The sequence below is a fragment of the Loxodonta africana genome, chromosome 1 (genome assembly GCF_030014295.1).
Source record: "Loxodonta africana isolate mLoxAfr1 chromosome 1, mLoxAfr1.hap2, whole genome shotgun sequence".
NCBI classification, from domain to species: domain Eukaryota; kingdom Metazoa; phylum Chordata; class Mammalia; order Proboscidea; family Elephantidae; genus Loxodonta; species Loxodonta africana.
The window spans coordinates 78,398,179-78,974,894 of NC_087342.1; the positions used below are offsets into that span (position 1 = coordinate 78,398,179).

Here is a 576,716-nt window from a genome sequence, read left to right on the forward strand (position 1 = left end):
GCTACTCCAAGTTCAAAAGCAAGTTTCAGGTTCTCTTCTGACATCCATTTGGTCTTTCATTTCTTTCCTGTCTTTTTAATAACCTCTTGCTTTCTTCATATATGATGTCTTTGAAGTCATTCCACAACTGGTCTGGTCTTCAGTCATAAGCGTTCAATGCATCAAATTTATCCTTTGACAGATTTGAACTGACCTATACTCTTCAAAAAAGCCAGCATCACCAAAGAAAAAGAAAGTCTACAGATTAAAGGAGATGAAAGAGACATGGCAACTGAATTCAACACATTATGAAAGATTTCCTTTATAAAAAAAGAACATCGTAGGGACAATTAGCACGATCTGAATAAGACCTATATTAATGGATAATAGTCTTGTATCAGTGTTAATTTCCTGATTTTGATCATTGTACTGTGGTTGTGTAAGAGAATGTTCTTGTTATTAGGAAACATCTACTGAAGTATTTAGGAGTAAAGGGCTATCATATCTATAACTCAATCTGAAATAGTACTATATAATATAAAATAAACCATTTAGTTTATTCTCTCATTTAAGGTAGAATGTTCACTTTTGGCAATTTAGGTGAAGAACTTATTGCTGTCGAGTCGATTTTGACTCATAGTGAACCTATGGATATACAGGAATTCCTATTCTTGTAACTTTTCTGGAAAATGAAGTTATTTCAAAAAGTAAAAGTTAAAAAGAAAAGAATGAAACATAGGCCAGAGCAGTAAAGACTCTCAACGAAGGTCCACATCTGGCTAATGGCAGATCCAGGACATGCATAGACTCTATCACCCAAAATTACCTGTTCCTTTTCCTCCAATGTATGATCAGTCACTCGACTGACAGTCTTTTCTCTGCACTTATATGGGCACAGATTATTTACAAAAATAATTTCATCCATTGAATGAGGATTGATTTTCCCAGAAGGAGGATGGTATCCCTATATTGCATTGGGAGTCACTTCATTTTCAATGTGTGCCCCACTGCAGAATCTTAGGAGTTCTTTGTTGAGTTTGCAATGTGATGAGACTGATTCAGATGTTTGCTGAATTTGAAGAGCTCCCTTAAGGCTCTTTAGATAACCCCTCTTGAGGATCAAAAGGCCTTAGAGAATTTGACCTCCAATTTATCTTACTTTGGCAGCTAAGAACTTCCAATAAGAAACAGAATGGAGAGCTAAAATTTCCAAAGAGAACTCCCCGTTAGCCCAATAGAATGCTCATTAAAACATTAGCAAGTTCATCACCATTAGGTAAAAAGAGAAGAAGATACAATTATTTTCTTTTTGATCTATAATTAGGCAAGGCAATGGATGCATTAAATTATTTTTCTGTCAAATTTTTATTCTTAATCATCTTGAAAAGTAGTCACTTGTGAACTTTCTTGGGGTTGGAGAAATAAACTCTCAATTGTGTGGTTTCTCCCTGAAAATAGGATGGTATTCCCTTTGATCGTTTCTTGTGTTTATACTTTCTATACCTTTATTTGTGTCGCTTAAAGTCTGCTCTTTTCTTTTTTGATTTAAAGCTCTTTGCCAACAAGAAACCGATAAACAATTCTGGAGAACAAATCCCTAGCTTCAAATTTTTATTTCTTGATTAGCAATATTTTGAAATGAGTGTATTTTCATATCTGCCTCCAGATGGATTCTCTAATTCCTTTTAAGATAAAATTAAAACTCCCAAATATAGCCTATAAAAGTCTGACATGGTGTAGCCCCATCCTCCTCCAGCTTCATATCTCTTGCTGTTTACCAATATCCTTCCACTCTAGCCATATTGGCTTTCCTTCAGTCTTAGGCACTTTCCCTGACTTCTTCTGCTTGAAATACTCTGTGGTTTGCCTGACTTTCCTAAACTGTTCTTTCCTTTCTTTGCAACTCAAGTCTCTCCTCTGATCTCCCTGACTTAACCAAATTCCTCTTACTTGTTCTAAATCTCACTAATTAGGTTTTGTAGCACTTATCACAGCCACAATGTTTTATGTATATTTGTACTTATGTAATTAATTTCTGTCCCCCCAACTAAGCTCTTATCTTCTCTTTGGTAGACCAGACCTACTTAATTCACATTTCCATAAACTAGCATAAGTAGGCATTCAATACATAATTTTTGAATGAATGATCGAATGAATGAATGAGCTCCAGAACCATCAACTAAAATAGATAAAGGCAGATCTTCAACAGCTTGGGATCCGCTTTAAGAGGAGCTTGTGCACCCATAGAATCCCTTCTAAAATTCATTTCAGTGATCTTACATCCAGAAGCAAAAAGAGAAATATAATATCATGGAATTGACATGCTGGTTTAGATTCATGATCCCCCAGTCCAAACATCTGCCTCTAATGGCCGAATTTTAAAAAACTAAGGAAAGGGAATGATAGTCATATAAAAATCAACATTGTTATGAATTGCATTGTGTCCCCACAAAATATGTGTTGTAAATCCTAACCCCTATACCTGTGGATGTAATCTCACTGGGGATAGAGGTTTCCATGTTATGTTAATGAGGCCATCATCAGTATAGAGTATGTTTTAAACTAATCACTTTTGAGATATTAAAGTGCAGATTAGGCACAAAAACAAGCAAGCACAGATGAGGGGAGAGATGCCAGTGACATCACTAGGGTTGGTGTCACCCAGTACAGTAACTCATGGTGACACCCCTCCCATGGACCTCCTCCTCTACCAGACCATACAGAATTCTTAGTAATGTTTTTTTGTACTAACTTTACTCATAAATTGTATTCCCGTGTATCATCCTTCTTTTCCTTTAATTACTATACTACATTCTCAAAAAAGTTATTGATATAGGTTCACAAATATCCATTACCACAATATTGTAGGTAAAACATCAGAAAATTGGACAAAATCAGCTGCTATATAACACCTACAGAAACGAAAACAACAGCGGGGGCTTTTAGCCTACAGATGAAACCACGTGATTGTAAGCATAGATTTGTTCCTTGTAATTGAGTAATAATAGGCTCTAATGGAGGTTGTTAAAAGGTTTAAAAAAGTAAATTAGCATGCAGTTTTAGCCTTGTAGGTTTATTGATACATGCAAGCCAGGCTTATGAGAAATGTTTTTGTTGTTGTAACTAACTACAGGGACTTTTTAGAAAAAAAAAATTAATTTCTGCTGAAATACTGCTCAAGAATCTTATAGACAGTCATTTTGGTGTCACCCCCTCTGACAGTGTCACCCAGTTCATTCCACAGCCCCGCACTCCCCTAGTGATACCACTGATAGATGACATACCACATGAAGGTCGCCAAGGAATGAAGGAACAGAAGCTGAAAAGAGACAAAGACCTTCCTCCTGAGAAGACAGAGAGAAAGCCTTCTCCTCGAGTCAGCGCCCTGAATGCAGACTTCTAGCCTCCTTACTGTGAGAAAACAAACTTCTGTTTGCTAAAGCCACCCCTTGTGGTATCTCTGTTCAAACCAAACCCAAACCCATTCCACGTGGATTCAAACTGCAGACCTTTTGGTTAGCAGGCAAGCTCTTAACCACTGTGCCACCAGTGTTCCACATTTCTGTTACAGCAGCACTAAGAAACTAAGACAAACATCAAGAAATATAATCGGTTCCTACAACGGCTTATATTTCCTTAATACCGATTTGTGATTTACAAAAGTCAAGGATTTCTTTCAGTGGTTCATGGACACCCAAGGGACTAAGGAGGTCAGTGAGCGCCTTGAAAGTATATACAAAATTTTTTCGTATGTCTTTTTTTTTTTTTGGTCATGGTCCAGAGTTTTCATTAGGTAATCAAATAAGTTCATTCATTAAACAATTTTAGGAGGTAGTATCCCTAAACCATGCTGGATACTGGTTGCTTTTGTAAATAAGATTATTTGGTATTTAAGACCAGGACTTTTAACTGAGAAATAATGACTTTAATTTCTAGCTTAATTACTTACTAGCTGTGTAATTCTGGCAAGTTACTTCACTTCTCTCCAATTCTCAGTTTCCTCATCTGTAAAATGTACATAATAATGCTTATTTTTGAGAGTATTTCTTGGGATTAAAAACGTGAGAAAATACACAAAACACAACACAGCAAGTGTTCAAGGAACGGTAACCATTTTTAAGAGTGCTTAGGGTTTGAAAAAGCAGCAGAATATATTTTTTAATGGTTTATATTTAAGGTTTTTCCATTTTATTTTAGAAATTGTTGACCTATGATTGATTTTGAACCCCCAAGAACAGTTAAATCCCAATATATTTGTGTGATAGATCATCGGTACAGAGCCTGAGTTTTTGAGTATGTAGGTGGAATGAGGGGAATTTGGAGAGATCAGAGCACGGAGCAGTGGATGTGACATTGTGATTTAAGGTAACTTCAGACTAGAAATTAAAACGTTTTCCCCTTTTGACGAAAAAGGCCCCGCTGGGATTCGAACCCAGGATCTCCTGTTTACGAGACAGGCGCTTTAGCCAACTAAGCCACAGGGCCGGTGGCGCGGAGGGTATGGCTTCTTTTATGAACAAATCGTACTCGATTAGGTGAACAGCTGTGTTGTCAATCAGTGCACGCACTTCTCAAATCTGACTTCGTAGTAAAGGCAGTGTCAGGCAAGGAATTTCCGGAGTTTAGACTCTCATCAAGCTTGACACACACACATATGCAGGCACACAACCGCTTAGAAAATGTACTAGAACAATGTCAGCGTGTCCCCGAGGGCAGATGAAACCACAGAATCCGCGAGAGTGGAGACGAGCTGCGTGCTCAGTGCGGAGGAAAGGGCCTTCCTGAGTGCGACCGGAACCGTTTTTAAATTCCACCGGATTGCAGTAATTTAGAATCTTCAAGTAACTGAATATTCTAAAAGTGAAGTGAAAGGCTTTTCTATTAAAATAAATCAGTTACAACTTTTATCAGATTAATGACATTCTTGGCCGTTAGAAGATGGCACGTATGTGCTTTGAAAAACAAACAGAAACGCATAACACTTTCAGACTCTTCTAAGAGCTGTGAGACCTTACACCCTTTATAAGCCAAGGAGGGGGCTTGGTCAGGGCTCTCTTAACGGTTTTATGATTCAAATTCCGAGACCCGTTCCTTGCCCGAGGCAGGGAAATGACCTTTTGTTCTTGTGGCTCTTAGGAGGTGTACAGATGGAAACCACAACTTGCAGGGGTTCTGGAGACGTCATCGAGAAATTCCTCGTTTTCAGTTCTGCCTTCCTCATTTTGAGATTTCAAGGGGATGCTCTTTAGTATCGTCTTCACTTTATTTAGAAATTAAATACATATTAAATGACTTGAAAAAATCACAAAATCAAGAATCCATTCTTAAGTGTTAATGTTTGGGTCCTAGTTTTCTGCCTTTAATTGGGATTGAGGTTGGTGCTGAAAAGGAGAAGCGTGGAAATCTTTTTTCTTTTGGCTTACTGCACATCTACCGAGCTTCGGCTGCCTTGTTAAAAGGGCAACAGGGAGGACTCCAGAATAATTTCTTTAACCAAACAAAGGCTGGAAGTGCCTCTGGGACTGGTCAAAAACCCCAACCAAACCAGTTGCCATTGAGTCTACTCCCACTCAGGGCCACCACACGTGTGCAGAGTAGAGCTGCTCCATAGGATTTTCAAGGCTGTTACCTTTTGAAAGCAGATCACCAGGTCTGTCTTTTAAAGGACCTCTGGGTGGGTTTGCACCACCAACCTTTTGGTTAGTAGGTGGAGCAGTTAACCATTTGCATCACCAAGGGATTACTCTGGGACTGGCAGTGCCCTTGAATCCTAAAGTCTTTCATAATTCCTCTCTTGAGTCAAATGTTTAGCATAGCCATTTTCAATCCCACTCAGAATGTTTTTGTGGTGAATATAAACTTATTTTCTCATTAACCAGGATGGTCAATTTTTAATTTAGTATATATTAGCAAAACACTAGGTTTAGGACTACCACTACTACTCCAGCTACAGTTGCTGTATATTTACTGAGTTTTGAAAAAGCACCCCAAAAATCATAATGGGCCAGAAATCATGGCATTTTGAAGTCTGATTAGCTGAATTATCTACGATCAAAGGATTGTATAAATTTTAGACACAAAAGTACAATTGGGATGATAGTATTTACGGTGAAATATTGTCCATGTAGGTGTTTCTTGTGTCACAAATGGTTTGTGCTAGACTACTAACCTAAAGGCTGGTGGTTTGAACCCACCCAGAGGTGCTGTAGAAGAAAGACCTGGCAATCTGCTTCCACAAAAATTACAGCCAAGAAAGCCCTATGGAGCAGTTCTAATTTTTAACTCGTGGGGTTGCCATGAGTTGGAAATGACTTAACAGCAACAGTTTTGTTTGTTTGTTTTTTGTTTTTTTCAATAAAAGTCACATTAGTGAGTACCTACTGTGTGTCAGGTGCTGAAATAAGTTCTGTGGCTACAACTAGGTACAAGATGGCTACATACGATAGACTATCAAACAAGAAATTTTCATAAATTACATTATTGTTCTTGCTGTTAAGACAGGCCCCAACTTACAGCCTGTATCTATTAAAGAAATTGAAGCAAAAATTAATAACCTTCCAAAACTGACAGCACAAGGCCCAGATGGTTTCACTTGTGAATTCTAACAAACATTTAAAGAAGAAATGATACCAATTCTCTACAATTTATTTCAGAAAATACAAGCAGAAGGAACCCTGCTTAATTCATTTTTTGAGTCTAGCATTATCGTACTGCCAAAAACAGACAAAGCATTGCAAGCAAGGAAAATATAAAGCAATCTGTCTCATGAACATAGATGCACAATTCCTCAGCAAAATATTAGCAAACTGAATCCAATAATGTATAAAGACAGTTATGCCCAATGACCCAGTGGGGTTTATTCCATGTTGCAAGGCTGGTTCAACATTTGAAAAACAGTGTAATTCATCATAACAGCAGGTCAAAGAAGAAAAATCATGTGATCATATCAATAGATGCACAGAAACTATTTGACAAAATCGATATCTATTCATGATAAAAGCTCTCAGGAAATTAGGAATAGGGAGAAAGTCCTTATAAAGACTATCTACAAAATACCTACAGCTGTCATCATATTTAATGGTGAGAAACAGAGTGATTTCCCCTTAAGACCAAGAGCAAGGCTGGAAGTCTTAGCTAATGCAGTTGGATAAGAAAAAGAAATAAAATGTATACAGATTAAAAAGAAAAACTTTTTTTTTTTTGGAAGAAATAAAACTGTCTTTGTTCACAGATGATATGATTGTCTATGTAGAAAATCTCAAAGAACTGACAAAAAGACTTCTGAAATCAACAAACGATTATAGTAAGGCTGCATGATACAAGGTTAATATACAAAGTCAATTATACTAGCAATAAACAATTGAAAATTGAAATTAGAAACATGATGCCACTACATTAGCATCAAAAAATGAAACACTTAGGTATAAATCTAACAAAATATGTATGAGATCTATACGAAGAAAATTACAAAACTCAAAAGAAATAAAAGGAGATATACATAAATGGAGAAACATTACATGTTTATGGATGGAGAGACTCAGTTAAGATGTCAGTTCTCCCCAACTTGATCTATGGATTCGATGCAATCCCACACAAAATCCCAGCAAGTTATTTTTTATGGATATAAACAAACTAATCCTAAAGCTTATATGGAAAGGCAAAAGATCCAGAATAGTTAATACAGAAGAAAAATAGTTGGAAGGCTAATACAGCCTGACTTCAAGTCTTAGTATAAAGCTATAGTGATCAAGAGAGTGAGGTACTGGTGACATAATAGACAAATTGATGTGGAATAGTATAGAAAGCTGATAATTTAGTCAACTCATCTTGACAAGTGCGCAAAGGCAATTCAGTGACGGAAAGGATAATCTTTTCTACAAATGGTGCAGGAATAACTGGATATCCCTAAGCAAAAAGAGTATTTAAACACAGACCTTACACATTTCACAAAAAATTAACTCAAAAATGGACCACAGACCTAAATGTAAAATGCAAGACTATAAATTTCTAGCAGATAACATAGAAGAAAATCTAGATAACTTTGGGTTTGGCGATGACTTTTTAAACACACCAAAAGAGGAATCTATGAAAGAAAAAAATTGATAAGTTGAACTTTATTAAAATTAAAAGCTTCCGCTGTGTGAAAGATATGGTTAAGAGAATGAAAACACAAGCCACAGACTGGGAGAACATATTTGTAAAAGACATATCCAATAAAGGACTTGTATCCAAGATATACAAAGAGCTCCTAACACTCATAAGAAAACAAACAACCCAACTAAAAAATGGGTAAAAGATCTAAACAGACACTTCACCAAAGAAGTTACACAAAAGGCAAATAAGCATATTAAAGAGAAGCTTGACATCATAGGTCACTGTTGTTAGGTGCCATCAAGTCAGCCTGACTCCTAACAACCCTATGTGTAACAGAAAGAAACACTGCTCAGTCCTGCACCATCTTCACAATCATTGTTATGCTTGAGTTGATTGTTGCAGCCACTATGTCAATTCATACTGTTGAAGGTCTTCCTCATTTTTGCTGATCCTTTACTTTACCAAGCATGGTATCCTTCTCCAGGGACTGATTCCTCCTGATAACACGTGCAAAGTGTGTGAGACAAGTCTTGCCATCCTTGCTTCTAAGGAGCATTCTGGCTGTACTTCTTCCAAGACAGATTTGTTTGTTCTTTTGGCAGACCATGGTATATTCAATATTCTTCACCAACACTGTAATTCAAAGATGTCAATTCTTCTTCTGTCTTCCTTATTCATTGTCCAACTTTCACATGCATATGAGGCATTGAAAACATCATGGCTTAGGTCAGGAGCACCTTAGTCTTTTAAGTGGCATCTTCAATTTTTTAATACTTGAAAGAGGTCTTTTGCAGCAGATTTTCCCAATCCAATGCATCTTTTGATTTCTTGACTGCTGCTTCCATGGCTGTTGATTGTGGATTCAGATAAAATGAAATCCTTGACAACTTCAATCTTTTCTCCATTTATCATGATGTTGCTTACTGGCCCAGTTGATAGGATTTTTGTTTTCTTTGTGCTGAGGTATAAATCCACACTGAAAAAAAAAAACACTGAAGACTATAGTTTTTTGATCTTCATCAGCAAGTACTTCGAGTCCTCTTTGCTTTCAGCAAACAAGGTTATGTCAGCTGCATAATGCAGGTTGTTAATGAGTCTTCTTCTAATCCTGATGCTGTGTTCTTCTTCATATAGTCCAGTTTCTCATATTATTTGTTTACTATACACATTGAGTAAGTATGGTGAAAGGATATAACCCTGACTCACACCTTTCCTGATTTTAAGCCTCACAGTATCCCTTTGTTCTGTTCTAACGACTGCCTCTTGGTCTATGCATAGGCATCTCATGAGCATAATTAAGTGTTCTGGAATTCCCATTCTTCACAATGTTATCCATAACTTGTTATGATCCACACAGTCAAATGCCTTTGCATAGTCAATTAAACACAGGTAGACATCTTTCTGATATTCTCTGCCTTCAGCCAGGATCCATCTGACATCAGCAAAGATATCCCTCAATCCATGTCCTGTTCTGAATCTGGCTTGAATTTCTGGCAGTTCCCTGTGGATGTACTGCTGCAATCATTTTTGAATGATCTTCAGCAAAATTTTACTTGTGTGTGATAATAATGATATTGTTCAGTAATTTCCACATTCTGTTGGGTCACCTTTCTTTGGAATGAGCACAAATATGGATCTCTTCCAGTTGGTTGGCAAGGTAGCTGTCTTGCAAATTTCTTGGCGTACAGGAGTGAGCACTTCCAGTGTTGCATCCATTTGTTGAAATATCTCAATTGGTATTCCATCAATTCCTGAGTTTTTTGCCAATACCTTCAGCGCAGCTTGGACTTCTTCCTTCAATACCATTTGTTCTTGATCATATACTACCTCCTGAAACGGTTGAATGTCAACAAATTCTTTTTGGTACAGTGACTCTGTATTCCTTCCATCTTCTTTTGATATTTCCTGCATCGTTCAATATTTTGCTCATTGACTCCTTCAATGTTGCAACTCAAGGCTTGAATTTTTTCTTCAGCTTTTTCAGCTTAAGAAACGCTGGACATTAGGGAGTTACAAATTAAAACAACCTTGAAATACCACTGCAAAGGTATTAGAATGGCTTAATTTAAAAACTCTGACACCACCAAATGCTGTTGAGGCCATGGAGCAATAAGAACCCTCATTCATTGCTGGTGAGAATGCAAAATGGTACAGCCACTTTGGAAGACAATTTGGCAGTTTTTGTTTTTTTTTTTAAATAAACTTAAACATTAGCTTACCGTACAATCTAGCAATCATGCTCCTAGGTATCTACCGAAATAAGGTGAAAATATATGTGCACACAAAATCCTGCACACAAGTGTTTTTAACAACTTATTCACAATGGCCCCAAATTAGAATCAACCAAGATGTCCTTCTAAAGGTGAGTGGATAAGAAATATGGTACAACCATATCGTGAAATATTATTCAGTGATTTAAAAAAAAAGAGCTGTGAAATGATGAAAAGACATGGAGGAATCTTAAATGCCTATTGCTAAGTGAAACAATCCAGTCTCGAAAAGCATATTGTATGATTTCAACTATATGACTTTCTAGAAAAGGAAAAGCTATAGAGACAGTAAAAAGATCAGCGGTTGCCAGGAGTTCAGGGGGAAGGAGGGAGGGATGAATAGGTGGAGCATAAGGCATTTTTAGGGCAGTAAAAAATATTCTGTGTGATACTGCAATGGTAGATACATGACACTGTACATTTGTCAAAACCCACAGAATAATGCAAACTATGGATTTAGTTAATAATAATGTATCACCATTGGTTGGTTCATCAGTTGTAAGAAATGTATCACAATGAGGCAAGATACTAAAAAAAATAGGGGAAACTGTTGTTGGGTGGAGGGAGTACACAGCAACTTTGTACTTTGTACTTTCTGCGAAATTTTTCTGTAAACCTAAAATTACTCTAAAAAATAAAGTCTATTTTTCATAAAACGTTTAAAATGTAAGTGGAAACATAAATGCATATGCAATATCAAAAAGAAAAAAAGGAAGGGGGAAGTAAGGAAGTCTCTAGGTTAAAATACAAAGGAAATCCGAGTCCAGCATTCTAAGTACATGAATTGACACCTTTTAAGCTAGAGAAGTAGACAGAAGCTCTATAGAATGATAGCAGCTCCACCTTAGTGCATTCAGAGTCAGAAGACATGGCCTGGGGCCCATTTGGGGACAGAGATGTGAAAATGAGGCTCCAAAGGCTTTTCCCACCCTGGGCAGAAGACTAGAAAAATTCGACAAACTATAGTGGAAAACAGCAAGGAAGGTTGTCTTCTGCCAGGAGCTTTTGTGAAAGTAACAATTAAAGCAACATTTCCAATGAAAAATCAAAATCCAAACTGCACCAATCCAGAATGTGTGGCCTAAATTTATGCCACCTACAGGGTTCAAAAAAAAAAAAGAAAAATTTTTTTTTTTTTTACAGGGTTCAGGAATATCAGACAGGGTTCAGGAATATCAGACCAGAAACTAAGGTGAAAACTGATCTATTACTGGAACTCCAGGGAACGTGACAGAAGCAACTGCAAAAAAAAAAAAAAAAAAGTCTTTGGGGAAAGTTTGCCAGAACATTGTTGTTAGGTGCTGTGGAGCCAGTTCAGATGCATAGCAACCCTGTAGGACAGGGTAGAACTGCCCCATCGAGTTTCCAAGGAACAGCTGGTGGATTTGAACTCCTGTCCCTTTGGTTAGCAGCCAGGAACTTGGTCCCCAGAATAAAAAGCAACTCCATTAAGTATGTTATAATAAAAATGATGTGGACTAAACCAACATGAGGGAGAATAAACATACTAAGTAATAGTGAAATTAGCACCATACAACTGAAGATAATAAAACATTTAAAAAGCCATCATAAAAGAAAATGAGGTACAGAATTTCAATTCTCCTGGAATCCAGACTTTATAGAGCCATTGAGGCTGGATGAACTCCCAAAATTATTGCCCTGAGATAATCTTTAGCCTTGAAACCATAAACCAAAAATGTTCCCTGAAGCCTTCTTTAAAACAAACTATAGTCTAACTTACTAGTAAAGAATGTCTGCCACAAGAGTTGTGCTCTTTTAAAGAACTTGCTATGTGTATATGGGATCAAGTCAATAAAAGCCACTCAGAAGGTTACATAGGAAGCTTAGGGGGAAGTGAGTTTATGTCAATAGGAGAGAAACAAATTGAAAATGGGTGAAGAATGTAATCAGTGTTGCTGTATTGTACATGTAGAAATTATTGAATTGGTGCATGTTTTGCTATGTGTATTTTCCACAATAAAAAAGCACATATAAAAGGAACTTCAAATCACTAAGATTAATAAAAATGTGAAAGGAAACTGTAATTAAAAATAGGGGAATGTAAAAAAGGGAAGGAAAAATGGAAAAAGAACTAAATAGAACTTCTAGAAATGAAGAATATAATAATTGAAATTAAATCAAAGAATAAACGGCAATTTTGCGGTTGCAGAGAAGATTAGTAAACTAGGAGATGACCTGTGAAACTTGCCCAGGGCACAAAGTAGAGAGAGAAAAAAAAGGAAAACATGAGACACAAATATGAAGGGTGGAGTGAAAAAGCCTTATATCTGTCTGTTAATGGTTTTTTACAGGAGAAGGGGAGGAAAATTTGAGTAGGTAATTCCTGAGATTTTTCCAAGTATGAAGAAATGCGAGAGATTGAAGTCTTCCTTAATTTATGCCTTGTAGTAATATTGAAGTAAAACAAAGATTAATTCTAAAAGACACACAGAACAAAAAGATTCAGTAGAACAATTATAATTGTGCTTTAACTCAAGTACAGTAGAATATGAATCTTAAATGAATTACCTTAACACTATTTAGATAAATCAAGCTGATATATGCTTTAAACACAATTTATGTGGTATGTTTTACTTGGGGCATAAAACTTTGAAACAGCATTTTTTTTTTAACTTTATCCATTGAGTTTTCAATTTTAAAATTGTCTGAAAAAAGTCTCAAAGCATTTTTAATAGCTAAAAGGTAAAAATAATTAATGCCCATGAAGAGAAAAGAAACATATCGTGTCTTTTTAGCATTGAAAAAAAACCTCTTATATTACTTTAAAGTTAATGGTTCAATGAAAAATCTTTTCTAGTATAGGGAAACTGTGAAGATGTATTTGCTTTGATTTTTTTTTTTTTTGCTAATGTTTTCTCTTGCTGGTAAAAACTAGTTTGCTTATAAACTGTCATCATACTTCATGAAAATATCTCGTAAGTCTGATCTTATTTTTCCTTCAGTTAAGATAAGCTTCTTACATAGTAATAAAAAAAAAATACTAAATTTATAGTGGATTTCTCATCAGCAGCAATGGAAACTAAAAAAACAAACAAAAAACAGTGAAATAATAAGATTATGGTGCCGAGAGAAAATAACATTCAGGTTAAAATTTTCTCTCTCTTTTTGTCACTCTAAATAGAGACGGAGAAAGAGAGATCCTATAAGTTCATTCCCCCTCTATTACCCTCCTTATCTGATATATGACCGTTTTTACCTTTTTTTTTTTCTTATGAATTTTAGAATTAGCGTGTCTCTCCTCCCTGGCAAAAAACAACCATGAATTGACCAGGCTGCATTACATTTATGAACTAGCTTGAGTAAAGTTGATGTTGAGTCTTTGTACCAATAAATATGGTATGGTATGCCTTGCCATTTGTTCATCTTTGGGGTTCTTCAGTATCATTCTAAGCTTCTTCATTTTAAATAACAACTCTATTGAGATAAGATTCACATGACATAAACTTCACCCTTTAAAGTGTACACTTCAGTGGTTTTTAGTGTATTTAGAGTTGTGTATCCATCACCATTGTCTAATTTCAGAATATTTTCATTACTCTCAAAAGAAGTCCCATGTCCATTAGCGATCACTCCTATAACCCTCACCCCCTGGCAACCACTAGCCTACTTTCTGTGTCTGTAGGTTTGCCTATTATGGACATTTCAGATAAATGAAATGATACAATACGTGGCTTTCTGTATTTTACTATTTTCACATAGCATAATATTTTCAAGGTTCATGTTGTGGCATGTATCAATATTTCAATAATTTTATGGCTGAATAATATTCCTTTGTATGGATATGTCACATTTTGCTTACCAGTTCATCCACTGATGCACAGTTGAGTTGATTCCAGCTTTTTGGCTATTAAAAAATAATGCTGAAATGAGCATTGGTGTACAAGTTTTTGTGTGGATATGTATTTTCATTTCTCTTGGATGTATACCTAAAAGTGAAATTGCTGGGTCAGAAGGAAACTCTATGTTTAACTTTTTGAGAAATTGCCATAACTTTTTGAGAAGTGGTCTTACTATTTTACATTCCCACCAGTAATGTGTGTGAGTTTCAATTACCCCACATCTTCTCTAACACTTGCTATTGTCTGTCATATGAATAATAGCTATTATGCGCATGTATTATGGTATACTGTAAAGTGGTATCTCAGTGTAGTTTTAATTTGCACTTTCCGAGAAGCCAACAGTACCTGACGAGGTGGCCGAGTGGTTAAGGCGATGGACTGCTAATCCATTGTGCTCTGCACGCGTGGGTTCGAATCCCACCCTCGTCGGCTGCTTCAGGATTTTCTTGAATCCTCTGCTCCAGGTAGCCAAAACAATAGGTGTGATCACCACCTAGTCAACATTTACCTGTCGGCGCAAGCGGTTAGACGTTCGGTTGTAAACCAAAAGGCTGGCAGTTCAAGTTCTACTCTGCCCTATAGGATCATATAGGGTCACCGTGAGTTGGAATCGTCTCAACGGCAAGGGACTTGGCTTTTTCGGGTTAATGACTAATGAGGAACCCCGATGGTGCAGTGGTAAAGAGCTTGGCTAACCAAAAATGTTGGCAGTTAGAATCCACCAGCCACTCTGGGGCTGTTCTTTGTCCTATAGGGCACCTATAGGGTCTCTATGACTCAACCCCAGGGCAACGGGTTGGTTTTTGGAATGACTAATGATACTGAGCATCAGTATCATTACAAATGGCTTTGGCCATTTGTATATCTTCTTTGGAGAAATAGCTATCCTTTGCCTACTTTTAAATTGGGTTATTTGTCTTTTTTTTTCTATTGAGTTGTAAGAGTTCTTTACGTATTCTGGATACAAGTCCCTTATCATATATATGATTTGCAAATATTTTCCCCCATTTCCTATTCTGTGGGTGTTTTTTTCACTTTTTGATTATGTCCTTTGAAGCAAAAAATCTCAAAGTGTTCTAATATCTTTAAAGCTACATCAGGACGCCATACTTTCACAGGTACATTCTAACACCCAGACCTAAATTTTGTATTTTTTTCTTAGAGGTTCAGGTGGCACAAGAACTGGATCTATCCGTGTTTGACAGCCCAAAACATTAAAAAGTGACAAAAAGGGTGGCAGCCATTATTATCTTTTAAGATGGGTTCCTGTACTTGTAAGGATTTGGTACATTGCCCTTAGTCATATCAAGGAGTCCCTGATTAATCACAGCCAGGCAGGGACTGTCCATGGCTCCGGGGCTGCTGGAGACCAGACTAAGAAAAAATGAAACCACAGAAAAACTGTTTGCTAAAGCTCCTGCAGTTGCTAATGTGTCAGGGTGTCACAAGTTGGAAGTCTACACTGAAGCACCAAGATACAGTCAGTAGATGTTGCATTCCAAAAGGGAGCAGACCTTCTGGAAAGTACACAAAGGAACTAGCCAAAGACAGACCTCACTCTCGTGAATGGTATAAAAAGGGACAGCTTTAGAGAGAGAAGTGGATTTTTTTTTTTTAAGAGCACTGACGTGAGCAGTTTTAGAATCACTGAGGCAAATTCAGAGATTTCAAAAGAGATCAGTATGACCCGTTGACCCGTTGCCATCAAGTCGATTCCGATATGAAGAGATCGGTATAAAAGGGATCAAATCCACACAGCGATGTGAAGGCTGTGAATTTACTGGCAAAACGCAGTCTCTGAAGGAAAAAGTATCTGTGTCGAAATGCTTGTATTTCACCCCTTTGTGTTCGTTTTCTGAGGGAATTCCCATGTTTCGAGAAGCTAAATTTACTCAATTCTTTCATAATCCCAGGTCTGGGAAGATTGCCTTTTCTTTCCAGCGAGCTTCAGGCAAAATCCATCTTTCTCTCATTAAACCTCAAAATGTAAAACCTGAAACAGCCGACCGTCCCATCCTCCACCCCAGCCTCCAGCACCAAGACTAAGTGAAAACATTAATACGTTGACAAATTTTCTAATTTGGATTTATGTGGATAAATGACCTTTTTAAAAAATGGGACAGAAACCGAAGTCACTCGGTTTCGCTTTGTGGGTGACCATACGTAAACGCTGCTGAGGTCGGAGAGAAATGAAAACAAAAAGCAAAAGGGTTACAAGCTTGACCGGAGCAAAACAGAAATAGTTGGAGGCAAGATGCTTTCTAATTCTATAGAAATGGTTTGTGAAAGTAACATAGAAAGATGATTCATGAGTAGGAACGTAAAAGAATGGAGATGCTGGGGATCGAACCCGGGACCTCATGCATGCTAAGCATGCGCTCTACCACTGAGCTACATCCCCACTGCATGTTACTTACTATTTCCAAATCAATATCATGAAATAAAACAGAAATTTACTTCCTTCAAAAACTTTTTTAAATTTAAATTTCTTTCTTTTTGTTCTTTCTTCAACAAGGTTTACAATTTTCATCCCCATGTTTTACAAGAATCCACTAAGAAATTCTGACTTGTATTCTGTAAATATTTTGTCACTGATGAAAAAAGAACAAGGAAATCGAAGACTATGTAACTGGGGTTGGAAATTTCAGTAGGAAACAGACTCCTAGATCTTCCTATTCTGAATGATTTTCTCTTTTTTCAAAAGAAATCGTGGACACAGGAAAGATCCTTTCAGGAAAGGTAAAAAACGCTTTGCCAATGACTGTCTTTAATTATGGAAACAGCTAAACAGTCCCCAATTTCCCTTCCCTATCTCTGCATCTTATCCCCTAACTCCAGAAACCTCTACGTATCTTTTCTTAAAAAACAAGTTGCCAACGGAGGAATTTCTGCTGCAAAAGTAAACTTTCACTCTCTTGGTAACTGGGAGGGTTAAAGCGTAAAAATGTAGATTGCATCTTGCAGTCCGCATTTTACCCAGGCAGAGTATACGAGTAAAATCCAGCAAATACGAATCCTCAGACTCTTTAGAACGAATGAAGTGAGAAATACCTTACTTCTCCTTAGATTAAGGCTAAGCTCCTGCTTTTGTGGTGCTTTGTTTTTTGCAGACAATGATAGTCTGGACATTGGAACCCCTTTGTCACCAAGAGGTGCAAACTGAGGTTTTGGGCCTGCCTAGAGAGTTCAACAGAGTCCCCAAATACAGTGACCTAGGAAGCAAATCTTGAAAGATGTGTAGAAATGCCAAGTAGAATTGAGGGGAGGGTTTACAAGCACATGTAAGACATAAACTTGCACATCGTTCAGAACACTGAAGTTGGGAGGAGGAGCAAGGTGGCGATGATGCTAGGAAAGTTGACCTGACAAGGTTACACTAGCATTTCTCACCCTTACTCCTTGCTAAGAGAACCAGAATTTTGTTCATACAGAGAGCTTGCACAAGTGATGAATGGTCTAAACTAATTATGGTTATTTCATTTCCTTTTGCTAGTGATTTTTTATTTTATTTTACTGTGTTTTAGGTGAAAGTTTACAGTGCAAATTAGTTGCTCATCCAAAAATTTATACACAGATTGTTTTGTGACATTGGTTGCAATCCCCGTAATGTGTCAGCACTCTCCCTCTTTCCCTATACGCTCTGGATTCTCCCTGTCCAGTTGAAAAGACTGTCTTTTTCCCATTTAATGGACTTCGGTCCTTTTTCAAAGATCAGCTGACCATAAAAGCAAAAAACCAAACCTGTTGATTCCAACTTATAGCAACCCTATAGGACAGAGTAGAACTGCCCCATATGGTTTCCAAGGAGCACCTGGTGGATTCAACCTGTCAGCCATTTTTGGTTAGCAGCCAAGCTCTTTAACTACTGCACCACCAGGACCCCAGCTGACCATAGGTGGATGGATTTACAACTGGGTTCTCAATTCGATACCATTGGTCTATGTGCCTGTTGTTGTGCCAGTACTAAGCTGTTTTGACTACAGTGGCTGTATAGTAGGTTCTGAGATCAGGTACTGTGAGGCCTCTACTTTATTCTTTTACTTTAGTAATGCTTTGCTCATCCAGGGCCTCTTTACTTTTCATATGAATTTGGTGATTAGTTTTTCCACTGGAATTGCATTATATCTATAGATCATTTGGGGTAGAACTGACATTTTCACAATGTTGTTTTCCTGTCCATGAGCGTGGTATGTTTTTCCATTTATGTATGTTTGGTTTTTTTGCAATAGTGTTTTGTAGTTTTCCTTATGTGTCTTTTACATCCCTGGTTAGATTTATTCCTAAGGATTTTGCCTTTTAAGGGGCTATTCCCAGTGATTTTTTTAATGGTGGGTCTATAGCTGGCAGATAAAACATGCAGAGAAGTAAAAGACCACACTTACCAGTCTGACAGGGACCAGAGGAACCCCTGAGACTATGGCCTTAAGACACTCTTCTGAACTGGAACTGAAGCCATTCACAGAGACCACCTTTTAACTAGACCATAGACAGGCCCATAAAATAAACAGTAATACCCGAGAGAAAATTGCTCCTTAGAACAATCAATTATATGAGACCAAAAGGGTAACATTTGCCCAAAAACAAAGTGGAGAAGGCAAGAAGGGGTAGAAAATCAGGATAAAAGTAAACGGAGAACCTAAGATAGAAATGGGGAGAGCGCTGGCACATTGTGGGGAATGACACCAATGTCTTGGAACACTTTATGTATAAACTATTGAATGGGGAACTAATCTGCTCTGTAAACTTTCACCTAATGCATAATAATGAAAAAAAAAAATACAGAGAAGACTGCCTGTGGAACTTCAGATTTATTTTTTTTTAGGATAAAAAAAGGAACACAAGAGGAGAGTTGAGCGTCTAATTCCAGTCTTCACCACTTGATTTTCAAGATCTGTGGTCTGTGATAACAGTCTGGAATCTTGAGAAAGCCAGATAAAAAGTTATCTCTCCAAATTTTTTTTTGGTAACTAAGGAGAAATGTAAAAAAAAAAAAAGGCATGAAACAAACTTTTCTAATCCCAAAACTATTGATAGATATAGATTCAAGGCCACTTCATTGTCTGACCATATTTTTCCTTTCAAAAATGTAAATAAAAAAAAAAAAGATTTTCTGTGAATATTACTTATCACAGCAATACTGTAGTACTAGCTAGTACTCCAAAATCTAGTGAGTTAAAAAAATAAACATTTATTATTTCACAGCTTCTGTAGGTCAGGAAATCAGGAACAGCTTAGCTGGGTGGTTCTGTCCCAGAGTCTGTCATGAAGGGGAAGTCATGATGTCTGCAAAGGCCACAGTCCTCTAAAGACCTGTGTCTGAAGGACCTGCTTCCAAGGTGGTTTACTCATATTGGTAGAACACTTCATCTCCTCCCCACTCATGGACCCAGTAACTGAATTTTCCCAGAGGAAAAATCCAAGAGAAAGCAAGAAAGAAGCTGCAATGCCTTTTATGACTTAGCCTGGGAAGTCACACATTGTCACTTCTGCCAGTCTAGTCCTGGTTCAAGTGGGAGGGGACTGCATGGGGGAGGATGATTCCAGGAAGTGAGGATCAAGCTAACCACTTGGAGGTTAGCTATTACACTGTATCATCCTTAATTGTAGCAACAGAGCTTATTACAATATCTGGTGTTACGGGTTGAATTGTGTCCCCCCCCAAAATATGTGTTGTAAATGCTAACTTCTATGCCTGTCGTTATAATCCCATTTGGGAATGGGTTGTCTTTGCTATGTTAACAAGGCAGCTGTAGTGTGGGGTATATCTTAAGTCAATCTCTTTTGAAATATAAACGATAATAAATGCAAGCTAGTAAGGAGAGATGGGGAAGAGAGATGCCCAGCACATGAAGATTGCCCAGGAGTAGAAGCTCAGAAGCTAAGAAGAGACAAGAGCCTTCCTCCAGGGCAGACAGAGAGAGAAAAAGTTCCCCTAGAGCTGATGCCCTGAATTCAGACTTCTAGCCTTCTAAACTGTGAGAAAATAAATTTATGTTTGTTAAAGTCATCCACTTATGGTATTTCTGTTATAGCAGCTCTAGATAACGAAGACAGCTGGCATAAGCAAATATTTGATTTATAAGAAAAGCAAATAAGTGAATGGATAGAGGGATAGACTCTTATATAAATGAATAATCCAGAAAATTCGTCTCAGTACTTAAGAGATTTTCAATGACCCAAATCATAAAATTTGCCTCGAATTCTCTTAATTCTGTTAGAAAAAAATGGAAAATTATAGAAATGTATAAACTATCAAAGCTAAACTAAGAAGTTATATTTAAAAAAAAACCCTGAATTAATACATAAAAAACAACTAAGAAGTTATATTATTAAAAAAAAAAACTGAATTAATACATAGCCATTTAAAATACTGAATCAAGAATTTAAACAGAGTTTGTACAAAATACAGTTCCCAGTCAGAGACAAACTTACTGACAAGTTCTATGAAATCTTAAAGAAAATGATAACCCCTATGTTATACAAAAATATTTTAGATACTAGAAAAGTTCTGTAAGTTATTTCAGGACATTCCATTGGGTGTTGATACCAATGGAGAAAATATAAGAAAGAAAAAGTATAGGACATTTTTACTAATGAACACAGAAGCAAAATTATAATAGTAATAAAAAAACAACCTTGCAAACAGAAATAGAAATATATTTTTAAATATATCACTGAAGAGTGGGTTTTATTAAAGGAATCCATTACAAAATGCATTAATCTAATTCAACATATTAGGGGATTAAAGAGGAGAAATCATACAATAATCTCAACACTTTGAGCAAAGTTTCCTCATTGGTAAGAAAAAAAAAAAGTAATAGCATTAAATGTCTCTTTCAGCTCTTATATTCACATAAATAACCATGGTCTACTCTAGACCCCAGTATCTACTTGGAGGATAAGGAACAAACCCTACAAAAGCTCCAGATGACTATTAACACATATTCATGGGAGCATGATGTTTTCAGAGCCACAGTTTTGTCTTAATTCTTCAGACATGATTTATTTTCAACCTTAAAATTGGTAAGTGGGGGACTTCCACTTCTGACCAAGATGGAATAACAAGGACCAGAATTGCTCTCCCACCTGAATCAACAAAACATATTTTTTTAAAAAAAAGGCAAAATATATGTGAAACTATGACTTTCAAGGCACTGAACACCAAGCAAAGATGAGCGCAATGATTGCCTCAACTTACTGCCTTGAGAGTGTTTCCAGACCATGGCACAGGAAGGAGAGATTCAGGAAGAGCCTTATGGCCTCTCTAAATTCAGGTGATGAAGCTGAGAGCCTGGGAAGACCAATGTTTCCAGGATGCCCACACGATTAAGTACCAGAGACAAAGGAGTCACACAGAGAAAGAAAACAAGAGATCCACAGAGGGTCCCCCTTCAGTATTCAGCAGAGTACTAATCATTGTGCATGTGAGGAAAGTACCCAAGACTGGAGAAAGAACAATCTGAGAGGAATAGGGGTGTGGGGTTTATATTAACTTTATCCAAAGAATTTGGTCTTTGACTTCGATTACTGAAACATAATCTCTAAAAAAAAAAAAAAAAAATCCTTGGAATTTAAGGGTCTTCAATCAGGGTTCCAGGCCACATCTAAACAACAGGTTAGGTGAGGTGATGAGGTGACTCTGGGGTGAGGGCTAGCCAAGCCAGAAAAACCCATCTCACAATCACCTCATGGTATCGACTGACCTCATAGAACAAGGGCTGGAGTTTGCATTATGTAATGAGACCCCAAATAAAAAGCTCTGAAAACCAAAGCTCCATGAGCTTCCTGGTTGGTGAAAGGCATTCATGCAAGTGGGAGGGTACTGCAACCTGTGGCATGTGGAAGCTCCATTTTGGGAAACCACCCAGACCTCACCCTATGCATCTCTTTGTATTCTTTTTCCCTACAATAAAACAGTAATCATTAAGTATAGTGCTTTCTATGAGTTCTGTGAGTCATTTCAGCAAATTATTGAACCTAAAGGAGAAGTGGGAGCTAGCAGATCAGAAGTGGGGGAACTCAGGGGACTCCCAAGCTTGTGCCTGTATCTGAAGTCTTAGACCAACTCAGCATTCTGAAGGAGGGTGTACTTTTAACTTTTGAGATCTAACCTAGCTTCTGGGGGTGGCTAGGGTCAAAGAGAGAAGTGCTTCATGGGCAGCTGGTGTCAGAACTGAACAGAGAAGTGAAAAAGTGGGGATTTTTTTTATATCCTCATAGAGGGGAATAGTATTGAACACACACAGAGCCAGGAATAGTGCCTATGTCCACCAGCCAGGTTGGAAAACTTCATTATTCAAGGGGCATTGGGTAGAATACTAAGAAAGGTATTACCTCAGTGATGGAGAATTTGTCTCACCCCACCTAACAAATCTTAAAAGCAAGGCCTAAAAGGACCGAATTGTTTCTAAATAACTACAACCCAGAACAAAGCTGAAGATCAATAGGAATACCAAAGTATTCAACACCCAACAATGTAAAATTCACAAAGTCTGGCATCCAGTAGTTCATCTGGACTATATGAAGAACAATGGAGCATCAGATGACACAACCTTGCTTGCCAAAAGTGAACTCGAAGGACTTACTGATAAAGATCAACGACTACAGCCTTCAGTATGGATTACACCTCAACATAAAGAAAACAAAAATCCTCACAACTGGACCAATAAGCAACACGATGATAAACAGAGAAGAACTGAGGTTGTCAAGGGTTTCATTCTACTTGGATCCACAATCAACACCCATGGAAGCAACAGTCAAGAAATCAAAAGACACATTGGATTGGGCAAATTCACTGTGAAAGATCTCTTTAAAGTGTTGAAAAGCAAGGATGTCACCTTAAAGACTAAGGTGCACCTGACTCAAGCCATGGTGTTTTCAATTACCTCATAGGCATGTGAAACCTGGACAATGAGTAAGGAAGACTGAAGAAGAATTGACACCTTTGAATTGTGGTGTTGGCTAAGAATATTGAATATACCATGGACCGCCAAAAGAACGAACAAATCTGTCCTTGAAGAAGTACAACCAGAATGCTCCTTAGAGGCAAGGATGGCGAGACTGCGTCTTACATACTTTGGGCATGTTGTCAGAAGGGATCAGTCCCTGGAGAAGGACACCATGCTTGGCAGAGTACAGGATCAGTGGAAAAGAGGAAGACCCTCAGTGAGATGGGTTGACACAGTGGCTGCAACAATGAGCTCAAGCATTGCAACGATTGTAAGGATGGCTCAGAACCGGGCAGTGTTTCTTTCTGTTGTGCATAGGGTCGCTATGAGTCAGGATCAACTTGATAATGCCTAATGACAACAACAACATAGTAAATTAAAATAAAAGCCAATGTTGGGGCTCTTGCAAAAAAACTTTTTTGTGTGTTTTATTTTACTTACAAAGTAATCCACATATGGCTAAGATTATAAAAGAAAAAAGAAAAGAAAAGAAAAAATGTTGGTGACATCCTGGGGAAATTGGAACCCTTATCTATTGCTGGTGGGAATCCAAAATGGTACCACCATCGTGGAAAACAGTGTGGCAGTTCCTAAAAAAACTAAAAATAAAACTATCATATGACCCAGCAATTCCACTCCTAGGTATACATCCAAAAGATTTGAAAGCAGAAACTTGTACACCGATGTTCATTGAAGCACTAGCCACAACAGCCAAAAGGTGAAAACAACCTAAATGTCCATTTTAATGGGTTGAATTGTGTTCCTCCAAAATATCTGTCAACTTGGCTAGGTCATGATTCCCAGTATTGTATGATTGTCCACCATTTTATCATCTGATGTGATTTCCCTATGTGTTGCAAATCCTATTTCTATGATGTTGATGAGATGGGATTATTGGCAGTTACGTTGATAAAATCTACAAAATTATATTGTGTCTTAAACCAATCCCTTTTGAGATAGAAAAGAGAGAAGCAAGCAGAGAGACAGAGGGACTTCATACCACCAAGAAAGAAGCACTGGGAGCATAGCGCATCCTTTGGACCTGGGATCCCTGTGCTGAGAAGCTCCTTGCCTGGGGAAGATTAAAGACAAGGACCTTCCTCCAGAGCTGACAGATAAATAAATTAGAGAAAGCCTTCCTCTGGAGCCAGTGCCCTGAATTTGGACTTGTAGCCTACTAGACTGTGAGAGAATAAATTTCTCTTTGTTAAAGCCATTCACTTGTGGTATTTCTGTTACAGCAGCACTAGATGACTAAGGCACTTGTCAACAGATGAATGGATAAACAAAATGTGGTACTTACATACAATAGAATACTACTCAGCCAGTAGGAAAAAGGAAGTTTTGATATATGCTATAACATGGATGGAGCTGGAAGATATTATGTTGAGTAAAATAAGTCAATCACAAAAGCACAAATATTGTATGACTTCACTTATATAAAAAGACAAGAAAAGGCAAATCTACAGAGACCAAAGTTTATTAGTGGTTACCAAGGGTTGGAGTGAGGGGGAAAAATGGGGTGATTGCTTATGGGTTGCACAACAGATTAATGCCATTGCTGTCAATAAGTTGAACACCTGTAAAAAGCTGAATTGGCAAAAGTTGTGTGATAGATATATTTACTCCAATGACCAAAAAAAAAAAAAAAAGCTGCTAAAACTGCTTATGTATGACCAAACACCTCATGGGATTTGATTCCTTGGTTTGGAGGTTTAGAGTCATGGTTTCACGGGGCATCCCAGTTAACTGGCATAATAACAAGTTTAGCACTTCTTTTCTACCTCCTAGTTCATTGCATATTTCCTAAAACCTTAAAAGCTTGCAAGCAGCCATCTAAGGCACAACAATTAGTCTCTATTCACCTGGAGCAACAGAGGAAGAAGGAGAGTCAGGAACGGGAGAAGGGAATGGAATAAGTAGCTAATTGCCTCCTTGAACAAATGCCTCCTTTGGCATGAGACCGGAACTGGATGATGTACGGCTGCCATTATGGAGTATTTTGACCAAAGATTCTGTAGGAGAATCCTGATAAAAGAGGAAAAACACAGAACAGAATTTCAAATTCTCATGAAATCCGTATTTTATGCAGCCATGGAGGCTAAATGAACACCCAAAATTATTGCCATAAGATCATCTTTAAACCTTAAACCAAAATTATCTCCTGAAGTCTTCATAAACCCAAACAACAGTTTAGCTTAACTAGTGAAGAATGTCTGCCTTGAGCCTTATGCTTTTTTAAGATCTATCTATACGGGATCAAATTGACAACAGCAACTTGAAAGACTAGATAGGAACCTTAGGGTGCAGTGAGTTTATGTTAATGGGGGACCAACAATTCAGAAAAGGAGAGTGAGAATTGTTGCACAACTCAAAGAATGTAATCAATGTCATTGACGTGTACATGTAGAAACTTGAATTGGTGTATGTTTTTGCTGTGTATATTCTCAATGACTACAAAAAAATAAATAAAATAAATTATTTTTATAAAAGTAACCTATATAATGCACAGATTTGTGATATACAACTTTAAATTATTGTTTCTATACAGTTAACATTGTTTCTAGACAGTTGCCAGGAGTTGGAACCAACTAGTTGACAACTAACAGCAACAATGTCTGGAGTATGGACTTAGGTAGTAAGCATGTGAGATAGCAAATTTAGCTGGTCAAATGACCAAATGGTTTCTAAGTAAATTAAATATCCCTCACAGTCTACAAGATCCCATTGTAAGTGAAAAATGGGTGGGGAAAAGTGGTTAATTGAGAAATTAAGAGATTGGAACAGACAGGGCTCTTAGAATTTAGCTTCAATCTTGAGGTTGTTCCAGCCTTGCTGGATCTCAATCTCTTGGGAAAAAAGTCAACTGTACTTACTGTTTAGGCCCCTGGGAAAGATTTCAAGTCTCTGACTGCTCTTACTCCAGTTCCTAAGGAATGATCATAGGACAGGTCTTTATGTTCTAAAACATACTTCTCAATGAAGGTCCCACCACGGCTCATCCGGACTCTTATAATAATATCTGATCTAATCTCTTTGTTTTCATGTCATTTCACTATCATTTCCAATCTGTTTTCCACATTACTTATAGAAATGACTTTGTAAGATTAAAATCTGATTGTGATTGTCTCTTGTTTGGAATGCCTGGGGAACAGAGTTTTAATTCCTGTGGTGACTCATCCTGAAGCTATCACCCTAAGTTGATCTTTGAACCTTGAGCCTTGAGAAAGCTGGTTTCCTAAAAGTCACCTTTAAGTCAAAAGTGGACTAAATTAGTTAGTAAGGAATATTTTGCCTTAGGCATTGTGCTCTTGTGAAAGAATTTTCTAAGGGCAGTTTCAACAGTAACTCCAAACGTCAGACTAGAACTATGTTTTAGGGTAAATCAGTTATTATTTTCACTGTTCTTCAGGATAATGCTATTGGAATTCTTCATGACCACAAATTGTTTTATCAGTTCCATTTCACCCCTTTTTCCATGGTAATGTATAATTACTAGCCATAGTAAGATTGGGTATGAGAATCTTTGGAAGTTCTTTCTTCCTTGTAACATTTTTCACTCCCTAGTTGAAATGTTACCCTGATTTGCAAGTCACATTTTAAATAAACCAATCAATTTGTATTACTGGTTTAATATGATTTTTGTTGTAACATGCTTCATTGCCTCCTCATTGCCTATTGAGTCCCCTAGGAAAGCATACACAGAGACCTTGTCATTGGAAACTTTTGCTGCCCCCCCCCCCGCCCCCCGTGGCTCAACTCCTTTATTATGTTTAGGGAATCTGACATTTTTAGAGTAAGATACTTGTTTTCCCAGGCTACTGACACTGATCTAAGCTTGTCCAATTAGACATTCTTTTCCATTTAAGTCAACTATATTCAGTGTTTGGTTTTTGCAACCAAGAACCATAGCTCATACAGAATTCAAGATCCTTGATGAGCTACGTATTCCTATATAATTTCCCACCTTTCCTCGTCACATCCTATGATTCAGCCATATTTAACTACCTAAATTTTCCAACATTTTGTGTCATGTCTTCATGCCACATGCATGCTATTTATTATGACTAGAGTAACACTATGACCCTCATTTCCAGCTGTAACAGCTCCACTCATTCTTTAATACAAAACACAAGTGTCTCTTCTTTCATGGAGGTTTCTCTGACCTACCTACTCAACAAGAGTTAATCCTACCCTCTTCTGTATCGCAGTGTATCTTTTATAAACCTCCAGTATGGTAATTATGATACAGAGTTGCAAATATTTGTTTACATATTGGCTCTCCCTCACTGAACTTTCAGTTGTATCCACTTAGCACAGTTACATAGTAACATAGATGAGCCACTTAATGTCTATGAAATAAACAATTGGATTTTCTCTTAAAATAACAAAAAATTTTTTCCATTTTACTGTGTTTTCTCATGTGAACAAAAACAATAAAGTAAACTTACTATCAATATTACAAGGCACTCAACTGAATCAAGAATAAACGTAAACGCAATGCAGAAATCACATGAGCCTAAAAAGTCATTTACCTACAACTGTCCAGGATGCAACCCTCAGTTGGGTCCTAAGTGCTGTCAGGCGATCTTTTATGGGTTCCCAACCAAATTTGCTTTCCATTTCTAACTTTTACTACTTTCTCAAACCTCCTGTGGTGGACCACGACCAGCAGTCCTGCACAGAATCCTTGAGTAGGGCCAAAGATGCAGTGAAAAATGGTAACTAGGTTAGCAACTACAGCACATCAAGAAATTACTTTTATGGTCCTAGGGTGAACCATTAAGGACTGATAGGCAACTCCCACCTCAATACTAAAATGGCATGCTACCTCCCCTTCAAAATTAATTAGTTAATTTCTGAACTGTCCCTCTGGCTTTGCTCACTGCATAATAAAACACCCAACCCAAGGAGTTTTCAGGGCGTAGGGAATACATATATAGGGAATATGGCGCTTGTTAATTAAATAAACATAAGAAAAATAAACAAAGACAAGAAACAACTCGGTTTAAAGCAAATATAGAAACGAAGATGAGAAAGGGCTACAATATTTTGTTTAATAATTCTAGGCTACAGAATGAATTAAACAAAAAAGGAAACAAAGAAAAAGCCACTCTGGAGATGCCGGGGATCGAACCCGGGACCTCATACATGCGAAGCATGCGCTCTACCACTGAGCTACATCCCCTGGTAGAAAACCAGAGTCAGATAGGAAACCTGTCCTTTTAATAGCCGGAAACGTTTCATATAATTATTTTATCTTATTTTCTGTTCAAGCAAGCAGTGTTCAAAAAGTGACCACCCCTAAGGATGAATTCCACTTAAAGCTTCCTCCAAATTACTTCCACGTAGCCCTGACCCTCCCTAGTCCGGGATACATCGATGACATCCAGATCTTATCTATACTGAGAACAGATCACAGTTGTAGTAACCTCAGCACCATTGTTCCTTCTCCAAGACCCTCGTATTCGTCTTCCGTTGGCCAAATAGAATCCCAGGGGGAAAGAATTCAGGGATGTTTTAAGACTCTTCGGAAAATGTTCTGCTAGCTAGAAAAAAAGAAGAAGAAGAAGAAGAACCTGTAAAATGCGACCCAAGTTCCTTGCAGCTGAGGAGGTTGAAAGGTCAGATGCATTTTTTGAGGGGCTGATCCCTCTTGACCCCACTCCGAGAAGAAACTGTCCAGACAGACGAAAACGTGAAAATTCTGCCCTCATCTTTGTCCCCACAGGCAATGGCTTGCCCCTCGCAGACCATCTGGCAGACCTGACACCCGGAGCGGGCATCTCTGAACTTTGGTTGTATGGCTGTGGGAAGAACCCTAGATTTAATCAGGCGAGTTTGCTTGTTTTCCCCTTCCCTTGCCCCATGCTTCAGCTTCTCCCTCGGATTTTCTGATTCTGAGTCTCCGCAGGCTTCAAGGCTGAGGCGTGAACTTGAACAAGATAGCCCAGCCCGGACCCGCGCCAGCCGGGACCTGTGCCGGCCCAGAGCTGTCGCGGCCAGACCTTTCCCCTCGGCTGGAAGCGAGTCTCGGCCCTCTGACCCGACCGCTGCTGCCCGAGTGTTAAGTCTCTCCTTCAGAAGGTATACAACAGACAACAGGGAATCTTCAAAAATAAAAGCGAGCTCAGAAAGGTGATACGGAATGCTAGCCATCAGATCTACAGCCTCCGTCTCACACACAGACACACACACACGCACACACACGTGAGAGATCCACGACTGCTCAGCTACTGCTGAGGACCTCGCTTCAGGACAGTGAAAAATACTCAGCAAAGGAGGGTCATATTTTAGACCCAAACCTCAGTCCTGGCTACCTGGGGCATCATTCTGAGACTTTACTGCTCTTATGCTCCCCCAGCTGTCACAGCCGCTCCCTTTCTAACAAATAAACCCGCTTCAATATTATCTTTAAGACGGGAGGATGGAGGTGGGGAGACTACGGAAAACTACACGAGCACCGACACTAAGACCTCGTATTACAAGGCTTTCCCATAAGGGAAGCATTTTATTATCACTGAACAATTCGAGAAAATCTGGCTCTTCCAGCAGATGATGAAAACAGGTATGCCACTTTAATCATTACATTAGAATACTAAGTAACAGGAAACAGGACCTTGGTATTGGTTCATTTATTTTTTAACCAAAAGATTCCAGCATCCTCCAGCCTGACTTCCAGGGAGAGTTGTGATAGCTCTAGAGACTCCTCCGCTGAGTGGGAGATCTCTTAGACCACAACTTCTATCAAAGGCTGTTCACTCTTAGTCCCCACTATTTTGGTTTCACAGATTCATACTTGCCCTTGTAAACTCTTTAGTTGCAGATCAAGGCAAAGAGACTAACCATGTACCAGAAGTTACATTAGGAGGAAAACACTTAGAAGAATTTGATTTCCAGGTGTCTGAAGAAAAGTAATACCATCCCAGAGCCACAATAGCCAGGCCTAACCTCTCCTTCTCCTTACAAAACACACTCCTTAAAAATCCTTGGTCCTCATTCTCTCCTGCTTCAGGGCTGGCATGGCAGGCTGCTAATTGCTCTGTAAATTCATTCTCCTCTTTCTCCTGGGCACATGGCTGTCCAGATAAAGGCTGCATTTACACTCTCCCTTACAGTTAGATGTAACCGTAAGGTTAGCTCAGGACTATTTTACATTAGTTGGCACGATGGGTGTAACTTTCAGGTCATTTCTGACTTAAAGAAAAGTCACTTACCCTGGCCTTTAGCTCTTTATCCCTGCTGGCTACTGGGATGTGTATATGATGGTGGTGAACTGTGTTGTACTACTATGCAGGCAAGTAGAAATAGAGCAGTTGTCTTACAGAAATACAATATACATGTAGATGGCAGAGCCACCCCAGCAACCTGGTTTCCTGGGTGACCTCGTGGACTTACCTACTCATCCTGGACTGTTACTATCACAGGTGACAAAATTCTCAGTTATATTTCACGGCTTTGTAGTGCAAATAAATAAGGAATAAACTGCTTTGGGAGATCGGCTGACTAGATACTGCTTTAAAAACACAAACACACTTTCATTATAATAAACCTAAATTCTGAATAATCTACAACAGCAAATATTTTGATGTACTTTTTCATCTAGGAAGAAAGAAATGAAAAAACTGAATGTAAATTTAGTAATAATCTAATTCAGAAGACTGAGCTACCTTCAGTGCAAATGCCAAAGACATTTGGGGAAACAAAAGGCTAAGCTTTGGCCCACACAAAGAGAGGAAGACAGCGATTGTCTGCATTAAGCCAGGACCTCAATAGGAGCTGTACTCAAGATGATAATGCGGGCTAGAAACTCCAAGAAGACCAGGTTTCTGAATCCAGAAGAGTAAATATTTATCCCTGATGGTGGAAGGCATCTCTAATTTGTGACCTCAGGGTACCTATGGTTTTTATTAAACTAAATATGAATTCAAAATAAAAATAAGGAATGAATGAATAAAGGTAACTATGTATAAAGGTGTCTTAATTTCCTAGCATTGCTATAACACAAAGACCACAAGTGGTTTGCTTTAAAGAACAAAAATTTATTTTCTCAGTTCTGGAGGCTAAAAGTCCACATCGAGTTCTTGGCAGTGCGGATTCCTTCTTTGTTGTTAGCCTCCAGGTTCCTTGTCTATCTTCACCTGGCATCTGCCTGCTTCAGTGCGTGCGTATCCCTGTGTTCAATCTGTTCCTTTTATAACTAGAAGTGATTAGATTTAGAACCCACTCTACTCAGGTATGATCTAATCAACATAACAAAGAAACCCTAAATTCCAAGCAGGATTACATCCACAGGTTTAAGGGTTAGGATTCCAACACACATTTTGGGGGAACACAATTCAATACATAACAAAAGGCAAAAAAAAAAAAAAAGTAATAGCAGATTTAGACCATTGAGGGTCAAATACAGAGATAATTAGCAACAGACTATAATATATGAAGTGGAATGCAATATGGCAATCTATGAGGTGACTACAGAAAATAAAGAAATATTTTTAAAAAGCAAGAATATAGACTATAAAAAATGGCCAAGAACTTTTCTAAATGGCTATATTATAATTTTGTTATTGTTGTTAGGTGCCAGAGAGCCGGTTCCGACTCACAGCAACCCTATGTACAGCAGATGGAAACAATGCCTGGCCCTGCGCCATCCTCACAATTGTTATGCTTGACCCCATGGTTGCAGGCACTGAGTCAGTTCATGTTGTTGAGTGAGGGTCTTCCTCTTTTTCGCTGACCCTCTACCAAGCATGATGTCCTTCTCCAGGGACACTTGCCCCTTGTCATAACATGTCCAAAGTATATGAGAGAAAGACTTGTCATCCTTGCTTCTAATGAGCATTCTGGCTGTACTACTTCCAATACAGATCTCTTTGTTCTTCTGGCAGTCCATGGTATATTCAATATTCTTCACCAACACCATAATTCAAAGGTATTTTCCTTATTTGCTGTCCAGCTTGCACATGTATATGAGGCAATTGAAATCACCACGGCTTGGATCAGGCAAACCTTAGTCCTTAAATTGACATCTTTCCTTTTTAAGACTTTAAAGAGGTCTTTTGCAGCAGATTTGCCTAATGCAATATGCCCTTTGATTTCTTGACTGCTGCTTCCATGGGTGTTGACAACTGTACCAATAAGCAACATCATGATAAACAGAGAAAAGATTGAAGTTGTCAAGGATTTCATTCCACTTGGATCCACAATCAATACCCATGGAAGCAGCAGTCAAGAAATCAAAAAACGCGTTGCATTAGGCAAACCTGCTGCAAGGGATGTCTTGAAAGTGTTGAAAAGCAAAGACGTAATCTTGAAGACTAAGGTGCGCCTGACCCAAGGCATAGTATTTTCAATCACATCATATGCATTGAAAGCTGGACAATGAATAAGGAAGACCAAAGAAGAATTGACGCCTTTGATTTTTTGTTGTTGGCAAGGAATACAGAATATAGAATATGCCATGAACTGCCAAAAGAGCAAAAAAATCTGTCTTTGAAGAAGTACAGCCAGAACACTCCTTAGAAGCAAGGATGGCGAGACTGCATCTTACATATTTTGAACATGTTCTCAGGAGGGATCAGTCCCTGGAGAAGGACACCATGCTTGGTAAAATACAGGGTCAGCAGAAAAGAGGAAGATCCTCAATGAAATGGACTGACACAGTGGCTGCCACAATGGAGTCAAGCATAACAATGATTGTAAGGACGGCTCAGGACTGGGCAGTGTTTTGTTCTGTGGTACATGGGGTTGCTATGAGTTGAAACTGACTTGATGGCACCTAACAACAACAACAGCAGCTTCCATGGAGGTTGATTGTGGATCCAAGTAAAATGAAATTCTTCACAATTTCAATTATTTTCTCTGTTTACCATGATGTTGTTTATTGGTCCAGTTGTGAAGATTTTTGTTTACTTTATGTTGAAGTGTAATCCGAACTGAAGACTGTGGACTTTGATCTTCATTAGCAAGTGCTTCAAGTACTCTTCACATTCAGCAAGCAAAGATGTGTCATCCGCATATCACAGGTTTTTCATGAGTCTTCCTCCAAACCTGATGCCACCTTCTCCTTTGTATAGTTCAGCTTCTCAAATTATCTGCTAAGCATACAGATTGAGTAAGTATGGTGAAAGGATACAACCTGGACACAAACATTTCTTAACTTTAAACAGCACAATATTCCTTTGTCCTGTTTGAACAACTGCTTGTTGGTCTAAGTACAGGTTCCTCATGAGCACAATTAAATGTTCTGGAATAACCATCCTTTGTGATGTCATCCGTAAGTTGTTATGATCCACACAGTCGAATGCCTTTGAATAGTTAATAAAACACAGGTAAATATCTTTCTGGTATTCTCTGCTTGAAAGTCAGGATCCATCCGACATCAGCAATGATATCCCTTTTTCCACATCCTCTTCTGAATCTAGCTTGAATTTCTGGCAGTTTTCTGTAGGTGTACAGCTGCAACCGCTTTTGAATGATCTTTGGTAAAATTTTATTTGCATGGGATATTGACAAAATTGTTCAATAATTTCCACATTCTGTTGGGTTACCTTTCTTTGAAATGAGTACAAAGATGGATCTCTTCCAGTCAATTGGCCAGGCAGCTGTTTTCCAAATTTCTTGGCATAGACGAGTTAGCACCGCCTATGCTGCATCCGTTTGCTGAAACATCTCAATTTGTATTCCTACGAGTTCCTTGAGCCTTGTTTTTTGCCAATGCCTTCAGTATAGCTTGGACTTCTTCCTTCAGTACCATTGGTTCTTGGTCATATGCTACCTCCTGAAATGGTTGAACATGGACCAATTCTTTTTGGTACAGTGCCTCTGTGTATTCCTTCCATCTTCTTTTGATGCTTCCTGTGTCATTTAATATTTTCCCCATAGAATCCTTTAGTATTGCAACTCAAGCCTTGAAGTTTCTCTTCAGTTCTTTCAGCTTCAGAAATGCTGAGTGTCTTCTTCCATTTTGGTTTTGTAGCTCCAGGTCTTTGCACATTTCACTATAATACTTTACTTTGTCTTCCCAAGCATCCCTTCGATATCTTCTGTTCAGCTCTTTAACTTTATCATTTCTTCCTTTAGCTTTAGCTACTCTATGTTCAAGAGCAACTTTCAGAATCTCTTTTGACATTCATTTTGGTCTTTTCTTTCTTTCCTGTCTTTTTAATGGCCTCTTGCTTTCTTCATGTATGATGTCCTTCCACAACTCATCTGGTCTTTGGTCATTAGTGTTCAGTGTGTCCGATCTATTCGTTAGATGCTCTCTAAATTCAGGTCGGATATACTTAAGGTCATGCTTTGGCTCTCATGAACTTGTGTTAATTTTTTTCAGCTTAAACTTGAACTTGCATATCAGCAACTGATAATGGTCTCTTTCGCAGTCAGCCTCTGGCCTTGTTCTGACCGGTGATATTGGGCTTTCCATCATCTGTTTCTGAAGATGCAGCAGATGTGATTCCTGTGTATTCCGTCTGCTGAGGTCCTTGTGTACAGTTGCTGTTTGTTGTAGAAAAAGGTATTTGCAAAGAAGAAGTCTTTTGTCTTGCAAAATTCTATCACGAGATCTCCATTGCCATTTCTACCACCAAAGCCATATTTTCCACCTAACAATCCTTCTTCTTTGTTCTCAACTTTCACATTCCAACCACCAGTAATTACTGATGTGTCTTGATTGCATGTTTGATCAATTTCAGACTGCAGAAGTTGGTAAAAATCTTCAATTTCTTCACTTTGGCCTTAGTGGTTGGTGCATAAATTTGAATAATAGTCATGTTAATGGGTCTTCCTTGTGGGCTTATGGATATTATCCTATCGCTGATAGCATTGTACTTCAGGATAGATGTCGAAATGTTCTTTTTGACGATGAACATGACACCATTTCCCTTTAATTTGATTATCTGATTCAAAATGGCCAATACCAGTCCGTTTCAGCTCACTAATGCCTAGGCTGTCGATCTTTATGTGAACCATTTCATTTTTGAGGATTTCCAATTTTCCTAAATTCATACTTAGTACATTCCATGTTCTGATTATAAATGGATGTTTGTTTATGGCTATTTCTTCTCATCTGCCTTGTCAGCAGATGAAGGTCCCAAAATCTTAACTCCATCCACATCATTAAGGTCAACTCTACTTTGAGGAGGCAGCTCTTCCCCAGTTGTATTTTGAGTGCCTTCCAACCTGAGGGGCCTCACCTCCTGGCACTATAACAGACTACGTTCTGCTGTTATTCATAAGGTTTTCACTGGTCAATTTTTTCAGAAATAGACTGGCAGGTCCTTCTTCCTAGTCTGTCATAGCCTGGAAGCTCCTCTGAAATCTTTCCCCCAAGGATGAACCTGCTTGTATTTGAAATACTGATAGCAAAGATTTCAGTATCACAGCAACACGTAAGCCACCACAGTACGACAAATGGACAGACACAATATTGTAACTCTAGAAATATTGAAATTAAAATCAAATTATAGTTTAAAAGTATATTGTATGTGGCTTAAAAAATAGTGAACCTGGATAATGATATGAAGAATTTTCCCAGAGAAATAAACAGAATAAAAATATGATTAAGAGGTATCCACTAAATGTGCATAAATTGAAATGGTCTAATATACATCTAATTGGAGCCCCAGGGGAAAAGATAAGAGAAAGACAGTATTTGAAATGATAAGGGCTGAGAATTTTTCAGATTTGATGAAAATAAGTGAATTTACAGATATAGGAATTACACACAAAAACGTTGTAGGTAAATAAAAGTTATACATAGGCCCATAGCAGTAAAACTGCAGAATACTAGGAAGCTATACAGGAAAAAAAAAAAAAAAAAAAAGGTAGGTTACCATGAAAAATGAAAATTAGAGTCACAGCTGACTCAGAGGGATCACAAAACAGTGAAATGATATTTTTTTTATTAACTTTTATTGAGCTTCCAGTGAACGTTTACAAATCAAGTCAGACTGTCACATATAAGTTTATATACATCTTATTCCATACTCCCACTTGCTCTCCCCCTAATGAGTCAGCCCTTCCAGTCTTTCCTTTCGTAACAATTTTGCCAGGTTCCAACTCTCTGTATCCTCCCATCCTCCCTCCAGACAGGAGACGCCAACACAGTCTCAAGTGTCCACCTGATATAATTAGCTCACTCTTCATCAGCATCTCTCTCCTACCCAGTGTCCAGTCCCTTTCATGTCTGATGAGTTGTCTTCGGGGGTGGTTCCTGTCCTGTGCCAACAGAAGGTTTGGGGACCATGACTGCCGGGATTCCTCTAGTCTCAGTCAGACCATTAAGTATGGTCTTTTTATGAGAATTTGGAGTCTGCATCCCACTGATCTCCTGCTCTCTCAGGGGTACTCTGTTGTGCTCCCTGTCAGGGCAGTCATCGATTGTGGCTGGGCACCAACTAGTTCTTCTGGTCTCAGGATGATGTAGGTGAAATGATATTTTTAAAGTGCTAAGAGAAAATTTTCAAACTAATATAAGATGGAAAAAGTGTTTCAAGAGAAAAGCAAAATAAAGACATTTTTAGATAATCAAAAACTGAGTTTAAAATGCCACAAGATAATCTATGAGTGGCCATCTAAGACACTCCACTCGTTTTCTCCCTTCAGGAGCAAGGAAGAATGAAGAAAAATAAAGATACAAGGGAAAGATTAGTCTAAAGGACTAATGGACCACAACTACCACGACCTCCATCAGACTGAGTCCAGTACAACTAGATGGTGCTCAGCTACCACCACTGATGCCCTGACAGGGATCACAATACAGGGTCCCAGACAGAGTTGGAGAAAAATGTAGAACAAAATTTTAACTCAGAAAAAAAAAGCCAGACTTACTGGCCTGACAGAGACTGGAGAAACCCTTAGAGTATGGCCCTGGGCACCCTTTTAGCTCAGTAATGGAGTCACTCCTGAGGTTCACCCTTAAAAAAAAAAGGATTAGACAGGCCCATAAAACAACAAGACTAAAGGGGCACACCAGTCCAGGGGCAAGGACAGGAAAGCTGGTAATAGAGAACCCAGGGTCAAGAAGGGAGAGTGTCGACATGTAGTGAGGTTGTTATCCAATGTCATAAAACAATATGTGTACTAACTGTTTAATGAGAAGGTAGTTTGTTCTGTAAACTTTCATCTAAAGTAGAAAAAATAAATAAAAAGCCACAAGATAAAAACTTGCTTTGTCAGAAAAAAAGAAAATGAATCTAGAAAGCCTGAAAACTAAGAAGGCATGGTAAATTAAAAATAAATAAATAACATGAAAGTATATCTAAACAGACAGTACCTGTATAAAATAACAAAGAGTAATAACATCATTGACTAATTGGGAGGGTTTAAACTAGAACTATAATATTATACAAAAAGATCATATAAATTGAGTGTGCATGATGGAAGTTAAAAATTCCAAGTCCTAAAGCTTGTGGGTGGCCATCTAAGATACTCCACTAGTTTCACCCCATCTGGAGTAAGGGAGAATGAGGAAAACTAAGGGAAAGATTAGCCCAAGGGACTAATGGACCACAACTACCACAACCTCCACCAGACAGAGTCTAGCACAACTAGACAGTGCCTGGCTACCACCACTGGCTGCTCTGACAGGGATCACAAGAAGGTCCTGGATAGAGCTGGAGAAAAATGTAGAACAAAATTCTAACTCACAAAAAAAGACCAGGTTTACTGGTCTGAATGAGGCTGAAGAAACCCTGAGAGTATGGCCCTCAGATTCTCTTTCAGTTTAGTAATACAGCCACTCCTGAGGTTCGCCCTTCAGCCAAAGATTAGACAAGCCCGTAAAAGAAAATGAGATGAAATGGGCAGGAGGAGATAGGAAAGCTGGTAGTAGAGAAACTAAGGTTGAAAAAGTGGAGAGTGTGGGCATGCTGTGGGGTTGGTAAACAATGTCACAAAATAATATGTCTACTAATTGTTTAACTAGGAGCTAGTATGTTCTGTAAACCTTTATCTAAAGTACAATTAAAAAAAAATTCCAAGTCCGTGTCTTCTTCAGGGGGAAAGTTATGATCCTGATTAACTTTTGATTTTGTTAAGTATGCAAGGTAATTTTTCAACAATAAACTCTAAAAGAGTAGAAATAGAATAATAAGATTATAAAATGGTACTACCACTATAAAAAATGGTATGGTGTTTCCTTAAAAAACTAGAAACAGAAATACCTTATGATTCAGCAATCCCACTCCTAGGTATATATTCAAGAGATATAAGAGCAATGACATGAATAGACATACGCACACTTATGTTCATTGCAGCATTATTCACAACAGCAAAAAAGGTGGAAACAACCTAAGTGCCTATCAACGGATGAATAGATAAACAAATTGTGGTACACACACAATGAAATACTAGGCAACTAGAAAGAATAATGAGGAGTCCATGAAACATCTTATAACGTGATGGATGAATCTGGAGGAGGTTATGCTGTGTGAAATAAGAATCACAAAAGTACAAATATTGTATGGTCTCACTATTATAAAAAGTCAAGAATAGGTATACACACAGAAAACAATGTTTTTTGATGGGTACCAGGAATGGGAGGAGGAAGAATCACTTCCTAGAGAGTAGACCCTTGTTATTTTTGGAGATGGGAAAGGCAACATCAAATAAGAGTGAAGTCTGCACAATCTGACCAAGGTAAATAAAGACACTAAGAAGCAAGCAAAAAAAGGGACAACTTCAGTAAATTCTATAACATATACAATTTTGCAACAACAATAACAACCAAAAAATATATGTGCGGTTACATAGGTAGATATGTATGCATATATGTGTATAGAAAGGCATATGCACGTACATGCGTGTGCATGTATTGGTGTGTCTGCAGGCGTATCTATATACATGCTTGTGTGCACTGCATATATGTTCATATATATAACTTAAGCACATAAAGGGCAAGTTATGGAGACTTTCTAGACATATCCAAACACCTCATGGGATTGGTTTACTGAGTTAAAAGGCTTAGGGCCATAGTCTCATGGGACAACTCAGTCAATTGGCACAACCTAGTTCATAAAGATAACGTTCTACATCCTAGTTTGGTGAGTAGCATCTGGGGTGTTAAAAGCTTGTTAGTGACCATCTAAGATACAACTATTGATCTCTACTCACCTGGAGCAAAAGAGAATGAAGGAAACCAAAGGCTCAAAGAGCAAACTAGTCCACAGGACTAATAGGTCACATGAATCATGGCCTCTTCCAGACTGAGACCAGAAAAACTAAATGGTACCTGGCTACCACTACTGACTGTTCTGACCAGGGGTACAATAGAAGTTCCCAGATAGAATGGGAGAAAAATGAAGAACGAAATTCAAATTCCTAAAAAAGGCCACACTTACTGGACCAATGGAGACCAAGGAATGCCTGAGACTATCACCCTAAGACATCCTTTGAACTGGGAAATGAAGCTACTCCCAGAGGTCACATCTCAGCCAAGTAATAGATTGGCTTATAAAATAAACAATTATCTATATGAGATCAAACAGTCAACATTTACCCAAAAGCAAAGATGAGAAGGCAAGGAGGGGCAGGGTTGCTAGATCAATGGAAACAGAGGAAACAGAATAGAAATAAAGAGAAAGGTGACACATTATGAAAAATTGTACTCAGTGTCATTGAACAATTTGTACAAAAATTGTTAAATGGGATCCTAATTTACTGTGTAAACTTTCACCTAAAACACGATAAAATATTAAAAAAAAAAAAAGAATAATAAACTCTGTAAAAATAGAAGAGAATGTAATCATGTATAAAAAGAATTACATACCATGAGCAAGTGGGATTTATTTTAGGTATGCAAGGCTGGTTCAACATTCAAAGATCAATTAACGTCATCCATCCTTAGTATCTTATGATCACATCAATAGATGCAGAAAAAGTATTTGACAAAATTTGACACTAATTCATGATAAATACTATAAAAACCAGTAGTAGAGGGGAACTTTCTCAATCTGATAAAGAACATCTATGAAAAGCCTAGTTAACACTTAATGGTGAGGACTAGATGCTTCCTCTTAAGATGGGAAATAAGACTAAGATATCCTCCCTCATTGCTCCTACTCAACATTGTATTGAAAGTCCTAGCTAAGGCAATTAGACAAGAAAAGGAAATAAAATGTATGCAGATTAGGAAGAAAGAAATAAAACTGTCTTTGTTCAAAGATATGATTGCGTAGAAAAATCCCAAAGAATCCACACAACAAACAAACAAACATTCTCCTGGAACTAATAAGTGATTGTAGCAAGATGGTATAATATGATGTCAACATACAAAAGTAAGTTGCTTTCCTATATACCAGCAATGAACAATTAAAATTTGAAATTAAAAACACAACATCATTTACATAAGCACCCTCCTAAGAAATGAATACTTAGGTATAAATTTAGCAAAATATGTTGTTGCATGCCAAAGAGTCAATTCTGACTCATAGTGATCCAGTGTGACGTATGTACAAGATCTGTATGAGGAAAACTGCAAAATCCTGAGGAAAGAAACCAAAGGTCTAAACAAAAGAGGAAACATCCCATATTTTTGTACAGGAAGACATAGTATTACCAAGATGTCAATTAAAGAGCTATTGATCTTCAGTGCAATCCTAATGAAAATATAAGCAAACTTATTTTATGGATACATACAAACTAACCCTAAAGTTTATATGTAAAGGCAAAAGACCCAGAATAGCCAGCATAACACTAAAAAGAAAGAATAAAGTCAGAAAATTGGCACTATCTGTCCTCAAGACTTACTATAAAACTATAGTAATCAAAACAATGTGGTATTGGTGAAAGAAAAGAAAAACAGAACAATGGAACATAAGAAAGAGCCCAGAAAATAGATCCACATAATATAGTCAACGGGTCATTGGCAAAGAAGCAAAGGCAATTTAATGGAGAAAGGACAGTCTTTTCAACAAATGTTGCCGAAACAGCTAGACACCACCCACATGCAAAAAAATGAATCTAGACATGGACCTTACACCTTTCACAAAAATTAACTCAATTAAAATGTTAAATACTAAATAGACAACTTTTAGAAGATAATATAGAAGGAAATCTAGGTGAACTTGAGTCTAAAGATGACTTTTCGGATACAACACCGAAGGCATGATCTATGAAAGAAAAATTGTTAAGCTGAGTTTCATTAAAATTAAAAAATTGTGCCTGTGAAAGACACTGTTAAGAGAATGAAAGGCTTGTACTCAAGATATAAAAAAGAACTCTTAATACTCAACAATAAGAAAACAATTAAAAACAGACAAAAGGTTTCAACAGATACCTCACCATAGAAGACATACAGATGGCAAATAAGCATATGAAAAGATGTCCTGGCAAAATGTTCCCTTCAGGCGAGGCTTCTTTACAACAAAGAGCTAAAAAACCAAGTGAAGTGAGTGTATTTGTGACAAGCTCGGAGCCCTGAGCATCAAAGGCAAGCTTAGACAACGAACTGAGGTGTATGGGAAGGAAAAGGCCGTTCAGAAGTGGAGAGGAGTTACCAGACCTGAATCGCGGTGAGCCCTCAGGCACCATTCCCGGAGCAGCAGCAGCGGTGGCAGCGGGCTGGTACTAGCGTTGGGCTGCAGTTTGCTCAGGAAGAAGCAGCCAGCCACACAGCCTGCTCACACCTCTGGAAACTGGGGAGAACGGCACTCCCGGCAAAAGCTAAGTACTTGCGTGTATCTTACCGCGCCCCACCCCCCCAACTCCCAAGCCGGCTTCAGCAGCTGAACACCTGGGCCTGAGATAGACCATGGTGAGGACCTAGAGCCATTCTCCCAGCATTGGGGAAGGAAAAAATTTGCAACTGGTGTGAAAAGAGAATTTGCTGGCTCCATTAACTAGGGGACCTCAGGACAGAAGCGGTTCCTGTCCAGGCTTAAACCGTCTGTGGACTTAGCACCTTTCCCTTCTGCATGGACCTGTGTGGGCCTATTTGGGGAGAATAGGCCCTTGTTGGCAAACTCCTACCATTTCAGCGGTGTGGTGGAGAGGTGGGTGTTTGATGTTTGACATTGCTTTGCCTATTAAACAAGGTCCTCATCTACCCACATTAGGGACCTAAGGACTGGTAGCTCCACTCAGGTCACCCAGCCACCCACGACAGGGGTCCAAAGATAACTCATGCCTCCCAGTCCTTACAACCAAAAACTTTGGGTGCCCATGGTCCTTCTTCAGAACCCACCCACCAGCACGCTCTAGGGAACAGAGACGTGTTTTCCTCAGAGACACTTGGGGGTTGGTTCTCAGCCCCCTGCCTTGTTCAGAGTGTGACCCCCTGTTGCAATCAGATACCAGTATATAAGCCAATCACCCCTGCCACTCTGAGACTGTAGGACATAGCCTGTACCACACACTTGATATCAGCTACCTGGAAACCTAAGCTGAATTCATACAAGAAAACTGAATGGATTCCTAGACTGATATACCTGATAACAGCTCTAGCCAGGTGGGGACAGGACACCAGAGCTCCAAAGGTGAAAATAATCAAGCTAGCTCACTCAAGCAACACATAGGAGTATGCCAAAACAAAACAAAGCAAGCAGCTACAACACAGTAAACAAGCGTAAACTAATACAAGAACTTATAGGTGGCTCAGAGAAAACAGTCAGTATCAAGTCACATAAAGAAACAGACCATGATCACCTTAACAGGCTCTCAAAACAAAGAACCCAGGGATCTTCTAGATGAAAGTGCATTCCTGAAATTACCAGATGCAGAATACAAAAGCTTAATATACAGAACCCTTCAAGACATCAGGAAGGAAATGAGGCAATATGCAGAACAAGCCAAGGAACACACAGATAAAGCAACTGAAGAGATTAGAAAGATTATTCAGGAACATAATGAAAAGTTTAATAAGCTGGAAAAATCCATAGACAGACAGCAATCAGAAATTCAGAAGATTAACAATAAAATTACAGAATTAGATAACTCAACAGAAAGTCAGAGGAGCAGAATAGAGCAAGTAGAAGCTAGAATTTCTGGACTAGAAGATAAATCACTTGGAACTAAAATATTTGAAGAAAAATCAGATAAAAGAATTTTAAAAAATGAAGAAAGCTTAAGAATCATGTGGGACTGTATCAAGAGAAATAACCTACAAGTGATTGGAGTACCAGAACAGGGAGGGATAGCAGAAAAAACTGAGAAAATTGTTGAAGCTTTGTTGGCAGAAAACTTCCCTGATATTGTGAAAGATGAGAAGATATCTGTCCAAGATGCTCATCAAACTCTACATAAGGTAGATGTTAAAAGAAAGTCACCAAGACATATTATAATCAAACTTGCCAAAACCAAAGATAAAGAGAGAATTATAAGAGCAGCGAGGGATAAACGAAAAGTCACCTACAAGGGAGAGCCAGTAAGAATAAGCTCGGACTACTCGGCAGAAACCATGCAGGCAAGAAGGCAATGGGATGACATATTTAAAAAATTGAAGGAAAAAAAATTGCCTGCCAAGAATCATATACCCATCAAAGCTGTCTCTTAAATATGAAGGTGAAATTAAGACATTTCCAGATAAACACAAGTTGCGAGAATTCGTAAAAACCAAATGAAAACTACAAGAAATACTAAATGGACTTCTTTGGTTAGAAAATCAATAATGTCAGGTTATCAACCCAAGACTAGGACACTGGGCAGAGCAGCCAGAAGTCAATCCAGGCAGGGAAATCGAAAAACACAAAGCAAGATTATTTAAATAAAAAAAAAGCCCAAACAGGGTAACAGCGATGTTATTATATAAAAGAAGACAACATTAAAATAATAAAGAGGGGCTAAGAAACGTAATCATACACCTTCCATATGCAGAGGAAGATACGGGGATCCAAAGAAATAAAAGTTAGTTTTAAATTTAGAAAAATAGGGGTAAATAATAAGGTAACCACAAAAGAGACAAACTATCCTACTCATCAAAATAAAATACAAGGGAAAAATACAGACTCAGCAGAAACAAAATCAACAACCACAAATATGAGGGAAGGACAATATAAAAAGAAAATCTACTCAGCACATAAAATCAAATGAGAAAAAGAAGCTGTCAACACACAAAAAAAGACATCAAAATGATAGCACTAAATTCATACCTATCCATAATTACCCTGAATGTAAATGGACTAAATGCACCAATAAAGAGACAGAGAGTGGCAGAATGGATTAAAAAACAAGATCCGTCTATATGCTGCCTACAAGAGACACGCCTTAGACTTAGAGACACAAATAAACTAAAACTCAAAGGATGGAAAAAAATATATCAAGCAAACAACAATCAAAAAAGAGCAGGAGTAGCAATATTAATTTCTGACAAAATAGATTTTAAAGTTAAATCCATCAGAAAGGATAAGGAAGGACACTATACAATGATTAAAGGGACAATACACCAAGAAGATATAACCATATTAAATATTTGTGCACCCAATGACAGGGCTGCAAGATACGTAAAACAAACTCTATCAGCCTTGAAAAGTGAGATAGACAGCTCCACAATAATAGTAGGAGACTTTAACACACCACTTTCAGTGAAGGACAGGACACCCAGAAAGAAGCTCAATAAAGACACGGAAGATCTAAACACCACAATCAACCAACTTGACCTCATAGACCTATAGAGAACACTCCACCCAACAGCAACCAAGTATACTTTCTTTTCTAGTGCACATGGAACATTCTCTAGAATAGACCACATGTTAGGTCATAAAACAAGCCTTAGCAGAATCCAAAACATTGAAATATTACAAAGCACCTTCTCTGACCATAAGGCCATAAAAGTGGAAACCAATAACAGGAAAAGCAGGGAAAAGAAATCAAACATTTGGAAACTGAACAATACCCTGTTCAAAAAAGACTGGATTATACAAGATACTAAGGATGGAATAAAGAAATTCATAGAATCCAATGAGAATGAAAACACTTCCTATCAGAACCTTTGGGACACAGCAAAAGCAGTGCTCAGAGGCCAATTTATACCAATAAATGCATACATCCAAAAGGAAGAACGGGCCAAACTCAAAGAATTATCCCTACAACTTGAACAAATAGAAAGAGAGCAACAAAAGAAACCCACAGGCACCAGGAGAAAACAAATAATAAAGCTGAACTAAATGAAATAGAAAACAGAAAAACAATGGAAAGAATTAACAAGACCAAAAGCTGTTTTTTTGGAAAAAATCAACAAAATTGATAAACCACTGGCCAAACCGACGAAAGAAAAACAGGAGAGGAAGCAAATAACCCGAATAAGAAATGAAAGGGGCGATATTACAACAGACACAACCGAAATTAAAAGAATCATATCAGATTGCTATGAAAAACTATACTCAAATTTGAAAACCTAGAAGAAATGGATGAATTCCTAGAAACACATTACCTACCTAAACTAACACAAACAGAGGTAGAACAGCTAAATAGACCCACAACAAAAGAAGAGATTGAAAAGGTAATCAAAAAACTTCCAACAAAAAAAAAGCCCTGGTCTGTACGGCTTCAATGCAGAGCTCTACCAAACTTTCGGAGAAGAGTTAACACCACTACTACTAAAGATATTTCAGAGCATAGAAAAGGACAGAATACTACCAAACTCATTCTATGAAGCCACCATATCCCTGATGCCCAAACCAGGTAAAGACACCACAAGAAAAGAAAGTTATAGACCTATATTCCTCATGAATGTAGATGCAAAAAACCTCAACAAAATTCTAGCCAGTAGAATTCAACAACATATCAAAAAAACAATTCACCATGACCAAGTGAGATACATACCAGGTATGCAGAGATGGTTCAACATTAGAAAAACAATTAGTGTAATCCACCACATAAATAAAACAAAAGACAAGAATCAAATGATTTTATCAACTGATGCAGAAAAGGCATTTGACAAAGTGCAACACTCATTCATGATAAAAAACTCTCAGCAAAATAGGAATAGAAGGAAAATTCCTCAACATAATAAAGGGCATTTATACAAAGCCAACAGCCAACATCACCCTAAATGAAGAGAGCCTGAAAACATTCCCATCGAGATCCGGAACCAGGAAAGGATGCCCTTTATCACCACTCTTATTCAACATTGTGCTGGCAGTTTTAGCCAGAGCTATTAGGCCAGATAAAGAAATAAAAGGCATCCAGATTCCCAAGGAAGAAGTAAAATTATCTATATTTGCAGATGACATGATCTTATACACAGAAAACCCTAAGGAATCCTCCAGAAAACTACTGAAACTAATAGAAGAGTTCAGCAGAGTACCCGGATACAAGATAAACATAAAAAAATCAGTTGGATTCCTCTACAGCAACAAAAAGAACATCGAAGAGGAAATCACCAAATCAATGCCATTTACAGTAGCCCCCAAGAAGATAAAATACTTAGCAATAAATCTTACCAGAGGTGTAAAAGACTTATACAATGAAAACTACAGTACACTTTTGCAAGAAGCCAAAAGAGACTTACATAAGTGGAAGAACATACCTTGCTCGTGGATAGGAAGACTTAACATTATAAAAATGTCTATTCTACCAAAAGCAATCTATTCATTTAATGCAATTCCAATCCAAATCCAAACGACATTCTTTAATGAGAGAGAGAAACAAATCACCAACTTCGTATGGAAGGGAAAGAGGCCCTGGATAAATAAGGCATTACTGAAAAAGAAGAACAAAGTGGGATGCCTTACTTTGCCTGATTTTAGAACCTATTATACCCCCACAGTAGTCAAAACAGCCTGGTACTGGTACAACAACAGATACATGGACCAATGGAACAGAATTGAGAATCCAGACATAAATCCATCCACATATGAGCAGGTGATATTTGACAAAGGCCCCAAAACAGTTAAATGGGGAAAAGACAGTCTTTTTAACAAATGGTGCTGGCATAACTGGATAACCATCTGCAAAAAAATGAAACAAGACCCATACCTCACTCCATGCACAAAAACTAACTCAAAATGGATCAAAGACCTAAATATAAAATCTAAAACGATAAAGATCATGGAAGAAAAAATAGGGACTAAGTTAGGAGCCCTAATACATGGCATAAACTGTATACAAAACTTTATAAATAATGTAGAAGAAAAACTAGATAACTGGGAGCTCCTAAAAATCAAGCACCTATGCTCATCCAAAGACTTCACCAAAAGAGCAAAAAGACTACCTACAGACTGGGAAAAAGGTTTTAGCTATGACATTTCTGATCAGCTCCTGATCTCTAAAATCTACATGATACTGCAAAAACTCAACTGCAAAAAGACACATAACCCAATTAAAAAGTGGGCAAAAGATATGAATAGACACTTCACTAAGGAAGACATTCAGGTAGCTAACAGATATATGAGGAAACGTTCACGATCATTAGCCATTAGAGAAATGCAGATCAAAACTACAATGAGATTTCATCTCACCCCAACAGGGCTGGCATTAATCCAAAAAACATAAAACAATAAATGTTGGAGAGGCTGTGCAGAAATTGGAACACTTCTACACTGCTGGTGGGAATGTAAAATGGCACAACCACTTTTGAAATCAATTTGGCAGTTCCTCAAAAAGCTAGAAACAGAACTACCATATGATCCAGCAATCCCACTCCTTGCAATATATCCTAGAGAATTAAGAGCCTTTACATGAACAGATATATGCACACCCATGTTTATTGCAGCACTGTTTACAGTAGCAAAAAGATGGAAGCAACCAAGGTGCCCATCAACAGATGAATGGTTAAATAAATTATGGTATATTCACACAATGGAATACTACACCATCGATAAAGAACAGTGAGGAATCTGTAAAACATTTCATAACATGGAGGAACCTGGAAGGCATTATGCTGAGTGAAATTAGTCAGTTGCAAAAGGACAAATATTGTACAAGACCACTATTACAAGAACTTAAGAAGTAATTTAAACCGAGAAGAAAACATTCTTCTGTGGTTATGAGAGGGGGGAGGGAGGGAGGGTGGGAGAGGGACACTCATTAATTAGATAGTAGATAAGAACTACTTTAGGTGAAGGGAAAGACAGCACACAATACAGGGGAGGTCAGCACAATTGGACTAAACCAAAAGCAAAGAAGTTTCCTGAATAAACTGAATGCTTCGAAGGCCAGCGTAGCAGGGGCAGAGGTCTGGGGACCGTGGTTTAAGGGGACATCTAAGTCAATTGGCATAATAAAATCTATTAAGAAAACATTCTGCATCCCACTTTGAAGAGTGGCATCTGAGGTCTTAAACACTAGCAAGCAGCCATCTAGGATGCATCAATTGGTCTCAACCCACCTGGATCAAAGGAGAATGAAGAACAAAAAGGACACAGGATGATTATGAGCCCAGGAGACAGAAAGGGCCACATGAACCAGAGACTACATCATCCTGAGACCAGAAGAACTAGATGGTGCCTGGCTACAACCGATGACTACCCTGACAGGGAACACAACAGAGAACCCCTGAGGGAGCAGGAGAGCAGTGGGATGCAAACCCCAAGTTCTCATAAGACCAGACTTAAAGGTCTGACTGAGACTAGTGGTGGTCATGACCCCCAGACCTTCTGTTGGCCCAGGACAGGAACCATTCCCAAAGCCAACTCTTCAGACATGGATTGGACTGGACAATGGGTTGGAGAGGGATGCTGGTGAGGAGTGAGCTTCTTGGATCAGGTGGACACTTGAGACTATGTTGGCATCTCCTGCCTGTAGGGCAGATGAGAGGGTGGAGGGGGTTTGAAGCTGGCGAAATGGACATGAAAAGAGAGAGTGGAGGGAGAAAGTGGGCTGTCTCATTAGGGGGAAAGTAATTGGGAATGTGTAGCAAGGTGTATTGGGTTTTTGTGTGAGAGACTGACTTGATTTGCAAACTTTCACTTAAAGCAGAATAAAAATTATTAAAAAAAAAAAAAGGTGTTCTACACCTGTTTACTGAAGACCTACTAATTAAAACAACAATAGAATACCACTATATATATATATATTAAATAAAAAAAAAAAACTTTGCCCATTGAGTCAATTCCTACTCATAGTAACCCTATTACACAGAGTAGAACTGCCACATAGGGCTTCCAAGGAGAGAGTGGTGGAATCAAACTACTGACCTTTTCTTTAGCAGCCATAGCTCTTAACCACTATGCTAAAATCTAGAACCGTGGCAATACTCAATGCTGATGAGGATATAGAGCAGTAGGAACCCTCATAGCATGGCGCTCCTAGGTATTTACCCGAATGAAGTGAAAATTTATGTCCCACACAAAAACCTGCACTCAAGTGTTTTTAACAGCTTTTTTTGTAATTGCTAAAAATTTTAAAGCAACCAAGGTGTCCTTCAATTAGGTGGATGGATAAACAAGTTGTGGTGCATCCATACAATGGAGTATTATTCAGTGATAAAAAGAAATTAGTTGTCAAGCTATGAATAGACATGGAAGATCCTCAAATGTGTATTCCTTTGTGAAAGAAGCCAGTCCGGAAAAAGCTATACTGTATAGTTCCAACTATATGACATTCTGGAAAAAAGCAAAACTATCAGGACAGTAAAAACATCATTGGTTGCAATATCATTGGTTGCCAGGTGTTTAGGGTGTGTGTGTGGCAGATGAATATGTGAAGTGCAGGCAGTTTAAAGGCAGTGAGGTTATTCTATATGTACTGTAATGTAATGGTGAATACATGACAATGCATTTGTCAAAACCCATAGAACTGTACAGTACAGTGAACCCTTACGTCGTTTTAATTAATGTGGACTTTAATTAATAATCATGTATCAATATTAGTTCATCACAACAAATATACCATACTAATATCAAATGTATTAGAAAGGGTCTACCCATTGCCCCATTGCCATCGACTCATAGCGACCCTATAAGACAGAGAAGAAAGGGTCTAGGGGAGAGCAATTCCAGTAATTTTAGATGCAAGATACTAAAGTAGCAAACAACACTTTGATTCATATATTATAAAGGGAGAAACTATATGCAAATTATATGGGAAATCTCTGTGCTTTTTGCTCAGTTTTTCTGTAAACCTAAAACTGTTCTAAGAGGTAAAGTCTATTTTTTAAAAAGGGAAAATAGATTGAGAAAAAAATTAATCCAAAAGAAGGTATTACAATTAGAAAAAGAATTATAACCTGTTATTAGAGTACAAGCTAAGTTCTTCATATGAAAAAATAAAAGAAAGAGGTAGGTTAAAATTTCACCAGTGTCTCTCTTGGGGAACAGCTTGGGAAAGGCAGGTGGTTCAGGTCTGTCATACACAAAACATGGCTACCACTTGTAAGTTGAATGTGGCTGCTCAATTTATTAGCATACCAAAGACTGTAACTGAAGAAAGGCACTAGAGAAGAGCAATTCGAATAATTTTAGATGCAAGATGGTAAAGTAGCGAACAACACTTTCATTCATATCCTGTTGGCTAGAATTTTGTCAATACCACACTCAGGTACAAGGGATGCTGGAAAATGTTATCTTTTAGCTGATTAGCCATATGCTGGGCAAAAATCCTATTAATATGGCAGAGAGAGAGGACAAGTAGCAGTCTGACACACATAGGAAAATATAAACAGAAAGCACAAAACAAAATGACAGAAACACACACACACACAAATACAGCAGTAATCCCAGTAAATAAAGGACTAAAATGATTTATTAAAAAATGAGGATTGTCAGATAAGTTTTTTTTTTTTTTAGTCAATAAATACTAGGTATAAAATTTTTTTTTTTTTTTTATAAGAGGAGTCATGCATATTGATAAAATTACTAGGTTCTTAGACATCCTTTCAGGGTTTTTTTTTTTTTTTTTTCCTTTTTTTTAGTGACTTTTTTACACAAAGGGTAACACTTTGTATATACACTGCTTGGCACTTCGCTTTTTTCACTTTACGTTATATCCTGGAGCTCTTTCCCTAGCAGTGCACAGGGAGCTTTCTCCTTTTTAAAAAAAAATTATATAGTATTCAGGACGTCTGTCGGTTTGTTGTACTGTGTGGGCTTGCGTGTTGCTGTGATGCTGGTAGGTATGCCACTGATATTCAAATACTAGGAGGGTCACCCGTGGAGGACAGGTTTCAACTGAGCTTCCAGACTAGGAAGAAGGACCCGGCAGGCTGCATCTGAGAAGAATTAGCCAGTGAAAACCTTATGAATAGCAGCAGAATACTGTCTGATATAGTGCCAGAAGATGAGCCCTTCAGGTTGAAAGGCACTCAAAATATAACTGGGGAACAGCTGCCTCCTCAAAGTAGAGCCGACCTTAATGACATGAATGAGGTCGAGTTTTTGGACCTTCATTTGCTGATATGGCACGAATCAAAATGAGGATAAACGGCTGCAAACATCCATTAATCATCTGAATATAGAATGTAGGAAGTATGAATCTGGGAAAATTGGAAATCTCCAAAAATGAAGCAGAATACATAAACATCAATATCCTAGGCATTAGCGAGCTGAAATGGACTGGTATTAGCCATTTTGAATCAAATAATCATACGGTTTACTATGCCGGGGATGACAACTTAAAGAATAATGGTGTCACGTTCATTGTCAATAAGAACGTTTCAAGATCTATTCTGAAGTACAACACTGTCAGTGATAGAATAATATCCATAAGCCTACAAGGAAGACCAATTAATACGACTATTATTCAAATTTATGCACCAGCCACTGAAGCCAAAGATGGAGATACTGAAGATTTTTACCAACATCTGCAGTCTAAAATTGATGAAACATGGAATCCAGACACATTGATAATTACAGGTGATTTGAATGCAAAAGTTGGAAACAAAGAAGGATTGTTAGTTGGAAAATATGGCCTTGGTGATAGAAATGACACCGAGATCACATGATAGAATTTTCCAAGACCAACAAATTCTTCAATGCAAATACGTTTTTTCAACAACATAAACGGCAACTGTACACAAGGACCTCTGCAGACGGAATACACAGGAATCACATCAACTACATCTTCGGAAAGAGATGATGGAAAGCCCAGTATCACTAGTCAGAACAAGGCCAGGGGCCAACCGTGGAACAGATCATCAATTGTTTATATGCAACTTGAAGACGAAGAAAATTAGAACAGGTTCACGACAGCCAAAGTACGACCTTGATATATCCTACCTGAATTTAGAAAGCATCTCAAAAACAGACTTGACACATTGAACGCTAATGACCGAAGACCAGATGAGTTGTGGAATGACATCAAGGATATCATACATGAAGAAAGCAAGAGGTCATTAAAGAGACAAGAAAGAAAGAAAAGAAAAAAATGGGTGTCAGAAGAGACTCTGAAACTTGCTTTTGAATGTCGAGTAGCTAAAGGGAATGGAAGAAATGATGAAGCCAAAAAGCTGAACAGAAGATTTCAAAGTGTGGCTCAAGAAGACAAAGTCAAGTATGATAATGACATATGTGAAGACCTGGAATTAGTGTCTTCTGACACTCAGCATTTCTCAAGCCGAAAGAACTGAAGAGAAAATTCAAGGTTCATGTTGTACTATTGAAGTGTTCTATGGGGAAAATATTGAAAAGAAGATGGAAAGAATACAGAGTCACTGTACCAAAAGGAATTAGTCCATGTTCAACCATTTCAGGAGGTAGCATATGATCAAGAATGGATGATACTGAAGGAAAAAGTTCAAGCTACACTGAAGACATTGACGAAAAACAAGACTCCAGAAATTGACAGAATACCTGTTGAGATGTTTCAACAAATGGATGCAGTGCTGGAAATGCTCACTCACCTATGCCAAGAAATTTGGAAAACAGTTACCTGGCCAATCAACTGGAAGAGGTCCATATTTATGCCTCTTTCCAAGAAAGGTGATCCAACTGAAGGCGGAAATCATTGAACAATATCATTAACATCACATGCAAGTAAAATTTTGCTGAAGATAATTTAAAAGTGGCTGCAGCAGTGCATCGACAGGGAACTGTCAGAAATTCAAGCCAGATTCAGAAGATCAAAAAAAAAAAAGGAAGTGGAATAGGGGAAATCATTGCTGATGTCACAGGGATCATAGCTGAAAGCAGAGAATACCAGAAAAATGTTTACCTGCGTTTTATTGACTGTGCAAAGGCATTTGACTGTGTAGATCATAACAAATTATGGATAACATTGCAAAGAATGATATTCCAGAACACTTAATTGTGCTTATATGGAACCTGTACATAGATCAAGAAACAGCCTTTCAAACAGAACAAGGGAATACTGCAGTGGTTTAAAGTCAGGAAAGGCGTGCGTCTGGGTTATATCCTTTCACCATGCTTATTCAATCTGTATGTTGAGCAAATCATCTGAGAAGCTGGACTATAGGAAGAATGGCATGTGAGAATTTGTGGAAGACTCATTAAGCACCTGTGATATGCAGATGACACAACTTTGCTTGCTGAAAGGGAAGAGGACTTGAAGCACTTACTGATGAAGATCAAAGACCACAGCCTTCAGTATGGATTACACCTCAATATAAAGAAAACAAAAATCCTCACAGCTGGACCAATAAGTAACATCATGATAAATGGGAGAAAAGATTGAAGTTGTCAAGGATTTCATTTTACTTGGATCGACAATCAATGCCAGTCGAAGCAGCAGGCAAGAAATCAAATGACACATTCCATTGGATAAATCTGCTGTGAAAGATCTGTTTAAAATGGTAAAGAACAAAGATGCCATCCTGAAGAGTAAGGTGCACCTGACCCAAGCCATGGTGTTTTCAATCGCCTCATATGCGTGTGAAAGCTGGACAATGAATAGGGAAGATGGAAGAAGAATTGACTCCTTTGAGTTATGATGTTGATGAAGAATATCGAATATAGCATGGACTGCCAAAAGAATGAACAAATCTGTCCTGGAAGAAATACAGCCAGAATGCTCCTTAGAAGGAAGGATACAGAGACTATCTCACATACTTTGTACATGTTATCGGGAGGGACCAGTCTCTGGAGAAGGACATCATGCTTGGTAAAGTAGAGGGTCAGTGAAAGAGAGGAAGTCCCTCAACGAGGTGGATTGACACAGTGGCTGCAACAATGGGTCAAGTATAGTAATTGTGAGGATGGCACAGGACTTGGCACTGTTTCATTCTGTTGTGCATAGGGTACTATAAGTCAGAACCGATTCAAAGGCACCTAACAACAACAACATAATATTGAGATGTGTGAATTGTTTGTTTAATTCATCTATTTAACAACTTCTTAACAAAAAAGGCTCTATTCTAGGTCTGGGGGACACATCATTGGATAAAAAGATAAAAAAATCTATGCCTTCATGGAACATATATATGATTGCGTTTTTTGTGCTTATTATTCAATGTTTCTTTAAAAAAATTTTATTGTGCTTTAGGTGAAAGTTTAGACGCCAAATTAGTTTCTCATTTAAAAATTTATACACAAATTGTTTTCTGACTTTGAGTGCAATCCCCACAATGTGTCAGCACTCCCCCGCCCCTTTCCCTTTATGCCCCGGGGTTTCTTGTATCTATTTGTCCAGTTTTCCTGTCCCTCTTCTTTGATTTTAGGCAGGTGTTGCCCATTTGGTCTCCTATACTCGATTGATCTAAGAAGCACTTTCCTCACGTATGTATATTATTGTTTGTTTTGTAGGCCTGTCTAATCTTTGGCTGAAAGGTGGACTTTGGGAGTGTCTTCAGTTCTGAGTTAGCAGGATGTCTAGGTGCCATACTCTGAGGGGTTCCTCCAGTGTCTGTCAGACCAGTAAATATGGCCTTTTTCTTTGAATTTGAATTTTGTTCTACATTTTTCTCCCACTCTGTCTGGAACCTTCTGTCGTGATTTCTGTAGGAGCAGTTGGTGGTGGTAACTGGGCACCATCTAGCTCTTCCGGGATCAGGCTGGTGGAGGCTGTGGTTCGTGTGGTCCATTAGTCCTTTGGACTAATATTTTCCTTGTGTCTTTGGTTTTCTTCATTCTTCTTTGGTCTGGTCGGAATGGGACCAATAGAGGTATTTTAGATGGTCACTCACAAGCTTTTAACATCCCCGATGCTACTCACCAAAGTAGGCTGTAGAATATTTTCTTTATGAACTGTTATGCCAAGTGACCTAGATGTCCCCCGAGACTGTGGTCCCCAGCCCTCAGCTCCAGTAACTCAGCCTCTCAAGGTGCTTGGATGTGTTTAGAAGCTTTTATAACTTTGCCCTGGTAAAGTTGTGCTGACTTCCCCTATATTGACTTCCCCTTTCACCGAAGTGAACACTTGTCTACTATCTAGTTAGTGATTTCCCCTCTCCACCTCTCTTCTCCAGCATAACCATCAAAGATTGTCTTTTTCTGTGTATAAACCTTTTTTTGGTTTTTATAATAGTGGTCTCATACAATATTTGTCATTTTGTGGTTGACTTATTTCACTCAGCATAATGCCCTCTGGATTCATCCATGCTGTGAGATGTTTCACTGATTCATCATTGTTTTTATCATTGTGTAGTATTCTATTGTGCATATGTACCATAATTTGTTTATCCATTCATCTGTTGATGGGCACTTAGGTTGTATGATTGAGTTTTTAAAGTCTTTGTTAATTTCATCATCTTAATCTTTTCTGATCTGTTTCTGTTGACCAGAGTTTGTAACATCAATTATCGAATAGTCCGTATTTATCCATAGTGAGTGATTATAACCTAACACTTGTTGTGGGAAAAAAAAATCATAAGTTTAGTAAAGCAAAAAGAAAGTTTTATTCAGCATATATTCAAAAAGGCAAAAGTGAGCAGTGGACAAGCATGCTGCCAGAGCCATGTCTGCCCAAGTCCAAGGAGATATTACAAAACAGACAAAAGTAGGAAAATGGACAAGCATGCTGCCAAAGCCCTGTCTGTCCATGTCCAAGGAAATATTACAGAATAAACAAGAGTGGGAACAAACAAGCATGCTGCCAGCCCCACGTCTGCCTGAGTCCAAAGAATATTACATAACAGGTAAGAGTGGAGAAATGGACAAGCATGCTGCCACAGCCATGCCTGTCCAAGTCCAATGAAATATTACAGAATAAGAAAAATTGGGAAAATGGACAAGCATGCTGATACAGCCACGTCAACCAGAGCCCCAAAAATGTTACAGAACCATTAGTATCTATTAACACTACAAATGGCAAAACTGTTGAAAGCTTCACCTTTTTACAGATTGTCTAGAAACTGTGATCCTACATTTTGAATCATCTTTCATTACAATCATTGTTACAGGTTCAGTAACGACAGTCAAGAGGGTCTCCCCTGGTCCAACAAATTTTCTGTTCACTAAATGCTAATAGAAACAGACAAGAGTGGAAAGTCTTTTGTACTCTGTTTGATTGGCTTATGAAAAAATAAAATAAAACTTGTCATCAAGTCCATTCCGACTTATAGCGACCCTATAGAACATAGTAGAACTGCCCATAGGGCTTCCACGGAAAGGAACATGAATGGCAGAATACCAAACAGAAAGGAGATATTCAGAGAAGGGGTTCTCTTGAGTTTTTGGCTGAACACTAAATTACACATGTGAAGGGAAAAATCAACTAAAGCCAGGCAAAGAACAATTGGTGGAAGTTGAAAGTTAAAGAATTCCCAAAGCTCGTACAATGCTAGGAAATGTATAGTTTCTGATCAGCTATAGTGGAGAGATCTTGCTGAATCCTGAGGCATTCAGGAGTGACCCCAACAGCAATAGTGTTAAACTAGTCCTAGGGTAAAATCCATTCTAGATCTGCCAAATCAGGAGTTGTTTTTTAAAAGTCTTATAAAGACCAAGGTAGTCCATAAATAGCATAACTGGGCCTGCTTGCCAAAAAAAAAACAATGTTCTTTTAAAAAAGGCACAAATTCACACACTCAAATATGTTACATTCACAATAACCAGCATCAAATAATGACAATAATAATAATATTACTAGACACGAGAAACAGGAAGATGTGACCCATGATTGGAGTAAAAATTGGTCAACCACTATGCCACCAGGCTTATGTGAAAGGTTCCCTAAACGATATTTTCCAAGATTGTCCTAGCTATTGTCTTTATACCTCAGGGCCCATTTGACACGTCCTTGTAAATCCTTGTGAGTCCAGCTCCAGCTGGGTCACATTCTTTATGCTCAAGGACACAGAATAATGACTCCAATATTATTTTCTAAATCACACTCTTGTAATTATAGAACTACGCACACAAAAAAGTATGGATATAGAATATTTGATTTGCACATTTAACAAGTTTGATCTAATGGATATATACATAAAACGCCAGATAAGAACAGAGGTCCCTCACAATCAAAATAACATTAGGTCAATTACACTAAGTTTAAAAAAAAAAAAAGTGCAACTAAAAATTCTCAGAATTTTTAGAAACTGTGACTTCCTTTCTTTTCAAATATCTATTTAAAGTCCTTGCAAATGTAAATTTTACCTTGTTAACTCTCATTCCCCTTGCTGATAATATCTTCATCTGAGTCTATCTTCAGGTACATATTTTGCCATTTTACTGTTACGCATTCTATTTCCAAAGCAATACATATTAGAATAGTTTTTTAAAGAATATTATCACCCTTTTAAAGTTGGTTTACTTGTAAACACAAGAATCTTTCTCCCAGTGGATTCCAGAGTAATTTCTTGAAAGTTGAGGGGTTCAGAACATTGTGGAAATAAGACCACAGACTTGGAAAATTTAAATAGGGCCTTCTGCAAAGGAGAAGTAATGGACAGACTCCATTGACAGGAAGTCAGATGGCTACTTCCTCTGAGTCTTAACATTCATGTTATGAGTAAGTGATTTGGGTAGAGGACAATTCTATGTCATTCACAGAACAATCCGCTGAAAAAGTATATTAGCCTTCAGGTATCAAAAAGAAAAAGAATGGTAGAAGGATACGAAATATCATGGACTTTATCAGAAAAAATTCAGGTAGCCTTTGTTGTTACCTGAATACAGTTGAGTCAGTTCTAGGTATACTTACACGGGTATGCAGCACTTAACGCCCACAATACCTTCTGTAAAATAGGAAGTTACGTAATTTGAATATTGTGCAAACATCATATTATATGCAGGAGACAGGTGGACAGGACTTTAGCAGAGTGACTGCATCTTTGGCTTTGCCACTGCAGTTCCTGCGTGGTAGCTGTCAGAGCTGCGCTGAGGCCTCTAGGTGCACCGCAGACTCCCTTCCCTTCCTTTCTCCCTGCCTGCCTTCCCAGCACCTCTAATGGGCTTTAAACTCTTCCAGCCCCTCCCAGACTGCTCTGCAACTGCCAGTGTGAGAGAAGCAGAGGTCTCAGACCGGTTGATGACCAGGATTCCCTGGCCAAGTGGGGCAGAGGCCTCCGGAGGGCATCAACTTCGGTGGCTGGGGTGGCATCTGCGCTGACCCTACCTGAGGCGAGTGCGGTGGGACAGGCAGTCACCCATGGTCGCAGGGAACCCCCTCCTCCTGCCTTCCCCAGGGACCAGGAGAGCCAGTGAGAGCCAGATAGGATCTACCATACTTAGCAAAGTACATCTGCCTTACTCCGTTCTCCTACCAGGATTTCTGAACTGTATGATAACCTTCTGCAACCATGGATGCATTTGCGGTGGGGCATGCTGGAGCAGGCATTATTTGGTGCATACCTGTATAGTGACTGAGCATAGCCTCATAAAAGTGAATAAAAATTTATATACAGATTTTGAGTCTGAGTAACTGCTTTAATTTCTGAACACATTGCACGCTATGTATTTTGTTCTGTTTATTCAAAGCATTAGTTCTCATGAACTCTGCAGCCCAGTATGGTAGCCCTAAACAAACAAACAAAAAAAAAACCAAGCCCATTGCCATGGAGTGGGTTCCAAGTCATAGAGACCCTATAGGACTGCCCCATATGGTTTCCAAGGGGCACCATGTAGATTCAAACTGCCAACATTTTGGTTAGCAGCCATACCTCTTAACCTCTGCACCACCAGGGTTTCCATGGTAGCCCTAGGTGGTACAAATGGTTAATGTCACTTGGCTGCTAACTAAAAGGTTGGAGGTTTGAGTCCATCCAGCGGTGCCTTTTGGAGAAAGCCCTGGTGATCTACTTCCAAAAAATCAGCCAACAAAAGCCCTATGGAACACAGTTCTACTCGGACACGTGGGGTCACCCTAACTCAGAGTCACCTCCACAGCAGCTGGTACCATTTAAGAACTGTGTTACCTTCTGTCCTCTTCCAGTTTCAATATTGGCTAATATTGCTCTATTATTTGGAAACCCTGGTGGTGTAGTGGTTAAGTGCTAGAGCTGTAACCAAAAGGTTGGCAGTTCAAATCCACCAAGTGTTCCTTGGAAACTCTATGGGGCAGTTCTACTCTGCTCTATAGGGTCACTATGAGTCAGAATGCACTCAACGGCAAGGGTTTTATTTAGAAAATTAGATTGTTGAACTGTGATGGTAAAGGCTATATGTCAGCTTGACTGGGCCGTGATTCTCTGTGGTTTGGCATTGATGACGTAATTTGGCAGTTATGTAATGAAGTAATCAACTGTATGGTGAGATCTGCTATGAGCAGCCAGTCAGCTGAAAGGGAGTTTCTTGGGGGCGTGGCCTACCTCCAGTATATAAATGGATGTTCCAGGAAGGCTGTCACTCTGGATCCTGTATCCAGCTCCTCATCATCTGACCTCCCGTTCTTGGGACTTGAGCTAGCAGCTTCCCTGCTGATCTTGGGTTCATCAGCCCCTGAAGCTACATGAGTCAGGAAAAGCCTCCAGCCTGATGCCTGATCCATAGACTTGTGACTTGCCAGGCTGTACAATGTGAAGAGGACTTGAAGCACTTACTTATGAAGATCAACAATCACCGCCTTCAGTATGGATTACACCTCAACATAAAGAAAACAAAAATCCTCACAACTGGACCAATAAGTAACATCATGATAAACAGAGAAAAGATTGAAGTTGTCAAAGATTTCATTTTACTTGGATCCACAATCAACACCAATGGAAGCAGCAGTCAAGAAATCAAAAGCTGCATTGCATTGGGCAAATCTGATGCAAAAGACCTCTTTAAAATGTTGAAAAGCGAAGATGTCACCTTGAAGACTAAGGTGCACCTGACCCAAGCCATGGTATTTTCAATCACATCATATGCATGTGAAACCTGGACAAAGAACAAGGAACACCAAAGAAGAATTGATGCCTTTGAATTGTAGTGTTGGTGAAGAATATTGAATATGCTATGGACTGTCAAAAGAACAAATAAATCTGTCCTGGAAAAAGTACATCCAGAATGCTCTTTAGAAGCAAGGATGGTGAGACTGCATCTTACTTACTTTGGACATGTTGTCAGGAGGGATCAATCCCTGGAGAAGGACATAATGCTTAGTAAAGTACAGAGTCAGCGGAAAAGAGGTAGACCCTCAACGATATGGATTGACACAATGGCTGTAACAGCAGGCTGAAGCATAACAAGGATTGTAAGGATGGCACAAGACCAGGCAGTGTTTCATTCTGTGGTATATAGGGTCACTATATGAGTCAGAACCGACTCAACGGCATCTGTACAATCGTGTGAGCCATTTCCTTGAGCTAACTCTGTCTTTCTCTTTCTCTCTTTCTCTGTCTCTCTCTGAGAGGCATTTGACTGTGTGGATCATAACACACAGTTATACTTCACTAGTTTTTCTTCTCTAGAGAACGTAGCCTAAGACAAAGGAAACAACATTAAGTTATCCTCCACTCACCACTGTAAAAAGGAGGTGAAGAGCATTCTGGCACAGAATGGCCAACATGTCCTAACTGAAGAGATTATGTATGTCTCAGTTCCAGTCACTTCATTATTGCTCTCTTTCTTCTGTCCTTTCTTGTTCCAACTTGCAGAAACTGTGGAAGGTACTTGTTTTAATTTCTGGTAGTTAGCCTATGATATAATAGTAGTATTCGTCTGTCAAAGTACCTAAATGTAAAACTGGAAATTTATTAGACAAATAACCTTGGAATGCCTATAATGGGCCTGACCTGAAAATGTTTGTGTAAAAAACTAATAATGTCCTATTTTTTCTCTAATTGAACTTTGTGTCTTTGACATCCAGCACAAGACTGGAAATACGGGGAGCCATTAAATTCTGTAAATGTATGCGCGGGTGTATTATGATACAAGAACTCAAGAATTGCAATTCTATAATCTGGGTGTGTGACTTGGTGCAATTTAAAATTTGGTGACGTAGGACAAATTTTGGGACTTTATTTCATCATTCTTCCTATATCTGTAAATCAATACCACGTAAAAGGATTTTTAAAAATAAAAAGAATATCATGCATCGTGTATGAAATGATATTCCAACATACCCAAATATTACAACATGTTTTCTCTGGGACTCCTTCCAAAACACCACGCATGTTGAGTTCCTCAGAAAATTCTGTAATGTAAGCGTTAATCGCAAAGCTGTCTGTTAAATACAGGCTGCAACAATGCTGTGTGAAGAAAGACTGGACCTTCCAACAACAACAAAAAAAACTATGAAATAATTTTTGAGGTATAGCTGGAGGCAAACAGAAAAAAAAAGAATCCCTCCATATCATGAATGTACAAGTGTCCTCTTGGAAACCAGTTGTCTCCAGTCACAATGCAGAGTAATGATTTACCGGGGACATTACTACCAACCTAGTTGTATTTTATATCAAGACCTAAGGCCATCTTAAAACCAGTCCTATCCCCTCCACCCCACGCATAGATGCCTACACAACTTTGGATGGAACACCTCCTGAATTCTCTCCCTCCTTGAGAACAGTCACTTTTCTGTTTCCTATTCTCACATTCTACGTCTGATAAGACTTTTTCTGGGCCAAATGAAAAGCAAATTTTGCCAGACAAATGAGGTGCTCCTAAACCCAAAGACTTGTTCTTGTTGTTGTTAGGTGCTGTCAAGTTGCTTTCTGCTCATAATGTCCCTACGTACAACAGAATGATACATGACACGGTCCTGCGCCATCCTCACAATCGTTGCTATGTTTGAGCCCATTGTTGCAGACAGTGTGTCAATCCATCGCATCTAGAGTTTTCCTCTCTTTCGATAACCCTCTGCCTTACAAGGTGTCTTAGTTATCCAGGGCTGCTAGAACAGAAATACCACAAGTGTATGGCTTTAACAAACAGAAGTTTATTCTCTCAGAGTTTACAAGGATAGAAGTCCAAATTCAGAGCATCAGATTCCAGGGAAGGAATTTTCTCCCTGTTGGTCAGTCGTCAATCTTCCCCTGGTCTAGAAGCATCTCAACACAAGGATCCAGGGTCCAAAGGACGAGCACCACTCCCAGTGCACCTTTCTTGGAGGTACGAGGTCCCCCTCCTCTCTGCTCAATTCTCTCTCTTATATCTCAAAAGAGATTGACTTACAATACAACTTAGTTTTGTAGGTTGAGTCCTGCCTCATTAACATAACTGCCTCTAATTCTGCCTCTTTAACATCACAGAGGTTAGGATTTACAACACATAAGATTGTGATTACATCAGATCACAAAATGGTGGACAACCACACAATACTGGGAATCATGGCCTAGCCAAGTTGACGCAATTCAATCCGTAACACCAAACATGACGTCATTCTTCAGGGGCTGGTCCATGATAATATGCTGAAAATATGCTGAAAGTAAGTGTGTGAGATGAAGTCTCGCCATCCTCACTTCCAAGGAACATGCTGGCTGTACTTCATCCAAGATGAACATGTTCGTTCTTCTGGCAGTTCATGATTTATTCATTATTCTTTGGCAACACCATAATTCAAAGGCATCAATTCTTCTTCCGTCTTCCTTATTCATTGTTCAGCTTTCACATGTATATAACGGAATTGAAAACATCATGGCTTGGGTCAGGCCCACATAAGTCCTCAAAGTAACATCTTTGCTTTTTAACACTTTTAAGAGGTCTTTTGAGGCAGATTTGCCCAACACAATACGTTATTTGATTTCTTGACTACTGCTTCCATGGGCGTAGATTGTGGATCCAAGTAAAATGAAATCCTTAACAAATTCAATATTTTCTCCATTTACCATCATGTTGCTTATTGGTCCAGTTGTGAGGATTTTTGTTTTCTTTATGTTGAGGAGTAATCCATACTGAAGGCTGTAGTCTTTCATCTTTATCAAAACTCACTTCTTGAGTTCTTGTATCATAATACACCCATGCATACATTTATAGAATTTAATGGCTCCCCCTATTTCAGGTCTTGTGCTGGATGTCAAGTCCTCTTCACTTTCAGCAAGCAAGTGTATGTCATCTGCATATCACAGATTGTTGTTAATGCATCTTCTTCCAATCCTGATGCCATGTTCTTCTTCATATAGTCCAGCTCCTCGTATTATTTCCTCAGCATACAGATTGAATAAGCATGGTGAAAGAATACACCCTGATGCACATCTTTCTTGATTTTAAAACACACAGTAACCTTTTGTTCTGTTCAAACAAATGCCTCTTGGTCTATGTACAGGTTCCTCATGAGCACAATTAAGTGTTCTGCAATTCCCATTCTTTGCAATGTAATTGCATAAATTGTTATGATCCACATAGTCAAATACTTTTGCATAGTCAATAAAACACAGGTAAACATCTTTCTGATATTCTCTGCTTTCAGCCAAGATCTATCTGACATCAGCAATGATGTCCCTCATTCCACACCCTCTTCTGAATCTGGCTTGCATTTCAGACAGCTCCCTGTCAATGCATTGCTGCAACCACTTTGGAATGCACTTTGAATTTTAGTTGTGTGTGATATTAATGATATTGTTTGATAACTTCCACATTCTGTTGGATCACCTTTCTTTGGAATGGGTATAAATATGGATTTCTTCCCGTCAATTGGCCAGGTAGCTGTCTTCCAAAATTCTTGGCATAGGCAAGTGAGCATCTCCAGCACTACATCTGTTTGTTGAAACATCTCAGTTATTATTCCGACAATTCCTGAAGCCTTGTTTTTGGCCAAATGCCTTCACTGCGGCTTGGACCTCTACCTTCAGTAACATCAGTTCTTGATCATATGCTACCACCTAAAATGGTTGAATGTCCACCAATTCTTTTTGGTACAGTGACTCTGTGTATTCCTTCCATCTGGTTTTGATGCTTCCTGTGTCATTCAATATTTTGACCAAAGAATCCTTCAAAATTGCAACCCCAGACTTGAATTTTTTCTTCAGTTCTTTCAGCTTGAGAAATGCCAAGCATGTTCTTCGGTTTGGGTTTTCTAACTCCAGGTCTTTAACATTTCATTATAATACTTTATTTTGTCTTCTCAAGTGGCCCTTTGAAATCTTCTGTTCAGCTCTTTTACTTCACTATTTCTTCCATTCTTTTTAGCTACTCTACATTCAAGAGCAACTTTCAGAGTCTCTTTTGACATTCATTTTGGTCTTTTCCTTCTTTTTAATGATCCTTTGCTTTCTTCACTATGATGTCCTTGATGTCATCCCACAACTCCTCTGGTCTTCGGTCATTAGTGTTCAGTGCATCAAACCTGTTCTTGAGATGATCTCCAAATTCAGGTGAGATATACTCAAGGTTGTATGTTGGTTCTCATGGACTTGTTTTCATTTCCTTCTGCTTCAAATTAAACTTGCATAGGAACAGTTAATAGTCTGTTCCTTAACTTTGTTCTGACTGATTATATCGAGTTTTCTACCGTTTCTTTCCTCAGATGTAGACAATTTGATACCTGTGTTTTTCATCCAGTGAGATCTATGTGTATAGTCACCATTTATGTTATTGAAAACAGTATTTGTAATGATTAAGTCATTGGTCTTGCAAAATTCTATCATGTGATCTCCAGCATCATTTCTATCACTAAAGCCATATTTTCTGGAAGATCCTTCTTCCTTTCCAGTTTTCACATTTCAATCACCAGTAATTATCAATACATCTTGATTGTATGTTTGATCAGTTTCAGACTGCAGAAGTTGGTAACAACTTTCAATTTCCTCATCTGTGGCATTAGTGGTTGGTGCATAAATTTGAATAATAGTCTTATTAACTGGACTTCCTTGTAGGCATATGGATATTATCTTGTCACTGTGTGATGGTTAAAGTTCTGTTGCAACTTGGCTTGGTCTCGATTCTCAGTGGTTTGGCAGTTGTGATGTAGTTTGGCAATCACCTAATGATGCAATAACTTCCATGATGAAATTTCATATAATGTGATCACCTCCATGATAGGATCTGCTGAGAATAGCCAATCAGTTGAAAGGCAGTGTCCTTGGGGGTATGGCCTGCATCCAACATAGGTGGACTATCTGGCAAGTCTCGCTGGATTTTCTTCTTTCTGGATCCTGCACCTGGCTCCTGTTCATCTGACCTCCAGTTCCTGGGACTTGAGGTAGCTGCTTACTTACCAATCTTGTGATTCGTTAGCCTCCGTGGTCTGGATCTTGGGTTCTCCAGCTTCTGCTGCTAAGTAAGTCAGGAGAAGCCTCCAGTCTAACCCATGGATTGAAGACTTTCCAGCCTCTACAGCCATGTGAGTCATTTCCTTGATACATATCTTTCTCTGTCTCTCTACATAAATATATAGGTATATAGATGCCTCACTAGTTTTGCTTTTCTAGAGAATCCAGCCTAAGACACACTGACAGTGTTGTACTTTAGGATAGATCTTGAAATGTTCTTTTCGATGATGAAAGTGATGCCATTTCTCTTCAATTTGTCATTCCTGGCACAGTAGACCATATGATTGTCCAATTCAAAATGGCCAATACCAGTCCATTTCAGCTCACTAATGCCTAGGATATTGATCTTTATACATTCCATTTCATTTCTGACTTCTAATTTTTCTAAATTCATACTTGTACATTCCACTTTCTGATTATTAGAGGATGTTTGCAGCTGTTTCTTCTCATTTTGAGTCACGTCACATCAGCAAATGCAGGTCCCCAAAGCTTGACTCCATCCACGTCATTAAGGTTGACTCTACTTTGAGGAGGCAGCTCTTCCCCAGTTGTGTTTTGATTCTCTTCCAACCTGAGGGGCTCAGCTTCTGGCACTGTATTAGACAATGATCTGCTGCTATCCATGAGGTTTTCACTGGCCACTTTTTTTCAGAAGTAGATTGCCAGGTCCTTCTTCATAGTCTGTCTTAGTCTGGAAGCTCAGCTGACTCTTGCCCACCATAGGTGACCCTGCTAGCATTTGAAACACTGGTGGTATAGCTTCCAGCATCACAGCAACATGAAGCCACCACAGTATGATAAACTGACAGATGCTTGGTGATTCAAAGTAGTACAAAGACTACTTCATGGCATTTCCATGAACATAAGAAAGAATCTTATATGTGCAGAAGAGGGCAACAAGGAGATAGTAATAATCTCATCTGGATTTCTAAGGATTTCCAGAATTTCTAAGTATTTCCTGGGATTGCTAAGAAAGTTCCAAGAACATAATGCTATCCGGAATGAATCCAGAGCCGAAGATCATCGTAGCTCATTGCAAGATTTTTCCATGAACATCATTAATAAGCCCCTAATCTTCAAATCGCAATGGACCTTTCCCAGGTCTCACTCTACCTACTGTTCCTCTCCTCTGTAACCACATAATTAGTAAGAATTTCACTATCAGTGATCCTTGCAGAAATCCAGTCTCAGGGATCACTGTACTTGCCAGGCACCTTCATAAGAGGGCTTCTTAAATTTGCAGGCATCTTATGCCAGTCAGGTTCAAACCAGGACTCCTCCCCCCTTAAGGCCCCATCCAACACCCGCAAAGCAAAATAAAACAAACTACCAGCAAGCAGAAGAGCATTCTTCTCCTGTAGCTTCCTAAAATATATCACCATCTGCAGATTATTTTTACAGGAGCGAGGAGACTGAGTTTATTTTCTGAGGACCCACTCCCTTTCGTGCTTCTCAAAGCCTTGGGTCGGTTCTTTCAAACTCATCACTTCACCTTCGGCTCTAAAGTCACTATCCATACCCATACCAATGACTCAAATGCCAATAAGAGGGTAAAGCTGAGTTTTCAATTGTTTTTTGGATATGAGAACACACGGGAAGAAAAACCTCAAGCCTTCCGCCCGAACAGGGACTTGAACCCTGGACCCTCAGATTAAAAGTCTGATGCTCTACCGACTGAGCTATCCGGGCTCATGAAGTTGGCTGTAGCCTACAGTCTAGTAAAGGCGGTTATATTAGGTTAATGTCAACTTTTGTGTTGCATCTCAAGGCAAAGTGTCAAAAACCGATCGCTTGCACATATAACCCACATGCTCAAGCCAATAACAGCCGACCGTTTCTTTTTCTACAGTTACCAAACTACTCCCGCCACAACCGTGCACGGGATTGGGACAGTTTGCCTTCCCTGTGGCTCCTTCGAAAGCCATCATCAATACCAGCTGCTATTGCACCTCAAACGAAAACCCAACATGGTCGCGCTCCCAAGAGCTCAGCTACGGAAACAGTCCCTTTCAAAGCCAACGAAATTTGGATAAAAATGAATGAGATCTTCCTTCTCCTCCAGAGGCACAGGGCTCTAATATTTCCTTGTACCTAGAGGACGAAGAGAAGAGATACTGGATACGTCCTACCACCCCGTGCATCCAAATCCTATTCGAGCTTAAAGACCCATATTCAAGGCTTCTTTGCCCCACTTTTCTAATCTCAACTTCGCCTCAACCTTCTCCCCAGTCACCTCCACCTTCCCTTCTCCTCTCCCCGCCTTCGCTTTGGCCTCCTCCTGGATGAGGTCTTCCATCCAGGATCCCGGTTCTTGAATGTGGAGAGCTCAAGAGGAATGAAACGAATTAACACTTTTACGCCTACAAGCGTCTCCAACCTCATCTGACACTGAGACGCAAAGGGTCGACGCTTTCCGCCTTTGGCCACTATTTTGTGTGGTAGTCAACCCAGACAAGAGTTTTGGATGAAGTCCGAAAGCATATTCTGGGGATGGGGATGAGGGAACGCATAAAATTCAATCTGAAAATGGCTGTATATTCAACGGTACTGTTTTCCTTCCTCCTCCCTACCCTACCTTCTGTCTTTCAAATCAAAACTCTGTCTGCGAGGAAAGCCGCTGCTGGGTCCCGATCTTGTTGCTCCAGGTTGCTGTGTCACATACTGCATTTCATCCGAAGTTTTGTGACCTAAATTCTCCAAGGCAGCACGTAGTTCCTCTTCTTTGTATCCTTCGCATTACTTTTGTCTGATTTTAGGCAGCTTTGTAAGCGGAGAAAGAGGAAGTTGGGCGAAGCAGGGAATATGAAGATGTAAGAAAAGTGCTCTTTTCCTGGGCCGCTCCCTAGTGATGAAAAGGAAGTGCCCTCCAGAGAGTCAGCTGGGGAGCCGACCTGGCAGTAACTGGAGCAGAAACTGAGTCTTAGAACCGTAAATCAACCTAGGGGCACGTCATTTTTCTTGCTTTGTTTTGTTTTCCAGAAACATATAAAAGACGCACAATCCTCAATTTCAGTGAATGTTTTTCGGCCCTCACTTCAGGGGCCCTCTCCTCCGTTGCCACATGAAAATCCAGGCCTCCAGATGCAAGCTTTCTGTGGGATTCCAGATTCAGGCATGACAGTGCTCGGCAAACATGTTCATGAATTTGCTTCAGAGATATTTCAAATTCATCATGTCCACACAGTGCCAGAACAGCACTGGTCTGTGGCAGACACTTGTTGCTTTTCAGATTCAGTAGCTGAAGGTTTTCTGTCTTTTCTTTTCCGGAGGCAACTTTTCGGATTTTCTTCCTTGTAACCTGCTCTCTGGAGGGCACTGGATTTTCTGCTGCAACTCTGGCAGACAGGAGGAATGAAGGTGCAGGAACCCTCATGTGATGTGTGGGAAGCCAGTGGTAGGGCAGAAGTTGGGTGGAGAAGGAGTATCAAATCCACAGGTCCTAGCTGAGGGCACATAAGGCCCGAAGGCCACTCAACAGGGAGAGGGTTGAGGTTGAGGCTTCAAGAACCTAGGTATTAGCTACTTCCTTTTCCTGGGAAAAGTGTCCAGAATATGGATTGCCTGTGGGCTACAGTGGCCAGAGTCCCAGTACTCTTTGGGGGTTTTCTATTTCTCATGTCTTCTGCCCACTCCCTTAGTTTACCAGAGGTCTTTTTAATCTAGTGAGATTATGAAGAGCAAGAGGGAAAAGACCACTGCTGGTGGGGGAATGTACGGCTGGATGTGCAAGCTTTTGTGCTCTCTCACATTGGCTCAACCAGGAGCCAAAGGAACGGAAATCTGGGAGGGAACAGCTAATTCACTCAAAAAGGAATTTAAAAGCAGTCTTCATTTGGCATCTGCCCTGAAACAGACAGCTCTGTGTTAAAACGTTTCTCAACTGACAGAGTCCAAAAACAACCAAAACCCTTGAATGGTCAGGTGTTTTAGGTTGTTAAAGCATCTGCTGATTAAACAGGTCTTCCCCGGTTCAAGTGTCTATGGAGTCTTGTCTTTTTCATTTTTCTCTGTGAGTAGTCCTGGTGGCAGTGATTAAGTGCTTGGCTACTACTCCCCGGGAGAAAGATGTAGCAGCCGGTTTCCCGAAAGATTACAGCCTTGGAAACCCTATGAGGCAGTTCTACTCTGTCATAAACGGTGGCTATGAGTCAAAATCAATTTGATGGCAATGGGATTTTCTTGGTTTCCGTTGGTAGTGAGTGGACTCCTACCCTCTAGGGCCCTCATAGCCTTTGGGAGGCTAAAGGGAGATGTTGTTTGTTTCTACACACAGCGCAAGCTTGTCTTTCTCTTGTGAAATTAGACTTTTATAGTTTTTCTACTCCTTTGATAAAGTGTCATCCGAAATGAAATGAAAATGGAGCTACTTTTGGTACAACCAAACAACATAGGCCAATGTTGATAAACAAAGTAATAGTAGCTCCTTGTTTATACCACCAAAGTTTATTTTAGGAAACATAAGCAATTTAGACGGGTCTATCTATTCTTACCCTTCTTTGCCCTCTCCCTCCTCACCCCCACACATAGCCTTTTGACTGTATCTCCCTCATGAATCTTTGGTGTGGTGTCAAATGATCACATTATGTTTTTATATGAAGTTCTAAAGACAAGATGAATCTAAGAAATGTGGAAGGGAAGGAATTTTAATTGGGTACTCGCCAATACTCATGTGATTTTAATTCAGCTGGGTGAGTCGTTTTACAATCAACCAGAATGATCAACCAGAATAACCATTCTGCCAAAGCTCAGAGTCGCACAAGAAACCTTTAAGACTTAAAGATTAATCCCCTCTTGAATAGAACTATTCTGGCCAGCTGATAGCGTCGGTCCCTCAAATTTCCAAATTATAGTTTCAGCATTGGTGTTGCAAGTCTCCAAGTTTCCTGAGCGCTGCAGTTTGGGTAGTCCAACGTCCTCTAATCACTTACCCGCCACAGACCGTTCTGATAGGGATCACAATAGAGCGTACTGGACAGCTGGAGAAAAATGTAGAACAAAATTAAAACTCACACCCACAAAAAGATCAGATTTGCTGGTCTGACAGAGACTGGAGAAACACCAAGAATATGGCATCCGGATGACACCCTTTTAACTTGGAACTGATGTGACTCCTGAGGTTCATCCTTCAGTCAAAGATTACACAGGCCTAGGAAACAAACAATAACACACGTAGTTCAACCATGTATACGAGACTAAATGGACACAGCAGCCCAGGGGCAAGGAAGGGAAGGCAGGAAGGGACAGGAAAGCTGTACAAATGGAAAAGGGGAGCCCAAGATTGAGAAGAATGTTAACACATCGCAGGGTTGGCAACCAGTGTCACAAAACAATATGTTGATTAATTATTTAATGAGAAAGTAATTTGCTCTGTTAACTTTCACCTAAAGAACAATTTAAAAAGACAGAAAGAAAAAAATCACTCACCCAAACATATTTGGGATCTGCTCCCTCTAATCAGCTAAATGGGTGGGTGGAGGAGAAGGGAAATGAGAAGGTCAAAAAAAGCAAACAACCCAAACCCGTTGCCGGGAGTCGATTCCGACTCACAGTGGCCCCAAACGCAAAGTAGAACTGCGCTATAGGGTTCCCCGAGAGGGGCTGGTGTATTTGAATCGCCAATGCCTTGGTTAGTAGCTGAGCTCTTAACCACTGCTCCGCTAGGGCCAGGTAAACCAGCCGCCAACGTTTCTCTGCTTTGACTGCGCAGCTATGACTGCTGAGACAACTGCAAGAACTAAAAGACAGTTTCCGTAAAGCCGTTTATTTTTCTCCTTCCTTTTTCTGTCCTGATCTTCCGTGATATACTAAAACCTAACATTAGTGGGCTAGTTGTTCCGGTGGCAGCCTTTTTGCTTTGGACTACGGGCTGGTTCCTTTTCTTCCTCTTCCCTCTAGTCTTCCTTCTGCTGACGCCCTGCCCTGGGAGACACTAAGCCCTAACAAGTAGAAATGAAAGAACACTAAAAACAACCCTTTGGACCATTAGCTTCCTTTTCCTGTGAGCAGAGAAAACATGAAAAAAGAAATGAGGGTGAAAGTTGTTAAAAGGTGAAGTGGAGGTGCCAGGGATTGAACCAGGGACCTCGTACATGCGAAGCACGCGCTCTACCACTGAGCTACACCCCCAGACGGCTTACGGGTCTTATTATGACCGTTCTTTTCATAAAAGAATACAGACATTTTTTCCTGCGGTTTCCTCCTCCCTCCCCCGACCCCGAAAACCTGAGTGTTGGCTAAAGAGAGACCACTGAGCTAAATTCCACTCTTTCTGAAGTCACTGAAGTGGATACTGTCCAGCGGCTTCGAAAACAGAAGGGTAGCTGGACTGTAGTCTCAATGACCCTTTCTGGTTCTAGGATTTTCCCACTCCGGTACACCTGCTCCAAAGCCACTTTGCCAGCAGACCATTTATTTAGATGAAAGTTACTTGCCTCCACCAGGAAAACCCCAAGAAAGTCACACCTCTCCAACGTATACTGCAGGGATAATGACTCCGAATGACGTGCTCCTTCGACCCCAGGCATCTGTTGCCTTTAGTAGAACTGGCTAATTGAACTTCACATCGTGTTGGGTCATCGCTCTGCCAGCATCAGTTTTCCAGCTGACTCTATTGCTCATGCCATGTTACACCTTCTGAGCCTGTCCTTAGTTCTGGTTGCACACCTACATCTCTATCCCTCACTAGAGGATCCTGTCTACAAAGGAATTTAGCCTGGGGGAAACTCCAAAACACCATCAACTTTGAATGAACTGACTTTTTTCCAGACTGGAGGAATCTACAGGTCAAAAGCAGAGTAGGGATGGCGGAGCAACTATCGAGGAAAGCTATCAAACTCCCTTTCCTCTGAAAACTCACTGACATAGCAGTAAATGTTGCTATAGATGTAGATGTTTGAAAGAATAAAGTCGAAGAGCCCTAAAAAAAGCCCTGGAAACCATCAAAAGGTGTCGTTCGTGAATCAGAAAAAATGAGGAGGTCCTGGATAATACAAAACAGATAGGGTTGGATTGGTGGGAAAAGAGCCAAAGCAAGGGCTGTTCTCCCACTGAGATGCTTTCAGCTTAGTGTGTATGACATGGCATGTTCACATGTTGTTTACAGGATCCTTCATATGATATTGAGGAGAGTATTCCAGGCAGGCCTTTGTTTAAATACTTAAAGTACTGAACATAAGTAAAATTAAACAACTCCCCAGAAGCCTGGACAACGGCCCAAGACTTCTGGGCATTTCATCATTAAATATCCCCTAGTAAACTAACCTCATTAATCCCTGAAGAACGCCCCTTCTTGTTTTCCCAGGGACCTTGCTCACTCTGAAGTAACTGATGCCAGATGTTTAACTTAAGCGTTTCTTTTTCCCAAGACCTGTATCTCTAGAATTTTGTGTTTTCCGTGTGACTTGTTCTTCTGCACTACTGTACCAACTGTACATTCTTTTATCACAAAGTTGTAAATGACAATATAAGCAGAAAACAGCTTTGCCATAGTTGCAGCAGTTTCTCTAAAACTGCCAGTTTGCAAACATCTCTCTCTTTCTCACTCAATAAATAGTTATCTTTTTAGTTGTTGGTCTTATTGTTTTTAATACTGGTGAAGGCAAGGAAGGCTGGAGGCACGCGATTTCAATTTTCCTCGTCTTAGACCTTCAGAAAATTTATTTTAGAAAGTGAGTGCTGGAGTGTGTTTGTTGTCAGGCATCTTGGTGCAGGAAGGAGATGTCGTTTTGATGTAAATTGAGGACCTTGCAAACCCTAGGAAGGGATCTGGGACTTTCAGACCTTTAGTCTAGGACTTTCTCAACTGAGCTGTGTCTGCCACACTATTACTTTCACCAACGCTAATAATTTTCTCAGTTTCTTTTCAAAGCATTCTCTGAGAGGTGTCATTCCCTTTTTTCTCACTCAGGTGAAGCTGGGAACCATGTGCCAGCATGTACTGTGACGAATCCTATTACTGTTAACTGAGGGGAAAGGGTTGACGGAATCAATGGATAGGTCGTCAGCTTTCAGTCTTTTAACTGACACAGGCACATATGAGAACACAAATGGATCTGTTGACAAAGATTGTCAACAGATTGCCCGAGGACGTCTTTTATTTTCTTTCAATCCTTCCATTTCTTTTGTGTTCCTCATTTAACTATAATATGGAACCAAAGTGAGGCAGATCTTTCCACTCTTTCTCATTCCCTCTGGTTTCGCTTGTTCTGATGCAACCGGATTGGGAAGTACGGTGGGGTTTGAAACAGTGGAATTTCTCTCTGGCCAACTGTGAGATCTGAGTAGTTCCCTTAGAAACATAGCTAATATTTCAAAGAGGATCTTCGCGCTCTTTCTGTCCTGAGAGATGTGTGGCTCAATGGGAGTGTGTCCATTCCTTGACAGGGTTCGAAACCATACACACTCGATCTGCTTTTTAGAATTCCCGACACCTCCCCTTTTAAAAACACGTTTTGCGTATTCATATGGAGGTAAACACATTATTTGATGGATTGCCTTTAAATGTTTCCTTTTTTCTATTCCGAAGCAAGAAGCCCACCACCACATTAATGTCCTCAACAACCCTCTGTTCCCCTTTCCGGTGTCATTGAAGAGCGAGACAGAAAAAGAAGGACTGAAAGAGGAGAGAAAGAACAGGCTTGATCTTTCATTTGGAATTCCCTTAGTTTTCTGAGCAGTGTTTGGAGCATGGAACAGCGGGAGGTTACCAAGCAGAGAAGATTCTTCCTATTTTACCTATCCTGACACTTTCACGCCCTTCATCTTCTGTACCAGCCCATTCACCGTCTCCAAAAATTGGATCATATTTGTCAGACATGATGGCAACAGAGTCCATGTAATTCTGGGTAAGTAGATAATATTGAATAAGATTAAGTATTTAAAAACACACACACACAAAAAAACACAAGAATCTTGTAAATAAGAAGGTTAAACAATACTTTGAGGATATAACTAAAAACTATACCCCGAGGGAGCCGAAATAGCTCAGTTGGGAGAGCGTTAGACTGAAGATCTAAAGGTCCCTGGTTCAATCCCGGGTTTCGGCAGTTCTGTTTAGCTTTGCGTAATTATTCCCATCCCTTTTCTTATACAGCGATTGTTGCAACCAAACTGGGAGGTGCAGTGGGACTCGAAACAGCGGAGTCTCTTTCTGGCCAACTGTGATATCTGCCAGGACCCCTTAGAGCACCTGGTGGAATTCAGCTGAACCCCATAGATTTGTGTGCTAAATAAATGTTTATTGTCAGAGTCCTGGTGGCGTAGTGGTTTAAAAGCTCAGCTGTTAACCAAAAGGTCGCAGATCGAATCTACCACGTGCTCCTTGAAAATCTTAGGTGGCAGTCCTACCCTGTCTATAGGGTCGCTATGAGTCGGAATCAACTCGACTGCAATGGGTTTGGGTTTTTTTTTTTTTTTTTTTTTTGGTTATTTAAAAATTAACAAACGAACTGAAATTCAGGCAAGGAGCCCTGGAGGTACGATGGTTACACCCTAGGCTGCTAACCTAAAGGTTGGCGGTTCGATCTATCCAGCCGCTCCGCGAGAGAACCAAAAACCAAAGCCAAACCCAGTGCGTTGAGTCGATTCCAACTCATAGAGACCCTATAGGACAGAGTAGAACTGCCCCACAGAGTTTCCAAGGAGGGCCTGGTGGATTTAAACTGCCGACCCTTTGGTTAGCACCCGTAGCACTTAACCACTACGCCACCAGGATGTAGAGAGAGCAAAGTGGCAATCTACTCCTGTAAAGATCACAGCCTTAGAAAACCCCCGGGACAGTTTTACTCTGGAAATTCTGGAATAAGAAATTTCAATACGGTACATACGTTTTTTACATACGTTGCACTTACAAGGAGCCCTGGTGGCGCGGTGGCTAAAGTGGTCGGCTGCCTACCAAAAGGTCGGTAGTTTGAACCCATCAGCAGCTACCGGGAAAAAGGTGGGTAGTCTGTTTCCCGAAAGACTACAGCCTCGAAAAACCTATAGGGGCAATTCTACCCTGCTTTGTAGAGGAAACCCTATGGTTCCACCCTTTCCCATAGGGCCGCCAAGAGTCGGAACCGACTTAACAGAAACGGGTTGTGGTTGCAGTTATGACTCATTTCTGCTTTCATGTTATGTATGGGGTGGGGCAGGGAAATGGGGTGTTTTTAATCAAAAGAACTGTTTAAAAGTCCTGTAGAAAAAGAATCACTATACGATATGGCTGTATATGTGTGGGTGTGGTGTATGCAAGGGAAATTTTGCGATCAGAAAATCCGCGTTTGTGTTTCGAGTCCACTCTGTTATTAAAATGCTGGAATAAGGAAAAGTGTTGAACATCATTGAACTTTTAAACAATTTTAAGAACACCTTGAATGTTCTTGCTGATAAGACATCCCTGCAGCCTTGCACCCCTGTCTGAAACTTCCAAATCTCTTTTTCTGTCCAAGGCAACAACAAAAATAAGCCTTTCTGTATGAAAAATTCTGTTGAACATTTATGAGGAGACCTAGAATTCTGAAAAATGAAAGCAAATGGCAGTAAGTCATCAAGACTCAAGTACAAGTATTCCTTATTTTCCCCTCTAACATCAGCCTCTTTCTTGACATTCTTTGTTAGGGATAACAGGTAATTTTTTTTTTTGTCATTTTGAATTTTTTTTTTTATTAAGTGTTTTGGTTTCACAGTGTCTGCTTTTCCCCTGGAAACTCGTGGACACCGTCAGGAGAAAAATCCTACGGTGCTCCAACCTCAGAACAGCATCAAGTTGCAAGAGGAAAATTGGTACAAAGTGAGAAGAAACATTCGGATAAGGATGTTTACTGTACAGAAACTGGGAACCAGATATTTTATCCATTAGGTCACTCAGCCCAACTCAACTAAGACACTTGCGTTTTATTTCCTTAGAAAATATTTGATTGGGCAAGCAGTATCATTCAGTGTTTTATTACCTAATTGAGCAAGGATTCCTTTATATTTTATTGAGGTGGAAGACCTACGGCAATTACCAAAATGTAACTAGTCTGTATTCAATATCTATAAAATGAGGCCAATGACTACTACATAAAAGAAGATGCTGAAAAGATTGAAGGAGATCATGAATGTGACCACTTTCTTCCAAGTCCATGCATGAACTTGAAACATAAATATTGTTAGGTCCTACTCCACCCTCTCTGCCTCTGGGGTTCTCCCAGGACAACACCTAATCAGGTACCATCTTCTTTAGCCAGTGTTGTCTGATAGAAACATAATGCAAGCCATAAATGAGGAACACTTACGCAGTTTTAAATTTTTCAATAGTGAGATTAAATAAGTAAAAAATAAAGATGAGAATTTATTTTTAACAATATACTTTATTAACCTGATATATCCGAAACATTATTAAGCAATCAATTTAAAAATTATGACTTCTGGTTTCCAGTCTGGCATGTAAAGAGCTTGGAAATCATCTCTCCCATCCTCACAACATGAAAAAAGCTGCAAAACTAAAAATCAACTGCTCTTCATAGGTACATCAGAGAATTGAGATCGCAGGGCAAATCACCACCCTGATGACTAGAGAGACAAACAGGCTGATACAGAGAATCACTGGTAACTAGGAGCAGAAATTGTCACTGCAGCTGGACCCAGTATGGGTTAGAAACATTTATTGCTGGAGACCGAGTGTGGGCTGGCTTAAAAGGGAAAAATTCCTGGAGGACCAGCATTAGGGGGTCCCTCACACTTTTGTGAGTTTTTCCATGAAGAGCAGCAGTAGATTTTCACTGTGAAGTTCAGAGAAAAAATCCCCTAGTTTTTCCAGCAAAGGGAGGGGAAAAAGTAAAAATTTTGAAATAGTGCTCTGTTCTTAACAATGACCTGCCCTCAGGGGAAATTACTTTATCAGAGTCTAACCAACCTGGACTTTATCGGATCCTAACACAGTGAAGGAAGGGATATACCCAACCCCAGCCCCCTCTAGTCTTCTATGTGTGGGAAGGGAAATACCCAAATAAGCCCTTGGGTTGGTTTAAGCCTTGGAGGTGGGGGCAAAGGAAACACCCAACTCCACCTCCCTCCAGTCTTCCTGTTTCACCTAAGGGGCAGGGAAAAAAAAAAAAAGCTGAGAAGGATTTGTGACACTCGCAACTCCTAGGCTCACTAAAACACTGATATCTACTTATAGGATTATAGATTACTTTCCCTTTCCCTATACCTTACCACTTCATTGTGGCCAATGACTATCATATCAAACAGTGCAGCATCACACATATATATCATATATTTGCAGGCTTTCTGAGTCGGGTATATGTGGCATGAGCATGTCTTCAACCTCAGAGGAATTCTGTAATAAATGAACCTATCTTACATCTTCTGTACAGACAGATATTCCCAATAGTGTCATTGGTAGAGTCTGAAGTGTCATTGGTACAGTCTAAAGATAGCTATAGATATTAGAATTTTTAATTTCCGTTTTGTTTACGAAGTAAATTGAAACGCACACACACACCTCTTACTCTGAATTCTCAAGAATCCAAGACACCCAGGTTTCCCCAAGTACAACACAACATAATGCATAGCTACATAACTACAAAAACCAAGTAATGTTTTTGTGAGCTGTCCTAATATTGCTTCTACAGCATCAAACAACCAAGATACCACCCAACATTTACACACACACAAACATACACACATACCCATCAGTTTTGTGTGTGACACTCTAACACTCTCCTCAAGTGAAACCTATCACTCATTGCTTCTTGTTCTTTTTGTACAAATCCCATGAGCCATCTGAAAGAACAAGTCTGACAGACAGATCATGTTCTGCCAGTTTCAGAAAGGACTCAATGTTGTTTTTATGAAAATTGGCAGAAGATCATATATGGGCAAACCAGGATGAGAAAGAGTTAATAGACACTAAAAATCTGGTACAGGGAAATGGATTTTCTCTTAGTTATTTTATGTAGTTCAAAGAACACAATCTTAACCGTGATAAATCCCAGGGTTCAAGAACAGTCTGGGAGTAAGCTTATTTTTCTCTACAAATATTAATAATGAATTTCTAATTCCCAAATCTCAAAGCACAATTGGCAGTCTTCATTCACCCTCCACATGCTTGCAAATCCTGATCACTCATAAATCCAGGGCTGGAGACCAGAGTACTGGCCTGAATTCACTGTATAATATTCTCTCAAGCTTGTCCCACAGTATCTTAGATTCAACATGAGCAAAACTAGCTTATCTTCTACTGTGTCATATAGGGTTCCTACTAGTCAAAATAGACTTGAGGGCAATGGGGTCTTCCAATCTTTTCCCTGCCCACTCCCACCCAAATTTAAAACTCTCTTTTTTGTACTGCCTTCCTTTTTTGTTTTTTTATTTTGTTTTTTCTGCTTGGTAGGAAACCCTGGTTGTATAGTGGTAAAGAGCTGGGCTGCTAACTAAAACTTTGGCAGTTCAAATCCACCAGGCGCTCGTTGGAAACCCTACCGGGCAGTTCTACCCTGTCCTAGGGTCGCTATGCGTCGGAATTGACTCGACAGCAGCAGGTTTGGTCTTTTGGTTTTCTGTTTGGTAATGACATTTTTAAAAATAAATGCTTCACCCACTTTTGTTCTTTTCCTTTAAGCCTCGTCTGTTTACCTTCTGAATTACTCTTACAATCACCCTTTCTCTCCATCCTTAAGCTGCTGTTTCATTCATGCTTTATGAATTTCTCTCCTGAACCATTGGTCCCAGAACCATTGGTAGGGCCCCTGAATTACCTGGATGTCTACAGTAGAAGAGAAAAATCCTTATAATGAAATACTGACTGCATCGCCCCCAGAATTTCTTCTGACGGTGACTTACCTCCATCAAATCTGGCCTTTAACATTCTGATTGAGCAAACATAGTGAAGAGTTTTAGGCAGTGAGAAGTTTTGTGTCTCAGTCTCAGGTTAAGACATATCTAGAGGAAGTCAGAAGAAGCGACAATTTAGACTTGATTCTTTGCCACCCACAATAGGAGACAGAGACTTTTAACAACTCAAGGTTTAAAAAAAGCCAGAATGGAAAAGTCTTGTGGCTATTTATCTGACACATGTTTCCAATTCTCTGCCTTCACTTTCAAGCCCTATACTCTAAAGAATCAGTATCCGCACTGGTTCCTGAGCACCTTCTGCCCAAAGCAGCTGCTGATGCCCCTTAACACTGAAAGACACTGCCACCAGACACTCTGGGATGAAGTAGCTCAGAAAATAAAAACTTGTATCTAGGTAACGGAGAAAGATGAGTTTCCCGAGAAGGGGGTGTAGCTCAGTGGAAGAGCGCATGCTTTGCATGTATGAGGCCCCGGGTTCGATCCCCGGCACTTCCAGGTTTTTTTCTCCGTTTCAACACTGCTTAAATCCAATCTTGAAGGAATACAGATTTACTTCTAATATTTTCCATACCATTCCTGCACACATAGGAAGTAAAAACATAACCCAGTGAATTCCCTTGAATGCTCTTCCATTCATATGCGGTGAGACTCTGTATCTGTTGTGACCGTGACAACAGAAAGAAGACATTTTAGAAAGGAGAGAAAAGAAGAACCGGATCCCAATGGAATCTCATGAATCACTGGAAACAAGCGTGCAGGTTAACCGGCGGTTCACCATGGCTTCCATTTGTATTATTAGAGACAAAGAGTCAGAAAAACGGGGTGGGGGAAGGGCCCCGTGGACAGTTTTCTTTGCTGCCTTGTGTTTTCTGGGCCAAAAGAGCGAGCGAAGGTAGAGGAACCCGTCTTAATGCCCACTGATTTCTCTACCGTTGCTCCGTATAAAAATGAGAGACGGACGGCTGTAGGTCCTGAGTCTTTTTAGGCCAGAGAGTGGCTTGGACGCCGTACAAGGGAACGAAAACTGTCAGGGAATTAGAAGCCTTCTCAACTCGAAAGTAGAAGAAATAACTAGAATCCACATATTCCCAATTGATATCCCATCATATCAATTTTTCTATATTTCCTCATTTATTCTATTTTCCCCGTTGATTTAAAACTTTAAATAAAGCATTCACTGGAGACCTCGGTTAACATCTAAAGGAGGCAGATCCACGTGAAGAAGTTGGGAAAAGTTTTTCTGCCACGATGGAAAGTAGATACAGGTAGTTCCCGAATTATGAATATTCGAGTTACAATGAAAAGCACTTAGCACCCGTCCTTTTTTGGTACATCTTATCATTAATAGCATGTACTTACACACAATGGTACAGCCCATAATTTGTTGATGTAATCATTCTCATGCTAAACCCCAAAGACAAATAAAGATCTAATTTATAAGGACACTGATAATAAAAGATAAGGAAAACTAAGGAAAAAAAAAGAAGTATTCTACTTACGTCAAAACTGACAATGGAGTCTTAACTCGGGGGCTACTACAAATAAAAGGTGAATAGATGACAGGTATGCTGGTTGCTTCTGTTGTGAAGAAGAGCCACTTCCTCTGCTCCTTTGATCCTTCGTGGTCAATCTGATCACATCTGCTTTGTATGACCAGGAAACTTCTAGGAATTTCTAGCCCACACCTTTTGAAGGTTTCTAATACTTTATGGTTTCAAAACTGTCTCTATCTCTGCAGGCATTTCCTGTTAAATTGAAGCACTTTGGGAAGACACAGAATTAGATGTTTGTTCTCAGCCCTCCAACCTGACCGTCTATCAAACTGAATTGTCTTACTTTCATTTCTCCTTCAACACAAATATCCATAGCAAGTACCCTGGAGAGACTGTCTTCCAAATCTGATTGGCCCAGTGTTGGTTGTGTTCCTGGAGTCAATTATTTATGTTTTAGGATACATTTTAATCACAGAGGTAATGTAATCAGGGCATGTATTTGCTGTTGTTTTTTTTTTTTTTTCTGTTATCCACTTGGTCTCTCCTGGCACTTTAAGCATGTTAGCCACTGTCGACACTGCACAGGGGAACAAGGAGTGGGGAGAAATTAGGGTGCTGTGAGCAGAATTCCAAATTCAAAGTCCAGCCCTAGAGCCACATAATCAGCGATCTGTGGTTTCAAGTGGTCCAAGAGATACAGATGCTAAAGCTTGAGAAGCACTGCTCTGTAAGTTTGAGAAGGAGATCCTAAGCACCATGTGAGGGGGAAGAGTGGCCCCAGGGGTTTGCTGTCCATTTTTAAGAGATGGTTGTATTTGCCTTACATCAGGGATTGGAGAATTTCTCCTCTCTTCAAGAACCCCAATAGTTTAGGTGAGTTGGAGGTCACACAAAAGAGCCTTTGTTTTTTCTGTGGATGAATTTACAAAGGAAGTGAAGTGATGCTTTCCAGTCAAATACCTGGAGTCCAGTCAAGCTGTTTGGCCCTATGTTATGGATTGAATTATGGTTCTCAAAAATATGTGTTGTAAATCCTAACCTCTATGCCTGTAGTTAAAACCCCATTTGGGATTGGGCTGTCTTTGTTATGTTCATGAAACAGGATTAGTGTAGGGGTGTATCCTAAGTTGGTTTTTACCAAAATATAAAAGGAGCAGATCAAGCAAACAGAGATGGGGAAAGCCACAGAGAAATCTCCAAGGAACCAGGAAATAGATGCTGAAGAGACAAGGACCTTCAACAAGAGCTGACACAGAGACGAAACCTTTCCCTAGAGCTGGTATCCTGAATTCATACTGCTAGCCTCCTAAACTGTGAGAAAATAAATTTCTATTTGTTAAAACCATCCACTTGTGGAATTTCTGTTATACCACCCCTAGATAACTAAGACAGCATATAAGGCTCTCAACTGAAATCCAAGCTTAAAATACAGCAAGTTTCAGAATAGAGGCTGTAATCATTATCTCTGTCCTCATAGAGTTGGAACTCTGGACTTGGCCACATCTCCAGACCCCACCTAGTGATTTGGCCAATCCTAAGGTCTACCATCAAGTTGCCAAACCTATAATACGAGGGAATCGTAGCTTAAAAATCTTCTTGGGATTAAGGAGGCTTGTACTCTGAAAGAGACTACTTTGTGGATAACAGACTGTTCCTCTTCCTCCCCGGAAGAAATCCCACCCCCACCCACTTTCTACTCTGCCCTCCCATGTATATCCTTCTTTCCTTGTAAAGCCACTGCTTTTTGTTTGATCCTACTAGGTACGGGACTTTTATTGTATGCCAACTTGGCTTTCCCCATTCTTCACTCTTACAAGAGCCAAAAGTAAGCAGTACAGAAGTTCACTGCAGAAGTATGCATTAGCTTCTTCAGGAAGGTTTTTCCACTTTTTTCACCGACCCTTACTTTACTAAGCATGATATCCTTCTCCAGAGACTGATTCCTCCAGATAACATTTCCAAACTATGTGAGACGTAGTCTTGCTCTCGTTGCTTCTAAGGAGCATTCTGGTTGTGCTTCTTCCAAGACAGATTTGTTCATTCTTTTGGGAGTCCATGATGTTCAATATCCTTTACCAACGCCATAATTCAAAAGCGCCAATTCTTCTTTGGTCTTCCTTATTCATTGTCCAGCTTTCACATGCATTGAGGTGGTTGAAAACACCACGACTTGGGTCAGAGGAGCTTAGTCTTCAAGGTAACATCTTTGCTTGTCAACACTTTAAAGATGTCTTTTGCAGCTGATTTGCCCAATGCAATGCGTCTTTTGATTTCTTTTTTTTATTTTTGTTTTTATTAGGCTTTAAGTGAAGGTTTACAAATCAAGTCAGTCTCTCATACAAAAATTTATTTATAGCTTGCTATGTACTCCTAGTTGCTCTTCCCCTAATGAGAACACTCCCTCTCTCCACACTGTATTCCCCGAGTCTGTTCAGCCAGCTTCTGTCCTCCTCTGCCTTCTCATCTCCCTTCTAGACAGGAGCTGCCCACATAGTCTCATGTGTCTACTTGAGAAAAGAAGCTCACTCCTCACCATTATCATTTCCTATCTTATAATCCAGTCCAATACCTGTCTGAAGAGTTGGCTTTTGGAATGGTCCCAGTCTCGAGCTAACAGAAGGTCTGGGGACCATGACCTCCACGGTCCTTCTAGTTTCACTCAGGCAATTAAGTCTGATCTTTTTATGAGAACTGAGGTCTGCATCCCACTGCTGGAAACTCTGGTGGGATAGTGGTGAAGTGCTACGGCTGCTAACCAAAAGGTCAGTAGTTTGAATCTGCTAGGCGCTCCTTGGAAACTCTACCCAGTGGTTCTGTTCTGTCCTATAGGATCGCTCTGAGTCGCAATCGACTCGATGGCAGTGGGTTTTGGTTTGTCCCACTGCTCTCCTGCTCCATCAGGGATTTTCTGTTGTGTTCCCTATCAGAGCAGTCATGGGTTATAGGCAGGCACCATCTAGTTCTTCTGGTCTCAGGCTGAGGTACTCTCTGATTTATGTGGCCCTTTCTGCTTCTTGGGAAACCCTGGTGGTGTTGTGGTTAAGTGCTACGGCTGCTAACCAAGAGGCTGGCAGTTCAAATCCACCAGGGGCTCCTTGGAAACTCTATGGGGCAGTTCTACTCTGTCCTATACGGTCGCTATGAGTCGGAATCAACTCGATGGCAGTGGGTTTGGTTGGTTTTCTGTTTCTTGGGCTCATAATTACCTTGTGTCTTTGGTGTTCTTCATTCTCCTTTGCTCCAGGTGGGTAGAGACCAATTGATGCATCTTAGATGGCCGCTTGCTAGCATTTAAGACCCAGATGCCACTCACCCAAGTGGGATGCAGAATGTTTTCTTGATAGATTTTTATGCCAATTGACCTAGATGTCACCTGAAATCACGGTCCCCGGACTCCCGCCCCTGCTACTCTGGCCTTCGAAGCATTTGGTTTATTCAGGAAGCTTCTTTGCTCTTGGTTTAGTCCAGTTGTGCTGACCTCTCCTGTATTGTGTGCTGTCTTTCCCTTCACCTAAAATAGTTCTTGTCTATCTAATTAGTGAATACCCCTCTTTCTCCCTCCCTCCCTACTCTCATAACTATCAAAGAATATTGTCTTCTGTGTTTAAACGATTTCTTGAGTTCTTATAATAGTGGTGTCATACGATATTTGTCCTTTTGCAACTGACTAATTTCATTCAGCATAATGCCTTCCAGATTCCTCCATGTTATGAAACGTTTCTTGGATTCAGAGTTGTTCTTTATCAATGCATAATATTCCATTGTGTGAATATACCACAATTTATTTATCCATTCATCCGTTAACGGACACCTTGGTTGCTTCCATCTTTTTGGTATTGTAAACAGTGCTGTAACGAACATGTGTGTGCATATATTTATTTGTGTAAAGGCCTTTCTTTCTTTCTATAGGATATATTCCAAGGAGTGGGATCGCTGGATCGTATGGTGGTTCTATTTCTAGATTTTTAAGAAGCACCAAGTCGATTTCCAAGTGGTTGTACCATTTTACATTCCCACCAGCAGTGTATAAATGTTCCAGTCTCTCCACAACCGCTCCAACATTTATTATTTTGTGTTTTTTGGGTTAATGCCAGGCTTGTTGGACTGAGATAGTATTTCATTGTAGCTTTGATTTGGATTTCTCTAATCGCTAATGATCATGAGCATTTCCTCCTGTATATTAGCTCCTGAATGTCTTCTTCGGGGAAGTGCATTTTCATACATTTTGCCCATTTTTAATTGGGCCATTTGTCTTTTTGTTGTTGAGTTTTTGCAGTACCATGTAGATTTTAGAGATCAGATGCTGATCAGAAATGTCATAGCTAAAACTTATTTTCAGTCTGTAGGTAATCTTTGTACTCTTTTGGTGAAGTCTGTGGATGAGCATAGGTGTTTGATTTTGAGGAGCTCCCAGGTATCTAGTTTCTATTCTGGTGTTTGTGCATTGTTAGTAATGGTTTGTACACTGTTTATGCCATGTTTTAGGGCTCCTAGCTTTGTCCCTATGTTTTCTTCCATGATCATTATTATAGTAGATTTTATATTTTCAGTTAGTTTTTGTGCATGGTGTGAGGTATGCATCTTGTTTCATTGTTTTGCAGATGGATATCCAGTTATGCACTATTTGTTAAAGAGACTGTCTTTTCCCCCATTCAACTGACTTTGGGCCTTTGTCAAATATCAGCTGCTCATGTGAGGATAGATTTACATCTGAATTCTCAATTCTGTTCCATTGGTCTATGTATCTGTTGTTGTACCAGTACCAGGATGTTTTGACTTCTGTGGTGGTATAATAGATTCTAAAATCAGGTAGTGTGAGGCCTCCCACTTTGTTCTTCTTTTTAAGTAATGCTTTACTTATCCAGGACCTCTTTCCCTTCCATATGAAGTTGTTGATTTGTTTCTCCAACTCATCAAAAAATGTCATTGCAATTTGGATCGGAATTGCATTGTATCTTTAGATTGCTTTCCGTAGAATAGACATTTTACAATGTTGAGTCTTTCTATCCGTAAGTAAGGTATATTTTTACACTTAAGTATGTCTCTTTTGGTTTCTTGCAGTAGTGTCTTGTAGTTTTCTTTGTATGGGTCTTTTACGTATATGGTAAGATTTATTCCTAAGTATTTTATCTCCTTGGGGGTTACTGGAAATGGTATTGATTTGGTGATTTCCTCTTCGATGTTCTTTTTTGTTGGCTTAGAGGAATCCAACTGATTTTTGTATGTTTATCTTGTATCCTGATACTCTGCTGAACTCTTCCATTAGCTTCAGTAGTTTTCTTGTGGATTCTTTAGGGTTTTCTGTGTTTAAGATCATGTCATCTACAAATAGAGATACTTTTACTTCTTCCTTACCTATCTGGATGAGCTTTATTTCTTTATCTAGCCTAACTGCTGTGGCTAGGACCTCCAACACAATGTTGAATAAGAGCGGTGATAAGAGGCATCCTTGTCTTCTTCCCGATCTCAGGAGGAATGCTTTCAGACTCTCTCCATTTAGGATGATGTTGGCTGTTGGCTTTGTATAAATGCCCTTTATAAATGCTTAGGAATTATGCTTCTATTCATATTTTGCTGAGTTTGTATCATGAATGGGTGTTGGACTTTGTCGAATGCCTTTTCTCCATCCTTTGATAAGATCATGTGGTTCTTGTCCTTTGTTTTATGTATATGATGGATAACATTGATTGTTTTTCTAATGTTGAACCATCCCTGCATACCTGGTAAGAATCCCAGTTGGTCATGGTGAATTATTTTTTTGGTATGTTATTGAACTCTATTGGCTAGAATTTAGTTGAGGATTTTTGCATCTAAGTTCATGAGGGATATAGGTCTGTAATTTTCTTTTTTTGTAATGTCTTTACCTGGTTTTGGTATCAGGGATATGCTGGCTTCATAGAATGAGTTTGGGAGTATTCCATCCTCTTCTATGCTCTGAAAAATTACCTCTAGTAGTAATGGTTTTAACTCTTCTCTGAAAGTTTGGTAGACCTCTCCAGTGAAGCCTTCAGGGCAAGGGTTTTTTTTTTTGTTGGGAGTTTTTTAATTACCTTTTAAGTCTCTTCTTTTTTAATGGGTTTATTTAGTTGTTCTATCTCTGTTTGTGTCAGTTTAGGTAGTAGTGTGTTTCTAGAAAGTCATCCATTTCTTCTAGGTTTTCAAATTTGTTAGAGTATAACGTTTCATAGTAACCTGATATGACTGTTTTAATTTCAGTTGGGTCTGTTGTGATATCACCCATCTCATTTCTTCTTCAGGTTATTTGCTTCCTCTCCTGTTTTTCTTTTGTCAGTTTGGCCAATGGCTTATCAATTTTATTAATTTTTGAAAGAACCAGCTTTTGACCTTTTTAACACTTTCAATTGTTTTTCTGTTCTCTATTTCATGTAATTCTGCTCTAATTTTTTTATTTGCTTTCTTCTGGTGCCTGAGGGTTTCTTTTGTTGCCCTCTTTCTATTTGTTCAAGTTGTAAGGATAATTCTTTGATTTTGGCGTTTTCTGCTATTTGGATGTGTGCATTTATTGGTATAAAATGACCTCTGAGCACTGCTTTAGCTCTGTCCCAAAGGTTCTGATAGGAAACGTTTTCATTCTCACTAGGTTCTATGAATTTCTTTATTCCATCCTTAATGTCTTCTATAACCCAGTTGTTTTTGAGCAGGGTATTGTTCAGTTTCCAAGTGTTTGATTTCTTTTCCCTGCTTTTTCTGTTATTGATTTTTACTTTTATGGCTTTACTGTCAGAGAAGATGCTTTGTAATATTTTGATGTTTTGGATTGTAATATTGTGATGTTTGATTTGGATTCTGGTAAGGCTTGCTTTATGACCTAATCTGTGGTCTATTCTAGAGAAATTTCCATGTGCATTGGAAAAGAAAGCATACTTGGCTGCTGTTGGTTGGAGTCTTCTGTATATGTCTGTGAGGTCAAGCTGGTTGATTATGGCATTTAGATCATCCGTGTCTTTATTGAGCTTCTTTCTGGATGTTCTGGCCTTCACCGAAAGCGGTGCGTTGACGTCTCCTTCTATAATTGTGAAGCTATCTATCTCACTTTTCAATGCTGTTAGAGTTTGTTTTATGTATCTTGCAGCCCTGTCATTGGGTGCATTTAATGTGAATATATGCTCCTGGTATATTGTCCCTTTCATCATTATATAGTGTCCTTCCCTATCCTTTGTGGTGTATTTAACTTTAAAGTCTATTTTGTCAGAAATTAATATTGCCACTCCTGCTCTCTTTTGATTGTTGTTTCTTAGATATATTTTTTCCTGCTTTGAGTTTTTGTTTGTGTCTTTGCGTCTAAGGTATGTCTCTTATATGCAGCATGTAGATGGATCCTGTTTTCTGCCACCCTCTGTCTCTTTACTGGTGTGTTTAGTCCATTTAAATTCAGCATAATTATGGATAGGTATGAGTTTAGTGCTGTCATGTTGATGTCTTTTTTTGTGTGTTGTTGACAGCTTCTTTTTCCCACTTAGTTTTTTGTGCTGAGTAGTTTATCTTTATACATTGTCTTTTCCTCTTATTCATTGTTGTTGATTTTGTTTTTGCTGAGTCTTTATGTTTTTCCTGTATTTTATTTTGATGTGTAGGATTGTTAGTCTCTTTTTGTAGTTACCTTAGTATTTACCCCTATTTTTCTAAGTTGAAACCTAACTTTTATTTCTTTATATTGCCTTAACTTCCTGTCCATATGAAAGACCTATGACTACATTTTTTAGTCCCTCTTTATTGTTCTATCGTTGTTATCTTTTACGTACTGACTTTTCTGTTCCTGTTTTAAGCATTTTTTAATCTTGATTTATTTTTGTGAATTTCCCTACCTGGGTTTATATCTGGTTGCTCTGTCTTGCGTCCTAATCTTGGGTTGATATCTGATATTATTGGTTTTCTAACCAGAGAACTCCCTTTAGTATTTTTTGTAATTTTGGTTGGTTTGTTTTAATTTTTATTGTTCTTTAAGTGAAAGTTTACGAATCAAGTCAGTTTCTCGTACAAAAATTTATATACACCTTGCTATATACTCCTACTTGCTCTCCCTCTAATGAGACAGCACACTCCTTCTCTCCACCCTGTATTTCAATGTCCATTCAGCCAGCTTCTATCCCCCTCTGCCTTCTCATCTCCCCTCCAGACAGCAGCTGCCCACATCGTTTCATATGTCTGCTTGATCCAAGAAGCTCACTCCTCACCAATATCATTTTCTACCTTATAGTCCAGTCCAATCCCTGCCTGAAGAGTTGGCTTTTGGAATGGTTCCTGTCTTGGGCAAACAGGCATTTAACTGACTTTGGGCCTTTGTCAAATATCAGCTGCTTATATGTGGGTGGATTTATGTCTGGATTCTAAGTTCTGGTCCACTGGTCTATGTATCTGTTGTACTAGTACCAGGCTGTTTTGACTGCTGTGGTGGTAAAATAGATTCTAAAATGAGGTAGTGTGAGGCCTCCCACTTTGTTCTTCTTTTTTTCAGTAATACTTTACGTATATGGGGCCTCTTTCCCTTCCATATGAAGTTGGTGATTTGTTTCTCTATATCATCAAAAAATGTCATTGCACTTTGGTTTGAAATTGTATTGTATCTATAGATCTCTTGGTAGAATAGACATTTTTACAATATTGAATCTTCCTATCCATGAGCAAAGTATGTTTTACCACTTATGTAGGTCTCTTTTGGTTTCTTGTAATAGTGTGTCATAGTTTTCTTTGTAAAGGTCTTCCAGGTCTCTGGTTAGATTTATTTCTAAGTATTTTATTTGGACTATATGAAGAAAGCTGTAGTATCAGGATTGGAGGGTGACTCTTAAACAACCTGCAATACACAGATGACACAACATCGCTTGATGAAAGGGAAGAGGGTTTGAAGCACTTACTGATGAACATCAAAGACCACAGCCTTCAGTATGGACTATACCTCAACATAAAGAAAACAAACATCCTCACAACTGGACCATTAAGCAACATCGTGATAAATGGAAAAAAGGTTGAAGTTGTAAAGAAGTAGATTTTACTTGGATCCACAATCAACATCCGTGGCAGCAGAAAGCAAATGATGCATACTTTTGGGCAAATCTGCTGCAAAAGACCTCTATAAATTGTCAAAAAAGCAAAGATGTCGCTTTAAGGACCAAGGTGCATCTGGTCCAATCCATGGTGTTTTCAGTCATCTCCTAATGCATGTGAAAGGTAAACAATGAACAAGGAAGACTGAAGAAGAATTGGTGTCTTTGAGTTATGGTGTTGGAGAAGAATATTGAATAAGCCATGGACTGCCAGAAGAACGAATAAATTTGTCTTGGAAGAAGTGCATCCAGAATGCTCCTTAGAAGGAAGGAAGGGGAGACTTCGTCTCACATACTTTGCGCATGTTATCAGGAGGGACCAGTCCCTGGAGAAGAACTCCATGCTTGCTAAAGTAGAGGGTCAGCCGAAAAGAGGAAGACCCTCAATGATATGGATTGACACAGTGGTTGCAACAATGGTCTCAAGCATAAGAAGGATTGTGAGGATGGCACAGGACTAGGCAGTGTTTCATTCTGTTTTACATAGGAACACTGTAAGTCTGAACTGACTCAAGGGCTTAACACTTAACAACAACAATGTAATGATGTGATTACTTCCATGATTCAATTTGATATAATGTGATCCCTTTCATGACAGGATCTGCTGTGAGTAGTGAATCAGTCAAACAGAGTTTCCTTGGGGAGGTGGCCTGCTTCCAATATAACAGAACTTTCTGGAAAGGTTCATGGTCTTTTGCCTCCACTGCCTCCTTCAGCAGCCTCCTGTTTGTCTGTCTTCTGGTTCTTGGGACTTGAGCTAGCGGCTTTCTTGCCATCTTGCCTGCAGACCTTGGGATTTGTTGGTCTTCGCAGCCTATGAGCCATAGCCCTGCTGTCTAACTTGCTGATCTTGGATTCACCAGCCTTTAGGGCTACATGAATCAGGAGAAGTCTCCAACCTGAGCCACTTTCCAGCCTCTACAATTGCATGAGCCATTCCCTTAGTATAAATCTATGTATGTATTTATTTGCTTTACTGGCTTTCCTTCTGTAGAGAACCCAGCCCTAAGACAATAGTTGAAATGAGTTCCTTGTAGACAGCATGCACAGGCAGTCCCCAGGTTACGAATGTCCAACTTACAAAACGACCTGTTTTGCCCTTTAATGTTGTGTAAATTTGCCCTCTGTTTGAAATGATTGAACCAAACCCTACTCAAAACAAAATCTTCATCACAATCACCTTCACTTGCTGTACGTGCAACTTTTAATTCATTGAAAAGTCTTCCAGCCTTTTTTGTGCTAAAGTGCTAAAGTAAGGCTATAGAAGAACCATATGCAACTGTTTAACTTACCTACAAATTTGACTTAAAGACACAGTTAGGAAAGGATCTGTTTTGTAACCCTGAAACTGCCTATAGTTGTGTCATATTTTCTAATCCATTTTGCCAATCTCTGTATTTTAATTGGTGTATTTAAACCATTTATATTCAATGTAATTATTGATTATTCCAGAGCTTGATTCCGGCATTTTATTTTTTTTGTTTTCTGTTTGTTCTCTCTCTTTTTTATTTCTCTGTTTTCTTTTTTCTTGTCCTTTTATGGATTATTTGAATTTTTGGTGTCATCATATTACCAGTTCAAGTTAAGTGTAGCAACCTTACCCCCCCTTTTTTTCCCCATTACACTTATTCATTTATAATATAATTATTTTAACTACTCACTGTACATACATTCAGAACCCCATTAGATAGTGTGATACTTTTTGCCTCAACCATCAAACATGATTTAGGAAACTCAAGAGAAGAAAAGCTTACTGTGTTTATTTGTATTTTTGTTTACCATGCTTTTTTTTTTTCTTTTGGTGTTTCAAGATTCCTTCTTGTACTATTTTCTTTATTTCTTGAGAACTTACTTTAGCCATTCTTTTAGGGTAATTCTGCTGGCAGAAAATTCTATTAGCTTTCCTTTGTCCCAGAATGTCTTGATTTCTCCTACACTGGATTCACAGTTCTTTCAGCGCTTGAAAAATGTGCCTCTTCATTCTGGCCTCCATGGTTTCTGATGAGATATCCATTGCCATTAAAATTGTTTTTTCCCATATAGGTAAGGTGTCATTTCTATCACTGCTTTCAAGATCTTTTTTTTTGTTTGTTTGTTTGATTTGCTAAGTTTTGGTTGACATATTTCCCCCCATTCAACTGACAGAGGAGCCTCTCCTCTAAAAACCACATAAAAATCCAAAACTCCATGTCAGCAGTCTATAGAGTTTCAGAGTTATGTTTAGAAAACAACTTCATAAGGCTGTCTGTGAGGATTGGCAAATTCATCATGTAAACATTCCACACCCGTAAAGCAAAAAGTAACCACAGTTTCAATCAACGTACAAACAGAACTATACAAACTTTTTTCTGTAGTCAGTGAAAGGCATTACGTCTTTTCTAGCTCCCCAAATCTAAAATATCCCTAAATCTTGACCTTACCTTTCTCCTTGCTAACTCTAATTTTCATCATCCATGTATTTTTCCTCTGCATTACCGAAAGGTTTGTCTTTCTGCCCAGAGTGTGACAAAACAGACTGTGACTGGGCAAACTGATACTATTTCTTTTTTTCATTCTGGCTCCCTTCAGATTCCTGTAGAGTAGTGATTAGGAAGAATGGAGTAAAGAAGCAGAGCTTCTAAGAGAAGTAACTAGGGTAAACGGAGGACTTCTACCTGAGAGAACTAATTAGAGTAAAAAGAAAGAACGCCTGGACAGGGACTTGAACCCTGGACCCTCAGATTAAAAGTCTGATGCTCTACCAATTGAGCTACCCAGGCTCTAGGTGAACACTTTGTGTGTGCCCAATTTAGATTTATTTACATGCCCAGATGGCTTGTAGTATCATGCACTTAAGTAGTTTTCCTTGATTTCTCTTCATTGCCAAGATTTTGTTTGAAAGAGATGTTGTAATCCCTTGGAGCATTTCCCTTCCGTCTCTCATTGCTTTGTATGTCTTTAGGTTTTAAGAACCAGAGTGTCATCCTCTAGAGAAAGCACTGCCAGGTTTCAGACCACTCTGCTAGACCCAGAGGGCATCATTTCTTGCAGGTGTTGTGATTTTATCCCTTTGTTTCTTATTTCCATATCTTCACCTATTCTTCTTGAAGCAACTCTCACGCTACTATTCTTCGTATCCCCCTGCATTGTCTTCCATACAGCCTTGGGATACAGGAGAAAAGAGTTGAAGGAGATAGAGTTTGAAGACTGACGAGAAGTTCCATAATGGTGGGCAGGCAAAGGAGCCTGGGTTTAACCTTCTGCATCCCTGTGCTTGCTCTTCTTAATGATGCCACTTGTCTACCATGTGTGAGTCACTCCTTTTCATTTTCTTTTTCCTCCTCCACCTCTTCCTTCTTCTTCTCTCCCTTCTTCATGTTGTTATTCACTGCTGCTCACATCCAAAGGAAAAGGGTAATTATCTTGATGAATTAGTATGCATTAGGACACGCCATCCAGAATATGACCAAAGATAGTTTGTAAGTTTTGCCCTAAACCTGGAGAACATACTCTACGTGGGATCTGGGAACAAATAGAGAAGTTTTGGGGTGAAGGAAAGACTAACTTCTCTGGGGAGGAAAGACAGCATGGAACATGGGAAAAGACTATTGTTTATTTTTTCCAAATAGCTTGGCACTTCCAAGAAACCAAGACTATGTAAAAACTGAGAGTATTTGTAATTGCTTTACTGTAGGAATTTATAGATTTCTCATCTTTTCTATCCTACCAATATACAAGGCATATTTGGGGGGTAGGTCACATAAAACTCCCTTGGATTGGTTTGTGGGTCAATCCAAGGGAGCTAAAGAAAAATTTTAAACAAAATACCTGGGGGGGGGTTAGCTTTTCAATGAGACGAGCCCCCTCCAAGCTATTTTGGCTGTCTTCTTCCCACTTAAAGTAGCTTGGAACTCACCAAACTGCACCTCAAACATCGGGACCACTCTCCCAGGAAGGTTTGGAACCCACAACACTGGGCCACCTCCATACTGGGTGATTCTTTTATTTGTTGGTAGAGGATCAAGTTGTGAAAACCTATGTTATGAATGGATTAAAATAAAATATTTTCCTGGAATTAAAAGTCGGCATTTCAACAAGGGGAGCTCTTTGAGCTTTCAAGCCTTTCTCCCTGGAGCAACGCCATTTTATCTTTGAGACAGAAAAGGTCTGAACATACCAACCTAACCCTGTATGACGTTGTTAATGCAACTGATAACATCTTCAAAGACCCTATTTCCAAGGAAGACCACATTCACAGATACTGGGGGTTAGGACTGCAACATATGATTTGGGGGGACACAATTCAATCCATAACACAGCTGTATGTATATACCATACATTATTCAATAGTCCTCAATTAATGGGTATGTGGGTTATTTTTAGTCTTTTTCTATTATAAATTTTAAACAGATGAGTCACGTTCATATTTCATTTTGTATTTTTACCCATGTGTTTTTGGAACTGATTGTTAACAAAGGGTTTGCTGGATGGGAGAATACTTGCCAATAACATTTTGCTAGCTACAGCTGTATACATTTTGAATTTGTGCATATGGCATAGCAGAAGCTCGATAAATTTTTGTTGGAGAAAAAGAACTGGCGTAATTTAATGCAAAAACTTGCATAAGGAATTATTTAGGATGTATCACTTTTCCTTTGGAAGTGAGAATTCTCCAGCCACAACTGCTTATGATTAATAGAATCAGAATTTAGGGGTAGCGAGTAATAGAGAGGAAACTGGTTTTCCATTGAAAGGAAAAATACCAAGGCCCTACTGGGAGTCGAACCCAGGATCTCCTGTTTACAAGACAGGCGCTTTAACCAGCTAAGCCATAGAGCCCACGGTGTATACACTTTTGCACTGGCCTGTCTTGTCTGATTAGATGAAATATTGTTGCTACAAAGCCTACACGAAGTGCAGTTTGCACTGAAAACATGGGCAAACTCCAAAAGACGTTTTGCTTACTTATGTGTGCTGTAGAGCTAATAAAGCAGGGAAAGTTTCGGGCACCTTGAGTGTCTGGGCCAATAATGCTTCAATTAGTCCAAGGATAACCCTCAGTAGAAGTCCAGGATGCCCAATCGGTCTAAATGAGATAAAGTTTTCTAAAAAAATAAACTTTGCTGTTACTGTGCCTAGTCTTAGGTAACTTAGATTCTTCTTTCGAATGCCTTGAGGGTCTATAACAAGGGAATTACACTGAGAGACTCAGATGGTCAGGTTTCGCATAACTTGTGCCCACAGCAACCAGTGATTTGCAGGGGAAGGAACCGATGAGAAGACTGGGAGGGTCGAATTCAGCTACAAAGCCTTCCTTAAACCATCCCTTCCTAAAAATCCCACAATGCCGACGTCGAGCTCTATAATGACTCCAATCATACAACCAGAGTTGTAGAACATCTTGGGGAAAGGGAGAGGCGAAGTGGGGCCGGCTGGCCGCATGGGGTTCCTGGGTCCAGGTACAGTCTTCCTAAGGTGAAGAGTCACCACCACCCGTGCGCCGTCTACTCACCCAAGGCTGGTTTCAAGCGAAGTAGGTCATCTGCTCCCAAAGAAAGTAACCCGGCCCTTGCACCCTGCGGTGACCCCAGCTTTCCTCCCCTCCCCTGTTGTATCCTCCTCCTCCCAGGACGCTCAGAGGGCGGGGCCGGCTGATTGTGAACTTGACTGCAGCTCTAAGCCCACGAGAAGGTCCCCCGTGGGACTGTAGAAGAGCCGTGGGACTCGGGGTGAAGCTGCAGGGCCTAGGGCCCCTAGGACCCACGGGCACTGAAAAGCCTGAGGGGATGAGCGAGGAGGGGGAGCGGGACACGGGAGGGCAGACCCAGGGACCCCGCCCAGACCGCGCTGGTGAGGTGACAGCTGGCAGGACAAGTCCTCTCAGGGCCGGGGGAGAACGCCAAGACAAGCGTCCATTGCAAACGGATCCCCGCTCTGAGATTTAGGAATTAAGAAAAAAAAGACCATCAACATATTCAGTAAAAGTGGAAGATCTAGTTGCACAAGAGGAAACTTTCTCAAACACGGATACGTATACACACAACACACACACTCACACAGAACCAAGACTCCATTTCCAGGTAGGTGGGGCGGGAGCTCCTCTGTTCTCTGGTTGTGGGCATAAATAATAACTTCCCGCTGCCCAACCCCTAACCCCAGGTGCGGGTGAGGAAAGACATCACCTCCGCCTGGTCAGGGTCCTCGCATCACGACTGCCGTCGTAATTTTTAATCATTTTCTCAAGATTTTTTCTTTCTTTCTTTCCTGGAGTTTAATGGATTTTTTTTCTTTGGCTGTCTTCACACTTTGTGATATCTGGCTATCAAAAAAAAAAAAAAAATCATAAAGAGACAGCAAAAGACCAGACTTGATGGTCTGACTGAGACTGGAGGAACCCCAGAAGGCGTGGCCCCTGGACTCTCTTAGCCCAGAACTAAAACCATTTCAGGGGCCGACTGTTCAGACAAAGAATAGACTGGGCTATAAGACATAAAATGATACTCTTGAAGAGTGGGGTTCTTAGTTCAAGTAGATACACGAGACTAGATGGGCAGCTCCTGTCCAGAGGTGAGATGAGGCAGAACGGAATAGGAGCTGGTTGAATGGACATGGGAAGGGGTGGAAAGGGGGAGAATGCGCGGTCACATTATGGATATAGCAACTAGGGTCACATAACAATGTATGTGTACATTTTTGTATGAGAAACTAGCTTGAGCTGTAACCTTTCACATAAAGCACAATTTAAAAAAAGAGAGAGAGAGACGACAATGGAGCAAGCTTAGGTCTTCAGTGTCCCTGCTTGAGGGATGGAAAACCAAACTCGTTGTGGCCAAAAAATATAAAAGTCTCATCCCTGACTCTCTTGCAACCCTCTTATTCCTCCAGTTTCTCCTTCCACAGGCAAAACAGTTTCTTGGGTATATTCTGTGGATATTATTTGCTCCACTTTTTATTCAAATAAGGAAATTCCAAACACTTTTCACTGCATCTTGGTGTTTTCACTTCAGGTATGTTGTAGTGATTTCCAAATCGAAACAGAAAAGGGCTTCTTTCTCCTTCCCTTAATTAAAAAAGAAAAGAAAAGAAAAACCAGCTGGGTCAAGTTGATTCTGAGAACTACCCCATGGGGGAGTAGAACTGCTGCATAGGGTCCCAAGGAGCAGCTGGTGGATTCAAACTGCCAACCATTTTTGATTAGCAGTCAAACTCTGAACCACTGTGCCACCGGAGCTCCCTTCTCTGCTTGGCAGTATAGAATTCTATTGCATAGCTATATCATTAAAAAATAACTTGCCCATACAAACAACTCTGCAATAAGTAATACTGCCTGACATTTCAAATGGGTGTGAGTACTTTCTATACGTGGAATTGCCAATGCAGAGTATGTGACTTGCGATGGTAATTCTAATGGATCTTGCCTAATAACCATTCCCATCAGCATGCCACAATGGTCTGGTTTGTGGCACTATTGCAACGGCTTTGAATTATAATGAAACAATGACAATAACGATAATAATAAACCCATTGCCTTCTAGTAGATTCTGAAACATGGTGAGCCCATGTGTTATAGAGTAGAGCTGCTCCACAGGGTTTTCTTGGCTATAATCTTCAAGGAGGCAGATTGCAAGTGCCACTGTGTGAGTTCAAACTGCCAACCTTTAGGTTAGTAATCACCAAGGGACCTTTATATATACCAAGATAGGCCCTGAGTGAATGACACATTCAGTTATTAACATAGAGCAGACAAGCCTTTGTTAGGCCACCCCAAATGTACTTGGTCCAATGCAGCCACTCAGAAATTGAAAAATAAGTATGTATTTAAGACTCCACTTGTAATCGAATTGGCAAAATGAAAAACTCAGATGTCGGGGAAATAAACACATAAATGAAAATATGATAAAGATGGGGTTATGGATTGAATTGTGTCCCTCCAAAATGTGTATCACCTTAGCTAGGCCATGGTTCCCAGTATTGTGTGGTTGCCTTCCATTTTCTGATCTGATGTAATTTTCCCCTGTGATGTAAATCCTAATCTCGGCAAGCAGTTGGTTAAGATTAGGTTACTTTAAGGAAGATTAGGGTGGGATGCAACACCCCGTCTGAGATTGTAGCCCTGATCAGATGTAAGAGTTGTTTCCCTGGGTTGTGGCCTGCATCACCTTTTAGATTACAAGAGATAAAATGAGAGAGAAGTGAGCAGAGAGATAGGGACCTCAATACCACCAACAAAAAAGTGCCAGGAGCACAGCAAGTCTTTTGGACCCCGGGTGCCTGCGCTGAGAGGCTGCTAGCCCAGGGGGAGATGGTTAACAAAGACCTTCTTCCAGAGCATGCAGAGAGAGAAAGACTTCCCCAAGAGTTGGTGACCTGAATTCTGACTTCTAACCCCCAAGAATGTGAGAGAATAAATTTCTATTTGTTAAAGCTGTCCACTTGTGGCATTTCTGTTATAGCAGCACTAGATAACTAAGACAGGTGGCAATTCAAGTCGATAGAAATGGATGGATTATTTGATAAATGATGTTGGGCTAATTGGGTAGTTATCTAGGAAAATAAAAGATTACATCAATATATCATCTGTGATACTTAAATTCCAAGTAGATATAAAATTTAAATGAAAAATAAAGCCAAATATAATTACTGGAAATGCAAAGACAGAAAGTTTACATAACTTTGGGATAGAAAATCAATTTTTATGCAAAACTTAGAAACTATGGAAATTTGACATAATTCACTACATTTAAAAAATTCTGCCAGGGGGGCCGAGATGGTGGACTAGGTAGACGCTACCTCCGATCCCTCTTGCAACAAAGACTCGGAAAACAAGTGAATCGATCACATACATAACAATCTACGAACCCTGAACAACAAACAGAAATGGAGAACGAACAAATACGGGGAAGCAGCGACTGTTTTCAGAGCCTGGAGCCAGCATCCCAGTCAGGTAACCTTGGCGCCGGGCTTAGGTCTGGGCCCAGGGGAGCTGAACGTAAAAAAACTTGAGACGGCGCAAACAAGGGGCGCAGCCCTACCCTCCTGAACTGACCCCGGGAGGGGGCCCAGCTGGTCCGAGCGGGCCGCGTGGCCACGCGGCTGATGGGAGAACTCCCCTGGAGGCAGTGACTGGATTTGGAGCCGGGAGTGCAGCGTCCCAGCCGGGGAACCTTGACGCCGGGCTTTTGACTGGGCACTGTCACGGAGCAAACACGGGGCGTAGCCCTAATCCCCTGAACTAACCCCGGGAGGGGGCCCAGCTGGTCCGCGGGGCGGCACGGGGACGCTCCTGAAGGGAGGAGAAGTCCCCGGGAGGCAGCGACTGATTTTGGAGCCGGGAGTGCAGCGTTCCAGCAGGGGAACCTTGTCGCTGGCCTTTGGACTGGCAGCGGAGAATCTGACCGCGGCTTCAGGGGGCCAGACCCCTGGGGACAATCTCCACACAGCCAGCACACATAGGCGACATGCCCCTCAGGAATCTCAGAAAAAATAGTCATTCCAAGCAAGATAAGCAATTTTGGCTATATTCTGGGGTGTTTTTTTTTTTTTTTTTTTAACTCTCCTGTTTCTCTGAACCCTCCCCCACCCTTCCCAGGCGGTTTCATTAACATTGGAATTTCCTGAGCCAGAGGGAGAATGGCTCCGTCTTTGCCGCGCTTTGCTTTTCCTTTTTTTGTCTTTTCCTAACCCATTCTTCCCTCCTGAGAGAAGGAACAACAAAAAACCCCGGGACCAAAAATCCATCCCTAATTGGACTAAAAACACAGAAACAGCTACAGCCAAGCATATATGATCCAAATCTCGGACTTTCATCCTTACAGGGAACAAGGTGGAGGTTATAATTCAAAGGCAGTTCTGACAGGGATCGGACTGCATTTTTTTTTTTTTTTTAGCGGATTTTCTGGGAAAACAAGTTTCCCAGGTCTGATATCTCTGCTTATTCAACAGAGCCCTAACTGACCCACGACAGGGAACTGAGGGCTGAAGCTCCCCCCAGACCGCCTAGCCTCTTGCCTTAGGGGTCTAAAGAGGGTGACACCTACCAATGAGTAGAGGTACTTGCACTGGGGGCCTAAGGTACAGCTGTAGTGCCCTCCCACCAAGGTGCTACAGGAATAGAGACACACCTACCTCACTGACACTTGGGGGAAGCCTGTCAGCATCCTGCCCCCCCCGGGAGGGTGAACCCCAGCTGCTAATAGAATCTGGTGCACACAACTATCACCACTACTTCTCGAGGAGGATAGGTGTTACGGTGCAGCACACACTTGATGACCCAAAATCAGATTCTACTCAAGAATAGTGAATAGACTCAAGCATATATATTTGGCAACAGCCCAAGCCAGCTGGTAATAGGTCATAAGTAAGTCAAGGGCTACAACAAACAAGACAGCACAATCTAGTAGCCCATCCATGTATATTGAAAGAAAACAAAACAAGATAAGACTCAGTGAGCAATTACAGAATAAACCACTACTATTTTTTTTTTTATCTTAGTGATGGCTCGGAGACAGCAGTCGATATCAAACGACATAAAGAAGCAGACCATGACAGCTTCTACAACCCCCCAAGCAAAAGAATCAAAATCTTTCCCAAATGAAGATACTATCCTGGAATTATCAGATACAGAATATAAAAAACTAATTTACAGAATGCTTCAAGACATCAGGGATGACCTCAGAAACGAAATAAGGCAAACTGCAGAAAAAGCCAAGGAACACACTGATAAAACTGTTGAAGAACTCAAAAAGATTATTCAAGAACATAGTGGAAAAATTAATAAGTTGCAAGAATCCATAGAGAGACAGCATGTAGAAATCCAAAAGATTAACAATAAAATTACAGAATTAGACAATGCAATAGGAAGTCAGAGGAGAAGACTCAAGCAATTAGAATGCAGACTGGGACTTCTGGAGGACCAGGGAATCAACACCAACATAGCTGAAAAAAAATCAGATAAAAGAATTTTAAAAAATGAAGAAACCCTAAGAATCATGTGGGACTCTATCAAGAAGGATAACTTGCGTGTGATTGGAGTCCCAGGACAGGCAAGGAGGACAGAAAACACAGAGAAAATAGCTGAAGATCTGCTGACAGAGAACTTCCCTGACATCATGAAAGACAAAAGGATATCTATCCAAGATGCTCATCGAACCCCATTTAAGATTGATACAAAAAGAAAAACACCAAGACATATTATCATCAAACTTGCCAAAAACAAAGATAAAGAGAAAAATTTTAAAAGCAGCCAGGGAGAAAAGAAAGGTCTCCTTCAAGGGAGAATCAATAAGAATAAGTTCAGACTACTCAGCAGAAACCATGCAGGCAAGAAGGCAATGGGATGACATATACAGAACACTGAAGGAGAAAAACTGCCAGCCAAGGATCATATATCCAGCAAAACTCTCTCTGAAATATGAAGGCGAAATTAAGATATTTACAGATAAACACAAGCTTAGAGAATTTGCAAAAACCAAACCAAAGCTACAAGAAATACTAAAGGAAATTGTTTGGTCAGAAAACCAATAATATCAGATACCAGCACAACAGAAGGTCACAAAACAGAACATCCTGATATCAACTCAAATAGGGAAATCACAAAAACAAATTAAGATTAATTAAAAAAAAAATGCTCATAACAGGGAATCTTTGAAGTCAATATATAAAGGATCACAATAATCAAAAAGAGGGACTAAATATAGGTGGCATAGAACTGCCATATGGAGAGTGATACCAGGCGATATAGGACAATACAAGTTAGGCTTTTACTTAGAAAAATAGGGGTAAATATTAAGGTAACCACAAAGAGGTATAACGACTCCATAACTCAAGATAAAAGCCAAGAAAAACATAACGACTCAACAAACATAAAGTGAAACACTATGAAAATGAAGATCTCACAATTTACTAAGAAAAACGTCTCAGGACAAAAAAGTAAGTGGAAAAATGAAATTGTCAACAACACACATAAAAAGGCATCAAAATGACAACACTAAACACTTATTTATCTATAATTACGCTGAATGTAAATGGACTAAATGCACCAATAAAGAGACAGAGAGTCTCGGACTGGATAAAGAAACACGATCCGTCTATATGCTGCCTACAAGAGACACACCTTAGACTTAGAGACACAAACAAACTAAAACTCAAAGGATGGAAAAAATATATCAAGCAAACAATAAGCAAAAAAGAAGAGTAGCAATATTAATTTCTGACAAAATAGACTTTAGACTTAAATCCACCACAAAGGATAAAGAAGGACACTACATAATGATAAAAGGGACAATTGATCAGGAAGATATAACCATATTAAATATTTATGCACCCAATGACAGGGCTGCAAGATACATAAATCAAGCTTTAACAGAACTGAAAAGTGAGATAGACACCTCCACAATTATAGTAGGAGACTTCAACACACCACTTTTGGAGAAGGACAGGACATCCAGTAAGAAGCTCAATAGAGACACGGAAGACCTAATTACAACAATCAACCAACTCGACCTCATTGACTTATACAGAACTCTCCACCCAACTGCTGCAAAGTATACTTTTTTTCTAGCGCACATGGAACATTCTCTAGAATAGACCACATATTAGGTCATAAAACAAACGTTTGCAGAATCCAAAACATCGAAATATTACAAAGCATCTTCTCAGACCACAAGGCAATAAAAGTAGAAATCAATAACAGAAAAACTAGGGAAAAGAAATCAAATACTTGGAAAATGAACAATACCCTCCTGAAAAAAGACTGGGTTATAGAAGACATCAAGGAGGGAATAAGGAAAGTCATAGAATGCAATGAGAATGAAAATACTTCCTATCAAAACCTCTGGGACACACCAAAAGCAGTGCTCAGAGGCCAATTTATATCGATAAATGCACACATACAAAAAGAAGAAAGAGCCAAAAGCAGAGAACTGTCCCTACAACTTGAACAAATAGAGTAAGCAACAAAAGAATCCATCAGGCACCAGAAGAAAACAAATAATAAAAATTAGAGCTGAACTAAATGAATTAGAGAACAGAAAAACAATTGAAAGAATTAACAAAGCCAAAAGCTGTTTCTTCGAAAAAATTAACAAAATTGATAAACCATTGGCTAGACTGACTAAAGAAATACAGGAAAGGAAACAAACAACCCGAATAAGAAATGAGATGGGCCACATCACAACAGACCCAACTGAAATTAAAAGAATCATATCAGATTATTATGAAAAATTGTACTCTAACAAATTTGCAAACCTAGAAGAAATGGATGAATTCCTGGAAAAACACTACCTACCTAAACTAACACATTCAGAAGTAGAACAACTAAATAGACCCATAACAAAAAAAAAAGAGATTGAAACGGTAATCAAAAAACTCCCAACAAAAAAAAGCCCTGGCCCGGACGGCTTCACTGCAGAGTTCTACCAAACTTTCAGAGAAGAGTTAACACCACTACTAGTAAAGGTATTTCAAAGCATAGAAAATGATGGAATACTACCCAACTCATTCTATGAAGCCACCATCTCCCTGATACCAAAACCAGGTAAAGACATTACAAAAAAAGAAAATTACAGACCTATATCCCTCATGAACATAGATGCAAAAATCCTCAACAAAATTCTAGCCAATAGAATTCAACAACATATCAAAAAAATAATTCACCACGACCAAGTGGGATTTATACCAGGTATGCAAGGCTGGTCTAATATTAGAAAAACCATTAATGTAATCCACCATATAAATAACACAGAAGACAAAAACCACATGATCTTATCAATTGATGCAGAAAAGGCATTTGACAAAGTCCAACACCCATTTATGATAAAAACTCTCACCAAAATAGGAATTGAAGGAAAATTCCTCAACATAATAAAGGGCATCTATGCAAAGCCAACAGCCAACATCACTCTAAATGGAGAGAACCTGAAAGCATTTCCCTTGAGAACAGGAACCAGACAAGGATGCCCTTTATCACCGCTCTTATTCAACATTGTGCTAGAAGTCCTAGCCAGAGCAATTAGGTTAGACAAAGAAATAAAGGGCATGTGGATTGGCAAAGAGGAAGTAAAATTATCTATATTTGCAGATGACATGATCTTATACACAGAAAACCCCAACGAATCCACCAGAAAACTACTGAAACTGATAGAAGAGTTCGGCAGAGTCTCAGATTATAAGATAAACATACAAAAATCACTTGGATTCCTCTACATCAACAAAAAGAACATCAAAGAGGAAATAACCAAATCAATACCATTCACAGTAGCCCCCAAGAAGATAAAATACTTAGGAATAAATCTTACCAAAGATGTAAAAGACCTATACAAAGAAAACTACAAAGCTCTACTACAAGAAATTCAAAAGGACATACTTAAGTGGAAAAACATACCTTGCTCATGGATAGGAAGACTTAAAATAGTAAAAATGTCTATTCTACCAAAAGCCATCTATACATACAATGCACTTCCGATCCAAATTCCAATGTCATTTTTTAAGGTGATAGAGAAACAAATCACCAACTTCATATGGAAGGGGAAGAAGCCTCGGATAAGTAAAGCATTACTGAAAAAGAAGAAGAAAGTGAGAGGCCTCACTCTACCTGATTTCAGAACCTATTATACAGCCACAGTAGTCAAAACAGCCTGGTATTGGTACAACAACAGGCACATAGATCAGTGGAACAGAATTGAGAACCCAGATATAAATCCATCCACATACAAGCAGTTGATATTTGACAAAGGCTCAGAGTCAGTTAATTGGGGAAAAGATAGTCTTTTTAACAAATGGTGCTGGCATAACTGGATATCCATTTGCAAAAAAATGAAACAGGACCCATACCTCACACCATGCACAAAAACTAACTCCAAGTGGATCAAAGACCTAAACATAAAGACTAAAACGATAAAGATCATGGAAGAAAAAATAGGGACAATGTTAGGAGCCCTAATACAAGGCATAAACAGAATACAAAACATTACCAAAAATGACAGAGAAACCAGATAACTGGGAGCTCCTGAAAACCAAACACCTATGCTCATCTAAAGACTTCACCAAAAGAGTAAAAAGACCACCTACAGACTGGGAAAGAATTTTCAGCTATGACATCTCCGACCAGCGCCTGATCTCTAAAATCTATATGATTCTGTCAAAACTCAACCACAAAAAGACAAACAACCCAATCAAGAAGTGGGCAAAGGATATGAACACACACTTCACTAAAGAAGATATTCAGGCAGCTAACAGATATATGAGAAAATGCTCTTGATCATTAGCCATAAGAGAAATGCAAATTAAAACCACAATGAGATTCCATCTCACTCCAACAAGGCTGGCATTAATCCAAAAAACACAAAATAATCAATGTTGGAGAGGCTGCAGAGAGATCGGAACTCTTATACACTGCTGGTGGGAATGTCAAATGGTACAACCACTTTGGAAATCTATCTGGCGATATCTTAAACAGTTAGAAATACAACTACCATACAACCCAGAAACCCCACTCCTTGGAATATACCCTAGAGAAATAAGAGCCTTCACACAAACAGATATATGCACTCCCATGTTTATTGCAGCTCTGTTTACAATAGCAAAAAGCTGGAAGCAACCAAGATGTCCATCAACGGATGAATGGCTAAATAAATTGTGGTATATTCACACAATGGAATACTACGCATCGATAAAGAATAGTGACGATTCTATGAAACATTTCATAACATGGAGGAACCTGGAAGGCATTATGCTGAGCGAAATTAGTCAGAGGCAAAATGACAAATATTGTATAAGACCACTATTATAAGATCTTGAGAAATAGTATAAACTGAGAAGAACACATACTTTTGTGGTTACGAGGTGGGGAGGGAGGGAGGGTGGGAGAGGGTTTTTTACTAATTAATTAGTAGATAAGAACTGCTTTAGGTGAAGGGATGGACAATACTCAATACATGGAAGGTCAGCTCAACTGGACTGGACCAAAAGCAAAGAAGTTTCTGGGATAAAATGAATGCTTCAAAGGTTGGCGAAGCAAGGGCGGGGGTTTGGGGACCATGGTTTAAGGGGACTTCTAAGTCAATTGGCAAAATAATTCTATTATGAAAACATTCTGCATCCCAATTTGAAATGTGGCGTCTGGGGTCTTAAATGCTAACAAGCGGCCATCTAAGATGCATCAGTGGGTCTCAATTCACCTGGAGCAAAGGAGAATGAAGAACACCAAGACCACACGACAACTAAGAGCCCAAGAGACAGAAAGGGCCACATGAACCAGAGACCTACATCATCCTGAGACCAGAAGAACTAGTTGAGACCAGCCACAATCGATGACTGCCCTGACAGGGAGCACAACAGAGAACCCCTGAGGGAGCAGGAGATCAGTGGGATGCAGAACCCAAATTTCCATAAAAAGACCATACTTAATGGTCTGACTGAGACTAGAGGAATCCCAGCGGTCATGGTCCCCAAACCTTCTGTTGGACAGGACAGGAACCACCCCCGAAGACAACTCATCAGACATGAAAGGGACTGGACAGTGGGTAGTCGAGAGATGCTGATGAAGAGTGAGCTAATTATATCAAGTGGTCACTTGAGACTGTGTTGTCATCTTCTGTCTGGAGGGGGGATGGGAGGATAGAGAGAGTTGGAAGCTGGCAAAATTGTCACGAAAGGAGAGACTGGAAGGGCTGACTCATTAGGGGGAGAGCAAGTGGGAGTTCGGAGTAAGGTGTATATAAACTTATATGTGACAGTCTGACTTGATTTGTAAACGTTCACTTGAAGCTCAATAAAAGTTAATAAAAAAAAAATTCTGCCAGAACACACCTTCATTCTCTTAAAAAAACAAGATGAGACAAAACAAAACAACAACAACAGAACTCCAAACAAACAAAAAATACATAAGCAAAGTGAAAAAAAAAAGAACAAACTATGGAGAAAATATTTTTAAGTTCCCTAATAAGTTATAGGGAAATATTAATTTTCCTAATATGTAATGTGCAATAGATAGGTTTGGAAAGTATAAAATGTGGGGAAAATAATAGACTCCTATCGACTTATTTGTTCCTGAGTGGTGCAAGTGGTTAATTGGCTAGGTTGCTAACCAGAAGATTGGGTGTCTGCCACCCACAGACACCTCTGAAGAAAAGCCTGGAAAACTACTTCTGAAATATCGGCCATCAAAAACCCTGCGGAGCACAGCTCTACTCTCATACAAATAGAGTTCCCATGAGTCATAGTTGACCCCATGGCAACTGGTTATTGGCTTGTTTATGCAAATAATATTAATTGCAGGTAATCCCAGACTAATACAGTTGCCTGGGAAGACAGAATCTGTGGAATGGGGAGGGGAGGTGGTGGAAGGAAAAGATTTTTCCTGCATGTAAACACTTACGTTTTTGAAATTTGGATGTATGTGAGTTATATTTATTTTAATATAAACATTTTTAAAAGTTTGTTCCCTTGGACATGAAATTCTGTTCTTATATATAAAAAGGAGACAGAAATAACAGCCTAATTTTCCTAATAACACCGTAATTTTTCTTAATAAATACTTTTCTTACGATATCCAGTCTCAGGCAACTGCTTCAGCAGAGATTTGCAAAAGGTCCTTCGAAGATTTCATTTTACAATAGACTTGGCAGCGGTGGGATTCGAACCCACGCCTCCGCAGAGACTGGAGCCTTAATCCAGCGCCTTAGACCGCTCGGCCACGCTACCGCCCTGCTAAAAGCGCTTTTCATAAGACTTACAAAGATGCGAGACTGTTTTCCACCAAGTTATTCTTTCCGAGACAGTTTCTGCACGGTGGTTATCCAAAACAACGATAAGTGACAACTAAAATTTACTGGTAACTTACTACAAGCCTTACACTGTCCTTACACTTACTGTCATTCAGTCCTCATAACTACCTCAAAAGCTAGGTACTTTTACTATGATCTCCATTTTCCTGATTGAGAATATGAGGCACAGAGATGATACGGAACTTGCTGGATGTCACTCAGCGGTAAGTGATGTTTAAAGCGGAGTGGAAAACTTCACTCTGTTGTATATTTATTTACCCAAGGGTAAAATCCTGAAATGATTTTGATCAAGGTTATTCTGACAAACTTAGAGCAACAGCATACTTATGTATGACATAGCACCAATTTCCTATGGGGCATGGTGGTATATTAAAACAAACAAACAAACAAACATTGCCGTGGAGCCGATTTCAACTCACAGGTCAGAGTAGGACAGAGTAGAACTGCCCCATAGGGTTTCCAAGGAGCGGGCTGGAGGATTGGAACTGCTGGCCTTTATGTTAGAGTCTGGGCTCTTAACCAGTGCGCCATCTGGACTCCTAAATATGTATAACATATAAAAACCTAACTTACCTGAAATTTCACTGAAGCTTGAAATTATTCCAATTGAAAACTTTACTAAAAGAGGGGTGTGTAGGGGTGCCTTCTTAGCGCAGTAGGCAGCGCGTCAGTCTCATAATCTGAAGGTCCTGAGTTCGATCCTCAGAGAAGGCACGATAGTTTTTTGTCTCTTTTACATAAACTCACTCGAAAAAGAAACTGTAGTAGGGGAAATTACTCCATTGATCAAGTTTTTGAGTACGAAGCGCAGATTCCAGGACTAACTTCCAGCCAGTGACGCGTGATGTGATTATAAGTGGGGCTGTAGAAAATGTGATTTTTAAACACTCTGCAAGGAATGTTTCACGAACTTCACCAGTTTCCTTTGGTAGCAAGACAGTTTTTCAGTACACTGACTACAGTACAACCTAATACCAACTCTGGATTAGTTGCCTATTGCTACTGTAGCAAATCACCACAAATTTAATACTTAAGAAAAACAACAACAAATTTATTATCTTACAGTTCTGAAGGTCAGAAGTCAGCGCAGTCCTAGCTCCATACATGCCCATTTCAATCTCTGTATTGAGATTCATGTGTAGTTGATATCTTTACCTGCCATATCACTTGAAAATTTCTTCCCTCTCGTATACTATAAATGGAATCATACAATATGTGCTCATTTGAGCACTGATTCTGTCACTCACTGTTTTTTATTAGATACATCCATATTGTTTCTAGTAGCAGTAGTTCTATACTGCTGTCATATCCCATTGTATTAATACTATACATCACAGTTTTAAAATTCATTTAAATTCATTTTGCTGTTGATGTACATACAAAACAGCTAATGCTGCTATGAACATTTTTGTACATATCTTTCAAGAGCAATCCTCATTCATTTTTCTTGGGTCTAAATGCACCTGTGGAGTTTCAGGGTTATAGGTTATATATATACATATATATATATATATTGTTTCAGGCAATATTTCTAATTAGTGCACCAGTGTGGATGTGCCAGTTGACAGTCTCATCAGCAATGTATGAAAGTTTCAGTTGTTTCAATCATCAGCAACTTCATTTTTTCAGTTCTTTTAACTTAAGACATTTTGATGGAGTATTATTTCATTGTTTTTAATTTGCATTTCCCCTTTAATTAATGACATCTAGCTGTTGCACTCCACCAGATCAACTGCAGGAGGGGCTGTGAGGTGCACAGGTCATGTTTCACAGGGAAAAGGCCACGAGCGATTAACTGTAGTCGTGGTCCAGTGGTTAAGGCGATGGACTAGAAATCCATTGGGGTATCCCCGCGGAGGTTCGAATCCTGCCGACTACGGAGTAGCTATAGCCCAGACGATGCGGCGGTTACCAGCGTGACCATTAACTGAGACGTCGGCAGTCTGTTAGCTGGTGGCCGGAAGTCAGCCACGGTTTTACTCTCTCGTCTTCTATTGGGTCGCTACTATGCACGGTTTCTTTGTTTCTTTTTTAGTAAGGCCCTGCGTGGCTCTCAGCCACAGAGGAGCCGAGCAGGCCCTTGGCGGAGCTGCCTGGCCCTTCATGATGAGAGATTTTGAGGCACTTCTCTCAGAGTGAAGGGTGGTGAAGAGATGGCTGACAGTGTCAAAACCTTTCTCCAGGACTTTGCCAGGGGGACTCAAGGACTCCATCTGGAGTATCTGTACCATCTCAAAGGCAGAGGCTACAATACGGCAAAAGAAAGAAACAGCATCGAAAAAGGCCAAGCAGTGTCCTGACACAGAGGATAAAGCCAAAGCAAGAGAGTGAGCCAAGGCGTATTGTTAGTAGAGTTTTCCAGTGCTGCGCTTAGAATGGAGGAGGGTTCTGCTTGAGTCTCCTCTTGTTTCATCAAGTGTTTATTCCTGTGCTTCAGTAAGTAACAGCACAAATTATTGATGATCCGTCACTACATGGAGATGTTTAGTGGTGGCTGGAATTCTTTCCCAAGTCAACTTTCACTGCTCTTTGGGTGCTCCCCTGTTTGTGCTTAGCAAAGTCGTCAATGCCGTTTGGTTCCAAGATACAGCTGATCTTGCATTTGAGGTAGCAGGGAGGAAGCCTCACACATTCCCTAGTAAAACCAAAACCAAACCCAGCGCCCTCGAGTCGATTCCGACTCACAGCGACCCTATAGGACAGAGTAGAACTGCCCCCATAGAGTTTCCAAGGAGCGCCTGGCGGATTCGAACTGCCGACCCTTTGGTTAGCAGCCGTAGTGGTTAAGTGCTACGCCACCAGGGTTTCTCCCATTCTCTGGTGTCAGCAAATAATTGTTGATATGCTCTTCAACCTTTTGCTTCAGGTGCTTTTTCTTCTCCAAGAGTTGTTTGGGAGTCTCTTCCCCACCTATCCTGTTGGTCAGCTGGTTAGTCTCCTGTATATGTCCCTGCCTTCTGTATTCACTACACTGTTCTGAATATCGCTGGTTCAGTAAAGGAATTGAAATGTACTAGCGGTTGTCAAACATAGGAAGGAATTGGCCCTACTACTTTGGGTTTGGCTTGCCCTTGGGTTTGCTTACAACAATGCAGTTCTTATACATTCTCAAAGCCAGGTGTTCGGAGTGTTTTCTCCTGGTCCAGGAAATTGCTCGGTCAGTTGCTTTTCTTTCCCAGAGTCCTTTGCAGGTGGGACCCATCTTGCATTGTTTGAAGCCCTCACACCAGTACCTTTTAAAATTGCTTATTGGGCAGTTCAGTATACTCTTTTGTGAAGCACATGTTTATTCTTTGCTGTTTCTTATTGATGTTTCAGTCTTTTTCTTAGTGTTTTGTAGGACTTCTCCACATATTCCACATTAGGGTCCTTTGTTAAATGTAAGTATTGAAATATCTTCCCCCTGACTGTGGCAATTCCCTCTTTTTAAAGAGAGAGAGAGAGAGAAAATCAAGTCGATTCCAACTCAGCCACCCAATAGGACAGAGTGGAAACCCATAGGGTTTCCAAGGACTGGCTGATGAATTCTTGGTTGGTAGCCAAGCTCTTAACCACTAGGCCACAGGACTTCAATAATAGTAGCAATTATATAATGGCTTGTTACAGCTTAGAGATAAGTGAAATGTGTGGCAGCAATGCTATAAGTGAGGCAAGAATATTCTGTTATTAGATACCTGTTCTGCTCATGAAGTGATATAGAGTTATTTGGAAATGGACGTAGATTCGTAGTAGATGTATATTGAAAACCCTAGGGCAACCACTAACAAAATTTTAAAATGAAGTGTAATTGATATGCTAAGAGAGAAAATGCAGTCTGTCCTTTTCTTCCCTACTTTGTAATGGTAATGAGAAACTGCAGCGAAAGAGAAGAGGTGGTCTATGGCGTGGTGCAACATTGTTGCTTCCCTGTCAGCAGATCCTGCGTGAGCGCTTTGCTTTGCTTCAGTTTGATCCTGACTTTATCGTGCATAAGCAGTAAGGTTGGGAGCCCCAAGGAGTGTCAAGGACCACAGCCCAAAGAGTGTGAAACGATTTACCCTCTCTGTGAGTAGGAAAAACACAACTAAAGATATTCTGAAAGACAGCCACCAGAGGCTGGAAGAGATAAGAAAAACTCTCCTTTAGAATCTTCAGAGGCAATGTGGCCCTACCCATCCACACACCTTGATTTCAGTGATGCTAATTTTGGACTTTTGGTCTCTTAAAATTGTGAGTAAATAAATTTCTGTTGTTTTAAACCAAATACATATGTATATATCCTGAAAGACAAAGGTGAGAAAAGTCCGAAGCAAACTTGCCAATATTCAACTGTGAATCGGTAAGGAGAAAAAAAAAAAAAAAAAAACCGACCGATGGAGGTGCTGGGGATTGAACACAGGACCTCGTGCATGCTAAGCACGCGCTCTACCACTGAGCTACACCCCCTTCTTAGATTCTCACTATGGATTTATAGACTCATCTACAGGCAATTTAAATCTTAAGCTTTGACAGGTCAAAATTCATTACATTCAATTCTTGTTCCTGGATTGGATCCTGCCTCGCAGCCTGGACGAGAAGGAATAAAACACATTCCAGACCAAACGACTCTGAGATCTTCCAGCAGCCATTGGCTTCTTCAAGGGCTGCTTTTGGCCAACTGCATGAGCGCCAGTCAGTTTCAGTCCACCACGAGGGAGAGCCCTAGGATTGAACATTCTGTTAAGTTTTCTGATTTTCTTCTTGAAAAGTCTTCTCTGCCTATGAAGCTTGCAGAAAGACACAAAAGATAGTACAGGCGAATACAAAAAGGAGTTCTGTAAGTACTGCGAGGGAATCAAGACCCAGGTGGGGAGATAAGACTAGAGGTTAATTAATTCACAGTACTTGACCGAATCAAAGTGCGACAAGAACATGTCTCAAACAGTCAAGCTCACGCAAACGGCTGCGTCCAGCATCTGATTTGGAAACGTGGCTATAGCTCTGTCTCCGCGTTACTGTTGCGCTGGTTTTTAAGAGGCCGAAGTCAGAAGAGAGAAGAGAAAGGTGGACGCCCCTGTCGTTAAAGCCTCTCTTTTAGACCAAATTATTTCCCTAATGAAGAAAGCACAAGGGAAGCGCTTTATGAACTGGGAACAACCTGCAAAACAAATTCACACTTTATACACTTCCCCTCCACCTACAGAAGTCCGCAAATTTTACCAGTTCCTCAGGCGCAAAAAGTAGACACTTCCCACCTTTAGCCAATATGTGGTGAGACTGTTAATCCAGATGCGATGGAGAAAATCCAAATCTTCTTGGACGGAGGGGACATGTGCCCGGAATCTATAGTTTAAGTTACTACTATATTAGAAAGACACCTGTCTGGGAACTGAAACACGACGAGAATTGGGCTCGAGGGAGGGGATGAATAAGAGAGAGTGGCGGGTTTTATGGAGGGAGAAAGGAGGACGCTGAGCGAATGAGAGGAGCAGCAACAGAGGAATAGTAGAAGAGAAGAAGAATAGGGTTTGGAAATGGGTCTCTAAGGACGGGTAGGATGGGAACCGGCGCGAAGTTAGAAAGTGACCAAGTTCACATCTTTACTATGCTTTCTCCAGGCCCTGGGGAAGAGAGAGGCTAAAGTAAGTGTTTTCTAAGCGTATGTCCCACAAAAAGACACGACTCGTTTTGTCCAAAATTTCGTGATTGAGAGGGCTTTGCTGCACTTTCCATCGCTGAGCATTTTGGAAAGTGCCCGTGTCGTTGCGTGTTTGTGGAATAGCAGTTGCTGACATTGGAGGCTTTGGAAAAAGCTACAGGAAGCCGTTTTGTTCGGATCCCTAAATTCAGCAGCGCTGAATTTAGAACCTGGATCCCCTGACGGCTTCGGGCTGGACTATCTTGTATTTGCAGCAATTGATTTTTAGTGTCTTTGGGCTTAATATTCAAGGGAAAGAATGAGGAAGGAAGGTTAAGCAATGACCTAGCATTTTTGGGTTTGAATAGACTCTTACCGAATCCAACCAGTTGCTGGGAAGCTCAGTACACCAGGTCCCTGCCTGAAGATCTAGTATTCACGACCCAGTTCTGGTGTAAGTACTTTCGGTTTTCCCAACTTCTAATTCATGCACAAAAGGCTACTGAGCCCAGCTTTCTCCTGGAGCAATTCTGGGCATATACTGTCTTTTCTCCATGGGAACCTGAAGAGCAAGGCTTTGAATATAGAAAGTCAGATTTGCAATATTATTTGAGAGCTATTCATTCAATGTGCCCAGCAACCTTATTCTCTGTCCTACTGTCAAATGAATGAGCAAAGAAGTGGCTTAAGGGTTGAAGAGGGTGGTACAGGGTTGAGAGCTCAAGGTGGATGATGCAATTTTGATTTGGAAATTTGAAGAGCAGGATAGAAGGTGAAATGTTTTTAAGAAGATCCGAAGTTTCTGGATCGTGCAGTTGCTGTGTTCTTTCACTTTGGGAAACGAGGGCTGGGCTTTACGGCTTGTTAGGTTTTCTTTTTCTTTGGAGGCATTGGATAGACTTAGAAGGGTGGAATAGGAGTTTGATTTAGGACTTCATTTATTTAGGATACTTATGAATTTAAGGAGCAAATTCATGTTAATGTTTGATAAGCATGTTGATTCCTGAGGCTAAAATGTTACAAAGATTTCTTCCCAGGAGTTTTGTATACAGAATGTGTTTGTAGAGGAGAGGGTCACTGCACAGAGGTAGAGTGAGACATGAAGAGAGTCCATTGTAATTTGAAGATTTGGACCTCCTTGAAGGTGTTCATTGAAAACCAAGGGATAAGCTTTACCTCTAGAGTGATTTTGGACTCTGGAGTTTATACCATTTACCATTACCTTCCTGGAGTTTCTAAGAAGATATAATAAACAGCAGCTTCCAGGTGATATAACTTGTATCTCTTCTTTGCCAACTTCTGTTCCAATAAGAATCCTCTCCATGTTCATAGAAATCCTATGAATTCCCCTTAAAATTTGGGGGAGGACTCCATTTTTCTAACAGAGCTTGCCTCCTAGCTAACTCAGAAGGCAGCTCATCAGAGCAATTGAACATGAGAAAAGTAAAGAAAAGCAAAGGTTTCCTTGAAGGAGAGCATTAAACAGGCGTCAGACGCAAAGATACGTAGTCACTTGAGTACAGGTAGGATGATAGAGCAGGGATTAATTTGGCTCTGGGTCTGGAGAAGCACAATTAGGATAGTTTTGGGGTAACTGTGAAGTCAGTTATATTGTGGCTAAAGCAATCTGGATTCCAAACGTACCCTTGTAAGTTTCTGATATGGAGGGATGCGGGGATGCGTTCTTGTTAAACCAAGTTGTACTTGGAAGTTTCAAAAGTGTATTTTATGTATCATTGGTGAGAAGGTCCAATATGCTATGTGAAGCACTATTCGAACATCTCAAAGGAGAGACTGTGGTAAGAGTTCTTAAGTTATAGAATTTTTATGAGATATTAAAGGTTGAACTTAGTAGGAAAAGCCACACATACGCTCTCTGTGCTCTCTTCAGGAAATTCAAAACCTTTAAATTGTGTGTATAATCCCTGTAGATCCTGGAAAGAATAGAAGTCAATCTGTTTTGGAACGATTCTCAGAAGTGAGGGCATGGGAAAATGTTTTGAAGGCAAGGAGTTATACATTATGCTCCGCATTTTACAGACTGTATTTGCATACATGATATCCTTTGATAGTTTACAAAAGCTTTTTAATAATAGTGGTTATTGTCTTGCTTTACAGGTATAGAGAGGATATGCAATTTGCCCTATTTCACTAATTTATTAATGGATGGGAGTTAAGACACAAACCAAGATTGTATGCCTGCAAATCTTGAGTTCTTTCCTTCTAATTCCATACCACGTCTTTCTCTCTCTCACACATATACATTTAGTATTTCCCTCTTGCGTCGAGCCCTATGTGTATTATATGACAGAACCAAGTATGCAATTAAAAGCCATTGCCATGGAGTCAATTCAGACTCATAGCGACCCTACAGGACAGGTTAGAACTGCCCCATAGAGTTTCCAAGGAGCACCTGGTGGATTCAAATTGCCAACCCTTTGGTTGGCAGGTGTAGCTCTTAACCACTGTGCCACCAGGGTTTCCATAAATGCAATTAGACAGTAACTAAATCAATAATATTATTATCAGTTTCCCAGTCTTGCTCACAACCCTTTTAGGAAGGCACCCATTTTAGGAATTCATTGGTTATTGGCTTAATGAAGTTCTAGCATCCATGTAGGATCTTTGGCAGAAGAACTGTAACTACCACATCATAGGTCAGCTTCCAGAAGTTAAAGCAGATAGCTCCTATCATTCCTGCAATTTGGAATAGGAAGAGAACCGGCGAGGTGGGGGGGTGGCGTGGGGGGGAGGAGTAACCGTGACGGGCCTGGAATTGATGGAGAAAGGAACATATTGAGAACTTGTGATTCAAAATTCCTTGCAATTAGGGTAAGATTCAACAATATCTTAAAAAAAAGAAATAAACACCCACTGAAACCTTGAAAGCTCTCTACAAGAAGTAATAAACAGAGAGAACAGAAAGATAATCGTTAGTGAGTACACAGATTTGCTCTCCAGTCTTTTCGAGACTGGGCCCATTTTAGGTTTCCAAAACCTCTTTACTGTTAATTATTGATTTGTGAAAGAAGAGATTAAGCCTATAGCGCTTTTTCCGTCCTGCAACACCTCAGAAACCAGCGCCTGGAAAAGTTGAGCAACAAGAAACAAGCGACCACGAAGGGACTCGAACCCTCAATCTTCTGATCCGGAATCAGATGCCTTATCCATTAGGCCACGCGGCCACTGCCGTAGTTCCACTGTAAAAGAAGGTAAGTGAAAGTATTGACATGGGAGCATTAGGTTTTTATTTTCAAACTTTTAACTTTGCAATTCGAGAAAATTTGAACAACATTCAAAAAAGGAATTAAATATTACCTGAAACCTCTAAAAAAGTTGCTTAGAATTAATGAACTGTGAGATGTGACAAGTGACTTATTTCTTCGAGGGTGCTCTCGTCTAAGTCACTGATAATGATGACTCGATTGGGTACAGAAATATGAGCCAAGAACGAAACTCTGCAATGAATGAGTGCAGACTACAGCATGACGAGAAGGAGCTCCAGGAGTTGGTATGTCCTTCTCAAAGATAAGACGGCAAGAGCTCCCCTTTTCAGAAATGTCTGTTTTTAACGCCAGGAAAATATTTTATTATAATCCATTCATAACATAGGTTTTCGCAACTTGATCCTCTACCAACAAGTAGGAGAATCATCGGACGCGAAAGTAGGACGAAGTATTAGGCCGCAAACGTCCCTGAGGGAGTGGCTTCGCTATCTAAGGTGCAGTCTGGTGACTTCCAAGCTACCTCAAATGGAGAGAAGGCCAAAATAGCTTGTCTCATTGAAATAACTCCCAGGTATTTTTCCTAGAAGTCTTTCCCTAGTTCCCCTGAGAATTGATCCACAAAAAAACCCACGTTGATTTTGTGCCACCCACCCCCAACTATGCCTTGTATATTGGTAGGGTAGGACATAATTTCCTAAAGTAAAAAAAAAAAGTAAAGCAATTACAAATTCTCTCAGTTTTCACATAGTCCTGGTTTCTTGGAAAAGTGCCGAGTTATTTGGAAGAAATAAAAAAAAAAAGTCTTTTCTCATGTCCCGCGCTTTCTTTTCTCCTCAGAGAAGTTAGTCTTTCCTTCACCCCAACACTTCCCTATTTCTTTCCAAATCCACGCTACAGCATTTTCTCCATGTTTATGTCAAAACTCACGAACTATCTTAGGTCGTATTCTGGGTGGTATGTCCTAATGTACACTAAATTCATCAAGATAGTTACCTTTTTCCTTTGAAGGGAGCAGCAATCAGTCAATAAAGACATGAAGGAGGAAGAGGAAAAGGAAGGGAAGGAGGAATAAGAGGGGGAAGAGGAAAAAGAACTTAAAAAGAAGGAGTGGCTCAGAGATGGTAGAGAAGTTGCATCAGGAGCATAAACAGGCATAGAGATGAAGAAGATTAAACCCAGGCACATTGCATATCCACCATTGTGGAATGCTCTCGTCGGACTTCAAATTTTCACTCTTTCAACTCTTTTCTCCTGACTTGCAAGGCTGCAAGAGCTACAAGACAGTGCAGAGGGATACGGAGAAAAGTAGCATCAGAGTTGCTTCAAGAAAAATTGATGCAGGTGGACAAATAAGAAACAAAAGAATAAAATCACAACAATAGGCAAAAATGAACCCCTCTGGGTCTAACAACGTGATCTGAAACCAACCTCTGTTTCTGAAATTCTAAGGCGACAGAACACAAAGCAGAAGGAAGCTAAAATCTCCTAGTGTTTAATATGTCTTTGAAACAGCATCTTCTTGGCAAGAAGAATTAAAAGGAAGCTATTTTATTTGTGAAGTGGAAACCCTGGTGGCGTAGTGGAAACCCTATGGGGCAGTTCTACTCTGTTCTATAGGGTCGCTATGAGTCGGAACTGACTGGACTGCAGTGGGTTTGGTTATTTGGGCGGAGCCCTGGTGGTGCAGTGGTTAAGAATTTGGCTGATAAACAAAAAGTTGGCAGTTCCAACTCTTTTGGAAACCTATGAGGTAGTTCTGCTCTGTCCTACAGGTTCACAATGTGTCGGAAGCGACTGGACAGCAACGATTGTTTGTTGCTGTTATTATTTGGGAGATAGACCATGAGACGTAAAACTAATTGGCCTACACAAAGTCTACTCTAGTTACTCAAAGCTCGACGGCACGGGTGCCTGGGTAGCTCAGTCGGTAGAGCATCAGACTTTTAATCTGAGGATCCAGGGTTCAAGTCCCTGCTCAGGCGTTCTTTGTAATATTCGGTTTATTTCTCTTAAAATTCTATTGAGATTCAGCTCTCCCTTAGAGAAACTCATGCCGACATTTACTATAGATTTCCTCTTCTTCTTTTATTTCTTAATTTATTGTGCTTTAGGTGGAAGTTTATATTCAAGTTAGTTTCTCATTCAAAAATTTATGCACATTGTTTCATGACATTGGTTGCAATCCCCACAATGTGACAGCATTCTACCCCTTTACGCCCCAGGCTCCCTTGTGCCCATTCGTCCAGTTCCTGTCCCTTCCTTCCTTCTCCTCTTGCTTTGGGCAGGAGTTGCCCATTTGGTCTGTATATTTGATTGAACTAAGAAACACATTCCTCAAGTGTGTTACTGTTTGTTCTATAGGCCTGTCTAATATTTGTCTGAAAAGTGGGCTTTGAGAGTGATTTCAGTAGTTTTGAGTTAGCAGGGTGTCCAGGGGCCATAGTCTCAGGAATTCCTACAGTCTCTGTTATATCAGTAAATTTGGTCTTTTTTCTTTAATTGGAATTTTGGTCTACATTTTTCTCCCTCTCTGTCCAGGACTTTCTGTTCTGATCCCTGTCAGAGGGGTGGGTGGTGGTAGTCTGGCACCATCTCATTTTTCTGGGCTTAGGCTGGTGGAGGCTCTGGTTCATGTGGTCCTTTAGTCCTTTGGCCTAATATTTTCCTTGTGTCTTTGGTTTTCTTCATTCTCCTTTTCTATGGATGAGATGAGACCTACAGATGTTTCCTAGATGGCCACTGGAAAGCTTTAAGACCTCAGATGCTATTCACCAAAATAGAGTGTAGAGTCACTATGAACTGTTATGCCAGTTGACTTATGTCACCCAAGACTGTGGTCACCAGCCCTCAGCCCCAGCAACTCCGTCCCACAGGACATTTGGATGTGTTTAGGAAACTTCTATGACTTTCCCTTCATCAAGTTGTACTGACTTCCCCTATATTCTGTGGTGCCCTTCCCTTCACCAAAATAGACACTTGTCTACTACTTAGTTAGTGATTTCCCCTCCCCACACTCCTCGCCCTTATAACCATTAAAGATTTTTTTCTTCTCTGTGTAAACCTTTTCTGGAGTTCTTGTAATAGTGGTCTCATACAATATTTGTCCTTTTGTGATCGACTTATTTCACTCAGTGTAATGCCCTCCAGATTCATCCGTATTGTAAGATGTTTTGTGTATTCATCATTGTTCTTTGTCATTGCATATTATTCCATTGTGTGTATATATCATATTTTATTTATTCATTCATCTGTTGATGAGCCATACACAAAAACTAACTCAAAATAGATCAAAGACCTAAATTCAAAACCTAAAATGATAAAGATCTTGGAAGAAAAAATAGGGGCAATGCTAGGAGCCCTAATACACGAGATAAATACAAGTCATAACTAACAACGCACAAACACCAGAACATAAACTAGGTATCTGGGAGCTCCTAAAAATTAAACACTTAGCCTTATTAAAAGACTTCACCAAAATAGTAAAAAAAAAAAGAACCTACAGACTGGGAAAAAAATTTTGGCTAGGACTTATCTGACAAGGATCTGTTCTCCATAATCTACAAAATACTTCAACACCTCAACGACAACAAAAAATAATCCAATTAAAAAAATGGACAAAGAATATGAACAGTTTACCAAAGAAAACATTCAGGCGGCTAACAGACACATGAGGAAATACTTGTGTTCTTTAGCTGTTAGAGAAATGCAAGTTAAAACTACAATGAGATACCATCTCACTCTGACAATACTGGCACTAAAAAAAAAACAAACAAAAGAACAAATATCAGAAAATAACAAATGTAGGAGAGGTTTCAGGGAGATTGGAACTCTTATGCACTACTGGTGGGAATATAAAATTGTACAGCACTATGGAAAAAATAGGGTGACTCCTTAAAAAGCTAGAGATATTATCAAGTAATCCCACTCCTAGGAATATATCCTAGAGAAATAAGAGCCATCACACAAGTACACAGGTGCACACTCACGTTCGTTGTAGCACTAGTCACAAAAACAAAAAGATAAATACTACAGACTTCTTGACCTCTCTTCCTGTTGTTCGGTCAACAATAATCGAATGGAACAAGGACAGAAGAGAAAGGGCAAAGGCTTAGGCGTTCAGTTACTAGCCACAAGGTTGGTGGTTTGAATCCACCCAGAAAGGCCTCAGAAGACAGGCCTGGCAATCTGCTTCGGAAAGGTGAAAGCAAGCCCTGAAAACACAATTGAGCAGTTGTATTCTGCATACATGGGGTCACCAAGAATTGTAATCTATTTGACAGCAGTTAACAGCAGCCCCTGTCTATTTCCAAGCAGAAAGATAACCCTTTCGGTAATTCAGAGGAAGAACGTATGGAGGATGAAAAGTAGGAGACAGTAGGGAGAAAGATAAGATCAGGATTTAGGGATGTTTTGGACTTGGGGAGCTGGAAAAGATGTAATCTCTTTCACTGAATGCAAAAGTACAGAAAGAGGTTCATGTAGCTATGCTTGTACCTTTACTGAAATTGTGTTTACTTTTTGCTTTGCAGCTGTGGATGTTTGCATGATGAATTTCTCAACCCTAAGTGACAGCCTTGTAAAGTTGTTCTCTAAATGCTGGAATATCCAAATGTGAAATTCTATAGAGACTGCTGACTTGGAGATCTGGATTTTTTATGTGGTTTTTGGAGGAGAGGTTTCTCTGTCAGTTGAATGACACAACAACAGCAACAAAAAGTCAATTAAAACCTCTGAACTCTAAAAACAAAAAGATCTTGAAAGCACTGAGAGAAATAGCAACTTACCTGTAAGGAAAAAACAATTCAAATGACAGAGATATCATTCTCTGGAGGCCAGAAGGAAGTAGCACATTTTTAAAGTGCTTAAAGAAAAAAAACTGCAATCCAAAAAAAAACTTTTGGGAATGAAGGAGAGATCAACATATTCTCAGACAAAAGAAAGCTAAGAGAATTTGCCACCAGCAGACCTATCCTAAAATAATGGCTAAAGTTAAGTTCTCCAAAAAGAATGAAAATAATAAAAGAAGAAATCTTGGAACATCAAGAATGAAGAAAGAACACGATAAGCAAAAACAGGAGTAACTACAATAAGCTTTCCTTCTCCTCTTGAGCTTGCAAATTATGTCTGAAGGTTGAAGCACAAAGTATAACACTATCTTATGTGATTCTAAGTGTATGTAGAGGAGGAAATAGTTAAAACAATTACGTTATAAATGAGGGAAGGTAATGGGGAGAAAAAAGGAGGGAAAGTTGCTAAACTTAACTTGAACCGGTAAAATGATGATACCACTACACTGTGATAAGTATATATATTGTTATACGACTAAAAGATCTATTCAAAGAGATACATTCAAAAACTATAAATTAAAGTGGTATTCTAAAAACAATGTTCAAATTAAAAAAAAAAAAATTCCTAGTAAGTTGGAGATCTCTATTTGTATCCAATTAGAGGCTGACCTTGTGCTTGATCTCCACTACCTGTTGTGTTTCTTGAGGGAATTAAAATGAGGATACTTTAGTTTTGCCTGAGGCTGGAAATATGAGATCATCTTTTAAATTTCGACTTCATATTTTTAAACTTTTGTAAGTGGCAATATGCAAAGGCTTTGGGGGGTGAGAGAATGGAACTGATTTTTGTACATTCCCCAAACACACGACTTGTACAGAAAGCACTATGTAGAAAAATGATAGACTATAGTTTTTTTTAACTCCTTAACAGGTGTTTCTTTTTTGGAAATATAAGCAACTTATATAACTATTCTTATTCCCCATTGTCTTAGTTATCTAGTGCTGCTGTAACAGAAATACACCGAACAATATTTATTATCTCACAGTCTAGGAGGCTAACCCAACAAACCCAGTGCCGTCGAGTCTAGGAGGCTAGAAGTCTGAATTCAGGGCACCAGCTCCAGGGGAAGGTTTTCTCTCTTTTGGTTATGGGGAAAGGTCCTTGACATCAATTTTCGCAGGGACCCCCACATCCAAAGGACGCACTCTGCTCCCAGTGCTTCTTTCTTGGCAGTATGAATTCCCTCTCCTTTTTATTTGCTTCTTTCTTTTATATCGCAAAAGAGATTTACTCAAAATACAAACTAGTCCTATAGATTGAGACCTTCCTCATTAACATAACTCTCTCTAAGCCTGCCTCATTAACATTATAGAGGTTAGGATTTACAGCACATGGGATAATGACATCATCTCACAAAACAGTGGACAAACACACAATACTGGGAATCACGGTCTAGCCAAGTTGACACACATTTTTGAAGGACACAATTCAATCCATAACATTTCACCCTTTGCCCCTCCCCAAATTCATATCCTTGCTGGATGTAAAACACATTCATCCTATCACTTTACGCCAAAAGTCTTAAATCAACTCCAACTCCAAATTCCAAAAATTCCTCTGTATCTGTGAAATCTAGAATATAAGTTATCTGCTTCCCAAGTACAATGGAGTGGTGGAACAAGCACAAGGTAGACATTTCCATTACAAATGGGAGAAATTGGAGGGAAAGAAAGGGTAGTAGGCATCAAACAAGTCAGCAGAATGTGTTACATTAGCTCTCAAGGCTTGAAAAAAATCCTCTGTTGTCTGAGACCATTAAGGCAATGGCCCTGCCTTTTACTCTGGGTGTTTGGCACTCTATGAATTCTGGGTAGAGACCCCTCAGTCTTGGGCTTCAACTACCCTTCCAAGCCCACTGGAATGGCAACTCTGCCTCCTCACATTTGGGAGGCTCTGTTTTCCTAGTCCATCTGGGTGGCAACCCTACCCCCTCAGCTCCAACAGGCTCTGTTCTTCTGCTCCTTGGGCATGGCAGCCCTGCCCCCTCAACTTTGGGCAGGGGATCTGGCCCCATTCCCCTGGCTCTTCTGAATGGCAGCCTCACACTCAGTAACTGAGTTGATGAAGACCTAACTTTTTGAAAACTAGGGGGCTATGGACTCACACTTTGAAACTCCAGAGGCCATGGTTCCACATTTTGAGACCCCAGGATGGTGGCCCTACCCTTTGACTCTAAAGCAGTTCTGCTTCCCAAGTTCCTTGTTTCTTCTACTTCTGCTTCCTGGTTCCTCAAGCCTTTTGGCCCCTCAGGCCTCTTGGGCCAGCTCACAGCCAGCCCTGCTCTGGCAACTGTTACAAAGCTCTTTAGCTCTACCAGTAAGTGCCTGGAGGCAGCCCACTCTAAATACCAAATGTCTCAGGTTGGGTTCTCTAGAGAATCAAAACCAGTGAAGGGTGTGTGTGTGTGTGTGTGTGTGTGTATACAGAGAGAGACTGAGAGGGAGAAAAAGATTTATCTCAAGGAACTGGTTCAAGTGGTTGTGTTGTTTCTGTTAGGTGCCGTCTACTCGGTTCGAATCATAGCGACCCTATGCACAAGAGAATGAAACACTGCCCGGTCCTGCGCCATCCTTACAATCGTTGTTATGCTTGAGCTCATTGTTGCAGCCACTGTGTCTATCCACCTCATTGAGGGTCTTCCTCTTTTCCGCGGACCCTGTACTCTGCCAAGCATGATGTCCTTCTCCAGGGACTGGTCCCTCCTGACAACATCTCCAAAGTATGTGAGACACAGTCTCGCCATCCTCGCCTCTAAGGAGCACTTTTTCCAGGACAGATTTGTTCGTTCTTTTGGCAGTCCGCGATATATTTAATACTCTTCGCCAACACCACAATTCAAAGGCATCAACTCTTCTTCAGTCTTCCTTATTCATTGTCCAGCTTTCACATGCATAAGATGCGATTGAAAATACCATGGGTTGGGTCAGGTGCACCTTAGTCTTCAGGGTGACGTCTTTGCTCTTCAACACTTTGAAGAGGTCATTCGCAGCAGATTTGTCCCATGCAATGCGTCTTTTGATTTCTTGACTGCTGCTTCCATTGGTGTTCATTGTGGATCCAAGTAAAATAAAATCCTTGACAACTTCAATCTTTTCTCCATTTATCATGATGTTGCTCATTGGTCCAATTGTGAGGATTTTTGTTTTCTTTATGTTGAGGTGCAATCCATACTAAAGGCTGTGGTCTTCGATCTTCATTAATAAGTGCTTCAAGTCCTCTTCACTTTCAGCAAGCAAGGTTGTGTCATCTGCATAACGCAGATTGTTAATGAATCTTCCTCCTATCTTGATGCCCCGTTCTTCTTCATACAATCCAGCTTCTCGTATTATTTGTTCAGCACACAGATTAAATAGGTATGGTGAAAGAATACAACCCTGACCCACACCTTTCCTGACTTTAAACCAATCAGTATCCCCTTGTTCTGTCTGAACAACTTCCTCTTGATCTATGTAAAGATTCCTCATGAGCACAATTAAGTGTTCTGGAATTCCCATTCTTCACAGTGTTACCCATAGTTTGTTAAGATCCACACAGTCAAATGCCTTTGTATAATCTATAAAACACAGGTAACCATCCTTCTGGTATTCTCTGCTTTTAGCCAGGATCCATCTGACATCAGCAATGACAGCCCTGGTTCCATGTCCTCTTCTGAAACCAGCCTGAATTTCTGGCAGTTCCCTGTGGATATACTGCTGCAGCCGTTTTTGAACGATCTTCAGCAGAATTTTGCTTGTGTGTGATATTAATGATATTGTTCTATAATTTCCACATTCGGTTGGATCACCTTCCTTGGGAATAGGCATAAATATGGATCTCTTCCAGTCAGTTGGCCAGAAAGCTGTCTTCCATATTTCTTGGCATAGACAAGTGAGCACCTCCAGCATTGCATCTGTTTGTTGAAACATCTCAGTTGATATTCCATCAATTCCTGAAGCCTTGTTTTTCACCAATGCCTTCAGAGCAGCTTGGACTTCTTCCTTCAGTACCATCGGTTCCTGATCATATGCCACCTCTTGAAATGGTTGAATATCGACTAATTCTTTTTAGTATAATGACTGTGTATTCCTTCCATCTTCTTTTGATGCTTCCTGCTTCATTTAATATTTTCTCCATGGAATCCTTCACTATTGCAACTCGAGGCTTGAATTTTTTCTTCAGTTCTTTCAGCTTGAGAAATGCCGAGCGTGTTCTTCCCTTTTGGTTTTCCATCCCTAGCTCTTTGCACATGACACTGTAATACCTTACTTTGTCTTCTTGAGAGGCCCTTTGAAATCTTCTGTTCAGTTCTTTTACTTCATTGATTCTCCCTTGTGCTTTAGCTGCTCAACGCTCAAGAGCAAGTTTCAGAGTCTCCTCTGACATCCACCTTGGTCTTTTCTTTCTTTCCTGTCTTTTCAGTGACCTCTTGCTTTCTTCATGGATGATGTCTTTGATGTCATTCCACAACTCGTCTGGTCTTCAGTCACTAGTGTTCAATGCGTCAAATCTATTCTTGAGATGGTCTCTAAATTCAGGTGGGATATACTCAAGGTCATATTTTGGCTCTCGTGGACTTGCTCTGATTTTCTTCAGTTTCAGCTTGAACTTGCATATGAGCAAATGATGACCTGTTCCCCTGGCCTTGTTCTGACTGATCATATTGAGCTTTTCCATCATCTCTTTGAGTCAATTTGATTTCTGTGTGTTCCGTCTGGCAAGACCGATGTGCATTGTCGCCATTTACGTTGGCGAAAGAAGGTATTTGCAATGAAGTCATTGGTCTTGTAAAATTCTATCATTCGATCTCTGGCATTGTTTCTATCACCAAGGCCATATTTTCCAACAACTGATCCTTCTTCTTTGTTTTCAACGTCCGCATTCCAATCGCCAGTAATTATCAATGCATCTTGATTGCATGTTTGATCAATTTCAGACTGCAGCAGCTGATAAAAATCTTCTATTTCTTCATCTTTGGCCCTAGTGGTTGGTGCGTAAGTTTGAATAATAGTCGTATTAACTGGTCTTCCTTGTAGGCGTATGGATATTTTCCTATCACTGACAGCGTTGTACTTCAGTATAGATCTTAAAACATTCTTTTTGGCGATGAATGCAACACCATTCCTCTTCGAGTTGTCATTCCCTGCATAGTAGACTATATGATTGTCCGATTCAAAATGGGCAATACCAGTTCGTTTCAGCTCACTAATGCCTAGGATATCAATGTTTATGCGTTCCATTTCATTTTTGTTGATTTCCAATATTCCTAGATTCATACTTCATACATTCCAGGTTCTGATTATTAATGGATATTTGCAGCTGTTTCTTCTCATTTTGAGTCACGCCACATCAGCAAATGAAGGTCCCAAAAGCTTTACTCCATCCATGTCATTAAGGTCAACTCTACTTTGAGCTCTTCCCCAGTCATTTTTTGAGTGCCTTCCAACCTGCGGGGCTCGTCTTCCAGGACTATATCAGACAATGTTCCGCTGCTATTCATAAAGTTTTCACTGGCTAATGCTTTTCAGAAGTAGACTGCTGGGTCCTTCTTCCTAGTCTGTCTTAGTCTGGAAGCTCAGCTGAAACTTGACCTCCATGGGTGACCCTGCTGGTATCTGAATACTGGTGGCATAGTTTCCAGCATCACAGCAACACACAAGCCCCCACAGTACTACAAACTGACAGACACGTGGGAGTCAAGTGGTTGTAGAGGCTGGCAAGTTCCGAATCTGTGTGTCAGGTGTCAGACTGGAGGCTTCTCTTGACGCTTGTAGCTGCAGGGGATGGCGAACGCAAGATCAGGGAGTAGGATGGCAGGCTGCTAGCTGAAGTCCCAAGAACAGGAGGTCAGATGCTGACAAGCAGAATGCACGATCCAGAGAAAGGCAAAAGCTATTGAGCTTTGTCAGAAAGTCCATATACATTGGATGCAGGCCACACCTCCAAGGAAACTCCCTTTCAATTAATTGGCTTCTCACAGCAGATCCCATCATGGAGGGGATCACACTATATCAGATCTCACCAAGAAAGTGATTACATCATTATACAACTGCCAAATTACTTCATAACTGCCAAACCACTGAAAATCATGGCCCAGACAAGTTGACACACAACCTTAACCATCACACCCACCCAAACATCTTTGGCCCCATCTCCCTCTGGCACCTTCGGTAAGGTGTTACCTTGTTGTTTTTGTTACATGCCTAAGCTTTCAATTAGACTCAGATTCATGGCAACCTTACGTACAACATCTTTGAAATCACCGCATGTTCAAGTTCATTATTGTATCTGTTGTGTCAATCCATCTCGTTGAGGATCTCCCACACTTTCAGCAGCCCTCTACTTCACTAACCATGATGTCCTGCTCTAGCAATTGATTCGTTCTGGTGACATGTCCAAAGCAAGGGGGTAGAACAGTTTTCTGTTCTGATTCATAAGGTTTTCATTGACTAATTTCTGGAAGTAGATCACCAGGCCTTTCTTACTAGTCTGGATTGGTCTGGAAGCTCGGCTGAAACCTGTCCGCAAAGGTTGATCTTAGTGATATTTGAAAAACCGGTGGCATAGCTTCCAGCATCATAGCAACACACAAGACACCACAGTAGACAAACTGACAGACAAGTGGTGTTACTTAAAAAAAAAAAAAAAAAAGATCTGTTGTGGCTCAGTGGATTCCAACTCATAGCAACTTTATTGGACAGAGAGAACTGCTCCACAATGTTCCCAAGGAGCAGCTGGTGAATTCAAACTGCCAACTCTTTGCTTTGCAGCTGAGCCCTTAAGCACTGTGCAACCAGTGCTTCAAAAGCTTTAAGCCCTACTGAGAGTCAAACTCAGGATCTCCTGTTTACAAGCCAGGTGCTTTACCCTACTAAGTCATAGGCCCATGTTTCCTTATAGGAGCCATTGCCGTCAAGTCGATGCCCTCTATAACGACCCTATAAGACAGGGTAGAAATGCCCCATAGGTTTTCCCAGGATCAGCAACCAAGCTCTTTAACCAGTTCGCCACCAGGGCTCCGCGTTACCTTAAACCGAAAAAAAAAAACCAAACCCGTTACCGTCGTATAGGACAGAGTAGAACTGCCCCATAGAGTTTCCAAGGAGCTCCTTGCGGATTAAGAACTGCCGATCTTTTAATTAGCAGCCGGAGCACTTAACCACTACGCTACCAGGGTCCCCCCGTGTTACACTAGCTGTTATGAATTCACTTAAAGATTTTAGAATAAAAACTGAAGTTCAATGAGGAAATAAAGAAAGTAAGAAATTTAAACCCTCTATCGAAAGCTACTAGACAGCATTGCTCCTGGGATTTTACTTCAGTTTAATATTATGGCTTAGGGGGTACTGGGGAGTCGGTGGATGTATTGTGTGTAAACCTCCTATGAACTTCGAGTTCATATGGACAAAAAATACCTGCTTCGGAAACTCGGGATAGAACCTTGAATATCTGTTGGTGGAATGCTGGCTCATCTAGGCGATCCCGGAGCACCTGAGAGCTGGCTTTCTTCAGTCTTCCAAATTATGTTTTAAATGTTCGTGTGGCAAAGGTTTAGCTAAGTGCCCCAGTACCTTTGTCCAAAGTCTACCCACTTATTCACTCAGAAAAACTTGGGACCCAGGATCCAGCACCTCTGCTTCTTGGATCCAATTCTCCGGGGCGGCAACTGAGGGAGAGCAGACAAGAAACGAGTTGGCCAACCAGTCTTCTGCCTTAGACTACCGAACGTTCATAAAACTAAGGAAGCACGTAAAGTTTTTGGCGGAGCAGCTTTTTTTTTTTTCCTCTCATTTCCGATCTTCTTTTTCTGTCCTGCTCTTTAATGATACTGCCAAATGGAACTTAATTAAGGGGTCCATTAATGTGGTTGCAGACCTCATACTTCGGGTGGAGAAGATTCTGATGGGTGTGGTTCCTTCTTTTCTTCTCTTCAATCCCTCTTCCCTCTGCCTCTGCCTGCCCCTTGGATTGCACCTACGCCCTCGATGGAGGAATGGGATACTGTTAAAAGCAAGTCATTGTACTATTTTTTTTTCTTTAATGTGAGCAGGAAAAAATGTCAAAATGTACGTAAAGAACAGGAGGAGGAATAACATGGAAAGAATGAGGTTACGAAAAACCCAGCTGGAGGCACCGGGGATTGAACCCGGGACTTCGTACATGCGAAGCACGCGCTCTACCACTGAGCTACACCCCCGAACTAGTTGTTTTGATCTTTGGAAACGTTTATAAATTTTCAGCTGTGTTTTCTATTGGTTTTGTTTTCTGGTAAAAAGGTAGTTGGAGAAAATCCGCTGGATTTAATCTCACCCTTTGCGACTTTTCTAAACTGGATGCACTCTAGTGGCTTCATACGGAGAAGGGCAACTGGATTGCAGTCCCAATGACACTTTTGTGATCCTGGGACCTTCCCATTCCTGTTAAAAAAAAAGCAAAAACAAAAAAGCCTTTGCCGTCGAGTAGATTCGAACACATGGAGACCCTATAGCACAGAGTAGAATTTGTTAGTCTGCTCTAAAGTCTACTCGCCAGGAAACTGGGTGAAAGTTACTTGACTCCACCAGGAAAATCACAGATTTCCAACACAAATCTCCAGCCATACTAGCTCAAATGAAGTGCCTGAGGAAGTCCAGAGGAAGTCGTCAGCTGTAGCTGAACCGAAGAGTTGCACTCCGTATCAAGTTGCGTCAGATGCCCCGCCAGCATTCACTTTCCAGCCGACTCAGGGCTGGCTCACACCTCACACGTTCTGCGGTTGCTTTCAGTTCTGGTTTCACACTTCCACCTATAGACCTTGTTTGAGGATGGTGTACACAAAGGAGTTTAGGAAAAAAGCAAACGAACAACCGAAAACTTTTACAAGATTCCATCAATTTTAAATAACTGTTTCCCACCCCCCCACTCCCCCAGGTAGGAGAATGAACACGGGTCCTCAATACTGCAAAGCAGATAGAGTTGAATTGGCCAGGAAAGAGGAGATGTAACGGCTGTTCTCTCGCTGGGCTGCCTTCAGCTCAACGTGTAGATCTCCGTTTTCAGTCTAAAGCCTAACGCTACTTCTTTATCAGGACTCTCCATATGATATTGATGGAACTATTTCAGGCAGTTTTTCATTTAAAGGCTGAAAAATATACTGAGCAAAAGTGTTTATTGGGAAAGACGAGGAAGGTGGAAGAAGTGTAATTCCAATTCTCCTTGCCTTAGATTTCTAGAAAATCTCCTTGAGAAAGCGAGTGCAGGGGAGTGTTTGTTGTTGGGGGACTTGCTGCAGGAACAAGAATTGTTCTGACAAAACTTACAGACCTTTTTGTCTAGACCTTTCCTTGAGAGCTTTCCCAAATGTCGACCACGTCTCTACCTTCACTGGCACTTTGGAGTTTGGAAAACACTGCATTCCTTGAGAGATACCCTTGTCTTAGCCTCTTAATTTTTCTTTTCTTTCTGTCCTTCTTTTTTCTTTCCTGTTCCTCAGTAAACTGTGAAATGGAACTAAAGAAACATGGACTCACTTATGTGGTGGTGGCATATGTGTTCCTCCCCTTTCTGGAGATCTTGAGTAAGCCAGGTCTTTCCCTCCCTGTCATTCCTCCTTGTCTTACTTGGGCTGATGCAGTCAGGCTGGTAGCGGCCAGGCCACAGAGTCGAGACAGATCAGTTCTAGAGGCAATCAGTTGGATGATAGATTTATTTCGGATGTGAGCAGGGAATAAAAGTGATTAAAGGCATTTTAATAATGAAGAGAAGTTAGATATGTTATTGAAATACAGCACTGAAGGGAAAAGAAAAAACAATAATGAAGGAGCCTGGGATTAGCTGGCCTTTCTTGCATGTTTAGGCTGTGCTCTACCACTAAGCTATACAACCAGGAAATCCTCTATACTTCAGTAATTTCTCTGTAACTGGTAACCACTCTGGTTTCTGGGTATTCTAGGGCTTAATAGTTAGTAGCATCAAGTCTGCTCTACTGTATTTAACTTCGCTGTTTCAGAAAAAGAAACTCTGTTGGCGTAGTGGCCAAGAGTTATGGCTGCTAACCAAAAAGGTTGGCAGTTTGGATTCACCAGGTGATCCTTTGAAACCCTATGGGGGCAGCTCTACTCTGTCCTTTGGGGTCACTATGAGTTGAAATCGACTTGACAGCAATGGGTTTTGGTTTTCAGTTCAGAAAATACTAGACCGAATCCTTTTTTTTTTTTTTTTTTGCAGCTAGGCCATGAGAAAAACAACCAAATTGCTAGACTGTAAGGTCCTATTCCTGTTTCCCAGTCCAATCAGCCCACTCAAAGTTCTACTCACCTACAGGCTACCAGAGAGGTTCCATTCCACCACAAGGGAGAGTCCCAGGTTGGACTACTCTGTCTCCAGGTCTCTTCCTTTCGACTTCCTTTCTCTCTGCCTATAAAACTGCTAGCAAGACACAAGAGATGGTGCAGAAAAATACAAGGAGTGGCATGCACACTTCGTCAGAAAGTTTAGGTCCTAGTGGGGAGAAAAGATAAAAAAAGAATCAGTTAACTATATTTGATGGAAAATGAAATACAACGAGATGAGTAACTGTAGAGGCGGCCTGGAAATTTAGACATGTATTCACCTTGATTAAATTTCATGAAGTGCTCTTGCTGTAATTGCTAAATTGGTAGAGTATAATCTCTCCTCGCCCATCTGTAACCTTTGCTAATCTGGGACTGTTTTAGTATCTAATGTTATATATCAAACTATTCCAAAATTTAGTGGCTTTAAAAAACCACCCATTTCATTTGCTGGCAATTCTCTGGGTCAGAAATTTGGGCAGGGCATGGCTGGACATTTCTGCTCCTCAGATATCAACTGGGATTGTTTACTGCTCTGCATTCAGCTAGTAGCTGGATTAAGCTCAAAGGTTCAAGAAGTCTTCACTCATGTCACTAGCGTTATCAGTGCCACTCTATATGGCTTTATCTTAGTCTTTCTCTCTCCATGGTGAAAGTTTGAGCTTTCTTATAGCTTGGTGTTGTTGTTAGTTGCTGTTGAGTCAGATCTGACTCTTAGTGACCCTATGTGCAACAGAACGAAACACTGCCCAGTCCTACACCATCCTCATAGTTGTTATGCTTGAGCCCATTATTGCAGCCACTGTGTCAATCCATCTCATTGAGGGTCTTTCTCTTCATTGATGACCTCTACTTCTCCAAACTCAATGTCCATCTCTACGGACTGATCCCTCCTGATAACATGTCCAAAGTACGTGAGATGTAGCCTCACCATTCTTGCTTCTAAGGAGCATTCTGGTTGTACTTCTGCCAAGACAGATTTGTTTGTTCTTTTGGCAGTCCTTGGTATATTCAACATTCTTCTCCAACGCCACAACTCAAAGGCGTCAAAAAAGTTCGGTCTTCCCCTACAGATTGGGAAAGAATTTTCAGCTATGACATCTCCGACCAGCGCCTGATCTCTAAAATCTATATGAGTCTGTTAAAACTCAACCACAAAAAGACAAACAACCCAATCAAAAAATGGGCGAAGGATATGAACACGCACTTCACTAAAGAAGATATTCAGGCAGCTAACAGATACATGAGAAAAATGCTCTCGATCATTAGCCATTAGAGAAATGCAAATTAAAACTACGATGAGATTCCATCTCACTCCAACAAGGCTGGCATTAATCCAAAAAACACAAAATAATCAATGTTGGAGAGGCTGCGGAGAGATTGGAACTCTTATACACTGCTGGTGGGAATGTCAAATGGTACAACCACTTTAGAAATCTATCTGGCATTATCTTAAACAGTTAGAAATAGAACTACCATACAACCCAGAAATCCCACTCCTTGGAATATACCCTAGAGAAATAAGAGCCTTCACACAAACAGATATATGCACACCCATGTTTATTGCAGCTCTGTTTACAATAGCAAAAAGCTGGAAGCAACCAAGGTGTCCATTAACGGATGAATGGGTAAATAAATTGTGGTATATTCACATAATGGAATACTACGCATCGATAAAGAACAGTGACAATTCTATGAAACATTTCATAACATGGAGGAACCTGGAAGACATTCTGCTGAGTGAAATTAGTCAGACGCAAAAGGACAAATATTGTATAAGACCACTATTATAAGATCTTGAGAAATAGTATAAACTGAGAAGAACACATACTTTTGTGGTTAGGAGAGGGGGAAGGAGCTAGGGTGGGAGAGGGTTATTTACTGATTCGTTAGTAGATAAGAACTGCTTTAGGTGAAGGGAAGGACAATACTCAATACACAGAAGGTCAGCTCAACTGGACTGGACCAAAAGCAAAGAAGTTTCCGGGATAAATTGAATGCTTCAAAGGTCAGCGGAGCAAGGGCAGGGGTTTGGGGACTATGGCTTAAGGGCACTTCTAAGTCAATTGGCAAAATAATTCTATTATGAAAACATTCTGCTTCCCACTTTGAAATGTGGCGTCTGGAGTCTTAAATGCTAACAAGCTGCCATCTAAGATGCATCAATTGGTCTCAACCCACCTGGATGAAAGGAGAATGAAGAACACCAAGGTCACACGATAACTATGAGCCCAAGAGACAGAAAGGGCCACATGAACCAGAGACTTACATCATCCTGAGACCAGAAGAACTAGATGGTGCCCGGCCACAACCGATGACTGCCCTGACAGGGAACACAACAGAGAACCCCTGAGGGAGCAGGAGAACAGTGGGATGCAGACCCCAAATTCTCATAAAAAGACCAGACTTAATGGTCTGACTGAGCCTGGAGGAATCCCAGCGGTCATGGTCCCCAAACCTTCTGTTGGCCCAGGACAGGAACCATTCCCGAAGACAACTCATCAGACGTGGAAGGGACTGGACAATGGGTAGGAGAGAGATGCTGATGAAGAGTGGGCTACTTGTATCAGGTGGACACTTGACACTGTGTTGGCATTTCCTGCTGGGAGCCAGGCTGCAAGGGCGGCCCCTCTGCACCCACTGCCCCCAGCATAAACATTGAAGAATCCCTGAAAAGTCAGGAGGAGCCAGGCTGCAAGGGCAGCCTCTCTGCACCCACTGCCCCCAGCATAAACATTGAAGAATTCCTGAAAAGTCAGGAAGAGCCAGGCTGCAAGGGCGGCCCCTCTGCACCCACTGCCCCTAGCATAAACATCGAAGAATTCCTGAAAAGTCAGGAATATCTCTGTCATCTGTGTTATGTTTCTATTTCATTTTCAGCCTGTGTATAGCAGAATGTATAAGCATAAAATTCCATTATAGATTTAGGGACCTTTGGACGGGGGGCGTCCTACTCATAATCCCCTGGTGAAATCTCGGGTAGGGACAGCCCGTGTATTACTTGGGGATCAACATGAAGTTGTCTTAGGGGAAAAACAAATAGCTCGACTATGGAAAACAAGAATAGGATGGTGAAATCCTGGTATTTACCAAGGCCCTTTTTGTGATTAAACCACCACCCACACATGACCCCATAAAAGTGGAAAAACAAAAGGCAGTGAGTTCTCTCAGCCAATTTCTCAGCCAATTACAGATCAACCTTCTCGTCTACCCCGCTCACTGCTGCGCTTGACTGGTCTTTGGGTATAGAGATTGGGCTAATTGTCCTTGGCATAATCATGGACAATATGACGTAACCCAAAGTGGCTGGACTACAAGAATTTGGCCACCCTGGACAAAATGGACAAAGCCTATGTGGCAACAGTTTTTGCAAAAAGATTAATTATTATAAAAACTGTGGAAAGAATTGCAAGATTAAGCATAAAGTGTAAAGCAGTATGAAGTTAATTGTTACTTTGTGTAAAAATATATCAACAAAATATTCTCTTCAATTAAACAAAAAACTCATTGTACTTGTGTATGTATGCGGAACTGTACTATGTGTCACTTGGAAAATTATGTCTCTGGGAAATGATGTTTATGATTATATCTTGTACTGCCCCTTTATTGATCATGCGATGTTATGCTTTTGTAAGCTTATGATATAAAAGACCATGTAAAAAATAAAGAGCAGAGAGAGGCTTCTTTTTCTGCAAAATGAAAATATAAGACACACTACCGCTCGTTCTTTTTCGCCGAACTCTACCCCTCCTCTGGTGACCCTGTTCATTGCTGAGGCTGGCCCCTGGCAATTTCCTTGTCTGGAGGGGAGATGGGAGAGTAGAGAGGGTTAGAAACTGGCAAAATTGTCACGAAAGGAGAGTCTGGAAGGGCTGACTCATTAGGGGGAGAGTAAGTGGGAGTATGGAGTAAGGTGTATATAAGCTTATATGTGACAGACTGACTTGATATGTAAACGTTCACTTAAAGCTCAATAAAAATTATTAAAAAAAAAAAAAAAGTTCGGTCTTCTTATTCATTGTCCAGCTTTCACATGCATGTGAGGCGTTTAAAAACACCCTGGCTTGGGTCAGGGGCAACTTAGTCCTCAAGGTGACATCTTTGCTTTTTAACACTTTAAAGAGGTCTTTTGCAGCTTATTTGCCCAATGCAATGCATCTTTTGATTTCTTGTCTGCTGTTTCCATGGATGTTGATTGTGGGTCCAAGTAAAGTGAAATCCTTGACAACTCCAATCTTTTCTTTGTTTATCATGATGTTGCTTATTGTTCCAGTTTTGAGGATTTTTGTTTTCTTTATGTTGAGGTGTAATCCATACTGAAGGCAGTGGTCTTTGATCTTCATCAGTAAGTGCTTCAAGTCTTCACTTGCAGCATGCGAAGTTGTGTAACCTGCATACACAGGTTTTATTTTTAATATAAAAATTTATGTACACCTTGTTATGTACTCCTAGTTGCTCTCCCCCTAATGAAACAGCACACTCCTCCTCTCCACCCTGTATTCCCCATGTGCATTCAGCCAGCTCTTGTCTCCCTCTGCCTTCTCATCTCCCCTCCAGACAGAACCTGCCCACATAATCTTGTGTGTCTACTGGAGCCAAGAAGATCACTCCTACCAGGATTATTTTCTGTCTTGTAGTCCAGTCCAAGCCCTGTCTGGAGAGTTGGCTTCAGGAATGGTTCCAGTCTTAGGCTAACAGAAGGTCTGGGGACCATGACCCCCAGCGTCCTTCTAGTCTCAGTCAGACCATTAAGTCTGGTCTTTTCACAAGAATTTGAGGTCTGCATCCTACTGCTCTCCTGCTCCATCAGGGATTCTCTGTTGTGTTCCCTGTCAGGGCAGTCATCGGTTGTAGCCAGGCACCGCCTAGTTCTTCTGGTCTCAGGCTGATGTAGTCTCTGGTTTATGTGGCCCTTTCTGTCTCTTGGGCTCATAATTACCTTGTGTCTTTGGTGTTCTTCATTTTCCTTTGATCCAGGTGGGTTGAGACCAATTGATGCATCTTAGATGGCTCCTTGCTAGCATTTAAGACCCCAGCCGCCATTCACCGAAGTGGGATGCAGGATATTTTCTTAATAGATTTTGTTATGCCCATTGACCTTTTTTTTATTGACCTAGATGTCCCCTGAAACCATGGCCCCCAGACTCCGGCCCCTGCTACTCTGGCTTCGAAGCATTCGGTTGTATTCAGGAAACATCTTTGCTTTTGGTTTAGTCCAGTTGTGCTGACCTCTCCTGTATTGTGTGTTGTCTTTCCCGTCACCTAAAGTAGTTCTTGTCTACCATCTAATTAGTGAATACCCCTTTCCCTCCCTCCCCTCCTAACCATCAAAGAATATTTTCTTCTGTGTTTAAACTATTTCTTGAGTTCTTATAATAGATAACACAGGTTGTTAATGAGTCTTCCTCCAATCTTGATGCCCCATTCTTTTTCAGAGTCCCGCTTCTTAGATTATTTGCTCAGCAAACAGATTAAAAAGTATGGTGAAAGAATACAACTCTGACGCACGCTTTTCCTGACTTTAAACCATGCAATGTCCCGTTGTACTATCCAAACAACTGCCTCTTGATCAATGTACAGGTTCCTCATGAGAAACCCTACCGGGTTTCTTTTCGTTTGTCTTGTTTCTTTTCGGTAGTATTGCAAAATGGTAGACTAGGTGATGGCATTAGGGGATGTGGCTAAGATTGTTCTTCTCTTATTTTTTCCTTTTGCTGTCGTAGCAGCCATGTTTACATTTCAGTCGAGCAAGAAATTAGTGGTAGTGGTGGTGTTGGGGGGAGGGATAACAAAAAGTGGAAAAGCAGGAGAGCCAATTCCATATAGTCGATGTTCCGGTAGAAAGCTTGTTGGAGATCAAAAATTTACAGCAGAAAGCGTATTGGAGATCAAAAAGGCACAGTACCCGTGGAGATGCCGGGGATCGAACCCGGGACCTCATACATGCAAAGCATGCGCTCTACCACTGAGCTACACCCCCAGGCTATAGCTACCTTCGTGTTTACGATACACCAGGAAATATGATACACCAGGAAATACGATACCCATTTTATGTAGTTCTTTGAAAAGCTTTTTTTTTTTTTTTGGTTAGTAGAAAGTCCATTCTGTTAACTCCACCATTTCTATAATCTTTAAACTGGATCCTTTTCTTTTCTTGAGGCTACGCTCAAGAAAGTTAACTGAATTCTAGACTAAATGATACAGTTTTCAGCTCTCAGGTTCCTCCTTTTCTGGTCAGTCTTCTCCAAGATCTACTCCCCATCCAAATGCCTGCTTTTCTTCTTCTTCTTCTTCTTTTTTTAAACCACTCCACGGACAGTCTCAGGATGAACTTTTGTCTTCATTCTCTTCCTCGCTAGGTTTGTTTCTTGCAGAGGCCACTCTACATAGTCTCTCTCGGACATCTTGTTCTACTCATGTTTATAAGTGCCATAAATCTGCTGTTAGTCAGTCTCTCTCTTCACTTTCTATACCCAGCCCTGCCTTTCTAACCATCAATCTGTTAAGCGTTGTTAGGTGCCCTTGAGTCTGTTTGGACTCATAGTAACCCTATGAACAGCAGAAGGAAACATCTCCCAGTCCGGACCCATCCTCATAATTGTTGCTAACCACTGTGTCAACCCATCTCTTTGAGGGTATTCCTCAAATATTTGCTCCCCCTCCGCTTTACCAAGCATGTTATCTTGCTCTATGCACTTGTCCTCCTGCTAACATGTCGAAAGTACAGAAGGCAGAATCTTACTATCCTTGCTTCTAAGAAACATTCTGACTGTACTTCTTCCAAGACAGATTTGTTCCTTCTTTTGGCAGTCAGTGGTATATCCAATATTACCAAGACCATAATTCAAAGGCATCAATTCTTTGTCGTTGTCCAGCTTTGGCATGGATATGAGGCAACTGAAAATACCATGGCTTGGGTCAGGCACACCTTAGTCCTCAAAGTGACATCTTTGCTTTTTAACACTTGAAAGGGGTCTTTTGCAGCAGTTTTGCCCAGTGGAATACATTATTTGATTTCTTGACTGTTGCTTCCATGGGCTTTGATTGTGGGTCCAAGAAAAATGAAATTCTTGACAATTTCAATATTTTCCTCCATTTATCATGATGTTGCTTATTGGTCCAGTTGTGAGGGTTTTTGTTTTCTTTATGTTGAGGTGTAGTCCATACTGAAGCCTGTAACCTTTGATCTTCATCATTAAGTGCTTCAAGTCCTCTTCACTTTCAGCAAGCAAGATTGTGTTATCTGTGTATTGCAAGTTGTATCTATAAGTCCAGAATGCCTTCCCCTGAAAAATCCAGAAAGCACCTTAATACCAAAATGTGCAAAGTGAAAATAACATTTTTTTTCTATTGTGCTCTTTTCCTAAATTCCATATCTTGAAAAATGGCTTCACCCTACAGCTGGCAAGTCCAGAGAAGTGTTAGTGTTTCTCCCAATTAGCAGTCTTGTGCATTTTGATGCATTTACCTTCTGGCCTCCTCCATTCTCAACTCCTTAGGGTCAGGGACCACATCATCATCACATTTAATCAAGTGATTATCTAAGGACAACAAAAGGTCAATAATTATCCTTAATTGAATGAATGGAAGTCAATGTGCAGATACTTCTAATCTTCTTGAAGGCAAGGAATGACTGTATCCAATTCCTTTGAAGTTGTGGCAGTAGAAAAAGACCCCTCCCCCTTGTTATGCTTCTGCTTCAGGGACTGAGAGATCAAAATTTCAAATCTCAGAGGTATTTGTATGCTTTTCCTTATGTAGGGGTTTGTCCATTCTGTTTTGATAGGTTCACTATTATCTAGCTCCATACAAAGCAATGATCTCTTTCTTTTAAGTAGTAAACATTTTTTCTTCTTTATATTAAGGAATTCTCCCTCTTTTTCTTCTTCCTGCTTCGTTTTCTTCTTTGCAGGTTTCTCCTCCTCTTTTTCCAAAGTATTCTTGCATCTGCGGTCCTTTTTTCCACCCACTGCTGCTGGGAGCCAGGCTGCAAGGGCAGCCTCTCTGCACCCACTGCCCCCAGCATAAACATCGAAGAATTCCTGAAAAGTCAGGAGGAGCCAGGCTGCAAGGGCGGCCCCTCTGCACCCACTGCCCCCAGCATAAACATCAAAGAATCCCTGAAAAGTCAGGAGGAGCCAGGCTGCAAGGGCAGCCTCTCTGCACCCACTGCCCCCAGCATAAACATCGAAGAATTCCTGAAAAGTCAGGAGGAGCCAGGCTGCAAGGGCGGCCCCTCTGCACCCACTGTCCCTAGCATAAACATCGAAGAATTCCTGAAAAGTCAGGAATATCTCTGTCATCTGTGTTATGTTTCTGTTTCATTTTCAGCCTGTGTATAGCAGAATGTATAAGCATAAAATTCCATTATAGATTCAGGGACCTTTGGAGGGGGGCGTCCTACTCATAATCCCCTGGTGAAATCCCGGGTAGGGACAGCCCGTGTATTACCTGAGAATCAACATGAAGTTGTCTTAGGGGCAAAACGAATAGCTCGACTATGGAAAACAAAAACAGGATGGTGGAATCCTGGTATTTACCGAGGCCCTTTTGTGATTAAACCACCACCCACACATGATCCCATAAAAGTGGAAAAACAAAAGGCAGTGAGTTCTCTCAGCCAATTTCTCAGCCAATTACAGGTCAACCTTCTCGTCTACCCCGCTCACTGCTGCGCTTGACTGGTCTTTGGGTATAGAGATTGGGCGAATTGTCCTTGGCATAATCGTGGACAATATAATGTAACCCAAAGTGGCTGGACTTCAAGAACTTGGCCACCCTGGACAAGATGGACAAAGCCTATGTGGCAATGGTTTTGCAAAAAGATTAATTATTATAAAAACTGTGGAAGGTATTGCAAGATTAAGCATAAGTGTAAAGCAGTGTGAAGTCAATTGTTACTCTAAATCAACTAAACAAAAGCTCATTGTATTTGTGTGTGTATGCGGAACTGTACTATGTGTCACTTGGAAAATTATGTCTCTGGGAAATAATGTTTATGATTATATCTTATACTGCCCCTTTGTTGATCATGCGATGTTATGCTTTTGTAAGCTTATGATATAAAAGACCATGTAAAAAATAAAGAGCAGAGGCTTCTTCTTCTGCAAAATGAAAATATAAGACACACTACCTCTCATTCTTTTTTCGCCGAACTCTACCCCTCCTCTGGTAACCCTGTTCATTGCTGAGGCTGGCCCCCAGCACACTGCCTATGCTAAGGAAGGTTTTTTTTTTTTTTTTCCAGTATCAGGTTTGACTATTTAGCACTGCCGTCACAGTTTTTATTTTCATAATTTGATAGCCATTAGGGCTGAGGCCCCTTATGGGTTAAACGAATATTTGTTTGTGTTTATACATTAATTTAATGGAGATATTGAGTGACTACTGTGGACCTGGCACTGTACACTAAGAACGCAATGGCAATCAAGATATTCACGAACTCTGCCCTTATAGGGCTTATATCATAGACATATAAAAAATATGTTAAATAGAAATAGATTGGAAACAAGTATGGGAAGTGGGATGAGGGTGTGGAGAGAGAGAAAGAGAGATAATGTTTTGTTTTGATTCTTGCTTCTTTTACTTTACATAATGATATAATGGAAACCTTGGTGACCTAGTGCTTAACTGCTACCGCTGCTAGTCAAAGGGTCGGCATTTCGAATTCGCCAGGCGCTCCTTGGAAACTATACGGGGCAGTTCTACTCTGTCATATAGGGTGGCCATGAGTCAGAATCGACTGGATGGCGCTGGGTTTTTTTTTTTTTTAATGGTATAACATTTTTGAGATTCATCCACATTGTAGTCTGTATCACTATTTCTTTTCTTTTCTTTTAATTATTGTACCTTAGATGAAAGTTTACAGAACAAACTAGGTTCTCATTAAACAGTTAAGTACACATATTGTTTTGTGACTTTTGTTATCAACCCCATGACATGTCAACACTCTCCCTTCTCAACCTTGGGTTCCCTATTGCCAGCTTTCCTGTCCCCTCTTGCCTTCTCTTCCTTGCGCCTAAGTTGTTGTGCCCCTTCAGTATCCTTTTGTTTTATGGGCCTGTCTAATCTTTGGCTGAAGGGTGAACCTCAGCAGTGACTGCATTACAGAGATGAAAGGGTGTCTCAGGGCCATATTCTCAGGGTTTCTCCAGTCTCATTCAGACCAGTAAATATGGTCTTTTTTTGTCCTACATTTTTCTCCAGCCCTGTCTGGGACCCTCTATTGTGATCCCAGTCAGAGCATTTGGTGGTGGTAGCTGGGAGCCATCTAGTTGTGCTGGACTCAGTTTGGTGGAGGCTGTGATAGTTGTGGTCCATTAGTGCTTTGGACTAATCTTTCCCTTGTGTCTTTAGTTTTCTTCATTTTCCCCTGCTCCAGATGGTGTGAGACCAGTGAGGTATCTTAGATGGCTGCTCACAAGCTTTTAAGACCTCGGAGTGTGCTTACCAAAGTAGAATGTAGAACACTTTCTTTACAAACTATGTTGTGCCAGTTGAACTAGATGCTCCCTGAGACTGTATCATTATCTTACTTTGTGAGTAGAATTTCAGTGTATTATCATACAAAGTTTTGTCAGTGGGCATTTGGATTGTTACCTGTCTTTGACTATTATCAGCAAAGCTTCTATTAACATGCTTTCACAAGCTTCTTGTGGACATGAGTTCTTATTTTGCTTGTGAAAGGAATTACTGGGTTATAGTGTAGATACATGTTCAGTGTTATAAGACACTGGTATATTGCTTTCCAAAGTAGTAATATCATTCTCTATTCACACCAGCATTATATAAGGGTTCCTGCTCTTACCAGTCTTTAATATTAGAAATTTTAGTAAAGTGGTATTTCATTTTTTTAATTTAAAAATTGTATCACAACTTTGTTGTGGTGTAATTGACATTCAAGTGTAAATTTCCCCTACTATTGATACAAAACCCTTCTGAATACCCTACCCAATGCCCCTACAGTTATACGATTTTTCAGTTTAACTGGCAGAAACAGGCATATTTCCAGACCTGTCTGAATGTTGGTCACTGTTCCCTTTGATCCTCTTTGATGGTCCTGGCCTTTCCCAGAACTCAGGTTGTTTTCTCATGTTGATCAGTACTTTGTGACTACTCAAGGGGCACCCTCTACAGACCTGCAGAGTTCTGTCTTCAGACAGCTCTCTGCTCTCTACTACTCTGTCCTGTAAACTCTAGCTGCTGTTTTCTCCCAGTACTCTCAATCAACTCCATCTCCTTATCTGAGTGAGTCAGTCAAGTTCTGCTTGGCTTTCACCTCCTTGTGATGCATTCTGGAAACTTTCTCAAGGTATTAAGCTGGACAATCATGGGGATCACCTCATTTGCTTCCTATCTTTTTAGGAATATTCTCCTTCATTGCTTCATTTGCAGTGTCTTGAAAACCTGTATTTCCTATATTTTGTCTGCATTTTGGTTGTTTCAGGCGGGAGGGTCAATCCAGTCCCTGTAACTTCATCTTTTGAGAAATAGAAGTCAATATTTATTCTTTATTACTGGTTTTTACCGATTTGATTATGATGTGCCTTGGTGTTATCTTCATAATCCTTGTGCTTGGGGTGCATTCATCATCTCTGACCTGTGTGTTTATTGTTCTCAACAATTTGGAAAAATTTCAGCCTTTGTCATATATTTTGTCTATCCTATCCTTTTTTTCCTCTCCTTCATGGTCTGTAATTATATGCTGCATGCAAATACAAACTGCATGATTCACTGATACTTTGTTCTTCCTGGTTTAAAAAAAATTTTTTTTCCTCGTGTTTCATTTTGGATAGTTTTTATTTTATGTCTTCGAGTTCATTCATCTTTTCTTCTATAGCATCTTATTTGCTGGTAAACATATCTGGTGTATTTTTTCATATCGGACATCACGATTTTCATCTAGAAATTCAATTAGATCTTTGCTATGGATTAAACTGCATAATAAATACATATCAAATTCCTGGCTTCTAAACATGTGGATACAATCCTGTTTAGAAATAGGGTTTTCTTTGTTATGTTAACTAGATCATAACCACTAGGGTGAGTCCTAAACCTAATCACTCTTGAGTTATAAAAAAGAAAAGAACAGACACGGAGACACACACATAGTGAAGAAAGATGCCAAGGAATGCAAGGAACACCCAGGAACATGTGGGGATGCAACAAGGTAGGACCTCCCCCTAGAGCCATGCTTTGAATTCAGACCATCATTCAGCCTCCAAAACTGCCACTTGTAGCATTTACTTTATGGCAGCTGTCTTAGTTATCTAGTGCTGCTATAACAGAAATTCCACAAGGGGATGGCTTTAAAAGCAGACATTTATTTTCTCGTAGTATAGGAGGCTGGAAGTCCAAATTAAGGGTGCTGGCTCCAGAAGAAGGATTTCTCTCTCTGTTGGCTCTGGAGGAAGATAACTGTCTCTTTTAGCTTCTGCTCCTGGGTGATCTTCATGTAGCTTGGCATCTCTCTTCACCCATCTCTGCTTCTAGCTTCCTTATTTCATCTATTTATATCTCAAAAGAAATTGACTCAAGATATACTCTAATTCTGCCTCATTAACGTAAGCAACGCAACCTATGCCTAAACCACGTTATAACCACAACCACAGTGGTTAGGATTTACAGCACGTATTTGTCAGAGACACAATTCAATCCATAACATTCCATCTTTTGATCCCCAAAAATTCATGTCCTTGCCACGGGCAAAACACATTCACCCCATGACATCATCTCAAAAGTCTTAAATCAACTCCAAGACCAACCAAAATCTCATCTTCTGAATCACACGTATCAAATATGGGTGAGGCTTTAGGCGTATTCCATCCTTGGACAAAATTCTTTATCTGTGAACCTGTGAAATCTAGAATACAAGTTATCTATTTCCTAAGTACAATGCTGGAACAGGCACACAATGTAAACATTTCAATTACAAATGGGAGAAATTGGAGGGAAAGTGAGGATAATAGGCACTAAGCAAGTCCAAAACCCAGAACAATTGACATTAGCTCTCAAGGCTCGAAAATACTCCTTTGTTCTTTTGGGACATGGGGGCATAGGCCCTACCCTCCAGACTCTGGGTGGTGGCTATATCCTTGGATTCTGGGTGGAGGGTCCTCAGCCCTGGGCTTCAGCTCCAACTTCTAGGCCCACTGGGATGACAACTCTGCTCCCTTGGCTTTGGGTGGCCCCGTTCTCCTAGTCCATCTGAGTGGTGACCCCTCCTTCAGCCTTGAAAGGCCCCATTCTTTTGTCCCTTGGGCATGGCAGCCTTTCACCTCAGCTTTGGAGAGCTGGCCCCAAACTCTAGGCCAAAACGAATGGCAGCCCTAAGCTCTGGAACAGAGTTGGTGAAGAACCAATTCTTTGAAACCCACGAGGCCATGGCTCTGCCCTTTGCCACTCCAGAGGCCATGGCCCCACGCATTGAGACCCCAGAGGCTGTGGGCCCACCCTTTGAGACCAAGGCACCTCTGCTTCCTGTGCCCTTTCTGATACTTCTTTTTATCTAAGAGATTCTCCAAGGAGGGTCCTTTTCTTTTCTTGGAAGACAACAGATGTAGCTCCTTTGGCCTGTTCCCTGCCTGTAGAATTCCAAGAGACAAACAGAGTTCTTTCCTTCCCTTCTTTCTCTGTCTGCTTCAGACTATGCTGATGGGTTTTCTACTGTGGCAGTTGGTTAGACCCATCAGTCACAGGATTAATCTCTGTAACAAAAGATTGTGTATCCATGTCCTTGATGAAAATTCTAGTTTGTACAACAGAATTTTAAAAAGCTTTAAGATTTGTTTTCATTTTGCACAGTTCATATTTAAGTCCATCTCTTTCCCCTAGCATTTTACTGCAAGCAGCAAGGAGAAACCATGTGACCCCTTTAAGATCTTGCTTAGAAATCTCTTCAGCCAGATATCCAAGTTCATCACTTTCAAGTTCTACATTCCAGCAAACATTTGAACATAATGTAAATAAGTTCTTCACCACTGCATAAAAAGCATGGTCTTTCCTTCATTGTCCAATCACATGTTCATTTTTTTTCTTTTAAAGCCTCACCAGAAACACATTTAACATCCACATTCTGGTGCTGGTGCCATATGTATTATCCGACAATAGAGGCTTTCTCTATATTCCTCCTCACTTCCTTCTGAGCCCTCACCAGAATTGCCTTTGATGTCCATAATTCTACCAACAGCCTTTTCAAGACAATCTAGGCTTTTACTATTAGGCATCTTAAAACTCTTCCAGCCTCCACCCATTACTCAGTTCCAAAACTACTTCCACATTTTAGGTATCTTGCTAGAGCAGCACCCCATTTCTTGGTACCAGATTCTGTCCCAGTTATCTAGGGCTGCTGTAACAGAAATACCAGAAGCAGATAGCTTTAACAAACAGAAATTCATTTTCTCACTGTTTAGGAGGCTAGAAGTCCAAATTCAAGGTGCTGATACTAGGGGAAGGCTTTCTCTCTCCATTGTCTCGGCAGGAAGATCCTTGTCTCTGTTAGCTTCTACTCCTGGGTGATCTTCATGTGGTTTCACATCTCCCTTCCCTTATCTCTGCTTCTTGTTTGCTTGTTGAATCTCTTTATATCTCAAAAGAGATTGACTCAAGATTTGCCCAATGCTAATCCTGCCTCACTGACATACCAAACACAACCCACTCCCATATGGGATTATAATCATAGGCATCAAACAAAAAAACAAATCCATTGACATCAAATAGTGGTTAGGATTTACAACATGTATTTTAGGGGGACACAATTCAATTCATAACAGCAGCACTAGTAAATTAAGGCAGCCTTTTAAAAAATGTAATATTCCATATCTCTCTATAACATGCTCATGCTTTCCTCTTCCTTCTTGGACATACAAAATAAATCTATAATAGCAGTTTTAATATTCTTGTTTACTGACCTATCATATGTTATTTCTTGGTCTGTTTTGTTGACTGATTTTTGTATTTAATTTGGGTCATATCTTCCTGCTTCTTTGCATGCCTGGCATTTTTTATTGAATGCCAGGCAGTGTGAATTTTACATTACTAAGGGATGTAGTCACATTACAGTATTTACATTACTAGGAGCCAAATTACAACCTTGAGTGTATCCCACCTAAATGTAGAGACCATTTCAAGAATAAATTTGACTCACTGAACACTAATGACCAAAGACATGTGAGTTATGTGATGACATCAAGGATATAGATGAAGAAAGCAAAAGGTCATTAAAAGGACAGCAAAGAAAGAAAAGAGCAAAATAAATGTCAGAAGAGACTCTGAAACTTACTCTTGAACATAAAATAGCTAAAATGAATAGAAGAAATGATGCCATAAAAGAGACGAACAGAAAATTTCAAAGGACAGCTTGAGAAGACAAGTTAAAATATTATAATGAAATGTCCAAAGAACTGGAGTTAGAAAACCAAAAGGAATGAACACACTTGGCATTTATCAAGCTGAAAGATCTGAAGAAAAAATTCAAGCCCTGAGTTGCAATTTTGAAGGATTCTATGGGCAAAATATTGAATGATGCAGGAAGCATCAAAAGAAGATGGAAGGAATACACAGAGCCTCTGTACCAGAAAGATTTAGTTGATGTTCAAACATATGATTGAGAACTAATGATATTGAAGAATGTCCAAGCTGCACTGAAGGCATTGGAGAAAAACAAGCTCTAGGAATTGATGGAATACCACTTGAGATGTTTCAGCAAACGGATGCAAAGCTGGAGGTGCTCAACCATCTATGCCAAGAAATTTGGAAGACAGTTACCTGGGCAACCATCTGGAAGATATCCATCTTTGTGCCCATTCCAAAGAAAGGTGATCCAACAGAATGCGGAAGTTATTGAACAATATATTAATGCCAAAAGCAAGTAACATTTTGCTGAAGATAATTAAAAAACGATTGCAGCTGTACTTTGAGAGGGACCTGTCAGAAATTCAAGCCAGATTCAGAAGAGGAGGTGGAACTAGAAACATCATGGCTGATGTCAGATGGATCTTGGCTGAAAGCAGAGAATACCAGAAAGATGCTTGCCTCTGTTTTATTGACTATGCAAAGGCATTCAACATCATGATTTGTGGAGAAAATATTGAAGTTGTCAAGGATTTCATCTTACTTGGATCTACAATCAATGCCCATGGAAGCAGCAGTCAAAAAATCAAGCAATGTATTATTGCATTGGCCAAATCTGCTGCAAAACACCTTTTTAAAATGTTAGAAAGCAAAGACGTCACTTTGAGGACAAAAGTGCTCCTGACACAAGTCGTGGTATTTTCAATCACCTCATATGTATGAGAAATATGAACAATGAACAAGGAAGACTGAAGAAGAGTTGATGTCTTTGAATTATGATGTTGGTGAAGAATATTGACTATACCATGGACTACCAGAAGAAAGAACAAATCTGTCTTATAAAAAGTACAGCCAGAATGCTCCTAAGAAGTGAGGATGGTGAGACTTCGTTTCGTGTATTTTGGACATGTTATCAGAAGGGACCAGTCCCTTGAGAAGGATATCATGCTTGGTGAAGTAGAGGGTCAGTGAAAAAAAGAATGACACAATGGCTGTAAAAACTGGTTCAAACATAGCAATGGCTGTGAGGATGGGGCAGTGTTTCATTCTGTTGTAGGTAAGGTCACTTTGAATCGGAACCAACTCAATGGTGCCTAACAACAAGGACAGTATTACTTTGTGTATTCCTTGAAATGTCTTTCAGTCCTTCCCCCCACCTCCTGCCCAGCCCTGAGGAAACAGTGAAATTACTTGAGAACAGTTCAATCATTTTGAGGTTTCATTTGAAACTTTACCAGGTAGGACTAGAGTAGCCTTTAGTCTAGTTTTAATTTGGCTCCACTAAAAAGACAACTTTCTTTCCCTCTACTTGATGGCCTATGTTGTTAGAGATTCTGTACTGTGTCTGTTGGGAATGTGAGCTACTTCTAGTCCCAACGGAGCTCTTGGAATTGCTTTACATGTTGTTTCCTGTAGTTCTTTTTCTGGCTGTAGGAAGTTTCCTCACATTCAGAGGCCAATCATTACTCTGCTGAAGATTCAAATATAACCCTCTGTAGATCTCTGGAATGTTCTCCCTGTGCAGCTCTCTTCCCTTTGGTTATTCTGCCCCATGAATTCTAGCCGTTTTGTCTTCCCTGAATTCTCAATTCTGTCTTCTGCTAAAGGATATGGCCGGACTATGTTTGAAACCCGCTCCATATGATGTGGCCTGGAATCCCTTTCCAGGTGATAAGCTGGAGCAATTGTAGGGCTCACCTTATTTGTTTCTCTTCTCTCAGGCATCATTGTCTTATATTGGTTATCATCATGTGTTTTTGTTTTGTTTTGCTTATTTTATACAGTTTCATTTACTTTATCCTGTTTTTTAATTGCTTAAGGGATCAAGGTAAACTTTGCTCCTATTATTCCATCGTGGCCAGAATTGGAAATCGCCATAGGCCTTAGGTCCTTACTCTAAAAGGACCCAATTGAAAGGATGTTCTCACGTGTTTTTCCAAATTATGTTTTCAGCTTATTCTCTCCCCTCAGACAAAGTTATCCACTGCTGTCCATGACCTCCGATTGAAACTAATCTTAGGCAGTGGTGGATAAGGGGTTGGAGGAGGACCAAGACCAGTAAATCAGAGGGTAGATCTTCTTGGATTCCACTTTTAGATTGTTTGGTGTCCTAGGTAGTCCTCAAAAACAAAGCAAATTGAAAAGAAAATGGTGTGGTGTCTCATATTTCTCTCTTCATTGTGTACTTTATTTTCTATCCTGATAAAAGCTGATACTACTAAAGACAAACAAACACCAAAAACAAAAAAACACTGGGAGTGGGTCCATTACTGTGGTGAAATACTTGTTGCCTCAGGCTTCAGTGATCCTGAATATTTATTCTTTCTCCACTCCCTTTCTAAGTTTCCTTCTTTCTCCTCATATAACCACCATGGCTTATGCCAAGGACCATTGAGTACAAAGGAACAACATTAAAAGTGACCTACTGGAGCAGCAGTTTATTTTCATGTGAGCAGGAAAAAAGCGAGTAATGGAATGAGAAAATAAAATACTGTTTGATCTGTAAAGAATAGAAGTGGAAGCATTGTGAAATGCTACACTTTAACACTGAGTTACACTCCCTTGACAATGTGTTTTTTTTTTTTTTTTTCTGAAGCTCTTTCTTTAAATATAACTATCTTTTTTTGGTTGGGTTTCGAACACGTTTTGTTGGACACATAGATTTCCCACCATTCTAAACTCCACAATCTCTGAAACTACTAAATTTCATTCTGTTAACCATCTATACTCTGAGAAATGTAACTGGATTGTAGAACAAATGAGACTACTGCTTCTAGGACTTTTCCCGTGCTACTTCAAGGTGTTTTTTGCCAGTAGGCTGCCTGAATTGACCTTCCCTTGACTCCTTCAGGAAAAGTCTGAGGATAGAACTTTCTTTTGTACTTATCAATTTCTCTCTCTCCATCGTTTCTTTCCTTTCTGCTTATAATGTTCCTTTAGCCACCATTTTCCTTAAGAAAAGAAGGGCAGCCAACTGTGAAAAGACATTTGTAATACATGTATTTGACATATAGAAGGCGATTTTCAAATCAATAATAATAAAAAGATCCCTGTCCCTGCAAAGGAGTCCCTCCGCCCTCCGCCCTCCGCGCGGCTGCTGCGAGGAGTGGGCGCGGCAGGCGCCTAGAGCGCACATTCCTCCACGGCTCGCGTTATCGCGCGGAGCGCGCGTCCTCTGGGCCCAGCGACCGGGCAGAACTATCCAGGCCGCCTCCGGCTTCGCCCGGCCCTTCCCCGCGCCCAGGGGCCCCGGGGCTGGCTCCCGGCTTTGGGCGGACGATGCGCGGCGCAGCCAGAGCGGCTGCGGAAAGCGGAAGCGGAGGTGACTCTAGGGCTAGGGGCCGGGCCGTGCAGCGCTCCGGTCCACCGCGGACGAGGCGGCCCTGCTCCTGGCTGGGCTGGACCTGCGGAGCTGGAGCCGGGCTGGTGACTCCCCGGCTGGGTAGGCAGGGGCCGAGGCCAGGGCCCGAGAGGAGGCAGCACAAAAGGTCACCCAGATTGGCAAGGAAGAAGTAAAAGTGTCTGTATTTGCAGATGACATGATCTTATACACAGAAAACCCTAAGGTATCCTCCAGAAAACTACTGAAATAGAAGAGTTCAGCAGAGTATTGGGATAGAAGATAAACATACAAAAATCAGTTGGATCCCTCTACAGCAACAAAAAGAACATCGAAGAGGAAATCACCAAATCAATATCATTCACAGTAGCCCCCAAGAAGACAAAATACTTAGGAATAAATCTTATCAGAGATGTAAAAGACTTATACAATGAAAACTACAGTACACTTCTGCAAGAAACCAAAAGTGGCTTGCATTAGTAGAAGAACATACCTTGCTCACGGATAGGAAGACTTAACATTATAAAAATGTCTATTCTACCAAAAGCGATCTATACATTTAATGCAATTCCGATCCAAATCCCAACGACATTCTTTAATGAGATGGAAAAACAAATCACCAATTTCATGTGGAAGGGAAAGAGGCCCCGGATAAATAAGGCATTACTGAAAAAGAAGAACAAAGTGGGAGGCCTTACTTTACCTGATTTTAGAATCTATTATACCGCCATGGTGGTCAAAACAGCCTGGTACTGGTACAACAACAGATACATGGACCAATGGAACAGAATTGAGAATCCAGACATAAATCCATCCACATATGAGCAGGTGATATTTGACAAAGGCCCCAAAACAGTTAGATGGGGAAAAGACAGTCTTTTTAACAAATGGTGCTGGCATAACTGGATATCCATCAGCAAAAAAATGAAACAAGACCCATACCACACTCCATGCACAAAAACTAACTCAAAATGGATCAAAGACCTAAATATAAAATCTAAAACGATAAAGATCATGGAAGAAAAAATAGGGACAACATTAGGAGCCCTAATACATGGCATAAACAGTATAGGAAACATTATAAAGAACGTAGAAGAAAAACTAGATAACTGGGAGCTCCTAAAAATCAAACACTTATGCTCATCCAAAGACGTCACCAAAAGACTAAAAGGACTACCTACAGACTGGGAAAAAGTTTTTAGCTATGACATTTCTGATCAGCGCCTCATCTCTAAAATCTACATAATACTGCAAAAACTCAACTGCAAGAAGACAAATAACCCAATTAAAAAATGGGCAAAAGATATGAATAGACACTTCACTAAGGAAGACATTCAGGTAGCTAACAGATATACGAGGAAATGTTCACGATCATTAGCCATTAGAGAAATGCAGATCAAAACTACAATACAATGAGATTTCATCTCACTCCAAGAAGGCTGGCATTAATCCAAAACACACAAAAGAATAAATGTTGGAGAGGCTGTGGAGAGATTGGAACACTTCTACACTGCTGGTGAGAATGTCAAATGGTACAACCACTTTGGAAATCCATTTGGCGCTTCCTTAAAAAGTTAGAAATAGAACTACCGTGAAGAACTACCATATGATCCAGCAATCCCACTCCTTGGAATATATCCTAGAGAAATAAGAGCCTTTACACGAAGAGATATGTGTACACCCATGTTTATTGCAGCACTGTTTACAATAGCAAAAAGATGAAAGCAACCAAGGTGCCCATCAACAGATGAATGGATAAATTGTAGTATATTCACACAATGGAATACTACACATCAATAAAGAACAGTGAGGAATCTGTGAAACATTTCATAACATGGAGGAAGCTGAAAGGCATTATGATTATGCTGAGTGAAATTAGTTGCAAAAGGACAAATATTGTATAAGACCACTATTATAAGAACTTGAGAAATAGTTTAAACTGAGAAGAAAACATTCTTTTGTGGTTATGAGGGGGGGAGGGAGGGAGGGTGGGAGAGGGGTATTCACTAATTAGGTAGTAGATAAGAACTACTTTAGGTGAAGGGAAAGACAGCACACAATACAGGGGAGGTCACCACAATTGGACTAAACCAAAAGCAAAGAAGTTTCCTGAATAAACTGAATGCTTCGAAGGCCAGCGTAGCAGGGGCAGGCGTCTGGGGACCATGGTTTCAGGGGACATGTAAGTCAATTGGCATAATAAAACGTATTAAGAAAACATTCTGCATCCCACTTTGAAGAGTGGCATCTGGGGTCTTAAATGCTAGCAAGCAGCCATCTAAGATGCATCAATTGGTCCCAACCTACCTGGATTAAAGGAAAATGAAGAACACCAAGGACACAAGGTGATTACGAGCTCAAGAGACAGAAAGGGCCACATGAGCCAGCGACTACATCATCCTGAGACCAGAAGAACTAGATGGTGCCTGGCTACAACCGCTGACTGCCCTGACAGGGAACACAACAGAGAACCCCTGAGGGAGCAGAAGAGCAGTGGGATGCAGATCCCAAATTCTCATAAGACCAGACTTAATGGTCTGACTGAGACTGGAAGGACCCCAGTGGTCATGGCCCCCAGACCTTCTGTTGGCCCAGCATAGGAACCATTCCCAAAGCCAACTCTTCAGACATGGATTGGACTGGACAATGGGTTGGAGAGGGATGCTGGTGAGGAGTGAGCTTCTTGCATCAGATGGACACTTGAGACTATGTTGGCATCTCCTGCCTGGAGGGGAGATGAGAGGGTGGAGGGGGGTAGAAGCTGGAGAAAAGGACACAAAAAGAGAGGATGGAGGGAGAGAGCAGGCAGTCTGATTAGGGGGAGAGTAATTGGGGGTGTGTAGCAAGGTGTATATGGGTTTCTGTGTGAAAGACTGACTTGATTTGTAAACTTTCACTTAAAGCACAATAAAAATTATTAAAAAAATAATACTAGTGACTGATTCATAAGATTATTGTGAAGATGAGATGGACCACAGTAAAAACCCGGGAAATATTTTTTTTTTTAAAGTAACTTCCCAAAGTGGACAAAAGACTTGAATGATCAGTTTACGAAAGAGGATATTTGAATGACCAAAAAACACATGAAAAGGTGCTTTTTATGGCTAGTCATCACAGAAATGTACTTTCAAATGCATAAGATATTACCATACCTTCAACAGGGTGGTAAAAATTAAAAGGACTGTCATTTCTAAGTGTTGGGAAACATGTAGAGCAACAGGAACTTTCATAAGTTGCCTGAAAAAGTTTAAATTGGAACAACCACTTCGAGGAAAAAAAAAAACTAAATTTTTATATAGCTTTGTATAACAGCAATTCCACTTCTGGATTTGGCCTAGGAAAAAATGTGGGCTTATTTCCATTAAAAGCATGTTCACAAAATCTAAAAAGAAAAAATGAAGCAAATATTCATCAATATAATATAAATATTGGCAAACTGTGGTATATTCATACAATGAAATACTGCTCAGCAATGAAAAAGAACAAGCCACTGCTACATGCAACAACCTGGATGAATTTCAGAGACACAATGTTGGTGAAAAGAAGGCAGACACAGAAGAGTAAATAGTGTGTGATTCCACTTATATGAAGTTCAAAAACAGGTAAAACTAGCATACATTGATAGAGGACAGAGTAGTGATTATCTTTGCAGAAGGTTATAGATGAAAGGGCCAAAAGAGATCTTGGTAAGATGCAGGAGATGTTCTGTATCTTTATCTAGGTGGTGAATTACTCTCTTTATATATATATGCAACCAGCGCTCCATGTGTACATACATATAGAGCCCTGGTAGCACAGTGGTGAAGTGCTTGGCTGATGACCAAAAGATCAGCAGTTTAAATCCACCGGCTACTCTTTTGAAACCCTATGGGCAGTTGTACTCTGTCCTGTAGGGTCACTATAACGTTATATTCGTATGTATATGAAAATTTATCAAACTATACACTTATATTTAGTATATATAACTACAAAATTATTAGTCAATTTAAAAATGAGAACCAGACAGGAAGAAAGAACTCCTTTTTGGACATTGTCTTTCCTCCAGAGTATCCCGTCTCTTCACTTTTTTCACAGCTAAGTATCCTATTTTTTAAGTATCCTATAGGATTAATTACCACCCCAAACTCCTCACTCCCTCCCTCCTTTCCTTCCTTCCTTCTTTTCTTTCTCCCTCTACCTATCCATCCCGCACTGCCAGGAATTGGATTAAATCAATTGCATCCAACCAACGTGCAAGTCAGTAGATTCCGAGCCTTCTTGAATGGGCAAGTATACTGAACAACCAGCCTGCAACACTTAAGAATCTGAAACTTTACAAAAACAGAAGTTGAGAACAATCGAAGAACTGAAAAAAGGAAAAAAAAAAAAAAGGTAAAGGAATATGTTCTACCAAGCAGCTGAAATGGCTCGGCTGAGAGTGCCATTAGACTGAAAATGTAAAGGTCCCTGGTTTGAACTCAGGTTTCACCATTCCAAGCGTTTTAGTTAGCATTAAGGAGGACAGACCCGTACAATCCTGTGCTCCACTTTTCTCTTCCTGAAGCCCTTAGTAATTATATCCTAGCCTTTGTGTTTTCTAACAGATGTCCAATGGGACAACGGAGCATAGCACATGAGCAGAGGAAATGCGCTCACTATGAATGCTGGCGGTTCCTTGCCTCTCTATTTTCAGGCAGTGTTAGTAATGTCTCATGAATTTTAGTATTGCACAAAATAAACAGTAAAATGCATGCTAATAATTTAAGGTATCATTTTTCTCTCACTAGAACTACATGAAATAGCAAATAAAAAACACCACGACAATCTAGAGAGACATCGAGGAAGGAAGGAAAAAGTTTTACAGTTTAGTGCCTTATTCATCAGCTTTCCCCCTTGCTTTTTAAAATAAGGTACCCCGCAGTTTCATTTTGCACTGTGCTGGTAATTTTATAGCCAGCCCTGGTCAACATTAAGTAGACATTCATAGGATGATTTTACAAATTTCTTGGATTGAAGACATCTACTACCAAACCCAATGCCTGATCCCACACAGACACCTGTGTTTGAAAGACTGGAGAGTATGTTATTAAATTCCATGCCCAATGTCTACATTCCCTTTCTGACTTCAATGAGCTGTTCTTAAATCTTTATATGAAATGTGGATTGCAATACCTGAGATAACACTGCACCAGAAATCCCAAGGGAAGATGCGGTTTGTACAATGAAACCTGTGAGAGCTGGAACTCGACGGGACTACCTTGTTTTTCAGAGCCTCCTAAGTTTTCCGTTTTTGACAGGGTGCAGTCTTACCACTTCTTTTTTTATCACTCCTTTTCGTGGAATATATCTGAGTTTTCCTTCTCTGACGCATTTCCGCCTTAAACACATTTCAGCTTTACCATGTTTTAACGTATTTCCAAAAGGAAACATCAGACAATAGATAACAAAACCAAACCCGCTGCAGTCGAGTCGATTCCAACTCAGCAACAAGGTAGGGTAGAGCTGCCCCATAGGTTTTCCAAGGAGGCGCTGGCGGATTCAAACTGCCGACTTTTGGTTAACAGCCTAGCTCGTAACCACTGCACCACCAGGGCTCCAACACAATAGGTGAAAAAAAACTAGGCAGGTTGCTGTCGAGTTGATTTCAACTCAGTGACCTATAGGGCCAGGATAGAACTGCCCTATAGATTTTCCAAGAAGCTCCTGGTGAATTCAAACTGCAGACATTTTGGTGAGCAGCCGAACCCTTAACCACTACCCCACCAGGGTAGATAGCGCAGTGTCCTCTTTGCTTTCTTTAGAGAGTCCTGCGCTGTATGGGGAAGCCCTGCCAGCTTAGGGGTTAAGAGCTACAGCTGCTAAAAGAAAGGTCCGCAGTTCGAATTCACCATGCACTCCTAGGAAACCCTACGGAGCAGCCCTGCTCTGTTCTTATAGGATCATCATTAGTGGGAATCGGTTCGACAGCAACGGTTTGCGTGGTTTTTTGTTTTGTTTTGTTTGTTTGTTTTTGCGCTGTATGGTTCTACCAAAATGAGTTCCATTTTGTTTCCAAAGCCTTGGGATGCTACCTGTTAAATTCGAAGGAGAAAGGGCAGTAAGAGGAAAAAAAAACTGTGAAGGTTAGATTTGAAGACAAAAAAACAAAAACAGAAAACCAAGTAGAGAGGCTCCGCTGGGATTCGAACCCAGGATCTCCTGTTTACTAGACAGGCGCTTTTACCAACTAAGCCACAGAGCCCCCTCAACAGTTCGTTTTGGTTTCTCTCTATCAGAGAATACTTCTGTCCTGCTCGTGCGTTTCAGAATAGAACTTGAAACAAGAACTGTGCGTTCATTTCTTTTTAATATAAAAGAAAAACTGTTTCTCTCTTGAACTTTCACTCACTTGGCTTTTGACTGGACTCAGAGCCACCCAGACAGTGATCAATAATTTTGGCCAAACCACCAGTCATCTTTTTTTTTTTTTTTAAATTGCTCTGCATAACCTCACTGTATTTGGCTTGGAGTCTCCAAAACTGCATAGAAAACTCAGGCAGAGGGCAAAATCCAAGCAAGTTCGAAGGGAAGAAACTATGCACAGATGCCCTCAGAGAACTTTGGAACAGTGGCCACGATAATTTGCAAGGGAATATTCTGATGGACCACTTTCCCCAAGGGAAGGGACGAGCAAAACCGTAAGGGCCCCATACTCTTTACCTCGTCCACTTATAGCCAGGGTTACCTCAAATTGTAGGTGCCAGCGCCTGATGCTGGACAGAGGGACCCCCACCGGCTTTACCCGGGACATCTGGGTTGGCTGCTCCTTCTCCAGAAGAGGCCCTGTTCGCGGTACCAGGCATTTTCTACACCCTGACATCGAGATCCCTGCATCTCCACTGCTCCAAGCTATTAGAGCCGCAGCCCCAAAGATCGAAGACTGAGACCTTCCCATCGAACACCGCGACTGTTCTCAGCAGAGTTCTCCAGAGTGAGAACAGGAAGGAGATTATCTAAGGATATGGGCAAGAACCGAATTAACATTTTTGTCACATCCTTCGTACAGTTGGACAGGTCCTCAAATTTCCTCCACCATCGAGGCATAGGTCCTCAAATCTCCTCCACCATGGAGGCACAGAGTAGACACGTTTTCACCTTTTGTCTAATTTGGGCATGTCAGTCAACCCAGACACGAGTATTAGGCAATCCTAAATCATTTTATCTTCTGCCTTATTTTGAAGTTCATTCAAACTTCTCTTAGCCTGTATCTTCCCACAGCCAAAAAAAATCAACTCTGTGGCTTTTCTTCAGCACAGAACATCTCCCCTTTCAAACCAGTAAAACACGACAGAGGCTCGGATGGAGCTGGGATGTTACATATATTAATATTATTAAAGTATTAAATAAACATTATAATATATTAACAAGGTGTTATGAAGAAATTAACCACAATCGACCTCCTAACGCAGGAAGAAAAAGGTGCACAAATGTTGTAGAAAATGTCAGACTTGTGAAATGGATTGAGACCTATAAAATATGGATTTCTAGCCCCGCCGTGCTACTCCGTAATGAATTAAAAATAAGTTGGGAAGACAGGAATATTTGTCATTTAAAATTCTCCCCAGACTGATTCTGATGGTCAGCCTGATTCTGGAACCACTGATCTAGAAAGTTGAGTGGAAGGAAGCAAGTGAGATAATCTGCTGGGAAAACGTCACTGGGAAGGAGGGGCGCGGGCAGAATGATTCCTGGGGATCCTAAGGAAAGGTAGGCAGCAAAGGAGGGAGGTGGCTGCGGTGGAGGGGGAGAAATAGGAAGAGACTTGAACCTGTGATTTTGAAAATATGTAGAATTTGAATGACGGACAGAGAGGGGGAGGTTGAACAATTTCTGTAGCTTACACAGGATTTGGAATAGTTTATGCTTCCAACAGCCAGAGTGAAGAAAAATTGTAATACCTACAGCATTGAATAGAGAACTTAAAATGGTAGTGTCTCAGCAATGGGGCCAAATATTATATAATATTTGCTCTGGTCCTGCCTAACAAAACCTAAAAACAAGCCTTAAAGGGATCAAACTGTGTCCCAGAAGAAAGCTCAAAATTATTTAAAGCAATACCAAAACAAAAAACAAAAAACAGTGCACTTAACTATGTAAAATTCACAATGTCAGGCATGTAAATTAAATATGCTAGACGTGCAAAGGAGCCCTAGTGACATAGTGGTTAACAGTTTGGCTGCTAATCAAAAGGGTGGTGAATCCACCAGCCACTCCTTGGAAACTCTGTGAGGCAGTTCTACTCTGTCCTATAGGGTCACTATGAGTCAGAATCAACTTGACGGCAACAGGTTTGGTGATTTTTTAGACAGGGAAAGAAGCAGAGAATTATGACTTAAAATGAGGCAAAAAAGAAAAAAACTGACAACAAAGTGCTCACATTGGCAGCACATATACTAAAATTGGAATGATACAGAGATTAGCATGCATTCTGAGCAAGGATGATATACAAATTGGTGAAGCACTCCATACTTTTCTTTTTGTTTACCATAGCTGTAATACTAACTTCTGTAATTTAATGTAGCTGTTTTCTGTTAACACATCCCAGGCATTTCTGCTATGTTGTTACTGATTTTATTTTTGAATGGCTAGGTGGTGTTATGTATTGAATTATGTCCCCACAAAATATGTATTGTAAATCCTAACTTCTATGCCTGTGATTATAAGACAGGATTAGTGTAGGGTGTATCTTAAGTCAATCTCTTTTGAGATATAAAAGAGATTAAATAAGCAAGCAAGAGAAGCAGAGATGGGGAAGACACAGGTCAAGCCACATGAAGATCTCCTAGGAGCAGAAGCTAAAAGAGACAATGATCTTCCTCCAGAGCCAACAGAAAGAAAGCCTTCCCCTAGAGTCTGCATCCTGAATTCAGACATCCAGCCTGTTGCCACGAACGAATTGTGTCCCCCCGAAATTCATGTCATTCCCTCTATTGTGTGGTTTCCTCCATTTTGTGATCTGATGTAATTATGTGTTGTAAATCCTATCCTCTATGCCTGTCATGGAAACCCTGGTTGCATAGTGGTTAAGTCCTACAGCTGCTAGACAAAAGGTTTGCAGCTTGAATCCACTAGGCTCTCTTTGGAAACTCTATGGGGGAGTTCTATTCTGTCCTACAGGGTCGCTATGAGTGGGAATCAACTCAACAGCAATGGGTTTATGCCTGTCATTATGGTCCCATTTGGGAGTGAGTTGTCTGTTATGTTAATGAGGATAGGGTGGGATGCACCACCCTTGCTTGAGTCACACCTTTTATCATACAATAGATAAAAGGAGACAGAAGAGAGAAGAGAGGAGGGACCTCCTACCACAAAGAAAGAAAGCCAGGAGTGGATAATGTCTTTTAGACCCGGGGTCCCTGTGCTGAGAAATTTCTAGACTCAGGGAAAGGCTGGTGACAAGGACCTTCCCTCAGAGCTGACAGAGAAAGAGTTCTCCTAGAGCTGGCACCCTGAATTAGAACTTCCAGCCTCCTAAACCATGACAGAATAAACTTCTGTTTGTTAAAGCCATCCACCTGCGGTATTTCTGTTACAGCAGCCCTAGACAACTAAGACAGAATTTGGTGCCAGGAGTGGGTACCTAACAGATACCTAAAATGTGGAAACTGTTTTGGAACTTTGAATGGGTAGAGGCTGAAGGAGTTTTAAGGTGCCTTTTTTTTTTTTTAATGGTAAAAGCCTAGATTGCCTCGAAGAGACTATTGGTGTAATTATGGATGTTGGAGACTATTTTGCTGAGGGCTCAGCAGCGAATGAGGAGAGCTGTAACACTGGAGCTGGCACAGATGGTGAGAAGCAGTGGCAGAGAAATGGTGGCAGCAGAACCAGGGGATGAGCGTGAGATGGAGCAGGAAACTGACCCACAGAGGAAGAGAGACAAGTTGACAGATATTTTTGGTGGACCCAATTCAATCCATGACACATGGTCTGCTGAGTCTCAAAGGGTAGGGCTACAGCCTCCTATGTTTCAAAGAGTTAGATCTTCACCAACTTGGTTCTGGGCAGCCATTCACAAGTACCAGGGGATGTGGCTGGATCTGATGCCCAAAGCTGAGGGAGTAGGGTTGTCATGCCCAAGGGACAGAAGAATGAGGCTTGCTGGGGCAAGAAAATGGGGTTGCCACTTGATGGGATAGGATGGGCAGCCCAAAGTCAAGGAAGCAGAGTTACTGTTTCAGTGGGCCTGGAGGGTGGAGGTGAAGCCCAGGGATGAGGGAACTCACTACCACCAAGAAAGAAGATCCAGGAGTGGATCATGTCCTTTGGACCTGGGGTCCCCGCAGTGAGAACCTCCTAGACCCAGGGGAAGATTGATGCCAAGACACATAGAGACCTCCAAGGAACACCAGGCCCACAGTTGTTGAAAGGAGGTAAGGAATATCCCCCAGAGCTGACAGAGAGAGAAAGCCTTCCCCTAGAGCTGGTGCCTTGAATTTGAGGTTCTAGGCTCCTAAACTGTGAGAAAAAATTTCTGTTTGTTAAAGCCACCCACTTGTGGTATTTCTGTTATAGCAGCACTAGATCCCAGTTCTGTTGCTAAGTTTTCACTGTTATAAATAGATGACTATCTTTGTGCGTAAAGCTTTTTCTCACTGTCATTTCCTTAGGATAGATTTCCAGAGGTGGGATTATTGAATTAAAGAGTATAAAAACTTTTGAGGCTCTTGCTATGTACCAAAAAATGTTTCCAGAAATGTGTGTATCAATTTCCACTCAAGGATGAATGTGTGCTTCTCATCGTTTTATCAGTACTGGTTATTATCATCTGGCTAAAGATTTGCTAATTTGATAATGAAGAATATTGTGTTTCAGTTTGCATTTTCTTTGATTTCTAGCAAAATAGAACATCTTTTCATGTTAAGCAGCTGTATTTCTTGTTTTGTGGATCATCAGTGTCCATTGCTTCTATCTACTGGGCCCTGATAAGTTTGTATGAGCTCATTACATATTAAAGATATTAACCTGTTGTGTGTTAAAAAGACCCTAAAATGACATAGATGTTAGAATTAGTAGATAATAACATTAAACAGCCATTATAGATATATCCCATATGTACAAGAAGGTGGAGGAAAACGCAGTTATGAAAGATACAAAAAAGAGCCAAGTAAAACTTCTAGAGATAAAAAATATATATAACGCCTGGGAAAAAAAAGTTACACTGGTTGGGATTAACATCACATTCAACAATGTGGATAAAAACAGTATTGAGCATGAAGACATAAAACCCAAAACTCATCCCATTGCCATTGAGTCGATTGTGACTCATAGAGACCCTCAGGACAGAGTAGAATTGCCCTATAGGGTTTCCAAAGAGCTGCAGGTGGATTCAGGGTAGTATGAGTTGGAATCGACTTGACGGCAATGGGTTTTATGACAGCCCTTACTGTTTTTGAAGAGTCTAAGTTTTATGCCATCTAACTGATGGCGAAATATAGGGTTTGGGGAATAATGGCTAAAGGGTATGAGTTTTCTCTTTGGGTCTTGAAAGCCCTCCTACCTGCTTCTCTTCTCCCTTATCTTCCTTACTGTTCTTAAATTTTTTTTTTTTCCTGAGGTTTTTGCATTTCTGTATATATTTTAGAATAAGCTTTCCAATTTCTACAAAAAGCCCATTGGGATTGCATTGAATGTATAGGTAAATTCTGGGAGAATTTTATCTTGAGTTTCCCGTTTCATGAACATAAATATATTTCCACCTGCTTAGCTTTTCTTTAGATTTTCACAGCAGTGTTTTGTAGTTTTTAGTATATTAGACTTCTATATCTTTTGTTAAATTTATCCCTAGGTATTATATTTTATAGAGACCCTGGTGGCTTAGTGGTTAAGTGCTATGTCTGCTAACCAAAGTGTCAGCAGTTCAAATCCTCCAGGTGCTCCTCAGAAACTCTATGGGGCAGTTCTACTCTGTCCTATAGGGTCACTATGAGTCGGAATCAACTCGACAGCACTAGGTTTGGTTTTTATTATGTTTTATGAGGATCCCTGGTGGCACAGGGGTTCAGTGCTTGGCTGCTAACCCAAGGCTAGTGGTTCAAATCCAGAAGCCAATCCACAGGAGAAAGATGTGGCAGTCTGCTTCCATAAAGATAACAACCTTGGAAACTCTATGGGGCAGTTCTACTCTGTCCTATAGGGTCACAATGAATTGTATTTTATGGTATTACTGTAAATGAGATTTTTAAAATGTCACTTTTCTATTTTCCCTGCTAATATATAAAGAATTAAATTGATTTTTGTATATTAATCTTATATTTTGTGACCTTGATGAGTTAATTTATTAGCTTTAGTACCTGTTTACAGATGTTAGAACTGTCTAGGTAAATAATCTTACCATCTGAAAATAGGGAAAATTTTGCTTCTTTCTTTCCATTCTAGGCAGTTAAAATTTCTTTTTCTTGTTTTATTGCAATGACTAGGATCTCCAGAATAACGTTGAATAAAAAAAAAAAGTGGCAAAAGAGGACATCCTTTCCTTGTTGCCAGTTTCAGGAGGAATTAGTTGAATCTGTCTCCATTAAATATGATGTTACCTGTAGGTTTTCCATAGTTGCCCTTCACCTGTAATAGAAATTTTCCTACTATTCCTGAGAGTTTTCTTTTCTTTTTTTTAAAATCATGAATGGATATTAACTTTTGTCAAATACCTTTCTATATCTACTGAAATAATATGGTTTTTCTCTTTATTCTGTTAATATAATGAATTACATTGATTTTAGAATGATGAAAAAAACCTTGCATTTCTAGCATAAGCCCAACTTGTTTATGATGATTTATCATTTTTACGTATTTTTGGATTTGATTTGTTAACATTGTGTAAAGGATTTTTGCATCCATATTTATGAGGAATATTGGCCTGTAAACATTTGTTCAAATGTCTTTGTCAAGTTTTGGTATTAGGGATGTGCTGACCTCATAAAACAAGTTCAGCATTTTTTTTTTTTAAAGTTTGAACTTACCAGAAAAACCACCTGGGCCTACAGTTTCCTTCATAGAAGGATTTGATAACAAATTCAGTTTCTTTAATACTTATAGAGCAATTCAAATGTTCTGTTTCATCTCTCAATTTTTAATAAGTTGTACTTTAAAAAAATTGTTCATTTCATCTAAATTTTTCATATTTGTTGGCATAAATTGTTTACAATGTTCTCTTATTATTCTTTCAATGCATGTAGGGTTTCTGGTGATAACCACTTTCCATCCCTGATACTGGTAACTTGTGTTCTTTGTTATTTTTTATTGATCACGCTAGTTAGAGTTTTATAAATACCTTTGTTGTTTGTCTTTATTTTGTTGATTTCTGCTCTTATCTTTATGCTTTCTTTCCTTTTGTTTACATTGGCTTTACTTCATTCTAGTTCCTTAAGGTGGAACCTTTGGTCATTGATTTTAGATCTTCTTTTCTAATGAAAGTGTTTAAATCCACAAGTTTCCCTCTAAGCACCACTTTACCTACATTTCACACATTTGGATATGTTACACTGTAAATTGCATTCACTTTAAAATGTTCTTGTCTCCTTTGTGTTTTCATTTTTGACTCATAAATAATTTGTATGTGTGTTGTATAATTCCATATTTTTAGTCTTTTCCTAGATATCTTGTTTTATGGACTTCTAATTTAATTCTTTTAAATTTATTAAGACTTTTTTATAGCCCAACATGTGTGATGGCTCTTGGTGGATATGTTATGAAAATTTGAAAAGAATATAATTGTAGATTTGATATTTTGTAAATGTCAGGTCAAGGTGGTTGATAGTGTTGTTTGGTTCTTCTATGCCCTTGCTTATTTCAATTTAGTTGTTCTATGAAGCATGAAATGTACAGAAATAAAGGAAGAAATAGGCAATTCCCCAATTACAGAAGGAGGGTTTAACATCCCTCTCTCGGCTAATGATAAACAAGAGAGAGGGATGTTAAACTCTCCTGCTGTAACTGGGGAATTGCCTATTTCTTCCTTTATTTCTGTACATTTCATGCTTCATATATTTTCAGGCCCTGTTATTAAGTTCATATGCATTTCTAACTGTTATGTTCTCCTGATGAATTTTCCCTTTTTCATTAAGAAATAACCCTCTTTAATCTTTGTCTTGAAGCCATTACAACTTCCTTATGTCTGTTTAATTTCAAGCTATCTGTGTTTTTATACTTAAAGTATGCTGTTATGGACAGCATATAGTATTGTTAAATCCACTCTTCTTGTTTCTGCTTTTTAATTGGAGTGTTTAGATCTTTAACATTTCATATAGTGGTTGGTATGATTGGATTTAAAGCTACCATTTTGTTTTCTGTTTGTCTCTTTTGATGTTTTTGTTGTTCCTGTTACTCTTTATTATATTCTTCAGAACTTTTTCAGTATCTTCAATATTCCATTTTAACTTAAGTAATGACTTTTTTTCTGTATCTGGTTGCATTATTCTTTTAATTCTTGCTTTGGAAATCACAATACACATACTTAACCTTTCACCATTTACTTAGAGTTGATATTGTATCACTTAAAGTAAGTGTAGAATTCTGGCAACTATACCCTTTACCCCTCCACCAACTTTATGTTGTATTTGTCATAAACATGTACATATACACCTATCCATGAGTATATTACACCTACACTCCTTGATAATTCTACTATTCAATGTTGTAACTTTTGCTTTAAACACTTATATTTTTTTTTTAACTTAGGAGGGAATATAGCCCATTATACATATATTTACCATTGCATTTGTTCTTCCATCATTACTGAGGATCCAAGTTTGTCTCTAGTATCATTTACCTTTAGCCTGAAGGAATTTCTTTAACACTTCTTGTAGAAAAAGTCTGCCATTAATGAATTCTCTTAGCTTTTCTTCTTTGGGAGTATCTTTATTTTATCTTTACTTCTGAGGGATTCTTTGTCTGGCTATAGATCTCTGTGTTAGGAGTTTTTTTTTTTTTCTCTCACCATTTTAAAGATGTTGTTTCACTGTTTTTTGTCTTCAGTAGTTTCTGCAAAGTAGTCTGCAGTTTTGGGAATTGTTTCCCTAGAAATAATGTATTATTATATTGTATCTGCTTTCAAGTTTTTTTTTATATATTTTGTTTTCAGCACTTGAATTACAATGTGTTTGTATGTGTGTTTTCAAGCTTATTCTATTTGTAGTTCACAGAGTTTCTTTAATCTGTAAATTTATGTCTGTTGTCAAATCTGGGAAAATTTCAATCATTATTTATTAAAATATTTTTCTATCCCGATTTCCTTCTCCTCCCCTGAGACCCTAGTAACACTGTGTTAGACCTTTTAATATTGTCCGGTAGGACCTTGAGTTCCTATTCATTGTCTTCAGTCTTTCATTTTCTTTCTTTTCAGACTAAATTATTTCTATTAATCTTTAATTGGATTATTTTCCTTTGCATTAACATTGAGTCTACCCAGTGAATTTTTATTTCTGATATTATGTTTTTCAGATCAAAAATTCCCATTTAGTTATTTTTTTTAATAGTTTCTATTTCTCTACTAAAAATATTTACATTTTGGTTCATTACAAGGTGTTTAATTTTACCTTACAGAGCACATTCACGATAGATACTTCAAAGTCCTCATCTGATAATTTCAAGATCTGGGTCATCTTGGAGTTGGAATCTGTCTTTTCTCTTGAAAACTGATCATATTCTATTGGTTCTTTGTATGTTGAATAGTTTTTTGGAATGTATCCTTGATATAGTGAATGTCATGTTGTATAAACTATAGGTCCTGTTATAATCTCTGGAGAATGCTGATTCAACCCTTCCTTGAGCATGTGTCACTCAGGTTAGTCTGAGACTGAGGTCTTGGTTTAAACATAATTTTAGTTTGCAAAGCCTTTGCTACGCTGGTTTGGGTCTGTACAAAGCACACACATTTCAGAGCTTAAGAATTATGTGGATTCATATGCAGACTTAGGGAAATCCCTCTTAAACTCTCTCCTCTTCAGGCTTCTTAACTTTCCAGCCTGCAGGGTTCTCTTTTACAGGTTCCTTTGGCTAGAAAGATGTGGTTTCTGTCACTCAGTGCAAGGCCATGAAGAAAAAAACTTTAAAAATGGAAAAATCAGCCCTAGCCTCTTGCAGGTCACTCCTCCAAGTTTTCACTCACTTCCATAACTCGCCTGTGTTGGTTTACTTTTTGGAGTCCTTGTCAAGTTTATTTTTATTGCCCAGAGTTTTAGTTATAATCAGCAGAAGAGATATACTGTGATGGACTCTATCACCATGGAAAACTGAACCTTCTACTGGCAAAATTTTGCTTCTGGGTCTTGCAACTTTAGGCTTGTTGCTTTAGAAGCCAGTGTTCTCCAGGGATAAATTATTTAACCAGAGTACACAACAATGGTTCCATTAAACTGGAAGCTGAAAATGTCACCTGACCACTTTGGTCTTCTCTTTTCAATGAATCAACAGGCAAGGAAGAGGCTTACTACATTGGCTGTAGTGATTGATCTTGATTATCAAGCCCAAACTGGGTTGTTACTACACAATGGGGTCATGAAAGAACTTGTCTGGAATACAAGATTTCCTGGGTTGTTTCTTAGTAATCTCATGACCTGTGAGATTCAAGGGGAGCCATGACTTTGGCATTTTCTTTATTTGGAAGTTGAATATGGTTTAAAGAGGTGCATAAGGTGCCAGATGATTTGCAATATTATTTAAGAAACAGGGCTTACTCATATAAAAGCTTACCTGATATTAATATATATATATGTATTTTTTTTTTCCTCAGCATAGAAATTTGGTGGAAATAGGTGCTGGAAAGAGAAAAGTTTGGAGAGAGAAAAGGATTAAAAAAAAAAAAAAGAATAATAAGAAGAAGGAAAAAGGAGTAAATTAAAGAGAAAGAAGAGGGAGAGGTTCCCAATATAAATGAGAAATTTGTTCAGCACCAAAGGAGGTAATGGGGATAATAGATTTGGAAGAATTTGGAAGAAGCCAGATAATACTGATGAAGGTCTGAAGGCAGAAGATGGAAACCCCTGCTGGTGTTAGTTGTCGCTGAGTTGATTCCTTTGAAATATGAAGCCATGGTCCCTCCGTCCCTAAAGGAGAATTATAATTCTAGACCAAAGAAATTAGTGGGGATTACTTTTCTGCTGCCATTGGTTGAAAGGAATCTGATACAGCTGTTGTTTCCCTTCAAGAATCATAATCAGTAGCTGTGCATATTATCTTTCATGCATTCAGTCAAAGATATGTATTGGCTATTTATTATGGAGAAATCATTGGGTTAATAACTTGATTCAAAGATATGAATGAAGTGGCCTTGACCTGAAGTAGTTGGGATAGAGGACCAGAAGTTAAATGCATAAAAACCCAAAAGACTACCTGGTAACCTACTCTTCTCTGGTCTTACTAGCTGTAGTATGAAGCCACTTCTCAAGTTGTAAAATTGAGGGAAACAAGACAATTGCAAATTGGAGATAATACTTATTATTTAGCACATAATGGTGCCAAGGTGCTCCTTGATGTTGTTGAGGTGCTGTTAAAATATCAGGAGATATTTCCTGGGCTTAACTTGTTGGGGGAAGGCATGGTACGGCATAGAAAATGAAGGCAGGAATTAACAGCAGATCAGTAATTCTTGAACATACCAGTATGGAGAAGATGGTCAAGGAAGTCTCAGTAAAAAGTTCCACAGCCTAGGAGAAAGAAATGGTAAAAAGGAAGACTGAAGAGAAAAGGTCAAGTTGGGACTTTCCAAGGAGGTGTCTCAAAAATAAAATAGAAGAAAGTCATTTGGCAGGTGAGAGAAACTGGGAGAGGACTGACTAGGCAGGTAGAATTCTAGGAGTAAAAACAGTGTCATATGGTCCAAATTTAATTATCCTTCTTTTTTAATAGGTATAAAACGTATCTAGGGTAGAGGTTTTAGAAATAGTGGTTTTAACAGAAGGGACTATTCACTTTCAAAAATTAGGGTTCCAAGAAGCCACAGAAAATAGGTGTTATGTTTCAAGGATAACACAAAAGGTTGCAGAAGAACCAATGACTGTAGTTCAAAGGTAGAGTGCATGCTTTGCATGCATAAGGTTCTGGGTTTGATTGCCAGCACTTCCAGGAAAGGTTTCTTTTTCTGTCCCTAATATATTTAATACCCACAACCCTGGTAATACGGAATGGGCTGCTCAAATCATTCCCTCTTCCCTCCCTATTTCCTGCTCTTTAGCAAAGTAAACACAAGACCCAAAGGATGCCACTACATAGGGTGATTGAAACAACATAAGGAAGAAATAATTGTAAAGCAACAAGTAGCCAACAGGTTAATCAGCTTTTTCACCTAGGCTACTATTTGCAACCACCACTCATCTGTCACTTTGTTGTATTGTGGTGGCTTGTGTGTTGCTGTGATGCTGGAAGCTATACCACTGACATTGCAAATACCAGCAGGATCACCAACAGCATACATGTTTTAGTGGAGCTTTCAGACTAAGACAGATCAGGAAGAAGGACCTGATGATCTACATGTAAAAAAAAATTCCCAGAGAAAATCTTATGAATAGCAGGGTACATTGATATAGCGCCAGGAGATGGATGAGCTCCTCAGGTTGGAAGGCATTCAAAATATGACTGGGGATGAGCTTCCTCCTCAAAGTAGAGTCAACCTTAATGATGTGGACGGAGTAAAGCTTTCAGGACCTTCATTTGCTGATGTGGCACAACTCAAAATGAGAAGAAACAGCTGCAAGCATCCAGTAGTAATCAGGATGTGGAATGTATGAAGTATGAATCTGGGAAAATTGGACTTTGTAAAAAATGAAATGGAACACATAAAGATCAATATCATAGACATTAGGGAGCTGAAATGGACTGACATCGGCGATTTTGAATCAGATAATCATATAGCTTACTCTGCCGGGAATGACAAACCAAAGAGGAATGGCATTGCATTCATCATCAAAAAGAACATTTCAAAATCTATCCTGAAGTACAATGCTGTCAGTGATAGGATAATGCCCATACACCTACAAGGAAGACCAGCTGATACGACTATTACTAGAATTTATGCACCAACCATTAATGCCAAAGATGAAGAAGTTGAAGACTTTTACTAACTTCTGAAACTGATCAAACATGCTGTCAAGATGCATAGATAATGACTGGTGATTGGAATGTGAAAGTCAGAAACAAAGAAGAAGGATCAGCAGTTGGAAAATATGGCCTTGGTGATAGAAACGGTGCCAGGGATCAAATGATAGAATTTTGCAAGACCAATGACTTATTCATTGCACATACATTTTTTTTCAACAACATAAATGGGGACTGTACACATGGACCTCACTGGATAGAATACACAGGAATCAAACCGACTACATCTATGGAAAAAGACAATGGAGAAGTTCAGCATCATTGGTCAGAAAAAGGCCAGGGGCTGACTGTGGAACAGACCATCAGTTACTTATATGCAAGTTAAGCTGAAGCTGAAGAAAATTTAAACAAGTTCATGAGAACCAAAATATGACCTTGAGTCTATCCCACCTGAATTAGATACCACCTCAAGAATAGATTTGACGCATTGAACGCTAATGACCAAAGACCAAATTGTGTGATGACAACAAGGACATCATATGTGAAGAAAGCAAAAGGTCATTAAAAAGACAGGAAGGAAAGAGAAGACCAAAATGGATGTCAGAAGAGACTCTGAAACTTGGTTTTGAATGCAGAGTAGCTAAAGAGAATGGAAGAAATGATGAAGCAAAAGCTGAACAGAAGATTGCAAGGGCAGCTTGAGAAGACAAAGTAAAGTGTTATAATGAAATGTGAAAAGACCTGGAGTTAGAAAACCAGAAGAGGAGAACATGCTCAGCATTTCTCAAGCTGAAAGAACTAAAGAAAAAAAATTCAAGCCTAAAATTGCAGTATTGAAGGATTCCATGGGCAAAATATTGAATGATGCAGGAAGCATCAAAAGAAAATGGAAGGAATACACAGTGTCACTGTACCAAAAAGAAATGGTTCAACATTCAACCATTTCAGGAGGTAGTATATGATCAAAAAACCAGTGATACTGAAGGAAGAAGACCAAGATGCACTGAAGGCATTGGTAAAAACAAGTTTACAGGAATTGATGGAATATCAATGGAAATGTTTCAACAAATGAATGCAGTATTGGAGGTGCTCACCCGTCTATGTCAACAATTTGGAAGACAGTTACCTGGCCAACTGACTGGAAAAGAAACATATTTGTGCCTATTCCAAAGAAAAGTGATCCATCAGAATGCTGAAATTACTATACAATATCATATTAATATCACACACAAGTAAAATTTTGCCAAAGATCATTCAAAAGTGGCTTTAGCAGCACAGGAAACTGCCAGAAATTCAAGCCAGATTCAGAAGAGGAAGTGGAACCAGGGATATCATTGCTGATGTCAGATGGATCTTGGCTGAAAGCAGAGAATACCATAAAGATGTTACCTTTTTTTATTGACTATGCAAAGGCATTCAACTGCGTGGATCATAACAAATTATGGATAACATTGTGAAAAATGGGAATTCTAGAACACTTAATTGTGCTCATCAGGAAACTGTACATAGACCGAGAGGCTGTCATTGGACTAGAACAAGGGGCTACTGCTTGATTTAAAATCAGGAAAGCTATGTGTCAGGGTTGTATCCTCTCACTGTACTTGTTCAATCTGTAATGCTAAGCAAATAATTCAAGAAACTGGATTACATGTGGAAGAACGAGGCATTGGGACTGGAGGAAGACTCATTAACATTTGATATGCAGATGACACAACCTTGCTTGCTGAAAGGGAAGAGGACTTGAATCACTCACTGATGAAGATCAAAGACTACAGCCCTTAGTATACATTACATCTCAATATAAAGAAAACAAAAATCCTCACAATTGGTCCAATAAGCAACATCATGATAAACAAAGAAAAGATTGCAGTTGTCAGGGATTTTATTTTACTTGTATCCACAATCAATGCCCATGGAAGAAGCAGTAAAATCAAATGACTTATTGCTTTGGGCAAATCTGCTGCAAAAGATCTTTTTTTTTTTTTAAGCAAAGATATCACCTTCAGCACTGAGGTGCACCTGACCCAGGTTATGGTATTTTCTTTTTTTCCCCCTTTTTAACATGGTTATTTATTTTTTTATTCTGAGTTGTAACAGTTTTCTATATAATCTGGATGCTAGACCCTAATCAGATACATGATATGCAAATATTTTCTCCAATTCTGGGAGGTGTCTTTTCACTTACTTAATGGTGTCCTTCGAAGCACGAGTTTTGAATTTTGATGAAGTCCAGTTTACCTATTTTTCCCTTAGGTTGCCTATGCTTTTTGTGTCATATTTAAGAAACTGTTACCTAGTCCAAAGTCACAAAGATTTACACATATGTTTTCTTCTAAGAGTTTTATACTTTTAGCTCTTACGTTTAGGTCTTTCATCCATTCTGAGTTAATTTTTATCTATGGTGTGAGGTAGTGGTCCAAATTCATTCTGTTGCATGTGGCTGTCCAGTTGTCCAAGCACCATATGTTGAAAAGATTAGCCTCTCCCCGTTTGTCTTAGTACTCTTATCAAAAATCAACTGACCATAGATGTATACGTTTATTTCTGGATTCTTAATTCTATCCACTAATTTAGATATCTACCCTTATTCCAGTACCACAGTCTTGATTACTGTAGCTTTGTAGTACGTTTTGAAATTGGGAAGTGTAAATCCACCAATTTTGTTCTTCTTTTTCAGGATTGTTTTGGCTATTCTAGGCCCCATGCATTTTCATATAAATTTCGAGATTAGCTTTTCAATTTCTGCAAAAACAATCAAACAAAACAGCTGGAATTTTGATAGGGATTGTCTTGAATTTGTAGATCAGTTTGGGGAGTATTGCCATCTTAACAATATTAAGTCATCCAATACATGAATGTGGGATGCTTTTCCATTTATATGGGCCTATGTATTTTATTTATGTATTTTATTCTTTTTGTTGCTACTGTAAATGGAACTGTTTTCTTAATTTCATTTTTAGATTGTTCTTTGCTAGAGTAAAGAAATACAACTAACTTTTGTATATTAATCCTGTATTCTTCAACCTTGCTGAACTTTTTTGTTGGCTCTAATAGCTTTTTTTTGTAGATTCGTTAGACCTTTCTGTATGTAAGATCCTATCATCTGCAAATAGATATAGCTTTACTTCTTTTCCAGTCCAATTGTTCATAATATTCCCTTTAATCCTTTTTATTTCTCTAAAGCTGGTAGTAATGTCCTCTTTCATTCCTGTTTTGGTGATTTAAGTCCTCCTTTTTCTTGTTCAGTCTAGTTAAAGGTTTGTTAATTTATTAAAGTATAAGACTTAATTTCTCCTTCATTTTTTAAATCGTGGTGAAAATATACAGACCAAAACATTTACCAATGCCTTCCTTTTTGAAGGATAGTTTAGTGGACATAGAACTCTTGGTTGACAGTTTTTTTTTTTCCTTTGAGTACTTTGGATATGTCTTCCCGCTGCCTACCTTCTGGCATCTGTCTTAGTCGTCTAGTGCTGCCATAACAGAAATACCACAAGTGGATGGCTTTAACAAAAAGAAATTTATTTTCTCACAGTCTAGTAGGTTACAAGTCCAAATTCAGGGCATCGGCCCCAGAGGAAGGCTTTCTCTCTCTGTCGGTTCTGGAGGAAGGTCCTTGTCCTCAATCTTCCCTGGTTAAGAAGCTTCTCTGGCACAGGGACCTGGTGTCCAAAGGATGCGCTCTGCTCCTGGTGCTGCTTTCTTGGCAGTATGAGGTCCCCAAATCTCTGCTTGCTTCCCTTCCCTTTTATCCCTTGAGAGACAAAACGTGGTGCAGGCCAGACTCCAGGGAAACTCCGTTTACCTAGAATCAGGGAGATGACCTGAGTGAGGGTGGTGTTTTTATTCCTTTTAACATAAAATTACAATCAGACAATGGAGGACAACCACTCAATACTGGGAAGCATGGCCTAATGAAGTTGATAACACATTTCTGGAGGGACATAATTCAACCTATGACAGCCTCTATAGTTTCTGATGAGAAATATGCTGCCAGTTTTATTGAGGATCCCTCGTACATGACGAGTTATTTCTCTTGCAGTTTCAAGATTCTTTCTTTGTCTTTGTTTTCCTATACTCTGAATACAGTGTGTGTAGGTATGGATTTCTTTATCCTGCTTGGAGTTTGATGAGCTTCCTGGATGTCTAGATTATTTTTCCTCAAATTTGAAAAGCTTTCAGTTATTATTTCTTCAAATATTCTTTATGCCCTCTTTATTTTATCACTGGGCAAGTTCCTAGTCAAGTTAAATAAAAACAAGTCTTTCAGTGGAGTCTCCCAGGGAATCAACAGACAGGTCAAACAATGACAATTCTTTTGACATGAGGTTTTTGAAAGAGCTCTAGCTCCTTCCTGCTCCCCGTGTGGCTGAGATGAACTTGTAGTTCTCATAGACCAAGGTCTGCATATCACTGTCTACAGCCGGGATCTGCAGTACCATGTCTGTCTCACTGTCCATCAGCTGGGCCAGGGGGCACTCCCTTCTCAGCTTGTCCAGATACTCTTCTGGGTCACAGTGTGCTCCACTGAGATCTATTGGGCCAGGGAGTCTGGCCCTGTGGGTGGCCCACTGCATCCCCCTCTGAGAGGCCACAGTATAGTTTCAACATCCCGTGTGCCTTCCGCCGCCTCTCTGGCACCTCCAGTTTATGCCCCTCAGGGATTCTCCAACCCAGACCCCTCCCCCAGCCCAGTGGCTGCAGCCTTCACTCAGCTACAGCCCAAAGGCCCCAAGCCATGGTATTTTCAATCACCTCATATGCATGCGAAAGCTGGACAATGAATAAGGAGTATGAAGAACTGATGCCATTGAATTATGGTTTTGGTGAAGAATATTGAATATACCACGGACTGCCTGAAGAATGGACAGATCTGTCTTAGAAGAAGTACAGCCAGAATTCTCCTTAGAAGGGAAGATGGCAAAACTTCTGCTCAAGTACATTGCACATGCTATCAAGATGGACCAGTCCCTGAAGAAGAACATCATGCTTGGTAAAGTGAAGAGTCAGGGAAGAAGAGGAAGACCCTCAACAAGATGGAGTGACAGTTCAAACATAGCAATGATTGTGAGCATGGTGCAGGACCAGGCGGTGTTTTGTTCTTTTGTACTTGGGGTCACTATGAGTGGAACCAACTCAACAGCGCCTAACAACAGCATGCTATTTGCGATATTATTGAAGAGAAAGGAAGACTGAAAGGAGGAGAAAAAAAGAAGAAAAAGACAACCATGGACAGAAAATATAGCACCCTTTTCTGATCTTCCTCTCCCTCTTCTTATTCTCCGTTTTCATCGACACAAACTTTATTGCAGAATTTAGCTCTTGGATCAGGCATCTTCACCCAAGTCTTGTCATCAGAGTGGACACTACATGGCAGAACCATGTCACTTGCTTTCATTTTAGAATATATTGTTTTACAGAGGTTTTAGAGAACATTCTAATCTTTAATCAGTAATCTGGAGACTTGACAGATATTCTGAGATTTGCATTTTTATGTGGCTGCAAAGAAGAAGGCCTCTGGAGAGTGGGTAGAGAGATGGCTCAAAATTATTCATTTGATGTTAGAATATAAAGAAAGTGTTGTTCCAATTGTCCTTGTAAGCTCTCAATTTTCTGATTAGGGATTAGATCCCGTATCCATTGACGCAATGGCTAAGAGCTCTACTGCTAACCAAAAGTAGATAGCTTGAATCTACCAGCCGCTCCTTGGAAACTCCACGAGGCAGTTCTACTCCCTCCTGTAGGGTCGCTATGTGTCGGAATCGACTTGATAACAACTTTTTTTTTTTAGTTCATTAGGCCCCAGAGTTAAACGTATTTTTACACAAATAACTCCTACGTTTTTATTTTGTTTGGCAGCCGCAGCCCTCTTTCAGACTTCCTGCTCCTCCCCATCCCTCCCCTCCCCTCCCCTCCCCTCCCCTCCCCTCCCCTCCCCTCCCCTCCCCTCCCCTCCCCTCCCCTTCCCTCCTTCTCCCCCTCCCCTTCCCCCCTCCCGCCCCCGGCATTTTCGTAAGAGCTCCAAGCATAAAACTCGCTTGTGCCTTATTTGCATACGGTAATGCCCAAGTGTTGTTCTCAACGCCAATACCAAACCAAAACCAAACCCACTGCTGTCGAGTCGATTCTGACTCATAGCGACCCTATAAGACAGAGTAGAAGTGCCCTGTAGAGTCTCTAAAGAGCGTCTGGCGGATTCGAACTGCTGCACTTTTGGTTAGCAGCCATAGCACTTAACCACTACCCCACCAGGGTTTCCAAACTTAAACCTCCGTGACCCCCACATGATTTGAACACGCAATCTTCGAATCTGGAGTCAGACGCGCTACCCTTGCGCCACGAGGTCACTAAATAACAGGTCACTACAAAGCCTTAATCACACAGAAGTGGCAGGAATTTTCTGTTTCTTGCTTCTAATGCGAAAACAAAACAAACTACCACCGCCACCACTACCACCACCAACAAAAAGTTGAAATTCTGCTCTTCCTCCAGTATTTACTTCCAGTAAGAGAGTTCGAACGCAGTCAAGCTACCTGCAAGTCTTCTTAAATGAATCCCTCACTCCTCGAATCCAACCAGACTCCAAATCCTATGCTAATCCACATACTTCCCTGATATCTCAAATCCGTCTTTTTTTTTATGCCTAAATTCACTCTTTTGTTCATTCATCTAATCTTCGTAAGTCTCCAAAATTGCCTTCCTGCCTACAAAAGGAGGATAGAGTAGAAAATCCTGGGGTTGCTTACATTTGACCAATGGCTTTCTCATTCTCTAGCAACCCTGGCTTTGTCCTCTCAAAGTCTTGCCTTTAGAAGCCAGTTGATTTAACAGGATGATATACATAAAGAGGTACCATATAGCATATTTATATGTTATAAATACCCTGAAAGGTTTCCTAAAAGAAGAAATTTTATTAGCTTCTGTTTAAAAGTTAGAAATATGTTGGTGAAATAAAAGACTAGCCTTGACAGGGACTTAAACCCCCAAATCTCAAATTAAAAAAACTGAACCTCCACCAACTGAGCTATGTCACTTCATAGCTAAAGAACTTCTGAAAATCCAGTCAGCTGAATACATTTGGTTGTTCTCTAACATTTTTGCCTCATATTTTCTTTTTCATTTCGTCTTTACATACTGAGTTTTGCTCCCACCCACACCTGTGATGCTCAAGCCTGAATAAACAATGGATCCCGCTTCTATATGCTACAGTGCTTCCAACACAACCACACATGAGGATCCAGAAAATTTGGCTTCTTTGTGCTTTTAGTGGAAGCCGCTGGTAACAGTGGCTGCTACCCTATGCTCCCTCTAAATCAACCATACACATACCCTCCAAAGTGCTCAGACTGTTTGTCCAGTGACCAAGAGACTGTAGAAACACTCTCAAAGCAGTGACAATTTTGGACCAAACAAGCCATGTCATCCTGTGGGAAAAACATCTTCAACACCTCTTCTCCCAGAAAGGGTACCTTGTCTATTTGTACCCAGAAGATAGGGAGAAAGCTATAAAGCTTTGGATGTGTCCTACCTACTGCCTGTCTACTCCACCTCCTTTTGAATAAAATTTGCTTCAGTAAATTAACCCAATCAAGTTTCTGGGGCTTGAATTTCTAGGTCAGTGACTCCGAAAACTCGATGATTATTAGAATCATCTGGGAAGCATCAAAACCATATAAATTACTGGCTGCTTCCCCTAGAAGGTGCTGTGGAGTTTTCACCGAAGGTAGTGTGGGGTTGACTGTCACATAAAATATTGACAAAACTCAGAGTGACTACCGTTTGTGCCACATGTGACAAATCAAGTTCAAGGACTTATTTAGACCTATGCAGGTTTTACAAAGACCTAGAATTTTACAAAGGTTTTTCAAAGACCTAGTGCCCTAGCTCACATATTGCCTCCTTTGCACTGTCCTCATTCAAGAGAGAATTCTGTCCAAACGAGGCTCTATAATGAATTGTAGATTTTTCCTTCCTTTACTCTTCCTTCTTCCTTCTATGGGGCTTCTTGAACTAGAGCTGAAGCGTCCACTAAGAGGGCCAGGGCCAGGGATCACTAGAGTAGTGACTGTCAAACACAGTTTTTGCTCTTCATTAATGACCAGGTTTTGTGACAAATTTTATTCCTTTTCCGTATTATCTCCCCATTCATGTTGTCCTAAACTTTTAGATCAACACTCATGTCACTCATCTTGCCATACTTCATTTCTCACCAAGTGTTATTAATTTATTCTGCTTCTACTTTTTGTCCCCACCTGCACCTAAATTCCCTGTGGTAACACTTTGCTACTCTTCCTTGTATCTTTCTGCACTCTCTTTTGTGTCTTTCTTGCCACACTTAGGAGAAGATGAAGTTAGAAGAAAACAGAATTAGAGGCAGAAGAAAATATTCCAACCTGGGACTCTTCCTGGTGGTGGATTGAAACTGACACTTTGACAGTTAGTGGGTGAGTAGACCTTGGAGTGGAATGACTGGAATGGGAAGATCTTAGCAGTAGAAATGCTTTAGTGCCTGGCATTCAGTGATCCTTCTCATGGTATTGCTATAAAAAAGGATCCAGTCTAGGATTTTCTGAAATAATGAAGTCAAATACAATGGACACTGCCCTGCAAATTATTAATTACTAGAATATCCAGAAATCTGTAAGAACACCAGTTACAGAGGATTTACTGAAGTATAGAGGATTTCCTGGTTGTGCAGCTTAGTGGTAAAGCACAGGCTAAGTGTGCAGGATAGTCCAGGTTTATCCCTGGGCTCCTTCACTATTGTTTTTCTTTTTCTCCTTCAAAGTTTTTCTTCAACAACACATTCAAGTCTCCCCCCTTCCGCCTCACACACATTTTTCAAGATTTCCTTTATCACTTTTCTCTCTGCTCATACCAAAATACATATTGCCTTTAAAGCTAATCCATTTCATTCCAAAGTCCTTAATGCCTTCCTGGGTGGGGCAAACGGTTAAATGCTTGGCTACTAACTATAAAGGTTAGTAGTTTGAGTCCACCCAGAGGCTCCTCATATCCACTTCTAAAAGAACTGCCCCACAGAGTTTCCAAGGAGCAGATGGTGGGTTCGAACTGCCATTCTTTTGGTTAACAGGTTAGCTAGCACTTAACCACCGTGGCACCAGGGCTCCCTGAATATTCACAGCCATTGAAAATCCTGTAAGGTATGGTTCTATTCCAGAATACAAGAAGTCGCCATGAGTTAGAATCCACTTTTTTTTTTTTAAGCGCCAAACTCAAACCCGTTGCAGCCGGGTTGATTCCGACTCATAGCGAACCTACAGGACAGGGTAGAATTGCCCCATAGGGCTTCCAAGGAGCGCCTGGTCCTTTTGGTCAGCAGCCGTAGTTCTTAACCACTACGCCAGTAGGTATACCTGTAAGTACAGGTATACCCGTTGCAGTAGAGTCGATTCCGGCTCATAGAATAAGTAAACTTGTGTCTGAGTTGACTAACATATCCAAATTTGACTAAAGGCAAAACACATCTACTCTGTGCCTCGATGGTGGAGGAGGTTTGAGGACCTGCCCAGTTGCACGACGGATGTGACAAAAGTGTTAACTCGCTTCTCAGGTCGTGCCCACACCCACAGATCATCTCCTTCCTGTTCTTATTCTGGAGAACTCTGCTGAAAGCAGTCGCAGTATTCTGATCGGAAGGTCTGTCTTCTGTCTTTAGAGCTGCGGCTCTATCAGCTTGGAGCAGTGGAGATGCTGGGATCTCCGTGTCAAGGTGTAGAAAACGCCGGGTACCGCGAGCAGGGCCTCTTCTGGACAATGAGCAGCCAACCCAGACATCCCTGGTGAAGCCGGTGGGGGTCCCGCTGCCCTGCATCAGGCGCTGGCACATACAAGTTGAAGTAACTCTGGCTACAAGTGGACGAGGTAGAGTTTGAGGGACTTACGGTTTTGCTAGTCCCAAAGTGGTCCATCAGAATATTGATTCCCTTGCAAATTACCGCGGCCAGTGTTTCAACGTTCTCTGAGGGTATCTGTGCATAGTTTCTCTCCTTCGATCTTGCTTGCATTTTGCCCTCTGCCTGCGTTTTCTGTGGAGTTTGGAGTCTCCAAGCCAAGTACAGTGAGGTTATGCAGAGCAAGAAAAAAAAAAAAAAAAAGATGACTAGTGAATCAGTGTTTGGGTCAAAGTTATTGGTCACTGTCTAGGTGACTCTGAGCTCAGTCAACGGCCAAGTGAACGGAAAGTCCAAGAGAGGAACAATTTTTCTTTTATATTAAAAAGAAATGAATGTACAATTTTTGTTTCAGGTTCTATTCTGAAACACACGAGCAGGACAACCGAAGAAGTTTGCCGTGGGGGCTCTGTGGCTTAGTTGGTTAAAGCGCCTGTCTAGTAAACAGGAGATCCTGGGTTCGAATCCCAGCGGAGCCTCTCTGGCTCTTTTCTGAGTAACCAGGAGATTGCTTGCCTCCCACAACAAAGGAGGTGGCGTGTTCCTTTTTTTTCTAAAATCTAAACTTGACATATATATATTCTTTTCCTCCCACAGCCCTTCCCCCTTCGGAAGTAACAGGTAGCATCCAAAGGCTTTGAAAACAAAATGGAACTCATTTTGCTAGATCCACACCACCCAAGAACCTCTGAAGAAAGCAAAGAGTAGAACTGTAATTACACTGCACTATCTACCGCGCTATGAGGGTCGCTCCGAGTCGGAGTCGACTCGACGGCAACGGGTTTTTGGTTTTTGTCTACAGCTGCTATGAGTAGGAATCGACTCGAGGACGGCGGGTTTTTTGTTTTATTTTGTTTTAAATCTACGGCTGCTAACGAAAAGATTGGCAGTGCAAACCCACCAGCAGCCCCTGGGAAACCCTCTGGGGCAGTTCTCTGTCCCACAGGGTCGCAATGAGTTGGAATCTATTCGACCGCAACGGATTTGTTTGTTTTTGGTTTAACTGAAGTTCAGAGAGAGAATGTAGGCGGTAGGAGTGCATTTTAATAACACAGTCTCCAGTCTTTCAAATATAGATGTGTGTAATGGGGGGGGCGGGGGGAGGGTTGTAGCGCGTGTCTTCAATACAAGAAATTTGTAAAATCGTCATATGAATGTCTATTTAATGTTGGCCAGGGCCAGCTGCAACATGTACCGCCACGGTACAAAATGAAACTGTGGGATCCCGTATTCAAAAAGGCAGGGGGAAATACTGATGATTAAAGTACTGAATTATGAAACTTTTTCCTTCCTTCCTCGGTGTCTCTCTAGAATTGTCACGGTGTTTTTTATTTGCTATTTAATGTCGTTCTAATGAGAGAGAAACAATATTTTAAATTATTAGCATGCATTTTACTGTTTATCTTTGTTTTGTGGAATACTGAAATTCATGGGGCACCACTAACATTGTATGCAAATAGAGAGGCAAGGAACAGCCAGCACTCATATTTCGCGTATTTCCTCTGATCGTGTGCTGTGCTCCTTTGTCCCACTGGAAATCAGTTAGAAAACACAAAGGCTAAGATATAATTACTAAAATTTTCAGGAAGGGAAAAGTGGAGCACATTATTGTACAGCTCGCTCCCCCTTAATGCTGACTAAAACACTTGGAATGGCAAAACCCGAGATCAAACTAGGGACCTTTAGATTCTCAGCCTAAGGCACTCCCAGCTGAGACATTTCCTCTACTTAGTAGAATCTATTCTTTTACCTTTTCTTTTTCATTTCTTCGATTGTTCTCAACTTTCATTTTTGTAAAGTTTCAGATTCCTAAGTGTTGCAGCCTAGCTTTTCAATATACATGCCCATTCAAGAACGCTTGGAATCTACTGCTTTCCACTTTGGTGGGATCCAATTGATTTAATTCAATTCTTGACAATGTAGGATGATTAGGTGGAGGAAGAAAGGAAGGAAGGAACGAACCAATAAAGGAAGGAAGGAAAGAAGGTAGAAAGGAAAGAAGGGAAGGAGGGAGAAGTTTGGGGTGGGGATTAATCTTATAGGACACTTAGCTGAGAAAGAAAGTGAAAAGACAGGATACTCTGTAAGAGAGACTACATCCAGAAAGGTTTTCTTTCTTCTTCTCTGGTTTTCATTTTAAATTGATTAATAATTACATGTAGTTATGTATACTAAATGTAAATATATAGTTTGATAAAATTTTCATATATGCAGATGTAATGTTATAGCGACCCTATAGGACAGAGCAGAACTGTTCCATAGGGTTTCCAAAGAGCAGCTGGCAGATTCCAACTGCTACCAGTCGAGCTTTTAACCACTGCACCATCGGGGCTCCAAATACATATATTCATATATATACATTCATGTATGTATATGTAAGTATGTATGTATAAGTATATATATGAAAGTTATGTAGTTATCTTCCTGATTTTTGTGCTTGGGTTGCATTAGTTTTTTTGAACCCGTGTGTTGTTTTCACCAAATTTGGAAAAATTTCAGCCTTTTTTTGGTCAAATATTTTGCTGTCCCACATTTCTCTTTAGAAATCCCAGTGGCATAGTGGGTAAGAGCTACGGCTGCTAACCAAAAAGTCAGCAGTTTGAATCCACCAGGCACTTCTTAGAAATGGTATGGGGCAGTTCTACTCTGTCCTTTAGGGTCACTATGAGTCAACGTCAACTCAGTGGCAAAGGTTTTTTTTTTTTTTTTTAACTTTTCTCTTCTCTTTTAGGGACTGTAATTACACATATTTTTTAAGCTGCATGGTTCACTGATGTTTTGTTCTTATTAAAAAAGTTCTTTTATCTCTGTGTTGCATTTTGAATAGTTTCTGTATTATGTCTTCAAGTTCACTAATCCTTTCTTCTATAGCATCTTATTTGCTGGTATACATACCACAGAGTATTTTTTCATATCAGACATTGTATTTTTCATCTAGAAATTCATTTGGGTCTTTGTTATGGATTGAGATGCATCCCCCCAACATATGTATTAAAGATCTGGAGCCTGTACCTGTGGATATGATCCTGTTTAGAAATAGAGTTTTCCATGTTATGTTAATTAGATCATATCTAAATGGAGTGGGTCCTAAACCTAATCACTCCTGAGTAATAAAAAAGAGAATAGACAGAGAGATACACATATAGGGAAAGGCAGATGCTAAGGAATGCCAGAAATACCTAGAAACTTATGGGGTTACAATAAGACAGTACCTCCCCCTAGAGTTATGCCTTGAATTCAGACCACCGGTCAGACTCTAGAACTGCCTACTTGTAGTATTTATGTTGCAGCAGCTGTCTTAGTCACCTAGTGCTGCTATAACACAATACCACAGGTAGATAGCTTTAACAAACTGAAATTTATTTTCTCACAGTTTAGGAGTGTAGGAGTCCAAATTCAGGGTGCCAGCTTTAAGGGGAGGCTTTCTCTCTCTGTCAGACCTGGGGGAATGTTCTTGTCTCTTCTAGCTTCTGCTCTTGGAAGATCTTGGCATCTCTATTCACCCATCTCTGCTTCTAGCTTGCTTGTTTAATCTCTTTATAACTCAAGAGATTAACTCAAGATATAAAAAATCTTGAGTTAATCTCTTTTGAGATACAAAGAGATTAAACTTTACCCTACTCTAATTCTGCCTCATCAGCATAACAAACACAACTCATTCACAAACTGGATTGTAACCACAGGCAGAGAGATTAGGATTTAGAACACATATTTTGGGAGGATACAATTCAATTCATAGCATTCCACCCTGTCCCCACCAGAAATTAATGCCCTTGCCACATGCAAAACACGTTCACCCCATGACATTGTCCCAAAAGTCTTAAATCAACTCCAAGCCCAAAAATCTCATCTTCTGAATCATCTTTGTCAAATATGGGTGAGACTTTAGGTGTATTCCTTCCTGGGGCAAAATTCTTCTTCATTTGTGAACCTTCAAAATGTAGAATACAGTGATCTGTTTCAGAAGTACAGTGGTGGGACAGCTACAAGGTAGTCATTTCCATTACAAAATGGAGAAATTAGGGGGAAAGAAGGGATAATGGGCACCAAACCCACTGCCATTGAGTTGATTCCGACTCATAAAATGGGCACTAAGCAAGTCCAAAACCTAGCAGAACAATTTACATTAGTTCTCAAGGGCTGAAAATAATCTTCTGTTCTTTGAGACCTTCTGGGAAATGGCCCTGCCCTCCAGATTCTGGGTGTTGGCCATGCCCTCTGGGTTTGGGGGGGAGGCCCTTCAGCCCTGGGCTTCAGCTCTGTCTTCTAGGTCCACTGGGACAGCAACTCTGCTTCCTTGGCTTTGGGTGGCCCCATCCTCCTAGCTCATCTGAGTGGTGACCCCACGCCCTTGGCCCCAAGAGGCCCTAGTCTGTCCGTTGGTCATAGCACCCCCACCCCCACAACTCTGGGCAGCCGACCTCATCCTTTGGCCAAACTGAATGGTAGCCCCACACTTAAGAACTGAGTTGATGAAGACGTGACTCTTTGAAACTTAGGAGGCTGTGGTCTACCCTTTTAAACCCCAGAGGCCATTACACCCACACTTTGAGACTGAGACAGCTCTGCTTCCTGTGCTAATTTCAACAGTTCTGCTGACCTCTGAGCTGTTTCACGGATGGTCCTTTTCTTTTTTTTTGGAGGACAACAGATATAGCTCCTTTGGCCTGTTTCCTGCCTTTACAATTCCAAGAGGCAGACAACATTCTTTCCTTTCCTTCTTTCTCTATTCCCTTCAGTCTAAGCTGATGGGTTTTCTGCTATGGTAGATGATTAGATCCATCAGTCACAGCCTAATACTCTTTAACAAAAGGTTATGTCACCTGTCCTTAGCAAACATTCTACGACACGTGTCCTTAATTTGTACAATAGAATTTTCCAAATCTTTTTGTTTTCATCTTACTCAGTTCATTTTTAAGTCCATCTCTTTCCTCTTGCATTTCACTGTAAGTGGAAAGGAGAAAAGACGTGGACCCTTTAAGATCTTGTTTAGAAATCTTCTCAACCAGATATCCAAGATCATCACTTAGAAATTCGACCTTCCAACAAATATTTGAACATAATTTAGACAAGCTCTTTGCTATTGCATAAAAAGCGTCACCCTTCCTCCATTGTTCAATCACATGTTCATTGTTTTTTTTAAAGCCTCACTAGAAGCACATGTCCACATTTCTAGCCACATTCTGTTGCTGGTGCCGTATGTATTCTCTAAGACAGTAAACACTTTCTCTATAGCTCTCCTCACTTCCTTCTGAGTCCTCAACAGAATTGTCTTTGACATCCATAATTCTATCAACAGTCTCTTCAAGGCAATTTAGACTTTTACTAATTAGGCACCTTAAAACTCTTCCATCCTCCACCCGTTACTCAGTTCCAAAACCACTTCCACAATTTTAGGTGTATGTTACAGAAACACCCCATTTCTCAGTACCAAACTCTGTCACAGTTATCTAGTACTGTTATAACAGAAAAACCGTAAGTGGATGGCTTTAACAAACAAAAATATATTTTCTTGTAGTTTAGGAGGCTCAAAGTCCAAATTCAGAGTGCCGGCACCAGGGGAAGGCTTTCTGTCTATGTCGTCTCCGGAGGCAGGTCCTTTTCTCTTTTAGCTTTTTTTTTCTGGACAGTCTACATGTGGCTTGGCACCTCTCTTCACCCATGTCTGCTTCTAGCTTGCTTGTTTAACCCCTTTATATCTCAAGAGAGATTGACTCAAGATATACCCTACTCTAATTCTGCCTCATTAACATAACAAACACAACCCATTCACAAATGGGACTACAACCACAGTTTAGTATTTAGAACACATATTTTGGGGGGACACAATTCAATCCATAACAGCATCATTAGCAAACTAAGATGGTCTTTTAATAAATATAATATTCCATGTCTCTCTATAAGATATTCATGCTTTCCTCTTCCTTCTAGAACATATGATATATATTTATAATATTCGATGGCACTGGGTTTGTTGGTTCTGGGTATCTGCATTACTATTCTTGTTATTTCTCAGCCTATTTTGTTGACTGACTATTATCTTTAATTTGGGTTGTACTTTCCTACATGTTTGCATGCCTTGTAGTTTTTTATTGAATGCCAGACAGAGTGAATTTTACATTCTTAAGGGCTGTATTTACATTTCTGTATTTACATTACAGCTGCTAACCAAAAGGTCAGCAGTTCAAATCTGCCAGGTGCTTCTTGGAAACTCCAATGGGCAGTTCTACTCTGTCCTACAGGGTCTCTATGAGTTGGAATTGACTCGACGGCACTGGGTTTTTGGGTTACTGGGGTATTTACATTACGGTATTTATATTACTAAGAGCTAAAGTACAAGCTTGAGTATATTCAACCTGAATGTAGGGACCGTATGAATAGATTTGACACATGGAACACTAATGACCAAAGACCAGATGAATTACAGGATGACATCAAGGACATCATATATGGGGAAAGAAAAATGTTTAAAAAATAGGAAAGAAACGATCAAATAGGATGTCAGAAGAGACGTTGAAATTTGCTCTTGAACAGGCTAAAGCAAAAGAGAGAAATGATGAAGTAAAAGAGCTGACAGAAGATTTCAAAGGGCAGTTTGAGATGACAAAGTAAAGTGTTATAATGAAATGTCCAAAGACCTGGAGTTAGAAAACCAAAAGGGAAGAATACACTCAGCATTTCTCAAGCGGAAAGAGCTGAAGAAAAAAATTCAAGCCTAGAGTTGTGATATTAAAGGATTCCATGGGGAAAATACTGAATGACACAGGAAGACTCAAGAGAACATGGAAGGAATACACAGAGTCACAGTACCAAAAAGAAATGGTCAACACTCAAACATTTCAGGAGGTAGCATATGATCGAGGACCAATGGTATTTAAGGAAGAAGTCCAAGGTGCACTGAAGGCATTGGTGAAAAACAAGGGTCCATGAGTTGATGGAATACAAATTGAGATGTTTCACAAATGAAAGTGAAGCTGGAAGTGCTCACTCATCTATGCTAAGAAATTTGGAAGAGAGCTATCTGTCAAACAACTGGAAGAGATCCATATTTGTGCCAATTCCAAAGGAAGAAATTACTGAAAAATATCATTAATATCACACACAAGTAAAATTTTGCTGAAGATAATTCAAAAACAGTTGCAGCTGTACATTGACAGAGAGCTGCCAGAAATTCAAGCCGGATTCTGAAGAGGACTTGGAAGAATTACTAATGTCAGATGGATCTTGGTTGAAAGTAGAGAATACCAGAAAGACATTCACTTGTGTTTTATTGACTGTGCAAAGGCATCAGACATCATGATAAACAGAAAATATTGAAGTTGTCAAGGATTTCATTCTGCTTGGATCCACAAAGCCCATGGAAACAGCAGTGTAGAAATCAAACGACGTATTGCAATGGGCAAATCTCTTGCAAAAGACCTCTTAAAAGTGTTAAAAAATAAAGATGTCTCTTTGAGAACTAAGTAAAAATACCACACTTGAAAATACCAGAAGGCATGGTATTTTCAACCACCTCCCCTGAATGAGAAAGCTGGACAATGAATAGGGAAGGCCGAAGAAGAATCGATGCCTTTGAATTATGGTGTCGGTGAAGAATATTGAATATACCATGAGCTGCCAGAAGAATGAACAAATCTGTCTTGGAAAAATTACAGTCAGAGTGTTCCTTAGAGGCAAGGACAGCGAGACTTCCTCTCTAGTACTTTGGACATGTTATCAGGAAGGACCAGTCTCTGGAAAAGGACTTCATGCTTGGTAAAGTAGAGGGTCAGCAGAAAAGAGGAAGTTCCTCTACAAGATGGATTTACACAGTGACTACTAACTGTGGGCTCAAACATAGCAATGATTGTGAGAATGGCACAGGATAAGGCAGTGTTTCCTTCTGTTGTACATAGGGTCACTATGAGTCAGAACCGACCCCATGGCACCTAAGAACAACAACAGCAAGGGCTGTATTGTCTTTTGTACTCCTTTGAACAATTTTGGAGCCCTGGTGGCTTTGCTGCTAACCTAAAGGTCACCAGTCCAAATCCACCAGCTGCTATTTGGAAACCCTATGGGGCAGTTTTACTCTGTCCTGTAGGGTCACCATGAATAAGAATCAACTCAACAGCAACAAGTGTGGTTTTGGGTTTTTTAATTATTTTGAATTTTTTTTTCTTTTTCTGGGAAACAGTTAAATTACTTGACAACAGTTCTGTCCTTTTGAGGTTTCATTTAAAACTTTACTGGGTAGAACCAGAGTAGCCTTTAGTCTAGTGTTAATTTGGCCTCACTAATGAGGCAACTTTCTTCTACTCTACTTGATGCTCCATATAGTTAGAGATTCTGCACTCTTACTGTTGAGAATATGAACTATGCCTACTCCCAGTGGATCTCTGGGAATTATTTTACATGCTATTTCCAGTAGTTCTTTTTATGACATTGTGTAGCTTCCTCACACCCAGAGGCCAATCATTACTCTGCTGAAGATTCAAATAGAACCCTCTGCAGATCTCTGGAACCCTCTCTCTGTGCAGCTCACCTCCCTTTAGTATTCTGCCCATGAATCGTAGCTGTTTTGTCTTCCCTGGATTCTCAATTCTGTCTTCCACTAAAGGAGATGGCTGCCTTGTGTTTGCATTCTTCCTGCATGTGATGTGGCTTGGAAGCTCTTTTTAGGTGGTAAACTGGAGCAATTGAAGGGCTCACCTCATTTGTTTCCCTTTTCTCAGGGATCAGTGTCTCGTAGTGGCTACTGTCATGCATTTTCATTTTCTTATTTTGTACAGTTTTGTTTACTTTATGCCATTTTTTTAATTGTTTAAGGCAGCAAGGTAAATGTTATTTCTATTATCCCATCATAGCCAGAAGTGAAGGTCATCATAGGCCTTAGCTCCTTACTCTGACATTCTCCCAACTAAAAAGACTTTCTCATGTTTTTTCCAAATTCTGTTTTTAACTTATTCTCTCACCTCGAACAGGGTTATCCACTGCTGTCCATGACCTCTGACTGAAACTAATTTTAGGCACTGCTGGTTAAGGGGCTGCAGGATGACCAAGACCAGTAAATCAGAGGGTAGGTTTTCTTGGCCTCTATTTTTAGATTGTTTGATGTCCTAGATAGTGCTCAAAAATAAAGCAAAATGAAAAGAAAATTGCCTGTGGTGCCTCATATTTTTCTATTCATTGTGTACTTTAATTTCTATTCTGATAAAAACTGATACTACTAAAAACAAACACCAAAAATAAACAAAAAAAGTAACAAGAGTGGAGTCATTACTGTGGTGAAATACTTGTTGCCTCAGGCTTCAGTGATCCTGAATATTTATTCTTTCCCCACTCCCTTTCTAAGTTTCCTTCTTTCTCCTCATATAACCACCACTGATTATGCCAAGGAGCAACATTAAGGGTTATCTATTAGAGCAGCAATTTATTTCCATGTGAGCAGGAAAAAAGTGAATAATGGAATGAGAAAATAAAATACTGTTTGATCTGTAAAGAATAGAGGTGGAAGCACTGTGAAATGCTACATTTTAACACTGAGTTACACTCACCTGAATTTTTTCGGGAGCTCTTTCACCAAATATAATTACTTTTTTTTGATGGGATTTAGAACACATTTAGTTGGTCATATAGATTTTCCAACATATTAAATTCCACTGTCTCTGAAACTATTAAATTTCCTTCTGTTAACCATTTATACTATGAGAACTATAACTGGATTATAGACCAAATGAGACTATATCCGTACTATTTCAAGGTCTTTTAACCAGCAAACTACTTGAATGGCCATTTCCTTGACTTCATGAGGAAAAGTCTCAAAATAGGACTTTCTTTTGTGCCTTCACTTTCTCTCCACTATTACTTTCCTTTCTGATTATAACTCTCCTTTAGCCACCATCCTCCTTAAGAAGAGAAAGGGCAGCTGAGTGTGAAAAGATATTTGTAATACATGTATTAATATATAGAAGATGATATTCAAATCAATAAGTAAAAAAAATTGCTCCCCTAAATGGGTGAAAGAATTGACATAGCAGTTTACAAAAGAGGATATTCAAATGGCCAAAAAACACATGAAGAGGCGCGTACTATCACTAGTCATCACAGAAACGCACATTCGAATCCAATAAGATATTGCCACGTCTACACCAGAATGGTTAAAATTAAAAGGACTGTCAATTCCAAGTGTTGGGAAACATGTAGAGCAACAGGAACATTCACACATTGCCAGAAAAAAAAGATTAAATTGGGACAACCACTTTGAAAAAAAATTTTTTTTTAACACAGCAATTCTACTTCTAGATATAGGCCTAAGAAAAATGTCAGCTTATTTCCATTAAAAGCACATAGAAGAATGTTCACAACAGCTAAAAACTTTAAATGAAGCAAATATTCATCAATATGGTATAAAAAAAAACAAAACAAAACCCACTGCCGTTGAGTCTATTCCGACTCAGCGATACTACTGGGCAGAGTAGAACTGCTCCATAGACTTTCCAAAGAGTGCCTGGTGGATTCGAACTGCCGAACTCTTGGGTAGCAGCTATAGCACTTAACCACTACCCCACCAGGGTTTCCAAATATAGTATAAATATTGATGAATTGTGGTATATTCATACAATGAAATACTACACAGCAATGAAAAAGAATAAGCTACTGCTGCATGAAACAATCTGGATGAATTTGAGAGACACAATATTGGTCAAAAGAAGGCAGACACTAAAGAGTACACATAGTGTATGATTCCACTTATATGAAGTTCAAAAACAGGTAATACTAACCTACATTGACAGAGGACAGAGTAGTGGTTATCTTTGGAGGAGGTTAGAGATGGGACGGCCACAAGGAATCTTGGTAGGATGTTGGGGATATTCTGTATCTTGATCTGGGTGGTGCTACACATTATGTATTTATGATCATACACTGAAATTCTACTCACAAAGTATGAAATAGTGATGCAGACTACAATGTGGATAAATCTCAAAAATATTATAACATTATGTTAAGTAAAAGAAGCAAGAATCAAAACAATACATACTCTCTTTCACTCTCTCTCTCCTATCCCCCATTCCCCATACTTGTTTCAAATCTTTCTGTTTCTATTTACCGTATATTTATATATGTCAATAACATAAGCCCTGTGAAGGCAGCGTTCATGAATATCTTGTTTGCCATTGAATTCTTGGTGCACAGTGCCTGGTCCACAGTAGTAGCTCAATATCTCCATTGAATTCATATATAAACAATACATTCATTTGACACATAAATATTATCACATAAATATTCCTTTAACATATAAGAGGCTTCGGTTTTGACAAACATGAAATTATGAAAATAAAAATAGCTATGATAGCAGTGCTAAATAGATTTCAAACCTGATATTAAAAAAAAAAAAAACCTTCCTTAGCCTAGGCAATGGGTGGAAATAAGGACTGCAGATACAAGAACACTGTGGAAAGAGAGGAAGAGGAGGAGAAGAAAACTGAGAAGGGAAAGGAAATGTAGATGGAGTTGGAAGAGGGAAAAGAGGGAGAATTCTTTAAGACAAACAAGAAAAAGTTTACCACTGAAAAGAGAGATCATTGGTTTGCATGGATTTTTTTTTTTTTTTTTTGATAATAGTGGTGAATCTATTGAGGCAGAAAAGAAAAACCCCTACATAAGGAAAAGCATACAAGTACCTTTGAGATTGGAAATGGTGATCTTTTCGCACCTAGAGAAGAAGTGTAACAAATGGGGCTGGGGGTGAGGATGGGAGGGTAGGGAAAGTCTTTTTCCTCTGCCACAACTTGAAAGGAATCGGGTACCCTCATTCTTTCCCTTCAAGATTAGAAGTGTCTGTACACATTGACTTCCATTTTTTCAGTTAAAGATTAACTATTGACCATTGTCATAGATATCACTTAATTAAAGGTGAGGATGATGTGGTCCCTGACTCGAAGGAGTTGAAACTGGAAGGGGTCAGAAGGTAAATGCATCAAAACCCACAAGACTGTCTGCTAACTGGGAGAAACACTAACTCTTCTCTGGACTTGCCAAGCTGTAGGATGAAGCCATTTTTCAAGATAATGGAGTTTAGGGAAACGGCACAATTAGAAATAATAGATAATTACTTTATTGTGCACATATTGATATCAAGGTGCTTTCTGGATTTTTTTCAGAGGAAGATACTCCGAGCTTTACTTATAGATGGATGGTGAGAAAGGCGAGGCTGGGTGTAGAAAGTGAAGGAGGAGACTCATTAACTGCAGATGGATGATAACTTAAAGACATTAGGAACAAGCTGTCCGAAAGAGACTAAGTAGAGTGATCCACACAAGAAAGAAAAGTGGATAGGAAGACAATGAAGACAAAAGTCCATCCTGGGACCTTCCATGGAAGTGGTTAAATATATAGATATATGTGTGTATGTATACCTACATATTATGTGTATATATGTGTATGTACGTGTGTGTGTAGGCATTTGGATGGGGAGAAGATCTTGGAGAGGACTGCAGGGACTAGGAGGAACCTGGAAGAAGAAACAGTTATCATTTGGTCTAGAATTCTTGAGCGTAGCCGCAATAAACGATCCAGTTTAAAGATTATAGAAATGATAGAGTTAACAGAATCAGCTTTCTACTGGCAAAAAAAAAAAAAAAAAAAAGAGCATTTCAAGGAACTACAGAAAATGGGTGCCATATTTCCTAGTGAATCACGAAAACAATAAGCCGCATCGCCGGGGGGTGTAGCTCAGTGGTAGAGCGCATGCTTTGCATGCATGAGGTTCCGGGTTCGATCCCCGGCATCTCCACGGCTGTTTTACTTCTTTAGTCTATCCGAACACAACCTAAGTAGCCTGGAATTGGCTCTCCTACTTTTCCACGTTTTGTTGTTCCCCACCTCCACTAATTTTTGGATGCTGCATTTGTTGTCCAGCAGGCAATAAATGAACAAACTGTAGTAATAGTTAATGCAGAAGACACTAATCACTGGGAAATGTCAAGAATGCTCTGAGTTTGCAAAAATCGTAGAAGTGATTGTCCTCTGAGTGGCTAGTGGCAGTAATGTTGTTTCCTTTCAGAGATAGCCTTAAGAAATCTGCAGTTGTTGCTTTTCCTTCTCTTGGAATACCCCCTCTTGGAAACAAACATGTGAGAAATTCAATTATTATAGGACTACCATTCTATGAGAAAGCCCAAACTATCACCATAGAGAGAGAAAGGCTAAGAGAAAGCCACATGGAATGGCACCAGTCACATGAATGAAGCCTTCTTGAGCCTTTGTGCCCAACCCAGCTACTAGCTGAATGCAGAGCAGTAAACAATCCCAGATGATATTTGAGGAGCAGAAGAAACGTCCAGCCATGCTCTGCCCAAATTTCTGACCCACGGAATTGTGAGCAAATGAGATGGGTAGGTTTTTAAAGGCATTAAATTTTGGAGTTATTTGATATACAGCATTAGGTACTAAAACAGTCCCAGATTAACAAAGGGGAGAGATGTGTGGAGATAATAATTTTCTTACCTGAAAACTGATAGCAGGAAATGGGACTTTTATAGATCTTCTAAGGAAGTTTTAGTTTCAAAATAATAACCAAAATAAATCAAAAGAGAAAAGGTTCACCTGGGAGCAAGCTCATTTCTTTGTTTTCCACAAATACCAAAAATAAACTCGTTATCTCCTAGTCTTAATGGATAATTTGAAGTTCTCACTCTACATGCTCTTTGGATGTCTTCTCCTAGCCACAAGAATATCAAAATTCAGGTTAAGAGATGGCTGCAGAATTCTAAACTCAGGTTATACTGTGCTCAGGCAGACATCTTCAAGGGACTGTCTGCTAAACATTTTAAATACATCCTATTCAAACTCAAACTCATCTTTTCCGCTTTATTGCCCCACCTTTGCTCCCAAACCGGAAACAACAAACCAAAACAAAAGAGAATAGTCCCACCTGGGACTCTCCCTTGTGGTGGAATGTCTGCTATCTTGCTGATGAGCAGAACTTGGAGTGGGCTGACTGGTGGGGAGACAGGAATGGGGCCTTTTGGTCTGGCACTCAGTTATTTTTCTCATGGTCTAGCTGCAAAGAAAGGATGCAGGATTTTTCAAAACAGAGAAGCTAAATACAGTGGGGTAAACTTTGTCTTACTAACAATTAAGACCTAGAATATGAAGAAACCAGAGTGGTTACCAGTTACAGAGAAGTTAATTGAAGTATAGAGGATTGGTACAGTGACTGTATTCCTTCCGTTTTCTTTTCATGCTTCCTGTGTCATTCAATATTTTGTCCATACAATCCTTCAGTATGGCAATTTGAGGCTTGGAATTTCTCTTCAGGTCTTTCAGCTTGAGGAATACTGAGTGTGTTCTTCCCTTTTGGTTTTCTAACTCTAGGTCTTTGCATATGTCATTAAAGTATTTTACTTTATCTTCTCGAGCTGCCGTTTAAAATCTTCTGCTCAGTTCTTTTACTTTATTGTTTCTTCCATTTGCTTTAGCTAGCTGATGTTTAAGAGCAAGTTTCAGAGTCTCTTCTGACATCCATTTTGGTCTTTTCTTTGTTTCCTGCATTTTTAATAACCTCTTGCTTTCTTCATGTATGATGTCCTTAATGTCATCCCACAAGTAGTCTGGGCTTCTGTCATTAGTGTTCAATGTGTCAAATTTATTCTTGAGATGGTCTCTAAATTCAGGTGGAATATACTCAAGGTTGTATTTTGGCTCTTATGGACTTGTCTTAATTTTCTTCAGCCTCAGCTTGAACTTGCACATGAGCAATAGATGGTCTGTTGGCTCCTGGCATTGTTCTGACTGATGATATTGAGTGTTTCCATCCTGTCTTTCCACAGATGTAGTTGATTTGATTCCTGTTTTCCATCTAGTGAGGTCCACGTGTATAGCTACCATTTATTTTGTTGAAAAAGGGTATTTACAGTGAATAAGTCATTGGTCTTGCAAAATTCTATCATGCAATCTCCATCATCATTTCTATCAGAAGGCCGTATTTTTCAACTACCAATTCTTCTTTGTTTCCAACTTTCGAATTCCAATCACTGCTAACTATTACTGCATCTTGATTGCATGTTTGATCAATTTCAGGCTGCAGAAGTTGATAAAAATCTTCAATTTCCTCATCTTTGGCATTAGTGGTTGGTGTGTAAATTTGAATAATAGTGGTATTAACTGGTCTTCCTTGTAGGCTTATGAATATTATGCTATCGCTGATGATGTTGTTCTTCAGGATAGATCTTGAAATGTACCTTTGGATGATGAACGTGATTCCATTCCTCTTCAACTTATCATTCCCAGTATAGGAGACCATATGAATGCCTGATTCAAAATGGCCAATATCAGCCCATTTCAGCTCACAAATGCCTAGGATGTTGATTTTTACACTTTCTATTTCATTTTTGGTGACTTCCAATTTTCCTAGATTAATACTTAGTACATTCCACATTTCAATTATTAATGGGTGTTTGCAGCTGTTTCTTCTCGCTTTAAGTCATGTCACATCAGCAAAGGAAACTTCCGAAAACTTGACTTCAACCGTTTTATTAAGTTTGACTCTACTTTGAGAAGGCATCTCTTCCCTGGTCAAATTTTGAATGCCTTCCAACCTGAGGGGCTCATCTTCTGGCACTATATCAGACAGTGTCTCGCTGCTATTCATATGGTTTTCACTGGCAATTTTTTTCAGCAGTAGACAGCCAGCTTCTTCTTCCTAGTCCATTTCAGTCTGAAAACTCCACAGAAACCTGTCCACCATGGGTGACATTGCAGGTGTTTGAAATATCAGTGGCATACTTCCAGCATCACAGTAACATTCAAGCCACCACAGTACAACAAACTGATAGATGCATGGTGGTATCATATGATCAAGAATCGATGGTATTGAAGGAAGAAGTTCAAGCTGAACTGAAGATGTTAGCTAAAAACAAGGCTCCAGGAATTGATGGAATGCCAATTGAGATGTTTCAAAAATAAGATGCAGCACTGGAGGTCCTCACTTATCTATGCCAAGAAATTTGGAAGACTGCTACCTACCAACCGACTGGAAGAGATTCATCCATATTTGTACCATTCCAAAGAAAGGTGATCCAACAGAATGTGGAAATTATCTAAAAATATCATTAATATCACATGCAAATAAATTTTGTTGAAGATAATTCAAAAAAATTGTTGCAGCAGTACATCAAGGGGGAGCTGCCGGAAGTTCAGGCTGGATTCAAAAGAGGTTGTGGAATGAAGGATATCATTGCTGAAGTCAGCTGGATTTTGGCTGAAAGCAGAGAATACCAGAAAGATGCTTACCTGTGTTTTACTAACTATGCAAAAGCATTTGACCACGTAGATCATAACAAATTATGGATAACATTGTGAAGAACGTGAATTCCTGAACACTTAATTGTGCTCATGTGGAACTTGTACATAGACCAAGAGGTACTCATGCAAACAGAACAAAGGATACTGTGTGGTTTAAAATCAGGAAAGGTTTTTGAATGAGACACTAATTTGCTCTGTAAATTTTCACCTAAACTATGATAAAAAATGAATAAATAAAATCAGGAAAGATGTGCATCAAGGTTGTATCCTTTCACCATACTTATTCAATCTGTATGCTGAGCAAATAATCTGAGAAGCTGGACTATATGAAGAAGAACACAGCATCAGGATTGGAGGAAGACTCGTTAACAACCTATGATATGCAGATGACACAACCTTGCTTGCTGGAAAGGAAGAGGACTTGAAGCACTTACTGATACAGATCAAAGACTATAGCCTTCAGTATGGATTACACCTCAACGTGAAGAAAACAATTCTCACAACTGGACCAATAAACGATATCATGACAAATGAAGAAAATATTGAAGCTGTCAAGGTATTGATTTCACTTCCATCCACAATCAACACCTCTGGAAACAGCAGCCAAAAAATGGGCAAATCTGCTTCAACAGACCTCTTTAAGGTGTTAAAAAGCAAAGATATTGCTCTGAGGACTAAGGTACACATGACTCGAGCTTAGATATTTTCAATCGCCTCACGTGAATGTGAAAGCTGGACAATGAATAAGAAAGACCAAAGAATTGACACCTTTGAATTATGGTGTTGGTGAAGAATATCGAATATACCATTGTTATGGATTGAATTGTGACCCCCCAAAATGTGTGTCAACTTGGATAGGCCGTGATTCCAAGTATAGTGTGATTGCCCACCATTTTGTCATCTGGCGTGATTTTCCTGTGTGTTGTAAATCCTACCTCTATGATGTTAATAAGGCAGGATTAGAGGCAGTTATGTTAATGAGGCAGGACTCAATCTAAAAGATTAGGTTGTGTCTTAAGTCAATCTTTTTTGAGATATAAAAGAGAGAAGTGAACAGAGAGACGGTGGGCCTCAAAACACCAAGAAACTAGAATCAGGAGAATAGCTTGTCCTTTGGAACCAGAGTTCCTGTGCTGAGAAGCTCTTGGACTGGGAATTATTGATGACAAAGATCTTCCCCCAGAGCCAACATCAAGAGAAAGCCTTCCCGTGGAGCGCCATTCTAAATTCAGACTTCTCTTTTCCTAGACTGTGAGAGAATAAATTTCTCTTTGTTAAAGCCATCCACTTGTGGTATTTCTGTTATGGCAGCACTAGATATATGAATAAGGAAGAACAAAGAAGAATTAACGCCTTTGAATTATGGTATTGGTGAAGAATAGTAAATATACAATAGATTGCCAAAACAATGAACAAATCTGTCTTGGAAGATGCACAGCCAGGATGCTCCTTAGAAGCAAGGATGGTGAGACTTCGTCTCACATACTTTGGACACGTTATCAGAAGAGATCAATCCTTAGAGAAGGACTTCATGCTTGGTAAAGTAGAGGGTCAGCGAAAAAGCGGAAGAACCTCAATGAGATAGATTAACACATTCATTGCAACAATGGGCTCAAGCATAACAACAATTGTTAGGATGGTGCAGGATTCGGCTGTGTTTCGTTCTGTTGTAGATAGGGTCACTATAAGTTAGAACAAACTGGGAAGAACATAACAACTAAGACAACCATGGAGTGCCAAAAACAAACAAAGCTGTCGTGGAAGCAATACAGCAAGAATGCTCTTTAGAAGCAAGGATGGCGAGACCTCCTCTCAAGCTCACCGCACATGTTATCAGGAGGGAGCAGTCCCTGGAAAAGAAAGTCGTGTTTGGAAAAGAAGAGGGTCAGCAAAAAAGAGCAAGACCCTCAATGAGATGGATTGACACGGTATCTGCAACAAGGGGCTCAAGCATAGAAAAAATTGTGAAGATGGCACAGCATAGGGTAGTGTTTTGCTCTGTTGTATATAGGGTTGCTACAAGTAAGCACCAAAGTGACAGCATCTAACAACAATATAGATGATTAACTGGTTGAATAGTTTAGTGGTAGCACAGCCTAAGCATGCAGGAAAGTCCACATAATCCCAGCCTCCTTCACTATTGTTTTCTCTTTCTAATTCAATGTTATATTTTAATAGCTTATCTCATCTCCCTTCATATTAAAAATTTCTTTAATCACTTTTTTCCCTGTTCACATTCAAAATAATTCCATTATCCAACTGATTGCCTCTAGAACTGATCTATTTCAGCTTCGTGGCCTGGCAACTACCAACCTGACTGCATCAGCCCAAGTAAGACAAGTAAGAATGAGAAAGATCTGGCTCGCTCAAGATCTCCAGAAATGGGAGAGGCAAGAGTACCACCACCACATATGTGGGTCCATGCTTCTTTAGTTTCATTTCACAGTTTATTGAGGAACAGGGAAGAAAAAGGAGAATAGAAAGAAAAAAAGAGACCAAGAGAAGGATATCTCTCAAAGAATCCAGTGTTTTCCAAACTCCAGAGTGCCAGTGAAAATAAAACTGTGGTGGATATTTAGGAGAGCTCTTGAGGAAGAGTCTAGAGTAAAGTTCATGCATCTCTCCACAAGGTTTGAAAGGTCTGCAAGCCTTTTTTCAAAACAATTCTTCCTGCAGCAAGTCATCCAACAACAAACATCCTTCTGCATTCACTTTCTCAAGGAGATTTTCTAGAAGTCTAAGGTGAGGAGAATTGGAATTACGAGTCTTTAATCTTCCTTGCCTTCATCAGTAAACACTTGTGTTCAGTATTTTGTTTGGCGTTTAAATAAAATCCTGCCTGGAATACTTCCAGCAATATCATACAGAGGGTCCTGATAAAGAAGTAGCAAAAGGCTTTAGACTCAATATGGGGATCATCAGTCCTACAGGTTGAGCTGAAGACATCCCAGTAAGAGGACAGCCATTACCTTTGCTCTTTCCAGGCCAGTCCAACCCTATTTGCTTTGCAGTATCTAGGACCTCCTCTGGATTACCAATTCGTTGATGGCAGGCACTCATTGAAAGTTTCCAGGCCACTTTGGCTTTCTCTGTGAAGTAGCTAGATCTATAGCAGGCTTTCCATTGTGATAATGGGTTCTCAGAGGGAAGGCGGTTTGACAGCTTTGCTGGGTCCCCCCATCCTTGCTCCACCACCCCGCATTTGCTCTTGCCCTATTCATTCTCCTGCATGGGGTTGGGGTGGGTGGAACAGCTATTTAAAATTGACAGAGTCTTAAAGACGTTTTTGTTTGTTCGTTTGCTTTTCCCTAAACTCCTTTGTATATACACCATCCTCAAATGAAGACTAGAGATGAGTGTGAAACCAGAACTGAGAGCAACCGCAGAACGGGTGACTCGTGAGCCAGCACTGAGTCAGCTGAAAAGTGAATGCTGGCTGGGCATCTGACCCAACTTGATATGGTGTTCAACTCATTGGTTCAACTAAAGCCGATGGCTGCCTCTGGACTAAGAAACACTTCATTTGATCTGGCATGGCTGGAGATTTTGCTGGAAATCTGTTATTTTCCTGGGACTTTTCCTGGTGGAGTCAAGTAACTTTCAGCCAGTTTGCTGGCGAGTGGACTTTGGAGCAGACTAACACAAGTGGGAAGATCTCAGGAACACAAAAGGTGTCATTCAGACTACAATCTGCTTGCCCTTCTCCTCTTGAAGACCCTGAAGAGTATTCAGTTTGGTAATTTCACAAAGAGTGGGATTTAATCCATTGAGTTTTTTCCAACTACCAGAAAATAAAGCCAATAGAAAGCACAAGTAAAACTTCATAAATGATTCCAAATAGACAACTCAGTCGTTGGCAGGGGAGGGAGTGTACTTCAGTGTTAGAACACATGCTTTCCATGTACGAAGTCCTGGATTCAATCCTTGATGCCTCCAGCTAGGTTTTTCTCATCCTCCCTCACTGACCTTTCCATCTCATCCCCTTCCCATTCTTTTTATATGTTTTGTGATTTTTTTCTTCCTCACATTAAAAAAAAATACTGCAATAACTTGCCTTTGACAGTATACCATTCCTCCCCCAAGGGCCTTAGTGACACCAAAAACTGGCACTGACAGAGGGAAAAGGATAGAAGACAGAGAAGGAATCACACCCATCAGAATCTTTTCCACCCAAAGCATGAGGTCATCAACCACATTAATGGACCCATTAACTTGGGTTCCATTTGGCACTGTCATTAAAGAGCAGGACAGAAAAAGAAGATCAGAAATGAGAAAAAATAAGCAGCTCCGTGAAAAGCTTTGTGTGTTTCCTTAGTTTTATGAGCACTGGGTCTTCTAAGGTAGAAGACTGCTTGTTTCCTAACACCTCTCTTGTCTGTTCTCCCTCAGTCGCCGCCTCAGAAAATTGGATCCAAGAAGCAGAGGGTCTTAGGTCCCAAGTTTTTCTGAGTGAGTAAATGGGTAGACATTGGACAAAAGCAGGGTGGCACTTAGCTAAGTCTTTGCCACATGAACACTTAAACCATAATTTGGAAGGCTGAAGGGAGCCACCTCTCAGGTTTGCGGGAATAGCTTAGATGAGCTAGAATTCCACCAACAGATTTTCCAGGTTCCATCCGGAGTTTCTCAAGCACAGATAATTTTTCTCCATATAAACTCAAATTTCCCAGGAGGTTTACACATAATACATCCATCAACTTCCCACTACCCCCTAAGCCAAAACACCAAGCTGAAGTAAAATCACAGGAGCAATGCTGTCCAGTTGATTCCAATAGGTGGTTAAATTTCTTACCTTCTACATTTCTTCCCTGAGCTTCAGTTTTTGTTCTAAAATCTTTAAATGAATTCATAACAGCTAAGGTAACTTAAGGTAACACCACCTGTCTGTCAGTTTGTCCTACTGTGTGTCTTGTGTGTTGCTATGATGCTGGAAGCTATGCCACTGGTGTTTCAAATATCATCAGGGTCAATTGTTGTGCACAGGTTTCAGCAGAGCTTCCAGACTAAGAGAGGCTATGAAGAAAGGCCTGGGGATCTACTTCCAAAAGTTAGCCAATGAAAACTTTATTAATTAGAACAGAATATTTTCCTACTTGCTTGTTTTGGATACACCATCAGGAGGAATCAATTGCTAGAGGAGGACAACATGTTTAGTGAAGTAGAGGGCCATCAAAGTTGAGGGAGATCATCGGTGAGATGGATTGGCACAATAGATGCAATAATGAACTTGAATATGCCTACTATTGTGAGGATGACACAGAGCTGGAAACATTTCCTTCTGTTGTACGTAAGGTCACATGAGTCCGTGTCAACTTGAAGGCTTAGGCACTTAACAACAGGAAGAAGGTAACACCTCACTGAAGGTCCCAGAGGGAGAAGGGGCCAAAGCTGTTTGGATGGGTGTGATCATTATGGCTGGCCCATGCATCTTAGTGGTTTGACAGTTATGAAGTAGTTTGGCAGTAGTATAATGAAGTAATCATCTCCATGATGAGATCTGATATAATGTGATCACCTCAGGATGGGATCTGCTGTGAGAAGCCTATCAATTGGAAGGGAGTTTCTTGGGGGTGTGGTCTGCATCAAGTATATGTGGACTTTCTGAAAAAGCTCACTGGCTTTTGCTCTTCTATGGATTCTGCACTTGGCTTGTCAGCATCTGACCTCCAGTTCTTGGGACCTGGGCCAGCAGCCTGCCATCTGACCTGCCGATGTTGGGCTTATCAGCCTCTGCAACTACATGATTCAGGAGAAGCCTCCAGCCTCACTCCTGACCCACAGACTTGGGACTTGCCAGCCTCTACAGCCACATGAGCTATTTCTTGGAAACAAATCTCTCTCTCTGTATATGTACACATGCTTTGCTGGTTTTGCTTTTTTTAGAGAACCCAGCCTAAGACATTTGGTATAGAGAGTTGGGCACCTCCAGGCACATACCAATAGAGCTAAACAACTTTGTAACTCTTGCCCAAGCAGGGCAGACTCTGAGATGCAAGGGGCTGAGAGGCCAAGGAACCAGGAAGCAGTAGTTGAAGAGACAAGGAACTCAGGAAGAAGAGCTGCCTCAGTCTCAAAGCATAGGGCCACCACCCTTGGGTCTCAAAGGGTGGAGCCATGGCCTCTGGGGTTTCAAAGGGTGGGACCACAGCCTCCTAGGTTTCAAAGAGTCAGATCTTCACCAACTCAGTTCTAGAGTGTGGGGCTGCCTTTCAGGAGTGCCAGCAGGTTGGGACTTGGCAAAGAGAAGAATTAAAAGGAAGTCATTTGGTAAGTACAGGCCTGTTGGCATAAAAACCACCATGTTGGCGTAGTGGTTAAGAATTCAGCTAGTAAACAAAAGAATTCAGCTAGTAAACAGATCTCTTGCCCAAAGCTGAGGGGGTGGGGCTCCTGTGCCCAGGCGGGTAGGGTTTCTACTTAGATGGACTAGGAAAATGGGGCCTCCCAAATGTAAGGGAGCAGAGTTGCTGTTCCAGTGGGTCTGTATGGTGGAGCTGAAGCCCAGGGCTAAGGGGCCTCCACCCAGAATCCAGAGAATGTGTCCAACACCCAGATGCTGGAGGACAGGGCCATTGCCTAAATGGTTTCAGAGAACAGAATATTGTTTTTAAGTCTTGAGAGTTAAGTAATGTGTTCTGCTGACTTGCTTGGTGGCTGCTATTTCTTCTTTCCCTTCAATTTCTCCCATTTCTAATGGAAATGTCTATCTCGTGCCTGTTCCACCATTCCATTGTATTTTGGAAGAAGAAAATGTGTATTCTACATTTCAGAGATGAAGAGGAATTTTTGGAATTTGGAGATGGAGTTAAGACTTTTGGGGTGATGCGATGTGATGAATGTGTTTTACGTTTGGCAAGGATTTGAATTTGGAGGACAAGGGTAGAATGTTATGGATTGAATTGTGTCCCCCCCCAAAGTGTATCAACTAGGTTAGGCCATGATTCCCAGTGTTGTGTGATTGTCCATCATTTTCTGTGATGATGTGATTATCTTATGTGCTGTAAATCCTAACCTCTATGATGTTAATGAGGCAGGATTAGAGGCAGTTATGTTAATAAGGCAGGACTCAATCTACAGGATTAGTTTGTGTTTTGAGTCAATCTCTTTTGAGAAAGAAGGAAGCAGAGAGGCGAGGGAACTCATACTACCAAGAAGGAAACACAGAGAGCAGGGCGCAATGAGAAGTGGGGTCCCTGCAATGAAAAGCTTCTAGACCAGTGAAAGATTGATGACAAGAAACTTCCCCTAGAACCGACAGGCAGAGAAAGTCTTCCCCTGGAGCTGGCACCCTGAATTCAGGCTTCCAGCCTCCTAGACCATGAGAGAATAAATTTTTGTTTGTTAAAGCCATCAACTTGTGTTATATCTGTTACAGCAGCACTAGATAACTAAGAGAGTAAAAACAAACAAAAAAACCAAACCCCTTGGGGTCAGTTCTGACTCATAGTGACCCTATGGGACAGGGTAGAACTGCTCATAGGGTTTCCAAGGGGCAGCTGGTAAATTCAAACTGCTGACCTTTTGGTTAGCAGCCATAGCTCTTAAATACTACACCACCAGGGTTCCCAACTATGAGAGTGGGGAATAAGAATAGTTATACAAGTTGCTTGAATTTCCAAAAAGAAACACCTGTTAAGGAGTCAGTAGGAACTATAGTCTACCATTGTTCTACACTTTGCTTTCTGCACAAGTCACATGTTTGGGGAATGTACCAAAGTCGGTTCCATTCTCTTGTCCCCAAAACCTTTGCGTACTATCATTTATATTGGAAAAGGCTTAGCAATATAAAGTCAAAATTCAAAAAATGAGCTCATATTTCTAAACGTAGGAGAAACTAAAGTATCCTCATTTTAATTCCTTCAGGAAACATAACAGGGAACACAGGTCAATCACAAGCTCAACTTCCAGTTGGATCCAAATGGAGATCTCCGACTTACTAGAAAATTTTTATGGATTACTTGAACATTGTTTTTACAACTTCAGTTTAATTTTTTGAGTATCTCTAACTAGTCTGACAGAGACTGGAGGAACGCCAGAGACTATGGCCCCTGGACACTCTCACTAACTCAGAACTACCAAAACCACTTCGGAAGCTCACTTTTCAAAGATTAGACAAGATTATAAAACAAGTGGAAATCCTAGTGTAGTGGTTAAGTGCTGTGGCTGCTAACCGAAAGGTTGGCAGTTAAACCCACCAGGTACTCTTTGGAAACCTTGTGGGGCAGTTCTACCCTACCCTGTAGGGTAGTTATGAATAGGAATCCACTCGACCTCAAAGCGTTTTTTTTTTTTTTTTTTTTAAGGAAGCAAACAATAACACATGTGAGGAACGTGCTTCTCAGTTGAATCAAATGTACAGACCAAATGGGCAACTCCTGCCCCAAAACAAGACGGGAAGGCAGAAAGGTTCCCGGAGGAATGGACACAGGGAACTGGGGATGTAAAGCGTAAGAATGCGGTCACATTGCGGGGTTGCCATCAATGTCACAAAACATGTGTATAAATTTTTGAATGAGAAACTAACCAGCTATGGGCTTTCACCTAAAGCACTGTAAAACTAAAAAAAGAAGAGAAGCAGCAGCCTGTAGTAAATGTCGGAATGAGTTTCTCTAAACTGAAACAATTTCAATAGACTTCTAACAGACATAATATGGGTAGGCAAACCGAGGATTACGCCAGGACTCTAGACCCTCAGATTAAAACTCTGGTGTGCTACCGACTGAGCCAACCAGGCTCTCTCATACTATTACTACTAGTGGCTAAGGTAGATTTTGTGTAGGCCAATTGGTTTTGCCTTTCATGTCGTGTTTCCCAAAACAGCCAAAAAAAAATTTCACCTTTGCTGTCTACTCGATGCCGCACACTGCGAATTTATAGAACAGAGTAGAAATAACTCGTAGTTTCCAAAGAGCGGCTGGGGACTTGAACAGGTGCCCTTTTCGTTTACTAGGCGAATTCTTAATCGCTAAGCCAACAGGCCCCCACTGTCCAAATTACTTTTAATTCTTCTTCTTGCCAAAGCTTCCTGTTTCAAAGATAAAATTGCTAGGAGAATTTCGCTCCCTTCCTTCTCGTGCTCTGTTTCTTTAGAGGTTCAGAAACACAGTTGGGTCGCCTAGACAAAGCACTGCCGGGTTTCAGACCGCATTGCTAGACCCAGAAAGCTTCATTTTTGCCAATTGTTGTGATTTTATCCCTTTATTTCTTATTTCCCCGCATGCGTCTATTTTTCTCAAAGCAACACTCATCCTGCTCTTCGCATCCTTCCACATTGTCTCATATCCCTTTCTGCAGCCTTGGAAGGCAGAGGAGAAAAGAGTTGAAGGAGGAAAAATTTGAAGACCGACAAGAACGTTCCACAACGGTGGAGAAGCAAAGGTGCCTGGGTTTAATCCGTTACTCTATGCTTCCTTATGCTCTTGATGCAACTTCTGTACCATCTGTGACCCACTTCTTCTTTTCATTTTCTTTCTCCTCTTGCACCTCTTCTTCCTTTTTCTTTTTCTCCTCCTCCTTCATGTCTTTAGTCACTGCTTGCTGTTCACCTTCAAAGGAAAAGGATAATTATCTCAATGAATTACTGTACATTAGGACATTCCATCCAGAATATGATCTGAGATAGTTCGTGAGTTTTTACCTAAATCTGGAGAAAATACTGTACAGGGGATCCGGGAACAAATGGGGAAGTTTTGGGATGAAAGAAAGACTAACTTCTCTGTGGAACAGACAGCGCGGAACATGGGCAAAAACTATTATTTCTTCCAAACAGGGCACCTCCAAGAAACTAAGACTATGTGAAAACTGAGAGAATTTGTAATTGCTTTATTTTTTTTTTCTTTTCTTTAGGAATTCCTGGATTTCTCATGTTCTACCCTACCATTGCACAAGGCATAGTTGGGGGTGGGTCAGACAAAATCGCCTTGGGTTGTTTTGTTGATCAACCCAAAGGGAAACTAGGAAAAAATTTTTATGCAAAATACCTGGGGGTTAGTTGGCATTTCAAGGAGACAAGCGTTCCTCCAAGCTTTTTTTTTTTTTTTTTTTGGCCCTCTTCTCTTGGTTTGGAAACCCTGATGGCGCAGCGGTTTGGTGTTACTGCTACTAACCACAATGTCGGCAGTTGAAGTCCACCAATTGCTCCTTGCAAACTCCATGGGGCAGTGCTACTCTGACCTATAGTGTTGCTATGAGTCGGATCGGACTCGACGGCAAGGGGGTTGGTTTTTTGGTTTTTATCTGTTTGGAAACCTTTGTGGCATAGTAGTTAAGAGCTACTGGTGCTAACCAGAAGGCTGCAGTCCAAATCCACCTAGGCGCTACTTGAAAGCTGTAGAGGGCAGTTCTACTACCCCTCCCCCTATCCCCCACCTGGTCTCTAGGTCGTAATCGATGCGACTGGTTTTCTTTTTCTTTTTTGGTCCCTCCGGTTGAAAAAATTGGGGTAGCCTGGAAATCACCAAACTGCATCTCAAATATCGGCACCATTCTCCCAGGGAGTTTTGGGACCCAGTACGCCGTCCCACCTCCAAATCGAGTGGTTATTCTACTTCTTGGTAGACGATCAATTTGTTAAAACCTTTTTTTATGTTATGAATGGATTATCGAAAAGTATTTTCCTGGCGTTAAAAGCGGGCATTTCTGACAAGGAGCTCTTGTTTGAGCATCCAAATCTCGGAGCAAGAGCCATCTTATCTTTGAAACTGCAAAACTCCGAACATACAACCTTCTGGAGTTCCTTCTCATCTTGTCATCTGCACACCTTTATTACAGAGATTAGTTCCTGGCTCATATTTCTCCACCCATACAAGCCATCACTATCAGTGACTTAGACGGAAGCGCCCTAGTTGATTCTAAGTAATTATTTTCATAGGTTTCAGGTGATATTTGATTCCTTTTATTGAATATTGTTAAAATTTTTCTCCAATTAAAAAGTTTTAAGACTTTGAAACCGCAAAGTTAATGCTCCCTTATCAGTACTTTCACTTACATTCTTGTACAGCAAAAGAAGTACGGTGGCCGCGTGGCCTAATGGATAAGGCGTCTGATTCCGGATCAGAAGATTGAGGGTTCGAGTCCCTTCGCGGTCGTCTGTTTCTTGTTGCTAACAAGTAGAAGCTTTCCAAATTGACTTCCAGGGGTTGATTCCTGAGGTGTTCCTGGAGGGGAGAAGTGAGTGGTGTAGGTCAATTTTATTCTTTCACAAACCAATAATTAGCATAAAAGAAGTTTTGGAAACTAAAATGGGCCAAGTCTTAAAAAGACACAAGACAGAAAGCCTGGTACCCACTAATTTTCATCCTGTCCTCTCAGTTTATTACTTCTTTGTAATGGTTTTTCAAGATTTCATTGAGTATTTCTTTTCTTCAAGATATTAGTGAATCTTACTCTAATTGCAAAGAATTCGGAATTTCAAGTTCTCACTATGTTCCTTTCTCTTTACGTTGTATAGATGCCTTATCCTATCCATCAATTCCTGGCCCTTCATGGTTACTCCTATCTCTTCCCCCACCCTTCCTATTCCAAGTTACAGGAATAATAGGAACGATCTGATTTAACTTCTGAAAGCTGACCCATGATGCGATGGTTATGGTTTTTCTGCCAAAGATCGTGCTCCAGATGCCAGAACTTCATTAAGCCAATAACCACTGAATTCCTAAAGTGAGTCCTGGACTAAGAAGGGTTGTGAGCAAAACTAGGTAACTGATGATAATCTTATTGATTTAGTTACTGTCTAATTACATTCATGGTTTTGGCATTTGGTAGATATTGGGCCTGACACAAGAAGAAAATACTAAATGTGTGTGTATGTATGTGTGTGTGTGTGAAAGAGAGAAAGACGTGGTATAGAATTATAAGGGAAGAACTCAAGATTTGCAGGCATATAATCTTGGTTTCTGTCTTAACCCTAATCCATTAATAAATTAGTGAAATAGAACAAATTGCATATCCTCTCCATACCTGTAAAGCAAGACCAATAATGACTATATTAAAAAACTTGCAAAAATCAAAGGATATCATGTATGGAAATGCAGCCTGTAAAATGCAGAACATAATATATAACTCTTTTCCTTCAAAACATTTTTCCATACCCTTACTTCTGAGAATCCTTTCAATACAGATTGACTTATATTCTTCACAGGAACTGCATGGATTTTACATACAATTTAAATGTTTTGGATTTCCTGAATAGAACACGGAGAGCATTTTTATGTTTTTTTCTACTAAGTTCAGTCTTTAATAACTCATAAAATCCTATAGTTTAAGAACTCTTACCACAGTCCCTCCTTTGAGGAGATGTTCAAACAGTGCTTTGCACAGCAGATTGGACATTCTCACAAATAACACAGAAATACACTTTTGAGACTTTCAGGTACAATTTGATTTGACAAGAACACATCCCTGCATCCCTCTATATCGGGAACTTAAAAGGGTACATTTGGGATTCAGATTGCTCTAGCCATATTATAAGCCAATGACTTCACATTTACCCCAAAACTATCCTAATTGTGCTTCTCCAGACCCAGAGCCAAATTAATCCCTGCTCTATCATTCTGCCCATGCACAAGTGACTGCATTATCTTTGTGTCTGACATCTATCTAATACTTTCCTTCAAGGAGAGCTCTGCCTCTCTTTTCTCACATTTGATGGCTCTGATGGGCTGCCTTCTGGGTCAGCTAGGAGGCAAGTTCTGTTAGAAAAAATGGAGTCCTCCCACATTATAAGGGGACTTCATGGGATTCCTTGGAATGTGGAGAAGATTCTAATCGGGGCAGAAGTCGGCAAAGAAAAGATACAAGTAATCTGAGCTGGGAGCTGCTACTTATTAGATCTTCTCAGCAATTCCAAGAAGGTGATGGTAATTAGTATGAACTCCAGAGTCCAACATCACTCTAGAGGCAAAGCTTTTCCCTTGGCTTTCAGTGAATACCTTTAAGGAGCTCCAGATCTTCAAATTACAGTGGACTCTCTTCAGGCTGTACCTCTGTGCAGAGACCCTCTCCCTTGCAGACACAGGCTTTATAAAAACCTCCAGGTAAGAGATCTTTGTAACATTCTAGTCTCAAACTCACCGTGCTTATCAAACATTAACAAGAATTTGCACCTTAAATTCATAAGTATCCTAAATAAACGAAGTCCCAAATTAAGCTCCTTCTCCCCGCCCCCCCTCCCCCCCGCTTCTAACTTTATCCAGTGCTCCCAAAGGAAAAGACAGACGCTTTGAAAGGACTTTAGCCTCTCTCTACCCGAGGACCTGCAGAAAGCATAGTGAAGACTAGAACTTGGTCACTTTCCACCTGCGCGCGGGTTCCTATCCTACCCGTTCTTAGTGACCCATTTTCAAACCCTATTCCCCTTCTCTCTGCCGTCTACTACCCTGCTGCTGCTTCTCTCCTCCGCTCAGCGTCCTCCTTTCCTCTGCCACTCTTCTATTCACCCACTCCCTCTCGCCCCCTCCTCCTCGCAGTTCAATTCCCAGACAGGTGTCTTTCTAATACAGTAGTAACTTAAACAATAGATGCCGGGCACCCGTCCCTTCCATCCAAGAAGATTTGGATTTTCTCCATCATATTTGGATCAACAGTCACACCACATATTTCCTTAACTTGGGAAGCATCTACTTTTTGTGTCTTCAAATAAAAAAAAAACCCGTTGCTATCGAGTCGATTCGGACTCTTATACACCTTACAAATTTGCGGACTTCTGCAGGAGAAGGGAAAGTTCATAAAGAGTGAATTTGTTTTGAAGGCTGTGCCTAGCCGATTAAGCGCTTCTTTTATGCTTCCCTCATTAAGGAAATAATTTGGTCTAAAAGAGACGTTTTAAAGACGGGGAGTCAGCCTTTTTGAATCCTCTCTTCTGACTTCCACTTCTTAAAAACCAGCGCTGCACCATCGCGGAGACAAAACTTTCGCCACGTTTCCACATCCAGGCGCTGGACGCAGCCATTCGCAGGAGCTTGACTATGACTAATGTACTTGTCGCTCTTCGATTCGGTGAAGCACTGTGAATTAATTAACCAAAAAAAAAAATTTTTTTTTTGTTTTTTTTTTTAGTCTTATCTCCCCACCTGGTTCTTGATTCCCTCGCAGCACTCACAAAACTCATCTTTGTATTCGCCTGCGTTATCTTTTGTGTCCCTGTGCAAGCTTCACAGGCAGAGAAGACTTCTCAAGAGGAAAATCAGAAAACTTAACAGAATATCCTATCCTGGAACACTCCCTCGTGATGGACTGGAACTAACTGACACGCAGGTTGTTGGCAAAAAGCAGTCCTCGAAGAAGCCAGTGACTGCTGGGAGATCTCAGGGTCATTTGGTCCGGAGTGTGTTTCCTGCTTCTCCTGGCAGGTTGCAAGGCAGGGTCCAACCCAGGAACAGAACAGCTGAACATAATAGGTTTTGATTTGTCAAAAACCCAAGATTTAAGCCGCCTGCAGACAAGTGTGTAAATCAGCATTACGTAAAAGCCTCACCACATCACATAAAAAGGGGGTGTAGCTCAGTGGTAGAGCGCGTGCTTAGCATGCATGAGGCCCTGGGTTCGATCCCCAGCACCTCCATATGGTGGTCTTTTCTTCCTTACGGACTCACAGGAGTACACTGGCAAGCTTTTGTGTTTTTTTTTTTTTCCCCAGACTTTTCCCACTTTCCTCTTTGTGAATATCTTTACTTGTGTTTTCCTATTCACAGACAGGGTAAATCGCTTCAAACTTACTCACTTAGACCTTGGCCCATGACACTCTTTGAGCCAGGCAACCTGGCTGCTTAAACACAATAAAAAAAGACAGGACAAAATTGGAGGAAAACAAAGTGCTCACTCCGGACCTGCTCACGGCGAAGCAACATTCCACCACGTCATAGACGGCCTCTTCTCCTTTCTGCAAGTTTTCACTGCTATTAAGAAGCAAGGAAGAAAAGCATAGACTGCATTTTCCCTCCTCTCTTGGCATATCAACTACACTTCATTTTAAAATTTCGCTAGTGGTTGCCCCAGAGTTTACAATATCCACTTCCAAATAACGCTGTATCACCTCACTAGCGAAACAGATACCTAACAAGAGTATTCTGGATTCTTCCCTCCCAACACTTAAAGCATTGCTGTCATACATTTCACTTATCCTAAGCGACAATCAACCAATATAAAATTGCTATTATTACCTGAGCCTGGTGGCATAATGTTTGAGGGCTAGGCTGCCAACCAAGAATTCACCATCCGCTCCTTGGAAACTCTGTGGGGCGGTTTTACTCTGTCCCTATTACCTGGTATGAGTTGGAATGGACTCGACAGCAGCGGGTTTTGGCTTTTTTAATTATTATTATTTTAAATAAATTGTTATCTGCTGTCAGTTATAAATAAGAAAAACAAGAGATGCAAAATGTCAGTTAACATTTCATGGAAGACTTCAAATCCCCTAAAGCGATCACCGTTGAGTGGATTCCAATTCATAGCAACCCTATAGGAAGGAGCAGAACTGCAACGCAGAGATTCCAAGGGGTCGGGGAGGGAAGGGGAGACCCAGGTACCCCTCCCAAACAGCCTTGGTCAGGTGAGAGGGGGCAGAAAGAGTGCTCTCAAATAGATTTTGTTCCTTGGCTGTCTTTACACTTTATGATATCCGGGTATCATAAAGAGACAGCAAAAAAACGTGAAATTTAGGTATCCGGTGTCCCTGCTTGATGGACCAAAAACCAAACTTGTTGCTGCCAAAATAGTGTAAAAGTCTCATCCCTGAATCTCCCACAGCCTTCCCAGTCACCTAGTTCTCCTTGCACAGACAAGCATAGTTTCTTGGGTATCCCATCATGGATATTATTTTTTCACTTTTTATACAAATAAGGAAGTTCCAAATGCATTTCACTGCATCTTGGTTTTTTCACTTCACCTTTTTTTTATGTTGTAATAATTTCCAAATCAATACAGAAAAAGTTTCTTCCTTCTTTGCTTAGAAGCAACGAACTCCATTTTATGGATAGACTATAATATATATCTTGCCCATACAAATAATGCTGCAATAAGTAATATCCCTATCTGACATTTCAAATGGATGTGAGTACTTTTTGTAGATGGAATTGCTGAGGCAGTGTATGTTATATGCGGTGGTAATTCTGATGTATCTCACCTAATATACATTCCCACCAGCAGGCCACAATGGTCTGGCCTCCCACACTATTGCAACCACTTTGTTTTACAATACAATAATGACAATAACAAAAATAACTAATGCATTACCTTCGGGTGGGTTGATTCTGACTCATGGTGACCACATGTGTTACAGAGTAGAACTGCTCCATGGGATTTTCTTGGCTGTAATCTTCATGGAAACAGATTGCTAGGCCTTTCTTTTGCGCTGCCACTGTGTAGGTTTGAACTACCAAACTTTAGGTTACTGGTTGAGCACAAATCTTACTGGCCACCCAGAGACCCTTATATCAACATAGGTCTTGGGTAAATGACATTCAGATATTAACATAAAGTAAACAAGCCCTTGTTAGACCACTCAAATCACATTTAGTCCAATGGAGCCACCCAGAAATTGGAAAACAAATAGCTTATTTAAAACTCCACTTATAACAAATATATAAATGAAAATATGAGAGAGGTAGCAACTCAAATCAATAGAAATTGGTGGATTATTCGACTATTGGTGTTGGGCTAACTGGGTAGCCATCTAGGAAAATAGAAGCTTAGATCAGTATATCACTGGTGACACTAAAATAAATTTCAAATAGATACAAAATTTAAAAGTAAAAAATGAAAAGCAAAACCAAATATAATTACTGGAAATGCCAAAACAGAAAGTTTGTACAACTCTGGGGTAGAAAATCAATTTTTACACAAAACTTAGAAACAATGTAAGTGCAACATAATTCACTACACTAAAAGTTTTCTTCCTAGACACACTTCCCTTCTCTTGGGAAAAAAAAAAAAAAAGGCCCATCCATCTATAGTCAAATGATCTCTAACAAAGGACCAAAGTCCATTAGATTGGGAGAAGACAGTGTTTTTAACAAGTTGTGCTGGTAAAACTGAAGTTCCATCTGTTAAAAAAAAAAATGAAATAAGACCTATACACCATATACAACAACTAATTTAAAATGGATCAAAAATCTAAATATAAAACCAAAAACTATAAAGATTATGGAAGAAAAAATAGGGTCAACCAAGGGGCCCTAATATATAGCATAAGTAGGATACAAACCATGAATACCAATACACAAACACCAGAAAATAAGCTAGGTAACTGGAAACTTGTAAAAATTAAACATTTATGTTCATCCAAAGACTTCATCAAAAGAGTAAAAAGAAATACTACAAACTGGGAAAAAAGCTTTGGCTATGACATATCCGAAAAAGATCTAAATTTATAGGAAAATCCAACACCTCTACAACAAAAAGACAAATAATCCGATTAAAAAATGGGCAAAGGATATGAACAGAAACTTCACCAAAGAAGACATTCAGGCAGCTTACAGACACACAAGAAAAGGCTCACGATCACTAGCCTTACAGAAAGGCAAACCAAAGCTACTATGAGATACCATCTCACCCCAACATTAGTGGCAGGAATTAAAAAACAAAAAGAGAAAATAACAACTTTGGACAGATTGGAATATTAATGCACTTCTGGTGGGAATACAAAATGGTATAACCATTTTGGAACAACAATACAGTGCTTCCTTAAAAAGCTGGAAATAGAAAGGCCATATGATACAACCATCCCACTCGTAGGAATACATCCTAGAGAAATAAGAACTGTCACAGGAATAGACATATGCACACCCATGTTCATTGCAGCGTTATTCACAATAGCAAAAAAAGATGGAAACAACCTAAGTGCCCATCAACAGATGAATGGTTAAACAAACTATGGTACATACACACAATGGAATACTATGTAACCATAAAGAACAGTGATGACTCTGCGAAACATCTGACAACATGGATGAATCTGGAGGGCATCATGCTGAGTGAAATAAGTCAATCACAAAAGGATAAATATTGTACGAGACCACTATTATAAAAACTCACGAAAAGTTTCCACACACACAGAAACAGTCTTTGATGGTTGCAAGATAGGGGAAGAGTGGGGAGGGAAAAACACTAACTAGACAACAGAGAAGTGGTAACTTTGGTGAAGGGCGAAACAGTACACAATATTGGGTAAGTCAGCACAACTAGACCAAGGCAAATTCATAGAAGATTCACAGACACATTCAAATTCCCTGAAGGACCAAATTGCCCATGTCCCCCCACATGTCTGTCAGTTTGTTGTACTGTGTAGGCTTGCTTGTTGCCATATGCTGGAAGTTATGCCACCAGTGTTCAAATAGCAGTAGGATCATCCATGATGGATGGGTTTCAGCTGAGCTTCAACACTAACAGAGACTAGGAAGAAGGACCTGGCAGTCTACTTACGAAAAAAATTAGCCATTGAAAAACTTATGAATAGCAGCAGAACATTGTCTGATATAGTGCTGGAAGATGAGCCCCTCAGCTTGGGAGGCATTCAAAAGATGATTGAGGAAGAGCTGTCTCCTCAAAGTGGAGTCGACCTTAATACATGGGTGGAGTTGAGCTTTGGGACCTTCATTTGTTGATGTAGCACAACTCAAAATGAGAAGAAACAGCTGCAAGCATTCATTAATAATCGGAATGTGGAATATATGAACTATGAATCTAGGAAAATTGGAAATTGTCAAAAATGAAAGGCAATACATAAACATCTCCATCTTAGGCATTAGTGAGCTGAAATGGACTGGTATTGGCCATTTTGAATAAGACAGTCCTATGGTCTACAATGCCAGGAATGACAAATTGAAGAGGAATGGCATAACATTCATCATCAAAAAGAACATTTCAAGACCTATCCTAAAGTACAGTGCTGTCACTGATAGGATAATACCCAAAAGCAAAAAGGAAGACCAGTTAATACCATTATTATTCAAATTTCTGCACCAAACTGTAAGGCCAAAGATGAGGCAATTGAAGTTTTTACCAACTTCTGCAGTCTAAAATTGATCACACATGCAGTCAGGATGTATTGATACTTACTGGTGATTGGAATGCGAAAGTTGGAAACGAAGAAGGATCAGGAGTTGGGAAATATGCCCTTGGTGATAGAAACAATGCCAGAGATTGCATGATAGAATTTCGCAAGACCAATGCCTTCTTCATTGCAAATATCTTTTTTTCATCAACATAAACAGCGACTACACGTGGACCGCACCAGGTGGAATACATAGGAATCAAATCGACTACATCTGTGGAAAGAGACAATGGCAAAGCTGAATATCATCAGTCTGCAGGACAGACCATCAATTACTCATATGCAAGTTCAAGTTGAAGCTGAGGAAAATTATAATAAGTCCACAAGAGCCAAAGTACTACCTTCAGTATATCCTACCTGAATTTAGAGACCAGCTCTAGAATAGATTTGACCTGTTGAACACTAATGTCCAAAGACCAGATGAATTGGTGAAGGACATCATATGTGAAGAAAACAAGAGGTCATTAAAAAGACAAGGAAGAAAGAAAAGACCAAAATGGATGTCACAAGAGACTCTGAAACTTTCTCTTCAATGTGAAGTAGCTAAAGCAAATGGAAGAAATGATGAAGTAAATGAGTCAAAGGAAAGATTTCAAAAGGCAGCTCAAGAAGACTAAGTAAAGTATTATGCTGACATGTGCAAAGACCTGGACTTTCCCAAAAGGGAAGAACACCCTTGGCATTTCTCAAACCGAAATATCTGAAGAAAAAATTCAAGCCTCAAGTTGCAATATTGAAGGATTCTATGGGGAAAATACTGAACAACATAGAAATCAAGAAAAGGAGTTGGAAGGAATACACAGAGTCAGTGAACCAAAAAGAATGGATTGGTGTTCAATTACTCCAGAAAGTAGCATATGATCAAGAATGGATGATACAAAGGAAGAAGTCCAAGATGCACTGAAGGCATTGGAGAATAACACGGCTGAAGGAATTGACAGAATACCAGTTGAGACGTTTCAACAAACGAACGCAACACTGGAAGTGCTGGCTAGTCTATGCCAAGAAATCTGGAAGATAACTACCTGGCCAGCTGATTAAGAGAGATCCATATTTATGCCTATTCAAAAGAAAGGCGATGCAACAGAATGTGGAAATTCTACATGTCATCTCACCTGGGAGCTGTTGCTTATTAGATCTTCTCAGAAATTCCAAGAAGGTAATGGTAATATGAACTCCAGAGTCCAACATCACTCTAGAGGCAAAGCTTTTCCCTTGGTTTTCAATGAATACTCTTAAAAAAAAAAAAATTCTTAGGGAGCGTCAAATCTGCAAATTACAGTGGACTCTCTTCAGGCTCGACCTCTGTGCAGAGACCCTGTCCTTAACAGCCACATGCTTTATAAAAACCTGAAGTAAGAGAGCTTTGTACCATTCTAGTCTCAAACTCACCGTGCTTATCAAACATTAACATGAATTTGCGCCTTAAATTCATAAGTATCCTAAATAAATGAAGTCCCAAATCAAGCTCCTTCTCCCCCCTTTCTAACTCTATTCAATGCCCCCAAAGAAAGACAAGACGCTTTGAAAGGACTTTAGCCTCTCCCTTCCCGAGGGCCTACAAAAAACACAGTAAAGACCAGAACTTGGTCACTTCCCACCTGCGCGCCGATCCCTATCCTACCGTTCTTAGTGACCCATTTTCAAACCCTATTCCTCTTCTCTCTGCCGTCTACTACCCTGCTGCTGCTTCTCTCCTCCGCACAGCATCCTCCTTTCCTTCGCGGTAAAACTCGCCCCTCTCCCCTATTCACCCACTCGCTCGCGCCCCCTCCTCCTCGCAGTTCAGTTCCCAGACAGGTGTCTTTCTAATACAGTAGTAACTTAAACAGTAGATTCCGGGCACCCGTCCCTTCCATCCGTGAAGATTTGGATTTTCTCCATCATATCTGGATTAACAGTCACACCACGTATTTCCTTAACTTGGAAAGCGTCTACTTTTCGCGCCTTCAAAAAAAAAAAAAAAAAAACCCCATTGCGGTCTAGTCGATTCGGACTCTTGGAGACCTTATAGATTTGCGGAGTTCTGCAGGCTTGGGGAAAGTTTATAAAGAGTGAATTTGTTTTGAAGGTTGTGCCTAGCCTATAAGGCGTTTCTCCTATGCTTTCTTCATTAAGGAAATAATTTGGTCTAAAAGAGACATTTTAACAACAGAGGCCTTTTCTCCTCCATTCTGACTTCCGCCTCTTAAAAAAGCAGCGGTACAGCATCGCGGAGGCAAAGCTTTCGCCACGTTTCCAAATCCAGGGGCGGGACGCAGCCCTTTGCATGAGCTTGACTATGAGACATGTACTTGTCGCTCTTCGATTCCGTAAGGTACTGTGAGTTAATGAACCTCTAGTCTTATCTCCCCACCTGGTTCTTGATTCCCTCGCAGCGCTCACAAGGCTCATCTTTGTATTCTCCTATCTTTTATGTCTTTCTGCAAGCTTCACAGACAGAGATTTTTCAAAAAGAAAATCAGACAACAGAACGTTCAGTCCGGGGACTCTCCCTCGTGGTGGACTGCAACTGACACTCAGGCAGTTAAAAGCAGTCCTTGAAGAAGCCAGTGGCTGCTGGGAGATCTCAGGGTCATTTGGTCCGGAATGTGTTTCCCGCTTCTCGTGGCAGGCTGCGAGGCAGGATCCAACCCAGGAACAGAACAACTGAACACAGTAAGTTTTGCTCTGTGAAAACGTTAAGATTTAAACCGCCTGCAGACAATTGTGTAAATCAGCATTACATAACAGCCTCACACCTGGCTTAACAAGGGGGTGTAGCTCAGTGGTAGAGCGCGTGCTTAGCATGCACGAGGCCCTGGGTTCGATCCCCAGCACCTCCATCTGGATGCCTTTTTTCCTTACCGACTCACAGGTGAACATTGGCACGTTTTTATATTTTCAGACTTTTCCCACTTTTCTCTTTGTGAATATCTTTACTTTTTTTTTTCCCTACTATCAGACAGGGTAAATCGCTTTATACTTACTTGGACCACGGTCCTTGACACTCTTTGAGCCACCCAACTGGGCGGCTTAAGCACAATAAAGACAGGAACGAATTGGAGGAAAACAAAGTGCTCACACCCCGGGTCTGCTCATGGCGAAGCAACATTCCACCACGTCATAGAAGGCTTCTTCTCCTTTCTGCAAGTTTTCATTGTTATTAAGAGGCAGGGAAGAAAAGCACAAACTGCATTTTCCCTCCTCTCTTAGCATATCAATTACACTTCATTTTAAAATTTGGCTAGTGTTTGCCCTAGAGTTTACAATATATTTCTACAACTAATCTACTTCCAAATAACACTGTATCACCTCACTAGCAAAACAGATACCTAATAACAGAGTATTCTGGATTCTTCCCTCCTAACACTTGTAGCACTTATCCTAAGCTATAAGCAACCAATATAAAATTGCTATTATTACCTGAGCCTGGTAGCATAATGTTTGAGGGCGAGGCTGCCAACCAAGAATTCACCATCCGCTCCTTGGAAATCCTGTGGGGCGGTTTTACTCTGTCCTATTACCTGGTATGAGTTGGAATGGACTCGACAGCAGTGGGTTTGGCTTTTTTTAAATTATTATTATTTTAAATAAATTGTTACCTGTTGTCAGTTACAAAGAAGAAAAACAAGACACGCAAAATGTCAGTTAACATTTCATGGAAAACTTCAAACCCCCAAAACTGATCACCGTTGAGTGGATTCCAATTCATAGCGACCCTATAGGACAGAGCAGAACCGCACCACAGAGATTCCAAGGAGCACCTGGTGGATTTGAAATCCCAACTTTTAGTTAACAGCCATATAGCACTTAACCACTATGGAACCAGGATTTCCATGGATGACCTCAGGAAAGTGTAAATAAAACAGAGGATGAAAAAAATATATATCTGCACAACGTAATTGGAATTGAAAAAAATCAGTAAAAATTGCACCGAGAGATGATATAGATATTAATGTAACTTTCTTCACATACTTCCCTGTTGGATAAATGTAGACTGGAACCTGTGAGTGCCGGACTTGACGAGACTGCCTTGTTTTTCATTTTTGGTTTCGCAGGTTTACTGCCCTTGACAGTCTTACCACTTTTCTATTGCTCCTTTTAGCGGAAAACATTTACTTTTTCTTTTTATGACGGGTTTTGGCCTTACACAGGTTCCGAGATTTGCAGGTTTAGCTGTGCTATACTCAGTTCTATTAGAATTCCAGCGCCTTGGGATGTAACTGTTAGGGATCATAGTAATTTTGGAAAACTAGACACCACTACCAAAACCCAGAATTGAAACACAGAGCCCCAGATTCTCAGGCTAACGCTCTCCCAACTAAGCTATTTCAGCTGCCTGAAAGTACCTGTTTTGGCCACTCTTTCAAATATTACTTAACTTTTTATTTGCAAGGCCCTTGTGTTTGTAAATACCTAATCTTAACATATCAGTATTATCCACTCACTCACCAAAATTATATGAGCTCCTTTGCTGTCCATGTCTAAAAATAAATTTCGTTATTTTGAGACAGTGATGGTTTGGTAGAGCAGGAGGAGGGCGACAAAGGGGAGGAATAGGTAAAACGGGAAGAAGCTTTTCTGCTTGTTCACCTCCCGCGGCTCCATTTTATCAACAGTACGTAGCTCACGCCCTTGCTTCGGCTCTATGCTCGGGGCTCTCGTATGCCTCAGGACACTACTTGGCCTTCTCAGTACAATTTTTACAAATAACCCAGATGGAGTCCTTCATTCCCCTGGCAAGGTCCTGGAGAAAGGTTTTGACACTGTCGGCCATTTCTTCACCGTTCAAACTATCAACTACACGGGAGTGAGAAGTGCCTCAAAAATCTCTCATCATAGGCCAGGCAGCTCCGTGGAGGAGCTCGGCTCTTTCGGGCTAGGGTGCCACAAGTGGCATTAAAAAAAAAAGGAAAAAGTGACATCAACTCCGACTCCTACCGAACCCTGTTGGTCAGAGGAGAATCGCAGCTTTCGGTATCCAAGAAAACACGCCTAACCAACTCAGCGCCAAGAGACCAAACAGTACGTAGTCGGCAGGATTCGAACCTGCGCGGGGAAACCCCAATGGATTTCTAGTCCATCGCCTTAACCACTCGGCCACGACTACAGCTGGCTGCAATTACTTTCCATAATGCCTTTCGTCCCCGCCCCCACCCCCGACGCCTATTCCCCTGCCGCCCACACCCCCCAGCCCTCTCGGCCTGGAATCTGACCCGTACGCCTCCAAGTCACTCTCTCAGCTGGTCTGGTGGGGTGCAACAACTGGACGTCATTAATTACAAAGAAAATGCAAACTAAAAACAATGAAATAATACTCCCCTTCACCAAAATGGCTTCAGATAAAAGAACTGAAAATATCAACTCTTGTTGATAATACGGAACAACTGAAACTTTCACACATTTCTGATGACACTGACAACTGACACATTCACACTTGTACACTATTTGGAAACAGTGTCTAAAGCTATATACGTGTGTGTGTGTGTGTGTGTGTGTGTATATATATATATATATATATATATACTTACTATAACCCTGAAACTCCACGGGTGCATTTAGACTCATGAAAAATGAATGAGTATTGCTCTTGGAAGAAATGTACAAAAATGTTCTTAGCTACATTAGTTGTTTTATATGTACATCTAAAGTGAAATGAATGAAAAATCGTGATGTGCAGTATAATACAATGGAATATGACGACAATACAAAGGAACTACTAGTATTAGAAACAAAGTGGATGTAGCCAATAAAAAACATATTACATGAAAGAAGCTATTCTCAAATGGGCACATATTGTATGATTCCGTTTATAGTACATCAAACTACAGGATCAGAAAATTTGAATTGATTGAGAGAGATACAAGAGAGCTTCTGAGAGCTGAGAAGTTCTATATCTTAGTCTGGATGTTGGTTATAGGAGATATACATATGTAATAACTCATCAAGCTGAATAATTAAGTTTTATGCATTTTACTCCATGAACTAAAACCCAATTTAAACAAAAAAAGTAAAAGAAGGATTTCCTTGGATGTCTTTCTTCTCACCTGCAGTACATCCTGTCTCTTCATTAGTGCTGTTCAAAATGTAGTCTGCAGATTGGTGCCTTCTAAGAACTGTGTTTTGCATGTCTGTGGGCATTAGAAACTTTTGCATCAATTTGGCTGATCCAGGATGTTGAACACCTCTTATTAAACAAAGTAGAAATCATTTTTGGAACTGGGTGAGCCACTTAATTGTCAAGCATCACAACTGTGTTGCCACTTATGATCTTCTAAGATTGATTTGATACCTAGAACCCAAGAGAGTATACAAATCTGAGGAAATATTATAATTTACTTTTATACTTTATTATTTTAAAATGATATTAATCTTAAGGCTGCTTTCTGTATTTATAATTTATCATTATTAGCAAAAATAAAATAAACAGACTAGCCAGGTGTCTTTGAGGTGATTCTGATGAATGGTGACTCCGTGTGCCTCAGAGTACAATTGTGCTCCACAGGGCTTTCAGTGGCTGATTTTTTCAGATGCAGATGGTCCAGCCTTTCTTCCCAGGGCTCTGGGTGGATTCCAACATCCAACTCTATGGTTATCACCCCAAATGTGTTAACGATTTGCACCACTCAGGGACTCTATTAGCTAAACAGGGAAGTAAAATTAATATTATTTATTTGTTACTCTAATTTACATGTGGGAAACAAGGTTAAGGAAGCTAGAGAAGCCAGAAAACAAGTAGGGTATGTGCCAGAGAGTAGTGGTCTAAAAACAGGTCTCTGGCGTGACTGAAAAAATATAGAACAGAAAATAAAGAAGAAACACTCCGTTCGGTGACAGCTCGTCTTTCAGAATCGGCCTCTCTGGAATGAACGAGGAAGTTGCAGTAGCTGAAGACCACCTGCAAAGTGAATTTAAAAAAAAGTCCTCCCCGCCCCCCCCCACCCCGCCCCGTGTGTCTAGTTCGATTCTCAAACCCCGGTCTCCAATGAGCAAAGCAGCCTAAGCTATCTGCTTTAACCACGTTTTGTTGCGACCGTCAATTCGGATGTAAGATTTTAAAGTATTTCCTCCAAAAAATATTTTAGATTCTTTTACAAATTCTCCCTGGCGTGAGGTCCAAGACTTCTCAGTTCAGAGGAAAAAATTCATCTACCTCCCGTTTCTCCCAGCTCTCCAGTTGGCCTGAACGAGCCTTGGCCCCTGCTGGGTAGATGTTACGCTGGGCGTATCCGGGAAGGGAAGAAATTATCAAGTGGTATGGTCAATAAAGGTATTAACTTAATACAGAGATTAAAAATGGCATGTATGGGGCTGAGCACTGTAGAGGGCGCACGTGAGTCAGAATTTTTGCTTGCAATTTCGGATGTCGTTGTAATTGACGTCCTGCTTGAGCGGAACTCGCAGTGATTTCGCGATTTTTGTGCGTAGATATGGTGGGAGCGGTGTTTAGAGCAGAAGTGGGATGGGCAGTCAGCTTTCACATTTAAGCACCACTGCGACTGGGGAAGTTTACTAGGCGTTGCTTCAAATGTAAATAATAAGAAAGAAAGTTCTTAGTTTGCTCCACTTGTTTCTGTTAAATAAAACCTATTGAAGCCCAACTTTTTCCTGAAGAAATTCTCTCTGGCTCCTCTACACTTCACTTTCTGCCCGTAGCTCAAATGGACTCTAAAGAGGAGACTGCGACCACAGAAATTCAGAGACTCAGTACAATACGTACTATCTACATTGTACTCAGCCACCTTTTCCTCAGTCCTAGTCCAGGAGCAGAGGAAACATAGATTCGTCCCTGGCATTTCAAGTAGGTGATCTCAAAACTAGTTGAGAGATGGCCTGTGACAGACTGATAGAAGGTGGATAGTTACAGTTTTTGGAGAGAAGAGAAAAGGGGACGATCCATTATAAAAGTCCTCCAGGTCTTTTGGCTTCTCACCTCCTCTACTACAACTTATCTGCCCCCTCCTAAAGAGAACTAGACTTTTCCTTGCCCTCAAGCCTTCCTCTGCAAGATCCTTCTAAAAGATTTTCTCCTAGTTTAAGTCAAAACACAAAAATGCTTTTAGTTCATATTCTGAATTGTATGGTCAAATCCACATTGATTCATCACGACTGTTATTATTATTCTCAGGATCAATAGTTGAAAATATTTATAGGGAAATGCAGAATCGTTCCACAAGGATGTGGCAACTGACCCGAAAGAACGTAGACTTCACCCAAGGTCTTTGGGTTAATGTGTCAGTGCTCTCCTCTTTTGACCCATCAGCATTTAGGATTTGTGCTCCATTTCTTCTTTGGCAACCTCTTCAAGTGATGAAACTGGCCCAAACACCCAGAGAGTGAGTTCAGGACAGATGGACAAAGACGTTGCTATGCACTTTGATGACTTCTACCTTCTCGATATCCTCCATGTGCGTGAATGAGAGGTAGACGAGACTTGGCGTTGAGTCTTTGCCTCCTCAGCATAAACCTGGGTGAAACATCTATTTCTCTACATTTTAGAACATGCCAGAGAAGGAGATGAGACAAAGAAGTGGCTCTCTTCTTTCGCAGGAATGAATTCTTCTACACCTGACATTATTTGAGAGTCCTGGGTTCTCCATCCCAGAGAAGGAACATTGATTTTTCCCAAGCATTAGAGCAGATTTTTCTTCTTTAGGATTCTCTAGCCTCTTAACACTCAACTTTCCCCCAAACCCTCTTAAACGGACTGCTGAGTCTTTGGGCCGTGCAGATGGTGGTCCATATATCAGTGACTGTTGAGAGATCTTGGAGAGGATATGTGGATAATAGAAAAGACAACAAACAACTTCTACGTGAGCACCATTGTCCCAACAAGTTAGTTAAGAAAGAAACATCAAGGCCAAAAAACTCAACTTAAGAATGAAGTAAGTTTCTGAGAGTCAGAAGATCTTTGGGCATGCTTTTGGAGGCAAGAAAAATGAACCAAAGGCTTCCTGCATGCTAAGCATGCACTCTACCACTGAGGTACGGCCCCAAGTAAGCCTACGTTTTCAGAGGAATCTTCATGACTATTCTCCGAGCTTTTGAGGACTAAGTCAAGATAAAATCACTTTATGTTCAATTCTGCTGTTTCCAAACTCCCTACACTGCTCTCTCAGACACAGACACACCTAGAGAAGGATACTTCAGTGCTGGAAAAAGAAAAGAATTGTTCCTGGTCAATGGTCTTTCACCAGATTGCCCGGAGCCTGCTTTCATTCCATCACTTGGGTGAATCCCAGGATATAACATTCTCTTGGAAATTGTCTGAATGTAACTTTCTATTCTTTTGACTCTTGGAAACATATTAATGTTTTACAGAGGCAAATATGTAAATAAAATTAACTCAGATGTTTGTGAAAATACTTTAAAATTAAATAAAAACAGAAACAAATAAATCGAATGATTTCAAAAGAATAACTTATCCACATTGGAGAAAAAAGAGAACAGATTCAAATAAATGTTTTCCATAGTGCCTAGTCTTCTTTGTAAGACAAAAAGGATGACAAGCAAATTAAACTCTACATAGTGCCTTTTTTTTTTTTTTTTTTTTTTAAATAACTCTATGGGTGCACAGGAAACCCTGGTGGTGTCATGGTTAAGTGCTACAGCTGCTAACCAAGAGGCCGGCAGTTCAAGTCCGCCAGGTGCTCCTTGGATACTCTATGGGGCAGTTCTACTCTGTCCTATAGGGTCGCTATGAGTCGGAATCGACTCGACGGCAGTGGTTTTTTTTTTTTTTTTTTTTTGGTATGGGTGCACCAGTTCTGATATTATTTCAGGTAAATTTTAGGCTTGAGAAAATAAGTACACATATTGAGGTTGTTGGAAACCAGGGATCTCACTGTGGGAGATAGAAGGAAAACAGGAAATTGGAACGGGGGAAGGTAAGAAATTCCCTCTGAGTGCTGGATAAGTATTCCTCCCTTTTCTTCGAATCCATTCCAACTCATGAATGGCGACCCCATGTGCTACAAGAGCAGAAGTGCTCCATAAGGTTCTTTGGCTGTAATCTGTTAAGGACCTGTCCTGGTGGTTAAGCGCTGGACTGCTAACCGAAAGGTCGGCTGTTGGAACCCACCCGTGGCTATGCGGGAGAAAAAAGGTAGTCAGTCTAAGGGGAAAGAGTACAGCTGTGAGTTGGTCGGCATCGACTCCACCGCAATGCTTTTGGGTTTTGCGGTTAATCGTTACGGATGACCAGGAGCACAACTGCACTTGACTAGCTAACCTAAAGATGGGTGGTTCTAGCGGAAGGAAAGGCCTGGCCATCTGCTTCATTAAGGTTACGGCCCACAAACGGGGTCACCACATGGGGTCAACACGAGTCAGAATCCTCTGGAGAGCAACCAACAACCATTTTTAAGGAAGCGGATTGCCAGGACTTTTTCCCACAGTGCTGCTGGGTAAGTCCCACCGCCAACCTTTCGTCTGCCATTAAGTTAGCAAGCGCAACCATTTGCGCCACGCTGGAACCTTCCTCTTAGAGTGTAGTGATTCGTTTTCAACAGGATTTTTAAACATTCCTTGTGATGAAAAACATCCCCTTCCCGCACCGTCCCCACACACATAATGCGTAATATCAGAACAGAAATAAATCGCAAGTGCAACAGCATGTAGCATATGGGAATCCCTTACTCCATCAGTTCCTAGGTTTACTCCTTAAATTTCAGTTCCCTATTTTTTTCATTTTAAATAAAATATGCAAAACGTCGATTAACACTTCATCGAAGGCCTCAAATCAAACCCATTGCCTTCCAGTCGATTCCGACTCATAGCGACCCTATAGGACAGGGTACAAGTGCCCTATACAGTTTCCAAGGCTGTAAATCTTTTCCGAAGCTGACCGCCGCCACGTCTTTCTCTACCTGAGCTGTGGGTTCGTTGCAACCGCCGACCTTTTGTTAGTAGCCGAAAGCTTAACGACTGCCCCACGAAGGCTCCTGGACAGATAGAGATTTTTGTTTTTTTTCGATAGTCTTGCGTTGGATAGTTGTGCTATTCGGTTGTCTTCGAACTCAAAGTCTTGGAATGTGAATCTTTTTTAAGAAAGTAATTATGCAAAATCGAAGCCAGTTGCCGAAACCCGGGATTGAACCAGGGACCTTTAGATCTTCAGTCTAACGCTCTCCCAACTGAGCTATTTCGGCTCCGCAGAAAGCTGGCTTTAGTGATCCCTACGAAAATATTTACATAGCTATTAATTTCGAACTGTATCATTAATATCACACACAAAATTTTGCTGAAGATCATTCGAAAGCCAATGCAGTACATCGACAGATAACTGCCAGAAATACAAGCCGGATTCAGAAGAGGACGTGGAATGAGGGATATCATTGTTGCTGTCACATGAATTCTGGCTGAAGGCAGAGAATACCATAAATAGGTTTACCTGTGTTTTATTGACTATGCAAAGGCATTCAACCGTGTGGATCGTCACAAAGTATGAGTAACATTGCAAAGAATGGGATCAAGAGGCAGTTGTTCCAAGAGAACAAGGGAATACTGACTGGTTTAAAATGAGCAAAGGTGTGCATCAGAGTTGTATCATTTCACCATATTATTCAATCTATATGCTGAGCAAATAACCCAAGCAGCTAGACATATTAAGAAGAATACAGCACCAAGATTGGAGGAAGATTCATTACAAACCTGCAATGTGCAGATGACACAACCTTGCTTGGTGAAAGTGAAGAGAGCTTGAAGCACTTAAGGATGAAGATCAAAGACCACAGCCATCGTATGGATTACACCTCAACACAAAGAATAAAAAAATTCTCACAACTGGTCCAGTAAGTAACATCATGATAAACAGAGAAAAGATTGAAGTCATCACGGATTTCATTTTACTTGAATCCGGAATCAACATCCATGGAAGCAACAGTCAAGAAATCAAGAGACAAATTGCACTGGGCAAATCTGCTGCAAAAGACCTGTGTTAAGTGTTTAAAAAAAAAATGTCACTTCAAGGACTAAGGTGTGACTGACCCAAGACATGGTGTTTTCAGTTGCCTCATATGCATGCCAAAAGTTGGACAATGAATAAGAAAGCCCGAAATAGAATTGACGCCTTTGAGTTGTGATGTTGGCAAAGAATATTGAGTATACTGTTGTATGCTAAAAGAATGAACAAATCTGTCTTGGAAGAAGTACAACAAAAATGTTCCCTAGAAGGGAGGATGGGGGAGACTTGGTCTCACATACTTTGGACAAGTTATCAGGAGGGACCAGTCCCTGGAGAACATCATGCCTGGTAAAGCAGAGGTGAGTTTTTTTTTTTTTTTTTTTAATTTTGGTGAAAGGTAGTGTTATTTCATTGTTTTTTTAAACTTGTGTTCAAGTATATTCTTCTTTAGTGAAGTATATGTTTAGTATTTACTCTTTCTCATTGTGTTTCAGTCTTTTTGGTGTTTCACAGGGGTTCATATGTTCTACATAAGGGTCCTTTGTCAGATGTAAGTATTGAAATATCTTCTCCTAGACTGTGGTTAATCACCTCTTCCTAAGGAGAAGGGGGCTTGAAAAACTTTGCAAGAAGTGAAAAAAAAAAAAAAGAAAAGAAAAGAAAAAGTGGATAGAGAGACAAGTTGAAAAAACAAGAGAGAGTTCCATTATACATCTTTCCTGGTGTATGCAGGAAAAAATGGCCAAGGCAGTTAGTTTACTACAGAGGAGACCTGGGAAGAGGAGGATGATGGGGTGGAATATCCTAGGAGTAGAAAGTGTTTTTTTTGTCTGCAACCTGTTTACATATTTCCTGGTGTAGTGTAGAGGTTTAGAAACAGTGAAATCTGAAACAGTGAACTTTCCCTCTGGTCCACTATCAGATCTGCCAAAAATCCCTTAGCAATATGGCTAATATTTCAAGAAGGATCTTCATGATGTTTCTGTCCTGAGAGAGGTGTGGTTCAATGGGAGAGTGTCTTTTCCTTGAGAAGATTCGAAACCAGGCACACTCATCTGCTTTTTACGATTTCCAGCAGTTAAGTACTTTTCTCATTTTCAAAACACGTTTTGTGTGCTCATAGGTATTAAACATATTATCCGATGGTTTGCTTTGAAATGTTTCCCCATTTATTCTCCCTGTCTCCTCACCACCCAGGGCGCCTGTGTCAGCACAAGGAAGACAAGGAAAAAGGCTGGAAATAGAGAAAACAGAATTGGCTTGCTCAGGATTTCCTCTATTCGAAGCCAGGAACCGCCACTACGTTAACATGCTCACTAATCCTCTATTCCCTTTTCCAGTGTCTTTGACAAGCAGGACAGAAAAAGACTGAAAGAAGAGAAAAAGAACAGACTCTATCGTTTCATTTGAAATTCTCTTAGTTCTCGTAGCAACGTTTGGAGCGTGGAATAATCAGAGGTTACCAAGCAGAAAAGCATCGCCCCGTTTTACGTATTCCTCCTCTTTGTCGCCTTCTACGTCCTCTACCAATCCATCCAAGGTCTCTGAAAATTGGATCTCATTTTTAGACATGGACGGTAGTGGAGCCTCTGTAATTATAACTGAGCAAGTGCATAAAGTAGAATAAATTAAGACTAAATACTTGAAAACGTAGCAGCCGTGAAAATATTTTCATAGGAACCACTAAAGCCAGCTTTCCGCGGAGCCGAAATAGCTCAGTTGGGAGAGCGTTAGACTGAAGATCTAAAGGTCCCTGGTTCAATCCCGGGTTTCGGCAACTGGCTTCGATTTTGCATAATTACTTTCTTAAAAAAGATTCACATTCCAAGACTTTGAGTTCGAAGACAACCGAATAGCACAACTATCCAACGCAAGACTATCGAAAAAAAACAAAAATCTCTATCTGTCCAGGAGCCTTCGTGGGGCAGTCGTTAAGCTTTCGGCTACTAACAAAAGGTCGGCGGTTGCAACGAACCCACAGCTCAGGTAGAGAAAGACGTGGCGGCGGTCAGCTTCGGAAAAGATTTACAGCCTTGGAAACTGTATAGGGCACTTGTACCCTGTCCTATAGGGTCGCTATGAGTCGGAATCGACTGGAAGGCAATGGGTTTGATTTGAGGCCTTCGATGAAGTGTTAATCGACGTTTTGCATATTTTATTTAAAATGAAAAAAATAGGGAACTGAAATTTAAGGAGTAAACCTAGGAACTGATGGAGTAAGGGATTCCCATATGCTACATGCTGTTGCACTTGCGATTTATTTCTGTTCTGATATTACGCATTATGTGTGTGGGGACGGTGCGGGAAGGGGATGTTTTTCATCACAAGGAATGTTTAAAAATCCTGTTGAAAACGAATCACTACACTCTAAGAGGAAGGTTCCAGCGTGGCGCAAATGGTTGCGCTTGCTAACTTAATGGCAGACGAAAGGTTGGCGGTGGGACTTACCCAGCAGCACTGTGGGAAAAAGTCCTGGCAATCCGCTTCCTTAAAAATGGTTGTTGGTTGCTCTCCAGAGGATTCTGACTCGTGTTGACCCCATGTGGTGACCCCGTTTGTGGGCCGTAACCTTAATGAAGCAGATGGCCAGGCCTTTCCTTCCGCTAGAACCACCCATCTTTAGGTTAGCTAGTCAAGTGCAGTTGTGCTCCTGGTCATCCGTAACGATTAACCGCAAAACCCAAAAGCATTGCGGTGGAGTCGATGCCGACCAACTCACAGCTGTACTCTTTCCCCTTAGACTGACTACCTTTTTTCTCCCGCATAGCCACGGGTGGGTTCCAACAGCCGACCTTTCGGTTAGCAGTCCAGCGCTTAACCACCAGGACAGGTCCTTAACAGATTACAGCCAAAGAACCTTATGGAGCACTTCTGCTCTTGTAGCACATGGGGTCGCCATTCATGAGTTGGAATGGATTCGAAGAAAAGGGAGGAATACTTATCCAGCACTCAGAGGGAATTTCTTACCTTCCCCCGTTCCAATTTCCTGTTTTCCTTCTATCTCCCACAGTGAGATCCCTGGTTTCCAACAACCTCAATATGTGTACTTATTTTCTCAAGCCTAAAATTTACCTGAAATAATATCAGAACTGGTGCACCCATACCAAAAAAAAAAAAAAAAAAAAACCACTGCCGTCGAGTCGATTCCGACTCATAGCGACCCTATAGGACAGAGTAGAACTGCCCCATAGAGTATCCAAGGAGCACCTGGCGGACTTGAACTGCCGGCCTCTTGGTTAGCAGCTGTAGCACTTAACCATGACACCACCAGGGTTTCCTGTGCACCCATAGAGTTATTTAAAAAAAAAAAAAAAAAAAAAAGGCACTATGTAGAGTTTAATTTGCTTGTCATCCTTTTTGTCTTACAAAGAAGACTAGGCACTATGGAAAACATTTATTTGAATCTGTTCTCTTTTTTCTCCAATGTGGATAAGTTATTCTTTTGAAATCATTCGATTTATTTGTTTCTGTTTTTATTTAATTTTAAAGTATTTTCACAAACATCTGAGTTAATTTTATTTACATATTTGCCTCTGTAAAACATTAATATGTTTCCAAGAGTCAAAAGAATAGAAAGTTACATTCAGACAATTTCCAAGAGAATGTTATATCCTGGGATTCACCCAAGTGATGGAATGAAAGCAGGCTCCGGGCAATCTGGTGAAAGACCATTGACCAGGAACAATTCTTTTCTTTTTCCAGCACTGAAGTATCCTTCTCTAGGTGTGTCTGTGTCTGAGAGAGCAGTGTAGGGAGTTTGGAAACAGCAGAATTGAACATAAAGTGATTTTATCTTGACTTAGTCCTCAAAAGCTCGGAGAATAGTCATGAAGATTCCTCTGAAAACGTAGGCTTACTTGGGGCCGTACCTCAGTGGTAGAGTGCATGCTTAGCATGCAGGAAGCCTTTGGTTCATTTTTCTTGCCTCCAAAAGCATGCCCAAAGATCTTCTGACTCTCAGAAACTTACTTCATTCTTAAGTTGAGTTTTTTGGCCTTGATGTTTCTTTCTTAACTAACTTGTTGGGACAATGGTGCTCACGTAGAAGTTGTTTGTTGTCTTTTCTATTATCCACATATCCTCTCCAAGATCTCTCAACAGTCACTGATATATGGACCACCATCTGCACGGCCCAAAGACTCAGCAGTCCGTTTAAGAGGGTTTGGGGGAAAGTTGAGTGTTAAGAGGCTAGAGAATCCTAAAGAAGAAAAATCTGCTCTAATGCTTGGGAAAAATCAATGTTCCTTCTCTGGGATGGAGAACCCAGGACTCTCAAATAATGTCAGGTGTAGAAGAATTCATTCCTGCGAAAGAAGAGAGCCACTTCTTTGTCTCATCTCCTTCTCTGGCATGTTCTAAAATGTAGAGAAATAGATGTTTCACCCAGGTTTATGCTGAGGAGGCAAAGACTCAACGCCAAGTCTCGTCTACCTCTCATTCACGCACATGGAGGATATCGAGAAGGTAGAAGTCATCAAAGTGCATAGCAACGTCTTTGTCCATCTGTCCTGAACTCACTCTCTGGGTGTTTGGGCCAGTTTCATCACTTGAAGAGGTTGCCAAAGAAGAAATGGAGCACAAATCCTAAATGCTGATGGGTCAAAAGAGGAGAGCACTGACACATTAACCCAAAGACCTTGGGTGAAGTCTACGTTCTTTCGGGTCAGTTGCCACATCCTTGTGGAACGATTCTGCATTTCCCTATAAATATTTTCAACTATTGATCCTGAGAATAATAATAACAGTCGTGATGAATCAATGTGGATTTGACCATACAATTCAGAATATGAACTAAAAGCATTTTTGTGTTTTGACTTAAACTAGGAGAAAATCTTTTAGAAGGATCTTGCAGAGGAAGGCTTGAGGGCAAGGAAAAGTCTAGTTCTCTTTAGGAGGGGGCAGATAAGTTGTAGTAGAGGAGGTGAGAAGCCAAAAGACCTGGAGGACTTTTATAATGGATCGTCCCCTTTTCTCTTCTCTCCAAAAACTGTAACTATCCACCTTCTATCAGTCTGTCACAGGCCATCTCTCAACTAGTTTTGAGATCACCTACTTGAAATGCCAGGGACGAATCTATGTTTCCTCTGCTCCTGGACTAGGACTGAGGAAAAGGTGGCTGAGTACAATGTAGATAGTACGTATTGTACTGAGTCTCTGAATTTCTGTGGTCGCAGTCTCCTCTTTAGAGTCCATTTGAGCTACGGGCAGAAAGTGAAGTGTAGAGGAGCCAGAGAGAATTTCTTCAGGAAAAAGTTGGGCTTCAATAGGTTTTATTTAACAGAAACAAGTGGAGCAAACTAAGAACTTTCTTTCTTATTATTTACATTTGAAGCAACGCCTAGTAAACTTCCCCAGTCGCAGTGGTGCTTAAATGTGAAAGCTGACTGCCCATCCCACTTCTGCTCTAAACACCGCTCCCACCATATCTACGCACAAAAATCGCGAAATCACTGCGAGTTCCGCTCAAGCAGGACGTCAATTACAACGACATCCGAAATTGCAAGCAAAAATTCTGACTCACGTGCGCCCTCTACAGTGCTCAGCCCCATACATGCCATTTTTAATCTCTGTATTAAGTTAATACCTTTATTGACCATACCACTTGATAATTTCTTCCCTTCCCGGATACGCCCAGCGTAACATCTACCCAGCAGGGGCCAAGGCTCGTTCAGGCCAACTGGAGAGCTGGGAGAAACGGGAGGTAGATGAATTTTTTCCTCTGAACTGAGAAGTCTTGGACCTCACGCCAGGGAGAATTTGTAAAAGAATCTAAAATATTTTTTGGAGGAAATACTTTAAAATCTTACATCCGAATTGACGGTCGCAACAAAACGTGGTTAAAGCAGATAGCTTAGGCTGCTTTGCTCATTGGAGACCGGGGTTTGAGAATCGAACTAGACACACGGGGCGGGGTGGGGGGGGGCGGGGAGGACTTTTTTTTAAATTCACTTTGCAGGTGGTCTTCAGCTACTGCAACTTCCTCGTTCATTCCAGAGAGGCCGATTCTGAAAGACGAGCTGTCACCGAACGGAGTGTTTCTTCTTTATTTTCTGTTCTATATTTTTTCAGTCACGCCAGAGACCTGTTTTTAGACCACTACTCTCTGGCACATACCCTACTTGTTTTCTGGCTTCTCTAGCTTCCTTAACCTTGTTTCCCACATGTAAATTAGAGTAACAAATAAATAATATTAATTTTACTTCCCTGTTTAGCTAATAGAGTCCCTGAGTGGTGCAAATCGTTAACACATTTGGGGTGATAACCATAGAGTTGGATGTTGGAATCCACCCAGAGCCCTGGGAAGAAAGGCTGGACCATCTGCATCTGAAAAAATCAGCCACTGAAAGCCCTGTGGAGCACAATTGTACTCTGAGGCACACGGAGTCACCATTCATCAGAATCACCTCAAAGACACCTGGCTAGTCTGTTTATTTTATTTTTGCTAATAATGATAAATTATAAATACAGAAAGCAGCCTTAAGATTAATATCATTTTAAAATAATAAAGTATAAAAGTAAATTATAATATTTCCTCAGATTTGTATACTCTCTTGGGTTCTAGGTATCAAATCAATCTTAGAAGATCATAAGTGGCAACACAGTTGTGATGCTTGACAATTAAGTGGCTCACCCAGTTCCAAAAATGATTTCTACTTTGTTTAATAAGAGGTGTTCAACATCCTGGATCAGCCAAATTGATGCAAAAGTTTCTAATGCCCACAGACATGCAAAACACAGTTCTTAGAAGGCACCAATCTGCAGACTACATTTTGAACAGCACTAATGAAGAGACAGGATGTACTGCAGGTGAGAAGAAAGACATCCAAGGAAATCCTTCTTTTACTTTTTTTGTTTAAATTGGGTTTTAGTTCATGGAGTAAAATGCATAAAACTTAATTATTCAGCTTGATGAGTTATTACATATGTATATCTCCTATAACCAACATCCAGACTAAGATATAGAACTTCTCAGCTCTCAGAAGCTCTCTTGTATCTCTCTCAATCAATTCAAATTTTCTGATCCTGTAGTTTGATGTACTATAAACGGAATCATACAATATGTGCCCATTTGAGAATAGCTTCTTTCATGTAATATGTTTTTTATTGGCTACATCCACTTTGTTTCTAATACTAGTAGTTCCTTTGTATTGTCGTCATATTCCATTGTATTATACTGCACATCACGATTTTTCATTCATTTCACTTTAGATGTACATATAAAACAACTAATGTAGCTAAGAACATTTTTGTACATTTCTTCCAAGAGCAATACTCATTCATTTTTCATGAGTCTAAATGCACCCGTGGAGTTTCAGGGTTATAGTAAGTATATATATATATATATATATATATACACACACACACACACACACACACACGTATATAGCTTTAGACACTGTTTCCAAATAGTGTACAAGTGTGAATGTGTCAGTTGTCAGTGTCATCAGAAATGTGTGAAAGTTTCAGTTGTTCCGTATTATCAACAAGAGTTGATATTTTCAGTTCTTTTATCTGAAGCCATTTTGGTGAAGGGGAGTATTATTTCATTGTTTTTAGTTTGCATTTTCTTTGTAATTAATGACGTCCAGTTGTTGCACCCCACCAGACCAGCTGAGAGAGTGACTTGGAGGCGTACGGGTCAGATTCCAGGCCGAGAGGGCTGGGGGGTGTGGGCGGCAGGGGAATAGGCGTCGGGGGTGGGGGCGGGGACGAAAGGCATTATGGAAAGTAATTGCAGCCAGCTGTAGTCGTGGCCGAGTGGTTAAGGCGATGGACTAGAAATCCATTGGGGTTTCCCCGCGCAGGTTCGAATCCTGCCGACTACGTACTGTTTGGTCTCTTGGCGCTGAGTTGGTTAGGCGTGTTTTCTTGGATACCGAAAGCTGCGATTCTCCTCTGACCAACAGGGTTCGGTAGGAGTCGGAGTTGATGTCACTTTTTCCTTTTTTTTTTAATGCCACTTGTGGCACCCTAGCCCGAAAGAGCCGAGCTCCTCCACGGAGCTGCCTGGCCTATGATGAGAGATTTTTGAGGCACTTCTCACTCCCGTGTAGTTGATAGTTTGAACGGTGAAGAAATGGCCGACAGTGTCAAAACCTTTCTCCAGGACCTTGCCAGGGGAATGAAGGACTCCATCTGGGTTATTTGTAAAAATTGTACTGAGAAGGCCAAGTAGTGTCCTGAGGCATACGAGAGCCCCGAGCATAGAGCCGAAGCAAGGGCGTGAGCTACGTACTGTTGATAAAATGGAGCCGCGGGAGGTGAACAAGCAGAAAAGCTTCTTCCCGTTTTACCTATTCCTCCCCTTTGTCGCCCTCCTCCTGCTCTACCAAACCATCACTGTCTCAAAATAACGAAATTTATTTTTAGACATGGACAGCAAAGGAGCTCATATAATTTTGGTGAGTGAGTGGATAATACTGATATGTTAAGATTAGGTATTTACAAACACAAGGGCCTTGCAAATAAAAAGTTAAGTAATATTTGAAAGAGTGGCCAAAACAGGTACTTTCAGGCAGCTGAAATAGCTTAGTTGGGAGAGCGTTAGCCTGAGAATCTGGGGCTCTGTGTTTCAATTCTGGGTTTTGGTAGTGGTGTCTAGTTTTCCAAAATTACTATGATCCCTAACAGTTACATCCCAAGGCGCTGGAATTCTAATAGAACTGAGTATAGCACAGCTAAACCTGCAAATCTCGGAACCTGTGTAAGGCCAAAACCCGTCATAAAAAGAAAAAGTAAATGTTTTCCGCTAAAAGGAGCAATAGAAAAGTGGTAAGACTGTCAAGGGCAGTAAACCTGCGAAACCAAAAATGAAAAACAAGGCAGTCTCGTCAAGTCCGGCACTCACAGGTTCCAGTCTACATTTATCCAACAGGGAAGTATGTGAAGAAAGTTACATTAATATCTATATCATCTCTCGGTGCAATTTTTACTGATTTTTTTCAATTCCAATTACGTTGTGCAGATATATATTTTTTTCATCCTCTGTTTTATTTACACTTTCCTGAGGTCATCCATGGAAATCCTGGTTCCATAGTGGTTAAGTGCTATATGGCTGTTAACTAAAAGTTGGGATTTCAAATCCACCAGGTGCTCCTTGGAATCTCTGTGGTGCGGTTCTGCTCTGTCCTATAGGGTCGCTATGAATTGGAATCCACTCAACGGTGATCAGTTTTGGGGGTTTGAAGTTTTCCATGAAATGTTAACTGACATTCTGCGTGTCTTGTTTTTCTTCTTTGTAACTGACAACAGGTAACAATTTATTTAAAATAATAATAATTTAAAAAAAGCCAAACCCACTGCTGTCGAGTCCATTCCAACTCATACCAGGTAATAGGACAGAGTAAAACCGCCCCACAGGATTTCCAAGGAGCGGATGGTGAATTCTTGGTTGGCAGCCTCGCCCTCAAACATTATGCTACCAGGCTCAGGTAATAATAGCAATTTTATATTGGTTGCTTATAGCTTAGGATAAGTGCTACAAGTGTTAGGAGGGAAGAATCCAGAATACTCTGTTATTAGGTATCTGTTTTGCTAGTGAGGTGATACAGTGTTATTTGGAAGTAGATTAGTTGTAGAAATATATTGTAAACTCTAGGGCAAACACTAGCCAAATTTTAAAATGAAGTGTAATTGATATGCTAAGAGAGGAGGGAAAATGCAGTTTGTGCTTTTCTTCCCTGCCTCTTAATAACAATGAAAACTTGCAGAAAGGAGAAGAAGCCTTCTATGACGTGGTGGAATGTTGCTTCGCCATGAGCAGACCCGGGGTGTGAGCACTTTGTTTTCCTCCAATTCGTTCCTGTCTTTATTGTGCTTAAGCGGCCCAGTTGGGTGGCTCAAAGAGTGTCAAGGACCGTGGTCCAAGTAAGTATAAAGCGATTTACCCTGTCTGATAGTAGGGAAAAAAAAAAGTAAAGATATTCACAAAGAGAAAAGTGGGAAAAGTCTGAAAATATAAAAACGTGCCAATGTTCACCTGTGAGTCGGTAAGGAAAAAAGGCATCCAGATGGAGGTGCTGGGGATCGAACCCAGGGCCTCGTGCATGCTAAGCACGCGCTCTACCACTGAGCTACACCCCCTTGTTAAGCCAGGTGTGAGGCTGTTATGTAATGCTGATTTACACAATTGTCTGCAGGCGGTTTAAATCTTAACGTTTTCACAGAGCAAAACTTACTGTGTTCAGTTGTTCTGTTCCTGGGTTGGATCCTGCCTCGCAGCCTGCCACGAGAAGCGGGAAACACATTCCGGACCAAATGACCCTGAGATCTCCCAGCAGCCACTGGCTTCTTCAAGGACTGCTTTTAACTGCCTGAGTGTCAGTTGCAGTCCACCACGAGGGAGAGTCCCCGGACTGAACGTTCTGTTGTCTGATTTTCTTTTTGAAAAATCTCTGTCTGTGAAGCTTGCAGAAAGACATAAAAGATAGGAGAATACAAAGATGAGCCTTGTGAGCGCTGCGAGGGAATCAAGAACCAGGTGGGGAGATAAGACTAGAGGTTCATTAACTCACAGTACCTTACGGAATCGAAGAGCGAAAAGTACATGTCTCATAGTCAAGCTCATGCAAAGGGCTGCGTCCAGCCCCTGGATTTGGAAACGTGGCGAAAGCTTTGCCTCCGCGATGCTGTACCGCTGCTTTTTAAGAGGCGGAAGTCAGAATGGAGGAGAAAAGGCCTCTGTTGTTAAAATGTCTCTTTTAGACCAAATTATTTCCTTAATGAAGAAAGCATAGGAGAAACGCCTTACAGGCTAGGCACAAATTCACTCTTTATAAACTTTCCCCACGCCTGCAGAACTCCGCAAATCTATAAGGTCTCGGAGAGTTCGAATCGACTCGATAGCAACGGGTTTTTTTTTTTTAATTTATTTGAAGGCACAAAAAGTAGACGCTTCCCACGTTAAGCAAATGCGTGGCGTGACTGTTAATCCAGATATGATGGAGAAAATCCAAATCTTCACGGATGGAAGGGATGGGTGCCCGGAATCTACTGTTTAAGTTACTATTGTATTAGAAAGACACCTGTCTGGGAACTGAACTGCGAGGAGGAGGGGGCGCGAGCGAGTGGGTGAATAGGGGAGGGGGCGAGTTTTACCGCGGAGGAAAGGAGGATGCTGTGCGGAGGAGAGAAGCAGCAGCAGGGTAGTAGACGGCAGAGAGAAGAGGAATAGGGTTTGAAAATGGGTCACTAAGAACGGTAGGATAGGGATCGGCGCGCAGGTGGGAAGTGACCAAGTTCTGGTCTTTACTGTGTTTTTTGTAGGCCCTCGGGAAGGGAGAGGCTAAAGTCCTTTCAAAGCGTCTTGTCTTTTTCTTTGGGGGCATTGAATAGAGTTAGAAAGGGGGGAGAAGGAGCTTGATTTGGGACTTCATTTATTTAGGATACTTATGAATTTAAGGTGCAAATTCATGTTAATGTTTGATAAGCACGGTGAGTTTGAGACTAGAATGGTACAAAGCTCTTTTACTTCAGGTTTTTATAAAGCATGTGGCTGTTAAGGACAGGGTCTCTGCACGGAGGTCGAGCCTGAAGAGAGTCCACTGTAATTTGCAGATTTGGCCCTCCCTTTAAGAGTATTCATTGAAAACCAAGGGAAAAGCTTTGCCTCTAGAGTGATGTTGGACTCTGGAGTTCATACTAATTACCATCACCTTCTTGGAATTGCTGAGAAGATCTAATAAGCAACAGCTCCCAGGTGAGATGACATGTAGAATTTCCACATTCTGTTGCGTCGCCTTTCTTTTGAATAGGCATAAATATGGATCTCTTTTAATCAGCTGGCCAGGTAGTTATCTTCCAGATTTCCTGGCATAGACTAGTGAGGGCTTCCAGTGTTGCGTTAGTTTGTTGAAACATCTCAACTGGTGTTCTGTCAATTCCGGCAGCGGTGTTATTCTCCAATGCCTTCAGTGCATCTTGGACTTCTTCCTTTGGTATCATCCATTCTTGATCATATGCTACTTCCTGGAATGACTGAAAACCAGTCAGTTCTTTATGGTTATCCGACTGTGTATTCCTTCCATCTCCTTTTCGTGCTTTCTATGTTGTTCAGTATTTTCCCTATATAAAAAAGTATTTTTTTTTTTTGTATGGGGGAAAATACTGAATCCTTCCATATAGCAACTCAAGGCTTGAGTGTTTTCTTCAGATCTTTCAGTTTGAGAAATGCCAAGCGTGTTCTTCCCTTTTGGGAAAGTCCAGGTCTTTGCACAAGTCAGTATAGTACTTTACTTAGTCTTCTTCAGCTGTCTTTTGAAATCTTTCGTTCAACTCATTTACTTCATCATTTCTTCCATTTGCTTTAGCTACTTCACATTGAAGAGAAAGTTTCAGAGTCTCTTGTGACATCCATTTTGGTCTTTTCTTTCTTCCTTGTCTTTTTAATGACCTCTTGTTTTCTTCATATATGATGTCCTTGATGTCATTCACCAATTCATCTGGTCTTTGGACATTAGTGTTCAAAAGGTCAAATCTATTCTAGAGATGGTCTCTAAATTCAGGTAGGATATACTGAAGGTAGTACTTTGGCTCTTGTGGACTTGTTATAATTTTCTTCAGCTTCAACGTGAACTTGCATATGAGTAATTGATGGTCTGTCCTGCAGACTGATGATATTGAGATTTGCCATTGTCTCTTTCCACAGATGTAGTCGATTTGATTCCTATGTATTCCATCTGGTGAGGTCCACGTGTAGTTGCTGTTTATGTTGTTGAAAAAAGATATTTGCAATGAAGAAGGCATTGGTCTTGTGAAATTCTATCGTGCAATCTCTGGCATTGTTTCTATCACCAAGGGCATATTTCCCAACTCCTGATCCTTCTTCATTTCCAACTTTAGCATTCCAATCACCAGTAAGTATCAATACATCCTGACTGCATGTGTGATCAATTTTAGACTGCAGAAGTTGGTAAAAACTTCAATTGCCTCATCTTTGGCCTTACAGTTTGGTGCAGAAATTTGAATAATAATGGTATTAACTGGTCTTCCTTTTTGCTTATGGGTATTATCCTATCAGTGACAGCACTGTACTTCAGGATAGGTCTTGAAATGTTCTTTTTGATGATGAATGTTATGCCATTCCTCTTCAATTTGTCATTCCTGGCATTGTAGACCATAGGATTGTCTTATTCAAAATGGTCAATACCAGTCCATTTCAGCTCACTAATGCCTAAGATGGAGATGTTTATGTATTGCCTTTCATTTTTGACAATTTCCAATTTTCCTAGATTCACAGTTCATATATTCCACATTCTGATTATTAATGAATGCTTGCAGCTGTTTCTTCTCATTCTGAGTTGTGCTACATCAACAAATGAAGGTCCCAAAACTCAACTCCACCCATATATTAAGGTCGACTCCACTTTGAGGAGACAGCTCTTCCTCAATCATCTTTTGAATGCCTCCCAATCTGAGGGGCTCATCTTCCAGCACTATATCAGACAATGTTCTGCTGTTATTCATAAGTTTTTCAATGACTAATTTTTTTTCATAAGTAGACTGCCAGGTCCTTCCTCCTAGTCTCTGTTAGTGTTGAAGCTCAGCTGAAACCCATCCATCATGGATGACCCTACTGGTATTTGGACACTGGTGGCATAGCTTCCAGTGTATGGCAACAAGCAAGCCTACACAGTACGACAAACTGACAGACGTGTGGGGGGACATGGGCAATTTGGTCCTTCAGGTAATTTGAATGTGTCTATGAATCTTCTATGAATTCGCCTTACCCTATATTGTGTACTGTTTCGCCCTTCACCAAAGTTAGCACTTCTCTGTTGTCTGGTTAGTGTTTTTCCCTCCCCACTCTTCCCCTGTCTTGCAACCATCAAAGACTGTTTCTGTGTGTGTGGAAACTTTTCGTGAGTTTTTATAATAGTGGTCTCGTACAATATTTATCCTTTTGTGATTGACTTATTTCACTCAGCATGATGCCCTCCAGATTCATCCATGTTGTCAGATGTTTCGCAGAGTCATCACTGTTCTTTATTGTTGCATAGTATTCCATTGTGTGTATGTACCATAGTTTGTTTAACCATTCATCTGTTGATGGGCACTTAGGTTGTTTCCATCTTTTTTGCTATTGTGAATAATGCTGCAATGAACATGGGTGTGCATATGTCTATTCCTGTGACAGTTCTTACTTCTCTAGGATGTATTCCTATGAGTGGGATGGTTGTATCATATGGCCTTTCTATTTCCAGCTTTTTAAGGAAGCACTGTATTGTTGTTCCAAAATGGTTATACCATTTTGCATTCCCACCAGAAGCGCATAAACATTCCAATCTCTCCAAAGGTTGTTATTTTCTGTTTCTGTTTTTTAATTCCCGCCAGTAATGTTGGGATGAGATGGTATCTCAGTGTAGTTTTGATTTGCATTTCTGCAATGGCTAGTGATCATGAGCCTTTTCTTGTGTGTCTGTAAGCTGCCTGAATGTCTTCTTTGGTGAAGTTTCTGTTCATATCCTTTGCCATTTTTTAATCGGATTATTTGTCTTTTTGTTGTAGAGGTGTTGGATTTTCCTGTAAATTTTAGAGAATAGACCTTTGTCAGATATGTCATAGCCAAAGCTTTTTTCCTGGTTTATAGGATTTCTTTTTACTCTTTTGGTGAAGTCTTTGGATGAACATAAGTGTTTAACTTTTAGAAGATTCCAGTTACCTAGCTTATTTTCTAGTGTTTGCGTATTGTTAGTCATGGTTTGTATCCTACTTATGCTATATATTAGGGCGCTGTGGTTGACCCTATTTTTTCTTCCATAATCTTTATAGTTTTTGGTTTATATTTAGATTTTTGATCCATTTTAAATTAGTTGTTGTATATGGTGGAAGGTATAGGTCTTATTTCATTTTTTTCAAGATGGTACTTCAGTTTTACCAGCACAACTTGTTAAAAACACTGTCTTTTCCCAATCTAATGGACTTTGGTCCTTTGTTAGAGATCAATTGACTATAGGTGGATGGGTCTTTTTTTTTTTTAAGAGAATGGAAGTGTGTCTAGGAAGAAATATTTTTAGTGTAGTGAATTATGTTGCACTTTCATTGTTTCTAAGTTTCATGTAAAAATTGATTTTCTACCCCAGAGTTGTACAAACTTTCTGTTTTGGCATTTCCAGTAATTATATTTGGTTTTGCTTTTCATTTTTTACTTTTAAATTTTATATCTATTTGAAATTTATTTTAGTGTCGCCAGTGATATACTGATCTAAGCTTCTATTTTCCTAGATGGTTACCCAGTTAGCCCAACACCATTAGTCGAATAATCCACCAATTTCTATTGATTTGAGTTGCTACCTCTCTCATATTTTCATTTATATATTTGTTATAAGTGGAGTCTTAAATAAGCTATTTGTTTTCCAATTTCTGAGTGGCTCCATTGGACTAAATGTGATTTGAGTGGTCTAACAAGGGCTTGTTTACTTTATGTTAATATCTGAATGTGTCATTTACCCAAGACCTATGTTGATATAAGGGTCTCTGGGTGGCCAGTAAGATTTGTGCTCAACTAGTAACCTAAAGGTTGGTAGTTCAAACCCACACGGTGGCAGCGCAAAAGAAAGGCCTAGCAACCTGTTTCCGTGAAGATTACAGCCAAGAAAACCCTGTGGAGTAGTTCTGCTCTGTAACACATGTGGTCACCATGAGTCAGAATCAACCCACCAGAAGGCAATGCATTAGTTATTTTTGTTATTGTCATTATTGTATTATAACACAAAGTGGTTACAATAGTGCGGGAGGCCAGAGCATTGTGGCCTGCTGGTGGGAATGTATATTAGGCGAGATACATCAGAATTACCATCACATATAATATACACTGCTTCAGCAATTCCATCTACAAAAAGTACTCACATCCATTTGAAATGTCAGATAGGGATATTACTTATTGCAGCATTATTTGTATGGGCAAGATACATATTATAGTCTATCCATAAAATGGAGTTCTTTGCTGCTGAGCAAAGAAGGAAGAAACTTTTTCTGTATTGATTTGGAAATTACTACAACATAGGTGAAGTGAAGAAACCAAGATGCAGTGAAATGTATTTGGAACTTTCTTATTTGTATGAAAGTGGGAAAAATAATATCCATGACGGGATACCCAAGAAACTATGCCTGCCTGTGCAAGGAGAACTAGGTGACTGGGAAGGCTGTGGGAGAGTCAGGGATGAGACTTTTACACTATTTTGGCAGCAACAAGTTTGGTTTTTGGCCCATCAAGCAGGGACACCGGATACCTAAGTTTCACCTCTTTTGCTGTCTCTTTATGATACCCGAATACCATAAAGTGTAAAGACAGCCAAGGAATAAAATCTATTTGAGAGCACTCTTCCTGCCAGCTCTCACCTGACCAAGGCGGTTTGGGAGGGGTACCTGGGTCTCCCCTTCCCTGCCCCGACCCCCCCTCCCCACTCATTCCCTCATCCCCAGTCACGGTGTGTCCTAGGGGACCCAGGCCCTGCTGCGTCACCCGGACTCTCACAGCCCTTTCGCAGTTCAATGCGGGACCTCTGGAGTGCAGAGCTGCGTTCAGGTTCACTGCCAGCCGGCCTCCGCCCTCTGAGCATCCCGAGGGGATGCACAGAGGGCAGGTGGGTGGGCGAACTCGGGGGTCATCTCAGCGTGCAAGGGCCCGGAAAAAGGCGAGAAGGTATTGTATTCTTTTAGAATTGATGACCTACTGTATCTCAGACCAGGCCTTGGGTGAGTAGAGAGCACAGCAGCGGTTCGCTGGAGCCTTAAGGCCCTTCACCTTGTGAGGACTGTGCCTGGATCAGGGACTCAGTGCGGCCAGCCGCGCCCATTTCGCTCTCTCTTCGCCCAAGAAGCTCTATACCTATGGTTGTAAGGCTAGAGTCTTTACAACGCTGGACACTGGCTTTTTACGGGAGCAACGATTTTAAGGGAGACTTTGTAGCTGAATTTGAAATTCCTAGCCTACTCTTCTCCTTTCCCTTCCCTCCCTTCAAATGACAACTTGCTGTGAGTGCAAGTGAAGCTTACTCGGTGGTCTGAGTCTCTTAGTGAAGTTCATTTGTTAGAAATCATCAGAAGAGGACATGGAACCAGGGATATAATTGCTGATGTCGGATGGATCCTGGCTGAAAGCAGAGAATACCAGAAGGGTGTTTACCTGTGTTTTATTGATTATGCAAAGGCATTCCACTGTGTGGATCATAACAAACTATGGATAACACTGCGAAGAATGGGAATTCCAGAACCCTTAATTGTGCTCATGAGGAACCTTTACACAGATCAAGAGGGAGTTGTTCAGACAGAACAAGGGGATACTGATTGGTTTAAAGTCAGGAAAGGTGTGTGTCAGGGTTGTATTCTTTCACCATACCTATTCAATCTGTATGCTGAGCAAATAATTCAAGAAGCTGGACTATATGAAGAAGAACAGGGCATCAGGATTGGAGGAAGAATCATTAACAACCTGCATTATGCAGATGACACAACCTTGCTTGCTGAAAGTGAAGAGGACTTGAAGCACTTACTAATGAAGATCAAAGACCACAGCCTTCAGTATGGCTTGCACCTAAACATAAAGAAAATAAAAATCCTCACAACTGGACCCATGAGCAACATCATGATAAATGGAGAAAAGATTGAAGTAGTCAAGGGTTTCATTTTACTTGGATCTACAATCAACAGCCATGGAAGCAGCAGTCAAGAAATCAAAAGGCTCATTGTATTGGGTAAATCTGCTGCAAAGGACCTCTTCAAAGTGTTGAAGAGCAAAGATGTCACCCTGAAGACTAAGGTGCACCTGACTCATGCCATGGTATTTTCAATTGCCTCATATGCATGTGAAAGCTGGACAATGAATAAGGAAGACTGAAGAAGAGTTGCCGCCTTTGAATTGTGGTATTGGCAAAGAATATTGAATAAACCATGGACTGCCAAAAGAACAAACAAATCTGTCTTAGAAGAAGTACAGCCAGAATGTTCCTTAGAGGCAAGGATGGCGAAACTGCATCTTACATCCTTTGGACATGTTGTCAGGAGGGATCAGTCCCTGGAGAAGGACATCATGCTTGGCAGAGTACAGGGTCAGCGGAAAAGAGGAAGACCCTCAACGAGGTGGATTGACACAGTGGCTGCAACAATGAGCTCAAGCATAACAACGATTGTAAGGATGGTGCAGGACCGGGCAGTGTTTCGATCTGTTGTGCATAGGGTTGCTATGAGTTGGAACCAACTCGATGGCACCTAACAACGACAACACAGTGGGCCGTATAGAATTGCTCCATAGTGTTTTTAAGGCTTTCACCTTTCAGGAGCAGATTACCAGGCCTGTCTTCTGAGGCACCTCTGAGTGGTTTCAACCTGCCAACCTTATGACTAGTAATGGCTTAAGTCTTTGCCCTTTGCCTGCTCTCTTTGCTCTATTCCGATTCTTGCTGAGCAAAGCAGGAAGAGAGGAATGAAGAAGCCTACAGTAAATGTTGGGATGGGTTTCTTGATCAGGAAACAGAATGTCAATAGACTTTTAAGAGAAATAACTACGGTAAAACGAGGATAATGCCTGAACAGGGCCTTAAACCCTGGACCCTCAGATTAAAAGCCTAGTACTTTACCAACTGAGCCACCGATGCTCCTGTATTTCACTGTTCCTGAGTACCTAATGTAGGTTTTATGAAGGCCAATTGCTTTTATGTTTCGTGTCCTGGTTGCCAAATAGCTTTCTTGAAATTCTCCTACTTGCCAAGAAGATCCTGTTTCAAACAGATGTTAGAATCGCTAGGAGAATTTCCCTTCCTTCTATCTTGTCTTCTGTCTCTTTAGACTGTCAGAAACAGACTTGGTTGACCAGACAAAGCACTGTTGGCTTTCAGATCACATTGCTACACCCAGAGGGCTTCATTTTTCCCAAACGTCCCTTTGTTTCTTATTTATCCACCTGCATCTATTTTTCTCGAAGCAACATTCATGCTGCTCTTCTTCGTCTCCCTCTGCATTGTTTTGTATGTACATCTTTCTTGCAGCCTTGGGAGGCAAAGGGGAAAAGAGCTGAAGGAGAGAACAATTGAAGACTGGCGAGAAAGTTCCATAATGGTGGGCAAGCAATAGTGTGTGGGTTTAATCTTCTGTTACTCTATGCTTGCTTAAGTTCATGATGCAACTTCTCCACCATCTGTGATCCACTCTTTCTTTTCATTTTATTTCTCCGCCTCCTTCTCTTTGGTCTCCTTTTTCTCTTCCTCCTCCAAGTCTTCATATCATGAATACTGTTTGCTGCTCACATCCAAAGGAAAATAATAATTATCTAGATGAATTAGATAATTCATCTAGATATACACCAGGACATACCATCTAGAATACGACCTAAGATTCTTTTTAAGTTTTGACCTAAACCTGGAGAAAATATTGTACAAGGAATATGGGAACAAATGGCGAAGTTTTGGAGTGAAGGAAAGCTTAATCTCTTTGGGGAGGACAGACGGGGCAGGGAGTTGGAAAAGACTATTGTTTATTTCTTCCAAATAACTCAATACTTCCAAGAAACCAAGACTATGTGAAAACTGAATGTGTGGTTACTTAACTTTTTTTTTTTTTTTGGAATTTGTGGATTACTCATCTCCCTACCCTACCAATATACAAAACAGAGTTGCTGATGGGTCACACCTTGTATTGTTTTGTTTTCTGGATCAACTTGCAGGGAAACTAGGAAACAACTTTTAGGCAAAACACTTTGGGGTTAGTTAACATTTCAATTCAACATTTCAATGAGACATTCTGAGCTATTTTGGCCCTCTTCTCTCCATGTGAAGTAGCTTAGAAGTCACCAAACTGTACCTCACACATTGGGACCACTCTTCCAGAGGGGTTTGGGATCCACCACCTAGTCCCATCTCTATATTAGGTGATTCTTCTACTTGTTAGTAGAGGATCAAGTTGTTTAAACCTATATTATGAATGGATTATAATAAAATATTTTCCTGGCACTATAAGCAGGCATTTCTGACAAAGGTATCTCTTGTTCTAGCTTCCAGATCTTTCTCCCTGGAGCAGCGCCATTTTATCTTTGAGACAGAACAGTTCAAAACATACTAACTTCTGGCAATTCCTCTCCTCATGCTGTCATCTGCACCCCCTTCAATGTAGAGTTTAGTTCTTGGCTCATAATTCTCCATCCAAATGCATCATCCTTATAAGTAACTTAGATAAGAACGCCCTTGAAGAAATATGTTACTTCTGATCATCTTTTAATCTTAGTTTATTAATTCTAAGTAATTGTTTTCAGAGCTTTCATATGATATTTGATTCCTTTGTTGAATGTTGTTAAAATTTCCTCTAATTGCAAAATTGAAAATTTGAAAACAGAAACCTAATGTCTCCTTATCAGCAATTTCATGCTTTTTATAGCGCCCTCACAGCATCGGCCTTGTGGTGTAATGGATAAGGTGTCTGATCCCAGATCTAGAGAACTGAGCGTTTAAGACCCTTCATGGTCATCTTATCGTGCAACAAGTATAAGGTTCTTGAATTGACTTCCAATGACTAATTCCTGAGGTGTTGTTGGAAGGGAGAAATGATATAGGCAAAGTTTCTCCTTTCACAAATCAATAATTAATATTAAAGAGGCTTTGGAAATCTAAAATGGGCTGAGCCTCAAAAACATAAAGGAGCAAATCTGTGTACCCACTAACGATCATCATCTTGTCCTCTCAGTTTATTACTTTTTTATAATGATTTTTCAAGATTTCAATGGGTTTTGTTTTTTTCTTCAAGATATTAGTGAATCTTACTCTAATTCCAAGGAACTGTGAATCACAAGTTCTTATTATGTTTCTTTCTCTTTACTTTGTATAGATGCCTTATCTTCTCCATCAATTCCAGGTCCTTTATGGTTACTCTTCTACTTCTTCTTTTTTTTCCTTGGTCTCTTCCTGTTTCAATTTGCAGGAATAATAGGAGCAACCTGATTTAGTGACTGGAAACTAACCCATGATGTGATGTGATGGTTGTAGTTCTTCTGCCAAAGATTCTACATAGGTGCTAGATCATATAAGGAAATGCTGTCTATAAAATTCAGAACACAATCTATAACTCTTTATCTTCAAAACATTTTTCCATAACCTCAGGTTTTTTTAAATAATTTTTATTGTGCTTTAAGTGAAAGTTTACAACTCAAGTCAGTCTGTCACTTATAAGCTTATATACACCTTACGCCATACTCCCACTTACTCTCCCTCCAATGAGTCAGCCCACTCCCTCCTTCTAGTCTCTCCTTTCGTGACGGTTTTGCCAGTTTCTAACCCTCTCTACCCTCACATCTCCCTTCCAGACAGGAGATGCCAAGACAGTCTCTAGTGTCCACCTGATACAAGTAGCTCACTCTTCATCAGCGTCTCTCTCCAACCCATTGTCCAGTCCCTTCCACGTCTGATGAGTTGTCTTCGGGAATGGTTCCTGTCCTGGGACAACAGAAGGTTTGGGGACCATGACCGCTGGGATTCTTCTAGTCTCAGTTAGACCATTAAGTCTGGTCTTTTTATAAGAATTTGGGGTCTGCATCCCACTGTTCTCCTGCTCCCTCAGGGGTTCTCTGTTATGTTCCCTGTCAGGGCAGTCATCGGTTGTGGCCGGGCACCATCTAGTTCTTCTGGTCTCAGGATGATGTAGTCTTTGGTTCATGTGGCCCTTTCTGTCTCTTGGGCTCGTTATTACCTTGTGTTCTTGGTGTTCTTCATTCTCCTTTGATGCAGTATTTTACCCACTTTTTAATTGAGTTGCTTGTGGTTTTATTGTTGAGTTTTAGATTTTGTTTGTATATCTTGGATCCACCACGACCACCAATTGCATCAAGTTGATTATGACTCATGGTGACCCCATATGTTGCAGAGTACAGCTTGGACAAAAGCCCTTTATCAGATATGAGTTTTGCCTTATTTTATTTTGATGCTGTGTTGTTAGGTGCAAACACATTCAAGATTCTTACATCTTTTCAGAGAATTGACCTTTTAATCATTACGTAATCCTTTTTTTATTTTTGATAATTTTCCTTGCTCTGAAATCTGACTTGCCTGAAATTAATATAGCAGCTCCAGCTTTTCTTTTGATTAATGTTAGTATGGTATATCTTTCTTCCATCTCTTTACTTTTAATCTATCCATGTTTTTATATTTAAAGTGGATTTCTTGTAAACAACACATAGTTGGGTCTCTTTTTTTTTTTTTAATCCCCTCAGATAGCCTATGTCTTTTAATTGGTACAGTAATGGTTAATGTTATGTGTCAACTTGGCTAGGCCATGATTCTCAGTGATTGGCCTTGTGATCTTCCATAATGCAATTACCTTCCATTTTGTGATCTGGCATGAGTAGCCAATCAGTTGAAAGAGGAGTTTTCTTTGGGAGTGACCTGTCTCCAGTATGTAAAGTGATGTTCTGGCAAAACTTATTTTCTCTTGACCCTATACTCTTCATAGCACTTGACCTCTGGTTCTTGGGATGCATGCCTGAGACGTCTGTAGTCTGCTGCCTGGACTGTGTGTCTTTGATTTGGTAGTACCCAAAATACCATGGGCTAACAGGGTTCCCCAGCCTGCCACCTGCCCTTGAGATTTTGGATTTGCCAGCTTCTGCAACCCCACGAGCCATCAGAGATCTTTAGCCTGCTGCCAGGCCCATGGATTTGGAACTCGCCGGTCCCCACAATTGCATGAGTCACTTTCTTTTGGTAAATGTCCCTTTCTATGTTTATATGTGTGTTTTACTGGTTTTACCCCTCTAGAAAACCCAGACTAAGATATGTATTTTTAGACCATTTGCATTTAAAGTGATATCGATATAGTTTAATTAATATCTACCATAATTGGCAACTAACTGCTTTCTATTCATTGCCCTTGTTATTTGCTTCTTTGTCTCTTTCTTTCTTTTGCATTCTCTAGTTTAATTGGGCATTTGGTATGACTGCGTTATCTCTCTTCTCTTAGCATATCAATACACTGCATTTTAAAATGTTGTTAGTGGGTGCCCTTCAGTTTGCAATATACATCTACAACTGATCCAAGTCCACTTCCAAATAGCACTTTATCGGTTCACAAATAGTACAGATATCTTATAACACAGTATTTGGGCTTCTTCCCTCCCATCGCTTACAGCATTGCTGTCATCCATATCACTTATACTTAAGCTATAATCAACCAATATATCATTGCTATTATTATCAGAGCCCTGGCAGTCTAGTGGTTAACAGCTTTCCTGGCAACCAAAATGTTGGCATTTTGAATCCACCAGATGCTCCTTGGAAACCCATGGGGCAGTTTTACTCTGTCCTATTTGGAATCAACACAATGGCAATGGACTTTTTTTTTTTTTTGTAATTATCATTTTAAACAAAATGTTACCTTTTGTCAGTGAAAAATAGGAAAAATAATAGATGCAAAATGTCACTTAACACTTCGTGGAAGACCTCAGGAATGTGTAAATAAAGGAGAGGATGATAAAAATATGTATGTGTACAACCTGATTGAAGTTGAAAAAATCAGTAAAAATGGTAGTGAGAGATGATATAGATGTTAATATTATTTTTCTCACATAGTTCTCAGTTGGATAGATGTAGAGTAAAACCTGTGAGAGCTGTACTTGATGAGAATGCCTTGTTTTTCTTGGTCTCTCAAGTTTTCTACTTTTGACATGGTACAATCTTACCACTTTTCTCTCTCTCCATTTAGTGGAAAACATTTGAGTTCTACTTCTATGACAGGTATCTGCTTTGCACAGTTTCCAGTTTTTGCAGGTTTTACTGTGCTATACTCAACTCAATTAGAATCTCAAAACCTTGGGCTGCAACTGTCCTATAATAAAGGGGATCATAGTAATTCTGGAAAACTAGGCACAACTGCCAAAGCCCAGAACTGAGTGAGGGATCTTTATATTCTCAGTCTATCCTCTCCAAACCAAGCTATTTCAATCACCTGAAAGTACTTGTTTTAGCCATCCTTTGAAAACATTACTTAATTTTTATTTGCAAGGCCCTTGTGCTTTTAAATACCTAATCTTGACATATCCAATAATCTGCTCACTCACCCAAAATTATATGGGCTCCTCTGTCATCCATGTCTGAAAATAACATTCAATTTTTTGAGGCAGTGAAGGGGTTGATAGAGGAGATGGAGGGTGAAAAGGGGAGGAATAAGTAAAACAGAAATAAACTTTTCTGCTTGTTCACCTCTGGCTGTTCCATTGTCCAAACGCTGCTCAGAAAAGCAAAGGAATTTCAAATGAAATGATTGAGCCTGTTCTTTCTATTTTCAGTCCTTCTTTTCCTGTCATGCTTGTCAGTGATGCTGGAAGAAGGAAGAGAATATTATTGAGCACATTAATGTGGGAGGGAGCTTTTTGCACCTGATTGAGACATCTTGTGCAAGCCAATTCTGTTTTCTCCAGTTACTTCCTTTTTCTTTGTCCTTCTTGTGCTGACACAGCTCCCCTGGGTGGTGAGGAGATAGGGATTAGAAACTGGGAAACAATTCCAGGCAATCCATTGGGTAATGTGTTTATCTCCACATGAGTATGCGAAAGTTGTTTTGAAAAGGAGGAAAGTACAGAATTATTGGGAATTATAAAAAGCAGATCAGTGTGTATGGTTTTGAACCTTCTCAAGGTTAGGACATACTCCCATTAAATCATGCCTCTCCCACTAAAAAGACGTCATGAAGATCCTTCTTGAAATACAACTCATATTTGTAAGGGATCTTTGAAGATTTGATAGCTGGCCAGAGAGAAAATCCACTGTTTCAAATTCCACAATTTCTTAAACCTCCCAACTATATTTTCTTACATTGCTACACCAAGAAATATGTAAGGGGGCCCAGGACAGGAGCCATTCCCAAAGCCAACTCTTCAGACATGGATTGGACTGGACAATGGATTGGAGAGGGATGCTGGTGAGCAGTGAGCTTCTTGGATCAGGTGGACACTTGAGACTCTGTTGGCATCTCCTGCCTGGGGGGGAGATGAGAGGGTGGAGGGGGTTAGAAGCTGGTGAAATGGACACGAAAAGAAAGAGTGGAAGGAGAGAGTGGGCTGTCTCATTGGGGGAGAGTAATTGGGAGTGTGTAGCAAGGCGTATATTGGTTTTTGTGTAAGAGGCTCACTTGATTTGTAAACTTTCACTTAAAGCACAATAAAAATTATATAAAAAAAAGAAATAAGTAAGGGGATAGCAGACCAAATAATATTGTTTCTGCTGCCAGGACATTTCATCCCATCAGCCTATTCCAAAGTTCCCTTCTCAGTAAACCGCCTGGAGACGTTGTTTCACAACCACCAGGAAAGATCTATGATGGAACTTTTGCGTTTTCAACTTCTTCTCTCTTTCTTAAACTTTTCTTTTTTTCTCTTTTTACAAAGTTTTTCAAGCCCTCTTCTTTTTAAGAAGGAGCCCTGGTGGTGCAGTGGTTAAGAGCTCCAGTACTAACCAAAAGGCCTGTAGTTCGAATCCAAACCCACCAGCAACTCCATGGAAATCCTATGGGGCAGTTCCACTCTGTCCTACAGGGTCACTATGAGTTGGAATCAATTCGATGGCAAGGTTTCTTTTCTTTTTTTTTTCCCCCTTTAAGAAGAGGAAATTGTCATAGTCAGTTGTTATTGTTATGTGTCATCCAGTCAGTTCCAACTCATAGCAACTCTATGTACAACGGAATGAAACACTGGCTGGTCCTCACAATTGTTCTTATGTTTGAGCCCATTGTTGCAGCCACTGTGTTAATTCATCTCATTGAGAGTCTTCTCTTTTTTGCTGACCCTCCACTTTACCAAGCACGATGTCCTTCTCCAGGAAATAATCTATCCTGAAAACAGGTCCAAAGTATGTGAGACGAAGTTTTGCCATCCTTGCTTCTAAGGAGCATTCTGGTTGTCCTTCTTCCAAGGCACATTTTTTCGTTCTTCTGGCAGTTTATAGTATATTCAATATTCTTTGCCAACACCATAATTCAAAGACATCAATTCTTCTTCCTTTTTCCTTATTCATTGTCCAGCTTTCACATGCACATGAGGCTATTGAAAACATCATGTCACCAAGGTGATATCTTTGCTTTTTAACACTTTAAATAAGTCGTTTGAAGCAGATTTGCCCAATGCAGTGTGCTGTTTGATTTCTTGACTACCACTTCCATGGGTGTTGACAATCCTTGACAACTTCAATCATTTCTTTGTTTATCATGATGTTGCTTATTGGTCCCAGTTGTGAAGATTTTAGTTTTCTTTATGTTAAGGTATAATCCACACTGAAGGCTGTGGTCTTTGATTTTCATCAGTAAATGCTTCAAGTTGTCTTCATTTTCAGCAAGGAAGGTTGTGTCATCTGCACATTGCAGATTGTTAATGAGCCTTCCTCCAATCTTGACATCTTGTTCTTCATATAGTCTAGCTTCTCAGATTGCTTTCTCAGCATACAGATTGAATAAGTATGGTGAAAGGATGCAAACATGATATACATCTTTCTTGACTTTAAACCACCTAGTATTCCCTTGTTGTGATTGAATGACTGTCTCTTGATCTATGTACAGGTTCCTCATGTGCACAGTTAACGGTTCCAGAATTCCCATTCCTCACAATGCTATTCAGAATAGGTTGTGATCCACACAATCGAATGCCTTTCCATTGTCAATGAAACACAGGTAAACATCCTTCTGGTATTCTCTGCTTTTAGTCATGATCCATCTGATATCAACAATGATATTCCTTGTGGCACATCCTGAATCCAACTTGAATTTCTGGCAGTTCCCTGTCTAGGTACAGCCGCAGTCACTTTTGAATGGTCTTCAACAAAATTTTTCTTGCATGGGAGAAGATATTTCAATACTCATATTTGACAAAGAACACTTACGTGGGATATATGGAGATATCCTACAAAGCACTAAGAAAAAGACTGAAAAATTAATGAGAAAGAGCAGAGATTAAACATATGCTTCACAAAAGAGTATACTGAACTGTCCAATAAGCTATTTTCAAGTTAATCAGTATAAGGGCCACGAACAACACAAGAAAAGCCCTATCTGCAAAGAGCTGTGGGGAAAAACCAGAGTACCTGACTGAGCAGTGACCTGGACCATGAAAAAACACATCAAACACCTTACTATGTGGTAACTCTCAATTGGAACCCATTTACTAGTACAAAAACAACCCCACCCATCATAGATTAGATATATTTTTCCCTGGTCCCTCTGCACATATCCTTGCACATAAAGTACAGCTATATAAGCCCACGACCCCCACTGCCTTGCGTGGATCTCTACCTGGATGACATTCAGTGCTTCCTGTCCCTTGTGAGAATCCTAGTGTCAACTTGTGTATATACGTTCCCCAATAATGCCTTGCCTGATCAACATGGCTTTTATTGCCTCCTCCCCCACAACAAGTTCGGTGGGTTTAATAAGTCTACCCCTTCAGCTCCTATTTGTAGCACCCATACCAGACAGACCTGGCAATGGCCAACAGTGTATCTCAGACCTCCACAGTTTAAAAGTTCAGATTCTCTGAGCATTCCATGTTTCAGTGGCACTTGTCCAGAATTGGTTAACTCCCTGCAGTTGGAATACTTTATGTACCAGTGAAGAAAGCCATTCCCCTTTAAGGGGAGGAAAAAAAAAAAAAAAAAAAAACAGTCCTGAAAACCCAGCAAATCTGGCTGTGAGGTCTTTCCTCCTGTTGCATCTTTTCAGTTTCATTTTTTGCAGTCAAACAAGAAAGATCAAAACCTAACCAGAGTTACAAAAAACAAGACAGCAATGGCTATAAAGGGAGTGGCCAGGAGCAACTGAGGTACTCCTCCACCTGCCACATTCAACGTATGTGCTTCACAGAAAAACAACAGAAATAACAAATCCATGAATTCAACAGCTAATTTTACAAAATCCATTCATTCAAGGGTGGAAGGCAGGGAAGGGAGGTGGGAGAGTAAATGGCACAGGGAGAAAAAGTATTCAAATCAGTCCAGGAACAAGGTCTGGCAAATGCTAGAAAATAGCTACAGAAAAATCTGTGGTTCTTTCAGACTCATTGTATTAAAAATACACATACTGGTGTCAGGAAGATTCTGCTTAAGTGCACCAGAGACAATATTCCAATTCCTCAGAGAGAAGGGAATATATAAAGGGACCTTGGCAGAGTGGGTCTAGCCTTCCCTGTGTCAGTGGATGTGAACAGGGAAAAGAGCTGCCACATTCTCCTTCCAAGTTCACCCATCCCCCGTGGGTGGCAAGTGAAGTCAGTGGCCTGCAGCAGCCTTCAGTTTGGCAGGAGATGGATGTGGTGAAGAGAACTTCTCTGCAGAGGTTGAGCAGACTACAGGTAGACCATCATGTGGAAGGGTCTGTTACTTAAGAAGACCACCAGGGAGAAGAGGCTCAAGTGAAAAAGGTACACTTTGCCAGGGGTCTTTTCTTCATCCATAATGATAATGAATAAAGTAAAGTGGATGGGGAAGAGGCAGCTATGACAATGTATGAGGACTGCATTGCTGTGAGTAAAGCCAAGGGCAAATCAAATCCAAGTAGTAGGGACAATTCCCTTCTATATTTGACAACCACTAGTGCATTTCAATCCCTTTATTGAATCAGCGGTATTCAAAGCAGTATGGTGAATACAGAAGGGACATATGCAGGAGACTAACCAGCTGACCAACAGGATGGATGGGGAAGAGAATCACAAATATCCCCAGGAGAAGGAAAAGAGCTTAGGACAAAAGGCTGAGGAGCCAACATATCAGCAATTATTTTGCTGACACTAGGGAATGGGTGAGGCTTCCTGCCTGATACCTCAAATGCCAGATCAGCTATATCTTGGAACCAAATGGCATTGAAAGCTTTGCCAAATACAAACAGGGGAGCACCCAAAGAGCACTGAAAATTGACTTGAGGAAGAATTTCGGCCACGACCAAACATCTCCGTGTAGTGATGGGTAACCAGTAATTTGTGCTGCTACTGACTGAAGCACAGGACTAAACATTCGGTAAGACAAGAGGAGACTCAAGCAGAATACTCCTCCATTCCAAGCTCGGCACTCGAAAATTCTACCAACAATACAACGTGGCTCGCTCTTTTGCTCCGGCGTTATACCCTAGGCTCTCCTTTGTGTCAGGACACTACTCGGCCTTCTTCGACGCTGTCCCTCCCTCTTTTGCAGTATTGGAGCCTCCAGCTTTGAGATGGTACAGGCACTTCAAATGGAGTTCTTGATTCCCCTGGCAAGGTCTTGGAGAAAGATTTTGCCGCTGTCGGCCATTTTTTCATTATCCTTCACTATCAACTACACAGGGAAAGAGAAGTGCCTCAAAATCTCTCGGCGTGAATGGCCAAGGCAACTCCATCAAGGGCCCATTCGGCTCCTCCGTGTGCCGAAAAAAAGAAAAAAAGAACCCATAGCTGCGGAGCCGACTCGGAAGCTGGCACGTAGGTTTCCAAAGTGCCACCAGGTTCCCAACTAGCCCGTAGTCGGCAGGATTCGAACCTGCGCGGGGAAACCCCAATGGATTTCTAGTCCATCGCCTTAACCACTCGGCCACGACTACAGCTGCTTCCCCGAAATTCCTTTTTATCCACCAAGAATAGGACCTGTATCTCTCGCAGCCATTCCCGCAGCTGGTCTGGCGGGGTGGAACAACTGGACGTTATTAATTATAAAGAAAATGCAAATCAAAAACACAGCGAAATAACACTCCCCTTCACCAAAATGGTTTAAGATAAAAGGACTGAAAATATCAAGTGTTGCTGATGATACAACTGAAACTTTCATACGTTGGTGATGAGACTGTCAACTGGCACATCCACACTGGTACAATATTTAGAAATATTGCCTGAAACAAAATATATAAAAAACCCTATAACCGTGAATCTCCACAGCTGCATTTAGATCCCAGAAAAATGAACGCTTATGGCCCTTGAATGATAGTACAAAAATGTTCATAGCAGCATTAATTGTTTTATATGTACATCAATAGCAAAATGAATGAAAAAATTGTGAAAAATACAGTATTAACACAATGGAATATGACAGCAATAAAAAAGAACTACTGCTACTAGACACAATATGAATGCATGTAATGAAAAACATATTAAGTGAAAGGATCTATTCTCAAATGAGCACATATTGTATGATTCCATTTATAGTATTTCAAAGCACAGGAAAATGGTGGTAGAGGTCAGAAGATTGGAATTGATAGGGATAGATACAAGGGAGCTTCCAAGAGCTGAAAAATTCTTTATCTTGGTCTGGATATTGCACATATTAGATATACATATGTAATAACTCATTAAGCTGAAAAATTAAGTTGTATGAACAATTAAGTTGTATGAACTAAGCCTCAATTTAAACAAAAAGAAGAAAGAAGGATTTCCTTGGATATCTTCTCACCTCCAGTACATCCTATTTTTTCATTAGCGCTGTTCAAACTATACTCTGCAGATTGATGCCTTCTAAGAACTGTTGTTTTGCCTGTCTGTGGGCACTAGAAACTTTTGTATCAATTTGGCTGTGCCCAGAGGTTGGACTCCTCCTATTAAACAAAGTAGAAACAATTTCAGGAATTGGGTGAGTGCTGGCCCCTAATGTCAAGCACTAGAACTGTGTTGCCACTTATGATATTGTAAGATTGATTGGACACCTAGAACCCAAGAGAATACACGAATCTGAGGAAATGTTATTATTTATTTTATGATTTGTTATTTTAAAGTGATATTAATCTGAATCAAACCTGCTTTCTATATTTATAATTTAACATTATTAGCTAAAATAAAATAAATTAAAAAACCCAAACCAGTTGATTCCAGCTAATTCTGATGAATGGTGACCCCATGTGTGTCAGATTACAATTGTGCTCCATAGGGTTTCCAAAGGCTGATTTGTTCAGATGTAGATGGTCCAGGCTTTCTTCCCAGGGCTTCTGGGTGAATTCCAACTTTCAACTCTTTGGTTGTCAGCGCAACATGTTAACCATTTGCACCACTCAGGGACTCCATTAACTAAAGATGGAAGTAAAATTAATATCATTTATTTGCCTAACTCTAATTTCCATGTGTGAATCAAGCTTAAGAAGGCCAGAGGAGCCAGAAGACAAGTGGCATATATGCTAGAGAGTTGTGGTCTGAAAACAGGCCTCAGGAATGACTGAAAATAAGGAAGGGTACAGAAAATAAAGAAGGAACGGTGTCTTTGGTGACAGCTCTTCTTTCAGTATCAGCTTCTCTGAAATGAATGAGGAAATTGCAGCAGCTGAAAACCAACTGCAAAGCGAATTTTAATGAAACCCCTCCATGTATCTGGACAGGTTCTCAAACCTCAGTCTCTGATGAGCAAAGGAGTTGAGGCTTTCTGCCTTAACTACACTTAGGTGCAGCTGTCAATTCAGATGTAAGGTTTTAAAATATGTCCTCCAAAAACATTTACAAATTCTTTCTCCATGGCATGAAGTCCAAGTCTTCTCAGTTTAGAGGAACGAATTCATCTGTATTCCATTTCTCCCAGCTCTACAGTTGGCCTGAATGAGCCTGGGCCTATGCTGGGGTGGTTTACACTAGGCCTATTAGGGGAGGGCAAAGGATATCACCTACACCTGAATCTCAATACAGAGATTAAAATGGGTTTGTATGGGACTGGGAATGCACTAAACTATTGTGTAAATGTCATTCTGGAGTGCACAGAAGGGAAGAGGGAGGAAAGAGAGGAGCATCAGCTGAGGGATAGAGGAAAGAAGTGGGGTGGGGTGGGGTGGGGTGAAATGAAAGAAGGAGAAAAAGGAGAGAGAGGAAGAGGGCAAGGAAAAGAGAAGGAGGCTTGTTCCAGAAGAGGATTCGGTTCGTTTTCCCCAAGACTGCCTGGCCTTTGAGAATGATTCGCTGCTCTTTCCTTCCCAGTGTAGACATGCTGAGCACTGTGGAAGGGGCACACTAGGTTGAATTTTTATTTGTGATTCAGGCGTTGTTGATATTGGTGGCTTCAGTGTGAGCTGCAGGGACTTCCCGATTCCTGTGCATGGATGTGGAGGTGCAGTGTTCAGAGAAGAAGCAGGATGGGCAGTCAGCTTTGAGATTAAGCACCACTGTCATGGGGGATGTTTAATAATAAAAAAAGAAAGTTCTCATTTGTTTGCTCCACGTATTTCTAACTCTTAAACGAAGCCTATTGAAACCCAACTTTTTCCTCTAGAAATTCTATCTGGCCCCTGTACTCTTCACATCCTTAGCTCAAAAGGATGCTAAAGAGGGTACTGTGACCACAGAAAGTCAGAGACTCTGTACAATTGGTAGTAACTACATGCTCAGTTACTTTTTCCTCAGTTGTAGTATAGGTGTAGAGGCAATGTAGGTTAGTCCTTCCCAAGTCTAGTAAAAAAAAAAAGTAGGTGACCTCAAAATCGGCTTAGGAATGGCCTGTGACAGACTGATAGAAGGTGGATAGTTATAGCTTTTGGAGAGAAGAGGAAAGGGGGTGATAAATTATAAAAGACCTCCAGGTCTCTTGGCTTCTCACCTCTTCTACCATAATCAGCACCCCCTTCCTACAGAGAAACTAGCCTTTTCCTTGCCTTCAAGCATTCTTCTGCAAAGCCCTTCTAAAAGATTTTCTCCTAGTTTAGGTCAAAACACAAAAAACCTTTTAGTTCATATTCTGGATTGTATGATCAAATCCACATTGATACATCAAGATTGTTATTTTTATTCTCAGGATCGATAATTGAAAATATTTATAGGGAAATGTAGAATTGTTCCACAGGGATGTGGCAACAGTCCTCAAACAATGTAGACCTCACTGGAGGTCTGTGGGTTAATGTGTCTGAGTGTTTAGGGTTCATACTCCATTTTTTCTTTGGCAGCCTCTGCAAGAGGTGAGACTCTCCCAACCACCCAGAGGCTGAATTCAGGACAGCTGGACAAAGACATTGCTGTGCTCTTCCATGGCTTCTTTCTGCTCCATGTCCGTATCAATATCCATGTCCGTGTCAATATCCATGTCCGTGAGTGAGAGGTAGACAAGACTTGGCAGCAAATCTTTCCCTCCTCAGCCTAAACCTGGGTTAAACATCTACTTCTCAATGTTTTAGAACATGTTGGAGAAGGGGATGAGACAAAGAAATGTCTCTCTTCTTTGGTAGGAATGAATTCTTCTTTTCCTGACATCATTTTAGAATCCTATGTTCTCCATCCCACAGAAGCAACATTGATTTTTCCCAAGCACTACAGCAGGTTTTTCTTCTTACAGATTCTCTACCTCTTAACACTCAGTTTTCCTCCAAGCCCTCTTAAATGGGTGTATAGAGGGTGGCTTATATACCAGTGAATGCTGAGAGTGCTTGGAGAGAATGTGAGAGAATGTGTGGCTAGTAGATGACAACAAATAACTTTAAGTGAGCACTATTTTCTCAATGAGTTAGTTAAGAAAGGGACACCAAGGCCAAAACAACTCAACTAAAGAAAGAAGTAAGGTTTTGAGAGTAAGATCTTTGGGCCTGCGTTGTGAGGAAAGAAAAGTGAAGATAGTGGAGACTGAACAGAGGGCCTCGTGCATGTTAAGCACAGTGCTCTACACTGACCCGTGCCCTCTGTTAGCCCCCTCTTTGAGAGGAAACTTCACGACTATTTTCAGAGCCTTTGAGGACTAAGTCAAGATAAAATCACTCGATGTTCAATTCGGCTGTTTCCAAACTCCCTACTCACTCTCTCAGACACAGACACACCCAGAGAAGGATATCTTAGCGTTAGAAAAAAGTTATTGTTCAAGGTCAATGGTCTTCCACCAGATTGCCTGGAGCCTGCTTCCATTCCATCACCTGGGTGAATCACAGCTTACAACATTCTCCTGGAACTTGTCTGAGTATAACTTTTTGTGTTCTTTTGACTCTTGGGAATATATTAATGTTTTACAGAGGCAAAAAAAGTAGATACAACTAACTCAAGTGTTTGTGAAATCCTGTAAAATTAAATACAAATAGAAAATAAATCTAAAGAGTTTTTAAAGAATAATATCCACATAGGAGAAAAAAGAGAGAACAGATTCAAGAAAATATTTTCCGTAGTACTTTGACCTCATTGTAAGACCAAAAGAATGGCCAGCAAATATTAAACTCTATGTAGCAGTTTTTTGTCTTTTTTTTTTTTTTTTTAAATAACGCTATGGGTGGGATAGTGGTTAAGAGCTAAGGCTGCTAAACAAAATGTCCGCAGTTGAAATCCACCACGTGCTCTTTGGAAACCTTATGGGGCAGTTCTAGTCTGTCCTATTGGGTCGCTATGAGACGGAATGGACTCCACGGCAATGGTAATAGTAATGGGTGTAGCAATTCTGATATTTTGTGTGAATTTTTGGCTTGAGAAGACGAGTACACATATTGAGGTTGTTAGAAACCAGGGCTCCCAGTGTGGGAGATAGAAGGAAAACACGAAATTGGAATGGGGGAACGTAAGAAATTCCCTTTTGGTGCTGGATGGGTATTCTTCGGTTGCCCTCAAATCGATTCCAACTCGTGGATGGAGACCCCATGTGTTACAGAGTAGAACTGCTCCTTAAGGTTTCTTTGGCTGTAATCTGTAAGGAGCTGCCCTGTGGTGAAGCGCTGGACTGCTAACCAAAAGGCTGGCGGTTGGAACCAACCAGCGGCTGTGCAGGAGAAAGAAGGCAGTCAGTGAGCTCCAGGAGAGACTACAGCTGTGAGTGGAAATTGGCTCCACCGCAATGGTTTTGAGTTTTTGGTTTAATCTTTACGGGTGACGAGGGGCACAATTGCACTTGACTGCTAACCTAAAGATTGGTGGTTCTAGGGGAAGAAAAGGCCTGGCCATCTGCTTCTTTTAAGATTACAGACAACATATGGGGCCACCACATGGGGTCAACATGAGTCAGAATCTCCTGGATAGCAACCAACAACGGTTTTTAAGGAAGCGAATTGCCAGGGCTTTTAGGTTCGCTATGAGTCGGAATTGACTCGACAGCACTGGGTTTTTTGTTTTGTTTTGCTTTCTTCTATGGTGCTGCTGAGTAAGTTCCAGTCGCCAACTTTTCGGTTGCCATTAGGTTATCGAGGGCAAACCATCTGGGCCGCCCAGGAGGCTTCCTTATATAGTGTAGTGTTTCTTTTTATACAGGATTTTAAAACATTTTTTGTGATTAAAAACATCTCTTTCCCCACACACAATACATAATATCCGAACAGAAATGAAAATCGTATGTGCAACAGCATGTAGCATACTGGATTCCTTGCTCCTTCAATTCCTAGACTTCCGCACTGAATTTCAGTTCCTTATTTTTTAATTGTACTTTAGATGAAAGTTTACAGAACAAACTAGTTTCTCATTAAATAGTTAATATGCATATTGTTTTATGACATTGGTTAATAACCCCACAGCATGTCAACACTCTCTTCTCCACCTTGAGTTCCCTATTACCAACTTTACTGTCCCTTCTTGCCTTCTAGTCCTTGCCCCTTTAGTCTCATTTTGTTCTACGGGGCTTTCTAATTTTTGGCTGAGGGTCGAACCTTGGGAGTGACTTCATTACTGAACTAAAAGGGTGTCCAGGGGCCATACTCTGGGGATTTCTCCAATCTCTGTCAGGCCAGCAAGTCTGGCCTTTGTGTGTTAGAATTTTGTTCTACATTTTTCTCCTTTTCTGTCTGGGACCCTCTGTTGTGATCCCTGTCAGAGCAGTCAGTGGTGATAGCTGGGCACCATCTAGCTGTACTGGACTCTGGTGAAGGCTGTGGTAGATGTCCCCCCCACACATTATACGTAATATCAGAGCAGAGATGAATCATAAATGCAATAGCATGTAGCATATTGGAATTCCATACTCCTTCAGTTCCTAGGTTTCCTCATTAAATTTCAGTTCCTTATATTTTAAATTTTAAATAAAATATGCAAAATGTCAGGTAGTATTTCATGGAAGACCTCAAAACCATACCAAATCAAACCCACTGCAGTCTAGTCGATTCCGACTCATAGCAACCCCATGGACAGGGGAGAACTGCTGCGTATGGTTTCCAAGCTGTAAATCTTTACTGAAGCTGACAGCGCTGTCTTTCTCTCCCTGAAGGGCTGGTGGGTTGGAAAAAGTGACCTTTTGTTGGTAGCTGAACACTTGAGAACTGTACCACCAAGGCTCCTAGACAAACACAGGTTGTTTTTTTTTTTTAAATAGTACTGTGTTGGATAACTGTAGTATTCAGTTCTATTAGAATGCAAAGCCTTGGAGTGCAAATGTTTTTTAAGAAAGTTATTATGTAAAACTGACTTAAGTTGCCTAAACCCCAGATGAAGCTAGGGACCTTCAGATCTTCAGCCTAATGCTCTCCCAACTGAGCTATTTTGGCAGCCTAAAAATGTTTGTTTTAGTCTTTCCTTCAAAATAGTATCATGGCTGATGCGATCTCAAATATTTAGTCTTAACTTATTCTATATTAAGCAGTCACTCAAACACAAAATTATAAGGGCTGTACTGCTGTCCATGTCTGAAAATGTGATCCAATTTTCAGACATCATGGACAGGTTGGTAGAGGATGGAGAGGGCGACAAAGGAGAGGAATAGTTAAAAAACTGGGAGAAGCTTTTCTACTTGGTAACCTCTGGCTCTTTCACTCTCCAAACACTGCTCAGAAAACTAAAGGAATTTCAAATGAAATGATCGAGCCTGTTCTTTTTCTCTTCTTTCATTCCTTCTTTTTCTGTCTTGCTCTTCGATGACACTGGAAAAGGAACAGAGGATGAATGAGCAGGTTAATGTGGTATCAGGCGTCTTGCTTCCAGTTGAGGAAATTGTGAGCAAGCCAATCCTGTGTTCTCTGTTTCCTTTCTTTTTCCATGTCTTCCTTGTGTTGACACAGACACCCTGGGTGGTGAGGAGACGCAGGGAGTATAAACGGGAAACATTTCAAGGCAACCCACTGGATAATGTGCTTAATGACTATGAGAACCCAAAATGTATATTAAAGAGGAGAGAAGCACAGAATTGTAGGGAATCATAAAAAGCCGATGAGTGTGCCTGGTTTCGAATCCTCTCATGGAAAGGACACTTCTATTGAGCTATACCTCTCCCTCGACAGAAACATCACGAAGATCCTCTTTGAAATATTAGCCATATTTCTAAGGGGCTTTGGCAAATCTAATAGTTGACTAGACAGAAAATCCACTGTTTCAAATCTCACTCTTTCTAAATCTCTAAACTACACCAGGAAATAAGAAATTGAAGACCAAAAAACATGTTCTGCTCCTAGGACATTCCACCTCATTATCCCACTCCAAGGTTCCCGCACTAGTAAATTGCCTTGCCCATTTTTTTCTGCAACCACCAGGAAGATGTATGATGGAACTTTTGTTTTTTCAACTTCTATCTCTATCCTCTTTTTCCATTCTCACAAAGTTTTTCAAGCCTCCTTCTCCTTAAGAATAGGGGATTAACCACAGCTTAGGAGAAGATATTTCAATACATATATTTGAGAAAGCACTCTTATGTAAAATATAGAATATAGGAAAGACCCCTACAAAACACTAAGAAAAAAGACTGAAACTCAATGAGAAAGAGCAAAGACTAAACACATACTTCTTTAAAGAATGTATTTAAAAGCAAATTTATAAGCACAATGAAATAATACTATCTTTCACCGAAATTACTTTAGTTACAATAACTGACAATATCAAGTGTCTCTGACTATATGGAACTGAAACTTTCATACATTGCTGTTGAGATTGTTAATTGGTACATTCTCATTGGTACACTATTTGGAAATATTGCCTCAAACAAAACATACATACAAGCTACAACCCAGACAGTCCACAGCTGCAATTAGACTCAAGAAAAATGTGTGCTTGCTGGGAGCCAGGCTGCAAGGGCGGCCCCTCTGCACCCACTGCCCCCAGCATAAACATCGAAGAATTCCTGAAAAGTCAGGAATATCTCTGTCATCTGTGTTCTGTTTCTGTTTCATTTTCAGCCTGTGTATAGCAGAATGTATAAGCATAAAATTCCATTATAGATTTAGGGACCTTTGGAGGGGGGCGTCCTACTCATAATCCCCTGGTAAAATCCCGGGTAGGGACAGCCCGTGTATTACCTGAGGATCAACATGAAGTTGTCTTAGGGGGAGAACGAATAGCTCAACTATGGAAAACAAAAACAGGATGGTGGAATCCTGGTATTTACCGAGGCCCTTTTGTGATTAAACCACCACCCACACATGATCCCATAAAAGTGGAAAAACAAAAGGCAGTGAGTTCTCTCAGCCAATTTCTCAGCCAATTACAGGTCAACCTTCTCGTCTACCCCGCTCACTGCTGCGCTTGACTGGTCTTTGGGTATAGAGATTGGGCTAATTGTCCTTGGCATAATCGTGGACAATATGACGTAACCCAAAGTGGCTGGACTACAAAAATTTGGCCACCCTGGACAAAATGGACAAAGCCTATGTGGCAATGGTTTTTGCAAAAAGATTAATTATTATAAAAACTGTGGAAGGAATTGCAAGATTAAGCATAAAGTGTAAAGGAGTATGAGGTCAATTGTTACTTTGTGTAAAAATATATCAACAAAATATTCTCTTCAATTAAACAAAAACTCATTGTACTTGTGTGTGTATGCGGAACTGTACTATGTGTCACTTGGAAAATTATGTCTCTGGGAAATGATGTTTATGATTATATCTTGTACTGCCCCTTTATTGATCATGCGATGTTATGCTTTTGTAAGCTTATGATATAAAAGACCATGTAAAAAATAAAGAGAGGCTTCTTCTTCTGCAGAATGAAAATATAAGACACACTACCTCTCATTCTTTTTTCGCCGAACTCTACCCCTCCTCTGGTGACCCTGTTCATTGCTGAGGCTGGCCCCCGGCATGTGCTTATTGCCCTTGAAAGACATCTACAAAAAGGTTCATTAGCCATTTCAAATGTATACCAAGAGTTTGAAATGAATAAAAAAAAGCCTGATGTCCACTATTCATACAATGGAATATGACAGAGCAATAAGAAAGAAATACTGCAACTGGAAACAGTATGGATGCATCTCATAAAAAACATATTGAGTGAAAGAATCCATACTCAAATGAGAATGTATTACATGATTTCATTTATTATACTTCAAAGCACAGGAAAAACTAATCTGTGCTAGTAGAGGTCAGAAGATTGGAATTGATTGGGATGAGGTACAAGGGAGCTCCTGGGAGCTGAAAATTTCTTTATCTTGGTCTGGATGTTGGTTCCATGGTGTATACATATGTATTATTCATCAGACTGGATAATTAAGTATTATGCATTTCATTCTATGTGAATCTAGCTTCAATTTGAACAGAGAAAAGGAAGAAGAAGGATTTCCTTGGATATCATCTCGCCTCCAAAAAAAAAAAAAAAACTAAACCCATCGCTATCGAGTGAATTCCGACTCATACTGACCCTATGGAGCACAGAAGAACAGCCCCATAGGGTTTCCAAGGAGTACCTGGTACATTTAAAAAGCCAGCTTTTTGGATAACGGCTGACCACTGCACCGCGAAGGCTCCACTTCCAGTACATCCTATGTCCTCATTTTTGTTGCTGTTTTAGGTGCCCTTGGGTTGAATCTGACTTACGGAGATCCCATTAGTGCTGTTCAAATTGTGGTCTGCAGAATGGTGCCTGTCTACGAACTGTTTTTTACCTGACTGAGCATTAGAAATTTTGTATCAATTTGACATGCCAGTACATTGGACTTCTCTTATCAAGTAAGGTAGAAACAAATTTATACACAAATCTGAACAGTTAGGTATGGTTCATATCTAATGTCAGTATGTCAAATGTTTATTTTAGTATATATTAGTACAGTATATACGGTACCTGTTTCAATCATCTAGTGCTACTATAACAGAAATACCACAAGTAGATAGCTTTAACAAAGAGAAATTTATTCTCTCACACTCTAGTAGGTTACAAGTCCAAATTCAGGGTGTCGGCCCCAGGGGGTGGCTTTCTCTCTCCGTCAGCTCTGGAAGGTTTCTTGCCATCAATCTTTCCCTGCTCAAGAAACTCCTCAGGCACAGGGACCCCCAGGTCCAAAGGATGCACTCTGCTCCTGGTGCTGCTTTCCTGGTGGTATGAGGTCTCCTATTCCCTGCTTGCTTCCCTTTCCTTTTATCTCTTGAGAGATAAAAGGTGGTGCAGGCTGAACCCCAGGGAAGCTGCCTCTACATTGGATCAGGGAGGTGACCTGAGTAAGAGTGGTGTTATAATTCCACCCTAATCCTTTTAATCACAAGCAGAGATTATGATTTATAACACATAGGAAAAATCACAAAAGGGAGGACAACCACACACGGCCTAGCCAAGCTGACACGTATTTTGGGGGGACACAATTCGATCTCTTACAGTACCTTTCCATGTGTAAAAAACATTAAACACTTCCAGATACACTAAAATATCTTTAACATAATACAATGATAATAATAATATTTTGATGCAAATTGCAAAGTAGTGCCCCTTGTTGTTATGAACCATTGTATGTACCTCAAATTTTAAATATAATAGGCTTTACAGGGGATGGTTTTAACTACAGGTTGTATGTTAGTGGGACTTTCATAACCTGGGGCTGTTTTCAATTAGGAAATTGTCCCCTAACTATGTCTAGACCTCACCTCTGTTCATTCTGAGTGGGACTATGTTTGGCTAGGTCACACCACCTGTATTCATTCACCATCTCCTCTTCTTGATAGCTAAGGGACTTTGGCAAATTGCTTTCGCTCACTGTTTCCCACATTCTAATATATGAAATGGCAATAGTAATAAACCTATCTAATAAAGTTGTTGGGAGGACTTGGTAAATATACGCAAAATACTTTAGAAAGATATCTGGCACATAAATAAGCATTCTTTAAAGTTCACTATCGTTGTTGTTTGTTGCCAGGGAGTCAATTCCAACTCATGGCAACACCATGTGTTATAGAGTAGAACTGCTGCATAGGGTTTTCTTGGCTGTCATCTTTATGAAAGCAGATCGCCAGGCCTAGCTTTTGAGATACCACTGGGGGGGTTGGAACCTCTAACACTTAGGCTAGCAGTTCAGTGCAAACCAAATGTGCCACCTAGGGATCACATTTTTATCATTGTTCTCATTACCGAAAAATTGTTTTGTGCCTACTACTTAATCCTTTTAACAACACTGAGTATCATCTAAAATGTACAGATAAAAGTCCCAAGCATTAAAATAAAATCAGTGATTTATACTAGTAAGTAAGTGAAATCTATTCTTTTTCCTGAATTAAGAGATGCTACAAGGGACATCCACACTTCAGTTGTAAAATTACAAACCTAGAGTATCTTCCACTCATCTAATTGTTTTACAGTGGTACATGATCTTAGTACCCCTACCAACTTCTGTATTTTCCCACTTTCTTTTTACAGCCACTGCACCCAACCCCCAGTGGTTTATATCTGTGACCTTCTCCAGTGAATTGCGCTTGGTTTGGAGACATCTAGTAGATTATGGCACCACTCCACTACCAGCAGCAGCCGATGACTGACTGGACAGGGTGGAAAGTGCAAAAGCCCAAACCCCTTGACTAAAGGACAACTCTGCTACGCAATTCACACCCCTACACCCCTGTCACATGGGTCAGGCCAAATCTAGACTTTACCTGAGAATACATTATTGTTTGGCTACTTTACCTTTCCCCTCCTGAAGATGACTCCCTCAATAAATCAAGTACCCCTCAATCCCTGTCTCATACTCTTAATATTCTACACACAGGATACAGGCTGACAACACTACTCAGCTACAAACACATGCTACCATTCATGAAAATAGAAGGATCACTCTGGGAGGATGAGTCCGATGGCAGAGCCATCAAACCACAAAGCATTCAGTCTAGGCCTTGAAACCCAATGTTATTTGCCTGACTGGATTGAGCCATGTTTTAGGAGAGTGACTTCTTTTTTTCTTTCGGTTTCATCCCTTTTTTGATTGGAATGTCTGTAACTGTTATCTTATACCTGTCCCACCGTTGTATTTTTGGGAGCAGATAAATTCTTTCTTGAATTTCATAGAGTTTGCACATAGAGGGGAATTGTATCTCAGGATAGATTATACCCAGAGCCTCACCCCTATTTAATTTAGAGAACTAAAATGAAAAGATTTGAGACTCTGGAGCTGATGAGATTTTAATGACATTTTGGGCTTTGAGTTGATGCTGTAGTGGATTGAGATTTGGGGGATGTTGGGATGAAATGAATGTTTTTGTATGTGGGTCAGGTGTAAATCTTTGGAGACCAGTGGGCAGACTCTGGTAGGTGTAATAATGCCCCAGCAAAGATATCCATTTCATAGTATCTGAAAGCTGTGAATATGTTACTACATGGCAAAAGGAACTCTTGCAGATTTGACTAAGTTAAGGATGTTGCCGTAGAAAAATTACTCTGGATTTTCTGGGTGAGTCCAATATAATCACAAGGGTCTTATAAGAAGGAGAAAGGAGGGCAAGAGTCAGAAAAAGAAATGAGACAATAGAAGCAGAAGCCAGAGTGATGCAGCCATAAGCCAAAGAATGTGGGTGGCCTCTAGAAGCCAGAAAAGTCAAGGAAAGAATTCATCAGGTCTCCAGAAGGAATACATCTCTGCCAACATCTTGAGTTTAGACCTATAGGACCAGGGATGGATTATCCAGTAAAATGGTAAGCATGTGCTTAGGGCATCAACAAACAAGGGCACCAGTTCCCAAAACAAAGACCCATAGTTGCGAGCGCCACGGGTGAATGTAGCTAGCAGGCCACTAAATGAAATCGATGCCATTTTATCCATCTTGTATACAACAACAATTACATTTCCCTTTTCATTTCAGATAGATCAAGTAAACCTCACATTTAGTTCTCTCTTGTAGATCATATAAGAATTTGCCAGCAGCACTATAATCATGTGGCTGGTAATGTAACTGGTCCTGCCCAAAGTGAGCCAAAATGCATCTTCAGATTGAACTTGCCATTGTATTTGTATCAAGCTCTTTGCCATCATTCTCACCCCCGTCCAGTATCAATGGTAGTTGGATGAACTGTGAAGATGCAGCATCAAAGTACAGAAAGTGAGTGTGCAAGTTTTTAAGTATTATTTCGAGACCAAAAAAATTGTGGAGATACACCAAGGGCCCACCAACAAACATCATACATGAATGAAATTATTTTTAACTACCTTGTAAGTACTATTTGTTTTGACTATCTCAGGCCTGAACAATAAAATTACATGTTCTAAATGAATTTTTTTTACTTCCTAATTTTCAAATATAAATTTTTGTGTTAACATCCAAATTTGAATGTTAGTTTTATTTTATAAATTTTACTTGGTTATAAATTTTATTTATTTTCAATTATCCAAATTTATTTGCTGCAGTACAACCAAGTTTAAAAATGGCATTTAAAAACAAAAGCTTGCAGAAGATAAAAAGAAAAAGATTTGTGAATTCTTAAAGATGATTCTAAAATTAACTTGCTTTTTAAAATATAATGAATCAGAAGAGACTTGATCTGTTGAACGCTCAGTTTTAATGGGTGCAAATCATTGTACCGGTACTGCTACTGCTGAAATTACTAATAGCAATATGAATATAGCAGGATTTTTTCCAAATTCTACATCCATTCTTTGCTGTATTAAAAAAAAAAAAATTTAATGATGGTGTAGAAACTGAAACTGTTTCAGAAGCTGAAACTGTCGAATCTGCAGACCTCATAAATAACAGAAATACGGATCCTGCTTTGAGTAATAATTTTTCCTCTAATGATATAAATTACTGGGTCAAAGGAAGGCCAAGTGATTGCCAACATCACAGTGAACCATTTGAAAATTCACGTTGCAATTTTCTGGATGGTAGACAAACAAGGTTCTGTAGCCAGAATGTATTTCTAGGGTGCAAAGCTAATGGTGAAAATTATAAGAGGGATTTTTCATCAGTTGCCTCTGTTTGCAAACTATTCAGTCCTAAGACATTTAATTCTCAATTTTCTACAGATGGGTTTAACAACTTGAAGATGATTGGTAAACACGAAAACAGCTCAATTTACAGAGATTGTATGTTGTCATATTTAAGCCAAAGACATGGCTTTCACTTAACTCATGAACTGGAAGCAAATCAGTGAAGAACGTCAGCATTGGAAAGCCGTTTTGCAATGTTTTGGTGCTGTCATTATGACAATCGCTGAACGTGGACAGTCTTTTTCAGGAAGAAACGAAGTGTTTGTGTCCTCCCAAAATGGAATTTTTAGGGTTTACTTGAACTTTTTTCCAAGTTTGATCCATATTTAGCAGGTCACATCTCAAAGTACTGTAACACAAGAAAGGGTGACCTATCGTATATGTCTAAAACAACATGTGAAGAATTAATCAACTTAATAAGTGATAAAGTTTGAACAATTATTTTCAGTGAAACAAGTACAGCTTGATATTTGAGTTTGTCTGTAGAGTCCGTTTCTGATCTTTCGCATACAGATCAGCTAAGCATTGTTTTAAGATACATATCTCCATAGATGGAAAACCTGTTGAGCAATGTATCACATTTACTACGTTAAAAAGTCGTACCCGTGAAGAAATTACAATCAAGTGCTTTACTATTTGTGTGAAGTTTGCAAAATTGATTTTTCTAAGTGCAGACACCAGTCCTATGACTATGCTGCCAATTTTTCAAGGCGTTATAAAGGCATGCAAATTTATAAAGGCCGAAAATTTTTGAACGTAATGAATTGCCATTTTCATTTCATGTGCTGCACATTCACTTCATCTTGAAGGATGTAGCTGCAGTAGATTGTTGTCTGGAAGCAGCTGGTTTTTTTTTTTTTCTACTGTTCAGTTACTTTACACATTTTTGCCACCTCTTCTTAGTAGTTTTTTCTCACCAATGGACAGTTCTTAAAACATATTTAGGCAATGATCAAGTATTAAATTGTCTTTCTAATACACGCTGGGAAGCTCATGCTGCAGAAGTGAGTGCAATCCTGGAACTGTACACTTAGATTCTAGATGGCTTAGAAAATATTGCTGAGGGCCAAACACAAAAAGAAGATACCAAAAGAGAAACTGAAAACATCGGCAACAAAATGCAAACACTAGAGTATGTATTTATGTTGGTTATGTGGAATATCCAAGATTCAGAAGTAAATTTAAGGCATAACAAATCTCTACTAGTCATTAACACAGTATTACATAATTTAAGAGATTTGAAAATAATACAAATACTACCAAATACTGATTATCAAGCAGTTCTCCATCATAGATGCATCAGAAAGAAACAAGTAAAATGATGGAAGTGCTCCAGAAGTGTCACTGAGTGCTAGAGGTCGATTTCTCTTAACCACGTAATACGCTATCATTGACACGCTCACATCTTGCATGAAAAGAAGGGCGAACATTTATGAAGTTCTTTCAGATAGATTTTCCTTCTCAAACAATGTAGATATACCTGATAAAGAATGCCTGAAAGCATTGAAGAAATTCTTGCAGGCTCATCCCCATGGCTTAAAAACAAACTTTTATGGAAAAGTGCCACAATTTCATTCTTACGTGAGAACTAAGTTTACAGATTCAGGAAAGACAAATTTTACTCATGTAGGCATGTATGATTCCATAATATCAGATAAAATACAATGTGTATTTCCCAATGTTGAAATAGCATTATGCATATTTCTAGCTTTAATGATCACAAACTGTACAACAGAACGTGTGTTTTCATTCCTAAAAAACCCTCACTGTATAACAATGATTCAAGAAAGACTTTATGCATCATCCTTATTATATATGGAAGTAGATATTGTTTGGCAGCTTAATTGCAGTAAAATCACTGAAAAATGTGTAAGAACAAGAAATGGGAAGAAATATTTTTAATTATAACATGTTCGAAACAAGCATCAAAATTAAAGTGTGAGCCATTTAATGCAAAAATGGTGAAAGTCAACTTTTTGTTGTGGGAGATCAACAGAATTTTACAATGATTCTTGAAACAACTAAGTTCAGTGACTCCTTTTCTTTGTTGTGGAATATGGAGAATATTCTTTTTTTTTTTTTAGAAAATTAGTTACATAGTAAAAATCATAGTACCCCACGTGCACTAAAATTTTTGTAGTCCAGTTTGTCTTTTTCTGCTGAAAGGGCATATGCAACTTTTATTTTCAATCCCTAATATTATAGTCGCATTTAAAAAGATGTTACATCATGGATAGCACAGATTATCAGTATTTAAGGATCTCACATGCCTTAATCCAGCCCTGCACAGAACCCATTTCAGACTTCTGACCTCTACAAGTGTAAGATAATAAATTGTGGGTTTTTTTTTTTTTTTAAGCCATTAATAATTTGTGGTAATTTGCCACAGTAGCAATAGGTAACTAATCCAGAGTTTGGTATTAGGGTGGACTGTAGTCAGTGTACCGAAGAGCTATCTTGTTGCCAAGGGAGACTGATAAAATTCTTGAAGGATTTCTTGACAGAGTGTTAAAAAAAAAATCACAGTTTGTACAGGTCCACTTATAATAGCATCACATGAAATTGAATGGGAGTTAGTTCTGGAATCTGCATGTCATACTCAAAAACTTGATAAGTGGAATGATTTTCCCTACTCCCAAGTTTCTTTTTCAAGTGAGTGTATGTAGAAGAGATAAAAAGCCTGTGTGCTCTCTCTGAGGTTCAAACTCAGGACCTTCCGATTATGAGACTGACACACTGCCCACTGCTCTAAAGCAGTTACACAAACATCTTTTTTAGCAAAACTCTCAATTCAAATGATTTCAAGCCTCAGTGAAATTTCTGAAGCATTAGCTTTTTATGTACTATATACCTCCATTCCCCAAAAGGATTTGATGCTACATAATACATAAGGTTGCTGTTGCTCTGAATTTGTCACAATAACCTTGATCAAAATTATTTCAGGATTTTACCCTTGAGTAAATAAACATCAACAGAGTGAAGTTTTCCACTCTGCGTTAAATATCACTTTTTGCTGGGTGACATTCAGCAAGTTACTTATCATCTCTGTACCTTATATTATCCATCAGGCAAATGGAGATCATATTAAAAGTACCTATCTTTTGAGGCAGGAGGATTGAATGACAGTAAATGTAAGGACAGTGCATACCACATAATAAGTTCCTAATAAATTTTAGTTGTTATGTATCAGTGTTTTGGAAAACAGCCTTTTTTCTTTGAAAATATTGGGATTTAAAAGCTTTTAGCATGCGACTCGATGGCACTGGGTTTGGTTTTTTTTTTTTTGGCCTAACATGAGAGGTAGCGTGGCCGAGCGGTCTAAGGCGCTGGATTTAGGCTCCAGTCTCTATAGAGGCGTGGGTTCGAATCCCACCGCTGCCAGTTCTATTATAAATTGAGTCCTTCTAAAAACAGCGTTTGCAGTTGTCATTTGGGGTAGTCGCCTGAGGCTGGTAACCCAAAGAAGCTATTTTTCTTCCTAACAGCAGTGGTTAAACGCTACTTGGTAACATTTCGGTGCATGGCATGTCACCGTGAGTTGGAATCCACCGCACCGTGTTTTGGTTTCACAGTAGTTTGAGGCCTATTACAGAGTTATAAGGAAAATCAGACTACTGTCATTTCTGTTTATTCTTTATATCTAAGACTGGTATTTCTTCCTTCTCCAGGGACTGGTTCCTCCTGATAACATTTCCAAAGTATGTGAGATGAAGTCTCGACATCCTCCATTCTAAGGAGCATTCTGGCTGTACTTCTTCCAAGACAGATTGTTTGCCAATATTTAGTCAATATTCTTTGCCAAAACCACAACTTCTATTTTGGTTTTTCTTATTCATTGCCCAATTTCCCCATGCATATGAGACGATTGAAAACACCATGGCTTGGGTCAGGCCCACCTTAGACCGTAAAGTGACATATTTCCTTTTTAAGGTTTTAAAGAGGTCTTTTGCAGGGTATTTGCCCAATACAATGAGTCATTTGATTTCTTGACTGCTGCCTCCTTGGGCGTTGATTATGGATCCAAGCAATATGAAATCCTTGATGACTTCAATCTTTTCTGCATTTATCACGATGTTGCTTATTGGTCCAGTCGTGAGGATTTCTGTTTTCTTTATGTTGAGGTGTAATCCATACTGAAAACTGTGGTCTTTTACCTTCATCAGTAAGTGCCTCAAGTCCTCTTCACTTTCAGGAAGCAAGGTTGTGTTATCTGTGTATTGCAGTTTGTTAATGAGTCTTCTTCCACTCCTCATGCTGTATTTTTCATATAGTCCAGTTTCTTGGGTTATTTGTTTAACGTACAGATTGAATAAATATGGTGAAAGATACAACCCTGCCACACACCCTTCCTGACTTTAAAATACGAAGTATCCGCTTTTTCTGTTTGAAAGACTGCCTATTGATCTATGTACAGGTTCCTTGTGAGCACAATTAAGTGTTCTGGAATTCCCGTTCTTCCCAATGCTAGTCATAATTTGTTATGACCCACACAGTTGAACGGCTTTCCAAAGTCAGTAAAACACAGGTAAACATCTTTTTGGTATACTCTACTTTCAGCCAGGATCCTTCTGATATCAGCAATAATATCCCTCATTCCACGTCCTCTTCTGAATCTGGCTTGAATTTCTGGCATTTTTCTGTCAGTGTAGGGGTGCAACGATTTTTGAATGATCTTCAGCAAAATTTTTCTTGTGTGTGATATTAATGATATTGTGTGATAATTTCACATTCTTTTGGATGGCCTTTATTTGGCATGGGCATAAGTATGGATCTCTTCCAGGTAGTTGGCTAGGTAGCTGTCTTCCAAATTTCTTGGAATAGACAAGTGAGCACTTCCAGTGCTGTATCCATTTGCTGAAACACCTCAATTGGTATTTTGTCAATTCCTGCAGCCTTGTTTTTCAGCAATGCCTTCAGTGCATCGTGGACTGCTTCCTTCAGTATCATCAGTTCTTGATTATATGCTACTTCTTGTAATGACTGAACATCGACCCATTCTTTTCGGTACAGTGAGGCTGGGTATTCCTTCCACCTTCTTTCGATGCTTCCTGTGTCCTTCAGTATTTTGCCCATAAAGAAAGAAAAACCCGCTGCTGTAGAGTCCATTCCAACTCATAGCGACCCTATAGGACAGAGTAGAACTGCCCCATAGGGTTTCCAAGGAGCATCTGGTGGATTTGCACTGCTGACCTTTTGGTTAGCGGCTTTATCTCCTAACCACTACGCCACCAGGGCTCCATTTTGACTATAGAATCCTTCAATATTGCAACTCGAAGGCTGAATTTTTTCTCCAGTTCTTACAGCTTGAGAAATGCCCAGCGTGTTTTTCCCTTTTGGTTTTCTAACTCTAGGTCTTTGCACTTGTGGTAATACCTTACTTTGTCTTCTCCAGCTGACCTTTGAAATCTGTTCAGCTCTTTTACTTCATCATTTCTTCCATTTGCTTTAGCTACTTTATGTTCAAGAGTAAGTTTGAGAGTCTCTTCTAACAACCATTTTGGTCTTTCTTTCTTTTTAATGTCCTCGTGCTTTCTTCAGGTATGACGTCCTTGACGTCATTCCACAACTTGACTGGTCTTTGGTCATTTAGTGTTCAGTGTGTTAAATCTATTCTTGAGATGGTCTCCAAATTCAGGTGGGATATACTCTGTGTCATACTTCCGCTCTCCTGGAGTTGTTCTAATATTCTTCAGCTTCAACTTGAACTTGCATATGAGCAATTGACGATCTGCTCCCCAGTTGGCCCCTGACCTTGTTCTGACTGATGGCATTGAGTTCCTCCATAGTCTCTTTCCACAAATGTAGTCTGTTGGATTCCTGTGTGTTCCACCCAGTGAGGTCCACGTGTGTATTTGTTTATGTTGTTGAAAAAGGTATTTGCAATGAAGAAGTCATTGGTCTTGCAAAATCCTATCATGTGATCTCCAGCATCTTTTCTATCACCAAGGCCATATTTTCCAACTATCGATTCTTCTGTTTCCAACTTTTGCATGCCAATCACCAATAATTATCAATGCATCCTGATTTATCAATTTCAGACTGCAGAAGTTGGTAAAAATCTTTAATTTCTTTATCTTTGGCCTTAGTGGTTGGTGAGTAAATTTGAATAATAGTCATATTTACTGGCCTTCCTTTTTGCATAGGAATATTATCCAGTATTGTACTCAGAATAGATCTTGAAAAGTTCTTTTTGATGATTAACACAACGCCATTCCTCTTCAATTTGTCATTGCTGACATAGTAGACCATATGTTTGTGTACTTAAATTGGACAATACCATTCCAATTCAGCTCATTAATGCCTAGGCTATTGATCTTTATGTGTTCCATTTTATTTTTGACAATTTCCAATTTTCCTAGATTTATTCTTTTGGTTTGGGTTATACTTTTCACATTCAATGTTCTGGTTTTAATGGATGTTTGCAGCTGTTTCTTCTCATTTTGAGGTGTACCACATTAGCAGATGAAGATCCCAAAAGCTTGACTCCATTCACATCATTAAGGTCGACTCTACATTGAGGAGGCAACCCTTCTGCAGTCATCATTTGAGTGCCTCCCAAATGTGAGGGGCTCATCTACCAGCACTGTATCAGACAGTGTTCTGCTGCTATTCATACAGTCTTCACTGGCTGATTTTTTTTTCAGAAGTAATCTGCCAGGTCCTTCTTCCTAGTCTGTCTTAGTCTCAAAGCTCTGCTGAAACCTGGCCACCATGGGTGACCCTGCTGCTATTTGAATACCGGTGGCATAGCTTCCAGCATCACAGCAACATGAAAGCCCCCACAGTACGACAAACGGAGAGACGCCTGTGTGTATAGGCCTGTTTAATCTTTGGCTAAACGGTGAGCCTCAGGAGTGACTTTAGTACTGAGTTAAAAGGTGTCTGGGGGCCATATTCTCGGGGTTTCTCCAGTCTATGTCAGACCAGTCGGTGGTGGTATCCAGGCACAGTCTTGTTGTGCTGGACTCAGTTGGCTGGAGGCTGCAGTAGTGTGGCCCATGAGTCCTTTCAATTAGTCTTTCCCTTGTGTCTACGGTTTTCTTCATTCTCCATTGCTGCAGATAGGATGGGACCAGTAGACATATCTTAGATCGCTAGTCACAAGATTTTACTACCCTAGATGCTACTCACTAAAATAGGATCTAGAACATTTTCTTTATAAACTATGTTATGCCAATCAAGATAGATGTCTCCAGAGACCATGAATCCCAGCCCTTAGCCCAGTACTTCGATCCCTCAAGGAATATGGATGTGTCTGTGAATTTACTATGACTTTGCCTTGGTCAAGTTGTGTTGACTTCCCCAGTATTGTGTGCTGTCTTACCCTTCACCAAAGTTACTGCTTATCAATTGTCTAGTTAGTGTTTTTCCCTCCCCACCACTCCCCTCCCTTGTAACCATCAAAGATTCTTTCTTTCTGTGTGGGAACTTTTTCATTAGTTTTTATAATAGTGGTCTCATAGAATATTTGCCCTTTTGTGATTGACTTATTTCACTCAGTATAATGCTCTCCAGATTCATCCATGTTGTGAGATGTTTTGCAGAGTCATCATTGTTCTTTATTGTTGTATAGTATTCCATTGTGTGTATATACCCTACTTCATCTATTCATCTGTTGATGGGCACCGAGGTTGTTTCCATATTTTTGTTATTGTAAATAATGCTGCAATGAACATGGGTGTGCATATGTATGTCTATTCATGTGAGGGCTCTTATTTCTCTAGGATATATTACTAGGAGTGGGATTGCTGGATCATATGGCATTTGTATTTCTAGCTTTTTAAGGAATGACAATATTGTTTCCAAAATGGTTGTACCATTTTGCATTCCCACCAGCAGTAAATTAGAGTTCCAATCTTCCTGAAGCCTCTGCAACATTTGTTATTTTCTGTTTTTTTGATTCATGCCAATAATGTTGGGGTGAGATGGTATCTCACTGTAGTTTTGGTTTGCATTTCTCTAACGGCTGGTGATCACAAGCATTTCCCTGTGTGACTGTTAGCTGCCTGAATGTCTTCTTTGGTGAAGTGTCTGTTCATATCCTTTGCCCATTTTTTAACTGGATTATTTGCCTTTTTGTTGTAGAGGTGTTGGATTTTCCTATAGATTTTAGAGACTTGAACTTTGTTGGGTGTGCCATAGCCAAAACTTTTTTCCCAGCCTGTAAGATCTCTTTTTACTTTTTTGGTAAAGTTTTTTGGTGAACCTAAGTGTTTAATTTATAGAAGATTCCAGTTATCTAGCTTATCTTCTGGTGTTCGTGTATTGTTAATAATGGTTTGTATCCTATTTATGGTGTATATTAGAGCCCCTAGTGTTAACCATATTTTCTCTTCCATGATCTTTATAATTTTTTGGTATTGTATTTAGATCTTCCATCCGTTTGAATTAGTTTTTGTGCATGGTGTAAGGTATGGGTCTTCTTTCATTTTTTTTACAAATGGATATCCAGTTTTGCCAGCATAATTAATTAAAAAGGCTGTCTTTTCCTCATTTAATAGACATTGGTCTTTTGTCAAAAATCAAGTGACTGTAGGTGGATGGGTTTTGTTTTTTAATAAAGAGAATGTAAGTATATCCAGAAAGAATTTTATTAACGCAGTGAGTTATGTCAAGCTTTCACTGTTTCTAAGTTTTGTGTAAAAATTGTTTTCTACCCCAAAGTTATACAAACTTTCTGTTTTAGCAGTTTCAGCAATTCTACTTGGTTTTATTTTTTACTTTAAAATTTTATATCCATTTGAATTTAGTATCTTGGGTGATATGTTAATCTAAGCTCTTATTTTCCTAGATGTCTACCCAGTTAGCCCAACACCATTTATGAAATAATCCATCCATTTCTATTGATTTGAGTTGCCACCTCTATCGTATTTTCATTTATAAAAATGTTTTCTTCCATATCTGAAGTTTTTATTTTGCTGCATCAATTATAAGTGGGGACCTAAATAGCTATTCCAAATTATGGGTGGCTCCATTGGACTAAATATGATCGGGTGGTCAAATAGTGCTGTTTATTCTACGTTAATATCTGAGTGTGTCATTTACTCAAGGCCTACTATATAAAGGTGCCTATGTAGCCAGTAAGGTTTGCTCAAAGGTTGCTGGTTCAAACCCACACAATGGCACTGCAGAAGAAAGGCCTAAAATCTGTTTCTGTGAAGATTACAGCCAAGAAAACCCTGTGGAGCAGTTCTACTCTGTAACACATGTGGTCACCATGAGTCAGAATCAATCCACTAGAAGGCAATGAGTTTGTTATTATTGTATTATAATACAAAGTGGTTGCAGTAGTGTAGGAAGCCAGACCATTGTGGCATGCTGGTGGGAATGTATATGAGGCAAGATTCATCAGAATTACCATGGCACATCACACACACTTCTTCAACAATTCCATGTATAGAAAGTATTCACACCCATTTGAAATGTCAGATAGGGATATTACCTATTGCAGCATTATTTGTATGGGCAAGATATATACACTGGAATTCTTTGCTGCCAAGCAAAGAAGGAAGCTCTTTTTGTATTGATTTGGAGATCACTAAAACATGCATGAAGTGAAAAAACCGAGATGCAGTGAAAGGTATTTGCAATTTCCTTATTTGTATAAAAAGTGGAGGAAATAATAGGCATGAAAGGATACCCAAGAAACTATGCTTGCTGTGCAAGGAGGAACTGGGTGACTGGAAAGGTTGTGGTAAAGTCAGGGATGAGACTTTTACACTTTTTCGGCGGCAACGAGTTGGATTTTTGGTCCATCAAGCAGGGACGATGGAAACCTAAGTTTCACCTCTTTTGCTTTCTCTTTATGATACCCGGATATCATAAAGTGTAAAAATAGTCAAAGAATAACATCCATTAGAGAGCACGCGTCCTGCATGCTCTCACCTCACCAAGGCGGTTTGGGCCAGGTCCCTGAGTCTCCCCTCTCTTGCCCGGCCCCTCCCCAACTCATCCTCTCAGGAGTTTCAGTCATAGAGAGTCCTAGGGACCCACGGACCCTGCTGTATCACCCTGACACCTACTGCCCTGCTACAGTCCCACGCGGGACCTTCTGGAGGGCAGAGCTGCGCTCAGTTTCACAGCTAGACTTGCTGTTTCACCCTGAGTCCCGCGGCCCTTTTACAATCCCACGCAGAATCTTCTGGGGCGCAGAGCTACATTTAGGTTCACTGCCAGCAGGCCAGGCCCTCTGAGCGTCCTGGGTGGGTGGGTGTGGGGGGAACAGGAATGCACCGAGTGGAGGGGTGAGAGGGGGCCGAGGGGCGGGGGTGTCAACGGCAGGGTGCAAGGGTCGGGTTAGAGACGAGAAGACTTTACTTTCTTTGCGATTCCATGACACACTGCGCTTGAAACCAGACCTTGGGTGAGTAGAGGGTACAGTAGTGGTTTGCTGGAGCCATAAGGCTCTTCGGCTTAGGAGGACTGTACCTGGATCAGGGACCTCGTGTGGCCAGCCCGCTCCACTTCGTTTCCCCTTTCCCCCAAGAAGCTCTACACTTCAGGTTATAAGATTAGAGTCCTTACAACCCTAGACATTGGCATTGTGGGATTTTAAGGGAGCGACGGTTCTAAGGGAGACTCTGTAGCTGCATTCAACTCCCACCCCCCCCCCCCAGCCTTCTCTTCTCCTTTCCCTTCCCTCCTCTCCAAATGACTACTTGCTGTGAGTACAAGTGATGCATACTTGGCTGTTTGAGTCTCTTAATGGAATGCCTTTGTTAGAAACCCTCAGGGCATTCGAACGAAAAATCTAAGTTACAAAAATTGAGGGACAGGAAGAGCGAAGTTTGTATTTAGAAACCTTCACTTCATTTGGAAGGATTGGGCTGCTTCGACTTTTACTGACCCCTTGTGGGCACTGTAGAACTGCTCCACAGTGTTTTCAAGGTTTTCACCTTTCAGGAGCAGATTACCAGGCCTGTCCTCTGAGGCACCTCTGGGTGGGTTCAAACCACCAACTTCTGGCTAGTAGTTAAGCACTTAACACTTTGCCCTTTCTCTATTCTCCTTACTTTATTCAGATTCTTGTTGAGCAAATCACGAAGAGAAGAATGAAGAAGCCTATAGTAAATGTCGGGGTGGTTTTCTCTACAAGAAAGCAGAATGTCAATAGCGTTCTAAGACAGATAAGGAGGGTAAAAGGAGGAAAACGCCTGAGCAGGGACTTGAACCCTCAACCTTCGGATTAGAAGTCTGATGCTCTGTTAAATGAGCTACTCAGGCTCCCGCTTCCATGTTTTCTTGAGTACCGAATATGGGTTTTATGTAGGCCAATTGCTTTTACGTTTCATGTCCTGGTTCCCAAATAGCTTCCCTGTTAATGCTCCTGTTTTCCAAGAAGATAATGTTTCAAACAGATGTTATAATCTCTAGGAGAATGTCCCTTCCTTCTGTCTTATCTTCTGTCTCTTTAAACTTTCTGAAACAGACTCGGTTGCCTAGACAATGCGCTGCTGGCTTTCAGATCACATTCCTACACCCAGAGGGCTTCATTTTTGCCGAGTGTCCAGTGTTATTTTTTTCTTAGTTAGCCACCTGCTTCTATTTTTCTCCAAGCAACACTCATGCTATTCTTCCTTTCCCTCTGCATTTTCTTGTACATCTTTCTTGCAGCCGTGGCAGACAGAGGAAAAAAGAGATGAAGGAGAGAAAAATTGAAGATGGTTGAGAATGTTCCACAATGGTGGGCAAGCACAGATGCATGAGTTTAGTCTTCTACATCTCCACAGTGCTTTTCTTCATGATGCAACTTCCCCGCCATCTGTGACCCACTCCTCCTTCTTTTCATTTTATTTCTCCTTTTCCTCTTACTTCTTCTCTATGGTCTCCTTTTTCTCTTCCTCCTTCAGGTCTTCATGTCTTGAATACTGTTTGTTGCTCACTTTCAAAAAAAAAATTTTAAGGAAAACAATAATTATCTTGATGAATTAGCGCACATTACGACATACCATCCAGAATACGACCTAAGATAGTTTTGAGTTCTGACTTAAATGTGGAGAAATACTGTACAAGAAATTTGGGAGCACATGGGGAAATTTGGAGTGAAAAAAGATTAACCTCTCTGGGGAGGAAAGGCAGGGCAGGGAATGGGAAAAGACTATTGTTTATTTCTTCCAAATAACTTGACACTTCCAAGAAACCAAGATTACATGAAAACTGAGAGAATGCATGAGCTCTTACCTTTAGGAATTTGTGTATTACTATTCTCTCCTACCCTACCAATATATAAGGCAGAGTTGGGGGTGAGCCACACAAAATTACCTTGAATTGTTTTGTGGATCAGTCTAGTCTGCAAGGAAACTAAGGAACAACTTTTAGGCAAAATAACTTGGGGCTAGTTAGCATTTCAATGAGACAAGTGTCCCTCCAAACCATTTTGCCCCTCTCCTTTCCATTTGAAGTAGCTTGGAAGTCACCAGCCTGCACCTCTCACATCAGGACAACTCTCCCAGGGAGGTTTGGGACACACTACCTCATTCAACCACCATAACAGGTGATTCTTCTACTTGTTCGTGGAGGATCAAATTGTTAAAACCTATGTTATAAATGGATTGTAATAAAATATTTTCCCAATGTTAAAAGTAGGCATTTCTGACAAAAGGAACTCTTGTTTGAACTTCCAAACCTTTCTCCCTGAAACTAAGCTGTATTATCTTTGAGACAGAAAAGGTCTGAACATACCAACCACCCTCTCTTCATGCTGTCATTTGCACCCCTTCATTGCAGTGTTTATCTCTCCGATCATGATTCTCCGCCCAAATGAATCATCGTCATAAGTAACTTGAAGAACTGTCACTTCTGATCATCTCACTGTCTGTCTGAGCTTACTAATTCTAAGTAATTGTTTTCAGAGGTTTCAGATGATAGTTGATTCTTTTTTTGAATGTTGTTAATATATCCTCCAATTGCAAAGTTAAAAATTTAACAACAGAAACCTAATATTCCGTTATCAACACTTTGACTTACATGCTTCTGCAGTGTCCTCACAGAATTGGCCAAGTGGCCTAATGGATAAGGTGTCTGATTTTGGAATTAGAGGACTGAATGGTCGAGTCCCTTCCTGGTTGTTTATTTCTTATTGTGCAGTATGTAGAAGATTCTTGAATTAACTTCCAGTGACTAATTCCTGAAATGTTGCTGAAAGGGAGAAATGATATAGGAGAAGTTTCTTCTTTTGCAAATCAATAATTAACATTAAAAAGGCTTTGGATATCTAAAATGGGCTGAGCTTAAAAAGACAAGGGAGCAAATCTGTGTACCCACTAATGATCATCATCCCATCTTCTCACTTTATTACTTTTTTGTAATGATTTTTCAAGATTTCAATGGGTGTTTATTTTTTTTCTTCAAGATATTAATGAATCTTACTGTAACTGCAAAGAACTTGGAATCTTTCGCTTTATTTTGTGTGGAGACCTTATCTTCTCCATCAATTCCAGGCCCTTCATTTTTACTTTTCTTCTTTTTTTTTGGTCTCTTCCTATTCCAATTTGCAAGAATGATAGGAGCTATCTGATTTAATTCTAGAAACTAACATATGATGTAACGTTTATGGTTAATCTGCCGAAGATCCTACAAGGATGCCAGAATATCATTAAACCAATAACTACTGAGTTCCTAAAATGGGGGCCTAAACTAAGAAAGATTGTGAGCAAAACTCCATAACTGATGAAAATCATGCTAGAGTTAGTCACTGTCTAATTGCATTTATGGTTTTGTCATATGACAGATATAGGGCCTAACACAAGAGGGAAATACTAAATGTGTGCAGGTATGAAAGAGAGAGGGAAAGAAGCGGTATGAAGTTATACAGAAAGAACTCAAGATTTGCAGGCATAAAATCTTGGTTTGTGTCTTAACCCCATCCACTAATAAATTAGTGAAATATGGCAAAATGCATATCCTTTCCATACCTGTAAAACAGGACCAATTATGACTATATTGGCACCCTTTTGACTCAGTGGTAAAGAGATTGGCTGCTAATCAAAAGCTCAGCAGTTCCAATCCACAAGCCACTCCTTGGACATCCTATGAAGCTGTTATACTCTGTCCTATAGGGTTGCTGGGATTTGGAATCTACTTGAAGGCAATGGGTTTGGTTTTTATTGTTGTTAATAACTATATTAAAAAGCTTTTGTAAAAATCAAAGGAGAGCATTATGAAAATGTACTGTGTAAAATTTAGAACATAATATGTAACTCTTTATCTTTATTCCATACCCTCACTTTTGAGGATCCTTCCAAAACAGATTGACTTCTATTCTTCCCAGGACCTACGTGGGTTATACATACAATTTGAAGGTTTTGGATTTCCTGAATAAAATACAGAGAGCATATATATGTTTCTTCTACTAAGTTAAAATTTAGTATCTCATAAAATCCTATAATTTAAGAATTCTTAACAAAGTCTCTCCTGTGAGGGGGTATTCAAACAGTGCTGTACACAGTAGATTGGACCTTCTCACAAATAATACATAAAATACACTTTCGAGACTTTCAAATACAACTTGATTTAGCAAGAATGCATCCCTGCATACCTCTATATCAGGATCTTACAAGGGTACATTTGGAATCCAGATTGCTCTAGCCACAATATAAACCAATAATTTCACGGTTACCACAAAACTAACCTAATTATGCTTTACAAGACTCAGAGCCAAATTAATCCCTGCTCTATCATTCTGCCCATACTCAAGTGGCTGCATATCTTGGTGTCTGACGTCTGTTTAATGGTCTCCTTCAAGGAGACCTTTGCTTCTCTTTGCTTTTTTCACATTCAATTGCACTGATGAGCTTGTCTTGTGGGTCAGGTGGGAGGCAAGTTCTGTTAGAAACATGGAGTCCTCCCAAGTTATCAGGGGTTTTCGTAGAATACCTGTGAACATGGAGAGGATTCTTATTGGGGTAGAAGTTGGCAAAGAAGAGATACAAGTCATCTCACCTGGAGGTTGCTGCTTCTTAGGTGTTCTAAGAAATTCCAAGATGGTAATGATAATCACTATGAACTCCAGAGTTCAAGATCACTTTAGAGGCAAAGCTTATCTCTTGGTTTTCAATGAACACCTTTAATGAGCTCCGAATCTTCAAATTACAATGGACCCTCTTCAGAGCTCTCTCTACCTCTGTGCAGAGACCCTCTCATCTACAGACACATGCTGTATACAAATCTCCTGGTAAGAGATCTTTGTAACATTGTAGTCTCAGGAATTACTGACTTTAACAAGAATTTGTGCCTTAAATTCATAAGTATCCTAAATTAATGAAGCCCCAAATCAAATTCCTCCTCTCCCCTTTCCAACCCTATCCAATGTTACCAAAGAAAAAGAACATAACCCAACAAGAGGTAAAATCCACTCCACCTTTCGCAAAGTGAAAGGACCTAGCATTTCCACAATCCAGAGAATTGCAGATTTTCCTAAAAATTTCCAAATTTAAGTTGCATCATCAGCCTTGACCTCTCAACATTGTGCCATCCTCTTCATTCCTTAAGTCACTAATTTGCTCATCTATTTGACAGTAGGACAGGGAATAAGGTTGCTGTGCACATTGAATGAATAACTGTCAAATAATATTGCAAATCTGACTTTCCACATTTGAAATCTTGCTCTTCAGATTCCCATTGAGAAAAGCAAGCATGTCAGTAGTAAAATGCACTGCAAATATTCCCAGAGTTGCTCTAGAAGAAAGCTGGGCTCAGTAGCCTTTTGTGTATGAGTGAGAAAGAATTATGGGAAAACTTAAAGCATCTACACCAGAACAGAGTCATGAATCCTAGATCCTCAGACTAGAGGCCTGGTACACCGAGCTCTCCAGAAGTTTGATGGGTTCGGTAAGAGTCTATTCAAACCAAAAAGGCTTGGTCACTGCTTGACTTTTCTTTTTCATTCTTTCCCTTGTATATTAAACCCAAACACCCTAAAACAAAATTGGTGTAAATAGAAGATATTCTAGCCCGGAGTTGTCGGGGGATTCTGCTTCTAAGCCTCAGGCTGCTTTGCTTGCACGTGGGATGGGAACAATGCTGCCTCCTTGTGGCTTTTTCCAGAGCCTCCAAAACCAGCAACTGTGATTCCAGAAACACGGAACCACACAAAGGGCGTTCCAAAATGCTCAGCCATGGAAAGAGCAGCGAGGCTCTCTCAGTCACAAAATTTTGGGCAAAACCAATCGCACTTTTTTGTGGGTTTTATACTTTCCTCTTCCCGAGGGCCTGCAGAAAGCACAGTAAAAATTGGAACTCGGTTATTTTCTACCTGCGGCCTAGTCCGTGTCCTATCCGTTCTTAAAGAACCTCCTTCAAAGCCTATTCCTCTTCTGTCAACTACTCTTCTGCTGCTGCTGCTTCCCCTCCGCTCAGCGTCCTCCTTTCCTCCCTCGATAAGCTACCCCCACCCCTGCTCTCTCCTATTCACTCCCTCCCTCGCGCCCAGTCCTCCTCGCATTCCAGTTCCCAGACAGGTGACTTTCTAATGTAGTAGTAACTTAATCTGTAGAATCAGGGGACCCGTCCCTTCCATCCGAGAAGATCTGGATTTTCTCCATCATATCTGGATTGAAAGTTGCACCACATCAGGAATTTGCGGACTTCTCCAGACATAGAGAATGTTTATAAAGAGCGAATTTGTTTAGAAGGTTGCCCCCAGCCCATAAAGCGCCTCTCTCGTGCTTTCCTCATTAAGAAAAGAATTTGATCTAAAAGAGACTTTTTAAGGACAGGATCGTCCATCTTTGTCCTTTTTCTTCCGTCTTCTGACTTCGTCTCTTCAAAACCAGTGCAAAAGCATCGCGGAGGCAAAACTACTTTTCCAAATCCAGGTGCTGAACACAGCCATTTGCAAGAGCATGACTGTATCTGTTGCTCTTCGTTTCGGTCTAAATAACCCTTTGCTGTCGAGCTGATCTCGACTCCATAAGGTTTCCAAGAAGCGAACTTCGGACCTTTTGGTTTAGCAGCCCTAGCTCCTTATTACAGCTCCACTAAGGCTCCTGTTTCGGTCAAATACTGTGAATAAATTAATCTCTGATTTTTTTCTCCCCACCTGGATCTTCATTGCTTCGCAGCACTCACAGAACTCATCTTTGTGTTCCCTCCACCATCTTCTGTGTCTTTCTGCAAGCTTTATAGGCAGAGAAGGACTCTTCCAAAAGACTTAACAGAACGTTCAGTCCCGCAACTCTCTTTCGTGGTGGACTGGAACTGACACTCCCGCAATTGGCTAAAAGCAGTCCTTGTAGAAGCCAACGACTGCTGGAAGATCTCAGAGTCATTTGGTCCGAAATGCGTTTTTTGTCCTTCTGTCATAGCTGCGAGCCAGGATACAATCCAGGAATACGAGAATTGAACATAATGGATTTTGACTTACGAAAACGTGCGTTTTAAAACGCCTGCAGACCATGCTGGAAGTCAGTATTATGGCCTAGTCTCATAGTTTTGCTGAAGTGGGTGTAGCTCAGTGGTAGAGCTTCTCCTTAGCATGTGAGAATAACTGGGTTCAGTCCCCAGCACCTCCATTCATTGTTTTCCTTCCTCACGGACTCAGAGCTGAATATTGGCAAATTTGCTTCAGACTTGCCACATTTTTCTCTTTGTGAATACCTTTACTTGTGTTTTTCCTACTCACAGAAAGGAAAAATTGTTTGATAGTTACTCTTTGGAAACCCTGGTGGTATAGTGGTTAAGTTCTACCGCTACTAACTAAACAGCCAGCAGTTCCAATCTACCAGGCACTCCTGGAGACTCTATGAGGCAGTTCTACTCTGTCCTACAGGGTCACTAAGAGTCGTAACTTTCTTGGACCATAGTCCTTGACCCTCCTTGGGCCTCCCAACCTGGCTGCTTAAGCACAATAAAGTCAGGAGGAACTGAGTAAAGGAAGGTGCTCACTCAGAATCTGCTGACAGTGAAGCGACAACATCCACCACGTCATAGACAGCCTACTCTTTACTACAATTTCTCATTATTATTAAGAAGAAGTGAAGAAAAGGACAGATGGAAAGACAGAAGGGGAAATGACAGTTGAACACATTCCTTTTGATTCTTCTTCTTTTTTTTTTTCCCTCACCTGAGTTTGTGTCAATGGACAGATTGCAGGTTCAGGAGAAAAGTTTCCTTCTGATTTTCTTTTTCCCGTTCCTCCTACACAACCAGGCCTACCCACTTAATCTTGGTCAGCAAAAGGTCAGTCCAATCACTAGTCACGGAGATGTGTGATTTGAACTACAGACACCTGTGACCTCAACTCTTTGTTAACCATGAAGAAGTGTTTGGATGCTATCCAGAGGAAAGGTATTTCTCAGGAAAACCAGAGTTTTCCAGCAACCAAGTTTGAGAAAATTATTTCCAGAAATGGAAAGAGTTGCTAAGCTCTCTTAAAGCCACCAAAGTTTTGGGTAAAAGAGCTGCATCTTCCTATGGGAAAAACACCTTTAGTCCATTTTCCTTAAGAGGAAGGGAGCTTTTTCACTTCCTGCATTGTAGAGAGAGCAGAGGAGACATAGGCAACCCTGGCAGTCTCAAACTACCTCCTGGTCCATCCGAATGCCACACATCCTAAAGACCTGGTTCCAAACCTTCTTTCACCTTCTGTTCTAGTTCTTCCACACCCACACCCATCTCCCTCCTCCTATCTTTCCCTTCATTTTCTTCATCACGTAATTTGTCACCTTCATTTTCTCAGCTCCCTTTTATCCTGTCTCCAATGGCTTCCTCCTGGTGAAAATTTCTCAACAGCTCAGTTCATTGCAGTTCCCTCAACACCGCTTCTTAGGCTAGGAGTTCTCAAACATGGCTGAAAAATGGAAACATCTGTGGAGACTTTTCAACCATATAGATCTCATCCTCTCCCTATCCAGTGATTCTTAGCCCATTTAGGATCTATAAATGTGGAATTAGGAATACATATATTCACAAAGTTCTCAGTTCCTCAGGTTTGGGAACCACTGCATTCTAATAAAAAACATTTACTACCCTTTTAACTGTGTATCAGACATTGTTACTCATCATGTTACCTTGCAATGTCTTCCTGCCTCTAGGAGCCTACTTCAGCTACTTCCCGGCACCAACTGAGCCTCAACTTGTTGATTATTCAAGGGAGCTTACTGCTGGGGAGGAATTGAAGAGCTGATATATAATATATTCTAATATTTGGGAAGATACAAACCTCTCACCAGTGAGTAAAGTATCAGAATGAAAATTAAAGTAAAAGAGAAGACACAATAATGAAGGATTGCCTCCTAAAACTCGTATGTGGGCTGACTGACACCAAAATTTTGGCAAGAGGCTGAAGCTTCTATTCTTTTAGCTTCTGTGATGCCTGAGGTTTGAATGCCAGTCCAGGAGCACAAAAGGGCTGTTAGAAAAGGTTAATATGATTGCAGTTCTTGCTCAGCCGCCAACATGCCTCTCTCCTGTTTCTTTGTGGTTCTCAGAGCCAGAGCTGCAGCTTCAGGAGACAAAGCCACTGCTTGATTTCCCGATCAGGGTTTTGGACTCCAGGGTTTGCTGGAACAGTGACTGTCGGTGACACCATATACTGTTTTTCACTTAGATCTGTTTTTTCTTTCCATCTGGATCTAAGTTTCCCCAGCCAGCTTTTCGGGTTGTGCTCTTTCATATGGTTGACCTAGAATTATCCACTTTGTTTCTGATAGCCAGAAGTAGTGCAGGTGCAAGACTCTGGTGTGCTGGTTGGCAAATCCATAATTCCACGAAGACTGTGTGGAGAAGGAACACTAAGTTGGAGTTTCGAGCTGGAGCTGCTTGAATTAACAATGATTATGGTGCAGTCGTTCAGGCAATCGAGTACTCACCGAAAAGTTGGTGGTTCGAAACCACAGGCAGCTTGGCAGGAGAAAGATGTGGCAATTGGCTTCCACAGATTTACAGCCTTGTAAACCCTATGGGATTGCTCTGAGTCAGAATTGATTCGACAGCAATGGGTTTTTGGGGGTTTTATGCATGCTGGTAGCTAAGACTTCAATGCCTAGGGTTTAGCTTCTCCCTATCCCTGGAAAAGAAACCCTGGTGGCTAGTAATTAAGTGCTATGGCTGCTACCCAAAAAGTTGACAGAATCCAGCAGGTGTTCCTTGGAAACTCTATGGGGCAGTTCCACTCTGTTCTATAAGGTCACAATGAGTGACAATTGACTCCCCAGCAATGGATATGATTCCTGGAAGGAGTCCTGGTGACCCAAGTGGTTAAAAGCTTAGCTGCTAAGCAAAAGGTCAGAGTACCAATCCATCAGCCTCTCTCTAGAAATCATATGGGCAGTGGGATTTTGCTTTTCCCTGAGAAAGGAGTCCCTAGGTGGACTTAAATAGTTAACACTTGGCTTGCTCCTAACTGAAACATTGGAGGTTCCAGTCACTCAGAGGCGCCTGGGCATGTAGTTCGAAAAAATCAGTAGTTGAAAACCCTACTCTGGCACACATGGGGCCGCCATGAGTCAAAATCGACTTGACGACAGCTGGTTTTCCCCGGGAAAACATGTCCAAATATGAATTCCCGTTGCTTAATGGAGGCTTCTTATCTCTTAGGTTTTTGCCTGCCACCTGAAAGTTTCTCTGAGACAATGTCGGGGCTCCAAGAAAATACAGCGCGTTTATTAACAGCAAGAGGAAAACGGTGCTTATCTGAAGAATCCATGCTTGGCCAAATGAAAGATGATAGTTCAAAGCTGTATTTCACTGCTTGGGCGATGCTGCGCTCCTGCCAGGAGTCAGAAAAAAAAAAAAAAAAAAAAAGCAAGCAAGCAAACAAACAAAAAAACCTCATTGCCTTCCAGCCAATTGCGACTCACAGAGACCCTATAGGACCGAGTAGAATTGCCCCATAGGGTTTTCAAGGAGCGGCTGGTGGATTCGAACTCCGTAGCTTTTGTTTAGCAAAAAAAACACCACTGTACCGCCATGGTTCCAAATCTCACTCCCACGACAGGGTGGGGGAAGGAAAGAACGACGAGGATGGGATTCGAACCCACGCGTGCAACGCACAATGGATTAGCAGTCCATCGCCTTAACCACTCGGCCACCTCGTCAGGAACTGATTACAGCCCAATCAAAGAGAAGGAAAACTTAAGCACTCAGTTTTGCCCTGAAATAATTTAGACATCAGCATAACCGGAGGTAGCCCAGCAGGGAATCTCACTAGGGGGCTTTGTGGCTTAGTTGGTTAAAAAAAAAAAAAAAAAAAATCCGCAGGGCCCTTTCAAACTCACCACCCCTTATCTGTCTTTCTGTCTCTTCAATAATAGTACAAAATGGGAGCTTAAGGTGTAGGCTTTTGTTTCGGGTGATTGAAGATTCTGTTAGCATCTGGTTCTTCTCTCCGTTCTTGTCATACTCTTTCTGCTGTCGCAGTCACCTCAAGGGATATAGATGGTCATAGCACAGAAATAGAAGAGGATTCAAGGAAGTGAACTGGGTTATATTTTTGCTGTCTATGTGTGCAGAAATTGAATGGAAAATATTAGAGAAGTGAATTTGTGTTCCTTCAAGTTCGGGTTTAAATAGTGTTGAGGTAGAGAAAAAGTGTAGCCTCATAGATGCAAAGCATGTGCTCTACCACTGAGCTACATACACCTCATTCCTGAAGTGCTGCTGGCTAATTTTTATCTAGAACTAAGTGTTATTTCCTGCGATTCACTCTCCTTGAACGTTGAGGGAGTGTTAAGAGGCATGAGCAGCTGCTTTGCGGAGGAGGCGCTCAAGAACCAGTGGAGGATACTAATTCTTTATAGGGCTTGAAAGTGAAGGCAGAGGATTGCAAACATGTGTTGAGTAAATAGCCACATGAGGTTTCCATGGTGTTTTTTTTTTTTTTTACAACCCTGAGTAGTTAAAAGTCTCTGTCTTCTATTATGGGTGGGAAAGAATGGAGTCCTCATTTTCAGCTCTTTTGATTTCCTCTATAACCTGAGGCACAAAGCTAAAGAAATTAATCTTTTGACTGTCTGAATGTCTTCACCGTATTTTCTGTTTGCTCAATCAGAATGTATGGGCCAGATTTGATGGCGGAAAGCAATGGCAGAAGAAAACAGGATGGTGATGCAATCTGTATTTCATTATAAGGGTGTTTTCTACTTGAGCTATTAGGTAACTCAATGAGACACAGACCCCACAGCCCTGTATTCTTTACCTGGCTTCCTCACCTACAGTGTTGTATTGAAAAATCATTTCCTTTGCTGGGCTCCTCCCCTACACCCACCCCGCCCCAACTTTGCATTTGAATCCTACTTTCGCTTTGAGGTTATATGTCAACCCCATTGCGTCTGCATAGTATGATTAAGAATGTTACTGATCAAACTTGTATGAACTCCCTACTCATAAACCCCTTTAAAAGTAACTTGCTTGCCCACCCTTAGCAAGCAGTCTTGGCAGCAGAAGCTCTGAATGACTCCATTTCTTTATACAACTCAATAAAGGTGCCTATCCTTTTCTCCCACATCAGTCTCTCCTTTATTGGACAATAGGAGTCCTGCCAAGTAAGAACCTAGGGTTTCCACCAGGTAATATCAGGGGCCCTATCAACAGTTCAGAAGAGGAATTCATAAGCCATGAATGAAACAACAACTTCAGGATTTAGAGAGAGGTGAATTATAAGAGTGAGATAGAGGGTAAACAGAATTTAAAGGACAAGAACAGAAGTGAGTGAAGCTTTTATTCACTTAAAAAAAAAAATTAAAGTCATTTCCAAACAGAAGGCGATACAGAAAAGGGAGTTTTGAAAAACTGGGTGTCTGGGAGCATTGGAGGAAGCCTGGAAGAGGGAGAAGATAAAATCATGTGGAATTCAAGATATCTTGGAACACTCTTGAGATAATGTTACACAGTGAACGCGGGTAGTACTCTGGTCTCCAGCCTTGGATTTGTGAGTCATCACTAAGCAGAGGCATATGGAGGATGGATAAAGGCTGAAAAATGTACTTTGAGATTTGGGGATTAGAAATTCCTTTGGGATATTTGTGGAAAACAAATAAACTTGCTCCAAGACTCTTCTAGAACTCTGAGATTTGTCATGGTTAAAAATCAGTTCTTTGAGCTATGTAAGAAGACTAAGAAAATTCATTTCCTGGTACCAGATTTCTAGTGCTTATTTCCTTTTTCTCAACCGGTTTTGCACATACAAAAACTTTGCAAATATTCATAAAAATAACACTGAGTCTTTTTTGAAATTGGCAGAACTTGATTTGTCTGTCAGACTTGTTCTTTCAGTTGGCTAATGAGATTTGTACAATAAGAACAAGGAACAGTGTGTGGTAGGTTTCACTTAAGGAGAAAACTAGAGTGCCATGCACAAAACTGTTGGGGATGTGTATATGTTTGTGTGTATGTGTGTGTGTGTGTGTAAACGCTAGGTGGTATCTTGGCTGTTTGATGCTGTAAAAACAATGTGTTATGTCAAGCGTCCACTATTACAGTATCATTCAGAATAGTTTCACTGTCCTAAAAATGCCCTGTGCTCCACCTATTCATCCCTCCGAACGTCCCCTGAATTGCTGGCAGCCACTGATCTTTTTACTGTCTACAATTTTGTCTTTTCTAGAATGTCATGTATTTGGAATTGTACAATATGTAGCTTTTTCAGACCAGCTTCTTTCACTTAGCAATATGAATTTAAGGTTCCTCCACAGCTTTTCATAGCTTGAAAGTTCTCTTATTTTTGCTGCTTCATTATATGGATGTGCCACAGCTTGTTTATTAATCTATTGAAGGACATCTTGATTGTTCCCACTTTTAGGCAATTATCAGTAAAGCTGCTATAAACATTTGTGTGCAGGTTTTTGATGGACATAAGTTTTCACTTCATTTGGGTAAACACCTAGGAGCACAATGGCGGGATCGTATATTTCTGTATGCCTATATTTTTTTTTTTATGTGTAAGTATGGATTGTACTTTGGCTCACATGGATTTGTTCTAATTTTCTTCAACTTAATCTTGAACTTGCATATGAGCAATTGATTGTTGGTTGCACAGTCAGCCTCTGGCCTTGTTCTGACTGATGATACTGGGCTTTTCCATTGTCTTTTCCCCCAGATGTAATCAACTTGATTACTGTACATTCCATCTGGGGAGGTCCATGTGCATAGTTGCCGTTTATGTTGTTGACAAAAGGTATTTGCAATGAAGAAGCTGTTGGTCTTACAAAATTCTATAACACAATCTCTGGCATGGTTTCTATCTCCAAGGCCATATTTTTTAACAAGCAATCCTTCTTTGTTTCCAGCTTTCAAATTCCAATAGCCAGTAATTATCAATGAGTCTTGACTGCATGTTTGATCAATTTCAGACTGCAAAAATTGGTAAAAATCTTCAATTTCTTCATCTTTGGCCTTATATATTACTGGTGAGTAAATTTGAATAATAGTCATATTAACTGGTCTTCTTCGTAAGTGTATGGATATTATCCTATCACTGACAGCAGTGTACTTCAGGATAGACCTTGAAATGTTCCTTTTAATCATGCATGTAATATCATTCCTGTTCAATTTGCATAATAGACCACATGATTGTCTGATTCAAAATGGCCAATAGCAGTCCATGTCAGCTCACTAATGCCTAGGATATTGATTTTTATGAGTTCCATTTCATTTGTGATGTCATCCAATTTTCCTAAGTTTGTACTTTGTACATTCCATGTTCCTATTATTAATGGATGTTTGGAGCTGTTTCTTCTCATTTTGAGTACACATCAGCAAATGAGGATTCTGAAAGTTTAAGTCCATTCATGTCATTAAAGTTGACTGTACTTTGAGTAGGTAACCCTTTGCCAGTTGTATTTTGAGTGCCTTCCAACTTGAGGGGCTCATCTTCTGGCACTGTCTCTGACAATGTTCTGCTGCGATTCATAAGGCTTTCACTGACCAGTTTTTTTTTCAGAATTATTCTGCCAGGTCCTTCTAGTCTGCCTTAGTCTGGAAGCTCTGCTGAAAGGTGTCCACCAAGGGTGACTCTCCAGGTATTTGAAATATTGGTGGCAAAGCTTACAGGATCACAGCAACAAGGAAGCCATCATGGTACAACAAATGGAGAGATACATGACGGACCATCTCAGGAATAAATTCGACACATTGAACACTACTGACTGAAGACTAGACAAGTTGTGGAATGATATCAAGGACATCGAGCATGAAGGAAGCAAGAGATCATTAGAAAGACAGGAAAGAAAGAAAAGGCCAAAATGGATGTCAGAAGAGACTCTGCAACTTGCTTTTGAACATAGAGTAGTTAAAATGAAAGGAAGAAATAATGAAATAAAAGAGCTGAAGAGAAGATTTCAAAGGGCAGCTCAAGAGGACAAAGTAAAGTATTATAATGAAATGTGCAAAGACCTGAAGGAAAAAACCCTAATGGGAAGAACAAGCTCCACTTTTCTGAAGCTGATAGAACTGAAGAAAAAATCCAAGCCTTGAGTTGTAATACTGAAGGATTCTGTGGGGAAAATACTAAACAGTTCAGTAAGCATCAAAAGAAGGTGATAAGAATACATAGAGTCAGTGTACCAAAAAGAATTGTCCAGCATTTCAGGAGGTAGCACATGATCAGGAACTGATGGTACTGAAGGAAGAGATCCAAGCTGTACTGAAGGCATTGGCGAAAAACAAGCCTTCAGGAATTTTTGGAATACCAACTGAGATGTTTCAAAAAACTGATGCAGTGCTGGAGGTGCTCACGTATGCCAATAAATTTGGAAGACAGCTACCTGGCCAACCAACTGGAGAGATCCAAATTTGTGCCCATTCCAAAGAAACGTGATCCAACAGAATGCAGAAATTATTGAACAATATCAATAATATAACACTCAAGTAAAATTTTACTGAAGATCATTCAAAAGCACTTGCAGGTGTACATCAACAGGGAACTGCCAGAAGTTCAAGGCGGATTCAGACAAGGACGTGGAACAAGGGATATCATTGCTGGTATCAGATGGGTGTTGGTTGAAAGTAGAGAATACCACCAGAAAGATTTTTACTGTGTTTCATTGACTGTGCAAAGGCATTCAACTCTAAATTATAGGTTACAAAGAGAGGAATGAGAATTCCAGAACACTTCATTGTGCTCAGGACGAACCTGTACCAAGAGGCAGTCATTTGAACAGAACACACTACATGGTTTAAAGTCAAGGGAGGTGTGTCTCAGGGTTGTATCATTTTACCATACTAATTCAACCTGTATGCTGAGCAAATAATACAAGAATCTGGACTATAGAAAGAAGAATACAGCATCAGGATTGGAGGAAATCTCATTAACAACCTGTGATATGCAGATGACAAAACCTTGCTTGCTGAAAGTGAAAAGAACTTGAAGCACTTATTGAGGAAGATCAAAGACCACAGCCTTCAGTAAGGGTTACACCTCAACATAAAGAAAACAAAAATGCTAACAACTTTATCAATAAGCAACATCATGATAAACAGGGAAAAGACTGAAGTTGTGAAGGATTTCATTTTACTTAGATCCACAATCAATGCCCATGGAAACAGCAGTCGAGAAATCAAACAACGCATTGCATTGGGCAAATCTGCTGCAAAAGACCTCTTTAAAGTGTTAAAAGCAAAGATGTCACTTTGAGGACTAATGTGCACCTGACCCAAGCCATGGTGTTTTCAATTGCATCATATGCATGTGAAAGCTGGACAATGATTAAGGAAGTCAGAAATAGAAATCATGCCTTTGAATTATGGTGTTGGTGAAGAATATTGAATATACATCATGTACAAACAAATCTGTCTGGGAAGAAGTATAGCCAGAATGCTCCTTAGGAGCAAAAATGGCGAGACTTCATCTCACATACTCGGGACCTGTTATCAGGCGGGACCAGTCCTTGGAGAAGGATATTGTGCTTGGTAAAACTGAGGGTCAGCAAAAAAAAGGAAGACCCTCAACGAGAGGGACTGGCACAGTGGATGCAACAAGGTCCTCAAGCATAATGACTGTGAGGCTGGCACAGGACCAGGAGGTGTTCTGTTCTGTTGTCCATAGGGTCACTATGAGTCAGAACCAACTCTATCACACCTAACAACAACAAGTTTATGTAAGCCTATGTTTAGCTTTGTAAGAAACTGCTACAGTATCTTCCAGGGTGACTGTGCTATCTTACATTTTCCCTGTAGCTCCACATCTTTGCCAGCATGTGGTGTTGTCAGTATTTAGAATTTTAGCCATTCTAATAGGTGTGTAATGGTATCTAACCTCTGTTTTGATTTATACTTCCCGAAAGGCATATGGGAAGCCCTGGTGGCATAGTGGTTGAGTGCTACGGCTGGTAACCAAAGGGTCTGCAGTTTGAATCTGCCAGGCGCTCCTTGGAAACTCTGTGGGGCGGTTCTACTCTGTTCTATAGGGTCACTATGAGTCAGAATCGACTCAATGGAACAGGGTTTGGGTTTTTTTTTTTTTTTTTTTGGTTAGTGGCATATGAGAATCCCTGGGTAGTGTAAACGGTTAAGTTTTTGGGTACTAACTGAAAGATTGTTGGTTTGGATCCACCAAGAGTTGCGTCAGAGAAAAAACCTGGTGATCTATTTCCACTAAAAACCATATGAAGCACATTCTACTCATGGGGCAGGTTATTATTGTTTTTTTTTAATGGCACATGTCATCTGTATATCTTCTTTGATGAGGTATCTGTTCAGATATTTTAACCACTTTTTGATTGGCTTGCTTGTGTTTTCATTGTTGAGTTTTAGGAGTTCTTTGTGAACCTTGGCTCTGCATATCAAAGGTTGTTAACGAGTCTTCTTCTGATCCCGATGCTTCGTTCTTCTTCATATAGTTCGGGTTCTTGTATTATTTGCTCAGCATACAGATTGAATTAGTATGGTAAAAGGATACAACCCTCATGCACAGCTTTCTTGAATTTAAACCACCCAGTACCCACCTCTTCTGTTTGAATAACTGTCTCTTGGTCTATGTACAGGTTCCTCCTGAGCACAATTAAGTGTTCTGGAATTCTCATTCTCACAATGTTACCTATAATTTGTTATGATCCACACAGCTGAATGCCTTTCCATGGTCAATGAAACACAGGTAAGAATCTTTCTGTTTTCTCTGCTTTCAATCACTATCCATCTGTTATCAGCAATGATATCCCTTGATTGACATTATCTTCTGAATCTGACTTGAATTTCTGGCAGTTCCTTGTTGATGTACAGCTGCAACTACTTTTGAATGAAATTTTACTTGCATGAGAAAAGCTATTTCAATGCTTATATTTGACAAAGGATCCTTATGTAGAATATATGGAGCTATCCTACAAAACACTAAGGCTAAAAAATTAATGAGAAAGAGCAAAAGTTAAGCATGTGCTTCACAAAAGAGTATACTCAACTGCCAATAAGCAATTTTAAAAATCACAGAAGTGAGGGCTACCAAAAACACAAAATGGGTCCTGCTGCAAAGGACTATGGGGAAAAACTGGAGTATCTCACTGAGCAGTGACCTGGACCGGGAAAAAACTCATCAAACACCTGACAAGACAGTGATGGCTATACAGGGAGTGATCAGGAGCAACTGAGGTTCTTCTTCATCAACCTCATCCAATGTATATGCCTCACAGGAGAACAACAAAAGTAACAAATCCATGAATTACAATAGCTAGCTTAAATGGCACAAGCAGAAAAAGTATTCAAATCAGTCCAGGCACGAAGTCTGGCAAATGACAGAAAATAGCTACAGGAAAACATATGGTCCTTTCAGATTCATGGTGTTAAAAATCCACTTGCTGGTGTGAGGAAGATTCTAAGTGCGCCAGAGACAACATTCCAATTCCTCGTAGAAATGGTGCTATGTAAAGGGCCCTTGGCAGAAAGAAGGCCAGCAAGCAGAAGAGGCTCCACTGAAAAAGACACGCTCTGCCAGGGGTCTTTGCTTCACTGGTGCTGATAATGAATAAGGGAAAGAGGGTGGAGAAGAGGCAGCCATTGATAATGTATGAGGACTGCATTGCTGTGAGCAAAGCCAAGAGCAAACCAAATCCAAAGTAGTAGGGCCAATTCCTTTCTGTTTGACAACTGCTAGCGCTTTTCAATTCCTTTATTGAACCAGTGATATTCAAAGCAGTATAGTGAATACAGAAGGGACATATGCAGGGGACTAACCAGCTGACCAACAAGATGGATGGGAAAGCTCGCAAACACTCCTTGGAAAAAGAAAACAGCCTGCAGCAGAAGGTTGACGAGCATATCAGTAATTATTTTGCTGATATTAGGGAATGGGTGAGGCTTCCTCCCTGATACCTCAAATGCCAGATCAGCTATATCTTGTAACCAAATGGGACTTACCACTTTGGTAAGTACAGACAGGGGAGCACCCAAAGAGCTCTGAAAATTGACGTGAGGAAGAATTCCAGCCAAAACCAAACATCTCCATATATATATATATATATTTTTTTTTTTGGATCACCAATAATTTGTGCTGCTACTGACTGAATAAATGATTGTTACTGAATAAACACTTGGTAAAACAAGAGGAGGTGCAAGCAGAATACTCCTCCATTCTAAGGGCAGCGCTGGAAAATTCCACCAACAATATGTGCCTCACTCTCTTGCTTCAGCTCTATACTCTGGGCTCTCCTCTGTGCCAGGGCACTACTCGGCCTTCTTCGACGCTGTTCCTCCGTGTTTTGCAGTATTGGAGCCTCCAGCTTTGAGATGGTACAGATAGCCCGGATGGAGTCCTTGATTCTCCTGGCAAGGTCCTGGAGAAAGATTTTGACACTGTCGGCCATCTCTTCACCACCCTTCACTATCAACTACACACGGAAGAACGAAATGACTCAAAATCTCTCATCATGAAGGGCCCGGCAGCTCTGTCAAGGCCCCGGTTCGGCTCCTCCGCGGCGGAAAAAAAAAAAAAAAACTTTTTCGGTGAAGCCGACTCGGACTCTCAGCAACCATATAGGACAGAGTAGAGATGCCTTACGGAGTTCCAAGGAGCCGCTCAAAGCAATTGCAACACCAGGGCGTCAAAATATAGCGTAGTCGGCAGGATTCGAACCTACGCGGGGAAACCCCAATGGATTTCTAGTCCATCGCCTTAACCACTCGGCCACGACTACAGTTAATTTAGGGAAAGCCCTTTTTTTCCTACGGAAATCGGAACTGTGCCCCTCGCAGCCACCCCTGCAGAAGGGCAGATGAAGTGCAACAGCAAGAGGTTATTAATTATAAGGAAAATGCAAATTAGAAACACAGTGAAATAATACTCCCCTTCACCAAAATGACTTAAGATAAAAGGACTGAAAATATCAAGTGTTGCTGATGATACGGAACAACTGAAACTTTCATACATTGCTGATGACACTGTCAACTGGCGCATCCACACTTGTACGCTGTTGAGAAATTTTGCCTGAAACAAAATATATATGAAACCTGTAAACCTGAAACCCCACAGCTGCATTTAGACCCAAGAAAAATGAATGCTTATTGCCTTTGAACTATAAGTTAAAAAAAAAAAAGTTCATAGCAGCATTAGTTGTTTTACATGTACATCAACAGCAAAACGAATGAAAAAAATATGATGTACAGTATTAATACAATGGAATATGACAGCAATAAGAAAGACACAATATTGATGTATGTAATAAAAACATATTGAGTGAAGGAATCTATATTCAAATGAACACATTGTATGATTCCATTTATAGTATTTCAAAACAGGAAAATGATGGTAGAGGTCAGAAGATTGGAATTGATTGGGATAGATACAAAGGAGCTTCTGAGAGCTGAAAAATTCTTTATCTAGGCCTGGATGTTGCTTATATGAGATATACATATGTAATAACTCATTAAGCTGAATAATTAAGTTGTACGCATTTTACTCTTTGTGAACTAAGCCTCAAATTAAACAAAAAGAAGAAAGAAGGATTTTCTTGGTTATCTTCTCACCCCCAGTACACCCTATCTCTTCATCTCTTCATTAGTGCTGTCCAAATTGTGGCCTGCAAATCTGTGTTTTGCCTGCCTGTGAGCATTAGAAACTTTTGTATCAATTTGACTGTGCCAGGATATTGGACTCCTCCTATTAAACAAAGCAGAAACAATTTCAGGAATTGGGAGAGTGGGATGTGATGCTAGCCACTTATCATCAAGCAATAGAACTCTTGCTGCTTATGATATTGTAGGATTGGTTGAACACCTAGAACAGAAGAAAATATACAAATCTGAGGAAATATTATTATTTTATATTTTATTTTAACCTGATTTTAATCTTTAAAAAATTTTTTTTATTATGCTTTAAGTGAAAGTTTACAAATCAAGTCAGTCTCTTATACAAAAATTTTTATAGACCTTGCTCTCCCCCTGAGACAGCACACTCCACCCTCTATTTTCGTGTCCATTCAGCCACCTTCTGAAACCCTCTGTCTTCTCATCTCTGTTCCAGACAGGAGCTGCCCAAATAGTCTCATGTGTCTACTTGATCCAGGAAGCTCACTCCTCACCAGTATCATACTATAGTCCAGTTCAATCCCTGTATGAAGAGTTGGCTTTGGGAATGGTTCCTATCCTAGGCTAACTGAAGGTCTGGGGACCATGACCACGGGGGTCCTTCTAGTCTCAGTCAGACCACTGAGTCTGCTCTTTTTATGAGAATTTGAGGTCTGCATCCTACTGCTCTCCTGATCCCTTAGGGGTTCCCTGTCACGGTGGTCATCCGTTGTAGCCAGGCACCATCTAGTTCTTCTGGTCTCAGGCTGGCGTAGTCTCTGGTTTACGTGGCCCTTTCTGTCTCTTGGGCTTGTAATTACCTTGTGTCCTTGATGTTCTTCATTCTCCTTTGCTGCAGGTGGGTTGAGACCAACTGATGTATCTCAGACAGCCACTTGCTAGCGTTTCAGACCCCAGACGCCACTGTCCAAAGTGGGAGGCAGAATGTTTTCTTAATAGATTTTATTTTGCCAATTGACCTAGATGTCCCCTGAAACCTTGGTCCTCAACCCCCCACCCCTGCTACGCTGGCCTTCGAAGCATTCACTTGATTCAGGAAACTTCTTTGGTTTTGGTTTAGTCCAGCTGTGCTGACCTCGCCTGTGTTGTGTGTTGTCTTTCTCTTCACCTAAAATAGTTCTTGTCTACTATCTTTTTTTTCTACTATCTAGTTAGTGAATAACCCCCTCCCTTCCTCTCTCCCCCCTCTCTTGACCATCAAAGAATATTTTCTTCTCTGTTTAGACTGTTTCTCGAGTTCTTATAATAGTGGTCTCATACAATATTTGTCCTTTTGAAACTAATTTCACTCAGCATAATGCCTTCCAGATCTGTCCATGTTATGAAATGTTTCAAGGATTTATCATTGTTCTTTATCGATGCATAGTATTCCACCTTGTGAATATACCATAATTTATTCATCCATTTATCTGTTGATAGGCACCTTGGTTGCTTCCATCTTTTTGCTATTGTAAACAGTGCTGCAATGAACATGGGTGTGCATATATCCATTCATGTAAAGGCTCTTATTTCTTCAGGATATATTCCAAGGAGTGGGATTGCTTTATCCTATGGTATTTCTATTTCTAGTTTTTTAAGGAAGCGCCAAATGCATTTCCAAAGTGGTTGTACCATTTTACATTCCCACCAGCAGTGTATAAGTGTTCCAGTCTCTCCACAACCTCTCCAACATTTATTATTTTGTGTTTTTTGGATTAATGCCAGCCTTGTTGGAGTGAGATGGAATCTCATTGTAGTTTTGATTTGCATTTCTCTAACGGCTAGTGATCGTGAGCATTTCCTCATGTATCTGTTAGCTACCTGAATGTCTTCTTTAGTGAAGTGCCTGTTTATATCCTTCGCCCATTCTTTAATTGGGTAATTTGTCTTTTTGTTGTTGAGTTTTTGCAGTATCATGTAGATTTTAGAGATCAGATGCTGATTTGAAATATCATAGCTAAAAACATTCTCCCAGTCTGAAAGTAATCTTTTTACTCTTTTGGTGAAGTCTTTGGATGAGCACAGGTGTTTGACTTTTAGGAGCTCCCAGTTATCTAGTTTCTCTTCTGGTGTTTGTGCATTGTTAGCAATGTTTTGTATACTGCTTATGCCATGTATTAGGGCTCCTAGCATAGTCCCTACTTTTTCTTCCATGATCTTTATCGTTCTAGATTTTATATTTAGGTCTTTGATCCATTTTGAGTTAGTTTTTATGCATGGTGTGAGGTATGGGTATTGTTTCATTTTTTTTTTTACAAACGGATATCCAGTTATGCCAGCACCATTTGTTAAAGAGACTGTCTTATCCCCAGTTAATGGTCTTTGGGCCTTTGTCAAATATCAACTGCTCATAGGTGGATCAATTTATCTCTGGGTTCTTAATTCTGTTCCATTGGTCTATGCATCTGTTGTTGTACAAGTACCAGGCTGTTTTGACTACCGTGGCAGTATAATAGGTTCTAAAACCAGGTAGTTTGAGGCCTCCCACTTTGTTCTTCTTTTTCAGTAATGCTTTACTTACCAGGAACTCTTTCCTTTCCTTATGAAGTTGGTGATTTGTTTCTCCACCTCATTAAAAAATGTCATTGGATTTTGGATCAGAATTGGATTGTATCTATTGCTTTTGGTAGAATAGACATTTTTACAATGGTAAGTCTTCCTATCCATGAGCTACGTATGTTTTTCCACTTATGCAGGTCTCTTTTGATTTCTTGCAGTAGTGTCTTGTAGTTTTCTTTGTACAGGCTTTTTACATTTCTGGTAATATTTATTCCTAAGTATTTCATCTTCTTGGAGGCTACTGTAAATGGTATTGATTTGGTGATTTCCTCTTTGATGTTCTTTTTGTTGGTGTAAAGGAATCCAACTGATTTTTGTATGTTTATCTTGTATCCTGAAACTCCGCTGAACTCTTCCATTAGTTTCAGTAGTTTTCTTGAGGATTCTTTAGGTTTTTCTGTATATAAGATCATGTCATCTACAAATAGAGATACTTTTACTTCTTCCTTACCAAATTGGATTCCCTTTATTTCTTTACCTAGTCTAATTGCTCTGGCTAGGACCTCCAGCACAATGTTGAATACAAGTGGTGATAAAGTGCACCCTTGTCTGGTTCCCAACCTCAAGGGCAATGCTTTCAGACTCTCTCCATTTAAGATGATGTTGGCTGTTGGCTTTTTATAAATGCCCTTTATTATGCTGAGGAATTTTCCTTCTATTCTTATTTTGCTGAGAGTTTTTATTAGGGACAGGAGTTGAACTTTGTCAAATGCCGTTTCTGCATCAATTGATAAGATCATGAGGTCCTTGTCTTTTATTTATATGATGGATTACATGAATTGTTTTTCTAATGTTGAACCATCCCTGCGTACCTAGTATGAATCCCATTTGGTCATGCTGAATTATTTTTTTTGTTATGTTGTTGAGTTCTATTATCTAGAATTTTATTGAGGATTTTTACATCTAAGTTCATGAGGGATATAGGTCTGTAATTTTCATTTTTGTGGTGTCTTTACCTGGTTTTGGTATCAAGCATATGCTGGCTTCATAGAATGGGTTTGGGAGTATTCCACTTTTCTATGCTCTGAAATACCTTTAGTAGTAGTGGTGACAACTCTTCTCTGAAAGTTTGTTAGAACTCTCTATTGAAGCCATCAGGGCCAGGATTTTGTTGTTGTTGGTAGTTTTTTAGTTACCTTTTTCTATCTTTTCTTTTGTTATGGGTTTACTTAGTTCGCTATGAGTCAGTATCGACTCGATGGCACTGGGGGTTATTTTACCACTGTTTGTGTTAGTTTAGGTAAGCAGTGTGTTTCTAGAAATTCATCCAGTCTTCCAGGTTTTCAAATATGTTAGAGTACAATTTTTCGTAGCAATCTGATATGATTCTTTTAATTTCACTTGGGTCCATTCTGATATCTCCCGTCTCATTTCCTATTCGGGTTATTTGCTTTTTTTTTTTTTGTCAGTTTGGCCGATGGTTTATCAATTTTGTTAATTTTTTCAAAGAACCAGCTATTGGTTTTTTTTAACGCTTTGAATTGTTTTTCTATTCTCCATTTCATACTAATAGCAATATGAATATAACAGAATTTGTTCCAAATTTTGCATCCATTCCTGCTGTAGTAAAAAAAATTAATAGTGACGTAGAAAGTGAAACTATTTTAGAATATGAAATTGTCACATCTGCAGACTCTATAAATAACAGAAATAGAGTCTGCAGATCCTGCTTGGAGAAATAATTTTTCTTCTAATGATGTAAATTATTGAATTGAAAGAAGACCAAGTGATTCTCAACATCACAGTGGACCATTAGAAAATTCATGTTGAGAATTTTAGGATGGTAAACAAACAAGGTTCTGTAGTCATAATATACTTCTAGGGGCCAAAGCTAATGGTGAAAATTATAAGAGGGGTTCTCCATCAGTTGCCCCTATATATTGTTTTGTTTGGAAACTATTCAGTCCTAAGTCATTTAACTCTGGATTTGCTACAGATGGATTTAGCACTTGAACATGATTGATAAACGTGAAAACAGTTCAATTCACAGAGATTGTATGTTGTCATATTTAAACCAAAGACATGATTTTCACATAACTCATGAACTGGAAACAAATTAATGAAGAAAATCAGTATTGGAAAGCTATTTTTAAACGCGTTCTTGCTGGCATTATAACAATCACTGAATGTGGACCATCTTTTAGAGGAAGAAATGAAGTGCTTGGTTCCCCGCCAAATGGAAATTTTTAGGGTTTACTTGAATTTGTTTCTCAGTTTGACCTATTTTTAGCAGGTCACATCTTAAAATATCATAACACAAGAAAGGGCAACCCATCGTATATGTCTAAAACAACATGTGAAGAATTAAGAAATCAGTAAGTGATAGTTTGATCATTTATTTTCAGTGAAATAAGTATAGCTTGATATTTCAGTTTGTCTGTAGATTCCACTCCTGATCTTTCTCATACAGATCAGCTAATTACTGTTTTAAGATAAGTGTCTTCAACACAGAGAAACCCTGGTGCATAACAGTTAAGTGCTATGGCTGCCAATCAAACGGTTGGCAGTTTGAATGCACCAGGTGCTTCTTGGAAACTCTGTGGGGCAGTCCTGTTCTGTCCTGTAGGGTTGCTATGAGTATGAATCGATCTGAATCAACTTGACAGCAATGAGTTTGGTTTGGTTTTTCTGATCTCCAACAGATGGAAAACTTGTTGAGCAATTTTTCACATATACTAACTTAAAAATTCATACCGGTGAAGAAATTGCAGATCAAGTACTTCACTATTTTTTTTTTTTTTTTTTGCTTCAACATACAGAAGTTTACTTTCTCGCAGTCTAGTAGACTAGAAGCCCAAATTCAGGCTGTCACCTCCAGGGGAAGGCTTTCTGTCTGTTGACTCCAGAGGAAGGTCCTTGTTATCAATTTTTCCCTGGTCTAGGAGCTTCTCAAACACAGGGACCCCAGGTCCCGAGGATGTGCTCTGCTCCTGGTACTGCTTTCTTGGTGGTATGAAGTTCCCCCTCAAGTACTTTACTTTTTATATGAACTGTGCAAAATAGATTTTTCTGAGCACTGGGGCCAGTCCTATGACAATGATGGGAATTATAAAGGCATGCAACAGAAAACATTAGAATTTAATGAATGTGCCATTTTCATACCATGTGCTGCGGGCACATGCACTTAATCTTGAAGGATGTAGCTGTCCAGAAGCAGTTGATCTTTTCTCTACTGTTCAGTTACTCTACACATCTTTTGCCACCTCTGCTAACCGATGGGAAGTTCTTAAAACATATTTAGGCAATGATCGAGTGTTAAATTGTCTTTCTAATACATGCTGGGAAGCACGTGCTGTAGCAATGAGTGCAGTCCTGGAAGCATACACTCAAATTCTAGATGTCTTGGAAAATACTGCTGAAGACCAGACAAAAAGGAGATGACAAAAGAGAAACTGAATACTTAGCGAAGGAAAAGCAAACACTAGAGTATGCATTTATATCGATTATGTGGAATAATATCTCCAACATTCAAAAGTAAATTTAAAGGCATACACAGATCTCTACCAGTCATTAAAAGGGTATTTCCATAATTTAAGAGAAGATTTTGAAAACACAACAATACAAATACTACCAAATACTGATTTTCAAACAGTTCTCCATCACAGGTGCATTAGAAAGAAACCAGCAAAATGATGGAAGTGCATCAGAAGTATCATTAAATGCCAGAGGTCAGTTTCTCCTAATCACATAATACACAAATTGAATTAAACTAAATCCATGTAAGAACAGAGTTTGCAGAAGTCTTTTGGAATAGTTGCCTGAGGCTGGTAACGTAAAGAAGGTATTTATCTTCCCCATACGGCTGGCTGCTAACCAAAGAGTTGGCAGTTCAAATCCGTCAGACGCTCCTTGGAAACTCTATGGGGCAGTTCTGCTCTGGCCTATAGGGTCGCTACGAGTCGGAATTGACTCGACGGCACTGGGCATACTATGTCGGAGGCCTGGTGGTGCTAACTTCTCAGCAGTTCAAAACCACCAGCGGCTTAACGAGTCATCCTGACCGGGATCTACGACAGTGTGTTTGGTTATCGGTTAATACCAATTACGGATTTATAAGGAAAATCAGACTATTGTCATATCTGTCTATTCTTTATATCTAAGAACAGTGTTTCTTGCCCAAGGGAACAATTTTTTATGTTTCTAAGATGTTTATATTGAAATAAACACAACTTTAACATACTTCGAAATCACAAAAACAAAAGTGTTTCTATACCGTGAAAATCTTCCCCTTCCACCACCTCCCCTCCTCATTCCACCTGTACCAGATTTTGCCTACTTAAGCAGCTATATTGGTATGGGGTTACCTGCCAGGAATATTATTTGCATAAACAATCAAATAACCAGTTGCCATGGAATCAGCTCTGAGTCATGAAGACTCCATGTGTGTCAGAGTAGAAGTCTGCTCTTTAGGGTTTTTGATGGCTGATTTTTTGGAAGTAGATTATCAAGCTTTTCTTCTGAGGTGCCTCTGGGCGGACTACAACTTCAATCTTCTGATTAGCACTCAGATACAAATAAGCCAATAGGAATCTATTATTTCCCCACATTTTATACTTTCCAAACCTACTCTACTGCATCTTACATATTAGGGGACTTGGGTTCCCCATTTCCATTTGTCCAGCTTTCCTGTCCCCTCCTGCCTTCTTGTCTTTGCCCCTGGCCTGGTGTGCCCATTTAGTCTCATATACATAGCTGAAGTACATGTGTATGCTGTTGTTGTTAGATGCCTTCTAGTCCGTTGTGACTCATAGCAACCCTATGTACAACAGAACCAAACACTGCCGGAGTCTGCACCATCCTGGTGGTTGTTGCTATGCTTGTGTGTGTTGTTGCAGCCTCTATGTCAATCCATCTCCTTGAGGGTGTTCCTCTTTTTTTGATGACCCTCTACTTTACCAAGCATGATGTTGCTCCTGATAACATGTCCAAAGCATATGAGACAAAGTCTCCCCATCCTCGCTACTAAGGAGCATTCTGGTTGTACTTCTTTCAAGACAGATTTGTTTGTTCTCTTAGCATACAATGGTATATTCAATATTCTTCGCTAATACCATAACTCAAAGGCATCAATAGTATTTTGGTTTTCCTTATTCATTGTCCAACTTTCCTGTGCATATGGGGCGATTGAAAACATAGTGGTTTGGGTCAGGCACGCCATAGTCCTTAAAGTGACATCTTCAGTTTTTAACACTTTAAAGAGGTCTTTTGCAGCAGATTTGCCCAATGCAATATGTAGTTTGATTTCTTGACTGCTGCTTCCATGGGAGTTGATTGTGGATCCAAGTAAGATGAAATCCTTGATGACTTCAATCTTTTTTCCATTTATCATGATGTTGCTTATTGGTCCAGTAGTGAGGATTTTTGTCTTCTTTATGTTGAAGTGTAATCCATACTGAGGGCTGTGGGCTTTGATCTTCATCAATAAGTGCCTCAAGTCTTCCTCACTTTCAGGAAGCAAGATTGTGTGATCTGCATATCACAGGTTGTTTATGAGTCTTCCTCCTCTCTTGAAGAGCTATTCTTCTTCATATAGTCCAGATTTTTGGGTTAGTTGCACAACATAAAGATTAAATAAATATGTGAAAGATACAACCCTGATGCACAACTTGCCTGACTTTAAACCATGCAGTATCCTGTTGTTTTCCTCAAACAGTGCCTCTTGATCTATGTACAGGTTCCTCACGAGCACAATTAAGTGTTCTGGGTTTCCAGTTCTTCGCAAGGCTATTCATAATTTGGTATAATCCACACAGTTGAATACCTTCACATAATCATAAAAACAAAAGTAAAGATCTTTCTGGCAGTCTCTGCTTTCAGCCAGGATCCATCTGATGTCAGCAATGATATTCCTCATTCCATGTCCTCTTCCGAAACCAGCTTGAGTTTCTGGCAGTTTCCTGTCAATGTACTGCTGCAATTGCTTTTTGAATGATCTTCAGCAAATTTTTACCTGTGTGTGATATTAATGATATTGTTCAATAATTTCTGCATTTTGTTGGATCACCTTTGTTTGGAATAAGCATAAATATGGATCTCTTCCAGGCAGTTGGCCTGGTAGCAGTCTTCCAAATTTCTTGGCATAGACTAGTGAGTACTTCCAGTACTGCATCCATTAGCTGAAACATCTCAGTTGGTATCCCATTAACTCCTGCAGCCTTACTTTTCACCAATGCCTTCAGTGCATCTTGGACTGTTTCCTTCAGTACCATTGATTCTTGATTATATGATACTTCCAGTAATAATTAAAATTGACCAATTCTTTTTGGCACAGTGGCTCTTTGTATTCCTTCCATCTTCTTTTGATGCTCCCTTTGTAGTTCAGTATTGTGCTCATAGAATCCATTAATATTGCAATTCAAGGCTTGAATTTTTTCTTCAGCTCTTTCAGATTGAGAAATGTCGAGTGTGTTCTTCCCTTTTGGTTTTCTAACTCCAGGCCTTTGCACATGTCCTAGTACTTTACTTTGTCTCCTCCAGCAGCCCTTTGAAATCTTCTGTTTAGCTCTTTTACTTCATCGTTTCTTCCTTTTGCTTTAGCTACTGTAGGTTCAAGAGTAAGTTTCATAAGTCTCTTCTGATATCAATATTGGTCTTTTCTTTCTTTCTTGTCTTTTTAGTGGTCTCTTGCTTTCTTCATGTATGATGTCCTTGGTGTCGTCCCAAAACTTGTCTGGTCTTTGGTCATTACTATTCAATGTGTTAAATCTATTCTTGAGCTAGTCTCTAAATTCAGGTGGAATATACTCAAGGTTTCACTTTGGCTCTCCTGGACTTTTTCTAATTTTCTTCAGCTTCAGCTTGAACTTGCATAGGAACAATTGATGGTCTGTTTCACAGTCATCCCATGACCTTGTTCTGACTGATGATATTGAGCTTCTCCATCATCTCTTTACACAGATGTAGTTGATTTGATTTCTGTGTATTCCATCTGGTGAGGTCTTTGTACGTAGTCGCCATTTATATTATTGGAAAAAAGTATTTGCAATGAAGTCATTGGTCTCACAAAATTGTAGCATGTGATCTCCAGCATAGTTTCTATCATGAAGGGCATATTTTTCAACTATGGATCTTTATTCTTTGTTTCTAACTTTTGCATTCCAATCACTAGTAATTATAAATGCATCCTGATTTTTCAATTTCAGACTGCAGAAGTTGGTATAAATCTTCAATGTCTTTATCTTTTGCCTTAATGGTTGGTGTGTAAATTTGAATAATAGTCATATTTACTGTTCTTTCTTTTTGTATATGGATATTATCCTGTCACTGACTGCCTTATACTCAGGATAGGTCTTGAAATATTCTTTTTGATGATGAATGAAATGGCATTCCTCTTCAATTTGCCATTCCTGGCATAGTAGACCATATGTTTGTCTGATTCGCAATGGACAATGCCACTCCATTTCTGCTCACAAATGTATTTCGTTTCATTTTTGACAACTTGGAATTTTCGTAGATCCATACTTCATACATTCCAAGTTCCAATTATTAATGGATGTTTGTGGCTGTTTCTTCTCATTTTGCTGTGTGCCACATCAGCAAATGAGGATCCCAAAAGCTTGACTCCATCCATGCCATTAAGGTCGACTCTACTTCGAGGAGGCAGCTCTTCCCAAGTCATCATTTGAGTGCTTTCCAACCTGAGGGGCACATCTTCCCACACCATATCAGACAGTATTCTGCTGCTATTCATAAGATTTTCACTGGCTAATTTTTTACAGATGTAAACTGCCAGGGCCTTCTTTCTAGCCTGTGTTAGTCTCAAAGCTCTGCTGAAATTAGTCCACCATGGGTGACCCTGCTGGTGTTTGAATATCATTAGCATAGTTTCCAGCATCAGAGCAACACTAAAGCCCCCACAGTACAACAAAGTGACAGACAAATGGGGGACCTGTAGGCCTGTTTAATCTTTGGCTGAAGGGTGAGCCTCAGAAGTGACTTCAGTACTGGAGTTAAAAATCGTCTGGGGGCCATACTCACCAGGTTCCTTCAGTCTCTGTTAGACCAGTCAGTGGTGGTATCCGTGCACCATCTAGTTGTGCTGGACTGAGTTGTGGTAGTTGTGGTCCGTGAATCCTTTGGACTAATCTTTCCTCGTGGAGTCTTTTGATGAACATAAGTGTTTAATTTTTAGATGATTCCAGTTATCTAGCTTATCTTCTGGTATTTGTGTGTAGTTAATTATGGTTTATATCATATTTATGCCATATATTAGAGCCCACAGTGTTTTTTTTTTTCTTGGTTTTAGGTTAGCATTGACCCTATTTTTTATTCTATGATCTTTATGGTGTTTGGTTTTATATTGAGATCTTTGATCCATTTTGAATTAGTTTTTGTGCATGGTGTAAGGTATGGGTCTTGTTTCATTTTGTTACAGATGGACACCCAGTTTGCCAGCATAGTTTGTTAAGAAGACTGCCTTTCCCCATTTAATTTACTTTTGTCCTGTTTCAGGGTTCAAGTCACCGTAGGTGGATAAGTCTTGTTTATTTATAAAGAGAATGTAAGTATGTCCAGGAAGAATTTTTTTTATGTACTGAATTATGTCAAAGTTTCATTGTTTCTAAATTTTATGTAAAAATTGGTTTTCTACCCCAAAGTTATACAAACTTTTGTTTTGGCATTTCCAGTAATTATATTTGCTTTTATTGTTCATTTTTTACTTTTAAATTTTATAGCTATTTGAAATTTAGTATCTTTGGTGATATATTGATCTAAGCTTTTATTTTCCTAGATATCTACACAGTTAGCCCAACACCATTTATCTAATAATCCACCAATTTCTATTGATTTGAGTTTCTACCTCTATTGCATTTTTTTTTTACATATTTGTTTTCTCCCATATCTGAAGTTTTAATTTTCCTGCATCAATTGTAAGTGGCATCTTAAATAGCTATTTATTTTACAAATTCTGATCGACTCCGTTGGACTAAGTATGATTTGGATGATCTAACAATGGCTTGTCTACTCTATGTTAATATTTGAATATGTCATTTTCCTGAATCCTATGTTGATGTAAAGGTCCCTCAGTGGCCAATAAAGTTTGTGCTCAACTAGTAACCTAAAGGTTGATGGTTCAAACCCACACAATGGCACTGCAGAAGAAAGGCCTAGCAATCTGTTTCTATGAAGATTAAAAAAAAAAAAAAAAACAGCCAAGAAAACCCTGTGGAGCAGTTCTAGTCTGTAACACATGTGGTCACCATGAGGCAGAATCAACCCACTAGAAGGCCATGGGTTTGTCATTATTGTTATTGTCATTATTATATTATAATACAAAGTGTTTGCAGTAGTGTGGGAAGGCAGACCACAGTGGCATGCTGGTGGGAATGTGTATTAGGCAAGATCCATGAGAATTACCACTGGGCATCATATAGACTGCGTCAGCAATTCCATGTATAGAAAGTACTCACACCCATTTGAAATGTCAGATACAGAATGTTACTTATTGCAGCATTATATGTATGGGCGAGATATATTATGACATATCATACAATGAGATTCTTTGCTGCCAAGCAGAGAAGGAAGAAGCTCTTCCTGTATTGATTTGGAAATCACTACAAATACATGAAGTGAAAAAAACCAAGATGCAGTGGAATGTATTTGGAACTTCCTTATTTGTATAAAAAGGGGAGGAAATAATGTCCCTGAGAGGATAAGCAAGAAACTATGGTTGCCATGCAAGGAGGAACTGGATGACTGGGAAGGTTGTGGGAGTGTCAGGGATGAAACTTCGACCTTTTTTTGGTGGCAACAAGTTTCGTTTTGGGTACTTCAAGTAGGAATGCTGGAGTACTGAGTTTCACCTCGTTTGTTGTGTTTTTATGATACTCAGATATCATAAAGTGTAGACAGTGAAGGAAGAAAATCTCCTAGAGAGCACAGGTCCTGCCAGCTCTCACCTCACCAAGGCCGTCTGGGCAGGATTCCTGGGCCTTCTGTCTCATGTCCCTTTCCCACACAACTCATTCCCTCAGGCATTTCAGTCACCCCATTTCCTAGGGGCCCTGGACCCTGCTGCATCACCCCAACACCCATTGCCCTTCTACAGTCCCACAGGGGACCTTCTGGGGGCACAGAGCTGTGTTCAGTTTCACTGTCAGCCAGCCATGCCTTCAGAGCTTCCAGGGTGGGGAGGAGGGATGATGCAACAAAAGGAGAGGACAAACGTGGGGGTTACCTCAGGATGCAAGGGGTGGGTTAGAGAGGAGAAGGCGTTACTTTCTTTGTGCATGCATGGCCTACTGTGCTTGAAACCAGGCCTTGGGTGAGCAGAGAGCACAATAGTGGTTCCTGGAGACATAGGGCTCTTCACCTTAGGAGGACTGTGCGTGAATCAGGGACCCCGTGTAGCCAGCCGGCCCCACTTTGCCTCCCCCTTCCCCCAAGAAGCTCTATACCTCTGGTTGTGTGATTAGAGTCCTTACAGCCCTTGACATTGGTATTGTAGAATTTTAAGGAAGGGACAACTTTAAGGGATTCTCCGTAGCTGAATTCGACTGTCCCAGCCTTCTCTTCTCCTTTCCCTTCCCTCCCTTCCAAATATTTGCTGTGAGTGCAATTGATTTGTACTTGGCTTTCTGAGTCCCTTAATGGAGCTCCTTTGCTAGAGATCCTCACTTAGGGCATTCCAACAAGAATCTAAGTTATAAACAATGAGTCGCAGTAACAAGGAAGTTTGTTTTTAGAAATCTTTACCTTATTTGGAAGAATTGGGTTGCCTAGACTTTTACTGACTCCGTATGTGCAGTGTAGAGCTGCTCCATAGTGTTTTCAAGGAGCAGAATACCAGGCCTGTTTTGTGAGACACTTCCGGGTGGGTTCAAACCACCAACCTTTTGGCTACTAATTGAGCGCTTAAACCTTTTGCCCTTTCCCTGCACTCCTTGCTCAGTTCCAATTCTTTTTGAGCAAAGAGGAAGAGAGGAGTCAAGAAGCCTACAGTAAATGTCCAAATTACTTTCTCTAAGAGGAAGCAGAATGTATTGGCTTCTAAGAGAAATCACTGGGGTAAAATCAGGATAATGCCCGAAAAACTACTTGAAACCAAGATCCTCAGATTAAAAGTCTGTGGCTCTACTGACCGAGCTACTCAGGCTCCTTCTCATAGTTTTTCCTGTGTACTTAATGTATGCTTTATGTAGGCCAATTGGTTTTATGTTTCATGTCCCGGTACTCAAAACCAAAACTCACTGCCCTCGTGTGATTCCAACTGGTAGTGATCCTATAGGACAGACTTTAACTGCCCGATACAGTTTCCAAGGAGCGCCTGATGGATTTGAACTGCTGACTTCTTGGTTAGCAGCCTTAGCACTTGACCACTATGCTGCCAGGGTACTCAAATAACTTCCTTGTAATTCTTCTGGTTACCAAGAAGATTCTGTTTCAAACAGGTATTACAATCGTTTGGAGAATTTCCCTTCCGTCTTGTCGGAAACCCGCGTGGCGTAGTGGTTACGCGCTACGGCTGCGAACCTAGGGGTCCGCAGTCCGAGTCTGCCAGGCGCTCCTTGGAAACTCTCTAGGGCAGTTCTACTCTGTCCTATACTGTCACTATGAGTCGGAACCGACTCGATGGCACTGGGTATGTCTACCTTGTCTTCTGTCTCTTTAGACTTTAAGAAACAGACTTGGTCGCACTGCTGGCTTTCAGATCGCATTGCTACACCTCCCCCCGCCCCACCCCAGTGCCGTCCAGAGGGCTGCACTTTCGCCAAGTGTCTCATTGTTTTTATTTACCCACATGCATCTGTTTTTCTCAAAGCAACACTCATGCTACGCTTCTTTGCATCCCTCTGCATTGTCTTGTACATTTTTCTTAGAGCCTTGGGAGGCAGAGGAGAAAGGAGTTGAAGGAGAAATTCAAGACTAGAGAGAAGTTCCACAATGGTGGGCAAGCTAAGGTGCATGGATTTAATCTTCTGCATCTCTGTGCTTGCTTTTCTTTATGATACAACTTCTCTACCATCTGTAAGCCACTCCTTCTATACATTTTACTTCTCCTCCTTCTCTTCCTTCTCCTTTATCTCTTCCTCCTTCAGGTCTTCATGTCATGAATACTGTTTGCTGCTCACATCCAAAGGAAAAATATAATTATCTTCATAATTTATTGTATATTAGGACGCACCATCCAGAATATGCTCTGAGACAATTTTTAAGTTTTGGCCAAAACCTGGAGAAATACCATACAAGGAATTTGGGAACACATGGGGAAAGTTTGGAGTGGAGGAAAGATTACCATATCCGGGGAGGAAAGACAGGGCAGGGTATGGGAAAAGACAATTGTTTATTTCTTTCAAATAGCTCAGCACTTCCAGGAAACCAAGACTATGTGAAAACTGAGAGAATTTGTGATTACTTTAAGAATTTGTGCAGTACTCATCTCTCCTACCCTAGTAATGTACAAGGCAGAGTTGAAGGTGGGTCATGCAAAATCTCCTTGAGTTGTTTTGTGGATTACTCCACAGGGAAACTAGGAAATGATATTCAGGCAAAGTAACTTGGGGTTAGTTAGCATTTCAATGAGACAAAGGTCTCTCCAAGCTGTTTTGGCCTTCTTCTCTCCTTTTGAAGTAGTTTGGAAGTCACCAATCTGCACCTCACACAAAGGGACCACTCTCCGGGGAATTTTGGGAAACACTACCTCTCCCACCTCCTTATTATTCTAGTCTCAGGAAACACTGTGGTTATCAAAAAATAACAGGAATTTGCATCTTAAATTTATAAGTATCCTAAGTAAATGAAGCCTCAAATCAAACTCTATCTCTCCCCTTTCAAGTCCTACACAATGCCTCCAAAGAGAAAGAAAACAACCTAACAACAAGGGGTAAAGTCCATTCCTCCTTTCCAAAGTGAAAGGATTTAGCATCTTCTCAATTCAGAGACTTATGGATCTTCCTAGAAATTTCCAAATTTAAGTTGCATCTCCAGCTTTGAACTCTCATCACTGTTCCACCCTTTTCATCCCTTAAGTCACGATTTTGCTTATCTACTTGTAGGGCTGAGGATAAAGTTGCTGCACACATAGAATGAGTAACTCTCAACTGATACTGCAAATCTGACTTTCCACAATTGAAATCTTGCTCTTCAGATTCCCACTAAGAAAAGATAGTATGTGAGTACTAAAATATTCCCGGAGCTGCTCCAGGAGAAAGCTGGGCTCAGTAGCCTTTTGTGTATGAGGTAGAAAGCAATATGGGAAAACTGAAAATACCTACACCAAAACAGGGTAGTGATTCCAGATCCTCACACTAGAGGCCTGGTACACTGAGGTCTCCAGGAATTTGACGGGTTCAGCAAGAGTCTATTCAAACCACAAATTGTTGGTCACTTCTTGACCTTTCTTTCTTATTCTTTCCCCTGGATATTAAGCTCAAACACACTAAACTAAGTGGCTGCAAAAATAAGATACTCTATGCCAAAGCTGTCGGAGGATTCTGCTTCTAAGCCCCAACCTGCTTTGCTTGCGCTTGGGATCCGACAACCCTGCTTCCTTGTGGCTTTTTCCAAAACCTCCAATACCAACAATTGCTCTTCCAGAAACACAGAACCATATGCCCGCGTTCCAAAATGCTCAGCTACAGAAAGAGCAGCGACGTGCTCTCAGTCACAAAACTTTTGGTAACGGCATCCTAATCTTTTTGTTGGACATACTTACACTTTGAAAGCCCTTACTTTTAGCCTCTGTCTTGCGGATGGCCTGCAGAAAGAATGGGGATCTTGGTCACTTTCTGCCTGCGCTCCGTTCCGTATCCTATCCGTTCCTAGAGACCCTTCTTCAAACCCTATTCCGCTTCTCTCTGCCAACTACTCCTCTGCTGCTACTTCTGTCCTTGACTCAACGTCCTTCTTTCCCGGACATACACCCGCCTCTCTCCCCTTTTCACTCCCTTCCTGGAGCCCACTCCTCCTCGCATTCCATTCCCAGACAGGCATCTTTTTGACATAGTAGTAACTTAACCTATAAATTCCGGGCACCCATCCCTTCCGTCCACGAAAATCTGGAATTTTCCATCATGTCTGGGTAACAGTCTTACCACATCAGGGATTCGTGGACTTCTCCGCAGGGGCGTAGGGAGAGTTTATCAAGAACTAATTTGTTTTGAATGTTGTACCCTGCACGTAAAGTTCTTCGCTTGTGCTTTCCTCATTAAGGAAGTAATTTGTTGTAAAAGTGAAGTTTTAACGATAGAAGACTCCATTTTCTCCTCTCTCTTCTGCCTTCCGCTTCTTCAAAACCAGAGCTACAGCATCGCGGAGGCAAAACTACTTTTCCAAATCCAGGTGTTGGGCGCAGGGGTTTGTAAAAGCATGGCTGTACGCGTAGCTCTTCGTTTCAGTCTAATTAACCCGTTGCTGTCCTGCCTATCCCGTCCCCATAATGTTTCCAAGGAGCGAACTTCGGGCCTTTCGTTATCAGCTATAGCTCCTTACGACCGTGCCTCCTCGCACCTACTTCCGTCAAATACTTTGAATTAATTAACATCTGGTTTAGTCTTACCTCCCCACCTGGATCTTCATTCCTTCCTAGAACTCCCAGAACTCATCTTTGGATTCCACTGCACTATCTTCTGTGTCTTTCTGCAAGCTTCACAGGCACAGAAGGACTTTTCAAGAAGACATCGGAAGGCTTAATGGAACATTCCATCTCGCGACTCTCCCTCGTGGTGGACTGGAACTGACGTTTCAGGCAACTGGCTAAAAGTAGTCCTTGAAGAAGCCAATGACTGATGGGAGATCTCAGCGACATTAGCCCCGGAATGCGCTTTTTTTTTTTTTTTTTTCCTTCTCCTGGTATAGCTGTGAGGCAGGATCCAATCCAGGAACACAAGAATTGAATAGAATGGATTTTTGCTTGGGAAAACTTGGGTTTCCAAATGTCTGCAGACCATGCTAGCAGTCAGTATTATGGATTGGTCACATAACTTTCTCCCAATGGGGGTGTAGCTCAGTGGTAGAGCGCGTGCTTAGCATGCACGAGGCCCTGGGTTCAATTCCCAGCACTTCCATATTTGGCTTTCTTCTGTCGCATTTGAATGTTGGCAAATTCTTTCATGCTTTCCCTATTTTTCTCTTTGTCAATACCTTTGCCTCTGTTTTTCCTATTCATAGAAAGGATACATAGTTTGATTGTTACTCACATGGACCATAGTCCTGGGCACTCCTTGGGCCTCCCAACCCGACTGCTTAAGCATAATGAAGTTACCAGAAACTGGAGTAAAAGAAGGTGCTCACTCAGGATCTACTGATGCTGAAGCAGCAACATTCCACACGTCATAGACAGCCTATTTTCCTTTATTACAATTTTTCATTATTATTAGCAAGTACAGTTTTGTTTTTTTTTTTTTTTTACAGAGGAAACAGAGATGCAAAGAGGGAGCAGGAAGTGACTGTTGGACAATTTCCTCTTGAGTCTTCTCCTTTTTTCCCTTCACCTATGCCTGTGCCAATGGACAGACTGAAGGTTCAGGAGAAAATTTCCTTCTGGTTTTCTTTTTCCCATTCCTCTTACACTTCCATGCCCACACACATAATCTTGGTCAGCAAAATACAAGTGCAATTGCCAGTCATGGAGGTCTGTGATCTCCACCACAGAAATCTGTGTTCCCAACTCTTTGTTAATAGTGAAGAAATGTTTGGATGCTATCCACAGGTAAGGCATTTCTCAGGAATCCCTGAGTCTTCCAACATCTATGGTTGATAAAATTATTTCCAGAAATGGAAAGAGCTGCTAAGCTCTCTTCAAGCCAGAAAAGTCTTGGGCAAAAAGAGTTGCATTTTTGTATGTGAAAAATATCCTTATTCCCTTTTCCTTAGGAGGAAGGGAACTTTCTGACTTACTGCATTGTAGAGAGAGCAGAGGAGACATAGGCAACCCTGATAGTCTCAAACTACCTCCTAAAAAAAAAAAAAAAAAAAAAACCTCCTGGGCCACCTAAATTCAATGCATCCTAAAGATCTAGTTCAAAACCTTCTTTCACCTTCTCTTCTAGCTCTTCCACACCCACACCCATCTTTCTCCTCCTATCTTCCTCTTTATTTTCTTCATCACATACTGTGTCACCTTCAACTTCACTTTCCTTTTTCCCAGACCCCCTTTATCCTGTATCCAGTGCTTTCTCCTAACAAAAAGTTCCCAGCAGCTCAGTTCACTCCAATTCACTTAGCACAACTTCCTAGGTTAGCGGTGCTCAAACATTGCTGGAAAAAAGGAAACATCTGTGAAGGCTTTTCAACAATACAGATCCCATCCTCTCCATATCCAGTGATTCTCAGTCCATTCTGAAGCTATAAAAGTAGAATCAGGAATGCATATATTCACAAGGTTTTCAGGCAGTTCCCTAGTTTTGGGAACCACTGCCTTCTGATCTAAGACATTTACTTCTCTTTTAACTCTGTACTGGATTACTCACTGTTTACCTGGCAATGTCTTCCTGCTTCTAAGCACCCATGTCAGCTGCTTCTCAGTGCCAACTGAGCCTCAGTGGGTTATTTGAAGGAAGTTAGGGCAGGGGAGACAACTAGTGCTGGGGAGGAACTGAAAAGTTGACATTTAATGTATTTCAATATTCAGGAAGATTCAAACCTCTCACATGTGAGAAATATATCAGAATGAAAACTAAAAGGAAGAGAAGACACAATGATTAAGGATTACCTTCTAAACGTCACCAGTGGGTTGACTGACACCACAAATTTTGGCAAGAGGCTGAAACTCCTATTCTTTTAGCCTCTGCAATGGCTGAGGTTTGGAAGCCAGTTCAGGAGCAGGAGAGGGCTGTTGCAAAAGGTTAATAAGCTTGCAGTTCTTGCTCCACCCCAAATACCTCCCTCACACTTCTTTGTGGTTCTCAGAACTCTAGCTGCAATTTCACAAGAGAAAGCCACTGCTCAATTTCCCGACCAGTGTTTTGGACTCCAGGGTTTACTAGAACAGTGACTGTCTATGACACCATATACTTACTGTTTTTCTCATAGGATCTGTTTCCCAGGCCAACTTTTTGGGTTCTGCTCTTTTTCTCTGCCAGAGAATTATCTGCTGTGACTCTGATAGCCAGAAGTAGTGGAGGGGTAGGACCCTAATAGGATGGTTGACAAATTTGTAGTACCATGAAGACTGTGGAGAAGCAGTAATTAATTCGGAGTGTCAAGCTGAAGCCACTAGAATTAACGCTGGGTATAGGGTTGCTACGAGTCAGAATCGACTCGATGCAATGCTTTGGTTTTTTGGTTGCATTACACAATGGTTAAGGTGATTAGCTGCTGACCAAAATGTTGGTGGTTTGAAACCATCAGCAGCTTCACGGGAGAAAGATGTGGCAGTCGGCATCTGCAGATTTACAGCCTTGGAAACCCTATGGGGTCGCTATGAGTCAGAATGGGCTCCATGGCAGTGGGTATTTTTGGTTTTTCATGCATGCCTGTGGCTGAGACTCCCATTCTTGGATTTTAACTACTCCCTTTTTTTTTTTTTTTTTATCCTTGAAAGGAGTCCTAGTACCTCAAGCAGTGAAAAGCTTAGCTGCTAAGTCAAAGATCGGCAGTCCAATCCATCAGCCACTCTCTAGATACCTTATGCGGCAGCTGGATTTTGGTTTTTCCCTAGGAAAGGAGTCCGTAGGTGTACTTAGTTAATGCTTGCTGTTAGCTGAAAGATTGGAGGTTCCGGTCACCGAGAAGCACCTGGTGATCTACTTCCAAAAAAAATCAGCCATTGAAAACCCTGTAGAGGGCAGTTCTACTCGGACACACATGGGTTTGCCATGACTCAAAATCGACATGAGGACAATTGGTTTTCCCTGGGAAAACATGTCCAAATATGGATTCCCCTTGCGTTATGGAGACTTCTTATCTCTTATGGTTTTTGCCTGCCACGTGAACGTTTTTCTGAGAGGATATTGGGGCTCCGAACCAAATATAGTGAAGTTATGAAGGATAAGAGGAAAACGAGGCCTGTCTGGAGAATCTGTGCTTGGCTGAATGAAAGACGATGATCCAAAGCTGTGTTTCACAGCTTGGGCGACGCTGGGCAAATATCAGTAGCCAAAAACAAGGAGTTAAGAAAAAGAGCACCAAAAAGAAGGAAATCTTATGCACTCAGTTTTGCCCTGAAATAATTTAGATATCAGTATATCCCGAGGTAGCCCCTGGAGCCTCACAAGGGGGCTTTGTGGTTTACAAAAAAGGAAAACCTGTCCACAGGGTCCTTTCAAACCCCTCCACCTTATATTTTGATCTCTTTAATAATAGTGCAAAATGGGAGCTTAAGGTGCAGGCTTTTGTTTTGGGTGATTGAAGAGATTCTGTTAGAATCTGCTTCTTCTTTTCTCCCCTTTCTTGTCGTCTTCTTTCTGCTGTTGCAGTCACATTGGGGGATATAGAAGCTCATAGCATAGAAACGAAGAGTATTCAAGAAAGTCCATTGGATTATCTTTTTACTGTGTATGTGTGCAGGAATTGAATGGAAAATATTAGAAGTGAATTTGCATTCCTTCGAGATTGGATTTAAATAGTGTCGAAGCAGAGAAAAATGTAGCAGTGTGGAGGATTGAAGCCAGGGTCTCATACATGCAAAGCATGTGCTCTACCACTGAGCTACATACACCTCATTCTTGAGGTGCTACAGGCTAACTTTTACCTAGAACTAAGTGTTATTTCCTGAGATTCATGCTTCTTGAGCTTTGGGGTAGTGTTGGTCAGTGTTAAGAGGCATCAGCAGCTGCTTTAGGCAGAAGGAGCTCAGGAACCAGTGAAGGTATTGATTCTTTATAGGGCTTGAAAGTGAAGGAAGATGATTGGAAACGTGTGGGGAAAACAGCCACAGGAGGTTTCCATGGTGGCTTTTTAAAAAACTTGAGTTGTTAAAAGTCTGCCTTCTCTTATGGGTGGCAAAGAATAAAGTCCCCATTTTTAGCTCTTTTGATTTCCTCTATAGTTGTCTTAACCTGAGGCACACAGGTAAAGAAATTAATCTTTTCATGGCCTAAAAGTGTTCACTATATTTGCTGTTTGTGGACAGACACTATGGAAAAGCTCAATATTATCAGTCAGAACAAGTTCAGAAGATGACTGCAGAACAGACCACCAATTGCTCATCTCCAAGTTTAACTCGAAGCTGAAGAAAATTAGAACAAGTCCAGGAAGCCAAAGTGTGACCTTGAGTATATTCCACCTGAATATAGAGACTATCTCAAGAATAGATTTAACACATTGAACACTAATGACTGAATACCAGATGAGTTATAGAATGACATCAAGGACATCATACATAAAGAAAGCAAGAGACATTAAAAGACAAGAAAGAAAAGACCAAAATGGTTGTTAGAAGAGACTATGAAACTTACTCTTGAACACAGAGTAGCTAAAATGAAAGGGAGAAATGATGAAGTAAAAGAGCTGAACAGAAGATTTCAAAGGGCAGCTGAGGAACACAAAGTAAAGTATTATGACAATCAATGGCCATGGAAGCAGCAGTCAAGAAATCAAAACATGCATTTCACTGGGCAAATCTGCTGCAAATGACCTCTTTATTGCTTTTTTCTCCCTATAAGCTCAGTGGGTTTAATAAATTTACCCCTTCAGCTCCTATTTGCAGCACTCAATATTCCTTTGAAATACCAATGGCAATGGCCAACGGTAAGCCTCAGATCTCCAGAGTTTAAAAGTTCAGATTCTCTGAGCATTCTGTGTTTCAGTGGCACTTGTACAGAATCAGTTAACTCCCTGTAGTTGGAATACTTTATGTACCAGTGAAGAAACCCTTTCCCCTTTAATGGGATGGAAGAAAAACCCTCCTGAAAGCCCAACAGATCTGGCTGAGAAGTCTTTCCTCCTGTCCCACCTCTTCAGACTTATTTTTTGCAGTGAAACAAGAGAGATCAAAATCTAACCAGAGTTACAAAAAACAAGACAGTAATGGCTGTAAAGGGAGTGACCAGGAGGCACTCTTTCACCTACCACAGTCAATGCGTGTGCTTCACAGAAAAACAATAGAAATAACAAATCCACAAATTACAACAGCTGACTTTACAAAACCCATTCATCCAAGAGTGGAAGGCAGGGAGGGGAGGTGGGAGAGTAAATGGGACAGAGAGAAAAAGTATTCAAATCAATCCAGGCACAAAGTCTGGCAAATGCTAGAAAATGGCTACAGAAAAACCTGTGCTCCTTTCACACTCATGGTATTAAAAATCCACATACTGGTGTCCAGAGGGTTCTGCTTAGGTGCACCAGAGACAAAATTCCAATTCCTCAGAGAGAACAGAATATCTAAAGCACCCTTGGCAGAAAGAGTCCTGCCTTCCCTGGGTCAGGGGAGGTGAAGAGGGAAAAGAGCTGCCACATCCTCCTTCCAATCGTACCCATCCCCTGCAGGTGGCAGGTGAAGTCAGTGGCCTGCAGCAGTGTTAAGTTTGGCAGGAGATGGATGTGGTGAAGGAAACCTCTCTGCTGAAGTTGAGCAGACTGCAGGTGGACTGTCTTGTGGAAGGGTCTGTTATTTAAGAAGACCCCCAGGGAGAAGAGTCTCAACTGAAAAAAGATATCCTTTGTCAGGGGCCTATGCTTCTCAGGTGCTGGTAATGAATAAAAGAAAGTGAATGGAGAAGAGGCAGCTATTGATAATTTATGAGGACCACATTGCTGTGAGCACAGCCAAGGGCAAACGAAATCCAAGTAATAGGAACAGTATCTTTCTACGCTTGACAACCACTAGTGCATTTCAATTCCCTTACCGAATTAGTGATATCCAAAGCAGTACAGTGAATACAGAAGGGAAACATGCAGAAGACTAACCCGCTGACCAACAAGATGGATGGGAAGAGACTCTCAAACATCCCCTGGAGAAGGAAAAGAGCCTGCAGCAAAAGGTTGAAGACCATATCAGCAATTATTTTGCTGACACTAGGGAATGGGTGAGGCTTCCTCCCTGATACCTCAAATGCCAAGTCAGCTGTATCTTGGAACCAAATGGCACTGAAAACTCTGCTAAGCACAAATAGAGGAGCACCCAAAGAGCACTGAAAATTGATGTGTGGAAGAATTCCAGCCACGGACAAACATCTCCATGTAGTAATGTATCACCAATAATTTGTGCTGTTCCTGACTGAAGCACAGGAATAAACACTTGGTAAAACAAGTGTTTGTTTTTTTTTTTTTTTTTAAAAAAAAAAGAAGGGTCACAAGCAGAATACACCTCCATTCAAGGGCAGCACTCGAAAATTCTACCAACAATACATGGCTCGCTCTCTTGTTCCGGCTTTATACCCTGGGCTCTCCTCTGTGTCAGGGCACTACTTGGCCTTCTTTGACGCTGTTCCTCCCCAGTTACAAAATTGGAGCCTTCGGGTTTGAGACGGTACGGGTACTCCAGATGGAATCCTTGATTCCCCTTGCAAGGTCCTGGAGAAAGGTTTTGACGCTGTCGGCCATCTCTTCTCTATCAACTACACAGGGAGAGAGAAGCGCCTCAAAATCTGTCAGCGTGAATGGCGAAGGTAGCTCTGTGAAGGGTCGGTTCGCCCCCTCCGTGACAAAAAAGAAAAAGCTTTGCGATGGAGCCATCTTGGCGGCTGGCACATGAGTTTCCAAGAAGCCACTCCGAAGCAATGCAGCACGCACAAAAACCAGGGCTCCAACTAGCCCGTAGTCGGCAGGATTCGAACCTACGCGGGGAAACCCCAATGGATTTCTAGTCCATCGCCTTAACCACTCGGCCACGACTACAGCTGGCCCCCTTGAAGTCCTTTTTTCCACCCGGAATCGGACCTGTGCACGTCGCAGCCATTCCTGCACGTGGTCTTCTGGAGTGCAACAGCTGGACGTTATTTATAAGGAAAATTCCAATTAAAAACACAATGAAAAAATGTTCTCCTTCACCACAATGGCTTAAGACAAAAGCACTGAAAATGTTAAGTGCTGCTGATAATATGGAACAACTGAAACTTTCTTACATTTCCGATGACACATCCACACTTGTACATTAAACCCACCACCGAAATATTTCCTGAAACAAAATGTATATAAAACCTGTAACCCTGAAACTTCACAGCTGCATTTAGACCCAAGAAAAATGAATGCTTATTGCCCTTCAATGATAGCACGAAAATGTTTAAAGCAGCATTAGTTGTTTTATATGTATATTAGCAGCAAAATGAATGAAAAAATTGTGATGTACAGTATTAATATAATGGAATATGACAGCTATAAAAAAGAACTACTGCTACTAGACACAATATGAATGTGTCTAATGGAAAATGTATTAAGTGAAAGAATCTGTTCCCAAATGAGCACATATTGTATGATTCTGTTTATAGTATTTCAGAACACAAGAGAACGGTGGTCTGAAGATTGGAATTGATTGGAATAGATCCAACGGAGCTTCTGAGAGCTGAAAAATTCTTTATCTTGGCCTGCATGTTGCTTATATGAGATATACATATGTAATAACTCATTAAGCTGAACCATTAAGTTGTATGCATTTTACTTTTTGTGAACTAAGCCTCAATTTAAGCAAAAAGAAGAAAGAAGGATTTCCTTGGAGATCTTATCACCTCTAGTACATCTTATCTCTTCATCTTCATTAGTGCTGTTCAAATTGTAGTCTGCAGACTGATGCCTTCTAAGAACTCTGTTTTGCCTGTCTGTGGGCATTAGAAACTTTTGTATCAATTTGACTGTGCCAGGACATTGGACTCCTTCTTTAAACAAAGTAGAAACAATTTCACGAATTGGGTGAGTGGAACGTGGTGCTGGCCACTAATCGTCAAGCGCTAGAACTGTGTTGCCACTTATGATATTGTAAGATTGATTGGACACCTAGAACTCAAGAGAATACACAAATCTGAGGAAATATTATTTACTTTTATAATTTGTTATTTTGAAAAGATATCAGTCTTAATTAAGTCTGCTTTGTATATTTATAATTTAACATTGGTAGCTAAAATAAAACAATCAAAAAAGTAAACCAGTCGCTTCCACCTGATCCTGATGAATGATGACCCCTTGTGTGTCAGACTACCATTGTGCTCCATAGGATTTTCAAAGCTGATTTGTTCAGAATTTTTTAGATAGTCCAGGCTTTCTTCCCAGGGGTTCCGGGTGGATTCAACATCTGATTGACTTTCATCCCAACATGTTAACCATTTGTGCCACACAGGGACTCCATTAGCAAAACACGGAAGTAAAATTAATATTATTTATTTATTTTTTATTTGTAACTTTAATTCACTTGTGTGAATCAAGGTTAAGAAGGCTAGAGGAACCAGACGACGAGTGGTGTATGTGCTAGAGAGTTTTGGCCTGAAAAGAGGCCTCGGGTGTGACTGAAAATAAAGAAGGGTACAGAAAATAAAGAAGGAACAGTGTCTTTGGTGACAGCTCTTCTTTCAGAATCAGCTTCTCTGAAATGAAGGAGGAAATCACAGCAGCTGAAGACCATCTGCAAAGCGAATTTTAATAAAACCCCTCCATGTGTCTGGACAGGTTCTCAAACCTCAGTCTCTGATGAGCAAGGGAGTTGAGGCTTTCTGCCTTAACTGCTATTTGATGCAACAGTGATTTTGGATGTTAGTTTTTAAAATATGTCCTCCAAAAATATTTTAGATTCTTCTACAAATTCTTTCTCCCTGGTGTGACGTCCAAGTCTTCTCAGCTTAGAGGAAAAAAATCATCTACATTCCGTTTCTCCCAACTCTACAGTTGGCCTGAAGGAGCCTGGGCCTATGCTGGGGAGATGTTACACTAGGTCTATTAGGGGAGGGAAGAAATTATCAAGTGATATGGCAAAGATATCAACTGCATGTGAATCTCAATACAGAGTTTAAAATGGGTTTGTATGGGCCTAGGAGTGTGCTAAAATATTGTGTAAATGTCATTCTGGAGTGCAGAGGAGGGAAAAAGGAGGAGAGAGAGGAGCATCAGCTGAGAGAGAGAGGAAAGAGGTGGGGTGGAGTGGGGTGAAATGAAATAAAGAGAAAAATGAGAGAGAGGAAGAGGGCAAGGAAAAGAGAAGGAGGCTTGTTCCAGAAGAGGATTCGGTTCCTTTTCCCCCAGACTGCCTGGCCATTGAGAGTGATTCACTGTTCTTTCCTTCCGGGGTAGACATGCTGAGCACTGTGGAGGAGGCACACTAGGTTAAATTTTTGTTTGTGATTCAGGTGTTGTTGGTATTGGTGGCTTCAGTGGGAACTGCAGGGATTTCCTGATTTCAGTGGGTGGATGTGGTGGGAGCAGTGTTGAGAGAAGCGGGATGAGCACTCAGCTTTGAGATTAAGCACCACTGCAACTGGAGAAGTTTACTAGGTTTTGCTTGAAATGAAAATAAAAAAGAAAGCTTCCATTTGTTTGCTCCACATATTTCTAAGTTTTAAATGAAGCCTACGGAAACCCAACATTTTCCTAAAGTAATTCTATCTGGCCCCTCTACTCTTCACATCCTGCTCTCAGCTCAGAAGGAGTCTAAAGAGGGGACTGTGACCACAGAAAGTCAGAGACTCTGTACAATTGCTAATAACTACATTCTCAGTCATGTTTTCCTTAGTCCTAGTATAGGCTCAGAGGCAATGTAGGTTAGTCCTTCTCAAGTCAAGTAGGTGACCTCAAAATTGGCTTAGGGATGGTCTGTGACAGACTGATAGAAGGTAGATAGTTACAGCTTTTGGATAGAAGAAGAATGGGGGGTGATGCATTATAAAAGACCTCTGGGCCATCTGGCTTCTCACCTCTTCTACCATAATCGATACCTCCTTCCCACAGAGAAACTAGCATTTTCCTTGCCTTCAAGCCTTCCTCTGCAGGGCCCCTCTAAAAGATTTTCTCCTATTTAGGTCAAAACACAAAAATCTTTTTAGTTCTTATTCTGGGTTGTATGATCAAATCTACATTGATTCATCAAGATTGTTATTTTTATTCTCAGGATCAGTGATTGAAAACATTCTTAGGGAAAAGTAGAATCATTCCACAAGAAAGTGGCAACTGTCCTGAACAATGTTGACCTTATCTGAGGTCTTTGGGTTAATGCGTCTGTGCTCTCCTCTTTTGACCCATGAGCATTTAGGATTTGTGCTCCGTTTCTTCTTCGGCAGCCTCTTCAAGAGTGAGATTCTCTCAGCCACCCAGAGACTGAGTTCAGGACAGCTGGACAAAGACATTGCTATGCTCTTCCATGGTTTCTTTCCGCTCTATATCCATGTCTCCATATCCACGTCCATGAATGAGAGGTGTACAAGACTTGGCAGTGAGTCTTTGCCTCTACCGCCTAAACCTGGGTTAAGCATCTACTTCTCAATGTTTTAGAACATGACAGAGAAGGAGAAGAGGCAAAGAAAAGGGTCTCTTCTTTGGTAGGACTGAATTCTTCTTTTCCTGACATTATTTGAGAATCCTGTGTTCTTCATTCCACAGAAGGAACATTGATTTTTCCCAAGCACTAGAGCAGGTTTTTCTTCTTTCAGATTCTCTAGCCTCTTAACATTCAGCTTTCCCCCAAGCCCTACTAAATGGGTGTGCAGGCGGTGGCCCATATACCAGTGATTGTTCCGAGTGCTTGGAGAGAATATGTGGATAATAGATGACAACAAATAACTTTGAGTACCACAGTCTTGATGAGTTAGTTAAGAAAGAAATGCCAAGGCCAAAACAACTCAAGAAAGAAGTAAGGTTCTGAAAGTAAGATCTTTGAGCCTGCGTTCTGAGGAAAGAAAAGTGAAGATAGTGGGGCTTGAACCCAAAGCTTCATGCATGCTAAGCACAGTGCTCCACCACTGACCCATGCCACTGGCTAACAACCTGTCTGAGAGGAGTCTTCATAACTATTTTCAGAGTCTTTGAGGACTAAGTAAGGATAAAATCACTCTATGTCCAATTCCATACGCTGCACACATTCATATGTGGACACACCCAGGGAAGGATACCTTAGTGCTATAAAGAAAGATGCTGTTCCTAGTCAATGTTCTTCCACCAGATTGCCTGGAGCCTGCTTCCATTCCATGGCCTGGGTGAATCACATGTTACAACATTCTCTTGGAACTTGTCTGAATATAACTTTTTGTATTCTTTTGACTCTTGGGAACATATTAGTGTTTTACAGAGGCAAATAAGTATATAAAACCAACTCAAGTGTTTGTGAAAATACTGTAAAATTAAAGACAAATAGAAACAAATAAAACTAACGTAATTTGAAAGAATAACATCCACATAGGAGGAAAAAGAGTGCTTTGTCCTCACTGTAAGACAAAAAGAGTGGCAAGCAAATATTAAACTGTACATAGCAGTTCTTTTTCTTTTTTTTTTTAAGTAATGCTACGGGTGGCATACTGTTTAAGAGCTATGGCTGCTAACCAATATGTCGGCAGTTAGAATCCACCAGGTGCTCCTTTGAAACCTTGTGGGGCAGTTCTATTCTGTCCTATAGGGTAGCTATTAGAATGGACTTCACAGCAATAGTAAGGCTAATGGAGGCAGCAATTCTGATATAATTTTGTGTAAATTTTAGGCTTGAGAAAATAAGTACATATTTTGAGGTTGTTGGTAACCAGGGCTCTCACTGTGGGAGATAGAAGGAAAATAAGAAATTGGAATGGAGGAAGGTAAGAAATTCCCTTTTGGTGCTGGATGGGTATTCCTCTGTTGCCCTCAAATTAATTCCAACTCATGGACAGAGACCCCATGTGTTATAGAGCAGAATTGCTCCATAAGGGTTCTTTGGCTATAATCTGTAAGGAGCTGCCCTATGATTAAGCACTGGACTGCTAACCAAAAGGCTGGCCAGTTCGAACCAACCAGGGCTATTTGGGAGAAAGAAAGCAGTCAGTCAGTCAGCTCTGGGAAAGATTACAGCTGTGAGTGGAAATTAGCTCCACCACAATCGTTTTGAGTTTTTGATTAAATCTTTAAGGATTACCAGGGGCACAATTGCAGCTGATTGCTATCCTAAAGATTGGTGGTTCCAGTGGAAGAAAAGGTCGGCCATCTGCTTCCTTTAAGATAACAGCTAACACATGGGTACACCACATGGGATCGACATCAGTCAGAATTGCCTGGATAGCAACCAACAACAATTTTTAAGGAAGCAGATTGCTAGGCCTTTTCTTCCACGGTGCTGCTGAGTAAGTCCCAATTGCCAACCTTTCGGTTACCATTAGGTTACCGAGCACAAACTGTTTAAGCCAGCCAGGAACTTTTCTTATATAGTGTAGTGATTCTTTTTCTACAGGATTTTAAACACATTTCTTGTGGTTAAAACTATCTCTTTCCCCACACACATAATACTAATATCAGAACAGTAATGAAAATCGTAAGTGCAACAACATGTAGCATACAGGATTCCTTGCTCCATCAGTTTCTAGGTTTCCACATTGAATTTCAGTTCCTTATTTACTTTTTTTTTAAATTGTACTTTAGATGAAGGTTTACAGAAAAAACTAGTTTCTCATTAAACAGTACACATGTTGTTTTATTACATTGGTTAACAACCCTATGATATATCAACACTCTCCCTTCTCCACCTTGGATTCCCTATTACTGGCTTTCTTATCCCCTCCTGCCTTCTAGTCCTTGTCCCTGAGCTGGTGTGCCCCTTTATTCTCATTTAGTTTAATGGGCTTGCCTGATCTATGGCTGAGGGTTGAACCTTGAGAGTGACTTCATTACTGAGCTAAAATGGTGTCCAGGGGCCATACTCTTGGTGTTTCTTCTGTCTCTGTCAGGCCAACAAATCTGGTCTTTTTTTGTGAGTTAGAGTTTTGTTCTACATTTTCCTCCATATTTGTCTGACATCCTCTGTTGTGATCCCTATCAGTGCAGTCAGTGGTGGTAGCCAGGCACCATCTAGCTGTACTGGACTCTGTCTAGTGGAGGCTGTGGTAGACGTCACCACACACAAAATATGTAATATCAGAACAGAAATGAATCATAAGTGCAAAACATGTAGCATATTGGAATTCTGTACTCCATCAGTTCCTAGGTTTCCTCATTAAATTTCAGTTCCTTATTTTCAAAATTGTAAATAAAATATGCAAAATGTCAGTTAGCATTTGGTGGAACACCTCAGAACCAAACCAAAACAAATCCATTGTCACCCAATCGATTCTGACTCATGGCAACCCTATGGACAGGGTAGAACTGCTCCATGTGGTTTCCTAGGCTCAAAATCTTTATAGAAGCTGACAGCGATGTTTTTCTCTCCCTGAGCACCTGGTAGGTTGGAAACACAGATATTTTGTTAGTAGCTGAAGTTTTCAGTTCCATTAGAACCCATAGCCTTGGAATACAGATGCTTTTTAAGAAAGTAATTATGCAAAATCCACTTAAGTCGTAGAAACCCTGAATCAAGTGAGGGACCTTCAGATCTTTAGTCTACTGCTCTCCCAACTGAGCTCTTTCTGTAGCCTGAAAATGGCCATTTCAGTCTCTCTTCAAAATATTATCATGGCTGATGTGATCTCAAATATTTTGTCTTATTCTATATTATACACTTGCTCAGAGACAAAATTATAAGGGCTCCGTTGGCGCCTATGTCTGAAAATGGAATTCAGTATTCGGAGACCGTGGATGGGTAGGTAGTGGACAGAGACGGTGACAAAGAGGAGGAATAGGTAAAACAGGGTGATACTTTTCTGCTTAGTAACCTCTGGCTCTTTCACGCTCCAAAACGTGCTCAGAAAACTAAGGGAATTTCAAATGAAATGATTGAGCCTGTTCTTTTTCTCTTCTTTCAGTCCTTCTTTTTCTGTCTTGCTCTTCAATGACACTTGCAAAAGGGTGAAGAGGATTAGTGAGCAGGTTAATGTGGTGGTGGGCTTCTTGCTTCCCTTTGAGGGAATTCTGAGCAAGCAATTTTGTTTTTTCTATTTCCTTCCTTTTTCTGTGTTTTCCATGTGCTGACACAGGTGCCATGGGTGGTGAGGAGATGCATGGAGTGAAAACAGGGAAACATTTCAAGGCAATCCATTGGATAGTGTGCTTAATAGCTATGAGTACCCAAAATGTATATTAAAAAAGAAGAAAACTACAGAACTGTAGGGAATTGTAAAAAGCAGGTGAGTGTGCATGGTTTCAAACCCTCTCAAGGAAAGGACAGTCTCCTACTGAGCCACACCTATCTCATGGAAGAAACCTCATGAAGATCCTCCTTGAAATATTATCCATATTTCTAGAGGGTTTTGGTACATCTAATAGTTGACCAGACAAAAAATCCACTCTTTCAAATCTCACTATTTCTAAACCTCTTAACTACAACAGGAAATAAGTAAAGAGATTGAAGACCAAAAAACACATTCTGCTCCTAGGACATTACACCCCATTTTCCCACCCCAAGTTTCCTGCCCTAGTAAACTGCCTTGCCCATTTTTTCCTCAACTACCGGGAAAGATGTATGATGGAATTTTCTCTTGTGTTTTCAACTTGTCTCTATATCCACTTTTTCTTTTTTTCACTTATTGCAAAGTTTTTCAAGCTCCCTTCTCCTTAAGAAGAGGGGATTAACCACAGTCTAGGAGAAGATATTTCAATACTTACATTTGACAAAGGACCCTTATGTAGAATAGTTGAAGAACTGTTATGAAAAACTAAGAAAAAAGACTGAAACTCAATGAGAAAGAGCAAAGACTAAACATATACTTCACTAAAGAATATACTTAAAGCAAATTAACAAACACAATGAAATGATACTACCTTTCACCAAAACTGCTTTAGTTAAAATAACTTGAGGATATCTAGCATCTCTGATGATACAGAACTGAAACTTTCATACATTACTGATGAGATTGTTAACTGGTACATCCGAACTGGACACTATTTGGAAATATTCCCTCAAACAAAATATGCATACACTCTACAACCCAGAAAGTCCACAGCAGCAATTAGACCTGAAGAAAATGCATGGTTATTGCCCTTGAAAGACATATAAAAGAATGTTCATAGCAGCATTAGCCATTTCAAATGTATACCAGCAGTAAAATGAATGAAAAAAGTGCGATGTCCAGTATTCATACAATGGAATATGAAAGAGCAATAAGAAAGAAATATTGCTTCTAGAAACAGTATGGATGCAACTAATAAAAAACATATTGAGTGAAAGAATCCATACTCAAATGAGTGCATACTGTATGATTTCATTTCTTATATTTCAAAGCACAGGAAAAACTAATCTATGCTAGTAGAGGTCAGAAGATTGGAATTGATTGGGACGAAGTACAAGGGAGCTCCTGGGAGTTGCAAATTTCTTTATCTTGGTCTGGATGTTGGTTCACATGGTATGTATGTATACGTGTATATATATGTATATTTAATAAATCTGAATAATTAAGTTTTATGTATTTCACACTATGAATCTAGCCTCAATTTAAACAGAGAAAAGAAGGAAGAAGGATTTCCTTGAGTATCTTCTCACTTCCAAAAAAAGCCAAGCCCACTGCCATCAAGTGAATTCCAACTTCTAGTAACCCTCTGGGACAGAGAAGAACTGCTTCATAGGGTTTCCAAGGAGCAGCTGGTAGATTTTTTTTTTTTTATTACCTTTTATTGAGCTTCAAGTGAACGTTTACAAATCAAGTCAGTCTGTCACATATAAGTTTATATACATCTTACTCCGTACTCCCACTTGCTCTCCCCCTAACGAGTCAGCCCTTCCAGTCTCTCCTTTCGTGACAATTTTGCCAGCTTCCAACTCTCTCTATCCTCCCATCCCCCCTCCAGACAGGAGATGCCAACACAGTCTCAAGTGTCCACATGATATAATTAGCTCACTCTTCATCAGCATCTCTCTCCTACCCACTGTCCAGTCCCTTTCATGTCTGATGAGTTGTCTTCGGGGATGGTTCCTGTCCTGTGCCAACAGAAGGTTTGGGGACCATGACCGCCGGGATTCCTCTAGTCTCAGTCAGACCATTAAGTATGGTCTTTTTATGAGAATTTGGGGTCTGCGTCCCACTGATCTGCTCCCTCAGGGGTTCTCTATTGTGCTCCCTGTCAGGGCAGTCATCGATTGTGGCCGGGCACCAACTAGTTCTTCTGGTCTCAGGATGATGTAGGTGTCTGGTTCATGTGGCCCTTTCTGTTTCTTGGGCTCCTAGTTGTCGTGTGACCTTGGTGTTCTTCATTTTCCTTTGCTCCAGGTGGGTTGAGACCAACTGATGCATCTTAGATGGCCGCTTGTTAGCATTTAAGACCCCAGATGCCTCATTTCAAATTGGGATGCAGAATGTTTTCATAATAGAATTATTTTGCCAATTGACTTAGAAGTCCCCTTAAACCGTGGTCCCCAAACCCCCGCCTTTGCTCCGCTGACCTTTGAAGCATTCATTTTATCCCGGAAACTTCTTTGCTTTTGGTCCAGTCCAATTGAGCTGACCTTCCATGTATTGAGTGTTGTCTTTCCCTTCACCTAAGGCAGTTCTTATCTACTAATTAATCAGTAAAAAACCCTCTCCCTCCCTCCCTCCCTCACTCCCCCCCTCGTAACCACAAAAGTATGTGTTCTTCTCAGTTTATACTATTTCTCAAGATCTTATAACAGTGGTCTTATACAATATTTGTCCTTTTGCCTCTGACTGATTTTGCTCAGCATAATGCCTTCCAGGTTCCTCCATGTTATGAAATGTTTCACAGATTCGTCACTGTTCTTTATCGATGCGTAGTATTCCATTGTGTGAATATACCACAATTTATTTACCCTTTCATCCGTTGATGGACACCTTGGTTGCTTCCAGCTTTTTGCTATTGTAAACAGAGCTGCAATAAACATGGGTGTGCATATATCTGTTTGTGTGAAGGCTCTTGTTTCTCTAGGGTATATTCCGAGGAGTGGGATTTCTGGGTTGTATGGTAGTTTTATTTCTAACTGTTCAGGGTAACGCCAGATAGATTTCCAAAGTGGTTGTACCATTTTACATTCCCACCAGCAGTGTATAAGAGTTCCAATCTCTCCGCAGCCTCTCCAATATTTATTATTTTGTGTTTTTGGATTAATGTCAGCCTTGTTGGAGTGAGATGGAATCTCATTGTGGTTTTAATTTGCATTTCTCTAATGGCTAATGATTGAGAGCATTTTCTCATATATCTGTTGGCTGTCTGAATATCTTCTTTAGTGAAGTGTGTGTTCATATCCTTTGCCCACTTCTTGATTGGGTTGTTTGTCTTTTTGTGGTTGAGTTTTGACAGAATCATGTAGATTTTAGAGATCAGGCACTGGTTGGAGATGTCATAGCTGAAAATTCTTTCCCAGTCTGTAGGTGGTCTTTTTACTCTTTTGGTAAAGTCTTTAGATGAGCATAGGTATTTGATTTTTAGGAGCTCCCAGTTATCTGGTTTCTCTTCATCATTTTTGGTAATGTTTTGTATTCTGTTTATGCCTTGTATTAGGGCTTCTAGGGTTGTCCCTATTTTTTCTTGATCTTTACCGTTTTAGTCTTTATGTTTAGGTCTTTGATCCACTTGGAGTTAGTTTTTGTGCTTGGTGTGAGGTATGGGTCCTGTCTCATTTTTTTGCAAATGGATATCCAGTTATGCCAGCACCATTTGTTAAAAAGACTATCTTTTTCCCAATTAACTGACACTGGGCCTTTGTCAAATATCAGCTGCTCATATGTGGATGGATTTATATCTGGGTTCTCAATTCTGTTCCACTGGTCTATGTGCCTGTTGTTGTACCAATACCAGGCTGTTTTGACTACTGTGGCTGTATAATAGGTTCTGAAATCAGGTAGAGTGAGGCCTCCCACTTTCTTCTTCTTTTTCAGTAATGCTTTGCTTATCCGAGGCTTCTTTCCCTTCCATATGAAGTTGGTGATTTGTTTCTCTATCACCTTAAAAAATGTCATTGGAATTTGGATCGGAAGTGCACAGTATGTATAGATGGCTTTTGGTAGAATAGACATTTTTACTATGTTAAGCCTTCCTATCCATGAGCAAGGTATGTTTTTCCACTTAAGTATGTCCTTTTGAATTTCTTGTAGTAGAGCTTTGTAGTTTTCTTTGTATAGGTCTTTTACATCCTTGGTAAGATTTATTCCTAAGTATTTTATCTTCTTGGGGGCTACTGTGAATGGTATTGATTTGGTTATTTCCTCTTCAGTGTTCTTTTTGTTGATGTAGAGGAATCCAAGTATTTTTTGTATGTTTATCTTATAACCTGAGACTCTGCCAAACTCTTCTATTAGTTTCAGTAGTTTTCTGGAGGATTCCTTAGGGTTTTCCGTGTATAAGATCATGTCATCTGCAAATAGTGATAATTTTACTTCCTCCTTGCCAATCCGGATGCCTTTTATTTCTTTGTCTAGCCTAATTGCCCTGGCTAGGACTTCTAGCAAGATGTTGAGTAAGAGCGGTGATAAAGGGCATCCTTGTCTGGTTCCCGTTCTCAAGCGAAATGCTTTCAGGTTCTCTCCATTTGCAGTGATGTTGGCTGTTGGCTTTGCATAGATGCCCTTTATTATGTTGAGGAATTTTCCTTCAATTCCTATTTTGGTGAGAGTTTTTATCATAAAAGGGTGTTGGACTTTGTCAAATGCCTTTTCTGCATCAATTGATAAGATCATGTGTTTTTTGTCTTTTGTTTTATTTATATGGTGGATTACATTAATGGTTTTTCTGATATTAAACCAGCCTTGCATACCTGGTATAAATCCCACTTGATTGTGGTGAATTATTTTTTTGATATGTTGTTGAATTCTATTGGCTAGAATTTTGTTGAGGATTTTTGCATCTATGTTCATGAGGGATATAGGTCTGTAATTTTCTTTTTTTGTAATGTCTTTACCCGGTTTTGGTATCAGGGAGATGATGGCTTCATAGATTGAGTTGGGTAGGATTCCGTCATTTTCTATGCTTTGAAATACCTTTAGTAGTAGTGGTGTTAACTCTTCTCTGAAAGTTTGGTAGAACTCTGCAGTGAAGCCGTTCGGGCCAGGGCTTTTTTTTGTTGGGAGTTTTTTGATTACCGTTTCAATCTCTTTTTTTGTTATGGGTCTATTTAGTTGTTCTACTTCTGAATGTGTTAGTTTAGGTAGGTAGTGTTTTTCCAGAAATTCATCCATTTCTTCTAGGTTTGCAAATTTGTTAGAGTACAATTTTTCGTAATAATCCGATATGATTCTTTTAATTTCAGTTGGGTCTGTTGTGATGTGGCCCTTCTCGTTTCTTATTCGGGTTATTTGTTTCCTTTCCTGTATTTCTTCAGTCAGTCTAGCCAATGGTTTATCAATTTTGTTAATTTTTTCAAGGAATCAGCTTTTGGCTTTGTTAATTCTTTCAATTGTTTTTCTGTTCTCTAATTCATTTAATTCATTTAGTTCAGCTCTAATTTTTATTATTTGTTTTCTTCTGGTGCCTGATGGATTCTTTTGTTGCTCACTTTCTATTTGTTCAAGTTGTAGGGACAGTCCTCTGATTTTGGTTCTTTCTTCTTTTTGTATTTGTGCATTTATCGATATAAATTGGCCTCTGAGCACTGCTTTTGCTGTGTCCCAGAGGTTTTGATAGGAAGTATTTTCATTCTTGTTGCATTCTATGAATTTCCTTATTCCCTCCTTGATGTCTTCTATAACCCAGTCTTTTTTCAGGAGGGTATTGTTCAGTTTCCAAGTATTTGATTTCTTTTCCCTAGTTTTTCTGTTATTGATTTCTACTTTTATTGCCTTGTGGTCTGAGAAGATGCTTTGTAATATTTCGATGTTTTGGATTCTGCAAAGGTTTGTTTTATGACCTAATATGTGGTCTACTCTAGAGAATGTTCCATGTGCACTAGAAAAAAAAGTATACTTTGCAGCAGTTAGGTGGAGAGTTCTGTATAAGTCAATGAGGTCAAGTTGGTTGAATGTTGTAATTAGATCTTCCGTGTCTCTATTGAGCATCTTTCTGGATGTCCTGTCGTTCTCCGAAAGTGGTGTGTTGAAGTCTCCTACTATAATTGTGGAGGTGTCTATCTCACTTTTCAGTTCTGTTAAAATTTGATTTATGTATCTTGCAGCCCTGTCATTGGGTGCATAAATATTTAATATGGTTATGTCTTCCTGATCAATTGTCCCTTTTATCATTATATAGTGTCCTTCTTCATCCTTTGTGGTGGATTTAAGTCTAAAGTCTATTTTGTCAGAAATTAATATCGCTACTCCTCTTCTTTTTTGCTTATTGTTTGCTTGATATATTTTTTTTCCATCCTTTGAGTTTTAGTTTGTTTGTGTCTCTAAGTCTAAGGTGTGTCTCTTGTAGGCAGCATATAGACGGATCGTGTTTCTTTATCCAGTCCGAGACTCTCTGTCTCTTTATTGGTGCATTTAGTCCATTTACCTTCAGCATAATTATAGATAAATAAGTGTTTAGTGTTGTCATTTTGATGCCTTTTTATGTGTGTTGTTGACAATTTCATTTTTCCACATACTTTTTTGTGCTGAGATGTTTTTCTTAGTAAATTGTGAGATCCTCATTTTCGTAGTGTTTGACTTTATGTTTGTTGAGTCGTTACGTTTTTCTTGGCTTTTATCTTGAGTTATGGAGTTGTTATACCTCTTTGTGGTTACCTTAATATTTACCCCTATTTTTCTAAGTAAAAACCTAACTTGTATTGTTCTATATCGCCTGGTATCACTCTCCATATGGCAGTTCTATGCCACCTGTATTTAGTCCCTCTTTTTGATTATTGTGATCTTTTACCTATTGACTTCAGTGATTCCCTGTTATGAGCCTTTTTTTTTTTAATTAATCTTAATTTGTTTTTGTGATTTCCCTATTTGAGTTGATATCAGCATGTTCTGTTTTGTGACCTTCTGTTGTGCTGGTATCTGATATTATTGGTTTTCTGACCAAATAATATCCTTTAGTATTTCTTGTAGCTTTGGTTTGGTTTTTGCAAATTCTCTAAACTTGTGTTTATCTGTAAATATCTTAATTTCGCCTTTATATTTCAGAGAGAGTTTTGCTGGATATATGATCCTTGGCTGGCAGTTTTTCTCCTTCAGTGCTCTGTATATGTCATCCCATTCCCTTCTTGCCTGCATGGTTTCTGCTGAGTAGTCTGAACTTATTCTTATTGATTCTCCCTTGAAGGTGACCTTTCTTTTCTCCCTGGCTGCTTTTAAAATTTTCTCTTTATCTTTGGTTTTGGCAAGTTCTATGATAATATGTCTTGGTGTTTTTCTTTTTGGATCAGTCTTAAATGGAGTTCGATGAGCATCTTGGATAGATATCCTTTCGTCTTTCATGATGTCAGGGAAGTTTTCTGTCAGGAGATCTTCAACTATTTTCTCTATGTTTTCTGTCCTCCCTCCCTGTTCTGGGACTCCAATCACCCGCAAGTTATCCTTCTTGATAGAGTCCCACATGATTCTTAGGGTTTCTTCATTTTTTTAAATTCTTTTATCTAATTTTTTTTTGAGCTATGTTGGTGTTAATTCCCTGGTCCTCCAGATTTCCCAGTCTGCATTCTAATTGCTCGAGTCTGCTCCTCTGACTTCCTATTGCATTGTCTAATTCTGTAATTTTATTGTTAATCTTTTGGTTTTGTACATCCTGTCCCTCTATGGATTCTTGCAACTTATTAATTTTTCCACTATGTTCTTGAATAATCTTTTTGAGTTCTTCAACTGTTTTATCACTGTGTTCCTTGGCTTTTTCTGCACTTTGCCTTATTTCGTTTCTGATGTCTTGAAGCATTCTGGAAATTAGTTTTTTATATTCTGTATCTGATAATTCCAGGATTGTATCTTCATTTGGGAAAGATTTTGATTCTTTTGTTTGGGGGGTTGTAGAAGCTGTCATGGTCTGCTTCTTCACGTGGTTTGATATCGACTGCTGTCTCGGAGCCATCACTGGGAAACTTGTTTTTCCAGAAAATCCGCTGACTGGGACGCTGGCTCCACGCTCCGAAAACAGTCGCTGCATCCCCGTGTTTGTTCGTTTTCTGTCTCTAAATCTGTGTTTGTTGTTCAGGGTTCATAGATTGTTATGTATGTCATCAATTCACTTGTTTTTCCAAGTCTTTGTTGCAAGAGGGATCCGAGGTAGTGTCTACCTAGTCCGCCATCTTGGCCCCACCTCCCAGCTGGTAGATTTGAACAACCAACCTTTTGGATAGCAGCTGACCTTTTAACCACCTCACCACTAGGGCTCCTCTCTAGTATATCTTACGTCCTCATTGTTGCTGCTGTCAGGTGCAGTGAAGATGATTCTGACTCATGGTCATCACATTAGCGCTGTTCAAATTGTGGTCTGCAGACTGGTGCCTGTCTAGGAACTGTTTTGTACCTTACTTTGAGCATTAGAAACTTATGTATCAATTTGACAGGCCAGTACATTTGAATTCAGTTTTTAAGTAAGGTAGAAACAAAATTGTATGTAAATCGGAACAGTTAGGTATGGTTCATATCTAATGTCATTTAGTCAAATGTTTGTTTTAGTATATAATTTAGTATTTTGGGTACTACCTTTCTATATGTGGAAACCCTGGTGGCCCAGCGGTAAAGTGCTATGTCTACTAACCAAAAGGTTAGCAGTTCCAATCCACTAGGCGCTCCTTCGAAACTGTATTATGGAAACCCCAGTAGCATAGTGGTTAAGAGCTATAGCTGCTAACCAAAAAAGGTCAGCAGTTCGAATCCACCAGACACTCCGTGGAAACTGTATGGAGCAGTTATACTCTGTCTATGGGGTAGCTATGAGTCCAAATCTACTCATCAGCAATGGGTTTGGTTTTTTGGTATTTTTTTTTATGTGTAAAAAACATTAAACACTTCCAGATACACTAAATCGTCTTTAATGTAATAATAATATATTTTGATGCAAATCACAAAGCTGCACCCGTTTGTTGTTTCAATTCGTTGTATATAACTCAAATTTTTAATATAATAGGCTTTATAAAGGATGATTCATTACTAAAAGTTGTATGTAAGTTGGACTTTTGTAACCTGGACTTGTTTGTAATTAGAAAATTGTCCCCCAACCATGTCTAGACCTCACCTCTGTTCATTTTGAGTGGGACCATGTTGAACTAGATCACACCACCTATATCCGTTCCCCAGCTGCTCTTCATAATAGCTAAGGGAACTTTGACAAATTGCTTTAGCTCACTGGGACTCAATTTCCAATACGTGAAATGTAAATAATAATAAGCCTATCTAACAGAGTTGATGTGAGGACTTAATGAGTAAATATACATAAAATACTTTAGAAAGGTATCTGGCACATAAAAAAGCAATCATTAAAGTTCATCATCATCGTTGTTGTTGATGTTACTTGCTGAGGAGTCGATTCCAACTCATCGGGACTCCATGCATTACACAGTAGAAGTGCTCCATAGGATTTTCTTGGCTATAACCTTTGTGAAAGCAGATCACTCAGCCCATCTTCTAAGGTACCACTGGGTGGGTTGGAACCTCCAACTTTAGGCTAGCAGTTCAGTGCAAACCAAATGTGCCACCTAGGAACCACACTTCTATCATTGTTCTCATTATTCTTATTTTTGAACAATTGTTTTGTGTCAAGTACTCAATTCTTTCAACAACACTAAGTATTATCTAAAATCTACAGAAAAATGTTCCAAGCGTTAAAACAAAATAAGTGATTTATACTAGCAAGTAAATAAAATATGTTCTTTTTCCTAAATGAAGAGATGACATATGGGACATTCACACTTCAGTTGTAAAATTACAAACCTAGAGTATCTTCCACTCATCTAATTGTTTTACAGTAGTCCATGACCTTAGTACCCCTACCAACTTCTTTATTTTCCCACTTTCTTTTTACAGCCACTGCATCCAACTCCCCAAAGGTTTACACCTGTGACCTTCTCCGGTGAAATGTCCTTGGTTTGGAGACACCTAGTAGATTATGCCACCACTCCATTCCCAGCAGCAACCAGTGACTGACTGGAGGAGGTGGTAAGTGCAAAAGCTCAAACCCCTTGACTCAAGGACAACTCGGCTATGCGATTTATGTCCCAGTGCCCCTTTCACATAAAACAAACAAACAAAAACCCAAACCCATTGCCAATGAGTTGACTCCAAGTCATAATGACATGGGTCAGGCCAAATCCAGACTTTACCTAAGAACATATTATTGCTTGGCTACTGTCCTTTCCCATCCTTAAAGAAGACTCCCTCAATAAATCACGTACCGCTCAATCCCTGTCTCACACTCCTAATATTTCTCAGACAGGCAGCAGGCTGATAAAACTACTCAGCTGTAAACACATGCTACCTTTATGAAAATGGGAGGATGACTGTGAAAGGATGACTCCAATGGCAGAACCATAAAACCACAGAACCTTAGTTCCAGGCCTTGAAAGCTAATGTTTTTTGCCTGGCTAGATTTAGACATTTCTTGAGACCAATGGCTCCTTTCTTTTCTTTCAATTTCATCCATTTTTAATTGGAATGTCTTTCTTGAGACCAATGGCTCCTTTCTTTTCTATCAATTTCATCCAATTATAATTGGAATGTCTATAACTATTACCTTATACCTGTCCCATCACTGTATTCTTGGGAGCAGATAACTTATTTCTTAAATTTCACAGATTCACTGATAGAGGGGAATTTTATCTCAGGATGGATTATACTCAGAGCCTCAGCCTTACCTAATTTAGAGAATTTAAGTGAAAAGATTTGGGACTTTTGAGCTGAAGAGATTTAGATGAGATTTTGGACTTTGAGTTGATACTGTAACGGACTGAGATTTGGGGGGATGTTGGGATGAAATGAATGTTTTTGCATGAGGGACAGGTGTGAATATTTGGAGACCAGAGGGCAGACTGGTAGGTGTAATAATGCCCCAGCAAAGATTTCCATGTTGAGATATCCAAAAACTGTGAATATGTTACCTTACAGGGCAAAAAGGACTTTGCAGATTCGATTAAGTTGAGGATGTTGCCATGGAAAAATTAATCTCGATTTCCTGGGTGGACCCAAAATAATCACAGGTCCCTTAGAAGAAGATGACTTGAGGGCTAGAGTCAGAAAAGGAAATGAGACCACAGATGCAGAGGTCAGAGTGATGTAGCCTTGAGCCAAAGAATGTTGGTGGCCTCTAGAAGCCATAAAAGTCAAGAAATGAATTCTCCACCAGAGTCTTCAGAAGGAATACATCGGTGCCATTACCTTCAGTTTATACCCAAAGGACCAGGAACAGATTACCCAATAAACATGGTAAGCATGTGCTTAGGACATCAACAAAACAGGCACCAGTTTCCAAAGCAAAGACCCATAGACGCCAAGCAGACAGGACACAAGGAAATACAAGCACCGTGGTAGAAGTTAACAGCTAGGGCACTAAATGAAATTGTTGCCATTTTATAAATTTTGTAAACAATAACAAGTATATTTTCCTTTTCATTTCAGACAGATTGGGTATAGCCGCATACTTAGTTCTCTCTTGTACATCACATAGGAACAGGCCAACAGCACTATAATCATGTGACTGACGATGCTCCAAGGCCAGGGAAATGGTTCAGGGAGCAAAGCAAGATATACCTCAGGCCCTGGGTAATCAACTGTTAATGAAGCCGGCGGGGGCAGAGGGAGGAGGGATAAGATAGGAGGGAGTTCTTTCAAAAGGAGGAGCTTTTAGATCCGGGATAAATTAGACAAAATCACTTGTCTTGCTCCAAGGGCGTTGTTTTATCTCAGATTCAAGTGTTGTGTGTAGCCTGTGTGCTTTGGCTGTGTCCCCACCGAGATTGCCGCAGGGGGTTAGGGCTGTGTCCTGCGCTTGCCTTCTTTGGCTGAAGCTTCCGCGTCCCAAACACCACATCCAGCCCTGCTGCAGACATGCCGCAGGGTCAGGGGTGGGGGACTTTGCTTGCCTTCTTTCGCTGAAGCAGCAGTGTCCCCGAAAACTAGCATCAGCCCCGAAGCAAGGAATTGGGACTGAGGTGCTGCAGCAGGCTTTGCAGCTCCTTGCTGCTTATGCACGGTCTCTCCCTCCCCCTCACTCAGTCCAATTTCTTAACTTTGCCTTTCATGCTCAGGGTTCCTAGCTTGTCATATACGTAATGGATTCACTTGTTTTTTCGGCCTTTGTTGTAAGAAGGACACTGGAAGCATTTGAGTATTCCACCATTGTGGCCCTGCATCCCTTCTCATTTTCTTTGATTTAGAATATGGGGAATACTCTTTTTGTAGAAAATTAGTTATATAGTAAAAATTTTAGTACCCCACATCCACTAAAACTTTTTTATAATCTAGTTCATCTCATTCTGCTAAAATGGCATGTGTCACTTTTGTGTTCAGTCTCTAATATTACAGTCACATTTAAAAAGGAATTACATCATGGACAGCTAAGACACACACGTATGTATATACGCACATGTTTACATGTAACTCACATGTCCTGTTGGAATGCCTGAGTAAGCAGAGGAGGGTGCACCACAGAGTCTTAGTGTTTAGGCCCCTCATATGCCTTAATCTGGTCCTGCACAGAACCCATTTCAGACTTCTGACCTCCAGAAATGTAAGATAATAAATTTGTGGGTTTTTTAAGCCATTAAATTTGTGGTAACTTGGTACAGTAACAATAGGTAACTAATCCAGAGTTTGGTATTAGGTTGTACTGTAGTCAGTGTATTGAAAAGATGTCTTATTACCAAGGGAGAAGGATAAAGTTCTTGATGAATTCCTTGGCAGAGTGTTAAAAAATCACATTTTGTGCAGGTCCGTTTATAATTGCATCACATGAAATTGATTGAGAGTTAGTTCTGGAATCTGTGCTTCATACTCAAAAACTTGATGAGTGGAATAATGTCGCCTACTACCAGGTTTCTTTTTCAATGCGTGTATGTAGAAGAGACAGAAAACCTGTGCACCCTCCTAAGGCTTGAACTCAGGACCTTCAGTTTATGAGACTGATTGGCTGCCACTGCACCGAGGCAGTTACACCAGCAACTTTTAGCAAAGCTCTCAATTCGAACAATTTCAAGCTTCAGTGAACTTTCTGAAGCATTAGGTTTTTATACGCTGTACATTTTCACGCCCCAAAAGGAACTGAAGCTACGTCATATATAAGTTTGCTGTTGCTGAGTTTGTCACAATAACCTTGAACAAAATCATTTCAGGATTTACTCTTTAGTAAATAAATATACAACAGAGTGAAGTTTTCCACTCCACTTTAAACATCACTTCCTGCTGGGTTGCATCCAGCAAGTTACTTATCATCTCTGTGCCTCATGTTCTCCATCAGGCAAATGCAGATCACAGTAAAAGTACCTACCTTCTGAGGCAGGTAGGAGGACTGAATGACAATAAATGTAAGGAGAGTGCATGGCACATAATAAGTTCCTAATAAATTTTAGCTGTTATCTATTGTTGTTTTGGACAACTAGCGTGTAAACCTGTTCTAGGAAAAGAAAAACTTGTTGGAAAACATTCTTTTTTCTTTGTAAACATTAGGATTTAAAAGGTGTCAGTGTGTGCGGTAGTGTGGTAGAGTGGTTAAAGGCACTGGATTTAGACTCCAGTCTCTGCGGAGCTGTGGGTTTGAGTCTCACCACTACCAGTCCTATTATAAATGGAATCCAAGTAAGAACAGAATTTGCAGATGTTTTTTGGAATAGTTGCCTAATACTGGTAACATAAAGAAGATATTTATCTTCCCAATACTATGTCAGAGTCCTTGTGGCACAGTGCTTAAAGTGATCAACTGCTCTGCTTTTGGCAATTCAAAACCACCAGCAACTGAGCGGGCCACCCTGAGCAGGAATCAACCGCAGCCTGTTTAGTTTTTGGTTAAGACCAATTACGGAGTTATAAGGAAAATCAAACTATTGTCTTTTCTGTCTGCTGGAGGCTGTGGTAGTTGTGATCCATGAGTTCTTTAGACTAATCTTTCTTTTTGTGTATGGTTTTCTTCATTCTCCCTTGCTCCAGACACGACGGGACCAGTAGACGTATCTTAGATGGCCACTCACAAGCTTTTAAGACCCTAGGTGCTACTCACTAAAGTAGGATCTAGGACATTTTCTTCATAAAGTGTGTTGCTTCAATCGAGCTAAACGCCCCCCAAGACCATGGTCCCCAGCCATCAGCCCAGTAATTCGGTCCCTCAGGGATTCTGGGTGTGTCTATGAATCTCCTACAACTTTGCTTGGTCAAGTACAGTGTTCTGTACAGTCTTACCTGTTAGCAAATTTACCACTTATCAGTTGTTTAGTTAGTGTTTTTACCTCCTCATAACGCCCCTCCCTTGTAACCATCAAAGTTTCTTTCTTTCCATGTATAAACCTTTTCATGAGTTCTCATACAATATTTGTCTTTTTGCCATCAGCTTATTTCACTCAGCATAATGCTCTCCAGATTCATTCATGTTGTGAGATATTTCACAGTCATCATTGTTCTTTATTGTTTCATAATATTCCATTGTGTGTATGTACCATAGTTTGTTTATCCATTCATCTGTTAATGGACACTTAGGTTGTTTGCACCTTTTTGCTATAGTGAATAACGATGCAAAGCACGTGAGTGTGCATATATCTAGTCCTGTGACAGCTCTTATTTCTCTAGAGTATATTTCCAGGTATGGGATTGCTAGATTATATGGTACTTCTATTTCTAACTTTTTAAGGAAGCATCATATTGTTTCTCAATGGTTGTACTGTTTTGCATTCCAAGAGTGCATGAGAATTCCAGTCTTTCTGAAGCCTCTCTAACATTTGTTATTTTCTGATTTTTTGATTCATGCCAGTAATGCTGGGGTGACATGGTATTGCAAAGTAATTTTAATTTGCAATTCTCTAATGGCTAGTGATCACAAGCATTTCCTCAAGTGTCTGTTATTTAGCTGCCTGAATGTTTTCTTGGTGAAGTGTCTGTTCATATCCTTAGCCTATGTTTTAATTGGATTATTTGCCTTTTTGCTGTAGAGGTGTTGGATTTTCCTATAGATTTTAGAGGTTAGACCTTTGTTAGATATCTCATAGCCAATTTTTTTTTTTTAGAGGCTAGACCTTTGTCAGATATCTCATAGCCAATTTTTTTTTTCCCAGTCTGTGGAATCACTTTTTACCCTTTTGGTGAAGTCTTTTGATGAGCATTAAGTGTTTAATTTTTAGACAATTCCAGTTATCTAGCTTATCTTCTGGTGTTTGTGCATTTTTAATTATTGGATTTTATCATATTTATGCCATATATTAGAACTCATAGCATTTTTTTTTGTTTGTTTTAGCTTAGCATTGACCCATTTTTTATTCTATGATCTTTAAGGTGTTTGGTTTTATATTTAGATCTTTGATCCATTTTGAATTAGTTTTTTTGCATGGTGTAAGGTATGGGTCTTGTTTCATTTTTTAACAGATGGACACCCAGTTTGCCAGGATAATTTGTTAAAAAGACTGTCTTTTCCCCATTTAATTCACTTTTGTCTTTTATCAAAGATCAAGTGACCTTAGATGGGTGGGTCTTGTTTCTTCATAAAGAGAATGTAAGTATGTCCGGAAAGAATTTTCTTAATGTAGTAGGTTATGTCAAACTTGCATTGTTTCTAAATTTTATGTCAAAATTGGTTTTCTACTCCAAAGTTATACAAACTTTTGTTTTGGCATTTCTAGTAATTATATTTGGTTTTATTTTTCATTTTTTACTTTAAAATCTTATATCTATTTGAAATAAGCATCACAGGTGATATATTGATCTAAGCTTTTATTTTCCTGAATGTCTACCCAGTTAGCCAAACACTATTTATCTAATAATCTACCAATTCCTATTGATTTAAGCTTCTACCTCTATTGTATTTTTTTTACATATTTGTTTTCTCCCATATCTGAAGTTTTAATTTTGCTGTATCAAGTATAGGTAGAGTCTTAAATAGCTACTTATTTTTCAAATTCTGGGTGACTACATTGGACTAAATATGATTTGGATGATCTTACAATGGCTTGTTTACTTTATGTTAATATTTGAATGTGTCATTTTCCTGAAGCCTATGTTGATGTAAAGGTCCCTCAGTGACCAATAAGGTTTGTGCTCTACTAGTAACCTAAATGTTGGTGGTTTAAACCCACACAACGGCATTGCAGAAGAAAGGCCTAGCAATCTGTTTCCGTGAACATTACAACCAAGAAAATCTTGCAGAGCAGTTCTAGTCCTATTGGAAGGTAATGGGTTTGTTATTATTGTTATTGTCATTATTGTATTATAATACAAAGTGGTTGCAATAGGGTGAGAAGCCAGACCATTGTGGCATGCTGGTGGGAATGTATATTAGGCAAGATCCATCAGAATTATCAACAGTCATCACATGGACTGCTTCAGCAATTCCATGTATAGAAAGTACTTACACCCATTTGAAATGTCAGATACAGAATGACAATTATTGCAGCATTATTTGTACGGCAAGATATATATTATGGCAGATCATGTAACAGAATTCTCTGCTGCAAAGCAAAAAAGGAAGAAGCTCTTTCTGTATTTATGTGAAAATCACTATGACATACGTGAAGTGAAAAAACCAAGATGCAGTGGAATGTATTTGGAATTTCCTTATTTGTATAAAAAGTGGAAGAAATAATATCCCTGAGAGGATAAGCAAGAAATTATGCTTGCTGTGCAAGCAGGAACTGGATGACTGGGAAAATTGTGGAAGTGTCAAGGATGAAATTTCAGCATTTTTCAGCATTAACAAGTTTGGTTTTTGGTCCATCAAGTAGGAATGCAGGAGTTCTGAGTTTCACCTCTTTCGCTGTCTCTTTATGATAGCCGGATATTATAAAATGTAAAGACAGCGAAGGAATAAAATCTATTAGAGAGGAGGAGCCTTGCTGGCTCTCGCCTCACCAAGGCAGTTTTGGCAAGGTTCCTGGGTCTCCCTTTCCATGCCCCTCCCTTCACCTCAAAACTCATTCCCTCAGGCGTTTCAGTCACCCTGCGAACTAGGGGCTCCACACCCTGCTGCATCACCTCCACACCCACTGCCCTTCTACAGTCCCACAGGGGATCTTCTGGAGCTCAGAGCTGCGTTCAGGTTCACTGCCAGCTGGCCTGGCCCTCTGAGCATCCAGGGTAGGGAGGGGGAAGATGCATCAAGGGGAGGGGGTGAACTTGGGGGTTACCTTAGGATGCAAGGGCTGGGCTTGAGAAGAGGAGGCGCTACTTCCTTTGTGAATGGATGACCTACTGTGCTTGAAACCAGGCCTTGGGTGAGTAGAGAGCACACTAGTGGTTAGCTGGAGCCATAAGGCCCTTCACATTAGGAGGACTACCTGGATCAGGGATCCTCTGTGTCCATTCGGCCCCACTCTGCCTCCCCCTTCCCCGAAGAAACTCTACACCTCTGGTTATCTGATTAGAGTCATTACAGCCCTCGTCATTGGCATTGTGGAGTTTTAAGGAAAGGATGATTTTAAGGGAGGCTCCCCAGCTGAATTCTATCCTACCAGCCTTCTCTTCTCCTTCCCTTCTCTTCCTTCCCCTCGAAATAGTTGCTGTGAGTGCAAGTGATGCGTACTTGGCTGTCTGAGTCTCTTAATAGAGTTCCTTTGTTAGAGACCCTCACTTAGGGCATTCCAACAAAGAATCTAAGTTACAAATTATGAGTCGCTGTAACAACGAAGATTGTTTTTAGAAAGCTTCATCTCATTTGGAAGAATTGCGCTGCCTTGGCTTTTACTGACCCCCTGTGTGCACTGTAGTGTTCTCAAGGAGCAGGCCTGTTTTGTGAGGCACCAACCTTTTGGCTAATAATTGAACCCTTAACCCTCTTCCCTTTCTCTGCTCTCCTTGCTCAATTTAGATTATTTTTGAGCAAAGAGCAGGAAGATAGGAGTCAAGAAGCCTAGAGTGAATGTCGGGATGAGTTCTCTAAGAGGAAGCTGAATGTATAGGATTCTAAGAGAAATCACAAGGGTAAAATCAGGATAATGCCTGAAAAGGGACTTAAACCTAGGATCCTTGGATTGAAATCTGGTGCTCTACTGACTGAACTACTCAGGCTCCTTCTCATAGTTTTTCGTGTGTACTTAATGCAGGTTTTATGTATGCCAATTGGTTTTATATTTCATGTCCTGGTACTCAAATAGCTTCCTTGTAATTCTCCTGCTTGCCAAGAAGATTGTGTTTCAAATAGATATTATAATCTTTTGAAGAATTTCCCTTCCTTCTATTTTGTCTTTTGTCTCTTTAGACTTTCAGAAACAGACTTGTCACCTAGCCAAAACACTGCTGACTTTCAGATCACATTGTTACAGCCAGAGGGCTTCATTTTTGCCAAGTGTCCCTTTGTTTCTTTTTTACTCACATGCATCTATTTTTCTCAAAGCAACACTCATACTACTCTTCTTGTATCCCTCTGCATTGTCTTGTACATTTTTCTTACAGTCTTGGGAGGCAGAGAGGAAAGCAGTCGAAGGAGGGAAAAATTGAAGACTGGGGAGAACATTCCATAATGGTGGGCAAGCAAAGGTGCATGGGTTTAATCTTCTGCAACTCTATGCTTGCTTTTCTTTATGATGCAATTTCTCTACCATCTGTAAGCCACTCCTCCTTCTTTACATTTTATTTTTTTTCCTTCTCTTCCTCCTTCAGGTCTTCATGTCATGAACACTGTTTTCTGCTCACATCCAAAGTTAAAAGATAATTACCTTCGTAATTTATTGTACGTTAGGACATACCATTCAGAATATGACCTAAGACAATTTTTAAATTTTGGCCAAAACCTGAAGAAATACCATACAAGGAATCTGGGAACACATAGGGAAAGTTTGGCATGAAGGAAAGATTATCCTCTCTCAGGAGGAAAGACAGGGCAGGGAATGGGAAAAGACAATTGTTTATTTCTTCCAACTAACTCAGCACTTCCAAGACACCAAGACTATGTGAAAACTGAAAGAATTTGTGATTACTTTAAGAATTTGTGCAGTACTCATCTCTCCTACCCTAGTAATGTACAAGGCAGAGTTGGAGGTGGGTCATGCAAAATCTCCTTGAATTGTTTTGTGGATTACTCCACAGGGAAACTAGGAAATGATATTTAGGCAAAGTAACTTGGGGTTAGTTAGCATTTCAATGAGACAAACCTCTCCAAGCTATTTTGGCCTTCTTCTCTCCATCTGAAGTAGTTTGGAAGTCACAAATCTGCACCTCACACATAGGGACCACTCTCCCAGGGAAGTTTGGGCCACACTGCCTCTCCTACCTCCTTATCATTCTAGTCTCAGGAATCACTGTGGTTATCAAAAAATAACGGGAATTTGTACCTTAAATTTATAAGTATCCTAAATGAATGAAGTCTCAAATCAAACTCTATCTCTCCCCTTTCCAGTCCTATACAATGCCCCCAAAGAAAAAGAAAACAACCTAACAACAAGTGGTAAAGTCCATTCCTCCTTTCCAAAGTGAAAGGATTTAGCATCTTCACAATCCAGAGACTTGGGGTTCTTCCTAAAAATTTCCAAATTTAAGTTGCATCATCAACCTTGAACTCTCAACACTGTGCCACCCTCTTCATTCCTTAAGTCACTATGTTGCTCATCTATTTGACAGTAGGGCTGAGGATAAAGTTGCTGCACCCATTGAATGAGTAACTCTCAAATAATACTGCAAATCTGACTTTCCACAATTAAAATCTTGCTCTTCAGATTCCCATTAAGAAAAGATAGTATGTGACTACTAAAATGCACTGTAAATATTCCCAGACGTGCTTCAGGAGAAAGCTGGGCTCAGCAGCCTTTTGTGTATGAGTTGGAAAGAAGCATGGGAAAACTGAAAGTATCTACACCAAAACAGGGTAGTGAGTCCTAGATCCTCAGACTAGAGGCCTGGTACACTGAGCTCTCCAGGAATTTGACGGGTTCAGCAAGAGCCTATTCAAACCACAAATGGTTGGTTACTTCTTGACCTTACTATCTTATTATTTCCCCTGAATATTAAGTTCAAACACAGTAAAACTAAGGGGCTACAAAAACAAGACACTCTAGCCCAAAGCCCTCGGAGGATTGTGCTTCTAAGCCCAGCGCAGCTTTGCTTGCACTTCGGGTTTGACAAAGCTGCTTGCTTGTGGCTTTTTCTAAAGCCTCCAATACCAACAACTGCTATTCCAGACACAGGGAGCCATACGCATTTGTTCCAAAATGCTCAGCGACAGAAAGAGCAGCGACGCGCTCTCAGTCACGAAATTTTGGGTAACAGCAGTCATATGTTTTCGTTGGAAAGCACTTACCTCAGCCTCGCTCTTGCCAAGGGCCTGCAGAAAGAATAGAGATCTTGGTCACTTTCTACTTGCGCTCTATTCCATATCCTATCCATTCCTAGAGACCCTTCTTCAAACCCTATTCCTCTTCTCTCTGCCATCTACTCCTCTGCTGCCACTTCTGTCCTTGACTCAGCGTCCTACTTTCCGGGCCATACACTCCGCCGCCATCTCCTTTTCACTCCCTTCCTGGAGCCCACTCTTCCTAGCATTCCAATTCTCAGGCAGGTGTCTTTCTGACACAGTAGTACCTTAACCTATAAATTCTGGGCATCCATCCTTTCCATCCCCGAAGATCTGGAATTCTCCATCATATCTGGGTTTACAGTCTTACCACATCAGGGATTTGCGGTCTTCTCCGGACGGGCCTAGGAAAAGTTTATAAAGACAGAATTTGTTTTGAAGGTTGTACCCGGCAGATAACTTGCTTCACTTGTGCTTTCCTCATTAAGGAAGTAAATTGTTATAAAAGAGACATTTTAAAGATAGAAGAGTCCATCTTTCTCCTCTCTTCTGCCTTCCGCTTCTTCAAAACCAGAGCTACAGCGTCGCGGAGGCAAAACTACTTTTCCAAATCCAGATGTTGGGCGCAGGGGTTTGTAACAGCATGACTGTACATATAGCTGTTCGTTTCAGTCTGATTAACCCGTTGCTGTCCTGCCTATCCCGTCCCCATAATGTTTCCAAGGAGCGAACTTCGGGCCTTTTGTTATCAGCCATACCTCTTAACAACCGTGCCTCATCGGACCTGTTTTAGTCTTACCTCCCCACCTGGATCTTCATTCCTTCCTAGAACTCCCAGAACTCATCTTTGGATTCCACTGCACTATCTTCTGTGTCTTTCTGCTAGCTTCACAGGCACAAAAGAAGGACTTTTCAAGAAGACATCAGAAGGCTTAACGGAACGTTCCATCTCGCGACTCTCCCTCGTGGTGGACTGGAACTGACGTTTCAGGCAACTGGCTAAAAGTAGTCCTTGAAGAAGCCAATGACTGATGGGAGATCTCAGCGACATTAGCCCCGGAATGCGTTTTTTTTTTCTTTCTCTTCTCCTGGTATTTTTTTTTTTTTTAGCTGTGAGGCAGGATCCAATCCAAAAAGGAACACAAGAATTGAATAGAATGGATTTTTGCTTGGGGAAACTTGGGTTTCCAAATGTCTGCAGACCATGCTAGAAGTCAGTATTATGGATTGTTCACATAACTTTTTCCTAATGGGGAGTGTAGCTCAGTGGTAGAGCGCGTGCTTAGCATGCACGAGGCCCTGGGTTCAATTCCCAGCACTTCCATGTTTGGCTTTATTTCCTCACATCTGAATGTTGGCAAATTCTTTCATGCTTTCCTTATTTTTCTCTTTGTCAGTACCTTTACCTCTGTTTTTCCTATTCACAGAAAGGATACATAGTTTGATTGTTACTCACGTGGACCATAGTCCTGGGCACTCCTTGGGCCTCCCAACCTGACTGCTTAAGCACAATGAAGTTACCAGAAACGAGTAAAAGAAGGTGCTCGCCCACTCAGAATCTACTGACGCTGAAGCAACAACATTCCACCATGTCATAGATGGCCTATTCTCCTCTACTACAATTTCTCATTATTATTAATAAGTAGGGAAGAAAAGAACAGTTGGAAAGAGGGAGGGGGAAGTGACTACTGGACAATTTCCTTTTGAGGCCTCTCCTTTTTTCCCCTCACCTGTGCTTGTGCCAACAGACAGATTGCAGATTTAGGAGAAAAGCTGCCTTCCGATTTTCTTTTTCCCATTCCTCTTACCCTTCCACTCCGGCCCACATAATCTTGGTCAGCAAAAAGCAAGTGCAATCACTGGTCATGGAGATTTGTGATCCCTACCACAGGGATCTGTGATCCCAACTCTTTGTTAATAGTGAAGTAGTATTTGGATGCTATCCACAGGTAAGGCATTTCTCAGGAATCCCTGAGTCTTCCAACACCCACAGTTGATAAAATTATTTCCAGAAACGGAAAGAGCTGCTAAGTTCCCTTAAAGCCAGAAATGTCTTGGGCAAAAAGAGCTGCATCCTTCTATGTGAAAATTCCTTAGTCCCTTTTCCTTAGGAGGAAGGGAACTTTCTGACTTCCTGCATTGTAGAGAGAGCAGAGGAGACATAGGCAACACTGGTAGTCTCAAACTATCTCCCTGGGACATCCAAATTCAATGCATCCTAAAGACCTAGTTCAAAAACTTCTTTCACCTTCTCTTTTAGTTCTTCCACACCCACACCCATCTCCCACCACCTATCTTCCCCTTTATTTTCTTCATCAGGTAATGTGTCACCTACACCCTCACTTTCCTTTTTCCCAGACCCCCTTTATCCTGTATCCGGTGCTTCCTCCTAACAAAAAGTTCTCACCCTCTCAGTTCACTCCAATTCCCTCAGCACCACTTCCTAGGTTAGCAGCTCTCGAACATTGCTGAAAAGTAGAAACATCTGTGGAGGCTTTTCAACAATACAGATCCCATCCTCTCGGTATCCTGTGATTCTCAGTCCATTCAGAATCTATAAAGGTAGAATCAGGAATGCATATATTCACAAAGTTTTCAGGCAGTTCTCCAGTTTTGGGAACCACTGCCTACTGATCTAAGACATTTACTTAGCTTTCAACTCTGTACTGGACTTTGCTACTCACCATTTACCTTGCAGTATCTTCCTGCTTCTAAGCACCCGTGTCAGCTACTTTCCAGTGCCAACTGAACCTCAGTGGGTTATTTGAGGGCAGTTAGGGTAGGGGAGACAACTAGTGGTGGCAAGAAACCGAAGAGGTGACATGTAATGCATTCCAATATTCAGGAAGATTCAAACCTCTCACATGTGAGAAAATCTCAGAATGAAAACTAAAAGCAAGAGAAGACACAATGACTAAGGATTACCTCCTAAATGTCACATGTGGGTTTACTGACATGCCAAATTTTGGCAAGAGGCTGAAGTTCCTATTCTTTTATCCTCTGAGGTGGCCAGGGTTTGAATGCTAGTCCAGGAGCATGAGGGGGCTGTTACAAAAGGTTAATATGCCTGCAGTTCTTGCTCAGCCTGCCAATATGCCTCCCTCATACTTCTTTGCTGTTCTCAGAACCCTAGCTGCAGTTTCACAAGACAAAGCCACAACTCAATTTCCCAACAAGGGTTTTGGACTCCAGGGTTTGCTTGAACAGTGAGTGTTTGTGACAGTATATACTTAGTGTTCACGTAGGATCTGTTTTCTCCTTCAATGTGGATCTAAGTTTCCCAAACCTAATTCTCAGGTTCTGCTCTTTTGAATTCTCATCTGAGAATTATCCACTGTGGATCTGAGAGCCAAAAGGAGTGGAAGGGCAGGACCCCAATGTGATGGCTGGCAAATTCATAATACCATGAAGGCTGTGAAGAAAAAGTAACTAGTTTGGAGTTTCAACTGAAGGTACTTGAACTAATGCAGGCTATAGGGTCACTATGAGTCGGAATCCACTCGATGGCAGTGGGTTTGGTTTTTGGTTGGATGTGGCAGTGGTTAAGGCAATCAGCTGCTCACTGAAAGGTTGGTGGTTTGAAACCATCAGCGGCTCCATGGGAGAAAGACGTGGCAGTTGGCTTCTGCAGATTTACAGCCTTAGAAACCCTATGGGGATGCTATGAGTCAGAATGGACTCTATGGCTGTGGGCATTTTTTGTTTTTAGTGCATGCCTGTGGCTGAGACTTTCATGTCTTGGGTTTTAACTGCCTCCTATCCCTGGAAGGAGTCCTGGTGCCACAAGTGGTAAAAAGCTTAGCTGCTAAGTCAAAGGTTGGCAGTTCCTATCCATCAGCCACTCTCTAGATAACCTATGCGGGAGTTGGATTTTGTTTTTTCCCTGGGAAAGGAGTCCCTAGGTAGACTTAAATAGTTAACACCTGCTTGCTGCTAACTGAAAGATTGAAGGTTCCAGTCACCCATAGGCACCTGGTAATCTTAATTCTAAAAAATCAGCCATGAAAACCTTATAGAGGACAGTTTAACTCGGACACCTGTGGGGTCGCCAAGAGTCAAAATCGACAAGAAGACAACTAGTTTTCCCTGGGAAAACATGTCCAAATATGGATTTCTCTTGGTTTATAGAGACTTCTTATCTCTTTTTGACTGCCTCCTGAACGTTTCTCTGAGACACTATCGGGACTCCAAATTGAATACAGTAAGGGTTATGAAGAGCAAGAGAAAAACAAGATCTGTCTAGAGAATCCGTGCTTGGCGGAATAAAAGACGATAGTCCAAAGCTGTGTTTCACTGCTTGCGCAATGCTGGGCAAATGCCAGCAGTCAAAAACAAAAACAGGAAAACTGAACCCGTTGTAGTGGAGTTGATCCAGATTCACAGAGACCTTATGGGACAGAGTAGAACGGCCCCCTAGGGTTTCCAAGCAGCTGCTGGTTAATTTGAACCGTTTAATTTTTGGTTAGCAAGAAACTACTATGCCACCAGCGCTCCGAATCTCATTCCCACAACACAGTAGCATAACGAAGGAAAAACAAGGATGGGATTTGAACCCACCATGCAATGTACAATGGACTAGCAGTCTGCCACCTTAACCACTTAGCCACCTTAATTAGGAGTTAAGGAAAAGAGAATCAAAGAGAAGGAAAACTTACGCACTCAGTTTTGCCCTGAAATAATTTAGACATCAGCATATCCTGAGGTAGCCCCCAGGAGCCTCACTAGGGGGCTTTGTGGTTCAGTTGGTTTAAAAAAAAAAAAAAACTGTCTGCAGGGTCATTTCAACCCCCCTCCCCCTTGTCTTTCTTTCTGTCTCTTTAGTAATAGTTCAAAATGGGCGCTTAAGGTGCAGGCTTTTGTTTTGGGTGATTAAAGAGATTCTGTTAGCACCTGATTCTTCATTTCTCCCCTTTCTTGTCATCTTCCTTCTGCTGTCGCAGTCACATTAAGGGATATAGAAGCTCATAGCATAGACATAGAGCATTCAAGGAAGTCCACTGGGTTCTATTTTCCTGTCTATGTGTGCAGGAATTGAATGGAAAATATTAGGAGAAGTGAATTTGCATTCCCTCAAGATTGGGTTTAAACAGTGTTGGAGCAGAGAAGAAGTATAGAGGTACGGAGGATCGAAACCAGGGCCTCATACATGCAAAGCATGTGCTCCACTGCTGAAAAACGTACACCTCTCTCCCGAAGTGCTGCTGGATAACTTTGACCTAGAACTAAGTTTTATTTCCTGAGATTCACTCTTCTTGAGCGTTGAGGTAGTGTTGATCAGTGTTAAGAAGCATCAGCAGCTACTTTAGGCAGGAGGCACTCATGAACCAGGGGAAGATACTGACTCTTTATAGGGCTTGAAGGTGAAGGCAGAGATTGGAAATACGTGTTACATAAATAGCCATAAGAGGTTTCCATGGTGTCTTTTTTACAACCTTGTGTTGTTAAAAGTCTGTCTTCTATTATGGGTGGCAAAGAATAAAGTCCTCATTTTCAAGCTCTTTTGATTTCCTCTTTGGTTGTCTTAACCTGAGGCACAAAGCTAAAGAAATTAATCTTTTGCCTGCCCAAAAGTTTTCTATATTTGCTGTTTGCTCAGTCAGATGTATATACTGGATTTGATGGTAGAAAGCAACAGCAGAAGAAAACCACGTAGTGATACATTCTGCATTTCATTTTAAGGGTCTTTCCTACTGGAGATATCAGGTAACTCAGGGACCCTACCAACATCCAGAAGAGGAAATCATAAGGCATGCATGAAACAGCAGCTTCAGGATTTAGAGAAAGGTGAAGTGTAAGAGTAAGATCCAAGGTAAATAGACAGGATTTAATGGACAAGTACAAAAGTGAGTGAAACATTTATTTATTTAATTTTTATTGTGCTTTAAGTGGAAGTTTACAAATCAAGTCAGTCTGTCATACAAAAATTTATATACACCTTGCTATATAATCCTAATTGCTCTCCACCTAATGAGACAGCACGCTTCTTCCCTCCACTCTCTCTTTTCGTGTCCATTTGGCTAGCTTCTGACCCCTCTGCTCTCTCATCTCCCCTCCAGACAGGAGATGCCAACATAGTCTCATGTGTCTACTTGATCCAAGAAGCTCATTCTTCATCAGTATCAGTTTCTATCCCGTTGTCCAGTCCAATCCCTGTCTGAAGAGTTGACTTTGGGAATGGTTCCTGTCTTGGGCTAACAGAAGGTGCCCAGTACCCCAGTGCCATTGAGTTGATTCCGGCTCATAGCGACCCAAGGTGAGTGAAGCATTTATACATTTAAAATTTTTAAAGTCATTTCCAAACAGAAGGAGGTACAGAAAAGGGAGTTTTGAAAAATTGGGGATGGAGGGGCACTGGAGGAACTCTGGAAGGGGAGAAGATAAGCTCATATGAAATTCAAGACATCTTGGAACACGCTTGTGAGAATGTTACATGGTGAACTCAGGATAACGCTTTGGTCTCCAGCCTTAGATCTATGAATGATCAGTAAGCACAGGCATGTGGAGGGTGGATAAAGACTGAAAAACCTACTTTGAGATTTGGGGATTGGAAATTCATTTGGGATATTCGTGGAAAACAAATAAGCTTGCTCCAAGACTCTTCTAGAACCCTGACATTTATCGCAGTTAAAACTCAGTTCTTCGAACTACATAAGAAGACTAAGAAAGTTCATTTCCTGGACCCAGATTTCTAGTGCTTATTTCCTTTTTCTCATCCTGGTTTGGCCATATATGAGCCTTTGCTAATATTCATAAAAGTAATATGGAGTCTTTTTTGAAATTGGCAGAACATGATTTGTCTGTCAGACATGTTCTTTCAATTGGTTTATGGGATTTCTACATTAAGAACAAGAAACAGTATGTGGTAGGTTTCACTTAAGGAGAAAACTAGAGCGTCACACACAAATCTGATGGGAATGTGTATACGTTTCTGTGTGTGTGTGTGTATGTGTGTGTAAATACTGGGCGGTGTCTTGGCTGTTTGATGCTGTAAAAGCAATATGAGTAATGTCAAGCAACCCTCATTATAGTATCATTCAGAATAGTTTTACTGTCCTAAAAATGCCCTGTGCTCCACCTATTCTTCCCTCCCAATCTCCCTGAATTGCTGGTAGCCACTGATCTTTTTACTGTCTAAAATTTTGCCTTTTCCAGCATGTCATATATTTGAAATCATACAATACGTAGCTTTTTCAGACTAACTTCAGTCGCTTAGCACTAGGCATTTAAGTTTCCTCCACCGCATTTCATGGCTTGAAAGCGCACTTATTTTTGTTGCTGAATCACACTCCCTTAGATGGATGTGCTGCAGCTTGTTTATTCATCTATTGAAGGACATCTTGATTGTTTCCAGTTTTTGGCAATTATCAGTAAAGCTGCTGTAAACATTTGTGGGCAGGGTTTTGGTGGACACAAGCTTGTACTTCATTTGGCTAAATACCTAGGATCACAATGGCTGGATCACATGTTAATGTATGTGTATGTTTATGTATGGGCTGTACTTTGGCCCTTGTGGACTTGTTTTAATTTACTTCAACTTCATCTTGAACTTCCATATGAGCAATTAATGGTCTGTTCTGCAGTTGGGCCCTGGCCTTGTTCTGCTCTCTTTATATTTGTTTGAGTTGTAGGGGTAATTCTTTGATTTTGGCCCTTTCTTCTTTTTGGATGTGTGCTTTTACCGCTATCAACTGACATCTGATCACTGCGTTTGCTGTGTCCCAAAGGCTCTGGTAGGAAGTGTTTTCATTCTCATTTGACTCTATGAATTTCTTTATTCTGTCCTTAATTTCTTCTATAACCCTGTAGTTTTTGAGCAAGGTGTTGTTCAGTTTCAATGTCTTTGATTTCTTTTCCTTGCTTTTTCTGTTATTGATTTCTACTTTTATGGCTTTATGGTCAGAAAAGACACTTTGTAATATTTAGATCTTTTGGATTTTGTTAAGGTTTGCTTTATGGCCTAATATATGGTCTATTCTGGAGAATGTTCCATTTGCGTTGCAAAAGAAAGTATACTTGGCTGCTGTTGGATGCAGTGTTCTGTATATGTCTACAAGGTCAAGTTGGTTGATTGTGGCATTTAGATCTTCTGTGTCTTCATTGAGCTTCTTTCTGGATGTTCTGTCCTTCACTGAAAGTGGTATGTTGAAGTCTCCTACTATTATTGTGGAGCTGTCTATCTCTCTTTTCAATGCTATTAGAGTTTGTTTTATATATTTCGGAGCCCTGTTGTTGGATGTTAAATATTATAGTTATATCCTCTTGATATGTTGACCCTTTAATCATTATATAGTGTCCTCCCTTATCCTTTGTGGTGGATTTAACTTTAAAATCTATTTTGTCAGAAATTAAAATTGCCACTTATGCTCTTTTTTGGTTGTTGTTTGCTTGATATATTTTTCTCCCATCCTTTGAGTTTTCGTTTGTGTCTTTAAGGTGTGTCTCTTGTGGGAAACATACAGACAGATCGTGTTTTTTTATTCATTCTGCCCCACTCTGTCTCTTTATTTGTGCATTTAATCCATTTCCATTCAGAGTAATTACTAACAGGTGTGAGTTTAGTTCTGTCATTTTGATGAATTTTTTATGAGTTATTGACAGTTTCTTTGTTCCACTTAATTTTCTGTGCTGAATCTTTTTTTCTTTATGTATTTTCTTTTCATCTTTTTCATTGCTGGTGATTTTGTAGTTGCTCAGTCTTTGTTTTTTATTTTGATGTGTAGGATTGTTAGCGTCCTTTATGGTTACCTTAATATTTACCTCTATTTTTCTAAGTTTAAACCAACTTTTTTTTCTTTATATCGTCTTGACTTCCTCTCCATATGGAAGATTTATGACTACATTATTTAGTCCCTTTTATTTGTTTTAATGTTGTCATCTTTGACAGATGGACATCTCTGTTTCCCTATTTTCAGTGTTTTAGTTTTGATTTATTTTTGTGATGTCCCTATCTGGGTTGATATCTGGTTGCTCTATTCTGTGTTCTTGTCTTGGGTTGTTATCTGATGTTATTGATTTTCTAACCAGAGGACTCTGTTTAGTATTTCTTGCAATCTTGGTTTGGTTTTTACGAACCCGCCAGCTCTAAGGGGGAGAGAAACATGGCAGTCAGCTTCCCTAAATATTTACAGCCTTGAAAACCATGTGGGGCAGTTGTATATGTAAACTGTAAATATTAATTTGGTGATTTTCTCTTCACCATTCTCTTTGTTGGTGTAGAGGAATCCAATTCATTTTCGTATGTTTATCTTGTATCCTCATACTTTGCTGAAATCTTCTAATGTTCCAGCATTTTTCTCCTGGATTCTTTAGGGTTTACTGTGTATAAGATCATATCATCTGCAAATAGAGATACTTTTACTTCTTCATTGCCAGTGGGGATGCCCTTTATTTCCCTAGAGTCAGCAAAATAACGCTAATATGCTCTTCAACATTCTGCTGCAGGCTCTTTTCCTTCTCCAGGGGATGTTTGGGGGTCACTTTTCCATCCATTCTGTTGGTCAGTTGGTTAGTTTCATGCATATGTCCCTTCTGTATTCACTATACTGCTTTGAATACCGCTGATTCAATAAAGGAATTAAAATGTCAAAAACAGAAAGGAATTGGCCCTGCTACTTTGGATTTGGTTTGCCCTTGGCTTTGCTCAAAGTAATGCAGTCCTCATACATTATCAGTGGCAGCCTTTTCTCCATCCTCTTTTTTTAATTCATTATCAGCACCTGTGAAGCAAAGACCCCTGGCAAAATGTATCTTTTTCAGTCGAGCCTCTTCTCCTTGCTGGTCTTCTTAAGTTACAGACCCTTCCACAACATGGTCTACCTACAGTCTGCTTAACCTCTGCAGAGAAGTTCACTTTATGACATCCATCTCCTGCCAAACTACAGGCCACTGCAAGTCAGTTCCTTTACCTGCCACTCACAGTGGATGGGTGGTATTGGAAGAAGGATATGGCAGCTCTTTTCCCTGTTCACCTCCCCCACCCAGGGAAGGCAGAACTCTTTCTGCTGAAGGTATTTTAGATAGCACCATCTCTCTGAGGAACTGGAATGTTGTCTCTGGTACACTGTGGCAAATCTTCCTGACACCAACCAATATGTGGATTTTTAACACCATGAACCTGAAAGGACAGGATTTTCTGTAACTGTTTTCTGGCATTCCTAAACTTTGTGCCTGGACTGATTTGAGTACTTTTTCTGCCTGTGCCATATACCCTCCCACCTCCCCTCCCTGCATTTCACCCTTGGATGAATGGATTTTGTAAAGGTAGCTATTATAATTCATGGATTTGTTATTTTTGTTGTTTTTCTGTGAAGCATATACATTGGATATGGCTGATGAAGGAGTATCTCACTTGTTCCTGATCACTCCCTTTGTAGCCATCACTGTTTTGTTTTTTGTAATTCAGGTAAAGTTTTGGTTTCTCTTGTTCAACTGCAAAAAAATGAGTCTGAAGAGAGGCGACAGGAGGTAAGACCTTGCAGCCAGATCTGTTGGGCTTTCAAGAATGTTTGTCTTTCTTCCCTTGAAGGGGAAACTCTTTCTTCACTGTACGTAAAGTACCCCAACTATGGGGAGTTACCAATTCTGGACAAGTGCCACTGAAACACAGAACGCTCAGAGAACCTGAGCTTTTAAACTCTGGAGATCTGAGACTTACTGTCGGCCATTGCCAGGTCTGTCTGGTATTTCAAAGGAATATTGGGTGCTGCTAATAGGAACCAAAGGGTTATAATTATTAAACCCATTGAGCCTGTTGAGGGGTGGGGAGAGGAGAAGGCAATAAAAGCCGTGTTGATCAGAAAAGGGATTATTAGGGAACTTACATACAGAGGTTGATGCTAAGATTCTCATGAAGGACAGCAGATCATTGAATGTCACCCAGGTAGAGCTTCATGCAGGGCAGTGTGGGTTGTGGCCTTATACAGCTGGGCTTTATGTACAAGGATATGTGCAAGGGTACTAGGGAAAGACATACCTAATCTATGATGGATGGTGTTGTTTTTGTACTAGTTAATGGGATTCAATTGACAGTGACCACAAAGTGAGGTGTTTAGTATATTTTTTGCTGGTCCAGATCACTGCTCAGTCAGGTACTCTGGTTTTTCCCCATAGTCCTTTGCAGGCAGGACCCATCTTGTATTTTTCGTGGCCCTCACATCAGTAATTTTTAAAATTGCTTGTTGACAGTTGAGTATACTCTTTTGTGAAACACATGCTTAATTTATGCTCTTTCTCATTAATGTTTTAGCCTTTTACTTGGTGTTTTGTAGGATATTTTCATATATTCCACATAACAGTTCTTTGTCCAATATACATATTGAAATAGTTTCTCTCATGCAAGTAAAATTTTGCTGCATATCACTCAAAAGTGGTTGCAGCTGTACATCAACAGGGAACTGCCAGAAATTCAAGTCAGATTCAGAAAATGATTGAATCAAAGGATATCGTTTCTGATAACAGATGGATGGTGGTTGAAAGCACAGAATACTAGAAAGATGCTTACCTGTGTTTCATTGACCATGCAAAGGTATTTGGCTGTGTGGCTCATAATAAATTATGTATAACATTGCGAGGAATGAGAATTCCAGAACTCTTAATTGTGCTCAGGAGTAACCTGTATATATACCAAAAGACATTTATTCAAACAGAAAAAGAGAACACTGGGTGGTTTAAATTCAAGAAAGCTGTGCATCAGGGTTGTATCCTTTTACCATACTAATTCAATCTATATGCTGAGCAAATAATAGGAGAATCTGAACTATATGAAGAAGAACGCAGCATCAGGATTGGAGGAAGACCCATGAACAACCTGCAATATGCAGATGATACACCTTGCTTGCTGAAAATGAGGGGAACTTGAAGCACTTACTGACAAAGATCAAAGACTACAGCATTCAGTGTGGATTATACCTCAACATAAAGAAAACAAAAATCCTCACACCTGGACCAATAAGGAACATCATGATAAACAGGGAAACGATTGAAGTTGTCAAGGATTTCATTTTACTTGGATCCACAATCAATGCCCATTGAAGCAGCAGTCAAGAAAACAAACAACGCCTTGCACTGGGTAAATCTGCTGCAAGAAATCTCTTTAAAGTGCTAAAAAGCAAAGGTGCCACCTTGGGATTAAGGATCACCTGACCCAAGCCAGGGTGTTTTCAATCATCTCATATGCATGTGAAAGATGGACAATGAATAAAGAAGATGGAATAAGAATTGATGTCCTTGAATTATGGAGGTGTGAAGAATACTGAATATACCATGGACTGCCAGAAGAACAGACAAATCTCTCTTGAAAGAAGTACAGCCAGAATGCTCCTTAGAAACAAAGATTTCAAGACTTCATCTCACATATGTTGGACATGTTATATGCAGGGCTAAATCCCTGAAGAAGGACATCATGCTTGGTGAAGTAAAGGGTGAGTGAAAAAAAAGAAAGACTCTCAAGGAGATGGACTGACACAGTGGCTGCAACAATGGGCTCAAGCATAACAACGACTGTGAGGATGGCACAGGATGGAGCAGTGTTCCGTTCTGTTGTACTCAGGGTTCCTAAGAGAAGGAAACAACTCCATGGCACCTAAAAGCAACAACAACAGATTGTGGCAATCCCATCTTCTTAAAGAGAAAAAAAAAAAAAAACCCTTGACTTGGAGTCAGTTTAAACTTACAGAGACCCTATAGGACAGGGTAGAACTGCTGTATAGCATTTCCAAGGAGCTATTGGTGAATTCAGATTTGAACAGCAGAGCTTTTGGTTAGCACCTGAGCTCTTAACCGCTGCACCACCAGGGCTCCTTCTTAAAGAGAAGAGGGCTTGAAACTTCTTAATAAGAGAAAAAAAGAAAGGTGGAGAGAGCAGAAGTTGAAAATACAAAAATTCTGTCTTAGATCTTTCTTGATGGTTGTGAAAACATGTCCCCAGGAGGTTTACCAAGAAGGGAACTTTGTAGCAGTCTCATGGGATGAAATGCTCTAGCAACAGAAACAGCGTTATTTGGTCTGCAAATGCCTTACACATGTCCTGGTGTAACAGCATAATATAATATATGTTTGAGAGCTTAAAAATAGTGGGATTTGAAACAGTGGATTTTGTCTCTAGCCAGGTATCAAATATGTAAAGACCACTTACAAAAATGTATGGTATTTCAAGAATGATCTTCATGATGTCTTTGTCATGAGTGAGGTGTACTCCAATAGGAGTGTGTCCTAACCCTGAGAAGGTTTGAAACTATGCATGCTCATCTGCTTTTTACCATTCCCAACACTTCTGTACTTCCCTGCTTTTTCAAACACATTTTGAATACTTGTGTAGAGAGAAACCCATTAACCAATGGATTGCCTTGAAATGTTTCCCTGTTTCTATACCCTGTGTCTCCTCACCAACCAGGCCAGCTGTGTCAGCACAAGGAAGATAAGGAAAAGGAAAGGAGTAGAGAAACAGAATTGGCTTGTGCAGAATTTCTCAGTCAACAGCAAAAATCTCACTGCCATGTTAATGTGCTCATAATCTTCCTTTTTTCTAGCCTCACTGATGACCAAGATAGAAAAAGAAGGACTGAAAGTAGAAAGAACGGCTGGATCATTTAATTTGAAATTCCCCTTTTTTTTCTGAGCAGTGTTTGGAACCTGAAAAAGCCAGAGCAAACAAGCAGAAAAGCTTCTTCCTGTTTTACCTAATTCTCCACTTTTTCGCCCTCCTCCTCTTCTATCAACCCATCCACTTTCTCAAAAAAATGAATATTATTTTCAGATATGGTTGGCAAAGGAGCCCATAAAATTTTGAGTGAGTTAGTAGATTATATTGGATACATTAAGATTAGGTATTTAAAACCACAAGGGCCTTGCAAACAAAATTAAGAAATATTTTGAAAGAATAGCTAAAACAGGTACTTTCAGGCAGCTGAAATAGCTTAGTTGGGAGAGGATAGACTGAGGATCTACAGAGCCCTGGCTCAATCCTGGGTTTGGCAGTTGTGTCTAGTTTTCCAGAATTACTACAATTCCCTTTATTATAGAACAGTTGGCATTCCAAGGCTTTGGAATTCTAATGCTACTGAGTATAGCAGAGTAAAATGTGTAAAAATGAAAATCTGTGTAAGGCAGAAACCTGTCACAGAAGAAAAACTCAAATATTTTCCACTAAAAGGAGTGATAGAAAAGTGGTAACATTGTACACTGTCAAAGGCAGAAAACTTGAGAGACCAAGAACAAGGCAGTCCCTTCAAGGCCTGCTCTCACAGTTTCACTCTACATCTATCTAATAGAGGACTATGTGAAAAAATTACATTAATATCTATATCACCTCTCACTACAATTTGTACTGATTTTTTCAATTCCAAACATACTGTACACATACATACTTTTATCATCCTTTCTTTTATTTACACATTCCTGAGATCTTTTATGAAGTGTAAAGTGACATTTTGCATCTGTTATTTTTCTTATGTTTAACTGACAATGGGTAAAATTTTCTTTAAAATAATAATTAAAAAAAAAAAAAACAAACCTATTGCCGTCATGTTGATTCCAAATAGGACAGAGTATAACTGCCCCTTAAGGTTTCCAAGGCAGAGCTGGTGGATTCAAAATGCTAACGTTTTTGGTTCGCAGGCAAGTTCTTAACTACTAAGCCACCAGGGCTCCTATTTTAATAACAATGATATTTTGAATGATTATAGTTTAAATAAAAGTGATATGTATGGCAGCAATATTATAAGTGATGGGAGGGAAGAATCCAGAATACTCTGTTATAAGGTGTCTGTACTACACGTGAAATGATATACTATTATTTGGAAGTAGACTTAGATTAGTTGTAGAAGTATATTGCAAACTCTAGGGCAACCACTAACAAAATTTTAAAATGCAGTATAATTCATATGCTAAGAGAGTAGAGAAAACTCAGTCATACCAAATACCCAATTAAACTAGAGAAAGCAAAAGAAAGAGAGAAGCAAATAACAAGGGCAACGAATAGAAAGCAGTTGCCAATATGGTAGATATTAATTAAACTGTACTGATATCACTTTAAATGCAAATAGTCTATGTATATGTACCTTAGTCTCGGTTCTCCAGAGGGGCAAAACCAGTGAAACATACATAGACAGAGATTTACCAAAAGGAAATGACTCATGCAATTGTGGGGAATGGCAAGTCCCAAATCTGTCAATCTCCTGGCAGGTCGAAGATCTCTGATGGCTCCTGGAGTTGCAGGGGTTGGTGAATCCCAAATCCGCAGGGCAGGTGGCAGGCTGGGGAAACCTGTTACCTAATGGGGTTGCGGGCACTAGGAAATCCAAGATGTGCAAGTTAGGCAGCAGGCTAGAGGCTAATGCAGGCATATGTCCCAAGAAAGGAGATCAGGTTCCATGAAGAGTACAGGGTCAAGAGAGAGTGAGTTTTGCCAGTACATACTTTTATATACTGGAGTTAGGCCACAACTCCAAGGGAAGACCTCTTTCAACTGATTGGTTGCTCATGCCAGGTCAGAAAATGGAAGGTAATTACATTATGAAAGAGCACGTGCTAAACCCCTGAGAATCATGGCCTAGCCAAGTTAACATGTAGCATTAAGCATTAACAATACCAATTAAAAGACAGAGACTATTCCAGTGGGTTAAAAAGAGTGAAAACAACAGACCCAACTACTTGTTGTTTTCAAGAAACCCACTTCAATATAAAATCATGGATAGATTAAAAGTAAAGAGATGGGAAATTTATACCATGTTAACACTAATCAAAAGAAAGCCAGGTAGCTATCTTCCAAATGTCTTGGCATAGATGAGTGAGCACTCCCAGTGCTGCATCTGTTTGTTAAACATCTCAATTGGTATTCTGTCAATTCCCATAGCCTTGTTTTTACCCAATGCCTTCAGTACATCTTGAACTTCTTCCTTCAGTACCATTGTTTCCTCATCTGACACTAGGGAATTACAGACTAAAACAATGGTGAGATACCATTACTCACCTATTGTTCGGCAGACAAAGTCACATGCTGGAAAGGAGGTGGAGCTACAGGAACTCTCACACATTGCTGAGAAAATGCAAAATAGCACATCCACTTTGTAAGATAGTCTAGTATTTTCTTACAATGCTGAACACAGGCTGACATAAACATGTTGTTATTAAGTGCTGTGGAGACAGTTCTGACTCATAACGACCCTATAAACAGAAGAAGGAAACACTGCCAGGTTCTGTGCCACCCTGGCAATTTTTGTTATGTTTCAGCCCATTGTTACAACCACTGTGCCAATCCATCTCTTTGAGGGTCTTCCTCTTTTTCACTGACCTTTCATTTGCCAAGCATAATGCCCTTCTCCAGGGATTGGTCCATCCTGATAACAGGTCCAAAGCATGTGAGACATACTTTGCCATTCTGGCTCCTAAAGAGCTTTCTGGCTGTACTTCTTTTAAGACAGGTTTATTTGTTCTTCTGGCAGTCCATGGTGTATTCAGTATTTTTCACCAACACCATAATTCAAAGGCATCATTTCTTCTTCGGTCTTCTTATTCATTGTTCAGCATTCGAATGCACATGAGGCAATTGAAAACACCACGGATTGGGTCAGGCACACCTTAGATCTCAAGGTGCCATCTTTTCCTTTAAACACTTTAAAGAGGTCTTTGCAGCAGATTTCTGAATGCAATGTATCTTTTCATTTCTTGACTGCTGCTTCCATGGCTGTTCATTGTGGATCCAAGTAAAAAGAAATCCTTGACAACTTCAATCTTTTCTCCATTTATCATGATATTGCTTATTGATCCAGTTGTGAAGATTTTTGTTTTCTTTATGTGGAGGTGTAATCCGTATTGAATGCTGTGGTCTTTGATCTTCATCACTAAGTGCTTTAAGTCCTCGTCATTTTCAGCATGCAAATTTGTGTCATCTGTATTAACGCAGGTTGTGAATGAGTCTTCCTCCAATCCTGATACTGCATTTTTCTTCATATGTTCCATCTTCTTGTATTATTTGCTCAGTATAAAGACTGAATAAGTGTAGCGAGAGGATACAACCCTGACACACACCTTTCCTGACTTTAAATCATGCACTGTTCCCCTGTTCTGTTCAAACAAATGCCTGTTGATCTATGTACAGGTTTCTCAGAAGCACAGTTAACTGTTTTGGATTTCCTATTTCTCACGATGTTATTTATAATTTGTTATGATCCACACAGTCAAATGCCATTGCATCGTCAATGAAACACAGGTGAACACCTTTCTGGTATTCTCTACTTTCAGCCAAGATCCATCTGATATCAGCAATTATATCTCTGATTCTATGTCCTCTTCTAAATCTGGCTTGAACTTCTGGGAGTTCCCTGTTGATGTCCAGCTGCAACCGCTTTTGATTGATCTTCAGCAAAATATTAAGGATATTGTTCCATAATTTCTGCATTGTGTTGACTCACCTTTTTCATGCGTTGAATTGTGTCCCCAAAAAATATGTGTCAACTTGGTTAGGTCATGATTCCCAATATTGTGTGGATGTCCTCCATTCTGTGATTATAATTTTAAGTTAAAGAGGATTGGGATGGAATTGTAACACCCTTACTAAGGTCACGACCCTGATCCAATGGAAAGGGCATTTCCCTGGGGTGTGGCCTGTACCACCTTCTATCTTACAACAGATAAAAGGAAAGTGAAGCAAGCCATTGTTGAGAGAGGGGGGCTCATATCGCCAAGAAAGCAGTGCCAAGAGCAGAGCACATTCTTTGGACCCGGGGTTCCTATGGGAAGAAGCTCCTCATCCAGGAGAAGATTGATGACAAGGACCTTACTCCAGAGCCAAAAGATAGAAAGATTTCCACTGGAGCTGACGCCATGAATTTGGACTTGAAGCCTACTAGACTGTGAGAGAATACACTTGTCTATGTTAAAGCCATCCAAGTGTACTATATCTGTTATAGCAGCACAAGTCAAATAAAACACCTTCTATGGAATGGGCACAAATTTGGATCTCTTCCAGTCAGTTGGCTAGGTAGCAGCCTTCCAGATTTCTTGGCGTAGATGACTTAACACCTCCAGTGCTATATCCATTTGTTGAAAAATCTCTGTTGGTATTCTGTCAATACCTAGAGACTTGTTTTTTGCCAATGCCTTCAGTGAAGCTTGGATCTCTTACTTCAGTACCATCAATTCTTTTTCATATGCTACCTGCAGAAATGGTTGAATGTAGACCTATTCTTTTGTGTACAGTGGCTCCTGTATTCTTTCTACCTTCTTTTGATCGTTCCTGCATCGTTCAATATTTTCCTCATAGAATCTTTCAATATTGCAACTTGAGCTTTGAAGTTTTTCTTCAGTCTTTTCAACTTGAAAAATGCTGAGTGTGCAGGTAACATTTAGCTCAACTGGCGTAACATAGTTTATAAAGAAAATGGTCTTCATTCTACTTTGGTGAGTAGCATCCTGGGTCTCAAAAGCCTGTGAGCGGACATCCAGGATACTCCACTGGTCTCACCCCTTCAGCAGCAAGGAAGAACAAAGAAAACTAAAGATACAAGGGAAAGATTAGCCCAAAGGATTAATGGACCACATCGACCATGGCCTCCACCAGACTGAATCCAGTACAGCTAGATGGTGCTTGGCTACCACCACTGACTGCTCTGACAGGGATCACGATAGAGGATCCTGGGCAGAGCTGGACAAAAATGTAGAACAAAATTCTTACTCAAAAGGAAAGACCAGACTGGCTGGCCTGACACAGACTGGAGAAACCCTGAGAGTATGGCCTCCAGATACCTTGTTAACTCAGTAACGAGGTCACTCCTGAGGTTCACCCTTCAGCCAAAGATTGAACAGGCCCATGGAACAAAACAAGAATAAAGAGGCACACCAGCCCTGAGGCAGAAACTGGAAGGAAGGAGGGAACAGTGAAACTATTCTGAATGACACCATAATGGTGGATGCTTGACATTACACGTATTGCTTTTACAGCATCAAACAACCAAGATACCACCCAGCATCAACACACATATACACAGATACACAAACATGTACACATTCCAAGAGTTTTGTGTGTGACACTCTTGTTTTCTCCTTAAGAACCTACCACGCACTGTTTCTTGTTCCTATTGTGCAAATCCCACTAGCCAACTGAAAGAACAACTCTGAAAGACAAATCATATTCTGCCAATTTCAGAAAAAACTCAATGTAGTTTTTACAAATATTGGAAAAGGCTCATACATGTGCAAACCATGATGAGAAAAAGCTAATAGGCACTAGAAATCTGGTACCAGGAAATAATTTTTTTTTAGTCTTCTCATGTAGTTCAAAGAACTGAGTTTTAACCATGATAAATCTCAGGTTTTTAGAAGAGTCTTGGATCAAGATCATTTGTTTTCCACAAATACCGCAAATGAATTTCTAATCCCCAAATCTCAAAGTACATTTTTCAGTCTTTATCCACCCTCCACATGCCTGTGCTTACTGATCATTCACAAATCCAAGGCTATAGACAGAGTACTACTCTGAGTTCATTTTGTATTATTCTCAAAGGTGTGTTCCAAGATATCTAGAATTCCATATGAGCTTATCTTCTCCCTTTTCCAGGCTTTCAACTATGTCCCTCCACCCTCAATTTTACAAAACTCCCTTTTCTGCACCTCCTTCTATTTGGAAATGGCTTAAAATTTTTTTTTTTTTTTTTTTTTTAAATTTTTATTATGCTTCAAGTGAACATTTACCATTCCAATCAGTCTGTCACATGTAGGTTTACATACATCTTACTCCCTTCTCCCACTTGCTCTCCCCCTATTGAGTCAGCCCTTACAGTCTCTCATTTCGTGCCAATTTTACCTTCTTCCATCTCTCTCTATCTTCCCATCCCCCCTCCAGTCAAGAGTTGCCAACACACTCTCCCGTGTCCACCTGATTTAATTAGCTCGCTCTTCATCAGTATCTCTCTCCCCCCCACTGACCAGTCCTTTTCATGCCTGATGATTTGTCTTCGGGGTTGGTTCCTGTCCTGTGCCATCAGAAGTTCTGGGGAGCATTGTCTCTGGGATTCCTCTAGTCGGAATCATACCATTAGGTGTGGTCTTTTAATGAGAATTTGGGGTCTGTATCCCATTGGTCTCCTGCTCCCTCAGGAGTTGTCTCTTGTGCTCCCTGACAGGGCAGACATCGATTGTGGCCGGGCACCAACTTGTTCTTCTGGTCTCAGGATATTGCAGGTCTCTGGTTCAAGTGGCCCTTTCTGTCTCTTGGGTTCTTAGTTGTCGTGTGACCTTGGTGTTCTTCCTTTGCCTTTGCTCCCGGTGGGTTGAGACCAATTAATGTATTTTAGATGGCTGCTTGTTGGCATTTAGGACCCCAGGTGCCACAATTCAAAGTGGGATGCAGAGTGTTTTCATAATAGAATTGTTTTGCCCATTGATTTAGAAGTCCTCTCAAACCAAGTTCCCCAGACCCCAGCCCCTGCTTCGCTATCCTTTGAAGCTTTCATTTTATCTCGGAAACCTCTTTACTTTTAATCCTGTCCAATTAGGCTGACCTTCCTTGTTTTGAGTGTTGTCTTTCCCTTCACCCAAAGCAGTTCCCATCTACAGATTGATCAATAAAAAGCCCTCTCCCTCCCTCCCTCCCTCCCTCCCCCCTTTGTAACCACAAAAGTATGTGTTCTTTTCCGTTTTTTCTATTCCTCAAGATCTTATAATAGTGGTCTTATACAATATTTGTCCTTTTGCAACTGACTCATTTCGCTCAGCATAATGCCTTCCAGATTCCTCCATGTTATGAAATGTTTCAGAGATTCGTCACTGTTCTTTATGGATGCGTAGTATTCCATTGTGTGAATATACCACAATTTATTTACCCATTCGTCCGTTGATGGACATCTTGGTTGCTTCCAGCTTTTTGCTATTGTAAACAGAGCTGCAATAAACATGGGTGTGCATATATCTGTTTGTGTGAAGGGTCTTGTATTTTTAGGGTATATTCCGAGGAGTGGGATTTCTGGTTTGTATGGTAGTTCTATTTCTAACTGTTTAAGATAACGCCAGATGGATTTCCACAGTGGTTGTACCATTTTACAATCCCACCAGCAGTGTATGAGAGTTCCAGTCTCTCCGCAGCCTCTCCAACATTTATTATTTTGTGATTTTTGAATTAATGCCAGTCTAGTTGGTGTCAGATGGAATCTCATCGTAGTTTTAATTTGCATTTCTCTAATGACTAATGATCGAGAGCATTTTCTCATGTATCTGTTGGCTGCCTGAATATCTTCTTTAGTGAAATGTGTGTTCATATCCTTTGCCCACTTCTTGATTGGGTTGTTTGTCTTTTTGTGGTTGAGTTTTGACAGAATCATGTAGATTTTAGAGATCAGGCGCTGGTCTGAGATGTCATAGCTGAATATTCTTTCCCAGTCTGTAGGTGGTCTTTTTACTCTTTTGGTGAAGTCTTTAGATGAGCATAGGTGTTTGATTTTTAGGAGCTCCCAGTTATCGGGTTTCTCTTTATCATTTTTGGTAATGTTTTGTATTCTGTTTATGCCCTGTATTAGGGCTCCTAGGGTAGATCCTATTTTTTCTTCCAAGATTTTTATCGTTTTAGTCTTTATGTTTAGGTCTTTGATCCACTTGGAGTTAGTTTTTGTGCATGGTGTGAGGTATGGGTCCTGTTTCATTCTTTTGCAAATGGATATCCAGGTATGCCAGCACCATTTGTTAAAAAGACTATTATTTCCCCAATTGACTGACACTGGTCCTTTGTCAAATATCAGCTGCTCATACGTGGATGGATTTATATCTGGATTCTCAATTCTGTTCCATTGGTCTATGTGCCTGTTGTTGTACCAGTACCAGGCTGTTTTGACTACTGTAGCTATATAATAGGTTCTGAAATCAGGTAGGGTGAGGCCTCCCACTTTCTTCTTCTTTTTCAGTAATGTTTTGCTTATCCGGGGATTCTTTCCTTTCCATATGAAATTAGTGATTTGTTTCTCTATTCCCTTAAAGTATGACATTGGTATTTGGATTGGAAGTGCGTTGTATGTATAAATGGCTTTTGGTAGAACAGACATTTTTACTATGTTGAGTCTTCCTATCCATGAGCAGGGTATGTTTTTCCATTTGAGCGTGTCCTTTTGAATTTCTTGTAGCAGAGTTTTATAGTTTTCTTTGTATAGGTCTTTTACTTCCTTGGTAAGATTTATTCCTAAGTATTTTATCTTCTTGGGGGCTACTGTGAATGGTATTGATTTGGTTATTTCCTCTTCGGTGTTCTTTTTGTTGATGTAGAGGAATCCAAGTGATTTTTGTATGTTTATTTTATATCCTGAGACTCTTCCAAACTCTTCTATTAGTTTCAGTAGTTTTCTGGAGGATTTCTTAGGGTTTTCCATGTATACGATCATGTCATCTGCAAATAGTGATAGCTTTACTTCCTCCTTACCAATCTGAATACCCTTTATTTCTTTGTCTAGCCTAATTGCCCTGGCTAGGACTTCAAGTACGATGTTGAATAAGAGCGGTGATAAAGGGCATCCTTGTCTGGTTCCCGTTCTCAAGGGAAATGCTTTCAGGTTCTCTCCATTTAGAGTGATATTGGCCGTTGGCTTTGCATATATGCCCTTTATTATGTTGAGGAATTTTCCTTCAATTCCTATTTTGGTGAGAGTTTTTATCATAAATGGGTGTTGGACTTTGTCAAATGCCTTTTCTGCATCAATTGATAAGATCATGTGGTTTTTGTCTTTTGTTTTATTTATGTGATGGATTACATTAATGGTTTTTCTGATATTAAACCAGCCTTGCATACCTGGTATAAATCCCACTTGATCAGGGTGAATTATTTTTTTGATGTGTTGTTGGATTCTATTGGCTAGAATTTTATTAAGGATTTTTGCATCTATGTTCATGAGGGATATAGGTCTAAAATTTTCTTTTTTTGTAATGTCTTTACCTGGTTTTGGTATCAGGGAGATGGTGGCTTCATAGAATGAGTTGGGTAGTATTCCGTCTTTTTCTATACTTTGAAATACCTTCAATAGTAATGGTGTTAAGTCTTCTCTGAAGGTTTGGTAGAACTCTGCAGTGAAGCCATCTGGGCCAGGACTTTTTTTTGTTGGGAGTTTTTTGATTACCATTTCAATCTCTTTTTTTGTTATGGGTCTATTTAGTTGTTCTACTTCTGTATGTGTTAGTTTAGGTAAGTAGTGTTGTTCCAAGAATTTATCCATTTCTTCTAGGTTTTCAAATTTGTTAGAGTACAATTTTATGTAGTAATCTGATATGATTCTTTTGATTTCATTTGGTTCTGTTGTGATGTGGTCCTTCTCGTTTCTTATTCGGGTTATTTGTTTCCTTTCCTGTTTTTCTTTAGTCAGTCTAGCCAATGGTTTATCAATTTTGTTAATTTTTTCAAAGAACCAGCTTTTGGCTTTGTTAATTCTTTCAATTGTTTTTCTGTTCTCTAATTCATTTAGTTCAGCTCTAATTTTTATTATTTGTTTTCTTCGGGTGCCTGATGGATTCTTTTGTTGCTCACTTTCTATTTGCTCAAGTTGTCGGGACAGTTCTCTGATTTTGTCTCTTTCTTCTTTTTGTATGTGTGCATTTATCGATATAAATTGGCCTCTGAGCACTGCTTTTGCTGTGTCCCAGAGGTTTTGATAGGAAGTATTTTCATTCTCGTTGCTTTCTAAGAATTTCCTTATTCCCTCCTTGATGTCTTCTATAACCCAGTCTTTTTTCAGGAGGGTATTGTTCATTTTCCAAGTATTTGATTTCTTTTCCCTAGTTTTTCTGTTATTGATTTCTAGCTTCATTGCCTTGTGGTCTGAGAAGATGCTTTGTAATATTTCGATGTTTTGGATTCTGCAAAGATTTGTTTTATGCCCTAATATGTGGTCTATTCTAGAGAATGTTCCATGTGCGCTAGAAAAAAAAGTATATTTTGCAGCAGTTGGGTGGAGAGTTCTGTATAAGTCAATGAGGTCAAGTTGGTTGATTGTTGTAAGTAGGTCTTCCGTGACTCTATTGAGCTTCTTACTGGATGTCCTGTCCTTCTCCGAAAGTGGTGTGTTGAAGTCTCCTACTATATATGTGGAGGTGTCTATCTCACTTTTCAATTCTGTTAAAATTTGATTTATGTATCTTGCAGCCCTGTCATTAGGTGCGTAAATATTTAATATGGTTATGTCTTCCTGATCAATTGTCCCTTTTATCATTATATAGTGTCCTTCTTTATCCTTTGTGGCGGATTTAAGTCTAAAGTCTATTTTGTCAGAAATTAATATTGCTACTCCTCTTCTTTTTTGCTTATTGTTTGCTTGATATACTTTTTTCCATCCTTTGAGTTTTAGTTTGTTTGTGTCTCTAAGTCTAAGGTGTGTCTCTTGTAGGCAGCATATAGATGGATCGTGTTTTTTTATCCAGTCCGTGACTCTCTGTCTCTTTATTGGTGCATTTAGTCCATTTACATTCAGCGTAATTATAGATAAGTAAGTTTTTAGTGCTGTCATTTTGATGCCTTTTTATGTGTGTTGTTGGCCATTTCATTTTTCCACATGCTTTTTTGTGCTGAGACGTTTTTCTTAGTAGCTTGTGAGATCCTCATTTTCATAATGTTTAACTTTGTGTTTATTGAGTCGTTACGTTTTTCTTGGCTTTTTTCTTGAGTTATGGAATTGATATTCCTTTTTGTGGTTACCTTTTTATTTACCCCTATTTTTCTAAGTAAAACCCTAACTTGTATCCTTCTATTTCGCCTTGTATCACTCTCCATCTGGCAGTTCAATGCCTCCTATATTTAGTCCCTCTTTTTGATTATTTTGATCGTTTAGCTATTGATTTCCATGATTTCCTGTTGTGTGTATTATTTTGTTTATTTATTTATTTTTTAGAATTAATCTTAATTTGTTTGTTTTTGTGCTTTCCCTGTTTGAGTTGCGTTGATGTCAGGACGTTCTGTTTTGTGACCTTGTATTGTGCTGGTACCTGATATTATTGGTCATCAGGCCAAACAATCTCCTTTAGCATTTCTTGCAGTCTTGGTTTAGTTTTTGCAAATTCTCTAAACTTGTGTTTATCTGTAAATATCTTAATTTCTCCTTCATATTTCAGAGAGAGTTTTGCTGGATATATGATCCTTGGTTGGCAGTTTTTCTCGTTTAGTGCTCTGTATATGTCGTCCCATTCCCTTCTTGCCTGCATAGTTTCTGCTGAGTAGTCTGAACTTATTCTTATTGATTCTCCCTTGAAGGAAACCTTTCTTTTCTCCCTGGCTGCTTTTAAAATTTTCTGTTTGTCTTTGGTTTTGGCAAGTTTGATGATGATATGTCTTGGTGTTTTTCTTTTTGGATCAATCTTAAATGGGGTTCGATGAGCATCTTGGATAGATATCCTTTCTTCTTTCATGATGTCAGGGAAGTTTTGTGTCAGGAGTTCTTCAACTATTTTCTCTGTGTTTTCTGTCCCCCCTCCCTGTTCTGGGACTCCAATCACTCGCAAGTTATCCTTCTTGATAGAGTCCCACATGATTCTTAGGGTTTCTTCATTTTTTTTAATTCTTTTATCTGATTTTTTTCCAGCTATGTTGGTGTTGTTTCCCTGGTCCTCCAGAAGTCCCAGTCTACATTCTAATTGCTCGAGTCTGCTCCTCTGACTTTCTATTGCGTTGTCAAATTCTGTAATTTTATTGTTAATCTTTTGGATTTCTACATGCTGTCTCTCTATGGATTCTTGCAACTTGTTAATTTTTCCACTATGTTCTTGAATAATCTTTTTTAGTTCTTCAACAGTTTTATCAGTGTGTTCCTTGGCTTTTTCTGCATTTATCCTAATTTCATTCGTGATATCTTTAAGCATTTTGTAAATTAGTTTTTTATATTCTGTATCTGATAATTCCAGGATTGTATCTTCATTTGGGAAAGATTTTGATTCTTTTGTTTGGGGGGTTGGAGAAGCTGTCATGGTCTGTTTCTTTATGTGGTTTGATATGGACTGCTGTCTCCGAGCCATCACTGGGAAACTAGATTTTCCAAGTAGTCAGCTAAAAAAAAATGCAGTCAGATCCCTATCTAAATTCTCTCTCTGGCTCCGGGTATTCGGATGTTAATGGGGTCGCCTGGGGAGGGTGGGGGAGGGATCTGAGAGCTAGGAGTGTAGCACCACAGAATATAGAGCTGAACACCACGTTCACGCTCCGCCCCCGTTTGCCAAAATCCGGGCTGGACGGGTCCCTGGCTAGGACACTGCTTTCCTTGCTCGGAAACCAGTCCCTTCCTCCTGGGGACTTCCTCCGGTGCGCGGCACCGCTCGTGGGCACTGGGTGGGCGTTTCCCACACGAACGGGTGGGCCCGCCCCCAGGGTCTATTCAGGCGATTATAATTAGATCCCGCGGTCACGCCCCACCTGTGCGCGCGCGCCCAAATCCCAGCGGGATGACTTCCGGGTTGAGACGCTGCTTTCCCTGTTCGGGAACCAGTCACTTCCTCCCCGGGACTTCTCCTTCCGGAGCGCCACACCTCTCGCGCGAACTGGGTTGGCGTCACCTGCACGGCCAGGTGGGCCCGCCCCCTGGGTCAATTCAGGGCAATAAAAATGGACTCCGTGCTCACACCCCGCTCGTGCGCGCGCCCAAACCCCAGCAGGATGGAACCCCGTCTGGGACGCTACTTTCTGCGCTTCGGGACCAATCAGTTCCTCCGCACGGCCAGGTGGGCCCGCCCCCTGGGTCAATTCAGGGCGATAAAAATGGACTCCGCGCTCACGCCCCGCCCGCGCGCGCCCAAGCCCCAGCAGGGTGGCACTCTGGCTGGGATGCTACTTTCTGCGCTTTGGGACCAATCAGTTCCTCCGCACGGCCAGGTGGGCCCGCCCCCTGGGTCAATTCAGGGCAATAAAAATGGACTCCGCGCTCACGCCCCGCCCGCGCGCGCCCAAGCCCCAGCAGCGCGGCACTTTGTCTGGGATGCTACTTTCTGCGCTTTGGGACCAATCAGTTCCTCCCGGGGACTTCTCCTTCCAGTGTGCCGCACCTCTCGCGCAAACTGGGAGGGCGTCACTCGCACGACCAGGTGTTCCCGCCCTCTGGGTCAATTCAGGATAATAAAAATGGACCCCGCGCTCATGCACCGCCCGCGCGCGCGCGCGTGCCCAGATCGCAGCGGAATGGCTCCCCGTCTGGGATGCTGCTTTCCCTGTTTTGAGACCAGACACCTCCGGGGATTTCTCCCTCTGGTGTGCCGTGCCACACGCGCGGACTGGGTGCGCGTCCTCCCGCACGAACGCGTGGGCCCCGCCCTGGGGTCACTCCAGGGAAACACAGCTGACCCCCCCCCCGCGCGCGCCCCGTCGGCTTCTCGCCTAACTCCCGGCGGACAGCAGGGCACCCCAGCTGGGACGCTGGTCTCCCCCCTCTCAGATCAGTCACTGCCTCCCGGGTGTTTCTCCCTCCGGCTGCGCCCCTACGCCGCCCGCGCCAACCTGCTAGGCTTCCTCCCGGGATGGGTTCGGGGGGGAAGGGGTGGGCCCCCTTTCTGTGCCGTCTGCCCCCCTGGGCTCTGCCCCAGATCGAGCTCCGAAGGTCACCTGCCCGGTGCGTTGGCTCCTAGTTCTGAAAACAGTCGCTGTCTGCCCGTATTTGTTCGTCCTCCGTCTCTAAGTCTGTGCTTGTTGTTCAGAGTTCGTAGATTGTTATGTATGTGATCGATTCCCTTGTTTTTCCGAGTCTTTGTTGCAAGAGGGATCCGCGGGAGCGTCCACCTAGTCCGCCATCTTGGCCCCCCCTCTCAGCAAAAATTTTTTTAATGAATAAATGCTTCACTCACTTTTGTTCTTTAAATCCTGTCTATTTACCTTCTATCTTACTCTTATAGTTCACCTTTCTCTAAATCTTAAAGCTGCTATTTCATTCATGCCTTGGGAATTCTCCTTCTGGACTGGTGGTAGGGCCCCTGAGTTACCTGATATCTTGAGTAAAAGAGAAAAGGCCCTTATAATGAAATGCAGAATGCATCACTATATGGTTTTCTTCTACCCTTGCTTACCTGCATCAAATTCAGCTATTACATTCTGATTGAACAAACAGCAAATATAGTGAAGACTTTCAGGCAGCCAAAAGATTATTTTCTTTAGCTTTGTGTCTCAGGTTAAGACAACTATAGAGGAAATCAAAAGAGCTGAAAATGAGGACTTTATTCTTTGCCACACATAATAGAAGACAGAGACTTTTAACAACTCAAGCTTGTAAAAAAGTCACCATGGAAACTTTTGTGGCTATTCACCCAACATATATTTCCAATCCTCCACCTTCACTTTCAAGTCCTGTAAAGAATTAGTAGTCTCCACTGGTTCCTGAGCGCCTCTAAAGCAGCTGCTAATGCCTCTAAAAAAAAAAAAAAAAAAACTGAACACTGATAAACACTACCACAGTACCCAAGGAGTATGAATCTCAGGAAATAACACTTGGTTCTAGATAAAATTAGTCAGCAGCACTTCAGGGACGAGGTGTATGTAGTTCAGTGGTAGAGCGCACAGTTTGCGTGTATGAGGCCCTGGCTTCCATCCTCCACACCTCTACACTTTTTCTCTACGTCAACACTATTTAAACCCAGTGTTGAAGGAATACAAATTCACTGCTCCTAATGTTTTCCATTCAATTCCTGCACACATAGACAGCAAAAATATAACGCAATGAACTCCCCTGAACGCTCTTGATTTCTATGCTATGAGCCTCTATGATATGACTACAACAGCAGAAGGAAGGCAACAAGAAAGAGGAGAAAAGAAGAACCAGATGCCAAGAGAATCTCTTCAATCACCCAAAAGAAAAGCCTGTACATTAAGCTCCCATTTTGTACTATTACTAAAGAGACAGAAAGGCAGATAAGCGTTGAGGGGTTTGAAAGGGCTCTATGAATAGTTTTTTTTTTTTTTTTTTAAACCTACTAAACAACAAAGCCCCCTAGTGAGGTTCCCTCTGGGCTACCCCCAGATATGCAGATGTCTAAATTGTTTCAGAACAAAACTGAGTGCATAAGCTTTCCTTCTCTTTGAATCTCTTTCCCATTATTCCTGACGAGGTGGCCAAGTGGTTAAGGCAATGGACTGCTAATCCATTGTGCATTGCACACATGGGTTCAAATCCCATCTTCGTTCCTTCCTTACCCCACTGGATCGTGGGAGTGAGATTTGGAACTCTAGGGACAGAGTCTTTTTTGCTAATGAAAACTGGGCACTTCATATCCACCAACAGCACCTTGAAAACCCTATGGGGCAGTTTCTTCTGTCTTATAGGATCGATGAGAGTCTAGATCAACTCTACGGCAATGGGTTTGGTTTTTTTGTCTTTGACTCCACACAAGTGGGCAGCATTGCCAAGGACTGAAATACAGCTTTGACTTTCATCTTCCATTTGGCCAAGCACGGATTCTCCAGACAGACATCATTTTCCTCTTGTGCTTCATAACTTCACTGTATTTGGCTTGAAGCCCAGATATTGTTTCAGAGAAACTTTCAGGTGGCAGGCAAAAACCATAAGAGATAAGGAGTCTCTATAAAGCAATGGGAATCCATACGTGAAGGTGTTTTCCCAGGAAAAACCAGTTGTCATCAAATTGATTCTGACTCATGGCAATCCCATGTGTGTCAGAGTAGAACTGTCCTTTCTAGGGTTTTCAATGGCTGATTTGTTGGAGTAGACCACCAGGTGCCTCTGGATGACTGGAACCTCCAATCTTTCAGTTAACAGCAAGCAAGTGTTAACTATTTAAGTCCACCTAGGGATTTCTTCCCCAAGGAAAAACCAAAATCTAACTGCCCCATAGTATTTCTACAGAGTGGCTGATGGATTGCAACTCCCTACATTTTGCTTCACAGCTAATCTTTTCACTACGCACACCACCGGCACTCCTTTCAAGGATAGGGAGCATTTAAACCCTAGAACTTCGAAGTCTCAGCCAGGGGCATGCATAAAAACCAAAAAAACCTCATTGCCATGAAGTTGATTCTGACTCATAGTGACCCCATAGGGTTTCCAAGTCTGTATATCTACAGAAGCCAACTGCCAGGTATTTCTCCTGTGGAGCCCCTGGTGGTTTGCAACCACCAACATTTTGGTGTGCCGCCCATCTCCTTAACCACTGTGCCATTGTGAGCACGAATCCAAGTAGCTTCAGCTTGCAACTCCAAATTAGTTTCTCCTTCTCCACACAGTTTTCGTGGTATTACGAATTTTATAACCATCACGCCAGTGTCCAGCAAATCCTCTACTTCTGGCTATCAGAGCCACAGCGGATAATTCTCAGGCAAGAATACAAAGAGAGCCCAAAAAGTTGGCTTGGGAAGCTTAGAGCCAAATGGAATGAAAAACAGATCCTAAGTGAAAAACAGTAAGTATACGGTATCAAGGACAGTCACTGTTGTAGCAAACCCTAGAGTCCAAAACCCTCACTGGGAAATTGAGCAGTGGTTTTGTCTTGTGAAGCTGCAGCTAGGGTTCTGAGAACCACAAAGAAGCATGACGGAGGCACGTTGGGGGCTAAGCAAGGACTGCAAGCATATTAACCTTTTGTAACACCCCACTCTTGTTCCTCACAGAGGCTAAAAGAATAAAAGCTTCAGCCTCTTGCCAAAATTTATTGTGTCAGTCAACCCACATATGAGTTACAAAGATTAACTGGGTTGCCTATCTCTCCTCTGCACTCTACAATGCAGGATGTCAGAAAGTTCCTTCCCTCCTAAGGGAAATGGACTAAGGGTGTTTTTTTCATAGAAAGATACAGCCTTTTTGCACAAGACTATTCTGGCTTTAAGAGAGCTCAGCAGCTCTTTCCATCTCTAGAGATAATTTTATAAACTGTAGATGCTGGAAGACTTAAGGTTTCCTGAGAAATGCCTTTCCTCTGGATAGCACCCAAACACTTCTTCACCATTAACGAAGAGCTGGGATCACAGATGTCTGTTGCTGGGATCACTGATTTCCATGACTGGTGATTGGACTGACCTTTTCCTGACCAAGATTATGTTGGTGAGCGTGGAAATGCAGGAGAAACAGAAAAAAGAAAGTCAGAAGGAAAATTTTTTCCTGAACCTGCAGTCTCTCCATTGACACAGGCACTCATGACAGAAATACAGACTTGAAAGGAATTTGTCCAATAGTCACTTCCCCCTCCCTCTCTCCATCTGTCTTTTTCTTCCCTACTTGTTAATAATAATGAGATATTGTAGTAAAGGAGAAGAGGCTGTCTATGACATGGTGGAATGTTGTTGCTTCACGATCAGCAAATGCTGAGCCATCACCTTCTTTTAATCCAGTTCCTCCTGACTTTATTGTGTTTAAGCAGTCAGGTTGGGAGGCACACAGAGTATCAGGGCTCATGGTCCAAGTGACTAACTATCAAACAATTCCTCATTTCTGTGAGTGGAAAAAAACACAAGGGAAGGTATTCACAAAGAGAAAAATGGGGAAAATATGAGAAAAAATTTGCCAATATTTACCTGGGGGTCTGTAAGGAAACAAAGGATACATAAACTTGCTGGGGGTTGAACCATGGGCCTTGAACATGCTGAGCACTTGCTCTAACACTGAGCTACATCCCCTGTTAAGCAGAGTTGTGAGAAAAAAAAAAAAAACTTAAGCAGAGTTGTGAGACTACACCGTAATAGTGACTCCTAACATGGTCTGCAGGCTTTTTAAAACATACGTTTTCACAAGTGAAAATCCATTATGTTCAACTCTTAGGGTCCTGGATTGGATCCTACCTCGTGGCTATGCCAGGAGAAGGAAAAAATGCATTCCAGACCAAATGACTCTGAGATCTTCCAACAGTCACTGGCTTCTTCCAGGACTGTTTTAGCCAACTGCTTGAGTGTCAGTCAGCTTCAGTCCACCAAGAGAGAGAGTCGCAGGACTGAACATTCTGTTGTCTTCTGAGTTTCTCCTTGAAAAGTCCTTCTGTGCCTATGAAGCTTGCAGAAAGACACAAAAGACAGTGCAAGGAAATACAAAATTCAGTTCTGTAATTGCTGCAAAGGAATGAAGATCCAGGTGGGGAGATAAGACTATGCGGGTAGAAAAAAAAAAAATGTGGGTAGAGAGGTTAGCTAATTCACAGTATTTGATGAAAACGGAAGCCCTGATGATGCAGTGGTTAGGAGTTATGGCTGCTAACCATAAAAGTCAGCAGCTTCAATCCACCAGCAGCTCATTGGGAATATTATGGCGTCGGATTGGCTCCATAGCCACGGTCCATAGCTCTTGCTAATGGTTTGGTCCAATACCTGGGTTTGGAAACCAGGTTTTCTCTCAGCTATGCTGCAGCTCTGATTTTTAGAGAGAAGAAAGGTGAATGCTCCTGTCTTTAAAGCGTATCTTTTAGACCCAATTATTTCCTTAGTGTCTAAAGCACAAGAGAAGCACTTTATGGTCTGGGCGCAACCAACAAACAAATTCGCTCCTTATAAACTTTCCCTACACCTGGGGGAAACCGCAAACTCCTGATAAGGTGCGACTAGTAATCCTGATACGATAATCCAAATGTCCTTTGATGGAAGGGGCAGTGCCTGGAATGTATAGATTAAGTTACTACTGTATCAGAAAGACACCTGTCTGGGAATTTGAATGAGAGCAGAGGTGGGCGGGAGGAAGGGAGAGAATAAGAGAGTGAGGAGTTTATGGCAGGAGAAAGGAGTACACTGTGCTGAGGAGTGAAACAGCAGCAGAGCAGTTGATGGCAGAGAGAAGAGGAATAGGGTTAAAGGGTCTCTAAGAACAGACAGGATAGGGACCATCAGGGCGGTAGAAAGTGACCAAGCTGCCATCTTTACTATTATTTCTGCTGGCCCTCTATAAGAGAGAGGCTAAAGTAAGTGCTTTCAAAGAGTATGTCTCACAAACAGATATGACTAATTTTTCCCAAAAATGCGTGACTGAGAGCACCTCGCTGCTTTCCATCGCTTAGCACTTTCAAAACTGTGCCTGTGGTTCAGTGTCTGTGGAATAGCAGTTGTTGACACTGGAGTCTTTGGCAAGCGAAAGAGGGAGGCCACATTGTTCCAATCCCATGTGCCAGGACAGCAATGTCAGAGCTTAGAAGGAGAATTCTCTGATGGTTTTGGGCTAGAGTATCTTATATTGACAGCAACTCAATTTTAGAGTGTTTCGGCTTAATATTCAAGAGAAAGAATGAGAAAGAATGGTCAAGCAGTGAGGAAGAGTTTTTTTGGTTTGAACAGACTCTTAGTGAACCCAACAAACTTCTGAAGAGCTCAGTGCACCAGACTTCTAGTCTGAGGATCTAGGAGTCATGACTCTCTTCTGGTGTAGACACTTTCAGTTTTCCCATACTTCTTTCTATCTCATACACAAAAGGCTACTGAGCCCAGCTTTGTCCTGGGGCAGCTCTGGGAACATTTACACTGCATTTTGCGACTCACAGAGTCTCTTTTCTCAATGGGAATCTGAAGAGTAAGACTTCAAGTGTGGAAAGTCAGATTTGCAATATCATTTGAGAGTAAAGAGAAAGGAACATGGTGACAACTTGTGATTCGAATTTCCTTATAATTAGAGTAAGATTCACTAATATCTGGAAGAAAAGAAATGAACACCCACTGAAACCTTGAAATGTTAGTACAAAAAGGTAATAAACTGAGAGGAGAGGATGATGATCATTAGTGGGTACACAGGTTTGATCCATTGTCTTTCTGAGGCTCAGTTCATTTTAGATTTCCAAAGCCTCTTTATTGTTAATGACTGATTTGTGAAAGAAGAAACTTCACCTATATTAATTCTCCCTCCCAGCAATACCTCAGGAATTCGTCACTGGAAGTCAATTCAAGAATCTTCTACTCGTTGAACAGTAAGAAATAAACGGCCATGGAGGGACTTGAACCCTCAATCCTCTAGATCTGGAATCAGAAACCTTATTCATTTACACCATGCAGCCATTACCTTATCCGTTACCACACAGCCAATACTGTGAGGTCACTGTACTAGCACGTAAGTGAAAGTGTTGATAAGGGAACATTAGGTTTCTCTTTTTAAATTTTTAAATTTGCAGTTGGAGGCAATTTTAACAACATTCAAAAAAGAAACCAAATATCATCTGAAACCTCTGAGAACAACTACTTAGAATTAAAACACTGAGATTGTGAGATGATCATAAGTGGCATATTTCTTCCAGAGCACTGTCATCTAAGTCACTTATAACAATGATGCATTCGGGTGGAGAATTATGAACCAAAAGCTTATCTCTGCTCTAAAGGGTGCAGATGACAGCATAAAGAGAGGGATTTCCAGAAGCTGGTATATTCGGACCTTTTGGTCCCAAAGATAATACAGTGTTGCTCTAGGGAGAAAAGTCTGGAACCACAAACAGGTGCTCCCTTTGTCAGAATGCCTGCTTTAATGACAGAAAAATATTTATTATAATCCATTCATAACATAGCTTTTAAAAATTTTATCCTCCACCCACAAGTAGAAGAATCACCTGAGACAGAGGTGCAATGAGGTAGTGGGTCTTGAAACTCCGTAGGAGCGTGGCCTTAAGTGGGAGGTAAACTCTGGTGACTTCCAAGCTACATCAAATGGAAAGAAAGCTTGCAGGGACCCTTGTCTCATTGAAATGAGTATTAGGTATTTTGCCTAAAAGTCCTTCCCTAGTTTCCCTGTGAAGTGATCCACGAAACAATTCAAGGTGATTTTGTGTGACCCATCCCCAACTCTGCCTTGTATATTGGTAGGATAGGAGGCATGAGAAATCTACAGATTCCTAAAGTAAAGTAATCACAAATTCCCTCCTTTTTCACATAGTCTTGGTTTCTTGGAAGTGCCAAGTTATTTGGAAGAAATAAACAATAGTCTTTTCCCATTCCCTGTCCTGTCTTTCCTCCCCAGAGAGTTTAAACTTTCCTTCACTCCGAAACGTTCCTATTTGTTCCCAGCTCTATTGTACAGTGCTTTCTCCAGATTTCAGACACAATTCAAAAACTATCTTAGGTCATACTCTGGATGGTATGTCTTAATGTATATATAGTCATCAAGGTAATTATCAATTTCCATTGGATGTGAATAGTAAAGGGTATCCATGACATGAAGACATGAAGGAGGAAGAGAGAAAAGGAGACCTAAGAGAAGGAGGGAAGAAATAAAATAAAAAGAAGTAGGAATGGCTCACAGATGGTAGAGAAGTTGCATCATAAAGAAAAGCAAGCATAGAGACACAGAAGATTAAATCCATGCACCTTTGCTTGCCCACCATTATGAAACGTTCTCACCAGTCTCCAGTTTTTCTCTCCTTCAACTCCTTTCTCCTCTGCCTCCCAAGACTCTAAGAAAAATGTACAAGACAATGCAGAGGAATATGAAGAAGAGTAATATGAGTGTTGCTTTGAGAAAAATAGATGCAGGTGGGTAAATAAATGTCTTAGTAGCCAAATGCTTAATCACTGCACGACCAAGGCTCCTAGAGAGATAATAGTTTTTTTTTTTTAAATAGTTCTGTGTTGAATAGCTGTACTATTCATTTCCACTAGAATCCAAAGCCTTGAAATGCAAATTTTTGTTAAGAAAGTAACTATGTGAAATTCACCCAAGTTGTGGAAACCCGGGATAGAAGCAAGGAACTTTGGACCTCCAGGCTAACGCTTTGCCAACTGAACTATTTTGGCAATCTTAAAATGCATTGTTTTAGTCATTCCTTCAAAGTATTATCATATCTTAACTTATTCTATATTACACACTCAGACAAAATTATAACGGCTCCATTGCCGTTCATGCCTGAAAATGGGATCCAATTTTCGAGGACTGTGAACTGGTTGGTAGAGGACAAGGAAGGTGACAAATGGGAGGAATAGGTAAAAGGGACGAAGCTTTTCTGCTTGGTAATTTCTGTCTCTTTCACATTCCAAGCACTGCTCAGAAAACTAAGGGAATTTTAAACGAAATGATGGAACCTCTTCTTTCCCTCTTCTCTTAGTTCTTTTTCTGTCTTGCTCTTCAATGACACTGGAAAAGGCAACAGAGGATTAGAGACCAGGTTAATGTGGTGGCGGGCTTCTGGCTTTGAATAGAAGAAATCATGAACAAGCCAATTCTGTTTTCTCTATTTTCTTCCTTTTCCTTGTCTTCCTTGTGTTGACACAGCCATCCTGAGTGGTGAGGAGAGGCAGGGCATATAAATGGGGAAACATTTCAAGGCAGTAAATTGGATAATGTGCTTAATATCTATGAGTATGCAAAATGTGTTTTAAAAAGGAGATAAATACAGAACTGTTGGGAATAGTAAAAAGCAGATGAGTGTGCATGGTTTTGAATCCTCTCAAGGAAAGGACGCTCCTATTGAGCCACACCTCTCTCATGACAGAAATGTCATGAAGAACTTCCTTGAAATATTTGCCATATTTCTAAGGAGTTTTTGCAGATTTGATAGTTGACAAGAGAGAAAATCCATTGTTTCAAATCTCACTATTTCTAAACCTCTAAACTACATCAGGAAATAAGTAAAGAGATTTCAGACCAAAAAAACACTTTCTGCTTCTAGGACATTCCACCCCATTATCCTACTCCAAGATTCCTGCCCTAGAAAATTGCCCTGCCCATTTTTTCCTGCAATCACCAGGAAAGATGTATGATGTTTTTTCGACTTCTCTCTATATCTACTTTTTCTTTTTTTCTCTTCTTACAAGGTTTTTCAAGCCCCCTTCTCCTTAAAAAGAGGTGACTAACCACAGTCCAGGAGAAGACATTTCAATACTTATATCTGATGAAGGACCCTTATGTAAAATAGATGAAGAACTCTTAGGAAACAATAAGAAAAAGGAAGGAACCTCAATGAGAAAGAACAAAGACTAAACATAGAGTTCGCTAAAGAATATACTTAACAAAAATTAACAAACACAATGAAATAACACTATCTTTCACCAAAATTGCTTTAGTTAAAATAAATGATGATACCAAGTGTCTCTGATGACACAGAAATGAAACTTTCATATATTGCTGATGAGATTGTCAACTGGTACATTCACATTGGTACACTATTTGGAAATATTGCCACAAACAAAATAAACATCAACTTACAACCCAGAAATTCCGCAGCTGCAATTAGACCCCCCAAAAATGCATGCTTATTCCTCTTGAAAGACGAGAATGTTCATAGCAGCATTAGCCATTTCAAAATGTGTACCAGCAGTAAAATGAATGAAAAGAATCTGGTGTCTGGTATTCATACAATGGTACTCGTCAGAGCAGTGAGCAAGAAATACTGCTACTAGAAACAGTATGGATGCATCTAATAAAAAAAATATTTGAGTGAAAGAATTCATACTCAAATGAGCACGTACTGTATGATTTCATTTCTTCTATTTCAAACCACAGGAAAAACCAATCTATGCTAGTAGAGGTCAGAGGATTGGTATTGATTGGAATTGAAGGGAGCTCCTGGGAGCTGAAAATTTCCTTATCTTGGTTTGAAAGTTGGCTCCATGGTGTATATATGTATACATTATTCCACGAAACTGAATAATTAAGTTTCATGCATTTCACTCTATGTGAATCTAGCCTGAATTTAAACAGAGAAAAGGAGGAAGAAGGGTTTCTTTGAATATCTTCTTACTTAAAAAAAAAAAAAAACCAAGCCCATTGCCGTTGAGTAAATGCCGACTTACAGTGACCCTCTGGGATAGAGTAGAACTGCCTCATAGAGTTTCCAAGGAGAAGACGATAGATTTGAACAGCCAACCTTTTGGATAGCAGCCGACCTCTCAATCACTGCACCAGCAGGGCTCCACCGCCAGTAGATCTTCTGTCTTCATTGTTGTTGCTGTTAGGTGCAGTCAAGGTGATTCTGACTCATGGTGATCCCATCAGTGCTGTTCAAATTGTGGTCTGCAGACTGGTGCCTGTCTAGGAACTATTTTTTAGCTTACTGTGAGCATTAAGCTTACTGTGAACATTATAAACTTTTGTAACAATTTGACATGCCAGTACATTGGAATTGTCTTATTAAGGAAGGTAGAAACAAATTTGTATGTAAATTGGAACAGTTAGGTATGGTTCATATCTAATATCCTTTAGTCAAATGTTTGTCTTAGTATACAGTATAGTATGCAGGGTTCCTTTTTATGTGTAAAAAAAAAACCATTAAACACTTCCAGATACACTAAAACATCTTTTACATAATAATACAGTAATAATATATTTTGATGCAATTTGCGGAATTGTGCCTGTTTGTTCTTTCGAACCATTGTATGTACCTCAGATTTTTAATATAATAGACTTTACACAGGATGGTTCATTAGTACAATTTGTATGTAAGTTGGAGTTTTGTAACTTGGGCTTGCTTGTAATTAGAAAATTGTCCCACAACCATGTCTAGAACTCACCTCTGTTCATTTTGAGTGGGACCATGTTGATCTAGGTTATACTACCTGTATCCATCCCTTAACTGCTCTTCTTAATAGCGAAGGGAACTTTGACAAATTGCTTTAGCTCACTGGGACTCAATTTCCAATATCTGAAATGGAAATAATAACAAGCCTGTCTAACAGAATTGATGGGAGGGCTTGATGAGTAAATATACATAAAATACTTTAGAAAGGTATCGGCACATATATAAAGAATCACTAAAGTTCATTATTGTTGTTGTTGATGTTAGTTGCTGAGGAGTTGATTCCAACTCATGGTGACTCCATGTATTACAGAGTAGAAGTGCTCCATAGGATTTTCTTGGCTATAACCTGTACAGAAGCAGATCACCTAGCCCATCTTCTGAGGTACCACTGTGGGGGTTGGAAAGTCCAACTTTAGGCTAGCAGTTCAGTGCAAACCAAATGTGCCACCTAGGAATCACACTTCTATCATTGTTCTCATTACTCTTATTTTTGAACATTTGTTTTGTGTCAAGTACTCAATTCTTTGAACAACACTGAGTATTATCTAAAATCTACTGATAAAAGCTCCAAGCATTAAAACAAAATAGGTGATTTATATTAGCAAGTAAATAAAATCTGCTCTTTTCCCTAAACTAAGAGATGACATATGAGACATTCACACTTTAGTTGTAAAATTACAAACCTAGAGTTTCTTCCACTCACCTAATTGTTTTACAGTAGTCTGTGATCTTTTTTTTTTTTTTTTTTTGTGATCTTAGTACCCGTACCAACTTCTTTATTTTCCCACTTACTTTTTATAGCCACTGCACCCAGCCCTCACTGGTTTATCCCTATGACCTTCTCCACTGAATTGCCCTTGGTTTGCTGCCACCACTCCATCCCCAGCAGCGGCCATGACTGACTGGAGGAGGTGAGAAGCGGGAAATCAAAACCCCTTGACTCAAGGACAACTCTGCTCTGAGATTTATATCCCAGCGCCCCTTTTACATAAAAGAAAAAACAAAAAAACAATGAAACCCATTGTCATCGAGTCAATTTCAACTCATAAAGACATGTGTCAGGACAAATCTAGACTTTACCTAAGAACATATTATTGCTTGGTACTTTCCCTTTCCCATCCTGAAGATGACTCTCTCAATAAATCCTGTACCCCTCAATCCCTGTCTCACACTCCTAATATTCCTCAGACAGGAACCAGGCTGATAGAATTGCTCAACTGTAAACACATGCTACCCTTCATGAAATGGAAGGATGACTCCAAGAGGATGTCTCGAATGGCAGAACTCTCAAACCACAGAACATGAATTTCAGGCCTTGAAAGCTAATGTTGTTTGCCTGGCTAAATTTAGACAGTTCTTGGGACCAATGACTCCTTTCTTTTCTTTCAATTTCATCCTTTTTTTAATTGGAATGTCTGTGGCTGTTATCTTATACCTGTCCCACCATTGTATTCTTGGAAGCAGATAACTTGTTTCTTGAATTTCACAGATTCACAGATAGAGTGGAATCGTATCTCAGGATGGACTATACCTAGAGCCTCGCCCGTACTTAATTTAGAGAATTTCAATGAAGTTTTGGGACTTTTGAGCTGATGAGCTTTGGACTCTCAGTTGATGGTGTGATGGGTTGAGATTTGGGGGGTTGTTGAGATGAAATGAATGTTTTTGCGTGTGGGACAGATGTGAATGTTTGGAGACCGGAGGGCAGACTTCGGTAGATGTAATAATGCCTCAGCGAAGATTTCCATATCGTAATATCCAAAAACTGTGCATATGTTACCATACATGGCAAAAGGGACTTTGCAGATTTGATTAAGTTAATTAATCTGGATTTCCTGGGTGGAACCAGTATAATTCCAAGTTCATTATAAGAGGATGACTTGAGGGCCAGAGTCAGAAAAGGAAATAAGACAACAGAAGCAGAGGTCAGAGTGAATGCAGCCATGAGTCAAAGGACGTTTGTGACTTCTAGAAGCCATAAAAGTCAAGAAATGAATTCTCCACCAGAGTCTTCAGAATGAATGCAACTCTGCTATTATGTTCGGTTTATACCCGCAGGACCAGGAAAGGATTACCCTATTGGCATGGCAAGCATGTGCTTCAGGCATCAACAAAACGGGCACCAGTTTCCAAAGCGAAGACCTACAGATGCCAAGCAGACAGGACACAAGGAAAAGCAAGCACTTTGGTGGAAGTGAAGAGGCATGGCACTAAATGAAACTGATGCCTTTTTATGAATTTTTGATATACAATAACAATTATACTTTCCTTTTAATTTCAGGCAGGTAGGGTATAGCCTCATATTTAGTTCTGTTTTGTAGGTCACATAAGAATGTGCCAGCAGCACTATAATGATGTGAATCATGATGCATCTTGTCCTGCACAAAGTGAACCAAAACCATCTTCAGATTGACCATACCCTTGTACTGGTATTATGCTCTTGTCATCATTCTCATCCCTGTTGGGTACCAAAAGTAGTCCCATGAACTGTGAAGATGCAGCATCAAGGTACAGAAAGTGAGTGTGCAAGTTTTTAAGTATTATTTGAAGACAACAAACACTCAAGGGGATATGCAAAGGGTGCACCAACTAACATTGTATGTGAATGAAATTATTTTTTACTACTTTGTAAGTACTATTTCTTTTGACTATCTCAGTCCTGAAGAACAAAATTACAGGTACTAAGTGAATGTTTCCTACTTCCTAAGTTTGAAATATGTGTTAACATCCAAATTTGAAAGTAAATTTTATTTATTTTCAATTATTCAAATTTATTTGCTATGGTACAACCAAACTTAAAAATTAAATTTAATCTAAGTGGAGCACAGAAATGAAAATTCGCAGAAGATAAAAAGAAAAAGGCTTGTGAATTCCTAAAGACAGTTCCAAAATTGACTTCCTTTTTAAAGCGTAATGAATCAGAAGAGACTTCTACCATTGAGTGCTCGAGTTTAATAGGTGCAATTGTTGTATTGGTACCCTAGTGCTCAAAATACTAATAGTGACATGAATATAACAGAATTTGATCCAAATTCTGCACCCATTCCTTGCTGTAGCAAAAAAATTAATAATGGTGTAGAAAGTGAAACTATTTTAGAATATGAAATTGTGACATCTGCAGAGCCCATAAATAGCAGAAATATAGATCCTGCTTTGTGGAATAGTTTTTCTTCTAATGATGTAAATTATTGGATCAAAAGAAGGCCAAGTGATTATCAACATCACAGTGAACTATCTGAAACTCAGGTTGAAAATTTCAGGATGGTAAATAAACAAGGCTCTGTAGTCAGAATATACTTCTCGGGGGCAAAGCTAATGATGAAAATTATAAGAGAGATTCTGCATTAGTAGCCTCTGTATATTGTTTTGTTTGCAAACTATTCAGTTCTAAGTCATTTAACCCTGGATTTGCTACAGATGGATTTAGCAACTTGAGCATGATTGATAAACATGAAAACAGTTCAATTCACAGAGATTGTATGTTGTCATATTTAAACCAAAGACATGATTTTCACTTAATTCATGAACTGGAAACAAATTAATGAAGAAAATCAGTATTGGAAAGCCATTTTGAAACTCATTGTTGCAGTCATTATAACAATCACTGAACATGGGCTATCTTTTCAAGGAAGAAATGAAGTGTTTGGGTCCCCACCAAATGGAAATTTTTAGGGTTTAGTTGGACTTGTTTCTCAGTTTGATCTATTGTTAGCAGGTCGCATCTCAAAATATAGTAACACATGAAAGGGCAACCCATCACATTTTTCTAAAACAACATGTAAAGAATTAAGAAATTTAATTAGTGATAAGTTGATCAATTATTTTCAGTGAAATAAGTATAGCTTGATGTTTTAGTTTGTAGATTCCATCCTGATGTTTCTCATACAGATCAGCTCAGTATTATTTTAAGATATGCATCTCCAACAGAGAGAAACTCTGGTGGTGTAGTGGTTAAGTGCTATGGCTGCCAACCAAGGTCCACAGTTTAAATGCACCAGGTGCTCCTTGGAAGCTCTGCGGGGCAGTCCTACTCTGTCCTGTAGGGTTGCTATGAATCTGAATCAACTCAACAGCAAAAAGTTCGCTTTGGTTTTTTGGATCTCCAACAGATGGAAAACTTGTTGAGCAATTTTTCACATTTACTAGCTTAGAAATTCAAAGTGGGGAAGAATTTGCAAATCAAGTACTTTGCTATTTTATTTTTGCTTCAACATAAAAACAACACACAGAAGTTTATTCTCTCATGGTCTAGTAGACTAAAAAAAAAGAAGCCCAAATTTAGGGTGTCACCTCCAGGGGAAGGCTTTCTGTCTGTCAACTCTGGAGGAAGGTCCTTGTCATCAATTTCCCCCCGTTCTAGGAACTTCTCAGACTCAGGGACCCCAGGTCCAGAGGATATGCTCTTCTCCTGGCACTGCTTTCTTGGTGGTATGAAGTCCTCCCTCAAGTATTTCACTATTTATGTGAACTGTGCAAAACTGATTTTTCTAAGCACAGGGGCCAGTCCTATGACAATGCTGCCAATTATAAAGGCATACAACAGAAAATATTAGAACCTAATGAACGGGCCATTTTCATACCATGTGCTGCAGACACATTGACTTAATCTTGAAGGATGTAACTACAATAGCTTGTTGTCTAGAAGCAGTTGATTTTTTTTCTCTACTGTTCAGTTACTCTACATATCTTCTGCAGCCCTGCTAACCGATGGGAAGTTCTTAAAAACATATTTAGGCAATGATCGAGTGTTAAATTGTCTTTCTAACACAAGCTGGGAGGCGCATGCTGTAGCAATGAGTGCAGTCCTGGAAGCATACACTCAAATTCTAGATGCCTTGGAAAATACTGCTGAAGACCAGACATAAAAAGGAGATGCCAAAGGAGAAACGGAAAACATAGCCAAGGAGAAGCAAACACTAGAGTATGAATTTATATTGATTTTGTGGAATAATGCGGCCTTTTCATCAGATGAGTCAAGCTCTCCAAGATTCAGAAGTAAATTTAAAGGCATGCACAGATCTCTACCAGTCATTAACAGGGTATTTACATAATTCAAGAGAAGCTTTTTAAAAATTTGAAAGTACAACAATACAAATACTACCAAATACTGATTATCAAGCAGTTCTCCATCACAGATGCATTAGAAAGAAACAAGTAAAACGACGGAAGTGCTCCAGAAGTATCATTGAGTGCCAGAGGTCAATTTCTCTTAACTGCAAAATACACCATCATTGACACACTTGAATCTTGAATGAAAAGAAGGGCGAACGTGTATGAAGTTCTTTGAAATAGATTTTTCTTAAACAATGTGGATGTATTTGATGGAGAACGCATAAAGACATCAAAGAAATTAGTGCAGGTTTATCTCAATGACTTAAATACAGACTTTTAAGGAGAAGTGTCACTCCGTCATTCTTACATGAGAACTAAGTTTGCAGATTCAGGAAAGACAAATTTTACTCATGTAGGCATGTATGATTGCATAACAGGAGATAAAATAAAGGCGTATTTCCCAATGTTGAAATTGCTTTATGCATATTCCTAAATTTAATGATCACAAACCGTACGACAGAATGCTGGTTTTCGTTCCTAAAGATACTCAAAAACCCTCAATGTGCAACAATGATTCAAAAAGGACTCTACCCATTATCTTTTTTATGTATCAAAGTAGATATTGTTCAGCAACTTATTTGTGATTAAATCATTGAAGAATTTGGAAGAGCAAAAAACGAATTTTTTAAATTATAAGACATTAGAGATGAAAGATCTACTTAAAAATAAAATATAAGTAATTTGTTGTAATATTTGTTTTTTAAAATTTTTATTGTGCTTTAATTGAAAGTTTACAAATCAAGTCAGTCTCTCACACAAAAACTAATATACACCCCGCTATATACTCCCAATTGCTTCCCCCACAATGAGATAACCTGTTCCCCCCGCCCCCCCGTTTTTGTGTCCTTTTTGCCAGCTTCTAACCCCCTCCACCCTCTCATCTCCCCTCCAGGGAGAAGATGGCAACATAGTCTTAAGTGTCCACCTGATTCAAGAAGCTCACTCCTCACCAGCATCTCTCTCCATCCCATTGTCCAGTCCAATCCCTGTCTGAAGAGTCGGCTTTGGGAATGGTTCCTGTCCTAAGGGAGCAGGAGAGCAGTGGGATGCAGACCCCAAATTCTCATAAAAAGATCAGAGTTAATGGTCTGACTGAGACTAGAAGGACCCCGGTGGTCATGGCCCCCAGAGCTTCTGTAATATTTGTTTTATGAACATTAAATTTTCTTTTAAGACATCTTTTTATTTGTTCATGTATAATTATAGCCTTTATTATGAAACAAGCAGCAAAAATGAAGTATGAGCCATTTAAAGCAAAAATGGTGAGTCAACTTGCTGTTGTGGGAGATCAACAGAATTTTACACTGAGTGTTGAAACAACTAAGCTCACAGACTCATTTCCGTTATTATAGAATATGGGGAATATTCTTTCTGTAGAAAATTAGTTATATTGTAAAAATTTGAGTGCCCCACATCCACTAAAATTTTTATAATCCAGTTCATCTCATTCCACTAAAATGGCATATGTCACTTTTATGTCCAGTCTCTAATATTATAGTCACATTTAAAAAGGAGTTACATCATGGATAGCTAAGACATACACAGCTGTATACGTATAACGGACATGTCCCATTGGAATACCTGAGTAAGCAGAGGAGGGTACCCCATAGTTTATTAGTGTTTACGGCCCTCACGTGCCTTAATCCGACCCCTCACAGAACCCATTTCAGACTTCTGACCTCCAGAACTGTAAGATAATAAATTTGTGCTTTTTTAAGCCATTAAGTTTGTGGTAATTTGGTACAGTAACAATAGGTAACTAATCCAGAGTTTGGTATTAGGTTGTACTGTAGCCAGTGTATTGAAAAGATGTCTTACTACCAAGAGAGAGGGATAAGGTTCTTGATGAATTCCTTGGCAGTGTGTTAAAAAATCAGTTTGTGCAGGTCCATTTGTAATTGCATCACATGAAATTGATTAGGAGTTAGTTCTGGAATCTGTGTTTCATACTCAAAAACTTGATCAGTGGAATAATTTCACCTACTACCAGGTTTCTTTTTCAAATGAGTGTATGTAGAAGAGACAAAAAACCTGCGTGCCCTCTTTAAGCCTTGAACTCAGCACCTTCAGGTTAGGAGACTGATCAGAGACTGATCAGCTGTCTACTGCACTAGGGTAGTTACACCAGCTACTTTTAGCAAAGCTCTCAATTCGAACTATTTCAAGCCTTACTGCAATTCCCGAAGCATTAGGTTTTTATATGCTATATACCTCCATGTCCCAAAAGGAATTGAAGCTACCTCATACGTAAGTTGGCTATTGCTCTGAGTTTGTCACAATAACCTTGATCAAAAGTATTTCAGGATTTTACCCTTAAGTAAATAAATATACAACAGCGTGAAGTTTTCCACTCTGCTTTAAATGTCACTCCCTGATGGGTGAGATCCACCAAGTTACTTATCATTTCTGTGCCTCATTCTCCATCAGGCAAATGGAGATCATAGTAAAAGTACCTGTCTTTTGAGGCAGTTAGGAGGACTGAGTGACAATAAATGTAAGGAGAGTGCATGGCACATAATAAGTCCCTGATAAATTTTAGTTGTTATTTATTGTTGTTTTGGACAAGTAGCAAGTAAACCTGTTCTAGGGAAAGAATAACGTGTTGGAAAACATTCTTTTTTCTCTGCAAAGGTTAGGATTTAAAATCCGTCAGCGTGGGTGGTAGCGTGTCCAAGCGGTCTAGGGCACTGGATTTAGGTGCCAGTGTCCGAGGGAACGTGGGCTCGAATCCCAGCGCACCAATCCTATTATAAATGGAATCCATGTAAGAACAGAATTTGTAGATGTCTTTTGGAATAATTGCCTAATGCTGGTAACATAAAGAAGGAATTTATGTTCCCAATAGTATGTCAGAGTTCTCATGGGGCAGTGCTTAATGTGATTGACTGCTAACCTTTCGGCAGTTCAAAACCACCAGAGGCTTAGCGGGTCAACCTGACTGTGTTTGGCGTTTGGATAAGACCAATTACAGCGTTATAAGGAAAATCAGACTGTTATCATTTCTGTCTATTCTTTATATCTAAGAACTGTATTTCGTGCCCAAGGGAACATTTTGTTATGTTTTTAAAATCTTTGTGTTGAATTAAATATAACTTTCACATATTTCAAAATTACAAAAACGAAAGTGTATATATACAGTGAAAATCTTGCACTTCCACAACCTCCCCTTTTACACCATTTCGTGACAACAAGTTTGGCTTTTGGTCCATCAAGTAGGGACACCAGAAACCTAAGTTTCACATCTTCCACTGTCTGTTTATGATACCAGGATATCACAAAGCATAGAGACAGCCAAAGAAAAAAGATCTGTTAGAGAGCACGCTAGCCGCCCGCTCTCACCTCACCGAGGCGGTTTGACCCGGGTTCCTGAGGGTCCCATCCAGTGCCCCGCACCCCCAAACCTTCGGGCTTTTCGCTCACTGCTTATCCTAGGGGTGCTGGACCCTGCTGCCTCACCCTGCCTCCCACAGCCCTTTTACAGTCCCAGGCAGAATCTTCTAGGGCCTAGAGCTACTTACAGGTTCACAGCCAGCAGGCCAGGCCCTCTGAGCGTCCTAGGAGGGAATCCTCTGAGGGTCTGGGAATTGAGCTCGGGGAGTCACCGCTGGATGCAAGGGCCAGGTTAGAGGAGAGAATACTTTCTTTGCGAGTCTATGACCTACTGTGCTTGAAAGCAGGCCTTGGGTGAGTAGAGGGCACAGTGGTGGTTCGCTGGAGCCATAGGTTATTCACCTTAGGACTGTGCCTGGATCAGGAACCCCATGAGGTCAGCCGGCCTCACTTCACCTCCGCCTTCTCCCAAGAAGACCTACACCTCTGGTTGTGTGATTAGAGTCTTTGCAGCCCTAGACATTGGCATCGTGGGATTTTAAGGGAGCGACGATTTTAAGCGAGTTTCTGTAGCTGATCTCCACCCTCCTAGCTTTCCCTTTTCTCCCCTCCAAATGACTACTTGCTGTGAGCCCAAGTGTTGAGTACTTGGCGGTCTGAGTCTCTTAACGGAGTTCTTTTGTTAGAGACCCTCACTTAGGGCATTCGAACGAAGAATCTAAATTACAAAAAGATGAGGCACAGTAACAACAAAGTTTGTTTTTAGAAACCTTCCTCTCATTTGGAAGGACTGGGTTGCCTCGACTTTTACTGACCTCTTGTGGTCAGTGTAGAACTGCTCCATAGTGTTTTCTAGGCTTTCACCTTTCAGGAGCAGATTACCAGGCGGGTCTTCCGAGGCACCTCTGGGTGGGTTCAAACCGCCAGCCAGTGCCCCACTCCCCCATCTCATCCCCTCAGGCTTTTCATTCACTGCTTATCCTAGGGGCGCTGGACCCTGCTGCCTCTCCCTGCTTCCCACAGCCCTTCTACAGTCCCACGCAGAATCTTCTGGGGACCAGAGCTACTTACAGGTAGCGCTTAAGTCTTTGCTCTTTCTCTGCTCTCATTGCTCTATTCTGTTTCTTGTTGAGCAAGGCAGGAAGAGAGGAATGAAAAAGTCTACAGTAAATGTCGGGATGGGTTTCCCTAAGAGGAAGCAGAATGTTAACAGAGTTCTAAGAAATAAGGAGGGTAAAATGGGGATAACTGCCTGAACAAGGACTTGAACCCTGGACCTTCAGATTAAAAGCCCAATGCTCTACCAACTGAACTATCCAGGATCATACTTCCAACTTTTCTTGGGTCCCTACTGGGGATTTTAGGTAGGCCAATTGGTTTGTAATTTTCCTGTTTGCCAAGAAGATTCTGTTTCAAACAGAGTTTATAATTGCTAGAAGAATTTCCCTTCCTTTTATCTTGTCTTCTGTCTCTTTAGACTTTCAGAAATAGGCTTCGTCGGCTAGACAAAGCACTGCCAGCTTTCAGATCACATTGCTATACTCAGAGGGCTTCATTTTTACCAAGTGTCCTTTGTTTCTTATTTGCCCACCTGGATCTATTTTTCTCAAAGCAACACTCATGCTACTCTTCTTTGTATTCCTCTGCATTGTCTTTCTTGCAGCCTTGGGTGGCAGAGAAGAAAGGAGTTAAAGGAGAGAAAAACTAAAGCCTGGTGAGAATGTCCCATAACAGTGGGCAAGCAAAGGTGCATGGGTTTAAGCTTCTGCATCTCTATGTTTGTTATTCTTCACGGTGCAACTTCTCTACCATCTGTGAGCCACTCCTAATTCTTTTCATTTTATTTCTTCTCCTCCTTTTCTTAGGTCTCCTTTTTTCTCTTCCTCCTTCAGGTCTTCACATCATGGATACAGTTTACTACTCACACCCAATGGAATTTGATAGTTATCTTAATGAATTAGGGTACATTAAAACATACCATCCAGAATTTGACCTAAGATAGATTTTGAATTGTGTCCTAAATCTGGAGAATATGCTGTACGAGGGATATGGGAACAAATGAGGAAGTTTTGGAGTGAAGGAAAGCTTAACCTCTCTGGGGAGGAAAGACAGGGCAGGGAATGGGAAAAGGCTATTGTTTATTTCTTCCAAATAACTTGACCCTTCCAAGAAACCAAGACTATGTGATTACTTAACTTTAGGAATTTGTAGATTTCTTGTCTCTCCCACCCTACCAATACACAAGGCAGAGTTGGGGGTTGGTCACACAAAATTCTGTTGAGTTGTTTCATCTATCAATCTGCAGGAAAACAACAGCATGTCTTTTAGGCGAAATACCATGGGGTTAGTTAGCATTTCAGTGAGACAAACATCCCCTCCAAGCTATTTTGGTCCCTTTCTCTCCATTTGACATAGCTTGCAAGTCACCAAAGTGTACTTGCCACTTCAGGACCACTCTCCTGGGAGTTTTAGAACTCACTACCTCAACCCACCTCCATGTCAGGTGATGCTTCTACTTGTGGGTAGAGGATAAAGTTTTTAAAAGGTGTATTATGAATGGGTTATAATATAATATTTTTCTGGCTTTGAAAGCACACATTTTGGACAAAATGGAGCTCTTGTTTGGAGTTCCAGACTTTTCTCCCTAGAGGAACACTGTATTATCTTTGAGACCAAAAGTTCTGAATGTACCAGGCTCTGGAAATCCCTCTCTTTTTGCTGTCATCTGCACACCTTTATAGAAGAGTTTAGTTTTTGGTCATAATTCTCCATCCAAATGCATCATCATTATAAGTGACTTCGCTGAGAGTGCTCTGGAAGAAATATGCCCCTTCTAATCATCTCACAATGTCAGTTTATTAATTTTAAGTAATTGTTCTCAGAGGTTTCAGATGATATTTAATTCATTTTTTGAAAGTTGTTAATATTTCCCCCAATTTCAAAGTTAAAAATTTGAAAACAGAAGCCTAATATTCCCTTATCAACACTTTCACTTATACGCTTGCACAGTGTCCTCACAGTATTGGCTGCATGGTGTAATGGAGAAGGTGTTGTCTGTGTGGTGTAAATGAATAAGGTTTCTGATTCCAGATCTAGAGGATTGAGGGTTCAAGTCCCTTTGTGGTCGTTTATTTCTTATTGTGCAACAAGTAGAAGATTCTTGAAGTGACTCCCAGTGACTAATTCCTGAGGTATTGCAAGAAGGGAGAATTAATATAGGTGAAGTTTCTGCTTTCACAAATCAATGCTTAAAAATATATAAAAAAGAAACTAACAATAAATAGGCTTTGGCAATCTAAAATGGGCTCAGCCTCAAAAAGACAAGGAAGGAAATCTGTGTACTCACTAATGATCCTCTTAATTTATTACTTTTTTGTATTGACTTTTCAAGATTTCAATGGGTTTTTATTTCTTTTCTTCAAGGTATTAGTGAATCTTACCCTAATTGCAAGAAACTTTGAATCGCAAGTTGTCACTATGTCCCTTTCTCTTTACTTTGTATGGATACCTTATCTTCTCCATCAATTCCAGGCCCTTCATGGTTACTCGTCTTCTTTTTTTCCTGGTCCCCTTCTCTTTCAATTTGTACGAATCATAGCAAGAACCTTATTTGACTTTTGGAAACTAACCCATGATGTGATGGTTATGGTTCTTCTGCCAAAGGTTCTATATGGATGGTCGATCATGTAGTCTGTAAAACGCAGGACATAATATATAACTCTTTATCCTCAAAACATTTTTAAATACCTTCACTACTGAGAATCCTTCCAAAACACATTGGCTTCCATTCTTCCCAGGATTTATGTGGATTACATACACAATGTAAATGTTTTGGGTTTCCTGAAAAGAATGCAGGGAACATATGTATGTTTCTTCAACTAAGTTCAACTTTAATATCTCATGAAATCCTGTAGTTTAAGAATTCTTACCAGAGTTCTTCCTTTGAGATGTTCAAAGTCTACTGTATGCAATAGATTGGATCTTCTCACAAATACATAGAATTCCCTTTAGAGACTTTCAAGTACATCTTGATTTAACAAGAACACACCCCTGCATTCCTCCATATCAAAAACATACAAGAAAGAGTATATTTGGAGCCCAGGTTTCACTAGCCACAATATCAACCAATAACTTTAAAGTTACCCCAAAAGTATCCTAATTGTGCTTCACAAGAGTGAAAGCCTAATTAACCCCTGCTCTATCATTCTGCCCATACTCAAGTGACTGCATATCTTTGTGTCTGAAGTCTGTCTAATGGTGGCTTTCAAGGAGATCTTTGCTTCTCTTTACAGCTCTCACATTGCATTGCTCTGATGAGCTGCCTTCTAGGTCAGCTGGAAGGCAAGTTTCGTTAGAGAAATGAAGTTCTCCCAAGTTATAAGGGGACTTCGTGCAATTCCTGTGATTGTGGAAAAGATTCTTATTGGGGCAGAAATTGGGAAAGAAGAGATACAAGTCATCTCACCTGGACATTGCTGCTTCTTAGGTCTTCTAAGAAATTCCAGGAAGAACTCCAGAGTTCAAGATCACTCCAGAGGCAAAGCTTATTCTGTTTTCAATGAATACTTTTAATGAGCTCCAAATCTTCAAATTATAATAGACTTTCTTCAGGGCTCACTCTACCTCTGCACAGAGACCCATTCCTCTAAGGCCACATGCTTTAGACAGATCTCCAGGTGAGAGATTTTTGTAACATTCTAGTCTCAGAAATCACTGTATGTATAAAACATTAATGTGAATTTGCACCTTAAATTCATAAGTATCTCAAGTATATTAAGTTCCAAATCAAACTCCTTCCCTCCCCTTTCCAATCCTATCCAAAGCCCCCAAAGAAAAAGAAAACGACCTAACAACAAGCGGTAAGACCAATGCTCCTTTCCCAAAGTGAAATGACCTAGCATCTCCACAATCCAGAGACCTGAGGATCTTTCTAAAAATTTCCAAATTGAAGTTCCGTCATCAACCATGACCTCTCAACACGGTGCCATCCTCATTATTCATTAAGTCACTATTTTGCTCATTTATTGACAGTAGGGCAGAGCAGAAGATTGCTGTTTGCATTGAATGAATAACTCTCAAATGATTTGCAGATCAGACTTTCCACATTTGAAATCTCACTCTTCAGATTCCCTTTGAGAAAAGAGACTATGTGAATAGTAAAATGCAATGTAGATATTACCAGAGCTGCTCCTCGAGAAAGTTGGGATCAGTTTTGTGTATGAGTTGGAAAGAATCATGGGAAAACTAAATGCAGCTACAGCAGAAAGGATCGTGAATCCTAGATCCTCAGACTAGAGGCCTGGTGCACTGAGATCTCCAGGAGTTTGATGGATTCAGTAAGAGTCTATTCAAACCAAAAATGGTTGGTTACTCTTGACCTTTCTTTTTCATTCTTTCCCTTGAATTTTCAGCTCAAACACACTAAAACTAAGTTGTAAATAAGATATTCTATCTCAAAGCCATCCTGGGATTCTGCTTCCAAGCCAGGACTTTGCTGTGCTGCCACCAGGATCCAGACATCTTGGCCTCCCTGTGGCTTTTTCCACAGCCTCCAGTATCAACTGCTGCTGTTCCACAAACGTTCAAACACACAGGCACTTTCCAAAATGCTCAGTGATGGAAAGAGCAGCGACGCACTCTCAGTCACAAAATTTTGGGCAAAATGATTCTTATCTGTTTGCGAGTCATAGGCTTTGAAAGCACTTACTTTAGCCTTTCCCTTACAGAGGGTCTGCAGGAAGCATACTAAAGACATGAGCTTGGTCTGTTTCTACCTCTATGATGGTCCGTATGCTATCCCTTCTTAGAGACCCTTCTCCAACCCTATTCTCTTCTGTCTGCCATCTACTGCTCTGCTGCTGTTTCTCTCTTCTGCTCAGCGTACTCCTTTCTCCTCCCATAAACCCACCACTCTATCTTATTCACTCCCTTCCTCACTTGCACTCCTCCTCGCACTGAAATTCCCAGACAGGTGTCTTTCGGATCCAGCAGTAACTTAATCTATAGATTCCGGACACCTGTCCCTTCCATCTAAGAAGATTTGGATTTTCTCCGTCATATCAAAATTAACAGTCACACCACATCAGGAGTTTGAGGTTTTCCCCAGGCACAGGGAAAGTTTATGAAGAGCAAATTTGTTTTGAAAGTTGTGTCCATCCTATAAAGCACTTCTTTTGTGCTTTCCTCTTTAAGGAAATAATTAGGTCTAAAATATACCATTTAATGACAGGAGCATTCATCTTTCTTCTCTCTCAAAATCAGAGTCACAGCATCGCTGAGGCAAAACCCCGTTTCCAAACCCAGGTGTTGGACAAAGTCCTTTGCAAGAGCCGTGGCTGTGCTTGTCGCTCTTCTCCTGCCTCTAATTAACCTGTGGCTACAGAGCCAATCCGACCCCATAAGGTTTCCAATGAGCTGATGGTGGATTCAAACTGGTGATTTTTATGGTTAGCAGCCATAACTCCTAACCAAGGCATCATCAGGGCTCCCATTTTCATCAAATACTGTGAATTAATTAACCTCTAGTCTAATCTCCCCACCTGGATCTTCATTCTTTCGCAGCACTAACAGAACTCAATTTTTTATTTCCTTGCACTGTCTTTTGTGTCTTTCTGCAAGCTTCATAGGCACAGAAAGAGGACTTTTCAAGAACACAGTCAGAAGACTTAACAGAATGTTCAATCCCTTGACCCCCTCTCCTGGTGTACTCAGCTGACTGACACTCACTCAGTTGGCTGAAAGAGTCCTTGAAGAAGCCAGTGACTTCTGGAAGATCTCAGAGTCATTTGGTCCGGAATAAGTTTTTTTCTTCTCCTGGCATAACTATGAGGTAAGATCCAATCCAGGAACCTAAGAGTTGAACATAATGGATTTTGACTTGTGAAAACATATGTTTTAAAATGCCTGCAGACCATGTTAGAAGTCACTATTATTTTGTACTGTCACAACTCTGCTTGACAAGGGCTGTAGCTCAGTAATAGAGCAAGTGTTTAGCATGTTCAGGGCCCAGGGTTCAACCCCCAGCAAGTTCATGTATCTTTTCTTTCTTCACAGACGCATAGCTGAATACTGGCAATTTTTTTTTCATACTTTCCCGATTTTTCACTTTGTGAATACTTTTCCTAGTGTTTTTTTTTCTACTCAAGGAAAGGAGAAATTATTTGATGGTTAGTCAGTAGGACCATGATCCCTGACACTCCTTGGCCCTCCCAACCGGAGTGCTTAAACACAATAAAGTTAGGAGGAACTGGAGTAAAACAAGGTGCTCGCTCCGGATTTGCTGACCATGAAGCAACAACATTCCACCATGCCATAGACAGCCTCTTCTCCTTTACTACAGTATCGCATTATTATTAACAAGTAGGGAAGAAAAAGACAGATGGAGAGAGGAGTGGAAAGCGACTGTTGGACAAATTCCTTTTAAGTCTTCTTCCCCACCCCCCCCACCTGTGCCTGTGTCAATGGACAGACTGCAGGTTCAGGAGAAAATTTTCCTTCTGATTTTCTGTTTTCCATTTCTCCTGCACTTCCAGGCTCACCCCCATAATCTTGGTCAGCAAAAGATTGGTTCAATCACCAGTCATGGAGATCAGTGACCCCAACAACTGACATCTGTGATCCCAGCTCTTTGTTACTGGTGAAGAAGTGTTTGGATGGTACACAGAGGAAAGGCATTTCTAAGGAAACCTTAAGTCTTCCAGCATCCACAGTTTTGAAAACTATTTCCAGAGATGGAAAGAGCTGTTAAGCTCTGTGCAAGAAGAGCTTCATCTTCCTATGGGAAAAAACACCCTTAGTCCATTTTCCTTAAGAGGAAGGGAACTTTCTGACTTCCTGCATTGTCGACAGTACGGAAGAGAAATAGGCAACCCAGTCAGGCTCTAACTACATCCTGGGCCATTCAAATTCTGTGCATCCTAAAGACCTAGTTCCAAACCTTTTTTTACCTTCTCTTCTAGTTCTTCCACACACACACCCCCCTCCGTCCTCCTATGTTCCCCTTCATTTTTTTCATCACATAATGTGTCACCTTTACCTTCACTTTCCCAGCCCCCTTTTATCCTGTCTCCAGTGCTTCCTCCTAGTAAAAATTTCCCAGCAGCTCAGTTCACTCCAGTTTCCCCAGCACCACTTCTTAAGCTAGCATTTCTCAAACATGGCTGAAAAATGGAAACATCTGTGGAGACTTTTCAGTGATATAGATCCCATCCTCTACCTATCCAGTGGTTCTCAGTCCATTTACAATCTATAGAGGTGGAATCAGGAATACATATATTCACAAAGTTCTCAGGCAGTTCCCCAGGTTTGGGAACCAAAACTTCCTGCCTCTGAGCACCCATGTCAGCTGCTTCCCAGCGCCAACCAAGCCTCAGTCAGTTATTCAAGGGAGGTTAGGATAGGGGAAAAGACTAGTGATGGGGAGGAAATGAAGAGCTGATATATAACATAGTCCAATATTCAGGAAGATACAAACTTCTCACAGGGAGAAAATATCAGAATGAAAACTAAAAGCAAGAGAAGACACAAAGATTAAGGATTACCTCCTAAAACTCATATGTGGGTTGACTGACACCACAAATTTTGGCAAGAGGCTGAAGCTTCTATTCTTTAAGCCTCTGTGATGGCTGAGGTTTGAACGCCTGTCCAGGAGCACTAATGGGCTGTTACAAAAGATTAATATGCATGCAGTTCTTACTCATCCCCCAACATGCCTCCCTCATGCTTCTTTGTGGTTCATAGAACCATAGCTTCACAAGACAAAGCCACTGCTAGATTTCCCAACCAGGGTTTTGGACTCCAGGGTTTGCTACAACATTGATTGTCCATGACACTATATACTTACTGTTTTTTCAGTTAGGATATATCTTTGGTTCCATCTTGGTCTAAGTTTTCTAAGCCAACTTTTCAGATTCTTCTGTATTCTTGCCCGAGAATTATCCACTGTGGCTCTGATAGCCAGAAGTAGTGAAGGTGCTGGACCTTGGTTTGATGGTTGGAAAATTCCTAATACCAGGAAAACTGTGCAGAGAAGGAGCAACTAATCTGGAGTTGAAAGCTGAAGCTGCTTGCATTCACGATGACAATTACAGTGGTTAAGGAGGTCAATGGCACACCAAAATGGTGGCGGTTTCAAACCACCAGGGGCTCCACAGAAGAAATATGTCACAGTATACTTCTGTAGACTTATAGACTTGGAAGCCCTATACAGTCACTATGAGTCAGAATTGACTTCACGGCAGTGAGGTTTTTTGGTTTTTATGTATGCCCCTGGCTGAGACCTCAGTGTTCTAGGGTTTAACGGCTCCCGGAAGGAGTCCTGCTGGTGTCAGTGGTGAAAAGGTTAGCTGTGAAGCAGAAGGTTGGCAGTTCCAAACCAACAGCCACTCTCTAGAAATACTATGGGGCAGTTGGATTTTGGATTTTCCTTGGGAAAGGAATCCCTAGGTGGACTTAAATCGTTAACGCTTCATTGCTGCTAACTGAAAGTTTGGAGGTTCCAGTTATCCAGAGGTACCTGGTGATCTACTAGCATTGAAAACCCTAGAAAGGACAGTTCTACCCTGACACACATGAGGTTGCTATGAGTCAGAATCAACTTGATGACAACTGGTTTTTCCTGGGAAAACAACTCCAAATATGGATTCCCGTTGCTTTATGGAGGCTTCTTATCTCTCATGGCTTTTGCCTGCTACCTGTAAGTTTGTCTGAGACAATATCAGGGCTCCAAGCCAAATAGAGTGAAGTTGTGAAGCGCAAGAGAAAAGCGATGTCTGTCTGGAGAATCTGTGCTTGGCCAAATGGAAGATGAAAGTCCAAAGCTGTATTTCACTGCTTGGGAGATGCAGCACACCTGTTGGAAGTCAAAGACTAAAAAAAAAAAAAAAAACCCGTTGCTATTGAGATGATCCTGACTCTCAGCAAACGTATAGGATGGAGTTGAACTGCCACATAGGGTTTCCAAGGTGTCACTGGTGGATATGAACTGCCCACTTTTCATTAGCAAAAAACTGCTGTGCCCTCAGGGCTCCAAATCTCACTCCCACAACACAGTGTGTAAGGAAGGAACGACGAGGATGGGATTTGAACCCACGCATGCAATGCACAATGGGTTAGCAATCCATCGCCTTAGCCACTCGGCCACCTCGTCAGGAATAAAGGGAGAGAGAATCAAAGAGAAGGAAAGCTATGCACTCAGTTTTGCCCGGAAATAATTTAGTCATCAGCATATCTGTCGGTAGCCCAGAAGGAACCTCTCTAGGTGGCTTTGTGCTTTAGTTGGTTAAAAAAAAGAAAAAACTATGTATGAAGCCCTTTCAAACCTTCCCACCCCTTATCTGTCTTTCTGTCTCTTTAGTAATAGTACAGAATGGGCACTTAAGGTGCAGGTTTTGTTTGGGATGATTGAAGAGATTCTGTTAGCATCTGGTTCTTCTTTTCTCCCGTTTCTTGTCGTCTTCTTTCTGCTATTGCAGTCACCTTAAGGGATACAGGAGTTCATAGCACAGAAATGGAAGAACATTCAAGGAAGTCCACTGGGCTATGTTTTTGCTGTTTATATGCACAGGAATCGAATGGAAAATATTAGTAAAAGTGAATTTGTATTCCTTCAAGATTGGGTTTAAATAATGTTGAAGCAGAGAAAAAGGGTAGCTGTGTGGAGGATCGAAGCCAGGGCCTCAAAAATGCAAAGCATGTGCTCTACCACTGAGCTACATATACCTCATTCCTGAAGTGCTGCTGGCTAACTTTTATCTAGGAAAAAAAAAAAAAAGCTGAGTGTTATTTCCTGACATTCACGCTCCTTGAGCATTGCAGTAGTGTTGCTCAGTGTTAAGAGGCATCAGCAGCTGCTTTAGGCAGGAGGTGCTCAGGAGCCAGTGGAGGATACTGATTCTTTATAGGGTTTGAAAGTGGAGGCAGAGGACTGGAAACATGTGTTGGGTAAATGGCCACATGAGGTTTCCATGGTGTTTTTTTTTTACAATCCTGAGTTGTTAAAAGTCTCTGTCCTCTGTTGTGGGTGACAAAGAATAAAGTCCTCATTTTCAGCTCTTTTGATTTCCACTATGGTTGTCCTAACCTAAGGCACAAAGCTAGAGAAATTAACCGTTTGGCTGCCTAAACATCTTCACTGTATTTTCCATTTGCTGGATCAAAATGTAACAGCCGAACTTGATGGAGGAAGGCAATGGCAGAAGAAAGCCATATAGTGATGAGCTCTGCATTTCCTTCTATGGGTCTTTTCTCTTCTACTCGAGATATCAGGTAACTCAGGGGCTCTACAAAGAGTAACTAAGAGGAATTCATAAGGCATGAATGAAACAGCAGCTGCAAGATTTAGAGAAAGGTGAATTATAAGAGTAACATAGAAGGTAAATGGACAGGACTTAAAGAACAATACTGAGTGAAGCATTTATTCATTAAAAAAATTTTTTTAAAGTCATTTCCAAATAGTAGGAGGTTCAGAAAAGGGAGTTTTGAAAAATTGGGACTGGAGGGTCATGAGAAGAAGCCTGGAAGAGGGAGAAGATAAGCTCATAGGGAATTCAAGATATGTTGGAACACACCTGTGAGAATATTACACAGTGAACTCAGAGTAGTACTCTGGTCTGCAGTCTTGGATTTGTGAATGATCAGTAAGCACAGGCATGTGGAGGGTGGATAAAGACTGAAAAATATACCTTGAGATTTGGGGATTAGAAATTCATTCGGCATACTTGTGGAAAACAGACAAGCTTGCTCCAAGACTCTTCTAGAACCCTGAGATTTGTCAGGGTTAAAATGCAGTTCTTTGAACAACATAAGAAGACCACAAAAAAGGAAAAAAATTGATTTCCTGGTACCAGATTTCTAGTGCCTGTTAGCTTTTTCTCATCATGGTTTGCACATATATGAGCCTTTTCCAATATTCAAAAAATAACATGGAGTCTTTTTTGAAATTGGCAGAATGTTTTTCTGTCAGAGTTGTTCTTTCGTTTGGATCACGAGATTTGCACAATAAGAACAAGAAATGGTGTGTGGTAGGTTCTTAAGGAGAAAATGAGAGTGTCACACACAAAACTGATGGGGATGTGTATATGTCTGTGTGTATATGTATGTGTGTGTAAATGCTGGGTGCTTTATTGGCTGTTTGATGCTGTAAAAGCAGTATGTGTAATGTCAAGTGTCCACCATTACAGTTTCATTCAGAATAGTTTCACTGTCCTAAAAAAGCTTTGTGCTCCACCTGTTCATCCCTCCCAATGTCCCCTGAATTCCTGGCAGCCGCTGATCTTTTTACTAGCTAAAATCTTGCCTTTTCCAGGATGTCTTATATTTGAAATCATACAATATGTAGCTTTTTCAGACTAGCTTCAGTCACTTAGCAGTATGCATTTAAGTTTCCTCCACAGCAAAAAAAATTTTTTTTCCACAGCATTTCATGGCATGAAAGCTTATTTATTTTTATTGCTGAATAATACTCCATTATATGACTGTGCCACAGCTTCTTTATTCATCTATTGAAGGATATCTTGATTGTTTCCAATTTTTGTCAGTTATCAGTAAAGCTGCTCTAAACATTTGTGGCAGATTTTTGGTGGACTTAAGTTTTACTTCATTTGGGTAAATACCTAGGAGCACAATGGCCAGATCATATGTTTATGTATGCCTATGCTTATGCATGAGCTGTACTTTGGCCCTTGTAGACTTGTTCCAATTTTCTTCAACTTTATCTTGAACTTACATATGAGCAATTGATGGTCTGTTCTACAGTTGGCCCCTGGCCTTGTTCTGACTGATGATATTGAACTTAACCGTCGTCACTTTGCACAGATGTAGTCTATTTGATTCCTGTGTACTCCATCTGGTGAGATCCATGTGTAAAGTTTCATTTATGTTGTTGAAAATATGTACTGGCAATGAAGAAGTTGCTGGTCTTGCAAAATTCTAACACACATCTCTAGCACCGTTTCTACAACCAAGGCCATATTTTCCAACTACCAATGTTTCCTTGTTTCCAACTTTTGCATTCTGATCACCAGTAATTATCAATGCATCTTGACTGCGTGTTTGATCAGTGTCAGACTGCAAAAGTTGGTAAAAATCCTCAATTTCTTCATCTTTGGCATTAGCAGTTTGTGTGCAGATTTGAATAATAGTCGTATTAACTGGTCTTCCTTGTAGGCATGTGGATGTTATCCTGTCACTGACAGCACTGTACTTCAGGATAGATCTTGAAGTATTCTTTTAGACAATGAAGGCAACGTCATTCTTCTTCAATTTGTCATTCCCAGCATAGTGGACCACAGGATTGCATGATTCAAAATGTCCAATACCAGTCCATTTCAGCTCGCGAATGACTAGGATATTGATCTTCATGGGTTTCATTTCATTTTTTGATGTCTTCCAATTTTCCTAAATTCATACTTTGTACATTTCACATTCCAATTATTCGTGGATGTTTGCAGCCTTTTCTTCTCTTTTTAAGTAGTAACACATCAGCTAATGAAGGATCTGAAAACTTGATTCCATTCACATCATTAAGGTCGACGGTACTTCAAGGAGGTAGCTCTTCCCCAGTCGTATTTTTAGTGCCTTCCAACCTGAGGGGTTCATCTTCTGGCACAATATGTATAATAATATTTTGCTATTCATAAGGTTTTCACTAGTCACTTTTTGCAGAAGTAGACTGCCAAATCTTTCTTCTAAGTCTCTCCCAGGCTGGTAGCTCAGCTGAAACCTGTCCACTGACTCTGCTGGTACTTAAAATGCCGGTGACAAAGCTTCCAATATCACAGCAACATACGAGTCACCACAGTAAGACAAACTGACAGATATATGATGGACCATTTCAAGAACAGATTTGACATACCTGAAGACTAAAGACCAAAAACCAGAGAAGTTGTGGAATGACATCAAAGATATCATATACAAAGAAAGCAAGAGGCTTTCTTAAAAAGATATGAAAGTAAAGGCCACAATGGATGTCAAAAGAACGTGTTCTTAAACATACAATAGCTTAAGCGAATGGAAGAAATAATGAAGTAAAAGAGCTGAAGAGAAGATTTCAAAACGTGGCTCCAGAAGACAAAGTAAAGTATTATGATGAAATGCGCAAAGACCATGAGTTAGAAAAACAAAAGAGAACACACTCGGCACTTAAAAAAAAATTTTTTTTCTTTGTGTATTGTACTTTAAATGAAGGCTTAAGAACAAACTAGTTTCTCACCAAACAGTTAGTATACACGTTGTTCTATGACACTGGTTAACAACCCCACCACATGCCAACACTCTCCCTTCTCAACCCTGGATTGCCTATTACCAGCTTTTCTGTTCCTTCCTGCCTTCCAGTCCCTGCCCCAGGGCTGATGTGCCCCTTTAGTCTTGTTTTATTCCATAGGCCTGTTAAAGCTTTGGCTGAAGGGTGAACCTCAGGGATGACCTCATTACTGAGTTGAAAGGGTGTCTGTGGACCATACTCTCAGGTTTTCTCCAGTCTCTGTCAGGCCAGCAAGTCTGGTGTTTCTTTTTGAGTTAGAATTTTCTTCTACATTTTTCTCCAGCTCTGTCTGGGACCCTCTATTGTGATCCCTGTCAGAGCAGTCAGTGCTGGTAGCCGGGCACCATCTAGTTATACTGGAATCAGTCTGGTGAAGGCCATGGTAGTTGAGGTCCATTAGTCCTTTGGACTAATCTTTCCCTTGTGTGTTTAGTTTTCTTCATTCTTCCTTGCTCCTGAAGGGGTGATACCCATGGGGTAGCCTAGATCGCTGCTTACAGGCCTTTATGACCCCAGACATTACTTACCAAAGGGGAAACTAGAATATTTTCTTTATAAACTATGTTATGCTAGTTGAGCTAGATGTCCCCCACACACTTGGCATTTTTCAAGTTGACAGGACTGAAGAAAAAATTGAAAGCTCAAGTTGTAATATTGAAGGATTCTATGAGCAAAATATTAAACGGTGCAGGAACAATCAAAAAGAATTTGTTGACGTTAAACCATTCCTGGAGGTAGCATATGATCAAGAACTGATGGTACTGAAGGAAGAGATCCAGGCTGCACTGAAGTCATTGGAAAAAATCAAGGCTGTAGATATTGACGAAATACCAACAGAGACGTTTCAACAAATGGATGCAGTACTGGAGGTGCTAACTCATCTATGCCAAGAAATTTGGAAGGCAGCTACATAGCCAGCTGACTGGAAGAGGTCCAAATTTGTGTGCACTCCAGAAAAAGGTGTTTTATTCATCACATAGTGCTATAACAGAAATACTACAAGCTGATGGCTTTCACAAAGAGAAATTTATTCTCTCACAGTCTAGTGGGCTACAAGTCCAAGTTCACGGCATCAGGTCCAGTGGAAAGCTTTCTCTCTCTGTCGGCTCTAGAAGAAGGTCCTTGTCATCACTCTTCTCCTGGATTAGGAGCTTCTGCACGCAGGAACCCCGGGTCCAAAAGACACACCTTGCTCCTGGCACTGCTTTCTTCGTGGTGTGAGTCCTCCCCCTGCCCTCCTGCCACCTCCATCTCTACTTGCTTCCATTTCCTTTCATCCCTTGTAAGATAAAAGGTGGTGAAAGAGGCCAGACCCCAAGGAAAGGCTCTTTCTATTGGATCAGGGTTGTGACTTTAGTAAGGGTATTACAATTCCATCCTAACCCTCTTTAACATAAAATTATAAACACAAGAATGGAGGACATCCACACACTACTGGGAATCATGACCTAACCAATTTGACACATATTATTGGGGGACACAATTCAATCCATGAAAAAGGTGATACAACAGAATGCAGAAATTATGGAACAATATCATTAATACAACACACAAGTAATATTTTGTTGAAGATCGATCAAAAATGGTTGCAGCTGCACATCAACAGGGAACTCCCGGAAGTTCAAGCCAGATTCAGAAGAACACATGGAACCAGGGGTATCATTGCTGATGTCAGATAGATCTTGGATGAAAGTAGAGAATACCAGAAAGGTGTTCACCTATGTTTCATTGACTATACACTGTCATTTGACTGAGTGGATCGTAACAAATTATGAATAACATTGTGAGGAATAGGAAATCCAAAACAGTTAATTGTGCTCATGAGAAACCTGTACATAGACTAAGGCATTCATTTGAATAGGACAGGGGAATACTGTGTGGTTTAAAGTCAGGAAACCTGTGTGTCAGGGTTGTATCCTCTTACCATACTTATTCAGTCTTTAAGATAAGCAAATAATATGAGAAGCTGGAATATATGAAGAAGAATGCAGTATTAGGATTGGAGGAAGACTCATTAACAACCTACAATGTGCAGAGGACACAACATTGCTTGCTGCCAACCAAAAAGTTTAGCATTTTGAATCTACCAGCTGTGTCTTGGAAACCCTATGGGGCAGTTAAACTCTGTCCTATTTGGAATTAACATGACAGCAATAGGTTTTTTTTTTTTTTTAAACTATTATTTTAAACAGATTTTTAGCTGTTGTCAGTTAAAGATAAGAAAAATAACAGATGCAAAATGTCACTTAACACTTCATAGAAGACCTAAGGAGTGTGTAAACAAAAGAGAGGATTATAAAAATATGTATGTGTACGACTTGACTGGAATTGAAAAAATTAGCACAAATTCTAGTGAGAGATGATATAGATGTTAAAGTAACTTTTTTCACATAGTCCTCTGTTGGATAGATGCAGAGTGAAACTATGAGAGCTGGACTTGATGGGACTGCCTTGTTTTTGTTGGTCTCTCATGTTTTCTGCCTTTGACGGTGTACAGTCTTACCACTTTTCTATCACTCTTTTTAATGGAAAATATTTGAGTTTTTCTTACACAGATTTTTGTTTTTGCAGGTATTACTGTGCTATACTCAGTTCTATTAGAATCCCAAGCCTTGGGAGGCAACTGTCCTATAACAAAGGGGATCATATTCTGGAAAACTAGACACAACTTCTGAACCTAGGATTGAGCCAGGGATCTATCTCTAGTTCCCCAGTCTATCCTCTGCTAACTAAGCTATTTCAGCTGCCTGTTTTAGCTATTCTTTCAAAATATTTCTTAATTTTATTTGCAAGGTCCTTGCGGTTTTAAATACCTAATCTTAATGTGTCCAGTGTAACCTATTCACTCACTCAGAATTATATGGGCTCCTTTGCCATCCATGTTTGAAAATAATATTCAATTTTTTGAGACAGTGGAGGGGTAGATAGAGGAGGAGGTGGGCAAAAAAGGGGAGGAATAGTTAAAACAGGAAGAAGCTTTTCTGCTTGTTTGCCTCTGGCGATTTCAGGTTCCAAACACTGCTTGGGAAACTAAGGGAATTTCAAATGAAATGATCCAGCCGTTCTTCCTACCTTCAGTCCTTCTCTTCCTGTCAGGTTCGTCAATGACACTGAAGAAAAGAATATTATTGAGCACATTAATGTGGGAGTGAGCTTTTTCACTGCTGATTGAGAAATCTTGTGCAAGTCACAAGATTTTCTCTATTTCTCTCCTTTTTCCTTGTCTTCCTTGTGCTGACACAGGTGTCATGCTTGGTGAGGAGACACACGGAGTAGAAACAGGGAAACATTTTAAGGCAATCCATTGGATAATGGGTTTATCTTCATATAAGTATGCAAAATGTGTTTTAAAAAGGAGGAAAGTAGAGACCTGTTGGGAATTGTAAAAGAGCAGATAAGTGTGTATGGTTTCAAACCTTCTCAGAATGAGGACACACTCCCATTGGGCCAACATCACTCACAACAAAGACATCATGAAAATTTTTCTTGAAATACTACCCATATTTGTAAGGGGTCTTCACATAGTCAATAGCTGGCCAGAGAGAAAATCCACTGTTTCAAATCCCACTTGTTTTTATGCTTGAAAACATATATTCTACTACACTGCTATACCAGGACATGTATAAGGGGTTTGCAGACCAAATAACACTGTTTCTGCTGCTAGGGCATTTCGTCCCTCAGCCTGCTGCAAAGTTCCCTTCTCAGTGAACCTCCTAGGGCCATTTTTTCACAAACACCAGGAAAAATCTGAGATGGAACTTCTGTATTTTCAACTTCTCCTCTCTCCACCTTTCTTTTTTTTCTCTTCTTATGAAGTTTTTCAAGCCCTCTTCTCTTTAAGAAGGAACCCTGGTGGTGCAATGGTTAAGAGCTCAGGTTCTAACCAAAAGATCTGCAGTTCAAATCTGAATCCACCAACAGCTCCTTGGAAACCCTTTGCAGCAGTTCTACCCTGTCTTATAGGGTCTGTATGAGTTGGAATTGACTTGACGGCAACTGGTTGTTTTTTTTTTTTTTTTTCTCTTTAAGAAGGAAGGATTGCCATGGTCTGTTGTTGTTGTTGTTAGGTGCCATGGAGTTGTTTCCCAATCTTAGCGATCCTGCATACAACAGAACAAAACACTGCTCCTTCCTGTGCCATCCCCACAAACATTGCTGTGCTTGAGGCCATTGTTGCAGCCACTGGGTCAATCCACCTCATTGAGAGTCTTCCTCTTTAAAACTAACCCTCTACTTTAGCAAGCACCATGTCCTTCTCCAGGGGTTGAGACCTCTGAGTAACATGTCTAACATATGTGAGACAAAGTCTTCTAAGGAGCTTCCTGGTTGTACTTCTTCCGAGAGAGATTTGTCTGTTTTTCCTGGCAGCCCATGGTATATTCAATATTCTTCACCACGTCCATAATTCAAAAGGCATCAATTCTTATTCCATCTTCCTTATTCATTTTCCTGCTTTCACATGCATGTGAGGTGTTTGAAAACACCAGGGTTTGGGTCAGGTGCACCTTAATCCTCAAGGTGACATCTTTGCTTTTTAGCACTTTAAAGAGGTCTTTTGCAGCAGATTTGCCCAAGGCAATGCATCTTTTGATTTCTTGACTGCTACTTCCATGCGTGTTGATTGTGGATCCAAGTAAAATGAAGTCCTTAACAACTTCGAACTTTTCTCCATTTATCACGGTGTTGCTTATTGGTCCAGTCGTGAGGATTTTTGTTTTCTTTATGTTGAAGTGCAATCCATACTGAAGGCTGTGGTCTTTGGTCTTCATCAGTAAAAGCTTCAACTCCTTTTCATTTTCGGCAAGGAAGGTTGTGTCATCTGCACATTGCAGGTTGTTAATGAGTCTTCCTCCAATCCTGAGGATTCCAGTTTCATGTATTATATTCTCAGCATGCAGGTTGTATAAGTATGGTGAAAGGATACAACCCTGATGCACACCTTTCTTGACTTTAAACAACCCAGTTTACTCTTGTTCTTTTTGAACGCCTGTCTCTTTGTCTACGCACAGGTTCCTCATGAGCACAATATAAACCAAAAAAACTGAAGGCCCTCAAGTCAATTCCGACTTCAGAGTAGAACTGCCCCACAGAGTTTCCAAGGAGCGCCTGGTGAATTCGAACTGCCTACCCTTTAGTTAGCAGCTGTAGCAGTTAACAACTATGCAACCAGGGTTTCCCAGGACAATATAAAAAAATTTTTTGTTCTGAAATTCCATTCTTCACAATGTTATCCATAATTTGTTATGATCCACACAGTTGAATGCCTTTCAATAGTCAATGAAACACAGGTAAACACCTTTCTGATATTCTGTGCTTTCAGTCACTATCCACCTGACATCAACAGTGATATTCCTTGTTCCATGTCATCTTCTGAATCCATCTTGAATTTCTGGCAGTTTCTTGTCTATGTACAGCAGCAACCATTTTTGAATGATGAGAATTTTACTTGCATGGGAGAAGATATTTCAATGCTTCTGTTTGACAAAGTTCTTTTATGTGGAATATTTGGGGATATTCTACAAAATAATAAGAAAAAGACTGAAAGGTTAATTAGAAAGAGCAAAGATTAAACATGTGCTTCACAGAAGAGTATGCTCAACTGCCCAATAAGCAATTTCAAAAGTTACTGGTGTGAGGGCCAGGAACAATGCAAGATAGGTCCTGCCCGCAAAGAACTGTGGGGAAAAACCAGAGTACCTGCCTGAGCATTGACCTGGACAAGGAGAAATCACAGCTAACACCTGACTTTGTGGTAGCTGTCAAGTGGATCCTGTTAGCTAGTACAAAAACAGCCCCATCCGCCATAGTTTAGATATGTTTTTCCCTGGTCCCTCTGCACATATCCTTGCACATAAAAACCGGGTATATAAGCCCACAACCCACACTTTCCTGCATGGACCTCTACCTGGATGACATTCAATGCTTCCTGTCCTTCATGAGAATCCTAGTGTCAACCTCTGTATATCCAAAAAACCAAACACATTTCCGTCGAGCAGATTCCGACTCATAGCGAACCTATAGGACAGAGTAAAACTGCTCCCATAGAGTTTCCAAGGAGAACCTGGTGGATTTGAACTGCTGACCTTTTGGTTAGCAGCCATAGCTCTTAACCACTACACCACCAGTGTTTCCCCTCTGTATATATGTTCCCCAATAAAGCCTTGTCTGATCGACATGGCTTTTATTTCTTTTTCTCCCCCTCCCCACAAGCTCAGTGGGCTTAATAAACCTACCCTTCAGCTCCTATTTGCAGCAGTTAATATTCCTTTGAAATACCAGACAGACCTGGCAATGGCCAACAGTAAATCTCAGATATCCAGAGTTAAAAGTTCAGATTCTCTGAGCATTTTGTTTTTCAGTGGTGCTTGCTCAGAATTGGTTACCTCCCTGTAGTATGCACCAGCGAAGAAACCCTTGCCCCTTTAAGGTAAAGAAAGAAAAACACTCCTGAAAACCCAACAGATCTGGCTGCAAGATCTTTCCTCCTGTCCCATCTCTTCAGACTTATTTTTTGCAGTGAAACAAGAGAGATCAAAATCTATCCGGAGTTAAAAAAACAAGACAGTGATGGCTATAAAAGGAGTGACCAGGACCAACTGAGGTACTCCTTCACCCTCCACATCCAATACACGTGCTTCACAGAAGAACAGAAATAACAAATCCACAAATTCAACAGCTAATTTTACAAAACCCATTCATCCAAGAGTGGAAGGCAGGGAGGGGAGGTGGGAGAGTAAATGGGACAGAGAGAAAAAGTATTCAAATCAATTCAGGCACAAGGTCTGGCATATGCAAGAAAATAGCTACAGAAAAACTTGTGGTCCTTTCACACTCATGGTATTAAAAATCCACATACTGGTGTCAGGAGGATTCTGCTTAAGTGCACCAGAGACAAAATTCCAGTTCCTCAGAGAGAACAGAATATGTAAAGCGCCCTTGGCAGAAAGAGTCCTGCCTTCCCTGGGTCAGGGGAGGTAAAGAGGGAAAAGAGCTGCCACATCCTCCTTCCAATCCTACCCATCCCCTGTGGGTGGCAGGTGAAGTCAGTGGCCTGCAGCAGCCTTCAGTTTGTGAGAAGACAGATGTGGTGAAGGAAACCTCTCTGTAGAAGTTGAGCAGACTACAGGTAGACTGTCTTGTTGTTGGGTCCGTTATTTAAGAAGACCCCCAGGGAGAAGAGTCTCAACTGGAAAAGATACCCTTTGTCAGGGGTCTTTGCTTCACTGCTGTGAGCAAAGCCAAGGGCAAACCAAATCCAAGTAGTAGGGGCAATTTCTTTCTACGTTTGACAACCACTAGTACATTTCAATTCCCTTATTGAATTGGCGATATTCAAAGCAGTACAGTGAATACAGAAGGGAAACATGAAGCTGACCAACAATATTGATGGGGAAGAGACTCACAAACATCACCTGGGAAGGAAAAGAGCCTGCAGCAAAAAGTTGAAGAGCGTATCAGCAATTACTTTGCCGACACTAGGGCATGGGTAAGGCTTCTTACCTGATACCTTAAATGCCATACCAGCTATATCTTGAAACCAAGTGACATTGAAAACTTTGCTAAGCACAAATAGGGGAGCACCCAAAGAGCACTAAAAATTGACATGAGGAAGAATTCCAGCCACAGCCAAACATCTCCATGTAGTAATGCATCACCAATAATTTGTGCTCTTCCTAACTGAAGCACAGGAATACACACTTGGTAAAACAAGAGGAGACTCAAGCAGAATACTCCTCCATTCCAAGGTGTGGAGCCCTCGAAAATTCTACCAAGAATACTTGGCTCACTCTCTTGCTCTGGCTTTATACCCTGGGCTCTCCTCTGTGTCTGGACACTGTTTTGCCTTCTTTGACGCTGTTCCTCCCTCCTTTACAGTATTGGAGCCTCCAGGTTTGAGATGGTACAGGTACCCCAGATGGAGTCCTTGATTCCCCTTGCAAGGTCTTGAGGAAAGGTTTTGACGCTGTGGGCAATCTCTTTGCTGTCCTTCACTATCAACTACAAAGGGAGAGAGAGCTGCCTCAAAATCTGTCGGCGTGAATTGCCAAAGCAGCTCTGTCAAGGGCCCCTTCGCCTCCTCCGTGCCCCTTCCCCCAAAAAAGAGCCTTCAACTCCGGAGCTGACACATGCGTTTCTAAGGAGTCACTCGGAGCCAATGCAGCACCAGGACGCCAACTATTCCGTAGGAGCCAATGCAGCACCAGGACGCCAACTATTCCGTAGTCGGCAGGATTCAAACCTGCGCAGGGAAACCCCAATGGATTTCTAGTCCATCGCCTTAACCACTCGGCCACGACTACAGCTGACTCACTTAACCGCCTTTTCTTCCACGTGGAATCGGACCTGTGCCCTTCGCAGCCATTCCTGCAGCTGGTCTCGTGGGATGCAAGAGCTGGACGTTATTAACTATAAGGAAAATTCAAATTAAACGCAATGAAAAAATATTCCCCTTCACCACAATGGCTTAAGATAAAAGGAGTGAAAACATCAAGTGTTGCTGATAATACAGAACAACTGAAACTTTCACGCATTGCTGATGACATTGTCAGCTGACACATTCACACTTGTTCACTATTTAGAAATATTGCCTGAAACGAAATAAAACAAAAAAATCAGTAACCCTGAAACTCCACACTTGCATTTAGACTCAAGAAAAATGAATGCTTATTGCCCTTGAAAGGTATGTGCAAAAATGTTCATTGCAGCATTAGTTGATTTATATGTACATCAACAGCAAAATGAATGAAAAAATTGTGATATGCAGTATTAATACAATGGAATATGACAGCAATAAAAAAGGACTACTGCTACTAGACACAATATGAATGTACCTAATGAAAAACGTATTAAGTGAAAGAATCTATTCTCAAATAAGCACCTATTGCATGATTCCATTTATAGTATTTCAAAACACAGGAAAACGGTGGTAGAGGTCTGAAGATTGGAATTGATTAGGATAGATACAAGGGAGCTTCTGAGAGCTGAAAAATTCTTTATCTTGGTCTGCAAGTTGCTTATGTGAGATGTACATATGTAATAACTCATTGAGCTGAACAGTTAAGTTGTATGCCTCTTACTCTTTCTGAATAAATCCTCAATTTAAACAAAAAGAAGAAAGAAGGATTTCCTTGGATATCTTCTCACCTCCAGCACATCCTATCTCATTAAGCACTGTTGAAATTGTAGTATGCAAATTGATGCCTTCTAAGAACTGTGTTTTGCCTGTATGCGGGCATTAGAAACTTTTGTATCAATTTGACTGTGCCAGGACATTGGACCCCTCCTATTAAGCAAGTAAAACAATTTGCAGGAATTGGGTGAGTGGAATGTGGTGCCGGCCACTAATCATCAAGCACTAGAACTGTGTTGCCACTTACAAAATTGTAAGATTGATTGGACACCTAGAACCCAAGCAAATACACAAATCTGATGAAATATTATTTACTTTTATTTATTATTTTAAAATGATATTAATCTTAATTAAGCCTGCTTTCTATATTTGTAATTTAACATTATTAGCTAAAATAATTAAAAACACAAACCAGTTGATTGCAGCTGATTCTGATGACCCCATGTATGTCAAACTACAATTATGCTCCATAGAGTTTTCAAAGGCTGATTTGTTCAGATGTAGATGGTCCAGGCTTTTTCCCAGGGCTTCTGGGTGGATTCCAACATCCAACTCTTTGACTGTAAACCCAACATGTTAACCGTTTGCACCACTCGGGGACTCCATTAGCTAAACATGGAAGTCAAACTAATATTATTTTTTTGTAACTCTAATTTACATGTGTGAATCAAGGTTAAGAAGGCTAAAGGAGCCAGATGACAAGTGGTGTATGTGCTAGAGAGTTGTGGTCTGAAAACAGGCCTCGGACATGACTGAAAATAAAGAAGGAACCCTGTCTTTGGTGACAGCTCTTCTTTCAGAATCAGCTTCTCTGAAATGAATGAGGAAATCGCAGCAGCTGAAGACCATCTGCAAAGTAAATTTTAATGAAACCCCTCCATGTGTCTGGACAGGTTCTCAAACTCAGTCTCTGATGAGCAAAGGAGTTGAGGCTTTCTGCCTTAACTTCATTTTGATGTGACAGTCATTTTGGATGTAAGTATTTAAAATATGTCATCCAAAAATATTTTAGATTCTTGCACAAATTCTTTCTTCCTAGCATGAAGTCCAATTCTTCTTAGTTTAGAGGAAAAAATTCATCTACATTCCATTTTTCCCAGCTCTACGGTTGGTCTGAATGAGCCTGGGCCTATGCTGGGGAGATGTTACACTAGGTCTATTAGGGGAGGGAAGAAATTAATATCAACTACACGTGAATCTCAATACAGAGATTAAAATGAGTTTTTATGGGGCAAGGAGTGAGCTAAACTACTGTGTAAACATCATTCTGGAGTACGCAGCAGGGAAGGGGGAGGAGAGAGACACATCAGCTGAGAGACAGAGGAAAGAGTTGGGGTGGTGTGAAACGAAAGAAAGAGAAAAATGAGAGAGAGGAAGAGGGCAAGGAAAAGAGAAGGAGGCTTGTTCCAGAAGAGCATTCGGTTCATTTTCCCCAAGACTGCCTTGCCTTTGAGAGTGATTCACTGTTCTTTCTCTCCTGGGGTAGACATGCTGAGCACTGTGAAGAGGGTTAACCAGGTTGAATTTTTGTTTGCAGTTCAGGTGTTGTTGGTATTGGTGGCTTCAGTGGGAGCTGCAGGGATTTCCTGATTTCGTTGGGGGGACGTGGTGGGAGCAGTGTTGAGAGAGGAAGTGGGATGGGCAGTCAGCTTTGAGATTAAGCACCACTGCAACTGGGGAAGTTCATGAGGTTTTGCTTAAAGTGAAAATAATATAAAAGAAAGTTTCCACTTGTTTGCTCCACATATTTCTAAGTCTTAAATGAAGCCTATTGAAACCCAGCATTTTCCTAAAGTAATTCTATCTGGCCCCTCTACTCTTCACATCCTGCTCTTTACTCAAAAGGAGTCTAAAGTGAGGACTGTGACCACAGAGAGTCAGAGACTCTGTACAATCCTTAATAACTACATTCTCGGCCATCTTTTCCTCAATCCTAGTATAGGCTAAGAGGCAATGTAGGTTTGTTCTTCCCAAGTCAATCAAGTAGGTAACCTCAAAATTGGCTTAGGGATGGCCTGTGACAGGCTGCTAGAAGCTGGATAGTTATGGCTTTTGGAGAGAAGAGGAAAGGGGGTGATGCATTACAAAAGACCTCCAGGTCATTTGGGTTTTCACCTCTGCTACCATAATTGATAGCTCCTTCCTACAGAGAAACTAGCCATTTCCTTGCCTTCAAGCCTTTGGCTGCAAGGTCCCTCTAAAAGATTTTTCTCCTATTTAGGTCAAAACACATACACAAGAAAAACCCTTTTAGTTCATATTCTGGATTGTATGGTCATATCTACATTGATTCATTAAGATTGTTATTTTTCTTCTCAGGATCAATAATTGAAAATATTTATAGGGAAATATAGAATCGTTCCACAAGGAAGTGGCAACTGTCCTGAAACAATGTAGCCCTTGCCCGAGGTCTTTGGGTTAATGTGTCTGTGCTCTCCTCTTTTGGCCCATGGTGTTTAGGATTTGTGCTTTGTTTCTTCTTTGGTAGTTTCTTCATGAAGTGAGACTCTCCCATCCACCCAGAGACTGAGTTCAGGACAGCTGGACAAAGACATTTCTATGCTCTTCTGTGGCTTCTTTCTGCTCGATATCCAAGTCCATGAATGAGAGGTCAACAAGACTTGGCAGCAAGTCTTTGCCTCCTCAACATAAACCTGGGTTAAACATCTACTTCTCAACATTTTAGAACATGCCAGAAAAGGGGATGAGACAAAAAAAGGATCTCTTCTTTGGTAAGAATGAATTCTTCTTTTCCTGACATTATTTGAGAATCCTGTGTTCTCCATTCTGCAGAAGGAAAATCAATTTTTCCCAAGCACTAGAGCAGACTTTTCTTCTTTCAGATTCTCTAGCCTCTTAACACTCAGCTTTCCATCAAACCCTACAAAATGGGCATGCAGACAGTGGCCCATATAACAGTGATTATTGAGAGTGCTTGGAGAGAACACAAATAACTTTAAGTGAGCACCATTGTTTCAGCAAGTTAGTTAAGAAAGAAGCATAAAGGCCAAAACGACTCAAGAAAGACATAAGGTTCTAGAGGCAGGGCCAAGATGGCAGAATAGACCGACGCTTCCCGTGAGCCCTTTTGCAACAAAGGCCCGAAAAAACAAGTGAAACAAGTATATTTTTGATAAGCTCCAAGCCCTGAACATCAAAGGCAAAATTAGAAAACAAGCTGAGTGGCAGGCGGAGGAAGAGACAGACCAGAAGCAGAGAGTTGTTAATGGAACTGAATTCCCAGGAGCCCTTAGGCACCATTCCCAGGAGTGGCTGTGGCAGGTTGGTACTAGCACCATGCCCCAGTTTCCTCAGGGGAAAGCAGCCACCAACACAGCCTACTCACAGCTCCAGAACCAGAGAGGAATGATGTTTTTGGCAAAAGCTAAGTATGTGCATATATTTTACCATGCCCCCAACTCCCAAGCTGACTTCAGTGGCTATTGATCTCCCTGGGTCTGAGATAGGCCCAGTTGAGTGCCTAGAGCCATTTTCCCGGCCTTGGAGAAGGAATAAATTTGCAGTTGGGGGAAAAGATAATTTGCCAGCTCAACTAAGCTGGAGAGCTCAGGACAGAAGTGGCTCCTTTTCAGACATAAACAGTCTGTGGACTTTGAGTACCTCTCCCCCCTGCATGGACCTGTGTGGGCCTATTTCAAGAGAATAGGCCCTTGTTGGCAGACTATAACTCTTTCAGCTGTGAGGTGGAGAGGTGGGTGTTTGATGTTTGACACCACTTTTGCCAGTTAAACTGGGGTTCTCACCTACCCACATCAGGGGCCTAAGGACTGGTGGCTCCACTTGGGTCACCCAGCCACCCATGACAGTGTTCCAAGGATAACTGGTACCTCCCAGCCCCTACGACCAAAAACATTGGATGCCCATGGTCCATCTGCAGAATACATCCACCTGTACAAGCTAGGGAAGAGGAACGTGCATTCCTCAGAGACACTTGGGGGACCATTCTCAGCCCCCTGCCTTGTTTAGAGTGTGACCCTCTGCTGCAAGCAGATCCCAGTACCTACACCAATCACCCCTGCCCTTCTAAGACTTTAGGACAGAGCCTGTACCAAGCACTTGATGACCAACTACCTGGACACCTGAGCTGAATCCATACAAGAAAAGTAAATGGACTCCTAGACGAATACACCTGATAGCAGCGCTAGCCATCTGATGACAGGATGTCAGAGCTTCAAAGGTGAAAATAATCAAGCTAGCTCACTCAAGAAACCCATCTGGGCATATCAAAAGAAAACAAAGCAAGAAGCTAGGATACAGAAAGCAAACATAAAATAAATTAATATAATAACTTATAGATGGCTTGGAGACAAAAGTCAATGTCAAATCACATAAAGAAACAGACCATGATCACTTCAACAAGATCCCAAAATGAAGAATAAAGGGATCTTCTAGATGAAACTGACTTTCTGGAATTACCGTATGCAGAATACAGGAGATTAATATACAGAACCCTTCAAGACATTAGGAAGGAAATCAAGCAATATGCACAAAAAGCCAAGGCACACAGATGAAGTAGTTGAAGAAATTAAAAAGGTTATTCAGGAACATAATGAAAAATTTAATAGCCTGGAAGAATTCATAGAGAGATGGCAATTAGAAATTCAGAAGATTAACAATAAAATTACAGAAGTAGACAACTAAACAGAAAGTCAGTGGAGCAGAACTGAGGAGGTGGAAGCCAGAATTAGTGAGATTGAAGACAAAACACTTGGAACCAAGATACTAGAAGAAAAATCAGATAAAAGAATTCTAAGAATGAAGAAGGATCAGTAGTTGGAGAATATGGCCCTGGTTATAGAAACAGTGCTGGAGATCAAACGATAGAATTTTGCAAGACCAAAGACTTCTTCATTGCAAATACCTTTTTTTACCAACATAAATGGCGACTATACACATGGACCTCACCAGATGGAATGCACAGAAATCAAATTGACTACATCTGTGGAAAGAGACGATGGAAAAGCTCAATATCATCAGTTAGAACAAGGCCAGTGGCCGACTGTGGAACAGACCATCAATTGCTCATATGCAAGTTCAAGGTGAAACTGAAGAAAATCAGAGCAAGTCCCCGAGAGCCAAAATATAACCTTGAGTATATCCCAACTGAATTTAGAGACCATCTGAAGAATAGACTTATCACATTGAACGCTACTGACCGAAGACCAGACGAGTTGTGGAATGATATCAAGGACATCATCCATGAAGAAAGCAAGAGGTCACTGGAAAGACAGGAAAGAAAGAAAAGACCAAGATGGATGTCAGAGGAGACTCTGAAACTTGCTCTTGAGCATCGAGCAGCTAAAGCAAAAGGAAGAATTGATGAAGTAAAAGAACTGAACAGAAGATTTCAATGGGTCTCTTGGGAAGACAAAGTAAAGTATTATAATGACACATGCAAAGAGCTGGAGATGGAAAACCAAAAGGCAAGAACACGCTCGGCATTTCTCATGCTCAAAGAACTGAAGAAAAAATTCAAGCCTCGAGTTGCAATAGTGAAGGATTCCATGGGGAAAATATTAAGGACGCAGGAAGTATCAAAAGAAGATGGAAGGGGGGGCGGAGCCAAGATGGCGGACTAGGCAGATGCTACCTCGGATCCCTCTTACAACAAAGACGCGGAAAAACAAGTGAATCGATCACATACATAACAATCTACGAACCCTGAACAACAAACACAGAATTAGAGACGGAGAATGAACTAATACGGGGAAGCAGCGATTGTTTCCAGAGCCTGGAGCCAGCGTACCAGTCAGGTACGGCACAAGCACAGAGAGCTGCTCCACCCCCCTGAACTAACCCCGGGAGGGGGACCAGCAGGTTCCACAGGCGGCGTGGGACGCAGCCGGTAGGAGAAGTCCCCGGGAGGCAGTGACTGGTCTTGGAGCAGAAACAGCAGCATCCGAGCCAGGGAACCATCCCGCGGGGATTTGGACTGGATGCAGGTACGCCATAAACACGGAGAGTTGCTCCACCCCCCTGAACTAACCCCGGGAGGGGGACCAGCCGGTTCCACAGGCGGCGTGGGACGCAGCTGGTAGGAGAAGTCCCCGGGAGGCAGCGACTGGTATTGGAGCGGGGAGAACAGCATCCCAGCCGGGACACTCGGTTACGGCACAAGCACGGGGAGCTGCTCCACCCATCTGAACTAACCCCGGGAGGAGGCCCAACTGGTTCTCTGGGGGCGGCACGGTCACGCGGCCGGAGGGACGAGAAGTCCCCGGGAGGCAGGGACTGATTTTGGAGTCGAGAGTGCACCGTCCCAGTAGGGGAGCCTTGACGCTGGGCGTGGGGCTGGAAGCGGAGGATCTGACCATGACTCCAGCGGGCCAGACCCCCCGGGGGCAATCTCCACACAGCCAGCACACATAGGCGCCCGCGGGAATCTCAAATATAATAGTCATTCCAAGCAAGACAAGCAACTCTGGCTATATTCTGAGGTACTACTCTCCTATCTCTCTGTTCCCTCCCCCACCCTCCCCAGGCGGCTTCATTAACATCTGGATAGCCTGAGCCAGAGGGAGAACTCCGATAGGGATCTGACTGCATTTTTTTTTAGCGGATTTTCTGGAAAAACTAGTTTCCCAGTGATGGCTCGGAGACAACAATCCATATCAAACCACTTAAAGAAGCAGACCATGACAGCTTCTCCAACCCCCCAAACAAAAGAATCAAAATCTTTCCCAAATGAAGATACAATCTTGGAATTATCAGATACAGAATATAAAAAACTAATTTACAGAATGCTTAATGATATCACAAATGAAATTAGGATAACTGCAGAAAAAGCCAAGGAACACACTGATAAAACTGTTGAAGAACTAAAAAAGATTATTCAAGAACATAGTGGAAAAATTAATAAGTTGCAAGAATCCATAGAGAGACAACATGTAGAAATCCAAAAGATTAACAATAAAATAACAGAATTAGACAATGCAATAGGAAGTCAGAGGAGCAGACTCGAGCAATTAGAATGCAGACTGGGACATCTGGAGGACCAGGGAATCAACACCAACATAGCTGAAAAAAAATCAGATAAAAGAATTAAAAAAAATGAAGAAACCCTAAGAATTATGTGGGACTCTATCAAGAAGGATAACCTGTGGGTAATTGGAGTCCCAGAACAGGGAGGGGGGACAGAAAACACAGAGAAAATAGTTGAAGAACTCCTGACAGAAAACTTCCCTGACATCATGAAAGACGAAAGGATAGCTATCCAAGATGCTCATCGAAACCCATTTAAGATTGATACAAAAAGAAAAACACCAAGACATATTATCATCAAACTCACCAAAACCAAAGATAAACAGAAAATTTTGAAAGCAGCCAGGGAGAACAGAAAGGTTTCCTTCAAGGGAGAATCAATAAGAATAAGTTCAGACTACTCAGCAGAAACCATGCAGGCAAGAAGGGAATGGGACGACATATACAGAACACTGAAGGAGAAAAACTGCCAGCCAAGGATCATATAGCCAGCAAAACTCTCTCTGAAATATGAAGGCGAAATTAAGATATTTACAGACAAACACAAGTTTAGAGAATTTGCAAAAACCAAACCAAAGCTACAAGAAATACTAGAGGATATTGTTTGGTCAGAGAACTAATAATATCAGATATCAGCACAACACAAGGTCACAAAACAGATCGTCCTGATATCAACTCAAATAGGGAAATCACAAAAACAAACAAATCAAGATTAATTAAAAAAAAATACACATAACGGGGAATCATGGAAGTCAATAGGTAAAAGATCACAATAATCAAAAAGAGGGACTAAATACAGGAGGCATTGAACTGCCATATGGAGAGTGATACAAGGCGATATAGAACAATACAAGTTAGGTTTTTACTTAGAAAACTAGGGGTAAATAATAAGGTAACCACAAAAAGGTATAACAACTCTATAACTCAAGATAAAAACCAAGAAAAACGTAACGACTCAACTAACAGAAAGTCAAGCACTATGAAAATGAGGATCTCACAATTTACTAAGAAAAACGCCTCAGCACAAAAAAGTATGTGGAAAAATGAAATTGTCAACAACACACATAAAAAGGCATCAAAATGACAGCACTAAAAACTTATTTATCTATAATTACCTTGAATGTAAATGGACTAAATGCACCAATAAAGAGACAGAGAGTCACAGACTGGATAAAGAAACACGATCCATCTATATGCTGCCTACAAGAGACACACCTTAGACTTAGAGACACAAACAAACTAAAACTCAAAGGATGGAAAAAAATATATCAAGCAAACAATAAGCAAAAAAAAAGAGGAGTAACAATATTAATTTCTGACAAAATAGACTTGAGACTTAAATCCACCACAAAGGATAAAGAAGGACACTATATAATGAGAAAAGGGACAATTGATCAGGAAGACATAACCATATTAAATATTTATGCACCCAATGACAGGGCTGCAAGATACATAAAGCAAATTTTAACAGAATTGAAAAGCGAGATAGATACCTCCACAATTATAGTAGGAGACTTCAACACACCACTTTCGGAGAAGGACAGGACATCCAGTAAGAAGCTCAACAGAGACACGGAAGATCTAATTACAACAAACAACCAACTTGACCTCATTGACTTATACAGAACTCTCCACCCAACTGCTGCAAAATATACTTTTTTTTCTAGCGCACATGGAACATTCTCTAGAATAGACCACATATTAGGTCATAAAACAAACCTTTGCAGAGTCCAAAACATCGAAATATTACAAAGCATATTCTCAGACCACAAGGCAATAAAACTAGAGATCAATAACAGAAAAACTAGGGAAAAGAAATCAAATACTTGGAAACTGAACAATACCCTCCTGAAAAAAGACTGGGTTATAGAAGACATCAAGGAGGGAATAAGGAAATTCTTAGAAAGCAACGAGAATGAAAATACTTCCTATCAAAACCTCTGGGACACAGCAAAAGCAGTGCTCAGAGGCCAATTTATATCGATAAATGCACACATACAAAAAGAAGAAAGAGCCAAAATCAGAGAACTGTCCCTACAACTTGAACAAATAGAAAGTGAGCAACAAAAGAATCCATCAGGTACCAGAAGAAAACAAATAATAAAAATGAGAGCTGAACTAAATGAATTAGAGAACAGAAAAACAACTGAAAGAATTAACAAAGCCAAAAGCTGGTTCTTTGAAAAAATTAACAAAATTGATAAACCATTGGCTAGACTGACTAAAGAAATACAGGAAAGGAAACAAATAACCCGAATAAGAAATGAGAAGGACTACATCACAACAGAACCAAATGAAATTAAAAGAATCATTTCAGATTATTATGAAAAATTGTACTCTAACAAATTTGAAAACCTAGAAGAAATGGATGAATTCCTGGAAAAACACTACCTACCTAAACTAACACATTCAGAAGTAGAACAACTAAATAGACCCATAACAAAAAAAGAGTTTGAAACGGTAATCAAAAAACTCCCAACAAAAAAAAGCCCTGGCCCGGACGGCTTCACTGCAGAGTTCTACCAAACCTTCAGAGAAGAGTTAACACCACTACTACTAAAGGTATTCCAAAGCATAGAAAATGACAGAATACTACCCAACTCATTCTATGAAGCCACCATCTCCCTGATACCAAAACCAGGTAAAGACATTACAAAAAAAGAAAATTATAGACCTATATCCCTCACGAACATTGATGCAAAAATCCTCAACAAAATTCTAGCCAATAGAATCCAACAACACATCAAAAAAATAATTGACCCTGATCAAGTGGGATTTATACCAGGTATGCAAGGCTGGTTTAATATCAGAAAAACCATTAATGTAATCCATCACATAAATAAAACAAAAGACAAAAACCACATGATCTTATCAATTGATGCAGAAAAGGCATTTGACAAAGTCCAACACCCATTTATGATAAAAACTCTTACCAAAATAGGAATTGAAGGAAAATTCCTCAACATAATAAAGGGCATCTATGCAAAGCCAACAGCCAATATCACTCTAAATGGAGAGAACCTGAAAGCATTTCCCTTGAGAATGGGAACCAGACAAGGATGCCCTTTATCACCGCTCTTATTCAACATCGTATTGGAAGTCTTAGCCAGGGCAATTAGGCTAGACAAAGAAATAAAAGGTATCCAGATTGGCAAGGAAGAAGTAAAGTTATCACTATTTGCAGATGACATGATTATATACACAGAAAACCCTAAGGAATCCTCCAGAAAACTACTGAAACTAATAGAAGAGTTTGGCAGAGTCTCAGGTTATAAAATAAACATACAAAAATCACTTGGATTCCTCTACATCAACAAAAAGAACACCGAAGAGGAAATAACCAAATCAATACCATTCACAGTAGCCCCCAAGAAGATAAAATACTTAGGAATAAATCTTACCAAGGATATAAAAGACCTATACAAAGAAAACTACAAAGCTCTACTACAAGAAATTCAAAAGGACATACTTAAGTGGAAAAACATACCTTGCTCATGGATAGGAAGACTTAACATAGAAAAAATGTCTATTCTACCAAAAGCCATCTATACATTTAACACACTTCCGAACCAAATTCCAATGTCATATTTTAAGGGGATAGAGAAACAAATCACCAATTTCATATGGAAGGGAAAGAAGCCCCGGATAAGCAAAGCACTACTGAAAAAGAAGAAGAAAGTGGGAGGCCTCACCTTACCTGACTTCAGAACCTATTATACAGCCACAGTAGTCAAAACAGCCTGGTATTGGTACAACAACAGACACATAGACCAATGGAACAGAATTGAGAACCCAGACATAGATCCGTCCACGTATGAGCAGCTGATATTTGACAAAGGACCAGTGTCAATTAACTGGGGAAAAGATAGCCTTTTTAACAAATGGTGCTGGCATAACTGGATATCCATTTGCAAAAAAATGAAACAGGACCCATACCTCACACCATGCACAAAAACTAACTCCAAGTGGATCAAAGACCTAAACATAAAGACTAAAACGATAAAGATCATGGAAGAAAAAATTGGGACAACCCTAGGAGCCCTAATACAAGGTATAAACAGAATACAAAACATTACCAAAAATGATGAAGAGAAACCCAATAACTGGGAGCTCCTAAAAATCAAACACCTATGCTCATCTAAAGACTTCACCAAAAGAGTAAAAAGACCACCTACAGATTGGGAAAGAATTTTCAGCTATGACATCTCCGACCAGCGCCTGATCTCTAAAATCTACATGATTCTGTCAAAACTCAACCACAAAAAGACAAACAACCCAATCAAGAAGTGGGCAAAGGATATGAACACACATTTCACTAAAGAAGATATTCAGGCAGCCAACAGATACATGAGAAAATGCTCTCGATCATTAGCCATTAGAGAAATGCAAATTAAAACTACGATGAGATTCCATCTCACACCAGCAAGGCTGGCATTAATCCAAAAAACACAAAATAATAAATGTTGGAGAGGCTGCGGAGAGATTGGAACTCTCATACACTGCTGGTGGGAATGTAAAATGGTACAACCACTTTGGAAATCTATCTGGCATTATCTTAAACAGTTAGAAATAGAACTACCATACAACCCCGAAATCCCACTCCTAGGAATATGCCCTAGAGATACAAGAGCCTTCACACAAACAGATATATGCACACCCATGTTTATTGCAGCTCTGTTTACAATAGCAAAAAGTTGGAAGCAACCAAGGTGTCCATCAACGGATGAATGGGTAAATAAATTGTGGTATATTCACACAATGGAATACTACGCATCGATAAAGAACAGTGACGAATCTGTGAAACATTTCATAACATGGAGGAACCTGGAAGGCATTATGCTGAGCGAAATGAGTCAGAGGCAAAAGGACAAATATTGTATAAGACCACTATTATAAGATCTTGAGAAATAGTAAACCTGAGAAGAACACATACTTTTGTAGTTACGAGGGGGGGAGGGAGGGAGGGTGGGAGAGGGCTTTTTATTGATTAATCAGTAGATAAGAACTGTTTTAGGTGAAGGGAAAGACAACACTCAATACATGGAAGGTCAGCTCAATTGGACTGGACCAAAAGTAAAGAAGTTTCTGGGATAAAATGAATGCTTCAAAGCTCAGCGGAGCAAGCGCAGGGGTCTGGGGAACATGGTTTGCGGGGACTTCTAGGTCAATTGGCAAAATAATTCTATTATGAAATCATTCTGCATCCCACTTTGAAATGTGGCGTCTGGGGTCTTAAATGCTAACAAGCGGCCATCTAAGATGCATCAATTGGTCTCAACCCACCTGGAGCAAAGGAAAATGAAGAACACCAAGCCCACACGGCAACTAAGAGCCCAAGAGACAGAAAGGGCCACATGAACCAGAGACCTACATCATCCTGAGACCAGAAGAACTAGTTGGTGCCCGGCCACAATCGATGACTGCCCTGACAGGGAGCACAGCAGAGGACCCCTGAGGGAACAGGAGATCAGTGGGATGCAGACCCCAAATTCTCATAAAAAGACCAAACTTAATGGTCTGACTGAGACTGGAGGAATCCCGGCAGCCATGCTCCCCAGACCTTCTGTTGACACAGGACAGGAACCATCCCCGAAGACAACTCATCAGAAATGAAAGGGACTGGTCAGCAGGTGGGAGAGAGACGCTGATGAAGAGTGAGCTAATTATATCAGGTGGACACTTGAGACTGTGTTGGCAACTCTTGTCTGGAGGGGGGATGGGAGGATAGAGAGAGAGGGAAGCAGGCAAAATTGTCAAGAAAGGAGAGACTGAGAGGGCTGACTCAAGAGGGGGAGAGTAAGTGGGAGTAGGGAGTGAGATGTATGTAAACTTATATGTGACAGACTGATTGGATTTGTAAACGTTCACTTGAAGCTTAATAAAAGTTATTAAAAAAAAAAAAAAAAGAGTGTCCAGAAAAAAAAAAAAAAAAGAAGATGGAAGGAATACACAGAGTCATTATACTAAAAAGTATTAGTCGATATTCAATCATTTCAAGAGGTGGCATATGCTCAGGAACCGATGGTACTGAAGGAAGAAGTCCAAGCTGCTCTGAAGGCACTGGCAAAAAGCAAGGCTCCAGGAATTGATGGAATATCAATGGAGATGTTTCAACAAACAGATGCAGCACTGGAGATGCTCACTCGTCTATGCCAAGAAATATGGAAGACAGCTTCCTGGCCAACTGACTGGAAGAGATCCATATTTATGCCTATTCCCAAGAAAGGTGATCCAACCAAATGTGGAAACTATAGAACAATATCATTAATGTCACAAAAGCAAAATTTTGCTCAAGATCATTCAAAAATGGCTGCAGCAGTATATCGACATGGAACTGCCAGAAATTTAGGCCAGTTTCAGAAGAGGACGTGGAACCACGGATATCATTGCTGATGTCAGATGGATCCTGGCTAAAAGCAGAGAATACCAGAAGGATGTTTACCTGTGTTTTATTGACTATGCAAAGGCATTCGACTGTGTTGATCATAACAAACTATGGATGACATTGCGAACAGTGGGAATTCCAGAACACTTAATTTTGCTCAAGAGGAACCTTTACGTAGATCAAGAGGCAGTTGTTCGGAGAGAACAAGGGGACACTGACTGGTTTAAAGTCAGGAAAGGTGTGCGTCAGGGTTGTATTCTTTCACCATACTTAGGTAATCTGTATGCTGAACAAATAATCCGAGAAGCTGGACTATATGAAGAAGAACGGGGCATCAGGATTGGAGGAAGACTCATTAACAACCTGCATTATGCAGATGACACACCCTTGCTTGCTGAAAGTGAAGAGGACTTAAAGCACTTACTAATGAAGGTCAAAGACCACAGCCTTCAGTAAGGATTACATCTCAACATAAAGAAAACAAAAATCCTCACAAATGGACCAATGAGCAACATCATAATAAACGGAGAAAAGAATGAAGTTGTCAGGGATTTCATTTTACTTGGATCCACAATCAACAGCCACGGAAGCAGCAGTCAAGAAAGAAATCAAAAGACACATTGCATTGGGCAAATCTGCTGCAAAGGACCTCTTCAAAGTGTTGAAGAGCAAAGATGTCACCCTGAAGACTAAGGTGTGCCTGACCCAGGCCATGGTATTTTCAATCACATCATATGCATGTGAAAGCTGGACAATGAATAAGGAAGACCGAAGAAGAGTTGACGCTGTTGAATTGTGGTGTTGGCGAATAAAATTGACTATACGTACCATGGACTGCCAAAAGAACGAACAAATCTGTCTTGGAAGAAGTGCAGCCAGAATGCTCCTTAGAGGCAAGGATCCTGAGACTGCGTTTTACATACTTTGAATATGTTGTCAGGAGGGATCAGTCCCTGGAGAAGGACATCATGCTTGGCAGAGTACAGGGTCAGTGGAAAAGAGGAAGACCCTTACCGAGGTTGACTGACACAGTGTCTGCAACAATGAACTCGAGGATAACAATGATTGTAAGGATGGCGCAGGGCTGGGCAGTGTTTTGTTCTGTTGTGCATAGGGTCGATATGACTTGGAACCGACTCAACGGCACCTAACAACAACAACGACAACAAAAAAATGCACTGTAAATATTCCTAGAGCTGTTCCAGGAGAAAGCTAGGCTCAGTAGCCTTTTGTTTACGAGTTAGAAAGAAGTATGGGAAAACTGAAAGTATCTACACCAGAACAGCTTAGTGAGTCCTAGATCCTCAGACTAGAGGCCTGGTGCACTGAGTTCTCCAGGTGTTTGATGGATTCACTAAGAGTGTATTTAAACCAAAAACACTTGGTCACTGCTTTACTTTTTTTTTCTCATTCTTTCCTTGAATATTTAGCTCAAACACAATATAACTAAGTGGCTGCAAATACAATATACTCCAGCTGAAAGCCCTCAGGGGATTCTGCTTCTAAGCCCCAGGCTGCTTTGCTGGCACTTGGGATCAGGACAACGCTGCCTCCTTGTGGCTTTTTCCAAAGCCTCCAATACCAACAAGGGCTGTTCCAGAAACACAGAACCACACAAGCCCTTTCCAAAATGCTCAGCGATGGGAAGAGCAGCGAGGAGCTCTCGGTCACAAAATTTTGGGCAAAACCAGTCTTATCTGTTTGTGGGACATATGCTTTGAAAGCACTTACTTTAGCTTCTCTTTTCCCGAGGGCCTGCAGAAAGAATAGTAAAGATGGGAACTTGGTCCCTTTCTACTTGTGTTCCAGTCCATATCCTATACTTTCCTAGAGACCCTTCCTCAAACTCTATTCCTCTTCTCTCTGCCACCTACTCCTCTGCTGCTGCTTCTCTCCTCCACTCAGTGTCCGCCTTTCTCCCAGCTATAAACCCTGCCACTCTCTCGTATTCACTCCCTTCTTCGAGCCCACTCCTTCTCGCATTCCAGTTCCCAGAGAGGTGTCTTTGTGGTATAGTAGTAACTTAACTTATAGATTTCGGGCACTCATCCCTTCCATCCACAAAGATCTGGAATTTCTCCTTCATATCTGAGTGACAGTCTCATCACATCAGGAGTTTTCTGACTTTCCTGGGATGGGTGGGTCTGGGATTAGGGAAAGTTAATAAAGAGCAAATTCATTTTGAATTTGCACATTAAGTGCATCTCTTGTGCTTTCCTCATTAAGGAATTTTGGTATAAAAGAGACGTTTTAATGATAGAAGAGTACATCATTCTCCTCTCTTCTACCTTCTACCTCTTCAAAAGCAGAGCTACAGCATCAAGGAGTCAAAACTAAGTTTCCAAATCCAGGTGCTGGACGCAGGTGTTTGTAGGAGCATGACTGTACTTGTCACTCTTCGTTTCAGCCTAATCAACCCGTTGCTGTCTAGTGGATCCCAACCGCATAATGTTTCCAAGGAGTGACCTTGGACCTTTTGGTTAGCAGCCATAGCTCCTAACCACTGTGCACCAGGGACCTGTTTCCATCAAATTCTTTGAATTACTTAACATCTAGTCTTACCTCCTCACCTGGATTTTCATTCTTTCCTAGAACTCATCTTCGTATTCCCATGCACTATCTTCTGTGTCTTTCTGCAAGCTTCATAGGTACAGAAGAAGGACTTTTCAAGAAGACATCAGAAGACTTAACCAAACGTTCAATCCTGCTACTCTCCCTCGTGGTGGACTGGAACTGACACTCAGGCAATTGGCTAAAAGTAGTCCTTGAAAAAGCCAATGACTGCTGGGAGATCTCAGAATCATTAGGTCCGGAATGTGTTTTTTTTCCTTCTCCTGGCATAGTTGTGAGGCAGGATCTAATCCAGGAACACAAGAATTGAACATAATGGATGTTTACTTGTGGAAAGTTAAGTTTTAAAAAGCCTGTAGACTATGCTACAAGTCAGTATTATGGATTGTTCTCATAACTTTATGCAAAATGGGGGTGTAGCTCAGTGGTAGAGCATGTGCTTAGCATGCTTGAGGCCCTGGGTTTAATTCCTAGCACCTCCATGTTACCCTTTTTCTTTCCTCACAGCTGAATATTGGCAAATTTCTTTCTTGGTTTCCCTGTTTTCCTCTGTGTGAATATCTTTAGCTGCCTTTTTCCTACCCATAAAAAAAAAAAAATCGTTTGATAGTTACTCAAGTGGACCATACTCCTGGGCACTCCTCGGGCCTCCCAACTTGACTGCTTAAGCAGAATGAAGTCAGGAGGAACTGAAATAAAAGAAGGTGCTCACTCAGGGCCTGCTGACGCTGAAGCAACAACATTCCACCGCTTCATCGACAGCCTAGTCTCCTTTACTACAATTTCTCCTTATTATTAACAAGTAGGGAAGAAAAGGACAGATGGAAAGAGAGAGGGGTAAGTGACTGTTGGACAAATTCCTTTTGAGCCTTCTCCTTTTTCCCCCTCACCTGTGCCTGTGCCAATGGACAGATTGCAGGTTCAGGAGAAAAGTGTCCTTCTGATTTTCTTTTTCCCATTCCTCTTACACTTCCATGCCCACCCACATACTCTTGGTCAGCAAAAAGCAAGTGCAATCACCTGTCATGGATACCTATGATGCCCACCACAGAGATCTGTGATCCTAGCTCTTTGTTAATGGTGAAGAAATGTTTGGATGCTATCCACAGGTAAGGCATTTCTCAGGAATCCCTTAGTCTTCCAGCATCCACAGTTGATAAAATTATTTCCAGAAATGGAAAGATCTGCTAAGCTCTCTTCAAGCCAGGTATGTCTTGGGCAAAAAGAGCTGCATCTTTCTATGTAAAAAATACCTTTACTCTCTTTTCCTTAGGAGGAAGGGAATTTTCTGACTTCCTGCATTGTAGAGAGAGCAGAGGAAACGTAGGCAACCCTGGTAGTCTCAAACATCCTGGGCCATACCAGTTCAATGCATCCTAAAGACCTAGTTTAAAACCCTCTTTAAGCTTCTCTTCTAGTTCTTCCACACCGACATCCACCTTCCTCTTCTTATCTTCCCCTTCATTTTTTTCATCAGATAATGTGTGATCTTCACCCTCACTTTCCTTTTTCCTGGCCCCCCTTTATCCTGTATCCAGTGCTTCCTCCTAGCGAAAATTTCCTAGCAGCTCAAAAAAAAAATTTTTTTTTCAGTTCACTCCAATTCCCTCAGCACCACTTCCTAGGCTGGAAGTTCTCAAACATGGCTGAATGGACACATCTGTGGAGACTTCAACATTACAGATCCCATCCTCTCTATATCCAGTGATTCTCAGTCCATTTGGGATCTATAAAGGTAGAATCAGGAATGCATATATTCACAAAGTTTTCAGGCAGTTCCCCAGCTTTGGGAACCACTGCATTCTGATTTAAGGCATTTACTTCCCTTTCAACTCTGTATTGGACTTTGCTACTATCTACCTTGCAATGTCTTTCTGCTTCTAAGCACCCATGTCAGCTACTTCCCAGTGCCACCTGAGCCTCAGTGGGTTTTCTGAGGGAGGTTAGGGTAAGGGAGACCACTAGTGTTGGGAAGAACAAAAGAATTGACATATAATGTATTCTAATTTTTTTAATGTTCAGGAAGACTCAAACTTCTCACATGTGAGAAAAATATCAGAATGAAAACTAAAAGCAAGAGAAGACACAATGATTAAGGATTGCCTCCTAAATGTCACATGTGGGTTGACTGATACCACAAATTTTGGCAAGAGGCTAAAACTCCTATACTTTTAGCATCTGTGATGGCTGAGGTTTGAATGACAGTCCAGCGGCAGGAGAGGGCTGTTACAAAAGGTTAATATGCTTGCAGTTCTTTCTCAGCCCCATCACACCTCCCTCATACTTCTTTGTGGTTCTCAGAACCCTAGCTGCAGTTTTGCAAGACAAAGCCACTGCTCCATTTCCCAATCAGGTTTTGGACTCCAGGGTTTACTAGAAGGGTGACTGTCTGTGACACCATATACTTACTGTTTTTCACGTAGGATCTGTTTTCTCCTTTGATGTGCATCTAAGTTTCCCAAGTCAACTTTTTGGGTTCTGCTCATTTGTATCCTTAAGGACAATTATCTGCTGTGGCTCTGATAGCCAGGAATAGTGGACAGGCGGACCCCAATGTGATGGGTAGCAAATTTGTAATACCATGAAGACTTTGGAGATGAATAACTAATTTGGAGTTTGAAGCTGAAGGTACTTGAATTACTGCTGGGTATAGGGTCGCTATAAGTCGGCAATGGTTTCGGTTTTTTGGTTGGAAGGGAGCAGTGGTTAAGGTGGTCAACTGCTCACCGAAAGTTTGATGGTTTGAACTATCAGCGGCTCCAAGGGAGAAAGATGTGGCAGTCAGCTTCTGCAGATTTGCAGCCTTGGAAACTGTGGTGCCGCTATGAGTCAGAATGGACTCCAGGGCAGTGAGTATTTTTGGTTATTAATGACTGCCCATCGCTGAGATTTCAGTGGCCTGGGTTTCAACTGCTCCCTTTTCCTGAAAGGAGTCCTGGTGCTGCAAGTGGTGAAAAGCTTAGCTGCTAAGTCAAAGGTCGGCAGTCCAATCCATCATCTGCTCTCTAGATACCCCATGCAGCAGTTGGATTTTAGTATTTCCCTGGGAAAGGAGTCCCTAGGTAGACTTAAATAGTTTACACTTGCTTGTTGCTAACGGCAAGATTGGAGTTTCCAGTCACCCAGAGGCACCTCGTGATCTACTTCCAAAAAATCAGCTATTGAAAACTGTACAGAGATCATTCTACTTGGACACACATGAGGTCACCATGAGTCAAAATCTGCATAAGGACAACTGGTTTTCTGCAGAAAACATGTCCAAATATGGATTCCCCTTGATTTATGGAGGCTTCTTATCTCTTATGGCTTTTGCCTGCTGCCTGAACATTTCTCTGAAACAATATCGGGGATCCAAACCAAATACAGTCAAGTTATGAAGAGCAAGAGGAAAATGATGTCTGTCTGGAGAATCCGTGCTTGGCCAAATGGAAGACGATAGTCCAAAGCTGTGTTTCACTGCTTGGGTAGCACTGGGCAAATATCAGGAGGTTAAAAACAAAAACAAACAAAAAACCAAACCAGTGGCAGTGGAGTTTATCCAGATTCAGAGCGACCCTATGGGACAGAGTAGAACTCCTCCTAGGGGTTCCAAGGAGCAGCGGGTGGATATGAACTGCCAATTTTTTGGTTAGCAAGAATCCACCAGGGCTCGAAATCTCATTTCCACAACACAATGACATAAAGAAAGAACGACCGAGGATGGGATTTGAACCCACGAATGCAATGCACAATGGATTAGCAGTCTATCGCCTTAACCACTAGGCCACCTCAACAGGAGTTAACTGAAAGTCAATCAAAGAGAAGAAAAGCTTATACACGCAGTTTTTCTTTGAAATAATTTAGACATCAGCACATCCCCGGGGTAGCCCAGCCAGAGCCTCACTCGGGGGCTTTGTGGTTTAGTTGCTTAAGAAAAAAAAAACCAAAACTGTCCCCAGGGTCCTTTCAAACTCCCTCCCCCTTATCTTTTTTTCTGTCTCTTTAATAACAGTACGAAAGAAGAGCTTCATGTGCAGGCTTTTGTTTTGGGTGATTGAAGAGATTCTGGTTCTTCTTTTCTCCCCTTTCTTGTCATCTTCCTTCTGCTGTCACAGTCACGTTAAGGAATGTAGAAGCTCATAGCATAGAAAGAAGAGCATTCAAGGAATCTATTGGGTTCTATTTTTCCTGTCTATGTGTGCAGGAATTGAATGGAAAATATTAAGAGAAGTGATTTTGTATTCCTTCAATATTGGGTTTAAACAGTGTTGGAGCAGAGAAAAAGTGTAGAAGAGGATTGAAACCAGGGCCTCATACATGGAATGCCTGTGCTCTACCACTGAACTACACACACCTGTTCCTGAGGTGCTGCTGGATAACTTTTATCTAAAAGTGTTACTTCCTGAGATTCACACTCTAAGACCATTGAGGTAGTATTGCTCAGTGTTAAGAGACATCAGCACCTGCTCTAGGCAGGAGGGGCTCAAGAACCAGTGGAGGGTGCTGATTCTTTATAGGACTTGAAAGTGAAGGCAGAGATTGGAAATATGTGTTGGGTAAATAGCCACAAGAGGTTTCGAGGGTAGCTTTTGTACAACCTGGAGTTGTTAAAAGTCTGTCTTGTATTACGGGTGTCAAAGAATCAAGTCCCCATTTTCAGCTCTTTTGATTTCCTCTGTAGTTGTCTTAACCTGAGGCACAAAGCTAAAGAAATTAATCTTTTCATGGCCGAAAAGTATTTACTGTATTTGCTGTTTGCTCAATCAGAATGTATGGACTGGATTTGATGGAGGAAAGCCAAAGCAAAAGAAAACCACATAGTGATACATTCTGCATTTCATTATAAGGGTCTTTTCTCTTCTACGGGAGGTATCAGGAAACTCAGGGGCCCTACCAACATCCAGAAGAGGAAATCATAAGGCATGCATGAAACAGCAGCTTCAGAATTTAGAGGAAGGCGAACTATAAGAATAAGATTGAAGGTAAGTAGACAGGATTGAAAGCATAAGAACAAAAGCGAGTGAAGCATTTATACATTTAAAATTTCTAAAAGTCATTTCTAAACAAAAGGAGGTACAGAAAACGGAGTTTTGAAAAAATGGGGATGGAGGGGCACTGGAGGAAGCCTGGAAAGGGAGAAGGTAAGCTCATATGAAATTCAAGACATCTTGGAACACACTTCTCAGAATGTTAATACAGTGAACTCAGGATAACACTTTGGTCTCCAGCTTGGACTGGTGAGTGATCAGTAAGCACAGGCATGTGGAGCGTGGATAAACCCTGAAAAATGTACTTTGAGATTTGGGGATTGGAAATTCATTTGGGATACCTGTGGAAAACAAATAAACTTGCTCCAAGGCTCTTCTAGAGCCCTGAGATTTATCACAGTTAAAACTCAGTTATTCAAACTACATAAGAAAACGAAGAGAAAATTTATTTCCTGGTACCAGATTTCTAGTGCTTATTTCCTTTTTCTCGTGCTAGTTTGCCCATATATAAGCCTTTGCTAATATTCTTAAAAATAACATTGAGTCTTTTGAAATTGGCAGAACATGATTTTCTGTCAGACTTGTTCTTTCAGTTGGCTCATGGGATTTGTACAATAAGAACAAGAAATAGTGTGTGGTAGGTTTCACTTAAGGAGAAAACTAGAGTGTCATACGCAAAACTGAAGGGGATGTGTATATATTTCTCTGTGTGTGTGTATGTGTGTGTAAATGCTGGGTGGCATCTTGGCTGTTTGATGCTGTAAAAGCAATATGTGTAATGTCAAGCACCCATCAATCCAGTATCATTCAGAATAGTTTCACTGTCCTAAAAATATCCTGTGCTCCACCTATTCATCCCTCCCAACCTCCCTCCCAATGAATTGCTGCCCTTTCCAACCTGTCATATGTTTGAAATCATACAATATGTAGCTTTTCCAGAAACACTTCAGTTGCTTAGCGATATGCGTTTAAGATTCCCCCGCCGCTTTTCATAGCTTGGAAGCTCACTTATTTTTGTTGCTGAATAACACTCCATTATATGGATGTGCCACAGCTTGTTTATTCATCTATTGAAGGACATCTTGATTATTTCCAGTTTTTGGCAATTATCAGTAAAGCTGCTATAAACATTTGTGGGCAGGTTTTTGGTGGACATAAGCTTTTACTTCATTTGAGTAAATACCTAGGATCACAATAGCTGCATCACACATTTATGTATGCGTATGTTTTTTTTATGTTTATGTACGGGCTGTATTTTGGCCCTTGTGGACTTGTTTTAATTTTCTTCAGCTTCATCTTGGACTTCCACTTGAGCAACTGATGATCTGTTCTGCAATTGGCCCCTGGCCTTGTTCTGCTCTCTTTATATTTGCTTGAGTTATAGGGATAATTCCTTGATTTTGGCTCTTTCTTCTTTTTGGATGTGTGCTTTTACTGCTACCCACTGACATCTGATCACTGCTTTTGCCGTGTCCCAAAGGCTCTGGTAGGAAGTGTTTTTTATTGGTGTCTATGAATTTCTTTATTCTGTTCTTAATTTCTTCTATAACCCACTAGTTTTTGTGCAAGGTGTTGTTCAGTTTCCATGTGTTTGATTTTTTTCCCTTGCTTTTTCTGTTATTGATTTCTACTTTTATGGCTGTATAGTCAGAAAAACACTTTGTATTATTTCTATCTTTTGGATTTTGTTAAGGCTTCCTTTATGGCCTAATACGTGGTCTATTCTGGGGAAAGTTCCATGTGTGCTGCAAAAGAAAGTATACTTGGCTGCTGTTGGATGGAGTGTTCAGTATATGTCTATGAGGTCAGTTGAGTGATTGTGGCATTTAGATCTTCTGTGTCTTCATTGAGCTTCTTTCTGGATGTTCTGTCCTTCACCAGCAGTGGTATGTTGAAGTCTCCTACTATCATTGTGGAGCTGTCTATCACTCTTTCCAATGCTATTAGAATTTGTTTTATGTATTTTGGAGCCCTGTCGTTTGATGTTAAATATTTATTATGGTTATATCCTCCTGGTATATTGACCTTTTAATCATTATATAGTGTCCTTTCTTATCCTTTGGGATAGATTTGACCTTAAAGTCTATTTTGCCAGAAATTAATATTGCCATTGCTGCTCTTTTTTGATTGTTGTTTGCTTGATATAGTTTTTTTCCATCCTTTGAGTTTTAGTTTGTTTGTGTCTTTAAGTTTACGGTGTGTCTCTTTTAGGAAGCGTGTGGACGGATTGTGTTTTTCATTCATTGGCCCACACTCTGTCTTTTTATTGGTGCATTTAATCCATTTACATTCAGAGTAATTACTGATAAGGTTTTTTTATGAGTTTAGTGCTGTCATTTTGAGGGTTTTGTTTTTTATGTATTATTGACAGTTTCTTTGTTCCACTTAATATTCTGTGGTGAGTTGCTTTTATGTATTTTCTTTTCATTTTTTTCATTGTTGTTGATTTTGTATTTGCTGAGTCTTTACTTTTTCTTCTTTTTTATTTTGAGGTATAGGGTTGTTGGAAATGCTGGTGGCGTAGTGGTTAAGTGCTATGGCTGCTAACCAAAGGGTCGGCAGTTTGAATCCTCCAGGCACTCCTTGGAAACTCTATGGGACAGTTTTACTCTGTCTTACATGGTCGCTATGAGTAGGAACCGACTTAATGTTGTCATCTTTGACATATTTACGTCACTGTTTCCCTATTTTCAGTGTTTTAGCTTTGATTTATTTCTGTGTCTTCCCTATCTGGGTTGATATCTGGTTGCTCTGTCCTGTGTTCTAGCCTTGGGTTGTTATCTGATGTTAGTGATTTTCTAACCAGAGGACTCCGTTTAGTATTTCTTGCAATTTTGGTTTGGTTTTAACAAGTTCCCTAAACTTCTGTTCATCTGGAAATGCCCTAATTTTGCCATAATATTTGAGAGACAGTTTTGCTGGATATATAATCCTTGGCTTGCAATTTTTTTACTTCAAGTGTTTATAAATGTCATCCTGGTGCCTTCTTGCCTGCATGGTTTCTGCTGAGTAGTCTGAGCTTAGTCTTACTGATTCTCCCCCTGTAGATGACTTTTTGTTTTTCCCTAGGTGCTCTTAAAATTCTCTGTTTATCTTTGGTTTTGTCAAGTTTGATTATAAGTGTCTTGGCAGCTTCCTTTTGGGATCTGCCTTATGTGGGGTTTGATGAGCTTCTTGGACAGACATCTTCACATCTTTCACAATATCAGGGAAGTTTTCTGCCAACAAATATTCAACCATTCTCTCTGTATTTTCTGTTCCCCCAACCCCACCCCGCCCCGGTATTCCAATCACTGGTAGTTTATTCTGCTTGATAGAGTCCCACATAATTCTTAGGGTTTCTTCATTTTTTTTTTAATTCTTTCACCTGATTTTTGTACAAATAAGTTGGTGTCAAGTGCTTTATCTTCAATTGCACTAATTCTGATTTCCATTCCCTTTATTTGGCTCCTATGACTTTCTATTAAGTTGTCTAATTCTAAAATTTCAATGTTAGTCTTCTGGATTGCTGTTTGATGTCTCTCGGTATATTTTTGCAGTCTGTTAAATTTGTCATTATGCTGTTCTATAACTTTCTTAAGTTCCCCTGTTGCTTTGTCTGTGTGTCCTTGCTTCGTTCTCAGTTTTACCTGATGTCCTTCCTGATCTCTTGAAGAGTTCTTATATTCCTCTTTTGAATTCTACCTCTGGTGATTCCAAGAGGTTCTCTTCCTCCAGAAGATTTCTTGAATCTTTGTTTTGGTGGTTTGCTGAAGACATCATGGTCTGCCTGTTTATGTGATTTGATATTGACTGTTGTCTCCAAGCCATCAATAAGGTATTACATTTATTTATTTTGTGTTTGCTTACTGTGTCCTAGCTTGTTTTGCTATGCCCAGAAAGCGTTGTCGTGAGAGCTAATTTGATTATTGGCATCTTTGAAGCTCTCACGTCCTGTCTCCAGGTGGTTAGAGCTGTTACTAGGTATGTGAGCCCAGAAGTCCATTTACTTTTCTCGTGCGGATTCAGCTCAGGTGTTCAGGTCATCAGCCATGGAGTGTGTGGCACAGCCTGTCACGTACCATCCTAGAAGGGCAGGGTGATTGGAGTAGGCACCAATATCTGGCTGCAGTAGAGGGTCATGCACTGATAAAGTTTGGGGGCTGACGGCTGCCCCTGAGTATCTGGGCGGAAGGCATGTTCTGGTTCCCTAGAGCACATAGGCAGGAGGGTTTTGCAGCCAGACTATGGGCACCCAGCGATGTTGACTGTAAGTACTGGGAGTCGCCACTTATCCTTGGACCCCTATCATGGGTGGCTTGGTGGAGTGTGTGAAGCCACCAGTACTCAGGCCCTGATGTGGGTAGGTGAGGACCCTGCCTAATGGGCAGGGTAGTGTCAGATGTAATAAATCTGTCACTCCTCCTTATAGCAGATACAGATGAAAATAAGCTTCAGGTATATACCCTGGTATACTCTGCTAATGAGGGCCAGTGCTGCTGAAATGAGCCCAGACAGGTCTATGCAGGGGTGAAAGGCATTCCAAGTCCATGGACCCCTTATGCCTGTGCCTAGGCAAAGGTTCTGTGCCTACCCTGAGTTCTCAGTTTAGGGGAGCTGGCAGATTATTTTTTCCTGTTTGTTAATTTGTTCATTTTCCAAAGCTGGGAGAATGGCTCAGAGTGCAAGAAGGGTTGTACTTCCATCCCAGGGAGTGCAGCACTTGCTGAAGCTGACTGGGACCAAAAGCACAGTGGGGAGGGCTCAGGTAAATGGGAGAGAGGTACTTCCCAAAAGGGTTTCTTTTCTTTTCTTTTTTTTTTTGGATCTGCTGGTAGGTTAGAAACTTGTGCTTATCTTTCACTGATGGAGTGCTGTTCCTGGCTGGTTCTGGAGGTGTGAGCCATCTCTCTACCATTTGGTCTCTCCTGATGTGGTAAATTTATCCCAAGTGCCACATCTGCCTCACCAGCCACACCAGCTGATCCAGCCTGAAGGGTGCCAGTACCAGTCAGGACTGGCAGCTCCTCCCTGCTCCTGAATCATCTCTTCCTCTCCCTGCCTCTCAGCCCAATTCCCCAACTTTTTCTTTGATGCTCAGGTTTCCTAGATTTTCATATATAATCAAATCACTTGTGTTTTTGGGTCTTTGTTGTAAGAGGAACCACAGGAAGTATTTGACTACTCTGCCATCTAGGCCCTGCCTAAAGTGATATTAATCTAAATAAAGCCTGCTTTCTACATTTATAATTTAACACTATTAACTAAAATAAAATAAAAATACAAACCAGTTACCTTCGAGTTGATTCTGATGAATGGTGACCCCATGTGTGTTAGAGAACAATTGCGCTCCACAGGGTTTTCAAAGGCTGATTTTTTCAGATGTAGATGGTCCAGGCTTTCTTCCCAGGGCTTCTGGGTGGATTCCAACATCCTAGCTCTTTGGCTGTCAGCCCAACATGTTAGCCATTTGCACCATGTGGGGTCTCCATTAGCTCAACAGGGAAGTAAAATTAATATTATTTATTTGTAACTCTAATTTGCACATAAGAAAAAAAGTCAAAGAATGATAGAGAAGCCAGAAGACAAGTAATTTATGTTCTAGAGAGTTCTGGCCTGAAAACAGGCCTCTGATGTGACTGAAAATAAAGGAGAAAACAGAAAATAAGAAACACTGCATCCTGTGACAACTCACCTTTCAGAATCAGCCTCTCTAAAATAAATGAAGAAATTACACCAGCTGAAGTCCACCTACAGGGCTAATTTTAAATAAAAGCCCTCCATGTGCCCGGATAGGTTCTCAAAGCTCAGTCTCCAGTGAGCAAAGAGTCGAGGCTTTCTGCCTTAACCACGTTTTGACTATCGATTAGAATGCAAGATTTTAAAGTATTTCTTCCAAACATATTTTAGGTTCTTTCATAAATTCTTTATCCTCATCAAGAGGTTGAAGTGTTCTAAATTCAGAGGGAAAAATTTACCTAACTTCCATTTTTCTCACCTCTGCAGTTTGCCTGACCGAGTCAGTCTATCCTGGGTGTTTTAGCAGAGGGAAGAAATTATCAAGTGACATGGTAAAAAAGATATCAACTACACCTGAATCTCAGTACAGTGGTTAAAATGAGCATGCATGGGACTAGGAATGCACTGAACTATTCTGAAAATGTCATTCTGGAGGAGAGAGAGGCGCATCAGTTGATGGAGAAAGGAAAGCAGTTGAGTGGTGTGAACTGAAGGAAGAGAGGAGAAGAAGGAGAGAGAGGAAGGGGGCAAGGAAAAGAGAAGCAGGGTTGTTCCAGAAGATGATTCAGCTCATTTTTCCCAAGACTGCCTTGCCTTCAAGAGCAATTCTTTGATCTTTCTTTCCTGACCTACACAGGCTAAGCACTGTGGAAGGCACACCTGAGGCTGAATTTTTGTTTGCAGTTCAGATGTCCCTGATATTGATGGTTTCAGTGGCGGCTGCGGGGATTTCCCAATTTCTGTACATGGATGTGGTTGGAAGAGTATTGAGAAATGATGCGGAATGGGCCTGTAGCTTTTTGATTAAGCACAATTGTGATTGAGGAAGTTTACTAAATTTTCCTTGAAATGCAAATTATAAAAAAGAAAGTTCTCTTTTGTTTGCTCCATGTAGTTCTAACTCTTAAACGAAGCCTATTGAAACCCACCTTACTCCTAAAGAAATTCTTTCCAGCTCCTCGACTCTTCACACCCTGCTCTTAGCTCAAAAGGAGTCTAAAGAGTAGACTGTGACCACCAAAAGTCAGAGACCTTGTGCAATTAGTAATAACTACATACTCAGCCACTTATTCCTCAGGAATCAACTCAAGGGCAGTGGGTAGTATAGGTGCAGAGGCAATGTAGTTTAGTCCCTGGCAAGTCAAGTAGGTGACTTCAAAATTGGCTTAGGGATGACCTGTGACAGACTGGTAAAAGGTAGATAGTTGCAGCTTTTGGAGAGAAAATGAAATGAGATGATACATTACAAAAGACCTACAGGTCTCTTGGCTTCCACCTCTTCTGCCATAACTGATCCCCACTTCCTGTGGAGAAACTAGCCTTTTTCTTGCCTTCAAAACTTTCTCTTCAAAGTCCCTCTAGAAGATTTTCTCCTAGTTTAGGTCAAAACAGAAAAACTGTCTTAGTTCATATTTGGGATTGTGTGATCAAATCCCCATTGATTCATCAAGATTGTTATTATTACTCTGAGCATCAATAATTGAAAATATTTATAGGGAAATGTAGAATTGTTCCACAAGGATCTGACAACTGTCCTGAAATGATGTCGACTCTACCCAAGGTCTGTGGGTTAACGTGTCTGTGTTCCCCTCTTTTGACCCATGAGAGTTTAGAATTTGTACTCCATTTCTTCTTTGGCAGCCTGTTCAAGAAGTGGGACTCTCTCAGCCACTGGAGACTGAGTTCAGGACAGATGGATAAAGATGTTGCCATGCTCTTCTATCCGCACGATATCCACATCTGTGAATGAGAGGCAGATAAGATAGGGTAGAGAGTCTTTGCATACTCAGCCCAAACCTGGGTTAAACATCTACTTCTCAACATTTTAGAATGTGCCAGAAAAGGAGATGAGACAAGGAAATGTCTGTCTTCTTTGGCAGGAATGACTTCTTTCCCAGACACTACTTGAGAATCCTGTGTTCTCCATTGCAAATAAGGAACATTGATTTTTCCCAAAAGCTAGAGCACGTTATTCTTCTTTCAGATTCTGTAACCACTTAACCCTCAACTTCCCCCAGGCTTATTAAATGACTGCTTAGTCTTTGGGCCATGCAGACGATGGCCTATATACCAGCGATTGTTGAGAATGCTTGGAGAGAGTGTATGGATAATAGAAATGACAAAAGAAACAAAAAAAACAAGTTTATGTGAGTACCATTGTGCCAAAGAGTTAGTTAAGAAAGAAACGCCAAGGCCAAAACAACTCAACATAAGAATTTTCTGAGAGTAAAGATCTTTGGACATGCTTTGTGAGGAAAGAAGAAATGGAGATATTGGGTATTGAGCCTGCCTCCTCATGTATGCTAAGAAAGTGTTCTCCCACTGAGCTACTGGTATTTAAACACTTATGTTCATCAAAAGACTTTATCAAAAGAATAGAAAGAGATCCAACAGACTGGGAAAAAATGTGTGGTTATGACATATCCAACAAAGGTCTAGTTTCTAAATTTTATAGGAAAATCCAACACCTCTACAACAAAAAGACAAATTACCCAATTAAAAAATGGGCAAAGAATACGAACAGACACTTCACCAAAGAAGGCATTCAGGCAGCTAACAGACACACAAGGAGATGTTTGTGATCACTAGTCATGAGAGAAATGCAAATCAAAACTACAATGAGATACCATCTCACCCCAATACTACTGGCACGATTCAAAGAAAACCAAAAAATAACAATTGTTGGAGAGTCTTCGGGAAGATTGGCACTCTAATGCACTCCTGGTGGGAAAGCAAAATGGTACAACCGTTTTGGAAACAATATGATGCTTCTTTTATAGGCTAGAAACAGGAATACCATATACTCACGTATGCTAATCTTCCTCCTAGGAATATATCTTAGAGAAATAAGAGCCATCACAGGAATAAACATATGCATATCTGTGTTCATTCCAGCATTATTCACAATAGCAAAAAGATGAAAACAACCTAAGTACCCAACAACAGATGAATGGATAAACAAACTATGGTACGGACACACAATGGAATACAGTTGTTGTTGTAGTTAGGTGCCGTTAAGTTGGTTCTGACTCATAGCGACCCTATGCACAACAGAACGAAACGCTGCCTGGTCCTGAGCCATCCTTCCAATCGTTGTTACGTTTGAACTCATTGTTGTAGCCACTGTGTCAATCCACTTGGTTGAAGGTCTTCTTTTCCACTGACCCTGAACTTTGCCAAGCGTGATCAGTCCCTTTTCCAGGGATTAATCCCTCCTGACACCATGTCCAAAGTATGTAAGATGGAGTCTCGGTATCCTTGCTTCTAAGGAGCATTCTGGAATACTATGCAACAATAAAGAACAATGATGACTCTGTGAAACAACTCACAACATGGATGAATCTTGAGAGCATTATGCTGAGTGAAATTAGTCAATGACAAAAGGACAAATATTGTATGAGACCACTATTATAAAACTCATGAAAAGGTTTATACACAGAAAGAAAGAATCTTTGATGGTTACGAGGGAGGAGTGTTGTAGGAAGGGAAATATACTAACTAGACAATTGGTAAGTGGTAACTTCGGTGAAGCGTAAGACAGTACAGAATACTGGGGAAGTCAGCACAACTTGACCAAGGCAATGTCATAGAAGATTTATAGACACATTCACGTTCCCTGAGGAACTGAATTACTGGGCTGAAGGCTGGGGTTTTTGGTCTCAGGGAACATCTAGCTTGATTGGCATCACATGGTTTATAAAGAAAATGTTCTAGATCCTACTTTAGCGAGTAGCGTCTTGGGTCTTAAAAGCTTGTGTGTGGCCATCTAAAATATGTCTACTGGTCCCATCCTCTCTGCAGCAAGGGAGAATGAAGAAATCCAAAGGTAGGAGGGACAGATTAGTCCAAAGGGCTAATGGACCACAACTACTGCAGCCTCCAGCAATTGAGTCCAGCAGGAGAACATTATCTGATACAGTGCCAGACAACGAGCCCCTCAGGTTGCAAGATGCTCAAAAGATGAACGGGAAAGGGCTCCCTCCTCAAAGTAGAGTAGACCTTAATGGTGTGGATGAAGTCAAGCTTTCAGGACCTTCACTTGCTGATGTAGCAGTACCCAAAATGAGATGAAACAGCTACAAACATCCATTAATAACCAGAATGTGGAATGTGCAAATTATGGATCTAGGAAAATTGCCAATTGTCCAAAATGAAAAGGAATGCATAAAGATCAATATCCTAGGCATCAGTGAGCTGATATCGACTGGTATTGCCCATTTTGAATCAGACAAACATATTGTCTACTATGCTGAGAATGACAAATTGAAGAGGAATGGCTTTGGGTTCATCATCGAAAAGAACATTTCAAGATTTATCCTGAGTACAATGCTGCCAGTGATAGGATAGTATCCATACGCAAAAAATAAGACCAGTAAATGTGACTATTATTCAAATTTATGCACCAACCACTAAGGCCAAAAATTAAAAAATTGAAAATTTTTACCAACTTCTGCAGTCTGAAATTGAAAAATCAGGATGCATTGAGAATTACTCGTGACTGGAATGCAAAAGTTGGAAAAAAAGAAATATCTGTAGTTGGAAAATATGGCCTTGGTGATAGAAATTATGCTGGAGATCACATGATAAAATATATTGCAAGACCAATGACTTCTTAACTGCAAATACTTTTCTTTCACCAACATAAACTGTGATTATACACGTGGACCTCATCAGATGGAATACACAGGAATCAAGTCAACTATATCTGTGGGAAAAGACAATGGAAAAGCTCAACATCATCAGTCATAACAAGTTCAGGGGATGACTGCAGAATAGACCATTGGTTGCTCAATTGCAAGTTCAAGTTGAAGCTTAAGAAAATTAGAACAAGTCCAGGAAGCCAAAGTATGACCTTGAGCATATCCCACCTGAGTTTAGAGACTAACTCAAGAATAGATTTAACACATTGAACACTAATGACCGAACACCAGAAGAGTTGTGGAATGACATCAAGGACATCATACATAAAGAAAGCAAGAGACAGGAAAAAGAGAGGAAAGAAAAGGCCAAAATGGTTTTTAGAAGAAACTATGAAATTTGCTGTTGAACATATAGTAACTAAAGTGAAAGGAAGAAATGAAGAGCAGAACAGAAGATTTCAAAGGTCAGCTGAGGAAGACAAAGTAAAGTGTTAAGACATGTGCAAAGACCTGGAGTTAGAAAACCAAAAGAACATGCCCAGCATTTCTCAATCTGAAAGAGCTGAAGAAAAAAATTCAAGCCTGAAGTTGCCATACTGAAGAATTCTATGCTCTAAATTATTAACAGCACAGGAAAGATCAAAAGAAGATGGAGGGAATACAGAGTCACTGTACCAAAAAGAATTGGTCGATGTTCAATCATTATAGGAAGTAGCATATGATCAAGAACCAATGGCACTGAAAGAAGCAGTGCGAGATGCACTGAAGGTATTGGTGAAAAACAAGGCTTCAGGAATTGAGGGAATACCAAATGAGATGTTTCAGCAAATGGATGCAGCACTGGAAATGCTCACCTTTCTTTGCCAAGAGATTTGGAAGACAGCTACCTGGCCGATTGCCTGGAAGACATCCATATTTATGCCTATTCCAAAGAAAAGTGATCCCACAGAATGCAGAATTTATTAAATGATATCATTAATATCACACACAAGTAAAATTTTGCTGAATTCATTCCAAAGTGGTTGCAGCAGTACATTGACAGGATACTCCCAGAAATTCAAGCTGGATTCAGAAGAGGACGTGGAATGAGGGATATCATTGCTGATGTCGGATGGATCCTGGCTGAAGGCAGAGGCTACCAGAAAGACTTTTACTTGTGCTTTATTGATTATGCAAAGGTATTCAACTATGTGGATCATAGCAAATTATGAATAACATTGCAAAAAAAAAAAAAAAGGGAATTCCAGAACACTTAACTGTGAGCTCATGAGGAACCTGGACATAGATCAAGAGGCAGTTGTTCAAACAGAATAAGGAGATCCTGCCTGGTATAAAGCCAGTAAAGGTGTGTGTCAGGGTTGTATCTAACACCATATTTATTCAATCTGTACATTGAGCAAACAACCCACAAGCTGGACTATACGAAGAAGAATACAGCATCAGGAGTCGAGGAAGACTCATTAACAACCTGTGATATGCTGATGACAGATCCTTGCTGTCTTAGTCATCTAGTGCTGCCGTAACAGATGTACCACAAGTGGATGGCTTTAACAAAGAGATATTATTTGTCTCACAGTCTAGTAGGTTACAAGTCCAAATTCAGGGTGTCGATTCCAGGGGATTGCTTTCTCTCTCTGCTGGCTCTGGAGGAAGATTCCTTGTCTTCAATCTTCCCATGATTAAGGAGGTTCTCATGCACAGGGACACCAGGTCCAAAGGATCCGCTCTGCTCCTAGTGCTGCATTCTTCGTGGTATGAGGTCCCCAAACATCTGCTTGCTTCTCTTTCCTTTTATCTCTTAAGATAAAAGGTGGTGCAGGATGCACCTCAGGGAGTCTCTCTTTACATTGGATCAGGGAAGTGAGCTGAGTAAGGGTGGTGTTACAGTCCCACTCTAATCCTTTTAACATAAAATTACAATCTCAAAATGGAGGACAACCACACAATACTGGGAATCATGGCTTAACCAAGGCGATACACATATTTTTGAGGGGACATAATTCAAATGGTATAAAGTCCATAAAGGTGTATGTCAGGGTTGTATTTAACACCGTATTTATTCAGTCTGTATATTGAGCAAGTAACCCATAAGCTGGAGCATATGAAGAAGAATACAGCATCAGGAGTGGAGGAAGACTCATTAACAACCTGTGATATGCAGACGACAGATCCTTGCTTTCTGAAAGTGAAGAGAACTTGAGGCACTTACTGATGAACATCAAAGACCACAGCCTTCAGTATGGATCACACCTCAACATAAAGAAAACAAAAATCCTTAAAACTGGACCAGTAAGTAACATCATGATAAACAGAGAAAGATGAAGTTGGCAAAGATTTCATTTTACTTGGATCCAGAATCAACGCCCAGGGAAGCCACAGTCAAGAATTCAAACTACGCATTGCATTTGGTAAATCTGCTGCAAAAGACTTCTTTAAAGTGTGAAAAATCAAAGACAAGTTAAGGACAAAGGTGTGCTTGACCCAAGCCATGGTGTTTTCAGTCACCTCATATGCTTTGAAAAGTTGGACAATGAATAAGGAAGACCGAAATATAATTGATGCCTTTGCATTTTAATTGTGGTGTTGGTGAAGAATATTGAATATACTCTGGTATGCTGAAAGAATGAACAAATCTGTCTCGGAAGAGGTATGGCCTGAGTGCCCCTTAAAACAATGATGGGGAGACTTATCTCACATACTTTTGACATGTTATCAGGAAGGACCAGTCCCTGGAGAAGAACATCATGCTTGGTAAAATCGAGGGTCATAGAAAAAGAGGAAGATCCTTAACCAGATGGATTGACATAGTTGCTGGAACAATAGGCTCAAACTTAGCAAGGATCATGAAGATGGTGCAGGACCCGGCAATGTTTGGTTCTGTTGTACGTAGGGACGCTATGAGTCAGAACTGACTTGGCGGTGTCTATGAACAATATACATGCGTAGTTCAGCTATGTACAGGAGACTAAATGGGCACACCAGTCCAGAGGCAAGGAAGAGAAGGCAGGAGAGGACAGGAAAGTTGAATGAATGGAAATGGAGAACCCAACGTCAAGAAGGGGAGCATATTGACACATCACAGAGATGGCAACCAATGCACAAAACAATGTGTGCATTAATTGTTTAATGAGAAACTAATTTGCTCTGTAAACTTTCACCTAAATAAAGCAAAAGAAAAAAGAAAAAGACAGGACAAAACAAAACAACAACCAAAATGGCAAACAAAGAAAAACCACACAAGCAAAGCGGGGAAAAAAAAAAAAAAAATTAAGAAACTATGGAGACGATATTTGTAATTTCCCTAATATGTAATATGGAAATATTAGTTTCCGCAGTATGTAATATGCAGTACAGGAGGTTTAGAAGGTATAAAATGTGGGGAAAATAATAGATTCCTCTTGGCTTATTTGTCCCTGAGTCGTAATCAGAAGGTTGGAAGTTGTAGTCCACCCAGAGGCACATCAGAAGAAAAGCTTGATAATCTACTTCCAAAACATCAGCCATGCAAAGCCCTAAGGAGCACAGTTCTACTCCGACACACATGAAGTCCTCATAAGTCAGAGTTGACTCCAAGGCAACTGGTTATTAGCTTCTTTATGCAAATAATATTTCTTGCAGGTAACCCCATATTAACATACTTGCTTGGGGAGGCAGAATCTGGTGCAGCTGGAATGGGGTGGGGAGGTGGTGAAAGGGAAAGATTTTCACTGTATATAAACTCTTTTGTTTTTGTAATTTTGAAATAAGTGGAAGTTATATTTATTTCAATATAAAGATTTTAGAAAGATAGAAAAAATTGTGCCCTGTTGTCATCTCCTGCCTGGAGGCGAGATGAGAGGGTGGACGGGGTTAGAAGCTGGCGAAATGGACACTAAAAGAGAGAGTGGAGAGAGAGAGCGGGCTGTCTCATTAGGGGGAGAGTAATTGGGAGTGTGTAGCAAGGTGTACACGGGTTTTTGTGTGAGAGACTAACTTGATTTGTAAACTTGCACTTAAAGCACAATAAAAATTATTTAAAAAAAAATTGTGCTCTTTGGCACAAAATACCCTTCTTAGTTACAAACAGAGACAGAAGTGACAATAGTCTGATTTTCCTAACAACTCTGTAATTGGTCTTAACCCATTAAACCCTTGTTTCATTTTTTTACAAATGGACATTCAGTTTTGCCAGCATAATTTGTTAAAAAGACTGTCCTTTTCCCATCTAATGAGCACTGGTCCACTGTCAAAGATTAAGTGACCATAGGTGGAGGAGTGTTGCTTATTATAAAGAGAATGTAAACACATCCAGGAAGAATTTTTTTAATGTAGTGAATTATGTCAAACTTTCATTGTTACTAAGGTTTGTTTAAAAATTTGTTTTATACACCAAAGTTGTACAAACCTTCTGTTTTGGCCTTTCCAGTAGTTATATTTCATTTTCTTTTTTTACTTTTAAATTTTATATCTATTTGAAATTTAGTATCACAGGTGTTACAATGATGTAAGGTTTAGTTTTCCTAGTTGGCTACACAGTTAGCCAAACACCATTTATCAAATAATTCACCCATTTCTATTGATTTGAATTGCTACCTCTAACATATTTTCATTTATATAATTGTTTTCTCCCTTATCTGAAGTTTTAATTTTGCTTCATCAATTATAAGTGGAGTCTTAAATAGCTATTTTCCAAATTTTGGGTGGCTCCATTGGACTAAATATGATTTGGGTAGTCTAACAACGGCTTGTTTACTCTGTGTTAATATTTGAACGTGTCATTTACCTAAGGCCTACGTTGATATAATAGTCCCTGGGTGGTCAATATGTTTTGTGCTTGGCTAGTAACCTAAAGGTTGGTGGTTCAAACTGACACAATGGCACTGCAGAAGGAAGGCCTAGTAATCTGTTTCCGTGAACATTACAGCCAAGAAAAAGCTGCGGAGCAGTTCTACCCTATAACACACGTGGTCACCGTGATGGGTTTATTATTGTTTTTGTCATTAATGTGTTAGAACACAAAGTGGTTGCAGTAGTGTGGGAAGGAAGGACATTGTGGCATGCTGGTGGGAATGTATATTAGGCAAGATCCATCAGAATTACCATCACACATCACATGGACTGCTTCAGCAATTCCATGTATAGAAAGTACTCACACCCATTTGAAATGTCAGATATGGAATATCACTTATTGCAGCATTATTTGTATGGGCAAGATATATATTATGATATACCCATACCATGGAACTCTTTGCTGCCAAGCAAAGAAGGAAGAAGCTGTTCCCGTATTGATTTGGAAATCACTACAACATCCATGAAGTGAAAAAACCAAGATGCAGTGGAATGTATTTGGTATTTCCTTATTTGTATAAAAAGTGGAGGAAATAATATCTCTGAGAGAATACCCAAGAAATTATGCTTGCCTTTGCAAGGAGGAACTCGGTGACCTGGAAGGTTGTGGGAGAGTGAGGGATGAGACTTTTACATTATCTCGGTGGCAACAAATTTGGCTTTTGGTCCATCAAGCAGGGACACCAGAAACCTAAGTTTCACATCTTTTGCTGTCTCTTTATGATACCCGGATATCACAAAGCATAAAGACAGCCAAATAAAAAAATCTATTGGAGAGCACTTAGTGACATGCTCTCACCTCACCAAGGCAGTTTGAGCAGGGTCCCTGGGTGTCCCCTCCAGTGCCCTGCTCCCCCCACCTCATCCCCTCAGGCATTTCGGTCACCACGTGTCCTAGGGGCGCAAGGCCCCGCTGCCTCAGGCTGACTCCCACAGCCCTTCTACAGTCCCACGCAGAATCTTCTGGGGCACAGGGCTGCATTCAGGTTCACAGCCAGCAGGCCAGGCCCTCTGAGTATCCTGGGGTAATCCACCTAGGCGCAGGAAGGTGAGAAAGGGAAGTCACAGCAGGGTGCATAGGCCAGGTTACTGAGGAGAGGACTTTACTTTCTTTGAGAGTCTATTACCTACTGTGCATGAAACCAGGCTTGAATGAGTAGAGGGCACAGTGGTGATTCACTGGGGACCTAAGGATATTCACCTTAGGACTGTGCCTGGATCAGGGACCTCTGTGGCCAGTTGGCCCCACTTCTCCTCCCCCTTCTCCCAAGAAGCTCTATACCTCTAGTGGTATGATTAGAGTCCTTGCAGCCCTAGACATTGGCATTGTGGGATTTTACAGGAGAGAAGATTTTTAAGGGAGGCTCTGTAGCTAATTTGACCCTGCTAGCATCTCTTCTTTCCCTTCCCTCCCCTCCAAATGACTACATGCTGTGAATGCAGCTGTTGAGTACTTGGCAGATTGTCTCTTAATGGAGATCCTTCATTAGAGACCCTCACTTAGGTCATTCCAACAAAAATTCTAAATTAGAAAACATGAGGCACAACAATAACAAAGTTTGTTTTTAGAAATCTTCATCTCATTTGGAAGGATTGGGCTGCCTCGACTTTTAGTGACCCCTTGTAGGCAGTGTAGAACTGCTTCATACTGTTTTCTAGGCTTTCACCATTCAGGAGCAGATTACCAGGCCTGTCTTCTGAGGTACCTCTGGGTGGGTTCAAACTGCCAACATTTTGGCTACTAATTGGGTGCTTAACTCTGCCATTTCTCTGCTCTCCTTGCTCTACTCTGATTATTGTTGAGCAAAGCAGGAAGAGAGGAATGAAGACGCATATAGTAAATGTCGGGATGGGTTTCCCTAAGAGGAAGCACAATGTCAGTAGAGTTCTAAGAGGAAAAAAAGAAGGGTCAAATGAGGATAACGCCTGAACAGGGACTTGAACCCTGGACCCTCAGATTAAAAGTCTGATGCTCTACCAACTGAGCTACCCAGGCTCCTACTTTGATATTTTCTTGAGTACCTAATGTGGGTTTTAGGGAGATGAATTGGTTTTATGTTTCGTGTTCTAGTCCCCAAATAGCTTCCTTGCAGTTTTCCTGCTTGCCAAGAAGATTCTGTTTCAAATAGAGGTTATAATGGTTAGGAGAATTTTCCTTCCTTTTATCTTATCTCCTGTCTCTTTTGACTTTCAGAAACAGACTTGGTCACCCAGACGAAGCACTGCCAGCTTTCAGATCACATTGTTACACCCAGAGGGTTTCATTTTTACCAAGAGTCCCTCTGTTTCTTGTTTACCCACCTGCATCTATTTTTCTCAAAGCAACACTCATGCTACTCTTCTTGGTATTCCTCTGCATTGTCTTGTACATTTTTCTTAGAGTCTTGGGAGGCAGAGGAGAAAGGAGTTGAAGGAGAGAAAAACTGGAGACTGGTGAGAACGTTTTGTAATGGTGAGCAAGCAAAGGTGCATGGATTTAATCTTCTGCATCTCTATGCTTGCTTTTCTTCATGGTTCAACTTCTCTACCATCTGTGAGCCATTCCTACTTCTTTTTATTTTATTTCTTCCCTCCTTCTCTTGGGTCTCCTTTTATCTCTTCCTCCTTCATGTCTTCATGTCATGGATACCCTTTACTATTCACATCCAATGGAAATTGATAATTACCTTGATGACTAAGTATACATTAAGACATACCATCCAGAGTATGACCTAAGATAGTTTTTGAATTGTGTCTGAAATCTGGAGGAAGTACTTTACAAGGGATCTGGGAACAAGTGGGGACATTTTGGAGTGAAGGAAAATTTAACCTCTCTGGGGGGGAAAGACAGGGCAGGGAAAGGGAAAAGGCTGTTGTTTATTTCTTCCAAATAACTTGGCACTTCCAAGAAACCAAGACTATGTGAAAACTGAAAGAATTTGTGATTTTTTTTTTTACTTTAGGAATCTGTAGATTTCTCATGTCTCCTATCCTACCAATATACGAGGCAGAGTTGGGAGTGGGTCGCACAAAGTCACCTTGAACTGTTTTGTGGATCAATTCACAGGGACTAGGGAAGGACTTTTAGGCAAAATACCTGGGGGTTAGTTAGCATTTCAATGAGACAAGCATCTCTCCAAGCTATTTTGGCCCCTTTCTCTCCATTTGATGTAGCTTGGAAGTCACCAAAATGTACCTCCCGCTTCAGGACCAAGCTCCCATGGAGTTTCAAGACCCCTACCCCGACACACCTCTGTCTCAGGTGATTCTTCTACTTGTGGGTGGAGGATAGAGTTTTTAAAAGCTATGTTATGAATGGATTATAACAAATATTTTTCTGTCATTAAAGCAGGCATTCTGACAAAGGGAGCGCCAGTTTGTGGTTCCAAACTTTTCACCCTAGAGCAATGCTGTATTATCTTTGAGACCAAAAGGTCCGAATGTACCAACTTCTGGAAATCCCTCTCTTTATGCTGTCATCTGCACCCTTTAGAGCAGAGTTAAGTTTTTGGCTCATAATTCTCCACCCGAATGCATCATTGTTATAAGTGACTTAGATGACAGTGCTCTGAAAGAAATATGCCACTTCTGATCATCTCACAATCTCAGTGTTTTAACTCTAAGTAATTGTTCTCACAGGTTTCATATGATATTTGGTTTCTGTTTTGAATGTTGTTAAAATTGCCTCCAACTGCAAATTTAAAAATTTAAAAAGAGAAACCTAATGTTCCCTTATCAACATTTTCACTTACAGGCTTGTACAGTGACCTCACAGTATTGGCTGTGTGGTAATGGATAAGGTAATGGCTGCATGGTGTAAATGAATAAGGTTTCTGATTCCAGATCTAGAGGATTGAGGGTTCAAATTCCTTTGTGGTTGTTTATTTCTTACTGTTCAACAAGTAGAAGATTCTTGAATTGACTTCCAGCGACGAACTCCTGAGGTGTTGTTGGAAGGGAGAATTAATATAGGCGAAGTTTCTTCTTTCAAAAATCAATAATTAACAATAAAGAGGCTTTGGAAATCTAAAATGAACTGAGCCTCAGAAAGACAATGGAGCAAATCTGTGTACCCACTAATGATCATCATCCTGTCCTCTCAGTTTATTACCTCTTTGTACTAACATTTCAAGATTTTAATGGGTGTTTATTTCTTTTCCTCAAGATATTAGTGAATCTTACTCTAATTGTAAGGAACTTTGAATCACAAGTTGTCACCATGTTCCTTTCTCTTTACTCTCAAATGATATTGCAAATCTGACTTTCCACACTTGAAGTTTTACTCCTCAGATTCCCATTGAGAAAAGAGGCTCTGTGAGTCTCAAAATGCAGTATAAATGTTCCCAGAGCTGCTCCAGGAGAAAGCTGGGCTCAGTAGCATTTTGCGTATGAGTTAGAAAGAAGTATGGGAAAACTGAAAGTATCTACACCAGAACAGGGTCATGACTCCTAGATCCTCAGACTAGAAGCCTGGTGCAGTGAGCTGTCCAGGAGTTTGTTGGGTTCACTAAGAGTCTGTTCAAACCAAAAAAACTCTTCCTCACTGCTTGAGCGTTCTTTCTCATTCTTTCCCTTGAATATTAAGCCAAAACACTCTAAAACTAAAAAAAAAAACAACTAAGTTGCTGTAAATACAACATACTCTAGCCCCAAACCATCAGAGGATTCTCCTTCTAAGCTCTGACATTGCTGTCCTGGCACGTGCGATTGGAACAACTCGGGCTCCCTGTGTTGTTTGCCAAAGACTCCAATGGTAACAACTGCTATTCCACAAACACTGAACCACACGCACGATTTCGAAAATGCCCAGTGATGGAAAGAGCAGCGAGGTGCTCTCAGTCATGAAATTTTGGGCAAAATTAGTCATATTTGTTTGTGAGACATACTCTTTGAAAACACTTACTTTAGCCTCTCTCTTATAGAGGGCCAGCAGAAATAATAGTAAAGATGGCAGCTTGGTCACTTTCTACCGCCCTGATGGTCCCTATCCTATCTGTTCTTAGAGACCCTTTAACCCTATTCCTCTTCTCTCTGCCATCAACTGCTCTGCTGCTGTTTCACTCCTCAGCACAGTGTACTCCTTTCTCCTGCCATAAACTCCTCACTCTCTTATTCTCTCCCTTCCTCCCGCCCACCCCTGCTAGCATTCAAATTCCCAGACAGGATGTCTTTCTGTTATACTAGTAACTTAATCTATAGATTCCAGGCACTGTCCCATCCATCGAAGGAGATTTGGATTATCTCCATCATATCGGGATTACCAGTTGCATGACATCAGGAATTTGTGGCTTCCCCCAGGTGTAGGGAAAGTTTATAAAGAGTGAATTTGTTTGAAGGTTGTGCCCAAGCCATAAAGTGCTTCTCTCGTGCTTTAGTCACTAAGGAAATAATTGGGTCTAAAAGATACACTTTAACGACAGGAGCATCCACCTTTCTTCTCTCTCAAAATCAGAGCTACAGCATTGCTGAGACAGAACCTGGTTTCCAAACCCAGGTATTGGACCACGCCATTTGGAAGAGCCATGGCCCGTGGCTATGGAGCCGATCCTACCCCATAATGTTCGCAATGAGCTGCTGTTGGATTGAAACTGCTGACTTTTCTGATTAGCAGCCATTCCTCCTTATCACCGGGTCATCAGAGGTTCAGTTTTCATCAAATACTGTGAATTAATTAACCTCTAGTCTTATCTCCCCACCTGGATCTTCATTCCTTTGCAGCATTTGCAGAACTCAATTTTGTATTTCCTTGCACTGTCTTTTGTGTCTTTCTGCAAGCTTCATAGGCACAGAAGGACTTTTCAAGAAGAAACTCGGAAGACTTAACAGACTGTTCAGTCCTGCGACTCTCTCTCTTGGTGGACTGGAGCTGACTGACACTCAGGCAGTTTGCTAAAAGAGTCCTGGAAAAAGCCAGTGACTGCTGGACGATCTCAGAGTCATTTGGTCTGGAATACATTTTTTTCCTTCTCCTGACATAGCTATGAGGTAGGATCCAATCCAAGACCCTAAGAGTTGAACATAATCGATCTTGACTTGTGAAAATATATGTTTTAAAATGCCTGCAGACCATGTTAGAAGTAACTATTATGGTGTAGTCACACAGCTCTGCTTAACAGGGGATGTAGCTCAGTGGTAGAGCAAGTGCTTAGCATGTTCAAGGCCCATGGTTCAACCCCCAGCAAGTTTATGTATCCTTTGTTTCCCTACAGACCCACAGCTGAATATTGGCAAAATTTTTTCTCATACTTTCCCCATTTTTCTCGTTGTGAATACCTTCCCTTGTGTTTTTTTCCACTCACAGAAAGGAGGAATTGTTTGATAGTTAGTCACTTGGACCATGAGGTCTGACACTCCGTGTGTCTCCCAACATGACTACTTAAACACAAGAAAGTCAGGAGGAACTGGATTAAAACAAGGTGCTCGCTCAGGATTTGCTGACCATGAAGCAACAACATTCCACCATGTCATAGACAGCCTTTTCTCCTTTACTACAAATATCTCATTAATAGGGAAGAAAAAGACAGATGGAGAGAGGGAGGGGGAAGTGACTATTGGACAAATTCCTTTCAAGTCTTCTTTTTTTCCCCTGCACCAGTGCCTGTGTCCATGGACAGACTACAGGTTCAGGAGAAAATTTTCCTTCCGATTTTCTTTTTTCCGTTTCTCCTGCACTTCCACCCTCACCCACATAATCTTGGTCAGGAAAAGGTTGGTTCAATCACCAGTCATGGAAATCAGCGATCCCAACAACAGACATCTGTGATCCCAGCTCTTTATTAACGGTGAAGAAGTGTTTGGATGCCATCCAGAGGAAAGGCATTTCTCAGGAAACCTTAAGTCTTCCAGCATCTACAGTTGATAAAAATTATCTCCAGAGATGGAAAGAGCTGCTGAGCTCTCTTAAAGCCAGAAAAGTCTTGTGCAAAAAGGCTGTATCTTTCTATGAAAAAAACACCCTTAGTCCATTTTCCTTAGGAGAGAAGGAGCTTTCTGAAGTCCTGCATTGTAGAGAGTGCAGAAGAGAGATAGGCAACCCAGTTAATCTTTGTAACTCATATGTGGGTTGACTGACACAATAAATTTTGGCAAGAGGCTGAAGCTTTTATTTTTTTAGCCTCTGTGAGGAACATGAGTGGGATGTTACAAAAGGTTAATATGCTTGCAGTCCTTGCTCAGCCCCCAACATGCCTCCTTCATGTTTCTTTATGGTTCTCAGAACCCTAGCTGCAGCTTCACAAGACAAAGCCACTGCTCAATTTCCCAACCAGGGTTTTGAACTCCAGGGTTTGCTACAACAGTGACTGTCCTTGACACCATTTATTTACTGTTTTTCAGTTAACCCATTGCCGTCTATTCAATTCTGGATCTGTTTTTTGTTCCATCTGAGTCTAACTTTCCCAAGCCAACCTTTCGGGTTTTTCTCTTTTGTGTTCTTGCCTGGGAATTATCCTCTGTGGCTCTGATAGCCAGAAGTAGAGGAGGTGCTGGACCCTGGTGTGATGGTCGTAAAATTCGTAATACCACGAAAACGAAAACCGTGTGGAGAAGGAGAAACTAATTTGGAGTTGCAAGCTGAAGCTACTTGGATTCACTCTCACAATGGCACAGTGGTTAAGGAGATCAGTGAAACACAAAAATATTGGTGGTTTCAAACCCCCGGGGGCTCCACAGGAGAAATACCTGGCAGTTGGCTTCTGTAGATATACAGACTTGGAAACCCTATGGGGTTGCTATGCATCAGAATCTACTTCATGGCAGTGAGGTTTTTTGGTTTTTATGCATGCCCCTTGCTGAGACTTTGATGTTCTAGGGTTTAAATGCTCCCTATTTTTTTTTTTTATCTGTGGAGGTAGTCCCTGTGGTGTGACTGGTGAAAAGATTAGCTGTGAAGCAAAATGTCCGGAGTTCCAATCCATCAGCCACTCCGTAGAAATACTATGGGGCAGTTAGATTTTGGTTTTTCCTTGGGAAAGGAATCCCTAGGTGGAGTTAAATAGTTAACACTTGCTTGCTGCTAACTGAAAGATTGGAGGTTCCAGTCACCCAGAGGCGCCTGGTGGTCTACTTACAACAAATTAGCCATTGAAAACCCTAGATAGGACAGTCCTACTCTGACACACATGGGATTGCCATGAGTCAGAATCAACTTGATGACAACTGTTTTTTTCTGGAAAAACACCTCCACATGTGAATTCCCAGTGCTTTGTGGAGACTCCTTATCTCTTATGGTTTTTGCCTGCCACCTGAAAGTTTCTCTGAGACAACATCCAGACTTCAAGCCAAATACAGTGAAGTTATAAAGCACAAGATGAAAATGATGTCTGTCTGGAGAATCCGTGCTTGGCCAAATGGAAGATGCAAGTCCAAAGCTGTATTTCAGTCCTTGGCAATGCTGCCCACCTGTCTAGAGTCAAAGACAAAAAAACCAAACCCGTTGTGGTAGAGTTGATCCAGACTCTCATTAACCCTATAAGACAGAAGAAACTGCACCATAGGATTTTCACGGTGCTATTTTTAATTTTTTATTGGTGGATAAGAAGTGCCCAGTTTTCATTAGCAAAAAAGACTATGCCCCTAGAGCTCCAAATCTCACTCCCACGACCCAGTGGGGTAAGGAAGGAAGGAGGAGGATGGGATTTGAACCCATGCGTGCAATGCAAAATGGATTAGCAGTTCATCTCCTTAACCACTTGGCCACCTGGTCAGGAATAAAGGAAAAGAGAATCAAAGAAAAGGAAAGCTTATGCACTCAGTTTTGTCCTGAAACAATTTAGACATCTGCATATCTGGGGGTAGCCCAGAGGGAACCTCACTACGGGGCTTTGTAGTTTAGTTGGTTTAAAAAAAAAAAAAAAACTATCTGTAAAGCCCTTTCAAACTATCCACCCCTTATCTGCCTTTCTGTCTCTTTAGTAATAGTACAAAATGGGAGCTTAATGTGCAGGCTTTTCTTCTGGGTGATTGAAGAGATTCTCTTAGCATCTGGTTCTTCTTTTCTCCTCTTTCTTGCTGTCTTCCTTCTGCTGTCGCAGCAGTCACATTATAGAAATTCATAGGATAGAAATGAAGAGCGTTCAAGGGAGTTCATTGCGCTATATTTTTGCTGTCTATGTGTGCAGGAATTGAATGGAAAATATTAGGAGAAGTGAATTTGTATTCCTTCAACACTGGGTTTAAATTGTGTTGAAGCAGAGAAAAAGTGTAGAGGTGTGGAGGATGGAAGCCAGGGCCTCATACATGCAAACCGTGTACTCTACCACTGAACTACATACTCCTTGTTCCTGAAAGTGCTACTGGCTAATTTTATCTAGAACTAAGTGTTATTTCCTGAGATTCATACTCCTTGAGCATTGTGGTAGTATTGGTCAATGTTTAGAGGCATCAGCAGCTGCTTTAGGCAAGAAATGCTCGGGAACCAGTGGAGACTACTAATTCTTTACAGGACTTGAAAGTGAAGGCAGAGGATTGGAAATATGTGTGGGTGGATAGCCACAAAAGTTTTCCATGGTGGCTTTTTTATAAGCTTGAGTTGTTAAAAGTCTCTGTCTTCTATTATGTGTGGCAAAGAGTAAAGTCCTCATTTTCAGCTCTTTTGATTTCCTCCATAGTTGTCTTAACCTGAGACACTAAGCTAAAGAAAATAATCTTTTGGCTGCCTGAAAGTCTTCACTGCATTTGCTGTTTGCCCAACCAGAATGTAATGGCTGAATTTGATGGAGGAAAGCAAAGGTAGAAGAAAACCATATACTGATGCATTCTGCGTTTCATTATAAGGGCCTTTTCTCTTTTTCAGAGATATCAGGTAACTCAGGGGCCCTACCAACAGTGCAAAGAGGAATTCACAAGGCATGAATGAAACAGCAGCTTCAAGATTTAGAGAAAGGTGAATTATAAGTGTAAGATAGAAGGTAAGTAGACAGGATTTAAAAAACAAAAGTGAGTGAAGCATTTATTCATTAAAAAATTTTTTTAAAAGTCATTTCCAAATAGAAGGAGGTGCAGAAAAGGGAGTTTTGCGAAATTGAGGGTGGTACAGGAGAAAGCCTGGAAAAGGGAGAAGATAAACTCCTGTGGAATTCTAAATATCTTGGAACACACCTGTGAGAAAAATACACAGTAAACTCAGAGTAGTACTCTGGTCTACAGCCTTGGATTTGTGAATGATCAGTAAGCATGGGCATGTGGAGGGTGGATAAAGACTGAAAAATGTACTTTGAGATTTGGGGATTAGAGAATCATTTGCGGTATTTGTGGAAAACAAATGAGCTTGTTCCAAGACTCTCCTAGAAACCTGAGATCTATTATGGTTAAAACTCAGTTCTTTGAACTACATGAGAAGACTAAAAAAAAAAATTTCTGGTACCAGATTTCTAGTGCCTGTTAGCTTTTTCTCAGCATAGTTTGCACATGTATGAGCCTTTTCCAATATTCATAAAAATAACCTTGAGTCTTTTTTGAAATTAGCAGTATATGATTTATTTGTCTTTCAGAGTTGTTCTTTCAGTTGGCTCATGGGATTCATACAATAAGAACAAGAAACTGTATGATAGGTTCTTAAGGAGAAAACAAGAGTGTCACACACAAAACTCTTGGGATGCGTATGTGTTTGTGTGTATGGGTATACGTGTGTAGATGCTGGGTGGTATCTTGGTTGTTTGATGCTGTAAAAGCAATATGTGTAATGTCAAGCATCTACCATTACAGTGTCATTCAGAATAGTTTCACTGTTCCCTCCTTCCTTCCGGTCTCTGCCTCAGGGCTGGTGTGCCCTTTTATTCTTGTTTTGTTCCATGGGCCTGTTAAATCTTTGGCTGAAAGGTGAATCTCAGGAATGATCCCATTACTGAACTGACAAGGTGTCTGGGGCCCATACTCTCAGGGTTTCTCCAGCCTCTGTCAGGCCGTCAGTCTGGTCTTTCCTTTTAAGTAAGAATTTTGTTCTACATTTTTGTCCAGCTCTGCCCAGGATCCTCTGTTGTGATTCCTGTCAGAGCAGTCAGTGGTGGTAGCCAAGCACCATCTAGCTGTACTGAACTCAGTCTGGTGGAGGCCATGGTTGATGTGGTCCATAAATCCTTTGGGCTAACCTTTACCTAATATCTTTAGTTGTCTTTGTTCTTCCTTGCTCCTGAAGGAGTGAGACCAGTGGAGTATCCTAGATGTCCGCTCACAGGCTTTTAAGACCCAGGACACTACTCACCAGAGTAAAATGAAGACCATTTTTTAATAAACTATGTTATGCCAGTTAAGCTAAATGTTCCCCGCACACTCAGCATTTTTCAAGTTGAAAGGACTGAAGGAAAACTTCAAAGCTCAAGTTGCAATATTGAAAGATTCTACTGGGAAAATATTGAATGGTGCAGGAACAATCAAAAGAAGGTGGAAAGCATACAGGAGTCACTGTGCCCAAAAGAATTGGTCGACATTCAACCATTTATGCAGGTAGCATATGAACAAGAACTGATGGTACTGAAGGACGAGATCCAAGCTTTACTGAGGGCATTGGCAAAAAACAAGTCTCTAGGTATTGACAGAATACCAACAGAGATTTTTCAACAAATGGATATAGCACTGGAGGTGTTAAGTCATCTACGCCAAGAAATCTGGAAGGCTGCTACCTAGCCAACTGACTGGAAGAGATCCAAATTTGTGCCCATTCCATAGAAAGGTGTTTTATTTGACTTGTGCTGCTATAACAGATATAGTACACTTGGATGGCTTTAACATAGACAAGTGTATTCTCTCACAGTCTAGTAGGCTTCAAGTCCAAATTCATGGCGTCAGCTCCAGTGGAAATCTTTCTCTCTCTTTCAGCTCTGGAATAAGGTCCTTATCATCGATCTTCCCCTGGACTAGGAGCTTCTTTGCACAGGAGACCTGGGTGCAAAGGATGTGCTCTACTCCTGGCACCGCTTTCTTGGTGGTATGAGCCCCACTCTTCAAACAATGGCTTGCTTCACGTTACTTTTATCTCTTGGAAGATAAAAGGCGGTATAGGCCACACCCCGGAGAAATGCCCTTTCCATTGGATCAGGGTCGTGACTTTATTAAGGGTGTTACAATTCCACCCCAGTCCTCTTTAACTCAAAATTATAATCACAAAATGGAGGACATCCACACAATACTGGGAATCATGACCTAACCAAGTTTACACATATTTTTTGGGGACACAATTCAATCAATGAAAAAAGCGAGTCAACACAATGCAGAAATTATGGAACAATATCCTTAATATTTTGCTGAAGATCAATCAAAAGCAGTTGCAGCTGCACATCAACAGGGAACTCCCAGAAGTTCAAGGCAGATTCAGAAAAACACATGGATCCAGGGGTATCATTGCTGATGTCAGATGGATCTTGGATGAAAGTAGAGAATACCAGAAAGGTGTTCACCTGTGTTTCATGGACGACGCAATGGCATTTGACTGTGTGGATCATAGCAAATTATAAATAACATCGTGAGAAACAGGAAATCCAAAACAGTTAATTGTGGGCATGAGAAACTTGTACGTAGAACAACCGGCATTTGTTTGAACAGAACAGGGGAATAGCGCATGATTTAAAGTCAGGAAAGTGTGTATCAGGGTTGTATCCTCTCACTATACTTATTCAGACTTTATACTGAGCAAAAAATACGAGAAACTGGAACTTATGAAGAAAAATGCCGTATCAGGATTGAAGGAAGACTCATGAACAACCTGCGTTACGCAGATGACACAAATTTCCTTGCTGAAAATGAAGAGGATTTGAGGCACTTAGTGATGAAAATCAAAGACCACAGTATTCAATATGGATTATATCTCAACATAAAGAAAACAAAAATCTTCACATCTGGATCAATAAGCAATATCATGATAAATGGAGAAAAGATTGAAGTTGTCAAGGATTTCATTTTACTTGGATCCACAATCAACAGCCCTGGAAACGGCAGTCAAGAAATCAAAAGATGCATTGCATTGGGAAATCTGCTGCAAAAGACCTCTTTAAAGTATTTAAAGGCAAAGATGTCACCTTGAGATCTAAGGTGTGCCTGACCCAATCCGTGGTGTTTTCAATCGCCTCATGTGCATTCGAAAGCTGAACAATGAATAAAGAAGACTGAAGAAGAAATGACGCCTTTGAATTATGGTGTTGGTGAAGAATATTGAATACACCGCGGACTGCCAGAAGAAGAAATAAATCTATCTTGAAAGAAGTACAGACAGAATGCTCCTTAGAAACCAGAATGGCAAGACTATGTCTCACATGCTTTGGACCTGCTATCAGGATGGATCAATCCCTGGGGAACGGCGTTTTACTTGGCAAATGAAAGGTCAGTAGAAAACGAGGAAGACACTCAAGGAGATGGATTGATACAGTGGTTGTAACAATGGAATGAAGCATAACAAAAATTGTGAGGGTGGCACAGAACCTGGCAGTGTTTTGTTTTTCTATTTGTAGGGTTGTTATGAGTCGGAACTGTCTCCACAGCACTTAACAACGACATGCCTATGTCAGCCTATGTTCAGTATTGTAAGAAAATGCTAGACTATCTTCCAAAGTGGCTGTACTATTTTGCGTTTTCTCAGCAATGTGTGAGAGTTCCTGTAGCTCCACATCCTTTCCAGCATGTGGTTTTGTCAGTTTTAAGATTTTTTTCTGCTGAACAACAATAGGTGAATAATGATATCTCACCATTGTTTTAATCTGTAATCCCCTAGTGTCAGATGAGGAAATGACAGTACTGAAGGAAGAAGTTCAAGATGTACTGAAGGCATTGGCTGAAAACAAGACTATGGGAATTGACATTACCAATTGAGATGTTTCAAAAAACGGATGCAGCACTGGAAGTGCTCACTTATCTACGCCAAGGCATTTGGAAGACAGCTACCTGGCCAGCCGACTGGAAGAGATCCCTATTTATGCCTATTTCCAAGAAAGGCGATTCAACCAAATGTGGAAATTATCAAACAATATCATTAATATGGAAACCCTGGTGGTGTAGGGGTTAAGTGCTATGGCTGCTAACCAAAGGGTCAGCATTTTGAATCTGACAGGCGCTCCCTGGAAACTCTATGGGTCAGTTCTACTCTGTCCTATAGGGTCGCTATGAGTTGGAATCGACTCGACAGCACTGGGTTTGGTTTGGTTTTTTTTTTTTTAATCATTAATATAACATGCAAGCAAAATTTTGCTAAAGATCATTCAAAAGCTGCTGCAGCAGTATATCAACAGAGAACTGCCAGAAATTCAGGGCGGATTTAGAAGAGGATGTGGAACCAGGGATATCATTGCTGATGTCAGATGGATCCTGGCTGAAAGCAGAGAATACCAGAAAGATGTTTACCTGTGTTTTATTGACTATGCTAAGGCATTTGACTGTGTGGATCATAACAAATTATGGATAACATTGCAGAGAATGGGAATTCCAGAGCACTTAATTGTGCTCATGAGGAATCTGCATATGGATCAAGAGGTGGTAGTTTGGACAGAACAAGGGAATACTGCATGGTATAAAGTCAGGAAAGGTGTGGGTCAGGGTTATATCCTTTTACCATATCTGTTCAATCTGTATGCTGGGCAAATAATCCAAGAAGCTGGACTATATGAAGAAGAACAGGGCAGCAGGATTGGAGGAAGACTCATTAACAACCCTTGTTACGCAGATGACACAACCTTGCTTGCTGAAAGTGAAGAGGACTTGAAGCACTTACTCATGATGATCAAAGACCACAGCCTTCAGTATAGATTACACCTCAACATAAAGAAAACAAAAATTCTCACAACTGGACCAATAAGCAACATCATGATGAACGGAGAAAAGATTGAAGTTGTCAGGGATTTCATTTTACTTGGATCCACAATCAACATCCATGGAAGCAGCAGTCAAGAAATCAAAAGATGCACTGTGTTGGGCAAATCGGCTGCAAAAGATCTCTTTAAAGAGATCGCTAAAAAGCAAAGCTGTCACCTTGAGGACTAAGGTTCACCTGACCCAAGTCATGGTGTTTTCAATAGCCTCATATGCATGCGACAGTTGGACAATGGGCAACCAGTTGTTCTTTTTAATGGGACATGACATTTGTATATCTTCTTTGCTGAGATATGTCTTCAGGTATTTTACCCGCTTTTTAATTGGGTTGTTTGGGTTTTTATTGTCGTGTTTTAAGAGTACTTTATATGTCTTGGATCCACCACGACTACCAGTTGCCATCGAGTTCATTATGACTCATGGTGACCCCATGTGTTGCAGACTACACCCTGGACTCAAGTCTTTTCTCAGATATGACTTTTGCCTCATGTATTTTGATGCTCTGTTGTTAGGTGCATACACATTCAGGAGTCTTGGAGAACTGACCCTTCAATCATTATGTAATCCTTTCTTTATTTTTGATAATTTCCCTGCTCTGAAATCTGACTTGTATAAAATTAACATAGCAGCTCCAGCTTTCTTTTGATTAGTGTTAGCATGGTATATCTTTCCCATCTCTTTACTTTTAATCTATCCATGATTTTATATTAAAGTGGGTTTCTTGTAAACAACAAGTAGTTGGGTCTGTTGTTTTCACTCTTTTTAACCCACTGGAATAGTCTCTGTCTTTTAATTGGTATTGTTAATGCTTAATGTTACGTGTCAACTTGGCTAGACCATGATTCTCAGTGGTTTAGCACGTGCTCTTTGTGACCTGGTATGAGCAACCAATCAGTTGAAAGAGGTCTTCCTTTGGGGTTGTGGCCTGTCTCCAGTATCTAAAAGTATGTTCTGGCAAAACTCACTCTCTCTTGACCCTGCACTTTTCATGGCACTTGATCTCCTGTTCTTGGGACATATGCCTGCATTCGCCTCTAGCCTGCTGCCTGACTTGCACATCTTGGATTTCCCAGTGCCCGCAACCCCATTAGGTAACAGGTTTCCCCAGCCTGCCACCTGCCCTGCAGATTTTGGATTCACCAACTCCTGCAACTCCAGGAGCCATCAGACATCTTCAACCTGCCACGAGACTGACAGATTTGGGACTTGCCATTCCCCACAACTGCATGAGTCATTTCCTCTTGGTCAGTCTCTCTCTGTATATGTTTCACTGGTTTTGCCCCTCTGGAGAACTGAGACTAAGGTACATATATATAGACCATGTGCATTTAAAGCAATATCAATACATTTTAATTAATTTTAATCTACCGTATTGGCAACTGCTTTCTATTCGTTGCCCTTGTTATTTGCTTCTCTCTTTCTTTCGCTTTCTCTAGTTTAATTGGGTATTTGGTATGACTGAGTTTTCTCTCCTCTATTAGCATTTTTATTAGCATATGAATTACACTGCATTTTAAAATTTTGTTAGTGGTTGCCCTAGAGTTTGCAATATACTTCTACAACTAATCTAAGTCCACTTCCAAATAATAGTATATCACTTCACCGGTAGTACAGATACCTTATAGCAGAGTATTCTGGATTCTTCCCTCCCATCACTTACAGCATTGCTGTCATACATATAACTTTTATTTAAACTATAATCAACCAATACATCATTGCTGTTAAAACAGGAGCCGTGGTGGCTTAGTGGTTAAGAGGTTGCCTGCCAATGAAAAAGGTTAGCATTTTGAATCTACCAGCTCTGCCTTGGAAGCCTTAAGGGGCAGTTATACTCTGTCCTATTTGGAATCAACATGACGGCAATAGGTTTGGTGTTTTTCTTTTTTAAAAATAATTATTTTAAAGAAAATTTTACCTGTTGTCAGTTAAAGATAAGAAAAATGAGAGATGCAAAATGTCTCTTAACACTTCATAAAAGATCTCAGGAATGTATAAATAAAAGAGAGAATGATAAAAGTATGTATGTGTACAGCTTGGTTGGAATTGAAAAAATCAGTGCAGATTGTAGTGAGAGATGCTATAGGTGTTAATGTAACTTTTTTCACATAGTCTTCTGTTGGATAGATGTAGAGTGACACAGTGAGAGCAGGCCTTGACAGGACTGCCTTGTTTTTCTTGGTCTTTCAAGTTTTCTGCCTTTGACAGTGTGCAATCTTACCACTTGTCTATCACTCCTTTAGTGGAAAATATTTGAATTTTTCTTCTATGACAGGTTTCTGCCTTATACAGATTTTCATTTTTACGAATTTTGCTGTCCTATACTTAGTGCTGTTAGAATTCCAAAGCCTTGGAATGCCAACTGTTCTGTAATAAAGGGAATCATAGTAATTCTGGAAAAATAGACACAACTGCCAAAGCCAGGATAGAGCCAGGGCTCTGTAGATCCTCAGTCCATCCTCTCCCAAGTAAGCTATTTCAGCTGCCTGAAAGTACCTGTTTTAGCTATTCTTTCAAAATATTACTTAATTTTATTTCCAAGGCCCTTGTGCTTTTAAATATTTAATCTTAATGTATCCAATATAATCTACTAACTCACTCAAAATTATATGGGATCCTTTGCCATCCATATGTGAAAATAATATTCATTTTTTTGAGACAGTGGATAGAAGAGGAGGAGGGCAAAAAAAGTGGAGGAATAGGTAAAACAGGAAGAAACTTTTCTGCTTGTTTGCTCTGGCTAATTCAGGTTCCGAACACTGCTCAGAAAAAAAAAGGGAATTTCAAATTAAATGATCCAGCTGTTCTTTCTACCTTCAGTCCTTCTTTTTCTATCTTGGTCATCAGTGAGGCTGGAAAAAAGGATGATTATGAGCACATTAACATGGCAGTGAGATTTTTGCTGTTGACTGAGAAATCTTGTGCAAGCCAATTCTGTTTTCTCTGTTTCTTTCCTTTTCCTTATCTTCCTTGTGCTGACACAGCTGGCCTGGTTGGCGAGGAGACACAGGGTGTAGAAACAAGAAAAAATTTCAAGGCAATCCATTGGTTAATGGGTTTATGTCTACACAAGTGTTCAAAATGTGTTTGAAAAAGCAGGGAAGTACAGAAGTGTTGGGAATTGTAAAAAGCAGATGAGCATGTATAGTTTCAAACCTTCTCAAGCTGAGGACACACTCCTACTGGGCCATGCCTCACTCACGACAAAGACATCATAAAGATCATTCTTGAAATACCACGCATATTTGTAAGTGGTCATTACATATTTGATAGCTGGCCAGAGACAAAATCCACTGTTTCAAGTCCCACTATTTTTAAGCTCCAAAACATATATGCTCTTACGCTGTTACACCAGGACACGTGTAAGGCGTTTGCAGACCAAAAAACACTGTTTTTGCTGCTAGAGCATTTCATCCCATGAGACTGCTACAAAGTTCCCTTCTTGGTAAACCCTCTGGGGGCATCTTTTCACAACCATCAGGAAAAATCAAAGATGGAACTTTTGTATTTTCAACTTCTGCTCTCTCCACTTTTCTTTTTTTCTCTTCTTACAAAGCTTTTCAAGCCCTCTTCTCTTTAAGAAGGATCCCTGGTGGTGCAGTGATTAAGAGCTCAGGTGCTAACCGAAAGGTCTGCTGTTCAAATCTGAATCCACCAACAGCTCCTTGGAAACCCTAGGCAGCTGTTCTACCCTGTCCTATAGAGTCTCTGTGAGTTTAAACTGACTTTACCTCAAGTGTTTTTTTTTTCTCTTTAAGAAGATGGGATTGCTACAATCTGTTGTTGTTGCTGTTAGGTAACATGGAGTTGTTTCCTCTCTTAGGAACCCTGAGTACAACAGAATGGAACCCTGCTCCATCCTGTGCCATCCTCACAATCGTTGTTATGCTTGAGCCCATTGTTGCAGCCTCTGTGTCAATCCATCTCATTGAGAGTCTTTCTTTTTTTTCACTCACCCTTTACTTCACCAAGCATGATGTCCTTCTTCAGGGATTTAGCCCTGCAGATAACATGTCCAACATATGTGAGATGAAGTCTTGAAATCTTTGTTTCTAAGGAGCATTCTGGCTGTACATCTTGCAAGAGAGATTTGTCTGTTCTTCTGGCAGTCCATGGTATGTTCAGTATTCTTCGCCATCTCCATAATTCAAAGGCAGCAATTCTTATTCCGTCTTCCTTATTCAACATCCATCTTTCACATGCATATGAGATGATTGAAAACACCATGGCTTCGGTCAGGTGCACCTTAATCCTCAAGGTAGTACTTTTGCTTTTTAGCACTTTAAAGAGATTTCTAGCAGCAGATTTACCCAATGCAATGTGTTGTTTGTTTTCTTGACTGCTGCTTCAATGGGCATTGATTGTGGATCCAATTAAATGAAATCCTTGACAACTTCAATCGTTTCCCTGTTTATCATGATGTTCCTTATTGGTCCAGGTGTGAGGATTTTTGTTTTCTTTATGTTGAGGCGTAATCCATACTGAAGGCTATGGTCTTTGATCTTTGTCAGTAAGTGCTTCATGTTCCCTTCATTTTCAGCAAGCAAGGTGTATCATCTGCATATCACAGGTAGTAAATGAGTCTTTCTCCAATCCTGTTGCTGCGTTCTTCTTCATATAGTTCAGATTCCCCTGTTATTTGCTCAGCATACAGATTGAATTAGTATGGTAAAAGGATACAACCCTGATGCACAGCTTTCTTGAATTTAAACCACCCGGTATTCTCTTTTTTTGTTGGAATAAATGTCTTTTGGTCTATGTATAGGTTCCTCCTGAGCACAATTAAGAGTTCTGGAATTCTCATTCCTCACAATGTTATACATGATTTATTATGAGCCACACAGCCGAATACCTTTGCATGGTCAGTGAAACACAGGTAAGCATCTTTCTGGTATTCTCTGCTTTCAGTCACCATCCATCTGTTATCAGAAATGATATCCTTTGATTCAATCATTTTCTGAATCTGATTTGAATTTCTGGCAGTTCCCTGTTGATGTACAGCTGCAACCACTTTTGAATGATATGCAGCAAAATTTTACTTGCATAAGAGAAACTATTTCAATATCTATATTTGATGAAGAACCCTTATGAGGAATATATGGAGATATCCTACAAAACACTAAGTAAAAGGCTAAAAAATTAATGAGAAAGAACATAAATTAAGCATGTGTTTCACAAAAGAGTATACTCAACTGCCAACAAGCAATTTTAAAAATTACTGATGTGAGGGCCACGAGAAATACAGGATGGGCCCTGCCTGCAAAGGACTATGGGGAAAATCCAGAGTACCTGACTGAGTAGTAACCTGGACCAGCAAAAAACATACTTAACACCTCACTTTGTGGTAACAGTCAATTGAAACCCATTAACTAGTACAAAAACAACACCATCCATCATAGATTAGGTATGTCTTTCCCTGGCACCCCTGCACATATTCTTGTGCATAAAGATTGGCTGTATAAGGCCACAACCCACACTGCCCTGTATGAAGCTCTACCTGGGTGACATTCAATGATCTGCTGTCCTTCATGAAAATCTTAGCATCAACCTCTGTATGTAAGTTCCCTAATAATCCCTTTTCTGATCAACATGGCTTATATTGCCTTCTCCCCCCACCACAAAAGACTCAGTGGGTTTAATAATTATAATGCTTTGGTTCCTATTAGCAGCAAACAATATTCCTTTGAAATACCAGACAGACCTGGCAATGGCTGACAGTAAATCTCAGATCTCCAAAGTTTAAAAGCTCAGGTTCTCTGAGCATTCTGTGTTCCAGTGGCACTTATCCAGAATTGGTAACTCCCCTTAGTTGGGGTACTTTAAGTACCAGTGAAGAAAGACTTTCCTCCTTAAGGGAAGAAAGACAAACATTCTTGAAAGCCCAACAGATCTGGCTGCAAGGTCTTACCTCCTGTCGCCTCTCTTCAGACTCCTTTTTTTTGCAGTGGAAGAAGAGAAACCAAAACTTTACCTGAATTAAAAAAACAAAACAGTGATGGCTACAAAGGGAGTGATCAGAAACAAGTAAGGTACTCCTTCATCAGCCATATCCAATGTATATGCTTCACAGAAAAACAACAAAAATAACGAATCCATGAATTATAATAGCTAGCTTTACAAAATCCATCCATTCAAGCATGAAAGGCAGGGAGGGGAGGCGGTAGGATATATGGCACAGGCAGAAAAAGTACTCAAATCAGTCCAGGCACAAAGTTTAGGAATGCCAGAAAACAGTTATAGAAAATCCTGTCCTTTCAGGTTCATGGTGTTAAAAATCCATACACTGTTTTGTGTCAGGAAGTTTATGCCGTGGTGCACCAGAGCCAACATTCCAGTTCCTCAGAGAGATGGTGCTATGTAAAAGGCCCTTGGCAGAAAGAGTTCTGCCTTCCCTGGGTGGGGGAGGCGAACAGAAAAAAAGCTGCCATATCCTCCTTCCAATACCACCCATCCACTGTGAGTGGCAGGTAAAGTAAGTGACTTGCAGCAGCCTGTAGTTTGGCAGGAGATGGATGTCATAAAGTGAAATTCTCTGTAGAGGTTAAGCAGACTGTAGGTAGGCTGTCTTGTGGAAGAGTCTGTAACTTACGAAGACCAGCAAGGAGAAGAGGCTGGACTGAAAAAGATAGGTTTGGCCAGGGGTCTTTGCTTCACTGGTGCTGATAAGGAATGAAAAAAAAAAGGATGGAGAAGAGGCTGCCACTGATAATGTATGAGGACTGCATTACTTTGAGCAAAGCCAAGGGCAAACCAAATCCAAAGTAGCAGGGCCAATTCCTTTCTATGTTTGACAACTGCTAGTGCATTTTAATTCCTTTATTGAATCAGTGATATTCAAAGTAGTATAGTGAATACAGAAGGGACATAAGCATGAGACTAACCATCGGACCAACAAAATGGATGGAAAAGTGACCCCCAAACATCCCCTGGAGAAGGAAAAGAGCCTGCAGCAGAATGTTGAAGAGCATATTAGCATTATTTTGCTGACTCTAGGGAAATAAAGGGCATTCCCATTGGCAAGGAAGAAGTAAAATTATCCCTATTTGCAGATGATATGATCTTATACACAGTAAACCCTAAAGAATCCACGAGAAAAATGCTGGAACAATAGAAGATTTCAGCAAAGTATGAGGATACAAGATAAACATACAAAAATCAATTGGATTCCTCTACACCAATAAAGAGAATGGTGAAGTGTAAATCACGAAATTAATATTTACAGTTTACATATACAACTGCCCCACATGTTTTCCAAGGCTATAAATCTTTAGGGAGGCTGGCTGCCATGTTTTTCTCCCCCTTAGAGCTGGCGGGTTCGGACCATCGACTTGTCTTAGTAGCCAAATGCTTAATCACTGCAGGACCAAGGCTCCTAGAGAGAGAATAGGTTTTTTTTTTTTTTTTTTTTTTAATAGTTCCGCTTTGAATAGCTGTACTATTCATTTCCACTAGAATCCAAAGCCTTGAAATGCAAATGTTTTTTTAAGAAAGCAACTATATGAAATTCACTCGAGTTGTGGAAACCCGGGATAGAAGCAAGGAACTTTAGACCTTCAGTCTAACGCTTTGCCAGCTGAACTATTTTGGCAACCTGAAATGTATTGTTTTAGTCATTTCTTCAAAATATTATCATATCCTAACTTATTCTACATTACGCACTCAGATAGAATTATAAAGGCTCTATTGCCATCCATGCCTGAAAGTGGGGTCCAGTTTTCAGAGAATGTGTATTCGTTGGTAGAGGACAAGGAAGGCCACAAAGGGGAGGAATAGGTAAAAGGGACGAAGCTTTTCTGCTTGGTAATTTCTGTCTCTTTCACACTCCAAACACTGCTCAAAAAACTAAGAGAATTTCAAATGAAATGATGGAGCCTCTTCTTTCCCTCTTAGTCCTTTTTTTGTCTTGCTCTTCAATGACACTGGAAAAGAGAACAGAGGATTAGTGAGCAGGTTGATGTGGTGGCAGGCTTCTGGCTTTGAATGGAAGAAATCATGAACAAGCCAATTCTGTTTTCTCTATTTCCTTCCTTTTCCTTGTCTTCCTTGTGTTGACACAGCCACTCTGAGTGGTGAGGAGAGGCAGGGCATATAAATGGGGAAACATTTCAAGGCACTAAATCGGATAATGTGCTTAATACCTATGAGTATGCAAAGTATGTTTTAAAAAGGAGAAAAATACAGAACTGTTAGGAATAGTAAAAAGCAGATGAGTGTGCATGGTTTTGAATCCTCTCAAGGAAAGGACGCTCCTATTGAGCCACACCTCTCTCATGCCAGAAACGTCATGAAGATCTTCCTTGAAATATTTGCCATATTTCTAAGGGATTTTTGCAGATCTGATAGTTAACAAGAGAGAAAATCCACTGTTTCAAATCTCACTATTTCTAAACCTCTAAACTACATCAGGAAATAAGTAAAGATTTCAGACCGAAAAAGCACCTTCTGCTTCTAGGACTTTCCACCCCATTATCCACTGCAAGGTTACTGCCCTAGAAAATTGCCCTGCCCATTTTTTCATGTAACCACCAGGAAAGATGTATGATGGAACTTCCTCTTGTTTTTTCAACTTCTCTCTCTATCTACTTTTTCTTTTTTTTTTTTTCTTCTTACATAGTTTTTCAAGCCCCCTTCTCCTTAAGAAGAGGTGATTAACCACAGTCCAGGAAAACACATTTCAATATTTGACAAAGGACCCTTATGTAAAATAGATGAAAAACTCTTATGAAACACTAAGAAAAAAGACAGAAACTAAATGAGAGAGAATAAAGATGAAACATATAATTCGCTGAAGAATATACTTAACAAAAATTAATAAACACAATCAAATAACACTACCTTTCACCAAAATTGCTTTAGTTAAATGACAATATCAAGTGTCTCTGATGACACAGAAATGAAACTTTCATATATTGCTGATGAGGCTGTCAACTGGTACATCCGCATTGGTACACTATTTGGAAATACTGCCTCAAACAAAATATGCATACAACCTACAACCCAGAAAGTCCATCTTTGCAATTAGACCCAAGAAAAATGCATGCTTATTCCCCTTGAAAGACAAGAGTGTTCGTAGCGGCATTAGCCATTTCAAAATGTGTACCAGCAGTAAAATGAATGAAAAGAATCTGATGTCTGGTATTCATACAATGGTACTCGTCAGAGCAGTGAGCAAGAAATACTGCTACTAGAAACAGTATGGATGCATCTAATAAAAAAAATATTTGAGTGAAAGAATTCATACTCAAATGAGCACATACTGTGTGATTTCATTTCTTCTATTTCAAACCACAGGAAAAACTAATCTATGCTAGTAGAGGTCAGAGGATTAGAATTGATTGGGATGAGGTACAAGGGAGCTCCTGGGAGCTGAAAATTTCCTTATCTTGGTTTGAAAGTTGGTTGCATGGTGTACCTATGTTATATATTATTCATGAAACGGAATAATTAAGTTTCATGCATTTTATTCTATGTGAATCTAGCCTCGATTTAAACAGAGAAAGGAGGAAGAAGGATTTCCTGGAATATCTTCTTACTTCCAAAAAATACCAAGCCCATTGCCATTGAGTAAATGCCGACTTACACTGACCCTCTGGGACAGAGTAGAATTGCCTTATAGAGTTTCCAAGGAGAAGATGTAAGATTTGAACAGCCAACCTTTTGGACAGCAGCCAATCTCTTAATCACTGCACCAGCAGGGCTCCACTGTCAGTACATCTTCTGTGGTCACTGTTGTTGCTGTTAGGTGTAGTCAAGATGATTCTGACTCATGGTGATCCCATTAGTGCTGTTCAAATTGTGGTCTGCAGACTGGTGCCTGTCTAGGAACTGTTTTTTTAGCTTACTGTGAGCATTATGAACTTTTGTAACAATTTGACATGCCAATACATTGGAATTGTCTTATTAAGGAAGGTAGAAACAAATTTGTATGTAAATTGGAACAGTTAGGTATGGTTCATATCTAATATCCTTTAGTTAAATGTTTGTCTTAGTATATAGTATGTGGGGTATTTTTATGTGTAAAAAAATTAAACACTTCCAGATACACTAAAACATCTTGAACATAATAATACAGTAATAATAACATTTTTATGCAAATTACAAATTGTGCCTGTTTGTTGTTTGAACCATTGTATGTACCTCAAATTTTTAATATAATATGCTTTACACAGGATAGTTCATTACTACAAGTTATAAGTAAGTTGGACTTTTGTAACCCGGGCTTGCTTGTAATTAGGAAATTGTCCCTCAAGTATATCTAGACTTGACCTCTGTTCATTTTGAGTGGGACCATGTTGATCTAGGTTACACCACATGTGTCCATCCCTCAACTGTTCTTCTTAACAGCTAAGGGAACTTTGACAAATTGCTTTAGCTCACTGGGACTCAATTTCCAATATGTGAAATGGAAATAATAATAAGCCTATCTAATTTTTTTTTTTTTTAACAAACAGAATTGATGGGAGGACTTGATGAGTAAATGTACATAAAATACTTTAGAAAGGTATCTGGCACATAAATAAGTGATTATTAAAGTTCATTATCATCGTTGTTGTTGACGTTAGTTGCTGAGGAGTCGATTCCAACTCATGGGGACTCCATGTATTACAGAGTAGAACTGCTCCATAGGATTTTCTTGGCTATAACCTTTATGAAAGCAGATCACCCAGCCCATCTTCTGAGGTGCCACTGTGGGGGTTGGAACCTCCAACTTTAGGCTAGCAGTTCAGTGCAAACCAAATGTGCCACCTAGGGATCACACTTCTATCATTGTTCTCGTTCTTCTTATTTTTAAACAATTGTTTTGTGTCAAGTACTCAACTCTTTCAACAACACGGAGTATTATCTAAAATCTACTGATAAAAGTTCCAAGCATTAAAACAAAATAAGTGATTTATACTAGCAAGTAAATAAAATCTGCTCTTTTCCCTAAATTAAGAGATGGCATATGGGACATTCACACTTCAGTTGTAAAATTACAAACCTAGAGTATCTTCCACTCATCTAATTGTTTTACAGTAGTTCATGATCTTAGTACCCCTACCAACTTCTTTATTTTCCCACTTTCTTTTTACAGCCACTTCACCCAACCCCCAATGGTTTATCCCTATGACCTTCTCCACTGAATTGTCCTTGGTTTGCTGCCACCACTCCATCCCCAGCAGTAGCCATGACTGACTGGAGGAGGTGGAAAGTGCAAAATCAAAACCTCTTGACTCAAGGACAACTCTGCTATGAGATTTATAGCCCGGTGCCCCTTTTACATAAAAGAAAAAGCAAACAAACAAAAAAACAATGAAACCCATTGTCATCGAATCAATTTCAACTCACAAAGTCATGGATCAGGCCACAACCAGACTTTACCTAAAAACCAAAAAAGCCCAGTACCGTCAAGTCGATTCCTATGGGACAGAGTAGAATGGCCCCATAGAGTTTCGAAGGAGTGGCTGGTGGGTTTGAACTGCTGACCCTTTGGTTCTCAGCCATAGCACTTAATCACTACACCACCAGGGTTTCCAGACTTTACCTAAGAACATATTATTGCTTGGTACTTTTTTTACTTTCCCATTCCCACCCTGAAGACGACTCTCTCAATAAATCCTGTACCCCTCAATCCCTGTCTCACACTCCTAATATTTCTCAGACAGGAACCAGGCTGATAGAACTGCTCAACTGTAAACACATGCTACCCTTCATGAAATGGAAGGATGACTCCGAGAGGATGACTCGAATGGCAGAACCCTCAAACTGCAGAACATGAATTCCAGGCCTTGAAAGCTAATGTTTGCCTGGCTAAATTTAGACAGTTCTTGGGACCAATGACTCCTTTCTTTTCTTTCAATTTCATTCCTTTTTAATTGGAATGTCTATGGCTGTTATCTTATACCTGTCCCACCATTGTATTCTTGGAAGCAGATAACTTGTTTCTTGAATTTCACAGATTCACAGATAGAGGGGAATCGCATCTCAAGATGGATTATACCCAGAGCCTCACCCATACCTAATTTAGAGAATTGAAATGAAAAGTTTTGGGACTTTTGAGCTGATGAGTTTTGGACTCTTAGTTGATGGTGTACTGGATTGAGATTTGGGGGGTTGTTGAGAAGAAACGAATGTTTTTGTCTGTGGGCAGATGTGAATGTTTGGAGACCAGAGGGCAGACCGTGGTAGGTGTAATAATGCCTCAGTGAAGATTTCTATATTGTGATTTCCCAAAACTGTGACTGTGTTACCCTACGTGGCAAAAGGGACTTTGCAGATTTGATTAAGTTAAGGATGTTGCCATGGAAAAATTAATCTGTATTTCTTGGGTGGAATCAATATAATCACAAGTTCCTTATAAGAGGATGACTTGAGGGCCAGAGTCAGAAAAGGAAATAAGACAACAGAAGCAGAGGTCAGAGTGATGCAGCCATGAGTCAGAGAATTTTGGTGGCCTCTAAGTTTAGAGGCCATAAAAGTCAAGGAATGAATTCTCCACCAGAGCCTTCAGAAAGAATGCAACTCTGCTATTGTCTTTGGTTTATACCCACAGGACCAGGAAAGCACACGGTAAGCATGTGCTTTGGCCATCAGCAAAACGGGCACCAGTTTCCAAAGCAAAGACCTATAAATGCCAAGAAAACAGGACACAAGGAAAAGCAAGCACTTTGGTAGAAGTGAAGAGGCATGGCACTAAATGAAACTAATGCCATTCTATAAATTTTTGATATACAATAACAATTATATTTTCCTTTTAATTTCAGGCAGATCGGGTATAGCCTCATATTTAGTTCTGCCTTGTAGGTCACATAAGAATGTGCCAGCAGCACTATAATGATGTGGCTCATGATGCATCTTGTCCTCCACAAAGTGAACCAGAACCATCTTCAGATTGACCATACCCTTGTACTGGTATCATGCTCTTGTCATCATTCTCATCCCTGTTGGGTACCAAGAGTACTCCCATGAACTGTGAAGATATGGCATCAAGGTACAGAAAGTGAGTGTGCAAGTATTTAAGCATTATTTCAAGACAACAAACACTCAAGGGGATATGCCAAGGGCCACCAACTAACATTAAACACAAATGCAATTATTTTTTACTACTTTGTAAGTACTATTTCTTTTGACTATCTCAGTCCTGAAGAACAAAATTACAGGTTCTAAATGAATATTTTCTACTTCCTAAGTTTGAAATATGTGTTAACATCCAAATTTGGAAGTAAATTTTAGTCTATAAATTTTATTTATTTTGAATTATTCAGATTTATTTGCTATGGTACAACCAAGTTAAAAAAATTAAATTTAATCTAAGTGGAGTGCAGAAATGAAAATTCGCAGAAGATAGAAAGAGAAAGGTTTGTGAATTCCTAAAGACAGTTCCAAAATTAACTTACTTTTTAAAACGTAATAAATCAGTAGAGACTTCTACCATTGAGCGCTTGAGTTTAATAGGTGCAATTGTCGTATTGGTACCCGAGGGCTGAAAATACTAATAGTGACATGAATATAACAGAATTTGATCCAAATTCTGCATCCACTCCTTGCTGTAGTAAAAAAAATTAATAATGGTGTAGAAAGTGAAACTATTTTAGAATATGAAATTGTGACACCTGCAGAGTCCATAAATAGCAGAAATACAGATCCTGTTTTGTGGAATAGCTTTTCTTCTAATGATGTAAATTATTGGATCAAAAGAAGGCCCAATGTTTATCAACATCACAGTGAACTATTTGAAAATTCATGTTGAATTTAAGGATGGTAAATAAACAAGGAACTGTAGTCGGAATATAATTCTCGGGGGCAAAGCTAATGGTGGAAATTATAAGAGAGATTCTGCATCAGTAGCCTCTGTATATTGTTTTGTTTGCAAACTATTCAGTTCTAAGTCATTTAACTCTGGATTTGCTACAGATGGATTTAGCAACTTGAGCATGACCTTTGAACATGAAAACAGTTCAATTCACAGAGATTGTATGTTGCCATATTTAAACCAAAGACATGATTTTCACTTAATTCGTGAACTGGAAACAAATTAATGAAGAAAATCAGTATTGGAAAGCCATTCTGAAACTCATTGTTGCAGTCATTATAACAATCACTGAACGTGGACTATCTTTTTCAAGGAAGAAATGAAGTGATTGGGTCCCTACCAAATGGAAATTTTTAGGATTTAGTTGAACTTGTTTCTCAGTTTGATCTATTGTTAGCAGGTCACATCTCAAAATATAGTAACACAAGAAAGGACAACTCATCACATTTTTCTAAAACAACATGTAAAGAACTAAGAAATTTAATTAGTGATAAGTTGATCAATAATTTTCAGTGAAATAAGTATAGCTTGATGTTTCAGTTTGTAGATTCCATCCTGATGTTACTCATACAGAGCAGCTAAGTATTATTTTAAGATATGCATCTCCAACAGAGAGAAACTCTGGTGGTGTAGTGGTTAAGTGCTATGGCTGCCAACCAAGGTCCACAGTTTAAATGCACCAGGTGCTCCTTGGAAGCTCTGCGGGGCAGTCCTGTAGGGTTGCTATGAGTCTGAATCAACTGGACAACAAAAAGTTTGCTTTGGTTTTTTGGATCTCCAACAGATGGAAAACTTGTTGAGCAATTTTTCACATTTACTAGCTTAGAAGTTCATACTGGGGAAGAATTTGCAAATCAAGTACTTTGCTATTTTATTTTTGCTTTAACATACAGAAGTTTATTCTCTCATGGTCTAGTAAACTAGAAGCCCAAATTCAGGGCGTCACCTCCAGGGGAAGGCTTTCTGTCTGTCAACTCTGGAGGAAGGTCCTTGTCATCAATTTCCCCCTGTTCTAGGAACTTCTCAGACATGGGGACTCCAGAGTATATGCTCTCCTCCTGGCACTGCTTTCTTGGTGGTATGAGGTCCTCCCTCAAGTATTTCACTATTTATGTGAACTGTGCAAAATTGATTTTTCTAAGCACAGGGGCCAGTTCTATGACAATACTGCCAATTATAAAGGCATACAACAGAAAATATTAGAACCTAATGAATGGGTCATTTTCATACCATGTGCTGCAGGCACATTGACTTAATCGTGAAGGATGTAACTACAATAGCTTGTTGTCCAGAAACAGTTGATTTTTTTCTCTACTGTTCAGTTACTCTACATATCTTCTGCAGCCTCTGCTAAACGTTGGGAAGTTTTTAAAACATATTTAGGCAATGATCGAGTGTTAAATTGTCTTTCTAACACAAGCTGGGAGGCGCATGCTGTAGCAATGAGTGCAGTCCTGGAAGCATACACTCAAATTCTAGATGCCTTGGAAAATACTGCTGAAGACCAGACATAAAAAGGAGATGCCAAAGGAGAAACGGAAAACATAGCCAAGGAAAAGCAAATACTAGAGTATGAATTTATATTTATTTTGTGGAATAATGCGGCCTTTTCATCAGATGAGTCAAGCTCTCCAAGATTCAGAAGTAAATTTAAAGGCATGCACAGATCTCTACCAGTCATTAACAGGGTATTTACATAATTCAAGAGAAGCTTTTTAAAAATTTGAAAGCACAACAATACAAATACTATCAAATACTGATTATCAAGCAGTTCTCCATCACAGATGCATTAGAAAGAAACAAGTAAAATGACGGAAGTGCTCCTGAAGTATCATTGAGTGCCAGAGGTCAATTTCTCTTAACTACAAAATACACCATTATTGACATACTTGAATCTTGAATGAAAAGAAGGGCGAACGTGTATGAAGTTCTTTGAAATAGATTTTCCTTAAACAATGTGGATGTATTTGATGGAGAATGCATAAAGACATCAAAGAAATTAGTGCAGGTTTATCCCAATGACTTAAATACAGACTTTTAAGGAGAAGTGTCACTACCTCACTCTTAAATGAGAACTAAGTTTGCAGATTCAGGACAGATAAATTTTACTCATGTAGGCATGTATGATTGCATAACAGGAGATAAAATAAAGGTGTATTTCCCAATGCTGAAATTGCTTTATGCATATTCCTAAATTTAATGATCACAAACTGTAGGACAGAATGCTGGTTTTCGTTCCTAAAGACACTCAAAAACCCTCAATGTACAACAATGATTCAAAAAAGACTCTAGCCATTATCTTTTTTATGTATCAAAGTAGATATTGTTCAGCAACTTATTTGTGATTAAATCATTGAAGAATTTGGAAGAGAAAAAACAGGAAAATGTTTTTAATTATAAGACATTAGAGATGAAAGATCTACTTAAAAATAAAATATAAGTAATTTGTTGTAATATTTGTTTTTTAAAATTTTTTGTGCTTTAATTGAAAGTTTATAAATCAAGTCAGTCTCTCACACAAAAACTAATATACACCCCGCCACATACTCCCAATTGCTTCCCCCACAATGAGACAGCCCGCTCCCCTCCCCCGCTTTTGTATCCATTTCACCAGCTTCTAACCCCTTCCACCCTCTCATCTCCCCTCCAGGGAGAAGATGCCAACATAGTCTCAAGTGTCCACCTGATTCAAGAAGCTCACTCCTCTCCAGCATCTCTCTCCACCCCATTGTCCAGTCCAATCCCTGTCTGAAAAGTCGGCTTTGGGAATGGTTCCCGTCCTGAGGGAGCAGGAGAGCAGTGGGATGCAGACCCCAAATTCTCATAAAAAGATCAGAGTTAATGGTCTGACTGAGACTAGAAGGACCCCGGTGGTCATGGCCTCCAGAGCTTCTGTAATATTTGTTTTATGAACATTAAATTTTCTTTTAACACATCTTTTTATTTGTTCATGTATAATTATAGCCTTTATTATGAAACAAGCAGCAAAAATGAAGTATGAGCCATTTAAAGCAAAAATGGTGAGTCAACTTCCTGTTGTAGGAGATCAACAGAATTTTACATTGAGTGTTGAAACAACTAAGCTTACAGACTCATTTCCTTTGTTATAGAATATGGGGAATATTCTTTCTGTAGAAAATTAGTTATATTGTAAAAATTTGAGTGCCCCACTTCCACTAAAATTTTTATAATCCAGTTCATCTCATTCCACTAAAATGGCATATGTCACTTTTATGTCCAGTCTCTAATATTATAGTCACATTTAAAAAGGAATTACATCATGGATAGCTAAGACATACACAGCTGTATACGTATAACAGACATGTCCCATTGGAATACCTGAGTAAGCAGAGGAGGGTACACCATAGTTTATTAGTGTTTACGGCCCTCACATGCCTTAATCCGACCCCTCACAGAACCCATTTCAGACTTCCGACCTCCAGAACTGCAAGATAATAAATTTGTGCTTTTTTAAGCCATTAAGCTTGTGGTAATTTGGTACAGTAACAATAGGTAACTAATCCAGAGTTTGGTATTAGGTTGTACTGTAGTCAGTGTATTGAAAAGATGTCTTATTACCATGGGAGAAGGATAAAGTTCTTGATGAATTCCTTGGCAGAGTGTTAAAAAATCAGTTTGTGCAGGTCCATTTGTAATCGCATCACATGAAATTGATTGGGAGTTAGTTCTGGAACCTGTGTTTCATACTCAAAAACTTCATCAGTGGAATAATTTCGCCTACTACCAGGTTTCTTTTTCAAGTGAGTGTATGTAGAAGAAACAAAAAACCTGCGTGCCCTCTCTAAGCTTTGAACTCAGCACCTTCAGGTTAGGAGACTCATCAGCTGTCGACTGCACTAGGGTAGTTACTCAATTCGAACTCTTTCAAGCCTCACTGAAATTTGTGAAGCATTAGGTTTTTATACGCTATACACCTCCATGCCCCAAAAGGAATTGAAGCTACCTCATTCGTAAGTTGGCTACTGCTCTGAGTTTGTCACAATAACCTTGATCAAAAGTATTTCAGGATTTTACCCTTAAGTAAATAAATACACAACAGCGTGAAGTTTTCCACTCTGCTGTAAATATTACTTCCTGCTGGGTTAGATCCACCAAGTTACTTATCATCTCTGTGCCTCATATTCTTCATCAGGCGAATGGAGATCACAGTAAAAGTACCTGTCTTTTGAGGCAGTTAGAACGACTGAATGACAGTAAATGTAAGGAGAGTGCATGGCACGTAATAAGTTCCTGATAAATTTTAGTTGTTATTTATTGTTGTTTTGGACAAGTAGCAAGTAAACCTGTTCTTGGGAAAGAATAACGTGTTGGAAAACATTCTTTTTTCTCTGCAAAGGTTAGGATTTAAAATCCGTCAGCGTGGGTGGTAGCGTGTCCAAGCGGTCTAAGGCACTGGATTTAGGTGCCAGTGTCCGAGGGAACGTGGGCTCGAATCCCAGCGCACCAATCCTATTATAAATGGAATCCATGTAAGAATAGAATTTGTAGATGTCTTTTGGAATAATTGCCTAATGCTGGTAACATAAAGAAGGAATTTATCTTCCCAATAGTATGTCAGAGTCCTCATGGGGCAGTGCTTAATGTGATTGACTGCTAACCTTTCGGCAGTTCAAAACCACCGGAGGCTTAGCGGATCAACCTGACTGTGTTTGGCGTTTGGATAAGACCAATTACAGCGTTATAAGGAAAATCAGACTGTTATCATTTCTGTCTATTCTTTATATCTAAGAACAGTATTTCGTGCCCAAGGGAACTTTTTTTTATGTTTTTAAAATCTTTGCATTGAATTAAATATAAATTTCACATATTTCAAAATTACAAAAACGAAAATGTTTGTATACAGTGAAAATCTTGCAACTTTCACAACCTCCCCTCTCCATTCCACCTGTACCCAATTTTGCCTACCCAAGCACCTGTATTGGTATGGGGTTACCTGCCAGGAATATTATTTGCATAAAGTGTCAATTAACCAGTTGCCATGGAATCACCTCTGACTCATGAAGACTTCATGTGTGTCAGAGTAGAAGTCTGCTCCTCAGGGTTTTTAATGGCTGATTTTTTGGAAGTAGATTATCAAGCTTTTCTTCTGAGGTGCCTCTGGGTGGACTACAACTTCCAATCATCTGATTAGCACTCAGGGACAAATAAGCCAATAGGAATCTATTATTTTCCCCACATTTTATACTTCCAAACCTACTCTACTGCATATTACATATTGGGGAAATTAACAAATTACAAATATCTCCTCCATAGTTTCTTCTTTTTTTTTTTTTCACTTTGCTTGTCTATTTTTTCTTTATTTGCCATTTTCTTTGCTATTGTTTGTTTTGTCTTGTCTTTTTCTTTTTTATTGTGCTTTAGGTGAAAGTTTACAGAGCAAATTAGTTTCTCATTAAACAATACAAGTATTATTTTGTGACATTGGTTGCCAACCAGGCGAGGTGTCATCTTACTCCCCTTCTTGACCTTGGGTTCCCCATTTCCATTTGTCCAGCTTTCCTGTCCTCTCCTGCCTTCTTCCCCTTGCCCCTGGCCTGGTGTGCCCATTTGTTCTCATCTACATAGCTGAGCTACATGTGTATGCTGTTGTTGTTAGATGCCTTCGAGTCGGTTCTGTGATCTTCATCAGTAAGTGCCTCAAGTCCTCTTCACTTTCAGGAAGCAAGGTTCTGTAGGATCTGCATATCACAAGTTGTTAATGAGTCTTCCTCCACTCTTGATGTTGTATTCTTCTTCTTACAGTCCAGATTCTTGGGCAAGTTGCACAACATAAAGGTTAAATAAAATATGGTGAAAGATACCACCCTGTTGCTCACCTTTCCTGACTTTAAACCATGCAGTATCTCGTTGTTTTCTTTAAACAATGCCTCTTGTTCAATGTGCAGGTTCCTCATGAGCACAATTAAGTGCTCTGGAATTCCCATTCTTCTCAATGTTATTCATAATTTGTCATGATCCACACAGTTGAATACCTTTGCATAGTCATAAAAACACAGGTAAACATCTTTCTGGTAGTCTCTGCTTCCAGCCAGGATCCATCTGATATCAGCAATGATATTCCTCATTCCATGTTTTCTTCTGAAACCAGCTTGAATTTTTGGCAGTTCCCTGTCAATGTACTGCTGCAAACACATTTGAATGATTTTCAGCAAATTTTTGCTTGTATGTGATATTGATATTGTTCAATAATTTCTGCATTTTGTCAGATCACCTTTGTTTGGAATAGGCATAAATATGGATCTCTTCCAGGCAGTTGGCCAGGCAGCTGTCTTCCAAATTTTTGGCATAGACTAGTGAGGACTTCCAGTACTGCATCCATTGGCTGAAACATCTCAGTTGGTATTCCACTAATTCCTGCAGCCATATATTTCACCAATGCCTTCAGTGCATCTTGGACTGCTGTTTCCTTCAGTACCATTGGTTCTTGATTATACACTACTTCCTGTAATGATTAAAATCAACCAATTCCTTTGGTATAGTGACTCTGTATCCCTTCCATCTTCTTTTGATGCTTCCTGTGTTGTTCTGTATTTTGCCAATAAAATCCTTTAATATTGTAATTCAAGGCTTGAATTTTTGTCTTCAGCTCTTTAGGATTGAGAAAGGCTGGGTGTATTCTTCCCTTTTGGTTTTTTAACTCCAGGTCTTTCCACATGTCATAATACTTTACTTTGTCTTCTCCAGCTGCCCTTTGAAATCTTCTGTTAAGCTCTTTTACTTCATCATTTCTTCCTTGCGCTTTAGCTACTCTAGGTTCAAGAGTAAGCTTCATAGTCTCTTCTGACATCTATTTTGGTCTTTTCTTTCTTTCTTGTCTTTTTAATGGCCTTTTGCTGTCTTCATTTATGATGTCCTTAATATTGTTCCGGAACTTGTCTGGTCTTTGGTCATTACAGTTCAATGTGTTAAATCTATTCTTGAGCTAGTCTCTAAATTCAGGTGGAATATACTCAAAGTCTTACTTTGTCTGTTCTGGACTTTTTCTAATTTTCTTCAGCTTCAGCTTGAACTTGCATAGGAACAGTCGAAGGTCTGTCCCACAGTCAGCCCATGACCTTGTCCTGACCAATAATATTTTCCATCCACGAGCTTCTCCATTGTCTCTTTATACTGATGTAGTTGATTTAACTCCTGTGTATTCCACCTGGTGAGGCCCACGTGCATAGTCACAGTTTATGTTGTTGAAAAAAGTGTTTGGACTGAAGATGTCATTGGTCTTGCAAAATTCTATCATGCAATTTCCAGCATCGTTTCTATCACCAAGGCCATATTTCCCAACTACAGATCCTTCTTCTTTGTTTCCCACTTTTGCACTCCAAAAACCACTAATTATCAATGCATCTTGATTTTTCAATTTCAGACTGCAGAAGTTGGTAAAAATCTTCAATGTCTTTATCTTTTACCTTAATGATTGGCATATAAATTTGAATAATAGTCATATTTACTGTTCTTCCTTTTGGTATATGGATATTACCCCGTCACTGGCAGCATTGCACTCAGGATGGATCTTGAAATATCCTTTTTGATAATGAATGAAACGCCATTCCTCTTCAATTTGTCATTCCCGGCATAGTAGACCATATGTTTGTCTGATTCTAAATGGGCAATGCCACTGCATTTCTGCTCACTAATGCCTAGACATTGATCTTTAAGGGTTTCATTCATTTTTGACAACTTGCAATTTTCCTAGATCCATACTTCATACATTCCACATTCCGATTATTAATGGATGTTTGCAGCTGTTTCTTCTCATTTTGTTGTGTGCCACATCAGCAAATGAGGATTCTGAAAGCTTGACTTCATCTATGCCACTAAAGTCGACTCTGCTTTGAGGAGGCAGCTCTTCCCCAGCCATCATTTGAGTGCCTTCCAACCTGAGGGGCTCATCTTCCTGCACTGTATCAGAGAATGTTCTCTTGTTGTTCATAAGGTTTTCACCAGCTGATTTTTTTCAGAAGTAAACCACCAGGTCCTTCTTCCTAGCCTGTCTTAGTCTCGAAGCTCTGCTGAAATAAGTCCACTGTGGGTGACCCTACTGGTATTTGAATATTGTTAGTGTAGTTTTCAGCATCACAGCAACAGGAAATCCCCCACAGTACAACAAAGTAATAGATGAATGGAGGACATGTGCATAGGCCTGACTAATCTTTGGCTGAAGGGTAAACCTCAAGGGTGGCTTCAGTACTGAGTTAGAAGATGTCTGGGGGTCATAGTCTGGAGGTTTCTTCAGTCTCTGTCAGACCAGTCAGTGGTGATATCCCGGCACCATCTAGTCGTGCTGAACTCAATCTGCTAGAGGCTGTGGTAGTTGTGGCCCATGAGTCCCTTGGACTAATCTTTCCCCATGTCTATGGTTTTCTTTATTCTCCCTTGCTCCAGACAGGATGGGACCAGTAGACGTATCTTAGGTGGCCACTCACAAGCTTTTAAGACTGCTGATGCTACTCACTAAAGTAGGATCTACAACATTTTCTTTATGAACTCTGTTACATCAATTGAACTAAACATCCCGCAAGACCGGGGTTCCCAGCCATCAGCCCAGTAATTCGGTCCCTCAGGGAATTTGGATGTGTCTATGAATCTTCTACGACTTTACAGTATTCTGTAAAGTCTTCCCTTTAGCAAATTTACACTTATCAATTGTTTAGCTAGTGTTTTTCCCTCCTCACAACTCTCCACCCTTGTAACCATCAAAGTTTCTTTCTTTCTGTGTATAAACATTTTCATGAGTTTTTATAATAATGGTCTCATACAATATTTGTCCTTTTGTGATTGACTTATTTCTCTCAGCATAATGCTCTCCAGATTCATCCACATTGTGAGATATTTCACAGAGTCATTATTGTTCTTTATTGTTGCATAGTCTTTCATGGTGTGTATGTTCCATAGTTTGTTTATCCACTCATCTGTTAATGGACACTTAGGTTGTTTCCATCTTTTTTGCTATTGTGAGTAATGCTACAATGAACATGGGTGTGCATATGTCTAGTCCTGTGACAGCTCTTATTTCTCTAGAATATATTCCCAGGAGTGGGATTGCTAGATCATGTGATACTTCTATTTCTAGCTTTTTAAGGAAGCACCACATTGTTTCCAAAATGGTTAGATTATTTTGCATTTTAACAGTGCCTTAGAATTCCAGTCTTCCCAAAGCCTCTCTAACATTTGTTATTATCTGATTTTTTGATTTGTGCCACTAATGTTGGGGTGAGATGGTATCTAATTATAATTTGATTTGCATTTCTCTAATGGCTTTTTTTTTTTTTTTTTAATGGCTAGTGATCAGGAGCATTTCCTCAAGTGTCTGTTAGTTAGCTGGCTGAATGTTTTCTTGGTGAAGTGTCTGTTCATATCCTTTGCCCATTTTTTAATTGGATTAGTTGTCTTTTTGCTATAGAGGTGTTGTATTTTCCTACAGATTTTAGAGACTAGACTTTTGTTGGATATGTCATAGCGAAAATTTTTTTCCCCATCCATAGGATTGCTTTCTACTCTTTTGGTCAAGTCATTGGATGGACAGAAGTGTTTAAGTTTTAGAAGATCTCAGTTACCTAGCTTATCTTCTGGTGTTTGTGTATTGCTGATTATGGTTTGTATCCTGTTTATGGAATATATTAGAACCCCTAGTGTTTTGGGTTTTTTTCTTGGTTTTAGGTTAGCATTAACCCTATTTTTTATTCTATGATCTTTATACTTTTTGGTTTTATATTTAGATCTTTGATCCATTTTGAATTAGTTTTTGTTCGTGGTATAAGGTATGGGTCTTATTTCATTTTTTAACAGATGGACACCCAGTTTTGCCAGCATAATTTGTTTAAAAGATGTCTTTTCTCCATTTAATTTACTTTTGTCTTTTGTCAAAGATCAAGCGACTGTAGGTGGATCAGCCTTGTTTTTTTTTTTAATAAAGAGAATGTACGTATGTCCAGGAAGAATTTTTTTAATGTAGTAAATTATGTCAAAATTTCATTGCTTCTAAGTTTTATGTAAAAATTTGTTTTCTACTCCAAAGTTATATGAACTTTTGTTTTGGCATGTCCAGTAATTATGTTTGGTTTTATTCTTCATTTTTTTACTTTTAAATTTTGTATCTATTTGAAATTTAGTACCATGGGTGATAAATTGACCTAAGCTTTTATTTTCCTAGATGTCTACCCAGTTAGCCCAACATCATTTATCTAAATCCACCAATTTCTATTGATTTGAATTTCTATCCCTATTGTATTTCCATTTATGTTATTTGTTTTCTTGCATATCTAAAGTTTCAATTTTCTGCATCAATTATAAGTGGAGTCCTAAATAGCTATTAATTTTCCAAATTCTGGGTGACTCCATTGAACTAAATATGATTTAGGTAATATAACAGTGGCTTGCTTACTCTATGTTAATATTTGAATGTGTCATTTATCTAAGACCTACTTTGATTAAAGGTCCCTCGGAGGCCAATAAGGTTTGTTAACCTAAAGGTTGGTGGTTCAAATCCACAAAATGGCACTACCGAGGAAAGGCATAGCAATCTGTTTCTGTGAAGATTACAGCGAAGAACACCCTCCAGAGCAGTTCAACTCTGTAACACATGTGGTCGCCATGAGTCAGAATCAACCCACTTGAAGGCAATGGGTTTGTTATTATTGTTATTGTCATTATTGTACTATAATACAAAGTGGTGGCAATAGTGTGGGAAGCCAGACCATTGTGGCATGCTGGTGGGAATGTGTATTAGGCAAGATCCATCGGAATTACCATGGCATGTCACATATACTGCTTCAGCAGTTCCACGTATAGAAAGTACTCACACCCATTTGAAATGTGAGATATGGAATGTTACTTATTGCAGCATTATTTGTATGGGCAAGATATATATTATGACATCCATACAATGGAATTCTTTGCTGCCAAGCAAAGAAGAAAGACGCTCTTTCTGCATTGATTTGGAAATTACTACAACATACATGAAGTCAAAAAAAACCAAGATGCAATGGAATGTATTTGGAATTTCCTTTATTTGTATAAACAGTAGGGAAACTATATCCCTGAGAGGATAAGCAAGAAACTACGCTTGCCATGCAGGGAGGAACTGGACGACTGGGAAGGTTGTGGGGGTGTTAGGGATGAAAATTTAACATTTTTTTTTCAGGCAGCAGCAAGTTTGGTTTTTGTTCCATAAAGTAGGAATGCTGGAGTACTGAGTTTCACCTCCTTTGCTCTCTTTACCATACCAGGATAACATGAAGTGTAGACAGTGGAGGAATAAAATCTGTTAGAGAGCACATGTCCTGCCTGCTCTCACCTCACCAGGATGGTTTGGGCGGGGTCCCTGGGTCTCCCTTCCCATGCCCCTCCCCTCCCACCTAACTTTGACCTCAGGCGTTTGTCACCGCGTTTCTTAGGGACCCCGGACCCTGCTTCATCACCCCAACACCCACTGTCCTTCTACAGTCCTACATGGGACCTGTTGGTGCACAGACTTGGGTTTAGGTTCACTGCCAGCCGGCCAGGCCCTCTGAGCATCGAGGGTATGGAGTGGGAATGATGCAACCAGAAGAAGGGACGATTGTGGGGGGTATCTCAGGATGGAAGGGCTGGGTTAGAGATTAGAAGGCGCTACTTTCTTTGTGAGTGGATGATCTACTGCCCTTGAAACCAGGCTTTGGGTGAGGAGAGAGCACAGTAGTGCCTCACTGGAGCCCTAAGACTCTTCACCTTAGGACTGTACCTGAATCAGGGACCCCGTGTGATCGGCGGGACCCACTTTGCCTCCTCCTTCCACCGAGAAGCTCTACATCTCTGGTTGCATAATTAGAGTCGTGGAATTTTAAGGAAGGGACAATTTTAAGAGAGGCTCCCTAGCTGAATTCGACCCCACCAGCCTTCTAGTCTCCTTTCCATTCCCTCCCCTCCCCTTCAAATATTTGTTGTGAGTGCAAGTGATGCGTACTTGGAGGTCTGAATCTCTTAATGGAGTTGCTTTGTTAGAGACCCTCACTCAGGACATTCCAAGGAAGAGTCTAAGTTACAAGTGATGAGTCACAGTGACGACGAAGTTTGTTTTTAAAAACCTTCATCTCATTTGGAAGGATTGGGCTGCCTCAACTTTTACTGACCCTGTGTGTGCAGTGTAGAGGTGCTCCACAGTGTTTTCAAGGAGCAGAATACCAGGCCTGTTTTGTGAGACACCTCTGGGTGGGTTCAAACCACCAACCTTTTGGCTGGTAATTGAGTGCTTAAACCTTTGCCCTTTCTCTGCTCTCCTTGCTCAATTCTTTTTGAGCAAAGAGCAGGAAGATAGGAGCCAAGAAGTCTATAGTAATTGTTGGGATGAGTTTCTCTAAGAGGAAGTGGAATGTATAGGCTCCTAAGAGAAACAACTAGGGTAGAATGAGAATAGTTCCTCAAAAGGGACTCAAAACTAGGATCCTCAGATTAAAAGCCTAGTGTTCTACTGACTGAGCTACTCAGGCTACTGCTCATGTTTTCTTTTTTCCTGTGTAGTTAATGTAGGTTTTATGGAGGCCAATTGGTTTTATGTTTCATATCCTGATACTAAAATAACTTTCTTCTAATTCTCCTGCTTGCCTAGAAGATTGTGTTTCAAACAGATACTATCATCATTCGGAGAACTTCCTTTCCTTCTATCTTGTCTTCTCTCTGTCTTTAGACTTTCAGAAACAGGCTGCCAGGTTTTCAGTTCACACTGCTACACCCAGAGGGCTTCATTTTTGCCAAGTGTCCTTTTGTTTCTTTTTTACCCACATGCATCTATTTTTCTCAAAGTAGCGTTCATGTTACTCTTCTTTATATCTCTCTGTGTTGTCTTGTACATTTTCCTTAGAGACTTGAGAAGTAGAGGAGAAAGGAATTGAAAAAGAAAAATTGAGGACTGGCAAGAACGTTTCATAATGGTGGGCAAGCAAAGGTGCATGGGTTTAATCTTCTGCATCTCTATGCTTGCTTTTCTTCATGATGCAATTTTTCTACCAACTGTAAGCCACTCTGCCTTCTTTTCATTTTATTTCTCCTCCTCCCTTTCTTCTGTCTCCTTTTTCTCTTCCTGCTTCAGGTCTTGATGTCATGAATGCTGTTCGATGCTCACATCCAAAGGACAATAAAAATTGTCTTGATAATTTATTGTACATTAGGACATACTACCCAGAACATGATCTAAGATAGTTTTTGAATTTTGTCCTAAACCTGGAGAAGTACTGTACAAGGAATCTGGGAACACATGGGGAAAGTTTGGAGTGAAGGAAAGATAACCTCTCTGGGGAGGAAAGACAGGGAGAGGAATGGGGAAGGAAAATTGCTTATTCCTTCCAAATAACTCAGCACTTCCAAGAAACCAAGACTATGTGAAAACTGAGAGAATTTTTGATTACTTTAAGAATTTACGTAGTACTCATCTCTCCTACCTTACCAATGTACAAGGTAGAGTTGGAGGTGGGTCACCCAAAATCTCCTTGAATTGTTTAGTGATTTAACCCACAGGGCAAGTAGGGAATGACATTTAGGCAAAGTAATTTGGGATTAGTTAGCATTTCAATGAGAGAAATGACCCTCCAAGCTATTTTGACCTTCTCTCCATTTGAAGTAGCTTGGAAGTCACCAACCTCACACATAGGGACCACTGTCCCAGGGAAGTTTGGGGGACACTACCTCATCCAACCTCCTTATCATTCTAGTCTCAGGAATCAGTGTGCTTATCAAGTATTAAAGTGAATTTGCACCTTAAATTTATAAGTATCCTAAATAAATGAAGTCTCAAATCAAACTCTTTCTCTCCCCTTTCCAGTCCTATACAATGCTCCCAAAGAAAAAGAAAACAACTTAACAACAAGCAGTGAAGTCCACTCCTCCTTTCCCAAAGTGAAAGGATTTACCATCTTCACAACTCAGAGACTTTGGGATCTTCCTAGAACTTTCCAAATTTAAGTTGCATCATCTATCTTGAACTCTCATCACTGTGCCATCCTCTTCATCCCTTAAATCACTATTTTGGTCATCTATTTGACAGTAGGGCTGAGGATAAAGTTGCTGCACACATTGAATGAGTAACTCTCAAATGATACTGCAAATCTGACTTTCCACAACTGAAATCTTTCTCTTCAGAGTCCCATTAAGAAAAAAGAGCATGTGGGCACTAAAATGCACTGTAAATATTCACAGAGGTGCTCCAGGAGAAAGTTGGGCTCAGGAGTCTTTTGTGTATGAGTTAGAAAGAAGTATGGGAAAACTGAAAGTATCTACACCAGAACAGGATAGTAAGTCCTGGACTTTCAGACTAGAGGCCTGGTACACTGAACTCTCCAGGAGTTTAATGGGTTCAATAAGAGTCTATTCAAACCAAAAACACTTGGTCACTTCTTGACTTTTTCTCATTCTTTCCTTTGAATATTGAGCACAAACAGATTAAAACTAAGAGCTGGCAAATACAAAATACTCTAGCTCAAAGCCATTAGGGGATTCTGCTTCTAAGTCCCAGGCTGCTTTGCTTGCAGTTGGGTTCAGGACAACGCTGACTCCTTGTGGCTTTTTCCAAAGCCTCCAATACCAACAACTGCTATTCCAGAAACACAGAACCACACAAACGCTTTCCAAAATGCTCAGCGATGGAAAGAGCAGCGACGTGCTTTCGGTCAAGTAATTTTGGGCAAAACCAGTCTTATTTTTTGTGGGACATAGTCTTTGAAATCACTTACTTTAGCCTCTCTTTCAGAGGTCCTTCAGAAAGAACAGTAAAGATGGGAACTCGGTCAACTTCTATCTGCGCTCCAGTTCGTATCGTATTCGTTCATAGAGACCCTTCTTCAAATCCTATTCCTCTTCTCTGTGCCCTCTACTCCTCTGCAGTTGCTTTTCTCCTTGGCTCAGTGTTGTGCCCCCCCCCCCATAAACCCCGCCACTCTCTCCTATTCACTCCCTTCCTAGCGCACCCTCCTCCTCACATTCCAATTCCCAGAGAGGTGTCTTTCTGATATAGCAGTGACTTGACCTTAAAAAAAAAAAAAAATAATATTTTTTTTTTTTACCTATAGATTCCGGGCACCCTTGCCTTCCACCCACGAAGATGTGAATTCTGCATCATACCTGGGTTAACAGTCTCACCATCTCAGGGATTTGCCGGCTTCTCTGGGAGTACGGAAAGTTTGTAAAGAATTTGTTTTGAAGATTATACCCTGCACATAAAGCGCTTCTTTTGTGTTTTACTCCTTAAGGAAGTAATTTGGTGTAAAAGAGACGTTTTAATGATGGAAGCGTCCATCTTTCTCCTCTTTTCTGTCTTCCGGTTCTTCAAAAGCAGAGCTACTGCACCGCGGAAGCAAAACTACGTTTCTAAATGCAGGTGCCGGGTGGAGGTCTTTGTAAGAGCGTGACTGTACTTGTCGCTCTTTGTTTAGGTCTAATTAACCCGTTGCTGTGCTGCCTATCCTGACCCCAAAATGTTTCCCAGGAGCGAACTTCGGGCCTTTTGGTTAGCAGCCATAGGTTGTAAGCACTGCGTCACCCGGGATCTGTTTCCGTCAAATACTTTGCATTAATTAACATCTATCCCCACCTGGATCTTCATTCCTTCCTAGAACTCACGGAACTCATCTTTGCATTCCCCTGCACTATCTTTTGTGTGTTTCTGCAAGCTTCATAGGCACAGAAGAAGGACTTTTCAAGAAGACGTCCGAAGGCTTAACCGAACGTTCAATCTGGCGACTCTCCCTCTTGGTGGGCTGGAACTGACCTTTCAGGCAAAGTGCTAAAAGTAGTCCTTGAAGAAGCCGATCACTGCTGGAAGATCTCAGAGTCGTTAGGTCCAGCATGCGTTTTTTTCCTTCTCCTGATCCAATCCAGCAACACAGGAATTGAATATGATGGATTTTTACCTGGGAAAACGTAGGTTTTTCAAGTGTGTGCAGATCATGCTGGATGTCAGTATTAAGGATTGTTCTCTTTATCTTGTAGAGGTGGGGGTGTAGCTGAGCGGTAGAGCGTGTGCTTAGCATGCACGTAGGCCATGAGTTCAATTCCCAGCATTTCCACATATGGTTTTCCATCCTCAGAGACTCACAGCTGAATGTTGGCAAATTGCTTTCTTGCTTTTTTAATTTTTCTCTTTGTGAATACCTTTACTTGTGTTTTTCTTACTCAAAGAAAGGAGAAATCGTTCGATAGTTACTCCTTGGGTCCCCCATCCTGACTGCTTAAGCATAATGAAGTCATGACCAACTGGAGTAAAAGAAGGTGCTCACTCAGGGCCTGCTGACGCTGAAGCAACAACATTCCACCACGTCACAGACAGCCTAGTCTCCTTTACTACAATTTCTCTTTATAATTTACAAGGAGGGAAGAAAAAGACAGATAGAAAGAGGGAGGGGGAAGTGACTGTGAGACAAATTTCTTTTGAGTCTTCTTTTTTCCCCTCACCTGTGCCTGTGCCAGTGGACAGATTGCAGGTTCAGGAGAAAAGTTTCCTTCTGACATTCTTTTTCCCATTCCTCTTACACTTCCATGCCCACCCACATAATCTTGGTCAGCAAAAAGCAAGTGTAATCACCAGTCATGGATACCTGTGATGCCCACCACAGAGATCTGTGATCCTAGCTCTTTGTTAATGGTGAAGAAGTGTTTGGATGCTATCCACAGGTAAGGCATTTCTCAGGAATCCCTGAGTCTTCCAGCATCCACAGGTGATAAAATTATTTCCAGAAATGGAAAGAGCTGCTATGCTGTCTTCAAGCCAGAAGAGTCTTGGGCAAAAGCAGCTGCATCTTTCTATGTGAAAAATACTCTTAATCCCTTTTCCTTAGGAGGAAGGGAAATTTCTGACTTCCTGCATTGTAGAGAGAGCAGGAGACATAGGCAACCCTGGTAGTCTCAAACTATCTCTTGGGCCATCCAAATTCAACGGATCCTAAAGACCTATTTCAAAATCTTTCACCTTCTCTGCTAGCTCTTCCACACCCACACCCATCTCCCTCCTATCTTCCCCTTTATTTTCTTCATCACATAATGTGTCACCTTCACCTTCACTTTCTATTTTCCTAGACCCCTTTTATCCTGTTTCCAGTGCTTCCTCCTAGAGAAAATTTCCCAGGAGCTCAGTTCAGTCCAATTCCCTCAGCACCACTTCCTAGGCTGGAAGTTCTCGAACATGGCTGAAAATGGACACATCTGTGGAGGTTTTTCAACGATACAGATCCCATTTTCTTAGTATCCTGTGATTCTCAGTCCAGTCAGTATCTATAAAGGTACAATCAGAAATGGATACATTCACAAAGTTTTCAGGCAGTTCACCTGTTTTGGGAACCACTGCATTCTGATCTAAGACATTTACTTCCCTTTCAACTCTGTATTGGACTTTGCTACTCACCACCTACCTTGCAATATCTTCCTGCTTCTAAGAACCCATGTCAGCTACTTCCCAGTGCCAACTGCGCCTCAGTGGGTTATTTGAGAGATGTTAGGGTAGGGGAGACAACTAGTGCTGGGAGGAACCAAAGAGTTGACATATAATGTATTCCAATATTCAGAAATATTCAAACCTCTCACAAGTGAGAAAAACACCAGAATGAAAACTGAAAGGAAGTGAAGACACAATGACTAAGGATTACCTCCTAAATGTCATGTGTGGGTTGACTGACACCACAAATTTTGGCAAGAGGCTGAAGCTCCTATTCTTTTAGCCTCTAGGATGGCTGAAGTTTGAATGGCAGTCCTGCAGCACAAGAGGGCTGTTACAAAAGACTAATATGCTTTCAGTTCTTGCTAAGTCACCAACATGCTTCCCTCATAGTTCTTTGTAGTGCTCAGAACCCTAGCTGCAGTTTCACAAGACAAAGCCACCACTCGATTTCCCAACCAGGGTTTTGAGGTACAGGGTTTGCTTGAACAGTGACTGTTTGTGACATCATGTACTTACTGTTTTTCACTTAGGATCTGTGATGTTCTGCTCTTTTGTATTTTTGTCCAGTGATTATCCACTGCGGCTCTGACAGCCAGAAGGAGTAGAGGGGCAGGACCCTGATGTGATGGTTGGCAAATTCATAATACCATGAAGACTGTGGAGAAGGGGTAAATAATTGGGAGTTTCACCTGAAGCTACTTGAATTAACTAACACTGGCTAAAAAAAAAATTTTTTTTTTTATAGGGTCGCTATGAGCTGGAATCCACTCGATGGCAATGGGTTTGGTTTTTCGGTTGGGTTGCAGTAGTAAAGGTGATCAATTGCTCACTGAAAGGTTGGTGGTTTGAAACCATCAGCAGCTCCGTGGGAGAAAGATGTGGCAGTTAGCTTCTGTAGATATACAGCCTTGGAAACCCTATCGGGTCACTATGAGTTAGAACGGGCTCCATGGCAGTGGGTATTTTTGACTTTTAATGCATGCCTCTCACTGAAACTTCCATGTCTTGGGTTTTAACTGCTCCCTATCCCTGGAAGGAGTCCTAGTGCCACAAGTGGTGAAAAGCTTAGCTGTTAAGTCAAAGGCTGGCAGTTCCAGTCTATCAGCTGCTCTCTAGATACCTTATGTGGCAGGAGGATTTTGGTTTTTTCCCCTGGGAAAGGAGTCCCTAGGTAGACTTAAATAGTTAACACTTGCTTGCTGCTAACTGAAAGATTGGAGGCTCCAATCACTCAGAGGCTCCTTGTGATCTATTTCCAAAGTATCAGCCACTGAAAACTGTATAGAGGAGAGTTCTATTTGGACACATATGGGATCACCACGAGTCAAAATTGACATGAGGACAACTGATTTTCCCTGGAAAACATGTTCAGATATGGATTCCTCTTGCTTTATGGAGACTTCTTATCTCTTGTGGCTTTTGCCTGCCGCCTGAACGTTCTCTGAGATGATGTTGGGGCTCCAAACCAAATACAGTGAAATTATGAAGAGCAAGAGGAAAATGATGTCTGTCTGGAGAATCTGTGCTTGGCCGAAGGGAAGAGATGGTCCAAAGCTGTGTTTCACCGCTTGGGCGGCGATAGGCAAATGTCAGGAGCCAAAAACAAAAACACTAAACCCGTTGTAGTGGACTTGATACAGATTCACAGCGGCTGTAAGGGACACAGTAGAACTGCCCCCTAGGGTTTACCAAGGAGCGGCTGATGGATTCTAATTCTCACCGTACAGTGGGCTAAGGAAAGAACGAGGCGGATGGGATTCGAACCCACACGTGCAATGCGCAATGGATTAGCAGTCCATTGCCTTAACCACTGGACCACCTCGTCAAGAAAAAAAAATATGGAAAAGAGGAAACAAAAAGGAGGAAAGCCTATGCACTCAGTTTTGCCCTGAAATAATTTAGACATCAGTATATCCCCAGGTAGCCCATAGGGAGCCTCACTACCGGGCTTTGGGGTTTAGCTGGTTAACAACAAAAAAAGAAAACTCTCCTCAGCGTCCTTTCAAACCCACTCTCCCTAACTTTCTTTCTGTTTCTTTAATTATACTAGAAAACAGGAGCTTCTTGTGCAGGCTTTTGTTTTGGGGGGTTGAAGAGATTCTGTTAGCATCTGGTTCTTCTTTTCTCCCCTTTCTTGCCCTCTTCCTTCTGCTGTCGCAGTCGCGTTAAGGGATATAGAAGCTCATAGCATAGAAATGAAGAACATTCAAGGAAGCCCACTGGGTTATATTTTTACTATGTGTGCAGGAATTGAATGGAAAATATTAGGAGAAGCGAATTCGTATTCTTTCAAGACTGGGTTTAAACTGTGTTGGAGCAGAGAAAAAGTGTAGAGGTGCGGGAGATGGAAGCCAGAGCTTTATTCATGCAAACATGAGCTCTACCACTGAATTACATAAGCCCTGTTCCTGAAGTGCTGCTGGCTGACTTTTATCAAGAACCAAGTGTTATTTCCAGAGATTCCTGCTCCTCTAACATTGCGGTACTGTCGCTTGGTGTTGAGTCTCCAGCAGCTGCTTTAGGCAGGAGGCACTAAGGAAGCAGTGGAAGATATTGATTCTTAATACGGCTTGAAAGTGAAGGCAGAGATTAGAAATATGCGTTGGGTAAATAGCCACCAGAGGTTTCCATGGTGGCTTTTTTACAACCTTGAGTTGTTAAAAGTCTGTCTGGTATTATGGGTGGCAAAGAATCAAGTCCTCCTTTTTAGCTCTTTTGATTTTCTCTATAGTTGTCTTAACCTGAGGCACAAAGCTAAAGAAATTAATCTTTTCATGGCCTAAAAGTGTTCCCTGTATTTCCTGTTTGTGGAAAGCCACGATGGAAAAGCTCAATATCAGCAGTCAGAACAAGTTCAGGGGACAACTGCTGAACAGACGCTCAATTACTCATATGCAAGTTCAAGTCGAAGCTGAAGAAAATTAGAAAAAGTCCAGGAAGCCAAAGTATGACTTTGAGTATATCCCACCTGAATTTAGAGAGTATCTCAATAGATTTAACACATTGAACACGAATGAGCGAACACCAGATGAGTTGTGGAATGACATCAAGGACATCACACATAAAGAAAGCAAGAGACATTAAAAAGAGGAGAAAGAAAAGACCAAAATGGTTGTCAGAAAATACTATGAAACTTGCTCTTGAACGTAGAGTAGCTAAAATGAAAGGAAGAAATGATGAAGTAAAAGAGCTGAACAGAAGATTTCGAAGCGCAACTGAGGAAGACAAAATGTAGTATTATGACACGTGCAAAGACCTGGATTTAGAAAACCAAAAGGGAAGAACACACACAGCATTTCTCAATATGAAAGAGTTGAAGAAAAAATTCAAGCCTGAAGTTGCAATGTTGAAGAATTCTATGGGCTAAATAGTGAACAATACAGGAAACATCAAAAGAAGATGGAGGGAATACACAGAGTCACTGTACCAAAAAGAATGGGCTGATGTTCAATCTTACAGAAAGTAGCATATGATTAAGAACAAATGGTACTGAAAGAAGCAGCCCAAGATGCTCTGAAGGTATTGGTGAAACACAAGTGTGCAGGAATTGAGGTAATACGAATTGAGATGTTTCAGCAAATGGATGCAGCTCTGGAAATGCTCAGTTTTCTATGCCTGGAAGAGATCCCTTTTTAACACCTATTCCAAAGAAACATGATCCAGCAGGATGAGGAAATTATCAAATGATATCAGTAATATCACACACAAGTAAAATTTTGCTGAAGATCATTCAAAAGTGATTGCAGCAGTACATTGACAGGGTACTGCCAGAAATTCAAGCTGATTTCAGAAGATGACGTGGTATGAGGGATATCACTGATGATGTCAGATGGATCCTGGCTGAAGGCAGAGACTACCAGAGACTACTTTGTGCTTTATTTACTATGTAGAGGTATTCAACTGTGTGGATCATAACAAATTATGAATAACATTGCAAAGAATGGGAATTCCAGAACACTTACTTTTTTTTTTTTTTTTACTTGTGGTCTCACAAGGAACCTGTACATAGATTGAGGCAGTTGTTTGAACAGAACAAGGAGATACTGCCTGGTATAAAAAACACAAAAACCAATACCGTCTAGTCGATGACCCTATAGGACAGAGTAGAATTACCCCATAGAGATTCCAAGGAGCACCTGGTGGGTTAGAACTGCTGACCCTTTGGTTAGCAGCCATAGCACTTAACCACTACGACACCAGGGTTTCCACTGCCTGATGTAAAGCCAGTAAAAGTGTGTGTCAGGGTTGTATCCAACAGCAAATTTATTCAACCTGTATATCGAGCAAATAATGCACAAACTGGACTATATGAAGAAGAATACAGCAACAGGAGTGGAGGAAGACTCACTAACAACCTGTGATATGCAGATGACAGAACCTTGCCTTCTGAAAGTGAAGAGAACTTGAGGCACTTACTGAGGAAGATCAAAGACTACAGCCTTCAATATAGATCATACCTGAACATAAAGAAAACAGAAGTCCTCACAGCTGGACCAATATGCAACACCATGATGAATGGAAAAAGATTGAAGCAGTCAAGGATTTCATTTTACTTGGATCCACAGTCAACCCCCAGGCAAGCAGCTGTCGAGAAATTGAACTCCCCATTGCATTTGGTAAATCTGCTGCAAAAGACTTCTTACAAAGTGTTAAAAAGCAAAGATGTCACTTTATGGACAATGGTGTGCCTGACCCAAGCCAGGGTGTTTTCAATTGCCTCATATATATATATATTTTTTTTCATATACATGAGAAAGTTGGACAATGAATAAGGAAGACCGAAATACAATAGATGCCTTTGCATTATGGTGTTGGTGAAGAATATTGAATATACCATGGTATGTGAAAAGAATGAACAAAACACAGTTAGCCAGACACCATTTATCAAATAATATACCCATTGGTATTGACTTGAGTTGCTATCTCTATCATATTTTCATTTATATAATCCTTTTCTCCCTTATCTGAAGTTTTAATTTGCTGCATCAATTACAAGTGGAGTCTGTAATAGCTATTTGTTTTCCAAATTCTGGGTGTCTTCACTGGACTAAATATGATTCATGTAATCTAGCAATGGCTTGTTTAGTCTGTGTTAATATTTGAATGTGTCATTTGCCTAAGGCCTACGCTGATATAAAGGTTCCTGGGTGGCCAATAAATTTTGCTCTCTACTAGTAACCTAAAGGTTGATGGTTCAAACCCACACAATGGCACTGCAGAAGAGAGGCCTAGCAATCTGTTTCTATGAAGATTACAGCCAAGAAAACCCTGCGGAGCAGTTCTACTCTGTAACACACGTGGTCACCATGAATCAGAATCAACCGACTAGAAGGCAATGGGTTTGTTATTATTGGTATTGTCATTAATGTATTAGAATACAAAGTGGTTGCAATAGTGTGGGAGCCAGACCATTGTGACATGCTGGTGGGAATGTATATTATGCAAGATCTATCAGAATTATCAACCCACATCACATGGACTGCTTCAGCAATTCCATGTATAGAAAGTACTCACACCCATTTGAACTGTCAGATACGGAATGTTTCTTATTGCAGTATTATTTGTATGGGCAAAATATATGTTATGATATATCCATACGATGGAATTCTTTGCTGCCAAGCAAAGAAGAAAGAAGCTCTATCTGTATCGATTTGGAAGTCACAATATCCATGAAGTGAAAAAACCAAGATACAGTGGAATGTATTTGAAATTTCCTTATCTGTATAAAAAGTGGAGGAAACAAATATCCCTGAGAGAATACCCATGAAATTATGCTTCCTTGTACAAGGAGGAACTTGGTGACTGGGAAGGTTGTGAGAGAGTGAGGGACAAGACTTTTACACTATTTCGTGGCAACAAGTTTGGCTTTTGGTCCATCAAGTAGGGACACCAGAAACCTAAGTTTCACATCTTCTGCTGTCTGTTTATGATACCAGGATATCACAAAGCATGAAGACAGCTAAAGAAAAAAAATCTATTAGAAAGCACGCTAGCCGCCCACTCTCACCTCACCAAGGCAGTTTGAGCGGGGTCCCTAAGTGTCCCCTCCAGTGTCCGGCTCCCCCCACCTCATTCCCTCAGGATTTTCATTCACTGCTTATCCTAGGGGAGCTGAGCCCTGCTGCCTCACCCTGCCTCCCACAGCCCTTCTACAGTCCCACGCAGAATCTTCTGGGGACCAGAGCTACTCACAGGTTCATCAGCCATCGGGCCAGGCCCTCTGAGCGTCCTAGGAGGGAATCCTCTGAGGGGCTGGGAAGCCAGCTTGGTGAGTCACCGCAGGGTACAAAGGCCAGGTTAGAGGAGAGAATACTTTCTTTGCGAGTCTATGACCTACTGTGCTTGAAAGCAGGCCTTGGGTGAGTAGAGGGCACAGTGGTGGTTCGCTGGAGCCATAAGGCTATTCACCTTAGGACTGTGCCTGGATCAGGGACCCCATGAGGCCAGACAGCCCCACTTCACCTCCGCCTTCTCCCGAGAAGGTCTACACCTCTGTGTGATTAGAGTCTTTGCAGCCCTAGACATTGGCATTGTGGGATTTTAATGGAACGACGATTTTAAGCGAGTTTCTGTAACTGATGTCCACCCTCCCAGCTTTCTCTTCTCCTTTCCCTTTCCTCTCCTCCAAATGACTACTTGCTGTGAGCCAAGGTGTTGAGTACTTGGCGATGTGAGTCTCTTAATGGAGTTCTTTTTTTAGAGACCCTCACTTAGGGCATTCAAACGAAAAATCTAAATTACAAAAAGATGAGGCACAGTGACAACAAAGTTTGTTTTCAGAAACCTTCATCTCATTTGGAAGGATTCGGGAGCCCCGACTTTTACTAACCCCTTGTGGTCAGTGTAGAACTGCTCCATGGTGTTTTCTAGGCTTTCACCTTTCAGGAGCAGATTACCAGGCCGGTCTTCTGAGGCATCTCTGTGTGGGTTCAAACCGCCAGCCTTTTGGCTACTAAAGGAGCGCTTAAGTCTTTGCTCTTTCTCTGCTCTCATTGCTCTACTCTGGCTCTTGTTGAGCAAACCAGGAAGAGAGGAATGAAGAAGTCTACAGTAAATGTCGTGTTGGGTTTCCCTAAGAGGAAGCAGAATGTCAACAGAGTTCTGAGAGAAATAAGGAGGATAAAATGAAAATAACTGCCTGAACAGGGACTTGAACCCTGGACCCTCAGATTAAAAGTCTGATGCTCTACCGACTGAGCTACCCAGGCCCCTACTTTCAGTTTTTTCTTGAGTCCATAATGGGGGTTTTAGGTAGGCCAATTGGTTTGTAATTTTCCCGTTTGCCAAGAAGATTCTGTTTCAAACAGACGTTACAATTGCTAGGAGAATTTCCCTTCCTTTTATCTTGTCTTCTGTCTCTTTAGACTTTCAGAAATAGGCTTGTTCGGCTAGACAAAGCACTGCAGGTTTTCAGATCACGTTGCTGCTACACCCAGAGGGCTTCATTTTTACCAAGTGTCCTTTGTTTCTTATTTACCCACCTGCATCTATATTTCTCAAAGCAAGGCTCATGCTACTCTTCTTAGTATTCCTCTGCATTGACTTTCTAGCAGCCTTGGGAGGCAGAGGAGAAAGGAGTTGAAGGAGAGAAAAACTGAAGCCTGGTGAGAATGTCCCACAACAGTGGGCAAGCAAAGGTGCATGGGTTTAAGCTTCTGCATCTATCTGTATGCTTGCTATTCTTCACGGTGCAACTTCTCTACCATCTGTGAGCCACTCCTACTTCTTTTCATTTTATTAGGTCTCCTTTTTTCTCTTCCTCCTTCAGGTCTTCACGTCAAGGATACAGTTTACTATTCATGCCCAATGGAATTTGATAGTTATCTTGATGAATTAGTGTGTATTAAGACATATCATCCAGAATATGACCTAAGATAGATTTTGAATTGTGTCCTAAATCTGAAGAATATGCTGTACAAGGGATATGGGAACAAATGAGGAAGTTTTGGAGTGAAGGAAAGCTTAACCTCTCTGGGGAGGAAAGACGGGGCAGCAGACAGGAAAAGACTACTGTTTATTTCTTCCAACTAACTTGACACTTCCAAGAAACCAAGACTATGTGAAAACTGAGAGAATTTGTGATTACTTAACTTTAGGAATTTGTAGATTTCTTGTCTCTCCTACCCTACCAATATACAAGGCAGAGCTGGGGGTTGGTCACACAAAATAACCTTGAAGTTGTTTCATGGATCAATCTGCAGGAAAACTAGGGCATGTCTTTTAGGCAAAATACCTTGGGGATAGTTAGCATTTCAGTGAGACAAGCATCCCTCCAAGCTATTTTGGCCCCTTTCTCTCCATTTGATATAGCTTGGAAGTCACCAAACTGTACCTCCCACTTCAGGACCACTCTCCCCAGAGTTTTGGAACTCACTACCTCAACCCACCTCCATGTCAGGTGATGCTTCTACTTGTGGGTAGAGGGTAAAGTTTTTAAAAGCTATATTATGAATGGATTATAATACAATATTTTTCTAGCTTTGAAAGCACACATTTTGGACAAATGGAGCTCTTGTTTGGAGTTCCAGACTTTCCTCCCTAGAGGAACACTGTATTATCTTTGAGACCAAAAGATCTGAATGTACAAGCTTCTGGAAATCCCTCTCTTTTTGCTGTCATCTGCACGCCTTTATAGAAGAGTTTAGTTTTTGGTCATAAATCTCCACCCAAATGCATCATCATTATCAGTGACTTAGCTGAGGGTGCTCTGGAAGAAATATGCCCCTTCTGATCATCTCACAATCTCAGTTTATTAATTTTAAGTAATTGTTCTCGGAGGTTTCAGATGATATTTGATTTCTTTTTTGAATATTGTTAAAATTGCCTCCAATTTCAAAGTTAAAAATTTGAAAACAGAAGCCTAATGTTCCCTTACCAACACTTTCACTTATATGCTTGCACAGTGTCCTCACAGTGTTGGCTGCGTGGTGTAATGGAGAAAGTGTTGGCTGTGTGGTGTAAATGAATAAGGTTTCTGATTCCAGATCTAGAGGACTGAGGGTTCAAGTCCCTTTGTGGTCATTTATCTCTTATTGTGCAATGAGTAGAAGATTCTTGAATTGACTTCCAGTGACTAATTCCTGAGGTATTGCAAGAACCCAAAACCCAAAGAAGGGAGAATTAATATAGTTGAAGTTTCTTCTTTCACAAATCAATAATTAACAATAAATAGGCTTTGGCAATCTAAAATGGGCTCAGCCTCAAAAAGACAAGGAAGGAAATCTGTGTACTCACTAATGATCCTCTTAACTTATTACTTTTTTGTATTGACTTTTCAAGATTTCAATGGGTTTTTATGTCTTTTCTTCAAGGTATTAGTGAATCTTACTCTAATTGCAAGAAACTTTGAATCACAAGTTGTCGCTATGTTCCTTTCTCTTTACTTTATATGGATGCCTAATCTTCTCCATCAATTCCAGGCCCTTCATGGTTACTATTCTTCTTCTTTTTTTTTCCCGGTCCCTTTATGTTTCAATTTGTACAAATGATAGCAGAATCTTATTTAACTTTTGGAAACTAACCCATGATGTGATGGTTATGGTTCTTCTGCCAAAGGTTCTATATGGATGGTCGATCATGTAGTCTGTAAAACGCAGGACATAATATACAACTCTTTATCTTCAAAACATTTTTAAAAACCTTCACTATTGAGAATCCTTCCAAAACACATTGGCTTCTATTCTTCCCAGGATTTATGTGGATTACACATGCAAAATAAATGTTTTGGATTTCCTGAAAAGAATGCAGGGAACATATGTATATTTCTTCAACTAAGTTCAACTTTAATATCTCATAAAATCCTATAGTTTAAGAATTCTTACCAGATTTCCTCCTTTCAGATGTTCAAAGTCTACTATACATAGTAGATTGGACCTTCTCACAAATAGCACATAGAATTCACTTTTGAGACTTTAAAGTACAACTTGATTTAACAAGAACACACCCCTGCATTCCTCCATATCAAGAACATGCAAGAGTATATTTGGAGCCCAGGTTGCGCTAGCCACAATGTCAACCAATAACTTTAAAGTTACCCCCAAAGTATCCTAATTGTGCTTCACAAGAGTGAAAGCCTAATTAACCCCTGCTCTATCATTCTGCCCATACTCAAGTGACTGCTTATCTTTGTGTCTGACGTCTGTCTAATGGTGGCTTTCAAGGAGATCTTTGCTTCTCTTTACAGCTCTCACATTGCATTGCTCTGATGAGCTGCCTTCTAGGTCAGCTGGAAGGCAAGTTCCATTAGAGAAATGAAGTCCTCCCAAGTTATAAGGGGACTTGGTGCAATTCCTGTGATTGTGGAGAAGATACTTATTGGGGCAGAAATTGGGAAAGAAGAGATACAAGTCATCTCACCTGGACATTGCTGATTCTTAGGTCTTCTAAGAAATTCCAGGAAGAACTCCAGAGTTCAAGACAACTGTAGAAGCAAAGTTAACTCCTTGGTTTTCAATGAATACCTTTAATGAGCTCCAAATCTTCAAATTATAATAGACTTTCTTCAGGGCTCACTCTACCTCTGCACAGAGACCCATTCCTCTAAGGCCACATGCTTTATACAAATCTCCAGGTGAGAGATTTTTGTAACATTCTAGTCTCAGGGATCACTGTATATATAAAACCTTAACATGAATTTGCACCTTAAATTCATAAGTATCTCAAGTATATTAAGTTCCAAATCAAACTCCTTCTCTCCCCTTTCCAATCCTATCCAATGCCCCCAAAGAAAAAGAAAACGACATAACAAGCTGTAAGTCCAATCCTCCTTTCCCAAAGTGAAACGACCTAGCATCTCCACAATCCAGAGACCTGAGGATCTTTCTAAAAATTTCCAAATTTTAGTTCCGTCATCAACCTTGACCTCTCAACACGGTGCCATCCTCATCATTCATTAAGTGACTATTTTGCTCATTTATTGACAGTAGGGCAGAGGAGAAGATTGCTGTTTGCACTGAATGAGTAACTCTCAAATGATTTGCAGATCAGACTTTCCACATTTGAAATCTTACTCTTCAGATTCCCTTTGAGAAAAGAGACTACGTGAATAGTAAAATGCACTGTGAATATTACCAGAGCTGCTCCAGGAGAAAGCTGGGGCCAGTTTTGTGTATGAGTTGGAAAGAATCATGGGAAAACTAAATGCAACTACACCAGAAAGGGCCATGAATCCTAGATCCTCAGCCTAGAGGCCTGGTTCACTGAGATATCCAGGAGTTTGATGGATTCAGTAAGAGTCTATTTAAAGCAAAAATTGTTGGTCACTTCTTGACCTTTCTTTCTCATTCTTTCCCTTGAATTTTCAGCTCAAACACACTAAAACTAAGTTGTTGTAAATACAAGATATTCTATCTCAAAGCCATCGGAGGATTCTGCTTCCAAGCCCTGACTTAGCTGTGTTAACACCAGGCTCTAGACAACGCGACCTCCCTGTGGCCTTTTCCAAAGCCTCCAATATCTATTGCTGCTATTCCACATTCAAACACGTGGGCACTTTCCAATATGCTCAGCAATGGAAAGAGCAGCAACATACTCTCAGTCACAAAATTTTGGGCAAAATGATTCATATTTGTTTGCGAGTCATAGGCTTTGAAAACATTTTCTTTAGCCTTTCTCTTACAGGGTGCTGGCAGGGAGCATACTAAAGATGTGAGCTTGGTCCCTTTCTACCTCCGGGATGGCCCATATGCTATCCATTCTTAGAGACCCTTCTCCAACCCTATTCCTCTTCTGTCTTTCATCTACTGCTCTGCTACTGTTTCTCTCCTCTGTTCACCGTACTCCTTTCTCCTGCTATAAACCCTCCACTGTATCTTATTCACTCCCTTCCTCACTTGCACTCCTCCTTGCACTGAAATTCCCGGACGGGTGTCTTTCGGATCCAGCAGTAACTTAACCTATAGATTCTGGACACCTGTCCCTTCCATCTAAGAAGATTTGGATTTTCTCCACACATCAAGATGAACAGTCACACCACATCAGGAATTTGCAGTTTTCCCCAGGCACAGGGAAAGCTTATGAAGAGCAAATTTGTTTTGAAGGTTGTGTCCATCCCATAAAGCACTTCTTTTATGCTTTCCTCATTAAGGAAATAATTAGGTCTAAAAGATACCCTTTAACGACAGGAGCGTTCATCTTTCTTCTCTCTCAAAATCAGAGTCACAGCATCGCTGAGGCAAAACCCCGTTTCCAAACCCAGGTATTGGACAACGTCCTTTTTGCAAGAGCCATGGTTGTACTTGTCACTATTCTCTTGGGTCTAATTAACCTGCAGCTGTGGAGCTGATCCGGCCCCATAAGGTTTCCAATGAGCTGCTGGTGGATTTTCATGGTTAGCAGCCATAACTCCTAACCAAGGCATCATCAGGGCTTCCATTTTTATCAAATACTGTGAATTAATTAACCTCTAGTCTTATCTCCCCACCTGGATCTTCGTTCTTTCACAGCACTAACGGAACTCAATTTTTTACTTCCTTGCACTGTCTTTTGTGTCTTTCTGCAAGCTTCGTAGGCACAGAAGAAGGACTTTTCAGGAAGACAATCAGAAGACTTAACAGAATGTTCAATCCCTTGACCCTCTCTCCTGGTGGACTCAACTGACTGACACTCATGCAGTTGGCTGAAAGAGTCCTTGAAGAAGCAAATGACTGCTGGAAGATCTCAGAGTCATGTGGTCCAGAATATGTTTTTTCTTTCTTCTGGCATAACTACGAGGTAAGATCCAATCCAGGACCCTAAGAGTTGAGCATAATGGATTTTGACTTGTGAAAACGTATGTCTTAAAATGCTACAGGCCCTGCTTGAAGTGAGTATTATGGTGTAGCCTCACAACTCTGCTTGACAAGGGGTGTAGCTCAGTGGTAGAGCAAGTGCTTAGCATGTTCAAGGCCCAGGGTTCAACCCCCAGCAAGTTCATGTATCTTTTGTTTCCTCACAGACCCGTAGCTGAATACTGGCAATTTTTTTCCCATACTTTCCCAATTTTTCTCTTTGTGAATACTTTTCCTTGTGATTTTTTCTACTCACAGAAAGGAGAAATTGTTTCATAGTTAGTCAGTTGCACCATGATCCCTGACACGCCTTGGCCTTCCCAACCTGAGTGCTTAAACACAATAAAGTTAGGAGGAACTGGAGTAAAACAAGGTGCTCACTCAGGATTTGCTGACCATGAAGCAACCACGTTCCACTGTATCATAGGCAGCCTCTTCTCCTTTACTACAGTATCTCATTATTATTAACAAGTAGGGAAGAAAAGACAGATGGAGAGAGGAGGGGGAAGTAAGTGTTGGACAAATTCCCTTCAAGTCTTTTTTTTTCCATCAGCTGTGCCTGTGTCAATGGACAGACTGCAGGTTCAGGAGACAATTTTCCTTCTGATTTTCTGTTTTCCATTTCTCCTGTATTTCCACGCTCACCCACATAATCTTGGTCAGCAAAAAGTTGGTCCAATCACCACTCATGGAGATCAGTGACCCCAACAACAGACATATGTGATCCCAGCTCTTTGTTAATGGTGAAGAAGTGTTTGGATGCAACCCAGAGGAAAGGCATTGCTAAGGAAACCTTAAGTCTTCCAGTATCCACAGTTTTGAAAACTATTTCCAGAGCTGGAAAGAGCTGCTAAGTAAGCTCTTTAAAGTCACAAAAGTTTTGTGCAAAAAGAGCTGCATCTTCCTATGGGAAAAACACCCTTAGTCCATTTTCCTTAAAAGGAAGGGAATTTTCTGACTTTCTGCATTGTAGAGAGTGCAGAGGAGAGATAGGCAACCCAGTCAGGCTCTAACTACATCCTGGGCCATCCAAATTCTGTGCATCCTGAAGACCTAGTTCCAAACCTTCTTTCACCTTCTCTTCTAGTTCTTCCACACCCACACCCCCCTCCTTTCTCCTATGTTCCCCTTCATTTTTTTCATCACATAATGTGTCACCTTTACCTTCACTTTCCCAGCCCCCTTTTATCCTGTCTCCAGTGCTTCCTCCTAGCAAAAATTTCCCAGCAGCTCAGTTCACTCCAGCTTCCCCAGCACCACTTCTTAGGCTAGCAGTTCTCAAACACGGCTGAAAAATGGAAACGTCTGTAGAGAGTACTCAATGATATAGATCCCATCCTCTACCTATCCAGTGGTTCTCAGTCCATTTACGATCTATAGAGGTGGAATCAGGAATACATATATTCACAAAGTTCTCAGGCAGTTCCCCAGGTTTGGGAACACCAAATCCCCGCCTCTGAGCACCCATGTCAGCTGCTTCCCAGTGCCAACCAAGCCACAGTCAGAGGGGAAAAGACTAGTGCTGGGGAGGAAACGAAGAGTTGATATATAACATACTCCAATATTCAGGAAGATACAAACTTCTCACAAGGGAAAAAATATCAGAATGAAAACTAAAAGCAAGAGGAGACACAATGATTAAGGATTACCTCCTAAAACTCGTAAGTTGGTTGACTAACACCACACGTTTTGGCAAGAAGCTGAAGCTTTTATTCTTTTAGCCTCTGTGATGGCTGAGGTTTGAATGCCTGTCCAGGAGCACTAGTGGGCTGTTACAAAAGATTAATATGCATGCAGTTCTTACTCATCCCCCAACATGCCTCCCTCATGCTTCTTTGTGGTTCATAGAACCATAGCTGCAGCTTCACAAAACAAAGCCACTGCTAGATTTCCCAACCAGGGTTTTGGACTCCAGGGTTTGCTACAACACTGATTGTCTGTGACACTATATACTTAGTGTGTTTCACTTAGGATATATCTTTCATTCCATCTTGGTCTAAGTTTCCTAAGCCAACTTTTCAGATTCTTTTGTATTCTTGCCCGAGAATTATCCACTGTGGCTCTGATAGCCAGAAGCAGTGAAGGTGCTGGACCCTGTCTGATGGTTGGAAAATTCCTAATACCAGGAAAACTGTGCAGAGAAGGAGCAACTAATTTGGAGTTGAAAGCTGAAGCTAGTTGCATTCACGCTGACAATGTCACAGTGGTTAAGGAGGTCAATGGCACACCAAAATGTTGATGGTTTCAAATCACCAGGGGCCCCACAGGAGAAACATGTGACAGTTGACTTCTGTAGATTAATAGACTTGGAAACCCTATGCAGTCACTATGAGTCAGAATCAACTTCATGGCAGTCAAGGTTTTTTGGTTTTTATGTATGCCCCTGGCTGAGACCTCAGTGTTCTAGGGTTTAACTGCTCCCTATCCATGAAAGGAGTCCTGCTGGTGTAAGTGGTAAAAAGGTTAGCTGTGAAGCAGAAGTTTAGCAGTTCCAAACCAACAGCCACTCTCTAGAAACACTATGGGGCAGTTGGATTTTGGATTTTCCTTGGGAAAGGAATCCCTAGGTGGACTTAAAGAGTTAACTCTTCCTTGCTGCCAACTGAAAGAATGGAGGTTCCAGTCACCCAGAGGGGCCTGGTGGTCTACTTCCAACAAATAGGCATTGAAAACCCTAGAAAGGACAGTTCTACCCTGACACACGTGGGGTTGCTATGAGTCAGAATCAACTTGATGAGAACTGGTTTTTCCTGGGAAAACAACTCCAAATATGGATTCCCGTTGCTTTATGGAGACTTCTTATCTCTTATGGTTTTTGCCTGCCACCTGAAAGTTTGTATGAGAGAATATCAGGGCTCCAGGCCAAATAGAGTGAAGTTATGAAGCGCAAGAGAAAAGCGATGTCTGTCTGGAGAATCTGTGCTTGGCCAGATGGAAGATGAAAGTCCAAAGTTGTATTTCACTGCTTGGGTGATGCAGCGCACCTGTTAGGAGTCAAAGACAAAAAAACCAAACCCGTTGCTATCGAGATGATCCTGACTCTCAGCGAATTTACAGTATGGAATTGAACTGCCCCATAGGGTTTCCAGGTACCACTGGTGGATATGAACTGCCCACTTTTCCTTAGCAAAAAACTGCTACGCCCTCAGGGCTCCAAATCTCACTCCCACCGCACAGTAAGGAAGGAACGACGAGGATGGGATTTGAACCCACTTGTGCAATGCACAATGGATTAGCAATCCATCGCCTTAACCACTCGGGCACCTCGTCAGGAATAAAGGGAGAAAGAATCAAAGAGAAGGAAAGCTATGCACTTAGTTTTGCCCAAAAATAATTTAGTCATCAGCATATCTGTAGGTAGCCCAGAGGAAACCTCTCTAGGTGGCCCTTTCAAACTGTTCCACTCCTTACCTGTCTTTCTGTCTCTTTAGTAATAGTACGGGATGGGAGCTTAAGGTGCAGGCTTTCTTTTGGATGATTGAAGAGATTCTGTTAGCATCTGCTTCTTCTTTTCTCCCCTTTCTTGTTGTCTTCTTTCTGCTGTCACAGTCACCTTAAGGGATACAGGAGCTCATAGCACAGAAATGGAAAAGCATTCAAGGAAGTCCACTGGGCTATGTTTTTGCTGTTTATGTGTACAGGAATTTAATGGAAAATATTAGGAAAAGTGAATTTGTGTTCCTTCAAGATTGGGTTTAAATAATGTTGAAGCAGAGAAAAAGTGTAGCGGTGTGGAGGATCGAAGCCAGGGCCTCATAAATACATAGCATGTACTCTACCACTGAGCTACATACACCTCGTTCCTGAAGTGCTGGTTGCTAACTTTTATCTAAAGCTAAGTATTATTTCCTGACATTCACGCTCCTTGAGCATTGCAGTAGTGTTGGTCAGTGTTAAGAGGCATCAGCAGCTGCTTTAGGCAGGAGGTGCTCAGGAGCCAGTGGAGGATACCGATTCTTTATAGGGTTTTAAAGTCAAGGCAGAGGATTGGAAACCTGTTGGATAAATAGCCACATGAGGTTTCCATGGTGGCTTTTTTACAATCCTGAGTTGTTAAAAGTCTCTGTCTTCTTTTGTGGGTGGCAAAGAATAAAGTCTTCATTTTCAGCTCTTTTGATTTCCTCTATAGTTGTCCTAACCTAAGGCACAAAGCTAAAGAAATTAACCCTTTGGCTGCGTAAACATCTTCACTGTGTTTTCTGTTTGCTCAATCAAAATGTAAACGGCCGAACTTGATGGAGAAAAGGAATGGTAGAAGAAAGCCATATAGTGATGCATTCTGCATTTCCTTATATGGGTCTTTTCTCTTCTACTCGAGATATCAGGTAACTCAGGGGCTCTACCAAGAGTACAGAAGATGAATTCGTAATGCATGAATGAAATGGCAGCTTCAAGATTTAGAGAAAGGTGAATTATAAGAGTAACATAGAAGGTAAATGGACAGGACTTGAAGAACAATACTGAGTGAAGCATTTACTCATTAAAAAAAATTTTTTAAGTCATTTCCAAATAGTAGGAGGTTCAGAAAAGCGAGTTTTGAAAAATTGGGACTGGAGGGTCATGAAAAGAAGCCTGGAAGAGGGAGAAGATAAGCTCATAGGGAATTCAAGATATGTTGGAACACATCTGTGAGAATATTACACAGTGAACTCAGAGTAGTACTCTGGTCTGCAGCCTTGGGTTTGTGAATGATCAGTAAGCACAGGTATGTGGAGGGTGGATAAAGACTGAAAAATGTACTTTGAGATTTGGGGATTAGAAATTCATTTGGGATATTTGTGGAAAACAGATAAGCTTGCTCCAAGACTCTTCTAGAACCCTGAGATTTGTCAGGGTTAAAAAACAGTTCTTTGAACAACGTAAGAAGACAAAAAAAAATTGATTTCCTGGTACCAGATTTCCAGTGCCTGTTAGCTTTTTCTCATTATGGTTTGCACATATATGAGCCCTTTCCAATATTCAAAAAATAACATTGAGTCTTTTTTGAAATTGGCAGAATATGATTTTTGTGTCAGAGTTGTTCTTTTGTTTGGATCATGAGATTTGCACAATAAGAACAAGAAATGGAAAACGAGAGTGTTACACACAAAACTGATGGGGATGTGTACATGTTTATGTGTATGTGTATGTGTGTGTAAATGCTGGGTGCTTTATTGGCTGTTTGATGCTGTAAAAGCAATATGTGTAATGTCGAGCAGCCACCATTACAGTTTCATTCAGAATAGTTTCACTGTCCTAAAAAAGCCTTGTGCTCCACCTGTTCATCCCTCCCAATGTTCCCTGAATTCCTGGTAGCCACTGATCTTTTTACTGTCTAAAATCTTGCCTTTTCCAGAATGTCATGTATTTGAAATCATACAATATGTAGCTTTTTCAGACTAGCTTCAGTCACTTAGCAGTATGCATTTAAGTTTTCTCCACAGCATTTCATGGCATGAAAACTTATTTATTTTTATTGCTGAATAATACTCCATTATACAACTGTGCCACAGCTCCTTTATTCATCTATTGAAGGACATCTTGATTGTTTCCAATTTTTGGCAGTTATCAGTAAAGCTGCTCTAAACATTTGTGGCAGGTTTTTGGTGGACTTAAGTTTTACTTCATTTGGGTAAATACCTAGGAGCACAATGGCCAGATCATATGTTTATGTATGCCTATGTTTATGCATGAGCTGTACTTTGGCCCTTGTAGACTTGTTCCAATTTTCTTCAACTTTATCTTGAACTTACATATGAGCAATTGATGGTCTGTTCTACAGTCGGCCCCTGGCCTTGTTCTGACTGATGATATTGAGCTTAACCGTCATCTCTTTGCACAGATGTAGTCTATTTGATTCCTGTGTACTCCATCTGGTGAGATCCATGCGTATAGTTTTCATTTCAAATAAAAGATGTATTTGCAATGAAAAATTTGCTGGTCTTGCAAAATTCTATCACACGATCTCTAGCACTGTTCCTGTAACCAAAGCCATATTTTCCAACGACCAACCTTTGCTTGTTTCCAGCTTTCGCATTCCAATCACCAGTAATTATCAATGCGTCTTCACTTTTTTTTTTTTTCTTCACTGTATGTTTCATCAGTTTCAGACCTCAAAAGTTGGTAAAAATCCTCAATTTCTCATCTTTGGCATTAGTGGTTTGTGTGCAAATTTGAATAATGGTCGTATTAACTGGTCTTCCTTGTAGGCATGTGGATGTTATCCTGTCACTGACAACACTGTAGTTCAGGATATATCTTGAAGTATTCTTTTAGACAACGAAGGCAACGTTGTTCTTCAATTTGTCATTCCCAGCATAGTAGACCACATGATTGCGTGATTCAAAATGTCCAATACCAGTCCATTTCAGCTCGCGAATGACTAGGATATTGATCTTCATGGGTTTCATTTCATTTTTGATGTCTTCCAATTTTCCTAAATTCATACTTTGTACATTCCACATTCCAATTATTAATGGATGTTTGCAGCTTTTTCTTCTCATTTTAAGTAGTGCCACATCAGCTAATGAAGGTTCTGAAAGCTTGATTCCATTCACATCATTAAGGTCGATGGTACTTCAAGGAGGTAGCTCTTCCCCAGTCGTATTTTTAGTGCCTTCCAACCTGAGGGGTTTATTTTCTGGCACAATATGTACAATAATCTTTTGCTATTCATAAGGTTCTCACTAGTCACTTTTTTCAGAAATAGTCTGCCAAGTTTTTCTTCTAAGTCTCTCTCAGTCTGGTAGCTCAGCTAAAACCTGTCCACCGAGGGTGACTCTGCTGGTACTTGAAATGCCCATGACAAAGCTTCCAACTTGAAGACTAGTGACCAAAGACTAGACAAGTTGTGGAATAACATCAAGATATGATATACAAAGAAAGCAAGAGGCCATTAAAAAGATGTGAAAGAAAGTAAAGACCACAACGGACGTCAGAAGAACATGCTCTTGAACATACAATAGCTTAAGCGAATGGAAGAAATAATGAAGTAAAAGAGCTGAAAAGAAGATTTCAAAATGTGGCTCCAGAAGACAAAGTAAAGTATTATGATGAAATGTGCAAAGAGGCCTGGAGTTAGAAAAACAAAAGAGAACACACTTGGCACTTAAATTTTTTCTTTTTGTATTGTACTTTAAATGAAGGCTTAAGAACAAACTAGTTTCTCACCAAACAGTTAGTACACACATTGTTCTATGACACTGGTTAACAACCCCACCACATGCCAGCACTCTCCCTTCTCAACCCTGGATTGCCTATTACCAGCTTTTCTGTTCCCTCCTACCTTCTAGTCCCTGCCCCAGGGCTGATGTGCCCCTTTAGTCTTGTTTTGTTCCATAGGCCTGTTCAATCTTTGGCTGAAGGTTGAACCTCAGGGAAGACATCATTACTGAGCTGAAAGTGTGTCTGTGGACAATACTCTCAGGTTTTCTCCAGTCTCTGTCAGGCCAGCAAGTCTGCTGTTTCTTTTTGAGTTAGAATTTTCTTCTACATTTTTCTCCAGCTCTGTCTGGGACCCTCTATTGTGATCCTTGTCGCAATAGTCAGTGGTGGTAGCTGGGCACCGTCTGGTTTTACTGGATTCAGTCTGGTGGAGGCCATGGTAGATTAGATCCATTAGTCCTTTGGACTAATCTTTCCCTTGTATCTTTAGTTTTCTTCAGTCTTCCTTGCTCCTGAAGGGGTGAGACCCATGGAGTATCCTAGATGGCTGCTCACAGGCTTTTAAGACCCCAGACACTACTCACCAAAGGAGAACCTAGAATATTTTCTTTATAAACTATGTAATGACAGTTGAGCTAGATGTCCCTCACACGCTTGGCATTTTTCAAGTTGACAGGACTTAAGAAAAAATTGAAAGCTCAAGCTGAAATATTGAAGGATTCTATGGGCAAAATATTAAATGGTACAGGAACGATCAAAAAGAATTTGTCAATGTTAAACCGTTCCTGGAGGTAGCATATGATCAAGAACTGATGGTACTGAAGGAAGAGATCCGAGCTGCACTGAAGTCATTGGCAAAAAAGACGGCTCTAGATATTGATGAAATACCAACAGAGATGTTTCAAAAATGGATGCAGTACTGGAGGTGTTAACTCATCTATGCCAAGAAATTTGGAAGGCAGCCACATAGCCAACCGACTGGAAGAGGTCCAAATTCGTGCCCAGTCCAGAGAAAGGTGTTTTATTCATCTTGTACTGCTATAACAGAAATACTACAAGTAGATGGCTTTCACAAAGAGAAATTTATTCTCTCACAGTCTAGGAGGCTACAAGTCCAAATTCATGGCATCGGGTCCAGCGGAAAGCTTTCTCTCTCTGTCGGCTCTAGAGGAATGTCCTTGCCATCACTCTCCCCCTGGATTAGGAACTTCTCCACGCAGAAACCCCGGGTCCAAAAGATGCACTCTGCTTCTGGGACTGCTTTCTTGGTGGTATGCTTTCTTGGTGGTATGAGTCCACCCCCCACTCCCTGCCGCCACCAGCTTGGCTTGCTTCCATTTCCTTTCATCTCTTGTAAGATAAAAGGAGGTGCAGGCCACACCCCAGGGAAAGGCTCTTTTTATTGGGTCAGGGATGTGGCTTTAGTAAGGGTGTTACAATTCCATCCTAATCCTCTTTAACATAAAATTACAATCACAAAATGGAGGACAACCACACAATACTGGGAATCATGACCTAACCAAGTTGACACACATTTTTGAGGGGCACAATTCAATCCATGAAAAAGGTGATACAGCAGAATGCAGAAATTATGGATAAATATCATTAATACAGCACACAAGTAATATTTTGCTGAAGATCAATCAAAAAAGGTTGTAGCTGCACATCAACAGGGAACTCCCAGAAGTTCAAGCCAGATTCAGAAGAACACTTGGAATCAGGGGTATCATTGCTGATGTCAGATGGATCTTGGATGAAAATAGAAAATATCAGAAGGGTGTTCATCTGTGTTTCATTGACTATGCAACATCATTTGACTGTGTGAATCTTAAGAAATTATGAATAACATTGTGAAGAATAGGAAATCCAAAACAGTTAACTGTGCCCACGAGAAACCTGTACATAGACTAAGGCATTCATTTGAACAGAACAGGGGAATATTGTGTGGTTTAAAGTCAGGAGATGTGTGTGTCAGGTTTGTGTCCTCTCACCATACTTATTTGGCTGAGCAGATAATATGAGAAGCTGAAATATATGAAGAAGAATGCAGTATTAGGATTGGAGAAAGACTCATTAACAACCTACAATGTGCAGTGGACACAACATTGCTTGCTGAAAATGAATAGGACTAGGAGCACTTACTGATCGAGTTCAAAGACTACAGCCCTCAATATGAATTACACCTCAACATAAAGAAAACAAAAATCCTCACAACTGGATCAATAAGCAACATCATAAGTGCAGAAAAGTTCGAAGTTGTCGGGGATTTCATTTTACGTGGATCCACAATCAATGCCCGTGGAAGCAGCAGCTGAGAAATCAAAAGATGCATTGCATTGGGAAATCTGCTGTAAATGACCTCTTTAAAGTGTTTAAAAGCAAAGATGTCACCTTGAGATCTAAGGTGTGCCTCACCCAATCCGTGGTGTTTTCAATTGCTTCATGTGCATATGAAAGCTGAACAATAAATAAGGACGTTTGAAGAAGAAATGGTGACTTTGAATTATGGTGTTGGTGAAGAGTATTGAATATACCATGGACTAGAACAAACAAATCTGTCTTGGAAGATGTACCTCCAGAATGTTCCTTAGAAGCCAGAATGGCAAGATTACATCTCACATGTTTTGGACCTGTTATCAGGATGAACCAATCCCTGGAGAAGGGCATTATGCCTGGCAAATGAAAGATCAGTGAAAAAGAGAAAAACCCTCAATGAGATGGAGTGACACAGTGGCTGTAACAATGGGCTGAAACATAACAAAAATTGTGAGGATGGCACAGAACCTGGCAGTGTTTCATTCTTTTGTGTATAGGGTCAGTATGAGTCGGAACTGTTTCCACAGCACCTAACAACAACATGTTTATGGAACCCTATGTTTAATGTTGTAGGAAACTGCTAGACTATATTCCAAAGTGGCTGTAGTATTTTGCATTTTCTCAGGAATGCATGAGAGTTCTTGTAGCTCCACATCCTTTCCAGCATGTGGTGGTGTCAGCGTTTAGGACTTTAGCTACGGAACAATAGGTGAGTAATGGTATCTCAGCGTTGTTTAAATTTGTAATTCCCTAGTGGCAGATGAGGAACCAGTGGTACTGAAGCAAGAAGTCCAAGCTGTACTGAAGGCATTGGCGGAAAAAAAAGGCTCCGGATATTAACGGAATACCAATTGAGATGTTTCAAAAAACAGATGTGGCACTAGAAGTGCTCACTCATCTATACCAAGACATTTGGAAGACAGCTACCTGGCCAGCCAACTGGAAGAGATCCATATTTATGCCTATTCCCAAGGAAGGTGATCCAACCAAATGTGGAAATTATTGAACAATATCATTAATGTAACATGCAAGTGAAATTTTGCTGAAGATCATTCAAAAGCAGCTACAGCTGTATATTGATGGGAAACTGCCAGAAATTCAGGCCTGATTCAGAAGAGGATGTGGAGCCAGGGATATTATTGCTGATGTTAGGTGGATCCTGCCTTAAAGCAGAGAATACCAGAAAAATGTTTACCTGTGTTTTATTGACTATGCTGAGGCATTCGACTTTGTGGATCATAACAAATTATGGATAGCATCTCAGAGAATGGGAATTCTGGAACACTTAATTGTGCTCATGAGGAATCTTCACATGGGTCAAGAGGCAGTCATTTAAACAGAATGAGGGAATACTGCATGGTTTAAAGTCAGGAAAGGTGTGCATCAGGGTTGTATCCTTTCATCGTACCTGTTCAATCTGTATGCTGGGCAAGTAATCCAAGAAGCTAAATCATATAAAGAAGAACAGGGCATCAGGTTTGGAGGAAGACTCATTAACAACCCATGTTATGCAGATGACACAACCTTGCTTGCTGAAAGTGAAGAGGATTTGAAGCACTTACTGATGAAGATCAAAGACCACAGCCTTCAGTATGGATTACATCTGAACATAAAGAAAACAAAAATTCTCACAACTGGACCAATAAGCAACATCATGATGAACAGAGAAGAGACCGAGGTTGTCAAGGATTTCATTTTACTTGGATCCACAATCAACACCCATGGAAGAAGCAGTCAAGAAATCAAAAGATGCATTGCATTGGGCAAATCAGCTTCAAGAGATGCCCTTAAAATGTTAAAAAGCAAAGATGTCACCTTGAAGACTAAGGTTCACCTGACCCAAGCCATGGTGTTTTCAGTGGCTTCATATGCATGTGACAGCTGGACAATGGGCAACAAGGTTTTTTTTTTTTTTTCTTAATGAGACATCTCATCTGTATATCTTCTTTGCTATGGTATCTCTTGAGATATTTCACCTATTTTTTAATTGGGTTGCCTGTGTTTTTATTGTTGTGTTTTAGGAGTTCCTTATGTATCTTGGATCTACCACAACTACCAGTTGCCATGGAATTCATTATGGCTCATGGTGACTGTTTTAGTCATCTAGTGCTACCATAGCAGAAATACCACAAGTGGATGGCTTTAACAAACAGAAATTTATTTTCTCACACTTTAGTAGGCTACAAGTTCGAATTCAGGGCTTCGGCTCCAAGGGAAGGCTTTCTCTCTCTGTTGGCTCTGGAGGAAGGTCCTTGTACTCAGTCTTCCCCTAGTCGAGGAGTTACTCAGGCGCAAGTACTCCGTGTTCAAAGGACTCACTCTGCTCCTGGTGTTGCTTTCTTGGTGGTATGAGGTCCCCAAGTCTCTGTTTGCTTCCTTTTCCTTTTATCTCTTGAGAGATTAGAGATGGTGCAGGCCACACCCCAGGGAAACTCCCTTTACCATGGATCAGGGAGGTGACTTGAGTAAGGGTGGTGCTACGATCCCACCCTAATCTTCTCAACATAAAATTACAATCACAAAATGAAGGACAACCATGCAATACTGGGAATCATGGCCTAATCAAGTTGATACACACATTTTTGGGGGGACATAATTCAACCCATGACAGTGACCCCATGTGTTGCAGATTATACCCTGAACTCAAGTCCTTTCTCAGATATGAGTTTTGCCTCATGTATTTTGATGCTCTGTTGTTAGGTACATACACATTCAGGATTATTATATCTTGGAGAATTGACTCCTTGATCATTATGTAATCCTTCTTTATTTTTGATAATTTTCCTTGCTCTGAAATCTGAATTGTATGGACTTAATATAGCAGCTCCAGTTTTCTTTTGATTAGTGTTAGCATGGTATCTTTCCCATCTGTTTACTTTTAACCTATCCATGTTTTTATATTAAAGTGGGTTTCTTGTAAACAACAAGTAGTTGGGTCTATTGTTTTGGTTCTTTTGAATCCACTGGGATAGTCTATGTCTTTTAATTGGTATTGTAGTGCTTAATGCTACTTGTCAACTTGGCTAGGCCATGATTCTCAGTGGTTTGACATGTCTTCTTCCGTAATGTAACTAGCTTCCCTTTTGTGATCTGGTCTCAACAACCAATCAGTTGAAAGAGGACTGTCTTTGGGGGCGTGGCCTGTCTCCAGAATATAAAAGGATGTTCTGGAAAAACTCACTCTCTCTTGACCCTGTACTCTTCATGGCGCATGATCTCCTGTCCTTGGGACATATGACTGCAGAAGTCTCTAGCCTGCTCCCTGACTTTCACATCTTGCATTTCCTAGTGCCTGCAACCCCATGAGTTAAGAGGGTTCCCCAGTTTGCCACCTGCCTGCAGATTTTGGATTCACCAACCCCTGGAACTCCATGAGCCTTCAGAGATCTTCACCCTGCCACCAGACTGATGGATTAGGGACTTGCCATTCCCCACAATTGCATGATTTCATTTCCTTTCAGTAAATCTCTCTCTGTATGTTTATATTTATGTTTCACCGGTTTTGCCCTCTACAGAACCCAGACAAACATACATATATATAGACTATTTCCATTTAAAGTGATATCAATATATTTTAATTAATATCTACCATATTGGACACTGCTATCTATTCATTGCCCTTGTTATTTGCTTCTTTGTCTCTTTCTTTTGCCTTCTCTAGTTTAACTGTGCATTTTGTACGACTGCGTTTTCTCTCCTCTCTTAGCATATCAATTATACTGCATTTCAAGATGCTGTTAGTGGTTGCCCTAGAGTTTGCAATATACATCTACAACTAATCTATGTCCATTTCCAAATAACACTATATTACTTCACGAGTACTGCAGATATCTTACAACAGAGTATTCTGGATTCTTCCCTCCCATCACTTATAGCATTGCTGTCATACATATTGCTTTTACTTAAACTATAATCAACCAATATATCATTACCATTAGTATTGGAACCCTGCTGGCCTAGTGGTTAAGAGCTTGCCTGCCAACCAAAAAGGTTAGCATTTTGAATCTACCAGCTGTGCCTTGGAAACCGTATGGAGCAGTTAAACTCTGTCCTATTTGGAATCAACATGACAGCAATAGGTTTTTTTTTTTCTTTTTTTTAATTATTACCTGAAACAAATTTTTAGCTGGTGTCAGTTAAAGATTAGAAAAATAACAGATGCAAAATGTCACTTAACACTTCACTGAAGACCTAAAGAGTGCGTAAATAAAAGAGAGGATGATAAAAATATGTATGTGTACAAGTTGAGTGGAATTGAAAAAATCAGCACAAATTCTAGTGAAAGATGATATAGATGTTAATGTAACTTTTTTCACATAGTCCTCTGTTGGATAAATGTAGAGTGAAACTGTGAGAGCTGGACTCGATGAGACTGCCTTGTTTTTGTTGGTCTCTCATGTTTTCTGCCTTTGACAGTGTGCAGTCTTACTACTTTTCTATCACTCTTTTTAGTGGAAAATATTTGAGTTTTTCTTCTAGGACAGGATTCCGCCTTACACAGATTTTCGTTTTTGCAGGTTTTACTGTGCTATACTCAGTTCTATTAGAATCCCAAGCCTTGGGAGGCAACTGTCCTATAATAAAGGGGATCATAGTAATTCTGGAAAACTAGACAGAACTACTAGACCCAGGATTGAGCCAGGGATCTGTCTCTAGTTCCCCAGACTATCCTCTGCTAACTAAGCTATTTCAGCTGCCTGTTTTAGCTATTCTTTCAAAATATTTCTTAATTTTATTTGCAAGGTCCTTGTGGTTTTAAATACCTAATCTTAATGTATCCAATGTAACCTATTCACTCACTCAGAATTATATGGGCTCCTTTGCCATCCATGTCTGAAAACAACATTCAATTTTTTGAGGCAGTTGGGGGTTGATAGAGGAGGAGGTGGGCAAAAAAGGGGAGGAATAGTTAAAACAGGAAGAAGCTTTTCTGCTTGTTTGCCTCTGGCGATTTCAGGTTCCAAACACTACTTGGGAAACTAAGGGAATTTCAAATGAAATGATCCAACCGTTCTTCCTACCTTCAGTTCTTCTTTTTCTGTCATGTTTGTCAATGATGCTAAAGAAAAGGAAGATTATTGAGCACGTTAATGTGGGAGTGAGCTTTTTACTGCTGATTGAGAAATCTTGTGCAAGTCACAAGATTTTCTCTATTTCTCTCCTTTTTCCTTGTCTTCCTTGTGCTGACACAGGTGTCATGGTTGGTGAGGAGACACACGGAGTAGAAACAGGGAAACGTTTCAAGGCAATCCATTGGATAATGGGTTTATCTTCACACAAGTATGCAAAATGTGTTTTAAAAAGGAGGAAAGTAGAGACCTGTTGGGAATTGTAAAAAAGCAGATGAGCGTGTATGGTTTCAAACCGTCTCAGAATGAGGACACACTCCCATTGGGCCAACATCACTCACAACAAAGACATCATGAAAATTTTTCTTGAAATACTACCCATATTTGTAAGGGGTCTTCACATAGTCAATAGCTGGCCAGAGAGAAAATCCACTGTTTCAAATCCCAATTGTTTTTATGCTTGAAAACATATATTCTACTACACTGCTATACCAGGACATGTGTAAGGGGTTTGCAGACCAAATAACAGTTTCTGCTGCTAGGGCATTTCGTCCCTCAGCCTGCTACAAAGTTCCCTTCTCAGTGAACTTCCTGGGGCCATTTTTTCACAAACACCAGGAAAAATCTAAGAGGGAACTTCTATATTTTCAACTTGTCCTCTCTCCACCTTTCTTTTTTTCTCTTCTTATGAAGTTTTTCAAGCCCTCTTCTCTTTAAGAAGGAACCCTGGTGGTGCAATGGTTAAGAGCTCAGGTTCTAACCAAAATATCTGCAGTTCAAATCCGTATCCACCAATAGCTCCTTGGAGACCCTATGCAGTAGCTCTACCCTGTCGTATAGGGTCTGTATGAGTTGGAATTGACTTGACGGTAACTGGTTTGGTTTTTGGGTTTTTTTGTTTGTTTGTTTCCTTCTCTTTAAGAAGAAAGGATTGCCACAGTCTGTTGTTGTTGTTGTTAGGTACCATGGAGTTATTTCCAGGTCTTAGTGATCCTGTGTACAACAGAACAAAACACTGCTCCATCCTGTACCATCCTCACAAACGTTGTTGTGCTTGAGCCCACTGTTGCAGCCACTGTGTCAATCCATCTTATTCAGAGGCTTCCTCTTTTAAACTAACCCTCTACTTTACCAAGTATGATGTCCTTCTCCAGGGATTGAGACCTCTGGATAACACATCTAACATATGTGAGACGAAGTCTTGAAATCCTTGCTTCTAAGGAGCTTCCTGGCTGTACTTCTTCCGAGAGAGATTTGTCTGTTTTTTCTGGCAATCTGTGGCACAGTCAATGTTTTTCACCACCTCCATAATTCAAAGGCATCAATTCTTATTCCGTCTTCCTTTTTCATTGTGCTGCTTTCACATGCATGTGAGGTGATTGAAAACACCATGGCTTGGGTCAGGTGCACCTTAATCCTCAAGGTGACATCTTCGCTTTTTAGCACTTTGAAGAGGTCTTTTGCAGCAGATTTGCCCAGTGCAATGCATCTTTTGATTTCTCGACTGCTGCTTCCATGCATGTTGATTGTGGATCCAAGTAAAATGAAATCCTTGACAACTTCAAACTTTTCTCCATTTATCGAGATGTTGCTTACTGGTCCAGTTCTGAGGATTTTTGTTTTCTTTATTTTGAAGTGCAATCCATACTGAAGGCTGTGGTCTTTGGTCTTCATCAGTAAAAGCTTCAACTCCTTTTCATTTTCAGCAAGGAAGGTTGTGTCATCTGCACATTGCAGGTTGTTAATGAGTCTTCTTCCAATCCTGACGATTCCAGTTTTGTGTATTACATTCTCAGCATGTGGGTTGTATAAGTATGGTGAAAGGGTACAACCCTGATGCACACCTTTCTTGACTTTAAACCACCCAGTATACTCTTGTTTTTTTGAACGCCTATCTCTTTGTCTATGTATAGGTTCCTCATGAGCACAATATAAACCAAAAAAACCCATTGCCCTCAAGTAAATTCTGACCCATAGCAACCCTATAGGACAGAGTAGAACTGCCCCATAGAGTGTCCAAAAAGCACCTGGTGAATTCGAATTGCCTACCATTTAGTTAGCAGCTGTAGCAGTTAACCACTATGCAACCAGGGTTTCCCAGGACAATATAGTGTTCTGGAATCCCATTCCTCACAATGTTATCCATAATTTGTTATGATCCACACAGCTGAATGCCATTCCATAGTCAATGAAACACAGGTAAACATCTTTCTTGTATTCTCTGCTTTCAGTCATGATTCACCTGACATCAGCAATGATATTCCTTGTTCCACGTCATCTTCTGAATCCAACTTGAATTTCTTGCAGTTTCTTGTCTATGTGCAGCTGCAACCATTTTTGAATGATCTTCAGCAGAATTATACTTGCATGGGAGAAGATATTTCAAAGCATCTGTTTGACTAAGGTCCTTTAATGTGGAACATTTGGAGATATTCTATAAAACAATAGGAAAAAGACTGAAAACTTAATTAGAAAGAACAAAGATTAAACATGTGCTTCACAGAAGAGTATGCTCAACTGCCCAATAGCAATTTCAAAAGTTACTGGTTCGAGGGCCAGGAACAATACAAGATAGGTTCTACCTGCAAAGGACTGTGGGGAAAAACCAGAGTACCCACCTGAGGATTGACCTGGACCAGGAGAAAACACACCTAACACCTGACTTTGTGGTAGCTGTCAAGTGGATCCCGTTAACTAGTACAAAAACAACCCCATCCACCACAGATATGTTTTTCCCTGGTCCCTTTGCACATATCCTTGCACAGGTATGTAAGCCCACAACCCACACTTTCCTTCATGGACCTCTGCCTGGAAGACATTCAGTGCTTCCTGTCCTTCGTGAGGATCCTAGTGTCAACTTCTGTACATCCAAAAAAACAAATCCATTGCCCTTGAGTCAATTCTGACTCATACTGACCCTATAGGACACAGTAGGACTGCCCACATAGAGTTTCCAAGGAGCGCTTGGTGGGTTTGAACTGCTGATCTTTCGGTTAGCAGCCATAGCTCTTAACCACTACACTACCAGGGTTTCCCCTCTGTATATGTGTTCCCTAATAATGCCTTGTCTGATAAACAGGGCTTTTATTGCCCCCCCCAACAAGCTCAGTGGATTTAATAAACCTATCCCTTCAGCTCCTCTTTGCAGTGCTCAATATTCCTTTGAAATACCAGACAGTCCTGGCAATGGCCAACAGTAAACTCAGATCTCCAGAGTTTAAAAGTTCAGATTCTCTGAGCATTCTGTGTTTCAGTGGCACTTGTCCAGAATTGGCTACCTCTCTGTAGTATGTACTAGTAAAGAAACCCTTTCCCTTTTAAGGGAAAGAAAGAAAAACGCTCCTGAAAACCCAACAGATCTGGCTGTGAGGTCTTTTCTCCTGGCCCATCTCTTCAGACAATTTTTGCAGTGAAACAAGAGAGATCAAAATCTATCCTGAGTTAAAAAAAAAAAAAAAAACAAGACAGTGATGGCTATAAAAGGAGTGACCAGAACCAACTGAGGTAGGTACTCCTTCACCCTCCACATCCAATACACGAGCTTCACAGAAGAACAGAAATAACAAATCCACGAATTCAACTGCTAATTTTACAAAATCTATTCATCCAAGGGTGGAAGGCAGGGAGGAGAGGTGGGAGAGTAAATGGCACAGGGAGAAAAAGTATTCATATCACTCCAGGCACAAGGTCTGAAAAATGCTAGAAAATAGCTACAGAAAAACCTGTGGTCCTTTCAGACTCATCGTATTAAAAATCCACATACTGGTGTCAGGAGGATTCTGCTTAAGTGCACCAGAGACAAAATTCCAGTTCCTCAGAGAGAACGGAATATGTAAAGTGCCCTTGGCAGAAAGAGTCCTGCCTTCCCTGGGTCAGGGGAGGTAAAGAGGGAAAAGAGCTGCCACATCCTCCTTCCAATCCTACCCATCCCCTGTGTGTGGCAGGTGAAGTCAGTGGCCTGCAGCAGCGTTAAGTTTGGCAGGAGATGGATGTGGTGAAGGAAACCTCTCTGTAGAAGTTGAGCAGACTACAGGTAGGCCATCTTGTGGAAGGGTCTGTTACCTAAGAAGACCACCAGGGAGAAGAGTCTCAACTGGAAAAGATATCTTTTGTCAAGGGTATTTGCTTCACTGGTGCTGATAATGAATAAAAGATAGTGGATGGAGAAGAGGCAGCCATTGATAATTTATGAGGACCACATTGCTGTGAGCAAAGCCAAGGGCAAACCAAATCTGAGTAGTAGGGGCAATTTCTTTTTATGTTTGACAACCGCTAGTGCATTTCAATTCCCTTATTGAATTGGTGATATCCAAAGCAGTACCGTGAATACAGAAGGGAAATATCCAGAAGACTAACCAGCTGACCGACAAGATGAATAGGGAAGAGACTCTCAAACACCCCCTGGAGAAGGAAAAGAGCCTGCAGCAAAAGGTTGAAGAGCATATCGGCAGTTATTTTGCTGACACCAGGGAATGGGTGAGGCTTCTTACCTAATACCTTAAATGCCATATCAGCTATATCTTGACACCAAATGGCACTGAAAAGTTTGCTAAGTACAAATAGGTAAGCACCCAAAGAGCACTGAAAATTGACCTGAAGAATTCCAGCCATGACCAAACATCTCCATGTAGTGTGTATCACCAATAATTTGTGCTGTTCCTGACTGAAGCACAGGAATAAACACTTGGTAGAACAAAAGGAGACTCAAGCAAAATACTCCTCCATTCCAAGGCGTGAGCCCTCAAAAATTCTACCAAGAATACGTGGCTCACTCTCTTGCTCTGGCTTTATACCCTGGGCTCTTCTCTGTGTCAGGACACTGCTTGGCCTTCTTTGACGCTGTTGCTCCCTCTTTTACAGTATTGGAGCCTCCGGGTTTGAGATGGTACAGGTACCCCAGATGAAGTCCTTGATTCCCTTTGCAAGGTCTTGGAGAAAGGTTTTGACACTGTGGGCCATCTCTTCACTCTTCTTCACTATCAACTACAAAGGGAGAGAGAGCTGCCTTAAAATCTGTCAGCGTGAATTGCCAAGGCAGCTCTCTCAAGGGCCCATTCGCCTCCTCCGTGCCCCCCCCAAAAAAGCTTTTACGGGGGGCAACTCGGGAGCTTGCACACACGTTTCTAAGGAGCTACTCAGGAACAGTGCAGCACCAGGACGCCAATTGTTCTGTAGTCGGCAGGATTCAAACCTGCGCAGCGAACCTCAATGGATTTCTAGTCCATCGCCTTAACCACTCGGCCACGACTACAGCTGAATCACTTTGTTTCCTTTTCTTCTATGTGGAATCTGGCCTGTGCCCTTCACAGCCATACCTGTAGCTGGTCTCGTGGGATGCAACAGCTGGACGTTATTAACTATAAGGAAAATTCAAATTAAACACACAATGAAAAAAATATTCCCTTTCACCAAAGTGGCTCAAGAAAAAAGGACTGAAAATATCAAGTGCTGCTGATAATACAGAACAACTGAAACTTTGACACATTGCTAATGACATTGTCAACTCACACATCCACACTTGTACACGATGTAGAAATATTGCCTGAAACAAAATATATAGGATATCTGTAACCCTGAAACTCCACACCTGCATTAAGACTCAAGAAAAATGAATGCTTATTGCCCTTGAATGGTATGTACAAAAATGTTCATTGCAGCATTAGTTGATTTATATGTACATCAACAGCAAAATGAATGAAAAAACTGTGATATGCAGTATTAATACAATGGAATATGACAGCAATAAAAAAGAACTACCGCTACTAGACACGATATGAATATATCTAATGAAAAACGTATTAAGTGAAAGAATCTATTCTCAAAAAAGCACCTATTGTATGATTCCATTTATAGTATTTCAAATCACAGGAAAATGGTGGTAGAGGTCTAAAGATTGGAATTGATTGGGATAGATACAAGGGAGCTTTCGAGAGCTGAAAAATTCTTTATCTTGGTTTGCATGTTGCTTATATGAGATGTACATATGTAATAACTCATTAAGCTGAACAATTAAGTTGTATGCATCTTACTCTTTGTGAACTAAGCCTCAATTTAAACAAAAACAAGAAGGAAGGATTTCCTTGGATATCTTCTCACCTACAATACATCCTATCTCTTCATTACTGCTGTTCAAATTGTAGTCTGCAGATTGATGCCTTATAAGAACTGTGTTTTGCCTGTCTCTGGGCATTAGAAATTTTGTATCAATTTGACTGTGCCAGGACATTGGACCCCTCCTATTAAGCGAAGTAAAGCAATTTCAGGAATTGGGTGAATGGAATGTGGTGCTGGCCACTAATCATCAAGCACTAGAACTGTGTTGCCACTTACCATATTGTAAGATTGATTGGACACCTAGAACCCAAGCGAATACACAAATCTGAGGAAATATTATTTACTTTTATTTATTAAGATGATATTAATCTTAATCAAGCCTGCTTTCTGTATTTGTAATTTAACATTATTAGTTAAAACAAATAAAAACACAAACCAGTTGATTGCAGCTGATTCTGATGAATGATGACCCCATGTGTGTCAGACTACAATTGTGCTCCACAGGGTTTTCAAAGGCTGATTTGTTCAGATGTAGATGGTCTAGGTTTTCTTCCCAGGGCTTCTGGGTGGATTCCAACATCCAACTCTGGCTATAAGGCCAACATGTCAACTGTTTCCACTGCTCAGGGACTCCATTAGCTAAACATGGAGGTAAAATTAATATTATTTATTTGTAACTCTAATTTACATGTGTGAATCAAGGCTAAGAAGGCCTGAGGAGCCAGGCAACAAGGTGTATGTGCTAGACAGTTGTGGTCTGAAAACAGGCCTTGCTGGACTTGACTGAAAATAAAGAAAGAACCCTGTCTTTGGTGACAGCTCTTCTTTCAGAATCAGCTTCTCTGAAATGAATGAGGAAATTGCAGCAGCTGAAGATCATCTGCAAAGTGAATTTTAATGAAACCCCTCCATGTGTCTGGACAGGTTCTCAAACCTCAGTCTCTGATGAGCAAAGGAGTTGAGGCTTTCTGCCTTAACTACATTTTGATGTGACAGTCATTTCGGATGTAAGTTTTTAAAATATGTCCTTCAAAAATATTTTAGATTCTTGTACAAATTCTTTCTTCCTAGCATGAAGTCCAATTCTTCTTAGTTTAGAGGAAAAAATTCATCTACATTCCATTTCTCCCAGCTCTACAGTTGGACTGAATGAGCGTGGGCCTATGCTGAGGAGATGTTACACTAGGTCTATTAGGGGAGGGAAGAAATTATCAAGTGATATGGTAAAGATATCAACTACATGTGAATCTCAATACAGAGATGAAAATGAGTTTGTATGGGACTAGGAGTGCACTAACCTACTGTGTAAACATTGTTCTGGAGTGCACAGGAGGGAAGAGGGAGGATAGAGGGGCATCAGCTGAGAGACAGAGGAAAGAGGTGGGGTGGGATGAAATGAAAGAAAGAGAAAAATGAGAGAGAGGAAGAGGGCAAGGAAAAGAGAAGGAGGCTTGTTCCAGAAGAGGATTCAGTTCATTTTTCCAAAGACTGCCTTGCCTTTGAGAGTGATTCACTGTCCTTTCCCTCCCAGGGTAAATATGCTGAACACTGTGGAGAAGGCACACCAGGTTGAATTTTTGTTTGCAATTCAGGCGTTGTTGGTATTGTGGCTTCAGTGGGAACTACAGGGATTCCCTGATTTCAGTGGGTGGGTGTGGTGGGAGCATTGTTGAGAGAAGAAGCAGGATGGGCACTCAGCTTTGAGATTAAGCACCACTGCAATTGGGGAAGTTTATGAGGTTTTGCTTAAAATGAAAATAATACAAGAGAAAGTTTCCCCTTGTTTGCTCTACATATTTCTAAGTCTTAAATGAAGCTTACTGAAACCCAGCAATTTCCTAAAGTAATTCTATCTGGCCCCTCTACTCTTCACATCCCGCTCTTAGCTCAAAAGGAGTCTAAAGAGGGGACTGTGACCACAGAAAGTCAGAAATTCTGTGCAATCCGTAGTAACTATATTCTCAGTCATCTTTTCCTCAGTCCTAGTATAGGCTCAGAGGCAATGTAGGTTAGTCAAGTAGGTGACCTCAAAATTGGCTTAGGGGTGTCCTGTGACAGACTGATAGAAGGTGGATAGTTACAGGTTTTGGAGAGAAGAGGAAAGGGGGTGATGCATTATAAAAGACCTCCAGGTCATTTGGCTTTTCACCTCTGCTACCATAATTGATAGCCCCTTCCTACAGAGAAACTAGCCATTTCCTTGCCTTCAAGCCTTTGGCAGCAAGGTCCCGCTAAAAGATTTTCTCCTATTTAGGACAAAACACAAAAACCTTTTAGTTCATATTCTGGATTGTATGATCAAATCTACAATGATTCATCAAGATTGTTACTTTTATTCTCAGGATCAATAATCGAAAATATGTATAGGGAAATATAGAATCGTTCCACAAGGAAGTGGCAACCGTCCTGAAACAATGTAGCCCTTACCCAAGGTCTTTGGGTTAATGTGTCTGTGCTCTTTTTTGGCCCATGGTGTTTAGGATTTGTGCTTCGTTTCTTCATTGGCAGTCTCCTCAGGATGTAAGACTCTCCCATCAACCCAGAGACTGAGTTCAGGACAGCTGGACAAAGACATTTCTATGCTCTTCTGTGGCTTCCTTCTGCTCAGTATCCATGTCTTGATATCCATGTCCACGAATGAGAGGTCAACAAGACTCAGCAGCAAACCTGCCTCCTCAGCATAAACCTGGGTTAAACATCTACTTCTCAACATTTTAGAACATGCCAGAAAAGGGGATGAGACAAAGAAAAGGGTCTCTTCTTTGGTAAGAATGAATTCTTTTCCTGACATTATTTGAGAATCCTGTGTTCTCCATTCTGCAGAAGGAACATCAGTTTTTCCCAAGCACTAGAGCAGATTTTTCTTCTTTCAGATTCTCTAGCCTCTTAATACTCAGCTTTCCACCAAGCCCTACAAAATGGGCATGCAGATGGTGGCCCATATACCAGTGATTGTTTAGAGTCTTGGAGAGAACATGTGGATAATAGATGACCACAAATAACTTTAAGTGAGTACCATTGTCTCAACAAGTTAGTTAAGAAAGAAGAATCAAGGCCAAAGCAACTCAAGAAAGACATAAGGTTCTGGAGGCGGGGCCAAGATGGTAGAATAGACCGACACTTCCCGTGAGCTCTCTTACAACAAAGACCAAAAAAAAACAAGTGAAACAAGTATATTTTTGACAAGCTCCGAGCCCTGAACATCAAACGCAAAGTTAGAAAACAAGCTGAGTGGCAGGGGGAGGAAGAGATGGTCCAGAAACAGGGAAGAGTTATTGGATCTGAATTCCCAGGAAACCTCAGGCACCATTCCAGGGAGCAGCTGTGGCAGGCTGGTGCTAGCATTATGCCCCAGTTTCCTCAGGGAAAAGCAGCCACCAAAGCAGCCTACTCACACCTCCGGAACCAGAGAAAAACGGCGCTTTCGGCAAAAGCTAAGTACTTGCATATATTTTACCATCCTCCCCGCTCCCAAGACAACTTCAGTGGCTCTTGATTTCCCTGGGCCTGAAATAGGCCCAGCTGAGTGCCTAAAGCCATCCTCGGGGCCTTGGAGAAGGAATAAATTCGCAGTTGGGGGAAAAGATAATTTGCCAGCTCAACTAATCTGGGGAGCTCAGGACAGAAGTGGCTCCTTTCCAGGCATAAAGAGTCCATGGACTTTGAGTACCTTTACCCCCTGCATGGACCTGTGTGGGCCTATTTTGGGAGAATAGGCCCTCGTTGGCAGACTACAACTGTTTCAGCTGTGCTGTGGAGAGGTGGGTGTTTGATGTTTGACACTGCTTTGCCTATTAAACTGGGTCCTCACCTACCCACATCAGGGGCCTAAGGACTGGTGGCTCCATTTCTGTCACCCAGCCACCAATGACAGGGGTCCAAGGATAACTGGTACCTCCTAGTCCCTACAACGAAAAACATTGGGTGCCTATGGTCCCTCTGCAGAACACACCCCCCTGTACAAGCTAGGGAAGAGGAATGTGCTTTCCTCAGAGACACTTGGGGGACCATTCTCAGCTTCCTGCCTTGTTCCGAGCATGACCCCCTGCTGCAAGCAGATACCAGTACCTACACCAATCACCCCTGCCCCTCTAAGACTTTAGGATAGAGCCTGTACCAAGCACTTGATGACCAGCTACCTGGACACCTGAGCTGAATACATACAAGAAAAGTAAATGGACTCTTAGACTAACATACCTGATAATAGCTCTAGCCATCTGGTGACAGGACGTCAGAGCTTCAAAGGTGAAAATAATCAAGCTAGATCACTCAAGAAACCCAGTTCGGCATATCAAAACAAAACAAAGCAAGAAGCTAGGATACAGTAAGCGAACATGAAATAATGTAATATAATAACTTATAGATGGCTTGGAGACAACAGTCAATATCAAATCACATAAAGAAACAGACCATGATCACTTCAACAAGCTCCCAAAACGAAGAATAAAGGGATCTTCTATGTGAAAGTGACTTCCTGGAATTACCATATGCAGGATACAGAAGATTAATATACAGAACCCTTCAAGACATAAGGAAGGAAATCAAGCAATACGCACAACAAGCCAAGGCACACAGATAAAGTAATTGCAGAAATTAAAAAGGTTATTCAGGAACATAATGAAAAATTTAATAAGATTTTAATAATAAAATCCATAGATCGCAATCAGGAATTCAGAAGATTAACAATAAAATCACAGAGTTCAACAAATCAATAGAAAGTCAGAGGAGTAAAATTGAGCAAGTGGAAGACAGAATTAGTGAACTTGAAGGTAAAGTACCTGGCACCAATATATTTGAAGAAAAATCAGATAAAAGAATTTAAAAAAATGAAGAAAACTTAACAATTATGTGGGACTCTATCAAGAGGAATAAGCCGAAAGTGATTGGAGTACCAGAACAGGGAGGGATAACAGAAAATACGGAGAGAATTGTTGAAGATTTGTTGGCAGAAAACTTCCCTGATATCATGAAAGACGAGAAGACATCTATCCAAGATGCTCATCGAACACCACGTAAGGTAGATTTTAAAAGAAAGTCACCAAGACATATTATAATCAAACTTGACAAAACCAAAGATAAAGAGAGGCTTTTAAGAGCAGCTAGTGGGTCGGAATCGACTCAAATGCACTGGGTACTGGTTTAGGGATTAAAGAAAAGTTACCTACAAAAGAAAGTCAATAATAATAAGCTTGGACTACTTGGCAGAAACCATACAGGCAAGAAGGCAATGGGATGGCTTATACAAAGAATTGAAGGAAAAAAAGTTGCCAGCTAAGAATCATGTATCCAGCAAAACTGTCTCTCAAATATGAAGGTGAAATTAGGACATTTCCGGATAAACAGAAGTTTAGAGAATTTGTAAAAAACCAAACCAAAGCTACAAGAATTATTAAAAGGAGTTCTTTGGTTAGCAAATCAATAATATCAGGCATCGACCCAAGACTAGAACACTGGACAGAGCAATCAGCTATCAACATAGACAGGGAAATCACAAAAAGAAATCAAAATAAAAAGTGCTCAAAACAGGGAAACAACAATGTTATTATGCAAAAGAAGGCAACATTAAGCAATAAAAAGGGACGAAGAAATGTAGTCATAGATCCTTCATATGGAGAGGAAGACAAGGCAGTACATAGAAATAAAAGTTAGGCTTAAATTTAGAAAAATAGGGGTAAATGTTAAGGTAACCAGAAAGGAGACAAATGGTCCTACACATCAAAGCAAAATAAAAGAAAAAAATAGACACTCAGCAGAAACAAAATCAACAGTAACAAATAAGAGGAAGAGACAATATATAGAGTGCAAAAAATTAAGTGGGAACAAGAAACTGTCTCCAACACAAAGAGACATCAAAACGTTGGCCCTAAATTCATACCTATACATAATTACGCTGAATGTAAATGGACTAAATGCATCAATAAAGAGACAGAAAGTGGAAGAATGGATAAAAACATGATCCATCTATAAGGTATGTTCATACAATGGAATATTACACATCAGTAAAAAACAGTGATAAATCTGTGAAACACTTTGTGACATGGAGGAATCTGGAAGGCATTATGCTGAGTGAAATTAGTGAGCTGCAAAAGGACAAATATTGTGTAAGACCACTATTACAAGAACTTGAGAAGTAGTTTAAACAGAGAAGAAAATATTCTTTGATGGTTATGGGGGGGGAGGGAGGGAGGGACAGGGGTATTCACTAATTAGATAGTAGATAAGAACTATTTTAGGTGAAGGGAAAGACAACACACAGTACAGGAGAGGTCAGCACAACTGGACTAAACCAGAAGCAAAGAAGTTTCCTGAATAAATTGAATTCTTCAAAGGCCAGTGTAGCAGGGGCAGGGGTTTGGGGACCAAGGTTTCTGGAGACATCTAAGTCAATTGGCATAATAAAAGCTAATTAGAAAACATTCTGCATCCTACCTTGGTGAGTGGCATCTGGGGTCTTAAAGGCTAACAAGTGGCCATCTAAGATGCATCAATTGGGCTCAACCCACCTGGAGCAAAGGAGAATGAAGAACACCAAAAACACAAGGTAATTATGAGCCCAAGAGACAGATAGGGCCACATAAACCAAAGACTACATCAGCCTGAGACCGGAAGAACTAGATGGCGGCTGGCTACAAATGATGGCTACCGTGACAGGGAACACAACAGAGAACCCCTGAGGGAGCAGGAGAGGAGTGGGATGCAGACCCCACATTCTCATAAAAAGACTAGACTTAATGGTCTGACTGAGACTAGAAACACCCCGGTGGTCATGGTCCCCAAATCTTCTGTTAGCCCAAGACAGGAACCATCCCAAAGCCAACTCTTCAGACAGGGATTGGACTGGACAATGGGATAGAAAATGATACTGGTGAAGAATGAACTTCTTGGATCAAGTAGACACATGAGAATATACTGGCATCTCCTGTGTGGAGGGGAGTTGAGAGGGCAGAAGGGGTCAGAAGCTGGCCGAATGGACACGAAAAGAGAGTGGAGGAAAGGAGTGTGCTGTCTCATTAGGTGGAGAGCAATTAGGAGTATACAGCAAAAAAAAAAAAAAAAAAAAAAAAAAATTTTTTTTTTTTTTGCAGCAAGGTGTATATAAATTTTTGTATGAGAGACTGACTTGATTTGTAAACTTGCACTTAAAGCACAATTAAAAAAAAAGGAGAAGTAAGGTTCTGAGAGTAAGATCTTTGGCCTGAGTTGCGAGGAAAGAAAAGAGAAGAGAGTAGGGATTGAACCCAAAGCTTCATGCATGCTAAGCACAGTGCTCCACCACTGAACTATGCCCCCAGCTAGCCCCCCATCTGAGAGGAATCTTCATGACTATTCTCAGAGTCTTTGAAGATTGTCAAGATAAAATCACTCTAAGTTCAATTCCACTATTTCCAAACTCCCTACACTGCACACTCCCAGACGCAGACACACCCAGAGAAGGTTATCTTAGTGCTAGAAAGAACAATACTGTTCCTAGTCGGTGCTCTTCCACCAGATTACCCGGAGCCTGCTTCCATTCTATCACCTGGTTGAATCACATTCTCTTGGAACCTGTCTGAATTGACTTTTTGTGTTCTTTTGACTCTTGGGAACATATTAGTGTGTTACAGAGGCAAATAAGTCAATAAAACTAACTCAAGTGTTTGTGAAAATACTGTAAAATTAAATACAAATAGAAACATATAAGCTAAAGTATTTTGAAAGAATAACATCCACATAGGAGGAAAAAGAGAATAGATTCAAGTAAATGTTTTCCATAGTGCTTTGTCCTCACTGTAAGACAAAAGGAATGACAAGCAAATATTAAACTCTGCATATCAGCTCTTTGACTTTGTTTTTTCAAATAATGTTATGGGTCGCATACTGGTTAAGAGCTATGGCTGCTAACCAAAAGGTTGGCAGTTTGAATCCACCAGATGCTCCTTGGAAATCTTATATGGCAGTTCTACTCTGTCCTATAGGGTAGCTATTAGTCAGAATGGACTCCACAGGAATGGTTAGGGTAATGGATGTAGCAATTCTGATATTATTTCGTGTGAAGTTTTGGCTTGAGAAAATGAGTACACAGATTGAGGTTGTTGGTAACCAGCGCTCTCACTGTGGGAGATAGAAGGAAAAGAAGAAATTGGAAGGGAGGAAGGTAGGAAATTCCCTGTTGGTGCTGAATGGGCATTCCTCCGTTGCCATCAAATCGATTCTAACTCTTGGATGGAGACCCCATGTGTACAGAGTAGAACTCCTCCATAAGGTTTCTTTGGCTGTAATCTGTGGTTAAGCGCTGCGCTGCTAACCAAAATGTTGGCCAGTTCAAACCAGCCAGCAGCTATTTGGGAGAAAGAAGGCAGTCAGTGGGTTCTGGGAAATATTACAGCTGTGAGTGGAAATTGGCTCCATCACAATCGTTTTGAGTTTTTGGTTTAATCTTTAAGGATGACCAGGGGCACAATTATACTTGACTGCTAACCTAAAGATTGTTGGTTCCAGTGGAAGAAAAGGCAGGCCGTCTGCTTCGTTTAAGATTACAACCAACACATGGGGTCACCCCATGGGATCAACATGAGTCAGAATCGCCTGGATAGCAACCAACAAGTTTTAAGGATGCAGATTGCCAGGCTTAGATGGTGCTGCTGTGTAAATTCCAATTGCCAACCTTTCGGTTACCATTAGGTTCCCGAGCACAAAATGTTTGCACCAGCCAGAAACATTTCTTATGTCATGTAGTGATTCTTTTTCTACAGGAGTTTAAAACATTTCTTCTGGTTAAAAATATATCTTTTGCTATGCATATAATACTAATATTAGAACAGAAATGAAAATCATAAGCGAAACAGCATGTAGCATACGGGATTCCTTGCTCCATCAATATCTAGGTTTCCACATTGAATTTCAGTTCCTTATTTACTTTTTTTTTTATTGTTCTTTAGATGAAGGCTTACAGAACAAACTAGTTTCTCATTAAACAGTTAGTACACATATTGTTTTATGACACTGGTTAACAACTCTACCACATGTCAACACTCTCCCTTCTCCACCTTGGGTTCCTTATAACCGGCTTTCCTGTACCCACCTGCCTTCTAGTCCTTGCCCCTCGACTGGTGTGCTCCTTTATCCTCGTTTAGTTTTATAGGCCTGTCTAATCTTGGGCTGAGGAGTGAACCTTAGGGATTACTTCATTATTGAGCTAAAATGGTGTCAAGGGGCCATACTCTTGGGGTTTCTCCTGTCTCTGTCAGGCCAGCAAGTCTGGCCTTCTTTTGTGAGTTAGAACTTTGTTCTACGTTTTTGTCTAGCTGTGTCTGGCACCCTCTGTTGTGATCCCTATCACTGCAGTCAGTGGTGGTAGCCAGGCACCATCTAGCTGTACTGGACTCTGTCTGGTGAAGGCTGTGGTAGATGTCCCCACACAGAATATATAATATCAGAGCAGAAATGAATCATAAATGCAACAGCATGTAGCATATTGGAATTCTCTATTCCATCAGTTCCTAGGTTTCCTTATTAAATTTCAGTTCCTTATTCTTAAAATTTTAAATAAAATATGCAAAATTTCGGTTAGCATTTCATGGAAGACCTCAAAACCAAACCAAATCAAACCCATTGTTACCCAATCAGTTCTGACTCATAGCGAACCTATGGACAGGGTAGAATTGCTCCACATGGTTTCCAAGGCTGTAAATCTTTACGGAAGCTCACAGCGATGTTTTTCTCTCCCTGAGCGGCAGGTAGGTTGGAACCACCGACCTTTTGTTAGTAGCCAAACACTCGACGACTGCACCACCAAGGTTCCTAGACAGAGTTTTTTTTTTTTTTTAATACTACTGTGTTGGATAACTGTAGTATTCAGTTCTATTAGAATCCAAAGCCTTGGAATGCAAATGCTTTTTAAGAAAGAAATAAAGCAAAATTGACTTCAGTTGTGGAAACCTGGAATCCAGCCAGGGATCTTCAGATCTTCAGTCTATCGCTTTCCCAACTGAGCTATTTCTGCAGCCTGAAAATGGTCATTTCAGTCTTTCTTCAAAATATTATCACAGCTGATGTGATCTCAACTATTTAGTTTTAACTTATTCTATATTATGCACTTGCTTAGAGACAAGATTATAAGGCTCCATTACCGTCCATGTCTGAAAATGGAATCCAATATTCTGAGACCATGGACAGGTAGGTAGAGGACAGGGATGGCAACAAAGGGGAGGAACAGGTAAAACAGTGATGTTTTCCTGCTTAGTAACTTCTGGCTCTTTCATGCTCCAAACGGTGCTGAGAAAACTAAGGGAATTTCAAATGAAATGATTGAGCCTGTTCTTTTTCTCTTCTTTCAGTCCTTCTTTTTCTGTCTTGCTCTTCAATGACACTGCAAAAGGGAACAGAGGATTAGTGAGCAGGTTAATGTGCTGGCGGGCTTCTTGCTTCCATTTGAGGAAATTCTGAAGAAGCCAATTTTGTTTTCTGTATTTCCTTCCTTCTTCCTTGTGCTGACACAGGCATCATGGGTGGTGAGGAGATACATGGAGTATAAACAGGGAAATATTTCAAGGCAATCCATTGGATAATGTGCTTAATACCTATGAGTGCCCAAAATGTATATTAAAAAGCAAATATATATATATATATGTTTAAGGAATGGTAAAAAGCAGGTGAGTGTGCATGGTTTCATACCCTCTCAAGGAAAGGACAGTCTCCTGTTGAGCCACAACTCTCTCATGGAAGAAACCTCATGAAGACCTTTCTTGAAATATTATCCATATTTCTAAGTGGTTTTGGCAGATCTAATAGCTGACCAGAGAGAAAATCCACTGTTTCAAATCTCACTATTTCTAAAGCCCTTAACTACACCAGGAAATAAGTAAAGAGATTGAAGACCAAAAAACACATTCTGCTCCTAGGACATTCCACCCCATTTTCCCACTCCAAGTAAACTGCCTTGCCCATTTTTTTCTGCAACCACCAAGAAAGATATATGATCAGCTTCCTCTTGTTTTTTTCATCTCCTCTCTGTACCCACTTTTTCTTTTTTTCTCTTCTTGCAAAGTTTTTCAAGCCCCCTTCTCCTTATGAAGAGGGGATTAACTACAGTCTAGGAGAAGATATTTCAATACTTATATTTGACAAAGAACCCTTATGCAGAATAGATGAAGAACTGTTATGAAACACTAAGAAAAAAGGCTGAAACTCAATGAGAAAGAGCAAAAACTAAACATACACTTCACTAAAGAATGTACTTAATGCAAATTAACAAACACAATGAAATAATACTACCTTTCACCAAAACTGCTTTAGTTAAAGTAACTGAGGATATCAAGTGTCTCTGATGATACAGAACTGAAACTTTCATACATTGCTGATGAGATTGTCAACTGGTACATCTGCTCAGAGGCACCATTTGGAAATATTGCCTCAAACAAATATGTATACAATCTACAATCCAGAAAGTCTACAGCAGCAATTAGACCTGCGGAAAATGCATGCTTATTGCCCTTGAAAGACATGTACAAGAACGTTCATAGCAGCGTTAGCCATTTCAAATGTGTAAAATAAAAAATGTATACCAGCAGTAAAAAAATGGAAAAAGCCTGATGTCCAGTATTCATACAATGGAATATGACAGAGCACTAAGAAAGAAATACTGCTACTAGTAAATGTATGGATGCATCTAGTAAAAAACATATTGAGTGAAAGAATCCATACTCAAATGAGCACATACTATTTGATTTCCTTTCTTATATTTCAAAGCACAGGAAAAACTAATCTATGCTAGTAGAAGTCAGAAGATTGGAATTGATTGGGATGAGATACAGGGAGCTCCTGGGAGCTGAAAATTTCTTTATCTTCGTCTGGATGTTGGCTCCATGGTGTGTGTGTGTATATATATATATATATTTTTTTTATAAAACTGGAAATTAAGTTTTATGCACTTCACTTGACGTGAATCTAGCCTGAATTTAAATAGAAAAGAAGAGGAAGAAGGATTTCCTTGAGTATCTTATCACTTGCAAAAAACAAACAATCAAAAAAAACCAAACCCATTGCAACTGAGTGAATTCCAGCTCATAGTGACCCTCTGGGACAGAGTAGAACTGCTTCATAGGGTTTCCAAGGAGCAGCTGGTAGATTTGAACAACGAACCTTTTGGATAGCAGCTGACCTTTTAACCACTGCACCACCAGGGCTCCACCTCCAGTACATCTTACGTCCACATTGTTGTTGCTCTTAGGTGCAGTCAAGATGATTCAGACTCATGGTAATCCCATTAGAACTGTTCAAATTGTGGTCTGCAGACTGGTGCCTGTCTAGGAACTGTTTTCTACCTTAATCTGAGCATTAGAAACTTATGCATCAATTTGATGTAGCGGTACATTTGAATTCTCTTATTAAGTAAGGTAGAAACAAATTGATGTGTAAATCGGAACAGTTAGGTATGGTTCATATCTAATGTCCTTCAGTCAAATGTTTCTCTTAGTATATACTACAGTATGCGGGGCACCTTTCCATGTGTAAAAAACATTAAACACTTCCAGATACACCAAAACATCTTTAACATAATTGTACAGTAATAATAATATATGTTGGTGCAAATTCCAAAGTTGCACCTGTTTGTTGTTTTGAAACACTGTACGTACCCCCAATTTTTAATATAATAGGTTTACGAAGGATGGTCCACTACCACAAGTTGTATGTAAGCTGGAATTTTCTAAACTGGGGTTGCTTGTAATTAGAAAATTGTCCCTGAAGTATATCTAGGCTTCACCTCTGTTCATTTTGAGTGGGACCATGTTGAACTAGGTCACACTTCCTGTATTCATCCCTCAGCTGCTCTTCTTAATAGCTCAGGGAACTTTGGCAAATTGCTTTAGCTTTCTGGGCCTCAATTTCCAATACGTAAAATGGAAATAGTAATAAGCCTATCTAATACAGTTGATGGGAGGACTGGATGAGTAAATATACATAAAATGGTTTAGAAAGGTATCTGGCACATAAATAAGCATTAAAGTTCATTATCATTGTTGTTGATGATAGTTGCCAAGGAGTCCATTCCAACTCATGGTAACTCGATGTAGTACAGTGTAGAACTGCTCCATAGGATTTTCCTGGCTGCAAACTTTATGAAAGCAGATCACCAGTTCAGTGCAAACCAAATGTACCATGTAGGGGTCTCATTTTTATCATTATTCTCATTCTTCTTATTTTTCAACAATCATTTTGTGCCAAGTACTTAATTCTTTGAAAAACACTGAATATTATCTAAAATCTAAAGATAAAGTTCCAAGCATTAAAACAAAGTAAGTGATTTATATTAGCAAATAAATAAAGTCTGTTCTTTTTCCTAAATTAAGAGATGACATATGGAACATTCACACTTCAGATATAAAATTACAAACCTAGCGTATATTCCCCTCATCTAATTCTTTCACAGTAGTACATGGTCTTAGTACCCCTTCAGCTCCTTTATTTTCCACTTTCTTTTTACAGCCACTGCACCCAACCTCCCAAGGGTTTATCCCCCTGTGACCTTCTCCAGTGAATTGTCCTTGGTTACACCTAGTAGATTATGCCACCACTCCATTCCCAGCAGCAGCCAATGACTGACTGTAGGAGATGGAAAATGCAAAAGCTCAAACCCGTTGGTGCAAGGACAACTCTGCTATGTGATTTATACCCCAGGGCCCCTTTCACATAGAACAAACAAAATACCCAAACCCATTGCCAATGAGTCGATTCCAACTCATAATGACGTGGGTTAGGCCAAACCCAGACTTTACCTAAGAACATATTATTGCTTGGCCACTTTCCTTTCCCATCCTAAAGATGACTCGCTCAAAAAATCAGGTACCCCTCAATCCCTGTCTCACACTCCTAATAGTCATCAGACAGGAAACAGGCTGATAAAAGTACTTGGCTGTAAACACATGCTACCTTTATGAAAATGAAAGGATGACTCTGAAAGGATGACTCCGATGGCAGAACCATCAAACCACAGAACATTAATTCTGGCCTTGAAAGCTAATGTTTTTTGCCTGGCTAGATTTAGATATTTCTTGGGACCAGTGACTCCTTTCTTTTCTTTCGATTTCATCCATTTTTAATTGGAATGCCTTTAACTGTAATTTTACCTGTCCCACCACTGTACTCTTGGGAGCAGATAACTTGTTTCTTGAATTTCACAGATTCACAGATAGAGGGAAATTGTATCTCAGGATGCATTATACCCAGAGCCTCACCTATACCTAATTTAGAGAATTTAAAAGAGAAATTTGGGACTTTTGAGCTGATGAGATTTAGGACTTTGAGTTAGTACTATAATGGGTTAAGATTTGGAGGGATGTTGGGACAAAGTGCATGTTTTTGCATGTGGGACAGGTGTGAACGTTTGGAGACCAGAGGGCAGATGTGGTAGGTGTAATAATGCCTCAGTGAAGATTTCCATGTCACAATATCCAAAAACTGTGATATGTTAGCTTACACCGCAAAAGGGCCTTTGCAGATTTAATTAAGTTAAGGAAGTTGCCATGGAAAAATTAATCTGGATTTCTTGGATGGACCCAATATAATCACAGGTCTCTTATAAGAAGATGACTTGAGGGCCAGAGTCAGAAAAGGAAACGAGACCACAGAAGCAGGGGTTAGAGTGATCCATCCATGAGCCAAAGAATGTTGGTGGCCTCTAGAAACCATAAAAGTCAAGGAATGAATTTTCCACCAGAGTCTTCAGAAAGAATGCATCTCTGCCATTACCTTCCGTTTATACCCAAAGGACCAGGAACCGATTACCCAGTAAACATGGTAAGCATGTGCTTAGGGCATCAACAAAACGGGCACCAGTTTCCAAAGATAGATGCCAAGCAGGCAGGACACAAGGAAATGCAAGCACCCTGGAGGAAGTGAACAGGCAGGGTACTCAATGAAATTGATGCCGTTTTATAAATTTTGTAAACAGTAACAATTATAGTCTCCTTTTCATTTCAGACAGATTGTGTATGGCCTCATATTTAGTTCTCTCCCGCACATCACATAGAAACATGCCAGCAGCACTGTAATCATGTGACGTATGATGCTCCAAGGCCAGGAGATTGGCTCAGGGAGCACAGCAGGACCTATTTCGGGCCCAGGGAAATCAACTGTTAATGAAGCCGGCTGGGGCAGAGGGAGGAGGGATCAGATAGTTAGGGAGAGTTCTTTCAAAAGGAGGAGCTATTAGATCCACCTGCAAATTAGACAAAATCACTTGTCTTGTGCAGAGGGCGCTGTTTTATCTTAGATTCCAGAGGCATGTGTAGCTTGTGTGTACTGGATGGGTCCCCGCTGAGATTGCTGCAGAGGGCTAGGGCTGTGTCCTGGGCTTGCCTTCTTTCGCTGAAGCTTCTGTGTCCTAAACGCCACAGCCAGCTCCCCTGCAAACACGCCACAGGGTGAGGGGTGGGGCATTTTTCTTGCCACCTTTCACTGAAGCGGCCGCGTCTCCGAAAACTTCCATCAGCCCTGATGCAGTTGTGCCAAGGAATCGGAGCTGAGGCTCTGCCGCCGGCTAGGCAACTCCTCACTGCTTCTGCACAGTCTCCCCTTCCCCTCACTCAGTCTGACTTCTTAACTTTGCACTGGATGCTCAGGGTTCCTAACTTGTCATATATATAATGGATTCACTTGTTTTGGGGGGTCCTTGTTGTAAGAGGGATCACTGGAAGTGTCTGAATACTCTGCCATCTTGGCCCCGCATCCTGACTCATTTTCTTTGTTTTAGAATATGGGGAATATCCTTTTTGTAGAAAAGTAGGTGGAGAGTAAAAATTTAAGTACCCTATATTCACTAAATTTTTTATAATCCAGTTCATCTCATTCTGCTAAAATGGCATGTGTCACTTTTATGTGCGGTCTCTAATATTATCCCACCCAGTTCCTTTTTAAACGCGACTCTAATATTATAGTCGCATTTAAAAAGGAACTACATCATAGATAGCTAAGACACACATGTATGTATATACGCACATGTTTACATATAACTCACATGTCCTGTTGGTATACCTGAGTAAGCAGAGGAGGGTGCACCCCATATTGTTAGTGTTTAGGGTCCTCACATGCCTTAATCTGACCCTGTACAGAACTCATTTCAGAGTTCTGACCTCCAGAACTGTAAGATAATAAATTTGTGGATTTTTTAAGCCACTAAGTTTCTGGTCATTTGGTATAGTAGCAATAGGTAACTAATACAGAGTTTGGAATTAGGTCATACTGTAGCCAGTGTATTGAAAAGATGTCTTATTAGCAAGGGAGAGGGCTAAAGTTCTAGATGAATTCCTTTTCACCATTTGTGCAGGTCCATTTAAAATCACAGCACATGAAATTAATTGAGAGTTAGTTGTGCAATCTGTGTTTCATACTCAAAACTTGATCAGTGGAATAATTTCCCCTACTACCAGGTTTTTTGGTTTTTCAAGTGAGTGTATGTAGAAGAGACAAAAAATCTGTGCGCCCTCTCTAAGGCTTGAACTCAGCACTTTCAGCTTATGAGACTGATTAGCGGCCTAATGCACTAAGGCAGTTACACAAACAACTTTTAGCAAAGCTCTCAATTCAAACAATTTCAAGCCTCAGTGAAATTTCTGAACCATTAGGTTTTTATATGCTATACATCGCCATGCCCCAAAAGGAACTGAAGCTACGTCATACATAAGTTTGCTGTTGCTCTGAATTTGTCACAATAACCTTGAACTATATGATTTCAGGATTTTATCCTTAAGTAAATAAATATACAACAGAGTCAACTTTTCCACTCCACTTTAAACATCACTTCCTGCTGGGTTACATCCAGCAAGTTACATAACAACTCTGTGCCTCGATTCTCCATCAAGTAAATGGAGATCGTAGTAAAAGTACCTATCTTATGAGGCAGTTAGGAAGACAATAAATGAATGACAATAAATGTAAGGAGAGTGCATGGCACATCATAAGTTCCTGATCAATTTTAGTTGTTATTTATTGTTTTGGAGAACTAGCTTGTAAACCTGTTCTAGGAGAAGAATAACAAGTTGGAAAATATTCCTTTTTCTTTGCAAACATTAGGATTTAAAAGGTGCCCTCATGTGTGGTAGCATGGCCAAGCGGTCTAATGTGCTGGATTTGAGCTCCAACCTGCGGGGATGTGGATTCGAAACCCACCGCTGCCAGTTCTATTATAAATGGAGTCCAAGTACGGACAGAATGTGCAGAGGTCTTTTGGAATAGTTTCCTGACGCTGGTAACTTAAAGGAGGTATTTTTCTTCCCAATACTATGTCAGAGTCCTCATGGCACAGTGCTTAAAGTGACCGACTGAATTGATGGCAGCGTGTTTAGTTTTTGGTTAAGACCAATTACAGAGTTATAAGGAAAATCAGACTATTATCATTTCTGTTTGTTCTTTATACCTAAGAATAGTAATTGAGAAATGTCGAGGGTGTTCTTCCCTTTTGGTTTTCTAACTCCAGGTCTTTGCACATGTCCTAATAGTTTACTTTGTCTTCTCCAGCTGCCCTTTGAAATCTTCTGTTTAGTTCTTTTACTTCATCATTTCTTCCTTTCTGTTTAGCTACTCTGTGTTCAAGAGCAAGTTTCATAGTCTCTTCTGACATCCATTTTGGTCTTTTTCTTGTCTTTGTAATGGCCTCTTGCTTTCTTCATGTGTGATCTCCTTGATGTTGTTCCATAACTCATCTTGTCTTTAGTCATTATAGTTCAATGTGTTAAATCTATTTTTAAGCTAGTCTCCAAATTCAGGTGGAAAATACTCAAGGTCATACTTTGTTCCTCCTGGACTTTTTCTAATTTACTTCAGCTTCAGCTTGAACTTGCATAGGAACAATTGATGCTCTGTTCTGCAGTTAGCCAATGACCTTGTTCTGACTGATGATATTGAGCGTTTCCATTGTCTCTTTACACAGGTGTAGTTGATTTGATTCCTGTGTATTGCACCTGGTGAGGTCCACGTGTATAGTCACCATTTATGTTGTTGAAAAAATGCATTTGCCTGGAAGAAGTCATTCTTCTTGCAAAATTCTATCATGTGATCTCCAGGATCATTTTTATTACCAAGGCCATATTTTCCAACTATGAATCCTTCTTGTTTGTTTCCAACTTTTGCATTCCAATCATCAGTCATTATCAATGCATCCTGATTTTTCAATTTCAGACTGCAGAAGTTGGTAAAAATCTTCAATTTCTTTATCTTTTGCCTTAATGGTTGGTGTGTAAATAGTCATATTTATTGTTCTTCCTTTTTGTGTATGGATATTATCCTATCACTGACAGCATTATACTCAGGATAGATCTTGAAATATTCTTTCTGTTGGTGAAAGAAATGCCATTCCTCTTCAATTTGTCATTCCCGGCATAGTAGACCATATGTTTGTCTGATTCATAATGGGCAGTGAAATATCAGATACAGAATGTTAACAATTGCAGCATTAATGTATGGGCAAGATACATATTATGACATATCATACAATGGAATTCTTGGCTGCCAAGCAAAGAAGGAAGAAGCTCTTTCTATATTTATTTGAAAATCACTACAACATCAATGAAGTGAAAAAACCCAAGATGCAGTGGAATGTATTTAGAATTTCCTTATTTGTATAAAAAGTGGAGGAAATAACATCCCTGAGAGCATAAGCAAGAAACTATGCTTGCTGTGCAGGGAAGAACTGGATGACTGGGAAGGTTGTGGGAATGTCAGGGATGAAATTTTGGCATTTTTCGGTGGTAACAACTTTGGTTTTCAGTCCATCGAGTAGGAATGCTGGATTGCTGAGTTTCACCTCTTTTGCTGTCTCTTTATGATACCCAGATATCATAAAGTGTCAAGACAGTGAAGAATAAAATCTGTTAGAGAGCACGCGTCTTGCGGACACTCACCTCACCAAGGCGGTTTGGGCAGGGTTCCTGGGTTTCCCTTCTCATGCCCCTTCCTTTTCCCCAAAACTCATTCCCTCAGGTATTTCAGCCACCCCATTTCCTAGGGGCCCTGGACACTGCTGCATCACCACCTCAACACCCACTGGCCTTATACAATCCCATACAGCACCTTCTGGAGTCCAGAGTTGCGTTGAGGTTCACTGCCAGCCGGGTGGGCCCCCTGAGGGTCCAGGGTGGGGAGGAGGGATGATGCAACAAGGGGAAGGGACAGACTAGGTGATTACATCAGGATGCAAAGCCTGGATTAGAAAGAAGTAGGCACTACTTTCTTTGTGAATGGATGACCTACTGCGCTTAAAACCAGGCCTTGGGTGAGTAGAGAGCACAATATGGTTCACTGGAGCCATAAGGCTCTTCACTTTAGGAGGTCTGTGCCTGGATCAGGGAGCCAGTGTGGCCAGCCCCACGCCACCTCCCCCTTCCCCCAAGAAGCTCTACGCCTCTCATTGTATGATTAGGGCCCTTACATCCATTGACATTGTGGAATTTTAAAGGAAGAGAGGATTTTAAGAGAGGCTCCCCAGCTGAATTCGGCTGTGCTGGCCTTTTCCTCTCCTTTCCCTTCCCTCCTCTCCAAATATTTGCTGTGAGTACAAGTGATACATACTTGGCTGTCTGAGTCTTTTGATGTAGTTCCATTGTTAGAGACCCTCACTTAGGGCACTGCAACGAAGAATCTAAATTACCAATGTTGAGTCCCAGTAACCACTACGTTTGTTTTTAGAAACCTTCATCTCATTTGGAAGGACTGGGCTGCCTTGACTTTAACTGACCCTGTGTGTGCAGTGTAGAGGTGCTCCATAGTGTTTTCAAGGAGAATACAAGGACTGTTTTGTGAGGCACCAATCTTTTGGCTAGTAATTGAGCCCTTAACCCTTTTCCTTTTTTTCTGCTCTCCTTGCTCAATTTGGATTCTTTTTGAGCAAAGGACAGGAAGGTAAGAGTCAAGAAGCCTATGGTAAATGTCCAGATGAGTTTCTCTAAGAGGAAGCTGAATGTATAGGCTTCTAAGAGAAATCTCTAGGGTAAAATCAGGATAATGCCTGAAAAGGGACTTGAACCTAGGATCCTCAGATTAAAATCTGGTGCTTTACTGATTGAACCACTCAGGCTCCTTCTCATAGTTTTTCCTGTGTACTTAATGTAGGTTTTATGGAAGCCAATTGGTTTGATGTTTCATGTCCTGGTACTCAAATAACTTCCCTGTGATTTTCCCCCTTGCCAAGAAGATTGTATTTCAAACAGATATTATAACTGTTTGAAGAATTTCCCTTCCTTCTATCCTGTCTTCTATCTCTTTAGACTTCCAGAAACAGGCTTGGTCACCTAGCCAAAGCACTGCTGACTTTCAGATCACATTGCTACAGCTAGAAGGATTCGTTTTTGCCAAGAGGCCCTTTGTTTCTTTTTTACCCACATGCATCTCTTTTTCTCAAAGCAACACTGATGCTACTCTTCTTTGTATCCCTCTGCATCATCTTGTACATTTTTCTTAGAGCCTTGGAAGGCAGAGGAGAAAGGAGTTGAAGGAGAGAAAAATTAAAGACTGGCGAGAATGTTCCTTAACAGTGGGCAAGCAAAGGTAAATGGATTTAATCTTCTGCATCTGTATGCTTGCTTTTCTTCATGATGCAACTTCTCTACCATCTCTAAGCTGCTTTTCATTTCATTTCTCTTCATTTTATGTCTCCTCCTTCTATTCTTCCTCCTCCTTCTCTTCCTCCTTCTCTTCTGCCCCCTTTTTCTCTTCCTCCTTCAGGTCTTCGTGTCATGAATACTGTTTGCTGCTCACAGCCAAAGGAAATCGATAATTACCTTGATGATTTATTGTACATTAGCACATACCATCCAGAATATGATCTAAGAAAGTTTTTGAATTTTGTCCTAAACCTGGAGAAGTACTGTACAAGGAACCTGGGAAGACACGGAGAAAGTTTGGAGTGAAGGAAAGATTAACCTCCCTGGGGAGGAATGACAGGGCAGGGAATGGGAAAAAACAGTTGTTTATTTCTTACAAATACCTCGGAACATCCAAAAACCCAAGACTATGTGAAAACTGAGAGAATTTGTGATTACTTTAAGAATTTGTGCAGTACTCATCTCTCCTACCCTACCAATGTACAAAGCAGAGTTGGAGGTGGGTCACACAAAATCGCCTAGTATTGTTTTGTGGATTAAGCCACTAGGGAATGACATTTAGGCGATGTAATTTGGTATTAGTTAGCATTTCCATGAGACAAATATCCCACCAAGCTCTTTTGGCCCTCTTCTCTCCATTTGTACTAGCTTCGAAATCACCAATCTACACATCACACATAGGGACCTCTCTCCCAGGGAGGTTAGGGACGCACTACCTGATGCAACCTCTTTACCATTCTAGTCTCAGGAATCACTGTGGTTACCAAAAAATAATGGGAATTTGCACCTTAAATTTATATGTATCCTAAATAAATGAAGTCTCAAATCAAACTCTTTCTCTCCCCTTTCCAGTCATATACAATGCCCCCAAAGAAAAAGAAAATAACTTAACAAGCTGTAGAGTGCACTCTTCCTTTCCCAAAGTGAAAGGACTTAGCATCTGCACAATCCAGAGACTTGAGGATCTTCCTGAAAATTTCCAGATTTAAGTTGCATCATCAACCTTGAACTGTCAACACCATGCCATCTTCTTCATTCCTTAAGTCACTATTTTCCTCATCTATTTGACAGTAGGACTGAGGATAAAGTTGCTGCACACATTGAATGAGTAAACTCTCAAATGATACTACAAATCTGACTTTCCACAATTCAAATCTTGCTCTTCAGAGTTCCAGTAAGAAAAGAGAGTATGTGAGTACTAAAATGCACTGTAAATATTCCTAGAGCTGTTCCAGGAGAAAGCTAGGCTCAGTAGCCTTTTGTTTATGAGTTAGAAAGAAGTATGGGAAAACTGAAAGTATCTACATCAGAACAGGGTAGCGAGTCCTAGATCCTCAGTCTAGAGGCCTGGTGCACTGAGTTGTCCAGGTGTTTGATGGGTTCACTAATAGTCTATTTAAACCAAAAGCGCTTTGTCACCGCTTGACGTTTTTTTCTCATTCTTTTCCTTGAATATTTAGCTCAAACACACTAAAATTAAGTGGCTGAAAATACAAGACAACTCCAGCTGAAAGCCATCAGGGGATTCTGCTTCTAAGCCCCATGCCTCTTTCCTGGCACTTGGGATCAGGACAACGCTGCCTCCTTGTGGCTTTTTCCAAAACCTCCAATACCAACAAGGGCTGTTCCAGAAACACAGAGCCACACAAGCACTTTCCAAAATGCTCAGCGATGGGAAGAGCAGCGAGGAGCTCTCAGTCACAAAGTTTTGGGCAAAACCAGTCTTATCTGTTTGTGGGACATATGCTTTGAAAGCACTTACTTTAGCTTCTCTTTTCCCGAGGGCCTGGAGAGAGAATAGTAAAGATGGAGCTTGGTCTCTTTCTACCTGCGTTCCAGTCCATATTCTATAAGTTCCTAGAGACCTTTCCTCAAACCCTATTCCTCTTCTCCCTGCCATCTATTCCTCTGCTTCTGCTTCTCTCCTCCACTCAGTGTCCACCTTTTTCCCAGCTATAAACCCTGCCACTCTCTCATATTCACTCCCTTCCTCAAGCCCACTCCTTCTCGCATTCCAATGCCCACAGAGGTGTCTTTGTGGTATAGAAGTAACTTAACCTGTAGATTCCGGGTACTCATCCCTTCCATCCACGAAGATCTGGAATTTCTCCTTCATACCTGGGTTACAGTCTCACCACATCAGGAGTTTTCTGACTTCTCTGGGATTAGGGAAAGTTAATAATGAGCGAATTCGTTTTGAAGGTTGTACCCTGCACATTAAGTGCTTCTCTTGTGCTTTCCTCATTAAGGAAGTAATTTTGGTGTAAAAGAGACATTTTAACCATAGAAGAGTACATCTTTCTCCTCTCCTCTACCTTCCACCTCTTCAAAACCAGACCTAGAGCATCACAGAGTCAAAACTAAGTTTCCAAATCCAGGTGCTGGATGCAGGTATTTGTAGGAGCACGACTCTACTTGTCACTCTTCGTTTCAGCCTAATCAACCCGTTGCTGTCTAGCAGATCCTGACCCCATAATGTTTCCAAGGAGTGACCTCGGAACTTTTGGGTAGCAGCCGCAGCTCCTAACCACTGTGCCACCAGGGACCTGTTTCCATCAAATACTTTGAATTAATTAACATCTAGCCTTACCTCCTCACCTGGATTTTCTTTCCTTCTTAGAACTCATCTTCGTATTCCCATGCACTATCTTTTGTGTCTTTCTGCAAGCTTCATAGGCACAGAAGAACGGCTTTTCAAGAAGACATCAGAAGACTTAACCAAACGTTCAATCCTGCTACTCTCCCTCGTGGTGGACTGGAACTGACACTCAGGCAATTGGCTAAAAGTAGTCCTTGAAAAAGGCAAGGACTGCTGGGAGATCTCAGAGTCATTAGGTCCAGAATGTGTTTTTTTCCTTCTCCTGGCATTGTTGCGAGGCAGGATCCAATCCAGGAACACAAGAATTGAACATAATGGATGTTTACTTGTGGAAAGTTATGTTTTGAAAAGCCTGTAAACTTTTTTAGTAAACTATGCTAAGAGTCAGTATCATGGATTGTTCTCATAACTTTATTTAAAAAGGGGGTGTAGCTCAGTGGTATGGCATGTGCTCAGCATGCTTGATGCCCTGGGTTCAATTCCCAGCACCTCCATGTACCCTTTTTCTTTCCTCACAGCTGAATATTGGCAAACTTCTTTCATGCTTTCCCTATTTTTCTCTTTGTGAATATCTTTACCTGTCTTTTCCCTACTCATAGAAAGGATAAATTATTTGATAGTTACTCACTTGGACCATAGTCCTGGGCATTCCTTGGGCCTCCCAACTTGACTGCTTAAGCAGAATGAAGTCAGGAGCAACTGAAATAAAAGAAGGTGCTCACTCAGGGCCTGCTGACGCTGAAGCAACAACATTCCACCGCTTCATAGACAGCCTAGTCTCCTTTACTACAATTTCTCCTTATTATTAACAAGTAGGGAAGAAAAGGACAGATGGAAAGAGAGAGGGGTAAGTGACTGTTAGGGAAATTCCTTTTGGGTCTTCTCCTTTTTCCCCCTCACCTGTGCCTGTGCCAATGGACAGATTGCAGGTTCAGGAGAAAAGTTTCCCTCTGATTTTCTTTTTCCCATTCCTCTTACACTTCCATACCCATGCACATAATCTTGGTCAGCAAAAACCAAGTGCAATCACCAGTCATGGAGATCTGTGATGCCCACCACAGAGCTGTGATCCCAGCTCTTTGTTAATGGTGAAGAAGTGTTTGGATGCTATCCACAGGTAAGGCATTTCTCAGGAATCCCTGAGTCTTCCAGCATCCACAGTTGATAAAATTATTCCCAGAAATGGAAAGAGCTGCTAAGCTCTCTTCAAGCCAGGTATGTCTTGGGCAAAAAGAGCTGCATCTTTCTATGTGAAAAATACCCTTACTCCCTTTTCCTTAGAAGGAAGGGAATTTTCTGACTTTCTGCATTGTAGAGAGAGCAGAGGAGACAAAGGCAAACCTGGTACTCTCAAACATCTTGGGCCATCCAAATTCAATGCATCCTAAAGACCTAGTTTAAAAACTTCTTTCACTTTCTCTTTTAGTTCTTCCACACCCACACCCACCTTTCTCATCCTACCTTCCCCTTCATTTTCTTCATCACATAATGTGTCACCTTCACCCTCACTTTCCTTTTTCCCCTTCTCCCTTTTTCCTGCATCCAGTGCTTCCTCCTAGAGAAAATTTCCCAGAAGCTCAGTTCACTCCAATTCCCTCAGCACCACTTCCTAGGCTAGAAGTTCTCAAACATGGCTGAAAATTGGAAACATCTGTGGAGATATCAACGTTACAGATCCCACCCTCTCCAAATCCAGTGATTCTCAGTCCATTTGGGATCTATAAAGGTAGAATCAGGAATGTGTATATTCAAAAAGTTTTCAGGCAGTTCCCCAGCTTTGGGAACCACTGCATTCTGATCTAAGACATTTACTTCCCTTTCAACTCTGTATTTGACTTTGCTACTTACCACCTACCTTGCAATATCTTTCGGCTTCTAAGCACCCATGTCAGCTACTTCCCAGTGCCACCTGAGCCTCAGTGGGTTTTTTGAGGGAGGTTAGGGTAAGGGAGACCACCAGCGCTGGGAGGAACCAAAGAGTTGACATATAATGTATTCTAATGTTCAGGAAGACTCAAACTTCTCACATGTGAGAAAAATACCAGAATGAAAACTAAAAGCAAGAGAAGACACAATGATTAAGGATTACCTCCTAAATGTCACATGTGGGTTGACTGATACCACAAATTTTGGCAAGAGGCTAAAGCTCCTTTTCTTTTAACGTCTGTGATGGCTGAGGTTTGAATGCCAGTCCAGCAGCACGAGAGGGCTGTTACAAAAGGTTAATATGCTTGCAGCTCTTGCTCAGGCCCATCATGCCTCCCTCATACTTCTTTGTGGTTCTCAGAACCCTAGCTGCAGTTTTGCAAGACAAAGCCACTGCTCCATTTCCCAATCAGAGTTTTGGACTCCAGGGTTCACTAGAAGGGTGACTGTCTGTGACACCATATTCTTACTGTTTTTCACTTAGGATCTGTTTTCTCCTTCGATGTGCATCTAAGTTTCCCAAGCCAACTTTTTGGGTTCTGCTCTTTTGTATTCTTAATGAGAATTATCTGCTGTGGCTCTGATAGCCAGAAGTAGTACACAGGCAGAACCCTGCTGTGATGGTTAGCAAATTTGTAATACCATGAAGACTTTGGAGATGAATAACTAATTTGGAGTTTGAAGCTGAAGCTACTTGAATTACCGCTGGGTATAGGGTCGCTATGAGTCGGCAATGGTTTTGGTTTTTGGTTGGAAGGGGGCAGTGGTTAGGGTGATCAACTGCTCACCGAAAGGCTGGTGATTTGAAACTATCAGCGGCTGCATGGGAGAAAGATGTGGCAGTCAGCTTCTGCAGATTTACAGCCTTGGAAACTCTATGGTGTCACTATGAGTCAGAATGGACTCCAGGGCAGTGAGTATTTTCGGTTATTAATGACTGCCCATCGCTGAGATTTCCATGGCCTGGGTTTTAACTGCTCCCTTTTCCTGGAAGGAGTCCTGGTGCTGCAAGTGGGGAAAAGCTTAGCTGCTAAGTCAAAGGTCGGCAGTGTCAATCCATCAGCTTCTCTCTAGATACCCCATGCAGCAGTTGGATTTTGGTTTTTCCCTGGGAAAGGAGTACCTAGGTAGACTTCAATAGTTAACACTGACTTGCTGTTAAGTGAAACATTGGAAGTTCCAGTCATGCAGAGGTGCCTCATGATCTACTTCCAAAAAATCAGCCATTAAATACCATACAGAGGAGAGATCTCTACCTGGACACACATGAGGTCACCATGAGTCAAAATGTACATGAGGACAACTGGTTTTCCGTGAAAAACATGTCGAAATATGGATTCCCCTTGCTTTATGGAGACTTCTTATCTCTTATGGTTTTTGCCTGCCGCCTGAACGTTTCTCTGAAACAATATCTGGGTTCCAAACCAAGTACAGTTAAGTTATGAACAGCAAGAGGAAAATGTCTGTCTGGAGTATCCGTGCTTGGCCGAATGGAAGACGATAGTCTAAAGCTGTGTTTCACTGCTTGGGTGACACTGGGCAAATATCAGGAGGTCAACAACAAAAACAAAACAAAACCGGTTGCAGTGGAGTTGATCCAGATTCACAGCGACCCTATGGGACAGAGGAGAACACCCTCTAGGGTTTCCAAGGAGTGGCGGGTGGATTTGAGCTGCCTAATTTTTGGTTAGCAAGAATCCAGTATTCCACCAGGGCTCCAAATCTCATTTCCAAAACACAGTGATATAAAGGAAGAACGACGAGGATGGAATGTGAACCGACGCGTGCAATGCAGAATAGATTAGCAGTCCATCGCCTTAACCACTCGGCCACCTCGTCAGGAGTTAAGGGAAAGACAGTCACAGAGAAGAAAAGCATATACACACAGTTTTGCTGTGAAATAATTTAGGCATCAGCACATCCCGACGTAGCCCAGTGAGAGCCTCACTAGGGAGCTTTGTGGTTTAGGTGCTTTAAAACAAAAAAAACTGTCCCCAGGGTCCTTTCAAACTCCCTCCCCCTTATCTTTTTTTCTGTCTCTTTAATAATAGTAGGAAACAGGAGCTTCATGTGCAGACTTATGTTTTGGGTGATTGAAGAGATTCTGGTTCTTCTTTTCTCCCCTTTCTTGTCGTCTTCCTTCTGCTGTCGCAGTCACATTAAGGGATGTAGGCGCTCATAGCATAGAAAGAAGAGCACTCAAGGAAGTCCATTGGGTTATATTTTTGCTGTCTATGTGTGCAGGAATTGAATGCAAAATAATAGGAAAAGTGAATTTGTATTCCTTCAAGATTGGGTTTAAACAGTGTTGGAGCAGAGAAAAAGTGCAGAAGTGCACCTCTAGGATCGAAACCAGGGCCTCATACATGGAATGCATGTGCTCTACCACTGAACTACACACACCTGTTCCTGAGGTGCTGCTGGATAACTTTTATCTAAAAGTAAGTGTTATTTCCTGAGATTCACACTCCATGCGCGTTGAGGTACTGTTGCTCAGTGTTAAGAGGCATCAGCACCTGCTTTAGGCAGGAGGGGCTCAAGAACCACTGGAGGATACTGATTCTTTATAGGACTTGAAAGTGAAGGCAGAGGTTGGAAATATGTGTTGGGTAAATAGCCACAAGAGGTTTCCAGGGTATCTTTTGTACAACCTGGAGTTGTTAAAAGTCTGTCTTTTATTATGGGTGTCAAAGAAAGAAGTCCCCATTTTCAGCTCTTTTGATTTCCTCTATAGTTGTCTTAACCTGAGGCACAAAGCTAAAGAAATTAATCTTTTCATGGTCTAAAAGTGCTTACTGTATTTGCTGTTTGCTCAGTCAGAATGTATGGACTGGATTTGATGGAGGAAAGCCAAAGCAAAAGAAAACCACATAGTGATACATTCTGCATTTCATTATAAGGGTCTTTTCTCTTCTACGGGAGGTATCAGGAAACTCAGGGGCCCTACCAACATCCAGAAGAGGAAATCATAAGGCATGCATGAAACAGCAGCTTCAGGATGTAGAGGAAGGTGAACTATTAGAGTACAACAGAAAGTAAATTGACAGGATTTTAAGGACAAGAACAAAAGTGAATGAAGCATTTGTACATTTAAATTTTTTAAAAGTCATTTCCAAACAGAAGGAGGTACAGAAACGGGATATTGAAAAACTGGGGATGCAGGGACACTGGAGGAAGTCTGGAAAGGGAGAAGGTAAGCTCACATGAAATTCAAGACATCTTGGAACACACTTGTCAGAATGTTAACACAGTGACCTCATGATAACACTTTGGTCTCCAGCTTGGATTGGTGAATGATCAGTAAGCACAGGCATGTGGAGGGTGGCTAAACCCTGAAAAATGTACTTTGAGATTTGGAGATTGGAAATTCATTTGGGATATTTGTGGAAAACAAATAAGCTTGCTGCAAGGCTCTTCTAGAACCCTGAGATTTATCACAGCTAAAACTCAGTTCTTCAAACTACATAAGAAAACTAAGAGAAAATTTATTTCCTGGTATCAGATTTCTAGTGCTTATTTTCTTTTTCTCATGCTAGTTTGCCCATATATAAGCCTCTTAAAAATAACATTGAGTCTTTTTTGAAATTGGTAGAACATAATTTTCTGTCAGACTTGTTCAAAAAGAACAAGAAACAGTGTGGTAGGTTTCACTTAAGGAGAAAACTAAAGTGTCATACACAAAACTGAAGGTGAAGTGTATATGTTTCTCTGTGTGTGTGTGTATGTGTGTGTAAATGCTGGGTGGCATCTTGGTTTTTGATGCTGTAAAAGCAATGTGGGTAATGTCAAGCACCCATCAATCCAGTATCATTCAGAATAGTTTCACTGTCCTAAAAATGTCCTGTGCTCCGCCTTTTCACCCCCGCAACCTCACTGAATTGCTGGCAGCCATTGATCTTTTTACTGCCCAAAATTTTGCCTTTTCCAGCATGTCATGAATTTGAAATCATACAATATGTAGCTTTTCCAGATTGACTTCAGTCACTCAGCAATATGCATTTGAGATTCCCCCGCCGCTTTTCATAGCTTGAAAGCTCACTTATTTTTCTTGCTGAATAATACTCCATTATATGAATGTGTGCCACAGCTTGTTTATTCACCTACTAAAAGACATCTTGATTGTTTCCAGTTTTTGGCAATTATCAGTAAAGCTGCTATAAACGTTTGTGGGCAGGTTTTTGGTGGACATAAGCTTTTACTTCATTTGAGTAAATACCTAGGATCACAAGTTTATCTATGTGTATGTTTATGTATGGGCTGTATTTTGGCCCTTGTGGACTTGTTTTAATTTGCTTCAGCTTCATCTTGAACTTCCACATGAGCAACTGTCATTTTGAGGGTTTTTTTCTTTTGTTTATGTGTTATTGACAGTTTTTTTGTTCCACTTAAATTTCTGTGCTGAGCTGTTTTTATGTATTTCCTTTTCATTTTTTCCATTGTTGTTGGTTTTGTATTTGTTGAGTCTTTACTTTTTCTTGTTTTTTATTTTGATGCATAGGATTTTTAGCGTCATTTGTGATTACCGTAATATTTATCTCTATTTTTCTAAGTTTAAACCAATCTTTTTGTCTTTATATCACCTTAACTTCCTCTCTATATGAAAGATCTATGACTACATTTTTTAGTCCCTCTTATTTGTTTTAATGTTGTCATCTATGACATGTTGATGCCTCTGTTTCCCTATTTTCAGTGTTTTAGCTTTGATTTATTTTTGTGTCTTCCCTCTCTGGGTTGATATCTGGTTGCTCTGTCCTGTGTTCTAGTGTTGGGATGTTATCTGATGTTAGTGATTTTCTAACCGGAGGACTCAGTTTAATATTTCTTGCAATTTTGGTTTGATTTTAACAAGGTCCCTAAAATTCTGTTTATCTGGAAATGCCCTAATTTTGCCATAATATTTGAGAGACAGTTTTGCTGGATATATAATTCTTGGCTTGCAATTTTTTTACTTCAAGTCTTTATATATGTCATCCTGGTACCTTCTTGCCTGCATGGATTCTGCTGAGTAGTCTGAGCTTAGTCTTATTGATTCTCCCTTGTAGATGACTTTTCATTTTTCCCTAGGTGCTCTTAAAATTCTCTGTTTATCTTTGATTTTGGCAAGTTTGATTATAACTGTCTTGGCAGCTGTCTTTTGGGATCTACCAAGAGGTTCTCTCCCTCCAGAAGATTTCTTGAATCTTTACCTTGGTGGTTTGCTGAAGACATCATGGTCTACCTCTTTATGTGATTTGATATTGACTGTTGTCCCCAAGCCCTCAATAAGTTATTACATTTATTTATGTTTGCTTACTGTGTCCTAGCTTGTTTTGGTTTGTTTTGATATGCCCAAATAGGCTTGTCGTGTCAGATACTTTGATAATTGGCATCTCTGACCTCTCACGTTCTGTCTCCTGGTGGTTAGAACTGTTCTTAGTTATGTGAGCCCAGAAGTCCATTTACTTTTCTTGTGTGGATTCAGCTCAAGTGTCCAGGTCACCAGCCACTGAGTGTGTGGTACAGACTGTCACTTACAGTCCTAAAAGGGCAGGGATGATTGGAGTAGGCACCAATATCTGGCTGCAGTACAGGGTAATGCACTGATAAAGGCAGGGGGCTGACGGCTGCCCCCGAGTGTCTGGGTGGAAGGTATGTCCCAGCTCCCTAGAGCATGTAGTTATGTGGTTTTTGCAGCCAGACTATGAGCACCCAATGACATTGACTGTAAGTACTGGAAGTTGCCACTTATTCTTGTACCCCTATCATGGGTGGCTTGGTGGAATGTGTGAAGCCACCAGTCCTCAGGCCCTGATGTGGGTAGGTGAGGACCCTGCCTAATGGGCAGGGTGGTGTCAGATGTCATGAATCTGTCACTCCCCATTATAGCAGATACAGATGAAAATAAGCTTCAGGTATATACCCTGGTGTACACTGCCAATGAGGGTCTATGCTGCTGAAATGGGCCCACACACGTCTAAACAGGAGTGAAAGGCATTCAAAGTCCATGGACCCCTTATGCCTATGCCTAGGCAAAGGTTCTGTGCCCACCCTGAGTTCTCAGCTTAGGGGAGCTGGCAGATTATTTTTTCCTGTTTGTTAATTTGTTCCTTTTCCAAAGCTGGGAGAATGGCTCAGGATGCAAGACAGGTCCTACTTCCATCCCAGGGAGTGCAGCAATTGCTGAAGCTGACTGGGACCAAAGCAGAGTAGGGAGGGGTAAGGTAAATGGGAGAGAGGTACTTCCAAAAAGGGTTTCTATTCTTTTCTTTTTTGGATCTGCTGGTAGGTTAGAAACTTATACTTATCTTTCACTGATGGAGTGCTGTTCCTGGCTTGTTCTGGAGATTTGAGCCATCTCTCTACAACTTGGTCTCTCCCAATGTGGTAAATTCATCCTGAGTGCCACAGTTGCCTCACCGCTCACACCAGCTGATCCAGTCTGCAGAGTGCCAGTACTGGTCAGGTCTGGCAACTCCTCTGTGCTCCTGAATCATCTCTCCCTCCCCCTGCTGCTCAGCTCAATTCCCCAACTTTTTCTTTGATGTTCAGGATTCCTAGATTGTCATATATAATTGATTCACTAATGTTTTGGGGTCTTCGTTGTAACAGGAACCATAGGAAGTGTCTGACTATTCTGCCATCTTGGCCCTGCCTAAAATGATATTAATCTAAATCATGCCTGCTTTCTATATTTATAATTTAACACTATTAACTAAAATAAAATAAAAATACAAACCAGTTGCCTTCAAGTTGATTCTGATGAATGGTGACCCCATGTGTCTCAGAGAACAATTGTGCTTCATAGGGTTTTCAAAGGCTGATTTTTTCAGATGTAGATGGTTCAGGCTTTCTCCCCAGGGCTTCTGGGTGGATTCCAACATCCAACTCTTTGGCTGTCAGCCCAGCATGTTAGCCATTTGCAACACTCGGGGACTCAATTAGCTAAACAGGGAAGTAAAATTAATACTATTTGTTTGTAACTCTAATTTACACATAAGAAAAAAAGTCAAAGAATGATAGAGAAGCCAGAAGACAAGTAGTGTATGTGTCAGAGATTTCTGGTCAAAACAGACCTCTGGTGTGACTGAAAATAAAGAAGAGAACAGAAAATAAGAAACACTCCATTCTGTGACACTTGTCTTTCAGAATTGGCCTCTCTAGAATGAATAAAGAAATGACAGCAGCTGAAGAACACCTGTAGGGCTAATTTTAAATAAAAGCCCTCCACGTGCCTGGTTAGGTTCTCAAACCTCAGTCTCCGATGAGCAAAGAGTCGAGGCTTTCTGCCCAAACCACATTTTGACCATCAATTCGAATGTAAGTTTTTGAAGTATTTCTTCCAAACATGTTTTAGATTCTGTTACAAATTCTCATCCCCATCAAGAGGTCGAAGTGTTCTAAATTCAGAGGACAAAATTTATCTAACTTCCATTTCTCCCAGCTCTGCAATTTGCCTGACTGAGTCAGCCTATGCTGGGGAGATGTTACACTGTGTGGTTTAGGAGGAGGAAGAAATAATCAAGTGACATGGTAAATAAAGATATCGCCTACACCTGAATATCAGTACAGTGGTTAAAATGAGCATGCATGGGACTAGGAATGCACTGAACTATTCTGAAAATGTCATTCTGGAGGAGAGAGAGGCACATCAGTTGATGGAGAAAGGAAAGAGGTTGGGTGGTGTGAACTGAAGGAAGAGAGGAAAAGAAGGAGAGAGAGGAAGGGGGCAAGGAAAAGAGAAGCAGGGTTGTTCCGGAAGATGATTCAGTTCATTTTGCCCAAGACTGCCTCGCCTTTGAGAGCACTTCTTTGATCTTTCCTGCCTGAGCTATATAGGCTAAGCACATTGGAGGGCACACCTGAGGCTGAATTTTTGTTCGCAATTCAGATGTCGTTGATATTGATGGTTTCAGTGGCAGCTGCAGGGATTTCCCGATTTCTGTACTTGGATGTGGTTGGAGCAGTACTGGAAAAAGATGCGGGATGGGCCGGTAGCTTTTTGATTAAGCACTCCTGTGACTGGGGAAGTTTACTAAGTTTTGCTTGAAATATAAACTATAAAACAGAAAGTTCCCTTTTGTTTGTTCCATGTACTTCTAACTCTTAAACGAAACCTATTGAAACCCAACTTACTTCTAAAGAAATTCTATCCAGCTCCTCTACTCTTCACACCCTGCTCTTAGCTCAAAAGGAGCTTAAAGAGTAGACTGTGACCACCGAAAGTCAGAGACTCTATAGAATTAGTAATAGGTACATACTCAGCCACATTTTCCTCAGTCCTAGTATAGATGCAGAGGCAATGTAGTTTAGTCCCTGGCAAGTCAAGTAGGTGACCTCAAAATTGGCTTAGGGATGACCTGTGACAGACTGGTAGAAGGTAGATAGTTGCAGCTTTTGGAGAGAAGAGGAAAGGGGATGATACACTATAAAAGACTTACAGGTCTCTTGGCTTCCACCTCTTTTGCCATAACTGATCCCCTCTTCCTGTGGAGAAACTAGCCTTTTTCTTGCCTTCAAGCCTTCCTCTTCAAAGTCCCTCTACAGTATTTTCTCCCAGTTTAGGTCAAAACAGAAAAACTCTCTTAGTTCATAATCAGGATTGTATGATCAAATCCCCATTGATTCATCAAGATTGTTATTATTACTCTGAGCATCAATAATTGAAAATATTTATAGGGAAATGTAGAATCGTTCCACAAGGATCTGACAACTGTCCTGAAATGACGTAGACTCTACCCAAGGTCTGTGGCTTAATGTGTCAGTGTTGCCCTCTTTTGACCCATGGGAGTTTAGAATTTGTGCTCCATTTCTTCTTTGGCAGCCTCTTCAAGAGGTGGGACTCTCCCAACCACCAGAGAATGAGCTCAGGACAGACGGACAAAGATGTTGCCATGCTCTTTGATGACTTCTATCTGCACGATATCCATGTCTGTGAATACAAGGAAGACAAGACAGCGTAGGGAGTCTTTGCATCCTCATCCCAAATCGGGGTTAAACATCTACTTCTTAACATTGTAGAACATGCCAGAAAACAAGATGAGACAAGGAAATGTCTGTCTTCTTTGGCAGGAATGAGTTCTTTCTCAGACATTATTTGAGAATCATGTGTTCTCCATTCCAAATGAGGAACACTGATTTTTCCCAAACGGAAAAGCAAGTTATTCTTCTTTCAGATTCTGTAGCCACTTAACCCTCAACTTCCTCCAAACCCTATTAAATGACTGCTTAGTCTTTGGGCCGTGCAGACAGTGGACTATAGACCAGCGATTGTTGAAGATGCTTGGAGGGAATGTATGCATAATAGAAATGACAAAAAAAAAAAAAACAAGTTTATGTGAGTACCATTGTGCCAATGAGTTAGTTAAGAAAGAAACACCAAGGCCAAAACAACTTAAGAAAGAGGTTTCTGAGAGTAAAGATTTTTGGACATGCTTTGTGTGGAAAGAAAAAATGGTGATATGGGTATTGAGCCTGGGTCCTCATGTATGCTAAGCACGTGCTCCACCACTGAGCTACTGCTATTTAAACATTTATGTTCATCAAAAGAGTAAAAAGAGATCCAACAGACTAGGAAAAAATGTATGGCTATGACATATCTGACAAAGGTCTAGTCTCTAAATTTTATAGGAAAATCCAACACCTCTACAACAAAAAGACAAATCATCCAATTAAAAAATGGGCAAAGAGTATGAACAGACACTTCAACAAAGAAGATGTTCAGGCAGCTAACAGACACACAAGGAAATGCTTATGATCACTAGCCATTAACCAGAAAAACAAAACCCAGTGCCATCGAGCCAATTCTGACTCACAGAGAAACTATAGGACAGAGCGTAACTGCCCCATAGAGTTTCCAAGGAGCACCTGGCAGATTTGAACTGCTGACCCTTTGGCTAGCAGTCGTAGCACATAACCACTACACCACCAGGGTTTTCTACTAGCCATTAAAAAAGAAATGCAAATCAAAACTACAATGAGATACCACCTCACCCCAATATTACTGGCACAAATCAAAAAAATGAAAAATAACAATTGTTGGAGAGTCTTCGGGAAGATCGGAACTGTAATGCACTGCTGGTGGGTAAGCGAAATGGTACAACCGTATTGGAAATAATATGGTGCTTCTTTAAAAGGTTAGAAATAGAAATACCATGTACTCGTGTATGCTAATCTTGCTCCTAGAAGTATATCTTAGAGAAGTAGGAGCTGTCACAGGAATAAATATATGCATACCCATGTTCATTCCAGCATTTTTCACAATAGCAAAAATATGGAAACAACCTACATACCCATCAACAGATGAATGGATAAATAAACTATGGTACGGACACACAATGGAATACTTGTTGTTGTTGTTATTGTTAGGTGCCATGGAGTCGGTTCTGACTCATAGGGACACTATGCACAACGGAACGAAACACTGCCTGGTCTTGCGCCATCCTTACAATCATTGTTATGCTTGAACTCATTTTTGTAGCCACTGTGTCAATCGACTTCATTGAGGGCTTTCCTCTTTTCCACTGACCCTGAACTTTGCCAAGCATGATGTCCTTTTCCAGGGACTGATTCCTCCTGACAACATGTCTAAAGGATGTAAGATGCAGCCTAGCTATCCTTGCTTCTAAGGAGCATTCTGGATACTATGCAAAAATAAGGAACAATGATGACTGTGAAGCATCTCACAACATGGATGAATCTTGACAGCATTATGCTGAGTGAAATTAGTCAATAACAAAAGGACAAATATTATATGAGACCTCTATTATAAAACTCATAAAAAGGTTTATACACAGAAAGAAAGAATCTTTGATGGTTATGAGGGAGGGGCATTGTAGGAAGGGAAAAAATACTAACTAGACAATTCGTAAGTAGTAACTTGGGTGAAGAGTAAGGCAGTACCGACTACTGGGGAAGTCAGCACAACTTGAGCAAGGCAATGTTATAGAAGATTTATAGACACATTTATTTTCTCTGAGGAACTGAATTACTGGGCTGAAGGTTGGGGTTCATGGTCTCAGGGAACATCTAGCTCGATTGGCATAACATAGTTTATAAAGAAAATGTTCTAGATCCTACTTTAGCGAGTAGCGTCTGGGGTCTTAAAACCTTGTGTGCGGCCATCTAAAATATGTCTATTAGTCCCATCTTGTCTGCAGCAAGGGAGAGTGAAGAAACCCAAAGATAAGAGAGCCAGGTTAGTCCAAAGGGCTAATGGACCACAACTACTGCAGCCTCCAGCAACTGAGTCCAGCAGGAGAACATTATCTGATACAGTGCCAGAGGATGAGCCCCTCAGGTTGCAAGGTGCTCAAAAGACGAATGGGAAAGGGCTCCCTCCTCAAAGTAGAGTAGACCTTAATGGTGTGGATGAAGTCAAGCTTTCAGGACCTTCATTTGCTGATGTAGCAGTACCCAAAATGAGATGAAACAGCTATAAACATCCATTAATAACCAGAATGTCGAATGTGAAAAGTATGGATCTAGGAAAATTGCCAGTTGTCAAAAATGAAAAGGAATGCATAAAGATCAATATCCTAGGCATTAGTGAGCAGATATTGGTCCAGTTTTGAGGACTTTTGTTTTCTTTATGTTGAGGTGTGATCCATACTGAAGGCTGTGGTCTTTGATCTTCAAATTACGATAGAGTTTCTTAAGGGTTCACTCTACTTCTGTGTAGAGACCCTCTCCTCTACAGCCACATGCTTTATACAAATGTCCAAATGAGAGATCTTTGTAACATTCTAGTCTCAGGAATCACTGTACCTATAAAACATCCACCTGAATTTGTACCTTAAATTTGAAAGTATCTCAAATAAATGAAATCCCAGATCAAATTCTTTCTTTTACCCCTTTCCAATCCTATCCAATGCCCCCAAAGAAAAAGAAAACAACATAACAAGTGATAAAGTCCATTCCTCCTTTCTCAAAGTGAAAGGACCTAGCATCTCCACAATCCAGAGACTTGGGGATCCTCCTAAAAATTTGCAAATTTAAGTTCCATCATCAGCCTCGACCTCTCAACAATGTGCCATCCTCCTCATTCCTTAAGGCATTATTTTGATCATCTATTTGACAGTAGGACAGAGCATAAGGTTGCTGTTCTCATTGAATGAATAACTCTCAAATAATACTGCAAATCTGATTTTCCACATTTGAAATCTTTCTCTTCAGACTCCCATTGAGAAAAGAAAGTATGTGAGTAGCAAAATGCACTGTAAATATTCCCAGAGCTGCTCCAGGAGAAAGTTGGGCTCAGTATGTGTATGAGTTAGAAGCATGGGAAAACTGAAAGTATCTACTTCAGACGGGTGTGTTAATCTTAGAACCTCAGATTAAAGGCTTGGTGCATTGAGCTCTCCAGAAGTTTGATGAGTTCAGTAGGAGCCTATTCAAACCAAAAACACTTGGTCACTGCTTGACCGCTCTTTCTCATTCTTTCTCTTGAATATTAAGCCCAAACATGCTGAAACAGTTGCTGTACGATACAAGATATTCTAGCTTAAAACTGTCAGGGGATTCTGCTTCTATCCTGCTGTGCTGGCACATGGGATCCGGACTACGTGGCCTCCTTGTGGCTTTTTCCAAAGCGCTCCAATATCAGCAACTGCTATTCCAGAAACAGGAAACCACACAAACTCTTTCCAAAATGGTCAGCGATTGAATTAGCAGTGAGGATCTCTCAGTCGCGAAATTTTGGGCAAAATTGGTCCTATCTGTTTGTGAGACATAGGCTTTGAAAGCACTTACTTTAGCCTCTCTCTTCCCAAGGGAGTGCAGAACCACAGTAAAGATGGGAGCTTGGTCACTTTCCATCTCCATTGTAGTCCCTATCCTATCAGTTCTTAGAAGTCC

General features: G+C 40.3%; 47 non-coding genes and 7 pseudogenes across 47 annotated transcripts; 20 read left to right on the forward strand and 34 right to left on the reverse strand.

Moving 5' to 3' along the window:
- Positions 1-4,390: 4,390 nt before the first annotated feature.
- Positions 4,391-4,464, reverse strand: TRNAT-CGU (transfer RNA threonine (anticodon CGU)). Its single transcript has one exon. It is a non-coding gene; the product is annotated as a tRNA-Thr (tRNA).
- A 10,086-nt stretch (positions 4,465-14,550) lies between these two features.
- TRNAS-GCU (transfer RNA serine (anticodon GCU)) lies at positions 14,551-14,632 on the forward strand. Its single transcript has one exon. It is a non-coding gene; the product is annotated as a tRNA-Ser (tRNA).
- Positions 14,633-16,532: 1,900 nt separating this feature from the next.
- TRNAA-AGC (transfer RNA alanine (anticodon AGC)) lies at positions 16,533-16,604 on the reverse strand. Its single transcript has one exon. It is a non-coding gene; the product is annotated as a tRNA-Ala (tRNA).
- Positions 16,605-28,267: 11,663 nt separating this feature from the next.
- TRNAA-CGC (transfer RNA alanine (anticodon CGC)) lies at positions 28,268-28,339 on the reverse strand. The gene has a single exon. It is a non-coding gene; the product is annotated as a tRNA-Ala (tRNA).
- A 38,762-nt stretch (positions 28,340-67,101) lies between these two features.
- TRNAK-UUU (transfer RNA lysine (anticodon UUU)) lies at positions 67,102-67,174 on the reverse strand. The gene has a single exon. It is a non-coding gene; the product is annotated as a tRNA-Lys (tRNA).
- Positions 67,175-71,539: 4,365 nt separating this feature from the next.
- TRNAA-CGC (transfer RNA alanine (anticodon CGC)) lies at positions 71,540-71,611 on the reverse strand. Its single transcript has one exon. It is a non-coding gene; the product is annotated as a tRNA-Ala (tRNA).
- A 2,845-nt stretch (positions 71,612-74,456) lies between these two features.
- TRNAF-GAA (transfer RNA phenylalanine (anticodon GAA)) lies at positions 74,457-74,529 on the forward strand. Its single transcript has one exon. It is a non-coding gene; the product is annotated as a tRNA-Phe (tRNA).
- A 5,200-nt stretch (positions 74,530-79,729) lies between these two features.
- TRNAA-UGC (transfer RNA alanine (anticodon UGC)) lies at positions 79,730-79,801 on the forward strand. Its single transcript has one exon. It is a non-coding gene; the product is annotated as a tRNA-Ala (tRNA).
- Positions 79,802-92,550: 12,749 nt separating this feature from the next.
- TRNAK-UUU (transfer RNA lysine (anticodon UUU)) lies at positions 92,551-92,623 on the reverse strand. The gene has a single exon. It is a non-coding gene; the product is annotated as a tRNA-Lys (tRNA).
- Positions 92,624-94,608: 1,985 nt separating this feature from the next.
- TRNAT-UGU (transfer RNA threonine (anticodon UGU)) lies at positions 94,609-94,682 on the reverse strand. Its single transcript has one exon. It is a non-coding gene; the product is annotated as a tRNA-Thr (tRNA).
- A 12,779-nt stretch (positions 94,683-107,461) lies between these two features.
- TRNAL-AAG (transfer RNA leucine (anticodon AAG)) lies at positions 107,462-107,543 on the reverse strand. Its single transcript has one exon. It is a non-coding gene; the product is annotated as a tRNA-Leu (tRNA).
- Positions 107,544-108,267: 724 nt separating this feature from the next.
- On the forward strand, positions 108,268-108,340 carry TRNAM-CAU (transfer RNA methionine (anticodon CAU)). The gene has a single exon. It is a non-coding gene; the product is annotated as a tRNA-Met (tRNA).
- A 1,083-nt stretch (positions 108,341-109,423) lies between these two features.
- On the forward strand, positions 109,424-109,505 carry TRNAS-AGA (transfer RNA serine (anticodon AGA)). Its single transcript has one exon. It is a non-coding gene; the product is annotated as a tRNA-Ser (tRNA).
- A 274-nt stretch (positions 109,506-109,779) lies between these two features.
- Positions 109,780-362,975, forward strand: LOC100660430 (etoposide-induced protein 2.4 homolog; annotated as a pseudogene).
- Positions 111,980-112,051, reverse strand: TRNAA-AGC (transfer RNA alanine (anticodon AGC)). Its single transcript has one exon. It is a non-coding gene; the product is annotated as a tRNA-Ala (tRNA).
- On the reverse strand, positions 116,335-116,407 carry TRNAR-CCG (transfer RNA arginine (anticodon CCG)). Its single transcript has one exon. It is a non-coding gene; the product is annotated as a tRNA-Arg (tRNA).
- On the forward strand, positions 118,359-118,431 carry TRNAK-UUU (transfer RNA lysine (anticodon UUU)). Its single transcript has one exon. It is a non-coding gene; the product is annotated as a tRNA-Lys (tRNA).
- TRNAA-CGC (transfer RNA alanine (anticodon CGC)) lies at positions 129,399-129,470 on the reverse strand. The gene has a single exon. It is a non-coding gene; the product is annotated as a tRNA-Ala (tRNA).
- On the reverse strand, positions 137,492-137,563 carry TRNAA-UGC (transfer RNA alanine (anticodon UGC)). The gene has a single exon. It is a non-coding gene; the product is annotated as a tRNA-Ala (tRNA).
- On the reverse strand, positions 156,640-156,713 carry TRNAT-AGU (transfer RNA threonine (anticodon AGU)). Its single transcript has one exon. It is a non-coding gene; the product is annotated as a tRNA-Thr (tRNA).
- On the forward strand, positions 158,881-158,984 carry LOC111748141 (U6 spliceosomal RNA). Its single transcript, XR_002784085.1, has one exon. It is a non-coding gene; the product is annotated as a U6 spliceosomal RNA (small nuclear RNA).
- TRNAT-AGU (transfer RNA threonine (anticodon AGU)) lies at positions 179,857-179,930 on the forward strand. Its single transcript has one exon. It is a non-coding gene; the product is annotated as a tRNA-Thr (tRNA).
- TRNAA-UGC (transfer RNA alanine (anticodon UGC)) lies at positions 192,155-192,226 on the forward strand. The gene has a single exon. It is a non-coding gene; the product is annotated as a tRNA-Ala (tRNA).
- On the forward strand, positions 206,753-206,825 carry TRNAR-CCG (transfer RNA arginine (anticodon CCG)). The gene has a single exon. It is a non-coding gene; the product is annotated as a tRNA-Arg (tRNA).
- On the forward strand, positions 210,227-210,298 carry TRNAA-AGC (transfer RNA alanine (anticodon AGC)). Its single transcript has one exon. It is a non-coding gene; the product is annotated as a tRNA-Ala (tRNA).
- On the forward strand, positions 217,540-217,611 carry TRNAA-AGC (transfer RNA alanine (anticodon AGC)). The gene has a single exon. It is a non-coding gene; the product is annotated as a tRNA-Ala (tRNA).
- Positions 219,797-219,878, reverse strand: TRNAS-AGA (transfer RNA serine (anticodon AGA)). The gene has a single exon. It is a non-coding gene; the product is annotated as a tRNA-Ser (tRNA).
- On the reverse strand, positions 225,846-225,918 carry TRNAF-GAA (transfer RNA phenylalanine (anticodon GAA)). The gene has a single exon. It is a non-coding gene; the product is annotated as a tRNA-Phe (tRNA).
- Positions 228,378-228,450, forward strand: TRNAF-GAA (transfer RNA phenylalanine (anticodon GAA)). The gene has a single exon. It is a non-coding gene; the product is annotated as a tRNA-Phe (tRNA).
- On the forward strand, positions 234,418-234,499 carry TRNAS-AGA (transfer RNA serine (anticodon AGA)). The gene has a single exon. It is a non-coding gene; the product is annotated as a tRNA-Ser (tRNA).
- TRNAA-AGC (transfer RNA alanine (anticodon AGC)) lies at positions 236,685-236,756 on the reverse strand. Its single transcript has one exon. It is a non-coding gene; the product is annotated as a tRNA-Ala (tRNA).
- On the reverse strand, positions 254,894-255,910 carry LOC100653696 (etoposide-induced protein 2.4 homolog; annotated as a pseudogene).
- Positions 256,115-256,196, reverse strand: TRNAS-AGA (transfer RNA serine (anticodon AGA)). Its single transcript has one exon. It is a non-coding gene; the product is annotated as a tRNA-Ser (tRNA).
- Positions 273,892-273,973, forward strand: TRNAL-UAG (transfer RNA leucine (anticodon UAG)). Its single transcript has one exon. It is a non-coding gene; the product is annotated as a tRNA-Leu (tRNA).
- TRNAS-GCU (transfer RNA serine (anticodon GCU)) lies at positions 291,546-291,627 on the reverse strand. Its single transcript has one exon. It is a non-coding gene; the product is annotated as a tRNA-Ser (tRNA).
- Positions 299,299-300,339, reverse strand: LOC104847023 (etoposide-induced protein 2.4 homolog; annotated as a pseudogene).
- Positions 300,567-300,648, reverse strand: TRNAS-AGA (transfer RNA serine (anticodon AGA)). Its single transcript has one exon. It is a non-coding gene; the product is annotated as a tRNA-Ser (tRNA).
- Positions 319,009-319,080, forward strand: TRNAA-AGC (transfer RNA alanine (anticodon AGC)). The gene has a single exon. It is a non-coding gene; the product is annotated as a tRNA-Ala (tRNA).
- Positions 324,358-325,498, reverse strand: LOC104847018 (etoposide-induced protein 2.4 homolog; annotated as a pseudogene).
- TRNAS-AGA (transfer RNA serine (anticodon AGA)) lies at positions 325,711-325,792 on the reverse strand. The gene has a single exon. It is a non-coding gene; the product is annotated as a tRNA-Ser (tRNA).
- Positions 354,441-354,512, forward strand: TRNAA-AGC (transfer RNA alanine (anticodon AGC)). Its single transcript has one exon. It is a non-coding gene; the product is annotated as a tRNA-Ala (tRNA).
- A 19,238-nt stretch (positions 362,976-382,213) lies between the features above and the next one.
- On the forward strand, positions 382,214-382,295 carry TRNAS-GCU (transfer RNA serine (anticodon GCU)). Its single transcript has one exon. It is a non-coding gene; the product is annotated as a tRNA-Ser (tRNA).
- An 18,921-nt stretch (positions 382,296-401,216) lies between these two features.
- On the reverse strand, positions 401,217-401,289 carry TRNAK-UUU (transfer RNA lysine (anticodon UUU)). The gene has a single exon. It is a non-coding gene; the product is annotated as a tRNA-Lys (tRNA).
- Positions 401,290-410,032: 8,743 nt separating this feature from the next.
- TRNAS-GCU (transfer RNA serine (anticodon GCU)) lies at positions 410,033-410,114 on the reverse strand. The gene has a single exon. It is a non-coding gene; the product is annotated as a tRNA-Ser (tRNA).
- An 11,011-nt stretch (positions 410,115-421,125) lies between these two features.
- Positions 421,126-427,179, reverse strand: LOC100665168 (etoposide-induced protein 2.4 homolog; annotated as a pseudogene).
- Positions 422,446-422,527, reverse strand: TRNAS-AGA (transfer RNA serine (anticodon AGA)). Its single transcript has one exon. It is a non-coding gene; the product is annotated as a tRNA-Ser (tRNA).
- Positions 427,180-439,725: 12,546 nt separating the features above from the next.
- On the forward strand, positions 439,726-439,797 carry TRNAA-AGC (transfer RNA alanine (anticodon AGC)). The gene has a single exon. It is a non-coding gene; the product is annotated as a tRNA-Ala (tRNA).
- Positions 439,798-461,390: 21,593 nt separating this feature from the next.
- Positions 461,391-461,463, reverse strand: TRNAK-UUU (transfer RNA lysine (anticodon UUU)). The gene has a single exon. It is a non-coding gene; the product is annotated as a tRNA-Lys (tRNA).
- A 19,123-nt stretch (positions 461,464-480,586) lies between these two features.
- On the reverse strand, positions 480,587-481,584 carry LOC100664884 (etoposide-induced protein 2.4 homolog; annotated as a pseudogene).
- Positions 481,585-507,178: 25,594 nt separating this feature from the next.
- TRNAS-GCU (transfer RNA serine (anticodon GCU)) lies at positions 507,179-507,263 on the reverse strand. The gene has a single exon. It is a non-coding gene; the product is annotated as a tRNA-Ser (tRNA).
- Positions 507,264-512,573: 5,310 nt separating this feature from the next.
- Positions 512,574-512,646, reverse strand: TRNAK-UUU (transfer RNA lysine (anticodon UUU)). The gene has a single exon. It is a non-coding gene; the product is annotated as a tRNA-Lys (tRNA).
- Positions 512,647-521,393: 8,747 nt separating this feature from the next.
- TRNAS-GCU (transfer RNA serine (anticodon GCU)) lies at positions 521,394-521,475 on the reverse strand. The gene has a single exon. It is a non-coding gene; the product is annotated as a tRNA-Ser (tRNA).
- Positions 521,476-536,647: 15,172 nt separating this feature from the next.
- On the reverse strand, positions 536,648-537,692 carry LOC100670285 (etoposide-induced protein 2.4 homolog; annotated as a pseudogene).
- Positions 537,693-537,903: 211 nt separating this feature from the next.
- TRNAS-AGA (transfer RNA serine (anticodon AGA)) lies at positions 537,904-537,984 on the reverse strand. The gene has a single exon. It is a non-coding gene; the product is annotated as a tRNA-Ser (tRNA).
- Positions 537,985-576,716: the final 38,732 nt, after the last annotated feature.